Raw genomic sequence first — 576,716 nt, 5'->3', positions numbered from 1 at the left:
CCTTTTCTTTCATGCTTCCTAGATTCATAGTTATTCAGTAGAATTTTCAAAGGAAAAATCTGACTTCCCCTGGATGCTGTAAACTCATGAAGGCAGCTTTACATTAGTACTGTAACTCCTGTGTCCAACAATAGTAGGTGCTTAATAAGTGTTTATTGGCTGAATGTATGAATCAGTTCTTCCGCATGCCCTCTCTGCATGACATCCTTTTCAGTTTTCTAACGAGACGGGGACCTGAGTTTTCTTTTCCCTACTTCTTCCTCCCCTTACTTTGCTGGGCATCATCTTCAGATGCCTTTGGGGTTTTCTCTTCCAAGTGAGCCTGCTAAAACCTTTCTCCCTGTGGCAAGTCTGTGCCATAACCACATTATTGGGATACATAGTTTCCCTGGGACAGGTAAGTTGGCAGACTAACTAAACTTTCTTGTCCACAGTATATGGATTGTTTATTTTTCATAATAATAACTGGCAGGGTAAACTATTTTAATTTCCCTTTATCTATATAATTAATATGTCCACATATGAAGCCAATTACCCCTGATAATTACCGTTGGTGCTATGGCTCATCAGCCAAACACGAGTCTTGCTAATGAACTGAATGAGGCTTAATTTCTTATTTTTTGAAGAGATGATCAACTCTAATCAACAGCAAATTCAATCAAAACTTACTGCCATCAATTGAAATCATATTAGAGTTTGTAAAAATAGTGTCATCTCACTCATCTTGTGAGTTGCAGGTATTGTAACAACTCTAAAATGTGGGCTCATGTTCTGCTTGCTGGCTGAACACTAGCAGATGCAGAAACATATAATCTGCATACATAAATCAGAAGTCTCCTCCCACAATACACACATAGCTCTTTAATTCCGTGGGACACAATTCATTCACATTTTCAATTTTTTTTTTAAAGTGAGTGAGCTCAAGTTAACAGGCTAAGCATATGTTGGTGTATGGGCCACAGCCTGTGGTAACAGAGTTGTCACTGTCAGTTCTTTGTTCCCCTTTATTCTTTACAGAAAACTTAGTAGTGGAGAAGATAATAGACACTGAAGCTCGACTGGCTGCATTCCAATCCCAGTTCCACCATTCAGTACTGTGTGTCTTGGCCAAGTGCAAGGGAGTATTGGGCCCTTAATCAATGACTGAGAAGCACGGGAGTATAAAGGGCTTGTCTCTCTGATACTGTGATAGCAGGAGAAACACTTTTTTGGTCTCTGACCCTGGTTCCTGGCATTCAACACCTTCAACCTATGGGATCTCTGCAGCAATGAGCATTTTCTGTATAACAACGAGATGGCTGGTGAAGCTTCAGGATGGGAGCTGGTCCCCAGATGAGAGGCAAAGTGAGAGAGGCGGGACTTCAGCCTTATTGCATCCTCCTCCAGGGAAGGAGAGGAGCTGAAGGTTAACCAGACCACCAATGCCCAATAATTAACTCAGTTATATCTGTGTAAAGAAGCCTCCAGAAAAAACCCAAAATAACTGAGTTTGGAGAGCTTCCAGACGGCTAAACACATGGAGGTTCCTGGAAGGGGCTCCCTGGGAGGGCAGGGGAGTTCTCTACCCCTCCCCTACACCTTGCCCTGTTCGTCCATGTACTCTGTTAAGATTCTTTGTCATACCTGGGTCAACATAAGGAAACTACCTCCCTGATTCTTATCTACTCTAGCAAGTTAAGTGAGCCCCATGACTGGAGTTTGTCAGGATCACAGGTCACACCCTGGGGCTTGTGATTGGTTTCTGAAGTAGGGGCCGGTCTTAGGGACTGAACCCTTAATCTGCAGCATCTGCTATTGTCTACAGGCAGACAGCATCAGAATTGAGTTGGGTTCTATGACATGTAACTGGTAGGGAGGTGTGTGTGTGTGTGTGTGTAGGTGGAGGAGGGGTATTCCCACACACATTTTGATGGCTAGCTCCTTATATGTGAAACCAGGAATAGAAATGTGATGTGTAGGCCTGACTGGGTGGTGGTAAGAATTCAGAGAGCTGGTGTTGGTCAGAGGAGCAATGTCATGCCTGGGGCACAGCAGGTGCTTGATAAATGACATCGTCCATTACCATTCTTATACACACACCTTGCAAAGCAGCGGTGTTTACCCCATGAAAACAGAATATCTGAGGGACCAGTGTTGTGGCACAGTGGGTTAAGCCTCTGCCCATGATGCTGGCATCCCATATGGGTGCCAGTTGGAGTCGTGGCTGCTCTGATCTGGCTTCTGGTCCAGTTCCTTGCAAATGCTTCTGGGAAAACAGCAGCAAAGGTCCAAGTCTTTGGGCCTCTGCATCCACATGGGAGACCCAGATAGAGTTCCACGGTCCTGGTTTCAGCCTGGCTCAGCACCGGTCACTGTAGTCATTCGGGGGGTGAATCAGCACAGATGTGTGTACTCTCTCTCTCTCTCTTTTTCTCAATAACTATTTCAAATAATAAATAAATCACTAAAAAATAAAACAGAACATCTGAGACTAGGTGATTTACAAAGAAGGGGTTTATTTGGCTCCTGGTTCTGGAGGCCAGGAAGCCCAAGAATACAGACTTGGCTTTCAGTGAGAGCCCTGTGCTCTCAATGCACATTGGAAAATGGAGGGGCAAATTGGCTGCAGGGAAGGGACATGCCTGCTCTGTTGAGATGAACCCACTCCCGCCAGCACAGCTCTAAGCCCATTGGACAGCTGAATCACCTCTCGAAGCCCACCCTCCCAACAATGCCACATGGCAATCACATCTCAACGTGAGTTCCAGAGGGGAAGCCCACATCCACCCAGCAGGCCTGGACCACCAGTGAGTGGTAATTCAGCCTGTTTTGTGTTGCCCCATTCTTCCTGGGAGTCGGGGACTCTGCACATAGGCAACTGACTGCCCTGGCCTGCTGTGGACAGTGAGGAAGAGATGGAGGTAGTCCCTTCCATTCTTTCTTGTGTCTGTGAGGGACAGAAACAGGGTCGCAGAGCTGTGAGCCAATGGGGCTGAAGCCCCAGAGGGCAAGTGACTCACCCCAAGGCACACAGAGTCAGTTGAAGAGGTGGAGTGTCCCTGCCTTTTGGCACCACACCACACTGTCTTCTACATCTTCCAAAGGCAACAGAGCCAGATGGAAAATGGAGTGCCAATAGGGATGGGAGACCAGAGTGCCCTGGCGTTTGATGATGCATCTGAAATGCCTGCAGTGATGTTTATGGCCAGCTGTAAAAGTTCAATGCCCACCCCCACCCACCCCCCCCCACCATCCCAAACTTGAATGCTTGTCACTTACATTTTTCTTCACCCTCAATGTTCAGTTCTTATTTCTATAGAAATTAGTTCGGTGGAGTAATGTGTTCTTTTGTTTGTTTATCATTATTGTTATTGCCGGAAGCTTTTTTTGTTTCATCCTTGGTGAAACAAAGCGAGGTGGAAACAAACAAACAAGATGCAAATCATAACACTTTCTGTGCTGTCCTCTCTGGTGTTGCCTTGTGAAGGTGCCCTCCAGGGAAAGGCTGAGCAAGGGCTGCTGTCGCTCACCCAGCTCACAGCTCAGGATGGAGACAGGTCACTTAATAAAATGCAGAGCAGCCTCAGGTGGAAAGGTTGCGAGAGTCCTTGGTGAGTCTGGCGAGATGTTGAAAGACACAAGGTCAAGTTCAATTCCCTGTAAGCTCCCATGACAGCTGCCCTTTCTTCCTCGTTTCTCTTCCTTGGGGGATAGCATTAGTTTTTTTGAAGCAGAAACCAGGGAAGAGAATTGTATTTCTCAATGGACTTTGATGAAAATGTGAGTAAACTTTACCCTGGCTCTTATCAGTGAGCAACAGTAATGGCCCAGGATGTCTTGTTAGGCTGTAATAGAAATCCATTCCTCATTAGCACCATCACCCCTGAGGTGGAGAAACCTTAGGTTCCAAGCTCCTGCTTGTTGTAGTAGAGAACTCCATCATGGAATTGCACGATTGGAGAGAGCTGTTTTGGCAGAAGCAACCTTTCTTTAAGAGCACGTCTTTAAGGAGAAATTTGCAGGAGCGAAGTACTGGATGACTGCCCATCAGAAGCCAGGTGGATGATCTAACGTGGACTTGGTTTCCCCATCTCTTCAAGAACGTGACGGTCATGGTTGCCATTTTCTTGAGTGTCTGCTTTGAGCCAGGAATTGTATTAAGCACAAGGATGTGTGTGTGTGTGTGCATGTCTTTTTGTCTGACTTGCCTCACTTTGCTGCAGTTGGAGGTCAGCTAGCTCAGCTAGACTCTCCTGTGGGTGCAGTGAGTGTATGTTGTGTAGGACCACTGCCCTCCAGGGAAACAAGGAATGTGTCTTCTCTGATGGACCTGTATGTCTAAAATTTGCCTTGGCTTCATTTTGAAGTCAGAGATGGAAAGAGCAAGGTTAGTGGGGCCGGTGCCATGGCTCACTTGGTTAATCCTCCACTTGCAGCGCCGGCATCCCATATGGGTGCCGGGTTCTAGTCCCGGCTGCTCCTTTCCAGTCCAGCTCTCTGCTGTGGCCCAGGAGGGCAGTGGAGGATGGCCCAAGTGCTTGGGCCTTGCACCTGCATGGGAGATCAGGAGGAAGCACCTGGCTCCTGGCTTCGGATCGGTGTAGTTCTGGCCATAGCAGCCATTTGGGGAGTGAACCAACAGAAGGAAGACCTTTCTCTCTGTCTCTGTCTCTCTCTCACTGTCTAACTCTGTCAAATAACAACAACAATAACAAAAAAAGAACAATGTTAACATGCACCATCATGAAAAAAAAGACTCAAAGATCTAAGTGTGGGCAGGAAGGAAGTGAGAAGGGAGGGTAAAGGAGAAGTCAGTGGGCACCTCAGTGGGGGCCAGAGTAAGCTGTGAAAAGTCCATAGTGCTTAAACTGGCCAAAGGGTATTTTGAAAATAAAAACGTTCTCATGTTCAAGTGAAAATTGATTTTATTTTTCCATGATGTCATCCTTTCTCCACCTCCCTCAGCCTCCCTCCAAGTCCTCAGAGAAGTGGGTGCTCCTTGTGCTCACATGTGTCTTGCGTGAGTGCTCATTGCCATAGTTGCTGGAGCAGCAGAGGGGTTTGGACTCCAGGGCTGGATCAGTGTAGGGCAGGGCACTGTTGCAGCAGGAGCAGGGCCTCAGAGGCAGAGACAGCCACAGGAATGAGACGGTCCCCAAGTTTTAAAGACATTGACGGGGTGTTCTGGGGTTTTTAGGTCAAAAAATAAAGATTCCATTTTTATCAAGATTTCAAGGGTCTGGGAGCCTCCAGTAGACATTTCTGGTTACATATAATATTGAATAAGCCTTTCCTTCCTTCCTTCCTCCCTCCCTCCCTTCCTCCTTCCCTTCCTTCTTTACTTCCTTTCTTTTTTCTTTCTTCCCTTCTTCTCTCCCTCCCCTCCATTTTCCTCTAACTCATCTTAAGCCTGTGTACAGGGATCCACAAGGAAAGCTATAGTTAGGTTGAGAAAGATTCCAGGAAAACTCTCTGTAGGTAGTTTGCCTACCAAGAGGGCGGAGGAGGGGCAAGGGGATGAGTAGCAGGGGAGGATACTCTGTTTCTGTTCCTCTCAAATCTTCTTTTATGACTCAGTTTTGGGTACAAAGTCTCTCAGGAGAAATAGTATCACATAAATTAGTATTTATATGTAATGCACATAAATATTTGTTCTTGATTTTGTAAAAAGGTTTCTGTTTGTTCTGTAGTAGACCCCTGGCCAGGTAAGGAGCTGATGTAAAATGTCAGCCCAGGATTAGTCAGATGAATCTTCAGCATTCCATCCATCACATCTTGGCAGGAGCTATTCAGTGCCGTGTACTGCTCATATAACTTATCTTTACCAATATGTTCCTTCACTTTCAGCTCCGTTAACTCTCGGGATTCCCACAGCATTTTGCCATGTCCTAACCTTGGAATTGCACCATTATCTTTACAGACGTATTAGTGTCTAATCTGGCCATATATATTTCAGGCTTTTCTAGTTGTGCTTGAGTGATCTGGGTGAACTTCCTGATAAAATACTGCCTTCTTTGCTGTACGAGGCTTATAGTTTACTTTTAAAATAACTCACTTGAAATTTAATAGGCGGTTTTAAAGCCACATCTGATTTAATCCCTGTAAGTTCTAGCTTTTCAGAACACTCTTGGCACCCCAGCCTGGGGTTTCTGAGCAATTGGGAGCAAACAGTTTCGCCATTGTGCTGTACCTTGTTGCTTTACCCATTGGACATAGACGAAATAAAATCCATACTTGGGGTAGCTAGTTAATACACTTGTTGACACTTGACAATCAACTAGAGAATGTGTAAAATTGGAGACAAAATCTTTCAGTTTATAAAGTGTTATCTTGACACATCCAGCAGAAGAGAAAGAAAAATCAACTAAGAAGATTTTAGCTCCTTACAGTCAGTGATTTTTTTCTCACTGGATCAATAATATTTATTTTCTTTTTTAAAAAGATTATTTATTTGAAAGGCAGAGCCAATGAGAGAGAGGGACAGAAGACAGAGGGGAAAGAAAAGGTGGTGGTGGGGAGAGAGAAAGAGAGAGAGAGAGAGAGAGAGAGAAAGAGAGAGAGAGAGAGATTGATTTCCCATCTGCTGGTTAACTTCTTAAAGGCCACGATAGCCAGGTCTGGGCCAGGTTGGAGTCAGCCCAGTCTCCCATGGGAAGGGAAGGGATTCAAATACTGGGCCATCGTCTGCTGCTTTCCCAGGCATTTGAGCAGGAAGCTAGATGGGAAGCTGAGCAGCCAGAGCTTGAACCTTTCTCTGACGGGGGATGCCAGCATCCCAGTCAGTGGCTCAACCCACTGCACTACAATGCCTGCCCAGTGATACTGCCATTCTAACCTTTAATGTCATAGAACAACCAGCAGGGTGTTGACTGGTCTTTCCTGGCCAAGCTAAGCCTGCTGCTGGAAGGCATGGAAAGGGACTACACAGTCATTCAGTTTCAAGCGACATCCTGAACAAGAAGCTGTCTCTGACAGGTGTCTCTGATCTCATCACAAGTCTGACTGGAAGATAGCACTTCTCCCATTTTACAATGAGGCTCAGGAGGCACAGGTGAATATGCTGTAATATGCTGAATGCTCTTTGGTTTTCAAGCCCACTCTGTTGGTGTTTGTCCAGGTGTTCTGGGCTTGCCTGGAATTTATGGTTCAGTATGTTTTAGGATCTTCTGGACATCCCTTCAAAACCTGGTATAGGTCTCTAAGCAGTGCATCCACTTTCCTAATTAGTTTCTCCTTCTCTCCCCTTTTATCCTCACTTAGGAGCTGTCAAACTCCAGACTTAAGAAACAAAGCAGGGGTCGGCACTGTGGCACAGCCGGTAAAACTGCTGCCTGCAGTGCCGGCATCTCATATGGGCACCGGGTCCAGTCCCAGCTGCTCCACTTCTAATCCTGCTCTCTGCTAGGGCCTGGGAAAGCAGTAGAAGATGGCCCAGGTGCTTGGGCCCCTGTACCCACATGGGAGACCCAAAGAAGCTCCTGGCTTCGAATGGGTGCAGCTCTGGCCCTTGCAGCCATCTGGGGAGTGAACCAGCGGATGGAAGACCTCTCTCTGCCTCTCTGTAACTCTGCCTTTCAAATAAATAAATAAATAAATTTTTAAAAAGAAAGAAAGAAAGGAAGCAAAGCTGGCTTGCAGCTCAGTCTGCCTTGCAGAGCTGCATTTGGTTTCTGTACTATGTTGACTTCGTGGGACTTCTGGGAGGTACTCTGGCTGTTTATCCAATGTTTCCTGCCACTTCCCTCTGGGAGCCTGCTTTGATCTCTCCTGTGGAGAGAAATGTTACTTCTAAAGATACAGGAGAAGGGGGGGGGGTAGAGAAGAAGGAGGAGGAGGAGGAGGAGGAGGAAGAGGAAGAGGAAGGGGGATAGAAAGAAAGAAAAAGAAAAAAAGGAAGGAAGGAAGGAAGACAGAAAGAAATGCTATTTTAACCTGGCCTTGATTTACAGTTCAAGGAGCAATTTGCAAGGCTTATGCCAGTGAACTTGCTCTGCTGTGGGTGTGGTCCTGATAGGACCCTTGCAGAGGAATTGTGAAAAACCTTTGAACTTCACCTTCATTATACTTCCAGAAATCAGCCTTAAAGGCCAATCATCTCAAAGGTAGAAAGCACTCCACAGAAGGAGATTCACTACTGTGTTGTTTTTAATGGTGGCAAGACAAAAAAAGGTAAACAATTTTGATGTTCATGATTTACCTGGATGAGGGTTAAATAAGCAATGCTACCTACTGATGAATATCATGGAACCCCCCCCCAAAAAAAAAAAAAACAACAATAAAAAAAACACGGTGTTTATGGGAGTCTCATCCTGAATGTGACAAATCAAATACATGTATTTACATTGTTTCTTCTCCAAATCACAGGGAAGTGATAGTATAGGGATTGTTTAAAGAGCATAAAACCGCAGGGTGTGAGTGAGAAGAGGCTGTAAGGCAGATGGGGGCAGCACAGTTTGAACAGCTGGAAAGCAGATTGATTCACTGTTGGTGACTCTGCTCTGTGGCTGTGAAAGCTGAGCCTGGGGCCCTAAGTGCCCTGGAGGGTTAAGATAAGAAGGAAACACAGGCCATTCACAGAGCCCTGCAAGGCTTAGGGACTCTGGGCTGCAGGGAATCACAGAGCAGAAAGCAAGATGTGTGATTCCAAGTTTTCAGGGAAGCAATACAAGCCTAGATCTCTTCCCCAATTAGGCAGCAGCCTAGCCCCATCTCTGTAGGAGACTGGAGGTTTGCTCTCAGCAGAGGTTAAACTAAGACCCGAGCCTGGAGGGCTGAGAAAAAGATGGACAGGCTAGAGGGAAGAAGTGCCCAGGCTGCATCGTGGAATTCTCAGCCCTCTTTACCCAACCACGCTGAGAATGTTAGTGGACAAGCTTCCAAACCCCTGCAGGAGCTCCAAGCAGTTTCTGCTTAGAAACCAGCAAGCCCAGCAAAAACTAACCTGCAGATCCTGATATATGGGGGGAGAAGCCTGGCAAAATGAACAGGTCCAAGTGCTGTCACTCTGTGCTGAAGTTCATGGCATGCTAACCCTTGCCCACACACAGAGGTCTTAGGCAGCTTTTAACGCTTCATTCTCCCATAGGAAGAGACAGGCAAGGATCACCTGCCATTGGCAGAGATGTGTAATATGAAAGACCGGCACCAAACAAGTCGTGAACAAAAAGAAATACACAGGAGGGGCTGGTGTGGTGGTGTAGTGGGTTAAGCTGCTGCCTGCTGACACTGGCATTTCAACCCTGGCCACTCCACTTCCAGTCCAGCGCCCTGCTAATGTGACTGGGAAGATATTTGACTGTTGCCTCGGTGGTGCTCCTGCTGCCTATGTGGGAGGCCCAAATGGCGCTCCTAGCTCCTGGCTTCATCCTGTCCCAACCCTGACCATTGCAGCCATTTGGGGAGTGAACCAGTGGATGGAAGATCTCTGTCTCTCCTTCTCTCTGTCACTGCTTTTCAATAAATAAAATAAATATATGTTTTTTAAGAACTACAAAGGAATCAGAAACAATGCAGTAGATAGAAGAAAAGAAGAAGAAAATGATTAATAACAAATCCTTAGGGTTTGTTAAATCCATGAAAAAAGGAATATTTCTTAAAATCTCCTGAAAATAAAAAATAAGATATCATAGTAGAATTATTAAAAATCCAACAAAATAATTGGGAGGTAAAGTTGCAATAACCTCCAGAAAGTAGAACAAAGAAATAGACATGTAAAAAGCAGAGGGAAGTTCCAGAAAGAGGGAACAGAGATAAACAGAGAAGGGGAAACTGTGACATAATGTAAGAGAATTTCTGATATTTCTTAAAGGTTCACTACCAAGAATTAAACAGAAAGGTCTTTATGAAAGTATATTGGGAGAAAAACCCAGAACAATAGAAATAAAGATCTCAAGGTCTTCCCCAAACAGAATTCTACACACACAGAGAGAGCCATAGGAATCAGAGTGACACTAGACCTCCCAACACTTCTAGCCCCATGACAAAGTAGCGACTTTGAATTCCTAGGGAAAATGATTTCCACTCGACAATTTTACAGCCAGAAAATGGTGGTTTTAATTGCAGGAATAAAGAAACTTTCATTCAAGTTCTCAGAAATGTTACCTCTCCTACTCCCTATCTCAGAAGGATGGTGATTCACAACCACAATGGAGTAAGATGAGAAGCTGGGGCACCCGAGTTCCGGGGAGCTTCAGTTACAGCTCACAGGGAGAGCACACGGGCTGATGGGAAGAGCCTTCCAGGGAGCACTCCTCTGCAGTGGTGGGAGGCAATGCCCAGTCCATACTGGGACTGAAAGACAGAGGGCTGCGAGGGGTCTCCAACATCCACTTGACTGTTGCCTTGGTGGTGCTCAGAGGGTTTGCAAAGTTGTTTGTGATGGGAGCATTGAAAATTAAGCTACTTTGTATTTACAAAGCAAATACCAAGGAATTTCAGAGGCAAGTAACAATGACATGGATCAATTAGATAAATATTGAACATTGAGTCGACCAAATACTGCTATGTAACTATATCAGAGAGTTGAAGGGAGGAGAAGAGGTGTGTGTGTGTGTGTGTGTGTGTAGGGAAAATGACAGCTAAGTTCCCAGAGGAAAGGTAATGCCTGAAACTACAAAATTCACAAATAGCTGATACACATCACAGGAGGCTGCTTTTGGTACTTCAACATGAAGTCTCCTTTGAACATTTAATAAATGTCCCTCTGCAAAGACTGGGAGCCTGTGGCTAGCATAGGAGGTGCAGGGCCGTAGCTATAGAAGCCTTGTGACCTTAGGTAATGAACATGTCCCAGCCTGAGGACAGCAGATCAGAAGGACCTCTATGAATGTGTCCTACCCCTTAAGATCCCCGGGGATTGAGAAGGAAGGTGTCCCTAAGATGATAAGATTGTCCAGAACCTCAGTATTATGGTGGAAATCAGATCCACTGAAGAAGTATTTGCAATGCTCAGGTAACCACCGTGAAAGAATGAAACAGGGGACTTGTGGAAGTGCTCCAGTACCCAGCAGTGTGTACCCAGTACTGTAAGCCCAGGTCTAGGGAACAGCCATGTTCCAAGCCCTGAGAATGTCAGTGCTGCTCCGTGAAGCAACAGGGTAAGAGTAGAGATTGCCCGAAGAAGAATTCACACAAATCAATGAGTGGGGATTCTAGAGATGAGCATTGGTGATGACATTGACCATGTGTAGGGCACCCTTTGTTAGGATAGATTCACAAAAGTGAACTTTCTGTCTTCTCCGTCAGACGGCCAGAAGGAAACCTGGCCTTCCAACCTTCCAACAAATTAGTCTGTGCTGCTATTGTCAGAGTTGGGAATATGGACTATCACTCTTGTGGGCCTCAGAATTGCAGACTTTGGGTTAGAAGAGGTCTTAAGCTCCACTTCCCAGACTGACCAGGCATAAAGGGGTTGGCAGCCCCACTTATGACTAACCTTAATACTGAGGCTTATAAGGGTGTGTGTGCGTGTGTGTGTCTATGTGTGTGTGTGCATTGATGTATGTCATATGTGTATATGATATACTATTACATTATACATGTTTACTATGGTATTGTATTACAATATTATACCATAAGTTTTGATCATGTCATCTAGGTAATTAACTCTATATTGTCAAGTAGAAAGTGAAGTGTAGGAAGGATCTTTGGTAACCTTACTCTGACACCCTATTCTTTTCTCCTAGCCCAGGCTGTCAGAGCTCAGGTGTTCATGAATGCTCTGGAGAATGGCTCTGTTGAGGGGAAAGGTGTCTGCAATGGTAATAAAGGGGAAGATAAACAAACTCTACCCAGTGGGTGGAATATCTAGATCCATGTGCTGTGCCTTGACCTGTGGTGAAGTCTTCATAAAGTTTCCTGTTTAGCATCGATCATTTAGGGTCATTAAGAAATTTGAACAGATCTAATCAAATCCTTCATTTTACCAATGAAAAATGAGGCACAAGAGGATTTGCTGTTTATTTATGATCACCAAGAACAAAGTCTTTTGTCTGCCTGTTAATTCCCCCAAATCACTATTATCTTATGGTTTGAGTTAAATAGATCTTTGACCATGAAACTGGTGCCTGTGAAGCTAGAAACTTCTTTGACTCCATCTTAGTGGATGCATTGAATCAGCAGTTGCTATGGTTGGTACCAGGGGCTATTTGTGCATGATTCATATCAAATTTTAAGTTAAACCAAACCAAGACCATCTATATTGCAGTCTATGCACATACATGAACGTAAACTCAGTTTTGTGGCCATAAACATGAATAAGGAAAATTTTCCTTTTGTAGTGGCATTCTATTATCAGAGTACAACCGATTGTGCTGGGATATCTCCAAAAAGCATCTGCCTTTATAGCGGGAAGAGCAAACTGAGGTTCTTGGGCAAAATTTTGTAAATAGAGATTTATTGGAACTCAACCACTCCCATTCTCTTACCTATAGCTACTTTCATAAATAGCAGACTTGAATAGTTATAACAAGGACTATAATATTTATCATCTGGTTATTTACAGATGTTTGCTAACCACTGCATTGCAACATGCTTTCTTGTTGCAGAACCTGGGTGTCTTACTTTTGTTGGCTGATTTTAAATTCACTCTTTCTACAGTCCTTTCCCCTCCCCCAATTTTACCTCTCTGACTGTAGAAAGAAAAAGGCTGCATGAGCAGAATTTTCCAAATGTGACTGATTAGAATTACCTGGGGATCATTTACCATAGAAATTTCTGAATCTATCCCTACAGATTGTGATTCAGCAGGGCTGGAAACTTACTTTGATATAAATGATTCTGGTGCATAGCCAGGAGAGAGTAACCTGAGGAAGGGCTCTGGTAGCCGGAGATGGAACAAACAGGAAGTGGATGCTGACACAATCTCCCAGTGTGTTTGTGTTCTTGAGTGAATCTCTTCCCTGAGCCTTGGTTTTCCCCCTGCAAGGAGTCTTCAAAAAGCTCATGCATATTTTGAAAGAAAAAAAAAACTTTGCAAATTTTTTTACACTAAAATAAGCACATGTTTTAATCCCACTTTTCACAAATTTATTTTGAAGTGCCTTGGTAAAGTGGAAGCAAGAGCTCTTACTACACAGAGCTGTTCTGAGGAACAAATAAGACCATAGTTAGATAAAAATGCCCAGCACAGTGTTTGCACACAGTAGACACTTGGCTAATGTTCATTTTCTTTCCTGTACTGCATAAGTCAGTGTCTTAGAAGTATATCTGCCAGGTTTTCTTAATTTTGACTTGTATATTACCTTTCTATTTCTGCATATGTTAATTTTGCTCTTGTCAAACTATTCCCCAATCTACAAGTCCTTCTCAATATGTGTTACAGCTAGAGCTGTTTTTACAAATATATTTTACAAACTTGTTTCAGGAAGCACAAGAGAGCTCAAGGGTCCTAACTGGCTTGTTAGACACATGACTGACAATGGTTTTCATTTATTCTGCTAAAACATTGTTAAGCTCAAATTTTTCCACAGCTTTTTTGATTTTTGTAAGAAACCCTCATATGAGATGATTGACTTTAAAAATTCAGAAGACAAATGACTGGGCATGTTGGATGACATTTAATCAGAATTTCTTTCCTTTGAAATGGAAAGACTAACTTGGTCTCTGCCTTGACATTCTGGAAGACTTGGAGTGAGCAGTCTGCAAGCCTGTGATACTGCTGATGTGTTTCTGCCTACCCTCCTGCCCCACCCCAGTGAATGGAAAGTCCTAGCACACTTTCTAGGATGCCAATTACATCCCTATTCAAGGAGCAAATCTCTTACCTTGCTCTCCAGAAGTCAGACACAGCTTGGAAGTGAGGGACCCAGTGGAGGGTGAATTAGTGGATTATTGCCCCAAGTCCCTTGCCCTGCAGGGGCACAGTGTGATGGTTGTTCTCTGTGGGTCTGCAGAGGGTTACCAATGGGATTGGGCATCAGTTGCCAACATGTTTATTCACTCTGTAAAGCACTCCTTGATTGGTTTAGCTACCTTACTTGCCTCAGTTGCCTTGATTCCTCCCTTGGGCTTCTTGGGATCATCTCCCAGATTATAGTAGAGGCTGTGTCTAGAGGCAGCTTTCTATTCCCCTCTGCATTTTTTTGGCTTAACTTCTGTTTTCAAGAACAGTATAATTATAGCTCACAGTTGAGACCCAGGATAGAAAGAAAACAGTGTCTGAGCTCCAAGTTAGGTCAATGCACGCATCTCATGCACTTTATTCATAGGTGACCACCTTTAGTTCTGTCTCAGAATCTGTTTATTTTTTACCTTTGCATTGATATAACATGCTTGCCTAACTCACTTCCAAATTCATAAATAATAAAAGCAGAAAATTTCAGAAAATTCAGAGGTTGCTATAGGTGCGCTAATACACTGGTATTTATAATAATTCATCTCTTTGTTAAACAACTACTTACTGGGCTTGGCCCAATTCCATTCTAGACACTTGGAATACATTATTAAGATCATACCCTGATGTGCCTGCATTCCAGTAGGGGAAGACAAATAGCAAACAGTAAACATGAAGTATCAAATTACATTCTAGTTGCTATAAATGAAAAGTACTATAGTAAAAAGAAAGAAAAAGGAAGGAAACACAAGGAGACTTTGGATCACTAAAGAAGATTAAAATAAAAACAATATATTAAGAAAACGGATAGATAGGACACATTATTTAATGCACACATTATTATTTTTTTGAATTCTTATTTATTTAAAATGTAGAGAGTCAGAGAGAGAGAGAGAGAGAGAGATAAAGAGAGATCTCACCCACTGGTTCACTCCCCAAATATCTGCAAGAGCCCGGAATGGTAAGGCTAAAGGCAGGAGCCAAGAACTCAGGCTGGGTCTTCCACATGGGTGGCAGTGATCCAACTACTTGAGCTATCAACTACTTCCTCTCAGGGTACATATTATCAAGAATCTGGAACAAGAAACAAGGCCAAGACTCAGCCCAGGCTCCTCAAGTCAGTGTCTCAAGTGGAGTCTTAACTGCTGTGCCAAATACCCACCCCCCACACACTATTTTTTCCAATCAAGCTTTTAATTTTGAGACAGTTATATTTTCACATGCAATTGTAAGAATTCACACAGAGATATCCCATGTGCTCTCTGCCCAGTTTCCTGCAATAGTAATATCTTGCAAAATTATACTATCACCACCAGGATATTAACACCAATGCAGTCAAGATACTGAAGAGTTCCCTTAGCAATGTACCCCTCCTGCTTCCCCCAGGCTCCTTTGCTCCCTCCTAACCATTTCTATAATTGTGGCACTTTGAGAGTGTTGTATTAAAGAAACCGTATGGTTTATACTTTGTTGGGGTTGCTTTTTCACTTGACATAGATCCTTGGCAATGCATCCATACTTTGGGTTTCAGTTAATTCATTCTTTTTCACTGCTGATGAGTGTTTGGTAGAATAGATAAGCCGCAGTGTGTTTTACCATTTACTCACTGTAAGGCACCTGGTTTGTTTCCTATTTGGTGCTGTTATGAACCAATTTGTTCTAATTGTCTGTGTACAGATTTTTGTGTGAACATAATTTTTCATTATTCTATAATGAATGCCCAGGGTTTCAATTCCTGGCTTCTGTGGGAGTGGTATGAATTGTATCTATGAAATCTGTTCTCTTTATATTAATAAAAAATTTTAAAAATGTAATAGATTTATTTACGTGTTTGAAAGGCAGAGCAATAGAGAAGGAGGGAAAGAGAGAGAGAGAGAGAGAGAGAGAGAGAGAGAGAGAGAGAGAGATCTTCCATCTGCTGGTTCATTCCCTAAATGGCTGCAATAGCTGGGTCTGGGCCAGGCTGAAGCCAGGAGCCAGAAACTCCATCCAGGTCTCCTACATATGTGGCAGGGGTCCGTGCACTTGGTCCACCTTCTGGTGCTTGTCCAGGTGTTTTATCAGGAAGCTGGATCAAAAGCAGAGCAGACAGGCCTCAAGTCCTACTCTGATACGGGATGCTGGCTTTGCAGGCAGTGGCTTACTCCGCTGCACCAAATGCTGGCCCCTGCTTGTTTAATAGTGTAAGAAACTGTCCGACTCTTTTCATAGTGGCTGTACCATTTTCAATTCCCACCAGCCATAGAGTAGTTTCTCAGTATCCTCACTAGCATTTGCTATTGTGACTATTTTTTATTTCAGTCTTACTGATAAGTGTGTGATAGTATCTCACTGTGATCTTAATTTTCATTTGCCTAATGGCCAGTGATGTCCAACATCCTTCATGTGCTTTTTTGCCATCTGTCTTCTTAAGAGAAATGTTTTTTCATGTTTTTTGCCCATTTTCTAATTATGTAGTTTAGCTGCTTTAAATTTTACTGTTGAATTTGGAGGGGTAGTTGTATATGTTATATACCAGTCTTTTACTGGATATGTGGTTGAAAAACATTTCCTCTGAACCTATAGCTTGCTTTTTCATTTGTTTAGCATGATTGTTGGCAGAGCAAAAGCTTCTCCTTTGATCACATATAGTTTAAGACTTCTTCCTTTCACGGCTCACACTTGGGGTGTCAGATCTAAGAACTTTTTGCTTAGCACTGGATCCTGAAGATTTTTATTTTCTGTTTTTTTTTTTCCCTGAAAGTTTTAATAGTCTCATGTTTTACATGTAAATGTGTAATTTTGAATGAATGTTGTATCAGATGTGAAACTTAACTCGAGGTTCTTTGCTTTGCCTGTGACAACCATTCAATTGCTCTAACACCGTTGTGAAAAGTGTTCCTTTATTGATTTGCTTTTGCACCTTTGTCAAAAATCAGTTGGGGATATATTTGTAGGCCTAGTTCTGGATGTTTTATTCTGTTCTATTGATCTACATGTCTATGCCTTCACCAACACACACAATCTTAACCACTCTAGCTATATAATATGTCTTGAAACCAGGTAGATTGATCCCTCCCACTTTATTCTTTGACAAAATTTTTCTATTCTAGTTCTTTTGTCTTTCCATATAAATTTTAGGATGAGCTTGTCTATATCTAAAAAAATTGTTGCTGGAGTTTTGATAAATGTGTATATCAATTTAAGGAGAATTAACATCCTTGTGTTGATTTTCAATCCATGTGTCTCTATTTGCTTTGATCTGTAATGTTTTCATCAGCATTTTGTAGTTTTAGCATACAAGCCCTGTTCATGTTTTGTTAGCTTTAAGTCTAAGCATTTTGTTTTTAATTGTAAATGGTGTTTTTTTTTAAACTTTCAGTTCCATGTGTTTACGGCTGGTACATGGAAATATAATTAGTTTTTATATATTTTTCTTGTACTGTGCAATCTTGCTGAACAAACATTAGTTTTAGGAGTTTTTCTATAGATTCTGGGGATTTTCTGGATAGATAATTTGCAAGCTGGGACATTTTCTTCTTTTCTTCCCTTTCATCTTTCTTGCCAGAAAGCCTCTTGTTTTCTTTTTCTCCTGGTAGCATGGTTGGAACTTTGAATGCTATGTTGAGTAAGAGCGGCGACGGTGATCATCCTTGTCCTGTTGACTTGAAAGGGAAGGTGCTGCCTCGTCCCTGACAGGTGTGGATAGTAGTCCAGGTTCCCCAATTGGGGCCAATGACGGGAAGGTCCCCATTACTGATGGAGGAGGCTGAGTTACCGATCCCCACTCAGCTGCCATTGAGCCCTCCCTGGTTGCGAGGGGCAGGGAAGCCTCCTCACCTCTGCCCGGGGGGAACTCCACTGATGCCATGGTGGGGATGTGGGACCAGCCTCTTACCATTGAGTTGTGCTCAACAAACAGATTGTCCTTTACATCGCCTGACACCGCCTCACCTTGGAGGACAGGAGAACTCTGAAACTTCCAAATCGAGGCTCACTGCTGCCGTGCCATTTCCCTACTTAGCCTTCTCCAGTATCTCCCTTGCCTTACGAGGGTCTAGGAGAGTGGGACTCTAGGTCCCCTCCTTGGCCTTTGGTAATGGGAGTGGGACACAGAGTTTCCTGTGGGCTTTGTTGGAGATGAACTGTTACTGTCGTGATGGTTCCTGTCTTTGCAGGGTTCCCCTATTAAGTAAACTGCTAGTTCACTCCTCAAATAGCGGCTACGGCCAGAGCTGGTCCTTTGGCTAGAGGGAGGAGGTGTCTGCTGGCCCTTGTGTTTTGCCTGTGCCTGTTTGTACTCATGGGACTTATGAACAGTTTGGGATTTTGCAGCAAAATGGAAACCAAGGGAAGTCAGCACGGTTGCGCCTCCAGTTCTGTGGACCCCAGCTGGACACCCCTTCTCTGCTTTTCTTAGGCTCCTTTCATTTGCTTTATATTTGGGGGGAGTCGTCAAAAAGTTCATGGGAAGGGTTTATTATGGAAGAACTATTCATAGATTTACATTTTCTTTGGCAGCAAAATAAACATATCTCTTAGTTTTGTGAACTTTTAAATGTTTCCTTGTCAAAAGTCCAGGGTTTTTTGTTGTACTTAGCAAAAGTAATAGAGAAAATTGTGTCTTTCCCCTCTTCCCTCATAAGTGTTTTTTTTTTTTTTCTCCTGTTGCTTAAAAGAGTAAACTTCCAGTTATCCAGAAAACTTTTAACCAGAGTGACTCATCATGGACATCTGTAAACATTTGTTTTATTGACTATGTTATTGGATCAGAGCATTTTTTCCAAAGAGAAATATTTACTTTGCTTGGTATTCTGTTATAAATATCACATATTTAAGGTCATCTATTTTTTCTTTTTTTAAAAAAAAAATTTATTTATTTGAGAGGCAGAATTACAGATGGAGAGAGGGAGAGACAGAGAGAAAGTTCTTCTATCTGCTGGTTCAGTCCCCAAATAGCTGCAGTGACCAGAGCTGGGCCGATTTGAAGCCAGCGGCAGTGAGATTTTTCCAGGTTTCCAACATGGATACAGGGATCCAAGTGCTTGGGCCATCACCCACTGCTTTCCCAGGCTGTAAGCAGAGAGCTGGATAAGAAGAGGAACAGCTGGGACATGAACTGGCGCCCATTAGGGATGCCAGCTCCACAGGTGGAGGCTTAGCCTACTGTGCCATAGCACCTGCCCCAAGATCATCTATTTCTAATAATCACAGGGATTGCAACAAATAATGAAATACAAAATGTATTAAAGACAATCCTCTCGCTTGGAGTCTATCAAGCTACAGGTCTGTAATCTGAAACTGGAGAAAATGGGAAAAGTATTAAATCCTTATGAGGGCTGCAGAAGGGAGTTGTGATTCAATATGTAGGCTTGAATTTGACCAAGCTCAAATTTCTTATTTATTTATCATTTATAGTAAGATTTACTTATTTACTTGAGAAGTAGAGTTATAGACACAGAGAGGAGGAGACAGAGAGAAAGCTCTTCCATCCTCTGGTTCATTCCTCAAATAGCTGCAATGGCTGGAGCTGGGCCAATTTGAAGGCAGGAACCAGGAGCTTCTTCCGGGTCTCCCACTCAGCTGCAGAGGCCCAAGCACTTGGGGCATTTTCTACTGCTTTCCCAGGCAATAAACAGAGAGCTGGAATGGAAGAGGAGCAGCTGGGACATGAACTGGCCCCCAAATGGGATACCAGCACCACAGGTGGAGGATTAGCCCACTACTCCACAGTGCTGGCCCCTCAAATTTTACTGTTTGCAAGCTATGTGACTTCAGACAACTTAACCTAACACTTTTATGCCTCAGATTCTATTATTCTAAAATGAGGATTTTAATCCTATACATCTTAGGAGACTTCAGTACAGGTTATATAAGTTTGTGTGTATGAAGCACTTCAAACCATTCTTGGCACATATAACCACTCAATGAGTTATTATCCACCATTACTACTCAGGTCGTGTGATTTAGAGAGAGCAGGAAGGCCCCCTTCCTCATCCCTTCCTAGTATTTTTCATCAGTGGCTTGAATTCAGCCATTGAATAATTGCTTCAGTTAAGGAAGGGGACCTATTAAGTGCAAATGTTAAAAGATCTAATGTATTATTCTGAAGGCATTTATACCTGATCTTAGATATGGCTATTGTATCAGCTGCCCATGGCAGGCACCCAAAAGTGACAGTGACTTAAGGAAAGATTGAAGCATGGTTCTCTCTCACCTAAAAGTTCAAGGTGATCTGGCATATCTGGTCTGCACAGTTGTTAGGGCCCAAGCAGCTTCTGTCTCCTTGCCCTGCTAGCTCCAGGGTACTGTCTCTGCCTGCAGTGTTCGAGACAACTTACAGTTTCTCGCTCTGACAAGCATCAGGATGGAAAGGAGATGAAGGGGGCAGGCATGTATGCCTCTCTTTTAAGCACATATCTCAGAAAATGCTGTAATCTTCACACTCACAGTCCATTGGCCAGATCTGAGCCACATGTCCACATCTAGTTGCGTGGAGCTGAGTATGGATGTTTTACTGTAGTTGACTGTGAGACCATCCAAAAAGGCAATTGTTGTGGAAGGGGAGTTTGCCCCACTCTGCAGTGTGGATTAGTGTGGTTCCACCACCTGACACCTGGGAAGATTTTTCTGATTCAGGCCTCTACTTTTGCCTCATTCTGTCTCCTGTTGTGCTTTGGGCATAAATAGTGCCCCCTGCTGCTCTCATTAAGCGTCGCCATTACTGGGACAATGGAGAGAAGTCAGTTGCCTCTATGTTGGGTAAAAGCCTGCCTTCCCTATTACTCTTAGCCAATAATGCCCTCCTGTATTGTATACAATACAATATCCTATATTGTATTAGTCTATTGAAGCTGGACTAGTAACTAACAAGTTTCAACCAGTGGTTATCAACTGGGGGTTATTTTGCTTTCCAGAAGGAGTATCTGGCAATGTCTGGAGATATTTTTGGATATTCCCATTGAGGGAGGGATCCTTCTAGTGGGTAGATGCCAGGAATACTGCTAAACACCCTGCAATGCACAGGAGGACAGACTGCAGAATGACCTGGTCTGGCATGTTAAGAGTGTTGAGATTGATGAGCCTAGCTCTAGGCTTTGCATTCTTTCCAGAAAAGTGGGGCATCCGTGGTTTCTGCTTCATAGGGTGGGGGTGAGGAGTAATCACTGAGCTGGCTCTTACAGAAGATTTAGCAGTGTCTGGCCCATGGCAGGTTCCAGAAAATCTCTTACCATCAGGGACTCGTTTTTTTTTTTTTTAAAAAAAGATTTATTTATTTATTTGAAAGTCAGAGTTACAGAGAGGCAGAAGCAGAGGCAGAGAGAGAGAAAGGTCTTCCATCTGCTGGTTCACTACCCAGATGGCCACAACAGCTGAAACTACGCTGATCCAAAGCCAGGAGCCTAGAACCTCTTTTGGGTCTCTCATGTGGGTGCAAGGGCCCAAGGACTTGGGCCATCTTCCACCATTTCCCAGGCTACAGCAGAGAGCTGGATCGGAAGTGGAGCAGCTGGGACTCAAACCTGCACCCACGTGGAATGCCAGCACTGGAGGCAGCATCTCCACCCTTTTTGCTACAGCATGGGCCCCCATCAGGGACTCTTAATCTCCTTGCTTTACCTTACTTCACTTGGACTTGTCTTGTTGTAGTCTTAAATTCATAGTCTATAGTCTCCTGGGCAGAGGAAATGAGGGAAATTAAATTTTATTGAGGATTTAGTAAGTGCCAGGATTTTGACATAAATCATCTTGTGTAAACCTCTCCAAAGCTGTGTGAGGTTGGCATTGCTGTTCCCAATTTGCAAATGGGCCAGTGAGGCTCAGGGAGCTAGTCCCGGCGCCCCCACGAGAGCAGCGTTCATCAGTGGCTTGAGCAGGGATTGGAAATCAAATGGGTTTGACCCCAACACTTGTGCTTAGGTTTCAGACTACCAGCTCCCAGCCCTGTTATGTGGAAGTTTCAGGAGGGTAGAGAAGATTGGAGGTCCAGAATGTACCAGGGGAAGTCAGGAAAGTTTGAAGTGGGGAGCATGAGTGTAGTTATGGGAGGCCAGGGGGCTTGGCTGCAGAGTCACATTTTTTTCTGGGTTGGGGGCTTGCAGAGGCAGCATTTTTCAACATGTTAGGGGTTTTGGCTGCATTTTCTTGCTCCCACTAAGTGGTGGGCAGTATGACCCTCTTGCTTTCTTCCTTGTGGAATGCTAGGAATTGGGGTCTCTACTAGTTTCCTAGGGCTGGTGTAACAATGACCACAAACCTGGTGACTGCATTTGGCAGAAATGTATTCTCTCACAGTTCTGGGGCTGAAGTCTGAAATCAGGGTGCTGGTAGGGCCAGGCTCCAGAGAAGAACCTGCCTTTGTCCCTTCTGGGGTCTGGTGCCCTCGGCCTCCCCAGGTTTGTCACAGCCTCACTCCCCGCTCTGCCTCTGTCTGGGTGTAGCCCACCTCCCTGTGCCTGCACCTCTGCCTGTCTATATCTCAGCCTTCTCATAGGCTCACTAAAGACCAGACTGACTTCATCTTACCTTGATTATATCTGCAAAGACTCTACTTGCAAATGAGATTCTGGGGTTGAGGACTTGAACATATTTGGGAGAGGGGAACACAATTCAACCCATAACAGTAGATCTAAACGATAGGTCCTAAGTGATAAAAATCTGCACCATATATTCTTGAAATAATGAGTATTCTAACCTAGTGGCGATGCTGGTGCCTTGGGAAGAAAGGCTTCTGCTACATCATCGCAAGGAGCTTCCTTTCTGAGTCTTGTATTATTGCAATACATGCAAAAATCACGCAAACTTGGGATGAGCCTTTGTCATAGTGGTGAGACACTGCTTGAGTTGCCTGCCTCCTGCATCTGGGTTGAAGTCTGGGTTTTGCTCTGGATTCCAGCTTCCTACTAATGCACACCTTGAAAAGGTAGCAGGTTATGGCTCAAGTCATCCCTGCCACCTATGTGGGAGATGTGGATTGAATTCCTGGCTCCTGGCTCCTGGCTTCTGTCTGGCCCATCCATTTGGAGAATAAACCAGTGGACAAGACATCATTGTCTGTCTCTCTCTCTCTTATTTTTTTTCTGTCCTTCAAAACAAAGCAACAATAACCTCTAGGAAAAAAAAAGATAAAACCACACAAACTCGTTTTAGAGTTTGGGGAGAATGGGGATAATCAATGATAGCCTCTACTATTTTTTAAAAGATTTATTAATTTATTTGAAAGTCAGAGTTACACTGAGAGAGGAGAGGCAGAGAGAGAGGGAGAGGTCTTTCATCCACTGGTTCACTCCCCAGATGGCCACAACAGCTGGAGCTGCATGGATCAGAAACCAGGAGCCAGGAGCCTCCTCTGGGTCTCCCATGTGTGTGCAGGGGCCCAAAGACTTGGGCCATCTTCCACCGCTTTGCTAGGCCACAGAAGAGAGTTGGATTGGAAGTGGAGCATCCAGGACTCGAACCAGTCCCCAGATGAGATGCCGGTGCCGCAGACCAGGGCTTTAACCTGCTGTGCTCACCTCTACTATTTTTTAAAAGGATTTATTAATTTATCTATGTGAAAGGCAGAATGACAGAGGGGGAAGTAGAAACAGAAAGAGAGATCTTCCACCCATTGGTTCACTCTCTCAAATGGCTGTAACAACAGGGGCAGGGCCAGGCTGAAGCCAGGAACCAGAAACTCCATCTGGGTCTCCCATGTGGGTGGCGGGGGCCCATGCACTTGGGCCATGTTCTGCTGCTTCCCCAGTCACATTAGCAGGGAGCTGGATCAGAAGCAGAGCAGTCAGAATGCAAAACAATGCAAGCAGTGGCTTAACCCATGCTTGTCCTAGTCTGTTCTTTTGCTGGCCTTTGAGTATGCTATTTGGTAATTAAAAATTTAAAATGAAAATACCGGGTCGGGTAAAGGCGCTTCAGTTTTTGGAGGACACAGGAGAGGTCCTGTCCGCCTGCTGGCCTTCCTATGGTGCATTTGAACAGACAGTCTCCATTACGCCCATCAAGATGCTGCCCTTTTCCAATGAACTGCATGCTCTATTTCCCCTGCAAACAAAGATGAACATTTATGCAATTAAAATGAACCAATTGGGGGAAAACAATCCGTGTGAGGCACAAGCTTGGATTTATTTATTGGGGACTCAATGATGGAGGACATTAAAAAGCTGCACAACTGAGCAAAAAAAAAGATCTCTTCCAGCGCATATTTTGAGCAAGAGTGAGGAGTTTCCTTCCATGCCGCTCAGCAGCTGGGCCCCTCCTCATCAGTCCGGCACAGAGCCGGGCTGCTCCCTCTGGTCCTCATCAACTTACTCAAACACGCTGTGAAATTGATCTGACGGCCCCGTGGCAGGGAGTTTGGAGGCAGGGAGGAAGCAAGGGGAGAGCTACAACTGCCCTAGCATGGGGCTCTGTATTTTCAAGGATTTTGCCATGTTTGCCTAAAGCTGAGGACTGTGCCATTAGCAATACCCTCTGATCTGTTGTGACAATGGTGTGTATGTGTGTGTGTGTGTGTGTGTTATTGTGAGGCAGGATCTTTGAGTTCTGGGCTTGAAATCTCTCAGCTGAAATGATAAAGAAGGGAGTTCTCTGTAGTTTAAATTCCTTTAATGTGGATAGAGCAAAAATAATTTCCATTTTGTTGTTTACTAAATGTTAGGCATTTTATTTTTTTATCATCATCATAATAATTCTTTTTAAAAAAATTTTTATTTGAATTTTTAATTAGCTTGTAAAAGATTCCATGTGATTTGTAGATACAATTCTAAGATCCTAATGATATTTCCTCCCTCCCTCCCTCCTGAGGTTTGATGTTACCATCCCATTTTAGAGACTAGTACACAGAGGCTTGAAAGCAGGAAGAATATTCAAGATACTTAGCCACTGTGAAAGACAGACATACATCAATTAGCAGGACTTTGGCCGGTGCCGTGGCTCAACAGGCTAATCCTCCGCCTAGTGGCGCCGGCACACTGGGTTCTAGTCCCAGTCAGGGCGCCGGATTCCGTCCCGGTTGCCCCTCTTCCAGGCCAGCTCTCTGCTGTGGCCCAGGAAGGCAGTGGAGGATGGCACAAGTGCTTGGGCCCTGCACCCCATGGGAGACCAGGAGAAGCACCTGGCTTCTGCTTTCGGATCAGTGCAGTGTGCCTGTCACAGCGCGCTGGCCACGGCGGCCATTGGAGGGTGAACCAACAGTAAAGGAAGACCTTTCTCTCTGTCTCTCTCTCTCACTGTCCACTCTGCCTGTCAAAAATAAAAATAAAAAAAAAAATTAGCAGGACTTTGGCCATGGTCATGGAGTTCTCCACGAAAGGTTTGGAAGGGCTGGGACAATAGGAAGGTGTGCCAAGGATGCTTGAAGGAGTGGACATTGGTAGTAATGCAAAAGTATTTCAATAACCAGAGTATGTCTTATTCCCCCTACCACCCAGCGTCTGACTTGAGATTGAACTCAGTTCATTCATGCTCCAACAACAACTGTCTTTCCAGTATGCCACACCCTCATCTCATTGCATCTCCCTTCAAGGGCACAGCCTGCAAGCGTGCTTGGAAGGAGGCCCCCTGGCAAACACGTTCACCAGGGTGAATGATGCCAGGGCCTTTCCTGTGATGTCTCTGTCAAAGCGATGGAGAGAGTTTCCAGCAACCTTAGGAATGTGTGACTGCATCATGAGAGCTGCACCCAGCACGTCAAGGGGGAAGTGTTTGTAGGCCAAGCTGGGTTATTGTAAATAAATGTTGTCAATGTCTATCGTTCCCCAGAGCTGGTCTTCCCCTTGGCCACATGGAAGGCATCAACATCTATCAGGCAGATGCTCTGCTGTGGAAAAGGAGGGTGTCCCAGTGCAACCTTTTGAGAAGATGCCATTTCTGACTTACATGACCATACCAAGTGTATTTGGAAAACCTCAGTTAAGAGAGTGGTTCCCTCCAACACAGTAGAGTATGTTTGGAATTTAGCTGGTTAGTGGTGTTCCAAGGCTTTTCCTTTATGGATTGCTTTAGGCGGCATGACAAATTAGGTCACTTGTATCCAGCCTGGTCTGTGCAACAAAGGCCTTCAGTCCTTCCAAGCAACAACACAAGACTAGAAGTGAAAATGTGTTGATGGATGTCAAAGGAGAAAGCCTTCGTGACTCAGCTGAGACAGAAGAGATGTGTCCAATGCTCCTGTTTTTTTTCGTTCAAGTGAGAGAAACCATCATATTCCTCACCAACTGAAGGCAGAAATTTACTCAGTGATTCTGAGAAAAACTGGCCCAGAATGACACATCTCTCCTTCCAAGGATCAGCTTGGCTCTCGTCTCTGTTTTAAAACCTTTGAATTTGGGTCTCCGTCCATTCTCACGTAATTTTTAATTACATCTACCTGGCCATGCTGTATTTTCATCACGGAGCTGTTGCCTCCTCCTGTCCCTTCCTTCTTGCAAACTCAGATCTCTGTGATCATCATGGAGCTCCAGAGTCCAAAGGCAAGTCCTTAACTGTGAGTGCGCACATCCTCAGGGGGAGCTAGATGGTCCGAAGTGAGTAAGGGGAGGGGGGCCGTTGCCTTTTTCTATTTTCACAGTCATGTATTTATTTCAATGTCTATTGAAATATAGAATTGTAGTATCAAGATTCCATCACATAGATATTATTGCCAGGACCAGGCTAAGCTTCAGAAGTGAACCTATTTATTTATTTATTTATTTTATTTTTTTTTAAATTTTTTTTTAACTTTTATTTAATGAATATAAATTTCCAGTGTACAGCTTATGGATTACAATGGCTTCCCCCTCCCATAACTTCCCTCCCAGCCACAACCCTCCCCTTTCCCGCTCCCTCTCCCCTTCCATTCACATCAAGATTCATTTTCAATTCTCTTTATATACAGAAGATCAATTTAGTATAAAGATTTCAACAGTTTGCACCCACATAGAAACACAAAGTGAAACATACTGTTTCAGTACTAGTTATAGCATTAAATCAAAATGTACAGTACATTAAGGACAGAGATCCCACATGAGGAGCAAGTGCACAGTGGCTCTTGTTGTTGACCCACCAAATTGACACTAGTTTATGGCGCCAGTAACCACCCTAGGCTGTCGTCATGAGTTGCCAAGGCTATGGAAGCCTTCCAAGTTTGCCGACTCTGATCATATTTAGACAAGGTCATAAAAGACAGAGTGAGGATAGTAACCAATGATCCTAAGAGTGGCATTTACCAGGTTTGAACAATTATACAGCATTAAGTAGGGAAGAGGACCATCAGTACACACAGGTTGGGAGTAGAGCCATTGGTGGTAGAGTAGGGGTTATGATTACAAAGGAATGAGGCCCAAGTGTGCTAGACAGGGTCTAGAACAAAGGACAGAGTCATTATTAGATGTGCTAAGAAAGGTGCTGTCTAAGCTACAATTAAGTTTTCTGATTGAGAGGCAAATAGAACCTGATAGAAGGGGCTTGATAATAATCTGGTGGGCTTTAGGCCTTGTAAGTTAAGAGGCCCAGACCTATCTATCTCATCACATGGGGTATATCCTAAGGGAGGTGTGAACCTCCTAGGGGAAGGCACTCTGTTGACTTTCATTACTTGGCTGGCCTGGGAGGAGAGCTGGCCAGGTAAAGGCAGGTGGCAGTTCTGCCTGCAATGTTGCTGACCCTACTTGACCATCCCCTCAGCTGCAGTGGTCACTTTGGAAGTTGGGCTGAGTGAAGGGCTTTTCAGCTTAGAGCCAATAAGATCTGTGGCTCTGACCTGGGCATCCTTCGACTCCAGGGCAGGTCCATTTCCAGTGATCCAACTCTTGGCAGAGCTGCCAGGGCTCTTCACAAGCTGACTTCTGCTGAAGCCCAGGCTTACCACATTGAAAGCCACTGCAGTGGACTGGCCTGTTGGGTCTCCTTGAGGGCAGATCACTGTACAGCTCAGCCATTAATAGGCCTGCCACCCATTGCTTCTGATGCCTAGCTTTCTTTTCCTCCTGGTTTGTGTTCAAGCAGACCAGAGGATGCAAGTCAAGGGAGTGCCCAAGTCCCATCTCTAATCTTCTGTGGCCTGAACTACAAGTCTATAGTCACAGGCATGTTCTGTAGTAGTTTTTCTAAGGTAGACAATGCCCATGAGGAAAATTATATTCTCACTTTCAAACTTTCTTTCCCTTTGGTCTGAAAGGGAGGTTTTTTCTACTTACTGTTTACTTCGCTGATGGCGAAGTGAATCTAGCTATGAGATTATTATTTAAGTTCTTATTTTGGCTATGCTATTGCAGAAAAATGTTAGCTATCTCTTTTATAAGGTCTAAAGATTAAATTGTGTGTCCTACAGATTCCTTCATAATAGAATTAGTTTCCTACCTTGAAGAGAATAGAGAAATGAAAGAACAAGTTGGGCTTAGAATAGAGAAATGAGGGAGCAAGTCCTAGATCGCTTGCTGACAATAGCAATATTACATGAATACTTAGCAAATAGTTTCAACCATTAGATAACAACTTAAGAAAACATTTACCAGAAGGTCCAATGCCTTCTATAAATTTTAAGAATCATGTATTTGGAAACACTTCTTAAATATCTAACATGGTATAGTTGTTTGACCAGTAAACTTAAGCATAACCATCTAAAATGTTTTTAGTTTCTTTTTTAATTTGTGTGACCTGAATCTGTGTATCATATGTTTTAAACTTGTTGGTAGAAAGAAACCTATTTATTATAGTCAATTAAAATATGTTAAGAAAATAATGGTATAGGTAATAGATGAATTTAGAAAATTGGGAGACAATTCCATCAAGGGCTGCATTTGGCCATGTCCCCAGCAGGTGGATGACAAGCACCTGCCCATGAGGAGATAAGGGGATTACAGTCTGAGGAAGTCCGGGAAGAGATCGGTGGCACAATTGCAGAGAGGTTGCACTTTTCCTTAAGATCTGGCAACCTGGCACACGGCTCTCAACATGAACTCAAGCACTTGCTACTTTTCCTTGCCTAGGAAAGGCATGAATCTGAGACTCAAGTCTCACCACTTCACTTTGAGGAAAGCCAGGTATGTCTTGGAGAAACAGAAGAGCAAGCAAAAGCCTGGGGATAAACCATCGGGTGCCTGTGTGAGGCCTTCCTGCTCTGGGTGTGTTGCACCAAGGTGGAGAAGACCATGGGGTTAAACACAGGCAGGTCGATCTTGTATGTGGCGTCAAGAAGGCAACGGGAGAAGACAAATTGCAGAACCAGCCATCGATCGGCTCTCTTCTGGGGTTGAAAGTGTTCTATTCATGAATGTCAGTTGGAGGTGTCTCCATTCTGACTCTGCTTTTGAGGGAAGGGAGAAGTGTTGCCCAAGGAGTGGATTTGCACTGAATACTTTATGTGTTAGTTGGAATTTCCGGAGAAACAGCAGGATACGCCTGCCTCTTTCTATTGCTGTCTGTTTATCTCTCTCTGCCCCTTCCCCTATCTTTCCCTCTCTCTCTCTCTCGAGGAAGAGATAATAAGGTATTGGCTCACTTGGTTGCTTAGACGAAGACACACCATGACCACAAGTTGGAGATTTGGGAACTCCAATGGTGTAGAATGAAGGGCTGAGAGCTAGTGGGCCGATGGTCCTTAGTGTTGCGTCCTAGTGACGGAGGAGGGGACTGCAATGTCTGGTGTCTCGTCAAGCAGTATGACAGGACAGAGAATTATGGTCATTTCCACCCAAAGATGGGGGTTTGAATCCTACTCTGCTGCTGCTGAATACCTTGGGCAAGCTGTTGAATTTCTCTAAGGTGCAGTGCTTTTTTTTGGAAGCGGATTTTCAAAGCCTCAGTCTAGTGCTCCATAAAGTTAGCAGGTTTTAAAAATTATTTTAGTGCAGGATCTCATGTAATCTTTACAGCTTTATGAGTGCCCTATCCATAGCCCCATATTTTTAGATGAGGAAACCAGGTGATATAGGCTTGGAGAGAAAGCACAAGTAAATTGCTTGGGGCTGTCAGAGGCAGAGCGGGTTTTAAATGCATGTCCCCAGGCCACTCACTGATGCCCCTGACTACACGGGTGAGTATCGACTATTGGTAACTTGTATTCCACAGCCAGCAAGGATGTGCAGGATGTGTTCACTGGGGGGTTGTCAACTGCCAAAGATGGTGGGGACACTTGCAAGTTGAACATAAGATGTACAGGTCGGGCTGGTCCAAATCCAGGAACCACTTCATCAACCATCCAGGAGCAGACGAAACCCCTTTTCCTGCTGGCCTCAGTGTCCTGCCCATGGATGAGCTACACTCCAAAGGGGGATCTCCCAGCTCTCACGTGCAAGGAACAGAAGCGAGGAGCTTCTTCCAGGTCTCCCATGTGGGTGCAGGGGCCCAAGGACTTGGGCCATCTTCTACTACTTTTCCAGGCCCTAGCAGAGAGCTGGATCAGAAGAGGAGCAGCCAGGACTCAAACCAGCTTCCATATGGGACGCTGGCACTGCTGGTGGCGGCTTTACCTGCTACAGCCCCCCTCAATATTTTTTGTTTTAAACTTTTACTTCCAGGTGATGTGGGCATTTGAGTAGCAAAGAGACAGACAAGATGTCTTTGTTTCTCTTGTTGTCTCCCTGCCTTCTACATAATAAATAAATACTTTAAAGCAAAAAGTGTAACGTGAGGGAAATGAATGTTATGAAAATCTATGCATGAATTTCACTTTTTACAACAAATTAAACATATCTTTTAATCCATTTTCCACAAAATTTTTGAACTACCTTTGATTATGCAGTCATTGAATTAAATTTTAGAATGCTATGAAGTGGTGGAAGAAAGTTTATATTCTATAAACAATTTAATATTTATTAATAAATTATATATATATGTATGTAAAACAAACTTTTACTTAAGAGGCAGAGAGTGATTGAGAGAGACAGAGAGTCACAGAGAGAAAGCTCCCATCTGCTGGTTTATTCTCCAAATGCCTGCAAAAGCCTGGGGGCCGAAGCTTGGAGCCAAGAACTCAGGTGAGCAGCAGGCACACAGTTACTTGAGTTATCACCACTGCCTCCTAGGGTCTGCACTGGCAGGCAGCTGGAGTCAGGAGTCATAAGTCAGAGCTGGAAATAGAACCCTGGCACTCTGATATGGGATTTGAGAATCTTAACCACGAGGCTAAACACCCTCGCCAGCTTAAATGCTTTTTGAAGACAGGGGACTGAAATTTTTTGTCTGCAAAGTGTGGATGGGATTCTCTTAGTCTGGGTGCCTGTGTTTGTGAGAGTATGGGAGTAGACGGGTGAAGTCTACAGGCAGGAATGAGCCAGAATGTGAGTCTCTGGCATCCTTGCTACAATTCCTAAGAGGCCCGAGTCCTTTTTTGGTTTCAGGAATCAGGACTATAAATGGAATCCGTATGGAGATCCAAGGGCGGGTGTGAGGATGAGTGAGAATATAATAGATAGCTCGTGTTTCCAGGGTCTGCTGTGAGTCGTGTAAGCTGTAAAAGCAAGCTGTGCCTCTGTCTCGTTATCTGTGGTTCTTCCACCTGCCCCCAGAGGGATGAGGTGATGCCCGGGCACATCCAATCCAATAAGTAAATAAACACGTACACTTCTTTGCAAAGATTGCTTTCTGCCAATATTTAATAAACCTCACAAATTGGAAAAGTGGCTTAAATGCGTCATGATCTGCCTGCTGCATCTCTCCAGCCCCCTTTTCTGTCAAGGCTCCAGCCTCTGATAGATGTATAGGTGTATAGGTGTATAGGCTGCCGAGACACTGGGTCCCACTTCATAAAGACATGAACTTGCTGTGTACATGGTTCCTATTCCAGGGCCTGCTAAACTTGGCTTCTGTAGCTTCAGGTAGGGACATTTTTTTTTTTTTTTTTTGGTTAAACATTCATGGCCTCCCAGATACTGTAGAATCAGTGGGGTGTTGAGGAATGAGGTGGAAGGACATTCTTTGCCAATGTAAAAAAAAAAAAAGGAAGCAATGGTGAGAAGCAACCAGGTTCCTCCAGCTTCGAAATGCGGGAGGAAGGGGAGGGTGTCCTTGGTAAATGATCCAAATGTTGCAAACATTGAGCATTTGGACTAAAATAGGTTGTTGGCTTCACTTTCCCTGCAAATGGCCAGCGAAAGGGACACTGTCTCATCGGGTGTGGAGGAGGGAACATCCGGCACCCTGCCCAGAATGGAGATTTTGTTTTCGGGGAATGATTTAGGGAGGACATCCGCAAAAAGCTGTTGATCAGCAAAATGTGTGTTTGCTCCAAACATGCTTCCCAGCTGAGCCCCACCCCTCCGTTCCAGACCTTGCTGGCTGGCTGCTGCTCAGTGGGCTCCCTCGTGGCCTCGTGTAGCACCATTGCTGTTGGAAGATCTCACTGTGGAGTTTCAAAACAATTTTGCTCACCGTGGACGCTGCTCCTACGACAGAAGGCATTTGAAACCTATCTCCTATGAAGTGTGCCAGAAATATGCCAGACTCATTCTAAATACTTCTCAAGTATTAACTCATTTAATCCCCACAACAAATAGAAATTCCATTTATTATTCCCATTCTACAGATGAGGAGACTCAGGCATGACAATGTTAAGAAATTTATCCAAGGTCACATAGCTCATAAGCAATGGAGCCAGTATTTCCAACGTACTGACTCTAGGGCCTGCCCTTGTAAGCACAATAATAAATAATATAAATAAATACTACAATAAAACAATATTTATCTCCTAGGTTTGTTCTGAAAATTAAATACAATAATGTCTAAGGACATGGTTTAATAATCCAACAGAGGAGAATAGAAATATTTGAGTGGTGCTTCTGTTAGGTGTGTTTCTGGTTTGAAGTCACAATTGCCAAGGTCTTGTGTTTCTTTCTCCCTCCTTCCTCCCTCTCTTCATGTCCCATTGGCTGCCATAGGTCACTGGATGTTTCATCCCAACGAGGATTTTGGAAACTCTTTCACATAAACTACTCACACATAAACTTGCCTCACGCTCGGCTTTCAGAAGGACCCAGGCTAAGACTCTGTCTTTTCCTCCAACTCTTGTTCTCTTCCTTCCTTCCTGATCTTGGCCTTTATTCCTGAGTGATATTAGTCAATTTTCTTACAGGGATATCCTGGCCTTGGAATCATCTGGCTGGAAGTTCAATTGCAGCAGGTCTGGAGCAGGTGCCCTGAGGGGTCACTCCCCACTTGATCACATGCCCAGCACTTGACCAGTGCTCAATTTTATTTATTTATTTTGATTTTGATTTTTTGACAGGCAGAGTGGACAGTGAGAGAGAGAGAGAGACAGAGAGAAAGGTCTTCCTTTACTGTTGGTTCACCCTCCAATGGCTACTGCGGCCGGCGCGCTGCGGCTGGCGCACCACGCTGATCCGAAGCCTGGAGTCAGGTGCTTCTCCTGGTCTCCCATGCGGGTGCAGGGCCCAAGCACTTGTGCCATCCTCCACTGCACTCCCTGGCCACAGCAGAGAGCTGGCCTAGAAGAGGGGCAACCGGGACAGAATCCGATGCCCCGACTGGGACTAGAACCCGGTGTGCTGGTGCCGCAAGGCGGAGGATTAGCCTAGTGAGCCGCGGCGCCAGCCGCTCAATTTTATATTAAAAATTTCAAAAGTGTGGGCCAATCCACATTACCAAATCTACCAAAAACATAAAGTCTATCTTTACATTTGCACAGTTAGAAAATTATTTTTTTCTTGTGTTCACAGCAAAATTCATTTTTATCCAACATTCTCTACATCTCATTTCAAATGTAAAACTTCAATAGTTCAAGAATACAGGAAGGGGCAAAGAAGCACTTTATCTTGGGTGTGTATCAACTGTGGCATGCTAGAACCTTTGTTCTCCTTCTCTATGCCTCTCAAATGATAATTTTGAGATCACTTGCCCACTGATGTCTTGATCTCTTTCAATTCTTGATGCAGGCCAACTCCCTAGGATGAATCTCTTCCTGGAGATGTTACCTGGTAGACTAGCAGATGGTGAGGCCTGAGTAGGTAAAGCTGGCAGGACTCTGACTTGTGTGTGAAAAATGGAATCATTGCACTGGAAGATTGGAGGTGATACAGGTACAAGATGGAAATATAAACAGAAAAACATAGTGATTCATGGGAGAATTAAAGGCAAGACCAAAAGTCTAGAAGAAAAGGGTGACTCTGCTCCCTGTTATAACAGTATGCTGTGGTTTATTGATTGATGTGTCACTTCCAAAGTCTGCTCTGTGACCAACACTCTACCACAGGCATCCACAGACATTATCTCCATCAACCATCGTTGGGTGTTGTAGTTTGTGATTCCATAGGTGTATAGGCTGATTTCGTCTCTATTTTCGTCTCCAGGGTAACTGAGCAGTGGTTGCGGGGCATCTACATCAGCCTCTCTAGCTTCCGTTCTGTGTTTGAGGGGTGTCCTACAGGATAGGAGTCACTCCTTCCCAAGACGGAAGCCAGCAGTTCACCTCCCTACTTTCCTTGCTAGGGTGCGACTTCTGTTCTGTGTCACATAGACTGGAGTGAGATGGCAACTCAGAAGAGAGAGACCAATGAAGAGGCAGTCACTGGGCAGAATCTGTGACAGGGCAGTCAGTGTCAAAGGTACCCATGATGTCTATGCCTTGAGGTGGCAGTGGTGGTATCAGTCCTACAGCCTCACTTTGTTATAACTTGGAAATTATACCTGGATTGGTAGCCTTCATGTGTTACTCTCTGGCCTATCCCAAAATTCTTAGAGCTTTTCTGATTAAACCAGTTAGAATAATCTCATGATTGATTCGGTGTTGTGTTTTGGTTCTAATTTCAAAAAACAGCCTGAGGACAATTTGAAACATCTCCCTTCCACATCAAACAGCCACAAAAGATAGAAACAAATTAAAAATAACAAATAAATATGTTTCCAAAATAATAAGTAAAGAAGTTGCAGCACAGAAAACTCTTCATGGATCTGAAGCTATAAACAATTTGTAGAAGGGATAGGATGTGTGTTGGTCAACTATTCTTGTGTAAGAAACCACCACTAGTACATCAGTGGCATAGGGTAATAAACATTTACTTCTCACTCTTGAGTCTGAGGTCACTTGGGTGATATTGTTTCAAGTGATAGGATGCAGAGTGGCAGGGATATAGCTCATCTAAGCTGACCTCAGTTTTTCTTGGCTCCAGGCCACAAGTTTGGCTCAGATCTTTCCTCACATTTCTCATTCTTCTGAGATCAGCTGCTGTTCATGGCATGTTCTTCTTACGGCCAAAGTTCAAGAAAGCAAAGCAAGATTAACTATACAACCTAGCTGCTAGTCATATGAGGCTTGCTAACATCTCATTGGCATGTCACACAGCCAAGCCCAACATCCAAGGCTCCAGGTACATTTTTATTCCATGGGAGTTGTGTGTGTGTGTGTGTGTGTGTGTCTGTGTCTGTGAGCAATGATGCAATACCACAGGAAATCACAGCTGTAAGTGATGGTTACCACACAGACCACTTCACAGAAGGCGGAAATACCTGAAGGAGACCAACATTATGGAAGAGAACACACACTTGAAAACTGGAAAAACCTATATGGAAAGAAACTGGATGAATATTCAAAAGTAATTGAAATACAATGAATTTCATATTATTTGAGAGAGAAAGTGGAGGAATGTGATTATTTTATAAAAAGACTAAGCAGGTAGCAAGCATAATCAGAGACTTGAAGATTAAAGTGCAACTGTTAGAATGGAAAATGTAGTAGAGATACTCAGCAGAAGAGTGGGTGCAACTGAATAGTGAATTGGTGAGTTTGGCTGCAGGATTTGCACAGAGTAAGTAAATGTTGGATAAAGTCACGAATGTGGAGATCAAATGGAACTTAGAGTGTGCAGCCCTGTGTTTCCTAATGCTCCGCATGGGCAGTGTTCCAATGGGAGAAAATTCCCTTAATCATGTCAGAAAATCTCATATGTGTTGCTCAAACCCCGTCTCCCTTGTGCAAGCCCCCATTGCCTTTGACCTGAACGCCTGCCATCACTTGCCCCCTGCCCTGCTACTCCTGTCCTTCCACAATTCTACTCTGGAGCCAGAATCAACTATTTCAAACATAAGGCACTCTCTTTTCTTTTTAAAATGCTTCAGTGCCTTCCCGCTGCACTCAGGGATTAAGTCCCAAATCTGTACCAGTGTCTGCTGGGCTCTGCTTGCATTCCCAGCCTCTTCCCTGGCCACATTTGTATTACTTACTATATGCTGGTCTTCATCTTGTCCCTCAGGTCCACAGAAGCGTCCTATGCTTGGAACCCTTTAAAAAAAAGACTTGCTTATTTATTTGAAAAGTAGGGTGAGAGAGAGAGGAAGAGAGAAAGAGAGAGAGAGAGAAATCTTCCATCTGCTGGTCATTCCTTAAATGACCACAATAGCAAGGATTAGGCCAGGCCAAAGCCAGGAAACCAGAGCTTCTTCCAGGTTTCCCACATGGGTGCAGGGGCCCAAGGACTTGGACCATCCTCTGCTGCTTTCCCAGGTCATCAGCAGGGAGCTGGGTTGGAAGTGGAGCAGCTGGGTCTTGAACTGGCTCCCATATAGGACGCCAGCATCACAGGCAGCAGCTTGAACTGCTATGCCACAATGCTGGCTCCAGCTTGGAAGCTTTGAGCAAGCTGTTGCCTCTATTCAGAGTACTCTTATCACTTCCCTTCTCCAATTTGTTTAGCAAATCTCTCCCCTCTCTTGAGGAACTAGTTTAACTTCATTTTAAACGTGTCAGCTTAAATAGCATTTTCCTGTCTTCCTCGGCTAGAATGGTTATCCTCATTGCCCACCCGGCACCTGCTACTTCCCCCTTGTGTCACTTCATCATGACATAGTTCAATGCTATAAGACATTCTTGGTTACATTGTGTATTTCTTTAGCAAGAGTAGGGGGTGTTGGAGAGTCAGAACTGCTCAGTGCTCTATCTCCTAACCTAGTATGGGGCATGTGGTAGATTCTCAAGTAGCATGAATGAATGCCTTTTTAAGTAAACAAGGTTGTCAGAACACACCCAACCGAATTGTGGATATATACCATTGGATTTTGTCAACTTCACTTTTGTGACTGGCCAGACCAGAGCCAGGAGGAAGGAGCTTCTTTGGGGTCTCCCATGTTGGTGCATGGGCTCAAGCAGTTGGGCCATCTTACACTGCTTTCCCGGACACATTTGCAGGGAGCTGGATCAGAAGCAGAGCAGCCAGGACTCGAACTGGTGCTTGTATGGGATGCCAGTGTCCTGGGCGGCAGCTTTACCCACTGTGCCACAATGCCCGTCCCCCATATAGTGTTTTTTTTGTATCCAGAATTTACAAATTATTCTTCTGCTCTTACAAACTACCAGTTAAATTGCTATTAGCAGTCTATGAACATGTCTCTTTCACTCCCTTCTTGTCGATATTTGACTTTTTTTTAGCTAAATAAAAAAGACACATATAAAATGATCAGCAAAAATAGTATATCATAAGTCCATTAAGGTTGAACATTTTCTCATATTTTATTTGCTAACTGCATTTCCTGTTTTGATGAATTTTCCATCTCTTTCTTTTGCTGACTTTTCTATGGGGATTTTCATGTTTTTCTTACTTGTTTTTCATAGTTGTTGAATTATTTCTCAAAGTCTGACAGCGATCACTTTTGTTGTTTATGTTTTTACTCGGCAAAAATTTTAATTGGTATGTAATTGTCTGTAAGGATGATTTTCAAAGTGTAAACAAGTGCAGCTTATGCCCTCTCCTAAGATCTGCCTGCCCATCTTTGCCTCTGTGAATTATTTATGATTTCTGAATAGAGAGCTTTTCTCTCTCCAAAAAATGGGAATTAAACTGAGCCTTCTTTTAATTTTTATTTGTATGTATTATATTCTTTCATTAATCAGAACTGTCCTTTGTTTTGTGGAGTGAAGTAATTATTTAAATATTTTATGTTCCAAATGATCAGTTGATTGTCCAGAGTTCATTTGTTGAATAACCCTGGCTTATCTGGGAATTGACTTCTGATGAATTCTTTATCATATATTAAAATACAATACACAATAGGATCACTGTTCTGGGTTATGGTCCTCAATGCTACTTGTGCACAAGTGTCACATTATTTAAATTATTGTAGCTTTATAAGATACAGTGTGCTTTCCCGTTAACATTTTCTTAACTGTTCTTCTTGTTTTTATCCTGACTCTTGGCATTGCTTTGTCTAAGTCATGGAGGAATTTGTATTGAAACTGTAGCACGCCACACATTCATTTGAGAAGAATTTATCTTTAGAAATATTCAGCCTCACTGGGTGGCATCTCTCACTCCTTGCACGTAAAGCTTCCCGTACACCTCTCCTGAGAGCCTTGCAGCTTTCTTTGCACACGATTTTCATTAAAATTATTTCATGATATACTACTTCTGTAGGTGCTGGAAATAAGAACTTAAAACATTATTTCATGCATTATTTTTTGTAGTCTTTATTTATCTTACAGGCAAACTCTAAATTTTGTTGAATTTTGATGGTTTCCACCACATGCCTCTGGGTTTTTGAGATATATATATATATATATATATATATATATATATATCAAAATATAAATACATGATCTGTAAGGAATAATTTTATCTATTTAGTATTTGCCTATTGTTTCCTTTCTTCTTACTTTGGTCAGGATTTCTCAAAAATGTATAACATCATGACAAAGTTATACTTTTGGCCCCTTTTAAAATTTTTTTAATTTTAATTTTTATTTAGTTTTTAACAGATTCAATATGATCTATAGATATAATTCTAGCAACATCAAAATATTATTCCCTTCCTTCCTCCTTCCCTCCCACATTTTTGGTCCTTGACTTTGATATTTTACCTGAATTGGCTGCCAACTCCTGGTGTGAAATATATTTTCTTTTTATGACAAGCAGCTTTTCTTATATTTGTGCTTGAATTTTAAAAACAGAAACTAGTCATAAATTTTATAAAGTGCCTTTGCACCATTTATTCAAATGATATACTTTTTATTGCCTGTGACCTATTGCTGAGATATTTCACAATAATAGCTTTACTATTTGCAAACCATTGTTGAAGCTTTATGTTACATCACATATAGCCCTGGTCTTGGTAGACTTTAAAAATAGATGCAGTTGAGGGGCTGGCACCATGGCATAGCAGAGTAAGCTGCCATCTGCAGTGCCAGCTTCCCATGAAGGCACCGGTTCAAGTCTTGGCTGCTCCACTTCTGATCCACCTCCCTGCACCTGGAAAAGCAGCAGAAAATGGCCCAGGTACTTGGGCCACTGCCATCCGTGTTGGAGACCTGAAAGAAGCTCTTGGCTTCAGTATGGCCCAGCTCTGGCCATTGTGGCCATTTGGGGAGTGAACTGGTGGATGGACAATCTCTCTCTCTCTCTCTCTCTCTTTCTCTCTCTGTAACTCTGCCTTTCAAATAAAATTAATCTCAAAAATATGCAGTTGAATTGCACTTAATGTTTCACTTTATTAATTATTAATGATGAGTTTATCACTAATTGCTAACAGAACAGCAGTAACCATTTATTGACAAATGTGATCCAGAGACTTGGTCTGGTGTTTGAACCTGGAGCCACTCGACAAGGAAGATATTATTCATTTACTGATTCATCAACTTGGGCACTCATTTATCCTTCCTATGAAAATTCCTGAATATTCCCGAGCAACCCTGGGCAGGCCAGGAGCATTTCCGAGCCTTCTCCCTGCTGCCAGAAAGAGGAGCGTGCATGTCCTGGCTCTTACTGGCTATGTGAACTTGGGCAAGTTGCCTGCTCTGAGAGGTTTCCTCATTGCCAAAGAAGCATGAAAAGTACACCTGCTTGAAGGCATATATGAAAATAGTGTCTATAAAGCACTTAACAGTGTGTGCACATACAATTCTCAATGCGTGTACATAACAGTGTGTGCACATACAATTCTCAATGCGTGTACATAACAGTGTGTGCACATACAATTCTCAATGCACGTACTTAGGATGCTATGATGACATCCGAGGATACAGGCACGAAAGGGGCCAGGCGCCACGCTGGATGGCAGAGTGGTGCGCTAGTTGCTCATCCGGCCAAGGCCTGAGCACCTTCCCAGCTTGGGTGTTCCTCAGGATCTCTGGGAGACAAGTCCCTTTCCCTTCCTAATCCTCAAATCTGCACCTGCACACTTCATTGTTCCCTGCTCTCTCCGACCCTATGTCAAGTCTGCTGACTAGGAGCTAGGCCCATTAGATAGTTATGGGGGAGACGAGAGTCATTGCTAATTCATCTATCTATCTATCTATCTATCTATACATATACATATATACACACATACATATATGCACACACATACACATATACACACATACATACACATATACATATATACACACATATACATATATGCACATACATACATATGTATACAAGTACATATGTGTGTTTCCTCCTCCATTTCGCCAAGGTAAGGATATCTGAGGACATCTTGGTCGGGGAAGTAGAGTTGGGTCTACTTCGAGACGGCGTCCTGTTACACATGGTATCACAGCAGCACATTGAGAACTCCCTCTTCTACGGGTGGTCTGACCTTGGGTTTTTTGGTAGGAATGAGTTGCATCAGAGCACCCCAGTGTCTTCCCTCCATCGTACGCACTGCCCTGTTGGCCCCTTGAGCATGCCAGTTCTCGGAGGTCTTGGCCTTGTAACAAGTGCCCTGTGCACTGGGCATGCTTCACCAGTGGCCCAAGGATGGCTGCCTGCTGCTTTCCTGGTGACTGTGATGTTTATCTCATTTTTGCAAAAATGACTTATCTCCGCCGCCTCCCCACCTCTGAAGAAGCTTAACTGTGTTGTCTTGGCTGCTTGCCCTCTGCCCTCCACCCTTTACAGTAAGTCGCATCTTAGAAGACGGCCCCTCCTCCCCAGGGGTCATGGTTTTTCTACAAAGGAAGCTTCAGGGCTGCTGAATCATGTCGGCCTGAGACAAGAGGTTTGTTCTACTGGTGGTGTCAACTGCAGACATGATCCACTAAGAAACCCCAGACCCACGATACCACCAAGTGGTGCTTCAATTTGCAACCTCTGGGAACTCCAGCTGGCAAACGGCTTGGATGGAAGCTGGAAAGGTCTTCAAAGGCCTGGGGCCATGTTTCCCAGCCCCTTGCCTTCTGCTTCTACCCCTGTCTCTACAGGTCACACTGTGTGCCTCTAGGTTTTCAAAGGCCAGTTAGCAGGTTGGAGACTGTCAAGGCTCATCGATCCGCAAGACCACAGTCTTTACTGTCACCACGGTCCCCCATAATTCTGAGGCTTATCTCAGCCCTCTCCACAGCTTTGTTCAAAGCTGTCATGGAGAAGGCCATTAAGATACTGTAATCAGAATTCTTGAGCTGAACAATTTTTAATTACGACTTCGGTAGTGGGAGCTGGGCTGTTTGGGAAAGGAGTCCAGCTGGGACTTAGCATCTCTTTGATCACCCGGCTGAATGGTTTGCTTTGATCATGGAGACAACCATTCATAAAAGAGCCTTGAAATTTTCAGGTAAATAGAGGGATCACTTGACGGATTGTGGAATGAGTAATTCAGATGCAAGACAATGCTCTTCTTTGAACTGGATGTAGGGGCCTACTGATATATGTAGCAAAAAGGATTGATGGAGGGGAAAAGATGACCCAGTCCCTGAGCAGGTGCATCAAAGGGGTCACTGACTCACTGGTTCTCTGCTGTCCAGCTTCTGGATCCTGGATGGGTCCTTCCCTGGAGCCTTCATGGTGTCCAGGCAAGTCTGTATAAAATGCACATTGCAGGTAACCTTAGTGGAAAGAACCCATCCAAAGAGAAGGGGTTTGGAGCAGTAGGAAGTATGCAGGCTTTGGAGTCAGGGGAACTTGGGATAACATCCTAACCTCTCCAGGTGTTATTTTTAAGATTTAATGATGTATCTTTAGAGAAAGAAGCCCTGCTGGATGCCAGCATATTGGGACAGGAAAAGAAATACCAGCACATTATCAAACAATATCAGGAGATGCTCTAGCTGTATCCCCATGCCACTGAGAAGAAACCAGACTTCATTGCTCTGAGCAAATTGCTTGAAAGTGGTATTTTTGAATTGTGTTCTGATGAGATTTGCTTGAGTATTTAAATGCAAGAAGTCCTATTTGTTTTTTTAAAAGATATATTTTATTTACTTGAAAGACAGAGTTATAGAGATAAGTAGAGATGGAGAGAGAGGTCTCCCCAAATGGCTGCAACAGACAGAACCAAGCTAGTCTGAAGCCAGGAACCAGGAGCTTCTTCTAGGTCTCCCCCAAGGGTATGGGAGCCCAAGGACTTGGGCCATCTTCCACTGCTTTCCCAGGCGCATTAGCAGGGAGCTAGATCAGAAGTGGAGCAGCTGGGACTCGAACTGGGGCTCATATGGGATGCTGGTGCCGCAAGTTGGGACTTTAACTCACTGTGCTACAGCACCAGCCCTGTCTTATTTGGAATGGGGCTGGGTGCTACAGGGTACTGTTATCTGGAAGAACCATACAACCACAGATGTTCAGTCTTAGAAATATTGGAAGGCTAGGGATTGGTTAGCATTTTATTGTGAACCTAGAGTGAAGATTTGGTTGGTTCCCCTTGCATTACCCCATAACACTGGTTAGTTGACAAAGAGATAAATTGCCAAGATCAGAAGCACTTAAAAAGGATGCTGGCCCTGAATAAATAAGCTAGTCACTGAACAGAAAGGTGAAGTCCAGGTTGCACCTGCCTTCAGATATCTCGGGTTTCCTTGGGAAGAAAGTCTATCAAACTGCTCCTTACAAGTTCTTCTACAGCTACAATAGCTCTGCTACTGGTTCCTGGCATTTCTGTGCAATGGAAGCATCTATTCTATGTGGAAGTGGGCAGGGTCACACAGTGACCACAATGGTTCTGTGTGGTGGGAGCACCTAAACATTTCCACTACGTAGAAACCAGAGGATGAAGAAGAGTGAGGTAGGGGACCCCATGTCATTAAACATAACAGATCAGCAACACAATCTCACATCATTTCAATTACAGTGATCCCCTCCATGGTAGTTTGCTAGGACTGCCATAACAGAACACTAAAATGATATTTGGTGGTGACAACAGGCATGCACTGTCTCACAGTGCTGGAAGCTAGAAGTCCAAGATCAAGGTGTTGGGAGGGGTGGTTTCTTCTGAGGCTCCTCTCCTTGAGGAAGTGGCCACCTTCTTGCTTCTATTCTGTGTGTCCTGGGCCTCCCTCCCTTGTACCCAGAACATGTGCTGTTTGATTACCTCCCAGGGACAGCTGAGAATTTTTGAAGGGTGAGGAGAGACAGCATCCAGGCTATGGTACTAGAAAACAAAATAGAAGCTAGAAGCTTCTTATAGATGGCCACCTTCTTGCCATGTCTTCATCTAGTCTCTCCTCTGTGTGTACAAATATTGTGTTCAAAATTCCTCTTTTTTAATTTTTTCTATTTATTTTTTTGACAGGCAGAGTTAGACAGTGAGAGAGAGAGAGACAGAGAGAAAGGTCTTCCTTTTTCCTGCTGGTTCATCCCCCAAGTGGCCGCTATGGCTGGCGCACCTCGCTGATCTGAAGCCAGGAGCCAGGTGCTTCCTCCTGGTCTCCCATGGGGTGCAGGGCCCAAGCACTTGGGCCATCCTCCACTGCACTCCTGGGCCACAGCAGAGAGCCAGACTGGAAGAGGAGCAACCGGGACAGAATCCGGCACCCCGACCGGGACTAGAACCCACGGTGCCGGTGCCGCAGGCAGAGGATTAACCTAGTGAGCCATGGCACCGGCCCAAAATTCCTCTTTTATAACACCAACCATGCGTCAGGCACCACGTTAGCACTTGAGGTGCAGTCAAGGTCAAACCCAGTAAGTCACTGGCCTTGAGGTCTCAGTCTCAGCCAATCAGTGAGAACGCCTACTGAAGATCAAGATTTGGCATCTCCACATTGCGTAATCCACTGGAGCCTGACTTTTCCCATGGGATATGCTCACCATTCCTTGTAGTCAAATATCAGCAAGTCCTTGGCTTCTGAGACACAGAACTTCCTGGTCCAGTTTTTCTTTTACTCCTCTGTTTCATTCTGTTTTCACGGGCTGGCTCTTTTGTCCAACCTTTAAATATTGGTCCTGCTAAATTGCCAACCCGCTGTGTTCTGTCTCCTCTGTGCAGCATTCCTTGTCACCTCTAACGTCCTATTACTTGTTGCTTGAAATATGGAATGCAGACCACGTGGGGAGCTCATTAGACACGCTGAGTCTCAGGTCCCACTTGGATCCACTGAGTTGTCATTGAGATTTCCAACAAGACCTCCCAGGTCTTGTTTGGGAAGCAAGCCCTGCAGTTGTCATCTCCCGCTGTCTACTTGCTGGCTGTCCATCTCTTATCTCCTGCCACCAGCCTTCTCCCATCTTCCCACTCGAGTCAGCAGCCGCCTGTTGGATATGACCTCCAGCAATTCCTGCTGGCATGGCCAGCTCAGCGTGCCCTGATTCAGCTCATCAGGTCCCCTCCTGTCACTGCCCGGCTTGCATTCCGAATTCAACCCAGTCCCCTGCAAATATGTGTGTTCCTCTTTTCTCCACCTCTCCGTGTGCAATTAACCAAATCTGCTGATTTTTTCCCTAGCAGTCCTTATCTCTGTCCTTCCTCTCCCTCTCTGTTGCATTGTCCTCGTCTGGAGTTTCATCTGCTGCCTCCTGGACCGGTAACGGAGAATCCTAACAGATTGGTGGAGCTGCAGTTTTCCCTTCTCAGCCTTCCTCTGCCTCTGCATGGAACGCTCCGCCCCTTCGTTGCCTGGCAACCCTCACTCATTCTTCAGGACTCGGCTTTGGAGTCCTCTGGGAAGCCACTTCCAGACACTCACCCCAGCCCCCTGGAATTCTCTTCTCTGTGCTTCCTAGTAGCTCTGTGTCTCAGCGCTTCACCTATGGAACTGGATGAATAGAAATGTTTTCAGGGGTACATGATGAAGTTCCTGGAGCAGAGCCTGACAGAGTGAACACTCGATGGGTGTTCTCGGTTAGGGTAGCGACCATTTCACCTCCCTGACAGGTGCTCTTGACATGTCTTTCTCCATTTTTTGTTTAAAGCATGGCCATGCGATCACGGTGTCAGAGTCATTATGAGTGGGATGGACCTGAGAAATCACTGTGCCGAGAAACTCACAGCTGGCTCTGCCTCTTGGAAGCAGGGCCTGTGCCTGGGGCACCTGTGCGTCCTGGGCCTCCCTCCCTTGGACCCGGAGCACATTCTGTTTGATTACCTCCCAGGGACAGCTGGGAATTTTAGAGGAGAGAGGGGAGAGACAGCATTCAGGCTATGGTACTAGAAAACAAAATAGAAGCTACAAATGGTTTTTGGGGCATTTCCTAAAGGAGTAAGCCGAGGATAGTGCTGTCAGCTCTACTGATTTATAGTCTTGAGTTGGTGCCCAGAAGCTGTTTGCACAAAGGGTATTTTTGGAAACATGAAAATAAATACAATTAAATTAGAGAGATTGTCAAGTTTTTTTGTTTTTTTTTTTCCTTCTGGTCTTAGGATTGTCCTCTGACCATTACAGCTTAGGTAGTGACAACTGTTTGAATAATGGTGCAGTATTTTCTAATTAAACAATTAAGACTCTCCAATCATTACATTAATGAAGGTAGGAGTCAAAAGGCTGGAACCTAAAAGAAAAGAGATTTGGGATTTTCCATGATCAGAAATAGCAGTAGAAGTAGAAATGCTGTTCTTGATTCTTTATTTTATTAGCAAGCTGTGGCCTGAGCATGTGTTTCTCCTCACATTTGAACAGCTCCGTGCCCTTGATGTAAAGTCAGCCTATGGAGTGGAGGGCACACATGCATGCGTGTACACACACACACACGCATGCACGAATAAGGCAGACTGGCTTTGCATCTGGCTGTGTGGCCTCAGGCAGGGCTCTGAACCTGTCAGAACCTCAGTTCCCATGACTACAAAATGGGGGCTTGAATTCCATGGGCCTCGTTGGCTGTGGGAGTTCAATTAGATGCTATGTATGGTGAATGCACATTTGATCTGTCATAGTTAATGTGGAAAGAATGTTGCTTTAATTTTTTTTTCCTAAACCACATCAGTTCTGGCTCCACCTGTACATGCTAGAGTTGGCTGCAAAAAGTCCCACTTGTAGGCGACCCAACCCTTCGGGAGGCTGGGAGGGCAGTTGGAGACGGACGACACGAGATGCCCACGCTGAGGACCCCTTGCTGAGGTTTGCCAAGCGCAGGACCGCACAGGCAAAGCTCTGCTGGCTGCCTCTGCCCCTGCTATGGGCACACTTGCCTATGGGGCTATCTGCCTCAGTTCCCAAAGACCTGCAAATAAGGTCAGTCCCTGTTATCCACAGGGGATTTGCTCTAAGGCCCTTCCCTTGGAAGCCTGGAACCTCAAGCAGTATCAAACACTATACGATGCATTATGTTTTTACTGTATGATGCATTCATACCTAGGACAAAGTTTAATTTAAAATTTATGTACTTGAGAGATTAATATTAACTAATAATAAAATAGAGCAATTATAACAATGTATATTCAAAGTTATTTAAAATGAATGAATTATTTATTTATGCAATTTTTTATTTAATTTTTTGGATTGCGGTTGACTGTAATTTTCTGAAATCATGGAAAACCAAAGCGTGGATTGGGAAGATGACTATAAGGGCAGAATAATGGGCAACCATGTAAGTTAAGTCAATGTGGATTTTAACAGTTAAGGCCACGGAATTGACTGAAAACATGCTTCAGGACAAAAAGTGTGACTGTGAGTGTGTGTGTGAGTATGTGTGTATGAGATTGTGTGTGTGTGTGTGTGTGACTGTATGTGTGTATGAGACTTTGTGGTGTGGCTGTGTGTGGCTGAGTGTGTCTGTCTATGTGTGACTGTGTGTGTGTATCTGTGTGTGTATGAGACTGTGTGTGTGTCTGTGTGTGTGAGTGTGACTGTGTGTGTATCTGTGTGTGACTGTGTAAGTGTGTGTGTGTCTATGTGTCAGTGTTTTGTCTGTGTGTGTGGCTGTGTGTGTGGGTGTGTGTGTTTGTGTCTGTGTGGGACTGTGTGTGTGTTTGTGTGTGTCTCTGTGTGTGACTGTGTGTGTGTGGTTTTGTGTGTGTATGTGAATGTGTCTGTGTGTGACTGTGTGTGACTGTGTGTCTGTGTGTGACTGTGTAAGTGTGTGTGTATGTGTGTGTGAGTGTATGTTTTGTCTGTCTGTGTGTGGCTGTGTGTGTCTGTGTGTGGCTGTGTCTGTGTGTGTGTGGCTGTATGTGTGTGGGTGTGTGTGTCTGTGACTGTGTGGGACTGTGTGTGTGTGTCTCTGTGTGTGTGTGGCTGTATGTATGTGAGTGTGACTGTGTGTGTATGTGAGTGTGTCTCTGTGTGTGTGACTGTGTGTGCGCGCGTGGCTGTGTGTGTATGTGAGTGTGTCTGTGTGTGAGTGTGTCTGTGTGTGACTGTGTGTGTGTCTGTGTGTGACTGTGTAAGTGTGTGTGTATGTGTGTGTGTTCTGCCTGTGTGTGTGGCTGTGTGTGTGGGTGTGTGTGTCTGTATCTATGTGGGACTGTGTGTGTGTCTCTGTGTGTGACTGTGTATGTGTGTGTGAGTGTGTGTGTATGAGACTGTGTGTGTGTGTGTGTGACTGTGTGTGAGTGTGACTGTGTGTGTATGTGAGTGTGTCTGTGTGTGACTGTGTGTGTGTCTGTGTGTGACTGTGTATGTGTGTGTATATGTGTGTGTGTGTTCTGCCTGTGTGTGTGGCTGTGTGTGTGTCTGTATCTATGTGGGACTGTGTGTTTGTGTCTGTGTGTGTGACTGTGTATGTGTGTGTGAGTGTGTGTGTGTCTCTGTGTGTGTGTACTCAAGCTATCCCTCACAGGCTGCCCATGATCTAAACAGGGCTGCCTATTCCAGAAGTGCTCTGCAAGCTCTGAGAGGAAGCCTGACTTCTGTGAGATACACGAGTGTCAGGCAGACACGGACGTCCGCCCTCCGAATTGGATCAATAGCTCAGGCTTTGCTGAGTAACCTGGGCAGTGTCTGAAATGGTTTCCCTGCTAAACTGGACTGGTGACTAGAAGGATGCATATTAAAAGTGGACTCTCCATGGTGACATGCAAGCTATGTGTGTGGGCAGAACTTTCTGGAGGCACTCTGCACTAGACACCTACAATGCCTCTGGCCTGGGTTCCTGATGCCAGGGGCTCCTTGCTCACCCCACCCCCGCCCCTCCTTGTTTGAACCACTTTGCACTTCTCCTTAGGAGCAAGCTCAAAGCTTCGCCTGCAAGGAAGATTCGAGCTCACTCCTGTTTCACTTCCCTGATTGCTTGCATAGCTCACAGCTGTGGAACTGTCCCCACCATGACATCAAGCATACAGCTCCTACTCTCAGCTGCTGGGGTTCCTCTTGCTGGGACCACCTGCAGACCCCTGTGGACACTCTGCCTGGGTCTCCTGCCCTGTTTGGAGAGCGTGCTGTGGATGCCACCTAGTCACAGCAGGCCCACATCCTGTGCTTCGGCTTCAGCCTTCGACCTGTCCCTGTGGTCTGCGATGTCAGGGCTCCTCTCCAACTCAGGCCATACCTGGCCCATGCCTGCCCTTCATCGGGGCAGATCTTTTGTCTTTCCTCATATATTCACTCTGTCTCCTGCTGACACGGCCTGAACAAAGTCAGGAAGGGCTTTGCGGATGGGAGTTCCTGGACACGCACCCTTGGAGGCATCACTCGTTCCTCTGCTCTACCTGTCGCCCGTCCAGTTGCCTGCCATTCAGTCTGTGCATGGCTCTCCTGAGCTGCAGCTTTATGCCCTGTCTTTGCAGGGAGACAAGATTCCTGACCCGGAGGAATATGCCTTGTAATGGCTTGGGTTGGGGGGGGGGACATTTGTGCATGAGGAAATAGTTAAAATATTTTATTTTACAGTTAAAATACAAAAACTGGAGCGCACGGCCACACATAGCCAAACATGGTGAGTGTAATTGGTGGAAAGAGATACGTGAGTCATGTGGGCACTCGGGGGGAGGCTCAGACCTACCTGTGAGTACCTGTCCTTGCTGTCTTGGGTCTCATATTGGAATTCCTGGGTCCCAGTTTTCTTCTGAGTTCTGCCTTAACCTGCTGTCCCTTTGGGACACTGCACTGTCCCCTCAGGAGACCAACATTCTGGGAAGCTGGGGACAGCTGGGGGAGGTAGCAGGTTTCCAGAACCCTAGGCTTCTCTGTGATACGCAGCTCCACAGGCTCCTAGGATGAGGGCCTCTAGGGTGGATGTAGCTTTCTTCTTTCCTCCTCCCAGCTCTCTGTCTGTCACATGGGGACAAGAATGGCCTTGACCCCAGCGAGCTGTGATGAGTCAACAAAGCATTGCCAGTCAAGCAACCTTCATCAGCTTATCACCTTAGAAACTCTGTATCACGTGCGCTTTTGCTTATTGTTTATGTCATTGTGATGATCCAGCACCTACCCCCAGCTTCCTGACCCCCTCAGATCAGATTTCAGATCCTGGTATCCCACCGAGCCTCCTGCTCAACTCTGCTCCCTGTCCTGGCCCAAAGCATCCATTTACAAGTCGGGGAGGGAGATTGTTCATCCTGTGGAAATGAAGGGCTTCCTGCCAGTGCCTATGGGTAGCTCACGTTTAGTTTGGAAAGCACAACACAGTGCCTCAGAAGAGAGATGGCTGCTGTTGTCTCTTGCTTCAAGTCCACCCCAGAAGAGCTCAGTGAAGACATTTGAAAGGGACTTTCATTTCTAAGCATCTAACTCACAAGCAACTCCTTCCCCTGTTCATTCTCCCAACAACACAACAACACGCATATTGTAGGAATGCTTCTATCTAATAGGTGCTGGAAAAGTGGTTCTGACTCAGACATGCTCTTCTGGTCCGGAACAACCGAGAGTATTGGAGGGTGGACAGGTCAGTAAACCAACAGTGTCAACACATTTTGCAAGTGGCTGAGAGCATTGTAGGGTCTATGGGTGAATAAGCCAACTGTGTTGATGAATATGCTAAGTGCCCCACAGTGCGTATGAGGGGAGCCACAGCCAGGTGGGTCCTTGGAAAAATTGTTTCACTTAAAAGCTGCTTTCTAGCTATTGCCTGCAGTAGGCTGGAGTCATCTCTGGGTTCTCTGAGCTCAGATCAGGTTCTAGATCTTTAGTTTCTCTTCAGAGCAAGGCATAGTTCTGTTTGATGTATACAGTAGCTGTAAATAGCATTCACTGATCTTAAAATAGAGCCATGTAAGTCTCATTCCATGGATAAGTAAAACATGATATTATTTTTTTAAAAGATTTATTTGAAAGGCAGAGTTACTAGAAGAAACAGAGGCAGAGAGAGAGAGTTGGGTCTCCCATCTGCGGGTTCACTCCCCACATGGCCACAACAGCCAGAGCTGGGCCAATCCAAAGCCAGGAGCCAGGAGCTCCTTCCAAGTCTCTCACATGGGCACAGGGGCCCAAACACTTGGGTCATCTTCCACTGCTTTCCCAGGCTATAGCTGAGAGCTGGAAAGGAAGAGGAGCAGCCAGGACTCAATCAGCACCCATATGTGATTCCGGCACTGCAGGAGGTGGCCTCATCCACTACGCCATAGCGCCGGGCTGACATTATTTTTAATTCCAAAGTTGAAATTAAAAAAAGAGTCTTTGAATGGAAGCCTTTATTAAGACCTCTTAACCACTAAAAGTGACAACTTGGTGCCAGCACTGTGGCATAGCAGGAAAGCCTGCATCCCATATGGGCGCCAGTTTGAGCTGCCCTGCTTCCATTCCGGCTCCCTGCTAATGCACCTGGGAAAGCAGTAGAAGATGACCCAAATCCCTGGGCCTCTCCACCCACGTGAGAGACCCAGAAGAAGCTCCTGGCTTCAGATCGGCCAAGCTCTGGTTGTTGCAGCCATATGGGGAGTGAACCAGCAGATGGAAAACCTTTTCTCTCCCTCTCTCTCTGTAATTCTACCTTTCAAATAAATAAACAAATCTTTAAAAGAAAGTGACGACTCAAGCAAGCGCCTCCTTTCTTGCCCTTAGTCACAACTGCTGGATTGGACAAGAAGGAAGAAATCCAGTGTTCCAGCTGTGCCTCGCCTTGTACCTTTCTGCCATGAAGATGGATTATCTGAGTAAGGCAGACATCCACCAGTCTCTGTAGCATGAGTGCGTTCTTGAAGAGATCAGCCCCTTGCTTTCCTGGGAAGCAGTGTGTGCTACGAAGCACCTTCCCCTAGGTTGGCTGCTCAGCTCTATGAGAGGTTTATACCCATTTTCTTCCCACACAGAAGAATTTGACTTCTGCCAGTGCCTATGGGATATTGCATGTTTCATTTGGACAGCACAATGCACAGTGCTTCAGAAGGAAGGTGCTGTCTGCTGATCTCTCCTTGTTCCCTCGGCTCCAACACTGCAGCGAGGGCTCTACGACCTGACACAAAACATGTGCAGCTGGTGGGAACCCATTGTCCCAGTCACTGGGTCTCACCAACTTCACCCCACGGTCCAGGCTGAGTCTGCCGGTGAGAAGCCTGGGTACTGTGGAGGTCTGGGCATGCCGCCGCCTCTGTCTTCCGCTGCTGGGTGGTTCTGCTCGAATTCCTTACCCTCTCTGACCTTCTACGTCTTTATCTATAACATACGGCTTTCAATGGCTTACAGTACAGATTAAACGATAAGAGATGAAAGGCAAATAGAATGGAACAAGGACTAAGACTCTTTTCCTCGCCTGCCTCCCCTGTCCTGCCCCTCTCGAGGCCTCCTGCAAACACCATGTAGGCAGACCCTAGCTACACTTGCTTGTGTTTAATCAATTTCACTGATAGGAGAAACACATAGGTTGAAATTATTGATGTGGTTAAGTTTTGTGAATGAACATAACATAACCAATAGGAACTGGACAGAAGTTTTCACTTTGCAGACAGTGGTTAGTGTATTTGGTGCACATAAATCTTTTCATAAAAGGATTGGGTCAATAATCTTTCCTGCAGACAAACCACAAGTGTTGCTCCCAGCCCTGCCTTTACCCCGACAGGCAAGAAAATTTCTTATCTTTGCCAGATGTTCATACATCTCTATGCATTATTCCATACAACCCTCAAAGAGGCTTTCAAAATTACATGGCAGAGGAATTATTATCTCTATTTTGTAGTTGATGAAACTGAGACATGGAACTTTTGGGTGCAAGGAGAGTCAAAGCCCAAAGCAGGATTCAGGTCCCAGCCTGCAGCCTTTTTGCCTCTCCCATGGAAGCAGGCACTGTGGCTTGGCTGTCCGAGGTCCACCCTCTCTCCTTTGTCCTTCATAACATTATTCTTGGCCATGCATTTAGTAAGCTAGACCGCACACCCCCATAGCCAAAGTCAGGGCTGGAAAATTTTAGAGGTAAAAGGACACTGCTGTCTTGGTCTGATTTGTGCTGCTAACAAAATACCCAAGGCTGAGAATCCATAAAGAACAGAGATTCATTTCATACAGTTCTGGAGGTGGGAAGTGCAAGATCAAGGACCTTCTTGCTGCTCCATCCCAAGGCAGAAGGATTGAAGAGTAGAGAACACACGGCAGAAACACACAGAGAGAGGAAGGGGGCTGAACTCATCCTATCACCAGGAACTCCCTGCTATGATGACTGATGAGCAACCCACTCCCATGACAATGGCATCAATGACAGCAGTGCAGGACCAACTCACTTCTCAACACTTTTGCCTTGGGGATTAAGTTTCCAACCCATGCTCAAACCAGAGCACTAAGCAAAGCTGTCCAGGTGGTTGCTCTTGGAAGCACACAGGTGTAGCACTCAGGTTCCTCTATGACCTTGTCTAGCTGCAGCCCTGAGCTTAAGGGGCTGCAAGAAGGCGTGCCTCTTGGTCTAGGGCAAGGCTGCTCCAATTTGCACATGCATGAGGTTCAACCTGGAGGACTTAGTAAATTACAGACTTCTGGCCCCTCACCCAGAATTTCCGATTGCCTGGTGTTGGGATGCAGCCCGAGAGGTTCCCAGTTGATGCTGATACTGCTGTGTGGGAGCTCCCCTTTGGGAACCCCTGGTTGAAGGGAGGGGTTCTTTACATTGGGGTCACCTGGGGAGCTTCAAACATTCCAGTGTCATTGCTGTACCTCAGACCAATTTAATATGTATCTTTGTTATTATTTTTTTTTTATTTGACAGGTAGAGTTATAGACAGTGAGAGAGAAAGGTCTTCCTTCCGTTGGTTCACTCCCCAAATGGCCGCTACGGCTGGCACTGTGCCTATCTGAAGCCAGGAGCCAGGTGCTTCTTCCTGGTCTCCCATGTGGGTGGGTGCATGGGCCCAAGCACTTGGGCCATCCTCCACTGCCCTCCTGGGCCACAGCAGAGAGCTGGACTGGAAGAGGAGCAACTGGGACTAGAACCCGGTGCCCATATGGGATGCAGGTGCTGCAGGCAGAGGATTAACCAAGTGAACCACGGCACCTGCCCCTAATGTGTATCTTTGAGGTAAGACCAAGGCTCAGAAGTTGATAAAGCTCCCCAGGTGATAGCATTGAGTAGCCATGTTTGAGAACTAAGTCCTGGGAATTTAGAAGACATTGGTTCAATGCCTCACAACTGACTCAGGTGAGGGTAACCAGTGAATTAAATCAGTGGCTCTCAAATCTAAAAGGGGCAAGTGTAGAATCATAGAACTCCCTGTGAGCAGACTTTGAACTTGCTTTCTTTTTTTTTTTAATTAAGATTGATTTATTTACTTGAAAGTAACAGTTACACAGAGAGAGAAGGGGAGAGAGAGAGAGAGAGAGAGAGAGAGAGAGAGAGAGCACGAGAGAGAGATCTTCCATCCGCTGGTTCACTCCCCAGATGGCTGCAATGGCCCAAGCTGCACCAATCCAAAGCTAGGAGTGAAGAGCTTCTTCTGGGTCTCCTACATGGGTGCAGGGACCCAAGGACTGGGGCCATCTTCCACTGCTTTCCCAGGCCACAGCAGAGAGCTGGATTGGAAGTGGAGCAGCTGGGACTTGAACTGGCGCCCATATGGGATGCCGGCACTGCGCAGCAGCTTTACCCACTATGCCACAGCGCTGGGCCCTGAACTTGCTTTCAATGTAGTTTAATATCTTAGCCATTATAAAATTTAAAAATTAAATAAAAATGTGGGATTAAAAATATTTATTTACTTATTTGAAAGGCAGATGGACAGAGAAAGAGAACTTCCATCTGCTGAACAGCTGGGGCCAGGACATGCTGAAGCCAGGAGCCTGGAACACCATCCAGGTCTCCCATAGGGTTAGCAAGCACCCAAGTACTTAGGCTATCAACCACTGCCTTCCCTGGTATGTTGGAGGGAAGTTGGTTTAGAAGCAGTGTAGCCAGGACTTGAACCAGTACTCTGACATGTGATGCCAGTGTCCTAAACGGCAGCTTAACCCACTGTGCCATGCTGGCTCCCCCATGTGGAATTTTCACGTTTGTTCCATGGAGGTATGAATGACGATGGGTAAGAATGAGTTTCAGAGCAGGCTGGTGATGATCACTAGATGGGCATGCTTTAGGCCTGACCCTCGTCTGGCATCTGAGAACAGGCTTCTGGAGCATTCCCTAAGCTCCTAGCTGGTGAGGCTGCTTTGTATGCTGGCAGCACTGTAGCCTGCGGTGCAGCTTGCCTAGACCTAGAGTGGTGTAGACTTGCTATCTGCAGTGAGCTTTAATCTTCTCTGTTAGACGGGCAGCTGCCTGTTCATTCATAGCAACGTTGGGAAGACCAAGAGAACGTTTTGAAGAACAACAGAACTTACCCCTCTGAATGTCAATTTCCTCATCTATGAAACGGGGGCCATAATATAAATGTTTTAGTGTGATAAAGTGAATAAAATGAAGAACAGGTCTCTGAACCCCTGCCTTTCCCCTTGCACACATGCCAAAACGCTTCCTTAGATTTCTGCTTCTGTACAAACACAGAGTCAGGTTTGCTACCCTGTGCTGAATGCCTACTGTGTGCAGATATTTTACACAAGTTGTCTCATTTATTCCTCATAGCAGTTGAAGATGAGAACACTCCTCTGTTCACCACTTGCTTAGGGTCACAAAGTGTCAGTCTCGAGTTTTAAACCAAGAGCTGTTTCTCAGTCTTATGTGATGGTAGTAAGAAAATTGGTAGCATTTACTGAGGGCTGACTGTGTGCCAGACATCATACTAAGTTCTATAGGCATTATCTCATTTTGTCCTTGCAAAAAATGCTAACGATGAATTCTGATTTCATCCACTCCTGAGGCAGCAGGGCCCCTGTTCTATCAGCCCCGAGTGTGGCATGAGTTATTAAATCTAAATGCTGGCTCTGGGATCCTGAGCCCAAGCTAAATGCTAGCGACTGAGAGTGAAATCCAGATTTAGAGAGGCAGTGAGGCCTCTAATTGGAGAGTCAAGCCTTCACTGACTGACTTTGGCATCAGACCCAAGTTGGCTTGGCAATGGTGGTTTCTACATCCCTCCAAAATTGCCAAGGTTAAGAGTTTGGTAGTGATATGGTCTGGGTTTTGAAACCTAGAATAAATTTTCCTGGGATTCATACAAATTAATTGATCTCTCTGAGCCACTTTCCTATTTAAATGATGGGTTATATACAACAGAAACCATCTTCTTACATATTAACGACTAGTCCAGCACAGCCACCTCTCTGCTAATGTGGTCACCCATGCAAGTCCCCTGCTGCTGGATAAGCAGAGGGGTCAGTTCAGAGGGTCTCTGGGCAGGAGTCAGGGCAGTGCTCTCAGTGTAGCCTTTCTGCTCCATCTGTCACTTCCCCACAGGTGTATGTGGCAGTGACCTTGGAGTGGATTGGGAGGACATTGTTGGTTGGGACAAGAAGGAAAGGAAGTTGAGTGCTAACGAGAGAAGTCAAAGAGACCCACAAGTTGGGAATACATTTTCTTGAATAACCAAGGAGTTGTGGTTGAAAGAAAGAAACTGGAGCAGGTCAGGAAAATAAGTGTTGACCTGCACTGTGGACCAATCATGTTGTAAAGGACTGTGGTTGAACAGAGAGCAGTCTCTGGGGGTAGAAGATCTAGATGCAGGTGTGGCCTCCATTACTTCTTAGTGGAGTGAACTTTGGAGAGTTTCTGAGACCCTGTATGACTTACTTTCTCTGTATAAGGGGGATAATAATGGCAACATTATCTCTCGATGTTGTGAGAGTTAAATTAGTTAATCTGTGTTGGATGCTAAAACTAATATCTAGGGGCCGGTGCTATGGTGTAGCAGGTAAAGCCGCCACCTGCAGTGCTGGCATCCCATATGGGCGCTGGTTCAAGACCTGGCTGCTCCACTTCCAATCCAGCTTTCTGCTATGGCCTGGGAAAGCAGTAAAAGATGGCCCAAGTCCTTGGGATCCTGCACTCACATGAGAGACCCAGATGAAGCTCCTGGATCCTGGCTCATGGCTTTGGATCAGTGCAGTTCCAGCTGTTGTGGTCAATTGGGGAGTGAACCAACAAATGGAAGACCTACCTCTCTCTCTCTCTCTCTCTCTGCCTCTCCTTCTCTCTCTCTGTACCTCTAACTTTCAAAAAAATAAATCTTAAAAAAAAAACCCACAATATCTGGCAAACATTGAACATTCATGTGTGATAGTTGTGAACGCTGTTGTCACTATTGTATCTAAACATTTTATTCATTTTATCACACTAAAACATTTATATTATGGCCCCCGTTTCATAGATGAGGAAATTGACATTCAGAGGGGTAAGTTCTGATTCAGAACTAGAACTCAAATCTTGGGGCCATTGTTGCACTTTGGGTTAAGCAACTGCTTGTGATGCCAGCATTCCATATCTGAGTGCCAGTTTGATGCCTGGCTACTCCACTTCTGATCCAGCTGTTCACTAATGTACCTGGGAAGGCAGAAGATGATGGATTAAATACTTTGAACCCTGCCACACATGTGGGAGACCAGGATGGGGCTCTGGCCTGGCCCAGCCCTGGCTGTTGCAGCCATTTGGGGAGTGAACCAGTACATGGAAGATTCATGCATTCTCTCTCTCTCCCTTTCAAATAAAAAAATATAGCTTTAAAAAAAGAGACCAAATCTTTCTGACTTCCATTTAGTTGGAAAGACTCATGAAATAAAAATTGGTATTGTTCTATACAGAATTAGCTTTAATATACATATATTATATATATATGTCACAAACATATAGTTACATAATCTACATATTTGATGTATCCACATACACTGTGTGTATGTATGTGTATATATGATGTACATATATGTATATATACATCAATGTATATATATATATGTATACATCAATGCATACAAATAGATAAAACTAACACATACTGTAATATTGTTATTGACAATAAATCCTACTCAAACCCTCTCCACAAGTCCACATTGGGGAAAAAGCATTAGATCATGTTCATTACAATGAGATATGGATGGAAAAAGTTCTAATGGCATAGATGACCCCTAACTGAAGGTCATTAAGCGAATAACAGAAAGCAAAACATAAACTAAAGCTCAGAGCAGCTATAACTTTTTGTATAAACAGAATCTGGAGAGGAGGAGTAGAGGTGTGCTGGCAGCTTGTACCAGCCTGTCAAGGCTAATGATGTTAAATTTTCAGAAATTTTGCCAGCAAGTTGACATCACACAGAAGCTTGAAATTGGCCGTGTTGGGAGTATTTGCACCATGGAAATTGGCAAGCATTATATTAGGGGGGGGGGGACAAAAGCTAACACAAATGGTTAACCATGATGGAGGAGAGAAGGTAGAGCTACAAGGAATAGAAACCAGGTTTCTTTGGGCATACCGCTCTATACAGACTTGACCTTTAAAGTCACACAAATGAATTAACATTAAAACGTTTGAAAACCTCTTGAACTGAAAAGAAACAAAAGAAACTAATCGTATGTCAAGTTGTCAGCAAACCCACAAAAAGAACACATTTATTTCGTGGGGCTTTAGAATACTGTATGCTCAGTGGGAAGAATTCTAAGGGTGAAAAGAAGTACAAAGAAACCTTAAACTTCCGTGAATGTTTTTATTGTTTATAGTCATTTCAGTGTTACTATTTTGAGATCATTTCTTTTTTATGTTGGTTAAAGCAAGTTAATAATTACCTTAATTCTCTCTAAAGTCAGAATATTCATTGTAAGATAAGACACAATGATAAACTGAAAGAAATTGAGTGAAGCCATCATAATGTTAAAGTTGAATAGAAATATTGATAAAACATATACATACACACACATACACACACCCCCACACACTTTTCTTGACTAATAACCATGGAACTGCTAGCAATGACTCCCTTAACATAAAGAATTGGCCACTAATTTCTCCACTAAAAGGTTTAGGAGATTCTTGGGAAAATGGCTAATTCCAGGTCTGAGATTGAAAACATGGAGGTTCAAGATGAAATAAAGACATCAACATCTTGTGCTAAAAATCAAGGGAGCCTTCAAAGTTTGATAGTGTAATGTGAAAAACACCTAAGGGTCAGATCATCAATAAAAAACAGCAGAACTGTCAGAGATATTATATTTATTGAGATCATTAAAGCTGTTATTATGAAAGTATGTAAAACTTAGTATGCAGACAATATCAAAGAAACCAATACAAAGTTCTAGAAGTGAAAACTACAATGTTGGAGATGAAAAATATTCTTGATGAAATTACGTCAGCTTAGATGTTGGAGATTAGTGAACTTGAAGACAGAGCAGTAGAAATTACCCAAAAATGAAACATGAACAAAAACTGAATAACAATCAGTCCCCACCTTTCTGTGGTTTCATCTTCTACAGTTTCTGTTACTCTATATCAACTACAGTCTGAAAATAGTAAATGGAAAATTCCTGGAATAAATAATTCATAGATTTTAAACTATGTGCCACTCCGAGTAATATGATGAAATCCTATACCATTCTGCTTAATCTTGCATGGGAATGAATCATCCCATTGTTTGATAAATCACAGTGTGTGTGCTATCCACCCATCAGTCTCTTGGTAGTTGTCTCAGTTATGAGACCAACTGTCACAACTTGAGCTCATGTACCCGTTACCCTCATTTTACCTACTTAACGGCCCAAAGCATAAGAGTAACAATGCTGGTGATTTTGTTACAGCATATTATCATAATTGTTCTATTTTATAATTAAGTATTGTTGTCCATATCTTCCCATGCCTAATTTATAAATTGAACTTTATTATAGGTAAGTACCTAAAGGAAAAAACATAGTATATATAAAGTTCAGTACTTTCTTTTGCTTCAAGCATGCATTGGGGAGGGGGCTCTTAGAATGTATCCTCTGTGGATAATAATATACAACTATGATAAGAAAAAGATAAACAGGATAGCAATAACCTGCAGTACAACTATCACTGACTTAATATATGTATCATTAGAGTTCAAAAGCAGAGAAGAAAAGAGGAAATAATTAAAATGTTAAAGGAATAGTGGCTGAAAGATTTCCAAATTTGGTGAAAACTAAATTTTTACAACCAAGAATCCCAATGAAGCCAGTATGAAAATCATGAAGAGAATTTCACAGACATATCATGACAAATTTCTCAAAACCACAGAAAGAGAAAAAACATTTTTTAACATTTATTTATTTATTTGAAAGGCAGAGTTGCAGAGAGGCAGAGGCAGAGACAGAGAGAGAGGTCTTCCATCTGCTGGTCCATTCCCCAGTTGGCTGCAATGGCTGGAGCTGTGCCAATCCAAAGCTAGGAGCGAAGAGCTTCTTCCGTGTCTCCCACATGGGTGCAGGAACCCAAGGACTGGGGCCATCCTCCACTGCTTTCCCAGGCCATAGCAGAGATCTGAAATGGAAGTGGAGCAGCCAGTACTTGAACCAGCGCCGATATGAGATATTGGCACTGCAGGCAGTGGCTTTACCTGCTATGCCACAGCACTGGCCCCAGAGAGAGAAAATCTTAAAAGCATCCATATAAGAAAGATAAATTTTTTAAAGATATGTCACTTCCCAAACGGCCACAATGGCTAGGGCTGAGCCAGGCCTAATATAGGGGCCTGGAGCTTCACCCAGAACCCCCACGTGGATGCCACAGGCCAAAGCACACGGGACATCTTCTGTTGCCTTTCTCAGGCCATTAGCAAGCGGCTGGATCAGAAGTGGAATAGCCACAACATGAACCAACACCCATACAGGGAGTAGCATCAGAGGTGACGGCTTTATCTGCTAGGTCACAGTGCTGTCCCAGGAAAGATAATTTCTATGCAGTATTAGGAATGACAAACTTCTTATCAGAAACAATGTAAACAAGAATAGAGGGGAGCAACAATTTCTCAATCCTAAAAGTAGAAAAGAAAACAAACTACAAAAACCTAAAAACAGAATTTTACATCTGGAAAAAAAAAAAGAAAACAAAAGCAATGTTAAAGTTTTTTTAGATACACAAATGCTAGAGGAGGTCCCCAGCAGCAGACCCTCTCTGCAAGAAATGCCAGAGGATGTCCTTCAGCAGGAAGGAAAACTATTGCCACAGGAAATACAGATCTCCAGACAAGAAGGAAGGGCCCCAGCAACAGTACTTACTACAAGAGTAAATAGAAATCATTAATAATTTTTATCCTTTTTAAAAAAGCTCTGTAACAGTCACCTTGGGCTACCCAACCAAGTGACTGAAATAACAGAAATGAATTTTGTCACATTGCTGAAGCACAGACGTCTGAATCAGAGTGTCAGCATGGGTGGGCTGTGGTGATGGTTTTCTCCTTGACTGGCAGGTGACTGCCTTCTTACTGTGTGCTCACATCACAGAGACAGGGAGAACAAGCTCTCTGGTGTTGCTTCCTACAAGGGAACTAGTCCCATTGTGAGAGCCTGTCCTTATGACCACATCTAAACCTAATTACCTTCCAAGAGCCCCATCTTCAAATGCCATCACACTAGGATTAGGGCTGCAACACATGAATTTTGGGTGGGCATAATTCAATTCATAGATATCTCTTGAACCTACACACATGATAAAATTGTACAGAACTGAATACACACACACCAGCACAGGGAAAACTTTGGAAACTGAGTAAAGTTAATGATTTGAATAAATGTCTATATCCTGGCAGTGATCTTGTACTATAACTTTGTAAGATGTTATGGGGGGAAACTGGGCAAAGTATATATAGACTCTCTCTTACAACCTACAATGCCTATAGATCCTTGATGGCCTCAAAATAAAGTATTTAATTAAGAAAAGATCATTTACTTTTAAACAAAATATAGTAATGAGAAAATGTGTCATGTAGAACCCTAAATTAAACTGCATAAAAACCATGCACAAAGGTGGAAGGGAGGGCTAGAAGGATACTATCATAAGTTTCTTACACAATACATGAAACAGTGTATTATCAATGGATGTAAACTGTGGTAAAGATGTACATTATAAACCCTAAAGCAACCACTATAATAACATAGTCAAGGGGTATAAGTATTAAGCCAAAAAGAAGATAATTGGAGTTATAAAAATGTTTAATCCAAAAATGAGCAGCAAGAAACAACGGTGGGACAAAGAACAGATGAGACCAACAGAAAAGCAACAATTTAAACCTAATCATGTCAATAATTATTAAGCAAAGGCTTAAACAACTATATAAAAGCATAACTCTAATCAAAAGAAAGCTGAGCATGTATATTATCATCACACAATGTAAACTTCAAGAGCATAGACTCTTCCAGGGGTGAGCAAGACCCTTTCATAGTGGAAAAAGGCTGAATTTGTCAAGAGGGCATGGCAATTTAAAACTTGTATGCCACTAATAACAGAGAGTCAAAATACAGAAAGCAACAACTGATAGAAATGCCCAAGATACACACAACTGACATTACAGCTAGAGGTTTCAACGCCCTTCTTTCAATGGCAGGTAGATAGAGTACACTGAAATCAATATGGGTGTAGAAGATTTGAAAGGTGGCAGAAGCAGGATTCAAACCTGGGGGCGCCCAACTCCAGAGCCCCGGATCTTCATCTTTAGAACATGCTGGTCTGTGTATTGTGGCCTTCAGGATTTGTCACTTGGTGTCCATTCTGAATGGATTAACGGGTTCACTGAGTACTAAGTTATCAGCCTTTCCTAATTTCCACACATTTTTTCTTTCTTAGGGAGAAGACTTGAAGTAGACACCGTTTTTGCAGGAGCTTGAAGATCAGATCAGATTGCCCATCTTGTGAGTCTATCAGTCCATTCAGCCACAGGAAGAGGATCCTGCCGCAGGTGCAGACGTTGACGTGATGTCAGATTTGTTTTTTTTGGCTGGAGCACACATCCACAGAGTTCCTCACAGCAATTCATGAAGCTGTAGAACGGGTCTCATGAGTGTCCTAAGTAGGAACTTGCCTACACTCTGCCTTAGGACATCAAGCTTGGAGGAGTCCCTTCTGCGTCTGGCCCATCCTGTTGCTTCATCTCCGTGTGCTTCAGGCTTAAAGTGAGATGTCCTGCAGCTGTGTTGAGAACTCTGGACTCAGAGTTGCATGGTCTGATACAAAGAGCTGCACTAGAGGTGCTCATTAACCCTGGTCATCTATCTACGAGCCTGTTTCATCCTCTTTCTTTCTTTTGTTTTTCAAAATTTTATTATTTACTTATTTGAAAGTCAGAGTTACACTCAGAGAAAAGGAAAGTCAGAGAGAGAGAGAGAGGTCTTCCATCCGCTGGTTCACTCCCCAATTGGCTGCAAAGGCTGAAGCTGTGCTGATCCGAAGCCAGGAGCCAGGAGCCAGGAACTGGCACCCATATGGGATGCCGACACTGCAGTGGTGCGGCTTTACCCGCTACACCACAGCGCTGGCCCTGCTGTGTGTTTTCTTGCCCTGTCTTTGCTGAATATACTGCCCCACCAATGCAACCAACTGAAAACGTCCTCCAAGAGGTGATCTTCCAGGGACATGCAGAGGTCATCCTGGCTCCACTCGGGGTGTTTAATCCTGGATCAGAAGATCAGCATAATGGAGTTGATAATGCTACTCATCTCTAAAGGCAGAAAAAGGGTCAACTCACTAAGTGACAATTTAAAAATCATACCTGTTTGGTAGCCATTTTCCTGCAGAGGCTGTTGAAACCACTGAAACAATGTTCTTTTTTTTAAAAAAAAAGATTTATTTATTTATTTATTTATTTACTTATTTGAAAGGCAGAGCCACAGAGAGGCAGCAGCAGAGAGAGAGAGAGAAGCCTTCCATCTCCTGGTTCACTCTCCAAAGGCTGCAACTGCCAGAGCTGGGCTGATCCAAAGCCAGGGGCCAGGAGCTTCTTCCTGGTCTCCCATGTGGGTGCAGGGGCCCAAGCACTTGGACCACCTTCTACTGCTTTCCCAGGCCATAGCAGAGAGCTGGATCGAAAGAGGAGCAGCAGGGGCTCGAACCAGTGCCCATATGGGATGCTGGCACTGCAGTCAGAGGATTTACCTGCTACTCCACAGTGCCAGCCCCTGAAACCTGTTCTTAAAAGCTTTTTGAGTCCTTCAGCCCGTCAAAGATCATTCAAGGAGCAGCATACAGTATTATATGATCAAATGAGAACTCAGAGAACATGACAGGAAGAGTTTAAATGACTTCAGCAAAATGAGTGTTGGCTGAATGTCTCCTAAATGGGCTGACAGAAACAGCACTATGAGACTCCAAGCAGCCGTTCAAGGCAGGGGCATCCTGGCTGGAGCAGGCACCTGCAAAGTTTGGGGGAGCACATTTTTAATTAAAGAAATGCAAGAGAAATAATGTCTCCCACAGGAGCTATTGCACTTCATTCTATGATTTGGGAAACTCATTCATTGGTTTTAACCTTTTTTAGAGATGCACACATGAGAGAGAGAGAGAGAGAGAGAGAGAGAGAGAGAGAGAGAATGAGAATGTGCTTCCATCTGCTGGTTCACTCCTCAAATGCCCAAACTCAGGAGCCAGGAACTCAGTCCAATCTCCCACATGGGTGGTAAGAACTGCATTGAACCATCACATGCTGCCTCCATGGTCTGCATGTTATATCAGGAGCCAGAGTTGGGTATTGAATGCAGGTACTCAAGTACACCCACTCCCCAGTAGTTATCCATTCTTCAGCTCTCTGTGCTACAGAGTCTTGATCTGTACAATATGGACCTCAAAGTGTTGTTTTAAAGACTGCATGAAAAAATTAAGCATTTCGGACATTCGATGTCTGGCAAACAGTAAGTGATTAATGAATTGGCTATTGTCCTTATGAATTACTTTCTCCCAGCAAACCCATAGCACCTACTATGTGCTGCACACTGTGATAGGCATGGTGTATCAGTTAGGGTGATAGTCACAGAGAACAGGTTCTATATTAGCTAATTCAGGCAGAGAAGGAAGTTTTCTAGAGTGGACGCCATGTGTTTTCCGTCATCTTTGGGATACAATAGCTGACCTGAACTTTCTCACGAGTGCAGCCAGCCAGAGGAAAGCAGATCACATGCCCAGCTGCCGCAGCTGTGTGAAAATCTGGCAAAATCGTTTCTCAGATTTTTCACTTGGGGAAAGCTGGCTGGAAAGCCATGCCACATGCCCACCAGCCCTAGTCTTCCCTTCCCAGGGGCTCAGTCTAGTGCCAAGGAGGGGGCATAAAACAGTATCACAACGCTGGGAGTGTGGCAGTCTGTACTATTATCCAGCAAATACCCACTCCCAGCCCCCTGTCGGAGACTCCTGCCTGACTTTAGACTTGGTGATGTAAGCTGCATTTGTCAAGGAATTGTGGGAAGAAATGATGGTTTAGCGAATCCCAGCAGAGGTTTAAAGAAGAGCCTCAAATTTTCTCTTGTGATTCTACTCTCTGCCAAGAGAACTTCACATTTGTGTCGGGGGTAGGTTGGAGGTTCTCTCATAGTTAGAACTCTTGAGTTAAGAAGTCCATGGGTCAGTTGCAAACTCAATTACAGCCTAGCAAAGCCACAGCATTGAACTCATAGCTGCAACATGAGCAAGAAATAAATATTTGTGGGGCCAGCATTGTGGTGCAGTGGGTTAAGCCATTGCTTGTGACTCCCATATCAGAGTGCCAGTTTGAGTTCTGGATGCTCCACTTACGATCTGGCTGCCTGCTAATGTTCCTGGGAAAGCAGCAGAAGATGGTCCAAGTTCTTAGGCCCTTGCCACACACGTGAGACCTGGATGGAGTTCTGGGATCCAGACTTCGTGCTGGCAGAATGCCAGCCATTGCAGTCAGCTGGGAAGTGAACCAGGGGATGGAAGCTCTCTCTGTCTCTCCCTTACTCTTTGGAACTGTCCTTCAAAAAATAAATCATTAAAAACAACAAAGAAGTAGATATGCATATCTGTAAATCTTTGAGGTTTGGAGCTAGATTATTTAGTCTAGAGCATTGGTGTAGGCAAAGCTGACAGATAAGGAGGGCAGGCAGCCCAAGGGCTGGAGAAATCCAGAGATGAGCAAAACTGAGCACCCTAGGAAGGCATCACAAGGGAGGTGGCTGTTGGGAAGAGTCTGGAGGGAAGAACTGGCCTCTGTCCAGCTAATTTCAAGGGAAGCTAATTTCAAGATGGAATCTTTATATGCAAAGACACAAAGAATTGAGAGTGAAGCACTGTGTGGGCTACGCAGTGTGCTGGGAAATGTTACCCTAGCAGGCCCCAAACTGCAGAAATTTAAATATCACATGTTATCCTTAAAAGCCAGCAGTATAATTTTACTTACACTTTCACTTTAAATCAATAACTTGATACCTTTTTCAATATCCATATAAACTGAAATACTTGTTAAATCTCAAGGTTGAGATCCTAATCTTTTCCCAATATGTATTAAAATCAGTTCTTCATAGTTTAGAAAATGCTTTTCCGTGTGCCACCAATTGTGTGTGCCCTGTGTTGTCTGGGACACTGCCGGTGCCTTGGAACCAACCCTTCCCCCTTGCTTTGTTGCTAACAGAACAGCAATTTGTCTGAGGAAGCACTGGCCTAGGTAAAAACAATCTCCTTTCCGAACACCTTTGCACACACCCACCATGTGCCCATGTGACAGGATTCTGGCCAAAGAAATGCAAGTCCACTGGGTGATACTTTGGGAAAAGCTTTGCTTATTTATTTATTGAAGAGGGTGAGACACAGAGAGAAAGCTCCTTGTGCTCCAAATGCCTGCAACTGAACCATGCTGAAGCCAAGAGCAGGGAATTCAGGTCTCCCATGTGGGTGGCAGGGGACCAATTACTTGATCCATCACTTTCTGTCTCCCAGGGTATGCATTAACAGGAAGCTGGAATCAGGAGTGGAGTTGGAGCTCCAACCCAAGCACTCTGATATACGATGTGGGTGTCTCAGTCAGCATCTTAGTCACAGGCCAAATGCCTCTCCTGCCTTTTGCTTTTTATTATCCTATTTTCTTCTCCCTTCGTCTTTTCTGAGTATAGATTCAGCGCCTGGAGGTGCGGCAGCGATCTGGAGCCTGACGGGATGAGAGGTACATGCTAATGATGGCAGAGAAGACAGCTGGAAGGAGCCTGCGCCTTGCTGGAGCTCCTGAGACCTGGCTCTGTCTTTGGTGCTGCTGCGCGCAGCCAAGCACAATCTTAAATGCTCATGGAAAATGTGTATGACTACCCATGGATTGTGAAAATTTTTGAACCGAAATAAACTTATCTTTTAGCTTCATTGTCCCACAATCTTTTTGAAGTGCCTTTGTATATTTAGTCTTAGTCCTCAGGTCCTGACACAAGAGCTTCTTTGGAGACTCTGCCGCGGTGACGAACCCTTGTTGTGCGGAGGACCAGTTTGGATATTTACGACATTGTTCGCCGGCCATACGAAATTACCAACCTAAAACAATTAGCCTGCTGCGGATTGACTGAATTTTGAGTTCTGCCTGTGGTTGCCTTGCTAGGGCCAGACCAAATGCTATGGCCCACCTTGCTAGAGTGATAAGAGGCTCTTCTGTGTGCTAATGAGATGATGGTGGATGGAGTTTCCAGATGGTTTCAGATAGGAGCAGGACACCAGAAAGAACAATACCAGAGAGCTGGAACTCACAGCCCATCTGTGACCTCTGGGAAGGGGGATAAAGGCTGGGGATAAGTTCACCACCATGGACCAATGATGCCGTCAATGATGCCTACATAATGCAACCTTCATAAAAATCCTGAATAATGGGATTCAGAGGACTTTAGAGTTGGTGAAGGCTATGTGTCCTATATGGCACACCCCAAACTCTACAGGGACAGAAGTTCCACACCTCACTCCACGTACCTCTTCATCCCAGTTTTTTTGTATCCTTTATAATTTCCTTTACAGTAGGCCAGTAGTTGTAAGAGAAAGTTTCCTTCAATTCAGTGAGCATTATAACAAATTGTCAAGCCTGAGGATCAGAGCCTAGAAACCTCTGATTTGTATCAAGTCAGGCAGCACTGTGGGTTACCTAGGGACCCTCTACTTGTAGTTGGTATCTGAAGTGGGAGTAGTCTTGTGGGACTGAGTCCTGAACATGTGAGAGCTGTGCTAACTTCAGGAGGTCGGGATTAGAACTGAGTTAATTTGAAGCATACTCACTGGGGTCTGCAGAGAATTGGAGAAATTATTGATGTGGTAAACCCAAGAATTTTGTGTAGAGGAATAATTTTCTTTCAGATCTATTTCCAAGTAAGGAAATGGGACTGGAGGTTAGGACTTCAACAGCTTTTGGGAGGACACCATTCAATCCACAATGCCCACCTCTCAGAGGTCTTAATATCACACATCATGCACTTGCACAGGTTAAAAAACAAGGCCCTAAGGGAGGGTGCAGAATCGCCAGGTATATGTGTTGGTATTGTATGTGATGGAAGAGAACTCATCTGTCTGAAGGGGTTGAGTAGAGGTGGAAGGGTACTGCACGGGGACCAGGCCAACACTAGATGTCACATCCTTGCTTTCATCTCAGCGCCCACAAAGGTACAACAAACAATCTCTACTGGCCTCTGTCATCAACACTGGAAGGGGGTCACTGGTGTCAACCCCTTCCCACAGGGGAGGAGTTGTCAGGCACCCATTTCTGACAATGAGAACTATCACAGCAGACTCTGCCAGAGCCACCTCCTTGCAGGAAGGGTGCTGCAATCGTAGGTACAGAATGCTTCTATGAAGATACCTGCCCGGCACCTGCCTGTCCCATCTGGGGCTGATACCGCCCTTGTGATTGATCCTTATAGCCAAGGATAATTGTTTCAAAACAATGTATGCAACCCTCCTCTTTTCGCCTTTAAAAATTGTTGCCTCTCTTTACTTCCTGAATATGTGTATAGTGCAATCTTATTTGCATAGCAGTGTTCATTCTTGAATAAATTCAGTATCTTTGCTATTGTTGGCTGACATCCCCCTATGCCGAGTTTTTGACACTGTTGGATAGGCATTTGAATGCCCACCAAAATATTTCTATTTCCGGGGCTTGCTGATGATAAAACCCAACCTGAGCCAAATAGACTCTTGCTAAGGTCTGTGTCTCAAAAGGTTCAACGGTGGTAATGAAAGTAACAAGCTTACAATAACAATAAAGCCAATCGGACCACTCCTGGAAAGGTCCTCGACATTATTTGTCTAGCTGATAAGAGGATCAGATGAGCTGAGAGGGTTTGGTAGAGCAAGGCAGTTGATTAACTCAATGCTAGAGACTGCTCTACGGCATGGACTCTGTTTTGGGGGAAAATCTTGAGTAAACAAGGGATGAAAGTGCAGGGCAAGCAATCACATCTTTAATTTCTAGAAAAGGCATCCTATTTCTTGTGCAGTTTCTTTAATTGCATTTTGAGGAAGTTTTTTTCTAGATTGAAATGTTTTAAATATCGCCTGGATTTAAAATTGGTTAAGAGTGTCAGTACTGCCTGACCCAGCTTAGATTTCCTAAGGACCCGTCACAAGGGTATTGCACATGGAATCAACTGGCTGTAGGAAGCAGATCTGGTTTTCAAGATGACAGTTTCATTCCGTCCATTTCAGCTACACTTGGAAGGGAAGAGTTTCTGATGAAATTAACTGACACTATTTCTTATTCCATCCTTGCTTTTCTAATTAAAGATGTAGGTTGTGGCTGCCTTTCCAGCCAGCTTCACTTTGAACTGGCAGACTCAGCTGTTTGGAAATAGAACTTGAGCCTTGGAGTTCAATATTCCTTGGTTCAATTCCAAGTTCTGTTGCTTACAAGTGTTGTGACTTTGGGGGCTTCATCTTTGGGATTTAACTGTAAGATGAGGACAACACAGGAAACAACAAATTTGAATTAACCTGTGAAATAGATGCCCAGTAATTTTTATATCCCTTCCCTTCCACTTACAGAAACTTTCTTTCAGGAGTCTGAGGATCCAATGAATCTCAAACCTGAGGCCATTCATTATCTATCTATGTATCCAACTATCTATCTAAGTATCTATAGCTATCTATCTATCATCTACCATATCTACTTATCTCTGTCTCTATCATCTAGCTCCATCTTTCCTAGCCTTCCATCCATCCACATTTGCACCACTAATTTTTCCTTTTGAGTTCTCTTTTTAAAAGTTTTTTAAAATATATTTATTTGAAAGTCAGAGTTACGGAGAGAGAGAGAGAGTGAGAGAGAGCGAGAGAGGGAGAGGGAGAGACAGAGAGATCACTCACCCACTACTTTACTCCCTAAATGGCTGCAATGGCCAGAACTGGGCCAGGCCAAACCCAGGAGCCATGAGGTTCTTTCGGGTCTCCCAACTGGGTGCAGGGACCCAAGTACTTCAGCCATCTTCTGCTGCTTTCCCAAACACATTAGCAGGGAGCTGGATCAGAAGTGGAGCAGCTGGGACTTGAACCAGCGCCCTATGGGATGCCGTGCTGCAGAAGACAGCAGCCTCACAGGCCCCTTTCCCTTTTTCCGTCACACAAACTTATTCTTCCTCTGTTGTATCTCATATGAAGTCACTTAGACTTTTGAAACTTTTTTGATAAAACCAATTCATTGAAATACTTATCATTTTAGAGTATAAAATATTTTAAACCTGGAAAAATCTTTAGAAATTTAGTTGAACTCTCCCCATTTACTTATAAAAAGAGGTTGAGGAGCTTGTGCAATACTTGATGGTTCCATAGGAATACTACACTTTTGTAGGTTTCCCAGGCCTTAAAGAAAGTGAATCAAAGCAGATAAAGTATGTTTCCTTACTGTGGTTTACCATGAGGGAACATAAATGGTGGTTATGGTGATGGAGGCAATGATGTTGATGATAACAATAGACATTCTTTTTAAGCCCTATTATGCACCTAATGCTGTACTTCATGTGGTTAGTATTTCATTTTATCCTCCAGAAAAACTCCTTCAGGCATACATTGTGATTTTGTAAATAAGGAATCTGAGATCTAGGGAGGTTAAGCAATTTGCTTAGGGTGATCTAGCTGCTGGGTGGAGGGCCAGGATTTGAACTCTGCTTTGTCTGAAATCAAATTTAAACTCCTAATCTCTACTTTTCTTTGCTGGTCTGATCACTGGTGGTGACCATGGTAATGATAATGCCCATGATGATAGTGACATTGATGTCACTGTACATTTATTGAGCATTTATTGGATGACAAGTACAGTTAGAGCGTGCACTGACACATTTTTATCTTCACACCAACCTTTCGGGATCAGCACTTCGATTCTCCCCCTTTTTCAACATGGATATTAAGGCACAGAGCAGGAGTTAAAGAACTTGAGTGGGGCTGGCACTGTGGTTAATGCCCTGGCCTGAAGCGCTGGCATCCCATATGGGCACTGGTTTGAGATTCTGCTGCTCCACTTCCGATCCAGCACTCTGCTATGGCCTGGGAAAGCAGTAGAAGATGGCCCAAGTCCTTGGGCCCCTGCACCCACACAGGAGACCTGGAAGAAGCTTCTGGCTCCTGACTTCGGATGGGTGCAGCTCTGGCAGTTGCGGCCATCTAGGGAGTGAACCAGCGGATGGAAGACCTCTCTCTCTCTCTCTCTCTCTCTCTCTCTCTCCGCCTCTCCTTCTATCTCTGTGTAACTGTGACTTTCAAGTAAAATAAATAAATCTTTATAAAACAATAAAAAAAAGAACTTGTGCTCCAGCCAGAACATGGTAGATTCGAATTCCAAGCTAGGCACTCTGGTCTCAGAGTCCACACTTGGAGCCGTAACACAGCCAGGCTGTTTTGCAAAGACAGGGTTTGTTGCAGGCTGAACAGTAGAGTGGGTAGCAAGGTTGTAGGGCAGGTGCATTGGGAAGGCCATGTGCACACATCAGCCTAATGAGGTTATATATACAAGAGTGTTTTGCAAACTATAAAGCATGGCTGGCCTTGCCTGGGAAATGGCCCAAACCAGCTTTGCCCCACCGGTGAGACTTGGCAGACAGGAGGAATTGGTGGTTGTGCCTGTGGTGAGGACCTCATCCTCTGAGGGCTCATAACTAGACCATCCTAGATAGAAGCAGGACTGTAGGCTCAGGGGTCTCCTTTGGGCCAGGGAGACAATGTGGCTGACAGAAAGTTCTGGGTAAGAAACAAGGCTATTGTTTACAGGCTAAAGCTACAGGAATAGTCTCTACTTCCAGGAAAGCCATCTGGCTACCCACATTTTTCTTCACACACACAAATCAGTTCTTTCTTTTATTTCCCAACTCTTGAAAGTTAGAAGATTTGAAATATCATGTTCTTCATAATTCAATCAGAGGTTGAGCAATACATGACAGCCCATTTGCTATCTAGCCTCAGAATTGAGGAGTGGCATGACCTGGGGTAAAAAGGTGCGCTCTGGGGTCATCAGCGAGGACAGCAGCCACTCCATAATTAGCTACAAGGACTGTATTGATCAGGACCATTGGGAAAAACAGACGCATCAATCATTTCAACATGGAGAATTCTTCTAAAAATAATGAAGCCGATTGGAGGACTGGCAGGGCATGAGGACATGCTGAGACTGCTCAGACAGTTACTTTGGGGGATGCCACTGTGCTGTTTGGGCTGGCGAACAATGAGAGCTGCCACCTCCCATGTGGCAAACGCCAGCCCCAGGTGGTTCCTGGGCTTCTGAATGCAGTCACTCTGAAGGAAGAAGCGCTCTACATGTGAGAAGCACAGTCCGGGAAGGCTGCCTGGAGTACAGGAGGTCTGGAACAAGGCCTTGGATGCTTTTTCTTGTCCATAGACCCTCATCCAATGGCCGAGTCAGTCCTTTGCAGCTTTTCACCTGCTTGTCTCCATGCAGCAGCAAATGCTCCTCCGAATGTGTCAGCCTTGTGCACGTCTAAGGGTAGGATTTGCTGGGGCCACAAACTGAGCTCCTCTGCAGGAAACATGCAAGGGGGCCCACAGACAACCTCTCCCAGAATACCTCAGAGGCATCAGCATATGAGATACGGGATGCTCACCCCAAACACTGGCTGTGGGATGCCCAGCACCGCCTAGGCAGCCAGCTTGCTGTGAGCTTAGTGAACAGAGGCACTCCACACCGAGGAGTAGCAATTTCAAACATCCACTTCCTATCTTTGTAGAAATGCAAATCCAAGACACATAAAGGCAAAGAATTTCATTCACGATTTCTTTCTGAGTGGGGTCTGTGCTGTGACACAGCAGGTAAAGCTGCCGCCTGCAAGGGCAACATCCCAAGTGGGTGCTGGTTTTTGAGTCCGGGCTGCTCCACTTCTGATCCCTGCTTATGGCCTGAGAAAGCAGTGGAAGATGGCCCAACTGCTTGGGCCCCTGCCACCCCTGTGGGAGGCCTGGAAGAAAGTCCTGGCTCCCGGCTTCTGCCTGACCAACACTGGCTATCACTGCCACCTGGGGAGTGAACCAGCGGATGGAATAGCTCTCTCTCTCTCTCTCTCTCTCTCTCTCTCTTGTGTGTGTGTGTGTGTGTCTCTCCACCTCTCTCTCTCTCCTGCTCTGACTTTCAAGTAATAAACCTTAAAAAAGAGAACCTCTTTAAAAAGTTTCTTTCTGAAGCAACAGTGAGTTGCTTCTTTGAATTTCTGTTGACTCTGCTACACACTCCAGTGTCAAGGAGGTAGAACTCAGTTGTAGAGTGGGTAGCAGTAGTGGACAGTATCTAGAATCCTAGACACTGGCAAAGTATCTAGAAGGGAAAAGCATGTTTTAAAGAAGTTGGCATTTTCAAGGAGTCAGCACACACTGTCCCCCAAACTTATCTGGAGACCTGTATGACATTGGCAAAAACACTTAGGCCTTGAGAGCATTTCCTGTTACCTCTGTGTCTTACGGTAACCCTGTTGAAGGCTACTTTCCTGGATCAGTGTGGAGGGGAGAGTATCTCTTCATCCTCTTAGTTTTTTTTTTTAACTTTTATTTAATGAATATAAATTTCCAGTGTACAGCTTATGGATTACAATGGCTTCCCCCTCCCATAACTTCCCTCCCACCCACAACCCTCCCCTCTCCCGCTCCCTCTCCCCTTCCATTCACATCAAGATTCATTTTCAATTCTCTTTATATACAGAAGATCAATTTAGTATAAATACTTCAACAGTTTGCACCCACATAGAAACACAAAGTGAAACATACTGTTTGAGTACTAGTTATAGCATTAAATCAAAATGTACAGCACATTAAGGACAGAGATCCCACATGAGGAGCAAGTGCACAGTGGCTCTTGTTGTTGACCCAACAAATTGACACTCTAGTTTATGGTGCCAGTAACCACCCTAGGCTGTCGTCATGAGTTGCCAAGGCTATGGAAGCCTTCCAAGTTCACCGACTCTGATCATATTTAGACAAGGTCATCAAAGACAGAGTGAGGATAGTAACCAATGATCCTAAGAGTGGCATTAACCAGGTCTGAACAATTATACAGCATTAAGTGGGGAAGAGGACCATCAGTACACACAGGTTGGGAGTAGAGCCATTGGTGGTAGAGTAGAGGTTATGATTACAAAGGAATGAGGCCCAAGTGTGCTAGACAGGATCTAAAACAAAGGACAGAGTCATTATTAGATGTGCTAAGAAAGGTGCTGTCTAAGCTACAGTTAAGTTTTCTGATTGAGAGGCAAATAGAACCTGATAGAAGGGGCTTGATAATAATCTGTTGGGCTTTAGGCCTTGTAAGTTAAGAGACCCAGACCTATCTATCTCTTCACATGGGGTACATCCTAAGGGAGGTGTGAACCTCCTAGGGGAAGGCACTCTGTTGACTTTCATTACTTGGCTGGGCTGGGAGGAGAGCTGGCCAGGTAAAGGCAGGTGGCATCTCTAACAAGAAATTTACAGTTCTGCCTGCAATGTTGCTGACCCCACTTGACCATCCCCTCAGCTGCAGTGGTCACTTTGGAAGTTGGGCTGAGTGAAGGGCTTTTCAGCTTAGAGCCAATAAGATCTGTGGCTCTGACCTGGGCATCCTTCGATTCCAGGGCAGGTCCATTTCCAGTGATCCAACTTTTGGCAGAGCTGCCAGGGCTCTTCACAAGCTGACTTCTGCTGAAGCCCAGGCTTACCACATTGAAAGCCACTGCAGTGGACTGGCCTGTTGGGTCTCCTTGAGGGCAGATCACTGTACAGATCAGCCAGTAATAGGCCTGCCACCCATTGCTTCTGATGCCTAGCTTTCTTTTCCTCCTGGTTTGTGTTAAAGCAGACCAGAGGATGCAAGTCAAGGGAGTGCCCGTGTCCCATCTCTAATCTTCGGTGGCCTGAACTACAAGTCTATAGTCACAGGCATGTGCTGTAGTAGTTTTTCTAAGGTAGACAATGCCCATGAGGAAAATTATATTCTCACTTAAAAACTTTCTTTCCCTTTGGTCTGAAAGGGAGGTTTTTTCTACTTACTGTATACTTTGCTGATGGCGAAGTGAATCTAGCTATGAGATTATTATTTAAGCTCTTATTTTGGCCATGTTATTACAGAAAAATGTTAGCCATCTCTTTTATAAGGTCTAAAGATTAAATTGTGCATCCTACAGATTCCTTCATAATAGAATTAGTTTCCTACCTTGAGGAGAATAGAGAAATGAAAGAACAAGTTGGGCTTAGAATAGAGAAATGAGGGAGCAAGTCCTAGATCGCTTGCTGACAATAGCAATATTACATGAATACGTAGCAAATAGTTTCAACCATTAGATAACAACTTAAGAAAACATTTACCAGAAGGTCCAATGCCTTCTATAAATTTTAAGAATCATGTATTTGAAAACACCTCTTAAATACCTAACATGGTGTAGTTTGTTTAGCCAGTAAACTTAAGCACAACCATCTAAAATGTTTTTAGTTTCTTTCTACCAACACGTTTAAAACATATGATACACAGATTCAGGTCACACAAATTAAAATGTATCTTTGATTGATTTTAGCAGCTTAAATTTATGGACAATCTTATCTATAAGCCATTTAAAATAAAACTCTTAATAAAATTTCCTATGTGGACATATAATATGTACACACATATAACATAGCATAATAGACCAATATAGCAATTTTAATAATAGCTTTTAAAATCTTTAACTCTTGGCCGGCGCCGCGGCTCACTAGGCTAATCCTCTGCCTTGCGGCGCCGGCACACCGGGTTCTAGTCCCGGTCGGGGCACCGATCCTGTCCCGGTTGCCCCTCTTCCAGGCCAGCTCTCTGCTGTGGCCAGGGAGTGCAGTGGAGGATGGCCCAAGTCCTTGGGCCCTGCACCCCATGGGAAACCAGGATAAGCACCTGGCTCCTGCCATCGGATCAGCGCGGTGCGCCGGCCGCAGCGCGCTACCGCGGCGGCTATTGGAGGGTGAACCAACGGCAAAAGGAAGACCTTTCTCTCTGTCTCTCTCTCACTGTCCACTCTGCCTGTCAAAAATAAAAAATAAAAAAAAAAAATCTTTAACTCTTTTTGTAGATTGCCAATTGATTTGAATTGCTTTTTGTTTTTAGATTACTTTAACACATTGCTTTAACAGAGCATCAGAGTTTAATTCTATGTCAAAGAGAAATTGAGCTTCCTGTGATCTTTTGCTGTGAGGTTTCCTTCCTTTACCTTCTTTCATATTGATGACCATGTTTCTGTGTTTCTGTGTGTAACACATCTTTAAGCATCTTTTGCAGGGCAGGATGAGTGGCAACAAATTCTTTCAGTTTCTGTTTGCTATGAAAAGTCTTAATTTCACCTTCATTCACAAATGAGAGCTTTGCAGGATATAATATTCTGGGCTGGCAGTTTTTCTCTCTTAGTACCTGGGCTATGTCTCGCCATTCCCTTCTAGCTTGTAGGGTTTCTGATGAGAAGTCTGCTGTGAGTCTAATTGGAGATCCTCTGAGAGTAATCTGACGTTTCTCTCTTGCACCTTTTAGAATCTTTTCTTTATGTTTCTCTGTGGTGAGTTGATTACAATGTGTCGTGGTGAGGATCTCTTTTGGTCATGTTTCTTAGGGGTTCTATAAGCTTCCTGTACTAAGATGCCTCTGTCCTTCTCCAAACCTGGGAAATTTTCTGCTAGTATCTCACTGAAAATGCCTTCTAATCCTTTCTCCTTCTCCATGCCTTCAGGAACTCCTAGAACCCGAATGTTGGGTTTTTTAATAGTATCCTGTAGATTCCCGACAATATTTTTTAGATTTCTGATTTCCTCTTCTTTTCTTTGGTTTGCCTGTTTCCTTTCCTGTTCTCTGTCTTCTAAGTCTGATATTCTCTCTTCTGCTTTGCCCATTCTGTTTTTAAGGCTCTCTAATGTGTTTGTCATTTGATCTATTGAGTTCTTCATTTCATTGTGGTTTTTTGTCACTATCACAGTTTGATGTTCTACTAGTTGTTTCATTTCATTTTGATTCCTCCTTAATATTTCATTTTCACGAGAGAGATTTTCTATCTTGTCCATTAAGGATTTCTGTAGTTCAAGAATTTGTTTTTGAGAACTTCTTAATGTTCTTATCAATTTTTTGAGATCCGCTTCTTGCATTTCTTCTATCGCATCATCTTCATAATCTTGAATTGGGGTGTCTTTTTCATTTGGGTGCGTCATAGTGTCTTCCTTGTTCTTGTTACCTCGGTTTTTGCGTTTGTTGTATGGCATGTTGGAGATATTTGGTTTCTTCACTGTGGTGTTTTTTCTTGTTACACTATGGCTCTATATTAAGTGGACTGTCTGCTTTAGGTGGAGCCTTAGAGGCTTGAGATAAGTGTGGACCGAGAGCTGTGTTTGGTTCCTCAGGGTTGAGGGTGTGTCAAAGATGACACTCCCAGGTTAGGTGTGGTAAATCTCTCTCTTTTTTGATTCAAAAGGGAAGTAATTCCGCACAGCTGAACTGAATTGGAGGTAGTTAGCAGGCGAATGATATACCCACAGGAGCCAGAGATCGGAAGCTCTTTCCCAAGGACCACACAGGGAATCTCTGCTGCCCTTGGTGTGGGCTCCAATTCTCCTGCAGTCTCCCACTGGATTGCCAAGTTAGATCCTAATCTCCTGTTATTTCACCCCTCCCCCCAGAGTCAGGTGTTTCTGCTAGGCTCAGGGCCGGTTCAGACCTGAGGTCGCCCTGCTTATGACGTATGTCCAAAATGGCGCCTGCTCTGTCTTGCTCGCCTTTGAGGGGTGAGCGGAGAGAGAGAAACTCGTGTCCGTATAGGTCACTTTTTTTTTTTTTCCTCTCTCTCTTCTAGTTAGCCTGGTGAACTTTTCCCCACGGAGTTTCAAGCCTCGTTCCCTCTAGTCTCCTCTTTCTGCTTGCCCGCTGGTGTCTCGGGCTATTGAGGTTCGGCTCACCTTGTGTTCCAGCGCTGGTGTGTTGAGTCTGCCGCTGGTGTCCCGAACTTGGGCTCCCACGCTCTCCACGCAGGTCCACTGTGAATCACTAGTTCCAGAAGAGTTTCCGCTGCTGTTTCTTCCCCTACTCTTCCTTGACCCTGCAGTATCTCCACTTTTATTAACCTGTGTGACTTGCTGAACTATCAATGTGCTCCCTTCCTATTCCGCCATCTTGCCACTCTCCTCCTTTTTTGGCTGTTTCTAGGGACTGAATTAGTGAAGGAGCTGATTGATTATCAAGAGAAAAGTCCCAAGGTTTCATTAAGTTTACATGTATGTGGTTGTCTTCACAAGACAGCTAAGCCCATGACAAAAGCATGAGGCTATTATACCCTTTAGACAAAGAGCAATACATTCATGAAGGAACGACAGGATGCATGGATTTCTGGGCTAGGATACTAAATTCTAGGGATGCCTCTAATAGATTTATGGCAGGCAGGTGTAAGAGCTGCTGGAAGGTGAGGATTCCTCCAATGAGTTTGCGTTTTCAGGTTCGTTAGGGTTCCAGTTACCAGTCTCTGGTGATCAGGGCTGTTTTCTCATCTTGGTAGAGGGAGGACACCCCTCCCAGAAGAATGGCGATGGCTCACTGCAGGGAAAAGACAGCCAAAGTTATCGTTCCCCAGCTGATTCAGCTTGAAGTAGTCCATATGGCACGCAGTTAGGTCTCAGGTGACTCTTACAAGAAAAGAGCAGTTGTAACAGAGCACGGCAAAGAGTAGGCACTCAGTCCATGCTTGCTGTATCCTTATTCTTGTCCCACCAGTTGGGAGAGTTAGAATCCCATAGGTGATATCCAATGGCAGAATACAGCACGATCACCAGGCTTTCTCTGTTTCTCTTCTCTACCCCATCCCAATGTCATGGGACTCTGAAATGTCTCCATCGACACCATATCCCTTTGTCATGAACAAGTCCTGTGTGAAAAGACAAACTCCTTCCCTTGCAGGGAGTAACCAACCATTCAGATCCTAGGAATGAATCTCAAAGGTTATTTTTATTATTGTTGTTGTTGTCAGTTGTGAGGTCTCTGGTCTTCAAAGGCGTGGAAAGGGCACATTGCTTTGAGATGGGCATTCACATCATTGTAATGGGAATTCAAATCTCAGTACCAGCATGACATTTGGCTTTCCTGGGAAACTGACTGGTGTTTATTTCTGGGGCTACTGTGAAAGTGGGAGGTACCAGAATCCACTAGGTCCGTGTCCCTGAGCTCTCTCTGCCCTCTGCCTGCGAAGGGATAGTCTTCCTGGATGGGGGAGTTTGAAAGGGAAACTGGGGGCAGCCCTTTCCCATCTCCTTGCTTGGATGGGGACATCATACGTTCAGCGTGGCTTGTTGGCTCTGGGTGTGGGGCCACAGGGCGCCTCTCATGGGCTGGCGATGTCTTACCAGCTCAGTTCGGCCTGCAGACATGGCACAAGCTACATCCTCTATATCAGCATTGTCCGTGATGACGTGATGTTTTGATCTCCATATAACTCAGCCTTTTCTGACTCCAATTGGATTCAAAACTTGGTCAGGAAAGTGTTTTTTTATTGCTTAGGATCCCTCGTATTCCCACATATAAGAACCCTCATTCCCTATTCCCGCTTTGCCTTAGCCATTAGGAAATTCCAACCCCAAGGCGTGAGCATATACAGCAAAATGGAAATAAAATATGAAGGGATTTCCATTTGACTTTTTCTACTTTTAAAAAAAAGTTGCTTTATTATTTATTTCTTTGAAAGGCAGAGTGACAGAGAGGAGAGGCTGATAGAGAGAAAGAGATTTGCCATCTGCTGATTCACTCACCAAATAGTCACAACAGCCAGGGATGGGCCAGGCCAAAGGCAGGAGCCTGGAACTCCATCTGGGTCTCCCACATGGGTGGCAGAGACCCAAGTACTTGGGCCATGTTCTGCTGCTTCCTCAGACACGTGACCGGGGAGCTAGGTTGGAAGCATAGCAGCCAGGACTTGAGCATGCACTCTGATATGGGATGCAAAGAACTAGTCAACTCATTTGGCTAGGGGTGTATAAAAGAACAATCTTTGTTCTGGACTCAATTTCTCTTCATGTCCTGCTCAGAATCTGATGTTTCTCACCCATTTCTCCTCTCTGACTTTTGGCTGGGGTCAACCACCACCAGGGTATGTTTGTTTCTTTGATTGTTAGCAAAATGGGAGTTGTGGACCACAGTCTTGGTTTCTGCATCCTGGTGTTGAAAACCCAGATTTTAAGTTTAAGCATGAAATGGAAAACATTTCTGTGAGGGCACTGCCTCAGGAAGGGGTTCCCTCTGCTTGCAGGGGCTCCCGTGGCCCCTGTGTCTGTGAGGTTCTGCAGCAACCTGTCCCTCTTTGGAGCCTGCTGGGTGGGCACTGCGTTTATTCCCCAGTTGTCTCAGGAACAGAGCAGCCCTTTGGTTGGGGTCTGATCTGAAAATGGATTCTCTCTTTGAGCAGACTCAGACTGCTGCAAAAATGATGAAACGCGCTTCCCCCTTTCCCATCAGCAGCCTCTAGAGTTTCACTGTCGACCCGATTTGTGCCCACTGTCGCGGGGTTTACAGTCTCCCTTCTGCAAGCCTCAGATTTTTCACCTGTGAGGCACTCACTGCAGGTTCTCTGGCCTCTGAATCCCTTCTTTCCTCTTGCTTCTTTTCTAAGCGAATCAGGTAGCCATGGAAACAACTGAAGATTAATACTCAAAATAGACAATCGTTCATTTCTCACCAAACAATGCAGCAAAAGTAAAGGCTGGCTTAGGAGTAATTTGAATCCTTGCAAACAATTATGAGGTCTAGGTGCAGAATACGGGTGGAATGGAGATCAGCCCTGAACGTCTTCTGGGGCATCCGGATGCAAAAGCCGTGGAAGACCAGAGCTGGTCGTGTATCACACATGGAAGTACCAGCTTCACAAACACCAGATCTGGCCACTTAGGGAATACTTCTAGGATTGGGTCCTGTTGGGAACTGGGCAGGGGGCATCCACAATTTTCTGGTAGTGGCGACCCAGCTCACCAAGCCTGTCTCACTGTGATCTGGGTGCTGTACCTAGAGCAGCCCAGTTTGCTTTGTGGCCATCTCACAACCTGATACTACAGTTTTAATTTCTTGTTTTTTGTCTCCGGGCTTGATTTCCAGGGAGCCCGGAGACAAGGGTTTGAAGGGTTCATCTGGACCACAAGCCACAGCCTTGGCTGCAGGAGAGTAGAATGTCTTGATTTGTGGTTCCACCAGTATCTCACTACATGAGGAAGGAGTGAGGAAACAAGCTCTGTTACCAGGGAAAAGGAGAATGGGAGGCGATGCAGGTCTGCGTCCAGGTGAGAGACAGCATGTGCAAGTTCAGGGAGACTCACTGTGCCGGGGTGGGGAGTCTTAGGGCTCATGGCGTAGTGCCCTGCAATTCTCAGACTACAAAATTCCAACTTGGAGCCTGGTTAGATGATTGCAACAGACATTTTAAATACAGGTGGGTGACTGTTGCTAGAATCTATTTTCTATTTTTAATAACCAGTTGAACACATTTATCCATTTATTGATGATTTACAGTTTTATCAATTTTATCATGTACTTTGCCTACTTTTCTCTTAGAAGCTTATTATTTTTTCTAACATTTGATGCTTTTTAATTACAATGGTTACTATTTGCCTAGAAGATATGTAGTACCTACTTCTCCAGTTAATGATTTTTTTTAATGTTGATGTTACTAGTCAGTTTTACATTTTTACAAAGTGAAAACAAATCCTCTTTTTTCATGAAATTTTCTCAATTCCTTTTATGCTTGGGTAGTCAGTCGCCCATCTATGTTTTGTTATTTTACATTTTTGTTTTGCACATTTAGTTCCTTGTTCCATCTGGAATTTATTTTTTTCTCCTGTGAGTGCTAAGTATTTACACTATGTTGTCCCACAGTTAGCTAATTGTGTAAGCATCATTTATCAAATACTCCATCCTCTCCTATAGATTTGTGACTCCATTTATATCATAAACAACATTCTTAGACGCACTAGAGTTTTTTAAACTATCTATTCCAACTTAATAATCTGTCAACTGTCATAGTAAAATATTTTCTGAATTACTGAAACATTTTTATGCATTTAAATAGCGAAAATACATTTGTCATCAACTGCTCTTCTTTTTTCAAAAAACATCTTGGTAAATCTGCCTAATTATATTTTAAAAAGAAATGTAGTATGGCATTTGTAACAAAAATTATTTTTGGATTTTGTTTGAACGTTTATGTTCATTTGGGATGAACTTACATTTTTGTAGACACACTCATAGTAGTACTTTGGTGTTTATTAAATAACTGATGTTTCGGAAGTGCAACAAAAAGATTGTGTTTATTCTCACAATAACTTTATGGGACAAATGCAGTAGAGAATTGCTACATCTTTCCAAATGTCACCTAGCCAACTGGAGGCAGGGTCAGACATAAACTCAGGTCTTCCCCTGCTGCCTGTGTCTGAGGAATCTCTCCCATTACTGTGAAATTTCTCCATGTCTTCTCATAAATCTGGTATTATTATTATTTTAGAAAGTATTTATTTATTTATATATTTGAGAGGCAGAAAGACACAGTGAGAGAGTGAGCTTCAATGCACTGGTTCACTCCCACAAATGCCCTCCTTCCATCGTTGGGGAGGCAGGGGCAAAGCTAGGAGCCGGGAACTCCATCCAGATTTCCCCCATGGCCGGCAGGGACCCAACCCGCTGAACCATCAATGATGGATGCCAGGTTCTACATTAACAGGAGGCTGGAGTCAGGAACTGGAATTGGGAAACCTAACTCAGGTACCCTAATATGGGCCACAGCATCTTAGCTACTGTGCCAAATGCACTCTCCTCTTCATGTAGATTTTACATATTCAAAAATAAGGTTGTTCCTAAGTATTTTATATAACACATATACATGTGTATATATATATATATATATATCCTTGCTTTTGTTCATTTTATGTCTCTTCAGAAATAGAGAGAAATATCTATTTTTGACGTAATTATGCTAATTTTTATGTCTACACTGTATTTGGCCAACTTGAAGTCTGATTGGAAATTATCTCAGTTGATTGATTTGGATGTTTACCAGCAAAAAAATGACAATTGTTAATCTTGCTAAGATGGCAAGTGTCCCCATATTCATCTACACATTCAACACAATCCCCATCAAAATTCCAGCTGGCTTCTTTGTGGAAATTGGCAAGCTGATCCTAAAATTCCTAGGAAAATGTAAGGGGCCTGGAATAGCCATCACAGGTTTGTGAAGGAATATGAAGTTGGAGGAATCACATTTCCTGATTCTGAAACTTACTACAAAACTACAGTAACGGGACAGTGTGGTGTTGGCATAAAGATAAGACAAAGATCAACAGAGTAGAGTTGAGTGCCCAGAAAACCAAAACTGGAGACCTCTCACAGTGTGGTCAACGGATGCTCCACAGGGGCGCAGGGATGGTGACTTTAGATGTCCATCTGACTAGCTTAAGAAGCACCCGGTGAGGCAGTAAAACACTAGTTCTGTGTGTATCCAGAGAAGACTGGGCTGAGTCAGGGAGTGAGTGGGCAAGACCCGCCCTCAGTGTGGGCAGGAGCCATACTACATCAGCTGAGGCCAGGATGAGGGGCAGAGAAAAGACGGACTTCCGCACTGGCTCTCTCAGACCTTTGGGCTCTGGACCTGCACAGCAGCCCCTGCATTCTAGGACTACACCATGGCACACCCCCCCACCCCCCCCACCCCCCCCCCCTCCTGAGGCTTTGGCACCTGGGTTGAATCATGCTACTGGGGAGAGGGAAGGGAGGAGGAGAGGGAGGGGGAGGGGGAGGAGGAGAGGGAGAGAGAGAGGGAGGGGGTGAATCTTTCTTTGTGAGGCAGCTTTGGTCTACTCAGGAGAGTAGAGCTCTCAGGACCTTAAGCACCTCTTACAGATTGCACTTCCAATACCAGCACAATGGCAATTAACTTCTCTCACAAGTTTCGGAGGGGACATACTCAAACCACAGCAACATTCATCAGCTGATGAAAATTTGAGTTGTTTCCACTCTGGGTCTTATGACTAATGCTGCGATGAGTATTTACATACACATTTTCATGTGGACATATGTTTTCATTTCTCTTGGGTGTATGTATACCTAGCAGTAGATTGCTGGACCATATGGTAACTGTTTAATCTTCAAGAAACTTCCAGCTGTTTACCAAAGTGACTGTACCATTTCATATTCCAAACTGCAGCATGTGAAGGTTGCAGGCCTTCCACATCCTCGGCAGCCCTGTTATCTAGCATTTCATCACAGCCCTGCTGGTGCTAAAATCGGTATCTCCCTACGGTTTTGATTTGCATTTTTTGATGGTTAAAGATTTGAGCTACTCACTTGCTTGTTGATAATTTTTAGAAACCATTACTAATGCAAGTTCACAAATATTTATGCCTCTGTTTTCTTCAAAGGGTTTTAGAGTTTTAGTTTTTCCATTTAGGTCTATGACCCACTTAGAGTTAATTTCCATATAAAATGTGAGGTAGGGGTCCAACTTCAATCTTCTGCATTTGGATATCCAATTGTATAAGCTCCCTTTGATAAAAAAAAAACCTGCTTTAAAAATTATGTATTTTATTTGAAAGGGAGAAAGAGAGGGAGGGAGAGAGAGAGGGAGAATCTTCCATCTATTCCATCCATTGCCCCCCCCCCCCAAATACCAACAACAGCCAGGACTGGGCCAGATTGAAACCAGGGTTTTCACCTAGTCTCCCACATGAGTGACGGGAACCAAAGTGCTTGATCTCTGATCTGTTGCCTACTCAGGCACATTAGCAGGAAGCTGGATCAGAAGCAGAAGAGCCAAGACTCCAAATGGCACTCTTATATGGGGTTTGAGCATCCCAAGCTGCAACTTGACCCGCTGCACCCCAGTGCCTGACCCTGCGCTTTGTCTTTAACAGGGGATGTGTACAGCACTTGAGTGTATCATAGCTGTTACCCTTGGCTCTCATTTCTCTTGTTTAGTGCTCATACTATTTATGTGACTGACACTCACTTTGTCTCACTGTGAAAATATTACAGCTTGTAATTCACAACCTTAACTAATTTTTACTACATGCTGATGCTTTACAAATATTGCATTTAATTTGTAACATAACCCATTGAGCAACAACTGTTAACTTGGTAATTGTGCAGATAAGGCAAAAGGCGAGCAGAGAGGTTAAGTAACTAGCAAAGAGGTCACACAGCCAGCATGGGTCAAAGTCTCAGTATGGACTCAGGTCTGCCCTGCTCAAATGCTCAAGTGTTTAAGCACAACTCCACACTTTCTTCCAAATATGTTAATTTTTATTTTATTTGGAAGAGAGGGAGAAAGAAATAGGCAGATATGTTAGAGTAGGCAGACAGCTAGATATGAGAGGAGACCGGAAACCAAGGGCTGGCAAATATCCCAGTAAAGGCATCCATACTGTCAGCCCTCTGATTACCCTGATTAACCTTAGGTTCATTATCATATCATTAGCATTCCAGTTTCTACCATGACCCACCTCCAAAATTGCCACAACTAATCCGAAAAGACCCTATTAGGAAAGAAAATAGGTTGCACCCCAACTCCAGGGCACTCCTACCTTATTCCTAGAATGTCCACATCCCATGAATATCCCTGCCCCACCATTGCAAGATAAAGATAAAAAGGAAACCTCCCCAAGCCTCTGGACAGCTGCATTTCTCTAAGCCTACTGCTCCTCCAAAAAATTCCTTTTTGGGGATTTACATTTGCTTACAATAAACTTTCCTCATTTTATAACGTTTTAGTGCTGATGCACGCTAGGATTCTTTCTTGTCATGGTGTCAAGAACTTGGACACTCATTTTTCAGTAAGAGAGAGAGACAGAGACAGAGAGAAACATATCTTCCCTGTGTTGGCTCATCTCTCAGATGCCTACAACAGCTGGAGCTGGGCCAGGAGCCTGGGACTCAATTTGGGTCTCCAGTACAGATGACAGGGACCCAAATACTTGAGCTATCACTGCTGCCTCCAGGAAGCTAGAATCAGAAGTGGAGTGGAGAATTGAACCCAGCTGCTCCAATATGAGATGTGGACATCCCCAGTGGCATCCTAATGGCTGAGACAAATGCCCACCCCCAGGTATGTCTATTTTTAAAAGTCATTTCTAGTCCTCAATGTTTAGAGACTCATTTTTAAAATTTTTTAATCATTCTCTGTTTTTTTCTTGTGCTTTTATTTTTTAAGTCTCTAGTGTATGTGAAAATTTGAGGGCTAAGATAAGGATGTAAGATAATTTCTTTGAAATGTGTAGCCAAGTATTTAAATGTTCTCTAGTTTCATCCTTTCCTCATGGATGTCTGACACCCTGAACTGAGATATCTACACATATGTGGGTCTGAACTACATCACCCCAACCTTCATCCGTCTGCTTTTGTGCCAAGCTGTACGATTTTACACACTGTTCAGATACCTCAAGGGGTCAGGTTCTCCTTGTTCTTATTTTCAAAATTGTTCTGGAGTGTGCCACCCAGTATTTGTTCTCCTTTTTGAATTTCTTTTGGGGGAGCTATTTTAAGGATAATCACCAGAATTCATTATAAACTGGAAGTCATTTTAAAAGGGGACATCCATGATGTTTTCCAGATTGCTCCATCTTGTTGCAAATGACTGGGTTTCGTTGTTTCTTACTGCTGTATAGTATTCTATGGAGTACATGTCCCATAATCTCTTTATCCAGTCTACTGTTGATGGGCATTTGGGTTGGTTCCAGGTCTTAGCTATTGTGAATTGAGCTGCAATAAACATTAATGTGCAGATGGCTTTTTTATTTGCCAAATTAATTTCCTTTGGGTAAATTCCAAGGAGTGGAATGGCTGGGTTGTATGGTAGGGTTATGTTCAGGTTTCTGAGGAATCTCCAGACTGACTTCCATAGTGGCTTAACCAGTTTGCATTCCCACCAACAGTGGGTTAGTGTCCCTTTTTCCCCACATCCTCTCCAGCATCTGTTGTTGGTCGATTTCTGAATGTGAGCCATTCTCACCGGGGTGAGATGGAACCTCATTGTGGTTTTGATTTGCATTTCTCTGATTGCCAGTGATTTTGAACATTTTTTCATGTGTCTGTTGGCCATCTGGATTTCCTCTTTCGAAAAATGTCTATTGAGGTCCTTGGCCCATCTCTTAAGTGGGTTGTTTGTTTTGTTGTTGTGGATTTTCTTGATTTCTTTGTAGATTCTGGTTATCAATCCTTTATCTGTAGTATAGTTTGCGAATATTTTTTCCCATTCTGTTGGTTGCCTCTTCACTTTCCTGACTGTTTCTTTTGAAGTACAGAAACTTCTCAATTTGATGCAATCCCAAATGTTAATTTTGGTTTTGACTGCCTGTGCTGTTGGAGTATTTTCCAGGAAGTCTTTGCCTGTGCCTATATCTTGCAGGGTTTCTCCAATGCTCTCTAATAATTTGATGGTTTCGGGTCGTAGATTTAAGTCTTTAATCCATGTTGAGTGAATTTTTGTGTAAGGTGATAGGTATGGGTCTTGCTTCAAGCTTCTGCACGTGGAAATCCAATTTTCCCAGCACCATTTATTGAATAGACTGTCCTTATTCCAGGGTTTAGATTTGGATCTTTGGTCAAATATAAGTTGGCTGTAGATGTTTGGATTGATTTCTGGTGTTTCTATTCTGTTCCATTGGTCTATCCATCTGTTTCTGTACCAGTACCATGCTGTTTTGATAACAACTGCCCTGTAGTATGTCCTAAAATCAGGTATTGTGATGCCTCCGGCTTTGTTTTTGTTGTACAGGATTGCTTTGGCTATTCGAGGTCTTCTGTGTCTCCATATGAATTTCAGCATCATTTTTTCCAGATCTGAGAAGAAGGTCTTCGGGATCTTGATGGGTATTGCATTGAATGTATAAATTGCTTTTGGGAGAATAGACATTTTGATGATATTGATTCTTCCAATCCATGAGCATGGAAGATTTCTCCATTTTTTGGTATCCTCTTCTATTTCTTTCTGTAAGGTTTTGTAGTTTTCATCGTAGAGATCTTTAACGTCTTTGGTTAAGTTTATTCCAAGGTATTTGATTGTTTTTGTAGCTATTGTGAATGGGATTGATTTTAGAAGTTCTTCCTCAGCCGTGGCATTGCCTGTGTATACAAAGGCTGTTGATTTTTGTGCATTGATTTTATATCCTGCTACTTTGCCAAACTCTTCGATGAGTTCTAGCAGTCTCTTAGTAGAGTTCTTTGGGTCCCCTAAATAAAGAATCATATCATCTGCAAAGAGGGATAGTTTGAGTTCGTCCTTCCCAATTTGTATCCCTTTAATTTCTTTTTCTTGCCTAATAGCTCTGGCCAAAACTTCCAGAACTATATCGAATAGCAGTGGTGAGAGAGGGCATCCCTGTCTGGTACCAGATTTCAGTGGAAATGCTTCCAACTTTTCCCCATTCAATAGGATGTTATCATGCTGAGTGAATTAAGCCAGTCCCAAAGAGAAAAATATCATTTGTTTTCCCTGATCGGTGACAACTGAGCGCCAAAGGGGAAACCTGTTAAGTGAAATGGACACTATAAGCAACAATGAACTGATCAGCTCCTGTCCTGACTTTAGATGTACAATGTAATACTTTATCCTTTTTAGTATTTGTTGTTGTTGTTGTTGTTCTAGTACTATTGGTTGAACTCAGTAATTAACACACAATTATTCTTAGGTGTTTAAATTTTAACTGAAAAGTGATCCCTGTTAAATCTAAGAGTGGAAAAAGAGAGGGAGGAGATGAACAATTTGGAACATGCTCAATCGGACTGGCCGCAAATGGTGGAGTTAGAAATGTGCCAGGGGATTCCAACACAATCCCATCAAGATGGCATGTACCAATGCCATCGCACTAGTCCAAGTGATCAATTTCAGCTCACAATTGATAGTTCTGATAGGTCTGAGAGTCAAAGAGATCACACAAACAAGACAAGTATCTGCTAATACTAACTGGTAGAATCAAAAAGGGAGAGAAAGATCCAACATGGGAAGTGGGATACACAGCAGACTCATAGGATGGCAGATGTCCTAAACAACACTCTGGCCTCAGAATCAGCCCTCAAGGCATTCAGATCTGGCTGAAGAGCCCATGAGAGTATAGCAGGCATGGAAAGCCAAGATATCATGGAAAAAAAAAAAAAAGACCTAAATGAATGATCTCTGTGAGTGAGATCCCAGTGGAAAGAACGGGGCCATCAAAGAAGGAGGTACCCTTCTCCGAAGGGAGGAGAGAACTTCCACTTTGACTATGACCCTATCGGAATAAGACCAAAGTCAGCGAACTCTAAAGGCTTCCATAGCCCTGGCAACTCATGACTAGAGCCTAGGGAGATTACTGACGCCATGAACAGGAGTGTCAAATTGTTAAATCAGCAACAGGAGTCACTGTGTACTTACACCCCATGTGGGATCTGTCCCTAATGTGTCGTCTAAAGCCAAGTGATGCTATAACTAGTACTGAAACAGTATTTTTATACTTTGCGTTTCTGTGTGGGCACAAATTGATGAGGTCTTTACTAATTATATACTGAATTGATCTTCTGTATATAAAGAGAATTGGAAATGAAAAAAAAAAAACAACCTGGTGTTAAAATGGAAATGGCATAGAAAATTAATTAATTCGAAAAAAAAAATTATGTAGGATCTCTGTTTTTAATGTGCTGTACATTGCTATTTAATGCTATAATTAGTAATCCAATGGTAGTTTTTTCACTTTGTGTTGCTATATGGGCAAAATGTTGAAATCTTTACCTAATATATACTAAACTGATCTTCTGTATACAAAGAGAATTGAAAATGAATCTTTACATGAATGGAAGGGGAAAGGGAGCGGGAAGGGGGAGGATTGCGGGCGGGAGGGAAGTTATGGGAGGGGGGAAGCCATTGTAACCCATGGGCTATACTTTGGAAATTTATATTCATTAAATAAAAGTTAAAAAAAAACAAAAAAAGGGGACATCCATGAAACTCTGTCTTAGGTGTTTTAAACAGCAAGTCACCTGGCTCTTTAGAATGTGGAGTCAACCTTATGCACACTTTTGGAAGCGAGGAGACAATTAAGAAAGTCCATGTTCTCAATACCAGATCAATTAAAGTTGACAATGAAGACAATTTATGATTAAACTTGACAATGAAGACAATTTGCTCTCTTGAAATACTGTGTCTTTCCTTAAAAACATACAGCCTGAGGATTGTGTTCCCTTTTGCTCTGAGTTCTATGGTAAGAGACGAGTGATATTCAGACACTCCTGGGTGTTGGTAGAAGCATGGTGCTACTGGTTGAGTTACAGAAGCACTAGCCCGGAAGATTCCTTCCATCACCCCAAACAACAACATCAATTATTTGTAAAGAATCTCCCATCCAGTAGCTGAAATAACTAGACTGAAGTGCCAAGTAGCCACAGTTGGTTCTGACTGTTCTCTCCTTGAGCAAAGCCATAGGTAAGCCATTCAAACAGCTGGATTAGCTCCCGTTGCAAAGGGAAGGGAGATTTCACTGGGCCAAATGGAACACATTTTGGCAGCCTGCTGGATGTTCTTAATTCAATATTATGTGTGGCTTCTCTCACTATTGGTGCAATTGAGCAGCCTGCCCCTTAAAGCGTGGTGGTGTGAGAGGCAGGTGAACGCCTCACTTGCTCAGCCAGGACTCTGGCTGCCCTGGAATTGCCTTGGGTCTCATGGTTTCTGATGCTTGCTGTTCATCAGCCAACTTTACCTATTGCACTTACCTTGGTCTTACTTAGAACAAAAATTTCACCACCATGGGTACAGCAGAGAAAGCACAGGACATGCAGCCAGCCATAGCTAAGTTCAAGTCTCAGCTCTGTTACCACAGGAAGTCCTTGGACAACTTTTTGAATGTCTTGCCACCTAGCTTTCTTACCTGTGAGAGGGTGTTACTAACGCCTTCCCACAGTGGCTGTGAGAAGTCAATTCTGTATGTGCAGAGCACTTGGAATGCAAAGGACTCTCCACTCAAGTAGCTGCTGTGGTCATGCACCAGTCTGTTTGCTACAAGTGTGGGTAGGTGTGCCAGAGACTCAGGAGTTTCCAGATACTTGGGTTGCTTGTTGCTAAAACTAGGAGTATTAGGGGGATTTGGTGGTTGGTCACCTTCTTACGGGGAAACGACTGTGACAAATCCCATAAGCCTCTGACTTTGAAATGTTCATGATTTAGTGTGAAGATGGCAAAGGAAAGGGCTTCCAGCTTGTCTGATCCCATAGGGTTTCCAAAATTTCCTCCTCCTACAAAATGACACAGGGACTTTAGCTTGGCTTCAGAAGGCCATTGTATTAAAAACAATTTCACACCCATTTGTGAACTTTTGAGGGTCTTCCTGAAAGCATTAATACTTTCTTTTTTTAGAAGGTTTTTATTCAATGAATACAAATTTCATATGTACAGCTTTTAGGAATATAGTGTTTCTTCCCTCCATTCCTGCCCTCCCACCTCAACTCCCATTCCACCTCCTTCTCCCTCTCCCATTCCATTCTTCTTTAAGATTCATTTAGCTAATACTTTCATTAGAACACAACAGATGATAGTGCAAACCCAAAGAATGCACAACCTCCTCAAAGAAATTACAAAATAAAAGAGAGAGGATGACTTCTTATTACTGGATTGATCTAAATCCAGAATGGTTCTGAAAGAGATCCGAAGAACTTTGTCAGGAACACCTTTGATGAACGTGGGAACAGTTGTTTTCGGGAGATCCTTGGAAGGCTATTGGAAAATGAGACACATTTTCTTTGTCCAGGATGGAGTTCTGGAATGGCTGGGAACCGTGAGAAAACAGGGCTAGGAGGGACTTTGAGATTGTTTCACCAATTCCCTTAATTTATACTTTTAGTAATGTTTTAGTGGCTTTTGTAGCTTGATGCCTTCAAGTTTGAAAAGCATCTTTATGTAAACAGCAACAGTTACTGAGGTTTTCTTCAAAACTCAAACTCTTTTGTCATCTGAGACACTGTCTTGACTCTACTAACAGATAAAAGAGGTGAGGTAAGACAGAAATTTGAGAGACGCAACTACCCGCCAATCCACCTACCTGAATATATTTATTACCTCCACTCTCCTGTAACATTCAGTCACAGCATTTGCGCCTTCCCCAGAAAACTGCTGTGGCTGCAATGAGGAGTAAGTTTTGCAATCATGAGCCTGTGCCATGGCTCACTTGGTTAATCCTCAGCCTGCAGCACCAGCAACCCATACAGACGCCGGTTTCTAGTTCCAGTTGCTCCTCTTCCAGTCCAGCTCTCTGCTGTGGCCTAGGAAGGCAATGGAGGATGGCCGAGTGCTTGGGCTCCTGAACCTGCATGGGAGACCAGGAGGAAACACTTTGCTCCTGGCTTTGGATCGGTGCAGTGCGCCGGCTGTAGCAGCCATTTGGTGGGTGAACCAATGGAAGGAAGCCCTTTTCTCTCTGTCTCTCTTTCTTACTGTCTAACTCTATCTGTCAAATAAAAAAAAAGTTATGCAGTCATGAACTGGTCAACTGGACTTTCCTATTTCCTATCTGTGTGACCTTGGATGGGTCATTCTACCTCTCAGAATTTCATATATAATATACTTGCACCCCTAGCGCGCAATGAATTTCAAATGAGATGCAAAATACTACACAGGCAGGACACAATAAGTATGAGATCCATACTTTAAAACTTTGAGGTTTTTTCCTCTCTGTTTTGTTGACATGTGGAAGATATTCATCCGTATGTACTAATGAGTTTGCATTTTAGGCACTTTTCCTTTATCCTAAGTGAATTACAAGCACCTTGAGGTTGGGGACCAGGTACATGTATTTCTTAAAAGCTCAGTATAATGGTGACTCATATCAAGTACCCAATAAATGAATTTTGATTGAAAAAACTCTTATCAACTTCCAACCAGATGATTAATGCTTATATAATTTTAATTGAGTAGAAGGAAGGTGTGGGATATTCAGAAGTAAATGGAGTAATAGATAAGGTTATTTCTATTAGTGGACCATTATATGAAAACTAAAATCATGTTTTAAAGAATACTTAACAACGAGGCTCATGATATATTCATAGTGAAAAGGTCAGGATATGTAACTTTCTTTTCTAAAGATGGCCAGTGTTGTAATGTATGGGGTGACTTCAACAAATTTATGGAGAAATAGAATTAAAAGACAAGTTTATTTTGGTGCATTTCTTAAAAAGCATAGGTTTTTTTTTTTATCATAACATGCATTTTCCATGAATTTTCTGAAGCTCCCTCATCTGGATGAATTTCAAAATTTATTTGCACTCAGACTTATCTCTTACTTTTCCATGAATTTTTTGAAGTACCCTATATATGAATCAAGAAGAAAAGACTACAAGAATATGCATTAAAATATTGGAAATGTTTGTATCAGAGAAGTGAAATTATTTTCTTCTTGTTCCTGCTCAAATGATTTACAATAAGCATCCATTACTTTGCAATGAGCAAAAAAGTCCTAGTAATGTTTTCCTTAAGAAAAATGGAGGGGCTCTCCCGTTCTAGGATGGATTTCCTCAGGGTGCTGCACCCCTGACTTCAGGGAAATTGATCTTGATGGCCTTGTTTCAGCCACATAGCAGTCCAAGTACAACCTTGTGTGGGTTATGTCATCCTATTGCAAGGGAAATGGAGGGAGAAAGAATTTTCTGCAGGCAGTGGGCCACTGATTTATAAACCCCTTGTCAGATGCCCTTGGAATTTTAAGGTCCTAGACGGGGGCCTGCCTGCTTGCTGCATTTCTGGGTAAGTGGAGAGTCTTGCTCTCTGGCTTACTGTCCGACACACCCCCAACATACTTAGTGAATGGCATAAAGGTGGCTGTCAGGAACCCTTTCCCAAGCCAGAGAACACCTACAAACACCTTAAACCTCAGGTTCAGGGTCAAGGGGGCACGATGCTGTTTGTGACCACTGCAACTTTGGGCAAACTGTTCAACTGCTCTAAGTTCTGACTACGAAAAAGAAGATAACCACCTCACCTCAGTGTTAGGCACTGAACTTTTTGGCCCCCACAGATCTCATGAATATCCTCATAATAGGGCCCCCTGGGAGTTCTCTTTCAACTCAGTGAGAATCTAATACAAAGCCAGCAGTCTGCAACTAGGGAGAGGGACTCCAATCTTGTTGGCACTGTCATCCCAGACTTCTGGTCTGCAAAGCTATGAGAGCAAATTTTTGTGGGTGATAAGCCACCCCATCTTGGGTTCTGTTACAGAAGCCTGAACTAAGCTGCCCACTGGGATACAGCAAAGACTCCATGTCTTTGTTCCTGTTAAGCATCTACCAACTCCCAGAGGGTGAATATTATTATGACTCCTATTAGACCTGTGATGTTTCCTGAAAACAGCACAGGCTTTGGCCCTTAGGGCTCAGATTCAAATCTCCCTTCATCTCTTATTAGCTGTGTGACATAGGGTGTTGCGTAAGCTGCCTGAGCCTCAGCCATGCCGACTGAAAACGGGCCCACAGTGCCTACTTCCACAGGTAGTTGGAAGGAGTACAGAGCATGGGTGTGGTGGACACAGTAGCTGACAGCAGCCAGACAAATGCAGTGAATGAGGGAAGCAAACTGAGAGCCCAAGCTGAGGAGCAGCTAACTGGTCAGCCATGACAGCACCAGCTCTTACCATCCAGGGAGTCAGGACTGTGTCAATTGCTGTCCCATCTCATGCTTTAAGAGAAACAAGAAGTTATACTTTTTGTAGGGCATTTTATAATTGTTAGGAAACAGAACACTTTAGACAAGGATGTGTAGGCCACCAGTGGTAGGTTGGATTCCCAGGTGCTTACTTGGACTCTTTGCCAGGGGACTCTGCAGGAGGCAGAGTCCCCACCCACCTGATGTTGTTTTGGTCAATGGATGCAGCACCGTGGGCACGACCTGGCGTGACTGCTTTCTCTTTGCTGTTTGCAAGAAGAACATGCCCTGGGGAGCTTCCGTCTTAGACAGACACGAGGGGCAGACCTGAGGCAGAGGATTCCCAGGTGACCTATGTTCCATAAGTTAGAAAGAGCCAATGTAGATTACTGTAGGCTGTTCCGATTTTGAGACTGTTACAGAGCAAAACCAGCTGATAAAACTACAGGGTGCGCTGGGCAGCTGGCACCCCCTCCCCACATGAAGATAACCAAGGGGAAGCATATGACTGGCATATGGTAACACTTAATGACCCATTGTCCCCATGACTATTGTGGTTCTGCCACATCTCACCGGGTTTCTATAATAGAAGTTAGGCTCGGCCCTATGTGTTGCAAAATGTTTGTTTTTGCAGATCTGAACCCTTGAGAAACTTGCAGATAACCATCTCTGTCTACTTTTCACCTTCTTAAATACCTACAGGGAGGAATGCCATTCCTAAGTTGTGCCACAGGATGACTGGCTGACAGGGTTTCAGGATTTCTCAGAGCTTTTGACTACACCTGTTCCGTTCACAGGCACAGTAGAGGTTAGATGTTAAGGATACATCTTTACATCTTCTGAGAGCTGGAAAGGTCTAGTGGGACAGTGTAGGGTATTCTACTCCAACAACAACAGATGGAAGGTGCTAGGGTAGAAGCAAGAACCAAGCGTACTGGGACCCCAGAGGGGAGAAAGGACCCTAACCAGAGCTGGTGAGGTGTGTTGGGGAAGGTGAAAATCAAGCACAGCCTTTAAGGATGAATAGCTTTGGCTACACAAGTGGGGAAGGGCATTTTGGAAGAAAATACATGGGGGCAGGCGCTGTGGTGCAGCGGGTTAACGCCCTGGCCTGAAGTGCCGGCATCCCATATGGGTGCCGGTTTGAGATCCGGCTGCTGCACTTCCGATCTGGCTCTCTGCTATAGCCTGGGAAAGCAGTAGAAGATGGCCCAAGTCCTTGGATCTCTGCACCCGCATGGGAGACCTGGAAGAAGCTCCTGGATCCTGGCTCCGGATAAGCCTAGCTCCGGCTGTTGCAGCCACTTGGGGAGTGAACCATCAGACGGAAGCCCATTCTCTCGCTCTCTCTGCCTCCTCTCTGTGTAATTCTGATTTTCAAATAAATAAATAAATATTTTTAAAAAAGAGTTTACCAATGATAATTTGACATGGAGAGGTGGGGCGGGAGACAAACTGCAAGCTCTCTTCACAGTGCATTAGGGAGAAAGCAATAAGGTAGCCATTTCCCGATATTGCCTTTGGTTCTGTTGCTACCATCTACACATTATCCTCAAAATGCTAATGTTCTAGGGAGGCAATGTGATGTGCCGGGAAAAATAGAGTATGCAGTTAAGGGAGGTGCTGATTCACATGCCATGGTGTCTGGGAGCAGGGCTCTTATTGGAGCTGACCCTGGGCCCATCCAGATGGCCTTCACAAAGCCAGCACGTCCACTGGGCTGTGCAGCTGGTCTTCTTGCAGACCTGCTGTCAGCTGATGGGAGCCCTCTTGCTCTGAAGGTGACAACCTCCTCCCACGTCCAGGATGGTCACACATCCTGGATGGGCCTAACCAATGACTGACAGACAGAGATGTGCAAAAGGCCAGCACAAGACGGGCGACTGTGCAAGGAGGTGACGGGTGTAACTCTCCTTCCAGTGCACCAGGCCCAGGAAAGACCTACTTGGTCAACAGTTTCTCTTGGCTTTTCCCCTTCCTCATCCTGCTTTTGCCAGTTCCTTAGAGGTTTCTCTACCTCTCCCTCTCCCACCAAGTACATCCCCATGATAAATCTTGTGCTGCCGAATGCCCATCTAAAGCTCTGCTTCAGGAGTCCCAACCTAAGACACACAGCCTCCCACAGCTTCCCTTTTCAATCACCTCTTTCCAGAAATAAACACGTGATGCATGGTTCATAGTTGTCCTCCTGCATCTACTTCATTGGTGCAGAGTGGAGCGATCTGAAGACAGTTCTTTAAATATAAAAGATACTCCAGTGAACTTCCCATGCTTCATATAAGAACTCTTTTAGAAAAGATTGTCAAGAGATACATTGAGTTTTAAAACTGGGAATACTCAGGTTCACGTCTTCTCTGTGGAGCTGTTGTGATCATCAACTGAAATCATGCCTATGAGCCTTAGGCAGAGGTCTCCATGCAGCATGCTTGCACTGGGTGAAAGCACCTGCCTTCCGGTTGGATTACAGGTTCCAGGAGCACCACCCAGTCCCCATGGCTACATCCTCAGCTGGCACAGCACAGCCACAGCCCAGCACGGAGGAGGCACCCCGATTCTTCTTGGGGAGCGGCAGTGAGCAAGGAGAAGAACATACTTTATGAAAGATGGCATGGACGGCAGGACAGTTCTCTCATGGCCCTCTCCTGCCTTTGTCACCTGCAGTTCTCAAGAGTCGCTGTAGCACCTGCTGGGAGAGCAGCCTCCCGAGACACGTGGGTGATTGGGCCTCTAGGGCTCTGATCTCATGGATGGAACTAGGTCATTGTTACAGGAGTGGGTCAGTTTTCCTGGCAGAAACTTCCTGAGGGAAGGTCTCTCCCCCACTTGCCTTTCCTTATACTCTTGTCTTCTCGCATGGGCGGACGCTGGCAAGAAGACTGCTACTAGATGCCAGTGTTTTGACATTAGACTTTCCAGCTTCTAGGACGCTGACAAATACATTTCTTCTGTTAGCGAATTACCCAGTCTGGGTGATTCTGCTGTAGCAGCACAGAATGGACTAAACACCCTCCAGTGCTTTAGCCCCGTGTGTGGTGTGACCCAAGGCTAGAAAGCCCAGAGTAGGCAGCTTTCTGGGATTTCTTACTGCAGGGCAAGACACAGTCTACCTCGTGTAGCTTTCCTCAGCCATGTGGGATGGCTTCTGTGGTCCCTTGCCACCTCCTTGTAGGTCATAAATCTGCTTCATGTAGCTTGTGTGTGAGTGTGTTCTGTCCATTGGATTTGGCAGCCAGGGCCCCGTGGACCTGGTTCCCACAGCTTTTATGATCCACTCCATTTGGAGACGGACCACAAAACCTAAGCCTAACCCTCATAAATATGTGCAGACTGCTACACATGTACACACACAAACAACCAGATTCACTTGCTTTGGTTGTTAACACAGTTTATTATTGGCACACTTATCAGTAAAGCATACATAAAATACAGCTGTCTTGTAACACACAGAGCCACTGTGCCTTTACATGTGTGGAAGAACATATTAATATGCAAATGGAAAAATTAGTTATCTTAGAAAGTTTCACATAAATACACTGGAATTGCCCAAACAGAAAAGTCCCCGTAAAAGAATCAGGTGAACGCTTTACAAAATATTATACAAGAAATATACTATGAAAAGAAATAACAATCAACTCAGATATGATAAAAACAAAGTTTCAGCTTTATGAAACTGCCCGCTAATTTAATGGATTACATGTCTTGAAATATTTGGATCAACAGCAACTTCATAAACGCATAAATGCTCAAGGGTCCAATTGTCCTTCTTTACATAACAATCTGCCTTTGTGTCCTTAGTGACAAAAAGACATTTCTTGTTTCAGCACTCGGGCTAAATTGACCCCACTCAGACTCTAGAACCAATCAATGTCACCTTGACCATAAGTTACCTGGCTGGGTCCTCTTCACTGTTGCCCAATGAAAGAAAATGCAAAGGAAAAAAAATACATTTAAATTACTTCCCCAAAGCTGATTTTTTTTCTTTTCTTTTTTTACTGAAACAAGAAACTCTCAGATGCAAGTCAAAAAGCAGAAAATATTTTACAATATTAAAAAGTCATCTGCAGTTCGGTCCGGTTATGAACGAGATCCTGAGCACTGAGCACTGATGGACAGCATGGCCTTCGGTGGATGCACGGGAAGGAAGCTCAACACAAACACGAAGTCAAACCGTGCCAGGAGACACGCTAGCATTTTCTTTCCTTTCAGTACGATCAGTGCCAGCGTCTGTGTTACCTGTCAAGGCCTCCAAAGAAGGGTCATGGAAGCTTATTTGGAACGCTCCTCTCAATTAAAAAGAAAAAAAAAAAAAAAAGGAAAGAAAGTCAGATCATTGTGGTTTAGAAATAAGTATTTGCTTGGAAAAGTTTTTAATCTCTCCTCTTTCCTCTCCTGTAAGTAAAGATCTGCGATATTGGGAGCACACCCCACGGGCCTATGGTTAGTGGGTTCTGGTGCCGACCGAATGACCGATGGTCTTATTGGGAAGCCTGGGGTGGGGGGTTTTCTGATTTGGTCTCTTGAGCGGCGGGAGGTTTATTGTTCCACGGGCTGTTGTTCCCCAGGGCGGGTGAATTGTTGAAGTCCTCCTCGTCGTCCAGGCCGTTGGCTGCATCATATTGCGTGTTTTCTAATCTAGTGATTAGCCTTTCGTCCTCGTCCCCAAACTCACCTCCCATCAGAGTTGGCTCTCCTACCACCATCACATCCTGTGAACAGCAGCTGACATTATTACAGGGAAACCTTGGGAGAGAGAAGCTCAGCTTAAAACAACAGTGGGAGGAGTTGGGGGATCTAGGACAGACAACGGGGTCAAGTCTCAATGTCGGGGGGCCGAGACGCATATGTGATTTCTACGGGAAATAAACATCGCCTCCTGATGTGTAACAACCACGCGAGTTTATGTCCTTAGTGCGCAGCCTGACACCGGAGAACGAGCAATGCTAGCAATCTGCAGAAATAAAAAAATGGATTTTTCAAAATTAAAAAAATCCACGCTTTGAACTTGCTGACACTGGGGACTTTGGAGAGGGCTGTGGAACCTTCTGCTGGGTGCTTTGCAATACCTCCAAGAATCCGCCACTTTCATCACTGGCCTGAGAGCGGCTTGGGAAACTAGCGGCAAACGGGGACATGCGGAAGGTGCAACGCTGCGACATTCTCACAACTCATTCCAAATGGGATTTTCTCCGTCCCAAAGACGGTATACATTTTAATTGAAGCCAGAATCTCTCTTTTTCTCTACTCAGCCAGGCCCTTTTATGCAGCCAATATCCTTGACATTCTGCTACTTAATTATGGTAATTAATTTAGGTAAAGTTTTCGATAAAAACAATGTTCACACTGATTTGACAATTTGCATAGCTAATTAAGTCATTAGCAAAAACCTGCTGATTGCCAACAAGCCCTGAATTTACCATCTGTTATTTCATGGTGCCTGTCACCTATCCCCACACAGGCAACCCTGCCACCAATCTGGGCAGTAAAGAGAACCAGTGTGTCCAGCTGGTGCCATAAAAGGAAGATGAAGAGCACTAATTATAATTACATCGACGAAGCTGGTCGTCATCAGAAATGGAAGCAGGCGAGAAGAATCCCTCTAATCACTCCTCTAAGAACAAATTGTCCTTCCATGCAAACAAGGAAGCCACCTACTGGATCTGGGAGAACTGAGGTGGCCACAGCTGGAGAGGCCCAGGGACCAGGGGAAAGGTGCACACTCTTGGAGCATAGCTTTGGTCTCTCTGTTCAAAGGGGACCCTTGGGGTGACCTGGGTTTGAAGCAGGACACCTACTGGGCAGATTCTTCTGTGTAGACTCTGAGCAAGATTCTACTTAGAAGCCCAGAGACTCCCAGAAAATGAGTAACTGCTATTACCCTCGAAGGCCAGAAAAAGCAGGACTGAGCTGGATGCAGCTGGAGGTGTGAGGGTGGATTTCCTCATGAGGGAGGCTGACTCAAAGGCTTTGATGGACAGTTTAGCAGAACACTGCCTGCGGTCAGGAGAAGGGATGGGGGTTCTCCAGGTACTTTCTAGAATTTTGGCAGTGCCCATTGGACAAACCCCTTAATTACCAGCTAATCTACTTTGGGAAGAAAACTTCTGTTTCGTTTATTCATTTTCCTGCCTTGAATTAGGGGAGATAATTCATAGGTTTCCAACTCACGTTTTCTGACCTATTCACTCCAGGGCATGGATAAAAAATGATTTTAAAGAGAAATGTCCCAAATGGAGCAAATGCCTACTAAGTGAATTGGTAAACACAGCAATGCAAGTACCTTAGGATATTGAGCTGGGTGCTTCCAAGAACATACGTATTAGGCAATGGAGAATGAGAAATGATGCTGACATGTAAGAAGACTCATGAGGGTGCTGCAGGTGAGATGTGCAAACGGACACTGTCTTTGGCAAGAATGATGATAGAATTTTAGACAAAGGGTGGCCACCACAGTGACGTGTGAAGGTTATTCGGTTAGTTGGGCAGTTGCCATAGAACTGCCGATGGTGTTCTCGGATTACAAAATAGTGCCCCTCAGTTACACAGGCAATTAGGAGACCACGCTGATGATCGGGAACAAAGGAAGGTGGAAAGAGTTGGGCAAGATTGTCTGGAGCATGACATTTCATGCCTGTGCACAGCACCCTTCGAAGGGCTTGGAAAACACATGCATCAGGTGTCTTTGGCCAGGAGAAAGATGTTAGAACCCCCAGTGTGGTTCCATGTTAGTACTGGGACCCCAAAGTCAACAGAGAGGCTCAGAGAGTTGGAGGAGATAAGCATGGTTTGAAAAAGGAGGAGAAAAATAAGAAGCAGATAACCTCAGCATTAGAGAAAACCTCCCCAGCACTGCAGATGCATTCATCGTATTAGGAAGTAACAGTCATCTAAGAAAAGCACCATGAAAATAGTGGTTGAATCATTTCCAATGGGGCTAACACGGGCTTGTCATGTGTGCAGTGAGTCTGTCCTAGAAGCAACTGACAGATTCCCAGGCAGAGGGGCTTTTAATGATCTTAAACTTCAGGGGGATGTCATATTTGCTTTACTGATGACAAAAGATATCCTTAGTCAGAACATGATCGTGTGTGTGCGCGTGCGTGTGTGACTGTTAGATGACAAGTTATACGAAGGACTTCACGGGCACATGGAAACTTGAAGCCACTTACAAGATGATCACGTGTTTCTATTTGGTTCTTCCAAAGCTCAGGACTAGGATAAAACTTTAGTGCTCTGGCAATCTTAGTTGTTCTTTGTTTTTTCGCACACAAAACAAATGGAGACGTGGTGCACACTCTGGGCCGCCTCTAGCTTGGGTGTCTTAGTAGCATGTCCCCCCACCTCCATGTCTTTAAGAATCTCCCCACCACTGGTGTGAGAGCATTTCCTTCCCACTGCTGTCCTGTGTCCCCCAGAAGGCAACAGGGATCCCCCCGAGAGCAGCCCTCGGTTGCCCACAAAGGTGGCCTGGGCACCTCAGCTGGAAGCCTGGAGGTGCCACCAGCCTTTCCCCAGTTTATATTTTCTCACTAATCCCCCGTGCAAGGACCACCAACCTCTGAGGAGGACTGGAAGTGACTCCTTTCAGGGCCCCTCAATGCTTCTCCTTAAATTGGCCAGAAGGGGTCACTGCTGCTGAATGACACAGGTCTCCATCCCTCCCAGGGTTGAGGCTGCAGGTCGGGATCGCTCCTAGCCCCTGCTCATGGAGTGAGAAGCAGAAGCCAAGGATTAAACCCTACTCCTGTCCACACACACACTCTGCTGCCACGGCAGCTGCACGGGCTACGGCTGTGGTCATGGGAGAAGGCCGCTAATGCCCACAATGGCAGCTCTACTCCAGTAGTCAGCCCATGTGGATGGCTCATAGACAGGGCTGGAAGATGTGGCCGCAACAAGCCATCCCATGCTGATCATTCAACACCTACTCAACTCAAGAACACCTAAGAATTTGCAACATTTTCCCAACCTTGCTGTCTTCCTTGGCCCTTTGAGCCATCTGAGAGGCTTACTTGACTCAAACATGAACCCTTATGGGGAAAGTGCTGAAATTCAGCTGTCACTTTCTACAGGGTCTCAGTTGTCACAACTTACTAAAAACCCTCTGGACACAGGGATCCTTCACCAAAATGCAACTAATGGTTTGGAGGACAGATACATAATGCAGCAAAATTTTTTAACAAGTGCTCTTTAAAATAAAATTGAAATGACTCTGATGATACCACACAAGTCAAAATATACATGTGGCCTGCCACCCTCAACTTCTATTCCTGTGGCAGGCATCACCAATGGATGACCTATGAAATCTAGTGTAGGTCTTGGAATCCTTCTCCATGCTCTACTTTATGGCAGGACAGAGGAGAGGAAACCTCTTTGCTATCCCTAGGTGAAGCTGTGAGCTTTCCAGCGACAGGACCTGGGTCTTTTTGTTAAATCTTAATATTGCAAGTATCCGGAATAGTGTGTGGAGAATATAATAGGAGCTCAGAAAACATTTAATACTTGTTGAACTGCTCTGAATTCCTTTTTTTCTTTCAAAACATATTTTTAAATTTTAATTTTTTAGTATATTCTTTTAATTGACACACAATGATTGTACATATTTATCTGACCTGGGGATCTGAATTCTCGTATGTGCCCTTCAGTAGCAATTCCACAGCTCTCGAATTCTCTGGAAGACACTTTGTTCATTCGTTACAAGGAGCTAACAAATGTTAGTTTCCCAAATTCCAGAATTAAGAGAGTAGGTGGGCACTTTTTGGGCTGATGTATATACATCAGACCATTCTTTCTATACATTTTCCAATTTAAACAGGAATGGCTTAATTGTTGATATTTCAATAAAGACCCTCAGTTTTTCTCCTTAGAGTTCCCCCTTGACCTTCAGGGGGTGATAAGTGTGAAGTTCAGTTCAGAAAACACAGGGCCATTTGGAGACTATTTTCATTACACAAGGACAGTGAGTCCTCTTGGGCTTAAGATGAAGATGGTACCTTCCCTAGCAGGCTGCCAGTCTCTCCAGAGCCCCTTCCTTGTGCTGCAGGGGAGTGGGGACCACGGCCCCTTTCTATGAAGGAGAGGAGGAGTCTCATTTGTCCAGGGGATTCTCGGGGAATAGATGGGCTTGGTTTTGGCCACAGAGAACTGACCATTGGAAAGTGGGTGGGGGAAGACTGGAGAGGCACATTTAGAAGCAAATGGGAACTCCCTGTGCCAAAGTCTACTCTTGCAGGGAGAGGGATGGAGCAGGACAAGAACGAAGGGTGAGGACAATGGACCAAAGGGGAGGACAGAGAAAGATGGAGAAGGTAAAATGGTGTCGGTTGCTGGCAGTAAGTAAGAAGAAATAGGGTGCACTTCTGAAGATATTGTATCTGGAGGGTATCCGTGAAGCAGCAAGAAAGTGCCAGGATTCACATGACAGGCAAGCACCTGGAGACAGGGTGACGTGACAGGGGTGGCAAAGAAGGAGGACCCACAAGGAAGTGTGGTGGTGGGGGAGGGACAGCAGATACTTAGGGGAGCAGGAGGACTTGAATGTATGACCTACTAGTGGGTCGGGGTTAGCAGAAAGGAAGGGAAGAGGCAGGAGGGACAGAGCTGGAGAAGAAACACTGGGGGAGGAGGAAGACCCTGTGGGGGGCATGCTAGTTGGCAGTTTCAGAGTTCAAGGAAACCCCTGTCCAAGCGGCCTTTGGCAGGACCCAGAAATGAGAGGAAAAGGTGGAGGGACCACAAGAGCTGAGACGGAGCCAGGAGCTGAGCCTCCCCCTGAGATAAGGAGACAGGTAGAGGGAAATGCACATGGCTGCTCCTTTTTAGTGGCTGCGAGTTAATGACCTGAATCCTAAACCTAGAGGGGACGCCCATGCTAGCACGGCCCAGGCAAATTACAATGCTGGGCCTGCGTGCTGGGGGCCAGCTTCCTGTGGGGCACCGAGTCTCCCACGCAGCCGCCACCAGGCAGGCTTCGATATTGTAATTAAACTTTCAGGGACTTAACTCCTGCCTGTGATGCTGACGGCTCTTTCGTTCGGGCTCCACAGCAGCACCAACTCTGAATATTCCTGTCTAGCTCCCAAGTGGCAGGGGGAAGGTCTCCATGATGGGGCTCATCCCTCCCCTCCCATCCCCACCCCTGCCTCCCCCACCTCCCACAGGCCCAGAGGCTTCTGCAGCTAACAGAGACTTTAACCCAGGCCCCTGGCATAGGAAGACAGGCAAAGGCAGATTTTAGGCCTAGAAGGAAAGCGAGACTTACAGGTACCTGACTGGACAGACTCAGGTTTGCCGCTGGGGTTTTCTTCTTGCTGCCGGTACTATTGGCCGTGTTCCCGGCGCTGCTGTTGGATGTGCTGCTGGTGGAGTTTTTCCTTTTTCTCCGTTTGGTTGTTGGTTGCCGTGTGGGTTCTGCTGCAATAGGCAAGAGGGGAGAGGGATCAGCTCCAGGGTGACCACCAGAATCTGATTTTGAGCAATGGACAGAGTAGGCTGTGTAAGTTCTTCCTCGTTTTTCGTAAACTCGGAAAAAAGTAAATTGAGAACGCGGCTGACGTGAGCACAGAATGTGTGAAACTCTCTCTTTTTGTTTGTAGATGACTTTTAGTCAATTGCTCTTTCTGCCGTGATTCCACACCTGTAATTCCCTGATCTATTTTAGCAGCGCACCACAAGTGCCACTTGCATAATTGAACTTAACATATTATCACCTTTGGAAAATTTGGGAATTTTTCTCCCCGGAACTGTCTTCTCCTAATAATAAAGGAAAGATTCTTGCAACCCCCTGGGAACCTCAGAGCTGAGACAGAAGCCTAAACATGAGAGAGCCAGTGCGCAGTAGCAGCCCCTCCTGGCCCAGTGTCATAGTGCAGCCTAGCTCTAGTATTCCTGATACTCTCAAATCAAAAGAAAAAGCCAGAGTTCTATCAGCCATGGATGAGTAGCTTAGGGATTCCCAGACTCAGTAGGAATACTCGTGGTGGGAACCCGGCTGATCAATGAATGCCACTAATTCCAAAATTGCTGGGGAAAAGGGGTCAGCCTGGCATCATCTCTGTCTTAACAAAGGGAAGCTTCATTATAGTCTTCAAGAAATAGAGAAATAGAGAAAAATATTTTGGATCTGAAGGATGGGGCAACAGCTTAGTGGAAATACGGGCACCCATGGAGGCATGCAGCCAGAGAACGCTTATCATGCATAGAGCACTATGCAATCTCTGACACTGTCCTTAACATCTCCAATACATTGACTACTTTATATTCTGATTAATAAATCATGTACTATTATTATAATCTTTGTTTTTTAATCAGGCATTTTCAAAAGCCTTTCCCAGGCAGAAACTGAGTATGTTGGAAAGGGCAAGGAGGATCATGCTTTTTGCTAAGCATCTTTCAGGCCTGACTCTAATGGACAGAAGGCATGCCAAGGCCATGCTGGAACCAGCTGAGAGGGCCTTGGCATAGCTCCTTAAAATACCCCTGCAGCTTCCGAAGGAAATCGGGGACGAGTCCTCCTTAGTCCACAAGCTAGCCCTGACTGTTGATGAGGGGTCAATGATTAAATGATACTGCTCTATGATTTTATATATAATATATATCATAATGTTCCTACATATCTCCCTTTTTCCATCATAAATACTTTGTCTCTATACTCAAAATGTTCCCCCAAAGAGTCTACCATCCCTTTGGTGTGGGGGCACTTGTTCAGAGGGTGATGGAAGCAGGGAACAGAACTGTGCTGACCTGCAGTGTTGAGCGAGGAGCTGAGCAGGACCACCCAGAGCCCAGCTGGCACCAGGTCTACCTTGACAACTGTCTTTTTTCCTTGACCTTCAGAATGCAGCTCTGCTACTGTTTCTTGTACTTGTACCTTACTTGTGAAATTCATGGTGAATGGATTACTCCCCTTGGCAGCAGGTAGCTGTAGCAGTGAAACTATGAATGTTGGAGACACAAATGCCTTTTATGGGTGGCATGGTCTTCTCTGCTAGCCTTGAGACCAGCTTTGGCAAAGGACTACCTTGAGTCCTAGGTCTCACACTATTCAATGGGGATTACAGTCCATATTTTGAAAGATTACTGTGAGAATCCAATGTTTTTGTTTTGTTTCATCCAGTGTATTACCCCCAATGTCTTTTAGAGCCTCCATATAGAATTATTGGATGAATGAATGATATATTAATTTTGTAGCCATATGTTAAAAAAGGTAGGTACTCAAAGCATTTTGTAAGAGAATGGAGTATTTTTTCCCAAAAAAGCTTAATGATAGTGAAAGACAAATAAGGCCAAATGAAGAAGACTATAGAATGAGTTTGAAAAATAATGTTCTGGGGGCCCAGCGCTGTGGCGCAGTGGGTTAAAGCCTTGGCCTGAAGTGCTGGCATCCCATATGGGCACCAATTCGAGTCCTGGCTGCTCCACTTCCAGTCCAGCTCTCTGCTATGGCTTGGGATAGCAGTAGAAGATGGCCCAAGTCCTTGGGCCCCTGCACCTATGTGGGAGACCCAGAGGAGGCTCCTGGCTTCTGGCTTCGAATTGACACAGCTCCAGCCATTGCAGCCATCTGGGTAGTGAACCGGAGGATGGAAGACTTCTCTCTCTGTCTCTACCTCTCTCTGTAACTCTGTCTTTCAAGTAAATAAAATAAATCTTTAAATAATAATAATAATAATAATAATAATAATAATAATAATACTCTGAAAGTCTAAAGTTCTAGAATGGGGATTCAATCATTCCATGAACAATAGTGCTTATTTTCTCAGACCTCTAAAGATGTGCTTGGTTAAATGTGCTATCTTCATTTTATATAGTGCTCCTGGCCAACTACCAACAGAAAGTGACCACTGTGATTCAGAAAGCTATTTGCCTCACGTTAATAATTACTCTTTATAAAAATAATTTTTAGCGAATGGATACGTTTTGCTTTTATGATCAATGAGGCTCAACACACGCCTGGGAGTGAAAATGTATTAGACAGAAAGACAATTAATGATGACTTGAAGCGGCAATTTCAGAAGCCCAGCAGGAGACTGTAGTATCTAAACTGCAGTCTAGGGAAAGTGAAGGAAATGAAATCTTTTATGTATTCCCTTCATGGTCAGAGTGCCTTATGATAGAGGATACGTTAAAAATAGAGTAAGCTTTATTATTCTCCCTCCTGCCCCACCCTCTGCTGCTGTGGAGCAACTACAGGATCAGGAGACAGGAATCCCCAGTTCTGAGCTCAGCTTTGCCAATGACGGCCTTGGTGGCTTTGAACAAATCATTTCACTTTCTTGGGCTTCAGGTCCTAACTGGGCAAGCAAGGAGACTGTAGGTCATTCCTAAGGACATTTGTCCTTCACGCATTTAATGGCTCTGTGTCCCAAATCATGGTCATGAGATCCCTCATAGGTGACTTTTCCTACAAATGCATCCTCATCTCCTTTGTTTTCATTCCCAGAAGACGCTTCCAGCACGTATTTGGGAAGAGTAAAGAAGGAAGGTGTACCTGGCGGGGCCACCATCCGCTGCCACTTCTGAAACAAGCAGGTCTTGAGGCAGTCGCGGGGACTGAGGTTGTAGGTTTTGTGTCTGGACATCAGTTCCTGCATTGGCTCCAGTATTACACACAACTGCAAGGAGGGCAAAGGGATTGGTGTTTTGCTATTGGATAACATTAACGACAGTAATTAATGTTAACAGCTAGACTCAATTAGACAGCAAAAGGATCCCTTCCTTTTCTCTGCTGGTTGTGATTTTCTGTATTTAGGAGCGGGAGAAAGGAAATAATAGCGACCATTGATTCTATCAATTTAATATTGTTTTATCAATGTGAGCTACATGTTCGTATATGTGAGTCTCTCTCTCTCTCTCTCTCTCTCTCTCTCTCTCACACACACACACACACACACCCCTTCTGTGCCGAATATGCAGTGGATATGCCGAGCTCCATTCAGAAATCAAGGGACTCTCTCTGGTTAATGAAAAACAGTTCTCTTCTAAGGAGCACAGCGAGCTCTGATTTCTGCCCTGGCCTCTGGCTCCTGTTCTGTTTGTACAGCCACACACAGCGAGTGACAATGCCAGTGTATGCAGATGATCCGGCAGTGAACTCCATCTTTCAAACTTTGGAAAAACAGTCCGCTACAGGTACTTTTTGATCTTAATAAAGGCAGATGACGAATGCTATCTTAATTCATCCGCTTGTTTGTATCTTAGACATGCTGATATTGTCAATAACATATGCCCACACTCATTCCGTGGGGGAGGGTCCTCCGTGATGCTGCACACAGTCACCTCCTTGCCTCCTTTGGTTAGATTTTTCAGCTTGACTTTGGTTTATCTGAAGACAATGATTAATGAGTGAAACAAGAAGGTAAAACCATTCAGGATTGTCTTGGATTTTTCTGAATTTCTTTTCAGGGAGAAGCTTATCAGAATACCAATGCATTGAGGGGACAGGGACCATCATCTGGAGTGATACATCACTCACTGTTGCAATTAGAGTGCTACAAATATTGGCAATGCACTTGCCCTTGTGAAAAAGCCTCACTTCAACAGCTGCCTTCCTTGCTACCCCTTCCCTTAGCCATCCCACACTGCATTTTGTCCACTCAACTTCCTCATTTTTGACTTCTTTCCTCCTTTGTCCTGGCTGATGCCCACTCATTCTTGGAGATACAGCTCCTTTTCCTGCTATAGCTTCCTCCCCGATGTGTGCCTGTTTACCATGTTCGCCTAGCACCCAGCCCTCTCTGCTTTACAGGCATCCTTAATTCGTGCTTTGTAACTATTTGCTTCCAAGGCCTTCTCTTCCAGGAATGCTAAAATGATGCCTTTGGTCTGTGTTCCAAGGTCTGGCTCAAATGAGTGGTTACATTTCAGGAGTTATTCCTAGAAAGGCCAGATGATCTTTCCAGGCTGATGCTCCTCAAAGTGTGGTCTAAAGAACACCACTCTCAGGAGCAAATGGCCTGTGAAAGGTACACACTTGCAGGCTCCGCCTCTTCTGTTCTACTGGATCTGGAAATGAAGTCCTGAATCTATGCTTTTAAAAACCATACCCCACAGAATTCTGACAGACCCTCCTGGTATTGGAGGTCCACTGTCCTACAGACCGTGGGCTTTAAAATAGAACCTAGAGACAGCAAGCCGAGCACAAACTGCCAGCCCCTGCTAGCTCCCAGCCCCTTCTCACTCTTTCACATTCTCTTCCTGCCTTCTGAAGGCTGAGCACAGCCATCTTCATCTGGAACGGTTCTTCACCCCTTTTTACCTATCAGTGACCTCCATTTGCTGAAACTACTAGCCCCATTCAAGGGTCCACTATAACGTTCTTCCCCTGGCATTTTCTCTGGGCAAAGAGAGCGAGACTCCAAACCATGGACAACACAGTATAATGTGCACAGCAGAGACAAAGCCGCCCAATTCTGGGGGCCATCCCAGAGAATCCAGTAGAGTAATGCGACCTGGATTCATTACAATGGATCTTCAGTCTTCTACATCTCCTTGCTTATTTTGCAGTCCTCTTTGAAATCTGAAATACCAGTAAGGAAAAACTTGTGACACAGGCAGGATTACTGTCCAATTGACTCCACGTTCCAACATGGTGGAGCCCTACGTGTGTATCTCCTAATAAGAATTCCTCCCTGGAAATGCATGCTTGTGCATGTTACACACAACCTCACTGCCTTTCCCAAGCACTGTTGCTCCCCAGGCCGGATGACTGAAAGATGCTACAATCATTTCTGCAAGTAGAACTGGGAATGGATCATCCTGCAAAGAAGTGGCACTGGTAGCTCAGAGAGGCTCAGAAGATGCCGCCTCTATTACTATGTGACGATAGGGAGAAAAACTGTCAAAGTCTAAGGACTGGGAGATATCTTTAAATAGAAGTTAAAAATGTTTTCCAAATATTTCCCTTAAGTTCATTTCCCCTTCATTGTTGATCAGCATATTCTGGATATACACACATATAGTGAGGGTGGAATGGGGGAATAGGCAGTGGAGCGGGGGGCCCTTCAATCTGAGAGGTCTGGGTATGAACTTGGACCCTGTTGCAAGGTGTGTATTGTTGGGTGAACTGTTTAATAACCATGGTCTCAGTTTCATTTGCCAAACAACACCCATCTTGTATATTGATGTGCAAACTTGAGCTATGGCTCACGCCTATGAGTTCAATAGTCTGTATGTATTATGATTTTGTATGAACAGATAGCACAGAACAGATAGCAGAACAAGTCACATTTCTATTTCTTGAAGTCCTTTATTGGGCTTCCTCCTAAGTGTCAGGCATTCTGCTTGGGTGCAGCAGACACAAAGAGAATTCTACCCCCTCCAAAGTGAGGAAGGCATACGAAGAAGCCACCATGTGTCCCAGGTCAAGCATCCCAGGAAATCCCATCCTGCCCAAGTGCATGATTTTCATTATTTGACAAGTTAGATGGCAAAGACGCCCTGCTTGGATCAAGAAAAAATGATGAGCATCAAACAGGCTACAGAATGGGAGAGTCGCATTTATTATTAGAAGCCACCAGCTTCGGGTCTCTTTTTTACAGTGTCCTTTTTCTCTGTATTTGGGCAACATTTTTTTTTTAGGTATGAATCCTCCAAATGTATCTCTTCCCCTTTAATTTAAAAATGTCTTCCCAGCACTGTAACTCACCCCAAAGGATCATGCTTCTCTGAATGCTAATTGAGAATCCCCAAGGCCATTTTTCTTCCAGTCCTGTGTTCCTGGGCTGGAAAGGGCCCTCCCCTTATTCATGTATGCAGATGAGGCTTCCTTCCTAGCTGCCTGGGATGCAGAGGCATTGCCGGGCTGTGTGCTGTAGGTGGCAGAACTGGCTCAGACAAGAGCCAGGTCTTCTCCGGTGGCCAGCCAGTGCGTCTCAGCGACAACAGCAGCCTGGGGCATTATGAAATGAAATCAGGAAGATGGTTAGGGGAGTAGGTTTCTGCAGTTGCTGGCCAAATTCTTATGGAACTGTGATTTTTGCTCTCCCTGAGGTCTCAGACACTCTTGAGAATCTGGGGAGGACTCTGCAGCCTGTCTTTCAAATTTTACACAAAATTCCTGGATGGTAATGAATCTGTAGCCCCATTTGTTGACTTTAGGCAGAGCTTTCTGTTTGTAGTAAGTATGGACAAGGCTACAATATAAATGTTTCTTCCCTAGCTCTCCTCTCCTCTCTCTCTCTCTCTCTCTTTCTCTCTCTGACACACACACACACACACACACACAACTCAAATGCACACTGATAGAACTGAGCACAATAATGCAGGGTCCTTTGATTTCCGTGAACCATTTTTACCTGCACCGTTGGGTCTGTGACAAAGTTCCCAGTGGATCAGTCCCTCTGCCTGACAAGCAAGACACCAGCCAGCCTGTCTGAGCGTGTGTGGCTGCCTGTATGCAGGGCTGCGGCTTTGCAGGTCTCCTCCCACAGTGGTGCTGGAGAATACTGTGAGGAATCCCACATGCCCTGGAAGTGGCAGGAGACAGCAAGACCCAAGAGCTCTCTTAGAATATGAATCCCCAAAACATGTGGTCTCTGCCAAGTCCAGTTAGGATCTCAAAGAAAGCCACTGCTCAGCCTGAAGGAGCATCAAGGACCCCTTTCTGCACACTTAATGCCAGTGTTAAGGCTCCCCTATGCTTCTGAATTTATTTCCTGTGGTTACAGCCCCAACAGTGATCCTTGGTATGGATTTTTGTAATCATGGCAGGGACTTTCTGAATGAGTGGGTGGATGGATGGATGGATAGACAGATGGATGGACAGACAATATATAGCTTGGCCAGATTTATGGCAAGGGGTCATTTGTTAAAGGAGACAAATTAGGCATGGTCCTGTGGTCTTACAAGTAGTCAATCTGTTCTTGATAAATAACTGATTGACTTTTGTGCAGAAGGCCTAGCCCATGTGCGTATGTATGTCCTGGCCAGGTAGGAAGACCTTAGCTCTAAGGGAGTCCCTGCTTTCCATACCAACAGAGGAGGGCAGGGCACCTTGCCTTTTTTTTTTTTTTTTGAAAGGTAGAGTTAGTGAGAGAGAGAGAGAGACAGAGAGAAAGGTCTTCCTTCTGTTGGTTCAGCCGGCAAATAGCCTAGTGAGCTGCGGCACCAGCAAGGGCACCTTGCTTTGCTTTGTTTCTCATCTGAGGACTCTCCTGGAGAAATCCGACCTCATTGACTATAAACTCACACACATTCTTCTCACACGTCCCATCTCACGAGCTGCCGGAGTAGGTGGTGCTTCTCAGAGCTGGCTCTGGACCACACAAAGCTGGTGCCCTGGTGGCCTTTGCTTAGACTCCATCCTAGCCTCTGCCACTGCCAACACTTTAACCTCATCTGTTCAGAATGATGTCCTCTGAACTTGAACTGCCTAGTCTTTGCACTCAGGTCTGTTCAGGGGTGCCAGGTGAACCCCTTGCTTGGGCTTTGGCTCATGCTATTTTTCTAGCCTCTAAGGCAGCTCCTGCCAGGGGCCAAACCCAACCATGCTACATATTGTCTACAGCTGTATTTGCGCTGCAGCAACATCGAGTAGTTGGACTGAGTCCATATAGCCACAAGCCCCCAAATATTTACCATCTTGCCCTTCACAGAGTTTGCTGAGCCTTGATCTAAACCAGAACTACTTTGAGGAGCCGGGCTGCAAATGTCGGTTATGACTCTGCGACAGGAAAAGAAGCTCGAGGCAGAACAAATTCAAGTCACTGCGTCCTTGAGAAAAGTTTTACCTAACAAAAAGATAAAAAGTTAGGTGAACCAAATAATATGTCCAGTAGATATAGCTGAGTTACATTCTGGAAAAATCTCCTTATGTTGTGCATCAGTAGGAGTTTGAAGTGGGGGAGCTGGTCTATAAGCCACAGCTCATTCCCTGCAACCTGAATCCCTGGGGTCCCTCAGAGGCCCAGCTCAAATCTCACAGCTGGAGCTGACCATCCCAGCCTGCCAGGAGCCCCTTGGCTTCCATAGCGCTCATTACTAATCTCTGTGCATCCAAATGTTTATATTGGCACTGGGAGTTTTCTTTTCTTGTGGACTTGTTCATCTCTTCTCTGTGGCAAGCTGTGTTTTACTTTCCTCTCCTTTTTATTTAACACAACATTAGGTATACTGAAATATTTGCTGAGTCACAACTTCATAGCCGTGGAGTACCTAGTCTGTGTCTGTCCATGGAATGTGGACCTTACATAGATCCTTACCCCTCATTGCCTTCTGGTCCAGTTTTACAGTTGAGGAAATGCATACCCAAGGCCAGTAAGTCTGCCTGGATTGATATTGAAGAGTGTGATTCTTACAATGTAGCCTAGGTAATGCAGTTATCTGAAGGACAGAGAAGAGGCTCAGTCAAGTTCCTCTGACGCCAGTCCTGTGCTACTAACTCTTAACTGCTCTATCGTCTACCTGTCTGGACAGAAGTGGCTTACATTGCTCCTAAGGTGCCAAATGTGAAGCTTTTCACTGTCATTGTGTTGCTTCTTGCATGACACACCGATCTGCAATTGGGTGTTGGGTTCAAGACCCCAAGTCTGTCTTCTATTACCTGTGTGTTCTTGGACAAGAATTTCAGTCTCTCTGAATCTCAGTTTTCTCATCTGTGAGTTGGGGGTAATGATACTTATCTCTGATGGTTTGAGACAATGCCTATAATCTTTTCATTTCAAGTCTGGAATAAGATCAGTGCTCAAAAGACGGACACATTACTATGAAGAATGCTGGTTGTGTCCACTGTCCAGCAGCTCTGAGTCAGGAGATCAGTGTGGGATAGGGTTGGAATGCTACCTGGTGAAGCACATCACATGGTTTCCCTGATACATGGGGATCAGTAGACACAATGTGCTAAGGAAATCAGGTAGAGATCAGGCCAACAGTACAAGGTGTTCTAGTAGCTAAAATCTCTAATTATAACCCAAGTGTTCACATCCACAGAGTTCTTTTCTTTCCCCCAGTCATTTACTCCTCTAGCAAAATCTGAATTAGAAAGGTATTAGAGGGCAGGAGAAATTACAAAGTGATTACAAAGCAAGGGTCTTAGTAAGGATAGAGTCCTAACTCAAAAACACTTGATGAAAAAAGATCTTACATTAAGCTGATAGAAAAAGATAACATATAGTAAAATGGTGCAGTCCAGACATGATCCTAGGCTCCAGCCCATGCCGCCATTGCTGGAAGCCAGGTGGCCACATGGTCCAAGCACGGGAGTCAGCCCCACCCCCATCCTAATGGGATTCGCTGCTCCTACTTCCCTGCCTGCCCACCCCACATGATGTCACAGTGGAAAACTCTGCACCTGGCCTCCTGTGATAGGTTGAAGTCAGAACACAGGTACACTAAAAATATTGTGTACATTTATCTTCAGGGTATGTCTGGTTGTCTCCAGGTTATATAGGAAACATAAATGAATTTCACGCTCAGATTTGGGCCCCATCAGCAATATATCTTCTTATTTACATGCAAATATCCCAAAACTAAAATGAACTCTGAAGCCCAAAGCATTTCTGCCCTCAAGGATTTCAGATCAGGGACACTGACCTATGTACATTCATCTGTGCACAGAAATCGGATCTTGTGGATACAAAGTTTTAAAAGGCAAAGTTTTAAAAGGACCTGTTCCTGAACATGTGGCTTTCTCTCCTCTCCTGATTTCTCTGTCTCTCTGTCTTGATTTCTCTCTCGCTCGCTCGCTCTTATACTCTCCTTTTCCCTATTTTCCTTCTTCACCCCTTTCCTCCAGTCTGTCGGGTTTCCCCCAATAAATCCTTTCCCTTAAAAAAAAAAAGATAACATATGGACAGTAAGAGAAAAATCAAACCAAATTAAAATTAAAAAAAAAAAAATCCTCACCCAAAGGCAGAGAAGAATGAATGAGAGGCATCTACATCCCCAAACCCAGTCTGCTTGTGAGAGAAAAACCAAGAGAGAAAGATGGAAATACTTTCCCTTAGAAGCTAAGCAATCCCACAGCAGCATCAGGTTATGATTTGGGTTTATTTCCTGATAGGATTAAGGGGAGATTGGCTGTCAAATTCAAAGCATCCTCCCTTTTATTTGAAGATTCAACAAGGGGAGGCTTTTTGTTTTCTGAATTGTTTTGCAAATCAATTGCTCATGGAAGTTACCTCATTGCATCCACTCAGAGACAGGGCAGGGGTAGGGGGGTGAAGGGGGTAGGGGGTGGTGCTCTCTTTTCAGGGAGAGGGGGTGGCAGAAGCCAGGAGCTGGTTCACCATGCAGCAGCTGTCACTCTGGTCTCGAAGGCGCCGTGGTTCTTCCAGAGTGAGCAGCCTGTATCTATTCCTTGGTCTCATTGTTGGGAATGCCAGCATATGACCACTGAGACCACTGACCGCTTGTCTAACAAGCCAAGGGAGAAGTGCTCGGGCTGTTTTCCCGAGCTACATTGCCGCATCAGACTAGCCAAGTTTGGATGGCAACAGTGGTGAACTAATCGGGTAACTAGGAGAAACAAGAAAGTCTATTTAAAGTCCTTACCTGAGTCTTAGCACACGGAAACTGCTCTCTGTGGGCTTATTACAATTGTGATGTAACTAAACCACGGAGGGCTGGACTTCACAGAAGCCATTTTGAAACATGTCAGGACATAGCTGACTTGGACAGATGCTCCCTGCCCTATATGGGAGTCTATAAGTTAAGCACCCCGAACCCAAATCCACAATCCCCCAAACCTTCATGAGCACTGACATGATGTCACAAATGGAAAACTCCGCACCTGGCCTCCTGTGATAGGTTGAAGTCAGAACACAGGTACACTAAAAATATTGTGTACATTCATCTTCAGGGTACGTCTGTATGTCTCCAGGTTATATAGGAAACATAAATGAATTTCATGCTCAGATTTGGGCCCCATCAGCAATATATCTTCTTATTTATTTGCAAATATCCCCAAATTGAAATGAACTCTGAAGCCCAAAGCATTTCTGCCCTCAAGGATTTCAGATCAGGGACACTGACCTATGTACATTCATCTGTACACAGAAATCGGATCTTGGGGATACAACAGACACAAAGACTGTTCCCTAAATGACTTGCTCTGATCATCCGGCAGTTGCCTTAGGGTTTCCAGCCCTGTGTTCTGCCAGCATCTCCAAGCTCTGGGGCACAGCCTTGATGCTTGCAGAGGAAGACCGAACTCCCCGCAGTCAATAACACAGGGAGATCTGTCTGTCTCCCCAAGGGGTCGTGCACATTCCAGACAAATGTGAAACATTCTCAGTGACCAGCTGTGCCTTCAGCTGAGCCAGGCCATTGCAAACAAAAACGAAGGCTGGTGGCTCAGGGTTCTCCCAGGTCGTCTCTGGAAGACACTGTCCCTTTTACATCTGTTACCACATCCCCCAGTTTTCGCAGGAGAAGCAGAACTAACAGAACGTGTGCATGGATGGGTAGATTCATTTGTTTTCAGGAATAAGGGCTACCACATCCAAAAATCCATGGTTTCTGTGGTGGCCTGGAAACTCAAATAGGAGATAATACTGCAGCCTTGAGGTGGATTTGCCTTTTCTCTGAGAAACCTCGGATTTTCCTCCTAAAATCTTCAGCGGATTGGACAATGCACACTTTAATAAGTTGCTTAAAGTCAACTGATTACAGATGCTAACCGCGTCTGCCGAAAACCTTCACAGCAACACCTGCAGCCTTGCTTCACTCAATAACTGGTACCATAGCCTCACGAAGCTGACACATAGATGAACTGCTAGGGTGCTTCCCACAAGCCTGGAATAACTGCGAAAGTCGGGCTGCATCCTATTCTCTTACTTCCCTTTCACAGTCTCCAGTGCCAAGCAATGGGTCTAACGCTTGTGGAGCGAATGACTGCTTGAATACTTGAATGTGATGCAATGGGAAACAAAAACAGAGGACTTGACATTATAAAATAGGTCAGATCCCGCTTCATCAGTTTTGTAATTGTAGTAACTTGGGCCAATCGTTCAATCATGTGCCACATAGTCTTTCTCAAGGGACCTCTATGGCCCAGGAAAGGAAGTGGCACCAGGGGTGCTACGGTGAGCCTGGCACACCTGAGCCTCACTGTCAGAGGGAAGGACCGGTGATCCAACAAGAACTCCAAATGGGCTACAGATTTACAAGGCGAGGGAGGATGCCAGGACAAACTGATATTTAATCCGGGACATACGAAGGTAGAATAGGAACCAGCCAGCAGGGAGAGGAGAGAATTCACCTTCACTCTGACTTGTTCTCTCTGGTTCCCAGCCAATTGGATGGAGCTGGGGCAGAAGCTAGGGGAACTCCTCTGGCAGAAGTTCAACTCTTGTGAAAGCAAGAACGTGGCATTGGAGGCCGGCACTGTGGCACACTAGGTTAATCCTCCGCCTGCAGTGCCCGCATCCCATATGAGTGCTGGTTCTAGTCCCAGCTGCTCCTCTTCCAGTCCAGCTCTCTGCTGTGGCCTGGGAAAGCAGTAGAAAATGGCCCAAGTGCTTGGACCCCTGCACCCACATGGGAGACCAGGAGGAGTCTCCTGGCTCCTGGCTTCAGATCGGCACAGCTCTCTGGCTATTGTGGCCATTTGGGGAGTGAACCAATGGAAAGGAAGACCTTTCTCTCTGTCTCTTCCTCTCACTGTCTGTAAATCTACCTCTCAAATAAATAAATAAAATCTTAAAAAGAAAGAACGTGGCATTGGATACTGAGTGGTGTGAGCAGCAGGAGAGAGGGGCGGGGTCAGATTAATGAAGGATTCAGCATCTGTCCAATGGAAGAACTGAGAGGTGCGAATGATGAAGCCCAAACAGCCTGTGCATGTCCTCCACCAACTAGGTGAAGACTCCCCTCAAATACGCTAAATGTCACACAGACTGTTTCCCTAGCATAAGAAGAGCATCTGCGTTTGGTTGTGTTTGGTGAAACAAAAGCACCAAATAGTCCAAAAGGCAAACGCTGACTGCTTGGGGTCTCCGAGCGCTTGAAACTGAGCCGAGAGCTGATGCTGTCCGTCACAGCACTGGGAATGCACGCATTTGGTCTCCCTTTCCTTACTGGAAACAGGCTGCTTCTGTTGCATGTTGGTTCCCCAGGGAGCACAGAGACCATGCATTGGCAGTGAGGAATTGTTAAAAACCAACATTCATAAATGGGTCCTTCTACTCTTAATATTGTGAGCAAGAGAATCAGGATACGGTACTAGGGAGTTTCCAAGGAACTCGGCTACCTTGTGCAGCGATCCTTCCCAGATAAGAACTGAGTGTTTGTGGCTGCTGCCCGCTCTGGGGCCAGTACCCCCAAGACTGTCAAGGACAGTTTTGTTCTGGGTTCTGGGAGGATTTCTAGTCTGCGGTTGTTGTGGGGATACAATCCTCTCTCTCTTGGTCCTGGGTACCCAGAGTGAGTAATTCAGCATCTGGGATAATTGCCTGTCTTCGTGGGACCTTTTACCAGACACCAGCCATACAGCCGTGCTCGGACACAAAGGAAAGGAGCAATTTCTCAATAACACGACGCTCAGCTGCTCCATTGCTCCCTGACTGTCCCGATCCTGTGTGCCTGCGGGGCCCTGTATCCTACCCAGCCATTTCTCCTCCCAGGGAGAGAAGTGACTGCGGCGAAAAGTGAACCTATGCGGATGATGGCAGTGCTTCATGAAAATGGAGTCAGCAGGGCTGTGTTTCACTCATTCATTCCCTCACTCATTCAACACATTTATTGTGCACTACAGGTACTGTATTTGTTCTAGGATCTGGGAATACTGGAATTAAATTAAAAGAACTTCACTGTTCCTAATGCAAATGCAAATAGGTGAAGGGGACATAGAATAAATGACATAAGCAAAGCATGTGACTATGTTGGATGATGCTAAGTAACAAAGAGAAGAGAGCAAGCAGGGGCAGGAGTTATAGTATGCTGGTGTCGGGAAGGTTAAACATTTGGATGCCTTTGCTAAGGACCTGAAGTAGAGAGAAGAAGGCGTCTGCAGAGGAGCCCACTCTGTGAGCCCTCGAATCTGCAGGAGGAATCAAGTTTGCTCATCTGCTACCATTGTGATGGAGACCAGCAGTCTGAATCATCCAGGTGGGCCAGTGTAGTCACAAGCGTGTTGTGATGGTTAATTGTAGGTGTCAGTTTGCCTGGATTAAGGACTCCCTGAGAGCTGTGAAGCATTATTTCTCAGTGTGTCCATGAGCACGTCTCCAGAGGGGGTGGTTTATTTGTAGGTAGAGTGATAATCTGCGATAATCCGCCCTCAGTTTGGGCAGACACCATCCAATTGGCTGGGAACCACACAGAACAAGTCAGAGTGAAGGTGAATTCTCTCCTTCTCCCTATCCTGGAGCTGGGATCCCCTTCTACTCCTGGCATTGAACATCAGAAATCCAGATTCTCTGGCCTTTAGATGACAGGACTTGTACCGGCAGCCCCTCAGGTGCATCAGGTAGATGAATACTATCTATTCTAATAAATTCAGAGCAGCAGAATCTAAACTAGGATCCCAAGATCAACTCTTGAAATACTTCCAACTTTCCTTGAACAAAGTTGCAGGAGGGGAAGAAACGATGCCTATGAAAGTGTTTTGGAAGCTCATTAATAAGTCATTCACTACCTCTAAGCATGACTAGTACTTGCTGTCTTCTGGGTACAGAGCACTGGGCTCAGGGCCTCACATGGGTTTTCTCATTTCACTCTCCCAGCACCATTAACGATACACATAAGGACAAGTGAACAAAGAGAGATTGAGTAACTGGCCCAAGGTCACACAGCTTTCACCTACTTGCACTTGGCCTCCAGACCACATCAGTTACCTACCTCTTACTTTGTATGCCCATGCTTGTGAATGTATCTCTAGCATCTTGGGTTTTAATGAGCTAAAGATACACTGGTTTCTTTATGAGACTGGAATTCTAGTAGCAAGGAGGATGGATCAGCTTTCTATCATGGGAAATCAGCACTTCGGAAGCAAGCTGAGAAAAAAATGCTTAAGGAAGGAAGGGAAGGAGGGAAGGAGGGAAGGAGGGAGGGAGGAGGGAGGGAGGAAAGGAGGAGGAAGGAATGGTCTTCTCTGAGCCTCTCTAGCAAACATTTCAGTGTGAAGGATCCAGGGCGACAGTGTCCTCAATCCTCAGCAGAACCAAGTCAGAATCCTGTCTCTCTGCCACTCCTCCTCTGGTGTCACTTGAAAGTACACATCCATTTCATTGTGTGCATTTGCTCACAGAGGGCACTAAAAGCCCTGACAGGGATCACGGATCACAGATCTTCCGTATTTTCCCTCCTTCTACACATAGGTATTCATGCTGGGAGCCGCCCTTCCTTGTCTGCCTGCATGGGTTTTATCTCGTTGTTTTCCACTCATTTTCCATGCTTTCAGGCAATCTCTGTCCCCTGGGTCCTTTGCAGAAGATCTGTGGGCAATGCCTGAAGACGTGTTGCTGGTCTCGACGCCTCAGCCCCACTTTTCCAGTTGGTTGTGTGTGGAGAGTGTTATGGCTGACACCTGTCTGATCCTGACCATTTCTGGCATGGAATTCCTAGTTGTGAGAAAGAGTGGGTTTCTCGGGTCCTCTGGGAGCACCCAGGGGCTTGGGGTGAGCATATTTGATGGAGATGGCTGATCTAATTGGTAGAAACGATCAAGGTAATAACCACAAACTCACTCCAGGTCACCACATTTGGATGGAGATGCAGATTCCCAAATTATGTATAAAGCAGTGAACAGATATCATAAGACTACTGAAACCACAGAATGTGGAGCATTTTCTCACAGTAGTGGAGACTGGGGCTCATGGGGTTTAAGAAACCCTGCATGGCCTCCCATTGCTGAGTTGGGGTCAGCCCTGACACTGTGTTCTCTCTCCTTATTCAGGATCTTCTCTTTTGTGCCACGTGCTGGTGGGTGGTAAGTTTTTCTCCTCCTCACTTCAGACACTGGCTTTCTGCTGGGTCTGCTGTCAGTCCTTCCTGCTCATTCTTGGAAAAGTTTTAGAACTCTGCTATGCATTCAGGACTGGTTCTGCACTGCTGTCACCTGTGGGCCAATCTCAGCTTGCCCACCAGTGGAAGGTAAGCTCCTGGGCAGGCACTGCAAACAAAGTCTGTCTCAATGTCCCTTAGGGTCGCAGCCCAAACCTAGTGCCCCAAATCCTGAAGAGAAGCCAGTTTGTTTCTGATTGAAAACACACATAAGGGCTCTTCAACGACTTCAGGGCAAGTGTGTATTATGAGAAAACTGTGCATGGATTTCAAATTTTTTTGCACCAAAGTAAATGTATCTTTTAATTCCACATTTCTGTAGACTGTTTGAGGTATGTTCATATTCATTTGGTATACAAATACATGAAATCAGGATCAACATATACTTTCTTTCTTCTGAAATTTTTTTGCAGGATAAAGGTTTACTATGAAAATCCTGAGAGTCCCAAATTACAAGTTCCCATTTATCTTTACAGAAACTTTCCTGAAGTTTGTTATCACTTGAATTTTATTTAATCCTAAAATCCTAAAAATGCCATCCACTACTTTGAAGGGATGGTACACAACTAAATGTCCTGTCAACCCATCTCTACATCACAGCCGCTCCATGACTTAGCTCTCTTCATCCTCACTTTAGAGGTGAGTGACGGAGAAGAGAGAGGTTTTGGTGACTCATCATTTGTCAATGATCTCATTTTATCTTTTTCGGACATTGCAGATTACTGCTTGTGATGCCTATTTTCAGAGCCACCACCAGACATTTTTTAAAATAGAAATTAGGGGCCATATTTGAACACCCTTTTGGTCTGTATACAGTGGCACAGTTTGAATATCTACCCCCCAAACTCAGAAGTTTAGTCTCCACAGACTTACATTAAGATCACTAAGAGGGCTGGCGCCGTGGCTCAACAGGCTAATCCTCCGCCTTGCAGCGCCGGCACAGTGGGTTCTAGTCCTGGTCAGGGTGCCAGATTCTGTCCCGGTTGCCCCTCTTCCAGGCCAGCTCTGTGCTATGGCCCAGGAGTGCAGTGGAGGATGGCCCAAGTGCTTGGGCCCTGCACCCCATGGGAGACCAGGAGAAGCACCTGGCTCCTGCCTTCAGATCAGCGCGGTGCGCTGGCCGCGGCGGCCATTGGAGGGTGAACCAACGGCAAAAGGAAGACCTTTCTCTCTGTCTCTCTCTCACTGTCCACTCTGCCTGTCCAAAAAAAAAAAAAAAAAAATCACTAAGAGGGTGGCAACATAATTCAATCATAGTGCTTAGAGGCAGGACCTATGAGAAGTGATTAGATCACTGGACTGGTCTCCTATAATTGACCCTTATGACTGACTCCTGGTGGCTTTACATGAGATCACTTGTGGACTGGTGATTTGACACAGTGGTTTAAGCTGCCGCCTGCAAAGCCAGATTCCATATCAGAGTGACGGTTCTAGTCCTGGCTGCTCTTCTTCCAATCCAGCTCCCTGCTTACGCTCCTAGGAAAGCACTAGAAAATGGCTCAAGTACTTTGATCCCTGCCTCCACATGGGAGACCTGGATGGAGCTCCTGGTTCCTGGCTTTGGTCTGTCCCAGCCTTGACCATCACAATCATTTAGGGAGTGAACCAGCAGATGGAAGCTCCCTTTTTCTGTCTCTCCTTCTAACTCTGCCTTTCAAATAAAAAAGATAAACCTTTAAAAAGTAAAAGAAAGAGGACATAGAGGCAGACATGTGACTGCCCATCTCTTGCCATGTGCTGTCCTGTGCTGCCTGGCACTTTGCCAGTAAGAATGGCATCACCAGGAGTCAAACCAATGGGCAGCACCTGATCTTGGCTGGGAACCTCCAGAGCCATAAACCAAAACAAGCCTCTTTGCTTTATGAATTAGCCTGTCTCAGGTATTTGTTAATAGTGATGAAAACTTGGCTAAAATACATACATATGTAAAAGGTGCTCAGTAAATATTTGTAGAATGAATGGATTATTCCAAAGCCTACATTCTTTCCACCACCCTCTACAATAGCAGAGTTGTTATGGCTCTGTCTAGTGCATGGTTTTGAAATTCAGGCTGATTAAAAATCATATTGTCAAGTCCTCTTTTCTCCGGCCGGTTTGGGGCTGCCCAGTTTCTCTGTAACCTCCCTATAACCCTGGCTCCCAACACTATCTTTCGGAAACAGCTTAGGAAATGACAATTTCCCAGTCTACTATCTCTCTTTGCTATCATGTGTGAAGTTGCAGAAGGACATTTCCTTCCTCTTAATTCTTCAAGAAAGGCAAACAACACAGGATCCAGGAGTTCTGTGTCAGACCCTAACACGTGATGGGCTCAGACCACTCATGTTCTATTTGTGCAGCAGTGAGACTTCCTTGCTCTGCTGTTCTTCATTTCCATTGAGAAACTGCGTCCCCCACCACACTCATCCATGCCACTGGCAGCCACCTGCCACCCCCAAGTTCACATGGCTTCCCAAGTGTCATCTGTCCTGTTCAAGGTCTTCTGGGTCCCAAATAAATCATGAATTTAAAGAAATTATCACTGTGTCACCCATACATGAGTGCTGGCATGGCTACCTAGCTGGACAGACACTTTCAAACCAGGGATGTTGTCTGGGAAAATCTTACAATTCAAATATTTTTTTAACTGGGTACATTCCATTCAATAGCACCCCAAAGATGTAGTTTTGCAAACATCATATAAGGAACTTATGCCAACCAATAATTTTCCCATGGCCACTTGGCTTTTCAAACTGAGTAGAAGAAGCAGAATTGAACCTGCGATGAGGGCGACTGAGTTTCATTTAGGAATAAAGTCCTCTAATAAAAGGCTTTTCTGATGTTTCATTCTAGCTTACCACTATCATTCTGTGCACTAAAAATAAACAGATTATGCAAAGCCAAGGTTTCAGGGAACCCAGCCTCTCTCTTCATCCATCTCTCCTCCAACATGCCTTTCATTTTTTTTCTTTTAATTTTCAGTGTGCCCCAAATTAAGATTTTTCAAGAGCATAGCAAATCATGGATTTTAGACATCACTAGATCACCCCAGGTCTGCATACCCTTCCATGTTTCTGTACCATGGCTAACGCACAAATGCAGTGTTTTTCACAGAACCGGTGCTATTTTTAGACTGAATTGTAGGAAGTCTGCAGCATTAATATACGGGCAAGAAGCACAGAACCACAGAGCAGGGTTTTATGCCAACGCGAGAGCTTGCTTGGCCTTTCGCCAGCGAACTGTGGTTAGATGTTGCAGCAAAGAAAGTAAAACACGGCTGACAAAGGAATGATTAATATGCTGACAAACTTCCAGGCCTTTGTTTCCTATTGTTCGGTGCCAGTTAGATTAACACTAACATATTTCTGACTTTATTAGTACGGTCTCAGAGCCTGATATGCGTAGGTGTGTTCATGGAGAGCTTCTTAAATCAGCTCCAAATTATCTGGAGAGGTGGACATGTGAAAAACGCTGCCTCCCCATCACCCTAATAGAGCCAGGCTGCTGATCTGTCTCTGTGGCATCTTGTTAGGAGCTATCATCTGAGGTTCCCAAACCCCAGGCAGGAAATCTCTGACCATGGTGTTGTCATCAAGGGGTGACTCATCCTTACAACATTGGTGTGACTTCTTGGGTTGTGTTTGCTTCAGAGAACTGCTGTCCTCCATGGCAAACTGCTCCCCCTGCGAGTCAGCCTGCCATTGCTCTGATGGCAACAACTTCCTGGGGACGGTGCCCACATACTCATATCTTCTCTCTAGGATTAACCGATGGGGGCAGGAGAGCCCAATGCGGAATTCTGGGATGGAATTGGGGTGAGCCACTAGTTTCTGTTTGCCTGAGAGTATAACAGGTTTTAAAGTTGTCAAGTCCTGTACCCCTGAGACCCTTGAATCCGCTCAGTGGATTGGTTGGTTACCGCGGATGGAAGAGTTAATGGCTGGAGTCTGAAGGGGACCTGAGCTTTGGAGTCAGATCCAGGTTCAAATCCCAGCTGTTTCCTAGCAGCTGTGTGACTCCTGAGTGGCAGTGCTGTGCAGATGTAGTACAAATGTCTAACCTGAGGCTCAGTGAGCCCATGTGTGAGGTTACAAAACCATTTGTGTCTGCAAAAATGAAAATGATAACAGGGGCCGGCTCTGTGGCATAGTGGGTAAAGCTGCCGCCTGCAGTGCCGGCATCCCATATGGACACCGGTTCGAGTCCCGGCTGCTCCATTTCCGATCCAGCTCTCTACTATGGCCTGGGAAAGTAGTGAAAGATGGCCCAAGTGCTTGGGCCTTTGCACCCACTTGGGAGACCTGGAAGAAGCTCCTGGCTCCTGGCTTCAGATTGGTGCAGCTCCAGCCATTACGGTCAACTGGGGACTCTCTCTCTCTGCCTCTCCTTTCTCTGCGTAACTCTGACATTCAAATAAATAAATAAATCTTTAAAAAAAAAGAAAATAATAACAGCTACCTCCTGAATCTGGGGAGGCCAAATCAGGTATATGAGCGTATCTTCCTATACTCACAAGTGAGTAAACCTAAGAGCCCCGGTTGCTGGGCTCCAAAGTGGATTGAGACAAGCTCTCTGAAGTGGATCCTACAAAAGTGACCACAGCACAGCTCCATGGGAAGCATCAGTCTGAATGTGCTGGCGTCCAGCAGGGTCACTCAGCTCACAACAATTCATCAAACATTTTATAAAGGGCGAGAGGAGAGGAGTTTGAAGTTTCCCAACACCAAGAAATGGTAACTATTTCAGGACAGGGAAATGGTATTTCCTTGTATACAGGAATCAGATTATTAATTATACTCATAAATATCTACAATTATTATGTCAATGTATAACATAAAAGTTAACTACAATAAAAATGATTAAAATAAAGCTGGGGGGAGGGGATGACAACCCAGTTAAATCTCATCCTGTATGGCAGTGCTCTCCATTCAACTCTCAACACGGTCTTCTTTGTGTCCGTGGACTTGAAACCTTTCCCAGGAGAGCTGGACTCTGACAGAGAAGGCCAGCTCTTTCCCACCTTCCCAGTATCACCATACGCTGTTTGAGGGACGTCACCCTGGCTGAACAGATGTGTGCTTACATAAAAACCCTTGCCCTCCAATAAAATTTCATTTTGGGGTTACATAAAAGCAACAATTCCTGGGAAGTTGCGATTTTTAATTAAATGCATTCAAAGGGAGTGCAGATTAATGCCTGGAAGCAAGTATTTAATGCCCGCAGGCCAGCTCATGTCTGCTGCAGCAAAAATCTCACTGCCGGCAAAGCTTGTAAGTATTGATGTTTCCTGTATTAATAACACTCCAGACCACATTCAAAATAATATAATTAGCAACACAATTCATGCCATACAGCAGGCAAGGACTGCGTGTTATTAATGACGCAGGCACAGCCTTTGTATTGAGCGTCATGCTGTAGTTTTAGCATTCAAGGTAAATGACTGTAAACTTGCGGGGGGGGGGGGGGGACTGTGGGAGAAAGATGCCCAGGGTGCAGCTCAGGCGTCCCTGGTGATCACTCAGCTGCAGTGAATGCTCTGTCCCCGTTTTAAAGTCTGAGCTTGAGTGGATTTGGCTGTGTTCCCAAATTTGGGATGTGGCAAAATATGATTAATGTCTTCAAAATGTTTATTCTAGCTCAGTCTCCAGCTCACGACCCACAGGGCATCATGCTGATGAAGAGGATGCCTTACGTAGGGTCTTAGCAACCAAGTCTCACCCCAGCCGGACTTGTCCCACAATTTCTGTCCCTCTCCTGAACACTCCAGGTTGACTCTGTAGGAAGCGTCGCCTTCAGCCCTGGAACAAGGGATGTGCATATTTTATCATCCGTGGTTTGGCTGAAGGCCTGTGCACATTCTAAATGAAGAAACAAGTTTGAAAGGTATAGAGTTGCTAATTTATATTCCTCAAGTTTTCATGTATTTTCAGACACACTAACTACATGTTACCCTTAAAAAATAACTCCGCCAGTTTGATCTGTGAAAGATGATAGGGCATTGTTTTCATTTTCTAGGTGAATTCAGAAGAGCATAGTGCAGTGGGGATCCCAGCAAGGAAGACATGGGATCCAAAATGGACAGGGCAGATGCTGGCGAACCTGCTGCCTGGGCCCTCCAGCTGTCTGTCTATCCCAAGTCACACTTCCTCTCTCGGACAGACCTGCCCCATTGGACTCTGAGGCCCCTCAGCTCACTCTCATTCCAGGTGCTCCTCTGTCACAGCACAGAATTTTATTCTGACTCTTTACGTTAAATTAAAACAAAGGATAAAAGAAAAAAAATAGGGGTGCCGGTGTTGTGGTGCAGTGGCTAAGCTGCCTCTGACACTGGCATCCCACAGGAGTACTGGTTGGAATCCTGTCTGCTCCTCTTCTGATCTAGCTCCCTGCTCACACCCCTTGGAAGGCGGCAGAAGACGGTCACAATGCTTGCACCCACATGGGAGATCCAGATGGAATTCCAGGCTCCTGGATTCAGCCTGGTCCAGCTCTGGCCATTTGGAGAGTGAACCAGCAGATGGGAGATCTCTCTCTCTCTCTCTCTAACTCTGCCTTTTGAATAAATAAATAAATCTTCCAAAAAGGGGGGGTAGTTTCAAGGATCTATTGCTTTCTGGAGATACAGAAATAATCTCTGTTCTCAAACTAGAGGAGCTCAAAGTCTCATGAAAAAGATGAACAAGCAGAAGCTTAGAGTATGATTCAGTGTGAGAAGCAGAAATACAAATGAAACCTTTGTAGGAGTCATACTTTGATTACCACCATGTCAGTGCCCTACTCACTCCCCGCTCCCACCTCCACCAGCCCATGAGTATGGTAGTGGTCTTCGTTGGAACTTTAGGCTCTAAGCCAGCAGAGAAGGCTCCTGGCAGGGAGTTTCCCAACTGGGTGAAACCTTATGGGGTTTGGCCCTCAATGCCCGGCCCTGGGCACACTCAAGACTGACTTGGTATGGATCCCTTGGCTCAGAGAAGAGGTTGTTCCCTTTTCTTAGGTGAGGCTGGAAAGGAGACCCACAGAGTTGCAAGGTGGAGGGGAGACTGGGCTGAGTTTTGAGTATGGAAAGGAATTTACCTGGTGATAGGAGGGAAAACCACTTGTGGATGTACCGAAGCATCAACGGTGTAGTACATTTGCTGTGAGTTTAACAGTACTGAGGGAGGGGTCGGTAGGAAATGAAGACTGGGGCCTGTCAACTGTATTGCTCAGTATTGTCAATTGTATTGATCAGTATTTCCTACAGTGTGTTTTGCAGTGTAAACATGTGCTAGGCAAAAGAAGGCAAAATGCCCCAAGTTGATAAAGTTTGGGATAATATAGCTAATGAATTAAAGTAAGCAGATTTCCTTGTTGTAAGACTTCTTAGAGCCTTTAGCTGAATTACAAAGAAAAGGATGTAAGAGTTTCCAAACTTAGTACTATATTAGATCTTTTTTTGTTTTTTGCAAATCAAAATTGCCATTTTTGCAGATTAACAGCAGTCAAATACTGGTAATTTTAAGTAAGTCATTCAAAAAGTTTACTATGGATCTCCTAGTCATGGGACTTTTGATTTAGAGCAGAGTTTGTGAAGTGTGAATGTGTTTCTTCCAGAAATGACGCCCTTGGGAGGAAATGGGTGCCATATTCTCTTTGTAGTCCATCCCCACCACAAACCAATTGTTTAATAAAAACTTTTTTAAAAAAAGATGGCTTTTTCTACAGGGTGCAAATGCCATGAATGGTTGTTCCCCCAGATGCAGGAGACTAGTCCCCACAGTCTCTGTTAACGCTACTAAGAGTGTAGAAACTTAATCCAATTATGGTGGCTGGTGGCAGGGCCCGTGGCAGTGATGAGCTTGGAGCAAGTTGTTGGGGTGGATCTCAGGACTGACTCCTGGTGGTTTTATGAGAGACCACAGAGGGACAGGCAGACAGCAAGGGTACTCGCTGGGTCCTGCTATGTGCATGTCCTTGGGGCTCTGACAGCAAGAATGCCAAGCTCCAGAACTGCGAGTCAAAACAAACCGCTTTTGTTTATTAAGTAGTCTGTTTCAGGTATTTTGTGATAGTATTGAAATGCTGGCTAATACGAAGACCAACCTACCAGTAGCTGGAATGTTTGTATGTCAACTTTTAGGCTGATACAGAGGGTATAATGTGTAAAAATCAAATAACTGAGTTGGCTCCATTTCCCAGGATACCGGGCTAATCTCAAATACCTGCCATATCAGTTTGTCACTCATCTCAGGATCCAGACGCAAAGGAAATTCTAAGAAATGTAACACAGCAAGGAACAAAACCGCAACAAAGCTGGTGCTGGGATTCTTGCCAGTTTCAACCTCCCAAAGTGACACAGAACTCTCACTTTTGACAGCTGGAGAGAGGGCAAGCATCTCCTTGGCTATATTAGGCAAAACAGATTTTTCAGCATTTCAACAAGGGAGATCTGGTGAGCTGGATAGATGCTATGACAGAAGGAAGAGAGTACCAATGATCATTAATTCTGAGAAAAGAAAGTTATTTGGATGACCATGGAGGAGAAGAGAACCACTGACTTTCACAAGCAGGAGAGACCCTCATCAGAGCACGATGCAACATGAAAGGCATGGATGGGATTCAGGGGAGGCAGCCCTGGGTAATGGTCTTGGCCACCCCTCCCCTTGTCTGTTATGTCACTGGCTTCTCAGGCTCAGGTGCCTGACCCATCCTTGGGTATTCGAATGTAGCAGAGACTTCCTGCTCTCCTTACATTCCAACAGTGGATTCACTCAGTCCTTCATTCATTGATTCATTCATTTAAAAAAGTGGGTTTTGATTGTTCATATTCTAAGTGCCAGGTTTTATACCAGATGCAGCAAGCAAAGCCTTCAAGACTGGTGACATACACTCCTACAGGGAAGAATAAGGGCTATGGGGCACACCAACCCGGACTAGGGTGGAGGAGCTGTGTAGGCAGAGGCTCCCTGGAAGAAAACACATATCAGAGCTGGGACTGGAAGGTTTAGATATTGATTCCAGTAAATAATGGACAACAATAGTTAATAATAGTAACTCTTATTGAGATGGGCCAAGGACCTCAATAGACATTTTTTAAAAGAGGAAATCCAAATGGCCAACAGACACATGAAAAAATGTTCAGGATCACTAGCAATCAGGGAAATGGGAATCAAAACCACAATGAGGTTTCACCTTACCCTGGTTAGAATGGCTCACATTCAGAAATCTACCAACAATAGATGCTGGAGAGGATGTGAGGAAAAAGGGACACTAGCCCACTGCTGGTGGGAATGCAAACTGGTTAAGCCACTATGGAAGTCAGTCTGGAGGTTCCTCAGAAACCTGAACATAACCCTACCATACAACCCAGCTATCCCACTCCTTGGAATTTACCCAAAGGAAATTAAATTGGCAAACAAAAAAGCTGTCTGCACATTAATGTTTATTGCAGCTCAATTCACAATAGCTAAGACCTGGAATCAGCCTAAATGCCCATTAACAGTAGACTGGATAAAGAAATTATGGGACATGTACTCTATAGAATACTATACAGCAGTAAAAAATGAAATCCAGTCATTTGCAACAAAATGGAGGAATCTGGAAAACATCATGCTGAGTGAAATAAGCCAGTCCCAAAGGGACAAATATCATATGTTCTCCCTGATCGATGACAAATAACCAAGCACCAAAAAGGAAACCTGTTGAAGTGAAATGGACACTATAAGAAACAATGACCTGATGAGCTCTTGTCCTGACTGTTGATGTACAGTTTAATACTTTATCCCCTTTAGTATTTTTTTTTGTTCTACTTAATACTATTGGTTGAACTCTGTAATTAACACACAATTATTCTTAGGTGTTTAAATTTAACTGAAAAGCGATCCCTGTTAAATATAAGAGTGGAAAAAGAGAGGGAGGAGATGTATAGTTTGGGACATGCTCAATCGGACTTGCCCCAAACAGTAGAGTTAGAAATGTGCCAGGGGATTCCAATACAATCCCATCAAGGTGGCATGTACCAATGCCATCTCACCAGTCCAAGTGATCAATTTCAGTTCACAATTGATCATAATGATAGGATTAAGAGTCAAAGGGACCACATAAACAAGACTAGTGTCTGCTAATACTAACTGATAGAATTAAAAAGGAGAGAACGATCCAGCATGGGAAGTGGGATACACAGCAGACTCATAGAATGGCAGATGTCCTAAACAACACTCCAGCCTCAGAATCAGGCCTTAAGGCATTTCGGATCTGGCTGAAGAGCCCATGAGAGTATTTTAGGCATGCAAAGCCAAGACACTCAGGCAAAAAAAAAAAAAAAAAAAAAAAAGCCCTAAATGAAATATCTCTGCGAGTGAGATCCCAGTGGAAAGAATGGGCCATCAAGAAGGAGTTACTTTTCTTTGAAGGGAGGAGAGAACTTCCACTTTGACGGTGACTATGACCTTGTCTAAATAAGATTGGAGTTTGCAAACTAAAAAGGCTTCTATAGCCTTTGCAACTCATGACAAGAGCCTAGGGTGATTACTGACGCCATAAACAAGAGTGTCAAATTGTTAAGTCAACAGGAGTCACTGTGCACTTACTCCCCATGTAGGATCTCTATCTTTAATGTGTTATACAATGTGAATTAATGCTATAACTAGTACTCAAACAGTACTCTACACTTTGTGTTTCTGTGTGGGTGCAAACTGTTGAAATCTTTACATATATATATATATATATATATATATATATATAAAGAGAATTGAAAATGAATCTTGATGTGAATGGAATGGGAGAGGGAATGGGAGATGGGAGGGGTGCGGGTGGGACGGAAGTTATGGGAGGGGGAAAAGCCACTGTATTCCATAAGCTGTACTTTGGAAATTTATATTTATTAAATAAAAGTTAAAAAAAGTAACTCTTATTGAACGTGTTTGTTATGCTATGTCCTCTGAGTATGTTCTCTGTGCAGTGACACTGCCATTATTATCGTGTGTTAGAGGAAGGTGCAGTCGGCCCTCTGCATCCACAGGTTTTGTCCGCCCTGGATTCGACCAATGGAGGAAAGAAAACTGTGTCTGTACTGAACACGGCCTTTTTGTGCTTTGTCATTATTTAATAAACAATATAGTCGCAATAATCATTTACATAGCCATCACAATACAATGTGCATGCTAAGTCATCTTTAGATGCTTTGAAGTATCAGAGAGGATGGGTGTGAGTCATACATAAACGCTATGTCATTTTATACAAGGGACTGAGCGTCAATAGAGTTCGCTAAGTCTTGGAGCCAATTCATTCAGGCTGCGAGGCACAAAGGCACTGATGTCAAGCAAATGCAAGTGCTTGGACTACAGTCCCATCCAGGAAGTGGCTGGGCTGGGAATGGAACTTGGCCAAAAGAAATCATACAGGCTCCAGTCTGAGCCAGCGTCCTGGGTTGCTCATCTCAATCACTTGGGAAACATCCTCGGGAACAGGTGTTGAAGCAGCAATTGCAAACCGTGGATGGAGCAGAGCAGCATGCAAGTGCAGCCCAAGACGCCAAAGATATGAAGGAAGTCAAAAGGAGCTTCAGGCCACAAAGGACCACACGTCACCCTTTGAAGATGGCTGGGCCTTCCTCCAGCCACCCTCTTTTTCCCTATACTGGACACCAGGAGAGGAACAGCCAACATGGAGTAGGCCCTTGCATTTTGTTTTTAAGTGCAGAAGGAGCAAGCATCAACCCCTCTTCCGTGGATGTGGCTGTGGTGGGAGAGCTGCACTGGGAGACAGGTGGACAGGAAGTATGCTCACAATCACTTGTGCCTGAGGGCTATGGCTTCCCAATCTTCCTGTGGTGCACCCCAGCCAGATAGCTTCCTCTGTTGCCCTGGTGTGTGCTCAGGTGCGCTGGGCTGCTGTTCCAATGGGTACCTCCCTGAGGGTGCTTTTGCCTCCTGTGACGCAAAACAAACCTGATGCCTGCCTGGGTGAGGAGGAGGAGGAACCAGTGAGGTGATGACCCAGCACCTGTCGTAACTGGAATTAAACTAGAGAACGGGCACGTCTGTTTTCACTCAGGAAGTTGTCCTAGGACAGAGGAAGTCCTGGTTATGCCATCCTGGAGAATGGCATCACTCAGATGGGCAGCTGAGGGAGAATGGCCTGAGCAGGGGATGGCAAGGCTGATCTGAAAATGAACCAAGAGGATGTCCATCAAGTGTCTGGCCCACTGCGGAGCTGGAGTGCAGCAGGTCAGCAGGTACTCCAGCTTCAGGCACAGCAGTTGTCTCTTGCTATCTGCTAGGCGTTCTGTCAGGACCATCTTGGATACTACAATCCATAGATAGGAACATGTGTAGGAAATCTATATAGGAAATATGTAGCATTTGCAAACCATAACCTAGGGACGCTGCTTGTATACCTATCTCTAGATGACTCACAATACCTAATACAACGTAAACATAAGTGGTTACACTATTTTTTAGAGCATAAAGACAAAAAAAGAGGCTGTATGCATTTAGTACAGGTGCAACTGGTTTTTCAAATATATTTGATCCGTGGTTAGTTGCACCCACACATACACAACCCATGGACACAGAGAAGTGCTTGTGTTAGTCATCACCATTGTTTTCTGCAATTCTATTGACCCATTGTCTTTCGTGAGGAGCTTGTATTTCTGTGATTGGCACATGCATGTGTACGGAACTGCGTGTCTATGTTTGGTGTGGGCATGAGAGACTTCCAGATTCTTCCATCATCAAGTGGAAAGATTGTATCAAGAACCCAGGTTCTTAGAAACACCAAGCACGTTTCTGCTTTCTTTTGTTCTAAGCTACAAAGGAAGAAAATCATGGGAGAGTTTGAATGGGAAGAGTAAAAACAAACAAACAAACAAACAAACAGTTTAGTTTCCACTGAGTAATGATTAGTTTCCCTGACTTTCCCTTTTCGCGTAAGGAAATGTGTAGATTCCCTTCATCTTAGATACACACACACTGCTTTTGGCAAAGGATACTCAGGAAAAAAAACAAGGCATGTGTGAACCGTATTCCAAGCCAAAGCCCTTTTGGAGTGCAAGGACAGCTTGATAAGTGCTCCGTTCCTTCCTTCTTTAAGACAAGACCTCAGCGTTTGTATGAGTGCCCAGTGTGGCATTGGGACCTGCGTGCCGCGAGGCAGCTGAGGTCAGCACTTGCGTGTCTTGTACGGTTTTACTGGGCACCGACCGTAACAGTGTACAAAGACCTTTCATGGCAAACAGCATGGTGTTCCTGACAACTGGAGATCAGGCTCAATCAGGATCCCTGTCCTCATCCTCCAGGCCCGGAACCCGAGCTGCGGAAGTGACCTGCAGTGCCCTGGTCCCCCGGCAGGTCAGGACCAGAGTCGGGGTCCCCTGCAGCCACTGGTTTCTAAGGCTCCTGTCCCACTTGGTTGGCTGTGGTAAAGGACAGGACAGTGGCGAGAAGGACCACTATTACTTATTTTGTGGTCTCCCTGGCTAAGGAAGAGAGTCAAACTGTTGCGGGCTCTTTAGTTTGTATTATGTCAACTTTTCCCTATAAGCATCTGAGGCTGGGTCAAGAGACTTGGGCATGGGTGATCTGATGGAATTTTAGAAGCTGAGGAGGTGGCTCAAGGATGGGGAATCTTTGGGACTCGCAGCCACACCATGCACTGCTGGGCTGGTGTCCTGGGACTCATGCAGCCAGAGAGAAGCATGATCACTCTCCCGTGGGCCTGGACAGAAGGCCCAGGACTGGACAGTGCCCCATTCTGCTTTCTCCTGGCATCCAGGAGGCATGAAGCATAAAGATGGATGTGAGTCTGGCTGCTGAGCACTGCGTATGACCTGTGAAATGAAAAACGTCTGCTCTGTGGCCAGAGGCTTCCAATCCTGCTGCATGGGCTGTTTTCCTTTTATGTCAGCTGGAAGGGAACCAGAAAAGTACAACAAGCAAAAAATAAGCACAATAGCCCAGATTCGGCAGAAGCCGAGGAGTTCTCAGGGGCTTTCCTACAGCTTTTTTCCCCTTCCCACTGTGGTCGTCTGGGCTCATGGATTCTAACGTTAATTTCGCTCATTTGCCCATCACCTGCTAGGTGCCACCTGCAGCAGTGACAGGATGAGTTTTTGAGTCAGTCGGCTCAAGCTCGCTGCGTGACCTTGAGGGAGAAAGCTCCCAAAGCCTTAGTTTTCCTCATCGGTGGAATATCATCGCCTCATGCAACTGAGTCCCTCAACCTTCATTCACTCACCAAATACTTACTGAGCACCTACTATGTGCCAGGCCGTATCATGAAGCACTCCCTGCATGTTTTTAAAAATTCAGTCATCAGGACAACCTTGATTAGTCTCTTTTGTTATCCTCATGGCACATGGGACAGCTCCTCTGGGATTGCACAAGCAGCAGGCAGCTGGGCCGGCATCAGAACTCATGCAGCCTCTGTCCTGAGTCCACACTGGGGAACGACAAAGCCTATAGGGCAGTCCCTCATCTTCAGACACCACAGTGTAACAGGGGAGACCTCCATGTGATGTGTACACCAGGTTTCCCAACAGACAGGTGCGCAGGGAGGTGTCCCTTGAGCTGGGGCAATTTTGAGAAAAGCTGTGAGGGGCACACGGGAGTTTCCTGAGCAATGAAGGGAAGGGAAGGGGAGGGCAGTGTTCCAAGCAGAGGGAGAAGTGGGCGGACAGGCGTTGGAAGGAGGAGGCATGTTTGGAAATTGTCAGGAGTTCAGCCTGGGAGCAGGGTGCTTCGAGGAAAGAGGCAGTCCCAGCCCCTCCTCTTTAGTAACCATGGTGACAGCAGTGGCGGGGATGATGATCATGGAACGGTGACACTGAACAGTTTATGAAACACATCCACGTTCATTATACCGTGAAGCAGGCAACGCGGGGAGCAGTATTATCTCCTTGTTACATAAAAACAGCTTAGCTTCCCATTGTTTATGGTGAATTTGTGTCTTGCTTATTTTGCTACCCTACAAGTTCGTGGTCAGACAATGGTCATTTCATTCAGAGACCAGGAGTCCACTGCTATTTCTTTAATCCAGTAAGAAAAAAGAAAATCAAATTAACCAAGAGGTCACTCTTATTGTAACAGAATTAGTGTTCGCCAAGTAGCCATGCGCTCCCCTGCATTTCCCAGCCTCCCCTGCAGCCCGGCTGCTGTCACGTGACTGGGTCTGGCCAGCCAGCTGTGGTTGATGGCAAGTGTCACTTCAGACTCACGGGCTCATGGCTTTCTCCTAACTGCCTTTCCCCTGACACAGCAGCCTTGGACACTGAGTTTCCTCGTGGCGGGAATGTCAGGATGGAGTAAGATACTCGGAAAGTCTTCACTGGATTAAACCAACTACAAGTCAGGGGCCATCCTATCCCTGACAACTATAGCTTATAAAACAGAGGTATTTCTTCCGTCTGTCTTTTTCCTACAAGCTACCCCTCTTTGATTGACTTCTCAGCCTCCCTGGATCACTTAGAGTTCCCTGGCTGCATTCCCCTTTCCTATCTGACTCTGTTCCTAGAAGGCAGGGCTGTGCCACATTTGGAAAAAGAAATCCTTCACAGGAGGTCTGTTACAAACTAAATGGACACAGGATGGACTTTCACTGGAAAAGGAACCTATATAAAAGGACCGATTCACTCGGGACACTTAGACCTCAGGGCAGGTTAGCTGATTTTAGTAATGATCTAATGTAATGTCTGATGACTCTCCCGCTCATGCTTCAAGTCTGTCAACTTTTATACCTTTACTCCAGATTGAGAAAATGCAGCATGTTTACAGAGCAGTATCTTATCTCCAGCAAACAAGGATCCCACACTTTACATGAGACCCTGGGTAAGTCATGGAACAAAAGATAGCAATGTTCACCCAACTAATCGTCTAAGGATGGGTTAAAACCAAAACGGTCATGAGCTGGTTAGACATTACACAGACAATTGTGCATATTGCTGAACCTGAACATTTGCACATTTGTGCCTGTGGATGTAGGACTGGCAAAATCCAGGGGTTCATCGCGGCTGGGGTTCCTGTCTTTGGATGACAGTCAGGTGTGTGTCACCCTGGGGGATTCTTAGTAAAGGCTAGGCAGCAGGCAGGAGTGCCCACAATATTTGTGACTTAGAGTATACCAGCTATTGCTCAACCCTCAGCCCCACAGGAACGCGTATCAGAACCAATGACCGAGAAGAACAGGGCATCCTTAAATCTCACCTGATCTGCAATATAAAAGGTAGACGGCACTCAGGGTTTGGTGAACAGCACTCACAATTCATGGTGACACATGGGCGCTGAGGGCTGCTGCTTCAGGGAACATGTCAGGAGCCTCAATGTAAAAGGTTTTGTCTAAAGCAGTGAGGAATCATGAAGTCAGTTATGCTGTGGGTGTTTTCCTTCCCTGCAAGTTTATGCTTCATTCTTCTCTGATTCCTGAAGAATGTTCTGGCAACAACTGCAGCCATCTGCACTGGGCCAGAGGCTCAGCTCACTGACATGCACGTAGCAGGGAATCCATAGTCCTCATCTGTGGCTGCATCAGGGGAACGTGAAAGGTCGATGCCTCAATGCCTCGCAAGGCAGCCTTATCTGCTCGCTCACTGGGCAAATAATGGCTCCACACTGGCCAGGAGCCAGGCGATGTGCAGGAACTGGACAAGAGGCAGTGAGACCCATGAAGGCGCTGTCTGCACAAGGCTCATAATTTGAGGCAGAGAAAGGTAAATAAATAAGACGTCTTAGATGACCGTAAATGCCATGGAGATTATAAAACAAGTTATGCGATAGAGAAGGACCACAGGAGGGGTGAGTAGGGTTGGTAGAGGTCTTTCTTTTTCTTTCTTTTTTTAATGTGTATTTATTTGAAAGGCAGAAAAGAGAGACACAGAAACACAGAGAGATCTTTCATTCTCTGGTTGACCTGCCAATTGCCTGCAACAGTCAAGGCTGGGCCAGGCTGAAGCCAGGAACTCCATCCAGGTCTCCCACATGGTGGCACATATATATGGTTAGGAAAACCTTATGAGGGAAACATAAGGGTCCTAAGCAGAGAGAGTGTCAGTCAATCTGTGTAGGTGCAGATTGGGTATTTCTGATAAGGCATCTTTGATGGAGTCACTGGAGGAGAGACTGGGGACAAACACTCAGGGAGAACCATTCAAAGAATGGGGGCTGCGAGTTCAAAGGCAATGGCAGGGACCATCTTTGGTGAGTTTGAGGAGGCACAGGTGGCCAGAGAGAACAGATGGAAACAGTAGTGGGAAGGATCATGGGTAGGGACGCGGTGTTCAGACCATGTGGGTCTTCTTGGGGCAAGATGATTACTCTGAGTTTCACTCTGGGATGGAAAACTCTGGAGAGTTTTGAGCAAAGATGCAAAGCTCCAATTTAAGCTAAAACAATAAATCAGGGTCAGCCATTTGGCCTAGTAGTTAAGATACTGGTTAGATGCCCATGTCCAGTACTGGGGTGCCTGTGCTCAATTTCTGTTGTGGCTTCCAATTCCAGTCCCCTGCTACTGCAGATGCCGGGAGGCAGCAGGTGATGGCTCGAGTTATTGGGTGCCTGACACACAGGAGACCTTGACTGAGTTCCCAATTACCGGCTTCAGCCTGCCCCACTTCTGTTCCTTTGGGGCATCTGAAGAGTAAACCAGTGGATGGAACATTCCCTCTCTCTCTCTCTTTCTGCCTGCCCCACACCCCTGGGCATGTGTAAAATAGGCAAGTTTAGGAAAGGGTGGGGAAACCAACACAATTCTGGGAGATGAAACTGACATCCCGTGAGAACGTGAAGTAGGCAGTTGGATATAGGGTGCTGAACTTTCCAGAAGAGGTGGAGGCTAAACAAATAAATTAAAGAGTTGTCAGCTGAGAGATTATCCTGGAAGATAAGGGACTGAATGAAATCTCCTAGGAAACAGGTGTAAGGAGAGACCAGAAGAACTCTGTGTCCAGAGATGGAGGAAGGGCAGGGAGTGTGGCCAAGGAGCAGCAAGAATCCTGACGGCCATGAGAACAAACAGGAGCTGTAACGCAGAAAGGGATCTCTGGATTTCTCTCAGTTTCCCCCTGTCCTTTAGTCTCTTTTAGTCTGAGATGCTGTCAAACAGTTATTTCTAACGTTCTTCACAGATCCAAGGGCCTGGAGTTTCCTCCTGATACCCACAATGCCTGGAAAGACATAGCAGATAAAGAGATAATCACATCTGACTACAAAATACATCCCTTGCACTCTGTTATTATATTAATAGCACGGCTGGTACTTTCCCTCCAACTTTTACCCATGGAGAATTGAAAAGACACTCGGAGTAAAGGCTCCGAATCATCAGAATGTGGACATGATCAGCATAAATGTCTTACTCTGGATGAATCCACTTCAATTATATATTTAATTCAGCAGAGAGCTCCCCAAAGAAGGGTTATTCTGAATTCACCAGCAAAAGTATTTCCTATACCCTCATGGGGACAATGATTTGCCAAAAATTCATGCAACCCTTTTTTATATTAATGCAGAAAAACTTGAAGGTTATTAAGTCCATGCTTCTGACAGCCCCTGCAGTTACAAATAAAGCAGCTAATGAGAAGAAAAACTGCCCCTGCTGCCTATTCCCAAAGCCCCAGCCATCTTTACGCAAGAACGCTGTGACAAATGATACTTTTCACCTTTCTAACATGCCCCCTCTCCGATTATAGATTTAGATGGATAGCATGACCACAAGAGTTAGGCCCTGAAGCAGATGACTGCCTCTGGCACCCGCCGTAGGCAATTCGGGCGAAATTTCCAAGAGCCAAATGAAATAATTGCAACAGGGTAAGTCTAACTCTGCAAGTGAATTTATAAAAATTAAAAGGTCTGAGAGGTAATGCTCATGGACCCATTTGTCTCATTTTTCCTCATTAAGATTTAATTGAAATGAACTCTGGTAACTGTAAGAAAAGTTACATTCTTATTTCAGGCTAGCAGATAAAAGAAGGTAAGTTTTCTAAGCACAAAACTCTACTTGGGATTAGTTCAGCTGTTTCATAATTGATATTTGCAAACACACAGGCGAAATTCAAAATACAGAAGAAATGTCATTTAGTCCTAGCAAAATGGAACTGAGTTTTGACATTTAAGGAGTCCAGTATCTATGTTTGAAAGCACAATTAAAACAGCTTCTGGACAAATTCTAAAATGTAAATTGGCCCCCTACCACCTAAAACTAATTTAAAGGAAATGGAAAGTCAAAATATTGTCATCTAAAATAATTATCTTATATAGACATAGTCATTCATTCATCTACCACTTCAATATATTATGGGTGAGAGAATTAATGTAGAATGCACTCTTTTGTATGCATCAGTGGATCTGGCAGTGAAAGAATATGACTGTCTCATGCGGGTATTTGAAGTTGCTAATGTATAAAATGCCACTTTCCAGCTTGCCATTGGTGTGACAGGACTGGTCACCACGAATTCCGGTTCTACACTGCTGCCCTTTCCATCAATTCTGCATAGCTGAAAAACAGCATTCTTTGCCAAGGTAACCAAAGACGCCCTTTCTGCTCCTCCCTGTACATGTCCCGCACGTCTTGGTGGCACTTGACTGTTGCACACGTCATTCTTTTTCTACCGATTTTACACTCTCCTCCTCGAGTTTCTAGGGCTCTCTCCTGGCTTTCTCATCCTATCTCGGTGGCTTTTCTTTGGTTTCCTCTCAGTGTTCTTCGTTTGTTTGTTCCCCCATGTGGGTCCTCCCACACTCTTCTGTTTAAGGCCTATGTGTGTCCTCACGTCCATACTTTCCTGGGACACGCTCAACCCCTGCAGGGAGTTGAATAATATATGTCCATCGCCACCCAAAAGATAGATCCTAACCCCTGGAAACTGTAAATACACGCTACTGAAAATAGGGCCTTTACAGATGCAATTAAGGATTTTGAGAGGATATGCAGCTGGATTTAGGGTGGACCTTAAATCCAGTGACAGATATTCTGATAAAAAGAAGACACACAGGAAAGACAAGCAAGCAAGGATGGAGGCAGAGATTACAGGCAGGCTGCAGCAGGCCAAGGGATGCCCAGACCACCGAAAGCTGGATGAGGTGAGGAAAGATGACTTCTAGACCTCCAGAGGTACACGGCCCCTCCTGACACCTTGATGTGAGGATTTTGACCTCTAAGATGTTGAGAGAATAAAGGTCTGTTGCTTTAAGGCACCACAGTGTGGTGTCTTGTTTGTCATAGCTGCCACAGAAAACCAATGAGACTTGCATGCCTACCTTTAACTCCCAATTCCACAGCCCCTGCCCAGACCTCTCTTGGGTTGCAGACCCTTGGCGCCTGGCACCTCAACTGGGATGTCTCGCAGTTGCCTCCTTGTCAAGATGGCACAGCCAAACTAGAGCTCAGGACGGCTCCTGTTGCTCCCTCTGCTGCGGCTGGAGACATGGGACTTACACCACATTCGAGAATCACTGGGGCCGGCACTGCAGCACAGAGATTAAGCTTCCGCCTCCAGTGCTGGCATCCCATAGGGGACCCAGATCATGTCCTGGCTGCTCTTCTGATCCAGCTCCCTGCTGTGGCCTGGGAAATCAGTGGAAGTTGGCCCAAGTGTTCGGGCCCTTGCACCCATGTGGGAGACCCAGAGGAAGCCCCTGGCTCCTGGTTTCGGATCAGCCCAGCTCTGGCCATTGTGTCCATTTGGGGAGTGAACCAGCAGACAGAAGACCTCTCTGTTTGTCTTTCCTTCTCTCTGTCTATAACTCTACCTCTCAAATAAATAAATAAATAAATCTTTAATAAAAAAATATTACTTACATGACCAAACTGGACTCTAACGTGAGAGGCAGCAGCAAGATGCAGGGGCTAAGAACTCAGATTCTGGAACTGGAGAGCTTGATCTCACTTTGAACCTGGGCAAGTTTTCTGTCTTGTTACTTCAGGTTCCTCATCTGCAATTCGGGCTAATGATAGGACTTCCAGTGGCATTTGGAAATACTACATTAACCACTCTTTTAGAGTGCTTAGAATACTGTCTAACATGTTTATTTTTAAATAAATAAAATAAATGAATCAATTAAAAATATTTATAAAACATTCAGAGTTCTCCTGATTCTTGACCCAAACCCAGGATCAGTAAGATATCATCCTCATCCGGGGATGAAAGCACAGGATTCATTCAGGTGGCTCTGAAGTGCATCTGTGCACACCTGTGTGCAACTCAGAAGCCCCCTTCCGTAGGGGACCCTCTGACTCTGACTAGCCTGCCTTCTTCCAGCTGACCTGAGAATACGCCCCTGGCTCCTGACCCCAGATCCATGTCTTCATCTGCATTGCTTGCCTTCCTTCCTTCCTTCCAAAATTCTTTCCCATCCTCCTTTCTCCTCAAGCTGGACTCCGCCTCAATGCAACCTCTTCCACAAACTCTCCACTGACCCCGCAAGCTGAAGGATAACCATCTGTGTACAGCCTGTCTCTCCTATTAGACTGTGAGTTCTTTGAAAGCAGGGATCGGGTTTTATTACCATCTGCACCTTGAAGACTTGGAACCCAGCCTGCATATAGTAGAGACGCAGGGAATCTTTGGGAAATGAACAACCATTTGTTTAGCAGCTTCTGTATCTCTCTGGGTAATGAATGACAGGGTAGATCTGAAAAAGAATCTTGGCTACCAAATTATAGCCCTAAATTCCCTCATTTCAACAATTAGCTAAAAGCCTTTGGGGAAATGTAATAGTCACTCACTATTTAGAGTCCAACAAAGAACACCCCTCCCACACTCACAGTCTACTGACAGATTATGTGCAGAGTGCATTTCACAAAGAAAACAGCAAAACGTGCCAGGGCAGAGATGCAATGCCAGCGAGAATAAGGACAAGGAATGGATTTCTACATGATCAAAGGCATAGAACAAGACCCAAAGACCTGTGCCTGGAAGCAAATCAAACAATCAGAAACACAACATCTTATGCTACCATAGGTATTGGAGACCAAGGCTTTTGTGGGCTCTGTGATCCCCTGATCCCCCTATTCAGCTGTGACTTAGAACTGATGCAGGAATTTCGTGTATGCCACTCCTGTGTTCAGAGCTTTTTCTAGATCTCATGGAGCCAACAAACATACAGTTTCTTAGAGCATCTCGCAACCTTAGTGTCTTTTCAAGGTTTTCTTCTATTTTCACCTTAACGCCCAGTCCTCAGCTCTTGGGGAAGCTGAGCGGCTTTGTGTTGATGACAAATTGACAGAAGAGCAACAAAGCAAGTGTCTCCTCTCCAGCCCACATCAGCTCTGATCAGGAACAGCCTCCTGTCTCCCTATTTCTACCCTTAACCGCTGGCCCTCTCTTCTGCCACACAGCAGCCAGAGTCTCTGTGCTCACTGAAATCAGACCATGGCTCCTTTCTGCGGAAAGTCCTACAGTGTCATCCAGTGCATAGGTCCAAGATTTTCAGTGGTATACAATGCTCTCTTGGATCTGCCCATGGAAAGGATTAAAAAAAGTCACTGCTTCATGAAATCAGTGCCATTAAGCTCAGGTCAGAAGAATATGGTGAACTCTTGCTGGCATAGCAGTTTTTCCCTGCAACAGTCACAAAATATTTTGCTGAAAAGATAGATTATCTATATCTCCATATTCCTTCTGGTAGAAGGGCTGAAGCCAACTGAATATTCAAATGATGTGTGTGTGAGTCACCTGTTTAAGGCACACTCTAGTCAGAGCTTTCCCAGTCCATGTCCACAGGACTGTGGTACCAAAATAAAATTCCAGGTTAATCAATGTGGTGACCTTGGGTGTGTACTGGTTTTAGAGCAAAAGATCTAGTTTCAATTCCTTCTTTATTGTTCTAGGTTCATTAACTTATGGAGTAAGTTAGATAAGCTCTCACTCTCCTCACCTGTAAGATGGGATGATAATGTCTCCCTGAGAGGATTGTATTCATGCCTCTTTATTTGTATTGAATTCTGCTAGGATATCACTTTCTGTGAGAAGCCTGGTTAGGCTTCTAATGGAATGAACCTCCCTTTTCTTTTCTTTGCTCTTAGTAAATCATCAATGTGTTTAAAATCCGCACTTAATTTGTTTTACATGTCTACCTTCTCAACACTGTTTCCTGGGTGGGAAGGAATATGTCTTATTTATCTTTCTGTGCTCAGTGCCTCAATGGGTAACATCTGTTGAGTGAATTTGTGAATGAGCTCTCAGGAGCAAATGGAAGGTTTATTTCCCATATGAATGTTAGCCAGGATTTTGCGTTTTCAAGGGATTTTCCTTTATTACACCAGCATATCAGTGTACAAGTAGTCAAAGAACCCCTGTAATGTGAAGAAAGAGGGAAAACAACAATGAGGAAACTCTTGATATTGATAAGATTGGTGAAAATTCCCAAGCCAAGTATTGGCAAGGACAGTAGTGAGGGGGCTCATGTGCACTGTTGGTGGGAGTGTCAGTTGGCACTAAGAAGCCTTGTGAAAAGCGAGGCTTCAAGTGTGCATGCCATTTTATCCAACAACTCTATCCGTGTGTGGCTTTGAGAAATTTTGCTCACATAAACAAAGACACTTGTATGAGGCTGATCACAGTAGTATAGTTTGTTACAGTGATAAAATTGGAAATGACCTACAAGTCCAACAATGGGGAAATAGAAATATAAGCTGTGGCACATTCCTACAATGCAGCTCCTTATAGCATTTAAAATAAATGAATGAAAACTACATGAATTTATGTAAATTAATTTCAAAACCATAGTGTTAAGGAAAGAAAAGCAAGTTGTACAGTGACTTATAGTATACTGTACACAATTTATATTAAGTTTACAAGCAGAAAATAAAGGGGTATGTTATTTCCAGATAGATACATTTACAATCAAGCACCAAATCATGCGAGTAATGATGTACATCAAATTCTGGATGGTGGTTACTCTGGGCATGGGAAGAGTGAAACAGGGGTGGGGAGGGGTCCGCTACATCTATAATGTGGTTATCTCACAAATAAAAAGGACTCAAAGAAAACGTGCTGAGATTCAAAACAGGCACGTGGAAGATGCATGATTGTTCATTACATTCACCTAAAACATTCCATAACAGTTTTCACGAGTTAAGGAAAAATGTACCTTAGCTAGAAAGATTGCCTGTCAGCTAACTATTTTCAAGGTGCTTGTATGTGTGTGTGTGTGAGAGAGACAACCTTCATAAATTCATTTAGTACATAACTCTTTTGAACAAGTCCCTAAATGTATTGGGTGTGTGAATAAGTCCTCTGTATGTATCTGTTCTCTCATGTTTACTTTTTCCTCATATTTTTGTGTAACAGAACTATTTCAAGGGGACATGGTATGATGAGTTTCCTGAAGATATCACAAAGTATGCCATGTGCAAATATCACCCCTGCTTCTTTTTATGGGAACACTTCCTTTTCTTCTCTTTTCTTCTTTGCTTTATAAGCCTTGTTTGTATAATCCATTCATTCATCCAACAAATATTTGTTGGACCTCTGCTATTTATAGATCATTTTCAGATTCTCCAGGTAGATTGTTAAAAAAGAGATCTTCCATTTGATTTGGTCATTGTCCTTGCTAGCTTGCATTATAATTTTTGTATCTGTTCCATTTCCTTGGAGGCAAGAATGAAGAATTTTTACTTGATAGTAGATAATAAACAAAAATATTAAGTATATCAATAGATTAATGAATTTTAGATGGTTGTGACTTATATGCAAAGCATTAAACATATCAATCTTGGTGCTGGCTGCAGCCCAGTGAATTAAGTTGTAGCTTGCAATGCCAGCATCCTATATTGGAGTGCTAGTTCAAGTTCTGGCTTCTCTGCTTCTGTATAGCTCGCTGCTAATGCACCTGGGGAAGCAGCAGAGGATGGCCCAAGTGCCTGGGCCCCTTCCATCCACATGGGAAACCCAGATGGAATTCCAGGCTCCACCTGGCCCAGCTCTGGTGGTTGCAGCTGGTTGGGGAGTGAACCAAGCAGTGTGTGGAAGACATCCCACTCTTTCTCTCCCTCTCCATTACTCTGCCTTTCAAGTAAACTAAATAAATCTTAAAAAAAGAATGCTTTAACAGATGCCAATCTTTATTACTCCAATTCCTTTGAATTGCATCTTATTGAGAACTTGCCCATCTTTTAGCTCATGCTTTCAATCATGATTTTAATGTTATTAAAACACATCTATCCTTGTCTCTTTCTTAGCACTCAACCGTTCCTACTCTTCAGGATTCCGCCCTCGTTCCTATTTGTTGCTGGTTATGTCTGTCAAACAAGTGACATCCACAGGATGGTGCTCTTCTCCCCTCCCTCCTTGCAGCATCTCTACTCACCTAGATCTCACAATTTCCCCACCCCTGGGATGACAGCACAGAGTTCTCAGCAACTGACTGCTTTAATCCCAAAGCCGTGCAGAGACTTAAGCAAACCTGCAGTCCATCCTAAGCCAGTGAGCTCTGCTCAACAGCCCCACACTTATTTCTTCAAATAGTTGCTTTTGATGCTTCCTGACTTGGGTGACCAAGAACAAACAAGTTGAAGTGAAAAGAGAAACAAGGGACAGTTACAAGGACAGGGTCTCTATAGGCATGGCATGTTCACTAGGTTGATATGTCCAAGTTAACAAAGCCTGAGACAGAAGATGGGTTGGGTAGCTCAGAGCCAGGAGATGAAGGGCATTGACTCCACCCCAGGGCAAGCGCCTTCATTGGCCCACGTCTGGTCTGCCTGCATAATGTCAATCACTGTCACTTAGTTGGTATGGCCAGACATGACGCCAGCTTTCCACGCATCCTGGAGAACCATGTCAAAGCAGGAGACAGCCCTTCTTAGATACAGGCAGGCAAAGAGACACCTTTCTGTGCTAGATCTAATATTCCCAGCAGACTGAAAACAAAGTTTTTTATTATTTCCATTTTACGGGTGCGGAAACAGAGACACAGAAGGTGCCTTTGTTTTTGTACCTTGACCAAGACTGCACGGACTGTGGGCTGTAGGAAGCTGGTTCTCTGGAGCCTGAGTGGTGAGAAAGCTGTTGCCATAATTTGCCTTAGCTATAAGTTCCTTCATGGAGAATGTCCTGCTCTGCCCCTGCCTCAGCTGTTCTCAGTGAAGAACAGGCATTTATGAAGGCTCCCCCAATGCATCAGGTCTTGCTTCAAGCCTTCTATATGCATTATTAGCTCATTTATGTCTCATGACAAGGTAGATACCACTGTTATCATTATTTTATTATTTTTAGATTTTATTTATTTATTTTCATGTGATCTGAAAGGGGGAGAGAAGGAGAGAGGGAGCCAGAGGGAGGGAGAAATAGAAAGAGGGAGGGAGAGAGGGAGAGAAACGTGAGCATACATCTGCATACGTTGGTTCACTCCCTAAAGGCATATAACAGCTGGAGCCAAACCAGGTTGAACCCAGACACTCTGATACGGCATGCCATGTCCCAAGTGGCACCTTACATGCTACACCAAATGCCCACTCCTTTTATCCCTATTTTATACCTAAGCACTAAGATCTGAGACATTAAGTGTTCATTTGAAGTCACTCAAGTAGCTGGTGAGGTGGCCTAGAAGAGATTCCCACCTCTACCCTCAAACACTTAGCCACAGTCTGTGTGGATTACAATACCACCATTAGAAACTGCGAGGCAGTCCTCCTCATCTCTCTCCCCCTCCCTCTTAAATCCAGGCAGGCATCTGCTATTATTGTAATCCAGTGACTTCAACGCATCTGGAAATCCATCCCCTCCTTTCCATGCCCTCTGGGTGCTGACATCTTCACGACTCTTAGTTCACTGTAGAAGCTTCCTGACCTCCTTCCTGCTCTCTAATCACCACCACCAACCTAGGGAGTCTTTTAAAGCTCCATTCCGCAAGCTTGGCTACACATTGACAGCACCTGGGAAGCTTTCAAATGCAATGGTGTGTCCCGGACAGCACTACCAGGAAATGAGCTATCAAGTCATGAAAAGACAGGGAGGAACCATAAACATATATAACTAAGTGAAAGAAGCCAGTCTGAAAAGGCCGTATAATTCCAACTCGGTGACATCCTGGAAAAGACAAACTATGGGGACAACAAAAGGATCAGGGGCTGCCACGGGTTAAATGACGAGGGAGGGATGAATAGGAGCACAGAGGATTTTTAGGGCAGTGAACTGCTCTGTAGCATGCTGTGATAATGGACACATATCATTCACCAAGAATAAACCCAATGGAAACCATGCAATTTGGGCAATAAGGAGGTGTCAATGTAGGTTCATTGCTTATAATCAATGTAAAGCTTGGTTGTGGGATGGTGATGGTGGGGAGGCTGTGCACCTGTGGGGGCAGAGGGTTCATGGAAAATGTCTGTATCTTCTGTTCAAGTTTGCTGTGAACCTAGAACTGTCCTAAAATACAGTCTATTTTTTTTTTTTTTTTTTACAAAAGCTAACATGGTGAAGCACCATGAAAAAAATATACTGATGCCTGAGTTTACCTACGGATTCTGATCAATGAATGTGGGGCATAGTCTGAGTATGAGGAGTTTTTAAAGTCTCCCCCACATTTGGCTTACTGGTTAAGACACTGTATCCCACTCTGGGGTGACTGGGTTCAACCCTCAGCTCCACTCCTGACTGAAGCCTTCTGTTAATCTTTCTTGCTAATTCAACAGCTAATTCAATAGCTAATTCAATGGTGATGGCTTAGGCTGTTGGATCCCTGCCTCACATGGGAGACCCAGATGGAGTTCCTGGCTCCTGGCTTTGGCCTGGCTTTGCCTTAGTGGGCAAAATTTGAGGAATGTACTAGCAGATGGAAGTTTTCCTCTCTCCCTAGACCTCTCAAATACATACATTTTTAAAGAAAATTCCCAGAGGCTGGTGTGGTGGTGCAGCAAGTAAGCAGCTGCTTGCGATGTTGGCATCCAGTACCCAAGAGCTGTTTCGAGTTCCAGCTGCTCGGCTTCCCACCCAGCTTCCTGCTGATGCATCTGGGAAGGCAGCAGAATTTGGGTCAAGTACTCGAGTTCCTGTTACCCGTGGCAGACCTGGTTAGAGTTCCTGGCTCCTGGTTTCAGCCTGCTGCAGTCTCAGCTATTGCGGCCAGGTGGGAAGTGAACCAGTGTAAGGAAGAGCTCTGTCTCTCTAGGTCTTACCTTCTCTCTTTGTAGCTCTGCCTTTCATATAAATGAGTCTTTTAAAAGACTCTTAAATAAATAAATATTTATAAAGGCTCTCAAATAAATCTTTAAAAAAAGCTCTTACATGTGATTTTGATATTCAGTAAATTTAAGGGAGCAAAGATGTGAGTTTATAAGAGATCTCCCACCTATTCAATGATCTGGAATGATGGGAGATTCCTTAGCATGACTGATGGTGCTTGCTGCCTTGCGAAGGGCCCAATCTGAATTTCTAAATGCATATTTTACATATTTCCACCTTCATATCCTTGCACATGTGTGTACATAGGCACTTGAACACATGCACACACTCCATATCCCCTAACCATGCCCGAGTATTTCCTGTCTTCTGAATATACCATGTTCTTTTTATGTTTTCAGGCCTTTGCACATTCTGTTCCCTTTGCCTGGAATGCCCTTTTCTGACCTTTCTTCACCGCCAAACTCCTATTCATTTTCAGAAAGCCTCTGCCTAGGCATTTTCTCTGATCCACTAATAGGGCATTCTCCCCTCTGAGCTCAGCGAGTATCTTTTTCATGGAAGCCCTCTTGATGCACAAGCAAAGAGTCAGATGCCGGCCTGTTCTACCACCACCCAACAAATCTGAACATGGGCTCCAAGCTCTGCATCCTCTGCCACCAACCACTCCACCTTCCCCCTCTCCTGTCTTGGTCTTCCCCTTCCTGCCATGGAGTCTTTGTCAGCACTGATCCCTAAGTCTGGGGCACTCTTTTCCTGCTCTAAACTAAACCAACTCATCCTTGTGACTCAGTCCAATGGTCACCTTTTGATATCTTTTGTGGACTGGTGGTAAGTTTTCATTTTAATGTTCATTCACAAATTAATATCATTCTCCTTAATTTGAAATTATATCACATTTGTGTGAGATTATTTAATATATGCTTCTGCATTCAACCATAAGCATAATAGATAGAAATGCAATTGTTCTTTCTTATCCTTGTATTTCTAGCACCTAGAACCAAGCCTAGTATCTAGTGGGCAGCCTTTAAACATTAGTTACAAGAATGAATGAATGCCAGGTACAGAGTAAGTGTTACATTATTTTGATCACTATCACTAAGCTTTGTAAAAGCAAGAAAGACATCTTCATTTTTCAAATCCCCAAGCTTTGGGATACAGTGAGCATCCAATAGAGATTGTTTTGTGTATTGCCAAAGCTAATGACTATTCCTTGGACTTCATCTAATAGCCAGCATTTTAAGCATATCAGAAGTATTTTTCTCCATCATAAAACCATGAACAATAAGGACTGTTTATTCACATAGTCTTTGCCACAGCTAGAAATTGCCTAAGGCCACTGGGAAATTAATAAGGAAATAATGGTTTTCAGAGGGGTGAAAGACCTCTAATAATAGAAAATGTAAGTGAACATTTGTACTTAAAAATTGAATTGACTAAATGTAAATATGGTAATAGAAAACACACTTATAACTACTTATATTTAAAGAAGTCAGTCTCTTTAGTAATTTAGTCATACATATTAAAGTGAGTCTATCAAACATTTTAATAAAGAAGAGATAACATAAGAACATGACCAAGGATCAAAGTTTTGGGAAGGCAGATTCCAGAGTTTTCTGGAGAACTCTGTGGTAAGAAAATCTAAGTTTATCTACATTAAAGAGATTTTCAAATAGTAGCCCTATGTGTTAATAATATCTTTTTCAGAGATTATTCTAGAGAGTCATATTAAAACTGTGGCAAGGCAACATTTCCTTTCCATAAAGAATTTGCACAATTTTTATAAGCATACAAACTCCCACTGGATCCTGGGCACTGATTCCTGCATGTGCCTCTGGGTCTTAGGACTTTTTCTTTCCTATTAGGAACCTACATATGGGCCACATTACATACCACAGTGCTACTGAAAACATGGAAAGACCCCTACTCTGAGATTCTAAAAACAGCATAGCAGAAATATTAGAAGGCAGTCACGTCACCTAGTCTTGACCCTGAAAACTGACCATTTTCTCAAGCAGAGAGACCCATGGAGTCTCTGCAGCCTCATGTCAGGGGTGGTCTCCAGAAATGCCCCTCCAATGTTCTCTAGATTCATTGATCCTCACCCACAGAAGCTATGACATTAACAATTCTCAATCGGTGAGAAATCAAACAAGTGCTCAACTACGGGGACTGTCCAAAGGCAGTCCCTTTCTTTCTATACTTTCTCCTTCATAATGATCCACAAGGACTTAATTATCAAATATTCAAAAGACTCACAGTTTATATCTAACTGCCTGTTGGACAACTTTGGTCCTTTCAAATGCCCTCAAATCCAAAATATGAAAAAAACAACAAAAACCCAATTCAGTGTTCCCCCTAACTCAACCACTCCATGCCCGCTTCCTGTCTCTATCAGTGAGGAAAGCCTGCTCCACAAGTCAAACACCAGGGTTGGGTTCGACACGGTGGTGTAATGGGTAAAGCTGCCACCCGCAGCATCAGCATCCCGTATGGGGACAGAGTTGATACCTGCATCACTCACACTCATTATGCAACTTTACCTGACCTAGCCGGAAGGCAGAGAAGTTGTTGTTATGCAACTTAATTACCAATTTAATCCTAAAGTCTTAAAGTGGCCTTCACATCAAGTCTTCCTAATGCTTTAGGATCATCTTTTTTAATGCTATAAGTTTTGTGCATTCAGTGTGTATAACCGCCCTATATGTTATTTTGAAGGCAGTATGCTCATATATATATATATATATATACACACACACACACACATATATATACACACACACACATATATATATACATATACACACACACATATATATATACACACACACACATATATATATATAAATAAATATACATATACACACACATATATATATACATACACACACACACATATATATACATACACACACACATATATATACACATACACACACACACACACATATATATATACACACACACACACACACACATATATAGCCTGGAAGTCCCTCTCCACAAAAGGGCCCTAGATTCAGAAGGTTTCATAGGAGGATTAGACCCATAGCATAATAGAGGAATTCTACAAACCATTTGGGAATGTTTCCAAAATGTTCATGAGGCTAGGATACCAATAGGATTCAACACTAAAAGGACATGATTTAAAAAAAGAATTTATGCGCAGTTTTTTCTTTGAATACTGATGAAGAAAATTTTGCAAAGTGATAGACACAAGGAAATCAGCTTGGGTTCAAATCTCACCTCTACCACTTACTTTTTGTTGATATTGTTCAGGTTACTTAATCTCTGTGAATATGAGTTTTCCTAACATTGAAGTGAAAAAGTAATAATATCTAAGTCTAGGATAGGCAAGGATTAATCAATTGCAACAAATAAGCATCAGTTAGTCTTATTAATATACTTAATTATAATAATAGAAACAGAAAAATAATATCATGGACATCAGAAATATATTTCATAAAATTCAGCATCCTTTTTTATTTTATTTTTTCAAAGATTTATTTATTTATTTGAAAGGAAGAGTTACAGAGAGGCAGAGGCAAAGGCAGAGAGAGAGAAAAATCTTCCATCTGCTGGTTCACTCCCCAAATGGCCACTATTGTAGGAGCTGGGTTGATCTGAAGCCAGGAGCCAGGAGGTTCTTCTGGGTCTCCCATGCAGGTGCAGGAGCCCAAGGACTTGGGCCATCTTCTACTGCTTTCCCAGGCCATAGCAGAGAGCTGGATCGGAAGTGGAGCAGCCCGGTCTTGAATCAGCACCCATATGGTATGCAGGCAGTGGCTTTACTCACTATGCCACAGCACCAGCTCCCATTTTTTACTTTAAATAGTTCTTTAATAAGAATTGATAATACCTTAACATGAGAAATGTGTCTATCTGAAATCATAAGCTATCATCCTTCTTAATGAAAAAATCTGGAAGCAATCCCATTAAGTCTGACACAAGATAAGGATGATAATTATCCTCACTATTATTTAACATTTTCTGTGGTACTGGCCAATATAATTAGACAAAAGAAAGAAGTAAGATATAAAAATAAGAAGAGCTTTCGAAGGGGTGGGCATTGTGGCACAGCAGGTTAAACCGCCACCTGGGATGAGTGTATCTCACTTGGAGTGCAGGTTCAAGTTCCAGCTATTCTGCATCCTGGGAGACAACAGAGCAAAGCTTAAGCACTTGGGCTCCTACCACCTGCATGGAAGACCTAGATGAAGCTCCTGGCTTATGGCTTTAGCTGGCCCAGCCTTGGCTGTTGCAGGCATTTGGAGAATGAGCCAGTGGATGAAAGGTTGATCTATCTCTCTCTCGCTTGCTTGCTCGCTCACTCTCTCTCTCTCTCTCTGCCTCTCAATTATATGAAAATAGTAAATAAATAAACATGAATAAAAGAGTGAGCCTTGGTAAAATTGTTATTTGCAAATGATGTAATAATTCAGCTGGAATACCGAACATGGTCAGCTAAAAATATATAAATATTAAGAAGATTCTAGTTTAGTGGAAAAAATAGTAAGGAGTTAAAACTCTTAAGGAATAAGAAGACTATGCCAATTCTACTAGATGCTAGCGTATACTCAAAGCAACAAAAATTCTTACAGTGTAGTACTGGATTAGGAATAGGAATATAAAAGCCAAATAAACATAACAGGAAATGGATTCCAGAAATGAAACTCAGAAATGGACTCCAATACTTTCAGTAATTTAGAGTATGCTAACAGCAGTATTTCATATCAGTGAAGACAAATTGTATTCATCAATAAATGGTGCTTAAACAACTGAGTAAGTAGAGATGTAAGTAAAGGCTTGGCTGGGATTGTGGGGGGCGGAGGGAGAGAGATGAGAAGAAAGGTGAGAGGGAGAGAGAGAGGGAGTGAGGGAGAGAGAGAAGGAGGGAGGAAGAAAGAGAGGGAGAGAGAAAAAGAGGGAGGAAGAAAGAGAGGGAGAGGGGGAGAGAGAGAGACATGCTGTCATCTTCCAGTCTGCTGGTTCATTTTTCAAATGACTGCAACACCCTTGGCTGGGCCAAGGCTGAAGCTGGGAACTAGAAACTCAATCCAAGTCTCTTACATGGGTTTCAGGGATCCAACTAATTGAGTCATCACTGAAAATTTCTGAGATCTGCATTAGCAAGAAGCTGAATCAGGAGCTGGATGTAGGCATTGAACTCAGGCATTCTGATAGAGGATATCGACATCTCAGTCCAGCATCTTTATTACATGGTCACTTTGCTCCTCTCACATTTTACAACTCTCAACTTCCAGGTGGACCAACTACTTAAACATAAAACTATTAAGATTTTTAAAAAGAGTGTTAGAAAGCAGAATAATATATTATTAGTAGTGTTAGCTGAAAGCAGAAGACAATGAGGAAATACTACTTCACTAAACACACACACACACAAGCCAAGACAAACTCATGGACAAAACAAGCTTGAATAAAGTTTGAAAAGCTTCACAAACATGTCATTTCAGTTATAGCACAACAAACTTGCTTCTTCAAAATGTAGTCTTTCTATTAGAAAAAAAAATCAGCTCAATAGAAAAATGGGTAAAGTATATGAACAAGTAATTTGCTAGAAAGAAAACACAAAGGGCTCTTAAATATATGGGAAGAAAAATATCCCCAGTAAGAGGAGAGATGCATATTAAAGTGTAAATGAGCTATTATTTCTATTATTTCACCTATTATATTGAAATAATGAAAAAAAATATGATTCAATCTAGTGATTGAACAGTGTGGAAAACAGGCAGTTTCATATGCTGCAGGTAGAACTGTAAACTTGCACAATCTCCACATTGAACCACTTGCCAATAGCTACCAAAATTACCATGTAGCTATCTTTTCACCTGGAAATTATATTGGGAACTTTCCTACAGATTTAGTTTTTAGCTATTCTTTGAAAAATTAAATATGAAGAGATATTTGCTCATTGTGGTTAGTAGAAAATGATTAGCAATAACCTAAATGTCCACCAGTAAAGCATGAGTGAAACAAATTATTGCATAGCTCTGGAGTTGTATCCCTCATTGAGGATTTATGAAAACGCCATTGCTCAACACTTAGCACTGTAGGATGTGCATGTGTTTCCATTTGTGAGTGTGTATATAAAGCAGACCTGCTTGTATATATACAGAATATCCCTGGAGGAAAACTTAAGAAATTGGCAATGCTGGCTGCCAGTAGGGAGGGCAATTCTGTGGTTGAAGGGTAGGTATGGAAGGTGTACATTTTAAAGGATTCTGTACTTTTTTGAATTTTGCATTGAGCAGTGCAATGTGCTAGCCCTGCTCACATTTCAGTCAACCTCCCTGCCTATGCTGTGACATTCAAATCCATTCCAGTAGCAGTAGCTCCCATGCCCCCCGCTGCCATATTCCTGCTATGGTTTTTTATCCACTCAAGACAACTGGGGAAGCTATTTCTGGGTAGAACTCTGAGCTTGCATTTAACTTTGAAGTCTTACCCAGCCTGACTGCCCATTGCCCATCTTGCCTTCTCCCTCATTTCCACTGTCCTGTTACACAACCATTTCTTACTCTTTCTCTAGCATCCAAGACCGGGAAATTACTTTCTTTAATCCAGGTGTGCTTTGTACTTCTGAGGCCAAGAATTTCGGAAGCACCCGTGCTCTGATATTGTTTTCAGTTAGGATTCCTCTGCTAGAATACTGCTTTATTTGTTGGTAGCTGACTTTATTCTGTAGCTGTTCCCTTTGGCCTGACTTCAGAAATCACTGTTTTCTTGATCCTGAGATGTCCCTGTGTTATGGTTACTTCACATCTTTAAGAATTAACTGCTTTAATTCCCTTATTGTGCAGTCATATGTACTGCTTTTCTATCTCCAAATGCAATTAAAAGTGCCCTTCGGGTGTTCCAAGTTTTAATCATTTTGAGTAGGGAGCAATCCCAGGGTTCCAAAGGGCTTTCTCTGCTTCCTTTCAGTTGGATCCTTTCTCGGAAGAGGAAAGGGGGGAAGGAGGGGGAAGGATGAGTGGTGGGGAACGAGGGGGAAAAAGTCAGAAGCAAGTCTGACTCTTCCATGGACCCATATCAAGGGTCCCATTTCTGCCCCCACATAGAGGACTTAGAGAACAAACCACACTCAAGTGCAGGAGAACACTGCTACCCAGGCCAGCTATGAGACCTCAGGTGTGGGCGGGATCTGTGAAATGGGGATACTGATACCCATCTCATCACTTTATTAAGAACATATACTTGGAAGGTAGAGTGAGGGGGAGAAACAGAGAAAGAGATCTCCCATTGTTTACTTCCCAAATGGCCACAATGGCCCAGGCAGGGCCAGTCTGAAGCCAGGAGCCAAGAACTCCACCCAGGTCTCCCACACAAAGGTCAGTGCCCCAAGCACTTGGGCCATCCTCTGAAGCTTTCCCAGGCACATCAGCAAGGAGTTGGACTGGAAGTGGAGCAGCTGGGACTCAAACCTCTGCTTCAATATCGGATGCTGGCATTGCAGGCAGCAGCTTAACCAGCTGTGCTTCAACCCCAGCCCCAAAACTAAGGATATTAGGATTACTATTGTTCCAACAGTCTTGGGAGCTGATCTATGAATCTCATTCATGCTGCAATGCTCTATAGCAGCCCTTACCAAACTGTCCTGGGTACAATCTTCTCCAGCCCTGACTAGCAGCTGCCCACCATGCCAGTGTGAGCATCCACGAACTCTGTTACCTGATCAATGGGGAGTCTACTGTTCATGCACTTGGATATCCTGACAATGTCAAATTGCCATAGTAGCTTGGAAGTTCTTCTCTCATTTTCTGGACGTATGACGGATTGGTGATACTCATAGTTTGCAAGCCTGCCATGACCTATGGAGCACACTTTGAATTGCATACTTTATGTCTTTGTGGGTCTATAAAAGCTGGGCACTGCATGAGGCACAGGGAATTTGCTGGTATGGATTTGCCTCCCCAGAACTTCGGGGCTTAACAAGGGTGTTGCTGCTGTGTGTTGAATGCATGAATGGTGAATGGCCTGCCTGAGCCCAGCCCATTCTGATTGTCAATAACTGTGGTTCGTCTCAGTCTCAGAGAAGTGATGATTCCTGTTCCATTCTCAGGCATGGCTTGGCATTTAGGTGGGAAATGGGATTGGACTGTAATCCCTTCTCCTGTCACAAGACCAAGGAAAACACTCTGGCTGGGAGTCAAAGCCTTACAAAAACAAAGAACCTCGGCAGGATTCCAAATGCTGACTCCAGCTACACTGACTCCCCCGGAGGCCACTTCGTGCCCTTCTGCTGGGGGTAATTTTACAAAGCTAATTGCCCTGGTCTTCCACACTGGACTCTACTTCTACTGCTATCCTTGGAGGTGACATGCAGGGACCAATGTTCTTTGAAGCATAACAATAACAACAACAGAACTTGTCGTTCTCTTGGGAAATTAAAGATAAAATATCAAAAAAAAATTACTGTGAAACCTAAATGTCTTCACACTCAGCTGTTGATACTGCTTATTTGGAGAGTTAGACTTACTTAACAACAATGGCAAATACCTCAAACACTAGATGATAATGATTACTCATTTGAAACACTGTATGGGGGGGTGGGGGATCAGACCCATAGCTCCTGTCTCAAGCTCCCTGCTGCTCCCTGCCCTGCCAAACATCATTAATCAATCATTCTTCTCTCACTCTTTTTAAGTTTTCATATGGTTTCAGAATTTCAGGATAAGATTTAAGGCTATTACCAAGGTATGGAAGAAGACAAATGGGAGGAGACTCACCAGGAGTAGCAATTTTGAGTTTAAAAACAGATTATCATTTAACCCTCGCCTATGAAGCAGTGACCATGGGTCCACAATGGACACAATCTTTCACTCATGTGAAAACCAAGGATCAGAGAAATTAAGGCACTTGATCAATATCATTAAAAAAAAATAAAAGGCAGCAGCATAAGTTGAATCCCAATCTGCTGCCCTGGGATAGCACAGGAGAGGATTCGTAATTATTATGCTCCTTCTGTGTGCCACACCTTTATAAATTCAGTTAATATAATCTTCACGTTAATCTTGTAAATCACATGATTTTTCTCAGTGTTCAGATGAGGAAAGTAAGGTGCAGGGACCTTAAACAACTCACTCAAGGCCCTTCAGGTAATAAGGGAAGAGACGGGATTTGAGCCAACATGTCTCTGATTCCAAAGCACATTTACTTTTCTTCCCACCTGGGTGCTGAATTACAGCCTTCTACTTGCAGGAAACATTGTTCTAAGGGCAGGACATGGCAAAGATGTTTAAAGAAACAGTTCAGCAGCAACTTGAGCGGGACTTCCATGCTCAAAATTAGAAATGATTAAATAAACACTGTCACAACAGTACCCTTGAGTATTTGCAGCTATTATTGTAAATGGTTAATATGTTGACTATGCAGAAACATAAAAAGGCTTACCAAATAAAATTAAGAAATTGTATGTAACCTGATTGCATTTATGCAGAAATTATGCAGGTGTATGGATAAAGAATAAAAGAAAATACAAAGAAAACATCTTTCAACTGAGAAACAGAATAATAAGCTATTTTAAAGCTGTGTTAAACATGATGCTTAAACAAAAATATGAGTCTTAGCATCAAGAAAATCTAGCCAAAGAAAATAGGCAAAAATAATCACCCATTAAAAAATTTGTTCTCAAGACCTAAAAGAATGCACTTTCAAAATAATGAAAAGGGCATAATGACATTTAGGGTAAAAATTAAATACTGATTCAGAGCAAGTAGAAGAAATGGTATTAGGATAAAAATTTGACATGGAAATTCTGAGTATTTATGTTGGAATTTTACACACATGGGCGACCTTGGAGGCACCATGTGATATTTTATTTTCTCGATACATGCAACTACTCTAGTCCTTAAATTTCATGCTGAAGTTCTAAGGTGGTCACTTTAAAAATGAACTCCAAATTCTTTTTTTCTAGCTGCTGTAGAATAAGTGAACTCATCTGAGTTTGATCTGGGTAGGATTTATTTTGGAAAGTGGTGACATCCAAATCTCGACTTCTTCATTTACCAAATTGACCATTCACCAACCATCCATTCAAAAGACATTTACTGGGCGCTTATATGTCTTGATGTTGCTCAGAGCCTGGAGTTGGAGACAAATGAGTGGAGTGATGATTCTTACAGGAAACTTGATGAGAGCTATATATAAGACCCTGTGCATAGAACTTCAAGATCTCTGGGGATGAGAATCTAAACCAGCTGAGAATCAGAGGGAAATTCTCACAGGAAGGGATGGGTGAATGAGTTGTGAAGTACGACCAGGATCTAGCTTGGATGGGGCGAGAAAGGTAGCAACACTGCTGGGCAGTGAGTCAAAGGCACAGAAAAAAGAAAGCATGACCCATTTGGACCAACTACAGGTGCTTGTGTGGTATAGGATGGAATGCAAGACTGAGAAGGGGCATGGGATGAGGGTGGGCTGAGGTCACCACCTGAGGTTGCACAGTGTAGACTAGAAGCAGATCTGCTTTTAACAGTATCTTAGATTTGATGGGAGAAAGGAATGTGCCATAGCCAGTTTTGACTAACGCATAGTAGATGCCATCAAAATATCTCCTGGTTAGATCACTGGCATGAAACTTTAAAACAACTCCTCCCTCTCTTATTCCCACTCTTATATTTAACAGGGATTACTTTTCAGTAAAATTTAAACACCTAAGAATAATTGTGTGTTAATTACGGAGTTCAACCAATAGTACTAGAACAAAAAAAATACTAAAAGGGATAAAGTATTAAATTGTACATCAACAGTCAGGACAAGGGCTGATCAAGTCACTGTTTCTCATAGTGTCCATTTCACTTCAACAAGTTTCCCCTTTGGTGCTCAGTTTGGGACATGCTCAATCGGACTTGCCCCAAATGGTGGAGTTAGAAATGTGCCAGGGGATTCCAATACAATCCCATCAAAGTGGCATGTACCAATGCCATCTCACTAGTCCAAGTGATCAATTTCAGTTCACAATTGATCACACTGATAGATCTAAGAGTCAAAGGGATCACACAAACAAGACTAATGTCTGCTAATACTAACTGATAGAATCAAAAAAGGAGAGAACGATCCAACATGGGAAGCGGGATACACAGCAGACTCATAGAATGGCAGATGTCCCAAACAGCACTCTGGCATCAGAATCAGCCCTTAAGGCATTCGGATATGGCTGAAGAGCCCATGAGAGAATTTTAGGCATGGAAAGCCAAGACACTCAGGCAAAAACAAAACAAAACAAAACAAAAAACCAAAACCTAAATGAAAGATCTCTGCGAGTGAGATGTCAGTGGAAAGCATGGGCCATCAAAGAAGGAGGTACTTTTTCTTTGAAGGGAGGAGAGAACTTCCACTTTGACTATGACCCTATCGGAATAAGATCAAAGTCGGCAAATCCTAAAGGCTTCCATAGCCTTGGAAACTCATGACTAGAGCCTAGGGAGATTACTGACGCCATAAACAAGAGTGTCAATTGTTAAGTCAACAACAGGAGTCACTGTGTACTTACATCCCATGTGGGATCTGTCCTTAATGTGTTTTCCAATGTGAACTAATGGTATAACTTGTACTGAAACAGTATTTTGCACTTTGTGTTTCTGTGTGGGTGCAGACTGATGAAATCTTTACTTAATATATACTAAATCGATCCTCTGTATATGAAGATAATTGAAAATGAATCTTGATGTGAATGGAATGGAAGAGGGAGTGGGAGATGGGAGGAGTGTGAGTGGGAGGGAAATTATGGGGGGGGGAAGCCATTGTAATCCATAAACTATACTTTGAAAATTTATATTAGCTAAATAAAAGTTAAAAAAAAGAAACTTTAAAACAAAACAAGCATCCTCAAATCCTATGGTAGACAACTGGGTGAGCCAGTGCTGTGCCTGCAGCATTCTGTGCAAGAAGGGAGTGTCCCTTCTATTGTTATGGCAGAGACAGTTAAGGGAAATGAGAATGACACATTCTACTCAATGCCATCCAGAAGTTTGCAGGTGTTTCCTTCAAATGCCTAAGGACATGCCTTCTGCATTGCCCATATGCATTCTCTTTATGATATTGGACATAATACAGATGTGACTTGTAACATTTTTAAATTTGATATATTATTCTTTTAAACTATTTACAGAGAATGTAGTCATTGCATACAGTGGACATTCATATGTAATGGCTTCAAAGAAGTGAGAATGATTGCAATTTCAAACTCTGAGTTAGAAGGGGCTTTCACATCAATGAAAGGAAAGATAAGAACCAAGCAAGAAGGATCAGACTCACAACTTTGTTGATCCACAAGAGATTTTCTTGCATACTCTACATGCAGAGGATAAAACCAACAACTCTACCTGAGAGAAGACCAGAGACCCACATGAATTCATCTTACCAGAACCCAGTAGGGGTTGTTACAGCACATTTCAAAGATGATAAAATTGTGGCTCTGAGAGACCAAGTAACTTGTCTACAGTCACATAGCTAGTAGATGAATATTCTCTGACACAGTCTTCTCTGTCCAACCTTCAAGCTCATTCCATAGCAGGAGGCTGCTTCACCTGACCATGTTATTACTAGAAATCCTTTTCTAGAATTATATCACTCAGATAAGCTGTATAAATTGGGTTCAAACAACAACCCTGTGTTGGTACTGAAAATCATCAAAATAAAAATGGGCTTGCTTGTGTCAAGCCCTAACCAAAATAATGAGTAAACCCAGGAGATTGTGAAGAAGGCAATCTTATGCATGTATACTTGATAACAAGAACTATCACAAAAGACTGTGCCAGCAGCATAACCTTGAAAAAAGCCATCACAAATTCTCCCAGGCAATGCTTCTGCAAGGACATCTGTCCAGCCTTTACTGATGCCACCCTTCTTTTTGATCATGTAGTCAAGGTTAATTGATCCAAAACACTTTATGCAATCCTCCTCATTTTTCCCTTAGAAACTTCTTATCACAACTTCTTTGAACATTAACATAGTTTACAATGTTAGTGTATTCCTGTTGCAATGCTACTCCTGAGTACGTTGTATCTTTTCGAGAACTCTTATTTGTTATTTAGTTTGATAATGCCTAAAACAAATTTGAAAATTCCTAGAGTATCCCAAGTCCACCAACTTCCTCCGTTCTTTTCTGTCACTACCCACAGCACATTTTCTACATAGACTGCCCTCTGCTTTGTGTGCCTGGTGCCCACCTGCCCATCTTTTGCCCCCTCAAAAAAATTCAGCTCAAGAGCCATCTTCTTTATGAAGACTTGTGACTTCCGCATCCATCTTTCAATAACTTCTCCCTCCTTTACTCCTGGAGTCAGACCATGGGTTCACATCCCACTCTGTCACTTACCAACTCCATGGTCTGGGGAAATGACTTCTCTATACTTTAGCTTTCTCACCCTCAGAAGGGACAAGAATAGTCCTTACTTCACAAGGATGCTGATGTTAAAAAAAGAGAGAGACTCTCTACAAAGTGCAGGGTAGCAGTGCCTGGCAAAGAGAAAGTGCTCTGTAAGTGACAGCTTTTGTGTTCGTCTCAATACCTGGGACCAATTTCTCCCTCAGTGCATACTTGATTTTAATTGACATAATAGGTAGTGAACTTGAGAGCTGAGACTTGACACTAAAAATCTTAAAATGAAGGTGCCCAAGAGATACTTGTGAAATGAAAGATAAACAAATGGGCAAAGAGGGTCTGCCTTCCTGTGATCCCTGGACTGGATTGCTTCATGAAATGCCAGGTAGGTGGCAGGAGCTCTGCATTCCAGCCAAAATGGCAAAGGACACACCCCTGAATTCCTGGCATGCTCACCCTGTCCTAGGGCCAGGAGGCTGTGCCCATATTTGAGTGGTGCCCTTATCCCCATAATGAACACTTTTTCCCAGTAGATGGAGGACATACCTGTGAAGACGCACCAGCCAGTGTCTGGGGATGTCCAATAGTTATGAAGTAATGACTTCCTCACTGTCTAGCTCAAGTCTAAGTCCCAGCCCCTGCCTGGATAACCATCACAAGGAGACTGAATCAGCCTGCAGCCTCCCAGTGGCCACTGTGACAGCCTCCAGAGGATGTAAGACTGTACCTGAACAGGGAGTGATGCCTCCTGGCTTTGCAACCTCAACACATCTTCAACCCTATCGCACTGGGAGGCTATCTGACAATGCAAATCAAAAGCTTGTTGCTTTAAAAGCATGAGGTCACCAGTGCCTCTCCCCTGACAAGTGCTTCTGGTGTGTCTGAGTTCAGCTCCATCTCCTGCAGCCACCATCTCTGAAGAGACTATGCTTTACCTGTTCCTTCTCCCAATGACAACACATACCTTCAGTCAGCTCTGCATATTCCCTGCCTGCAGGTCTACGTGAGAATGAGTTGGAATTTCACAACAATGAATGAATTTGTTTTGAGGAAGCTAGGTGATTGTTAATTGCTTACTTTTCGTACTGCTTAATTCTGTTACATTTAAGATCCTGCATACTGAAATTGTGGATATCTCTATCCCTCCTTTCCAAAGCAAGACATACTGATTTTTTTTAAAATAAATTCTACTCCTTCTAAAGGAGTACAATTTGTCAACACATCCATCTGGCCTCATCTTCTGATACCAGGAATGCTTATTGAAGCTCTGCCTTTGCTGTATTGGAACAAAACTTCAGGTGACCTCCTGAGACTGGAGGCAGAGGTCAGCTTCCTTGAATCCCTAGGAAAGCTTCAGATTTTATAGTAATTTTATCACTGAATGCATTTGGTGACTGCTCAGCTACCTAAAAAATATTAGCTGAGGGGCTGGCATTGTGGCATAGCTGGTTAAGCTGCCATCTGTGAGGCTGGCATCCCATATGGGTGCTGGTTCAAGTCCTGACTGTTCCATTTCTGATCCAGCATCCTGCTTATGCACCTGGGAAAGCCCTGGCAGATTGCCCAAGTATTTGGGCTCCTGCACCCTTGTAGAAGAACTGGTTTTGGCTTGGCCCAGCCCTGGTCACTCTGACCATTTGGGGAATGAACCAGTGAATGGAAAATCTCCCTCTCTGTCTCCATTTCTATGTTACTCTGCCTTTCAAATAAATAATTAAAATTGAAAAAAAATTAGATGATATGAGGTACTTCAAAAAGTTCATGGAATTGAAAGATCAGGCTATTTTGATACAAAAAATGTGAAATCCATGCATACTTTTTTCTTAATGCATGTGTCATTAACATTTTGAAGAGCTCTTGAAGACTATGAGAGAAATCTTAAATCTCAGTTTGAGACTGAAGAAATAAGCTTGGTCATTTGTCGTGATCACTAGCCAGGATGGGTCTCCCCATGGACAGGTCAAAATCTGTGTGCATCTGTTTTGAATAATGAGTTTGACATTCTGCTCAGCCATGACCTGCCAAGTGGCCCATGCTGCTCTGAAGTGTTGCTGGGAAGTGTGGCTTCCATCCCAAGACCCAGGAATCATTTCCTGGGCTATCTCAGGTCTTGAATGCCACCTATTTCTTTTTTTAAAAAAAGATTTATTTTTATTTATTTGAAAGTCAGAGTTACAGAAAGAGGTAGAGACAGAGAGATAGAGAGGTCTTCCATCCGCTGGTTCACTCCCCAGATGGCCACAACAGCTGGAACTGGGCTGATCTGAAGCCAGGAACCAGCAGCCTCTTCTGGGTCTCCCACATGGGTGCAGGGGCCCAAGGATTTGGGCCATCTTCTACTGCTTTCTCAGGCCACAGCAGAGAGCTGGATTGGAAGAGGAGCAGCCAGGACCAGAACCAGCACCCATATGGGATGCTGGCACTTCAGGTCAGGGCTTTAACCTGCTGTGCCACAGTGCCAGCCCGAGAATGTCCCCTATTTCAACACAAGTCACTGGTATTGCAGCTGACCATCCTCCCTGCCTCATGCAACACCCTGTGCACACCATATTAGGAGGGAGGCCACAGCTCCTCCACAATAAAACCCAGCACCTGCACACATCCAGGTAAATGAATGGGTTCAACAGAAGTGTCTTGAACCAATCAGTTGGTGAATAATTGAATGAACACATGAAAAGAAGGAATAAAATCAAGAAAGACAAATAGCTGTGGTTGTACCAGGTTGCTCAAACATTAAATAGTGTAATGCTGGCCCAGAGTGAGAGAAGAAACTTGGCCACCACTTTGCCATAAGTGGCTCCAGCACATAGAATAATTATGGGCATATAATAGGTACTACTAATTACAAACAACAAATTACAACAAAGACTAGCAAGGCACCTTCTGTCTTTAGACCCTGTGCTAGGTCATCTACATGGATTGTGTGACTTAATCCTCGCACTAAACCCTACAAAGAGCTGGTATTAGTTCCTGCAAAGTGAAGGAAGACTAGCGATAGATGCTGATACCCTAAGTAAAGGCGAAAAAGCACAACCCAGTTCCTAACAGTAGCACCACTCTTACATCCTCAATAGAAACGCAGTCCAGTTCTACAGTGACACACATGGGTTTTCAAGCAATACTCTGCCTGGGTTCAAATCCCAGTTCTGCCTCTTGGTGTGTAAAGCTGGGGCTCTGCCTATTTAACCTCTCTGTGCCTCACCTTCTCAGGATGACAGCAGTACAGAGGGCTTTAGTGAGACTAGTTCAGTCAGGAGATACTTGGCACAGGACCTGGCTTGTAGCAAGCACTACCCTTGAGTGGCAGCCTGGAAACACAACTCTCTGTTGCCCAAACCAACTAGGGTTTCCTTGGTCCACTGTCAGGAGGAGGTGTTGCCCTCCTGCACCCAGGCCTCATCTCCTGAGTATTCCTGAGCTGAAATCAAAGGGTTGCAGGACATGGGGACCTGGTGGGCCCCCACCACAGGGTGCAAGTCAACCATCTACCAGGGACAATAAGAGAAGTGGGATAGAGAGGACAGGAAGGAAATCCGGCATTTACTAATCGCTGTTAAATGCAGCTAAAAGCTGTAATTAAAAATTGGCCCAAGATCTTGCTAGAGGGTCAGTGGCCATGTCTGGGATAGACTCTCAAGAGTCAGATTCCTAGGCAGGGTCCACCTGTAGGGTCACTGCAGGAGGCAGAGTGTGCCTGAGAAGATTTTCAACGCAGCCTCTCCTGGCTCCAGCAATACAGATTCGCCTTATGGATTCTTACGGGTAGGCCCTCACTCCTCAGGCCTTGCTACCCTATCCCGTTCTGCCAGCTGCCCCTCAGGAGAGCCACTCCGGGTAGCAGAGCCTGGAGGTTTGTGAGGACACAGCCCCGACAACGACGTACTCTGATAATGCTTGTACTCTGATAATGCGTGCTCCTGGGCTGACTTTGGTTTCCCCGTGAGCAGGGATGAGTGGGCCGTTGAGTGTGTCGGGGTTCCCCACATACAGGTCTTTTGGTGAACTGGTGGGGAGTGCAATTGATTGCAGCTCTTGCTGGGCCTGGATTTGGCTCTAGGTCTCCAGGCTTCAGATAAAGGGAATTTTCTCCTAATACCCTGAACAAAGCCTTTCAAATACATACACACATACACACATACATACATACATCTTTTAAAAAAAGTTCAACTTCCCAACTCTTTCACCTCTCGTTGCTTCTTACTTCATGTCTCGGGATCATCACTCTGGTTAGAACCCCCTTCCTTAATCTGTTCTCCTCTCTCTCATGGAAACAGCCTTCCTGCCTGCTCTCGGTAGTCACCTTTACTCATTCTATTGCTCTCAACTTATGTATCACTTTCCCCACAAGTCTTCTCTGACTGGTGCCTCTGCAGTGTCTCTGGAGATCCCATAATTCCTTCTTGAAAATTCCATCATAAAACTTATGATGCTGTTCACAGTCTCCTCTCTTTGTGGGTCTGACCTCCTAGGGGTGTTTCTCGATGCAGGTGGCATGACTTTTGTTTCTGCCTCTTCAGCACCCAGCGATGTTAGAAGAATCTGTGTGAATCATTCGGAATGGCACAGTAGGACAAGCAAAGCATCTTGGTATTTCAACAAATGCAAAATGGTTGTACACAGAGGATACTGACCACACAACAAAACTCACAAACTCGGGCTGTGCTCAGGAATAGAGAAGCGATGGCATAAACTTTAAGGGGGAAGAGGGGCTGGAGAAGCAACCTGCCATAGAACAAAGGAGCTCAGGAATGTGGTCAGGGACTTCCCACGCATTCTGGAGTTTTATGAACAAAACCACAGCCTCCACCTTGACTGGACCACCGCACGCCTACCCTAAACACAGGTGTGATACATTTACCCTTTTAGGCCAGATAGGGAAGCCATGAGAGTCTACAGAAAGGAAATTTTGCCTAAATCCTTAATTTTCAAGAATAGAAACTGAATTTATATCCAGACCAGAGAAGTCTGTTAAATGTTACACAGAGGGTCTATAAAAGTCTTAGAAATGTCAGCACTACAGCACTGGCCTGAATCTCTGCAGGACACTCTATGGCAGCGGCCTCGCTCAGGATGGCACACAGACTCTGCCAGGGTGGATGGACTCCTGCGTGGATGTGCAGAGGCAGTGAACTCAGCAAAAGCACACTAGAATCCTGAGGCAACCACAAGAGAAGTAGCAGCAACGTATATTAGACAGGGACATTGCTGGCCTGTGAGACATTAACTCTAGAGTCACACAAATCGACAGAGGAAGCTCAACCCTGACAAATCCCAGGCTTGACACTTTGCTAATTAAACCTCGGTGTCTGATGATCACACACACACACACACACACACACTGTGTTACAGAGCATGTGTGTACATAGTGTACAATATGAGTGTTGCCTCAATTTAACTCCTTGGTGCATATAAACCTCGGCGGTACTTTTCCAACTCATCAGACAATGCTGTTATTCAATTGGCCTTACCCTGAGGTAGTTGAGGGTGAAGTTTGTTAGCCCCATCCTGGTGATATTTTTGGACAGCTGATCCAGGACCTGAGGATCTTGTGCCTAAACAGAAAAGAAGGAATCACATTATTTTATTCCCGCAAGATGGCTCCAAGAGAACCATATACTGCACTACAGCTACTATGAAATGCAAGCTTGATGTTGTTGATTTTTCCTGGAGGGTCCGGTTCATGGAGATAATTTCATTAGTATGTGAAGACGCTTGTATATAATGCTCAAGGATATTTTTGGATCAATTGTGCTAAATGGTAAAACCAAACTGCCTCAGATGTGCATCCAGTCCTTGGAAGACATGGCATAGCTTCCTCTTTGAGACGTGCTGGCCCTGCATCTTCAGGCTGAGAGTGAATGAGTTCTGCTAGGGTGATTCCAGGTCCAGGGCCCTCACCAGAGCAGGCCATGCTTCTGGAATTAGCAGAGACATGTGCGAGCGATGATGGTGGGACTCTTCTTCCTGCTGGGTTAGTGGTATTGTTTTCACAGGGTGATGTTGAGGACAGCATTGAAAGAGAAAAAAATTCTCCTCCCCATGAAGCAGAAGCCAGACATCAATGTCCTCAATAAGTTTCCTCCTGCAGGACTACAAGTATCAATTTTCCAAAATGTCACCACATTTTAAAAGAGGAATATAAAATACCTGGGGCCACCTCAGATGTTCTGTTTGGCCCAGAAAATCCCACCCCAAAATTCTTCCTGGATCCATGTAAAATGAGTTTTCTGGTCTTTGTGCTTTCTTCCTCTTTTTTTCTTTCCTTCCTTCTGCATGCATTTATGCAAATTGGCAGAAAACACAGAGGGATGTCAGCAAACAGCCCTGTGTCTCCCCGATGGCATCCACGGGGCCCTCTAGCTGCCACTGATGAGACTTTCATGCTTCTGTTTTTGTGTGTGCTCTTTCTCACGGTGATACTACGAACTGGATTTGTGTCCATAAATAGCAAGTTATTATGTACATTAGTGCATTGTTAGTAGCAGTAGTGTTATGTACACGAGTGCATTAGTCTCATGTCAGTTTCTTGAAAGGGGATGTCTGTTGACATGGAGGCTGCAGGTTTGGAACCCCTCTCCTGTGCCAGGGGAGCTGGCTCTACAGAGAGGCATCCGGCAGGCCTGGCCCACTTCAGAAGATCATACCTGAGGGGAGGATGTTGTTGTTGCTGCTGCTGGGCAGTTATCAGAAGACCTACTATGTGCCCGGCCTGGTTCTAAGTGTTTACTAGTCCTCAACACAGTTTACTGTTGTACCCAGGTTATAGGTGAGGGACTCAAAGCGCTGAGAGTCACATCCTTTGGTTTTAATTTAGGGCTCAGGCTTCCAAACACTCACCTCTGCTGCCTCTCAGTCTATTTTGAGAATAAGAGAGAGGATACTCCAGCCTTCTTCAAGAAGAAGAGAGTAAAGGATGGGCAGCAGCTTTTGAAATTGAGAAGCACTTGGAGCATGGATCCGCAGAAATAGTGCAGCAGGAGAGAGGGGTGCCAGGCAGAAAGCACAGACAAATGGAAGGAGCAGAGCCTGGATTATTCAGCTGGAAGGACAGAGTGGAGGACACAGTTCCAGAGAGATAGCCTGGAATTGAATTGCTGGGAGACCACTGCCTAGGCTTTGGAGTCGGAACAAGCTGGGTCAAAATCTTGATTTTTACCACTTTGGGGCTGAAAAACACTGGGCAATTTATTGAATTTCTCTGAGCCTCAGTTTCGTCACTTCCCAGAGAGCAATAACGACTCACCTCATTGAGTGACTTGAGGATGCAATATCAGAATGCACATAAAATATGTAGCACGAGCCCTGGCATACCACAACCAATAGAGCTACTGGTATTTTATTGTCTTTTAATTGTTCAAGGTCATTAATCCTCAGGATCACGAAGTTTGGTTTTCTCCAAAGGTCTTTCACACAGAAGTCAGTGTGTGTTTTGTTAAAGGGGAGGGACTTTTTTAAGTCATTGGCTTTTGATGTAAGCACTGCACCTGACTAGTTCTTACTGAGCTTTAAAATACATCTCTAGGTTGGCATCAAAACCACTCTTGTACCTAGCTGCTGCTCAATAAACTTGATGTGATTTATAACCAAATGAAACCCAGAGAACTGCAAATACTCCACATCAAAGCCAGCACGTGGTGAGGAGGGCGCAGCTCCTGTTAGTGCAGAGCTCAAAGTCCTGGGGCCCCACCTCTCCGCAGGTGGTTCTAATCAAAACTGGAAACTGTTTTTCTTCCTTCTTGTTTTATTTCATTCCCCATCTTTACATAACAGGTTTATTAGCCCAGGCAGAGCTGTATTTGATAATGACTGAACCGAATTTAAGAAAAGTACAAACTGTTTATTGAGCCTCAGTTTGGAGTTTAAAATAACAAAGGATCAAAAACAGTCTCACCATGCACCAAGCTGGGGAACAATGGAGAAGATAAAGGATCCATGGATTAAAATGGCTGAGAGTAAAACTCAATATTCAGAGTTAATCACCTAAAGTGTGAGAGCCACTGGAGTTCTGTTACTGACAGCCAGCCAGCCAGTGAGCTGGGTTTTTCTCCTTGAGTAACATGGAACGGGAGAGTAAGAAAAGAAAGTAAAATAGAAATTGTTACTTACGTGCATGGCTAGAATGCTTCGCGGGACTAACTCTCTGTACTGTCTAATGGTGAAGTGCCATGTTTTTATTCTCATGAGGTCATCAAAGGTGAATTCCAAGATCAGTCTGCCTTCTGTACACACCTAGAAGAGAGAAACAACACACTCGTTCGTTAGGTATTTCACGTGGGCCTCGTTTCGTAGCTCACACATTAGCAACTCAGCTTGGTCTCGCTTACTGCCCTAGAGTGGCACTGGCACTTGTCAAAGATGTGACACAAGTGGTTTACCCATGGCGCACGGGCACAAGGGCCAGCCCTAGGCTCAGTGAAAACAAGACAGTACAGCTAATTCCCAGCTGAGAGGCGTTAGTAATGAGCAGCTACTACCGAAGCTCTGCAAGTCTACTTCTACAAGATGTGACAGAACGCACTGGGATAGGGAATTGGGTCCAGCACCCCTGGTACACTGCAGGTAGTCTCCTTTCCCCAAATGGTAGCTTCTCCCTTCCTACTTCTCCACATTCATCCTCTTTCTACCACGGGAGCTTGAGTTCTCACTCTAATCTTGGTTCTCCTATGTTGGAAGACAGTGTCTAGCAAAATCATGCATGTTAAGTGTGAGTTACTATAGCAAACACAACTAGAGGAAGCTTTCATTTCCATAAAGAAATTCTGGAGGGCAATGCACAGCCCGAGGCAGTGGATATGTTATGACATGTGGAGATTAGAGGCATGTTTAGAGAGGGCATTCCTGGATCTTTTCACATCACCAATGACACATTCTGCTTGCACACAAGGCTAGCCAGTCTTGAGATGGAATGTTTTATCATTCTAAGAAAAACAAATATCATTAATGAAACAGACTTTTGGAGGCTCTCTTCCTTGAAGTAGTAATCAGTGACAACATAGCCTTTTTATTTTCTCTCAATATTCTTATCATATTTCAGCATAGTTCTGGTTTTATTTACCTTTCTCTTCACTAATGACTTTGAAATGGAAGAAAGTATTAGGTAATCACACCTCCCAGAGCCCATTTCTACCATGCAAGAGGAAATGCTGGTAGTGTATGGTCCATTTTAAATACTAACAACCTGTTAATCAGCCTGCATTTGCCAAGGGAAACAGTACAAAACAGTGAATAGAAGCTTTGGCATCAGACAGTACTGGTTTTGAATCCCGGATGCTTTTTTAACTCTTCTCAAACTTTGGAAAAAATGAAATAGGTTCCCTTTATAAAATGGGGATCATACTATCCTTCAATAGGGTTGCTGAGAAGATATAGTACATGAATTATATATGCAGACTGCCCAGCGCTGTGCCTGGCACAAGTCGAATGACAGTAAATGATAGCACTACAGATAAAAGAAACACAAGGAAAATGGGGCCCTAGACCCACGCGTGTCAGAGGTCATCTCAGGGCTCTACTTTGACTTGGAAGTCCTCATTCATTTTCTGAATTATATCAGAGCAACTGATTTTACCTATGTTAATATGTTGGGCTCTGAAAAAGCTATTTTGGAGAAAGATCTCCTAGGCTAAAAACAAATGAACAAAACCTTGGAAACTTTTAAAAAGACAATTTAAAAATATGAATTGATTAGAAGGTATGAGTATTTCTAAGACTACCCCTCATAAAGTATCAACTTTTCATGAAGTATTAGTAGTCACTTTCCTTTTCAAAAATCTAATACAAAACACCATTTATTGAGCTCCAACTGTGTCCTCTGGGTTCTTCCCCTTGAGTGGTTTTCATGCATTCAACCTGAAGGGAATATTTTCTTGAAACAAGCCAAAAACCAGTGCAAGGGAATTGCTAACAAGTGCTGATGGGGCACTACTCAAAAAAGAGGCCTTTGATGTTTGCCATCTTCATTTCATCAAAGGTCTTGGAAACACTAGAAGATAATTATTGATGATCTGGGTAAGACCTCCAGCTCAGATCCAATTAGCAGGATCTGTGGGCAATTTCAGGCATTTAGGCACAGTGTCTCAAAAACCCTTAGTTGAGTCACTTCCAGAGTCTTGTTTCTGGCATCTTGGCCAGGAGAGTTGAGTGCACAGAAGTGGGGAAGACACCAGTGTCCCCAGATCAATCCCCTAGAACATTATTAGCATTGGGATCAATCTAACAAGATTTTCAAAGAGTTGCATGGAGAGTAAGCCCCACAATTCTCTCTGTGATGCAGGTTTGACAGAAATTACCTGCAATGACAGCTTTCACTAAATGCAGGGACACAGTAAAAGGTCCTCCCAATACAGGATAGGGATATTTGGATGCTATACTCTTTTTTTTTTTTTAAAGGGAGTGGATTATTGTGTATTTAAGCAAATGTTAACCCAGTTAAATGCAGTTTTTAAATGACCTAATCTATTTTGTCTTTATGCAACCCAAACCCAGGGAAGTGGAGGTTCTGGTTGACTTCTACTGGAACAAAATTTCATAATGAAACGGCAGGTATGTAGTCCTTCTTGTGGACTGCTCAACTGGTGCATCTGTAAGGTCAAGCAGAGTTGTGGTTTTGTTTCATTTTAACAGAACAAACAAGTTGGGAACCTTTCCTACAGTCAAACTATCATGCACCTACAAAATAGAGAATTACAAACAAGACTTGGGCTCCTCCTTTCTATGACAAAAAACCAAGGAATATCCAAGGCACATCATGTACCAAGATGGGTATCCTTAGAACTGAATCTGAGTTGACCATGTCAGGTGTTTTCTTTAAGAAAAATTAAATGAAAGGAGGGAGGGAAATTTTGGTTACTACTGGTCATTCTCAAGTAGTTACATCCTCAACTTCTTCCCAGGCCCTAGGCAGCTCCTCCATTGCCTACCCTTATGATGGAAGTTAAAGTAAATGGAAGACTTTGTGATTTGTTGTATATGTAATATATAGAAAATAAGAAAAAATTATATTTCTTGCTCAAGAATGATAAAAAAATGGGCATAGTATAAAGGGGAATTAATGTCTTTTCAAGAAAATTCTATGTATTCCTCTTAATCAAAACAATTAATGTAGCTTTTATCTAAAGGTGGTCTTTTTTTTAAGCTGCTTTTCACTTGAAATCCAAAATCAAAAGGGTCTCCAATTAAGAAAACATTTTCTGTTGTGCTGAATTCATGTTACCGTACTGTGAGCTCTGACATTTTGTTTCTGTGGTAACCAAAATCAGCTGATTAGTTGGCATGGCAACAGAAAAGATGTAATCCCAGCAGACACACTCTAATCAATGCCCCCAGCACAGATGGTCTCCGGAGGATCAACAAGAAAGAGGCTGGCAGGCGTTCAGCAGATCACGTGCTAGCTTGAGACTAGGCCAGGAACAAGAGAACTAAAAAAGAACATTTCTCAAACTAACCGGTAGCTTTTTTAACCCTTTTCTTTCTTTGACTAATTGTAAAGCAGTATTGATCATGTCGCTGTATCATCCAATGCTTCTCAGGTAGCTTTTGTGCAATAAGGTGTGCTTTTTAGGTGGTGGGAGTGTTCAGTTCATTTCCTTAGCCTTTGTGCTTGAATAGCATGCATGGCAGAGCGCTTTTTGATCACCAGGTGTGTAATGCTCATTGTGTTTTACTTGGAGATAGTGCATATGTAAATGCCTGTGTTTATTACACATTAGAGCAATATGATCATTGATATTGTAATTCAGTTAGAGCTAAGAGAAGAGCAGAAATTCTGGAGTATAATGTGACGTACAGCCTAAAGTAGGAATGATGAACTTGCTGTCAATGATGTGAGTTTTTCCAGGAAAACTGATTGGTACACTTCCATGGCACTTTGTAGTCAATAAATTCATAATAAACACTTGGGAATAGAAAAACCCATAAATCCATCTTTAAAACATAGGTGATAGTGTTGTCCAGTAATGACTGTTACCCTGTCTGTAAAACCTAAAAATAGCCCCAAGAATGTTGTGTAGAGAGCACTCCTCCCAGCATCCTCCAGTGTTTACAACCGCACATGGAAACAGAGCTCAGGTGTCTTTGATTCTAAAAACCCTGATGTATGCTCTTCTCGTGATAAAGCCTCATTTTCTATTAGATTCAAAAATTGAGACCATAAAAGAAAGGCTATATACCATGTGTTTTGAAATTCTAATTACATATTTATCCGTAATCTATAATGTTCCTGGTATCAGGAAATTGCAAAATGCTCACTATCCTCCCGAGGAATATTTAATATTACTGTTGATTAGAACTGCAGCTGATTTTTGTTTTACCAGTTGGCCAAATATTTTTAAAAGCAACTCGGAACCACAGGGTCAAATACTATTTAGGGAATGAGAGTTTATTGGTAATCTAAATTAGAACAATGTGATGCTGTCTATGCATCAGGTGCTAAGTGATGCCAGGTATCGATAGCAAAAATACAAGCATTGTCTTCTGGACTTTTTCTTTGTGATACTGAAAGCTCTCGAGCTCACTGTTTCATACTAAATATTTATAATATTTTATTACAGGAATATGAGGTATTTTAAATTAATGTAAGAGCAAGAGAAAAACTGGAAAGATTCTTTAGGTAGTATATTAATCACCAAGGAACAAAAAACAAAAGGAAAAAAAAAGAAAAAAAGAAAGGGTCCTTCCAAATTTCCTAAAAATAAATGTATATAATTAGCATCCAGACCAAGTCCACATAACTAAGGTATGTTTTGCAGAAAGTGACAATTTTCATTGCAGTGTGGAAATATTCATTCCAAAAGGGGCATGCACACTGGTGTTGAGTGGAGTAAGGTGGGTGGTCCAGATAACTGATGCCAGGGACCCGGGAACTGCTGGTGCTGTGCTCTACCTGCATCTGTCTGTTAACTGCCTTGGATGCCTGAATAAACTGCTCACCCCTCAGATATGGGTGAGGGGCAGCCCAGGCAAACCCAACTTCCTTGATTTGGGTGAAAAACAGCACTTCGTCAGTTCATCAGATGAATAAGGGTCTTTTTGATCAAAATACGCCCTGAATGTTCGACACTATACCTTCAAAGCAACTAACTATGTTAATTTATGAAGATGTCTGTGTCTGAGAAACAAAGAAATTGAGTAAATACATACAGGGGCTACTAGGAGATGTAGTTTTCTTTCCAATGGCTACAGGCTTTGGAAACAGCTCCTTAATTATAGCAAGCTTTATTTAATTATCATGGATTTTTGTCCTCTTAAAGCATCAGAGGTTGGTATGTTTTTCTTGAATTACCTAACTGTGACATTAAGCCTAGTTTCTTTTTTTTTTTTTTTTTCTTAAGAAAAAGCCAGTGAGGCACAGAGAAAGGCTTTCTCTGCAGTACTCGGACTTTGTGACACTGGAAATAAATGGGCTGTGTTTCCATTTGAACTCCAGGCATATGTGGAGATGCCAGAATGAAGTGGGACATGGGTGGGTTCAGCATCATTCAGGGAATCCTCCTTTCCATAGAGAAAAATCTCTCTTCCCAGCACCAACTTCTGCATTCAAGACCAGCTTCTTTGTCTGCTCTTTGTCCAACTGTTTAAACAGGAAGAGAGAAAACTCTACCCTGGGCCCACATTTAAAATGTCTACTGATAAAATCATAATAGAATAAGTGACATTTAACAATTTGCTTTTGCACTTTCAACCATTTCCTTTGCCTTTGGTTTTGTATACTAGCATGGGCACTGAAAAGATGAAATTGCACCAGTTAAATCAATTTGAATAAATAACAAACATTTTATTTGTATTCTTGCAGCCAAACTATATCAGTAGCAAACTCATCTTTAGCGTTATCATTTGGGCTTTTTGCAATTAACCTTGATAATTCAATTTCTGTTAACTATAAAGAGGATCATTATTTGTGTTTTGTTCCAAGACATAGTAATAGCATTAATATTGCAAATTACTTTCACGCTGAGTCTTAGTCAAAGCACAATTGACTAGCGTTCATTAAAATAAACTTCTATTTGCAGATTCTATGACCAAATGTTTGTTCTTCACAAATTTCTCTTCTTGGGAAGGTACATAAAAAGAACTATCAGTAGTGTTTCTGAAAGTTCTTTGGTAGGAACTTTCAATTTTCTATGTATGGCAAGCGTCATAAGGTGTAAAACATATGGAAAATGAGGTTAAATAGATATTTCCTCTACTTTTCATTTCATGTTCTCCATAAGACCTTGAATTCTGCTTCAAACACTGCTACCTGCAACCCTCCCATTTTTCTTGCTCCCATTTTTGCAACCATTTTAAGGTTCTACCATGCTTCCACGCTAAGCTGCTGCTTTTATGTATTGTTTGAACAGAGATAGGATTTATAAGAATTCAGAGTAACAAACTTTAAGCTCTGAATTCCCTAGTTTCATTCATATTTTAAACTTTTTTTAACTTTTATTTAGTAAATATAAATTTCCAAAGTACAGTTTGTGGGTTACAATGGCTCCCCCCCCCCATAACTCCCTCCCACTCGCACCCCTCCCATCTCCCGCTCCCTCTCCCATTCCATTCACATCAAGATTCATTTTCAATTATCTTTATATACAGAAGATCAATTTAGTATATATTAAGTAAAGATTTCATCAGTTTGCACCCACGCAGAACATAAAGTATAAAATACTGTTTCAGTACTAGTTATAGCATTAATTCACATTGGACAACACATTAAGGACAGAGATCCCACATGAGGAGTAAGTACACAGTGACTCCTATTGTTGACTTAACAATTTGACACTCTTGTTTATGGCATCAGTAATAAACTTTTTTTTTGAGATTTGCTTATTTGTTTGAAAGACAGAGTTTATATATAGATATTGAGAGAGAGAGAGAGGTAGAAAGAGAGAGAGAGAGAGAGAGAGGTTTTCCATTCACCAATTCACTCCCCAGATGGCTACAATGGCTGGAGTTGAGCCGATCTAAAGCCAGGAGCCAGGAGCTTTTTTTGAGTCTCCCCCGTGTGTGCAGGGACCCAAGGATTTGGGCCATTCTCCGCTGCTTTCTCAGGAGCATTAGCAGGAAGCTAGACTGGGAGTGGAGTAGTCAGGACTTGAATGAGCACCCATATGGGATGCTGGCGTTGCAGGCTGGGGCTTTAACCTGCTGTGCCACAGCACAGACCGCATTTTTATATTTTCATGTTCTTTATCAACTATAATTGGGTTATAGTTAGTGGATTTTCCCCTTGTTTATTAAAATTTGATTTTAGCTTTAAAACTTTTTTTTTTTTCATGAAAAAGCACAAATACTAGCCGCACAACCACTGGAGAATATTCTTTCAGCTGTTGAGGACCACGTCTATAAAAAAGAAAAAATTCATTTTATCAACTAAACCAAAAACTCATCTGAGTTTTGAGGCTCCACCCCATTTGATATTTGTGTGCTCAGAGTCAGAGCACACATCTGAGGACAGTGTTCCACAAGAGCCTCTAGCCATGTCACAGACAAAAGATTCCCTCGGGTTCCGGACAGTGCCTGAAGATGTGAGAAATCAGCTCAGTGTTCCAGATGAAGACTACAATTATTATCCGATAACTCAGGGAAGAAAATGCCAGGTGTATTTCAGAGCCTATGCTGTACCTTGGTAAACATGGGCTTCCCGTGCTGGGTGACCATGGCACACTGGTCGCAGTCCACTGTGATGGATGAGTTGTGGTATGACTCTTTCGAGTGCTTGAGAATGTAATACAGGTCGGTCACCCCTCCTTCAAACACAGTGCTAAAGTAACGGGGGATGAGGGTCCTGCCGATAGCTGGGAGAGAAACAGAGAAAGCAACCATTAACCAAAGTTTCCAACATTTCCCACCTCCCTCCCACACAATTACTGAAGTTACTACTAGGATTGGGTATGAAACCTCTTAAGAAACCATCGCAGCAGCAAGTTCTCCCTGTAAATAGCCATGATCCTACCAGATTGCAACCAATGTATCAGTCCCCAAATAGGCGAGGGGGCACACCCACATACACAAAGCATATGGTTCTCTCTCCTGATTGTGTGTCCATTGGAAGTTAATAAAATCATAGTGCTTTAAAATGGGGGGAGGAGGGATAGTTTAACTACTTTGCACCTTGTAGATACTTCTTAAATGAACGTATGTTTAAAAAAATAATACATTCAACACTTGAAAATATGATGCATTCAACCACTATATCATTTACAAACCAGCTACTCATTCAAGTTTTAGTTTTATTATCAGCAATTATAATTTTTAATGATATAATGCTTTGTGGTATGTGAAATATTTGGGCATTCTCTCATTGGACCTTCAGAGCAACCCTAAAAAGCATAAAATTGAGACCACAAAATCACTATGAATGTTTACAGGTCACGTTATTTGTAAGTAGCTATTTGGGGTCCCTAACTCCACATCTGCAAATATCAGGACACCTGCTTTCTCCAGCAGTGCCTCAAATTGCTTTAAGAATGGAGATCTCTAAGTTGCATCTCCATAAACAGAAAGCCCCATGGCTATGTAAGTACTGGTTATTCTATCTGCCTTTGAGCTGGATAAACTGTCTCTAGAATAAATGACCCATTTCTGGAGAACTTGATACCTTCCACTTGGTCTAAATTAGTCTCTTTCATGCTATGTGGCTGGCTGGTCCTGCTCCATTTTTGTTTGAGTGACTGTAGAAGTAGTTGGATCTTTCTGATACACGATGCTTAGAAACCAGCAACAAGCCCTTGCTTCAGCAATGATTTGAAATCCTCTTACACTGGAAATCCCAACTCATAATATCAGGAATTTTGCCTATGTGCAGATTTTCAGGCAAAGTCTTAAAGCTCTCTCAAGCTATCCAAGGTTTTGAATAAATCTCTTACATTCACTATATAATGCTCCTTGAAAGACAAGAATAATATTTAAGATAAACTACCAAAGAGAGCTTCAGCCAGGAAGATCAACCACTCATCACTTCATGTTTTTAAAATATTTAATTTCATTTTAAAAGAATCAGTGTTAATCCATTCCGTATGGATCCATATCTCTTTTGTACATGAACTTGGAAAAAATAAGTATAGAGAGAGTACTCTGCCAAACTGTTTTCTGAAGTGATCTTTATAGAATCTTGATATGGGTGATAGGTTTCTGAATAATTTATATTGTTGTTATCACTTCATATTTGCTGCTGATAAAATCAATCAACAAGTGTGTGCTAAATATTCCAAGATCTCTGGTGATTCCATCCTAAATAATCCTTATGCATACATTTCCTAAATACTGCCTAATCCCCACTACTACATGATCATTCTCTGAATATAAAATTCAAATGAGAAATTTGAGTCCACCATATTCTTAAATATATGCTTCGCTACATAAAGAAATTTAATGCTTTGTAATGCTAAAGCTGTGTTGTATTTTGCTTAACAAAATTAATTGAATGCATTTCACATATTCTAACTTGAAGCTAATTACCATATATCAGCTCAAGTAATTTGACAATTTGAGATCTGTATTTTTGAGAATAAATACAAATTATAAAAATGTAGTGGAAGGGTGAAAACATTTCACTACAATATCCAAGGAATTGTCACATTAAACAGGTTATGGCAAATAACCACCACTGAATTAGTCACATTATAGTTTATTCATCATGAATGCTACATAATTTCATTCCTTTATAGTACTGTTTGCTATCTATTATCATGATTTTCACTCATAGCATAAGTAAGACAGTAAAAGGTTGAGATTCCCTAACTTTAAATCTAAATTTTTAAGTACCCCCTCAAGTCCAGCAAGTGTGCAAGCTATCTAGTAAACATACTTAATGGGAAATACAGCCTGCCTCACTGAATAACTTCTAGCACTCTAGGGAATGGTTGTTACAGGTGCTGGAGACATGTTTTGAGCCCTGACTTCTTTGTGGGACTCTCATACCATTCTCTCTGTTTGGACTAGTCACAGATCTCCATCATCCATTGTGTACACTGCTACAGGAGGGTCCAGTGACCCATGGCAATAATATCCATGCCTTGCATACAGTTTCTTTAGATCTGGGCAGAGCCTGTGATCTGCTTTAATAGACACTAGAACAAGCCACCTTGTGTTGATTTTAAGCTACACCTTAAGAAGACCTGAAAGCTTCCACTCTGAGCTTGGGAAGAAGCCAGTTACTATGAATCAGGTGCAATTACTCATAGACTGCCATACTGTCAGAAGCCCAAGCTAGCCATGTAGAGAGGTCACATGAAGAAGAACTGAGTCTTCCAGCCAACTGCCAGCGCTGCCTTGTGTGAGTGAGGCCATCTTGAAAGTGAATCCTTGAGCCCCAGTTGAGCCGTCTCATGCTGGTATACATGCAGTAGGGATGCTCTTCCATGTCACACTCTGCCCAAAATGCAGAATCATAAGTAAATCAAGGAAATGTTTGCATTTTAAGTCCACAAATTTTGGGCTGTTTTAAATATAGAAATGAGTATCTCTGGCACCCTTTTAATATCTCAGGCTACAAATATAGCCAAATTCGAATCTTTTGCTGAAAGAGGGAATGGAAATTTAGAAGCCTGAACCCAGAGGGTAAACAAAGCCGAGGGGCAAGTCTTTGTGGATTAATCTGGGCTCTTGTCTCAGCTGGGAATGAAGCCAACTCCAAACCCTGGAGATCTCACTTATAGAAGATGTTCCCTTCTGCATGTTTTTTCCTTAAACTGGTTTTAATTAAGTTTCTGTCATTTGTGAGCAGAGGAATCCCAACACGTGTTGTTCTCTTCCATCACGGAGTAGGGTAGTGAACCCGGATATGGAAAACAGAGGAGGTGATGGCAACAATCAACAGCAAGAGATACCCTAGTCTCTCTACAATTCTGCATTAGAAGCTGTGGCAGACAAACAAGAGTGAGTGTCAGGGATTGTGTCAGTTTCCTGTAACTGCTGTAACAGGATCACAAACTCAGTGGCTGAGAACAACACACATTTTCTTAGTTTGGACAATCAGATAAGAGCCTTGCTGGGCTAACATTAAGGTGCCAACAGGGCTGAATTCTTTCCAGAGACTCTAGGGATAAGCCAGTTTTCTTGCTTTTATCAGCATCTAGAAGCCTCTCACGTCCTCTACTGCCTCCATCTTCCACTCTCAGGGTCCCTGGGATTGCACTGGATCCACCCAAGCAATCCCAGAAAACCTCCTCATCTCAGTCTTTAACTTAATCGAATATGCAAAGCACTTTTACCACGTAAGGTGCCATTCACAGGCAGTAGGAATTAGGACATGGACATCTCTGGGGAGCCATTATTCTGCCTGTCACAGACTATACTTGTACTGTACTCACACACACATGTGCACTTACAAAACGTGTCATATATAGGCAATGTGCTGTGAATGCGACAGACAACAGTCAACCCAATGTGCTTTAGGAAACTGTTGTCCATCCATTGATTTCTTCTGCAGACCTTCACCGAGTCTGGAGCAGCTACAAAGCACCATTGCAGATACTGAAAACACAAGGATAGATGACTGTTCTTGACTTTCAAACAATTCTACCAGGAGAGTTAACAAGTATGTAGCTATGATACAATGTAATAATTGATAGAGTTTTTTTTTTTTTAAAGATTTACTTCGCTTACTTGTATTTGAAAGGCAAAGTTAGAGAGAGAGAGACAGAGAGAGACAGAGAGAGAAACACTAGAACACTTCTATTCACTGGATCACTCCCCAGATGGCCACAACAGCCAGGGCTGGCCCAGCCCAAATCCAGGAACATGGGACTCCTTCCAGGTCTCCTAGGTTGGTGCAGGGGCCCAAGCCTTTGGGCCACCTTCTACTACTTTCCCAGGCACGTTAGCAGGGAGCTGGATGAGAAGTGGAGCAGCTGGGACTCAAACTGGCATCCATAAGGGATGCCAGTGTTATAGGCAACAGCTTAACCCTCTGGCATAATGCTAGCCCCAATTGATAAAGTTTTAAGAAATGGATTTATAACTTTGAACTCATTACTGGTATCTTCTGAATCCTGAATTCAAAGTATGATTTTGTTATTTTTGAAGCAAGGAAAAGATTAACATGTTCTTGTAGTGTAGTAAACCAGGAAGCCACATAGCATAATCAAAGATAAATGACTTTAACGAGGAAATATTTCAGACTTGGATTCACTGGTTTCCTAACTCATCAGTCACAACAACTTGGAATCTTATTTAGATTTTATACTGTTACATGCACATGCTAAACTTACACTTTAATTTATACTTCAATCCCTGGAATTAGAATTGAAATATTGATATGCATACATCCACAATGTGTTCCCATGAAAAGGATTATAACTTTCACATGTTCCTGGAGAAGATTAAGACTAGAATAGATTATAAAATAGATTACATTTTCTGAGCACATTTAGACCAAAGCACCAAGTGTTGATAAGTATAGAGAGCTAGATAGCAAGAGGAAGATTTTCTATGATGTTAGGTGAGTGGAATACACTATATGTTATTTATCTACTTATTCATGAAAGAAAAAAGAAAAGCACAGATTAAATTATTCAGGAGCCAAAATGTGTACAAAGAATGTTTAAATAACACCCTACCTTTCAGGTAAATATAATTAGACCAGAAATAGCTGCAAATTTATTTAGATACACAGGTTTCTTAGGAAGCTTTTCACAGTTGTTCCATTTTGTTCTTACCCACCCCCATGTCCTAGCATTCCCTGTTATGTAAGTCATCTCATGGTGTTGTAAAAGCAGGATCCAGCTCCTTTCATTTCTTGGAGATATTACGTTAGATATTAGGATTACCTAAAGGATCCTTGTAGATATTAGCTGAATTTTCTTCCCATTTAGAAATCAAATAGTACCAGTCGAGAGCTAAGAAGACAAAATTATCAAGCATCCTCCCCAACTCAGAAAGTCTCCCTTTTAGAGAATTTCATCTCTATTAGTAATTGTCAAGTGCTTTTCTTAAATTCTTATGGATGTTTATAGGTAATTCACATGAGAGACATTAAATACAAAGAAGAACCACACGTGACAATATTAAAAATAGTAATCAAAGTACACATTAAAATAATAATTAAAAGATCAAAATGCAAACCTGGTGATGTTGTGGTTAAATGAGAAAACTCACAAACTTTTTGAGAAATCAATGTAGCAATTACTCTTTATCTTGAGTTTTTTAATTCTCTGAATGTCTATGAGATGTGATTGTAAGCTCTTGATAAATACACTGGTCAAACTTTAGTTCTGAAGGTCTTTAAGTCTTCTGAGAATCCACTGTCTAATGTAAGATCTTTTGATTGGGGGGGGGGGAATCATTTAGTATTTTAAATGCTGGCAATTTCTATGTTTCAAAAATAAATAACGAACAAAATTGAAAGGGTTGAAACATTATTTGAATGTAGGGTAAGAAAAAGAGTTGTAACTAATAATGTGTTGTAACTGCTTAACACTTGGCCATTATTTAGCTTATTATTTCCAACTCCGAAAAGAGAATCATATCAGATATTTGTTTTTAATGAGGTGAATTCAATTATATTAAAATAATTGATTATTTTAGGATTTAAGAAGAAAACTTCCAAACAGTAATAAATTTGTTGAAACTGGATAAATTACAGAGTTTTGTTATAGCTGCTGTACCTTAAAATCTGAATGGAAATTCTCTTACTGAGGTATAGAATGAACACAAAGATTCCTTAAACTTTAGACTGATCTGAGATGCTCGCTGGAGTAAAACAATGCTGATCATTTCATTTATGGCAAATAGCCATTCTAAAGATCTAAAACAGTAGAAATAAAGCATGATCAACTTCTGATGGGGGTGATATTGGCTCAAAGCAAATTCCACTGTTCCTGGTGAAAGACAAGCAAGTGCAGTGAGCTTTACTTTTGTAGGCTGTTACCATTTTCATCTTAATATGCCTTTTACTTACTTTCTCAACTAAAGCAATTTGAATTTAAAAAAAAAATCTCTTCTCTCTGATTGCCTCTCCTGTGTTTTCAAAGGATAACTCATTTTAAAACTGCTTATTAAGTACCTACTATGTGCCAGGTGTTCCTGGTGCTGGAGCTAAGTAGCAGATGAATGGGGAGACAGAGGATAAATGTGGTGGAAGGCAGGTTCAAGTGCAGAGGTAAGAATGGAGCCTTCTTGACTGAAAAAGCTCATGCAATGATCCATAATTGCAGAGTTTCAAAACCCAGGGAACAGTAAGGGCAAATGCTCTAAGACAGTGTGAATTTGAGGTTGAAGGAGCTTGGTGTGTTACAGCATCAGAAAGAAGGTGGTGTGGCAGGAGCATAGGTGAGGAGGAGGAGATGACAAACGGGCTCAGAGACAGAGGCAGGGCCAGATTATGTGGAACTTTCCAAGCCATGGCAAAGCACTCATATTTTACTTAGTGCAATGACATGGAATTGGAAGGTTTTAGCCAGCGACACAATCTGATGGACCTACTCTGTCCTTCCAAAACACGTAATATACTTGCCAACAGGGTCTGAAACTCCACCAACATTTTATCGTTCCCCAAATCTAACATGGATTTTTTCTTCCATTTCTACCTATGAAATCTTTAATACCTGGCAGTCACAGCACCTGCACTAAGTGATGGGTCCTGGAGAGACAACAGTGACCCAAGATCAAGGCCTACTCCATTCCTGTGCTCTGAGAACTTCTGATAAAGCAGTTCTTTGTGTCATTAATTCATTAATTAAGGACAAACACAATTAATTCTATAGCTCCATCTTGTTCGCCACTACTTATCGATCACCCAACACAAATCGATGAATGACTTAATGCATTACATGACTGAAGTTATAGGACCCACATTGCAGGAACTCTGAAAACTTGACAGATTTCATTTCAGTGATTTTGTATATTTAGATTACTTGGGATACTATTTCTCTTAGATGTGTGCCTTTTATGATGAGCAAAAACCTGTATAGCCCCCAATCCAAGGTCCTGACAATAACATCATGCAGAAGAAACCACAGCAATAGAGACCTCTTTTTGGTTGATCTCTTACTATGAATTGTCAGCCTCTGAGTATGAAATGGAAATCCTTTATTAATTTCTGTGATAAATCTGTCCATGCTCCAGTTACTGATGGCTCCTGGAAGTGGTGCAGGATCAACGGGGAGATAGTGAGGTGTCAGAGAAATCCCTAAGCCCAAGGATAAATAGATACCAATCAGGCCTGGGGCAGAGGGAAGGGAGTTGTTCTAACACAGGGAACAACATGTGTTATGGAGGATGGAGCCTTTTCTACCATCTGGGCTGTGGCCCTGACCAGGTGTTACATATTTATGCCTTAGAGATTCTTGTCTCAGTAAGCTATTCTATTACCTAGGGTTTCTTGGTCTGTCTTTATGACAGTGCAATATTCTTTAGTTACTAAAATGCTATAACATAGTTCATATCGTAGATTTACTTTTGCCCTCTGTGTTATTATTTTATGTCAACTTTTCCACAATTACACTCTGTTTTTAATTATCCAAGATAAGTCTCAAATCTTTAAATTTAAAAATCTCTTTAAATTAAAAAAAATGGGAGGGAAATTGAATCAAATTAAATAAAATTTACTATGAAAGAATTGGCATCTTTAAAATACCTATTATTTCCATACAGGACTATGAAATGTATGTCAACTTATGTAAATCTTTATCTTTATCTCAGAAAAACTTTATCTCAGAAAAACACAGATACCTATTACTTCTGAAATGATTCTGATGTATTTTAGTTATGCTGAATGGTTAATACAATGTGTTTCATTATATTTCTATTTGCAATACAGACACTTAACTGAATACTTTTGTTAATATTTTTGGAAGATTTTTTAAAAAGTTTTTTATGCAAAGAAATATATTATTCCCAAATATTATTAATTCTGTTCCTTTTCTCCTTTTCAATATATTTATATACTTCTTTTTTCTCGTCTTACTACAATGGTTACAACAGAACTCCCTGGAGAAAGAACCAGCAATAAAGGAAGTAGTGTGCAGCCTTTTTCCCCCTGATATTTTTAGGGAATGCCTCTAGGACTAAGGGAAATACTATATGTTGAGATGAGATTAGATTGCTTACTATAGAAAGGAAAATTATTATTCTATGTTTTGTTCTCATGATTTTTTAAAGCTGATAGATGTTTAACTTAATCACATGCCTTTTTAATACTTATGATTTTTCTTTAAGCAAACTATTAACATATTTTCAATTATTGAATGGTTTTAATACTTTTAGTATTAAAATACACTTTTAGTGTATTTTCTCTCATACACACTTTTTTTTGTATAGATTTTTACCTATGTTTGACTTCTGAATTCATTTATTATTTTAGCAAACATTAATAGAAACAGTGCTCTCTCTGAGCCAGGCTGCTGGATGTTAAATTAAAATGATAGGACCAGAAAAGACTTCGAGTTTAATCCAGTGATTCCCAGTAACACTTCACAATCCCAATAGGTTTCTGAGTATCTTAAAATGCACACTCAGCTAAGCTAGTTCTGTATTAAAAAATAATTATTTAAAAAAGAACACGCTTAGTATGTTGCTTTGATTCAAGCAGGAATGAGCTCAACTCGTGGCAGCACTGATTAGCTCTTGATGAGTGATTATGATGGCACTTATCATTATGTGGAAAAAATAAAATACAAAATACTGACAATTATTTAATAAATGTAATTAGGTTATCCATGATTATATTCCATATCCTCATTTTACAGGAAAGTCTGATGGCCAGAGAGATCTTCCATTTGTATTAGTTTTAAAATCACATAAGTAAGACATTTGTAAAAAATTAACATGTTACTGTCACAGGCTCTCCCTGGCTACTCACTAGATCTGATTCTTGGGATCTTGCATCCCAAGCACCCCTGAAGCCAGGTTCTGCTTTGTGACAGAGTCATAGTCAAAATGCAAAGGATATTTCCACTACTTTTTTCTTTTTAAAACAGAGTAGACATCTGGAAGACAGAGCCAGTGAAATCATTCTATGTGTACCAGATGCACTGTCCCCACATCTGCCAGGCCGGTCATCAGACATAGCACATACCTCTTCCTTTACTTTATGCATGCAGGTGCCAGGAGATGGGAGGAGTCAGGGTCCCTGAATTAACAGCAGGAGGAGAGCTGCCACGTATCAGAAAAAACTCGTTTGTATTTTGGGGCACAAAATGGTGTCGAGCCATGGCAATATCAAGGTTTATTTGTTAAACCCCTAGATTTCACTAACACAGACACTATTGGGTCTGAAGTTCCCCTGACCACCTCAGGCCTGTTGAGCTCTGTGACTTCAGCGCTCCCCAGGTCACCTTTACTTTTGAGCTATCATACAGCCTTCTACATGTTTTGCTTTTTCTACATTCACACCCATATACATATCCCCATAGAATACACATATTTTGAGTGAAGGCCTTTATGTTCTGTTTTTATTTACAGAAGATCTGTCATCTCAAATATATCTATATGGACCTTGCTTTCTTTCACTCAGTAAAGCCAAAATTGAGCTCTAGGCCTCCAAGTGTACACAAGGCTAATTCATTCATGCTAAGCACAGGAACCAAATTCCAGAATATGAATGATTCACATAATTACCCAGAAATTTTCCTGTTGAGGAACACACAGATTGTTTTTCAATTTTTTTCCCAACAAAGTAGACACTGAGAAGGCGACAGATTGATTTTATTTAAGTACCAATAATTGCCCATCAAAGTGCTGTTATCAATAACTCTCTCAGTCGTGCTGATAGTATCCCACTGGCATGCTTAAAGGGCAAAACTGCTGCAAACAAGTAAAAAAAAAAATTCCGGCCCTGGGCTGGGCACTTGGCCTGGTAGTTAAGATACCCGTATCCCTCACTGGGGGGTCTGGGTTCAATACCCAGCTCTGGCTCCTGATTCCAGCTTCCTGCAGATCACGGAAGCAGCAGTGGTGACTCAAGTCCTTGGGTCCCTGCCACCCACATGGGAGACCTGGATTGTGTTCCTGGGTCCCCACTTTGGCCCAACCCAGTTCCAGTTACTCTAGGTACTTGGGGAGTGAATCACAGGATGAGAACTCTGTCTCTTTGCATCTCAAATAAACAATTCCTCAAACTGCTCCTTCAGGGGCTGGCGCTGTGGTGTAGCCAGTGGAGCTGCCCCACATGGTGCCTGCAGCCCATTCGAATCCTGGCTGCTCCATTTCTGATCCAGCTCTCTGCTAATTCACCTGGGAAAGCAGTAGAAAATGGCCCAAGTATTTGGGCCCTTGCAGATGCGTGGGAGACCTGGAAGAAGCTCCTGGCTCCTGGCTTTGGATCAGCATAGCTCTGGCCATTGTGGCCATTTGGAGAGTAAATCAGCAGATGAAAGACACCTCTCTCTCCCTCTTTCTCTCTCTGCTTCTGTGTAACTCTACCTTTCAAACAAATAAATACATCTTTTAAAAAATAAACTACTCCATTTTTAAAGTTACTAAACTTCAGGAATTCTTCTGAAATGACTTCAATAGGACTTATCAGGCCTCCCCACACTCAAGCCAATTGGGAGAGCAAAAGTCATTCAATTTTGTGTGTGTGTGTGTGTTTAAATTTTTTGCCAGGCAGAGTTAGATGGTGAGAGAGAGAGAGAGAGAGACAGAGAGAGAGTTATAGACAGTGAGAGAGAGCCAGAGAAAAAGGTCTTCCTTCCATTGGTTCACTCCCCTAATGGGCGCTATGGCTGGTGCTGTGCCGATCTGAAGCCAGGAGCCAGGTGCTTCCTCCTGGTCTCCCATGCGGGTGCAGGGACCCAAGCACTTGGGCCATCCTCCTCTGCCCTCCTGTGCCACAGCAGAGAGCTGGACTGGAAGAGGAGCAACCGGGACTAGTACCCGGTGTCCCAACCGGGACTAGAACCCAGGGTGCCGGTGCCGCAGGCGTAGGATTAGCCTAGTGATCCATGGTGCTGGCCTCAATTTTGTGTTTTAATAGCAGCACAATTCACCTGGGTTAGAGAAGAGTTGCCAGAGAAACACACAGATGGGTGTGATTCCAAATTCAATCTGAACCAGGAGTAAGCAATCTTTAACAGATTCTCTTTCTGAAGAGAAAAGTAGACTTGGACATAACTGGGCCCTTCCCCAGGGTGGGAAAATGAGATCTAAGATGTTCCTTCCAAGGTGTTAAGTGGTCTCTGAAATGGATGCTCATAAAACAACCCTATGAAAAGGATTTTGAAGGGGTGGCATAGTGGTTTAAGCTGATACCCTGCAACAATGGCATCCCACATACATGCTGGTTTGAGTCTCGGCTGCTCCACTTAAAATGCAGCTCCCTGTTAATAGCCTGGGAAAAGCAACAGGGGATGGAACAAATGTCTGGGCTCTGCCACCCATATGGGTGACTCACAGCAAGCTCCTGGCTTCACATGGCCGAGCCCTGGCTGTTGCAGTCATCTGGGGAGTGAACCAGCAGATGGAAACTTGCTCTCCTGTTCTCTCTCTCTCTCTCACTCATCTATCTATCTCTATATATCTGACTTTCAAATAAATAAATCTTTAAACAATAAAAAGTGTTTAAAATCAGAGAGGTTTGAAGAATTAAAATAACAAATTGGCTCTGCCCTGCACCCTTCCATCAACTCCATTTCAGTTACATCCACTCTTGTGTCACCATGCACATGTGTTCTTGGAAACCATTGCTCACCTAGTGGCCAGCATTGTGGCACAGTGGGTTAAGGCAAAGCCTGCAGTGCTGGCATCTCATATGGTCACCAGTTTGAGACCCAGCTGCTCTGCTTCTGATTCAGCTCTCTGCTAACGAAGCAGGGAAAGCAGCAGAAGATGGCCCAACCTCTTGGGCCCCTGCCACCCATGTGGGAGACCCAGATGTATTTCCATACTCCTGTCTTCTGCTCTGCCCACCTCTGGCTATTGCGGGCATCTGGGGAGTGTTAGAGGACAGAAGATCCCTCCCTTCCTGTCTCTTCCTCTCTCTGTATAACTCTGCCTTTCAAGTAAATAAACAATTCTTACCAAAAAAAGAGAAGAAGAAGAAGAAGAAGAAGAAGAAGAAGAAGAAGAAGAAGAAGAAGAAGAAGAAACCATGCTCACGTGATGCTCCCTGCTTTAGCACATCTCTTTGATTTTGTCCAAACTGTGGGCACCCTCCAGTCTGCCTCAGCTCCATGACTCCCCTCCCTGTTTTGAGTTTTCTGTTTTCTCCTTTGCTCTCCTAAAATGATTATGAATGTGGGCACTGCAGAGAAAATTCCTGCTTCATAAACAAGCTAGGCTACTTACTCATGGATGACCTTGAAGAAATGATTTATGCCCTCTAAACCCATTTCTGCATCTGCCAACGGAGTCTGGAGAACCAACTAATTCAGAGAATTACTAACATCGTGCACATAAAAGCTACGGCATGCAGCCCAACGTCCTTAACTATATGCTAGCCCTTCGAACCACTCCCAAATACCTTGCTTCTCTACAGACTGGGACTTACCCCACCGTATTGCAATCATCCATTTTATTGTCTTTCCTTGTGTGTCTGTGGTTCCCTGAAGGCAGGGGACATGGCTGGATGGGCTCAGTATCACAGCACATTTGTGATGTAAATAGCTACTTAGGAGACGCTTGGCAAGTGGCTGCACGTAGGCTTGGCACGTCTGTTTGGACAGTGTGCCAAGCTCACACCTGTTACATGCACACATGGGCTTCTGATGCAGAGCGAGGGCCACTTTCAGTGCAGGGCCAGAGGACCAAAACCAGAAGAGGAAAATAATGTTTTATGGCCCCTGTTTCTGGAATTCTCTAGTCTTCATGCCTTAGTCCAGATATTTATGATTTCAGGACTACACAGTTTAAAAGATTCAGTTTGGAGTTCAAGTTAATGTTGAGTTTTGCAAGTAAAAGAAGCCTCCCTTTGGAGAGTGTTCAGTTATGATGAGGCCTTTCTCCTTACTGTACTTTGTGCACAGTTCTCCAACCTCCACACTCCATACCAAAAGCACATGTACAAAAAAAGGCTCCATCTGCATGCCGAGTCAGCATTCCAGGGGCGTTTTACAGGGGAGGGAAAGTCCTTGGAAATGAGAAGCAGTGAAAGAGAGTCAGATTCACATCCCACAGAAGTCCAAGGGGGGCTGTGCCTGTGACCCTTGCATTGTGTTTGCAAGAAAAGGAACAGCCATCTCGACAGAGAACTAAGTGTTGCATGGGCTCACGGGCAGCAGGAGCAAAGAGCCCAAGTGCATCCACCCAAGTTTGATGAGATTGTGTGGGCGCCAGCTGGTGGGTCTGACATTCTCTATCAGGGTTTCAACAAGCACTGAGGAGTTAGGCAAGGGAAGGCAGCCTGTGGGTGTTCTTTAGGTTCCAGAGTGGCCTTCGTGGGCCTGAGCCTCGGCACCCAGCATCCAGAGCTTGCACCCACCCACCGCTCTCCCTTAAAACGCAGACACCCTTGTCCAACCTGGCTCTCCACTCTTCTCCACCTGTCGCTCCCTCTGAAGCTGCCCCCATGTCCTCTCAGTGAGTAGACTGTGACTGTTCTCCAAGATAAAACAACACTCAGGATGAATCCTCACGCATTGTCTCTGCGCCACCAGACTGTGTGAACTGGGAGCAATTCACTGGAACGGGAGGTGCACAGCGCTGCCCTCTCTCTGGCTCCTCTCTCTCTGTTGTTGTTAAGAACTGGGAAGAGCCTCCTGGTCTTCCTTTCCCCAAGCCTCACGAGGCCTGCTCTCTTCCTAGAGTGAGCCACAGGGTCAAGAGTTGGACATGGAGGCACCTGCCTGGACTGGAATCTCAGCTCTGCCATAAAGTAGCCATGTGACCTAGGGCAAGTTACTTAATCACTCTGGCCCTAGGTTTCTCATCTGACAAATGGGGATGAAAATCGTACCAACCTCACAAGGATGTTCTGCAGAGTAAATAAAGTCGCCTACACCATGCTCTCACCTCGGGTTAAACAACACGTTCTCATCCTAATTAATATTTCTTCATAACATTCATTGCTACTCAGATTATGTCACACATGCATATTATCCATTCCCCACAGCAATGCAAGCTCCAAGAAGGGGACAGCTGTGTCTTTTTGCTCCTGGCTATGGTCTCAGAACTGATAGCAATGTGGAGCACACAATAAGTATTTAATAAACATTTGTTGCAAGGCTGAACTCTGCATTGGCTCATATGAAGATACTAATGACCATTTGTTATTTTATGATTGTACAGTTTTTATGATTCACTTGCTGTAAGTTTTAAACAACAAGGAGCATACCTAGTACCTATTGTGTTCTTGTTGCCTAGTGGGCAAATGCTTGAAGGAGAGGGGTGGGGGGTTGAGGATAAGTGGAGGGCAGAGACAAGGGTGGACAGGCTGCAAATCAGAGGTGTTAGAAGAGTCTGCTTGGGTAGGCAGTGAGGGGAAGAGGCAGTTAGTGCTGGGAGAGCAAAGAGATGGGGCTAGGACACAGCAGGGCTGTCCAAGCACCATTCATGAATGGAGCTCATAGGTCAGGATGACGAGGCCACATGGAGAAATGAAGTTCACAGAGTCTCTGGTGCCTCAGCGCTGCCTTGGTGCTATGCGATGCTACATCGGGGTCTGACACAGCTCCCTCGGCACAGATGGCTCCTTTTGCTGCTTCCCAGAGCTGGGAACCCAGGGATGCAGATGCTCTGCGCCCCATACCAATACACGTGTTAGGCACCATGGGGATCTTCAAAGCTAGTTACAAGCGGGTAAATTTCTTTGTTTCTGAGTGACCCTGCTGAGGCATTGAAACTGACAAAGTATGTGATGAGTCAAGTTCCCGGGACACAGCAGTATTCAGTGGATAGTACCAGCCAGGGACATACTGTTAGGGTATTGCCTACAGCAAGCACTCAATAACTGCTTATGGAGGGAGGCACTGCAACTGGAAATTCAGTTGCCATGACAAGAATGACACAGACCTTGTCTACATTCAACCTGCTACACAGAAAAGCAATACAGCTCCGTGTTTCCAAGAATGAACTTGCAAGATGGCTGCATTAGAAGCATCTTGAGAAAGCAGCCTGGGACCCACACCACGAACCCCAGCTAGACTTTATTCACTTCTCTGCAACTCCCAACTTGTCTCAGATTCCCAAGATTAAAACCAGGCGGGCAGGGTCATCTAGGTGCCTTTCTCCTGCCTGTATTTATTATTTCCTTAAATCTCTGGAAACTACTCCTTTTTAAGTTTACATTTGAATGACAGGTAGTATGTACCTTGCTACCTTAATAACATCTCTTCAGAATTCTCCTCTCTTTCTCTCTCCCCCACCTCCCCTTTACCTTTTCCCCCAAGGCTTTTGTGATCAGAATTTTACCCTCTCCTCAGAGGGAACATTTTAGCAGCCTGGGTTTATGGCTACTGTAAAGAAGGAAGTTTGAAAGGCAAAGCTGGACGCGATCCCCACTTTATAACAAACCCCTGTCAAAACGTAACAAACCACAGCCAGACATGAGCCACAGTGACAGAATGCAAGACTATAAAGATGATGGAGATCGGACAGGACAGGCACTTTACAGAAGCAAACACCTTCTCTGCAAACAGATTGGGCCAGCGGAACACTGAAAACCCTTGCCGGGAAAAAAATGGTCAGGAGAAATAAGGACAAAAACATAAAATCCAAATGACAGCCCAGCCCAAGGAGATAAACCCAAGGCGGACAAAGAATTGCATCTTCCTAAATCAAGCTGACATCTCGTCCTGACTTTAATTGACCTAGTAAAGCCGGATCCTGAACAAACATAAAATTAAGAAGTAGTTACGCCCAGTGGCATAAGGGTCATCACTGAGCAGGTAGGTGTTTGAAGTTTCCCTTTCTCAGGACATGCTTGGGTTCCTATAGGAACCGTGAAATCACCCATCCCACTAGGGGCAATCACCATGGAACCACAGCATGGCATGTGGCCAGGGATTCATATTGCTAAGAGTCACACATGGAAGGTTCTAGATCATCTGAGGTATGGATCCTGTAGCTGGTCTGTGGTGGGGTTGTTGTTGGAAAGGAGTAGGCACAGGAAGACAGAGTGAAGCAGGGCTGCACCTCACAGGGAAGCCAAGACCCACAGGGGAAGCTTGTCTTCTGCTAAATGGGCTTCACAAAAGGAGGAAGCACGCCCTGGTCCCGTGTGTTCTGAGGGTGGTGAGCTGTGAAAAATCTCCCTGTCGTCTCCCTGGCTTTCCTCTGCTGGGTACTCTTTCCATCAGCTCTTTCTTCATTTGCTTTTCTGGACAATTCCTTCTCTTGAAGTTCCAACTTGGGAACTACTTCCTCCAGGGTGCCCTCTCTGATTTCCCCAGTCCAAACTGATCAGGCATAGCTCCCGTGAATTCCACCAACACTCTCCATTTCTGTGCTACGGCATTTGTCGCATTACACTTAGACCACCCTGGGGAGCACAGGAAGATCAAGATCCCCAGGCCTTGTTCCCAACAGCATCAGTAGGACGGGGCTGCAGCTGGACTCTGACATTCTCAATAAGTACCCTAGGCACTTTAGATGCACTGATCCCTGGCCCGTAGTGGGAGACACTGCTCTAATTGAATTATCTCTATGTTCTCATAGTAGGCAAGCTCCATGAACAGACACGCTAGCTGCTTTGTTCATGCTGGATTCCTAGGATTCTTCAGAGTACACGACACCTAAGAATAGTCACCCCCTCTTGTCTGTGAGGGATACATTCCAAGACACTCAAGGGCAGCCTAAAACTGCACAGTACCAAACCATGTATTTACTAATGCTTTTTCCAATACACTGCTATAATTAAGTTTGATTTGTAAATTAGGCACAATATATGCGCATTAATACCTGAGAATAAAATTCTACCAATATACTTTAATGGATTATTTAAAAGTTAGGAATTGTTTGCTTCTGGAATTTTTCATTTAGTATTTTCAGACTATGGTTGACTACAGGTACTGAGACCACCAGTAACTGAAACCACAGAGGCAAAACTGGGGTAACAGGAGTCTCCTGCATGTATGTCTGTGCATGTGTGTGATTACGTTTGCATGCGTATGCACAGATACACTTGTGCACGCACACACACACACAGCTGTGGAGTAAAGGTGACTGACGTGCAGGTTACAGAGTGCCAGGTGCCACAGGTGAGAATGCAGCTGCTGGTGGTGTGGAGGCCATGGCTCAGGGCCTCATAGCACCCAGCCGGGATCACAGATCTCCGTGATGGGGGTGTCCGGAGAAGCCATGGGCTCTCAGAAAGCAAAAGCAGCACAAACTTCTACTTCTTACTGTTTCCTACAGCCAGGGGAAGAAAGTTGGCTGCCTGCCTTTGGCCAGGAGCTCTGCAAGGCTTTCCTGGCTGATGACACCACCACGGTGGAGACCCTGAGCAAAGAAAGTTGACACCACTGTGTGGGTGCACACTGTTGAAATCTTTACTTAGCATAGAGTTGATCTTCTGTATATAAAGATAATTAAAAATGAATCTTAATGGGGCTGGCACTGTGGCGAAGCAGGTAAAGCTGCTGCCTGCAGTGCCGGTATCCCATATGGGTGCTGGTTTGAGTCCTGGCTGCTCCACTCCCCATCCAGCTCTCTGTTATGGCCTGGGAAAGCAGTAGAGGATGGCCCAAGTCCTTGGGCCCCTGAACCTACATGGGAGACCCAGAAGAAGCTCCTGACTCCTGGCTTCGGATCGGCTCATCTCTGGCTGTTGTGGCCAACTGAGGAGTGAACCATCAGATGGAAGACCTCTCTCTCTCTCTCTCTCTCTCTCTCTCTCTGCCTCTCCTCTCTCTGTGTAACTCTTCATTTCAAATAAATAAATAAATCTTTAAAAAAAATGAATCTTAATGAATAATGGGATGGGAGAAAGAGTGGGAGGTGGGATGGTTTGGGGGTGTTAGGGCGGGTATGGGGGAAGAACCACTATAAGCCAAAAGTTGTACTTACAAAATTTATATTTATTAAATAAAAGCTTTCTATATAAAAAAAAAAAAAAAACAAGAAAGAAAGTTGACACCACCCAGCGAGAACAGCCCCTGGGGCACTTCTGCAGAGAGGACAGACCTTCCGGTTTCAAACCACTGGGCCTGAAGTGAGGCCATGTGCTGAGATAATTTTGGAAAACAGATTGAAAGGTGAAGTCTCTTTCCTAACATTCCCAGACAGTTATGTTTCAGAGACTGCCCACACTCCACTTAACACGTTACAATACAATTGAGTGCTGAGTTTTACCCAAGGTTCATTATAGTGGAGACTTTGCATGATGAATTTGTTGGAGATGAGGGATTTGCAAGCAATCCAAGAAGGCAATTCGTGCAGCTACCCAGCCATTGTGAGCGTGTATGAATTGATAACCAGGGTGATCATTCGTGCAATTTCAGGCTGTGGAGATATGAACAATATCTCACTAGTGGATAATATCAGTTGTCAAGCATATGTTTTATAACCCCCAGAACTCCCTCTTGTTTTTGCAAGCTGCTAGTGCATATCTTCGATTTTTTTTTTCTTCTGGCTGCATGGAACTTTGGAAAGCTTTTATTCATTTTTTCCTCCTTTTTTAACAGAGAAGTTAATGGTAGAGAAAAATTAAAAAGAAAAAAAAATTCATGATAGCAGATAAAAAAACATCCTGAATAACCACTCCATCAGCACTTTAAACACCATGAAAAGGGTTCTAAATGCATATTTTAATAACTGTAGTCAACATTGGGAGAATGTTCTGTATGTCAGATGCATCGCTTTCTTTGCCTGAATAGTTATCAGGGTGGAGATGTAATTATCTGTTACATCTCTCTGGGCACTGGTTCTCCATGAGGGAAGGGAACATATCCATCTCGATCCCCTCTCATCTTCAGTGTCCAAAACAGTGTCTGGCATAGCTGCCAACTAGTTAATCCATTCATTCATCACACTGAGTCTCTAACAGCTGCAAGACGGAGCAGACCAGGTAGGCTAGGATCCAAAGGAGAAAAAACAGGAAGACAGGATCAGGGAAAAAAGGTGAGTGTAAGTGCAAGGTGTAGGCAAGAGAAATCAGGCAGGCAGGAAGTTCCGAGTTCTGAGCATCAAATGACTCTGTTGACTTGGATGGGGAAACTGCTAACAAGCTAAGGCAAACACCAAGAACACGGTCAGGGAACAGGCAAGGAGCATGGTTCCAAATCAACAGAGAAATTAGGATTGCCAGGGTTCTGCCCTGCTGGAGAGATCCCCATTGAAGTGATGTTCCCCGCCCTCTCTGCCCCCTCATTCGCTCCCTCTAGGGGAACTGGGCAGGAATGTAGAGCGATGGAGTCTTAGAGATTACAGTTTAGAAGGAGAAACTGGGCACCTCCAGCCCCTTCCTCTTCCTTTCCTTGGAGACAAGTTCTGTAGGGAATGTGTGTTCTGTTCGGCTGCTCCAGGGGCAGACCCTGTCCTACAGTGCAAGTCTACATGTTCTTGGATTTAGTATTAGGAAGACATAAACCATGTTCCAGTTCTGTTTATACCAGTTATAAAATGGTGTCCTTTATGTCTATGTCTTCATTGTATTATTTCTTACATGGATCACCACAGAAAGTTTTAAAAAGTGTTATTTATTGGATCCTCAATTCACTGCCAAGGAGTCAGCAGGGAGCAAAAAATTTCAACTTAGTTCAATCTTACAAACAGATTTCACATACCTACTGTGTGTACAGCACCAAGTTCCCTTTCAGAGTGGTTACAACTAATCAAGATGGAACTTCGGGCCAGGGGTCCTGTGTCATGGTCTAGACTCTTGACAGAGGAGCACATGTCTGGGGCATGACAGCTGATTCAAGGGGAAAGCCGCTTCCCAGGGTTCAGGTGTACAGATCAGAATTCCACAGCTGACCCAGGGTTCCTGCAGATTCGAGGGCATCTTGTCATGTGACTTCCTTGAGGGCAAGAACTCTGCCTCAGTCATCATGGTTCAGTGTCTGGACCCAGGCCCAGCTTAGAGCATTCTAATTAGAATGTTGACTGGAGGCATGAATGAATGACAGGATAGGTAAATCTTACGAGATACACAGCAGACTCATAGAATGGCAGACGTCCTAAACAACACTCTGGCCTCAGAATCAGCCCTTAAGGCATTCGGATCTGGCTGAAGAGCCCATGAGAGTATTGTAGGCATGGAAAGCCAAGATACCATGGAAAAGAAAAAAAGAAGAAGACCTAAATGAAAGATCTCTGTGAGTGAGATCCCAGTGGAAAGAACGGGGCCATCAAAGAAGGAGGTACCTTTCTCTGAAGGGAGGAGAGAACTTCCACTTTGACTATGACCCTATCGGAATAAGATCAAAGTCAGTGAACTCTAAAGGCTTCCATAGCCCTGGCAACTCATGACTAGATCCTAGGGAGATTACTGACGCCATGAACAGGAGTGTCAAATTGTTAAGTCAGCAACAGAAGTCACTGTGTACTTACATCCATGTGAGATCTGTCCTTAATGTGTTGTCTAACGTGCAGTGATGCTATAACTAGTACTGAAACAGTATTTTTATACTTTGTGTTTCTGCGTGGGTACAAACTGATGAGATCTTTACTAATTATATACTGAATCGATCTTCTGTATATAAAGATAATTGGAAATGAAAAAAAAACCTGGTGTTAAATTGGAAATGGCATAGAAAATTAATTAATTTTTTAAAAAAATATTATGTAGGATCTCTGTCTTTAATGTGCTGTACACTCTTATTTAATGCTATAACTAGTACTCCAGCAGTATTTTTTTTCACTTTGTGTTGCTATATGGGGGCAAACTGTTGAAATCGTTACCTAATATATACTAAACTGATCTTCTGTATATAAAGAGAATTGAAAATGAATCTTGATGTGATTGGAAGGGGAGAGGGAGCGGGAAAGGGGAGGGTTGTGGGTGGGAGGGAAGTTATGGGAGGGAGGGAGCCATTGTAACCCATAAGCTGTACTTTGGAAATTTATATTCATTAAATAAAAGTTTAATTAAAAAAAAAAGAAGATAGAAATCGCCTCTGCCTCAAATGATTACAGTGACAGGTTAGAGGGTTTGAACTGACTCAACAATTATGCTTCTAGTAAATTCTATAAACTGAGAAAAAAGTTTTCAAAACTAAAATAGTGGTGAGATGAGTGGTTGGTGTAGCTGTGAGGACACTACTTAGGATGCCTGCATGCCATAAAGGAATGCCTGGATTCAAGTCCTAACTCCACTCCTGATCCCAGCTTCTTGGTAACGTGTACTCAGGAAGACAGCAGTCACGGCTCAAGTATTTGGATCTCTACCACTCATGCGTGGTGTCCAGACTGAGTTCCTGGTTTGTGGTTTGGCCTAGCTCAGCTCCTGCCATTGCAGGCATTTGGGGAGTAAAAAAGCAGATAGGATGTGAGATCTTGTCTCTCTGTCTGTCATTCTCTCTCAACAAAATAAAAAAATACATAGTGGGGATTTTTCATAGATAAAGGACTCTGTCACAACACACTAAGTAAAGGTGTTTTGAAATAAATACAGATGATAGCTACAGGTAAGTGGTTAACAAATCTATACAAAAAGCCTACTGCTACTTCCTTCAGTGAGCCCTTTCTTTTTCTTATCTAGCCAGTGAATAATTAGTTTAACAGGAAGCTCTGTTTGACAAGGGAGGCTACTGGAGTTTTCCAGATGAGTGGAACAGGTAACAGTTGGAGAACCAACAAGGAGTGCTTATTTACATTCAGAGAAGCCATAGAGGCAATTATATATTTCAAGGAGGGAGGAGGGAGAACAATGACAAAAACAGAAACAATGGATTAGGTATGCCCATGGGAGACACTAACTTGGGTGAGCGACATGAATGAACCAGATACATGCTTCAAAAATGAGAGAGAGGATGGGAACAAGTCACAAATCACTAAGAGGAGGTAGATAGTAGTTGGAGTTCTGGGAAACACCTACAGCACACTTTTCCCTCTATTTGCAGAGACCCCTGAGTCTTTTTTTTTTCCTTTTTTCTTTTTTAATTTGATAGGTAGAGTTACAGACAGTGAGAGAGAGAGAGAGAAAGGTCTTCCCTCCATTGGTTCATTCCCAAATAGTCGCTATGGCCGGCGCTGCATTGACCCGAAGCCAGGAGCCAGATGCTTCCTCCTGGTCTGCCATGCGGGTGCAGGGCCCAAACACCTGGGCCATCCTCCACTGACTTCCTGGGCCACAGCAGAGAGCTGGACTGGAAGAGAAGCAACCGGGACAAGAACTGGCGCCCATATGGGATGTCAGCGCCACAGGCAGAGGACCAACCAAGTGAGCCAAGGCGCCAGCCCCAGAGACTCCTGAGTCTTAAACGCCATGAGAATTAAGACAAGCTATGAAGAAGAACAGCAAACAGCAGCACTGGTCAGATTCATGTGACGGTATCCAGGGAAAAGCTTTGGAGTTCAGCTTGTTCTCTGCTGACAGAAACCGTTAAGTGATTTGAGCAAGGCAGGAACAAAGTTAGATTTAAATATATTTTGACTTTAAATTTCTATGACTTTTAATTTTCTATGGTTAATGTTCTTGGTTACTATTCAGGCCAAATCACTGAGAAACTACGAAGGAGTTTAATGGGAGTGGTGGGAGTGAAAGCATTTGTTAGTAGGGAAAACATTCTGGGGCTGGGATTGTGGCACAGCAGGTAAAGCCGCTGCTGTGATGTCAGCACCCCATATGGGCACCAGTTTGAGTCCCAGTTGCTCCACTTCCAATCCAGCTCCCTGCTAATGGCCTGGGAAGGCAGAGAAGGATGGCCCAAGTGCTTGGGGCCCTGTACCCATCTGGGAGATCCACAAGAAACACCTGGCTTCAAGTGGTCCCAGCACTAGCTGTTGTGGACATCTGGGGAATGAATCCACAGATGGAAGATTTCTCTGTCTTTTCCTCTCTGTAACTCTGCCTTTTAAGATAAATGAATAAATCTTTTTCTTGTAAAACAAAAAAGTTGGGAAAACATCCAAATTTCCATGTGCCAAGAGTTATTCTTATAATTTTAGAGACTTAATCAAAAGCTGTAGAAAAGCAATGTCATATAAAAGTTATTGCCCTAAAGTTTGTGATCTTGTATAGCATTCTAAATTCTGATTAACTTACAACTCTACCAGTGCCTAATTTTGCTGTTTATTTTTCTATATCTACCTAGAGACACTTTTAACCAATCCATAAAGATGATCACTGTCATATTCCAAAGACAAGTCTATGACCAGGATGTGAGCCCAAGAGGGTGGGCCCTGGTCTTTTTGTGAATCTTGTATCTCCAACACCCAGCTTATCTCCCGACATGGAGCAGAAAATCAATAAATATTTGCTGAATAAATAAATAAGTGATGACTGCTATGAATTCAGCAAAATAAATCTCATTGAGAGCAACTGGAGGAAAGCTAGGGGAAAGCAGGACATGCAAAATAAATAAAGGGGCAGAATGCTCTGCAAGGGAATACCATTTGATGGGTTTAGGACTTGTTTCTTAAATTAAATGACTCTCACGGTGCTACCAATTTAAGTGATACTTGGAGATACTTGAATAAGTCAATTTGGCCACGTTTATAATCAGCATATCCATGCATGCCTTGAAAGCTACTTGAAGTGCTTGAGATAGGTATATATATATTTATACTTATTCATTTATTTGCTATTTTTTAAAGAGCTTAACGGCTCTCATCACCTCTACCACTAACAGACTTTTCATTATTCAGTTGTGAAGCACAGTTGTTTTTAGTCCCAGGAAGAAAGGAATGTCCCAGTAAAACAAGTTACAATGATTCGGAATTTGAGGTGTCCAAATACCAGAGATTTTGTTACCGCTATTAATGTGATAGCACTGACAGGCACCACCACAGCCTCTAAACTCTTTGCTGCCAGTTTCAGTTCATAAAGGCACCAATACAACCACTGCTACTAAAAATAATGTTAACAAAACTGTATTATTATCAGGGATTTTTGCTCAATGAGTTGATTTTTAGCTGTTTTTTGTCATATACTTAAAAAGTGTGTGATATGATAGGTAAGTCTGCTTCACTATACTAACCATTTTACTGTCTCTGTGTATCCCACAGTATTGTAAACTTCAAATATAAATTTTCAAAAACAAATACATGGACAAAGAAGAAAATAAAAATAATGTAACTATATTTCCTACCACGTGCTAGTCATTGGGTGAAGCTTTTTGCCTGTGCTATCCCATCTAATACTCTCAATGACCTTTCACAGTAGATACTATTAAGAGCACAAAGGGCGTGATGAGCTTTTATAGATGGAATGAGGTTCAGATAGATAAGTCATACATCTAGAATGATTCACTCCAAAGTCTGTCAGTCAATCAATACATCTGGTGCCATCAATTTCGTTGTGTGGGACAGATACATGTCCCTTGCATTTTGACCTAACTTTTTGCACCGCTGAGTTCCCCACCACACCCATCTACATCACAAATGAACAATTAAAGCTTTGCTAGACTGACGTCATTAAAAATATTAAATAATTTCTTTGGATCGCATTTCAAAGGGCACACGATGGTACTTGTATGGGATGGTTAGATACAAGAGATCTTAAGATCATCGAGTCTAACCATCTTTCAAAGGTATCTGACCAGGTTAACTCAGCTTTGAAATCTTTCAGTGGTTCCCCACGGCCCTCAGGATGAAATCCAGACTTCCACTAGACTTGCAGGGATCTTTCATGACCAGGTCTCTGCTGACCTCTTTGCTCCCATTGCTCACTTTTCCCTTTGTCTTGCTGTTTCTCTGCATCTTCTTGTGCTTCCCTCTATCCTACTGCCCACTCCACATCACTGAGAGACACACATTATTGGCGTTTACAGCACAGGACCTCTTATAGCTCCAACAGCTCTCCGTTGTTTCTGAGTTTTAGTTTATGAGGTTCAATGGCCTGGGATGCCATTATTTCCTTTAGAAAACTTTCCCAGTTTGGAAAAAGTATCACTTAGCAGAGCTTCCAATCCTGCTGAGCAGTAACAGAGAGTGTCTCACACTGGCTGCCACAGCTTACCCTTTAGCCTCTTTGTAAGACTAAGCTCTTTGACGGAAGGGAAGACAGCTTCTGGATTCATCATTGTATCTTCATAGTTCCAGGAACAGAGTAGATTGGATATAGTTTTGGTGAATGAATGAATGAGTTAGACTTAGAAGGCCAGGTTTTCCAATGTCTACTGAGATCTCTCCCATGACTACATCGCCTCATGAACTGGGATAAATCCAAAAGTGATGAAGTGTCAGTAATGGGTTTGGCACGGGACACAGCTTGAAGTCCCCTGAAAACTTTCGGAAGCTAAATGATAGTCCTGAAGTCTGTACTTCCCATGGCTTCTTTCAGCAACAGGAAGTGTTTCCTGATTCTGAGAGCTGCTTTACCTGTGATGGCACCATGCATTGTAGAGAGTGGCTCAAAGCTTCGCATGATAGTGGACACTGCTGCTCCCTGTAGCCTCCACTCGAAGCTCTTCTTGCCTGCTCTGTTGCCCAGGAGTTGCAGAACGGCGCAGTCAGAAGGACCTGTGGAGACTGCTTCATTTCCCATTTTCATTTGTAGTGAATGTTGATACAGAATTGGGAACGGAAAGTCCAACAGGCCACTGGGCAGGGGCCGCACACTATGTGCCAGAAACAGGCTCTGTGTCTTACACTATTGACAGCACATCCTTATGAGACAGGCATAAAGTTACAAATGGGGAGATGAAACTTATAAATCAGAGTAGCTTGTCTGAAGTCACACACTGGCTAGCACATACAGTGTCTGCTTCCCATTCACTACTCCAACCCACCTAATTTATACCAAAGTACACATCACGTTCTACCTGGACAAGGAGAGACTTTTCCTTTATCAACAATCCACACTGGGTTTCCATTTTCCCTCTTGTTATTCTTTCTGTCACTGTGTCTCTGTGGCATAATATCAGATACCACTAAGAGTATTGCTTAGGGAGACACTCACCATAAAGCCTAAAGTATAGAATTGGCCATGAGTGACCAGTCTGTGGCAACTAGTCTTAAAATACGTTATTCCCAAACTCCACAAGCTCCAGACTATAATCGTGCATGCCTGAAATACAGATAGGTCCTCAGTGAAAATCAGATAAATGCAACTTGCACCCAATTCTGGTGGTCAACTTTCTGGCCACGCCCCATTTTATTGCAAATCATCACAGTTGCTATGTGGCTTTGATGAAATTGTTTAATGTTACTCCTCACCTATGAAGTCAGGTTGATAACAGTTTCTGCCTCAAATGCATGTGGATTAGATATTGTGTAATATCCTCATCTAAGCGACTCTTCACGAATATCATTGAACTTGTATTGGACACAAAGGACCTCAGCAGAAAATCTCTGCTCTCCACAGTGAAGGGTTGGCTACACCTAGAGGAAAATACTATAGAAAGCAGACTCGTGTGAAGGGCCATCAGGAGTGACCTGGACTGTAGATAGAGGATGCTCCAGAAATTGTAGGCAGACAGAACACAGACAGCTACATTATAATTATATTAAAGGCTGTTGCTGATATTTAAATAAATTCTCGTAGAGAAGCCGTATGAAGGAACATCCACTTGGAACATCCCCTTCCCTGATGGCTGCATATTCATAGTCAGGGCATTTGGCACATTCCACACATTAAATTGGGAGGTTAGGACTAAAAGATTATTCCTTTCAATGCCATCCCTACCCTACCACAATTCCACTTTTAATTTGTTACTTTATGACACCTTCATTCCAACTTCATGAGAAAGCTGGACACAGGGAACCCAGTGTTGACACTTAGAATCCCAAGACACAGAAATGGTGAGATAATACATATATCTCATTTAACTTCTAGTTTTTGAGTTATGTTTTACAAAGCAATCTTTAATACATCTACTCAATTTGATTGAATATAGCCTGGGCATTGGAGTCTCTTTATTTGCTACACTGACCTTGGGATACCGGACTTGACTTACTGATGCTGCAAATCAGTGTTTTGTGAACATAACCTAAGTTTGATCTTCTGACATCATGCCATATATGTTCTATACTGAGGGCTGGGAAGGAGAAAAGAAAGGGTAGAAGAGAGTTGGTTAGGAAACTCTAAGGATGGTCCTTTGTACTCTCCACCATTGCTGGGCTGGCCTCTAAGAGGAAGAACTTTAGGAGCACACAGATCAGGAACTGAGAAATGATGAATCCAGTATTACAGAAGCCCCTTTGGGTCAGATTGTAACCAGGGCATTGTATATGGTTGTGCAGTGTGGGTACTGAACAAAAGTACCAGGCTGTAATGGTGAGAGTGAGCTGAAAAAGACTACATCCACCCACAGGGGGAACCTACTAATTCACACATGGGCTTGTAGTACCTAAGGTTGCAATATCTTAATAATTACCGGGAGATTAGGAGTAGCCCTAAAAAGCCTAGAAAAAGCCCTAGTTATGGCAGCACCAAGAACTTGTATCATGTCACTCAACAGGGTTTCTTTTCATTTCCCAATTCATGTCTTGTCAGTTAGCAAAACCCAAGGCAATCTCAAAATACTGATGATGCTAACCAGGACCGAGGCAGAGGTAACTTCTCTAAAAAATGGAGTTTTAAAATCCTTAAATGGTCTAGACCACCAGCGCCGTGGCTCACTAGGCTAATCCTCTGCCTGCGGCGCCGGCACTCCAGGTTCTACTCCCGGTCAGGGCGCTGGATTCTGTCCTGGTTGCTCCTCTTTCAGTCCAGCTTTCTGTTGTGGCCCGGGAAGGCAGTGGAGGATAGCCCAGGTGTTTGGGCCTTGCACCCGCCTGGGAGACCAGGAGGAAGCTCCTGGCTCCTGGCTTCGGATCAGTGCCGAGCCGGCCGTAGTGGCCACTTGGGGGTGAACCAACGGAAGGAAGACCTTTCTCTCTGTCTCTCTCTCACTGTCTATAAGTCTCTCTGTCTCTGTCTCTCACTGTCTAACTCTGCCTGGTTAAAAAAAAAAGAAAAAAAAGGTCTAGACCATTAAAAGGTGAACCAGGTGGTATTCCTTCAGGGGTAGCCTGATGAGTGTGGAATCAATGGAGAGACTTGATGGAGATGACACTTAGAACCACCTGAACAACACCTCCTCACCATATGAAATTCTCTCTCCAATGCAACTGTATATTTGTTTAGAAAGAAGCTGTGAGTTGTGAGCTCTTTTTTGGGGGGCAAAAAAACAACCCATATTAAAGGAAATGTGAGACCTGGTTCTGTGATCCGGGCACCAGGATTGCTATCTTCTCTCATCCTGCCTTTTAACCCCCACAATTATTATTTTTCTGATGAACTTCTAAATGTCCTTCAGATATCCAGTTCATAGATCACTTCTTCTAGAAACTCTCTATTGACATCTTGTGACCTGTCCTTACCTCAGTACCCTAAGTTGGATCAGAGGAGTCACTCTGTCCTCCCATACTGCTGAGTATTTCCTCTAATAACACATACATCACACTGTATTATAATTATCTGCACTTATGTCTTTCTTTCCTATTAACCAGAGAGTTCCAGTAAGTCAGGACCGATGGCATACATTCCCATGATCCAAGTGCATACTGAAATGAATAAATAAATGTGAGAGAAATGCAAGGGAGACAAAGGGACCCCATATAAGAAGACTGAATGCTTTGCCCCATGAGATGTGGCTAAACAAGAAAGAAGATACTTTGCCCCTTTTGGTGACTCATTACATATGCCACTGAGAAACAGATTAAACTGACTAGTGAGAACTTGCCTGAACACTCAACCACTGAAACCATGAGGGACAAGCAGCTGATGTCAAATGAGTACACTTTTATCAGTTGGATTCTTCCCCTTTCACTAAGCAGAGACTATTTAAAAAAAAAAAAAAACAAACATATCATGGGGTGAGTGGTATAGTGCTTCAGAGGATGCTTGATATGCCTAAATCCCATATAACAGTGACTGGGTTCTGATTCTAGTTTCCTGCTAACGTACTCTGTGGGATGTAGCAGATTACAGTTCAAGTACTTAGGTTCCTGCCGCCCACCTGGGGGACCTGGATTGAGTTTCAGGCTCCCAGCTGCAGCCTGGCCCAACTGTGGTTGTTGCAGGCATTTGGGGAGTGAACCAGCAGATGGGAACTATTTCTCTCTCTGCCTCTTTCTCATTATCTTTGTCTCTCAAATAAATAAGTAAATTTTTTAAAAAAGAAACCCATCCTGATCCCTGTGATAGATTAGAAAGGCTTATGAGTGAGCTAGAAAGTCTCTAAGCTCTCGACTAAACACAAGGAAAGAAAAACTAGGCTCTGTTTCAGATGATTTGGGTTTAGGGAAATTGAACAACACATCTTGTCTAGTACCTTTTCCTTTAACTTCTAAACCCTCATTAACTATTGAAATCAGAAACACACAAGTAGTAGCCTTCTGGTTCGGTTAATTAAAATGTTGACTTGTGAGGATTATGTGAATTCTAGGGAGTCCTCAAAAAATGACACTCTTTTATCTCACAACCCCAAAAATCCCCATAGGATCCCATGACACAAAGCAGTGGTGTCATTTGACTTAGAACCTCTCCAAGGACAATTCACCATCCCTTTGGCTCTTACAGAAGAGTAACTGACTTTACCTGAGGTAATCACGCCTTCTGGAAATGACTGAACGAGTAAACATAGTTCCAAGACAGGGCTGTGGTGTGGATGAAATATACAAGCTTTACTGCATAGCAGTTACCATTTCTATGTTGCAGGCTCATGTTCCAGTTTCTCAGTAATTTTCCAGGTAAGAGGAGCCTATCACTAAGTATTCCCTAGCGGTTGGAAGAAGTGTGACCATAGATATGGTTAGCCATCTAGAATCTTTGCAAGGTCTAGGATTGTGATGGGTGAAGGCATGTTCAGTATAAAATACCACCGCGAATTACTAAAGCCCCAACTGAGTTGCATTCAAATCCTGGAAGGCAGGATTATATTATTGCTGCTTGACAGATGAAGTGACTGCAGCACAGGGAGCTGAAGAGGCATGCATAGAATGACATCACCTTGTCAGTGACAGAGGTCACACACCAAACCTTCCTGAGCCCATGAGGAATGCCACACAAACCCATGGAGACCTTTGTCATTCTCTGCTGCCCCAGACAGTACTTTCTCCTCTTCTCCCAAACTCATCAGGGCAACAAGGTGGACATGAAGAGCTACAGAGCCCACACGTCACATGCAGGCAGTGGGCTTTCAATGTCTTGCCTTGATGATAGTCTACAGAGTAGATTAAATGTTAACTCTTTCTGATGGGGCTCCAGTTATAAGATAAGCTGATCCCTAGACAATAAGATTCTGTAATTCACCTGAAGATCCTTCAGGCTGCGTGACAACTTACATTTATGTGTTTTGTTTTCAACGCTGCATCTTTATTCATTGAGATTAATAACAGGAATCATTTTATTACAGTAAATCCGCTTACATTTGGACTAAGGGAATGTGGGGAGAGGACAAGAGGGGCAGTTTGTATTAATGAGAAATCTAAACCATGTAGTAATTTTAGAGAGATGACATGTTTTTAAGTTTATAATTTATCTGCAAGCTAAAGCAAGAACAAAAAGCTCTGAAGCAGCTGGGGGTCAAAGCAGTTCAAACAGGATTTGCAAAAAGGAGATCTGAGAAGCCTCTTAGAAGGAAAAGTGATATAACTGCCCTCGGGTTTTAAGAAGCACTATCTGTGTTGTATTAGAGTTTACCCTGTGATTTTTACTCCCTGATATCAAAAGTTTTTCAGGTAAGAGTCCGGTTGGATCTGTTTTAATTGAAATAGGAAACCCCTATTTGAACACAAACAATTTGGATACTGAAATTCCTCAAAACCATTTTGCTCTAGAGAAAACAAAAGCTCCTATTGTCCTGTTGTAAATAATTAACTTTAGAATTGCCTTTTTTCAGTCCAGTCCAGCACAGATAAAATACAAATTCTGCTGGGTTAGGTCTAAATGAACGAGAGTTCAGTCTCAAGACATGGGTTGTTTTTCTCTACTTAATGAATTCTAATTCTATGTGCTAAAGGCATTATGGAAGTCCTTGGCTAAGCTGATATGTATATTTATATTTTCCTTTTCTGAATCCCTTCTTCTTATAGAGAAGGTAGCTTTTTCTCCAAGGAGTCCCTGGAAGAGAACTGCATGCCTGTAAGCCGTTGTGTGGGTGCTTAAAAGATATGTGGCTACTCTAAAAAGGCAAAAGATACCTCACTAATTCTGCAAATACTTATGGAGTGTTGACTCTGAGCCAGGTGCAGGGCTGGCTCTATGGTCAACCAATGGTCCACATCTGTCCTCATAGAGTTCAAAACTTACCTGACAATAGGTGGATGTTACCAAAATACATGTGTAATCATAAATTGTGCTAAAAGCTACCAAGACAAGTCCTTGATGCTCTTAGAGAATACAGAGGAGGTTTAATTAAGGTCAGGGTGTCAGTACAGATGATAGAGAGGATGATGGGAAGTGGGTAGTGGGGACAACAGCATGAGAATGAATGATTCTTCAGTGTCTTCACTGGGTAGACTCCTTCCACTACTTCCTCTACTGAGAGTCTGCCCAGATGTAGCCCTAGCAGATGTATGGGACACAAAACTGAACAAAGGAGCTGAGCACAGGGCCCTCTGGAACCAGGTGCTGGGCTTCAAGTCCTGGCTCTGTAGCTTACAACTTAGACAACTTGGGCAAGAGACTGCCTCTCTCTGTGTCATTTCCTTGTTTCTAAAATAATGTATATTAGTATCTTAACAATATCTACTTCATGGGTCAAAGGGTTACACAAATTGAAAGATGAACATATGCAAAGTGCTTGGAAGAGACTCTGGCATTGGAGAAGGCCTGTGATCACACACACATCGTCAGGAGTTTACGATCCAAGAGCAGGGTCAGTTCCATGAGTCCCTTAATGAAGGACAGGGCTGCATGAAGAGAACTCAGAGTGTGAAGAAGAGAACTATGGATACTCCTCAAAAATGTGTCTGAAATGGGTTTTGCACTGCAGGAAAAAAATGCATTATATCACACACAGAGAGAGCTCCATTCTTTCATTTCTCTCTCGGCTTCATATTCTTCATCTGTAGAATCTTCATAGCAATCACCTCATGGGGGAACTTGTATGTTAAGCAAAACTTCAAGAACTTCTGAAGTGAAAAAGGATGGATAAACTTTGTGTCCAATGTGTCAATCCTTTCTTTATTTTCAGATGAATTATTATTGATTGTGTGTCTCGTCAGCCCTTTTCTTACTGTTGTTTTAAAACCTGTATCTTCTTTCATTTATTCATTCAGTATTCACACATTTATCCAGTGTACTACTACTACCTGCCAAGCACTGTGCCAGGAAGTAGGACATAAATGTGGGTATGTCACTTCCTGTGTGCAAGGGGTTTATCCTACAGTACTCAATAAACAAGGCAACCGAATAATAGCCATGTGCCCTGAATAGAAACAAGCACAGGGTTTAGAGGGAGAAAATGGGAGACACAATGTCCCACTTGGAATTTGTAAGTTGCCTTTAAATCCGTTATTCCCTCGTGATGCAACAGTAAACTCAGACTTGATCCTTTGGAAGAAGTTTTTGAGCAGAATTTGAGAGCTTTGGTAACATTTCAGAAAGTTTGTTATCACTGAAAAATAAACTAAATAAGAATCAGAAGCCTCACCTGGTTTCATATTTACCCCCTTGAATGTAGAATTAATTCTAGGTCAAGTGTTTCTCATCTTACCTGGCAGAAAAAAATGGCTCCCAAATTTCTGTTGCCATGTGAAGTAATTTAAAGGTTAAAAAGCTAATTATGCTAAATTGAGTCTATAAAAACTTGGCATGGACATAACTTGGCTTTAGAGAGAGCTATGAAACAAACCCAGAGGTAGGTATAATATTATAAATACAAAACTGGTAAAAACAAATATTTTCATGAGAAAGGGATAATAATGATGAAAGAAAACACAGAGGAAGAAAGAACCGAATGAATTGCTTTATTATATTAAAAATACTCAAATGTAGGCAAATTTCATATTAAATTCATTCATTCTTTCAGTAAATTCATAACAAGGGCCTTAGCACTGCCCTAAGAGCAGGAGACCTACAGGCTGTGGATCTGCCTTCATGGCTCTCACAGGTATGCAAAACACCTGCAGAGAACAAAGATGACAGAGCCCAAGTTGAATACCTGCTTCCAAATGACTTTACAGTAGTCTTATTTGGTAGCTGGTTAATCTTCAAAGTTTTATCTATCCGTTTATTCACTATTTGTTAAACACCTACTCTGTGCCGTTCCACTTTACATATTTTTTTGTAGCACCTGGACTTCTCCTTTGTAGTATATTTGTCAGGTAGTTCTGTATGGCTTAGGTAGGCATGTGTTCTACCTTACGGGCATGCAAGAAGAATACTTGCAGAATGAGCAAATGGATGAACTGATAGTGTAGTCAGGGAGAGACATGGGTAAGTATTGAAGTCTGGTGAGTGCAGTAACAGAAACTCTTCAAAGGGCTAATGGACCACGGGCAGTTAAAAGATGAAAGATGAAAGTTGAAGGACCTCCTACATGCTCTGGCTGTTACAGTTGCTTCAAAGTTGGCCCTGACTCCTTAAGGAGGAGGAGGAGGAACACATGAAGATGACATAGGGATGTGTGCTAAGCCGATTGTTTACACAGACCTGGGATGAAGAGAATAGTAATAGAAGTTAACATTTTTTGACCAGTTAACACCATCAGACACTGTTAAAACCAGCTGTGATATGTTAAGTTATAGCATCCTCATGTCAGTCTATGAGGTAGGTATGACTATTATCCTTGATCTACATACCAGGAACATACATATCAGAATTAATTTGGCCCAGGTTTTACAGGTGGTCACTGACAAATACATGATCAAACACACGAGGATTGCTCCCAATCCTCCTCTGCAAAGAGTGGATGCTATGCTAGTAAGACTCTTTTTTTTTAACTTTTTTTTTTAGCTTTTATTTAATGAATATAAATTTCCAATGTACAGCTTATGGATTACAATGACTCCCCCCCACCAACTTCCCTCCCACCTGCAACCCTCCCCTTTCCCGCTCCCTCTCCCCTTCCATTCACATCAAGATTCATTTTCAATTCTCTTTATATACAGAAGATCAGTTTAGTATATATTAATTAAAGATTTCAACAGCTTGCCCCCCCCCATAGCAACACAAAGTGAAAAATACTGTTGGAGTACTAGTTATAGCATTAAATAATAGTGTACAGCACATTAAAGACAGAGATCCTACATGATATTTTTTTAAAAATTAATTAATTTCCTATGCAATTTCCAATTTAACACCAGGTTTTTTTTTCATTTTCAATTATCTTTATATACAGAAGATCGATTCAGTATATACTAAGTAAAGATTTCATCAGTTTGCACCCACACAGAAACACAAAGTGTAAAAATACTGTTTTAGTACTAGTTATAGCATCACTTCACATTGGACAACACATTAAGGTCAGATCCCACATGAGACGTAAGTACACAGTGACTTCTGTTGTTGACTTAACAATTTGACACTCTTGTTTATGGCGTCAGTAATCTCCCTAGGCTCTAGTCATGAGTTGCCAAGGATATGGAAGCCTTTAGGATTCGCCGACTTTGATCTTATTCCGATAGGGTCATAGTCAAAGTGGAAGTTCTCTCCTCCCTTCAGAGAAAGGTACCTCCTTCTTTGATGGCCCCGTTCTTTCCACTGGGATCTCACTTGCTGAGATCTTTCATTTAGGTCTTTTTTTTTTTTTTTCTTTTCCATGGTATCTTGGCTTTCCATGCCTAAAATACTCTCATGAGCTCTTCAGCCAGATCTGAATGCCTTAAGGGCTGATTCTGAGGCCAGAGTGCTATTTAGGACATCTGCCATTCTATGAGTCTGCTGTGTATCCCGCTTCCCATGCTGGATCATTCTCTCCCTTTTTGATTCTATCAGTTAGTATTAGTTAGTATTAGCAGACACTGGTCTTGTATGTGTGATCCCATCATGCTGAGTGAATTAAGCCAGTCCCAAAGAGACAAATATCATTTGTTTTCCCTGATCGGTGACAACTAACTGAGCACCAAAGGGGAAACCTGTTGAAGTGAAATGGACACTATAAGAAACAATGACTTGATCAGCTCTGGTCCTGACTGTTGATGTACAATGTAATACTTTATCCTTTTTAGTACTTTTTTTTTGTTGTTGTTGTTGTTCTAGTACTAGTGGTTGAACTCTGTAATTAGCACACAATTATTCTTAGCTGTTTAAATTTTAACTGAAAAGTGATCCCTGTTAAATATAAGAGTGGGAAAAAGAGAGGGAGGAGATGTACAACTGGGGACATGCTCAATCGGACTTGCCCCACATGGTGGAGTTAAAAATGTGCCAGGGGATTCCAATACAATCCCATTAAGGTGGCATGTACCAATGCCATCTCACTAGTCCAAGTGATCAATTTCAGTTCACAATTGATGACTCTGATAGGTCTAAGAGTCAGAAGGATCACACAAACAAGGCTAGTAAGACTCTTAACAAACTGTTTATCTGATGCCTTGTGTCTAGTATTTATGATTCCTATTTGGAATGCCACAGAGAAAAGGCAACAGCAGCAAAGCACAGCTACTAGAGTCACCAACAAAGTGATGGGAGCATGACTTAGTGCAGTGAAATTGAAGAATTTAGAGAAATAAGTGGGTAATTCTGGAATGAAATGGAGATTTGCAACACACCTAATTCTGAAACTGTTCTCATCCCACAGAAATTAAAGAACCTCAGAAAAAAATGAGTTGCTTGGAGTGAAAGTCATAGCAGTCATGGGTTATACAGGAAAGAGGAACAAGATCATGGCCACAATATCAGACCAGTTAGAAATGTTGAGCCTCCTAAAGTGGCTAACATGACAACTACATAGTGACCAAAGGACAGAAAGTACTAAAAAAAAAAGAAAGGAAAAGAACATAGCAGGTAAAGACTAAAGCCCAGTCTTCAGAAAAATAAGCAAAAACCTAAGAAATACCCTTTATAATTTTCATGATACAGGGCCTGATTTAAAAACAAATTAATTTAGTAAACTGAGAGCTCAAGATACGAGGATGAAATACCACAAGGAGATAAACTGGGTGTGTATATGTGGGGTTGAGGTTTTTTTTTTTTTTTTTTTTGTAGAAGGAACTCAAATAACACTGAGAAATAAAATAATGCCATTACTGAACTAATAACTATCCACTTGGATGTCTTTTAAGTGAACCTAGACTAAAAAAATTCTGGTCCCTCAATGTTGAGGGCTCTCTCCAGGTGGCCAGTATCAATCACTTGGAGGATGCTTCTGTAATGAAATCCAGAGATTTCTATCACAATTACGTTGTCCTGTTTGTACCATGAGCTCATGGAAAGCAGATCTTCTTTCTGACTACTCATTAACTTGCCATGGGTGAATATAAACCCTTAGTCCATGGTCAGTGAGCAGATGTTGAATAAACACACAGATAATAGGCATCAACATCAATTCAGTAGTTCATTTAGGCTAATTTTTCTTGGGAAATAAGAATAGTCTCCTACCTGAACCATAGGCCTGGTGAGTGTCTGATGGAGCCATGTCTGAGGACATGCCTTTCACATCATGGAAATTGGAGTTTTGTATACTTATTACAACAATTTCCTGGTGGATGGCAGTAAGCTGTTTTGGTCTACACAATCGGTTTATTACAACAATATTCAGAGGATGGATGTAAAGGTATCTTGAGGGAGGAAGGCATTTTGTATTTTTTCCCTAATTCCCAGGGAGGCTCCATATGTGCTAACTATAGTATCCAAAGCATGTACCTATGTTGAAATCCTAATTCCATTAGTTACTAGCTGTATGATCTTGGAAAAGTAATGTACATGCTCCAAGAGTCATATTCCTTATCTACAACAAAGTAGATATCCTCACAGATACACAGTCATTAAGGCAATGCAAAGAAAACATTTAGCATGACTAATTGGCAGAAAATAAAACCTAAATATTATTTGCTACCATCATCATCATTATTATTATTTAATATTTTTAAATGTACTAAAACCATGACTCCTTTGTATTTTTCAAGCCAAGAAGATGAGCTATTCTCAGAATAATTATGAAGTACAGTAATTATTTCAAGCTAATAAGACACGCTCATATTTAAGCATTCCATGTCTATTCCAAATATTTGTCATATAGACATCTTAAAGCAGCTTCTACATTTTGGTCTTTGTTGGAGAGCAATTAGTAATCTTTAAAAAAAAAAGCTACATCACACAAAGTACAAGAAGTAAACTTAGAGTATTATAAATTTTTCATTTCATTTACTGTTTTCTTACAAACCGAGTCTTGAGATGCATTCTGAGAATTAATCTGTGTGTGTGCGCGCGTGTATGTGTGTGTGCGCGTGTGTGCACGTGTGTGCACGTGTGTGTGCGTGTGTGTGCGTGTAATGACAAAATGGCTGCATAATCACGCTCATTCTCTGTTTCTTCAATATCTCTAAACTAAATAACGCAGCATTCTTCAAGTGCGACCTCTTGAGCAACTGTTTTCTATGGATGTTTTGTCACCTTGTCCATGGCTCACACAGTGTGTGAACTCTCACACACAGCTGTTACAGGCTGATGGAGAGACTTCTCTTTAGGAATGCCGTGAAACGCAGTGGCCCATGTGAATAAGCTCTGCCTACACCTGGGAAGAATGACAGGGTATCTGGGAGATTGATTACCACCAATTTGGCAAATTTGGATTTTGACAGAATTTCTTTGAATATAGAATGTCAGCCAGGTTAAAGATACAAATGATGGTAGCTGTGCATCCATATTTCATTCCAAGCCCCAGGTGTCTGCCCAAGGAACGACTGATCTAATGTCAGGAGCTCCTACCTCCGGCATGCTGCTTGTTTTTTTCACTACTGACATCAAGTACTTCACATCACGTACTTCTCATGGCTCAACTTTTTGTCTTCTACTTTCCAACAAAACTTCTCTCCTTCATAATCCCTCTTTTTATCTTCAAAAATGCTGTCCTGTTAAAACAGTTTTTTTTTTCCCATTCACCTTCCATATCAGATATTCAGGCCTATTCAACTTTTAAAGACTTGACTTTTTCCCTTATTCTATCTTCACCATCGCTCTGTTGCTTTTCCAGATACCTTCAAGTGAGCTCACGTGATCACAGTGGTCCACTTAATACATAAAGACAGACACAACATTTAATTTGGAAAGAAAGAAAACAATAATTGCTTTCTTCTTTGCACTGTACATTACCAGTGTTTAATGTAGGCTCTGGCTACAGGGGGAAGCACACACAACTAAACCCAGTGATAACTACAACCTTTTTTAGGCAACAGATAGATTGAACCTCCAATGATTCACACTACTAATTCAGAGCCTAAGCTAATTCACATGGTGACTAAGGTTTCCCTTAAAACAGCCATGATAAAAAGAGGTAGACTCAAAGTATAAGCAAGACCATAAAAGGAATGCTTCACCTACTTCAACAGAAAAACTTGGGTGAATGAATAGCAGGAGGGAAATTCTGGTTAAGGTAAATAGACTTGGAAACTACACAACATGGGATTTTGCTGTCACAAATATCTACGATTATAGTTGGTGACATGGCTTTTACATCTTAGACTTGCCACTTGACAGTTGTAACTCTCCCCTTGATTTTGCCAACTTTCAATCTCCTTGTTTGTACAATGGGATGACAATAGTATCTATTTCAAGACTTGTCTTAAAAATAAGTAGGACGTAAGTGATTCATATGAGATCCACTCAGTGTCCTTCCCAGGGAACCAAGTAGCCACAGGAAGGTACGTGCATTATCCCTGTAGAACTCTTCATTGACTTTGCCAATAGGATAAGATGTTACTTAATGCTCTCTTTACTCCAGATTTTGTTATTCAATTAAGTCACCAAGGATTTGAGGACCCCTTAAGGATTAAAATGGAACGTGTAAAATCAACACATGATTTACAAGTATCTTCACATTTTCATTAAAGTATATTTGTAAAGAATGGCTTCAGAATCAGCCCTTAAGGTATTTGGATCTGGCTGAAGAGCCCATGAGAGTATTTTAGGCATGGAAAGTCAAGACACCCTGGCAAAAAAAAAAGGACCTAAATGAAAGATCTCTGTGAGTGAGATCCCAGTAGAAAGAATGGGCCATCAAATAAGGAGGTACCTTTCTATGAAGGGAGGAGAGTACTTCCACTTTGACTATGACCTTGTCTAAATAAGATCGAAGTCAGCAAACTCAAAAGGCTTCCATAGCCTTGGCAACTCATGGCTAGAGCCTAGGGAGATTACTGACGCCTTAAACAAGAGTGTCAATTTGTTAAGTCAACAACAGGAGTCACTGTGCACTTACTCCTCATGTAGGATCTCTGTCCTTCATGTGTTGTCCAGTGTGAATTAATGCTATAACTAGTACTGAAACAGTATTTTAACTTTATGCTCTGTGTGGGTGCAAACTGATGAAATCTTTACTTAATATATACTAAATCGATCTTCTGTATATAAAGATAATTGAAAATGAATCTTGATGTGAATGGAATGGGAGAAGGAGCGGGAGATGGGAGGGTTGTGGGTGGGAGGGAAGTTATGGGGGGAAAAAGCCATTGTAATCCATAAACTGTACTTTGGAAATTTATATTTACTAAATAAAAATTTAAAAAATAAAAAATAAAGAATGACTTCTAAGTTATGATGACTTTCTCATATTTTCAATTTTTTATAAATACTCTATAATCTGGGGCTAACATTGTGACGTAATGGGTAATGCTGTTTGTGATGCCAGTATCCCATAGGGGCACTGATTCATATCCTGGGTGCTTCAGTTCTGATACAGCTCCCTGCTATTTGCCTGGGAAAAGCAGTGGAGGATGGCCCAAGTGCTTGGGCCCTTGCTACCGATGTGAGAGACCTGGAATAAGCTCTGGGCTTTAGGTTAGCCCAGACTTGGCCACTGCAGCTATCTAGGGAGTGAACCAGCAGAGTGAAGATTTCTCTCTGCTCTCCCTTTCTTTCCGTAACTCTCACTTTCAAATAAAATAAAATAAATCTTAAAAAAAAGGTATGCTCTGATTTAGGAATCTCTCTTTTGATCTGTTTTCCTGCTTGCTGTCTTGATGTAGAACAACTCTACATTAGAGGATTGTGAATTCTATATTGACTGCAGAATACTGGATACTTCTTCCCAACTCTTTACTCCATCCTTGTAATAGGATTATATAAACACACTTTGTCATGTGATGATGATGAACCTTCCAGAAGAATAGGTAGAGCAAAGTTTCCCATGCCGTTGACTTTGGGCCCTGCTTTATGAGTTGGTTTGGCCAGAAGAATGTTAGAGGTTGGACCCAGTCTCTTGTACATTTGCCTTAGCAAGAATATGTCCTGGGAAGCCAGTGGTCCCTGAGTGAGTCTGATGGGTAGCTTGGGACTGAACCCCACTCATCCTAACAGAGCTTCACAGAGACAGAGCCAACTGGAAGATCTAAGAGCAAGAAATAACTATTTGTCATAAATGCCATATCACAAGAATAGCTAACCCCTGCCCAGGACCATCAAGCAGCAAAGACTGAATTGAGCTGTAACTCCTCCCTCTGATGCTTTTAAACAAAGTTTACATAGTAACAAGCAACAGTGAATATATCTGGTATTAAGAGAAAGATGGAAAACAGTCTCAAAGTTGCTGACAACGCTAAATAACTCCAATTAGTATGTGATCCAGCAACACCACTACTAAGTGTACACACAAGAGAAATGAAAGCAAAAGCCCACACACAAACTTTGGCAGGAGTAGTCATAGCAGCACCGTTCATAATAGCCAGAATGTGGGAAAATTCATATATATATTTAAGGAGGGGTGGATAAGTAAAATGTGTCACATCCATGCGAAGAGCAATTTGCTCAGAAAAAGAAATGAATTACTGGGTGGACCATGAAACTCTTAAGCAGAGAAGAAGCCAGTCACAAAAGACCAAGTACAGTGTGTTTCCACTAGAATCCAGAGAGAGTGTGCAGACCTAGAGAGCCGGAAAACAGATTTGAGGTTGCCAGAAGCTGCAGGACGAGAGTACGGAATGAACGACTACTGCCACGGAGGATGGAGTTTCTTCAGGGAAGATGAAAAGGTTCTGACACTGATTGTGGCAACAGTTGCACAGCTCAATGAATACGGAAAAAAGCATTGAACCGTGTGCTTTATAACCAGGAGAACTGCATACTAGATGTTCAAACACATTCCCGATGCGTGCTTGCTCAGATGTGCATTCTCTAGTAAACGGTGACCCTTGCACAGCCTGAATCAGTCCCAGCCTCCACTCTCTGTTGCCTATGGAGCCTGCATCAGCTCTGACCCTATTTCCTCTGTGTTCATCATCTCCAAATAGAGCCCAAGCTCCTGAGAAAAGTGAGCGAGTGTCCCCTGATGGTGCCCTGTGCTTCAGCTCTGCAACAAGTCATTCCATTCTGACTGCCCCAGGCCTTTGCTAGGGATAGTTCCCCTTTCCCATACCTGTCTAGGTGAGTTTCTATTCCAACACCAATACTGTGTTCAGGTCCTGTATGCCAGACCTTTTCTGATTCACACACAGCTTTACAGAAAGAAATGCATCTCCTCAACGTTTAGTGTATTTGCAGCCAAAGCTGGTACACTTTACAGACTTTATTCTTGGTTCACCTTCACTAACCCTCTCTTCCAGATTCATTTCTTGTACTATATTCTAATCATTTCTTTGTTTTAAGATTTATTTATTTGACAGGCAGATTTACAAAGAGAGAGAGAGAGAAACAGAGAGGCAGATACAGAGAGAGATCTTCCATCTGCTGGTTCACTCTCGAAATGGCCTCAATGGCTGGAGCTCGGCTGATGCGAAGCCAGGAGCCAGGAGCTTCTTCTGGGTCTCTCAAGTGTGTGCAGGGGCCCAAGTACCTGAGTTACCCTCTGCTGCTTTCCCAGGTGCATCTGCGGGGAGCTGGATCAGAAGCAGAGTGGCTGGGTCTCAAACTGGAGCTCATATGGGATGCTGGTGCTGCAGGCAGTGGATTTACTCTCTATGCCACAGTATGACCCTTCTAATCATTTCTTAAGTTTGCATTCCCTAGGAGAATTCCTTGAGATAATTGTCTCCTGTTTCCTTAACACTTCACATAGCATCAGGGCACAAGGCAGGTATTCAACAAAGGTGAGTAATTAAAGCAGCAGATCTCAATGGCTCTCCATCTCCGTCTTCAAAGACAGACACTCAGTTTACACACAAGTTGAGTCTCACAGAGGATTAGTCACTTACTGGGCTGCTGTGGCTAGCAAGTGTTACAATCAAGACTTCAACTTGGCTGGCGCCGTGGCTCAACAGGCTAATCCTCCGCCTTGCGGCGCCGGCACACCGGGTTCTAGTCCCGGTCGGGGTACTGGATTCTGTCCCGGTTGTCCCTCTTCCAGGCCAGCTCTCTGCTGTGGCCCGGGAGGGCAGTGGATGTTGGCCCAAGTGCTCGGGCCCTGCACCCCATGGGAGACCAGGAGAAGCACCTGGCTCCTGCCTTTGGATCAGCGCGGTGCACCGGCCACAGTGTGCCAGCTGTAGCGGCCATTGGGGGGTGAACCAACGGTAAAAGGAAGACCTTTCTCTCTGTCTCTCTCTCTCACTGTCCACTCTGCCTGTCAAAAAAAAAAAAAAAAAAAGACTTCAACTTGCCAACCTCAAATCTCAGCTCCTTTCCACTACCCCAGCAGAAATGAAGACCTTGTGGAATAGAAGTGATGAGAAACCGCACAACGGATGAGCAGGTTTTCTAGACTTTTCTGCAAGGACAACACAGTGCATAGTGTGTGCCCTTAGACAAACAGGCACAGTTCATCCGTCCTTTTCCTCACCTGTGTCACTTTTCTAGTTGTCCGGCTTGGTGTTCAGGTGTCCAGTAACCAGGCAGCAACCACCTAACTGGCCTTCTGGTCACCCTCACAGTTACTGATGCTGTGCCTTCCTTTCACAGCATCTGCAGCTCAAGTCAGAAAAATACTCTAGATCCTGGTAAACGCTATTCAGTTCTTTCCCTCTTCCTTGCGGCCAGACCTTACAGACTTGCAGAGACTTACGAACAAAGTGGATACACAGCACAAGTCCAACGTTTTGATGCCAAAAGACTCTATTCGGTTTAATCGCTTCTCTCAACTGAACTTTCTTTCTTCTTTAAAAATCTTTTTTTTAAGAGAAAACTCAAAATTGCTCTAGTTTTTTTGAACCCAGCCCTGGCTGGAGGAATTTCATTTATATTTATAGCAAAATTCCAACTGCAGATACTCTGCACATGATTAATTCACAGACGAAGGGCTCTGAAGTTTGAACATTCTATGTGAGTACAAAGCAGGGCAGAGTTTAAAAATGGTAGCTGAAGCCAATAATTTGAATTTTCTTAAAAGTCAGAAATCATAGACAGTCACGGGTTTAAAAATTTATGATCCCTTAGAAAACTACTTTTTTTTTTAACGTAGAAAAGGAAAATATTAATCCTATGTTAACTAGACAGTGGCAAGAAGCCAAGTCTCAGCTTAAAGCCTCATTTCTTTCCATCTTCTCTTGGCATAACCTTAGCAGAAATGTTACCCAGAACTCCGCTCTGTAAGAAGGTAACCATAATACGTGGCCTCCAGGATTCACTGAAGTAGGGATTGCAAGCCTGGGTAGGCTGGCAATGGACATGAGATGCTTCCATTCCTCATGCTGGGATATGCTGACCAGAGTATGATTGCTCTACTGTGTGGTTAACTGAATATATTCTCTCTCTCTCTCTCTCTCTCTCTCCCTCTCCCTCTCCCTCTCCCTCTCCCTCTCCCTCTCTCTTACACACACACACACCCCAGTAAACCAGAACGTACTTCAAAAAGGTCATGGAAAATAAATTTGTTTATTTAAATGCCAATATATTTTGAAATCCATGTATAGTTTTCTCTTAATACGTGTTTCCCAAGAGTATTCTGAAGCCCCCATGTAGATATCTATGGGCACAGTCTTCCTCATCATGTGTACATTATGATCTCCAAGGAATGAGGGGGAACCCTGGCAGATCCAGACTGCCTGGAGCCAGCTGCACCTCTCACGGCTCTTAACCTCAGCCTCCTGATTCCTCATCTGTGAAAAGGGGGTACCAATAAGGGCTTAGAATTGAGTCTGACATATAGAAAAAAAAGAGCCAGTATTAACTTATCATATTATTATTACCAGATCTTAGAGACTAGCACAGGATACTAAAAATTAAACTAAAAATTAATATACTGCTATTAAAGTGCTTTAGAGTTCAGAGCTATTTGGAACAGTATTTTAAGAAATTTATAGAGCTGGTAGTTGGAACCAACTGAAAAATATGTTTTAAGGAAGACTTATCTTTCCTGTCTACCTGTGGATGCCAGATAGGAGGGGAGTGTTACTCTTCCCCCAATCCTGTCCCAAGGGTGGCTCCTGGATATTTTTAGGATTGCTTTTCCACTGTTTAATTGAGTGAAAGAGTAGTTAGAAGCACAATCTCTAGAATCAAAATAGTTATTTCCTATCCTGGCATCAGCATTTCTAAGCTGTGTGACCTGGGCAAGTGTCTTGACCTCTCTTTGCCAGGCTTGCCCATTTGTGAAATAGAGATAATTATAGAATTTATCTGAAGGGGCTATGTGAGGGTTCTATAAGCTAACACATGCCAAGTACTGACATTGGGATAACACAGCAAATACCAACAATACATATGCTACAATTACAATATTTCTTCAAAATGTCTTGGTTTGTTTAGTGTAATTCAGCCATACAGTAAACATTTATTGAGGGTTGACCATATATGGGGTCCATGCTATGTGTTCATATTACAAAGAATATAAGACATATATGCAAAGAGAGAACAGTTATTTCAATTATTTCCTGTAGTCATTTATATAACTTAAAAACAACATTGTTCTGGAACTCTCTGATTTAGTAACTATAAACAGATTTGTAAACACAAACACAAAACGCAGAAAGCAGCAACAGTTGTTCGCTTTCCTCTAGCATGGGGTAATGAGCACACTAAAAGACACCCCCAAGGCTGTTAGGTCTACCTCTGTGGGGCTTCTCCTGATACTTCAATTCCCACATTCCTTCAACATTATCGTATGGAAGGTTCGTTCTCCTTTCTCCTAGAATAGACACTATTTCTCTGTCTACTCCCCAAACTCAAAGGTAAAGACCTTTCTAGAATCTTAATTTCTTCACCCGTATTACAGATTATCACGTTCAGGGAACAATTCAGTTTTGCCAACTTTGTTCCCACTTTCTCCCTCCAAAGTGTCATATATTCATTCTGTCAATGAAACTGAAACAAAACAAACTTCTGACTGGGCCCTTTGGGGTTTGAGAACGACGGTGCCATCTGGGTTGGGGAGGGGTACCCTCTTTCTCATTTCCCGCCAGGAATGAACCATTTCCTCACTCACATAAGCCTTTTATGTCCACTATGCACTAGGCACTTGTCTCAGGGTGGCTCCAAAGGGGAAGGCAAGGTTAGTGCTTGACACAACAGCACTCAAGGTAGCCATGGACGCCCTGAGGGTTTAACTGCAGCCCCAAAGTCCTGGAGAATCAGTGAACACCTGAAGCATTATTGATTGCTTTTACTTAAAGCACTGGTGCCCAGGAGTAGGGTAACATGTCCTAGACTTCCCAGAAATATTGTCTCATGCTCCTACAGGAAACAAATTCCAGTTAATATTCCCCATCTAGAGACAAGCTCCATCAATTTCTCCATCTATTTCATTCCTTCATTCCTTATGTTCTCTTGCTTTCTTTCTAAATGTTAGACTTGTAACAAAATTTGAAAGCTAGGGATACCTTTTCCTTAAATAATGGTGACTAGAATAAGGGTGGAGTCTTTCCTGGGCCCTTCCATGAGCAGGTCTAACCATGACCTTGTTTTTTCTCCTCTGGAAGAGAAATCTACATTATTCTTTCAAATAGCCTTGGTCACTCCGCCTCGACCAAAGAAGATCAGCAAAACACACGGGTTCCTCAGATGGAGGTGGCATATCACAGTCACAAAGGTGCATCGGGGCACTTGTTACCCTGGGGATCTCCTCAACAGCCACTGTGTCTCGAGAATGCCTAAGGGCTCTGGAGTAGTCCCCTGGACCCACGGTTTCCCTTTCTGCAGCTGCTGTTACCAGTGGTAAACTTCAGTCTGAAAATAATCAAATGGAAAATTCCAGTAATAATTTGTAAGTTTCAAACCATGCACTGTTCTGGGAGCTGTGAGGAAATCTTGTGCTGTCCTGCTCTGTCCTGCCTGGAACATGAATCATCTCTTTGTGTGGCATATCCGTGCTGTATAAGCACCCCCAACCCCGGCGCCTTCACAGGTGACTCAGCTGTTAGACCTAGTATCATTGTATATAAAGGTGTTCAAAAATAACCTTTGTTTTATTTAATAAGGTCTCTAAAGTATAAGGGTGGTGATGCTTGCAATTGAGATATGCCAAAAAGAAACCATAAAGTACTCCCTTTAAATGAACAGATTCTCGACTTAATAAAGAAACAAAGAATATCCTACACTAAGGTTGCTAAGACCCATGGTCCAAATGAATCTTCTACCAGTAAATCTGTGAAGAAGGAAAAGGAAATTCATGATAGTTTTGCTGTCACACTGCAAACTGCAAAAGCTATGACCACAGTATTTGCTAAGCAGTTCACTAAGCTGGAAAAGTCATTCCAAGAGTGTGTGTTGGAGAAATCGCAGTATACGTAGGGTTCAGTACAATCCATGGTTCCAGGTATGCACTGGGGTCCTGCGTATAGGTGGGGTGGCGATAGTGGCTATTGCACTTTTGTTTTAAAGTGAAAAGAGAGGGCTGGTGCTGTAGTGTAGCAGGTTAAGCCTCTACCTGAGGTACCAGTATCTCATATGGGCACCAATTCATGTCCTGGTTGCTCCTCTTCCAATCTAATTCTCTACTTATGGTCTCAGAAAGCAGTGGGAGACGACCCAAGTGTTTGATCCCTCGCATCCACGTGGGAGATTCAGAAGAAGCTCCTGGTTCCTGGCTTCGGATTGGCCCAGTCCCAGCTGTTGCAGCCATCTGGGGAGTGAACCAGTGGATGGAAGACCTCTCTCTGTCTCTCTTCTCTCTCTAATTCTGCCTCTCAAATAAGTAAATAAATCTTTAAAAAAAGTGAGAAGAGTAATTTATTGTGCATCTTAGTAATCTACACCCAAAGCGTCAGATACAAATGAACCTTGAGGAAACAAAATATATTCTGCAGAACTTGACAGCCACTTAAACAGGCTGCTGTATTTTGAGACCGAGATATCAACTTGAGTCCCAAGACAATGCTAATGCTTTGTTGCTGAGTGAGCGAAACCTGGACAAGCGTGGCTGGCCAGGCTAATATGCATTTAAACTGTCCTCGTCCCAGGGGTCCCTGCCATTAGGGTTAGGGGTTGGCCTGCCATGCACGGGCACAGCTCTGGCAGAAGATGCCAGGCACTGCCATCACTCCTGCCAGACCGTGGGTACCACCTCAGGAGTATCCCTAAAGTTCAGATTGGCTCTCGCTTTTCAATGAAGCCGCGTCCGAAATGCACCAGGTATACAGCAGGGAGCCTCAGTAACTGTGGCTTTTTAAGGGAGTGGGGCTACTCCAGCGGCGGTGGATTCTGTTTAGTCCCTCACGCAGGCTCCCTGAGGACATGGATTTTATTTTTAGAGAAGCCTCCATTTGCTGCCTGTCCTGAAGGGAACACTCAGGAGGAGCTATTAGCAGTCGCTTGTTTCAGTAAACATTGAATATAACATATGCCTCTCAAGTAATGTGTATCCAAACATACAATTTACAAATAATTAACATCATGTTAATTAGTCACATTAATTTATGCCACTTTGTGGAATTATTTCCTCAGAGTGTTTAGGAACGCTGCCAGGAGCTCGAGCCAAACAGTGTGAAAATGTGCTCGAAGTTAACTGTCGTGAGTGGCTGGGAAACAGCTCGAGCAAGTTGTAGCAGGGCCCTGCAGCTGAGGAGAACTGGCCTGGGCCCCAGCTGCCCTGGCTGGAGATGAGGAAGCTGCACTGGATGCTGCGCTATCCTGTCTGCCGGGCACCCTCCTGCTCATCGTCCAGTTTTTGCTGATTGTTGCTGAGTTCCCCTTCCCACCACAAACGTCACCTGAGCAGGTGTACAGGGTGAGGCAGAGCAGGTGAGCTAGGGCGAGCTGCATTCACATTAATGCCCTGCTGGCAACTGGTGTTCAGTGCCCAGGAAACCCAACAACACACACACCTGGGAAGTCCTTCCTGGAAACAGAGCGCTGAGAGCAGAAGATGGCAACATCGAGGCGTTCACGCTTCCAAATGAAGGGGAATCCTTGGGAAGTCTGCATTTAGTGTCTTCCTAAAGGAAGAACCCCACTCTCCCCAAAGCAGAACAAGCCAGCCAAGCAGCTCACAGGAATGGGAAAGATAGTGAAAGAAAAGAGACTTTGCAGACAGAAACATCAACCCAAACCAAAGAAAATCAAGTAGAAGTACAAATGCCTGCCTTGGGGAACTTGGGCTGACTCAGTGGCTGAGTCATGGTGGCAGCAAGACAGCTTTGCAGCATAGCTGGGCTGGCGACACTTAGGAATCTCTGAAATACGCTATGACTGCTGCCGCCCAAGTCCAGTCCCTGTGACCAGTGGGCTCAGAGGTGATTCAGTCTAAGGTTTATTTCACTAGTTTAGTGAGTTCAATAGAAAAAGATGAAATTCAGACCCCCGTTCTACACTTCACGGTGTAAGTTCTAGATACCCCCAGAAAAGCCATGGACTCTCTCTCTACTCTGTTTTCTTTAATGGAATTGCAAATGGGTTGATGACGATCAATTACTAGTAGATATTAAGATTAAATTCTATAAGTAGGTTATGCTCCCAGAGTTCAAATATCAGTGCAAATAACTTGTTTAACAATTTATGATGCCAAATATTTGAGGGTGCTGTGGTTTGAATATGGTTTGCCAACCAAACTGATGCAGAAATTTGGTTCCCAAAGTCATATGTGAATGATGTAAAGGGGTAAGTAAAGGCAGAGACACAATCACGGATATGCACACCTGCTCCCGGCTTCTTGCCATGTGATCTGTGCCACCCAGGGACTTGAGCATCAGCAGATGAGGTCCCTGTCGGAACCATGAGCCACAGTAACCCTTTTCTTTACAGACTAGCTTACTTCAGGGATTTCATTATGGTGATAAAAGCTGACTAATATGAAGGGTGAGAATAAAGACCCATGTGAAGAGATTACGGACAAGAGAAGGATTACCCAGGAGTCTCTCTCTGATTTTACTTGTACATACGTGAAAACGAGCCAGCAGCTGACCAGCAATAGGATACCTTCCCTCTGAATCTTTGTTCTGCATATGTGTTTATGCAATATAGGTCATGGTAAGCTGTTCTACACCATCCGATTCAGGAGCAACTTAGAGTCTGGGGGGGTGCTGGAGGGGCACTGTGAGACAGAACACCCAACATCCTCCTCCTCTTCCTGGAGTTTAATAATGTAGTGGGAGAAGCAGGTGCATGTGTGTGAGTGTGTATGTGTGTGTGTATACATATATATATATATATATATATGTCATATATATTTATATATTGACACAATGCAAATTCCAGTGAATCATGACAAAAAGGAGCCCCCAAAATATGGTGAGAGACAAAAGCAGCCATGATTCATTCAGAATGTTAGGGAAATTTAGCCACAGAAGGTACTTTAGTAGATATCGAATCTAAGAATCCTAAGAGATAAACTTAGAGCTCTATTTCCTTATGGACACATCGATATATATAAGGAATGAGTATTTTTCCACATCAGAAACCCTTGACTTATTGGTATGAGAATCACATTAAGTCTATAACTTCTCCAAAAGTCTTGGTTAATAACAATATATTTTAAGTGTTGCTTTTTAAATTTTATTTAGGGTCTATTTGATTCACTTTAACTGTGATTCAATTTGGTTCTCTTTAATATTTATCCAATAATGTTTCAGAATCTGAAAGATGAGAATACATGAAAGCTCTTCCCTAATGTCCAGGAAACCATTGAGAATATAAAAGCAGCAAAAAAATCTTCCTAGGGTTTAAGGACGTTCTGAAACTTCAAAGGGATTCGAATGAAATCTGCACCTATTTTGCCCAAACCGAAATTGCACTCTGCAGGAGAAGGACTTCTCCCCATGCAGAAATCCGAAAATGCATTTGAAAAAAATAGATCCATATTTTAATTAAAAGGGGCCATTCTGCGCCCAGCATGTGGAAGTGTGGCATTAATATTTGTGACACTAGCCATGGGGGACAGGGGGCAGAGCGGGTCTTCCATCAGCAGCAGGAAGTCGAGGTTGATCTTTCTTGAAATCCAGATTCTCACAGACATGAAGGGGTCTGCTCTTGCTTCAAAGCAAGACCCAAGGACAAGGCATGTTGATGGCAGGGTTTGAGACCCATTAGGGTAACAAGGGATCAGGGCTTCAGCAGGAGACAGCCTGGTGCGCTGAAGTGCTTACGGATGTGGATGAATGCAGGGCTGGGTGTGTGTGTCAGTCAGCAATGACTGCACTGATCATAAATATGATAATAATTAGGATCCACAGTTATGCAAATTGTTAAATACAATTTGTTCTAGGGACTCCAGAAAAAATAAAATTCAGTTTCCTGAATATCAATGGCATTTATTGGTATTGTTTGCTTGATGCAGTATGGCAGCCATCATCAAATGGCCTTATATTTGATATTAACAAAAATGAACTTATTAAGCTAACTTTCAGTGGCTACTCTTCAGTGTCATCATTTGGACACCAGCCATAATGGTCAGGTACTATTTTTAGCATTTTGAATATGGCTGGGTTTATGGACATCTATATTTAAAACATAACAGGTAAATAAAGAAAAAAAAATTATCACTGTACATGTGAGTCAGTTTTTCTATGCCAGATTATTATTTCCTCCCCTCAGATAAAATGTTGGTTGTTTTCTTAGGAAATATGTTTAAAAATGTAATCTGGTTCCTAATGGTCAGGTTTCCTTATGCCTTTACTTGTTTTACATGGAAGGCCATAAGCAAACCCTGACTACCTAGCTTTAGCTCTTAGAAGTGCTGGATGGAAGAGCAGAGAGTAAAGTGAGAACACTAACCCCAAGAGGAATTCCTGAGGCCCAGCCTCTTCTCTGGTCTGTGAGGAGTAGGCCAGGAAGCGTAAGGGCAGAGAAGCTCCACACTGAATTTCGCGGGAGCTGTGCTGACCAGGAAGGCTACCACCAACCACACATGGTGACAGAGCACTCAAAATGCAGCCAGTGAGATGGAGGAACTGCATTTTTTAATTTTAATTAATTTTAACTATGGTAAAGTTGAATTTGAAAATATTCTATAGATAACTTTTGCACAAATTAAAAAATTATGGGGTCAGTAAGGTTTCCATTAATAATTCCACTAATATTACATCAAGAAAATATTGAGGCCAGCGCTGTTGCGTAGCAGGTAAAGCTGCCACCTGCAGTGCCGGATCCCTTATTGTGCTGGTTCAAGTCCCAGCCGTTCCACTTACAATCCAGCTCCCTGATAAGGCCTGGGAAAGCAGTAGAAGATGGCCCAAGTTCTTGGGCCCCTGCACCTATGTGGGAGACCAGGAGAAGCACCTGGCTCCTGCCATCGGATCAGCATGGTGTGCCAGCCGCAGTGCGCCGGCCGCGGCGGCCATTGGAGGGTGAACCAACGGCAAAAGGAAGAGCTTTCTCTCTGTCTCTCTCTCACTGTCCACTCTGCCTGTCAAAAATTTTAAAAAAAGATATTGTTACTTGTTAGTAAGCATGTTATGTACACATTTTGCTTGTACTATTATATACCAAACAACAGATCACAGCAATATATGCTTAGTCTTTGTCAACAGATTTTTCAGCTGGAGTGTTTTTTTTTTCCCTCATGTGCTAACTTTAATTTTTTATTCAGATAGCACAAGCTACAGGGATCCAATGTAAATCAAATTGGAAATTAGATTTAAGTAACTACTTTAGTTATAAAGTATTAAGCTAGTTACTAGCTAAACTAAATAAGTATGGACAGATGTTAATATTTAAAATGATGGCTCTGATGTGAAATGGAGAGGAGAATCACATGCCTGTTCCCAATGGGAAAAGTTAGGAGAACAATTAGAAGAGGGCATGTCACACATTTTACAAGGAATATGGATTGTAACGTCTTGCAGCAGAGCAAAAAAAAATGTGTTGAAAAGAAAAAAAAGTAATTATTATTTTAAAAGTAAATAATAGAAGTGGACAATACAAAAAATAAAAAACAATGGTTACAAAATAGTATTAAAAGTGGGCAACATAAGGAGATATTCTCAATGAATATATAGTAAATTTAGTATTTCTTCTCAACATTCAACACAAAAATATTGCCACTCAAAATGTGGCTTCTAGAATGTGGTTAGTAGGAAATTTGAAGTTACAGACAGGGTTAGCACTGTATGTCTTGCTGGGCAGCATCATGGTGCCAACAGGTGCTCAGTATTGCCCGGAATCTTTCCCCAATTTTCCTGCTATCATGATCCCAAGGTCTTTATCACCGTTCACTTGTTCTGTTTCAGGAACCACCTAAGCGGCCTCTTAGATTTACTTTTGTATCTTTGTAATCCATTCTCTATGTAGCAGTCAGCATCATCTTCTTAGACTGGAATCAGTTCTCACGTCCATCACACTTTGCAAATACATAAAGCCTCCAAGGTGTGGTATAAGCTGGCCACCACTGTCACCTCGAGTCACCCTTCTCCCTCCAGTCATCCTGGCCTTCTTTCTGTTGGAATATATCAAGCTTGATGCCTCAGAGCTGTTGGACTTATTGCCTCCCCCACCCCCATGTCTGGAATACTTTTTCCCCAGTTTAATATATGAGAGTACTTGACAAAGTTCATGGAAAAATGAAATTAAGATAGGGTTTTCTTTATACAAAAATTTTGAAATCCATGCAATTTTTTCATAATTTATATGTCCATGAACTTGTATATGAGTTGATGAGATGAATGAGTGGATGTCAGGAGAAGGATGAATTGTATTAGACTTTGGAGTTTCACCTAACATGTATCATTTGTCCTTTTATTTCAGTGAACACACATTACTGAGTCCCCATTATTTAACAGGTATTAGCCCAAGAGTTGAGAAGCCCCATTTTGAAAAACTTTTTCTCCAAAGGAAATGAAAGGAAACATAGTTTCTATTGGTGCTTTCTCTTCTCCCCAATTTTAGAAAGACTACATTTATCTACAGCTAAGCCACAGCAGAAATTTTATGTTGTAAGTATATTGAAAACAAAACAAAACAAAAATAACAGGACTCAACTTGATGATGTTATAAGCAAAATATAAAAAATTAATGGTATTATGAGTCGTAACCTGAGTTGGAAATAGAAATATAGAAACTAAAATCCAATCAATAGAATGGAGAAGGGCAACAGGGCAGGCTCTGCTTGGGAAAGGGCTATATCTTATTAAGTTTTGTATCCTCAGTTCCAGGTCCACAATAAGAACTCAATAAATTCCTGCTAAATTGAAATCATCACTTACAAACCCTTAATAGTACTGTGAATCCCTTGATGGCAGGGTCCACACTGGCAGATTCCTGTGACCTTGAGACCTCCCATATAACAGAGTCTCTATGATTGGTTATGTGCATTATGGCTAAAATCTTAACTTCTAAATATATCAGATGTATAACATAAATGAGTGAATCAGGCCAATTGTAGACATCAGTGAGTAGTGGAGATTGCCTACCATTTTCTACCTACCGGTGGTCAGTGCTGCTAGATCTTTTGACTTTTTGCCCTAAAAGTCTGAAATTTAGATTTTTACTTGAATTTCCCCAATTTTAAATGTTATAATTAATCCAGAATGTTTGAAAATACTTTGCAATACAAACACTTGTGCAGTATCCATTTGACCCACTAGGTATGCAGATTGTGAAGCTGATGCAAAGAAAAGGAGTCAGAAATAAACTCTTGTTAAACATGTTTCAATCCATGCAGTGCGCACTGCACTCTTCCAGTTTCCATAGCCTCGTATTTTCCCAACCTCTCTGAGTGGTGGGTATCATTAACTCTATTCATGTAGGAGAATAGTAGGGCTCAGAAGCTTAAGTAGTTTGCCCACAACAGCCAGAAAGTCAAAGCCATTAATTTTGTCAATATATTAGGCCATCTTGCAATTACAGATACTAGAGCAATTCATATATATATATATATATATATATGTGAATTCATGTATACATATATACATATATTCATATATGTGAGAAGGAGGAATGAGGTAAGGAAGGCAGGGAGAGGGACAGATGGAAAGAAAAAGAAATATACAAAGAGAGTTCCCATCCTTCAGTTCATCCCCCCAAATGCCTACAATGGATGGGACTGAGCCAGGTAGAAGCCAAGGAGCCAGGAGCTCAGTTAAGGTCTCCTTGACACCTGAGTATCACTATTGCTTTCCAAGGTCTGCATTAGCAGGAAGCTGGATTCCGGAGTCAGAACCAGGCATGGAACCCAGGCACACCAAGACAGGATGCAGGTCTCCTGACTGATGTCCTAATCTTCAGGCAAAATGCTTGCCCCAGACCAACTCTTAAATAGGAGAAAACCAGTCAGATGAACAAACAAAATAGTTCCTTCATCAAGACACTTACCACATGTGTTTGGTTCCTAGGATGGGATTATCTTTGAAAGAGGAACAGAAACACCACCCGGGAATGGTCTCCAAAGAAAGACACATTCTTACACACGTCAAGGTCCACTGCTCTTAGGTGAAGTGCATAAAGACCAGGACTACCCCTACATATGAAAGTTGTGTGCATGGAAAGGGTCTGAGACACACTTGGCAGGCTGATCTTTGTCTTTGCTTTGCAGACTCATTTTGCAGACATGTGTTTTTGCTTAGAAATGCACAGAGGTGGATAAATCACTGAGCTGTCATTCTTGGAGTCGGCTCCATTAACTTTCCTGGCGTGATCTCACCGCTGAAGTCAACATGACTTAAGAGTTTATATAACATTTTATTAGGCTTTAATTCCATACTTTTCCTGAATTTCAATGCTCATCTGTCCAGGAAATAATACCATGTTGCTCAGGACTCAAATACCAGTGTTTTTCCAACTTTAATTTATTTTTAATTAATTTATTTGGCTAATTTTGCTCTTAAGAAGGCAGGAGGGAATTGTGAACATTCCTAGAGGGAAATAATCTAACATATATGTTACACACACACACACACACACTATAATATAATCAACCTTCTGAAAAAAATAAGTAGACAGAAGTTCAAAGTTCAATATAATAAAATGGAATCACTTTATGACAGTTAGGAGTCATGTGACTCTGATGATTACATTTTCCTGGCTTTATCTTCTGACTCCCTAACCTCCTCTTTTGTAATCTTGCTAGACTTTCCTAGCTGTGTGGCTCAGTGTTGCCATTAAGAAAAAAAAAAAAAAAAAGGAAGGGAGGGAGGGAGGAAGCAGAGATGACAATGTTATTAAGACTCAATTAATTAAAGGTTTACTGTTTGGACAAGCTCTTTAGGCCAGTGGATCTCAGCAAGCGATGGTTTTGCTTCCCAGGGCACAATTAGCAATGTCTAGTGACACTTTGATTGTCAGGACTTGGTGAGGGGGTTGCTACTTGCATCTCCTGGGTTGATGCCTACTGCAGGGCATAGGGAATTTCTGAAGGATGCCCTAAGGAGAAGGAGATTAGGCAGGCATCTTTCATCTCAAAGGAGAAAGGAGGGGCATTTTACTCATTTCTCTCTTGTGCAAATCTTGTTTTGCGGTTGGATATTGGCAATGCCCTACAGAATTGTGAAGGTGCAGAATTTGGGAAGGCTAAACACATAGGGCCAAATTTTTGCACAGCCAACAAGTAACCTTAGGCAATGTCCTTGAGCTCACTGGAACTCAACATCTTTACTTTTAAATAGGGGCAAAGATGAAGATACTTATCTGTATTGCCTTAGTGTGTTTTTTTCATTAATATAATGAAATACCCAAGGCTGGGTGATTTTATAAGGAAAAACTGTGGTTGTGGTTGTTGTTTTTTAAGCTCACAGATTTGAAACTTTCCAGACATGGCACTGGCATGAGGTTGGCTCTAATAAGGACCTCATAATGAATGTTCTCACAAAGACAGATGTGCATGTAATAAGAACAGGTTACATGGAAAGATAGGAAGCCAGAGAGTGATTGACAGAGGGTTTGGGTTCACACCTAAAACAACTCACTCTTAGCAGAGCTAACTCAAGGTTCTACAAGAACTGAGTTCCTTGTGAGGGAAGCATGCCCAGTGAGCTAATGACTTCCTTCCTACTGGGTTCTACCTCTTAAATGTCCCACACCACTTCCTAACACTGCCAAAATTCTAACACATGAACACTTAGGGGAGAAGCTCAAACCAGAGCACTGTCCATCTGACCTCAGAGGATATTGAGAAAATCAAATGGGATAAATGATTACGAAGGTGTACACAGCCAACCATGTTCATCACCATCACCATCTAGGGGGAATCAAAAACAAGCATACAGAAGTAACATGGTTTTCTTTCTCGTTCATGTATTTTCTCATTTGATTCTTCAGCAAACATTTACTGTGCATCAGTAACATGCTAGGTCTCCTGCTGTGTTATGAAGAGTTATGAAGATGAGTAAGATATCTCTCTACTTCATCAATTTCTACTCTCTATCATCGAACAGTTATCACTGGACGGCACAAGAGAAACAGGTTTGGGATAGGTGACATAGACAGTCCCTGGATTAGTTCAGAGTCCCTCTCATAACCAGTGATCTCAGAGAAGAAGGACACAGGGAAGGTAGGGAGTGTCTGGAGACACGTGTCAGGGAGGGATAGGAAAAGCACTGCACAGTTCAGCTGGAGCCTGGCTCAGCCTGAATTAATCTCAGGCTCATCTCTTCCCAGAAGCACCAGGAATCGAGCTGTCATCCTACACAGGCTGACGAGGAATGCTCTAACATTTAAGGAAGCTTTCTAGGGCTTTGGACTTAATTCCCTCGAGGGTTTGTGAATTGACTGCCGACTTTAAAGCCAAATCGCACCCCATTCTTTCCGGCCTTGCTTCCAAGAACATCCAGGAAGAATTCTCCTCCCCACCTCCCTCCAATCACACTCTACCTCAGAGCACTTTGTATGACTCTTCATGTTGTGCACTGAACCTGTGTGGGTATGTGTACACATGGTTAATGCAGTTATCGCTAGAAAGGAAAGGGGCAAATGCATCTGGATAGATAGTCAAGATACGCCAAGGATCTTACTTTGGCCAATAGTTTTCAACTTTAGAAATACATGAGAACTTTCTGGAAAAGTTTATAGTAATACAAAGGCCATATAACAGTGGTGAACAAATGGAGAAGGGCATGGCTGTGAGAATTAAATGAGATCATTTATGAAAAACAGACAGTGCCTGGCACCCACAAACTGTTTGCTCTCGTTTCTATTTACTGTTGTGACAATTTTTATCATTGCCGTAAACATTGTTATCATTATTACAGGGGCCCTTTGCTGCAGGCCAATTATGTTCCATTAGTTTCAGGGAATTGGGAATTACTGACACTAGGGGTCAGTGCTTTTTAAGATGTGCCCAAGACTGAGAACCACTGACTCAGCATGCAGTTGGCACTGCATAAGTGAGCAATAAACGAATGATCGAATGTAATGCAGAGCACACACAGTGCAAGAGCAGAAAGTGAGTCAAGGATCAGTCAGAAGGATTCAGCTAAAACCAAGGAATCCCCTGCCATTCGGGAACTTTAATTACTGGGGCAGACAACATGCATTCTTGGAGGGTTTCAAACAGTTTCTAGCTTTGAACAAAAGGAAGCCTTTAATTAACTCTTGGTCCCATTCCAGCCTTCCAGTGATCTACTTCTCCTTTCTAGAGGGCACAGGTAGAAGGGAAGAGGAGTTACTGACTGCTAGAAAATTTCTGAATTAATTCTATGCAAATTACCTTTGTAAATGTCTTTCTGTTTCTTGGTTGCTATCCCTCCCTGGCTACCTTCATCTCGTGCCTATTTGCTCAGGAAACACACACGGGACCTGGCTCCTTACCACAACCTACCTTAGCCCTGAGAATTAGCATCTTACTGATCTTTGCCCCAAGCCCAACACAGATGATGCTCAGGTTTGCTGAATGATAACAATAATCCAAACAAAGCTTAGTGTAGAAGGCAACTCAAAAATAAACATTGGGGGCTGGCACCATGGAGCAGAGGGTTAACGCCCTGGCCTGCAGTGCCAGCATCCCATATAGGGGCTGGTTACAGTCGCAGCTGCTCCACTTCCAATCCAACTCCCTGATAATGCACCGGGGAAAGTAGTGGATGGTGGCCAAAATCCCTGGGCCCCTGCACCCATGTGGGAGACCCATAAGAAGCTCTTGATTCTTAGCTTCGGATCAGCCCAGCTCTGGCCATTGTGGCTATTTGGGGAGTGAACCAATGGATGGAAGACCTCTCCCTTTCTCTCTCTCTAACTCTCTAACTCTTTAACTCTGTCTTTCAAATAAAATAAATACATCTATAAAAATAAATAAATATTGGACATAAACTTCTGAACTCCTATTCCTGCCAATCCTGCTCCTACATGGTGTCTTACATGTATTAATTTGAATATGTGGTGAAAATATATCATCCAATATCTCAAACAGTGAGGAAGATTTACAAATTTTACTTACGTGTATGAAACAGTCTCATTTTTCTTGAATAAAAGGATCATTCGGAACATTATAATAATAAATGGAAGAGAGGGCTCCATCTCTACTGCATCTTGCAGGACCCTGAAAGGGTCATGGAACCACTCCAAATGCTTGCTGCCTAGGGTCAAAGAATCAAGAACAAGCTTTTGTCCTAGGAGCTCAGAACACTTTGTGTGCTTTCCTTGGTTCTCAGAGCCTCCCCTAGAAGCATGTGGGATTCCTCTTGAAGAGGCAGAAAAATGCTAACTGGTTCCTTCCAGAGCGAGTTAGCAGTCAAGAGAAAAGGCAGAAGACGAAAACATGCTCCTGATTTTGGTGGTAGGCAGGTGAATGTGTAACAGCTGGCTCCTGGGAAACAGAGAAGCCCTGGTTTGTAGTACCACCTAATTCTGTGGTGTGGATACTACCCCTGTCACTGAGCACGTCGCAGAAGGTTGTCTCCCAATCACTTGCTCCAGCATACCACTGACTTCCCAACCCATGGCTCTCACTGTGAGAAGCTGTGAGAAGGTGGTGACCACCACTCCTCCATCTCACCTTTAGGGGGCTGTCCTGTTTCACTGAAGAGCATACCTTACCATGAAGCTCCTTGTAGACAAGAGAGCCTCTTCTTTGCACAAGGTAGCTGGCCAACAAACAGCGACTTCTCAGGAACATATACGTTATCTAAGATTCTAAAGAATGAAATCGGTCATGCTAGAAACTCCTCATGACCATTTCTTTTTAGATAGATTCTGATATAACCTATTTTGTCTTGATGAATGATAGATATGGCCCAGTCTATTCGGTTGCTAGGAATGAACTGTCAGGCAATTCCAAGGAGTAGAAATTTCTCTTTTAGGGCTGTGCAATATCCCAAAGTGATAGCTATCACCCTGGGAGAGATGGTACAAGCAATGAATAGCATGTTAATTGAGACCGATTGGGGCCAGCACTGTGGCTCACTTGGTTAATCCTCTGCCTGCAGTGCTGGCATCCCATATTAGTGCCAGTTCTAGTCTTCCAATCAAGCTCTCTGCTATGGCCTGGGAGGTCAGTGGGGGATGGCTAAAGTCCTTGGACCCCTGCACCCACGTGGGAGACCATGAAGAAGCACCTGGCTCGGATTAGCGCAGTGCCAGCCGTAGCGCCATTTGGGGAGTGAACCAACGGAAGGAAGACCTTTCTCTCTGTCTCTCTCTCAGTGTCTATAACTCTACCTGTCAAAAAAAATTGAGACCAATAGGCACTGTTCATGATTTTCCCCAGCATGCTTGGCAGAGAGCTAGGGGATGGAGGTGCAAAGTACACTGAGTTTGGTAAAAGAGAAAGCAAACAAGAATTGGGAAAGATGTTTGCTGTGGTTTTGATATTTGTGTGCCTCCAAAAGTGGGGCCTTTGGAAAGTGATGAGGTCAGGAGGGTGGAAGCCTGATGAATGGGATAAATGCCCCTGCAAAAGGAACCACACAGAGCTGTGTTGTCTTTTCCATCATGTAAGGACACAGAGAGGGTGGCATCCATGAACTGGAAGCCAGGCCTCATTACATACCGAATCTGCCAGTACCTCAATCTTTTAGACATCCCAGCTTCTAGAACTTTGAGAAATAAAGCTCTGTTGTTTATAAGTATTTTGCTATAAAAAAGGCCAAAAGAATTAAGATGATGCAGAACCTAAACTTGGGGCAGCGATAGGATGGTAGGGGTTATGGGGCATTTGAAGGAGTGAAAGAAATGAAGATCTAAGTAGGAACCAAGACCTCAGTGTTGATGTGGACTCTGATAATGTTCTCAAGTCTCTGGTTGTTAACAAATTGTTATTTTCAATCAAGAAATATCTCATCTAATATCTCATTACTTTCATGTGGACATTGAAAATCTTGCTATTCAAGCTTGCATTACTAGGGTGACAGTCCTTCTGTCATACTGGATTCTCATCTACTTTTTCCCACCCTTCAAGGACCATATCACAATGGACACAGTACAGACATACACACACTTGTACTTTCTGCTTGATTCAAGAAACGTCTGACTGGGTTCTCTGAGACACTCTCCATCTTATCTGTAGTGACTGATCTGATAGTGTGGATGTGGTCTCACTGATAATGCTCTAAGATGCTCCATGTACCTTAGAAAGGGTTCTTGCTGTTTGCATTGCAATTAAGGACCTGTTACCACCATCTAAGAGCAATATAATTGGAGACGATAAGTTGATGCCACGTGCAGACAGATAAATAAAGCAACCAGAACAGTGAGATAAAAAAGGGAATATGTGGATGGGTGTTGTGGCACAGAAAGTTAAGCCAGTACTAGGGATGTATGCATCCCATGCCAGAGTACCTAGGATAGTTTTACCTCTGCTTCCAATCCAGCTTCCTAGTAAGGTGCCTGGGATGGCACTGGATGATGGCACAAGTACTTGAGTTCCTGCCACCCGTGTGGGAGACCCAGATGCAGTTCATGACTCTTGGCTTTGACCTGCCCACTCCTGGTATTGTAGGCATCTGGAGAATGGACCAGTGGTTGGAAGATCTCTCTCTCTCCCCCTCCTCCTATCACTCTGCCTTTCAAATAAATAAATAAACTTAAAGAAACTTTTAAAAGGGGAGCAAAAGGGAGCATGAATGTACAGACAGACAGCTGGTGAAGAGATATCTTTAGAGAAGGCTTCTGTCTTCATGTGTGTACACATCTTTTTCCCAGGATGGAGGTTTTGCCACCTCTCAGCCTTAGGTACTAGAGGGAGGCTTCAGGGTAATTCACGGATTTTTGAAATACGTTTCTGGTAGTTGGAAGACTAGCGGGGCAGGAGGCTGCCCTACACCTGAGAAACCTGGAGTGGACCAGGGATTGGAGGATAAGTACTGGAGAAGGGACAGAGGAAGCTGACTGCCTGCTGGTGTTCAGGCAGGAGATGATAACTTGGCTGGGCTGAGCTTGGAGCCTAGAGTTTGTGAGGGCAGTGCCCTGTGCATGTTTTCTGTGAACCAGATGTGCAAAGAGAGAATGAGCACAGGTTCAATAGAGTCTGTAATTGTTGGCTGAAATTCAGGGCTTAGGAACCAGATGTTTTAACCTTAGTCCAAGCAAAAAGACACAGGCAACCAAAAGGTAATACATATGGTACCAGCTTGAATCTCACCTACTCTACTTCCAATCCAGTTCCTGGCTGATGTACCTGGGAAACAGCAGATGATGGCTCAACTACTTGAACCCTCTCCACTCATGTAAGCAACCCAGATTCAGTTCTTAGCTCCTAGATTCTGACTTGCCCAGCCCTGACTATTGTGGGCATCTGGCGAGGGAATCAATGGATGGGAGATCTTTGTCTATTGTTCTTCCTTTCAAAGAAATAAAAACAAACATTAAAAAATTAAATTTGGGAAAAGGGAAAGGAAAGAACCTTATTCTACCCACCTTGCTTGACTTGGGGAATTCCATTTTGAATGTGGTGGTGGGTGGTAGAAATGTGAGGGTATATAGAAGGTGCTCAATTAGTCTCCCGAACACCATGTCTATCTGTAGATTAAGATCGTCACTGGGGCCAGCACTATGGTGTAGTGGGTTAAGCCACCACCTGGAATGCCTACAACCCATCTGGGGCCTTGTTCATGTCCTGGCTGCTCCATTTCCTATCCATTTCCTTGATAATGCACCATGGAAAGCAGGAGAAGATGGCCCAAGTTCTTGGGCCCCTGCACCTATGAGGGAGACCTGGAAGAAGCTCCTGGCTTTGGATAGACCTCATCCTGGCCACTGTAGCCATTTCGGGATTAAACCAGCAGATGGAAGACCTCTCTAACTCTGCCTTTTAATTAAATAAATAAATCTTTGTTTCTTTTTTTTTTTACAGGCAAAGTTAGACAGTGAGAGAGAGAGACAGAGAGAAAGGTCTTCCTTCCATTGGTTCACCCCTCAAATGGCCGCTACAGCTGGCGTGCTGTGCCGATCTGAAACCAGGAGCCAGGTGCTTCTCCTGGTCTCCCATGCAGGTGCAGGGCCCAAGGACTTGGGCCATCCTCCACTGCCTTCCCAGGCCACAGCAGAGAGCCCGGAGCACTGGTGCCACAGGCAGAGGATTAGCCTAGTGAGCCATGGCGCCAGCCTTTTTCTTTTCTTAAAAAAAAAACAAACACAAATAAACAAACAAACAAAAAAACAGGTCATCACTGCCAAGCACTTGGGACTGTCAAGAACCGATCATCATCATTATTTATTTATTTACTTACTTACTCACTTAATTGTAAAGGAAAACTCAGAAGGTGACTGATTTGCCAAATGACATACAGACAGTGAAAGGTCACAGCTCAGAACTCTAGGTCTGGCCCTGCAGAGTACTCTCAGATGACCTTGAACCAGTGTTTGATAGAATTAGGAAAAGGCATTTTCATCATCTCACAGGGTTCCCAATGTTCATGGAGCTAAGGGCAGTGAGAAATTAGTGCCCATCAAGACTCTGCAGCATGCCAAACTCTAGGCTGTATTCTTTACCTGGAATCTTCCGTACTGTGCTCCTGGCAAGCCCACAATGCAATAAGCCATAATTATCCCCAGCTCAGGGTTGAAGAAACTCAGGATAACCTGGCTCATTTTCAGCAGACCCAGGGTCTTCACATTCTCTACTTGGTGCTCATTCTGCTGCACCTGCCACATTTGCCCACCACAGCATGAGAAGGCAGATGTAAGAGAAAAACGAGACAAAACATAGAGCTTTGGAATCAGGTTGAACTGGGTTTCAGGCTAGGACTCTGACCTTGTGAAACTCACAGAATCTCATTTTTCCTGTATTCACCCATAAAGCTGACCCATGAATGCCAAATGATTTTTCTTGATGAACAACAGCCTAGAGAGAGGAGTTCGGAAGGGCTCTGGGCACATTCAGGCCTGGAGATAAAGAATGCTAGGATCGATTAGCAATGTCTGCCTGGATATGGTTGAGGGGACAGGGAGGTGCCTACTTCATACACCTGTCCCTAGACTGGCCTTTGGCTCTGTATCCTCCAAGCACTTTGTGTTACAGAAGTACACTGTAGGTCACAGCATGCTATATGAGGCCAATCACCTCCCCTCTCACTCTGGGACCCCACTTGTCTTTTGTAACATCTGACTGTCATGGAGGATGATGGTTCAGAGAGTAAGTAGAGGAATACAAAAACTATTAATCACCAAAGGACTCAGTCATTCAGGCATTCAGGAAGTCTACAGTAGTAATAGGACAGTATCCAGAACATAACCATCCATCTAAGAGTGCCTGGCATTTCAGCACAGGGAATCTCAGCATTTCCTAATCTTATCTGTCTGTAGCCCAGTTTTACCATATTAAAAGGTTGCCTGTACAATTTAATACTTTATCCCTTTAAGTATTTTTTTTTTTGTTCTAGTTAATACTATTGGTTGAACTCTTGTAATTAACACACAATTATTCTTAGGTGTTTAAATTTAACTGAAAAGTGATCCCAGTTAAATATAAGAGTGGGAATAAGAGAGGGAGGAGATGTACAACTTGGGACATGCTCAATCGGACTTGCCCCAAATGGTGGAGTTAGAAATGTGCCAGGGGATTCCAATACAATCCCATCAAGGTGGCATGTACCAATGCCATCTCACTAGTCCAAGTGATCAATTTCAGTTCACAGTTGATCACACTGATAGGTCTAAGAGTCAAAGGGATCACATAAACAAGACTAGTGTCTGCAAATACTAACTGACAGAATAAAAAAGGGAGAGAATGATCCAACATGGGAAGCGGGATACACAGTAGACTCATAGAATGGCAGATGTCCTAAATAGCACTCTGGCCTCAGAATCAGCCCTTAAGGCATTCGGATCTGGCTGAAGAGCCATGAGAGTATTTTAGGCATGGAAAGCCAAGACACTCAGGCAAAAAAAAAAAAAAAAGAACCTAAATGAAATATCTCTGTGAGTGAGATCCCAGTGGAAAGATGGAAAGAATGGGCCATCAAAGAATGAGGTACGTTTCTCTGAAGAGAGGAGAGAACTTCCACTTTGACTATGACCTTGTCTAAATAAGATCGAAGTCAGCAAACTCAAAAGGCTTCCATAGCCTTGGCAACTCATGACTAGATACTAGGGTCATTGCTGACACCATAAACAAGAGTGTCAAATTGTTGAGTCAACAACAGGAGTTACTGTGCACTTACTCCTCATGTGGGATCTCTGTCCTTAATGTGTTGTCCAATGTGAATTAATGCTATAACTAGTACTGAAACAGTATTTTAACTTTATGTTCTGTGTGGGTGCAAACTGACGAAATCTTTACTTAATACATACTAAATTGATCTTCTGTATATAAAGATAATTGAAAATGAATCTTGATGTGAATGGAATGGGAGAGGGAGCGGGAGATGGGATGGGTTCGAGTGAAAGGGAAGTTATGCGGAGGGGGGGAAGCCATTGTAATCCATAAACTACTTTGGAAATTTGTATTTACTAAATAAAAGTTTAAAAACCAAATAAATAAATAAATCTTTAAAAAACAAAAAAGGTCACCTGTCCTTTGTGAACCTCTCCAAGGCCATCATAATACTGTTCTGCATTAGAAGTTGTGTGTTATTCTTTGCATCTGATGACTCGTCATATGCTATCATATGATATTTCCTGTGTTCCTGGCTATTTTAGGCTTCCTCCATATGGGTTTATATCAATAAGGCAGAAGGATGTTTACTCAGCATGACTTGGGAATGAATTTGGCCCCAAATATGAGCTTTGCAACCCTGGAGCATGTGTTATAACCTCTGTGAGTTTGCTTACCTCATCTATAGATGGGGTGGTAATATGTGTCATACTAGCTGGGTTTTGCAGATGATGAAGCAAAATTGTAGATGCAAAGGGCATATGCTCCAAAATAAAAATATTATTCAATGGCAAAATATGTCAGTTATAAGGTGATTTCACAACACTTTAAAAATTACAAAGACTTGGTACATTGAGTATCTATTATCTGAAGTGTTGGAACCAGGTGTAATTCTGAAACATTTGCATATGGCTACTGAGAAACTGTGGGAAGGAGACCCAAGTCTAAACATGAAATTCACTTATATTTCACATATACTGTGTATACACAACCTGAAAGTGATTTTATGCAGTATTTTTAATGCACCTGTGTTTTGACTACAACTGGTCACATGATGTTAGGTAGGTGTGGAATTTCCACTTGTGGTTTTAGGCTGATGCTCAAAACTTTCATTGTTTGGACCACACTGGATTTCAGTTTCAGATTAGGGATATTAATCTGTAATGAAGAGCGTTACAGGGCCAAATTCACATATGATATCTGCAGAACAGCAAGATACTAAGGGGCAATGAAAACCAGACATAAAGATTCACAGTGGGCTAAGGTGCCTGAGTTATCTCCTGCAAAAGGGGATTAACAACATTCACCTCAGAGAGTTTTACACTTGTTCATGGCATAGTACAGATTTAGTGTTTTGAACAGAGTAGCATTCAGGAGAGTCAAGCTATGGGTATTCTAGCTTTTATGTTCTTTGCAAATGGTGTTCATCATACTGATTTAAGCCTTCATTTTCTCATCTGTAAGTGATCACCGTAATTGTTTTCGTACAAAACTCAAAAGAAAGATTTTGGTATGCATAGTCTTAATGGAAATCAAATTATGGACAAATCTGAGAGTTGTGAAGCATGTTCTTGTCCATCTAGTTTAATACAAATACCTCTTCTCACAGCAGAACCATGACTTGACTATTGTAAAATATTGATAAAAATAATGAAAGTTGAGTGATCAACAATGTTAATAGCTACCACTTATCAAACCACTAAGAACCTAGAATTATCGTAAAATTGTATATTTATTCCTTCATACAATCTCCCAATAACCTATGTGACTCATATTTTTAATACCTTTTGCAGTTGAAGAAACAACTGTGCCAAGCACCTATTATTGTGTCGGTTCTGTGCCAACTACTTTGCACTTGTTTTTACTTTAGAGTAATTCAGGCATAGCTGCTGAAGCTGGGCAGCCTGTATTTGAACTCTGACTCTTCTCCTCTACTCTGGCCAACTCATTCACTCTCTGTGCCTTTCTTTCCGTATCTGTAAAATAGGGACCTACTTTATAAGATTCCTATGAAGATGAAAGAAGTTATTATAAGTAAAGCTCTTGGAACAATGCCTAGGACATAGTAAGAGCCTCATAAATGTCAACAATTGTGATTGTCATTATCTTTAAGTGAATAAAATAGCAATGAAAGCAAATGGAAAATAAGGGACACACACATAAGCTCATGAGCGAGGTCTAAACCTGCTTCAGGAGGAGACTGGACGTGAGCCTCAGCTCTAGCCAGGATGTATGGTTTGACTCAAGGTGGATGGGTTCTTCGGTTTTCAAGAAGGATGTACATGATGAATTGTCGGGCTTATGACAATCTAAAACAATAACAAAGGCATTTTCTGGGTCATCTGGACGACCTATGAATAACAAAGTAGGAAGATGCGGCTTTATCATCCAGGTGGGATGAGGATGTAGGGTTAGAATGCCAAAGAAGAGCCTAAATTGGCAGTGTTTAACTTTTAATGCAGTCTCCAAAACCAGATCTAGGGGCTTGCAAACTATTACGTGGCGTCTGTGGTCTTCAAATTCAAAAACAAAACACAAAATAATGCATGAGACCAAATAATTCTCCCAAGCGCCCCATAAGCATTTCTTTTAAAGATTTATTTGAAAGGCAGAGGGAGAGAGAGAGAGAGATACAGAGAAATAATAGACAAGATAGGAGAAAGACAAATACCATGTGCTAGCTCACTCCCCGAAAGGCAATAGTAGTCAGGACTGGGCCAGGCCAAAGCCAGGAGCCAGAAATCCCATCTAGGTCTCTCACATGGATGGCAGGGGCCAGCCTCCACTGCCTTCTCAGGTGCATTAGCAGGAAACTGGTTAGGAAGCAGAGTAGCCGGAACTCTAATTGGCACTTTGATATGGGGTACTGGCATCATAAACAGCAGCTTAACCTGCTGTACAACACCATTCCCCATGTCCCCTATCTGCCCCATAGGATTGTAAAAAGGCACTGAGGTGTGGAACCAAAGCAAGGCCAGTCCCTAGGCATTCCCTTGGGCAGCTTGTCCGGCCCCATCTGACCTGTCCACGGTGGTTGCAAACTCTAGTTTCAGCTACACACTGACTCAGACCACAAAAGCCCCCTAATCAAGACTGAAGAAATCTCTTCCTTTTCTCAACATCTGGGACTGAATCCTTACTGAACTCAGTCATGATTAAAGATTAAACAATGGCATTGATGGCAATCAAGGTTCCTTGAGTATTTTCTAGGAGGCAGATATTGCATTCAATGTTTTACACATATTTGCCCATTTGGGAGTTATAATAACCCTGTGGCTTAGGAAGATAGATTATCACATTCACTTTGCATATGCATTGCTTTGAAGAAAAAGAGTCAACTTGTTCCAAGTCAGATTCTGGTTTGATGTCACATGTCCCACTGCCAACTGGGGAGGAACATGAGCTCAGACATGGATTCAGGTCTTACACTTACTACATCACAGCTATGTGACTTTTGGCAAGTTGCTTTACTTTCCTGAATTTTGGTTTCCTCAAATATGGAGTGTAGATAAAGATGAAGACAGGATTCTAAATAGCACACAGAATATGGTAGGTAACAAGTAGATGGCATTATTTCATTACTCTTTTAAATAGAATGAATCAGAACTCTCATCCCTTCAAGTCCACAGTTTCCTTGTTATGTGCCATTTATGTGGAATAGAATTCATTGAGAAGAGACATTAAGAGGCTATCAGGACTAGGGTTTCTGATGTCTGGAAGTAGGTTCTGATTTTGGAACAAGCCTGTGCTTAAATCATTCCTTTCCATGAGAAAATCAAAGTGGAGGAAAAGAGCAATGAGAATTAGAATGAGAACCTGCTGGGAACAAGGAGAGCGGACCTTGCTTCTGCATGCCATTCACTAATACCCTCTGTTACAAGCCTCCGGGCTGGAAAGTGTCTTAGGTGGTGGCCTTGTCCTACCTGCTCAATTTGTAAAGGATACACTGAGACTTAAAAAGGATGACTCATTCAACTGCACTGCAATTTAGGGTGGGAGCCTGGAGTCACTGAGATCACATTCAACTCTTTCTTTACTGTTTCCTGACTTGCTTCTGACACACTCATGCAGCCCCATTCTTCTCTGGGGGCAATAAGACCACAAGTATGCATCCAGATACCTCCTCTCTTGATCATCAATGCAAAGACACGGTCACATATTGACCACGATGAGGAGAAAAAGAAAGAAGAAGGAAGCAGAAAGGAAGAAGAACCAACGCAATACAAAAGGACATAAGATTCTCCCTAATCAGTGACAACTAACCGAGCACCAAAAAGGAAACCTGTTGAAGTGAAATGGACACTACTAGAAACAGTGACTTGATCAGCCCTTGTCCTGAATGTTGATGAACAACTTCATACTTTATCCCTTTAAGTATTTTTTTTTGTTCTAGTTAATACTATTGGTTGAACTCTTGTAATTAACACACAATTATTCTTAGGTGTTTAAATTTAACTGAAAAGTGATCCCAGTTAAATATAAGAGTGGGAATAAGAGAGGGAGGAGAAGTACAATTTGATACATGCTCAATTGGACTTGCCCCAAATGGTGGAGTTAGAAATGTGCCAGGGGATTCCAATACAATCCCATCAAGGTGGCATGTACCAATGCCATCTCACTAGTCCAAATGATCAATTTCAGTTCACAGTTGATCACACTGATAGGTCTAAGAGTCAAAGGGAACACATAAACAAGACTAGTGTCTGCAAATACTAACTGACAGAATAAAAAAGGGAGAGAAAGATCCAACATGGGAAGCGGGATACACAGCAGACTCATAGAATGGCAGATGTCCTAAACAGCACTCTGGCCTCAGAATCAGCCCTTAAGGCATTCGGATCTGGCTGAAGAGCCATGAGAGTATTTTAGGCATGGAAAGCCAAGACACTCAGGCAAAAAAAAAAAAAAAAAAAAAAGAACCTAAATGAAAGATCTCTCTGAGTGAGTTCCCAGTGGAAAGATGGAAAGAATGAGCCATCAAAGAAGGAGGTACGTTTCTCTGAAGAGAGGCGAGAACTTCCACTTTGACTATGAGCTTGTCTGAATACGATCGAAGTCGGCAAATTCAAAAGGCTTCCATAGCCTTGGCAACTCATGACTAGAGCCTAGGGAGATTACTGACACCATAAACAAGAGTGTCAAATTGTTAAGTCGACAACAGGAGTTACTGTGCACTTACTCCTCATGTGGGAGTGTTGTCCAATGTGAATTAATACTATAACTAGTACTCAAACAGTACTTTACACTTTGTGTTTTGGTGTGGGTGCAAACTGACGAAATCTTTACTTAATACATACTAAATTGATCTTCTGTATATAAAGATAATTGAAAAATGAATCTTGAAGTGAATGGAATGGGAGAGGGAGTGGGAGATGGGAGGGTTGCAGGTGGGAGGGAAGTTATGGGGGGAAAAAGCCACTATAATCCATAAGCTGCTCTTTGGAAATTTATATTTATTAAATAAAAGTTTTTTAAAAAAGGACATAAGAGTTTAATTAAAGTGACTCTCCATTTTAACTATAAATGTTAAGCCAGTATGAGTTATGCTGGGTACTTCAAAAAGTTACCATAAATGTGTATTATGAAAAAGCTATGCAAAGATTTCAAAAACTTTTTTGCACCAAAATATTTTAATTCCATCTTCCATGAACTCTCAGAAATAGCCTCATATATGTATTCACATACTGGGTCACAGGTTAACTATGTTTATCCTTGTGAGTCATGGTCAAAGGGGCTTAGAAAATGCATCAGCAAAGCGCTGGTGCCAGTGGGACTAAGACCCACTTTGGATACAACTGCTTCTGTAAAACTGCCTGTTCCCTCCTAACTGTGGACTCACCCCAAAGAAACCTCTTTTCCTTATCTGCTTGAGTTCTGTCCTCTGGGGCTAGTCCAAGCTGAATTCCTCTTCCCCATGACAGCTCTTTCAGACCTTAAGATTCTGCTGTCTCCCAAGCTGTACTTGTGCCTCCTCTGTGAAAGGCAATTCTAGGCCACTTCTGCAGGGTTTTACAAAGACTTCAACAAACAGCAAACATCAATGCTTCACTACCTCTGAGCCCTTGCTATGGGCCAACCATTGCACCAATTGCTCTACATATCCTGTTAGTCCAAGCTCTTTAGATCTAATGACAGAAACACAAATCTAAATGACTTAAGTAAATAAAATGTAGTTGCCTATGTAACTGATGACTCAAGGAATTCTGATGCAGTTTGATTCAAATATTTCATGGATTCTCCTTCCTTTGTCCTCCATCTGCTGTGCTTCACTGTGTGTTGGCCTTTCAGACTGACTCTACTGTTTCTACTGCATGTTCCCAGAGCTCAAGATCTCTGTCTTAAATTCACAGCTTGAGCAGAGTCTGTTTCATAATAGCTTTAGCTTCTCCTAAATTCCTATCCTCATGAACTTCCTTGAGTTTCCTGCTCATCTCTACATGAACAAATGGAATCAAACCCTACTAAGCTTCATAGACTGACATTGAGCTTGGCTGGTACTCAGAGGAAAACCAAAGGGGGGCTTGTTAAAAGAGAAAGGAGAATGAACATTGAGCAAACTCAAGCAAGAGTCATCCACCAAGGCCCCCACCATCCTGTAAGCAAGATGTTATTCTTAGCTGAAGGTCAGAATGATTATGTAATTGGACTAGGATCACATGGTCAAGAGGGTACAGAACTGGGATTCCAGCCCAGAATTCCCAAGTCTTGCTCTTTGCCCTCCACCATGCTTCTCTGCATACACTGCCCTTCCCCCACCTAATAGGTCTGGCCTGGGAGCCCCCAGTCTCCAGCCTAGCTCCACACTCCAATCAAAGCAGTCACAGCTGCCTTTGGAGGAGCCAAGGCCACATGGCCTATTCATCCTATGCTACCATCAAGTCAAATCTGGTTCTTGAATATTTAAATAAAGTTCTTCCAGCTTGTGCCCTGTAGATTATTTTCTAAAAGATAAATGGAAAGGATGAATCCATCCTTTTGTAGTTGGAACAGCAAAGTCTAAAATACTTACTATATAGTCCTTTATAGAAAAGTTTTGCCAATGACTAATCAAAGTCACTGGTAAAGAAGTGAAGTGGATCTGGTCAAAGTCTGTTCTACTTCCCACCACTGGAGACACTTGGCAGACTGGTAGTCATCGGTGCACCTTACAGTCGGTCCCATCCTGAAAGAGCATGCATAGCCAGGTGACCAATACAAAAAAAATGGCAGCCTTGGGGTTCACAGCACCTAGACAAATCAATGCTGAGCAGGACTTCCAAATATTTACCTCCTTATTTTGTTTTCTTTCCTCATTTCTGTGAATCTGTTCTCTCAGAGGGTAAGTACCATGTTTATTCTCACAACAACTATTAAGTTCTCACCACCACCACTAGGCTCTTTGCTGGGCACGAGGTGAGCAGTTCTAAGAGTGATGTCACCTGACGGAGGCCTCCCTCAAGTGGTCTGTAAAACATTCATAGCAAACTTTCTAATTACAATCGTGCAAGCCCTTAAGTGTAGGCTTTACTTACTATTAAGTAAAAGACCAGACACAAAAGACAAATACCATGTTTTCCCTGATTTGTGGTAATTAATATACAGCTACAAAAAGGTAATGTATATGAGTGAAATTGATGTTTTGAGATTTGATTATTGTTCACAGCCCTTGTCTATACTCTTGAGGGACAGTGGTTTTTCTACTTACTACTTTATCTGAATTTTTTACTGGGTGGAAAGTTAAGCTTGTGATTATGAAACAAACTGAAAGTATGTCATTGTAAAAGTTAAAAGAAAAAACAAGGAAGGAAGGAAGGGAGGATGAGGGAGGTGGGAGTGTGGGCAGGAAGGAGGATGGGGTGGGAAGCATGATTATGCTCTTAAATCTGTACATATGAAATACATGGACTTGTTCACCTTATATAAATAAAAATTTAAAAAGATCAGACACAATTTACAATTTATAATTTACATGATGTAATGCACAGAAATAGTTAGGGATGCCTTAAAAGAGCTTGCCTTAGTTTAATCTACTTACATGACCTTGGGTAAATTACTTAACAATCCAATGCTTTAATATTCACCTCTGTGAAATGGGAATAACAGTAGTACTTAGCTGAAAAAGGTTTTGTGGTGGTTAAATTAGTTAGAATATCTGTCATCCGTAATTATGAGGAGCTTGGCAGGTAGTAAGGACTGTATATAGACTATCTGTTATTATTTATTGAGTGGTTATTACATGTTATTGTATGCTAAGAGCTTTGCATGGATTATCTTGAACTTGTAATCCTGCCACTGTCACCTGATTTATGATATGTTTCCATATGAAAAAGAAGGAATTAGTTACAGCTGGTGTGTGGGGAACTGTGCAGAACCCACAGCCTGTCTTATCTATGCCATATTCAGAAATAGATCTTTTGCTGGATGATATCATACTCAAATGCTTGGAAAAAAATTCTCTTTAAAATAGCACACACACAAAAACAAGAACTCAGAGCTTAAATTTAATTTGCTTAACTTTCTTTTAAGATTGGGAAGGGAAAGTTATTAAAATCTAGGTACAGTACACTCTTGAGAGTATGTCAATCATGTGAACATCATCTGTCAAATGTATCCTGGAAATAAAATCCTCGCAGATGTCTATTCTGGGACCCTTAGAACTTTATTTCCCTTTCAGTCCACCATTAGTTTTTTTTTTTTTTTCTTTTTTCTTTTTTGACAGGCAGAGTTAGACAGAGAGAGAGACAGACAGAGAGAAAGGTCTTCCTTTTCCATTGGTTCACCCCCCAAATGGCCGCTACGGCTGGCACGCTGTGTCGCTCCGAAGCCAGGAGCCAGATGCTTCCTCCTGGTCTCCCATGCGGGTGCAGGGTCCAAGCACTTAGGCCATCCTCCACTGCCTTCCCGGGCCACAGCAGAGAGCTGGACTGGAAGAAGAGCAACAGGGACAGAGGCGCCCCAGCTGGGACTAGAACCCGGGGTGCCGGCGCCACAGGAGGAGGATTAGCTTAGTGAGTCGCGGTGCCCACCCATTAGTTTTTCATCTGTAAAATGCTAGACTCCTGGGTTCATTGTGAGAAGGAAATGAGATACTATGCAAAATCTGATTCACGGAGAGCCTGGCTGCTCCTCTAAGGATGATGGTCAACACCAGAAACCTCAATTCATCCGCTGTTGCCCCATCAGGTCTGGACCACCCGGCGTCAGAGCCCAAGTGCATTCTAGTCCAGCAGTTTAGCCAATTCAACAGAAAGAAAAACAAAGCAACAAATAAAATCATGGGATCAAGGTGTGCAAATGGATGAGAATTCCATGTCAACAGTGCCTGGGAATCAGCAGCAGAAACCCAGACTCCTAAGATCCAGAGAAGGCCTTATAGGTGAATCGTGTCCTCCAATCTTCTCACTGCAGGCTGGGTCTGTGCCACCGAGAATGACACAAGAGCCCGGGGTCCCTGCCAAGCACAACAATGCCACCACATCTTACAAACCATCTGCTGAGAACTCCCCCATGGGCAGTGGGTGACTGGAGTCTAATCTGATTACATGGACCAGGCCTGAGAAATAATAGCTGCTTTCCACACAGGACAAAAGTGAACTGCAGCCAAACTGGCTTTGTTTGAATGATTTGTCATTTTCTTCCTCTTAGCACAAGAAATGCTGCCTGGAATCCACTGGGATGTAATTTCCAGAACTGTGTCCTGGCTCCTTGGACAAGTGCATGGAGAAGACTGAGATTCCAATGACAGAATCCACCTGTTCTAGTAACAGAGCAGCCACGACCCTTCACTGAGAATTTGCCAGGTGCCTACCAGATGTCATCTTATGTGTTACTCACAGCAATCTGCTATGAAGAGGGATCATTATCATCCCCATGTTTATAGCTGAGAAAAACAAGGCTCAGAGATGTTAACCAGCAAGCTTGAGGTCACACAGCATTTGAGTGACAGACACCTATTGGAAGACAAGTCAGTTTGGATCCTGAGTCTACAAGTCTAACTCCCCACCTTACTGATTTCAAGGGTGACAGTATCAACACTTCAACAATCTCTGTGGCTAGGTCACAGGAAGAGAACAAAGAGAAAGAAGCCAACAGGGCTGTTCAAAGTCCGACGGCATTGTCTAAGGCCTAGGCTGACTACAAGACAGGCAAGAGTTAAATGGAAACCAGGCTCTTAAGTACTTGCGTTCTAGTTTCTGTTTTAAGCTATACTACTGGGAAGGACTACAAGACTTCCCTGCTCCTTATTAAAAACAGAAAATCTGTTTAGGCAGCAGCTATAGCACAAAGGCAGATAGATATATTATGGACAGAACAGAGCCAAGCTACAGGCAGGCCAACTCCAATGGAGGCAGCGCTGAGTCCTCTTGCCAATGGGTCTGCAAATCTCTGATTAAACACAGTGCCTCTCCCAGGGTCAGGAAAACAACAAAGAATAGCAATACTCTCTACAGCAACAGAGAAGGTTTCCTTTGAGGGAAGAAAAGAACTACTGCCTGACTTCCCCCTCCTTCCCTCCCTCTTTCTTTCCCCTCCCCCTCCTCTCCCAACTCATCAGTGAAGATCCTAGTTTGTGACCCAGAGGCTTCTAAAACTGAAGGAGACAGATACTCAACAGTATTTTCCCTTGTCATGGAAAAGTTTCACAGGAGATACCTTTTCTCAACATCTAGGCATATATAGTTCTTATCTGATGTCATCTGGCGAGAACTTGTTTCCTTGTCCCTAGATCGTCGTCCACTGAACATGTACGTATTCTACTAAGAGCATGTTGAAACACTTGCGCATATTTTAAAACACTGTGTGAATGAATATTAGAAGTAGAGGAACTCCAACGTCAAGGTTATTCCTCTGCCCGTGTTTGATCTTAGAGAATTGCGGTCACTTTTAACATGGTTGGCAATGGGGAAAAAGGCTTGGGTATTCCCATAATCATTTATATATGATGCTTGTTTAAAAATTAGCTTTAGCAAGCCCTGAAAATTTTTCCATTAGCTTTGGGAAATCCTTCATAAACCCAGAGAGTTGGGGTTCCTTCTCAAGCTGTTGAGTGAGATTTTTCTCTTTGTTGTTGTTAAAATAAATAACTACTGGGGTGATTTTTGCCACCCCCAGGGGATATCTGGCAATGTCTAGAGATATTTTTTGGCTGCCACAATTGATGGGGTGTAGTGTGCAGAGGCCAGGGATGCCGCCAAACATCCTCACAAGCACAGTATGTCCCCTCACTCAGCCACATATTAGTCCAAAATGTCAACAGTGCCAAGGCTGAGAAAGCATTGGTTACCCTGATGAGAGTCTTGTTGAAAATGAGAGGAAATGTAGGTATTAAAATGAGCTCATTTCTCCCTCTTTCATATCTCTCCCTCACTTTCACAAGCCCCGTTGAATTCTGTGGAGTATCTGTGTCCAGAATGTTGAGAGCGTCCAGAGGGAAATTAGAGCAAAGATCAATAATAATAACAACGGTAGTGACTCGCATTTATACATCGTTTTACCGTTTACCAAGCGCTCTCTGTATATTTAAAGTCCACTGGAATTTTGCAAGGGAAGGAAGTTGGGAAGATTTCCCTAAGAATATTTCCCATTTTATGCATTTTCAGAATTAACGGTTTAAAACAAATTAGAAATAGATTAAACGAGGTACCTTTGGTCAAATAGAAAAGCAATTACATGATAGGAAATTGTAATAATCCATCAGAGGCATCTGGTTCTGAACCCCAGAGCTAGATGCAGCTTCTGCCGGCGTCTGCCGCCCAGCGCACGGCCCCAGCAACAGCCTACATCCACAGGAAGAGCTTGCTCCTCATCTTTGAAACCCCAAAAATAAGAGCAGTTGCCCTGGGGAGGGTGCTGCACTGGGAGGAAATGGGGAAATCCACATTTTCCCAATCATAATTCTGGAGTACTTATCATTTGTCAAGTACCCATGTTTTGGGGCTCTTCCTGGCCTAGGGCGGGTGCTGACACACTCTAAGTTCATCTTTGAGTACCATATTAGTGTAAGATAAAGAAGGCCACCCACTTGTAGTTGATGGATAAGGGAACTGAGAGGTTACACAACTGCTTCAGAGCAGGCAGATGGGGCAACAGGAATGACCCCTGGCTGGTTCCCCTCCAAATTTATGCATTTTTACAATATCACTTGGAATCTGTGAATACATGATGCATGGCACACAGAAGCTACTGATGGAACACTTGTTATCATTGTTTTCAGGGAGAAAAACGAAAGAAAGTAAAAACTTCTCATGTACAGACAACACACACATCCCTCTTTTCTTTGGTGAATACCCCATCCAAGGTAAGGAATATACATGACACCACCTGTGCTCATTCAGCCCTGTGATGCCTCACGATTTGCATTAGTACCTAGGAAGCCCAAAACAAATTCCCCACTTGCTATCATGCCTGCATATCCAGTAGTTCTGTGAGCAACAGGATATTCCCATTGCTAACTTGTGTGTTTCATTTTAATTGTTGTCATGGCACCTCCTTGGTACTGCACTTGTACTCAATGATTTTTGAAATAAGAAATAAGATGGAGAAATCCCCAACACCCTTCCCTCAGTTTTTCCCAGTGGTAGCTTTGTAGTACCACTGGCAACCAGGGAGCTGCGCGTGGCATCCATCAAGCTCCATCTACTTTATCATATTTCCCCAGCTTTATAGGCATGCCTGTATGTCTACATTTAATCATAAGCAACTTATCACATGAGCACTTATTTTATGGCATAATGTTTAACTTTAGTGTAAATGTAAAAAAAACACTAATAATACAGATTACTAATGTAGACACAGTTGTCAGTTGATTCACTGAAGGTCAACTCTGTACCAATCACTTAGATAAGGGGAAAAAATATGTGACAAGAAATAAATCAAGGCTCCTATTCTCATGGTATTGGTGGTCTCAGGGGAAAGGTAGGAATGTAGGTAATTATAGGTCCAAATGAATACAATATGAGAGAAGTTTCAAAACTTATCCAAGTGAATAAAATTATGTTTTGGTACCTATAATACCAGCCTTTTTCTCAAAGTCACTTGTATCTTTACTACAGCTCTCATTAATTGTGTTCATGATTCATATGTTTAACATTTTTAAATATTAGCTCTCTTGATCTATCAATATGGTGTCTGTGTATCTTTTCCCATTGTAACAGTTCAATTCAATATGTTAAAACATAAAAGTAAATCAACTCCAGATTTGATTTGTTCATGTAGATTCCATTCCGCTATTATAAGATTATATAGAATTCTACTAAAATACATATATCTGTCTGTGCTAGATTAAATAAAAATGCTTGTCAGAAAAAGAGGGACTTTTTTGGCACATTGGCAGGTGCTCTTTAAGCTTTTATAAATAATAAGAACAGTATATTATGCCCATGTGAAAAATTCTATTGGGGGAAGCCAGAGGGAAAGTGTTTCTTACAACTGACTACTGTCATGTCCACACACCCAACACACTTGGTTTCTCATCTGGATGCTGGATGTATGTGTGTGTGCGTGTGTGTGTAAATTCTCCTCACCTACATGGGAACCAAAATGCCTTTTTTCTTTGTTGCTATAGCTCACGGATTCTCTCTTGGAATGTGTTCCCAGTGCAGTGCTTAAAAGCCATGTAAAAATTCTAGAAGAGGTTAGTGGAAAAGGAGTAAGACGAGATGGCAGACCATGTTTTCTCCTTCTCTGCCCCATCTCCATTCCTGCCGGAGAGTGGCGAGCTAATCTGATTATGCAGTGTCTGCAAAGGCCCTGAGGTATATGGAGGGAAAGCCCATGGCCAAGATCATAGCATACACCGGTGACTTGGCCAGAATTAGAGTATCCATTATTGAGTTCCTGCTCTGTGCAACACATAATATCAGGTGGCAAATTACACCGAGGAGGACAATCTACCAACAGTAAGCACTGTTTACCACCTACTGCACTTTTAGCACAGTGTTACATTCTGGAGATACAAACAAACAGCTCTAAGAAGTCATCTGTAACTCTGAGAACTGCAGAGTCTAGGTTAACAAGTCCTGAACTAGAAGCATTATAAGGGGCATATAAGGAGGACAAAATACTTGACTTAAAAAGAAACAAAATATGGGCCGGTGCCGTGGCTCACTTGGCTAATCCTCTGCCTGTGGCGCAGGCACCCTGGGTTCTAGTCCTGGTTAGGGCACCCAGTACTAGTTCCGGTTGCTCCTCTTCCAGTCTAGTTCTCTGCTGTGGCCCGGGAGGGCAGTGGAGGATGGCCCAAGTGCTTGGGTCCCTGCACCTGCATGGGAGACCAGGAGGAAGCACCCGGCTCCTGGCTTCGGATCAGCACAGCGCCGGCTGTAGTGGCCATTTGGGGGGTGAACCAATGGAAGAAAGACCTTTTTCTCTGTCTCTCTCTCAATGTCTATAAATCTACCTGTCAAAAAAAAATAAAGAAACAAAATATATGATGTGAGTTATACATACTGTAGGAATACCAAAAAGAAAACAGGAAAATGAGAGGCAAGTCAAGGATGGATGCTTGGCTATGCTGAAGTGTACATTTTGGTGTTGAAGGTCAGTAAGATTTGTATGATGGAAGAGTAGGGCAAAGTGCAGAGAGGAGAGGAGCCAGGAGCCTGACGGTGAGGCAGAACAGAGACCTGGCCTTTTGGTTTTGAGTCAGTCAAGTTGAAATTTGTTTCTTGGCCCCTCGCTTAAATACAGTGAGTTTTTTAACTGTGTGTAGGTTGGTTTCATCTGTGAGTGGTGACAGGATAGAAGCCATAACCTTGGTTTTCAGTAATAGGCATTAATACCTACGAAGCACTTAACATAGCAAGTGCTGGAGGGAAACAGCCAAAAGGCATTGGGTAGGGAGGAACAAGATGAATAAAAAACAAAAGAATGAACAGACTTCAGGAGTAGCCTGACACCGGGCAGAGAAATTAAGTTTATCCCCACCCCCACAAGCTGCCAAGAGTCTTTTTTTTTTGTCTTTAATTTTATTTAAGGTATACAAATTTCACTCATTTCCTATATACAGATTCAGGAACACAGTGATACTTTCCTCCCTACGCTCCCTCCCACTCTTATTCTTCCTTCCTCTCCTATTCCCTTATTTTTTTTACAAAGATCTATTTTCAGTTAACTTTAAACTCATAATATTAACCCTATACTAAGTAAGGATTTCAACAAATAGTGTGAAGGAAAAAAACACTGTTTCTCAATAGTCAAGACAAATGCTGTAAACAATCATCGAATTTTAAAGTGTAATTTCACTTCTATCGATTACCTTTTAGGTATTCTATTGGTTACCTAATTAGAATCAAGGGTCTTTTGGGTGAACCCAACCTAAATCAAAACAAACATGCATATGTACACCCAAAGGAATAAAGGAAAACCTCTGAAGAACATGGGTAACATGGAAGGAGGTGGATTGGATTGGAAAGTGACCAGAGCCAGTGAAACTCACTAGGGAGAAGTGGCTCAAAACCCAAATCCCCCCATTTCAGAGCTCACAGAGTGGCCTTCCTTGTCTCATAGTAGACAAGACCTTTTCTTGGGCAAGTATCTGATGGTTTATTAACCTGATGTTCTATGTGACTCCATACAGCTCCAAAACATGTATTGCTTTTGGATCAAATATCTCATTTCATACATTTGGATTGCTTATACAGTTTATTGTCCAAATTGGGAGGCTTTTGTTCTGACAAATGCTAAACCAGATGGGCTGCCAGAAAATGGAGACAAATGGGAACCGTCCACCAATCCAGGACATGTGCTTCCATTTCATACAACTCTTACAAATAATACGACATTCTGCTTGTAGTTTTACTGTGCAGACACGGGGGAGCTGCTAGACGTATTTTTGTCGTATTTGGCACTGTCTGAATTAAGATACAAGTGGACACAAAATTTGCATTGAGTGGTCTGGAAGAGCTGTGTACACAGAGGTGTACACAATTGTTCCACACCACATCAGGAGGGAGTTGGCATAGCTTAGGAACAGATGAGGATAGAGAAAGCAAGAGTGACTTCAAACCACAGCTCACAATCAGAGGAAACAAGGGCAGACTGGCCAATCTCACCAAGAAATGGCACTGGGAAGATGGTAAGCTGCTTTCTGACTTGGTAACTCCATGAGACACAGTTGGGGATGTAAAGTTGTGTGATTTGTCTTTTTAAAAAATATTTATTTATTTATTCGAAAGACAGAGCTACAGAGAGAGAGGGAGAGACAGAGAGGGAGATCTTCCATCTGCTGGCTTACTCCCCAAATGGCCACAATGGCTGGGACTGAACCAGGTCAAAGTCAAGAGCTTCTTCCTGGTCTCCCTCATGGGTTCAGGGGTCCAAGTCCTTGAGCCATCCTCCACTGCTTCCCCAGGCATATTAGCAGGAAGCTGGATTGGAAATGGAGCAACCAGGACTTGAACCAGCATCCATATGGGATGTTGGTATTGCAGGTGGAGGCTTTACCCGTTATGCCACAATGCTGGCCACACAGGATTTATCTTCTCACAGCAACATAGTAAAGGTCAACTCAAGAGTTATCATGTGTTGGGGCTGAGGTGTTTGGTGTAGTGGTTAAGATGCCACTTGGGACATTTGCATCTCATAACTGAATGTCTGGGTCTTAGTCCTGGCTCAACTGTGGATTCCAGCTTCCTGTAAATGTAAACCCTGGGGGGAAACAAGTGATGGCTCAAGTATTTGGATTCCTGCCACCAATGTGGGTGATTTAGATGGAGTTCTGACTCCTGGCTTCTGCCTGGCCCATCCCTGGTTGTTATAAGCATTTGGAGAGTGAGCCAACAGTTGGAAGATCCCTGTGTGTGTGTGTGTGTGTGTGTCTACTTTCCCAATAAGAATATATATTTTAAAAAGAGTTAATACACGTGCAACAATTATTTTGTGCCAGGGCTGCTGGTAATTTTTTTAACACCTGTACTAAAGTACAATTGATATAATAAACTGAACGTATTGTTGGATATTTTTACTCCTATTTGACCATCAAATATGCAGTCTATCTGTGCCTCATCTTATGCTGTGCTAGTGGAGTGTTGAGCACCATCAGGATTTTAGGGATGTAGGTGGGGCCTTTCCCTGATAGTCTAGCTTCTGAATAGAAGCTAAGTTTCTTAAAGTTCTTCCTTGCTCTACCCCAGGAAATGTGGAATAAGCTATTTGATAAAGTCTGGAGGAATCGCTGCCGGCGCCGTGGCTCAACAGGCTAATCCTCTGCCTAGCGGCGCCGGCACACCAGGTTCTAGTCCCGGTCTGGGCAACGGATTCTGTCCCGGTTGCCCCTCTTCCAGGCCAGCTCTCTGCTGTGGCCAGGGAGTGCAGTGGAGGACGGCCCAAGTGCTTGGGCCTGCACCCCATGGGAGACCAGGAGAAGCACCTGGCTCCTGGCTTCGGAACAGCGCGAAGCGCCGGCCGCAGCGCGCCAGCCGCGGCGGCCATTGGAGGGTGAACCAACGGCAAAAGGAAGACCTTTCTCTCTGTCTCTCTCTCTCACTATCCACTCTGCCTGTCAAAAAAAAAAAAAAAAAAAAAAAAGTCTGGAGGAATTACTGAGAAAACCTAGCTTGATTCCCCTCCTCTCTTCTGAGGATAGAAATGACTGTACAAAGGATTCATTTCTTTGCGTTTCATTTCATTGCTAGGGCCTGGCAGAGAGATACAAGATTTCGTGAACAATACCCATGGCATGGTGAGTATTTTCACCTTGGGTCCCATGTGGGAAATACCACTTGATTCACAAATCTAAGCCCCAAGTTGCAAACTCGCCTTTCCCTTTTCGAAGGCAAGTTTTTATGTGGCCACCTGCTTGAGTTCTTTCATTTTTAAACAGGTGTAAGGCTGACACCTGCTATTTATTATACTTTCCCAATTCTCAACAAGAGAGGACATAAGATACATAAAACAAAGGCTTTTCAGAATCAGCCCTTAAGGCATTCGGATCTGGCTGAAGAGCCCATGAGAGTATTGTAGGCATGGAAAGCCAAGATACCATGGAAAAGAAAAAAAAAAAAAAAAAAAAAAAGGAAGAAGACCTAAATGAAAGATCTCTGTGAGTGAGATCCCAGTGGAAAGAACAGCCATCAAAGATGGAGGTACCTTTCTCTGAAGGGAGGAGAGAACTTCCACTTTGACTATGACCCTATCGGAATAAGATCAAAGTCGGCGAACTCTAAAGGCTTCCATACCCCTGGCAACTCATGACTAGAGCCTAGGGAGATTACTGACGCCATGAACAGGAGTGTCAAATTGTTAAGTCAACAACAGGAGTCACTGTGTACTTACATCCCATGTGGGATCTGTCCTTAATGTGTTGTCTAATGTGCAGTGATGCTATAACTAGTACTGAAACAGTATTTTTACACTTTGTGTTTCTGTGTGGGTACAAACTGATGAGATCTTTGCTAATTATATACTGAATCGATCTTCTGTATATAAAGATAATTGGAAATGAAAAAAAAAACCTGGTGCTAAATTGGAAATGGCATAGAAAATTAATTAATTTTTAAAAAAAATATTATGTAGGATCTCTGCCTTTAATGTGCTGTACACTGTTATTTAATGCTATAACTAGTACTCCAACAGTATTTTTTTCACTTTGTGTTGCTATATGGGGGCAAACTGTTGAAATCTTTACCTAATATATACTAAACTGATCTTCTGTATATAAAGAGAATTGAAAATGAATCTTGATGTGAATGGAAGGGGAGAGGGAGCGGGAAAGGGGAGGGTTGTGGGTGGGAGGGAAGTTTTGGGAGGGGGGACGCCATTGTAACCCATTAGCTGTACTTTGGAAATTTACATTCATTAAATAAAAGTTTAATAAATGAAAAAAACAAAAACAAAACAAACAAACCAACCAAAAAAAAAAAAAAACAAAAACAAAGGCTTTGCCCCTGTTGCTAGGTTGTGGTGACAAAATATACAAACATTGGCCGGCGCCGCGGCTCACTAGGCTAATCCTCCGCCTTGCGGCGCCGGCACACCGGGTTCTAGTCCCGGTCGGGGCACCGATCCTGTCCCGGTTGCCCCTCTTCCAGGCCAGCTCTCTGCTGTGGCCAGGGAGTGCAGTGGAGGATGGCCCAAGTCCTTGGGCCCTGCACCCCATGGGAGACCAGGAGAAGCACCTGTCTCCTGCCATCGGATCAGCACGGTGAGCCGGACGTAGTGCGCTACCGCGGCGGCCATTGGAGGGTGAACCAACAGCAAAAGGAAGACCTTTCTCTCTGTCTCTCTCTTACTGTCCACTCTGCCTGTCAAAAATTAAAAAATAAAAAAATAAAAACAAACAAAAAAATATACAAACACAAATTAACTCAAAAGATGTGAATGGTGAGTCTTCATCATCTTAACGTCTTCTGATAATGGAGATGGTATATATGTGATGTTCTTAGCCTCCAGCTTTCCTTCATACAATCAGGAACTAAAGGAAAATGCCTAAAATATCAACAATTTTGTGCAGTGACTATAAATGAATGGTCTTTTTAATTTTTGATGAAAGGGAATACTGTGGATGGAGGGAAGAAGGGAGGAAGAAAGGAGATGAAAAGATGGAGAGGAAAGGAAAAATAGAACTTTCCTAGGTTATCAATAGAATAATAAATGGCAATAATATTTGTCAAGCATTACTATGGGCCAGTAGCTAATCTTTTCTTTTCACTCATTTTATCCCCACAACAACCCTATAAGGTACGGGTTCTTGTTTTCATGCCTACTTCAAAAATGAGGAAAACAAGGCAAACAAAGTGGAGTGATGGGCTGGCAGTCACATGGTCTGTAAGTGGCAGAAAGCAGGGAGGGATTTACACACTGGTGGGCTGCCTTCAACTCTGAACCTGTACACCTACAGCCACTGCCCGTGGGCCATGGACAGTGGGTGGTCAGGGAAGGAAGTGGGGAGAAGATGGGCAGGGAAGGGGCATGAGGATGCCAGAGGCCAGTTTTACCACAACAGAAGGTCTGTGCAGGACAGAGGACGTGGCCCAGTCTCTCTTCCTTTCCCCTTTGTATGGGAAAGACTAACCATTTCTGCTCAGAACATCTTTCTCTTGCTTTCCCTCAGTCAAAGCTAATTTTGATTTTTTCCTGTGCTAGGGATGGAATATTTGCATAGTCCCTGCTCCCATGTGTATGCTGAAGCCCTAAACCTCAGGGTTTGATATTTGGAGGAAGGGTTTTCAGGGGTAATCAGATCATGGAGCCCTCACAAATGGGATTAGTGTCCTTAGAGGTAGGGACACTAGAGTGAAGATTTTCCTCTGTCTGGTATGTGAAGATACAGCAGGAAGGACTTCTGAGAGCCAGGAAGAGAACCAACCCTCCCCCAGGAACCAAATGGTCGGGTACCTTGATCTTGGCTTTCAGACCTCTGAAGAATTCATCTCTGTTGCCGAAGTCACCAGTAAATGGTACCGTTGGTATTGCAGCCCCAACTCATCAGATGCCTTCCTCTGGACTCAGTGAAATGGAAGTAGAGAAACACCCTCTGCTTCAGCTCTCTCCCTCTGTCACTAGCTGTGTACCTCAAGACCCCCCATTAGGAACAGATGCCTACTCATCTTCTGAAAATCTGCTAAGTGTGAGCTATTAAAATAACCACCACTTAGAGCATCCTTGCAGTGTGTGGAGAACTGCATTGAGAACGCATCTCATTTACTGCCCACAAAGATCACTAGGAATGCGTTCTTTAGTTTACAGATGAAAAAGCTTGACTCAGAAAAGCTATGTAGCATGCCCACTGTCATACAGAAAGTAAGCACACACAGGATCTTCAACAAGGTGATGGAAAAAGCATATTACGAAAAACCTGTGCATGCTTTCCATGAGCTGTTTGAAGTACTTTCTTATAAGCATACATTTGAGTCCTGTTTTATCCTACTTCAATATAATGCTCTTATTCATTGTTATATTTTTAACCTCCCTCTGCTTTTTCTCAACTGGCAGAGTCAGGGATAGGATAAACACAAATGAAAACAAAAACAAAGAAGCCTCATATAATCTAACATATATTTGTTCTTCTGTCTTACTAGTCACAATCAGTGGTCTCTAACGCTTTTACAACCAGAGAAAAGCAGTAATATCCCCCCACAAAATTCAATTTGATAGTAAATTTGGAAATTTAACATTAAGATGAGAAGCCACAGGGAAATAAGATTGCAATAGACAGAATTCTAAAAGGTACCCCAAGCCCACTAGTTTCAGGTCATTCCACACAATAGAAATCTAGGGGCTACTGTCACAGAATTTTGCAGATGTAATTGTAACCCTGAACCAGAAAGCCTTAAGATATGGATATCATACAAGTGGGTAGGTTAAAGAGCCAATCACGCGTATACTTTTCTCCAGCCAGTTGTAGAAGTCAGGGAGATTTAAAGCATGAGAAGGATTCAAAATGAAAGAGCTTCTCTGTGGCTGGAGTGCAGGGAAGGTGCAAACCCTCTGGAAACTGAGAAGTCTTCCTGGCAATGGTCAGGAAGAAAGTGGGGCCTCAGTTCTACAAAATTGAATTCTTCTAGCAACATGAATGAGCTTGGAGGTACAGTCTTCCCCTGAGTCTCCAGATAAAGCCCAACCCAGCTGACATCAGGACTTGGGTACTGCAAGACCCTTGCTGAAAACAGAGCTAAGCTCATCAAGACGTCTGACCACTAAACTGAGGGATAAGGTACAGGTGTTATATTAAACCTTAGGTTTGTTATAATTGGTTACACAGCAATAGGAACTAATTCAAAAATTTCATTGCAGACTTGAGAAAGTTGTGCAGACTTGAGAGCTGGAGAAATCTCTGCTACTTCTAGTGGCACTAAATTAAAATCATCAAGAAACATAAGAAATGGTGCCTGTTTATAAGTGAAGATTTACAGTCATATGCAGATCTGACTGACTCCCCAAGTAACTATGTATATTTTCAAAGAAAATTAATGTCCACTTCAACATCGCACATCAGCATGTTTACTTTAAGACAACTATGTAAGATAGTTGATGAGGCTTGAGATTGAAATAAGTAAAACTACATTGTAATGCTTTTAAGTCTGTCAAGAAGAAAACAAAGTCTTAAAAGCAAGAACAAAAGTAAGTAGTCAAAATTAAGAAGATGCTCTGCAAATCAATGTATTTTGTCTTTTTGAGCATGAGGGTAAGAGATGGGAAATAAGTACAATAATGTCTACAAGCTGAGACACTGCAGCTGGCTCCTGCCACATCTACTGACAGCTTCACCTCCTCACTGGCCACTGAGCTTCGCAAAATATGGCTGTGGAGACAACCAATCTTATTTCATAGAGCAACAATGTGGGAGATGATACTTCCCACTCCTGATGCTTCTTTTCCATGACAGCAGCTCAATTCACTTAAGACCCTGGCTTTGCTCACCTCAGCACCACCTTTGCTCTTCCAGGAAGACAGTTGTTCCTCCAAGGGCCACCTTAACTCCTATGGGGTACATTTGAACCATGGTGGCTTTGTTTGCATTAGGTTCTGGGTACAGATTGGGGAGCCCAGTTAACAAGCAGATCTCATGTGGAGTCCTTCAATCTAGCTTTTTTTTTAAAAAAAAAATTTAGTTATTTATTATTTGAAAGGCAGAGTGACAGAGAGGCAGAGAGAGAGAGAGAGAGAGAGAGAGAGAGAGAGAGAGAGAGAGGTCCTCCATTCACTGGTTCACTCCCCAAATGGCCTTAATGGGCAAAACTGGGCCAATCCGAACCCAGGAGCCAGGAGCTTCTTTCAGGTCTCCCACATGGGTGCGGGGGCCCAAGGACTTGGGCCATCCTCTACTGTTTTCCCAGGTCATAGCAGAGAGCTGGATCAGAAGTAGAGCAGCCAGGACTCAAACCAGTGCCCATGTGGGAGTTGTCACTGCAGGTGGCAGTTTTATCCACTACGCCACAGCACTGGCTCCCAGTAATAAAGCGCTGGCTGTCGTATAAGAAAGGTGACATTCGGCCTAATCTTTAATGCTATATTTTATTTGATCACTGCTTCAGAACCAAGATGGAAAATAGCACAACTTACTGAGGCTCCTGTTCTAAGCCCCCAATGGCACCTGCTAAGTTACCAAAACAGTTATCAAAAACAGACCCTATAGGTCCAAGGCATGCCCCTTAATGGTTTTTCCTTCTTACTTACAAATCTCTGGCAAATTACATGAGTGTAGTTTTTCAGCCTGACGAATTCACCCCTCCCAGAAGGTCTCTATCCCACAGATAAATGAGATATAAGATTAAAATAAATGCTTATGGGGTCCAGAAAATAGTATTACTTTAAATAATCCATTACAGACCAACAATTGTATTTATCTCCAAAAATATTCCTGTTTGGAAAATTCCACTTGTAGATGACTGTGCAGCTGGGAGATGTCACATTGGCCTATTTCCTGCCTTCATATGAATATTATGTTTTCCAAAGCCCCAAGAGCAATTATGATCTCAAATATAAACTGTTATGGTCTAAAATGTACTCAAATATCATGTTGAAGTGAAAAAGACAAGGAAGTTTTGGTGAGTCAATATGTCTGAGGTCCAGAGAGTGAGCATTTAGCTTAGATGATGCCCACATTCCATGTTGGAGTTCCTGGGTTCAATTCCTGGCTCCATCTCCTGACTCTATCATTCTGCGAATGCATAAACTGGGAGGTGGTAATGATGGGTCAAGTAATTGAGCTCCTGCTACTCATGTAGGAGACCTAGATTAAGCTCCCAGTTCCTGGCTTCAGTCAGGTGCAGATCCAGCCAATGTGAACATTTGGGAAATGAGCCATCATCTGTTGTCTTTTCCCTCTCCCTCTCAACTACATAAATGAATAAATAAATCACCACCTAGAGCCAGTACTGCCTTTGAGCAGCAGTAGCATCTGGATCATTGAGTTTTCTGATCTGTAAAAGGAGTAGTTTGGACGTTCATTCCCAAAGTCCCTCATAGCTCTAAAATTGTGCCATTCTAAGGGGCAGTTAAAAAGAACACAGGAATGGCAGTATGCAGAAATGCAGAGAGGCTTCCAATCAGACCATGGTGAACTCTGTATAAGCACAATTGCCACTGGAAGATGTTCACTTCAGGAAGGTACTGTGATACAGAGAAGAATCATGGACCAGCATATGGAGTACTGTTATACTCTACAACGCATAAGTCACCAAGTCTCAGTGCCTTCACACAACAGGAATTTTGCTTCTTATTCATCTCCTCTCTGGGATGGGAGTTCAACAGGCAGCCCACCTCGCAGTGATCTGAGAGCTGTGGCCCCATTGCACCCAACAGTCTCTAGTCTTTCTGATTCACCCAGATGGGGAGATACAGGGTAAAGAAGATACTCCTGCTCATTAAGCACCCAGCTAGAAAATACATTCTATTAGCAGTAACGGCTCATAAGACCTTGCCTAGAAATATGAGGGGATGAAGCAGGGTGTTAGAATGACAGATTCTAACTGGGCAGCCACTTGGCATGAATAACTTCCCCCTATGGAAAATAGGAATCCATCTTTGGGGACTAATAGCCTCATCTATCACAGCTAATGTGATATGCTCCTCACAGATAGAAACATTCCTGTTTTCTATGGCAACTTGTATATTAGCAGCTAATTTCTCCTTTATCTGGTTTTAATTATGTGATATAATGGTGCCAAATAAAACAGCACCAATCCTGCCTAAAAGCTAGCTAAACTCAGCTGAGATCTAGGGTGTGTTTTGCTCTGTGTACCCTTTTGTTTTCAATGTGTGCAAGCAGAAATACAAGCCAGATGACGCTAAGAGAAGAAAACATGACTGCAGATATTTCTGTCCGATTGTAATAAGAACTAACACATGAAGAATGTCTGGATTTAGGTGGAATTGAAATCATCAAGAATATTCTATGAAGTATGTATATATTTCTTGATTGCCCATTCATCATATTTTGGCTTATTGAGCTGCTGACAGAGTTATATTTCTTGTTTTGTCGGGAAAAACACCACTTTGAATAGGTGGTGTGTTATTATCAAGATAGCTGAACCTTGGTTTTAATTTTCTCTCTAAGGTGAAGAAAAGTCTAGATCTTGCATATTCAGGTTTTAGCCTACAAGAAACATTTGGATGTTTGGATTTTGGATTTGAAAACATTTCTACCATATATCAACGTCTATGAGGGGAAAGAAATCTCATCAAAGTGTATGAATTTGGAACTTTGGGCCAACAACAAACACCAACTAAAGCAACACTGGGAAACTTTCTCCTTAAAGGGACAAAGAGTAAATATTTTAGGTTTTATTGTCCAATTTTGCCTGTAGAGCAAGAAAGTAGAAAGCAGTCACCTATGACATGTAAATGAATGGGCCTGGCTGTGTCCCAATAAAACTTTATTTATGAAAACAGGTGGTGAGTTGGATTTGACCTACATGCCACAGTTTACTGGACAAGAGTGCAAGACCTCAGTTTTCTCTCCACTTTAGGGCTCAATCTTGCAGATTTGTTTGGAGCTTCCTGTAAAGGAACATTCCATTATAAACAGGTGATAAAAGGAGAGGCCATTTACCAGCTGCCAATGAGCAGGGTGGGAGACCCAGGAGACCAGGTTCTAATTCTGGCTCTGGCAGGATGGCTCTCACCTCATTTAACTTCAATAGGCCTTTGTTTCTATCTCCCTAAAAGCAGGGAGTTAGCGGAGATTACCTCGGATATCCTTGACATCTTTCAAGCTCTTTTTAATCTCTGCTGGGGAAAAAAAAAATTGACTTGAACTCAGAGCACGCAGCCTACAGCTTGCTGCATAGATCACTGTGGGTGCTGTTTTTAAAATCTTCGAGACTCGTTCCCCACCTGAATGCATGGGAAAACGAGTCTCAGGCGAGGGTATCAGATTTGGTGTGCCACTACGAATGGACTCCAAATGTACTTTTCTGATTAAGTTAAGGGAACCTTCACTATTATCCTAATAATGCAGTCAATACTGCCCATACCCCATGAGAATAGGACAGCATTCTCCATCTAGTGACCATCAGAAAGCAAGCGAAACTAAGTCACAATACATAAACACGGCAGATCAAAGCTAATCACAACAGCAAAAATTTAGTTCGTCCCAGGGTTAGAAAGCCCCAAGCAGGGAGTGGCCATGAATGCAGATTGCCTGACTCCTTCTCTAGATCTTCACAGGAGCTCAACGTGTCCCTTCCTTGTGGCTGTGTCCTTATCATAGACTCAGCCAACAGCCTACATCTAGACACACCAGTAGAAGGCTGGCTACGGTTTCCACTGGGCTGGTTGCCATGTTGGCTTTGGGGCACACTGCCCCTCATTGCGCTTACACAATCAGACTCCACTGCTGGAGTTACTGTTCTCATCTTGTTGAGTCTCCAATGGCTTAAACAACCCACACAGAGACAAAACAGGCTGTGTTCTCACTTTTAGGCATGACTATCAAGAAATGAGGAGAATTTGGGAGTGGATAGGAGATCAATCTCTCTGTCTCTCCCCCCTTTAGTTTATTTATTTGAAAGTCAGATCTAGAGAGAGAGAGAGAGACAGAGAGTAGGAGAGAGAGAGAGAGAGAGAGAGAGAGAGAGAGAGAGGTTTTTCATTCACTGGTTCACTCCCCAAAAGGCTGCAACAGTTGGGGCTGGGCCAGGCCAAAGCTAGGAGCTTCTTCTGGGTCTCCCACATGGGTACAGGGGCCCAAACACTTGACCTATCCTCTGTTGCTTTCCCAGGTGCAGTAGCAGGGAGCTGGATTGGAAATGGAGCAGCTGGGACTTGAACTGGTGCCTGTATGGGATGCTGGTGTCGCAGACTGCAGCTTTACCCACTACACCACAGCACCGGCCCTAATTTTTGTTTTAAAAAAGGTAGCTGGAGAGCAATGCAATTAAAGAAAAGGAAAGAAATAAAGAAATGACCACCAAGTCAGGGAATCTGAGGCCAAACTTCCCTATGAACCTAAAAACAGCAGACTACTTCTCCCAAACCCGAATCCAAGTCGCAAGTACTAATTTGTTCTTGACACTGGAACAGAGTCTAAGATATTACAGATGAACTCTACCTGATTTTGAAGGGGTGAAGGAATGAATCTATGAAGGACTGCTTACATTCAAGCTGTCAGTTTCATACTGGTAAAAATGACTGTTGTCTCTACATTGTTTTAAAAGGATTTAGACAGCTCATAGCAAGAGTCTCGGGTGATTGCTGATGTCACAAATAAGAGTGCCAATTGTTAAATCAACAACGGGAGTCACTGGGTACATGCTCCCCACGTAGGATCTCTGTCCTTAATGTGTTTTACTATGAAACTTAAAAACACTACTAGTCGAACAATATCCTATACCTTGTGCGGTTGTGTGAATGCAGCCTGTTGAAATCCTTGCTTAGTATATACTAAATTGATCTTCAGTATATGAAGGTAATTGAAAATGAAACTCGATAAAGGGTGGGATGGGAGAGGGAGAGGGGAGGGCCACGGGAGGGAGGGAGGTTGGTGGGGGAAGCCACAACAATACAAAAGTTGCACTTTGTAAATTCACATTTATGAAATAAAAAATTTTAAAAAGTGGAAAAAAAAAGGATTTATTTTATTTACTTCAAAGGCAGCATAACAGAGAGAGAGGAAGAGACAGAAAGAGAGATCTTCTGTCCACTGGTTCACTTCCCAAATGGTCACAAATGGCCAGGGCAGGGCCAAGTCAAAGCCAGGAGCTTCCTTCAGGTCTTCCACATGGATGCAGGGGCCCAGGCTCCTTGGGTCATCTTCCTCTATTTTTCCAGGCCATCAGCAGGGTGCTGGATTAGAGGTGGAAAAGCTAGGAATAGAACCAGCACCCATATGGGATGCTGGCACTGCTTAACCTGCTATGTCACAGTGTGGCCCCAACATTTATTTTTTAAATACATGTCCATGTGTTCTTTACAAATTACATTTTTGGATCCTTTTCCATTTGGCTTTCACTTTCAATGTCTCTGACTTCTTATCTTCTTTGGCCTCATATTCCTCTTCCTTGTTTCTGCCTCCCACTTCTTCATTTTCATTTCAAATGTTCTCAGAAAGGGAAATCCTGATAATTTTTTTCCCTTTTTCCTTTTTCACCAGTGGCACATGTAGTAAAAGGAAAAGTTTTCTTGATTTTACACACATTTAGATATTTCTGATTCTTCTCTATAAGCGTCTAAAAAATCACTATCAGTTCATTAATGTATTGCCATGGGATTCTTGTTAGGAATCATGGATTGACACGTGTTTATGTCCTCCATAAATTCAATGTGATGAGGTTGGGAGCCAAGGGCCTTTCGCAGGCAGTTAGATCGTGAGGGTGAAGCCCTCATGATGTGGATTAGTACCTTTTATAAAGACAGATTCTTCTCTGACCTTTGCCATGTGAGAGTACTGTGCAAAGAGACTTGTCTGTAAACCAGGGAGTGGGCTCTGAGTAAACATGCTGAGACCTTGACCTTGACCTTGACCTTGGGCTTCTCACCCTCCAGCATGGTGAGAAATGTATTGTTGTTTAAGGCACCCAGTCTGTGATAATTTGCTTCAGCAACCCAAACTAAGACAGCAATCCTATTTTCAATGATGAGAATAGCAGTAATAGGGAAGAAATTGACTTTAGTATATGTAACTAAGTTTGGATTGCTTTGGAAACCAACCAATATCAGACCCCACCAGGAAAACCCACCCATAGCAAGGTAGAACTTGGTCAGGAGACAAAAGAAATGCCAATGGAATGCACAACTTTTTAATAAAGTGGATCTTATTTTGGGAATCCTTCATCCCACCAAATTCACACAGGTGCATACATAGCCCTCCATGTCCACAGGCAGAGGAAAGAGATCCCAGACATGGATGGCAGCTGCCCGAGTCTGGCCACACTGAGAGGTCAGTTGCAGCACTCACAGGAGACTATGAACCAGTGAGGAGTCAGCCTGCTGAGTGGCCTCAAAGGTCAGCTGGCTCCTTGACGTCACTGAGAATTAGCAGCAGAGCTCAGTCCATGTGTACCTGCCTGGGCCAGTCATGGTCTATTTTGCTACGCATTTACATATGTGATTTTATTTAATCTGCATAAGCCACCAAGGAGATACTAACATTCCCATGCATTTATTGTATTGTTAATAAATGAATAAATGGATGCTTAGCAAAGTAACTTTTTCAAAGAACACAGTTTGGATGCTATTGGAGATTACATTTGAGTCTGGCTTTGCCTCATATGAAGATCTTTGCTCTCAAGCCATGATCTCCCCAATTGTGGAAGTATTACACATGCTAAAGTGGGATAAATATATGCAATTCACAGATCAGCCCACATACTCATAAATAATACGTGTGACTTCAGCAGAAGGACATGGTGTAGGATATGGGCCAGGATTGGATGCAGATAGAGGCCAAAGAGGACAGAAGAACCAGGTACCAAAGACAGGTGGAGATACTGCAGCAGCTTACTGGTAGGAAAGCATTGGTAGTTATTGCTCACGTGCACACACACACACTCACACACAGTACTGATAAACGGGGACCATCCTTCTCTATTAAACCTTTTTGGGTCCATCAATGTCTACATTGGATGTTGGTAAGGAGATATGAACAGGGACAGAGCAGTTGGCAAGGGCCCATGAGATGGTCATGATAAGAAAAGGCAAGCAGGAGCATCCAACATCCCACTGTAGGCTGATGGGGTTCATCTCCAAGTCTGTGGCATAGTGCCTTTTCCAAGCTGCACAGGCCACTCATTATTAACTCTGTGAGCTGGGGTCTGGATGATGCTGGTGTGTGGGTGTTTATTTGGATTGAAGGAGGAGAGGAAGATCTGAGAAAGGTGGTTTAAGGCTTGTATCTCTGCACCTCCTGAGGCAGTTGCAAAGAACTCCCCGCCCTCTACCCACAGAAGGGGCACAAAGAAAATCAAGTCCATAGGGTCCCTCCTGAGCAGGGGTGGAAGTGCTCGTCCGTCATGTGCGGGGGGGGGGGGGCACCCCTGCCCCGTGACACTCAGGAGACTTCACTGGACATAGGAGTGGGTAAAGCTGCTTAAACAGCAGAGAGTGGTAGAGGCCACGGGCACTGCCACCAATGCCCATGCACTGGGCAGATCCAAAATGATAGGTTCTTGTTTTCCCTTTTATTCCAGTTTCTTTAAAAAGCACAAAATGGCATTTTGCTCTATAGCTGTAATTACCGTTACAGCATTAGATTATAATATGAAGCCTGACATGATTTTTAAAAATGCAGTCTAGCTTTGCTTCTCTCTCAGAGTCTTGAATGACTTGTGCGGGAGACCTAGTTTTGTACTTTTTCAATTCAGCTGTGCTCAACATAGAGAATGGGCTGAATTTCAATGAGGTGTTCATACGATGCAACGTTCTACACTAAATCTGCAGGCTCAATGTCAAGAACAAACTGCATCTTGTAGCCTCAATCCTGAGTCTCGACTTTCTTGGCCTTCACTGTCCTCCTTCTCTCCTAATACCTATGTTCAGGTCTCAGTATGCTGTTGTTTTTAATGTGCTTTTCAAAAATATGAAGCAACATATTTGTTTTACGTTTAGGAGTCTGCATCAGACAGAGTCCTATCAAATAAATACCTCTGTTTTGGATATTTGGAACACAGGGCCTACAATACAGGGCACTGGTTACACAGATGATGGAGGAGCCAAGACTGCCAGAAGGGTACAGTGAGCACTCTAGAAACTGCCAACAGCAGGAAGCTGCTGCAAACCCACACGCTGGAGGAGAAAAGACAGGAATTCAGGATCCAGGTTACCCGGTAAGAGAAGGAACCCATTTAGAGCTATGATATGGCAGGTAGGGCTACCCCTTTAGAGTAGGATCATAGAGGATGTGGGGGTGATGTCAGAGACAACACCCAAAGCAGAAAGTGGAGGATGACCACTTGTGCCCTCCTCTACTCAGTAATTTTCTCTTGTTTTAAATATTTATTCATTTATTCAAAAGGCAGAGTGACAGAGAGGCGAGGAGAGACACAGAGAGATCTTCTGTCTGATGGTTTGCTGCTCAAATACCCACAATAGCCAGGGTTGGGCTAGAATGAAGCCAAGATCCCAGAATTCCATCCTGGTCTCCCCAGTTGAGTAGCAGGGAGCCAAGTCTTGGGCCATCATCTGCTGCCTTCCCTGGCACATTAGCAAGATTCTGGATCCGAAGCAGAGCATCCAGTACTCCAACCAGCACTCTGAAATACAGGAGGCCAGCATCAAGAGCAGTGCATATCCCATCGTATCCACCACACCTGTCCCTGCTCACCAGCTTTCTGACAGCAGCTACCCTTGCCTGCATTTGCCTGGTATCTGGAGGGCAAACATAATTGGAAATGCCAATAGACTCCTTATAATCTGGCTCACACACTACTTCCTCCGTGAACCCTCACTCTGAACAACCAGATCCCTTTGTATAAACTTTCTCATGGTGCTATGCACTACAGTTACACACGGCTACACATTGCAGCCTCATACATAGAACAACTTGCGAGTTCTGTAACATAAGCACCATAGAGGAGATGTGATGAATTAACACATGGGAGATAGAAGTCTGAGAGACTTGGTCTCAGCTCTGGGCTCTCCCACTTACAAGACCTCTAACTCATACCTCAGTTTTCTCATCTCTAATATGGGAGGAATAAGCTTACCCAATTAGTGCCAGTATGAGCCTTGAATGGGTTGGCAGTTGACCACTGAGCACAGAAAATGAGCAGTTTCTTATTATGATACAGTCTCGCCCGGATTGCAAGTGAATTATGACGTCTTTGGAGAGCTAATGGCTTTTGTTTCCTTATTTCCCTAAATCACTTATTGTATAGTCTACAACCTAATGGAATGAAATTGACTGTGTCTGGTTAGAAGTGTCTAAGAATAGTTAGGCCTTGGAGCAGTGAATGTGAAGATCTATTTGCAGCTTTCTGCCTTCCTGTAATGCCCTCTTCAATGAGAGAATCCCTAGGGCCACTCCCAATTGGGTGAGATCCAGGTGCACACTTAATCAACTTCAAATGGCCAATCAAGTAAACAAAGATGGGTGGGCTAGCTTCCACCGCTGTCTCTGGTGCTCTTAGAGAACATACAGCCCTCACTCTCTAACTCCCAGAGGTGGCAATCACAAGGCTGGGTAGCACCCAGGAGGCCACACCTGCTACTGCCCACACCTCCGTTGAAGTATGCCATCAGGTAGCTGAAAGATCTGTAGGTTTTGACCCTGCTTTGATCATCTTCAGGGATGAGGTTCATTCTCATAAGGCAAGAGCAAATCTAGACTCAGGGGATATACGGCAAACAAAAAATGCAGATCCCATGGGCTATGTTTGAGTGGAACCTTCAACTTGAGAGCTGAAAATGAGAAATGAAAGGAAGAAAGATCCAAAGTTATGCGTCAATAACTTGTCAGACTAAGTATACTTCCCAAAGCTTAAAAACAAACAATCATTGAGAAGATTCTGGAGAAATTTTAATGTAGTTAAAATCACTCTGTAATTTTCCAGAAAGAAATAAGCTCGAGTCAATGGACAGTTCCCTGTGGGTTATGCAATAGCCGTCTCCAATGTTCTATCATAACTCGAGCACCCCACCAGCATCACTGATTAACTGCAAATTATGCACCAGTGTATTTTGGTTAATAATTTGTAAGTCTTGTTGCATATCTGCAAGGTCTGCTTTATTATCCAAATTTTAGAGATGAAGAAAGGAGAATTAGAAGTATTAGGAGGTCATCCAAGGTCAAAGGCAGGGCTGTGAGTCTAACCCAGGCTGCTTGCTTCTAAGGCTCTGAAGTCTCTTCTTCTGGACCATGCTGCCCCTTAAGTGACAGAGGAGTGCTAACCCATTCATTTACTGATTCAGCAAAGAGTTACTGCAGACTTGCCCTGTGCATGGAACTACACTAGGTACAGAAGCTACGAGAACATGCACGAGGCAAAGCGGTTTTGTGAGAGTGAATATTCATAATAAATACACAATTCTCTACCCTGAAGGGAAATACGCGGTTCTGTGAATAAGGACTGTGGGCTATTAGAGGCACTAATATGATGCTCTCTATTAGGCAGGGCTCTGAGAGAGAATCATAGACTAATTGACCACAGGGCAAGAATGCAGGACAGAGAGGACAAGATGGAATCAGGGCTAGAAGAGCAAGCAAGCACCACTGTTTCTTGCATGGAAGAATAATGCAATATTTAATTTTAAGAAGGAGAACTCTGCCAGCGTGTCTGTGATCAATCTCAGCTTGGCCGATCAGCTTTGGCAGCCTTCCTCTCGGGCCTTCTTTGGGGAATAGCAGTTCAACGTTGTGTACATTCTGATCCTACCATTTTCTTGCTATAAAATGAAAAGGGAGAAGTTAACCCATTTTCTTCTCATCACAATGATTATCAAAAGGAGTTTGTGTATCCCAAAAAGATGCAGTCATCTGCCTGCTAAGGACCCCTCTCTGCATCCATTAATGATCCTTTGAGAAGATGTTTTCTGTCCTGAATTTTATTAATTACCTTTCTCCCCCTGCTAATTACCAACACTGTTTGTAATGCTGCAGAGTCGGATACCTGATCTTCCCTCGTTGATATCCCAGTGACTTCCTTATGTCAAATCTGTGCCTTGGTGATATCCTGAGAACCCTGATATTAACGTATCACAAGCATAGTGTGAAAGTAGCACCATTTGATTCATCACAAGAGGCAAAATTGTCTACCTGGAGGGAGAAAGCCTCTACAGAGAGAAGTATCATGTGAGTACACTTCAGAATAAGGAGACTCATAGACTTATGTTATACATCAGAATTTGATGAAGTGCAAGTTCAATGTCAATATACTGACTCAGGCTCAGAGCAATAAAACAGAAAATGATCTTCAATTAATTGCTGAGATGTTCAAACCATGTGTAGCCAATGACTTCTTGTCAATTCTCTTGCACAAATACTCGGAAAAGTTAGGTGTGACCTTTCCCTATGTATCGCGTCTACGACCCACCACCAGCAGCAAAGGGTTACTTCCAGCCTCTCTTAGCAATGTGGAGAAATACAGGTACGGGCGCCCTGAACATGTAATATTTATAACCGTCATACAAGTTTAATTTTTTTCTCTTTGCTGTGGAAGGAATGAATACGTTTTTCCTTCTTTTTCGGTAAATCTCAGCACTGCAGGGGGAAGAAATAAAAAGAACCTCTTCAGTTTGGAATTTTCCACTCCTGCCCATAAGTCGGGAGAGAAAGCCAGGAAGGAAACGCAGATAGGATGGTTTCTCTTGGTGAATTTCAGGGACAACTCACAGTCCACAAGGCTGATTTAGCTTCAGCTAAGTTGGTGATTACATCTCATTGACTTTTTCTGTTCATCGCAGATGCCTGTGTTGGCCCCTGTGTGGCAAAGCACAAGAATGATGCCTGCGACAGAATCCCAAAGCAAGCTTCCCTCTGTGGTGAGCGTTTGCTTCAACTCCTATCTTCCCTGGAGTAGAAATGACCCTAAATGTGTTTATTCCTAATACTTCCTCCTGTGTCGCTAGGCCCTGCTTATTCTTAGAGTGGGAATTAGGTAATTATCTGGACCAGGCCCCCTGTAATTCTCATAAAGAACAAGCAGACAAAACGAGTTTCAGGGGCCTTGGCTTGGCTTCAGGCAGGAAATTGGCAGCAAGGACACGGTGCCCCAAGACATGCAAGAAGTGAATTTTCAGCAAAAAAAGAATAAAATGTGAATCAAAGACCTCTGTTCATACAAATCACAATTTTCTTTGGACCTCAACAATGTTGGTGCCTAAGAATCATCAGGGAGAAGAGTCAGCTGTGCCAGCCCAAAGAACTTCGGCAGGGTTGTTGTGGTGCACTGTGTGCTACTTGCTCTCTGCAGTAATGATTCTATGATGTCTGTGGCCTGCATCCCCTTCAGGCTTCTGACAGAGAGCTGTAGATAACTGCCCCTGGACAAACACGCAAGCACACAAAGCCAAGGCCATGTCTGCATTTCCAGGACACTGACCACTGAAATCCCCCTGAATTTCCTTGAACTTCAAATAACAAGTCCATGCTCTGGGGATCTATGAAATAATAAAGATCACTATTAGTCACAGACAGAGGGGGAAAGGTGAGAGAGAGACAGAGACAGAGAGAAGGGAGGGAGGGAGAAAAGCATGGGAAATGGAATTCAATCCTGCATGAACATCACAGCTGCAACTGTACTCTAGTATTCATCATATGCTAATTATCCACCCGGCATTGTCCTAAGAGTGTTAACCGCATAAAGGTATTTTGAAAAGTCCATGGGAAAAAAAAATTAAAATATGAGTTTAATTTTCTGCAAATAAGTTTTGAAATCATGCAACTGTTTTTATAATACTCACTTAGCATAAACTTTTTGAAGACCCAACCCACCAACACATCAACTATGGCAGGGAGGTCCAGTCAAGTGCCACTCAGTTATAGGGATGAGCTCTGAGAAATACATGGAGTGTGCTCATGAAGCTAAGAAAGTTTTGCTATCACTAGGCGATGTAATCTTTTGCAGCCACCCCACTACACATGGTCCATGGTTGCAACTTTGCTATGCAGCAAGTGACAGTACCTGTTACACACATAGCCAATGAGTAGAAGAAGCCACGCAGAAAATAAAGCTGTGAACCTAGGGTACAGGACACTGAATGGATAGCAATGAACTGGATCTCATCTAGGGTTTTGTCTTTGCCCTGCAGCCTGCAGCCCATGCCCCATGGGAAGCTTCAGTGCAGGTATACCCTGCTAAGATCTGCGAGAGTGCCTTGCAGAAAGAGATGCAAGAGTCTACTGGCAGATGTCGCCAGATGCAGAGAATACGAACACCTGACATAGTCTGTCATGCTTTCTTCATAGAAATAGCTTCCACTGAAATAAACACGAACTACAAAGCTGCTTCCATTTCACCCGGAGAAGTTTTCCCTCTGCCACATGTTCTGGCATCAGCTGTGGTCGTTGGTTGCTGTTCTTAAAACAGAGAGAAAATGAGTATGGCGAGGAGGGGGTAGGGAATGGAGAGAAAGCCTCTCTTCCGAGTTTCTTCTCGAACTCAGAGGGAAGTGTGAACATGCAAGTAAATATGGCAACGTGTTTGTAAAATGCTATTTTCACAAGCAACTATCAGGGTCAGGAATCCATTAAATTCCTTCCAGCAGTTATCCCCAATGCACGGCCCAAATCCTGACTGCAGAAGATTTCTCAGTATGGGCATTCAGCTAAGCTCTGTCACTTTAAGGCAAAATAAAATAAGACCCGGCACACATTACACTGGCAGCCCCAGATGTGGCCCACTGGAACTGTGGTTTTCAGCTTTCGCTCTGACTCCAGGGTGTGATGTGATATGCCCAGAGAGGCAACCGTGAGAAGCATATACTATGTGTTGTACATATTGAATTAGACATAGGTTGTCACCATACATTGGCATCCAGGCTTGCTTCCTGCGGGGGTGAAGAAAGGATGGTGTGTCAGAGACCCCTGCACCTGTTGCTCAAGCTGTCTGCTACCAGCATGGGAAGGTGATCCTCAGCAGCAAGGAAGCACAGACACACTCACGGGGACTGCACTCCTGCTGTGTGGGACATGAATGCATGTGGGTGGTGGCCTCAGTATCATCATGTTCCCCACCCCAACCTGTGCTGTGACCTAGGGTTGTCACAGAACCAGACATACCATGGGAAGTAATCAGAAATGTGTAACAAAGTCTTGTAAAAGTGGAAAGCTTCATAAAATACTGTGCAAATTTTTAAAAATATTTATTTATTTAAAAAGAGAGATGGAGAGAAATCTTCCTTTCGGTAATTCACTGCCCAGGTGACTACAACCGCCAAGGATAGATGGGTCAGGCTGAAACCAGGAGACACTAACTCTACCCAGGTCTCCCACATGGGTGGCAGGGACCCAAGCACTTGGGCCATCCTCTACTGGTTTCCTACATGCATTAGCAAGGAGCTGGATCAGAAGCAGAGCAACCAGGACTGAAACTGGCACTTGATAGGCCATGCTGGTGCCACAAGCAGTGGTTTAAGCCAGTTGTGTCAGTGTCAGCTCCCAAAAAGAAATTATTTAAAAATTATAGTGATTTAACTTGTTAAAGAAACAAGTTTTTTTTTTTTTTCTTTTTTTGAGGGGGGAGGCATACATGCCATCTAATTAGAATGGATTGAACCAGGAATCACCAAATATTTTCTGTAAGGAATCAAACACTAAATATTTTAGCCTTGTAGGCCATAAAGTCTCTGAGAAGACCAATCACATCTACAACCATAATTAATACCATATACAAATGAACTGTGTTTCAATAAAACTCCACAGACACTGTAACTGGACTTTCACATCTCATGAAATACCATTTCTATTTTGGTATTTTTTTCAACTATCTGAAATGTAAAAACCAACTGTAGGTTCTGGGCTATGCACAGAGAGAAGCTGGACCTGGTTGCACCTTGCACTACAGTGAGCAACACCTGGATTGTAGAGGCAGCACAGCAGGAGTACTGCTGTCCTCAGTTCTGCATTATTCCAAACAAAGTAAAAACTGCATAACTGGGGGGCACGCACTGCACCCCCACAGCACAAGCCCTGGATGTCTGCAGGCCCCAAGGGGGTGTGAGATCCTTTTCTGCACCAGCACCCAGCCTCTAGCAGGGTGGGGTATCTCTGCTGAATGATGGAATCTACTGGAATGTACACACACTGGGCTGCTCTGACAGATGGGGCAGTGGCTGGAGAGCCCTGAGGCAGCATAATCCTTGTCCTTTTAGCCATGGTATTTTTGACTGGTATTTTTGAACTATTCATCACCCTGTTTGCCAAAATCTATAATAATAATCCAAGTTGCCACTTACATTAAAAATGTTTCCTTCAAAGGAGTTAATAGACGGGAGAGTCGGCCCCAAGCATCAGTATCAGTTGTTTCACCACAGCCTTTAGGAAGCAGAGCTGTGATTCTATGGTGAGGAAGAGCAAGAATGGGAAAGTGGACTGAAGACGTTTGAACCCACCAGCATGAGAGACCCCAAGGGCCCTTACTCTCTCTGTCGCAAATTGATCACAGATTACCAAATTGATTACCAGTTTCTGCAAAGCATAATGTCCATTGGTGCAATCTGTGGTTGTGGAAGATTTTTTCCTTTGAGAATCTATCAGATATGTTCCAGAATGGGTCTGAATGCTGCCATCAGGATGGGCATTTGGTGCAGTTCACATGCCACTGGGGACACTCGCATCCCGTAGGGGAGAGTCTCGGTTTGAGTCTCAGCTCCACTTCCAACTCTAGCTTCCTGCTGATGCACATGCTGGGAGGCAGCAATCAATGGCTCAAATGCTTGGTTTGCACTCTCCAGCGTTTCCCTCTCTGGGACCCACGCACAGGCCTCCAACCTCACCCTCTGCTGCCCTCCTGCCGCCTTCGGTGAATTCTTCATTCAGATCTTGGAAGGACTTCGGACAAATAAGAATCATATCAAATCACTTCCCAGCACAAAACCTTCCCAAGGCTCCCCAGGAAACCAGGTGTTGACCTCCAGTGCTGCATGAGATCCGTACTCTGCCCCGTCTGCCACTGCCTGCCTGTGTCTGCTTTGCCTTCTCGCATTAGCACTCATTGGTCTTGGCTCTCCTCCTGTCCTCCACGTAAAGTCTACCTTGTGAACCTTACACTTCCCTTCCTTCTGCCCACACTCTCTCCTTCTTGATGCTGACAGATGTTTCTGCTCTGTCTAGGATCCTAAGTAACTCCAGAAGGAAGCTTCCCCCATTTGCCATGCCAGTGTTGGGGAGACAGTGATGGATAAAACAAAGACCTTGCTCTGCCAAGTTGACACTTTAGTAGGCAAAGACCAACACCGAACAAGAAATTAATAAACCTAAGTGAGTTTGAGTCAGGCAATGGTAAGTGAAGAAAATCACACAATGCAGACTCGTTCACCGTTCCAATACCAGAAACTCTAAAGTGCTTGGAACACTGTAGGCATTGAATAAGTAATAGTTGAAAAACTGAATTCCTTGTGTGTGTGTTCTCTTCATATTTAAACAAAAAGGCATCATCATTTCTGCCCCATTCTTGTTCTTCTGTCTTTGGGTGGTTGTCCTATGTGGGAGAGTGTTCTACACAAGTATGTGCAGACTTACTGCATTACTGCTTTGGTACAGCTGAATTGCACAGAGTTTCTGCACAAATAGCTTGTTTTTTATTTATCCAGTTTCCTGTAGACAAATCAGTTTTGTTTCATTTTTAATTAATTTTTAATTAGTTTAATATTTTTAATTTTTATTTTTAGATTAATTTTAATTAATATTTCGCTGAACCTTCTTGAACATATATCTTGCAACACTGGACATCACATTAATTAAAACAATTCCAAAGGGTAGACACATTGAAAATGCCCTCATGAAATTTGGCCAAATTATCTCCAAAATAATGTCACCATTTGCATTCCAATCCAATAGCTCTTTCCAAACACCTCACAGGTCCCCATTATTATCAAATCTTTTTAAAGATTTATTTATTTATTTAAAAGACAGAGTTACAGAGAGGCAGAGGCAGAGAGAGAGAGAGAGAGAGAGAAAAGGTCTTGCATCCACTGGTTCACTCCCCAGATGTCCACAATGGCTGGAGCTGTGCCAATCTAAAGCCAGGAGCCAGGAGCTTCTTCTGGGTTTCCCATACAGGTGCAGCGGCCCAAGGACTTGGGGCATCCTCTACAGCTTTCCCAGGCCATAGCAGAGAGCGGGATTGGAAGTGGAGCAGCCGGGTCTTGAACCAGTGACCATAAAGGATGCCAGCACTACAGGCAGCAGCTTTACTCACTACCCCACAGCACCGGTCCCATCAAAATTTTAATATGTCAGTCTGATAGGTTTCTCCTTATTGTCTTTGATTTGCATTTCTTTAATTACCAATAGAGTTGAGTATCTTTTCATATGTTTATTGGTCATTTGCATTTCTTTCTGAATTATTTTTTTCATATCCTTTGCCATTTATTCAATTAGGTTGCTCATATTTTTCATTATTCTTTTCTGCAGTTTTTTTGTAAATTAAGGAAATTTGCTTTATGAGTCATTATTGCAAATATTTTTCCTGGTTTGTCACTTTTTTTTTCATTTATTTACTTCATATTTATTAATCAATGTATTTTATTTGCCATTCAGAGTTTTAATATGTGTAAATGCAAACATTATTTTCCTTTATGGTTCCCAAGTTATGGTTTATTTTTCCTATAATAAGAATCCAGAACAAAGTGACATACAGAATACAGAATACCTAAAGTCTCGGCAAGAAAAGGCACTTAAATAAAACCAAGGGGAAACTTTGCAGTCAGTGAGTTCAGCTTTCCCATGCTATCTCTGGTGATAGATCAGACAGTTTCTTTCCCTCAGCCCCCATGAACTGTGTTCCCCATTTTCAGAGGCAGCCCTTTGTACTGTGAAAAAGTTTCTGTTCATTTGTTCAAATGAGAAGTAGAAGAACCATGGTCCAGGCAGGAGAGCAGACCAAACAGGGGTTGGGAGAAGGAGATGATGGCACCTTCATTCTTTACCCTTTAATTGTGAAACAGTTTTTTCTCAGAGTGCACAACTCTCTCCCAGTGTTTTCTCATGACTTCAAGATAAAGTGAATGCATTTGAAATAAAACATTCACCACTCTCTTTGATCCGTGTTGCAAAACCCAAATCAGCACGACATGATAAGGATCATCACTAACTAATTGTGTAGTAAATCCTGGCGCAGACTTCATTCCCGGCCGATATTATCTAGTAATAAGTATGTCTTTCTAGTTGGTGGGGATAGGCTGTACTTCTGTGAGTTTGCCTGTAAAATAAGTTCTGTATATCAATTCCATTTCCACTGACTTTTATTATGTAATTACGTATATGATGGCCTTGTATCAACATCCATTATGCAAATAGAGACATGTTCCTGTGGAGAATATTTGAGATGGAGAGGTACATGCAGCACTGAGAAATGCAAAGGAACTGTACCAAGAATTGTAGAGAAATAAAGCAATAACTCCAACCTTCAAAAATAGGAACTACAGAGGAAAGGAACAAGGAACAAAAGGCCAAGAAAGATTTGTAGCTAAAAATGATCATTGTTCCAAAGAAAACTGCCAACCTTCACTCTTCTTTTTTTTCCTCTGTGTCAGGGTCCTGTAGAATGTGCATGGAGGGGACCGGAACTCCCATGAGGCACTCTCTTCCCAAGATGGCGAGTGCTGCATCCACTTAGACCTTATGCACGGCAGGTGTAATAGTCTGACTTTTGTTACTATAGCAAAATACCCAAAGCAGCCTAAATTTATGAAGAAAAGAGGAGAGGTCTATTTTGGCTCACAGTTCTGGGGGTTCACACTTCCAGAGCTGGTTCATCCTGGAGTGATGATATTTTTGCTGGCAGAGTCCTGAGGCAGGCGTTGCGTGGAAAGAGAGGGAGCACAGTCTGTCTGTCTGTTTTGCTCTTTACAAAGCTACCAAGATTCAGTCACGGGCTCCTCCCCATGATTTGCATTCAGTGTAATCACTTCCTAAAGGCCTTGGTGCTGAATAGCTAATTGGATGGTTTCCATGCTCTTAACATAGGAATTTGAGGACTAAACTCCCTACTTCAGAGGGCCAAATAAGCTCAAAGTACGGGTTGTAAGACTTGGCATATAAAAATACAGATTACTCTTTTAAACTTGTAATTCAGATAAACAAAAAAAAAATTTTTACATAAATCATTCTCAAATGTCACATGGGTCCTGGATTCTATCAGGCAGCCCTGGAGAATGGCCAGCTTCTCATTTTTCTTTTGGAAATCCCAAGCTTCATGAAGGTAACCCTTGAGGCAACTCAAAACACACAAGTTGTTTTATACTATGTGCTAAATGCACTCAGTTACCACATAAGAAGACATCCTTATTTGGAGAGGTCCCAGGTATCTTAGAAAATACCCTAATCACACAATTCACTTACATATAATCAAATTCTGTCCCAAGAAACAATTATCACTTGCTTGGCTACCTGGAAACATCTGGTGGGGCTAAAGAAAAGTCATATTTATTCTACTTTGCATGACATCTCACATTCAATCATGTCATACCTGCAAAGATAGGCTTGAATTGAAGCGAGGCAAGCTACCATGGGCAAAAGCCAGACTGTGCGGGAGAAATCCATAGCATAGTCTTACTGGGGTCACTTTGTAAATATTAAAAGCTGGAAGAGTTGAGGTGAGGACAAAATCCCATTGGATTGTGAGAACGATCACGTCTGACACCTTCTGGACCAGTTTGAATACAAAAATAGCTTAGGTAATGACTTCATTAAACAAAAAGTTAAAGCCCCCTACTGGGTAGATAAGAATAAATGCTCTCATCAGCTAACACAAGGCAGGGACAAATGAGTGAGCAATTCATAGCCTATACTGAATGATACTAATATAAATAGCTCTCATTTTGCATTGGTGTGGTTTACATATATTAACTCATTTGTTACTGAGAATATTCCTTTGAGGCAGGAATTTTTATTATCTCCATTTTACTGTCCAGAAGCCTCAAGCACATAAGGGTTAAATAATGACCCAAGGATGCATTACTAGGAAGTATCCAAGATGGAATTCAAAGTATGCCAGGGATATAATATTTCCTTTCCAAGATGCTTCTTGCCCTGATTATCTACAAGCAAAGAATAATATAAAATTTTTCCCTATAGCCATTCTGATTCTACCATAATCCTTAGTGGACAGCCTCAGCCTTCAATCAATATTCAGTGAGCTAACGATCAAGGTCTCAACGCATTGTGCAACTTCACCAACAATTTGGCTCCCTGGAGTGAAGCACAATGGATCATAGAGAATAGAGTGGGTTGAGAGATCTAGACATTCCTGACATTCAAGCCACTTTGGTGGGTGACAGGCCTCAACACTGCAGGGGCTTCAGAATGGTTAATGGTGAAATGATAATGGAAACCATCCTAGGTCAGCTCTCTTCTGTGAGGAGCACCAGGAAGGCATTTAGCACGCAGGGCACCAAGAACACTATGGTCCCAAACCTTGCTCCTGCCCTCTGCTTTGTAGCTGAGGAAATTGAGACACAGAGGAGTGAAGTAACATCCAGAAGTCACACAGCTGCCAAGAAGCAAAGTGAGTAGTTGTATCATGAATATTTAATTTCCTGGAGGCGACTCTAGCCTCTGGGCTAAGTGCTTAGCTTATGGTGTCCAGGATCACTGGAATAAGTCCTGTGCTTGCTGAGAGATAATGTTTACACCATTGGACCTTTCTGTACTGGTTTCCCTCTTCTGTAGGTTGGAGATACAATAATAGCAGAATTCGTGTGAGAATTAAAGAAGACAAGAAAGTGACTATAACATTGGCACAAAGTAGATACACACTGGCTATGGCTATGGCTATTGCCACTGCTGTTGCTATTGCTGTTATTACTATTGATGCCCTTCCTATTTCAGTCCATTATTTCTGTCTTAGGAAAGGAAGGACGTGCAACTCAAAAAGTCTACAATTTTTGAAATTCTAGAATCTGGAAGCGAGGGCTGGGGGGGAATAAAAACAAAGACCAAAGTTCCCTAAGATGGAAACAAAGTCCTTGTGAAGGCTGCTGGAAAAAAATTCAAAGGAGAAAAGATCTGAAATATCAAAGCCTTTGAGTTTCATATATTTTATTCCCATTTGGATTGCCGTATTCAAGTGCCAACACTGTGCATGCACTGGGACATACGCTCCCTGCTTATCAACATACTTCCTAGGAAGGGTCCATGAAATGAAAAATCCAAAACTGTGTGCCCCACTTGCTCCTGTTCCCTCAACTCTCACCTGGACAAGTACACCACCTGAACCACCTGAATATACCTTGATTAGGAGTCAGAATGGAAGGTTCTGGCCTGTTTATGCAATGTGCACCTTCCAGGTCAGTTTTGAGACGTAGATCAGGAAAAAAAAATAATGGAAAGTGAAAGAAGCTGCTAATGTGTTTTCTGTTTCATTGAACTTTATTTTCCTTGCCCTATACTTCCCCCTGTAGACTTGGTTCTGTGGATCAGCATCCTCCACCCTACCTACGTCACCCATGGGAGATGAAATTCACAGCTGCTATTGTCCATTCGTTTTCTTGCTCTGCCTGTGGACGTTTGAGGGAAGCCCAATGCCAGCAGCATTTGCACAGTCACATGTTTACATGGGAAGACTGCAACATGACTAGAGCGTCACTCCTACCTTGACTTGTGGGGCTACCCATGACCTACCCTGGAAGAACTTCCTGCCATTATCCTTACTATTCAGCTGTATTATATTTCTCAAAGTCCTTGAACAACAAACACACTCTCTTTCCCTTCACCCATGTCCTATGCAAATAACTCTCCTGCATGGAAAACTCTGTCCTCTTCCCTCTTCATACCTGCTCTTCCTGAATGGCTAAGTTTAAACACAGCAGACTTGCAAGCCATTCCTGTCAACCAAGTAGGGGTAAACTGTCATCACTGTGTATTTCTACACACAATCAACCTCATTTATTCAGCAACTTCTCTGTGCCAAGTCCTATTCTAAACAATGAAGAAAATAAGTTAACATTGAGAGAGAAAAGGCAATATAAGTAAGACAATTTCAGATAGCGATGAGGGCTCTGACAGCTGGAACAGGAAGAAGATGTGGGAATGACTAAGGGGAGACGGTCACATGAAATTGGGAGATCAGGTATTTAAACAGAGTTCTGATGGCCATGGAAACATCTGGGGCCGAATGTTCCAGTTGGAACGCTATGCAAAGATGCTGAGGCAGGAATGAGTTTGTGTGGGGGTGAGGGGTGACAGACAGAAATCTTCCTGGGGGAGAGATTAGTGGTTTATCTGCATGTCAGCAAAATCATGTTTATGGCCAGATTACACTCACTGGTCATGTGATGAGCAGAGCACGACTGGGCATACGAAAAGAACATTAGGATGAGACAGATGTCTTTCTACTTACTGGCTGTGTGCCTTGGGCAAGTTCCTTAACCACCCTGATCACAGATTCCTCAGCACATGAAAGTACTTAAAAGAAAATAATGTCATTAGCTAGATATTTGCTGTTCTGCTAATTGGATGATCACTCATTTAAGTTTTCTGAGGCTGATGTTTTTTTCTGCATGCCACGTGGCATGTGGCAGATGGTTCACAAATTGTATGCATTATCAGCGTTATTGTGACACATTTGTGTGCAAGGAATAATACCACCAATTGCACAGGTTGATTGAAAATGATATCATGCATGCGCAGTACCCACAATTTAGTAAGGATTTACAACATTCGTATAGTGGATGCTTCTTGTTTTGCATTTACTCAGAAGCAACAGCATCTTTATTGCTATTAGGGAAGGACTTCTTGCAAATGGATAAATCTGGTAGAATTCTTAACTGGGGGGCCCTGGGTTCCTCAGGCAATGGATCCACACTAAGCCAAGCAGGTTTGTCTTCCCTGGAGTCTGAATCTTGAGCACAGTCAATGTGACTACATGACTGAAAGAGAAATATGCTATTCATTCTTTCAAGCAATGATTTATTTTTTAAGCTTTTTATTTAATGAATACAAATTTTCATATGTGTAGCTTTTAGGGATATAGTGTTTCTTCCCGCCATTCCTGCTTTCCCACCCCAACTCCCATCCCACCTCCTACTCCCTCTCCCATTCCATTTTCCATTAAGATTTGTTTTTAATTGACTTTATATACAGAAGATCAACTCTATACTAAGTAGAGATTTCAACTACTTGCACTCACACAGGCACACAAAGTGTAAAGTACAGTCTGAAGACAAGTTTTACCATTAATTCTCATTGTACAACTCATTAAGGACAGAGGTCCAACGTGGGAAGCAAGTGTCAAGCAATGATTTTTAAGAAATCCCTTCTGTATATGTCACTATTGTTGTGTTTCCTGCATAAATTTAAAAAAAAACACCCTTGTCTCTTTTTTAAAGCCATTATCTCGTACCTCTCAGTTCTAGAAATTCCTAATAGCCTTCCAATGTTTTTCTTATTGTTTAAATTAACCAAGGTTATTCTTTCTCTTGAAATCAAAAACTAATCAATCCAGATAGTTATACTTTTATTATATTATTATTATTACTGTTATGAGGGCTTAGCTACCAATATCATTGTTTATTATAATCTCTTGATGGTGGTGGTATAAAATTCCCACAAATATCCTGCCCAAATTTGGAGCAGGTAATAAAACCAAAGCAAGCCACATAAATCTCTACTCACTTTCACATTCACACCCACACCTGCACTTAATACATATCTATTCAGATAGCCTTGTGTGATTTGTAGTTAAAGACTAAATCCTGGCTAAAGTTCAAAGCAAGGAAAAACTACAAATGATAGACGGGGCTGCTGCTTTAATGTCTGTTCTCAAGGTCAATGATGTAGTTACATAAAGAAAGCCTCTGATCAAATATTAGTAGAGAAAGATGCTTGCTAGGTGGACTCTTGTTGCATGAGGACAAGGACGTAGATTCAGAGCTCACAGATTAAACTTAACTTCCCTGCATGGGGAAGCTACAGACTGTTCTCTCACAATTGACTCTAATGAAATAGTAAGGAAACCAGACGAGAAATAAAGAGAAACAGGTAACATTCCAGAGGACTTGGTGGGCTCCTGCATGTTTCCTCTTGGTTTGTGATTCTGTCTATAATTTTACTGATTTTTTTTAAGTACATGAAAAGCACTGGTTAAAGAGAAATTTTTACCCACCTCTACAGTCATATTTACCTTGCTCAACTCCCTCACCTAATAGGTATAAGACAGTTTCCATTAGTAATTGTGAAATAATAATTGCATGTGCTCCTTTCCAAGTTTATTTAAATGTCATCATGTACATTAAAAAGTTAGTATAAAGAATAAAAACAGTTGTGAGACTTTGCACCTCATCAGAGTAGACTGACTCCATGCCCACACTTCTTCAAGCCCTTCTTGAATTACAGTTCGCAGCCTTGCCCACTGTCTGACTTTGCCCATTATTTATAGTGGGAATGATACATTCTATCACCTATGGAGGGTGTGTTTGTGCAATCCTCTGGCTGATGGAAAGCTGAGATAAGTGAGGAGGTTCCTGTTCTGAGCTGAGGCCTCAGAAAGCATAGCAATTTCCATTCTTTGTGCAGTTCTGGTATTTTGCTGGGAAACATGACCTGAAGCTAATGTTCCAAGAAGTGGTTCATTCAACCCACCCAATGGCCTGGACCCAAGACCAGCCAACCTGTATCCTGCCACGGAGCTACCCTAGCCTACACACAGCCCACAGGAAGAATGAAATAATGTCTGTCATTCTAAGCCACTTGGTTTTGATGTTATTCAGCAACACTATAATAGCTGGGCATTATAATAGCCCTTATCACAAATTCTATCATCATTTGACTGAGTTTAAGCTCTGTAACACCAGAGTCAAGGTCTATATGGTCTATTGATATTTCCTGATTCTAGACAAGCATCATGCATAATATCTAGTGATCTGACTTCTTTATGTCAGTCTAGTCCCCTCTCTGTAATCAGATATGACATTAAGAGCATAACACAATCCTACATTAAGAATGATACACACAAAGTGCATGAGATTACCTTTCACTTTTCCTAGAAGCTATATAACTTGTTTTTTCAAGTGAACAAAATAAACAGGCAAATCTGTGGACAAAAGCCCAGATACTCCTTTTTAACAATGCCATGAAAATATTGACTTTCTTCATATTTTTAGGAGCAACAATGTTGTTTAAAAAATGCTGAATTTGTGTGTTGTTTTATTAATTCAACAAGCCTTTTGATTACGGTTTGTGCTAAACTATAGTCTAGGTCTTTAAGACAGAATGGATTGAATGTTTATGTTCCAACAAAATTCATATACTGAAACCCTAACCTTCGAGGTAAAGAAAGAGGTGAGACCTCTGTGATCAGGTGAGCACGAGAGAGCCATTGGACATGGGATTAGTGCCATTATTAAAGAAACCTTAGAGTGCTCCCTTCCCCCTTCTGCCATGTAAGGACACACAGCAAGAAGGAAGCCACCTGCAAGCCAGGAGGGGGTCCTTCCCAGACATCTGATCTAGTAGCATCTTGGACTTTCCAGCCTGTGGAACTGTGAGGTTAAATTTCAGTTGTTTGTAAGTCACTCAATCTAAGGCATTTTTAAAATTTAATATGAACTGACACAGATGGGTGAATAGCAGTGTGGTGGTTCTTGGTCTTCTGTTATTTATGTTAGAATGGCAGACACAATTCTGTAGACACCCAAAAGTGAGGGTACTAAGTGTTTGAATAGATAAAACGGAGTTCTTCCTATGGGGACATCAGGGAAAGTATCTCTAACTCAAACCTGGGAGGAGCCAGGAGAAATATCTTTGAGTAGTTGATAGTTGACTATATTTTAAATAATGAACAAAAGACAGCTGAGTCAATGATAAAGTTAACAAAAATTAATTTTCAACTACTGTTGCTCTCATCAGAAACTTCCCTGGCAAAGAGGATGACAGAGATGCCTCGATAGGGAACAGCTCATCAATGCTGTAAGGTCTGAGCACAGAGGCCTGTCCTGCCCACAGTTCTGCCTCCTTGATACCCCTATAGGTAAATGAGTCATCACATTGGCAAACAATTCAGGGTGAGGTGCATTATGCAATACTTTTGAATAAATTATTCACAATTTTAATTTATTTGCCCTCTCTAATAAAATTAATATTAATCCTATTGCATGTAACATAGGGAAGAAGTGTATATGGGAATCTAGGAACTAATGCAATGAGATAAAATCTGATAATTCATGAATTATCTCCCAATCCAAAATTCAACATGTTGGGTCATTTTATGTCACAAAGAACTTCAGTTTGGGGCTGGGGCTGTGGTGAAGCGGTTAACGCCCTGGCCTGAAGTGCTAGCATCTCATATGGGTACCGGTTCTAGTCTCTGCTGCTCCTCTTCTGATCCAGCTCTCTGCTATGGCCTAGGAATGCAGTAGAAGATGGCTCAAGTCCTTGGGCCCCTGCACCCCTGTGGGAGACCTAGAGGAAGCTCCTGGCTCCTGGTTTCGGATTGGCACCATTGCGGCCATCTGATGAGTGAACTAGCGGATGGAAGACCTCTCTCTCCCTCTCTGCCTCTCCTCTCTCTGTGTTACTCTGACTTTCAAATAAATAAATAAATCTTTAAAAAAAAGAACTTCAGAAAAGCACGGGCAAGATGGCGGAATAGGCAGGGAGCACACTATTAGTCCGGGGGGAGAGAAAGTTTAATATAAGTGGAGATACTGCAGGGTCAAGGAAGAGTAGGGGAAGAAACAGCAGAGGAAACTTTTCCGGAACTAGTGATTCACAGTGGACCTGCGTGGAGAGCGTGGGAGCCCAAGTTTGGGACACCAGAGGCAGAATCAACACACCAGCGCTGGAACGCAAGGTGAGCCGAACCTCCATAGCCCGAGACACCAGCGGGCAAGCGGAAAGAGGAGGCTAGAGGGAACGAGGCTTGAAACTCTGTGGGGAAAAGTTCACCAGGCTAACTAGAAGAGAGAGAGGAAAAAAAAAAAGTGACTGATACGGACACAAGTTTCTCTCTCTCCGCTCACACCTCAAAGGCGAGCAAGACAAAGAGCAGGCGCCATTTTGGAGATACGTCATAAGCAGGGCGACCTCAGGTCTGCACCAGCCCTGAGCCTAGCAGAAAAACCTGACTCTGGGGGGAGGGGTGAAATAACAGGAGATTAGCATCTAACTTGGCAACCCAGTGGGAGACTGCAGGAGAATTGGAGCCCACACTGAGGGCAGCACAGATTCCCCCTGTGGTCCTTGGGAAAGAGCTTCCAATCTCTGGCTCCTGTGGGTATATCATTTGCCTGCTAACTACCTCCAATTACGTTCAGCTATGTGGAATTACTTCCCTTTTGAATCAAAAAAAAAAAAAAAAAGAAAGAGATTTACCACGCCTAACCTGGGAGTGTCATCTTTGACACACCCTCAACCCTGAGTAACCAAACACAGCTCTCAGTCCACACTCATCTCAAGCCTCTAAGGCTCCACTGAAAGCAGACAGTCCACTTAATATAGAGCCATAGTGTAACAAGAAAAAACACCACAGTGAAGAAACCAAATATCTCCAACATGCCAAACAACAAACGCAAAAACCAAGCTAACAAGAACAAGGAAGACACTATGACGCCCCCAAATGAAAAAGACACCCCAAATCAAGATTATGAAGATGATGAGATCGAAGAAATGCAAGAAGCAGATCTCAAAAAATTGATAAGAACATTAAGAAGTTCTCAAAAACAAATTCTTGAACTACAGAAATCCTTAATGGACAAGATAGAAAATCTCTCTCGTGAAAGTGAAATATTAAGGAGGAATCAAAATGAAATGAAACAACTAGTGGAACAAGAAACTCTGATAGTGACGAGAAATCATAATGAAATGAAGAATTCAATAGATCAAATGACAAACACATTAGAGAGCCTTAAAAACAGAATGGGCGAAGCAGAAGAGAGAATATCAGACTTAGAAGACAGAGAACAGGAAAGGAAACAGGCAAACCAAAGAAAAGAAGAAGAAATTAGAAATCTAAAAATTATTGTCGGGAATCTACAGGATACTATTAAAAAACCCAACATTCGGGTTCTAGGAGTTCCTGAAGGCATGGAGAGGGAGAAAGGATTAGAAGGCATTTTCAGTGAGATACTAGCAGAAAATTTCCCAGGTTTGGAGAAGGACAGAGACATCTTAGTACAGGAAGCTTATAGAACCCCTAATAAACATGACCAAAAGAGATCCTCACCACGACATGTTGTAATCAAACTCACCACAGTGAAACACAAAGAAAAGATCCTAAAATGTGCAAGAGAGAAACGTCAGATTACTCTTAGAGGATCTCCAATTAGACTCACAGCAGACTTCTCATCAGAAACCCTACAAGCTAGAAGGGAATGGCGAGACATAGCCCAGGTACTAAGAGAGAAAAACTGCCAGCCCAGAATACTATATCCTGCAAAGCTCTCATTTGTGAATGAAGGTGAAATTAAGACTTTTCATAGCAAACAGAAACTGAAAGAATTTGTTGCCACTCATCCTGCCCTGCAAAAGATGCTTAAAGATGTCTTACACACAGAAACACAGAAACATGGTCATCAATATGAAAGAAGGTAAAGGAAGGAAACCTCACAGCAAAAGATCACAGGAAGCTCAATTTCTCTTTGACATAGAATTAAACTCTGATGCTCTGTTAAAGCAATGTGTTAAAGTAATCTATTATGTTCTCTTGATGTCTGTTAAATTCTAATTGTTCAAAAACAGCTGAATTTTTATTAAGAGCTATGGGTTATTTAAATATGTGCTTATTTTCAAAAATTGGAATAATCACCTTGTAACAATGATCAAATTTGGTCTATGTTATGTCATGATTTTAAGGAATCTTATTTCAACCAGATATTTTGGATTTTAAGCCTTCTTGGCATTCTTGACAGGCATTCAAAAAATCAAAGTTTCAAACAATCTGGTCTCTAAAATTTCCAGTAAATCCTGGACTTTGGTTTTTCCAGTTTGGGCCCAACTGAAAAAATCGAAGGACCTATGTCTCTCATCTTATAGAGACACCAACTTATCAGGCTATTTGGATCTTGTGTTACTAGACATGATAGTTATCTTAATGAGAAAGCCCCAGAGGCCTAAAGGGTTAAATACTTGTAAAATCCTACAGGTGCTTTCAAAAATACTGTGAAGTAAGCAAGTGCCTCTTGTTGGTTGATGAGTTTATAATTTTAAACATGGCGACTTGAAGTCTTTTGTCATCCACAGTTATATATGATGTGCTGCTCATAAAACTAAAGCGTTGTTGGTTCTGTGTGTAGCTGTCCTCCTATAGGTTCCTATGGACTTTTTCCAGCCACTTCTATTGTATTCAGTACTTTGGGATGGCTCTGTAAACAGATGAAGCCAATAATGTATTAACAGTACCAACTGAGAGAAAGTATGGTTAACTGAGGTCACTAAAAAGAAAAAGCAATTCAAATCAATTGGCAATCTACAAAAAGAGTTAAAGATTTTAAAAGCTATTATTAAAATTGCTATATTGGTCTATTATGCTATATTATATGTGTGTACATATTGTATGTCCACATGGGGAAATTTTATTAAGAGTTTTATTTTAAATGGCTTATAGATAAGATTGTCCATAAATTTAAGCTGCTAAAATCAATCAAAGATACATTTTAATTTGTGTGACCTGAATCTGTGTATCATATGTTTTAGACTTGTTGGTAGAAAGAAACTAAAAACATTTTATATGGTTGTGCTTAAGTTTACTGGCTAAACAAACTACACCATGTTAGATATTTAAGAGGTGTTTTCAAATACATGATTCTTAAAATTTATAGAAGGCATTGGACCTTCTGGTAAATGTTTTCTTAAGTTGTTATCTAATGGTTGAAATGGTTTGCTAAGTAATCATGTGATATTGCTATTGTCAGCAAGCGATCTAGGACTTGCTCCCTCATTTCTCTATTCTAAGCCCAACTTATTCTTTCATTTCTCTATTCTCTTCAAGGTAGGAAACTAATTCTATTATGAAAGAATCTGTAGGATGCACAATTTAATCTTTAGACCTTATAAAAGAGATGGCTAACATTTTTCTATAATAGCATAGCCAAAATAAGAACTTAAATAATAATCTCATAGCTAGATTCACTTCGCCATCAGCGAAGTATACAGTAAGTAGAAAAAACCTCCCTTTCAGACCAAAGGGAAAGAAAGTTTTCAAGTGAGAATATAATTTTCCTCATGGGCATTGTCTACCTTAGAAAAACTACTACAGAACATGCCTGTGACTATAGACTTGTAGTTCAGGCCACCGAAGATTAGAGATGGGACTTGGGCGCTCCCTTGACTTGCATCCTCTGGTCTGCTTTAACACAAACCAGGAGGAAAAGAAAGCTCAGCATCAGAAGCAATGGGTGGCAGGCCTATTAATGGCTGATCTGTACAGTGATCTGCCCTCAAGGAGACCCAACAGGCCAGTCCACTGCAGTGGCTTTCAATGTGGTAAGCCTGGGCTTCAGCAGAAGTCAGCTTGTGAAGAGCCCTGGCAGCTCTGCCAAGAGTTGGATCACTGGAAATGGACCTGCCCTGGAGTCGAAGGATGCCCAGGTCAGAGCCACAGATCTTATTGGCTCTAAGCTGAAAAGCCCTTCACTCAGCCCAACTTCCAAAGTGACCACTGCAGCTGAGGGGATGGTCAAGTAGGGTCAGCAACATTGCAGGCAGAACTGTAAATTTCTTGTTAGAGATGCCACCTGCCTTTACCTGGTCAGCTCTCCTCCCAGGCCAGCCAAGTAATGAAAGTCAACAGAGTGCCTTCCCCTAGGAGGTTCACACCTCCCTTAGGATATACCCCATGTGAAGAGATAGATAGGTCTGGGCCTCTTAACTTACAAGGCCTAAAGCCCACCAGATTATTATCAAGCCCCTTCTATCAGGTTCTATTTGCCTCTAAATCAGAAAAATTGTAGCTTAGACAGCACCTTTCTTAGCTCCTCTAATAATGACTCTGTCCTTTGTTCTAGGCCCTGTCTAGTGCACTTGGGCCCCATTCCTTTGTAATCATAACCTCTACTCTACCACCAATGGCTCTACTCCCAACCTGTGTGTACTGATGGTCCTCTTCCCCACTTAATGCTGTATAATTGTTCAAACCTGGTAAATGCCACTCTTAGGATCATTGGTTACTATCCTCACTCTGTCTTTTATGACCTTGTCTAAATATGATCAGAGTCGGCAAACTTGGAAGGCTTCCATAGCCTTGGCAACTCATGACGACAGCCTAGGGTGGTTACTGGCGCCATAAACTAGAGTGTCAATTTGTTGGGTCACCAACAGGAGCCACTGTGCACTTGCTCCTCATGTGGGATCTCTGTCCTTAATGTGCTGTCCATTGTGATTTAATGCTATAACTAGTACTCAAACAGTATGCTTCACTTTGTGTGTCTATGTGGGTGCAAACTGTTGAAACCTTCATACTAAATTGATCTTCTGTATATAAAGAGAATTGAAAATGAATCTTGATGCAAATGGAAGGGGAGAGGGAGCGGGAGAGGGGAGGGTTGCAGGTGGGAGGGAAGTTATGGGAGGGGGAAGCCATTGTAATCCATAAGCTGTACACTGGAAATTTATATTCATTAAATAAAAGTTAAAAAAAAAAAGAACTTCAGTTTAACACTTGAAACATATAGCAAGACTACAACCTTTCTATTATATACATTTTGGCAAATAATTGAGCATGATATAATGAAATAAAATTCTAATATTGTGTTTTTACCTTTTAGAGGAAGAAAAACCTCTATAATTAAGATATTATACAAAATGACCAAATGGACGTGGGAGTAATATAAAATAAATCCTGCGATTTAATCAAATTTTTAATCATCACTAGTTAAGACAATTGGTTGGGCCTGTTATTTTCAGTAGCAAGCTAAAATCATTTCACGTGATAATTTTGAGGGTTAATTGTTGCATTTTATTCAATGCAATCTTCTCTACTGGCTTTATTTTTTATCTGCCAGTACACCAATACACCATGATTAGCATAAATTAAACTAAATGAATTCTGTGGTTATTAAATTATTTTATATGGATCTTTTTTAAAATTTTTTTCTCTCCAAACATTTAAAGGTTAGGGATGGGTGCATGGTTGGATGGCAAATTCCAACATGCAGCTGTTCAGCCTCAGCTCAAAAAAAAAAAAGAAGAAGAAGAAGAAAGGGCTTAAAAAATGGGTGATTGATTTTCAGAAATCTTCGGTAGAAGGATACATGGTGAGAAATGTCATCACGAAAGATGTTGTATCATTATACACTGACCTTTTACAGAGGCCCACAAGACTCACGGCTGGAAAGCAAGAAACTCTACACGCAAACTCAGGTCATTGAAATGGAGACGATTTGCGTGTGTGCCTCAAATGAGCTGCCTCCAGTGTTCACAATGACACGCAGTGACCTCAGATGGCGCAGGGAACATTTGTTCTCAGTAAAGTGAGTTTTACCTAATTTAGAAACTCCATCCTCTGAGCCCAGGCTTATCGGTGGTAACTCTTCTTCCACTGAGCGGCTTCCAAATGAATCTTTAACTTTCACTCAACTTTGTAAAGAAAGTCTTATCCAAAATGGTCAGCCCATCCCAGGACATGCCTTCTCTTCACCTCAGTAACATCTAGGGCACCAACTCCTCCATCAACTGCCCTCCTTCCCTTACACACCTGCAGCACACCCAGACACGTCCACCTCCCACTCTCCCACACCCTTCCTGTGCATTACCTCACCCTGTGGGAATGCACCTGCCACCCACCACCTACCTCCTCTGCAGATATGGAGCCAGAGAGACTCTTCTTCTGTCAACAGTGTTTAAGGTGCACCTACTGTACACCAGACTCTGAGCCCTGGAGATACTCTAGGGACAATGTAGAAACGGTCCCTGCTTCACAAAACTTTCACTCAAGAGAGACCAACAATCACAATAAGTGGTACACACTGAATTAGGGGTGGCCCAGAGACTTCTAAGACCAGGCACTTCTTTTAGCCCTCTTCAAGTTTCCTGTGTTCCCTCCACACTGGCTTTTCTCCTGTGTGAGAGGGGACTGTAGGGTAGGTGACATCTTGACTTTCATTGAAAGAGAAAATGTGACAACAACCACGTTCTTTTCACTCTTCAGGTGGGCCCGCTGCAAGCCCACTCCTCCTGCCCTGGTACCTTGAACACTTTGGAGGTGAGAGCTGCCTGATCCCTTCTTTACTCCCAAGCTGGAACCCTGAACTCCACAGTGGCCTTTCTCTGCACCACGTGCTTCATGTTCAGACCTGTGGAACACTCTCCATGACATGCACGATGTCTATTCTACCCACCCCAAATCACCCAGCTAGCATACATGCCTCATAAATATTTTGCAAGTAAAGCAAATTAAAAAGATACACATTCAGTTAATGAGGAATGAGTATTTTAAGAATCATGATATGTATAAATGGGTGTACAGTGTACAATGTACAGTGGATGAAGTTTGAGGAGAAAGGAGGACCACACAAAATTATTCAGTAGGGTGCCATATATATATAGAGAGGTTCAAGACCATCACAAGGCTGCCTCAACACTTGATGGGAAACACAATCTATTAATAACACAAATGACTGTCACTAAGCACCTGACTTAGAATATCATTTCCATAGGTCTAGGATCCATCTTAGCCTGTTTTGTGCTGCCTCAACTGAATACCTGAAACTGAAATTATCATGAACAGACATTTACTAGCTTCCAGTTCTGAATACTGTGAAGTCCAAGATCAGCATACCAACATCTGATGATGTCATCACACAGTGGAAGGCAAGAGCATGAGAGGTGACAAGAGGGGGATGAAGTTGCTCTTTTGTAACAGTAGCAATCCCATCCATGACGTGGAGCCCTCATGGCCTCATCACGTCTTAAAGATCCATCTCCTATACTTTTACTATAGAAATTGAATTCCAACATGAGTTAAAGAAGATAAACACTTAAACCATAGCAAAGCCCAACTTGTCCAACACCAAGTACTCAATTAGTATTCACTGAGTGTAGCAAATGAATGTACTGAAATAAACTTTTGACACACAAAGCATTTGTAAGGTAAAGGTCTTCTATGCGTGGATTCATCAGAGCCAGACATTGTGGTACAGCACATTCAGCAGCTGCCTACGATGCAAGCATCCCACATGAATGCCAGTTCAAGTCCTAGCTGCTCCACTTTCAATACAGCTGCCTGGAAAAGTGGTGGAAGATAGCTCAACTATTTGGGACCTTGCCACTCATATGGGAGAACCAAATGGAGTTCTAGGTTCCAGGCTTCAGTCTTTCCCAGCCCTAGACATCATAGCCATTTCGGGAGTGAACCAGTGGACAAAAGATGTCTCTCTCTCTCTCTCTACCTCTTTCTCTTTCTCTCTCTGCCTTTTAAATAAATAAAATAATATCTCTTTTAAAAATTTCAACTCATATCTTTCTTTGAAATATAAGAGGACCTGGAACTAGCGGAGTGGTGATAATGCCGAAGGGAATGCCATCTGGAGCTTTGTGGGGCTGGCTCCTTTAGATGCAGTATGAATGTTCTAGTTCACCACAGTCCATACCTGACCAATTTCATGCATCCATTTGCCCCTGGAGATGTATCCTTCTGTGACCTGATCTATGCAAGCATATTAAGGAAGAAGCAAGAGAGATCATTTGAGATTAGGAGGCCTAAGCCTCTCTTAACTTCTTAATAATTTGTAGTTTTAATCCTTTGGCTTATCTCTTTAAGTATTTAAAATGGAGAACGATGGGCAAGCATAACCTTCAAAAAATTTTTCTGCCACTTTAAATTGAACTCAATTCATTCCTGAACCTGCCATATAAGCAGAAACCAGCAGGGTGAGGTGAGATACTTGGTTCCCACAAGTTTCAAGGCTGGCATGTGAGGAAGAAAATGAGCAAAAGAAGGCTGGAAAATACCAGAAGGATGCTTTGTTTGACAGTAAAATCATCCAACAGCTTTATTAAGTGGAACTTTTCAGAGGCTGGCCTCTGAGAGTCAAATCCTTCTTCCTGGGGCTAGCCTCACTAGTAAGGTAACCAGGCAAATGGGGCTAGCCTTGTCAGTGATATATTCCTGCCCAGGGGGCTAGCCTCATCAGGGACATAATTGTGTGTAAACATCTGAGTTGTGGAGAACCAAGGCTTCGTGAGGAGTCTTGAGTTGCTTGTGGGCAGGGCCCCAGAAAGTGATATTTAAGAAAAATAGCTATTGAGTAGAAAGCAACCTAAAAAACCTAAGGAAGCAACAATCTAGCAGTCAGCAAGAACGTTATTTTTAAGTGTATCTTTAAGAATATAAAAGTGACTTGTATAGAGAAATGAGACTCAGCAATTTATCTTTAAACCATATTCACATTGAAATTTATCATTTTGCCAGGGGTTGTCCCTGTTTGGTTTTTTCATCCTCCTTACTTCCAAGCCAACCATTTATTGGCCCAGAACCATCTCCTAATAATAGGTTGAATCAACAAGGAAAGATGCACAAAAGGGCCGAAGGCAATTGGCCTTATTGCTGGTGGTTGGGAAACAATTTTATTGCAGTCAGTGATAGATCCCGACTCCTGAAATCTAATAAAGAATCCTCAGGTAACTAAGGCTCTTCCTTAACCATCCATCCGTTCAATAATGCTGTTGAGTATCAGGCATTGTGATAATCTATGCTGAAGCTCCTACAATCTAAGCGATAGATGACCATGTAAACTTACAATGATAATTTAATATGGTAAAAATATTTCTAGAACACCTAATATACATGATAACAGGGCAGGATTTGGTTAGTGAAAAATCCAAATTCACTGAAAGAAGGGCAGAATAGTGTGTAGACTACAAACCCCGTATTCATGGTTTGTTCAACCTTATATACAGATACCCACTCTGGGACTGTAGGCCAGTCTGCTGGGCTCTGGGGTTAGAAGCTGTTTAAGCACAGGCCCCATTGGGCAGCTGGAATAGCCTGGTCATGCTGGAATGAGGGAAGAAGTGTGAGTGAGACTGAGGAGAAATGAGAATAAACAGCCAGCAGAGGCAATATTGCCAAAGTCAAATTTGGACTTTTATTAATGCCAGAACCAATGAAAGGCTTTTCCCAGGGGTAATAAAGAGAGATCTGGGTTATAGAAAGATCTCTGTGGATCTTTGTAGAGAATGGACAGCAAAAAGCAGAGAGTGGAGGCAGAGGATCAGTTAGGAGGATGGGTTTGAAATCCAGAGGAACAAACAATGATCTGAACTTTAAAACTGCTACAAAATTCCAGTTAAAAAAAAAAAAAACTAACAAACATGGTACAGTTCCAATATAGACCTATGGACCAGTGGAACAGAGTTGAGAGACACAGGTAAACTTTTTTATTTGTAGCCGATTGATTTTAGACAAAGGTATTGAGACCATTTATTAAGGAAACAATTATCTTCTTAATAAATGGTGCTGGGATAACTGCATATTTACATGCAAAAGGAAGAATGTGAATCCCTATCTCAAAGCAAACATAATGAGCCAAAATCGATCACAGATGCAAATGTAGGAGCTAAAACAATAAAACTTCTACAAGGCAATAGAGACTTCAGGTAGATTTCTTAGATATGACACCACTCAGCCAACAAGAGACAGAAAGTTGATCATTTGGACCTCATCAAAATTTTTTAAAATGTGCTTCAAAAGAGACCCTTAAGAAAGTCTCCATGGACTTGGAGAAAATATTTTAAAATCATATTGAAAGGGATTGTATTCAGAATACATAAAGAACACTCAATAGAAAGAAAAGTAACTCAATTTAAAAGTGGACAAAGGATTAAGGAGGATATATCTCTCCAACGCAGTTATGTGAGTAGCCAGTAAAAACATGAAAAGATGCTGAAGATTATTTACAAGGGAAATAGAAATGAAAGGAAAAAGAACGATGAGATAACACTTCATATCCACAAGGTTGGCTATAATCAGAAAGACAACCACAAGTGTTGGAGAGTGTATGGTGAGAATGTGAAACTGCACATGTGCTCTGGAAAGCAGTTCAGCAGTTCCTCAAAATGCTAAATATAAAGCTGCCATATAACCTAGTAATTCTCTTCTTCAATAGCTAGTCAAGAAAAATGAAAAACATATTTCTACACAAAGATTTCCAGCAGCACTGTTTATGATCATCAGAAAGTGAAAATGATCCAGATGTCCCACAATTGGTGAATGGACAAAACAGTATCACAAATCCATACAATGGAACATTAGCTGACAAGATAAAGGAAAGATGCTGTGATACCTGCCACAAAAAGGATGAACTTCAAAAACATTATGCTCAGTGAAAAAAGCCAGAGGCACAGGACCAAGTGTTGCATAATTCTATTTACAGAGCATGTCCATTTAAAAAAGCGAATGTATCGAGATAGAAAGCTAGAGGTAGAAATGAAGAGTGTAAAAATATAGTTCATATTGGGGTGAGAGAGATGTTTCAAAATTGGGATGGGGTGTTAGTAACACAACTTTGTAAATACACTGAAAACATCTTTGAATTGTACACTCAGGTATAATTGGTGAATTTTTGCAGTTTGCATAAAATAATAAGTTTTATTTTAAGGAAAAGGAAAGATGAGGAATGGAAGAAATGATGTCATCCAAGGATACAGAATAATTAGCATAAGCACAACTTAGGAACCAAAAGGATCTGAGCGTGGTGGCTAAAGAATTACAGGTGCAAAAGCAAGAAGAGTGCTAATCTTAACTTAGCAACTACTACATGCCAGTTACACCTACTATGACTTGTTAGTCGGGTTTCATAAAAACCTGATTCAGTGAGCACAATTACCACCTATATTTTATGTCTGAGAAGACTCTACTGACACAGAGAGAGGTACGACATTTCCTGATGGTGGTCACACAGTAGGTAGTGACTGGCAAAAACATTAGTCAAGCTAGCAATCCAAGAGAAGGGATGGGTTTCACAGGCTGCCCTGGGAATCCATCCAGTCCTTATCAATGTTCCGTGACATTCACATATCCCACTTTGATGCAACTGGGAAACACAACATTCAGTCCTAGTCTAGCTGTAGACTCTGGCCGGAGCAGGTGGATTCGAGCTCTGCCACAACCTCCTTATGGATGGCCACTGATAGATTATTTCTGCCTGAGACCATCAGAAATGCTAATGGCAGGTCAAGGACAACAGCTGAGAGTCATGAAGAGCAGTTAGGGCTCTCACCAGTGGGAAGGTATTTAAAAGGCAATTAACAACTTCCTCTGACAAGCAGTCAAAAAATAGCCACGGAAAAGTCACAGGGCGGAAACCCGCTTCCTCCGGGCAGGAAGCAGAAAGCCCTTTAATAGCTGCTGCAGGTTAAGGAGTTTGTCCTGAGAAACTGGGTTTTCCTTGATCGTCATTCAAACCAGGATACTATTTTGCTTGGAAGAGGACATCGGAAAGTAATACTTGCTGGGCTTCCTCTGCCAGAACTTCACTTCCGTTGGAAATGAACAGGTAAGTAGCCCCTCTCTGCCAGCCTCAGAAAACCTGCTCCACTGGCCTCGGTCACCTTGACTAGGCACACCTCTCCTAGCAACAGTGGCCCGGTGCAGGCTCCGATCAGAGCTCAGCTGACTCTCGGGGAGCCACCTTTGCAATTCAGCCTCTCCTGCTGCTGCTGTGCCAACTCTGTGCAGCTTCAGGCAAGCTCCCTTCTCTCTCTGGGCAGCAAAATGAGAACATTAGAGCACATGAGTCCCAAGGTCTCTTCTGGGTTAAAACAGTTATTCGATTTCCTACTTCAATCTGTGAAACAGCCTAGTCCGTTAATTGGGAATTCTACTAGATGCTGTTGGAAAGGTAAAAAGTAATATAAAGCCTGATTTCTCACCTTGCGGATGGCATAGTGTATCTGTTTCCTTGGGGTGCTCTAACGTGGTAGCACAAGCTACATGATTTCAGACAACCAGAATTTATTCTCACAGTTGCAGAGGTCAGAAATCAAGATTCTGGCCAGGTTAGCTCCCTTTGGAAGCTGTGAGGGAGAACCTAGTCCATGCACTCCTCCTGCCTTCTGGTGGCTGCTGGTGATCCTGGGAGTGACCCGGGCTGACAGACATCACTTCATCATCTGTCTCTGTCTTCACAGGACTCTAGTAGATGACCCCTTTGTGTGGCACAGATGGCCCCTTTGTGTGGCACAGATGGCTCTCCTTTCTCTTGTAGGGATATTACTCCTTGCATTTAGGGTTCACCTTAAACCCAAGATGATGTCTTATTGAGATCTTTCATTCAACCATATTTGCAAAAACCTTACTTTCCAAATAAGGTCACCGATACTCAGGGTTGGGACTTTGGACTTATCTTCTGGGAGAACACTACCAACCTGCTAAGACTGAGTGAGGTTTAACATGTGACTAGCATGTTTCTAAGTGTTTCACACCTGTTACCACATTTAATTCACCCAACGACCATATGTGATGAAATAATTGTACTGTGTGCATGTTATAAGTGAAACCAAGAGGTTGACTAACTGCCCTTTCATTACCCAGCTATTGAACCAGGCAAGCCACCTGCCTCTGGCCTACACACTCAAGCAGGATTTCACACTGTTTAACGTATAGACTTCACACAAAGTGTCAACTTCATGTAGATTACAGGTGCTATCAGATTTCATTCATTCGTTCATTCATTCAGGAACAGCCTAGTACATGCTTAACGCTTAACAAACGCCTCAGGTTTTGTGTTCGCTAGGGTACAGATATCAACAAGACTCCAATAGGTCCTGGGCAAAATAAATGGCTTTCTCTGAGCTATGCCTAAATTGAAGTTTGATTAAAACTAGCAGTAAGCAGAAATTCAAGACACTAAGAATCAGAGATCTGAAACAGTACAGAGGCTATTTATTTTTTCCTCTATTAATAAAACACCAGAAAGATAAGCAAAAATAGTCTGTGATTTACATAGTACCATATAAGTTTCAGACATCTGCTTGTGAAGCTTCTCTCTCTCTCAATTGCTCTCTATCTTCCTCAAATTAGAAGGACTTCCTCAACTTAATTTTCAGGGGAGCCAGAGGCAATCACTAAGGTTCAGTCAATAAGGAGTCTGCCACAGGAACACACATGCATGGATGTGAGGCTGGGAGCTGTGCTGTTGTAGACCTTTGTGATTATCTCTTCTGGGAAGGCTCAGAGGCAGGTACGATGTCCAGTCACAACTCCCTTGGTTCATGTAAGGCAGAATTAACCACGAGTCCCTTTTGTTCTTTTGGAGCATCACTCAACAGTGAGCTGGCATAATTTTTGGAGATAGATTTATTGGAATATGGCAAAGTTCATCAGAAAGGTTCATACAGATCTTAGTGTTAGTTCCTCAAGTTAACAATTGCACAGAATTCTATTTACCTTTTCCTAACAGAAGAGAAATAAATCTATTTAGTGTCCAGGGAGTGTCTGGAGATGCAAGCTCAAGAGAGGAGTATGGCCCAGGGTGTTCTGTACCATGGGCCACTGAGGGTCCTCCGAGTAGGATGGGTCAGGGCATGCTGCTTCTCTGTGAACATGTGCCCTGAGTAAACCTACCTTGACTCTAGGCTGCAGAGGTGGGGAACAGCCAGGGCCGTGGGCCACATAAAAGGCCTACAAAATCTTTTGGTGTGTTCCTGCCAAGGCAACCACAGGCAGGACTCAAAATTCAATAAATCCATAGCAGGCCAAATTTCTTAAAGATTTATTTATTTACTTGAGAGAGTTACAGAGAGAGGTAGAGACAGAGAGAGAGAGAGAGAGAGAGAGAGAGAGAGAGGTCTTCCATCCTCTAGTTCACTTCCCAAATGGCCGCAACAGTCAGAGCAGAGCCGATCCAAAGCCAGGAGCCAAGAGCTTCCTCTGAATCTCCCATGTGGTTCAGGGGCCTAAGGACTTGGGCCATCCTCTGCTGTTCCTGGCTCATTAGCAGGGAGCTGGATCAGAAATGGAGCAGCTGGACCTAAATGAGTACCCATATGAGATGCTGGCACTGCAGGCCAGGGCTTTAACCCTTGCACCACAGCGCCAACCCAAACAGGCTAATTTTTAAGTTGATAATTTTGTACAGCCTGTGAATGATGTTGTATATATCCAAATGGCCCTTGGCAGAAAAAAAGATTCCCCACCTATGCTAGGGATTCTCAGAACATGGATGGAATCCTCCCCTGACCCTGTGAAACAAGGTTTTACAAAGTACAGTCCTTGTACCATTATCTTAAACATGATAATTTGACACATACTTATGCTAAATGTTAATATTCATTTATTTTAATGTTTATTATTCTAAGAAATTCAACAACAAAACAAGCAGTCCAGTTAAGAAATGGGCAAAGAACTTGAACAGGCATTTTTCAATAGAGGAAATGCAAATGGCCAATAGACACTTGAGAAAATGCTTGGGCCACCAACCAATAGGGAAATGCAAATCAAAACCATAATGAGGTTTCACCTCTCCCGGGTTAGAATGGCTGGAATGCAGAAATCAACAAAGAACAAATGCTGGAGAGGATGTGAGGGAAATGATACTCCAATCCATTGTTGATGGGAATGTAAACCAGTACAGTTTCTGTGGAAGATGGTATGAGTATGAATATAGATATATCATATGATCCAGCCATCCTGCTCCTAGGAATTTACCCAACCCCTGAGAGATCAGCATATGAATGACTGTAACTGCATGTTCATCACAGCTAAATTCATAATAGCTTAGATATGGAATCAACCCAGATGTCCATCAATTGATGACTAGATAAAGAAATTATGGTATATTCACACTACGGAGTACTACTCAGCTGCAAAAAAAAAAAAATGAAACCCTATATTATGTAACAAAATGAATACAACTGGGAACCATTACACTTAGTAAAATAAGCCATTCCCAAAAAGAGATACCATATGCTTTCCCTTGATTTAAGGTAACTAATAGAGAACCTAAAATGTTATGTATTGGAGTGAAATGAACATTTTGAGAGTCAATGATTGTTTACAGCCCTTGTCTCTTCTGTTCAGGAATAGTGCTTTCTTCATACTAGTTGTTGAACTTTTTCACTTAGTGTAGAGCTAATCTTATAATCATTAAGTAAACTGAAAGTGGATCTTTGTAAAGATTAAGAGTGGGAGTGGGAGAGGGAGGAGGAAGAAGGGTTGGAGTGTGGGTATGAGGGAGGGTAGAGTGGGAAGTATTACCATGTTCCTAAATTTTTATATATGGAATACATGAAACTTATATAACTTAAATAAAATTTTAAAAAAAGAAAAATGTTTACTATGCTATCATGAGCATAATTTAGAATGAAGCTAAACTTGAGAAATTTAGTTTAAAGTTAATCTGAAGATTAAATAATGATACAGATAAGGTTTTAAGAAGATTTCCATATACTAGATGTTTCTCAGTTACTCAAAGTAATAGATGTGAAACAGATAGAAGCTCTTCTCAACCTGACTAAACCTGCTGGTCTTCAACTACAGGTGGCCCCATCCAATCCCCAATCAATGCAGGCAAGAAGCTGCAAAATCTCCCTTTCTGCCCCATTAGAGACTTTCCAACATGCATACATATCCTCAGTAGCCCAGTGTGACCAATATATGGCCTTCCTGAAGAGGCAGTAGTGAGCAACCACTATTTTGAGTGTGTCCTGTGCAAAAGAAACAGCAGTACCTTCACCAGCTACTGAGATGGTTGCAAACTATACACAGAGAGCCTAGAAGGGCGAGATCCAGGGAAGGGCACAACACTTCCCCAACCTGATAAAAGCCCCATTTTCTTCAAAGATTAGTTGGTAGAACCTCTTCCCACTGTGTTCTCTCCCTTGTGCAACAGCAAGCCTCAGCACACCCTGTCTGGCTGGTACATTTGACCTCTTGTCAATCTGTTGCAAGTGAGTCAAAGACCCTCAGGTTGACAACACACAGAAAGGTTAGAATGGAAAAAAGGGAGCCTAGTAATAAGACCAACTCATAGTTAGAACTTTAGTTTCTTCACTTTTTGCCAAAACTGTTGGCAAATCCAAGTCCTAACTGTTGGCAACATGAAATAGATGTGGAGATAATCTAGCAGAAGAAACAATAGCTCTGGTGATTTTGCAAGCCAGAGAAAGCAAGCTTGGTTAATTGGATATTAGCTGGAGAAAACTGCATTGCTACCTTGAATACAAGGCATAACCTGCTGCCCCCACCACATCACACCCCTCCTTTCTGCACACTAGATGCAATCCAGAGAAGTCCTATGTCATGCAAATAGCTACATATTGAGTCATTATTCACTGACTTGCTTACACTGGCTGGAAAGTTTTCCCAGAGGAAGACAAATGATCCCAAACTATGATTAAAACTATACTTTAAGAATCTTAATAATCATATCAAATAGTCTTTGGTATTTCTCAGTGCATTGGCATTTTAGGTATCCCACAGTCTCACAAGCGAACAGTGCATCCATAGCATCTCTTTACATTCATTTGTTACTATGTTCCATTATACACAAATCTCTTAATTTGATAAAGCTCCACCCTTCTTGGCTGGATTGATTGTGTTATTCAGTATTTTGCCTAAATTAGCACAATGATTCCCTATGGGAAGTTGTGCCCCTAAGTATTCTTGAAAGTGGTAATGGGGACCTCCTAGGCTCAAACCTCCCAAAAACACATCATCGACCCTCTCTAAATGTGGTTCCCAAAACTAACTAAAATTTCAGGCTTCTTTTTCTTTAGGCAGAAAGATTAGAGCTTAGTGTGGTAATGGCAATGGTTGCCTTCATTGAGAAGTTCTGTCATTCAGCAGCAAACAATGGGAGAAAAGAGTTAATTGTTAACACAGGCAGCTTGTTGACAAAATCTTTCAGAATATGGAATCTAGCATATTAATAAAAGATACCCATTTAAGTTAAAAAAGCAAGAGTGAATTTTATCTGTGGAGTAGATACAACATAGGTAGTATTGTGCATTTATTTACCAAAGAATTTTTTATCCAGCATATGCTGGATGTTGGACCTAACACCAGACACTGGGGAAATATGCAAATAAGACAGAGTTCCTTGTCCTCAAGGACTTGCCAGTCTAAAAAGGAAAACTTGTAATATGTAATTATATATGTAAAATTCAATTCTCTATATATCTCCATGATATATATTCTTCAACTCATTTAATATGATGAATCTAATGCAATAAAAGAGAAAAAGGAAATACTTTCCAAGTATTTTTCGACATGAGACTGAGTCTGAAGTTATAGTGGCTTTAAACTAGATAGATTTTACTTGTTCTGCTATCTTTAAATACAAGGCACATGGGCAAAAATTGAGATATGCCCATGAAGGCAGCCAATCTATATGTTTACTTATTGATGTAATGACTGTCCTATTATTTCTCAAAGTATATCTGAAATATCATCAATCCTTGAGATATTCCTCCAGAGACTGAGTTAGAGTATAGGGTCTCAGAAAGTAATACTCCAAAAAGCATTCTTCTTAAAGAATATCACAGTGGTTAAGACATCTCCATCTCACATCTGAGTACCTGAGTTTAATTCCTCGCTTTGGCTCCTGATTCCAGCTTCCTGCCAGTATCCCCTGGGAGGCAGCAATGACAGCTTCTGTAATTGGGGTCCTGCCACCCTAGTAGGAAACTGGATTGAGATTCTAGCTTCTGGCTTAGGTCTCAGCCATTGTGGGCATTTTGGTAGTGAACCAGTGGATGGAAGCACTGTGTGTGTGCATGTGTGTGTTTGTGTGTGTGTGTCTCTCCTCATGCCTTCTCACTCACTTTGTCAGTCTTGAAAGTGAATAAATTAAAAAAAATTTAAATCACTTAAAAGTATTCTTCATTCTCCATCATTCATCCCAGTGATCTATTTTAACATTCTAAACTGTCCTGAAATCCCATCTTTTTTATTTCTGGCCCATGGAGGTTTTACCTAAATTTTTTCCACTAAAACGATCATATCTATATTTATAATTATTACTGTTACTAAAAGTAGCACTTACCAAAACTCTTAAGTGAGTTAGTACAGGTAATGCATTTATAGCAGCATCTGACCAAGAGTAGATGTTCCCTAAGTGTTAACTGTTGCTGTGGAATTATGTATTAGATATTATATGCAATGTAATATGCCAGTAACTTTAAATTCAGTATCTCCCTCCTCACAGCACAGCTGGGTAGATCTTTTTGTTCTCCGTAGTGTGCAGATGAGGAAACTGAAATTCAATGACACTAAACAACTCAAAGCAAAAACTAAGCAGATACAGATCCTGGGGACTGTTTTAAGCATAATCAAGAGCCAATTTTAATATCTGTCTTCTTGAAATTCATAAAACTCCAAATATTATGAATTCCCAAGCCACAGCTGAGGGAAAAATTAGCCCAGAGGGGTTCAATGGCTCAGTCATGGTGGGAACAGGGTGCTTAGCTGACAAAGTCTTAACCCAACATAATTCAACCATATACTAATCTAGGTGTTTCACAGGGAAGGCGTTTTTTAGATGTGATTAAAGTCCCCAAAAAGCTGACTAAGTAAGGGAGATTGGATATTCTGATAGGCTTAACTAAGTCATTGAAAGGTCTTAAGAGCACAGCTGAGACATCCCTAAAGGAAGAAGTAATCCCACTGTGTCCTCCAGCATCAGCTCAGACCTGAGCTGCCAGCCTCCCTTTCCTCATAGGCCTGCTCTGTAGTTTTCCGATCTGCCAAGTCAGCCTCCACAATCATTCGCAATAAATCTAACATATTCTGTTGCTGGCTCTGTTTCTCTGGCTGAACCTCAGTTGATACACCTGGATGCAGACCCAAGTCTCTGTGGCTAGAGACAGAGTCCCCCTTCGAATTACTAGCATCCTGACAGCCATCAATCCTCAACCCATTTGAGCCAAATGGATTTTGGCTTTATCAGATTCCCACTAAATGAATTAAGTGTATTTAACCACATACACCATGATTTGGCAATTTGGGTGCTCTTGTATTTATGTAACATTACTTCTACAATTTCTAAGACATAATTGTAATGCTAGTAGTAATAAACATTTACCAAGGAGTTACCCCTTTCCAGTAAAGAACCAAGTGATCTTTGGCATCATAATCGTATTTCATGGGTTAGATTCTTCTCAATACAAAGCATACAAGCAATCTGAGAATAGCCTCGGTTGATCTAAGAGATGACAAGCTCTCTGCCGGTCAAGGAATGCAAGCTCAAGGTCAAGCCACTTGGCAGGGAAGTTTGAGAGGAAGTCAATATTTTATATTACCTGAAGCTGACCAAGTCTAAGCTCTGCTATTTCCACACTGTGCCCCCTGACAATTTATATATTTGATCTCCATATTTTGAAACTGCTAATAAAACCATTTTCAAACAAGTGAGCATATGTTTGCTTAGAGATTTTCCAGAATTAGGAACACATCGATGAATTTTATCTTTTCCTTTGTGGCCTCCCATGAGGGTGACAACAAAGATTCTTAAACAGGTACACAGTAAATGTAAGTTGAAGAAGAGTTAATTCTTAGCTATCCACAATGACAGTTGGAGCAAATGGATACATAATCCAAGATAGCAGAAAAGGGTCAGCATAGTTTATTTTTGACCTTTAAATTCTGTGCCCCATATTTGCTGTCATTAGCGGGTAACTCTTAGCTGAAAAAAATATTCACTTCCTAAATAGAATTCTGGTCTTTCTTCCCCTTTAAAAATCTCTTCATTGAATTTATTGGAATTCTTAATTAAACTGAGTCAATAATAATTAGCATCTTCGTAAAAAAAAATTTCCCTTGGATTTTCTAAAGTTCAGATCATCCAACTGAAAATCCAAGACAGCAAAGGGCAAAATGAGTGCATGAGAATGTTGCCTTAGCGTATGGATTACCAACAAATGTAAATTGGGAAGCTAATTACTTTGTTAAGTATTGGAAAGTACTTTGCTTCATAGAGGAAGCGCACCTTATTTCTTTTTCAACTTGAAACTACCCAGTAACTTGGTCAGTAGGGTTGGGCTGTGGACTGGTCAGCTTCTAGATTACCTAAGTCAAAAGTCCAGATAGTGAAAGGACAGTGACCTTCTGGGGAGCGTCTAAGAATTTTACGGAACCATGGGGCTCTTGCTGTGGCATACCAGGGAAAGTCTACCTACTGTGCCGGCATTCCCATGTGGGTGGGGGTTCAAAACTCAACTGTTCCACTTCCAATTCAGCTCTCTGATATGGCCTGGGAAGGCAGTGGAAGATGGCCCAAGTGCTTGTGCCCCTGCACCCGCATAGGAGACCTGGAAGAAGCTCCTCTCTCCTGATTAGCGCAGCTCTGGCCATTGCGGTCATCTGGGGAGTGAACCAGTGGATGGAAGACCTCTTTTTGTCTCTCTCTCTCTTTCTGTCCCTCTGCCTCTGTAATAAATAAATACATCTTTAAAAAAAAGAATTTTAGGGAACCAGAGATAAGGTACAAATGACAGCACTCCTTTTATAAGCAATAAACCCTGGCTCAACAAAGTGAGATTAAGCTTCAGCTTCATTTTGTTTTGTTTAAACAAATTAAAGTATCAGAATGAAAGTATCAGAATGAAATGTATGTCCAGAAGAGACTGTCAGTTATTATCTATAAGAAACCACTTAATTTTTCTAGGCTTCAGCTTCCTTGTAACAGCCACAGCTACTATTTGTTGAAAACTTTTTTACCTATATCTTGGCTATTTTTTAAAAGCATCTTTGTATTTTAATTCATGGATTCCTCCTAACAACCATATGAACTAAGTACCACTGGCAACCCCATTTTACAGAGGAGAAAAGTGAGGCATAGGAAATAAATAACCCAGGACAGGGTCATATTGCAGAATGAAATAAGATTTCAACTCCATATGCTTTTCCTTATTAAAAATAAATAAGTAAAAATGTTAAAATATATTTGTTTGAATGGCAGGGCTTCAGAGAGAGAGGGAGAAGGAAAGAGAGAGATCTTCTACCTGCCAGTTTATTCCCCAAATGGCCCCAACAACCAGGGTTGGCCAGACCAAAGCCAGAAGCCAGGAACTCCATCTGGATCACCCACGTGGGTGACAGTGGCCAAACAGCTTGGACCATCATCTGCTGCATTCCCACATATATTAGCAGGAAGCTGCATCAGAAATGGAGCTGCTTGGACTTGAACTGGCACTCCAATATGGGATACCATTATCACAAGTGGTGGCTTAATCTACTGCACAATACCAGCCCCTGCTTATTGGAGAAGGGAGGGAGAGGGAGAGGGAGAGGGAGAGGGAGAGGGAGAGGGAGGAGGTGACAGAGACAGAAGGCTCCCATCTGCTGGTTCACTCTCCAAATGCCGTCAATAGCTGTGACTGGGCCAGAACAAAGCTGGGAGATAGGAACAAATCCAAGTCTCCTATGTGAATAGTAGAAACCCAGTATCTTGAGTTATCACCACTACCTCTCATGGTCTGCATTGGCAGGAAGCTGTAGTCAGGGGCCAGATGCAGTATTGAACCCAGACACTCTGATGTGTGGTGTGAGCACCTTAATTGGTATGTTAACTACTAAGCTGTATGAACAGCCCCCTCCTTCACAACCCATACTGTTAACCACCATGCTATACTGCCTCCTAGCCAGAAAACATGAGCATTGAACTGGATGTTCTCTCAGCATCCTTTGGCTCCTACATTCTATGATTCTACAATAGGGAAAAATGTCAATTAAATGGAATTTTTTAAAGGGCTAGCCCCTGAAGGAATATCCATTTGAAGATATATTCATCCTTTAAGATGCTGATCACATATTACCTCCTTATGCCTTAGGCATTAACACCAACATGGGGTGAGAAGAGCAGTGGTTTAAGCCCTGGCATTGGCACCTACCTCTCTTTAGCTCATCTTTATTACCTACATGGTTACTAAATTCCCTAGATCAAGACCACAACTTATTGATCTTTGTGTGACTTCCAAAGCTGTACCATGACAGGTACTCAATAAATACTATATTTATTTATAAGTGCTATATTACTAGCTTATAACCTACATGGAGGCAAGACATTTCCTAATATGACAAAATCTGCAGAGAAGATTATTCAGTGATAAAGTTCAGCAGTGTCCCCTCATGCATGGTTTTGCAGTATATGGTTTCAATCACTTCTAGTCAACGATGGTCTGAAAAAAATTAAGTAGAAGGATCCAGAAATAAACGATTCGTAAGTTTCATATTATGCATCATTCTGAGTGGCATGGTGAAACCTCATGTCATCCAGCTCCGTTCCACATGCGATGTGAAATATCTTTCTATCCAGAAAGTGGATCCACACTGTACACATTACTCAATTGTTAGGTACTTGGTAGCCACATTGGTTACCAGATTCCCTGTCATGGTATCATAGTTCTGGTATTTGGGGTTGGTATTACCCATGGTATCAGGTATCTATGGAGGTCTTTGAACATATTCCCTGTGACTAAGGGGATTAATACTACTGTATTATAATAACCAAGCCTCCTCCCCCTGTCACCTATGAATGCATCTCATCCTATGCCCTCAAACTGTCTTTTCTTGGCTTTCACTTTATCTCCTGTCACTGTCTCTGAAGCTGTCTGGGTCCACTGGCTATTTTTCATTATGCCAGACAGACCCTACCCTAAGGACTTTGAGTTTCCAGGCCTCTTGCCTGCAATGCTCTTCCCTCAAGTTGGCATGACTCATTTCCTCACTTTCTTTAAATCTCAGCTAAAATGCCTTCACTGACCACCTACAGAAAGAAGCAACACCCATCACCCAGCTCCTCCTCCTCTTCCTCCTGTCACCTCTTCTGGTCCAAGGCATTTTTCTACTATGTGAAATGGGACAAAGATATTTTGATATAACCCATTTTCCTTCCATTCAAATTGCAGCACCATAAAATGAGAATCTTTCATCAATTCCCCTCCTACTATGTCCTCATTTCCTAGAGTAGTACCCAGTATATTTGGAACCAAACAAAAATTGCGTAGATAAAGCAGTGAGTGAATAGCAGGCTTTCAAGGAGTTTGTTATGATAGTAATAAATTTATATGTGAAACCTTAGGTTAATAGCCAAATCACACCTCTGGTTAGCTCTTGACCTTCTGATTTTTTGTATTTGTTAAGAAGCTACAGCAGGATGGGAAGCTCATGGCCTTGCTGACATATTTGGCTATGTCAGTTCCAACACAAAGAGGAGTAGGAATACAATTGCTGCACTGGATGCAGGGGAATGTGTGCGTCCATGAGTGGAGAGGAAACCAGTCAACAGGACCCAGCAACTAAGTAATAATGCTATTAAATATTTGCCTCTCTCTGTACTTGTCAAGGTTAGGATTCCTGTCTGTTCACTTGTGCCTTCAGTGATGGGCCTGGGAGGCAAAAGGTGGACATTCCATGCTTGCTGAGTGAATGAAGCCAGCAGTAAATGCAGAAGCTTTTCCCAGCCCCATTCAAATTAACCTCAGTTGGCCAATGGCAAGGCTGTAATATCAAGATCAGCTCCCCTGTGAGACGCCACCCAAAGCCATGTTTACGATCTGTACCTTCTGAGCCATGTCACTACTTTTCTGGAGTTCCCTCAGTCCCATGAATTAGCAAATCCAAATTATGATCAGGAGTGGCTATTCTCAAATCTTAGACCATAACTATGTATAAACTTGGGCTTTTGAAAAATTATAAGATTTAATTTTTATGTATTTGAAAGGCAGAGTTACAGAGACAGGAGGAGAGACAGAGACAGAAATAAAGAGAAATCTTCCATCCTCTGGTTCATTCCCTAAATGGCTACAATGGCTGGGCCAGGCTCAAACCAGGAGTCAGAAGCTTCCTCCAAGTCTCCCACATAGGTGCAGGGACCCAAGGGCTTGGGCCATCTTCTGCTGCTTTCCCAAGCACATTAGCAAGGAGCTGGATTGGAAGTGGAGCAGCTGGGTATTGAACTGCTGCCCATATGGATGCTGGTGTCGCAGGCAGGGGCTTAATCTGCTATGCCACAACGCTGGCCCCGAACTTGGACTTTATTTAACACTTACTGAGTCTCAATTAAACAAATGACTAAAAAGTTGACAGAAAAACTTTATCAAGAAGAAAATTAACATTTAGGAGGTAGTGCCCTGTGCAGAATGTCATTCTGGTCACTTAGTAGATGGATAGGTACTGTTTACCTAGGCAGGGCAAATAACCTGATTTGAGAAAGGTGATGCCACATGTTGTCGGTAGAAACAGAAAAAGTCTGAAGTCTAATTTCTGTCTCAGAAATCAAAACTCCATTAAAAATTTTTTAACTGATATATAAAATGGTACATATTTATAAGTGAAACTCTAATTTTAATAAGGAAATATCCTATTCTCTCTTTTGCAACTGCTTGTCCACATATAGGGAAAGCAGAAGAGTTACTTTTTGGTAATTACAGTGAGGCTTCTACTATCTACTAATAGGCACTTGTTAGTTATGGGAAACTGTCATTCATAAATGCCCATGTGTCTCCCTACCTGTGTATGTATGTACACACCTTGTATGTATAGGTGAGAGAGGGATGCTGAATATACCAATGGACAATGGCTAGATCCTAGAACTCCAACCCACAACCCATGGCAAGCTGCCCAGGAAACCAGTCCTTTATCGACAATAACCAGCCCAGGAAGCCAGCTTTCTATAAGTCAGACTTGCAGGAAGCCAGATCACTATCTCTAGCGACAATGCAGGAAGCCAAACAAAAGCTTGTGTAACAATCAACCCATGATGGCCAGCCTTAATTACTAACTGCCAGCTTCCTAATCTGTGTCCCCACGTCCAACCTGGAACCAGTTAGAGATGCCAGCCATGTACCCTAACCAACCACATAGTACATGTGTTCCCGGGTGGTCCACAGCGGCTTCCCGAGGTAAGCAGCCTCCAACCAAGGCATGCCTGAAGCCCCTCTTTCTCTCCACTATGAAGCGTCTCACTCCTCTGCCTTTGATTCTCTGCCAAAAAGCAAGTGAGGGTGGCAGGCTCCCTTGCTACAGCAATCTCTGGATAAACAGCCTTTGCTTCCTCTCGTTTGGTTGCTATGCATTAGTATAGCAAATCTATCCATATACCTATATATCTACATGTATTTATGTATGTCATTTACATGTGTGTAATATTTCACAATCACAGATTACTTAATATTTTTCCTTAAATATATTCTTCATGATTTTTTTATTTTAAAAGTAATTCTAACACTCCCATCAAGCAGAAAAATGGTAATTTTGTAACATGAAATAAGTAAATAACTATCAAATTGAATCTACACATTGTTTCCTCCTAAAAACATTTCACATGCCATCAAAAGCGTGTATTGGTTAGTGATGCAAATGCTGAATTTAGAAGAAAAAAACTATATTTGAATTCAGCTCCACCTCTCACTGCTATGTGTGACCTAGGACAAATGATCTAACCTCTCTGAACTCTGAGTGCTTACCTGAAAGATGCTAATAAGAATTAAAAGTTAGGGGCTGGCGTCATGGCTCACTTGGTTAATCCTCCGCCTGTGGTGCTGGCATCCCATATGGGCGCTGGGTTCTGTCCTGGTTGCTCCCCTTCCAGTCCAGCTCTCTGCTGTGGTCTGGGAGAGCAGTGGAGGATGGCCTAAGTGCTTGGGCCCTGCACCCGCATGGGAGACCAGGAGGAAATCTGGCTCCTGGCTTCAGATCAGCGTAGCTCCGGCCGTAGTGGCCATTTGGGGGTTGAACCAATGGAAGGAAGACCTTTCTCTCTGTCTCTCCCTCTCACTGCCTAACTCGACCTGTCAAATAAATTTTAAAAATGTTTGTTTATTAAAGAAAAGGATAAGAATTAAAAGTTAGAGAGTCAAGGTGAGTGTGGAATTCAACAGTACTTATGCATGCACCAAGCTCAAACAGTTGTCCAATAAACATGATTGTGTCTTGTTATGTGCAAAGTAACAGGAGGTAAGAAGGGAGATGTTAATGTAGGACCAGAATTAGGTTCCTTGAATTTGTTCAAATGCAAACCAGTATCTGGAATCCATCACTGGTCAAGTACATAGCAGCCAGAAGATGCTCACCTACACTATGAAAAATGCTGACAATAAAAAGATATGCAAACCACCTTAGCTGCGATGCAAGATACTATCTTCAAAGGTGCCGTTTAAGGAGGAAGGGGACCAGCCTGCAACCATTTACAACCAAACAGATTCATCACTGACAACATGTGTTCAATGACTGTTAGAGAGGGTCTTTGAACATTGGTCCAAATTAAAGCCAAGGGAAAGAAATACCCTCAGCAGATGACAAAACAGTACCGAATCTATTTTCATACGTTTTGCAGAAAAGACTGGGTGTCTTTCAAAATCTTTAAATACACTCTAACAGTAAGAGATCTGGAATGCAGGAATCACACATGTACACTATAAATGTGTGTACAGAGCGATTCTGTAACAATGTCCTCACTACTGTGCAGCAGGTTGCTTTAGAAAAAATGGCATGATCAAAGTGGCTTGACAGTAAGTTATTTCATAAGCAAATACACAAGTTAATAAATCATGGAATGGATTTAAAGGATGGGTAAAGGCAATCGATTTCCTCTACAGGTTACTTGGAAGCAGAACTCATAAGTTAGGCAGACTCTACCACGGGGTGCAGATTTCTGATTCATCGACCCAAAATTATGCTAAATCCCTGGACACTAGAAGTCAGATCAAACATGTAGGTGTGAACAAGTTTCCCCACGGGAAGAGCAGGGGAGGTTCTATCTGCAGGCAGAAAGAAACAACCTTCAGGAGCCCTACACAGATCAGCTGACAAATCAAGGGGAACAAAAAGCAAGGTGAGAATTGGCTGTGTCCTTGGAGCCCACAGCAGGTACTGGTATACTCCATACCCTGCTCTGAGAAATGGGATTGAGATGAGGTTCAGAACCTCTTTCTCAGTCATTCCTCACCTCACTTTTACATTCCTGTCTCCTGACTAATCGTGAAACACAAAACAATACTTCACTCTTATAGAGATTCTTATAGCCACTATTGAAATATTTGTTTTGCTCTATCCATAACCAGCATCTATTTCCTTATATCTCCCTTAAGCTAATTTTCATCTAATACCACACTCTTCTTGTCCTAGGATTAAGCTCCTCTATTTCCACAGGTTGGTTAAGTCTTCATTTTTCGTTTTACTTTTTTTAAAGTGGAGGTATATCCTATTTGGTTACATGGATGGACATAAAAAATAGAATGTTAATGTGGGAAGGAACACTGGTCATTTTCCAGCCCAAGTTTTACAGGGAAATAAACAGAAGCCCGGAAAGGTTTACATTCTCCCCATTCTCAAGGCCATGGGGCCAGCCATGGACAGACCGAGCCAAGCTCTTCTGATTTTGGTCCAGTGCTCAGCAAAGATTTCATCCCTAGGAACTGAGTGCTCATTGGAGTCTTGAAAGTTGTATTTTTTTTCCTGGATTCTGCACACAGGCATGAGCATCTGTAATTAAGGAAAAGGATGTGGGATGGGACAACGGGAAGTAAAACCAGCATGGCCTAAGAGGAGGACAGCAACAGAAACGTGAGAGGCTGTGACAGAGAAATCCTTCATGCATCAGGATCTAGCAAACAGGGAGCCTTCCCTCCACAGGCTGGAAGACGTCAGATCAGCTACAAGTGTCGCATTTTAGTGTATCAGAGAAAATGATAAAGAGCGAGAAAGAACTCAGTCCACTTCAGTATCAACTATTAATAGTAACCTCTAAGACTAATAAAGCAAGGGAGAGCTATGCTTCTCTTGCCTCTAGGGGCATCTTCATTACAGAGACAGTCAAGGATTCTATGGGCAGTCTAAGCTTCATTATCCCGTGGCACCACAACAAATGTAATACATTTCTTTTTTATGTTGCTGCCACTTTTAGATGATTATCCCATGAAAACATTCTCTCATCAAGCTTCCTGGACTCCCTCGACTGTCCTCTTTGTGAACCAAGACCCTACTAGGTGTTATCTTTGTATCTGTCAAAGGTACAAGCAGAGCTTTGTAGGAGATAAGAGGATACCAACTATCTGATAAATGGTTAAGAAACAAATGGAGTTACAAATAAAGGAAAGGCATAAAGGAGTTCTAAAATGAGCTTCCTTAGAACCTTTTGCTCCAGAAGCTCACATATAAAAAATGAACTAAACCTAATCAAAATAACAAAATATTTAAAAACCTAGTGAGATCCCATTGTTATTGGAAGGACATTTTGGGTATGGAGAGATGGCGTGAATCATCCCCCAGTCCCTCAGCACATGGTTGACAAACTTCTGAATTCCACAGAAAAGGACAACCTTTGCCTTGCAGAAAACTCAAACAGAAAAACTTCCCTTTTTTTAAAACTGTATTTCAGATTTCAAAGCCAACTTCATCCCTCACAAGGAAAACAAAAACACAAACCCTCCAGCTCTTTCTGCTCGTGTTGTGAATTAAGCTTGTCATATTAAAAGAAGCTTTGTACATTCAGCCTTTATTTATCCTATTATTTATCATAAGGCTACACTATTTAAGAGTAACGCATATTTGCAGACAGAGGACGGACCACAGTAACAGCTGGGCACATGAAATTCAGTCGGAAACTCACATTTAATACTCACCATTTTCTCTTTGAATGGCAACTGAGAAGGGAAAAAAATACACAACACACCAGCTCAGCCAGAGAGCAGGAGGGGGAGCAAGGGAATTAACAAATCTTTGAAAAATAAAGCTGCATAATCTGCTATATTTCAGGCAGCCTTTATCCTCCAAATCCCCCATCTTTGTTTAAGCTACAAACGGACTCCATAAAAATCAGCTCACTGGCCTCCCCATATTATCCACCTCCCTGGACAAATCAAATGAAGCTTCAGCTGAAAGGCTGATATAAAAAAAAAAAAAAGCACAAAACACAAAACTACTACACCACCGATCCATGAGTGAGCTGATGTATTTAAAAAGTGGTGATCATTTCTAAGCCTCCGCTTTCTCCCCAGGGAACAGATCATCTTTCTGAGGGGTGCACGTAAGTCTGGTCTGGAGCACACTTTGGCCTTTGCCTTTGTTTTGATTAGGGATTTTCTAAAATCACCAGGGCACTGAGTGTCCCATCATTAGCATTGATTTCTGACACTTGGGAGGGAGTGGATGCAGAAGTGCTTATCTCAGGGCAAGTCCAAGACCGCCTCCTGACGTTTGCTCCCACGGCAGTTGTTCCTGGGGAAACACTTTCCTCTGACGCTGAAAACAATGCTGACTCTGCGCGATGCCAGTTGCTTGGGTCTGTGCCATTTCCTTTTGGTTTGGTCTTGTTGAATTCTGGATTCTGGCCAGCAACGTCAGGACTTTCTCGTCCTGTTGCTCTCCTGACCGCTGGAAAAACGAGGACATTCTGAGATAACCAGAGTCCATATCTCTGCTTTGGGGGCTGCTGGCCCCAACCTGAGGGCCCCTCTGCACAGCTCCATAGCACCCAGAATCTCCCTTCACTCGTCATGGTCACCATTGCAGGCAAACACTGTCTAATCTTCGACCAGCGAGTCTATGACACCGTAAATGTCCCTAGGCTGAGATCATCACTAGTCTTTGCATCCTCCACGCCAGCCCACTGAGTTAGGCAAGACAAGATACAATAACTCTACCATTTACCACATCATGAATTTTTAAAATAAGAATATTAGATACTTGCTCTGCCTCACACTCTATAAAGTTGCCACCAGTATCGCAGTCCTGTTAGAGAAGAGAAACAGAGGCTTACAGAGGGGAAGAAACTACTTGGCATTGAACAGAAGAATTTGACCTCATGGAGACTGACTTCAGAGCACAAGGGCTGAGCTGATTCCTTCACTTCTCTGACACTGGGCCATAGGGTCCTCATATAGCACCGTCAGGTCCCAGCCATTGTGTTTATGCATAATGCCATTTACTGAGGGATAACAACTCTGTTCTGTGGCATTCTGCATAATCCACACAACAATCTCATTCTGTTAAAAGTGGAATTTTATTATTTCCGCAGACCATCGGGGCATTGTTTCTTAAAGCCTTAAAGTGACTTCCCAAGGCCTTATATGGAAAGTATGAAACAGACTTATGTTTACGTTTAGGTTTGTTGGACAAAGCTTTCCCATGGTTACTCAAGGTAGCAGGGATTGGAAAAATGGAGGGAGGGAAAGTTGGGGAGAATACAAATAAAGGATCAGCTCTTGGCCACCAAAACGCATCAGACAGCACAGGAGGAGGAGGAGCCACAGAGAGAAGAGGGAGCAAAAGGACAATGTCCTAGTTCACAGGTGGGACTCTCCAAGGTATTTCTCGGAATTGGAACTGGTTTGGAATGGAGTGGAATGGAGTGGAATGGAGTGGAATGGAATGGAATGGAATGGATGGGAACAGAATGAAGCAGGATGCAAAGGAGTAGAGTGAAATGGAATTATAACACCCAGGTTAGGCATTGTGGTACAGCAGGCTAAGCCACAACTCAGGATACCCACATTCCATACCAGAGTACTTACTTCAAGTTCCAAATACTCTGCTTTCAACCCAACTTCCTGCTAATGTGCACAGGAGGCTGCATATTATGGTTCAAGCAAATGAGTTTGTGCCACCCACAGAGGAGACCAGAATAGTGTTCTTGGCTTCTGGCTGCAACCTAGCTCAGCCCTGCTTGTTGTGGACCTTTGGGAGTGAACCAGTGGATGGAAGCTGTCTCTCTGTATCTCTCTCTCTCTCTCTCTCTCTCCAAGAAATCTTTCTGAAATAAAATATGACAACTGAAAATTTAAAAAAATAAACATGTGGTCCAATTTCCACTTGGCAGAGACAGGCCTATTCCAGTTTCTGGCATATAGATTTAGCTGTTGATATGGACTATACTGTGTGCTTCATGGATGGAAGCCCTAACCCCTAGTATGGTAATATGTGAAGATGGGATCTTTGAGGGAGTAATTAGTATTAAAAGAGGGTAAGAGGGTAAGGTCTTCATTATGGGATGAAAAGAAACCCCATACATCCTCTCTCCCACTGTGTGCGTGTGTGTGCACACGTGTGCATGTGTCTCCATGCATACACCCATTTGAGTGTAGAGAGAGATAGCAGCCTCCTCCAAACCAGGAAACGACCCCTCACCAGCAACCAAATCAACGGGAAGCGTGATCTTAGATTTTCTAGCCCAGACCTCTGTGGTTGAAGCTGCTCAGTCTTTGGTATTTTGCTGGGGCAGCCTGAACTGACTGAGTCACTCTTGAGGGCCCTTCCTCTGCACGTCCCCATTTCCAAATTCCTTGTGCTGGCCTAGGCTGTCTTCAGCTGGTAACATTTAATGAGAGTTCTTTTGGTCTATTTGGGTTTACCTACTTCTGTTAGAAAGCAGTCGTTTCAGGAAAGCAAACCCATACAAATCCAAAGGTATTGAAAGCAAATCCAACAGCTTTTCCAAATCCCACCCAATTGGCCTCACAAGCTGGGGGTGAAATTCTAAGAACGTCCCAATAGGAATTCAGGAGCCTTGCCTGGAAAAGTAGATCTCTACCTTCAAAGCAGTTTGTGTAAATGATTTAGCCTGTCAATTTCAAGTTGCTTAGGTTCCAATCTGTCTTACTATAGATTTGAACCTGCTGCATGGAGAGAAAAACAGTCACGCTCCTTAATGAACTGTTGTTCCAAGTTATTCTTTATGATTTTTCACCCCCCAGCCTCCCCTTTTCAAAGAGGCTTGGGACTTGATGGGAGCTCTCTTTTATAAATGCAAATACAATTATTAGTTATGCATTTCAATATACCCTAAAATGGTAAAGGACAATGCCATGGCACTCACAATAACAATACATTCCTTTTTATCCCCTGTGGAGCTCCAAATGTTACTTCATTAGTGGGGATTTGATCACAATGCTCTTTGCCACTGCAGCTTCTATTCCAGTGCTCACGGAAGCTGTGAATACGATATAATGTATGATTATAAACCCACATCAAGCAAATCACAGTGGCTCAGTATACCGTTTTCCCACTAATTCAATCCTTTATTAATAACCTTAATTATTATGCATGGTTAGAATAGGGTTTTATAGTAAGGATAGATTTAAATTGCCACAGCAAACTCGTTACTATCCACAGCTACAGTTCCATATAGAAGTCACATTGGAAAAATGTGCGAAACTGCCTGATACAGAAAGTTTTCTTCTGATGGGAGGTAGTAGAGATGGTTTCTCATCTCTTTGGACAAACCAACACACACATCTAAAGGATCAGCTGTTAGGGACCAGAATGCCAGGGGGAAATGTGGGTTGCATCTGTCCCTGAAAATGGGTGTAGCAACAAAGCAAAGCCAACATAAGTTAAAAATGAACACTCTGCACTAAGGAAACCAAATTATGCAAATCCACCCACTTTCTACCTAGCTATGGCTTCTGTGCACTGGCTGACTTTTTAAGGTCAGGGAAAAGGGCACAGGGGAGGTTTAGATTCTGCTGGGCTGGCTGTTGAGGGACACATGCAAATCACAGTGGAGGAGCTAAGCTAGCCTTGACTGAATCAGACAAGCCTTAAAAAAATCACCAGAACAACAACAAAAAAATGAAACCATGAACTAGGACAAGCACAAGACTCAGGCCCCTTCACAGACCAAACACATGGATTAAACTGAACTATTTAAGCAAAAATATGGCCCCAATCCAATGAAGCTGCTGGTAAACTTGATGTGACTTATTCCCCTACATGTTAGAACAAGGCAAGATAGGAGTGAATAGGATCCAACCTAGCCATTCATGATTAGAAAGTGAGTTGCAGTGGCATAAAATGTGACCTTAGAACAGATGCTGCGAGCAGCATAATTGGGATGAATTTTAACAGATACCCAATTATTAGGAATCTGAAAAAAAACTGTCTAAGGCTAGTTTCCAACTGGAATTGCAGTCTTGGCATCTGATTCCCGAGCAGGTCTGGAAGTTCTTGACAGATACAATGTGCATAAATACAGTCTAGTGACTTGCCACTCAGGCAGCTGACACAGCAGGCAGGTGACTGAGTTGTAGAACCAAATCCGGGGCTTAATACATCTGCCTGAAAGGGAAGCTGGAGGGAGATAAGGGAACAACAGCACTGAGGAAAGACTATTTGGGTGGCAACAGTGCATTCAGAGTTTGCTCATTTTCCAGGAATCTGCTAAGAGAATGAACACTGCCTTGTGTGATGGCGTGCATGGGGAAGTGCTGACTTCTCACGTGATGCTGGAGGCTGCCTCAACCACTGTACACAGACCACCCTCAGCCTGCAGGCAGTAATTAACCTCCCTTTGATGCTGCCTAATTACCATGTTTACTTTTCACACTATCATCACATATTGGCTTATTTTTTTAAAATATTGTTATTAGTGGTAACAGATATAAGAAATAAAATCTAAATCCTGGGGAGAGAAGGAGTTGTAGAGAACAATGTGTGTGTGTGTGTGTCTGTGTGTATGTATGTATGTGTGTGTGTATATATATATATCTTAGCGAGGCAGCCTAGCACTGGGGAGAGAGAAAAGGAATTGGAGTCCAGAGGAAAAGAAAAATCTAAGTTTACATTTTGATATCTCTTAGCGTTCTCATCTGATAAATGAAAATAATAAATAAATAAATAGTGATAATGATATCCCCCTGTTAGAGTTCTTGGATTAAATGAGAAGCTTCAGATAATATTCTTAACCTAGTTTGTGGCACATAGTCTTCCTTAAATGACAACTCTAAAAATAATGGCGATGGCTAATAGAAATGTCTCCGGAGGTCAGATCTTTGGAGCAAGGTACTTGGAAGCTCATATGCTGAAGGCATTCGTTCAAACCATGTATTTAATCTTGTTGATTAGTAAATGAGTGAATGAGAAAATGAAAGAATGAAGGAAGGAAAGGACATGCCGACATTTCAATCACTGAATATTTCAGGGGCAGATTCTGTAATTCCTGGAATAGTGTCTGGTGCTGAGAATTTGTAATTTATGCTTAGAGTTCCTTTCAAATATAAATATGAATGCTTTTGTATACATAGTGAGTGAAGACACACATTTTAAATGTATTTTTGTAGTAATAACTAGTGCTGCTAAGAGTACAGGGAAATGGACTTTCTTATGTATCACCAAGAGGAGTTGAAACTGATATTATTTATTTTTTATTATTTATTTTTATTTGAGAGAGAGAGAGAGAGATGCCATCCGCTAGTTCACTCCCCAATACTCACAGTGCACAGGGCTGGAACCAGAAGCCAGGAACTCAGTACAGGTCTTCAGTGTGGGTTGGCAGGGACCCAATCACTTAAGCCATTACCCCTACCTCTCAGAATCTGGCATAGGAGCCAGAGCTGCGAATCAAACCAAGACACTCTGGGCATCTTAGCCACTAGGCCAAACACTCATTCCCTGAGAAGCCTTCTTTTAGTTTCAGAATGGCCCTGTTGTGATGGGCATTGGACACAGTGGTGTAGATGCTGCTTGAAATGTCCACACCCATTACTGGAATGTTTGGATCTGAGTCCTGACATCCTGCTTCCAGCTTCTGCTAATGCATACCCTGGGAGGCAGGAGTGGTCTCTCCGGTGGCTGTATTTCTGCCACCACCCCAATGAGGTCCCTGCTCAGAGCGTTAGCCTGACGCAGTCCCAATCATTGCAGCTATTTGAAGAGTGAACCAGCAAGTGAGAGAGCTCTTGCTCTCTGCCTTTCCAAGTTAAAAACAGTTTTAAAAAATTGCTCATGCCCATTGAAAGTATTTAAATGTGAAGACAAATTTACTTTCACCCAACAGTTTTGTGAAGTTCTTTTAAGGAAACAATTCTATTTGCTCATAAAAATGTAATGCCAGGATATCTTTAAGGTACAATGAGCAGTAGACAAAATAAGGCGGACAATTTCAATGAAAGGAGAATAGTTATTTATAAAGATTATTCTTTTTTTTTTTTTTTTGACAGGCAGAGTTAGACAGTGAGAGGGGAAGAAGAGACAGAGAGAAAGGTCTTCCTTTCATTGGTTAACTCCCCAAATGGCTGCTATGGCCGGTGCACTGCGCTGATCCAAAGCCAGGAGCCAGATGCTTCCTCCTGGTCTCCCATGTAGGTGCAGGGCCCAAGCACTTGGGCCATCCTCCACTGCACTCCTGGGCCACAGCAGAGAGCTGGGCTGGAAGAGGAGCAACCGGGACAGAATCTGGCGGCCCAACTGGGACTAGAACCTGAGGTGCCACAGGCGGAAGATTAGCCAAATGAGCCATGGCACCGGCCTATAAAGATTATTCTCAAAATGTATTATTGCATAGGCATTAAAAAGGATATCATAAAAGAAGATAGTATAGCTAAAACTTGCTTATTGTTACTAAACAATGACAAGGACAGATTATAGAGTACATACAGTAGGGTTCTGATTGTGTAAAGGCATATATACACACATACACATGGAAGACAAAGATGGGAAGGGTATAAACCAGAATATTAAGTGACTTGTTTCTTAGCTATGCAATTGTGGATTTCTATTTTTCTTTACTTTTTTCTCTATTTTGCTTTTCTGTGTTTTTAAGATTGTCTTTAATTAGCATATGTTATGTTCATTGTGTTTTTTCTTAATGGTTTATATTTCAACAATGGAACTTCAGAAATTGTATTATTCTAAATGATAGAAATTAACTGTCTAATATCTATGGATATTATTGAATTAATTTAACAACTGTTTATGGTGTTATTGAATTTAGTATTCATTTGAATGAATTTGCTTTAATCCCAGATTATATTCAGTTTTGTTTATAGTTAAGTTTAATAATAAAAGTGACAGGTATAGGCCGGCGCCGCGGCTCAATAGGCTAATCCTCTGCGGTGCCGGCACACCAGGTTCTAGTCCCGGTCGGGATGCCAGATTCTGTCCTGGTTGCCCCTCTTCCAGGCCAGCTCTCTGCTGTGGCCCGGGAGTGCAGTGGAGGATGGCCCAAGTCCTTGGGCCCTGCACCCAATGGGAGACCAGGAGAAGCACCTGGCTCCTGGCTTCAAATCAGTGCGATGCTCCGGCCGCAGTGCGCCAGCCGAGGCGGCCATTGGAGGGTGAACCAACGGCAAAAGGAAGACCTTTCTCTCTGTCTCTCTCTCTCTCACTGTCCACTCTGCCTGTCAAAAATAAATAAATAAAAATTTTTTTAAAAGTGACAGGTATAGAGATAAAAATGCATGATTTAGAGACTTAATTAAAATTATCCAACTAGTAACATCACTGTCTGATGTGCTCAGCTGTGTGGGAGGGAACACGTAAAACTTCAGGAAATTATAAAAGCCTGCTTCCTGAATACATTATTGATCCTCACCCTCCAACCCACAATTACAAGATATGGTAAGAACTTTTGTCAACCTGAGACCAAAACAATAAGATGATAGTTATTGTCTTAATGGAGTAAAAGAAGGAAGAGGGAGGAGGGGGAAGGAATAGAAGGAAAGATAGAAAGGGATAGAAGAAGGAAAGAGAGGGAAGAGGAGGAGGAGCAGAGGAAGAGCAGTAGGGAGAGCAAAGTAGTAAACATACAAAGAGCTTTGGACTCTGCAATTTATTTCTCTGCAGTCTCCCTGTGATGCAAACGCACTGCCCAAGACTAGAAGCAACCACCTAGACTTTAAGATTTTTGATGACTGTTCCTGTAGTACATAAAAATAATTTGTATTTTGCTATGCAAAATCTAGACTTACGCTGTCCAGAGTAAAGAGACACTATTGCTTTTACACCCTCTATGAAGAATTTTAAGGCTACTAGAATGTCCACAGAGAGAAGTGAGAATCTGGCTCATATGTATTAAGTACGAGGAGACAGAGAACATTTGGCAAATTAATGAACAAATGTTAGCAGTGTTAAGTGTAGAATGAATGAATATGCGAATGGATAACATTTGCAGTCCCATATTGAATAAATTCTTATCATGGATTGTTTACTCATACTCTATGCAAATCATCTCAATTCAGGCTGGCTGATCCTTCTAGCAATTTGGGGTCCTTCGATGAAGGAGGGCAGTTGAAACTTCTGGGCACAAGTCTAACTTGGGAAAAAGTCTCTAAACATTCTGAAATATCTGTCTCCAAATCTGTTTGATGGAAGACTATAATCAAAGAGAGAGTGAAAAAGAGGGAGAGGTGGAAAAGTGACTGACGAACTTCCAAGTGAGTTTCTCTTTAATTAAACCCATCTCAGCCATCTCCAAAACCATCTTCCTTCGGAATCGCGACCATTTCTGTCAGCTGCTGAAACTCCTTTTAATTACATAAATATTTAACATATTCTTTTGTAAAGGATTTTTGGAGGAGTAGACAGCAGATGCAAAACAGAGAGGAAAGAAGCAGGAGAAGGTGTTACGGTTTTAAAACCTATGAAAGGAACTTATTTTTTCATGAAGTACAATACATCTTATATCTCAATTTAAGTGTTCATACTTTTAAAAAATACAACCAAAGTGCATTTTAAAAGCATGGTTTATTTGTTGGATTAAATGAGGGAACTTCTTGAGCGTGTAATAAAGAAATCGTGCAATTGTTTTGTCCAATTCATATGATTAATGGAAAGAAAAAAATGAAAGATTAAACTTGGAACTGGAAATAGGAAAGAGTGACCAGAGATTTTATTGTGAGGCCTCAATAAATATTTCTTGGTTTTGTTTTATTAGCACTAAACTGTGACATCTTCCATTGGAAAGAAATCGGCTTTGTTTTCAGTTCTCTAAGAGACAGTTCCCATCATTTCGTCTTCTGGCAGATGCCCAACTGTTTAAATTCTTCTTTCATCTTATTGCATTTGGTTATATTCCCAGCATACACTGCCCTAAACATGCCACTTGCAAGCCTTGGAGATTTATAGGTGTCTATCACGATGCATTCTCTGGTAACAGTTGCTTAGCTACATTGCAGATCTTTTGTTCTCTGCCCATGGATCAATCCCACCAGGCCTCCAACAGTGTGGGCTGCTCTTTTGATTGTCCCTCTGAATCCTCTGCTGGTCCTGCTGCTAAACACAGCATGCCAGGTAGTAGCTGGTGAACTTTCTGTATAGGTTTGATTTTTGTCTCATGCTAATGTGATAGTTGCCTAACATAGCTCACAGGCTTCTGGGAGCTAACGGTTCCTTAGCTCTCTTGCACTGCAGAACTGTCTTCTGGGTGACATTTTATTCATGTATATGGATATGCATTTTTCTCCTATACTAAGAGACATCATTATTCTATCTGTGTACCTTACTCTTGCACAGGCATATTTTCATTCATAGTTTGATTTTTTCATCCCTAATTATTGAAAATATTTCCTTAATGTAATAGGTATTCTTTATTTAAATTATTTTTTAAAAAAGAACCCTTATCTTCCATATTGCAAATCTAACTTTAAGTCATGAGACAAGAATGCATAGCAAACTCAGAAATTTATGACCAGGAAAGATTCTCCAATCAGTAATGTGACTTTGGACATAAATCAAGCCTGTTAAAAAATGCACTGAACTTTCTCAAGTAATCAAGATCAAAGACATAATTTGATAATTGAGAATAGTTATAATCAAGTTTTTCACATTTTATTTTACATCTGATGCATAAGCACAGGCTGATGGGACTGTCTGTCACCTCCAGGGGACAATGAGCATTGCTTCACATTCTGAGGCAGACCATGTCTGTTTGGAAAGCTGATGTTTTTTTAAAAGAGCTTCCTTTTAAAGCACTACAGTCATCACCAAGTTACTTCTGTGACTTCCAATTAGCTCTAGTTCACTCATTCAACAAATACTATTCAGTGCCAATTGTGGTGTCGGGTGAAATATTAGATATTGGAGATTAAAAGACGAAAAGACTATAATCTTCACACAAGAGTATCTTCTAAATGCCCAAGCTGAGCAATGTCTAAGTAGATAACCAGGAACTCTGAAACACATATGTGTGCGATACAAAAGGGCAAGGGAGACAGGAGAAATCAGCCCCACACAGACAACAAGGGAGATGACAAAGAGTGAGAAGGGATATACCAGGTAGGAAAGATAAGGCCAGTGTTCAGATGGGGTCGTTCTGCCCCAAAGCTAAGATCTTGTCCCCCTCTCGGCCTAGTAGATACCTGATTACACTCATATTCATCTAGACCTGGCTCTTCTCCAAGATACATTGTGTTTCCGAGATGTTTGTCAACTTTTTAACATCTCAGAGGTTTAATGTGCTTCCTTTCCCTATCTTCCACTGCCACCAAGAGCAGAGACTGATGGAAGCCCCTGATTGATCCTCAAGACATTTCACACATTTGCTTAACAAAAATTAATAATGAATGTGATGTGTGTTTAATTAGCTATTACTCAAATAACTAATGTCTAAACTATCTATGGTTATCAAGAATTTAGGGTATAAACTATAAACCTTATATAGGCAGGGACATGGATTTCCAAAGCAAAAATAGATTGAGTGACACAGAAGGAAATATATAGTTGTTGGATGAACATGGGAATGAGCAAGTGGACCATTTCTTATAGCACACTTTTGAGTTCTTTTACCTACAGCAGCTCCTGACAGTTTAATATACAGTTTACAGAGCCGAACCCATTTTCCCAGACTAGTCTACCCCACTTCTATAAACGGGAGAAGCTTCCAGCAAAAGTCGCTGTATAAACCACAGAAGGTCCTACATTTAAAATTCTCTGCCAGAAATGGTCAAGAAGAAACAGGCTTTTCCAAGGTCCTAACAGTGACCACAGAGAGGATTCAGAGTCCCTGCACAAAGCCAGGCCACACTGGCCTGTCCCTTCCTGACAAGTTAGCCCACGAGAAAGCAAACGACTCTCATGGAGTCAGAGGCCTCCCACAGTGTCTCCATTACATTTCATACAGATTTCAAAGGCTCAAACACAACAGTCTCTTAAAAACCACAGGGCAGTTTCTTGGAGCCGAGTTCTAGGCCAGCAATACATTAACCATTTCCCCCAACACCTTCTTTGCTTCCTGGACATGTGCTGCTTCCCCTGCTTTCCTTCCTCACGGCCCCACTCACCTCTATCTCTGCTCACCTGAATTCTATTCATCTTCTCTGCCATCACTCTATCAAGGAAAGTCCTCTGTCCTATGGCTTCACAGGACACTTCATGCTTTCCTGATGGTTATACTACAATTTTGTACACATCTCATGCCTTGGTGGTACACAGGATTTCAAGGTGGATTCTAAGATTCCCACTCTCAGTATACTCACCCTATAGTATCCTCCATTTTATCATGAGTAATTCTTATACCAATGATGGGATATCATCCATGATGATATTATATTATATGAATGAGAAATTGTGTAGGTATAAGCCTAACCAGCCCCGAATCAGATGGTCCGTGAGTTCATCAAACAGGAGATTATCCTGGGTTGACCTGACATAAGTGGCTTAAAGTTGGAGAGACCTGAAAAGAGAGAAAGCCTCCTGAGGCATTGAAAGAGTAAGTTGCCAGGTTGTGGAGGGGACCACATATCAGGAACAGCGAGAGGAATCCGGAGCTGACAACAGCCATCGAGAAAGTGGGAACCTCCACCCCAGTATTGCAACGAGCTACATCCTGGCAACAATGCTCTGCATCAGCTAATATCACAGACCCAACTGATATCTCAATTTCAGCCTTGTGAGGCCCTTAGGAGAGTATCTGGTAACGCAACCGAGACTCCTGACCCTGGGACACTGTGAGATAATAAAGAGGTGTTGCTTTAAGCCACCAAATATGTGGTTATTTGATATACTGCAATAAATAACCAGAACAGCTTTCAAATACGATGCCTCCAATGTTTGTGCGTCATTGAATTGAAGGCAGTTAGTGATACTTCTCACTACACTTCACTCTGAAATATTTTGGAGAGGGTCCAAACAAAATATAATAGTAAGTAGTTCTTGTAAATCATTTTTTTCTAGAGTATTTCCAATGAAATAGGGAATATGGAATTCAGAGTTAGTCACTAATGACACTAAAGTCTTGTGTGCAGAATAAGGAGACACGAATTGGAATCCCAGCTCTATCATTCAGTTACCTTGAGTAAGTCATTGTCAAATTAATATCTTGGTATGTTAGCTGTAAACAATCATTTTAATAGCCATCACTGATACACTCCTAAGTTTCAGGGACCCCATATATATTATTTGCCAATTAACACAAGATCACTGCCAGATAGACATCATTGTCATTATGCAGATAAATAGTGAGGCTCAGAGAGAACCGACAAGGTACTCAAGCTCATGTGGTTATTTCAAGACACATCCATGATCCAAAGCCAGGTCTGTCTAACTCAGAGTCCTGGGGTATTGGACTTTCAAGTGAGGGCTTATTGTAAGGTACTTTGTAATGGGTTCATCCTAGTCATGCAGAATATGTGATTTCCCCAATACAGGGCAGGGAGAGAACCCTCCTCCCCACGTCTTTGAGGCAAGTCACTTCTAAGTACCCAACAGTCCAAATGTACCCAGGCCGAGACGATGGCAGCAACCCGGCACCCATGCAGGGAGACTGCACGGATTTAAGAACTCGTTTATGTACAACACTGAAAAGGAAGTGGAGCGTGAACTTTCTGAGCTTCAAAGATATTTTCCAGGCCCATTTGGGAAGAAGCATAAATCTTCAAATTTATCCAAAGTTTAGCAAATTCACAATGACAAATGTAACAGTTCCTCCAAATTGAAGTTCATTTCTTGGCAGTTTGGGAGGCTTGGAGAAAATGCCAGCAAGAAGGACTTGGAAGGAAATAAATCTTTAGATTCCCTGAAAACAGTGATAGTTATTGTGGAAGACATATGGAGGATCCCATTCTGTGTCGAGAGAGAAAGTTGATAAATGTCAGCTCCGTAGCAGCAGTGTGGGAGGGTTTCAGCAGCTCCACTTCACTATGAAGAGAAAAAGATGCTAGAGGTACACTCATTTGCCATCAGAACTAATTATTTGCCATCTATACTAGTTCTGAGAGGAGAGGATGGGGGTAGATGGAGGTCTGTTTCCAGGATCCAGGACATGAGTATTTTTTTTTTTTTCCTTCATTTCAACAGACAACATTAAAGATCATCTGTTGTAAGCTGTTGAGTAGTGGTGCGGTAAAGGGGCAGCAATATGGGCTCCAAAAGCAAAAGGGTTGACTTCTGTGTCACTCAGGGCCTCACTTTCCTCATCCCTTCAATATCATCAAACACCTACTCCCCACCTTGTAGTGAGGATGGAATGAGACAATGCCATCCAGCCCCACTCAGCAATTGTTAGTCATGGGCTCCTCCCTATCACTCACACAAGTGCTCATCCGCAATGACCTTACACAGATGGTGAAGATTTACTAAAGAATTTTCAAAACTACAAAGCATTATCATAATGCTTTCCATTCTGATTCGTTAACAAATCCAAGAGGTTATTGTTTTAGAAACATCAAGAAGAATCCAAAAAGTATCTGCTTCTTTTGTTTTTGTAAACTATAACATCACAGCAAGCACTGATTATTTTGGACTAAAAACTACAATTTATACCTGTGTCTCTTTTTAAATCAAACTATACCCAAGATAGGAAGGTCTTGAATTTTTTTTTTTCCAAAAGGAAAGGAGTCAGAAATGAAATGGTAATTCACAAACAGGGACAGTGGGAGGAAAAGGGTATTACATGCATTCCCTATTCCCTGGGGATGAGTCATGTTCCTTTTTCCTCCTGAGGGCTCTGAATGCAGACTGAACCAATGAAACAGTGCCCTGGTTGGCCACAAAGTCCAGAACTAAGAATGGAAGGAAGACAATGCAAATGTCAACTGCCCAGAGATGCAGTGGGATGTTGGGAAAGATGCTTCCAGCAACTAAGGAGAAATGAAAAAGCTTCTTAGAACTCCAGTAACTAGTGCCAATAAGGCAAGGCAGAGGATCAGACAGGATTTAATAAATCTTTTAATATTTCCACAGTGAGGCCTGCTTACATGGGGCTGGTGGACCATTTTCTTAAATAAGGCATGGTGCTGGTCTGACATTAGTTTAACAAGGTAATTATCAAGTGAAAAATAGCTGCCGCACTGCTATGAACCTGAATATTAACTTTCATAATTACTGATTTTGGACCCATCTTTTAAAAAAATAATAGCTCTGTAAGTATTGAAGCATTTTGTGGGAAATACATTGTGGGATGGTGGCTAAAAGTGTACAGAACTATTAAGGCTGTAATTAAGCAGTTTATTCACCTAGTCAGTCAAATATCATTCATCATTTCTCTTCTTGTCCTAATGAAGGGAAGCAAATACGTGTGAGCATGTTAAGAAACTTTGTGTGGGCAGCCTTGAAAAAGCTGATTAATATTTTTACAGCTCAAAAGTTGAACTTTCCTACATGATTCCAGTGAAAACTAAGTGTATTTGGCTTTAGCAATGCTAGCCCCACTTCACGTGCATGGCACACCATTTCCAGAAGAAATTTTACATGGACAAATACATCTCCCAGGTAGCAGACTTCCATTTTTGGAGTATTTTCAAAGGTGGCATTAATTCTGACGACTTATACACACACAGTCATACCAAATCAGAGAACCATCTCAGGTGGCTGGTATGTCTATGAAAAGGAGAGTAGCTTGGAAAAACCATGTGTGTTGGTGAGAAATCCAGCTCCCAGGTATTACTGATGGGGCTAGGAACAGATTTAGATTCTGAAATACATTTCTTTTTTATTTTTTTCATCGTTTTAAGTATAACAAATTCATCCTAACACGATGATACTTTTGCAAAGTAAAACAATCAAATTGCAAATAGTTATTCAAAGGCAAAAATAAGTAAGATTTATAGACTTTAAGATTTATAGATGTAATGCTCTTTTTATTCTAGACGCTGTGGAGAACAGATTCTGATATGCAGGGGGCAACTGTGCAATCTCTCATAGTAAGGGAGTGGCTTTACCTCCACATGCCCTGGTCAGCTTCCTTCCTTCCTCCTCCCTCAGACCTTCAACAGGATGACTGTACAAGTGCCAACTGTGCTCAAGTTCAGGTCCTCCCAATTTGTTGAAGAACCAAAACCACCTGACAGGGAGGTTCCCATCAAAGTGTATATTTAAAAGAGCAGCAAGTGGAAAAGAACCAGCTTCACAAAAATAAGCAAGTAGAGCATAATGGTTGTGTGAAGCTCCTTCTCCTAGAATGAATAATGAAAGCAAAATACGTGAAGGCACTAAGTTCCGCAAGCTCCTGAATTCAAATACTCCAACATGACTACCTTGATTAAACAATAAATAATGGAACATACTCTCTGATGGGTGATTTTCTCCTGAAGCCTCTGTGCTCTTAATGAAATCCATCTGAACATTGCTTAATAGAGTTGTAGGAGAATGCTAACTTAACTTCAACAAATGCTTTATTTTTCTCTACTATCTGCATAAATAAGGTGTGTTCGCAACTTGAAAACACAACATGAACGTGAAGATTAAGCTATACATTGGTATTGGGAGAAAATACCTTGATTCGGCTGACCCCACTAAATCAAAATATCAAAAACCAGTATCGTGACAAAGGAAAGACAGCACATATCTCAACTTACTGCTGATTTTTCCAACTGCTTTATATTGAAAAATGATACCCATGTTACACATAGAAATAGTTTAAAACCTGGTGTTAAGCATTATTAGGACAGGTTCATAAACAGAGATGGAGGGCCTCACCATGAAAAGACCCAATGGCTAAGACCAGCTATTAGTCACATCTTTGAAACATAAGCTCACTAGACCTTGAGATTTTCCAAAGCAAGAGGTTTTGTTCATTTGTCTTCTTATTCCCAGGGCACAGAAAGATAACATATGAAAAGTCCTTAAGGAAGGTTAAATAAATTAATAGGTGCTTCCACAGAAATTATGTCCCACATGATCCATTCAATAAGAAGATTCAAATCCCTAGTTAACCATTGCTAAGGACTACTTATTCTAGAAAATTTGATACCATAATTGGGCTTACCAGAAGTTTGGCCAACTCTGTAGTGAACTAATTTAGAAATCCATGTACCAAAAAAACTAAAGAAAAATACAATTCAGTTCTAGTAATATTGGTTGAGTAGACATAATTTTATTTTGGAGTTAAAAATATGAGTCTCAAGCTCTGGTTCTGTTTGCAGACAAATTTCCAAACTGCTCTGTGACATTTCTTGTACTCTGTAGTACAAAACCAGTTAAGACAGCTTGAGATTGTGATGGTGGGAACTTATTAAAACATGAGGAAAATCCTAGGTGCAATATATGCCTCTGGGCTAGGTGATCAGACATCACAGGTCACGTTGGACTATTTACCAACATTCTGTCATTTATTCAACTCACAAGTAGTTATGGAAAGTCTCATACTTGCAAGATATTGTGGAGAGGTATTTTATGTCTTAGGGCTTTAAAATGTTAGAAAGAAGACTTTGCCAATCTCATTGTTTTTACACTGGAAGCAGAGTTGATTGCTCTATTCTCCATACTCCATCACCCTTTTATATTTTTTTTATAAAAACTGTATCTATTTAAGGTACACAACATACTGTTTATATATATATATATATATATATATACACACACATAGTGAAATCATTGCCTCAAAGCAAATTAACATAGCCATCTCCTTATATAGTTACCTTTGATTGTAATTTGTTATTGTAGGAGTACCTAAAATCTACAGTCTTAGTAAATTTCTAATATACAATACAGTATGACTACCTAGAGTCAACACACCACACATCACATCTCAAATGCACCATAATACTTGCTTGCCTCATTCTTACAGTCTTCAGCCTATTGCACCAGAGTTAGAAGCTTATGTGTCTGTCTCCTTTGTGGAACTGTTAGGTCTTTGAAGGTAGTCCATATTGCCTTGGGATTAAAAGACCAGGTAAATCTCTTAGCATCTTTTCTCATGTAAAGTGTCATAAACTCTGTAGTAGTTGCTCAAGATTTTATATTTGCTCATGAACTGGGCCCTTCAAGTAGGGCTGCAATATTGAACAAAAGAAAAAAAAATACACAGGATGCCCAGTCAAATTTCAGTTTCAGTTAAAAAGCAAATAATTTATAATCCAGACAGTAACCTGATTTAAAATGCTTTGACGTACAATGATGCAAATGTGCTATGCATTCATTAGAAATCATCTTCTCTATCATGCATTTTGATAGTTTCCTGGCAATATGAGATACAATATATTTTCTCATGAATTTCAGCAGTAGGAATAAGCCATAGCTTCCAGGTAGGCACATTACCAGGAGGGTGAACTACCAAGACTCCACAGTGTACTGTGTTGCTGTGTTCAATAGGTTAGGTATAGGAGAAGTATTTTATATTTTTTTCAACTGGCAATGGATTTATGGTGACATAACCCTTCTTTATGAAGGAACATCTGTATATTTATGTCCCAAATATTGTAATGTGTTTATTTACATTTTATCTGGAAACCTACCTTCAAGATGATAAGCTTGTAAGAAGTAAGAAGTAAGAAGAGGGAGATGAGGTGACATTAAATGCCAAGAGTACCACATGTTATTGTGGCAATGAAAAAGTTCATCATACTTTTCCTGTTACCACTAAGGGATAGCATTATGTTGGTTCGGGAACCATGTGGAGGAAACAGAAGTAGGCATACATGACATGACACTAAAACTCATGGAATGCATGTGCCAGGATCCCATAGATATGCTCACAGAGTCTCAAAAACAACATTTGAAGGTAGCTGTTGTGGTGCAGTGGGAAAAGCCATCACTTGGGAGGCCTGCATGCCATATCAGAGTGCTGGTGTGGGTCTTGGCCACTCAGCTTCCAATCCAGCTCCCTGCTAATGTACTTCGAAACAGTGGATGATGGCTCAGGTGTTTCAATTTCTCTCAGCCACAGGGAAGACCCATATGGAATTTCTGGCTCTTAGCTTTGGCCTGGGCCAGCCCCAGCTGTTGGGACCATTTAGGGAACCCAGTAGATTGAAGATCTGTCACTCTCTCTTATTTTCTCTCTCTTTGTCATTCTACTTTCAAATAAACAAAATAATATCAATGTTAAAAAGCAACACACAATGTCTCTTTTCTGATTAGTATCTTGTACGGACTTCACAACTTAATTCTTGAGGGTAATCATAGATTGAACTTTCCCAAGCCTGCACCTTGGAGAATTTTAACACCACGAGAAAAGACCTACCACCACAGATTTCATAACAGCTTGGTTGATCACATATAAGGAAAAAATAAAAGCTCACCAAATCTGAAAGATCAATTATAAATATGATGATGATTATACCTCCAACTTGTACAGAACTTTAAATTTATTCAAAGCACTTTTCTGTCCATTATCTCATATGATCATTAGTGTGGTATTTATTAGAGATGAGAGAATAGAATGTCCGCTCAATCTGTTGTTATGACCAATTTGCAACTTCTGATACCATCAATTTGAAACCACAAATGGGAAGAGATTCCTTTTTCTCCTTCAGAAAGCTGTCAGTTCATTTATCAATCGGAGGCTCTCTCTCAAGTCTTTTTATGATTAGTCCTAGATTTTCCATTAATGTCACAAGAATATTCTCTTTCTGAGTAACTTGGTTGGTTGTGCTACTTGAAGGCAAGAGTTTTAAAAGAAATAAAAGTTAACTAAAAATAATTGTGATGAATTGTTTTTCCTCCCAAGAACTCTCTGCCCCCCACCCCCAAACAACATAGGGCAAATAGTAAGAATTCAGAGGATTCTGTATGAATGAAATCAGTGAATGAGTGGATGAGTAGAGAAATAAGTGAATCTGTATGAAAGTTTGTTTTAGTCCTAACTTAATTTGCTCCAAGTCTCACCAGCCTAATGAAAACTATTGTTGTAAACAATCATTCATTTCAGTCACAAAGTGCAGAGGATAGAAGCATCTAGAAACTATTTAACATAACTCTATGCAATAGAAAGGACTGTCCAGAGTTCTGAGACAATGACATCCATGTCGTGATGCAACACAGACACCACGGTCACAAACCCATTCCTGTAATGAACCATCAGGGACTACTCTGAGACAATGCATTCTTTTCTCTAGGATAAATTTTTGGATACAAAGTCAATTTTCTTTCATTTGGTCTTCAGAAAACGTTATATAGAACCCAAAGAAGGTGCTCAGATAAGTTATTGATACTTGATTAGTTTTCAATAACACTTTGCACCCTGATAAAAGTGGGGTGAGGGAGGCTGGGGAAAGCTCACCCTCTGATGAACAGGCATCATAATTATAATAAGTTGGGATTTGGTTGTTTAAATCACTACCTTCTACTAATAGCAGTTTTTCTTCCAAGTAGTCATAAACTTCTTAGACTTCCCATAGAGGTCTTATCTGGCTTTGCCCAAGCCTCCTGCTGTGTGCCATATGACTTAACCATATAAAGGCAACTGCCTCTATTTTAATTTCAAGTGGCTGTCATTTGATAGGTTTAACTCTTTCACTTAGTCATTCTTCAATTCATTCATTTATGCAGGAAGTATTTATAGTGTGCTTTCCACAGGCAGCACTAAGCTAGGGCTATGTATGCATCTCATTTCATCTTCCCAAGTAGCCTATGATGATGGCATTATTATTGCCTTGAAGTTACAGATGAAGAAACTGGAGTTAAGGTAGTTTAAGCAACATGTCCAACATCACATCACATGCCTACCATTGACTTGAACAAAGCCTCAAGATGACTCTGAGCATCCACAGTCCAAAATTATGCTCTCTCCACCCTCACGAATGAAAGAAGAAATGAAAGAGAAACATTGAGGGGGGACAAGGTTACTCTGTGGAGCCTTAAACCCCCAGGGCCAGCTGGCACCCGCCTCTTGAGGCAGCTCAGGAGCTTCAAGCTCTGATCACATGGAGCTGTGCCTTTCTAGACTTCAGGTAGACTCTGTGGAGATTATTCACAGGAAATACATATGCACAGATTCTGGTCTTACAATTCCCTTTCCCCCTTGTGCTGCAGAGCCTGTTCATTGCATGCAACTTTTTAAAAAGGCCATGTTAATGCCACAGTAGTTAGTAAGTGTGGTGTCAAAACATCTTATGCAGATTATCAAAAGGTGATTTTTCCCAGAAATATATTTTTAATCATGCATTATGATATTGAGAGAGAGAAAGAGAAAATTAGAGTAAAAGTTTTCAAAATTCCTATATAGGAAGCACAATAAATACACAACTGGGCGAGATGAACCAATTAAAAAGCAGGAGAAAAATAGTAACTGGGGATAGTAAAGCTACTTGAGTGTTGTAGAATTTCTCTACCTTAGGGGAACATGTCCAAATATACAATACATAAACACACATATTACAAGACAAAATTGAAGAACTTAGTCAACATTGCAAAGCTATCAGAGCTTTGAGAAAAAAAAAGGTTGGAGGGGGTAGTGAGGGAAAAAAATAGAAAAGAGAAACAAGCTCCAGAGGTGCACTCAGTAGGTCCCTGGCAAAAGGCAAGCTTCTCCACGCACAGAGGCTACAGTGAGGCCAAGGCCAAGGCCAACACCATGCATTATCGTAGAGAAAGACTGACAACTGCGTGTTTCCAATGGTTCTAGGCTTTTTGATTGTGCCATTTAATTTATACCGCATGCCAATGAGAGCATCGTTATATCCATTTTGTAGACGAGGAGACTGAGGTTCTGTTTATGCAGAATATGGATGAAAACTCAAGGTGTGTACCATGACCCCTTGTACCATTTCTCCTACACCATGCAGCCTCTCCAATGCTCGCCTGTAGGGACCTCAGGACATCTTTCTCCACACATCTCCTCAGCAGGAAGATGTTTCTTGAATAAACTGTGAACCAGACTTCCTGAGAATGCAACCAGCAAGGGCCTGCATCCAGGCTAGGTCTGCCAAGGGGGCCACCAGATAGAGGGCACCCAGATAGTTGTGACTGCTATGGGGGAGAGATAACGTATGGGGTATCACCCTATCTGCTCAAAGGAGCAGAGGAGCAGTAATATTTTCTTGAAACAAGTAGCAAGTGATTCACCTATGAACGTGTACATCAGCACAGGGTAGGGGAGGCCATAACACACCAAGCTGGACTTAGAATTGCAAAGCAGCTGGGCAGAGGGCTTTCAGGACCCCTGCCCCAAGGGCCCCCTTTGCCTTCTGTTTTGAATGGATGCACAATCATTACTTGTGAGTCTTACTTCTGTTGCCAGAAATGTGTAAGTTAATTAAATCATTTCTTTTCCTTAGCTGTGGGATGATGTAGGGGTCGATGTGGTTGTGGTGCTGGAAGAGTGGGCTGACTTTGGAGCCAGCAGATCCAAGGCCCAGGGACACTGTCCCCTCGCCCCCTAGAGGCTGGGCATCCACCTGCCTCTCTGAAATGGGTTTCCATTTTTTAGAAAAGATTCTTTTAGGCTCTCCTGGTCTTTATTGCACTGACCTGCTGACAAAGAAGGAACTGACCACCCTGCTCTGCCTCCCTCCTGAGCCCTACACCATGCAAGGGAAGTCTCTCCCTGGAACTCCCCAGCTCCAGCCAGAGAACCTTCTTGACATGCCCCCTGGCACCGGTGGGCAGTGGCCTCTGAACACAGCCTAGTAACCTTGTCCAGTTCCACAGCTCCCAGGACGACAGCAGCATCTTCCATCCAAGGCAGCAGTCGCCTCATCTACCCACAGTCCTGGGGACCCCACCCCCAATCAGGGGTGGGTGGAACACTCACATTAATGCTGAAATGCTCTCAGAGGGGAAGTGGGAGTGAGTTGCCCACAGCATAAGTATTTCCTGAATTATTGTACTGCTGGGAATATTTTGCCCATTAAAGTAGGTCAGAATCAGATCCTAAAGTTTATTTGTAAATGCCACCGAAGCACTATGCATCAAGTTCTTTTAGCACTAAGAAGTACAAGGATACCAGAAAAGGACTGTTTTGCCAATATTCTATTTTGATGAGATAAGCTTTTCCCTGATCATTTATTCACTCCACTCATTCATTCAACAAATACTTACTGAGCACCTGTTGTGCGTGAATTCCTTTACTAACCTGCAAATCCCATGATTAACCAAAGCTGCTACCCATACAGCAATAACATCCTAACAAGCACTGCCATACAAGCAAAGAGGCACATATTAGGGGATTTACGGTAGCTTAAAAACCCTGCTATTTCTGAGCCAGAAGGACCATCCTCCCCCTCCCCCTTGAAAACAGAGATTGGGGTGGAGGAAAAGTTTTTTCCAAGAAGGGCTACAACAGCCTCCTCTAGAATATTTTTCCTTGCCTAGCTACGTGATTGAGATAATTAGTTTACGAGTACAAATGTATTAGCCAAGTCTCATTTTCCTCCTTGGAAAGACAAAGCCTTCAGAACCTGAGAAGCATCAAGAAAAGGCTGTGGCTTCCAGCTCCACCGGGGACAGTGGGGCTTCTTCCCAGCATGTCTGGCCCGGGAATGGGTTAATGTGGCAGTGCCTGTGCTCAGAGCACTGCATAAACAGTGCGCGTCAGGCGTCAGGCGTTCTAAGCAAGCTTCATCTTCCCTGTCTCCCAGTCCTGGGCTGTCAATCAACTGTCACTTGCCTGCACATCAGCAGTGTGTGCACATCACCAGGCTGTCAGCAAGGCGGCTGATGAGACTCGGCTCAGGACTGTCAATCATCTTTGTTTCTGTTCTCCACTCGGGAAATATTTTGGCTCCGAGAAACAAAGAAACCTGGGCCACAACGGCTCACAGTCAGGCATTCATTCCTGGGCATGGATATAAGATCTTACACAGGCATTGATCATGGCTCATCCCCCAGGGATGGCGGGGTAGGGGGTGGACAGAGGGAAGAACGAGAATCAGTTTCACAAGTATAGGTTTTAAAACTGTGATTCTATTTCCCTGAGCAGACACTGATGGATTCCCAAACCCACAAAGCATGGGAACATAAAACAATGATAACTTGAAGTTATCTGAGCTTCTGCCTCAGAAAAACACAGAGAAGCTGAGAGAGGGATGACTGCTTCGTTAAAAGTCATTCAGCATTCTCCACTGATCAGACAGCCTCTGGGCGAGAGTAATTGTTGGACTGCTGATTTCACTTATCTGCCAGGGACTGCGAAAACACAGGGCTTGAGGCTGCTTGAGAGCACCCATACCTGGGTCCCAGCAGGACCCCCAGAAGGGGGCTTTTCACGGCTTGTGACAGGAGTCATTTTTGTTGACACTAAACAGACTGCTGTCATATATATATATATATATATACACACACACATATATAGGCACTTCAAAAAGTTCAAGGAAAATGTACATTGTGAAAAAACCATGCATGCATTTCTTTGTTTACATTCATTTGGAAGGCTGAGGGACAGAGACAGACAGAGCCATCACCTGCTGGCTCACTCCTCACCTGCCTACCACAGCTGGGGCTGGGCCAGGTTGAAACGAGGAGCCAGGAAATCCATCCTGGTCTTCCATGTGGACGGCAGGGGCCCAAGTACTTGAGCCATCATCTGCTGCCTTCCTAGGTGCATCAGCAGAAGCTGGATCAGAAGAAGCACGGGGGCGCCGAGATTGGAACCAGGCTCTCTAACAGGGCAATGCCGGCAACCCTAGCCGAGACCACCCCATGCACCAGAGGCCTGACCCTCGATTTCATTGTTTATTTTTGGCAACAAACACGAACTTTTTTTTTAATTCTATTCTCCACAAACTTTTTGAATCATCCTCATATTACCCTCCTCTCTCGCCTACAATCTTCATCAGAGATGCTCCATACCCTAAAAGCCCACAATCCACAAATCTAATGAGATGCATCTGGCAATGCGCTTCAGTTAGGCAGCAAGTCCACCTTGGCCTACCCTATCCGACCCCCCACCTTGCCATTGCCATTTCTGCAAAATGACGATAAGCAGAAATAAGTCTCAGTGTAGCCAGTTAACAAATCTCGCAAAATATCCAAATAGTACTAACTCAGTGGAAAGTACCCCCAATTCAAAGAAAAAAAAATCCTGCCAGTCCCCAGTGGCTTTGAAATAGGATCAGCAACAATCAGAGCTTTTAATTGCGCTTCTCGAGAGCCAATTACCTATCCATTGCAAAGGCTTGGAGTGACTCGCTCATGCTGTGGCTGATTCCGTCATCAACTTCTCGTCTGTGACAGCGGAGAGGTTTTCTCCTCGGACGGATCCTTTCATATGTGCAACGCTGATTTCTGAAAACGCATCTCTCTCTGATCTAACCGGACATTAATTGCTTTTGTGCTGATGTATGTATGCTAGCACCGACTAGCAAATCTGATTTCTGACAAGTTGGCTGAACCTAATCAGGACAGATCAGCTGTTGCCCAAGGTGCCACAGGCTGTAATTTGAGGATCTTTACAGAGTTATCACTGGCTGCAAAGACAGGGAACTATAATTCTGTCAACACTAATCCCAAACTGTATGTTCAAAGCAGCTGTGGCTTCCTCCTTCGCCAAGAAAAGATAGCACTTGTCAAATAAATACCTGAGATAATTGATAAGAGGGAACTAAAAGGATGTGGCTGATACAGTGAAGGGGAGGGATTTTGTTTGTTTGTTTAAAGAAAACCTCAGAAGCAGAACACTGGGTGCTGGTGAGAGCCAGCAAGAATAAAAGAGGGTGGCCGAGAAGAGACACTTGGAGACGTCCCATCACTGGGCTCCACTTCAGACTGGGTGTGTTTGCTTCACTCTAAACAGGCAGGTGCCCAAACACCCTAAGCCTCGGATGAAATCGCTGAGCACGACGCAGGGAACCACTGATGAGCAGGCCTTGACGGGAGGTAAGAGCATTGTCAGGAGTGGAGGAATATTGTCAGGCTGCCAGCACCCAAGACCCCTGCGGTTTTATAACAGGCGCGGAAAGAGGGAGTATTAGGAAAAAGAAACTTCGTTCTTACTGTATCGCTTTGGTCCATCTTCCAAACAAAATGAAAGGGTTAATGTGGCGTCATCTTCAAAAAATTCCGTGGCAAACGCATCCCACCAGAGGTTGTCACTGTCCTGCAAAGAGACAGATCATTTATTTAACAGGCGAGAGTGGAGCAAGTGTCTCACAGAGGAAAGGAGAAGGGAAGAGAAAGAAAAACCCAGTGGCTGCTGCTTGAGTGTTCAGAAGGCTGGGCAGGCCTGTGGTCACTCTTGGAATTAATTGTCTCAAAGTGGGTCTGAATTCCAGTTCCACCAGCGACCTAACACAAACTAAATGAGAACTCACTTTTCCAGGACACACTTGGAGAGATTCAATAAATGGACTATGGAACACTGTGATAATTTTTTAACCAAAGCATTTACATTGTACATAAAATATATTCAACACCCCCCACACTTTTTCTCTCTCTCCTTTTTTAAAGAGTTCATTTTTACAAACAGAGACCACAGTATTATAGCCAGGTTAACAGGGTCATTTGCCTGCAATTGTTTCAATCAAGAAGGGATGTCCCTAGCTCTGCTCTGAGCAACTGCCCCACTATGAGATGCCACATGCAATAGAGATATGGCTCCACGGAGAGAGAAAGGTGGGTGAGTTGATGACCCAGCAACCATCATACGCATGCAAATTGTTCTTTAGGGTTTTTTTAAGACAATAAGCAACCATGATCTTGTTATTCAAATGATTATTAAAAATAGAGCAGTTCAACAGAATGCAGGCCACCCGCAAGAACTCTGTTTGTCTTGGGCTGAATTTTGCTCTTGCTCATCCAGAAAACACTTTGGAAGTGGCCCAGTTTAAGGCAGCTAGAATCACTGCTAATCTCCAAGGGGAGAAGGCCGCCTCCTAAAACAGTGAATTAGCAAAGTTATACAGAGTGTCATAGTTAAAGGACAAATCATACCCTGGCCTCACTCTGTATATGGCCCGATTTACCCTCCAGTTCTCCAGCACGATCTTTTTCCAGAGAATTGCTGGTTAGTGCCAGATTTTAGGACCAGATGCTTCCCAGCTGCCTGTCGGCTGGGAGGAGGGGACAGAAGGGAATGGCAGCTCCCTACTCCTGGTGCCCACCACTGGGGCTGTCGGGGAGATGTGGCAAGCCTCTCTTCTTCCCAGTAAGCTGCTCTACTCGGGACGATACTAAGATGTCGTCCCTGGCAGCTCTCTAGAGTGAGCCTCCAGTCCGGGCAAGAATAACTCGGGGATCACAAAAGACTCACGCTGTTGGTCCTGTCCTCAAGGGGCCGGCATTCGGCACAGCATTTAACCTGCTGCCTGGGTCTCCGACATCTCATATCAGGGTCTGGGTTCAAGTGCTGGCTCTGCTCTGCATTCAGGCTTTCTGCTAATGTGTATCTGAGGGCAGCAGGTGATGGCTCACGTGGTTGGATCCCTGCCACCCACATGGGAGACCTGGCTTGAGTTCCTGCTCTCAGCTTCTGCCAGGCCCAGCCCCAGTCTCAACTGTTGCAGGCATCTGGGGCGTGAACTAACAATGAGGTCTTTCTCCTTCACTATCTTTCAAGTAAATAAATAAATTGAACTTTAAAAATCAAGAAATTATATTAATTTGTGTGTATTTTTGTCTCTTTCTCTGGCTTCTCCCAATTGCCACAGCAAAATCCAATACTTTTAGTATAACATGGTTAAATATAAAACCACCCAGGAGTAATGCATGGCTTGAGATATGAACTACCTCCATTTTTCCTCTCTCATGACCAAATATTTATTGAGCACTTACTACATGCAGGCTCTCAGAGGATGCAACTGGATCAGAGTTTGGTCCCTCCCTTCAAAGAGCTCAAAACCCACTGGCAGAAAACAAACAACATGAGCAACCATCAGGCAGCCTCACTCCACACCTGAGAGCACAGCACATGTCTCAATGCTATGGGCACTGTCTGGGATTGTAGAAAAACCAGTGGGCTCAAAAGTGGAAGAGTCCAGTTGGGAAGAGCAGCTCTGTTTGGGAGATTGCATTCGTTGGTTTATTTGACTTCAAATTGCTACCCAGATGGAAAAAGTGTCATAGTTAACATTATTGAGTTTCTACCATGTGCCAAGCATTATTCTAACTGTGTGTGTTTTCCCATTTAATTCACATTACTAACCTGTTTCTAATTTTTTTTCTTTCTTTTTTCTCTCCAGTACAAATATAGGATTCTTGCAAACAGGGGCCTTTGTTCATTGCCCTATCTTCCACACCCTGGACTGGTGTCTAACACAAAGTACTACCAAATAAAAGTTGATCAATGAGTGAAGCTGTTCATATTATAATTCCTACTATGCAGCTGCAGAAGCCCAACCTTAGGTGGTCAATGTCTCTTACCCAACTGCACTCAGACAATAAAAGGTGGAGATGGGATTCAGATTCATCCCAGCCCTGCCCCACTCTCTGCTCTGTACAATCACCTGCTACCTTTCTCTGGAAGTCTTGGGGGGGGGGGCGGCTAGGATTCACAAGAAGGGGGGGAGAGCCAAGATGCAGTGCTTGTTCCCACTTGGTCTCTTCCTGGAGATCCTTGCTTTGTTGGATATGTTCATCACTAGAACTCCTGACACCACATCACTAAGGGAGTCTCTTCCTGTAGGTCACAGTGCCACTTCCTGGCTATGGGCACTCAGGCAACTTATTTTTTATCTTCCTGGGCCTGTGTCCTGACTCAGACATTGAAGGTGACAGCAGCAATCTAACTATTCAGCAGTGGAGATGTGAACGTTAAACATGTTCGTGGATGTAAGCTGCTTAGCTAGCCTCCCAGAACACAGTGAAGATCAACAGAATGCCTTTTCCTGCCTCCATCCACCATCTTCAATATCATTTATAGCGCTGGAGACAGTCTATGTTGCAAAGAATTGCAACAACAATGAACTTTGTCAAACAGTCTGTTTATAAATCAAGTGCTTTTCTCTGTCACTGCCACAATTTACATCTCATTTACCTGGCAACAGCATCTGTCTACAACACAGTTAAAAACCTGAATGGAAATTGGTAAACTCTCTTCCGTCTGGCTCGGTATGCACAGGCCCGACAGCTGGATCAGATGCACCATCTCCATCTTCCACCTCTGTTAGAAATGGACCAGTGAAGGCAAAAACCAAGAGGCACCCAGGATGACCTGAGGTGGTGGGAAGAAGAGAACGGTCCCAGACTACAGGGAGGTGCAAGGGTACAGTGAGGTCCCAGGCTACAGGGAGGTACCCCAGGTCCCAGCTAAGTAGGCTCCAGCAGCAGCCGAGAGCAGTGCAATGAGCCCTGAAAGGGAGATGGCATCTGAGTCACATGAGCTGCAGTAGCCTGGTAAGAGTTAACAACTCGGGAAATTTCAGAACAGCTTTGCTAGGAGAAGGGCACCTCGGCTAGCCACACACACAGACCCTCAGGAATGGACTTTGATCACAAATCTTAGAAGAGCACCCCTAAATGAAAATGCAATATTCAAGTTCATAGTGCCAGGCATATAATAGGCAAATAAAATGACATGTTTTGGTTGATTGAATGAAATTCCTTATCAGGCCATCACAAAGTCAACTCAAGAAAAGCACTCCAGAAAACAGTATCCAGAGATCTTGATCACTGCCTCTACTTTGTCTTGTGGCCTCTATTTTTAAACTGACATCAATATTTTTTCTTTAATTTATTTGAGACAGAGACCGAGAGAATGTGAGGTCCTAATTGCTGGCTTATTCCCCCATTACCCTCACTAACCCAGAGTTGGATCAGAGTGAAGCCAGGAGGGGTATCAATCCAGCCCTTCTATGTGGAAGGCAGGAATCTAATTGCTTGAGCCAATACTGCTTCTTTGATAGATCTGTAGTAGTGAGATGCTAGAGTCAGGAAGTGGAGCCAGAACTTGAGCTTAGGTAGTCCACCATGGATGTGGGTATCATATGCTAAACACCTGCCCCTGCTACAGTGTTATACTGTAGTTGTCAACAACCTCCACCCCACCCTGAATACCTGCATACTTGTAAAGTTTCTGAGCCTTAGTTAGGAAACAAGTTTAACAACAAGTAAAAAATTGTCATTAAATAAAAGACATAGAGGTGTAAGGAAAAACCATTAAGTGTTGATCATGGGCCAGTTTTGTACCGGCCATATATGAAGGCAGCTGTGTATGGAAAGAAGATAATACCCATAAGTCAAGTACTTGCTAAGTGCTTCTATAATGATGAATTTCGTTTCTTATAGTCCCAACTGCCCCATTTGCTCCCAGTGGGCAGAATAAGAAGCATTAGAGAGAATTTATGTCCCTAACTTCTATGTTACCCTTGAACAATTACTTCTGCCCCTGAGTAACTGAATGACCTTAGTCAACTTACCTAAAGTTCCTGCATCTGTGTGTTCACTTGGTGAGTGGGAATGACAATTTCAGTGAACTGTGGGGACCAAGATGAAGTGTACCGGTGCATACTAGTTGTTCAATAAATGTTGGCTATTATTAATTATTATTGCCTTTGACATTAAAAACAGTAATAAGTAGAGAATCTGAATCCCACAAATGTTAAGCTACTCACTAAATATCAAATAGCAAGATAGTGGTGACACTGAAGTTAATATAAAATCTAACTCCAATTCATAGTTTGGTTTTTCTCCCCCCAAATAATTCTCAGCTTGAGGATGAAATGGCATGCAAGAGCTAAAGCAAGAGCTCAGTTGGTGTTGCTTTGAAGAAATTTCCTCCTCCAACATCTTTGAGGGTTTGCATGCTTTTCCACACCTTCATGTGGATTTTCTGATAATAAACATCTCCGAACACCTCTTGCTGCCATTTTTCTGTCTGGTACCGTTCTTTGGATCAATGAAGCAATTTTGTAGACAAAATTTGCATATTAACAAGGCTAGGAGTTCAGGATGTGACTGAAATATGGCTATAGAAACCTCTGCTGAACAAAACAAGAAGTTTCTGCAGAAATAGAAGAACCAGGAAACTCCTAGGTCCACCTTTGGCTCAGGTGATATGGCCAAGTTCAACAAGATGATGAGAAAGAGGCTGCATGAGCCAAGTTATCAAGGCTATTTTGAAAAAAGGACTCCAAACAGAAGGTCACCAAACGTAAAGATTGGAAGGGGTAGTAGTGCAGCTGACCACTTTCACTCTACATACTTGACAATCTCAAGCCAAGCTAATTTGGAGATTACCTAGGCAGTGCATTGAGATCAATCAGCTGACCAAGATTAACCTTTTGAGAATCCCAAGTATGATACATTAACTAAAATCTAACCAAAAGCCTGCGGTCTTGTTTCCAGCTATATGGAGTGGACAAGGACATCTGTTACTGGCAGTTACAATGAATACAACACTTTTGGTACACACCCTAAAGGAGATTCCATGCAGGGAAAACAAGCTTTTTTCCATGCCAGAAAGGAGTCAGAACAGTCAGGATTTAGAGTTTGCTTTCCATCTCTGCATGATTATAGCTAAGGGACCGTCTCAACTCAGGCCAAGAGCTCCCTGTTTGCTGCCTCCTTGTCTTTTTATATGGAATATTCAGCAAATGCCAAGCTCTAGTTAGTAGAGCCCTCTCTCACTGTCACCTGTGCTAGGAAAGTTTCATAATGGTACCCCTGCAGAGTGTGCATGAAACTGTAATGGAATCTGCATGTTAGACTACATAATTTATACAAAGTCTGGCTGTTGCAAAATTATCCACATGAAACATCACTGAAGAAAGGGAATGGACAGAGAGACCACACCCACACAGGAGTAAGTAGCTCTAACACTGTAGGTATCATAAAAGACTGAGCTCAATGGTTAGGGTACCAGGACTGTATCCAAGTGAAGCTTTCTCTCTGCCACATCACAGATGTTAAGCTGCTTTCTGTAGTGCCGGCATCCCATGTGTGTGCCAGTTCAAGTACTGGCTGCTCCACTTCCAATCCAGCTTCTTGATAATGTGCCTGGGAAAGTAGCAGAAGATGGCCCAAGTTCTTGGGTCCCTGCACCCACATCAGAGACCCAGAAGAAGCACCAGGCTCCTGGTTTGGGTTCAGCTCAGCTCTGGCCATTGAGGCTACTTCGGGAACAGGGCCATTGGATGGCAAAACCTCTCTCTGACTATCCCCTTCCCTCTAACTCTGCCTTTCAAATGAATAAATAAAACTTTAAACAAAAAGCATTAAAAGAAATACAATGATGAAGTACAAAGTGTAACTTTGTTTGGATTCTGCTTCATAAATAAAAAAAATAACAAATATTTTTTAAAATCCTGCAAGCACATAAATACACTTTTTAAAATTTTGAGTTATTTATTTATTTGAAAGACAGAATTACAGAGGTAGAGACAGAGAGAGGGGTCTTCCATCCGCTGGTTTACCCCCCAAATGGCTGTAACTGCCAGAGCTGAGCTGATCTAAAGCCAGGATCCAGGAGCTTCTTTCAGGTCTCCCATGTGGGTACAGGGCCCCAAGCACTTGGGCTATCCTCTGCTGCTTTCCCAGGTGCATTAGCAGGGAGCTGGATTGGAAGTGGAGCAGCCAGGACTCAAACTGGCACCCATATGGGATGCCAGCGCCGTGGGCCTGGGCTTTAACCCACTGCACCCCAGCACTGGCCCCACAGGAATACACTCTGCTGGCTGTCAGTTAAGTGAGTTTTATTTTTATTTGTTCTTAAAAATATAGAACCGAGGATAATATGATGAAGACTCAAGAGCCTGTTACTCAGAACTAATAATTAAGTGATATTTTATTGTCTTTTTAAAAAGGGAATTGCAACTTATAAACAAGAACTAATGTCCAGGGCCCTCATATACTGTGCCGCTCTTCTCACTGCTTCTCATGGTCCCTTTAAAGCAAAGGTCTCATGAAAATCATATGAGTCTTTCTAACCTATCCTTTTTTTTAAGATTTAAAAAATTGTACCAGAGAGAGACAGAGATCCTCCATCTGCTGGATCACTCCCCCCAAAATGCCCACAGTGGTTGGGACCGAGTCAGGCTGACGCCAGGAGACAGGAACTCAATATGGGTGTTCTACAGTTGGGGGGGGGGTAGCCGTCATCCTGCTGTCTTCCATGGGAAGCATTAGTGGGAAGCTGGAATCAGGAATGGAGGCAGGGCATGAACCAGGCACTCGGAGATGCAGGTGTCTCAAGTGATGTGCTAACCACAGCATCAAATGCCCACCCTTGCCAATCTGTTCTATTTATAAGCATATGTGGTTCCATTCATATCTAATCTCATTTTAATATTTTGTTTCAATGACATACATTGCATTCTTTTTAAAAATAAGTGTGTATTTTCATTGAAAATTATTTCCATTATCTTGAAAGGTAGAGAAACAGGCAGAAAGAGAACTCTTCCCTTTACTGGTTCATTCCCCAAATGCCCTCAGCAGCCAGAGCTGGGCCAGGCTGAAGTACGGAGCCCAGAACTCCATCCAAGTCTCTCATGTGGGCAGAACGGACCCAGGTACTCGAACCATCACCTGATTCCTCCCAAGGTGTGCATTAGCAACAAGCTGGGTTGGAAGTGGAGTTGCCAGGGCTTGAACTAGACACTCAGATATGGGATGCTGGCATCCCAAATGGCAACTCAACTACTGCAAACACCTGCCCCGTTACTTTCTCCAGAGGTGAATTTTTCATTTAGGGCTATGTGAAGACCTGCCTCCTTTATATTTAGACGCCTCTTCTTTCATTACAGAAGCTGCACAGTAATGCACTGAATGGACATGATGCCTTGAAACATTGTACGACCACTGATCTCTGGATAGTTTCTCATGTTTTCTATTATGATATTGCAATAAGAACCCTTGCAATGTCCCCTTGTATATACATACACTCCAAGAATTTGGAAAAAAAAACAGAATTAAAATGCTTGTTTTGGTGCAAAAATTTTTTAAATCCATGTGTAGCTTTTTTCTAACACACATGTTCCATGAACTCTTCGAAGCCCTTCATATCTGTGTAGGTTATTTCTCTGTGGCATCTGTCTAAAGGGGCTACAAAAGCACAGTGCGCAGATCTGTCTTTACTTTAGCTCTTTCACTAGGAGGACCCTGTACTTCCATATCAAGGAATCCTGGTCCGATTGATGCACTTGAAACAAAGAACACTCCTAAGCTGTACATTTCTAAATGGAACTAGGAGTGACATCATTCCAAACAGTCCATCCTGGCCCCGAGAAGGAAGAGCATCTATAAGGCCAAAGAAGGTGCAATCATGGCATAATTCTCCATGCATCTTTACCTATCATTCTCTTAAGGGAACAGAGTCTGTCAGGAGCTTCATGAAGAAAAAGGACGTTTATTTCTTGACACTGAATCAAGGAGGGTAGCAGGGGATCTCCTCGGCCCCTCACGGTGACTCCCTGAACAGGGTGGCTGAGTACCAAATACCCCAACTCCTGTGTAGAGCCTGCCCTATTAGCCTGCACACAGCTTCTGACCCCACGCACACCTTTGCCCAACTCACAGGGCCTTGCGATCCTCACTATTGTTTAGTCTCTGAACAGCACATGGTTAGTATTTACTGAATGGTAATAAGGAAAAAGGAGATTCTTTCTCCCAAAGCTGGAAAGCAACAATAGCATAGAGCAACCTCCAGGCACATAAAGATGGAATTAACTCAGCCTGAACACAGGCAGGGGAAGCATTGCCGACAGTTCTACTGTACTTTAATTAGGCAAGAATACCATTGCATCTTCTCCATTCTAAATAACCTCCTTATGCATTTCTGTGATTAAAATCCCTTTGTCTCTTACAGGTGAGCCCAACATCCACCAGAAGCAGCATCGCACATCAGGATGAGGGACACCCTCATGTCAAACAGCAGAAGAGAGTCTTAATTATATTTTAAAATCCACACAAGCATTTTGCTTCCGTCCTAGATTCTCTCCTGTTCCCTTCCCTGTCCCTCTATACCAAAAAACAGTATCCCAGTGCCAGGGCTGCCCCCCGGCATCTTTAACTTGAGCACTGACAGGTTACGTGGGATTTTTGCCAGAGTAATTATTTTTCAATTCAACAATAATGAGAAATTACCATGGCAACCACTAGTCACGTGGATCCATATACCCCCTCCAAAGAGTGAACCATACTTAAAGCACCTATTCCTTGAAAATGTGGGTTTTTCTTTTTTTATTAAACTAAACTAAAACAAGTCCAAGAAAAGAGCTGGGATGCAGGCAGGGAATTGCCTTGCCTAGGTATCTTGTGGTTATAGAAGATCATCTTGTCTCATCCTGTGGCCCCCTGGCACCTGCAAACCCAGGTAACACTCATGGGGTGGCACTGTTCCATCTTGGTCACTCCCACTTAGACACATCAGCTAGGTTTCCAGAAGATAATGACGAAAAGATGATTTGCCTCAAACGATGGCACACCTGGCCACACGTGCTGACTCTCCTATCTTTGCTGCCACATCTGTATATTGAGACAGGAGACAGAACAGATCTCAGCTCTCTTGTCTTTTGTCCTTTCTGGAGAGCCCTTCTCACACTGACGAAGTGCAGGTCATTTATCTTCCTGGAACCCTGAAGTCTTCTGTGTTTCTTTAGTTGTTAGCCACACTTTTTTCCAACCCGGGGCTCCTAGATCGAACCATGTTGATTGTGAATCTGCTACCTTTCATACTGACAGTCAGTAGCTACACTCTACCTCCCAAGGGCTACACACCATTCACAACCCAGGAGGTAAGTTCTATTATTAACTGCATTTTTGGAGGGTTTATTTACTTATTTGAAAGGCAGAGTGACACAAAGAGAGGGGAAGAAAGATCTTCCATCTACTCATTCACTTCCCAAATGGCCAGCTGGGGTTGCCAGGCCAAAGCCGGGAGTCAGGAACGCCATTCGATTCTCACATGTGGGTGGCAGGGACCCAGGCACTTATGATATCATCCAATGCTTTCCAATGCATTAGCTGGGAGTTGGATTGGAAACAGAGTATCCAGAACTCAAATTCACATTCTGATATGGGTTGTACTAGTCCCAAGTGGCAGCATAACACACAGAACCGAAACACCTGCCCCGACCTTATTTTATAGATGAGAAAACTAAGGGTTGCAAAGATAAGTGTTTGCAGATTACCGAGCTACCAAATCCCAGAGAAAGAGTCCAAATACAGGGACACTTCTTCTAGAGTCTGTACTCCTACAACAATTCCACTATGATGTTCCAGTGTCCAGAACAAGACTCTTCGAAATACCTGTCATGTTAGTTGTTTCCACATCCAATCAACGTTAAATTTGCTGAATGCGTGGGGCTCCCTCCTGAACAGATGGCCCAAAGCACAGCTGTGGGAATCCACAACTATGGGATTCTACATGGAGACACAGAAGTTGAAGTTGTAGAACAGGACCACTTGGCCTTACCAGCAATAACTACAAAGACATGGATCAGACACAGGGAGAGAATTTTAAAGCCCTCTTTTGGTTTATCTTTATGAGATTAAAAAAAAAAATTCATGTCTCAGGGACTGAATTTTTCTTCTCTCTCAACTTTGATTTTGTTTATTCTCAAGTAAATTGCATTGCATTTCACAGTAAACATACGTTTTCATTGTAGAGAAATGCTAACGTGGTGTATTACAAACACAGTAAGTCCTGACGGACAGTTGCATGGTTTTACAGTTCAAGCCTTCCCATTCAGAAAGTGTTCACAATATTTGCCTCTCTAGTGCAAAAGGATGCTGCCTTAGGAAGCACATAGCACAGGTGGCAGAAAGGCTAGGCTGGCACTGGGTGGGGAGATTTCTTCAGCATAGATACCTCAGTGGGGTGGTGCTGTGGTGTAGCAGGTAAAGCCGAAGCCTACAGTGCCGGCATCCCATATGAGCACCAGTTCAAGTCCCAGGTGCTGTACTTCCAATTCAGCTCCAAGCTAATACACCTGGGAAAGCAGCAGAGGCTGGCTCCACGTCCTTGGGCCCCTGCACTCATGTAGGAGACCGGGAAGAAGCTCCTGGATCCTGGCTTCAGCCTGGCCCAGCCCTGGCCATTGCAGCCATTTGGGGAGTGTTCCATCAAATGGAAGATCTCTTTCTCTCTCTCTCACTCTCATTGCCTGTGCCTCTGCCTCTCTGTAACTCTGCCTTTCAAATAAATAAATCAATCTTTAAAAAAAGATACCTCAGTGTCTTCACCCAAAAAACTTAGGAGATGCAATTCCATCTCCATCTTCAATTGCTCTAAGCCCTCCATTGTGATGATTCCAAACAGAATGGTTATTTTGGACAATATAAAAATAAGCATTATATGCATACATGTGTATCTACAAAACATGGAGCTTTTTGTCACTAACTTAGCACAACTTCAATGAAATAACATTTGATTTTTGACGTTTGAATTCCTGTCAGCTTTAGGAGGACAAGACCTGTATCTGCATCTTGTACATTTTGTATACACAGCACCTGACACATGGTAGGCATGCACAAAATAATTACTCAATCATTTAAATTGTTTAATTTGACACATATTCGTTTAATTAAAACATAGCATACTCTCAAAATTCAGAAGAAACCAGTAGTTGCATTTTCATAATGGCTGAGCACTTCTGCCTTCTTCTCTGTTTATGTGTCTGTGAACCAGGGTTTGGATTATTTAATGAGTGAAGCCACGAAGATGCTGGCAGTTTTGCAATGTACTATAGTCTAATCCTCATAGTATCTCTATCAGGTCAGTACTTCTATTGTCCCAGTGTAAATGGTGATACTGAGGCCCCTGTGGAGGTTGAAAAAACGGACCCAAGTTCCTAAGTCAAGTAACTGGCAGCACTGTGTTCACCCCCACTCCGATTCCTAAATTTTTTTCCCTTCTTCAAAGCTTCACTCACTGCCTGTTGTAATCTATAGAATTCTGGCATGATGGAGGAATGGTGTTTTCTTTATAATAAAGTGTCCTATTTTATACTCAAACATAGAGACTATCACTTTAGCATATTAAAAACAATATGCTAGGACTCTCTGCAGAGCCATGATGAAAATGACCTAGCAAGGCACTGCTCTCAAAACACAGGTCTTCTTGGTGACAGTTCTGTGGCAATGAGCACTGTACCTCATATGACATCACACCATCTAGGTGTGAGAGGTCCAGAGATGCCAGAGAATGATGAGCCAGCGACTCATACATCTTGAGTAAAGCTCACCATAAAACCAGACACATAGTTTTGGTTCCAACATAAACACAGCAGACAAGAGAACATTGCTGGAAAAGCTTGCAAGATGCAAAAGCTTGTTTTTGTGGCCCGCCCAATTGCATCTGAATACTTGATCAGATGACAGAAATAATTCTTCAACTCACCACTAAAAACTGGAGGATTATGCCAGGACTGAGGCCTTAAGAAGCCACTAGAAAAGAAAACTCAAGTTTTTCCTCTTCCTACTTGGGAAATAGGAGAGAGCAAAAGGGATTTTTTTCCCACAAAGATAAATATAAGAAACCCAGAAAAATTCTCTAAACCTAGAAAGAAAACAGTAGATTCATCTTGGTGGTGGTGGACTGTTTGCATTCTCTTCTCTGTCCGGAGATCTGTTCAGCAGAAGATGTAACCCATATCTAACAGGCTAATTCCATGTCTGTATCTCAGAGCTCACATGTCCCTGAAACTCCAGGTTGGGGGCTCCCACCCGCCTCACTGATCTCTGCACCTCTTAAACAAAAGGGGTTCGTGCTTAACATGGAAAAGGAAGACCCACCCCCATCTCCATCCTACCCCAAGCCTATTCTCCTGGCTATTTTCTTTCTCAATAATGTATTTCCGGTATCTCAGTCACTCAGCCAGCATTCTCTAACTCCACACCTTCAACCATCAGCAAATCCTGTGTCACGCCCCCACGCCTGATTAGGAATCCACTCTTGCTTCTTCGCCTGCACCTAGAGAAGCTCCTGGTTTTGGCCTGGCCCAGCCTAGGCTCTTGTAGCCATTTGGGGAGCGAACCAGCAAATGGTAGATCTTTCTCTCTTTGATTCTGTCACTTTGCCTCTCTCTTTCTTTTTTTTTTTTTTTTTTTAATTTTTTAAATTTTTTTGACAGGCAGAGTGGACAGTGAGAGAGAGAGAGACAGAGAGAAAGGTCTTCCTTTTGCTGTTGGTTCACCCTCCAATGGCCGCCGCGGCTGGTGCACCGCGCTGATCCGATGGCAGGAGCCAGGTTCTTATCCTGGTCTCCTATGGGGTGCAGGGCCCAAGCACTTGGGCCATCCTCCACTGCACTCCCTGGCCACAGCAGAGAGCTGGACTGGAAGAGGGGCAACCGGGACAGAATCCGGCGCCCCAACTGGAACTAGAACCCGGTGTGCCAGCGCCACAAGGCGGAGGATTAGCCTATTGAGCCGTGGTGCCGGCCCACTTTGCCTCTCAATAAGTGAAGAAATAAATGTTTTTTTTGAAAAAAGATTTCATTGATCTCCCTCTTGAATTCCACAAGGCAGCCATTCCCAACCCAGATGCGGCACAGCTCAGCTAACCCCAACTGAATAACAGAGGACCAGGAACTTACCAGATTTTTATCCACTTTAATTTTTAAAATAAATATATGCCATGAATTAAAAACATTAAAAATATTCATGCCCTTTGACTCACTAATTCTATTTCTGGGAATCCATCCAAAGGACATAATCCAAAAATATGTAAATTCTTTATATGAAAAATTATTCACCATAGGAGTATTCATAATATGGGAAAGAAAACTCACATAAACTAGGAACAGTGTGCATGCCCCCTAATAGGAGTGACTCACTACACTGCAATAGGACCATTAGAAAGAACCCAGGAGCCTTAAAAAACAAGGCTAACTCATGGTTCACAACAACACAAAACATCCTTATGCTGAAGTGTACAATAGTGACAGGAGGAGGAACCAAGAGAGCAGAGGTCAGAATGGAGGAGAGACAGGCTCACATGGAGAGAAGCATAGGGTAGGGAGGGCTCTGGAAGGTGGTGGGTCAGGATTCGTCTTCTGGTAAGTAGTGCTAGGACCATTAGCTTTTCAAATGGAAAACACAAATAGACTGTATCTCACATAACCAAAGATAAATTCCAGATGAATTAAACATATAAATGAAGAAAACCAAAATTTTTGAACTACTAGAAAATAGAGACGATATTCATTTTTATATCTTCAGGATTTTATAAGTTCACCCAGAGTACAAGGCAAATGAGAAACAAGCGACCCACTTGATAATACATCAAGATATAAGCATTCCTGTGATGAAAGACATTATACACAAGGCTGCAGCGAATGTGTGACAAGCTGGGAGGGGAAAAGGAACCCTAGCACAGATGACAAACTGTTACAAATCAAAAATCAATATAGTGTAAGAGAGCAAAGGATGTGAAAGTACCATTCCCAGCAAATAAATCAAAATGCTTACAGCTATCAAAAGATGCTGTATTTCACTTGCAATCAAGAAAGGAGAAATTAAAACTAAGTCACTGCACACCCAGGTAAGAATAAAAAAGTTAGAAATACTGAACAAAACCCATGTTGCTGGAGTTGTAAGAGACAAGGATTCTTACACATCAGTGTCTGAAGCCCCAGGGCCCAGTGTGGCCAACCCCCAGCGTTCACACCCACTCTTCCCAGCACCCCCTGGCAGCCCACACAACTCCCTCTCTCACCTCTGGTCCTCCTGTCACTCTGCACTCTCCTTCCTCTTCCCAGCGTCCCTTGCTTATCCTCCAAGGCCTCCGCCCTAGCCTCACCTCCATCCTGAAGCCACCCAGGCCTTCTGACCTATGGAAAAGTCTCCCTTGTCTAAAATTGAGATATTTAAATATTTTTAACTAATATGAACCTTGGGTAGTTTCTCCTTAGGACTTATTTTACATTATTCCCACATCTCAACAACTTGGCTGTGAACTTCATGGGTGGAGACCGCGTCAGCTTGGGTTGCTTCCTTTCTTCCCATTGCTTATCCAGCATGCACTAATTGTATGCTTAACTGAACAAACACCACATGTGATCCATTTCTAGCTCCTGAACATTCTCAGGCACGTGTTATTCTCATTTTACAGGTGAAAGAAATCAAACCTAAGAACTTCTCCCTTTTGATGACTGTGTATACATGAGTGTGAGTGTGAATGAATGAGAGACGGGGGTGAGGGGGGGAAGAGAAGAGAGATGAGAAACAAAATACCACCACATAATAAAATACTACCACATGGTTCCTGGCAGTGTGGTACAGTGGGCTAAACAGTTGCCTGTGGTGCAGGCATCCCAAATATCCCAAATGAGTGTGGATTCCAGTCCTGGCTGCTCCACTTCTGATCCAGCTCTCTGCTAATGTGCCTGGAAAAGTGGCAGGAGATGACCCAAGTGTTCAGGCCACTACCACCCACATGGGAGACCTCAGGATTTTATGGAATGGAATTCCAGGCTCCAGCCCTGGCTGTTGCAGCCATTTAGGGAGGGAGCCAGCAGATGGAGGATATCTCTTTCCTTCTCTTTCTCTATGTAACTCTGCCTTTCCAATCAATCAATGCCTTTCAAATCAATCAATCGTAGGTCATGTGTACAACAAGAAGTTCATGAGGGCTCACAACTTCCTTATTGTGTACCATGGCCAAGGAACGGAAGCAATCCAAATGTGACTCATGACACACAAAGAGCAAATACCCAGCGAAGGGCACTCTTACCAAGTGGTGGAGAATGTTCCCAGCCTGGAGCTGCTGTGGTTATTAATAATACTTATCAACAATGCATCTGACTGTCCCATCTGCACACTTCGCAATCAGAAGAAGTCCGGGTGTACCAGAACCATCAATTCTTTCTGTAAGTTTGGGCAAATCAATCTCATTTGCCTTCCCTATTAAAATGGGGATAACAGGGGTAGCTCCTGCATGGTGCTGGTAAGGATGAAATGAAGTGATCCACGTAAGTGCTCAGAGCAGGGCCTGGCACATAGTAGGCCCTCAGAAGTTTGTAATCCATTGTTGCTGTTTGGCTGTCTGCTCAGTGGCATAATGACACCCAAAACAAGATTCTCTGTCCTCAGAAAAGGAGTACTGCCCTTAGCACAGCCCTGACACATGGCTGACACAGCCGACACTGAGAAAACACTGTCCTCCGTTGGACTGGGAACAGGGCATCCTCCTGTTTGTGGTCCTCCTGACACAGGAACTGAGGAGTCCTCAGAGAAAGGGCTTGGACTTTCACTGCGGCCCTGGTGCCTTGCACAGGGGCTACCTGGGGAGAATCTGCATGGGGTATCACTCCAAGTAAGTTTTCAAAGCACCCTGACTAGAGCCAAGCCTCTATTTTGCACCCCAACCTCAAATCCACAGTTGCACGTGGTTTGAGCTAATTTGCATCTCTGAAAGCTCTGCTTTTAGCTCTTCAATTTGCTTCCTTGTCAACTAGAAATCACAACTTGCAAGGCAAAAAGAGAGCTTTAGGAAACAGCGGCTCGCCTGCCAGCGTCCATATTTAGAGCTGCAGGATTTTTCACTTTCCTTCTTTCATCGCCACAGGAATCAGGAAACTGGGTTCTAATTCTGATGCTTCTCTGCTGGGTGCCAACATGCAAGATCCCAACCAAAATGTCCTCGGAGGGTTTGCTCAGTTTCCCCATGTGTTAAACAGAAGGAGGATTCTAAGGGCCCTTCCAGAAGCATCCTTCTCAAGTATTTCTTCTTCACTGAGAGAATCCACCAACCCTTCTGACTCTTGCTTTCACTGCAACTCTTTTTGGAGGATGCTACTCAGGTCTAAAATGGAGACAATGTAAAGGAAAAGACTGCTCATTCCATCACCTTCCGGAATCCAAGACAGTCTCCCCGGGAATGGCAAATGGATGTCTGCCCAAGTGGCCTCTCTGATGGACTGGCAGTGGTGACCTAGGACCCTCAATTCATTCATGCCCTAAAAAAAATACTGAGCACCTACTGTGTGCTACACTGTCCAATGCACTAATGATAAAGCAGTAGACAAAAGCGACCCAAATCCCTACCCTGCTAGAGCTTACTAGCAGATAACAAACGATAAATAAGAGAAGTGAAATGTGTCATTTATTAGATAATGATGGGTGGCACAGAAGGAAAGCTATAAGGCAGGAAATGGGGGCATGAAGTATGGGGGAAGGGAAGAAGAGTGGAATTGTAGACAGGGTGACTGTGGGCCGTCTTGCCAGGAATGCATCTTCAAGCAGGTTCTCAACCCCAGCACAGCTGACACACTGAGCAGAACTATGTGGCGAGGGACTGTCCTGTGCACTGTGGCAGTTTCAACTGCATCGCTATACCCCACCCACTGAATCCTATCAGTTCACCTTCCCCCAGCTGTGACAACCAAAAAATGTCTGCAGATGTTCTCTGTGGGTGGAGGGGGGGGGGTGGCAACAAAATTGTCCCAGGCTGAGGACCACCAGTCTCATTCCTGAAGAAAGGGAAGGAGCAGGGGAGCCACACTGAGACCTAGAAGGAATCTGTGCAGGCAGTGAAGGTAGAGGAGGGAACAAGAATAGCCTAGACATTTTCCAGGGGCAACGTACATACAACAAACAAAAATCTCCTCATTAAATCACAGATGCGATGGACAGTGAGACAACTTCATGGAGGAAATGAAAGGGTACCCACATCGTGTGGGGGGTGAGAAGTGGCTTCCTGTAAGAGCCACATTTAAGCTGAGAGCGAGGCAGGAGAGGGTTTGAGCAGAGGAGGTGAGTGAGCTGGTCCCGGAGGCAGCACTGTGAGGTGTTCAACGAACTGAACGGAAGACATCTACTGTGCAGATGGGAACCAAGGTGGAAGCTGCAGATGAGACTGGAGGAGCAGTCAGGGCCTGGCAGAGCTGGCCCAGATGTGGAATCTCTTCCGACAAGCAATGGGCCCTCACAGAAATGTAAGCAGGAAGTATCGTGATCAACTGTGTTCTAGGTTACAGAGTTCTTCTGTGACATCAAGCAACCCGCACTACGTAATAGCCATGTGACCTTTGAATGAACTCCTTTGCTATTCTGGGCCTTGGTGCTCGGGACAACAATCATGCCTACTCCATGGTTTGTTGTGAGGATCAAGTGAGACAACGTGCAGAACACCTGGGCCTGGGCTTGGAACACAGAGCACAATCAGATACCAGGTCTGCACTAACAGCAGTCTTCTTCAACAAATGGAAGCTTTCTTTGCTTCCTTTGTCTTGGAAGCTTACCGATGCCAGAAGGAGGTTCACTGTAGGTTTTGCCTTTATACCCAATCTTGTCCTCTGCCTCCCACTCCCCCCAGGACAGCTCATGATCTGTTCCAGGGCCCTGCACTTCAGATTCTATTGCAACACCTGGCTGTCCACTTCTCAGCATGTCAGAAGTTAATATTCCCCATAAATAGTCCTTAATTGCAGCAAATATTTGACTTAAAAAATCAATGTCAAGGAGGTCTGTGTACTTAAATGCTTCAGGGTCCCACATTTGTATGTAAATTCTTAGGCCTATCTTGGGATTGTCTCCTAGAACAATTAACTGTCACCTTTGAAGACTATCAAACCAACCTTCGCTCATACCAATCACACACGTGCGCACACATACACACACACACAGTATACTGCTTCCTCATATACTGTACAATGTCTACAAATTTTCTTTATGAGGGTGGGTGTAGTGGCACCGTGGGTTAGACCAACACATGCAACACCAGAATCCCATATGGGTGCTGGTTCAAGTCCTGGCTACTCCAGTTCCAATCCAGTTCCCTGCTAATGTATCTGGAAAAACAGCAAAAGATAGCCCAAGTAGTTGGGCCACTGTCACCCATATGGGAGACCGGGATGGAGTTTCAGGCTTCTAGATTCAGCCTGGCCCAGCCCTGGCCACTGCAGGGCTCTCTTCCTTTCTCTGTAACTCTGATTTTAAATAAACAAATATTTAAAAAGGGAAGTTCTTTTGCATATACGACTTTTTCCCACAATTCATAGTCTAGATAATTTCTACTAGTCAACACATGCAGGGGCTTCCTGCTGACCCCTCTTTGTCCTCACCCCAAATTCCCCTCTGCCGCCACCACTACCTCCCCACACATGGGTGACAGACTTGCTTCAAGAGGGAAAACTGCACCTGACTCAGCTCAGAAAGCCAGCCCCCACATAGCTCCTGGCATCAGGGTCTGTTGGAGGGGTCAATACAGCAAAGCAATGTTCATGTACAGCCTCTTATCTGTCTTACTTGATCCTCACACAGAGCTGGTAAGATCAACAGGGTAGGCACTAGATATGTAAGGAACCCAAGGCTGGGGGTGGGGGCCATTAAACAAGTAGCTCTACACCATCCAGAAAGCAAATATCAAAGCCATAATCTACGTAAAAGCCTTATAATTTGCAGTGGTTGGACTTTTCCTTTTCTTTCTTTTTTAAAAATATTTATTTATTTTTATTTGAAAGAGTTATACAGAGAGAAGAGAGGCAGAGAGAGAGAGAGAGGGAGAAAGAAATCTTCCATCCGATGGTTCACTCCCCAATTGCAACGGCCAGAGGTGTGTCGATCCAAAGTCAGGAGCCATGAGCTCCCTCTGGGTCTCCCACGTTGGGGCAGAGGCCCAAAGACTTGGGCCACCCTCTACTGCTTTCCCAGGCCACAACAGAGAGCTGGATTAGAAGTGGAGCAGCTGGGTCCCGAACCGGCACCCACATGGGATGCTACCGGCACTTCAGGCCAGGGCATCAACCCACTGCACCAGAGCACTGGCCCCAGACTTTTATTTTCAATAAAGTTTAATGCACTAAATTAAAAAAAAACAGGCTTAAAAGCTGCAATAAATATACTTAACAAATATGCACCAAGCATCATCTACCTTCTCCTGTACTTATGGTCGTCAAAACAGCATGAGAATAGTAACAATAACAAATAACAAACAACAATTACTGAGTCTTTTCTCTGGGTCAGGCAATGTGCTACATTGCTTTACAAAACTGTCTTGCTTAATTCTTGTAAGATTCCTACTAGGTAGATTCTACTAGTTACAGTTTATAGCTGATGAGAAAATAAGACGCAGAATGTTTGAATAACTTTATCAAAGTCACTTAACTAGTAAATAATAAAGGGAACATTCAAATTTAGACTTCTGTAATGGTTAATTCTCTGTGTCAACTTGATCAGGCTATAGGGTGCCCAGACTTTTGGCTAAATGTTACTCTGGATGTGTGATGTTTCTGGATCAGCAGACTAAACAAAGCCAATCTGCCTCCCCCATGTGAGTGGACATCAACTCAATCAATCAGAGGCCTGGACAGCACAAAACCAATGAATAAGAAGCTACTGCAACTGCCTGACTACTTAAGTCTTCTGTCTACGACTAGATCTTACTACATTGGATGTCCCAGTTCTCAGGCCTTTGGCTCTCCCAGGTCTCCAGCTTGCTGGCTCTGCCAATCTTTCTGCTTGTTATAGTCCATAGTCACATGAGTCAATATCTTCTATTGCTTCTGTTTCTCCAGAGACACCTCTCCCACTGAATAATAAGGTGCTATATGCCTAAACCCTAGTATGCAACCATTCTCTGTGTTAAAAACAGGATTTCTTTTACTCTAGAGAGAGAAGAGACGTTCTTTAGTAACAGTATATAGAAGGAACTCATCAAAACATTTCACTAGATGTCATTCATTTCATTTCAACATACCAGAAGCAGCATTTTTTTCTCCATTTTCTTATAATTTCAGAAATATAAGCAGAGACAGCTTGCATTTCCAGGGCACAGCTGACCCTGGATGGGTGACCTTGGACAAGTCTCTTTACCTCTTGGAGAAGGATCCTACATTTCTTTCAGTGTACAATGTGATTTTCTTACACCTTTGAGCCCCAGGATGCTGTGATACTTGCATGAGATTGAGTATTGATAATTCTTTGCAAAAACATAAAAAAGTTACCAAGCAAAGGGTACTACTGGTTTTAGGACCAATGCACCATGCAAACCAGATACTAATTCTGTTTCATCTGGTTCTTGTCTATTCATCTTAACTGAAGACTAACTATTCTGTAGCAATAAAGAGGATTATAATACATGATTGGAGAAGCTTGGAGGGCAAGTCCAGCACAGAAGTGAGTGATTATACACTGCAACAAATTAAATCTCACACACAGAAAAACAGAAGTGAGAAGAAAGGAAGCCAAAGGCTATTGAAATCCCTTTAGCAATGCTATTTAATAAAGCAAACTCTACCTTCCATAGCATTCCAATCAAATGGGATTTGGCTCACATAGAAGCAATTAGAGACATCTAGGATTTATAGAAAATGCAAAAGCCAAGGAGAAACAAGAAGACTCCATAATACAAGGCCACTTCTTGCATCTTTGCCACCAAACTGTAGGACACAGAACTGTAGAAATTCTTGTACCAGTGTCACAGGGCTGATGCTAGTTGGAGAAGTGAGCTCCTGAAGTCAGCTCCGCCTTACCTTTTCACTAAAACACAAAGAAAAGAAGCTTTAGACAAAGCTCCAAGGGAGGACGGCCTCCATGGGTGGCCATTCAGGCTTTCTGTGACTTAATGAGGAGAAAATGCCCCATCTAGCCTTCCTCTCTTTGGCCTTGCTGAGAACACTGCCCCATTCTTTAAGCAGGAGTTGATCATCCGTGGGGCTCTCCTGTCCTGCCCACTCACACCACATAATTTTAAGCCATGTTCCAATAGCAGAAACCTGTGTGCCACTCTCTGATGACCTGGAACTCTTGTGACTCCAGCTCAGGAAGAACACTAGCCTCATCCATACCCTTCAGTCCCTGGTGCCTTGCCCATAAGCTTCCTTTCTGTTTTCCAAACACCCCACATTAACTTCTGCTTCTGAGTCTTGGCTCCTTGCTGGTTCCCTGTCTGTAGGCCTTGTCCTTCATGTGTCTGAGGGCATCAATCCTCCTTATGATCTAAGCTTCAGTTCAAACGTCCTCCCCAAGGGATTGGACTTCCCTAGCATAATGTAACTGAGATAGCTCCAGGTACTCTGCCCATCATTCTATTCATCTTCATGCAGACCCATACCTCTGTCCCAAGTCATCCATGCCATCATACACCCATATATTTGTTTGTTGCTTTAATTTTTTTTCCCTTCTCCAACTTCTCTCTCCAGATCTGCTTCAAAAAAAGCAGAAATTTTGCCCTTTTAGTTGTTTATTCCTGTGTTCCTAACTGCTCGCACAATTCCTGGCATAGAATAGGCAATTTAATATCAACAGAAGGAATAAATAAAGTGGTGAGTTGTTTGGGGTTTCTCAGTCTTTGGAACGACCACTTTATCCAAGAAGGATTTATTTCATTCGTTCATTTTTTCAACAATTGTGGAGTGCCAAGTATATTCCAGGAGTAGAGGACACAGTGATGAATTACATCTGATCTCTGTCCACAAGGAGCTCATAGTGGAGATGGAGAGAGAGAAAGAAAGCAGCAGCCTGCAGTATGATGGGACATGAGAAATGTGTCAGGGCACAAACAAAGGAGAAGCTACTTGACAGCTGGTGATACTGGGTCAGAGGTCTGGGTCACAGAATGGAATTCAGAGGTCCTCACTATTAAGTACGTGAGAGTATTGCTGCCCAAGTCTTCTGTAACAAATTACCACCTGCTGGTGGCTAAAAATAACTAACTTATTCTCTCATAGCTCTGGGATCTAGAACCCTGGAATAAAAACTGTCAGCAGGGTGAGTTTCTTCTGAGAGCTGAGAAAGAGCTTGTTCCTGGCCCTCCTCTCAGCTTCTGGTGCCTGCTGGCAACCCTTGATGTCCATTGGCTTGTAGAGGCATCCCTCCAACCTCTGCCTCCATCTTCATACAGTGTGTCTATGACTGTCCACCTCTGTGTCTGTTTTTTTCTTTATAAAAGGACACTGGCCATTAGACATTAATGAATTACAGCTGTGAAGACCTATTAGCCCTGAATTTTTGGGAAACACTATTCAACCCAGTAGAGTTGGGTATGAGTTGTTTGATTCCAGAAAAGATATTTACTCTTAGGAGCATCAGCTATCTGATAGACTTAGTATGTCAGAATTTTACTCTCCACTGAGCACATGTGGTGGCCAAAGTATGAGGAGCGACCCATGTACCCTTCTCCTCCTAACTAATTCAATCTACTGGGGGGAAGAGCGGCCAGGTAGGTCAGTGGCTGGCTACCAACTCGAGCCATTGTCCTTGCCCTCTCTTCTCCAGTCTCCCTCAGCCCAGAACTTACTCTTACACACCCTCGCTTTGTGTTCCAACTCAACAGCCCAGTTTGTGTTCAACCAAAGCACAAGCCAAGTGAGGAACTGCCCCCCTTGGGGTTACTTGGCACCGTGTTACCCTCTCTATTGGGCTTGTCTGAAAACCCATTCGGATATGCTCAGGGTAACTAAAGAAACTGCCATCTGTTACAGGTACTTTCCTGGCTGCCCACTCTTGTTCTTAGCCTGGCTCCTGACCTTTACTTCCCAATTCCAGTTCCTTTCTCTGAGAACTTTCTTCCAAATCGGAGGTGAGCCACAGCCTTTGCTCCTTCCAGTGACTGGCACCAAAGTTCAGAGCCCAGAGGATCAGAACCAACTGTTCTCCTTAACTGATAGGGTCCCAGCTATGTCCGCACAAGCTTAACCTGCAGCAATGTCCAGGAGGAGTCACCAAGTGGGATGCAGTGGACTGAGGACAAACACAGGAATCTGAAGCCTTAAGTCTAAATCCAAACTTAGTAGACAGCTTACTGCAGATGCACTGCTTACATACCCAAGTGGCCACAGCCTCATTGATATTGATTCCTAACATATATGATATATATATACATACCCTAAAAATAACCATAATATATAAAATATACTGTAAAACATAATATATTTAGCACAAAGACACATGGAATGTGTCCAAGAACATTCTATGAATTATACCAGAAAAATCAAAATACCTAACACAGAGCTAATGACATTGTGAGAAGGAAAGAAAACACATTGGGTTATTGGGGATTTGGAGAGAAATATATACATTTTCATCGCTGTGCTTTACCCCATTACGGCCTTGTTGAGCCAACTTCCTCTAGAAAAATTCTTCTCTCCTCCGTTTGGTTCCAGCCTATTTTCCTCACGCTACTTATTGCCAGGAGTAATTATTTTTGTCTGCCTTTGTGCTGATCATTTATCTTCTGTTCTTGGAGTTGCATGAGGGCAATGACTAAGCTCTAATCCCAGCACCTAGGCAGGCCAATACACTCAATAACATTTGTTAAATGAAAAAGTAAACAAATCCCATTAAAACAAATGGAAATACTGTCATATTCTCATTTTAACCTGTAAAAAAATGGAAGAGGATTGTGCATTTTGGAGAAGAAAATGAAAGTGAAAATTATTTCAAATTTAGTTTCTATTAATGGGACACAAGAGTTCTTTGAGAATGTCGTTGAAATTGTGGATGATGAGGGGCCAGCGCCATGGCTCACTTGGTTAATCCTCTGCCTGTGGTGCTGGCATCCCATATGGGCACCGGGTTCTAGTCTTGATTGCTTCTCTTCCAGTCCAGCTCTCTGCTGTGGCCTGGGAAGGCAGAGGAGGATGGCCCAGGTGCTTGAGTGCCTGCACCCGCGTGGGAGACCAGGAAGAAGCACCTGGCTCCGAGCTTCGGATTGGTGTAGCTCTGGCCATAGCGGCCATTTGGGAGGTGAACTAACAGAAGGAAGACCTTTCTCTTTGTCTCTCTCTCTCACTGTCTAGCTCTATCTGTCAAATAAAAAAATTATAAAAAATATATATGTAAGAAAAAAATGTGGATGATGGAAAAACTATGCACGGATTTCAGTTTTTTAACTGAAAAAAAAAATGTCTTTCAATTCTATTTTCCACAAACTTCTTACAAGTCAAAAATGGCATGCACTTTGTGCATCACCTGGAAGAGGCACCCAAGTAATGCCTGACATCCCTGGAAAACACTCTTCAACATTGTATTTGGTCAATTGAACTGACAGGAGAGCAGCAAAAACAACAGAGGGAAACTAATTTGTCTCCATCAACCTTGTTCCTTGATTACCCAGTATTAGAGCTGGTTAACTACCTGAGAGCCCTAAAGATTAGCCTCTTAAAAAAGGACCAGTAAATATACAAGGACCAGCCATAGCTTCTATGGCCCTTCTTCTACAGGTTAATGGTCTCTAAGTCTTTCCACTTCCTCTACAAGGACAGCTTCCCGTCTTATCACCCAAGGCGGAAGGTGGGGCTAAAGTCAGAGCTGCTTAAATTGCCACCTAGTATTGCTCCTAGATGGATAACAGAGTGCCCGTGAAAAAGACCGGGCAGAAAAACCCAGACAACCGGTGCTTAGAAAGCGCATTTCATTTCCCATAAAGCCATGAAAGATTTCAGATGACACATTTGTTTCAAAAAGGACAGATTCTTAAATGAGAGTGATTTCAAGAAGATCGGGCATCCTGCAGTGCACTTAGGGGAGAATGGAAAATTGCATAACCATTGCTCATCTGAGCAGCCTGAGGGGTCCTGCCAGCAGGCAGAGCAAGTTCAAATCCCAGGCCTGGAGCCGAATTGTGCAAAGAGGCTCCCCTCCAGCTCACCACCTCCCACAGCAAGGCAGGCACGCAAACTCATTTGTTCCACCATGCTGCTCTGTGGAAAGTACATTGGTCCTAAAATTATCCTCCTCTGAGGTAAAGGGAGAAAATGAGATAGGGCTCAAATGGCATTGGTTCTCTGGGTCTAACTGAAGAACTAGAAGGAATCCTAGACAAACATGTTTAGTTCAGCTCTCCACTTTGACATCTAAAGACACCAAAACGTAGGCTAGCTTTTTTATATACTCATATTTACCTGTGTGCTCTTGAGTAATTGCTAAGCTTTACTAGCCTTACTAGTTTCCTAACTTGTTGAAAGGGGGTGATGAAAACACAGTACATCCTTAAATAGTTGGGATGATCAAATGATATGGGATAGTGCAAGGAATGTGCCTGGCAGGGAGCAAACACTCCATCGTGACCACTATCATAATTTTTCATTCAACAAATAGCAACTGGGCTCCCATTATACAGCTAACTGTGTCCAAATTGATTGGGATACAGCAAGAAAGGAAATAAACACTGACCTAATGCTCTCGAAGGCCAAGGGAAAGGTAGGCACAGAAACACAAATTCACAACATCTTGATTGTAGCTGTGGCAAACATTGGTGCTTAAGATCACACAGGGAGTTGTGCACAGCCCAGGACCTGGCATTCAGCTGATTTTTGCCTTTCATGATCTCTTTTTTATTTTTTTTTTCTGGCTTCCCCCACCAACCTCCCTCCCTCCCGTGGCCCTCCCCTCTCCCTCTCCCATCCTGCCCTTTATCAAGTTTCATTTTCAATTGCCTTCATATACTGAAGATCAACTTAGTATATACTAAGCAAGGATTTCAACAGGCTGCACTCACACAACCGCACAAGGTATAGGGTATTGTTCGACTAGTAGTGTTTTTAAGTTTCATAGTAAAACACATTAAGGACAGAGATCCTACGTGGGTTTCATGATCTCTTTTGACATCTACCTCACCTTCTTCATCTGTGTGACAGAGTTGGTCGAGGTGGAAGAGCAGGCTGCATTGGCAGATGTCCCCTCTTCCTGGATTCTATGAGCCTGCCCAGGGAGTGGTGGACGGTCCTGGGAGTCCTCTGATTCAGTGAGATATGGGACACTTAGACAAATTCTGTTGACCAGGATGGCAAGACTACAGCACAAAGAAAACCTCTGGAGATGTGAGCAGAAAAGAGCACGCATTCCAGACTAAAACAGTTTTTACAAAACACAGCTTATGCATCGTCTCTGTTCAGAACCTCCCAATAGCATCCGAACCAGTGTAGAGCAAAAGGCAAAGTCTTTGCAACAGTCTGAAGGGCTCTCCAGGAGCCATCAGCTCCCTGTCACATTTCCCATCTCCTCATGAAGTAGTGTAACTGGAGAGCAAGACAGGTCCGCATGAGCTGGGAGCCTCTGAAAGCCCCCAACAAAATACCACCCAGCATGCACACGCCTCATCCAGGACCTAACGAGGGACACTGGGAAAATATGCATATTAAACTCCATACGGAATTTAGGGGAGGGAACTTTCCAGGTGGCTTCACACACGTAGAAACAATACCCTGTACTCATAAAGAGGCCAGCAGGGGGGGAGTTTTCTCATGCTCTCACAGTGGACCACAACCAGAGGTGAAATACAAGCTCACTTTCTCTCCCCGACCCCCTCTCTCTCTTCCCATCCCCTCCCCTCACCTCCACTTCTTGTCCCTTCAGGCAATCCTCTGGTCCACTCATGATGGGTATTTCTCCACTCACTCATGTGTGAATATGTTTTCTCTTTCACTGTTAAATAAATGCTGTTCTTATTAATGTACCAATGTACTATTCTACTTGAAACATAGCCACACACACAAGATTCTGTTTCCCTACCTGGAAATGAGAGAAATCAACAGGCTAAATGCACTATAAGATTAAAAGGCCAGTGTAGGAACACAATATTTCTGTATCATAACCAATCACTGAGTACCTCATTTACAATAGATACAAAATGAAAGATTTTTAAAAGTCTCCTTCTTGGGGCTGGTGTTAATGGCACAGCAGGATTAAAATGTGACCTGCAACATCAGCATATCATATGGGGACAAGTTCTAGTCCTAGCTTCACTTCTGAGCCAGCTCCTTGTACCTGGGAAAGCAGTAGAAGATGGCCCAAGTCCTGGGGCCCCTGCACCCATGTAGGAGACACAGATGGAGCTCCTGGCTTTGGTCTGGCTCAGCCGTGGTGGATGGGAAGTGAATCAGATGATGGAAGATATTTCTCTCTCTCTCTGTCTCTTCATCTAACTCTGCCTTTCTATAAAATAATTATATCTTTTTTAAAGTGTCCCTCTTTAACAGTTTTGTGACCTAAAGTATTAAATTAGGCAAATTGCCAGGGGCAGTTAACTTTAGTCCCTTGTTACAGAACCAACACTCAGGGCAGACATGACATGAATTCCATCTCGTACTAGCCACTGGACATCAGTGCTACACTGCAGTACAAACGAGAGTATTAGTGATGATGATGACAACAGAGACACTATGGTGTGGATGTGGTGTGGTTGGTTCCCCAAGTGTTTATGTGCTAGAAGCTTGACCCCTGTAGTCAAGCTTTAGGTGGGGAAGCCTCATGCCAGCCATTTAGGTCGGAGGGCTCCACTCTCATGAATGAATTAATTCTGGTCTAGCAGACTGGATTAAGTCCCTAGGAGTGGACTAGTTCTCTGGAGAGGAGGTTGTTCTAGAAGGAGCAGGCCCCTCTCCCACACTCTGGGTTCTGTCTCTCCCTGCAACCTCTTCATCTCACGCTCCAGCCATTGCGATGTCATCTAGCGTTGAATAAACCTCTCTTCTTTATAAAATACTCAGCCTTGAATGTGTTGTCATAGCAACACAAAACAGACTAAGACAAGGGACAACTGGTACTGTGACCCGAGCACTCTTAACATGTGCCACGCACCAACACTAAATATGCTTTGACTTGCTCAGCTCTGTTAACCTTATGAGGCAACTTGTTCATCGTCCCACATTACAGATGAAGACACTGACATGCAGAGACTCGGGGAATTCATCCACAACTAGAAAGCAGCAGCCTAAGAACCCAATGCTGGGGCTGGCACCGCGGCAGAGCAGGCTAAGCCTCTGCCTGAGGCGCTGGCATCCATGTGGGCGCCAGTTTGTGTCCCAGCTGCTCCTCTTCCAATCCAGCTCTCTGCTATGGCCTGGGAAACCAGTGGAAGATGGCCCAAGCGCTTGGGCCCCTGCACCCATGTGGGAGACCTGGAAGAAGCTCCCGGCTTCAAATTGGCCAAGCTCTGGCTGTTGTGGTTATTTGGGGAGTGAACCAGAGGATGGGAGACCTTTCTCTCTGTCTCTCCCTCTCTCTGCAGCTCTACCTCTCAAATAAATAATTAAAATGTTTTTAAAAAGTACCCAGTGTCACTTGGGATTTACATTCAGTGCACACTCTTATAGCCATACTTTTGTCTAATTTGCTCTACTCCCTGGATCTCAGTTTTCAACCCTCCAAAATTATGAGGTTTATGCAGCACAAGAAGTGATTTTCAAAGGAACACCTGGAAGTCTGGGATTCTAACACAGGACACTAGACAACTCCTCAGTCTGTCTCAGGACCTGGAAATGGCTCCGGAGGCAGAGATAGTCCAAGGTGTGTGAACCAAGAAAGCTGTGCATTTCTGTAAGCCTGGTTCTGCTCATTCACTCCATTGCCAGAGAATTCCAGAGAATAAACTTCAAAATCTTCAGCACAACACTCAGGGATTTCTGGGTTCTCATCCCAACCAGCCATGGTATTCCACCAATCTCATTCCTTCCTGCTTCTCCCAACAACTGTGTCCCCACTCTGTCATATGGTCTATACCAATTTTTCTAACATATGCACAATGACACGAGTAATCCATTCAGAAGCATGTTGAAGTTCTGGCTGCCCAGTGTAGGCCACCTCCACCCCTTGTTGTACCCCCAGTTAAGTATTCTGCAGTCCAGGGTTGACATTTAGCCTACAGGCTAACATGCGCATCCCACCTTGGAGTACTTGGGTTTCACTCCTGATCTCAGCTTCCTGCTATTGCAAATCCTGGGAGACAGCAGTGATGGCTCAACAAGTGGATTCCTGCACCCAGGGAGGCCTGGAGTGAATGCCCAATTCCCATCTTTGGTCCAGCCCAGCCCTGGCCACTGAAGGCATTTGGGAAGTAAGTCAGCAGACAGGGCCTCTTTCACTCTCTCTCTCCCTGCCCCTCAAATAAATAAATAAATATTTTAAAATACCCTTTGTTTCCATATAGCTCCCAGTTTGTTAAACTGTATGGGTATTGCTTTTGCAATTGAGGAAAAGAATTACTTTTGAACTGTTAATACCGGCACGGAAAGATGTTTATAACAGTGAATGAAAGAAGTATAGTATCAAACAAGATATATATATGTGTGTGTGTGTGTGTGTGTTTATACATATATTTAATAATTCTAATTTTGTGAAAGGGTTTTTGTTAAGCTTGGATGCAATGCTGTTGGTGGTAAACTAAAGGTGACCAAAGAAAATGTCTGATTCTACTTCCTTTTATAGCCCTCCTGGTCCATACCAACCATTTGGCTCTGAGAACAGACTCCTGTGTGTTTCTCTGTTCGAGTGTGTATTGACCTGTGCAGGTCCACCCCTCTAGGAAGGCTAAAAATGCATCCAGGGCAGGACCATGTTTTATTCCCTGGCTCCAGTTTCGCAATGCACAAGAACTTCCTGGTCAGCTCCTAGGCACTGCGGCTCCCTCAGCACCAGGCAGCATTGCAGGTACTGGCCCGCAGCAGTCAGCGTGGCAGGTAAAATCTCCTGTCACAGACATCTGGACACCTCAGCCCTCAAGGACTTCAGGGCCCAGGGACTGCAGAGACAGAAGGAAGCACAGACCACTGCCTGCCTGTTCTTAGTCACTCCCTGGGACCGCGTAGTCCTGCAGGCCAAGTCAGAATGGAAGAAGGCAGGGTCCCCTCCCCGGGAGAATCAGCCTTCGTGCTTTGCCCTAATGAGCAAGTGCGCATTCTGGTACTGCAGACATGTCTGAATGCCACAGGGGAGCATCGTCTACTATGGCTGCACTGGCAGGGCAGCTGTAGTACGGGGCAAAAGCAGAGAAAACGATGTTCTGTAATGTTCCTGTGCCAAGAAGCTCTCCGCAGGCCTGGGGAGTGGCTGCTGAGAAATGCAGGATGGATGAGCAGGGTGGCTGCACGTGTTTGCTGGCTGCTTGTAGGCTCACACTGCATCTCCCAGCCTGCTCCCTCCCCTCACTGCACACCCACACCAGATGAGAGAATTACCCATGCATCCCACTGAGAAGACTTAACTCCTCCACCATCGCTCAAGAAATCCACATTGCAGGGTTTGTTCCTGGAATCGCATTAGATATTTTTGCTTACCCAGAAAGGTTAAAAATGCTCACGACCCTTAAACCGGCTTCATTTCTCTCCTCAAGTTTGGAAAGCAAAACTCAAGGGACTTCCTCCAAAATGAATTATGCAGAAGATGTGATAAGAAGAGATTCCACCTGCTGCTAAGGGACTCGCCTTAGAAAAATGTAATCAGATATTCATTTCCTGATATTAACAACCACTAAAAGGGAGCTCTGATTTCCGGAACAAATATGTGCAGAAGAAAGTTTAAACGTATATATTTTCCTTGAATGTCTTCTCAGCCCAAATGGAATGGACAGTGTCCTCTACCCAGCTGGACCCGTGAGTTCTGTGACTCCCGAGTCCGCCAATGGGCGAAGATCTCAATCCTCTTCCCAACCACTCAAGTTTCCAGGGAGATTTATTGGCAGAACTGGCAAATGCTGCCGTAGACCTCATTATGAACCACAAAGACTGTGAGCATCTGCTCTTCTGAATGTTTACTTGTTTATGGTCTATGTCACCCTAACTTGCATGTGAACTCAACGAGGCAAGCAATTACATCTGCTGGGCTCACCGCTGGGTGCCAGAGCCTAGAACTCTGCCCGGCGCTTTGGGATTCCTGTGTATACAAAACAGCCCTACCCTGGATGAATTTTTCATCTTCCTGGTGGGGTGGACATGCAGAGGTAAACATACACTCAAGCAGAGAAACACACGAGAGCTTGTTCTCAGAGCCAAGTGGTTGGCCACAGGCATTGAGGGATACTGGAGTGAGGATGCAGGCTGGCTAAGTACCCTGTGCGCCCTCTGCCCTCCTGCACCAATCTCTCAGTCTTGACAGAAGCCTTAGAACAACTGGGGACTCCTCAAATGCCAGAATCTTCCAGTTTGGCGGAAATACACGTGCCTTTCAACAACCAGAGGCACCTCCTCTGCCCTATACAATGAACTGACGCCAGGTCCTACACACTAGAGCCCAGAATCTCCTGGGAATGCTCACAAGCCACCAGCAGAGGTGGCCATGCCCTGCTTTCGTCTCTCAGCTGTTTGGCCTCAGCAGAGGAGTCAGTGTCCTTCCCCCTGAAAAGGAGGGGCCCTCCTGTTGACTTATAAATGAGTTGGGGTGGGCTTTGGGGCACAGTAGGCTAAGGAAGCTGTTTGGGAATCCCACATTCCACATTCTGGGTACCTGGGATCCAGTCTGCTGCAGCTTCCTATCCAGCTTCCTGTTAATGCACACTCTGGTCATGGCTCAAGTACCTGGGTCTCCGTCACCCACATGGGAGACCCAGATGGAGTCCCTGGCTCCTGGCTTCTGCCTGGCCTGGCCTTGGCTGTTGCAGGCATTTGAGGAGTGAACCAATGGATGGAATATCTCTGTCTGTGTCTTTCTCTCTCTGCCACTCTGCCTTTCAAATAAACAAACTTTAAATAAGAAAACATTAGCACGTCAGATGATGGAAATGAAAAGCCACACTGTGAAATAGGTTAAGTTTTGGTTGAACTTGGGTTTCTTTTCACATGTATATGTGTGTCTGCGTGTGTACACACATGTGCACACATGCATGTTAGCTTCTAAGGAGAAAAGAAATACTGGGTGCTGAAGAGGCATTTATTCATTTTTTGCCTCTTTTATTCAAGAAAATGGCACTGAAGAGCTATGCAATGTCCAGGATTGTGCTAGGAGTTGGGAACACATGAGAAACTGTAAAGGCACAATCCTATGTCAAACAGTACACAGACTTGGAGAGAGAGCACCCGATCATAAACAGGTAATTAAATCTGTGCGTGGCAAGATTTATTAAAAGCAAAACATTGAGAAGCACAGTAGCAAAAGAGGAGCCAAGTCTTCATTCAAACCAGAGCTTTGCCACTTAAAAGGCATACGTGCTGTCCATAAAGTGCTTGGCACAGGGCAAGACCTCTGCCGCTGCCCAGAACACTCCGTGCTGTCATCAGAAAAGGGCAGCGAAGGGGCCCAAATGCAGAGTTCCCAGGACTTGGAGACTCAGCTGGCCATGGGTACGGGTGTCTGCCGCTGCCTGTCTCCCAGCCCGAGGACCTGCATCCCTGTCTCTGTGTCTGATACACCTTCTTGATAGTGCTGAAGTCTGGGCATTGGGATGAACTTTAGGTATCAAAACATTAACTGACGCAACTGGTTTTAAGGACGTCCCAAACTTGCTCAACAGCCTGTTACCTACAGCAAAGTGCAACCTGTTGCCAAGAGGCTCCATCCCATTCTGCCTACAGGATCCTAGAGTTCCCAGCAGACCTGGGGTGCTCTGCTGCCTGACAGTGCAGGGTGCCAGGGTGGTGCTGAGAAGGGCTGCTCTGTGCCGTCTGCAGTAGGCTTCCCCATCCCAGCTACCCAAGCAAAGGGAACAGTGATGTCAAAAGAGAATGCTTGCTAGGTGAGTTTTTCCAGTGCCAAGCCACCCTGTTCCCAGGAGATCCATGATCTGTCTAGGTGTCTCACCAGAAGCCAAGAGGAACTGAAAGCCACCTGGGATCCTGGAGGGATCTCCCAAAAACTCAGCCCCCAAGCGGCCCCACCTGGAGCTGTTTGCACTCTCTGCTAAGATTTTAATACTTAGCACCAAGCCTGGCACAACAGCATTGCTAGATGTATGAATGAATGAATGAACAGTGGAAAGAAAAAGCTAGGGATATGAGACTGCTATCTTAGGTTAGTGGACATGAACAGCGAAACCCTGGCAACAGGCAAGTTTATATATTGGGTATTGTCCCTAACTCTGGGCACCACTGGCAGCAAAGGGATGCAACTATGCAATTAACTCTTTCCTGTCCAGGCTGGTGGGGGAGGGGACGGCCCCAAGCAGCAGTGATTACACTAACAGTAGGGGGTCCCCAAAGCCGCCAGACCGGTTTTCATTTTGGAATGAGCTGTATGATTTTTTTTTCTGCTGCTCCAGCAGCAGCAGTAGCAGCAGATTTACTCTCCTAATTATGTTTGGCTTTGGTTAAATTAGTTTGCATTCCTCGAGCACACACTGGCTGGGGGAGGGGGAGGAGGCAGAGGAAGGAGGTGGCCAGAGAAGAAGCCACAGAGGGGAGGGAATCTTCTGTGAGGATGACTAGGGCAGTACCAGGTGTAGGAGAGCTGCAAGGGGTGTTCTGTTTAGGGTTTCTACTCAGGCATTCATTCCTTCACACTGTGACCATTTACTGAGTGCCTACAGTGAGCCAGACACCAGATTACAGGAAACCGTATTGAACCAAACGACGCTCCGTGGTCTCCAGAACCTACCTTCTAAGAGGAGAACGAGATGAATTAGTCTTAATTCGCAGTAAAAGCCTTAAACAGAACAACAATAACACAATGGCCAGTTGTGCATTTAGCGCTTAACTACATTCCAAAACACTCAGCAAATGTTGCATTTAATGTTCACAAAGAAACCTATGAGAGTGACATAGTTACCCCCATTTTACAGATGAGAAAAACTGAGGCTCAGACAGTTTCAGTTACCTGCTCAAGAACATGCAGCAGATGACCTTCCCAGCAATCTAGCCCTTTCATTCCCTTTCCAAAGGTCTACAGTATAACAGAAACCAGAAAGCAAACCTCCCAGGAAATACCAAACATAGAATTCTTAGGAGAAATAAGTCTTTCTCATCAGCATTCATTGGTCCTGTTATACAAACCGAGACTCAGAGAAGCTGATTGGCTTAGCCAGCCTGGAAAATCTATTAAGGGGTAAAGGCAGGATTCAAACTCAGACCTGCATGACTGTGGGATCTTGTCGCTGTCCCAGAACATAATACACCAGGAGCTGATGGAGCTAATCTTTTCTTTCCTTGACCACCAGGATGGAAAGTATTCAATGTTTGAAAGTCCTGGCCTCACAACCTAGAAACTGTGAGTAAGTCCTCTGAGACTTCCAGTTGATCTTACAGGTAAACCAGTGTTAAGCTTAAGGCTTAACCAAGGTACATGTGGGGATGAACCAGGAACAGAAAAAGGCCTAGAACACAAAGCAACGTGCTAACTATGACAACGCTAAGAAGTGTGGTATGCTGAGTGGGCGATCCAGCGTTTGGAACTGCGCTAAGAGGCGAGTTACACACACACACACACAGACACACACATACACAAAGCCCTTCCTCAGCATCCTGCTCCTAGAGGCAAGCTACACACACACAGACACACACACAGACACACACACAGAGACACACACACAAAGCCCTTTCTCAGCATCCTGCTCCTAGAGGCAAGCTACACACACAGACACACACACACACGCAGACACACACACACGCAGACACGGCCCTCTCTCAGCATCCTGCTCCTAGAGGCAAGCTACACACACACAGACACAGACACACACAGACACACACACAGACACACACACAAAGCCCTTTCTCAGCATCCTGCTCCTAGAGGCAAGCTACACACACACACAGACACACACACAAACACACACAGACACACACACAGACACACAGACACACACACACAAAGCCCTTTCTCAGCATCCTGCTCCTAGAGGCAAGCTACACACACACACAGACACACACAAACACACACACAGACACACACAGAGACACACACAGACACACACAGACACACACATACACAAAGCCCTTCCTCAGCATCCTGCTCCTAGAGGCAAGCTACACACACACAGAGACACACACACAGACACACACACAGACACACACACGCAGACACGGCCCTCTCTCAGCATCCTGCTCCTAGAGCAAGCTACACACACACACATGCAGACACACAGACACACACACACAGACACACACACGCAGACACGGCCCTCTCTCAGCATCCTGCTCCTAGAGGCAAGCTACACACACACACAGACACAGACACACACACAGACACACACACATACACAGGGCCCTTTTTCAGCATCCTGAAGACTCCTGTTTTCGAGGAATCCCAACAGCCTGGCTCCAGAAATCTATTTACATAACTACCTGTCATTATCAACTGCTGGGGTAGCTTTCTCTGCTCAGATGCAAGCCAACATCTCAGGCCACCCCCACAGAGAAGGGCAGTTTAGAATTTCCATGATAAAACCTGTTCTTTGTGCTGTAATACCTTGCCTGTTTGGTAGTGAACTCAGACCTAAAAATGGGATTGTCAAATCAGGATTTTCTTTGTTAACTAAAGCCATTACACACAGAAGCAGCTGCTTTTGATTTACAAACACTGTAATCTTCCCCAGGCCTTAGGTATTTTTTGACAACATCCAGATCGGAACCAATTTAATTCTGAAAGATAGCTAATCAAGTAATTTACTGTAGCACCTCTCTCATTCTCCCAGCTGCAGAGGGGGCTGGGAGCCTCATCTGGAGAAACCAGTACTTTATTGAAGACTACAGGTTGACCCTTCAGGGATCATAAAGTGTTTACCTATAATCTCTAGAAACAACATAATTTCCATACATTGATTTTACGAACCAACTTGAGCACTTTCTGAGCGCCAGGTGGAATGGCATGCTTACAGCTCTGAACACTTTGTTACATGCAATGCTTCTTCCTTGAACTCACTATTCTGAGGTTTATATAAATTTCTAATTCTGAAGAGTTGAATAACCTCAATCATGATTTTGCAATTTTACATATTCCAAACACCCTAAAATATACAAAGGTATACTTCCAAATAGGTTCGTGCATAATAAACATAGGGGTCTCTACCTAGAGGATCCTATCAGGAGGTGCCCAATAATTTTCAAGGTAGTTCATTCCATCCCTATCTTCAAATTACTAGGCCTTTATATGCACCAAAATAAACTTATCATTTGATTCCCTTTCCCCATGCACTTTTTGAAGGACCCTTACATGCTGAGAAACAAAATGAGTGGATTTGGGAATTTTACAGATTGCACAATCATTATAGTTACCCTAACTTTGTAAAGTTATTTATTTATTTATCTATTATTTTTATTTGAAAGAGAGATCTTCCATTAGCTGGTTCACTCTGGAACCTGAACCAGGAACGCCTTTACAGGTTGTGGACATAACAAGCAATGCTTTAACTGCGGCACCAACCACCCTCCCCTACCCTGAGGTTTTTCTCCACTCAAGTTTTATTGACCATGTACTCTGTCAGGAATGTGAGCTACTTTGGGAACTCATATTCCAGGGAAGCTAGCAGGGCAACCCACGGAATCTGACAGCAAATCCTTACATTCCTACTGTGTGCCACACTCGGTTTAAGGTGCTTTACAGATACTTAATTCTCAAAACACCCTGTGGGATAGGTCCTGGTTGTTGCCCTTAAACTTTCATTCTTTAAATTTGATCTGATTTGAGTCTTAGCCACAAAATTCTATTTCTGTCTACCTATGAGAGAGAAGAAATCTTCATCATACCTCTCCCACACATGCACTCAGGCTAACTTTTTAAGACCTACTTCACATTCTAACGCACATGAAAGTGAGCTCAAACCCCCATATTGGAAACGTAGGACCCAGCTTCATGTCTGTCCAGTCCAAGGGATCCTCACCTGTCCTTTAGCAAAAAGAATTCACTAAACTGAGTGATACAGCTGGCCCCACAAGTTTCTAATTACCAAACTCAAGAAGTCATTTGCCGGGGTCAGCGCTGTGACTTAGCAGGTAAAGTCGCCGCCTTCAGTGCCAGCAACCCATATGGGCAGTCCCAGCTGCTCCATTTCCAATCCAGCCCTCTGCTATGACCTGGGAAAGCAGTAAAAAATGGCCCAAGTCCTTGGGCCCCTGTACCTGCATGGAAGACCTGGAGGAAGCTCCTGGCTCCTGGCTTCAGATTAACACAGCTCCGGCCGTTGCAGCCATCTGGAGAGTAAACCAGTGGATGAAAGACCTCTCTCTCTCTCTCTCTGCCTCTCCTTCTCTAACTCTTTCAAATAAATAAATAAATCTTTAAAAAAGAGAGAGAAGTCATTTACTTCTCCAATAGAAAAAACACTGTTGACCAGTTTGCCCAGAGGAATTCATGTAGGGTAATTCCAGGTCTAGTGCAGAAGGTACATGTAAACACACACACACATACACACACACACACCAGACCAACAGAAGCCCATAGGGCCACCATAAATTCCCTAAAGAGCACGGCATCATCAACCAATCAAAGGAAGGTCATAAACACCACTGACCTAGAGACCTGGACACGAGCTGGTCAGGCACCTCTCAGCCCCAATTTCAATCTATGAGAACCTTCACCCTTAACTCCTCAGGGAGCCCAGGAATTAAGCAATAGCTTCCTGGCTCCTTGTTCCCCACTTTACAATAAATACCTCCTTGCAACACCCCAATGTCAGTGATGAGCTTTCTGCACACTGGTGAGCAGATCGCAATTAGTTCTGGGTGCTGTTCGGCAACAAAAGTGTCATGGAGTTGACAACGGCCCCTAGTCTAGTGCGGCCCCTTCTCCAGAACCAATTATCTAATTGCTTTTCCTGTGCAACCTCTCTTTTCGAAGGATGCATCATGATTATGGGCAAAGCGCAGACTCGGGGGACATTGCCCTGCCAACCTGGGCAGACGAATGGGAAAGCCTGGCACTCCTCCCAGTTGCCCAGAGCCTGCTCCCCCTCCCTTCACCCCACTCATCTCTTCAGTTAAACAGCTCTTTCTGCTTAGTGACTTGCAGGCAGGAATCATGAAGACTCCTACAGGAAGCTTTAACTAGAGAAGACAGACAGAAGCTATGATACTTCCTATAAAGGCACTTTTCAAAATGTCTCAGCAGACTCTGGTAGAAATAAATGAGGATTTAGGGGTCCAAATCCCAGCTCTGCCCCATATTTGCTGAGTTATGTTGAGTAAGTTACTTCCAAGCTCTCACCTTCTCTGCAGGAAACCACTTGCCTCCATTCCCAAATCTTCCTGTTTCCATGTATGTTATCCCAATTTGAATTTCCAGGGCTACCTGCTAGCGTAAATGTCTAAGAAGAAAAAGACCCCTCCCTGCGCAAAAATCTGTGAGAGGTACATCTTTCTCTTTTAGAGACTTACTGCACTGGACTGAGTTCCACCCAGGACACCTATATTCTGTTCCACTCTGCTGCCTCTGAAGGGAGCTCAGAGAGCCATAAACCTTAGCAAGGTAGGAAAACAGTGCCCTGGAGGCAGGAGGGGAAAGGTCCAGCAGAAGCTCTTTACCACCTGCAGGACAAGTTCAACAACCTCAACCCTTCCTGAGACCCCACCCACCCAAAAAAAGGAGTCAGGCCCTACCCCCACCCAACCCTTGATGGAGGTATATCATAAGAGGTTGTAGGTGGCTATTTTCTTTATGCAGTTCAAGCATTTGATTTTCCAAATCAGGAAATTCTATGGCTAAATGTGCAAAATAGAATCTATAGGCTTCCTTCAGCTGACAAAAGGAAAACAAGGGAAAATCAGCATTTTTGTTGCGTGTAAGTCCAGCTTATGTGCCCTTTTCCTGGTCCCCTACGGTTTGCAGATCCCAGGCAGCAGCCTCCAAGGAGGGCAGGTTGAGCCTGGTGACCCCAGCGCCTCAATTCCGTATTTGTGACTTCTGCAGGTTTACATCGAAGCCTCAGTATTCCTTCAGATGGTGTTTTGTGCTTAATTATACTTAAAGGGTTCAGTCAGTGGAATTCTATCTGAAGCCCAGGCTGTCAGCTCCTGAGTTACTGTTTCAAGCCTCTTATTTCTATTCACTTGTGTCTTTATCCAAGATACGCTTCTTTCCAGGTTAAAGGGATCCTTGTCTTGTAAGCAGCCATTCATACAAAAAGTAAGAAGTGTTTCTATGCCTGGAAACAAAAACACCTGACTCTGCATCTAAATCTTTTGTGCAAATAAGTCAAATTTTTACTAGGGACTTGGCAATGACTCCTGTTTGTAGCCTCTCCTTTACAGTCCTTGAGGTAGGAAATCCACAAGCCAAAATCGTTTTGGAGCAAGGTTGTAAGAAACCCCAATCTGAACTTGGATGCAGTAAGCATCACCCTGTATGTGGCTTTGGAATTCAGAGGGGCCGGAATTAAACGGGGCAGCCAGGGCACAGCCTCATATTGCAGACACAAACTGGGTGCTCTGAATGCTATACCAGGTCATTAGAGCAATTAAAGCACACGTCTGGCACCTGAGGCTCGTCTCCCAGCTCCCTCAGTAATACCTTAGATCTGCCAGCTCAAGGCACTGAAGCAGACTGCCTCTTTCAGGAAGCGAGACCACATCCAAGGTGTATTTGCATGCTTCCAGAAGCTACCCCGTCAGCGCTGTCAAAGGAGAAGGCCGACCTTTCTGTTTTCAAGCAATGCTTTTTTGAATCGAGGAATGACTTTACAACTCAAGCAAACAGCACAGATGCATGAGTCCCCCAGTGTTGGGCTGACAGCCTCGGGCAGAGTGGGAGTGGTTTGGTTTCAAACCCCTTGAAATGCCAGGCTGTGGTCCAGTCATCCTGAAGGTGCCTTTGTTAACTGAAGTGGATGCCAGGAATGCCCAGGCGAAGGGCACAGGTGGTTAAAAGCAACCATGTCATAATATTGGGATGACCATCTCAAGATGGCCACAGCCCCTCCTTAGCTGTCACATAATCTTCAGGCTGCCCGACCGATCTCTATGAAAAATGCACATCGTGAACTTCTACACTCTCTTTGATGCCCCTCACTACCCACCTCCCTTTTCTCTCTTTGTTGTCAAGGTACAGGACAAGGTTTCAGAGTTCTGAAGCAGACAGCCCGATCGGCAGCCTTGCCTTTGCTACTGGGTTACATGACTGGGTGTTTCACTTAACTTCCCCGGGCCTCCATTGCTTCATTGGTCAAATGTAAACACTAGGAGTATCAACCTCATAGGACTGGTATCATCCATAACGATTCAACACATCTTAAGAACTTAAAGCAGTAAGTGTTCAACAATGTTACCCTATTATCAGGTTGAACCTTGTAAGTTCAACCATTTTTAGCTTACGAAAATGACAATATTGCATGATTCAATGTAACGACTATCGAAGTTCTTAGCCTTACTGAAGCCTCATCTTTTCTTGGTTTCACTTAGGTACCACCTGCCTCTGATAGTCTTTCAGGCGCTCAGAATGAGTTCATTGCCTTATACAATCATGTGTTCACTTACTTGGGAGTACTGAGCACCCACAGGCAGAGCTGTAGAAATTAAACAGTGAGGAAAATGGATACAGTCCTTCCCTCAAAGAGCTTAAAATTTGTATAAAGAAGACACAATCAAGTAATGAAAAACAATCTAAATGCCTCTCTGGCCAGTAGAGGGTGCTATGGGAGACATACTTGATGGGAACCAGGACAAAGGGCAGAAAAATTTTTCCAGAGCAAGTAACCGTTGCCCTGGCCAAGACCTGAAGAACGAGTAGGAAGTAGTCAGATGAAGAGGAGAAGAAAGATTGTTCCAGAAACCTCTGAGTTTTTCTGTGAAGATCCAGAAGTCAGGGACTGTGGAAGAGAAGGATGTTGGATATGGGTACAGAGAGAAAGTCCGGTGGAGAGGACAGTTAAAGAGATCAAAAGTGGCAGAGATTCAATCATTAAAGGCCTCAAAGTCCCCTAAAGAAGTTTGGGCACAATGCAAGGAGACACCCTTAGGGCATGCAAGGGCAAGGTTGTAGCTGAGAGCAGGTGCTTTCTTGTCATGTGTCCCCAGGTGTTTCACTGGTCTCAGTCTAGTCCTAGCCCCAATCAGTATCCTGAGGTCAACAGCAAGCCTTTGGTGGGGTTCCAGAATGGAGTGACACTTTGGTGTTGCACTTGAGGTCGCTCACTGGCTCAGTGTGGATGGTGGAGTGGAGAAAGGCAGGGGAGGTCAGAAAGCTGGTGCCCTTTATTGAAGCGGTGATGGCTGGGGCTCTCACATGGGTTCCCAGAGCCCTAAGACTTCATCTCTAGCAAACCACTTATGATAACGATTTTCAACTGTTCCTTTACTTGTTTAGCTTCCACTAGTTTCTGAATCTCTTCAGAACAGGAATCTAGGAGTTCCTCCTGCTACCCTAACCTTGGGACCAGCACTAAGCCTTTTGTACAGAATAGTGCTAATTATTATAACCATTGCTACCACTATTTTTATAGCTGAAATCTAGATACATAAAGTTTATTGCCAAAGTATCACATGGCACATTGGAATACTAATGTTCTGCCAATGTTTGCGATATCTGGAGGCAAGGAGGGGCCCAGTGGTTGAAGAATATGTGGAAAAATTTACTTAAAAACATTAAATAGGATCAGTATACACACATACATTTCCAAACTCTCCCTGCCAAGAGAGCCTAGAAGCAACAATGCCTCAGTAGCAACAAGCGTAGCTAGCACTCTGATTCACAAAGCCTCTGAAGAAATGGCTAATTCCAAAGCTGGAGAAGTGAATACATAGGATGAGCCTGGAGTTTCCTGTAGTGTCAGCAAATAAGGAAATACCCTTGCCCCCTCATACTCCACTGATGGACACTGGTCAACAGGACACAAAGGCCATCTGAAGCAGCTCCCAATGACCAGAAGTGGAATAGTGGATTATAACCTAGAACACAACTCACATAACCATGAATCTCTGATGATATAAATAAACATTGGAGAAATATTGGGGGGTGAGGCAAATCTCACATGCAGAAGGATGACAAATAATTGCTGTGGATACTCACCTTGCAGGCAAGTGGAGCCTACCTCCTCATCCCCTAGGCAAGCATGAGCTGTGCTTTATGACTTTCCTCCAAAGGGCATGACATAGAAGGGGAAATAAGAGTAATCTTACAGGGGAGAAAGCTGACCAATGCGGTCTCTGCCGGATGGACCAGTAAGCCATGCTGATATGCTACCTTCGATCCGATGTGATGAGAATGATGCTGTACCTATGTGTTTTCTGCCCCAATGCCCACAACCTCTGTCTAACCACAGAAGAATGGCAGACATATCCAAAGGGAGGCACATTCTGCCAAACAGCCAACCGGTAATTCTCAAAATGATCATGGCCATCAACATCAAGGCTTGTCGAAGAAACTCTTCCAGCCCGGAGGAACCTAACAGGCATGATGACTAATGTGGATCCCTCATAGAAGCCTGGGGAATATTATGTAAAACTGCAGAAATCTGAATAAAGCCTGGGCTTTAATTAATAACAACGTGTTCATCTATGTTCACCAGTTGTGGCAAATTTATACTAATGTAAAATCTTAACTACTGGGGAAATTGGGAATTTCCTGAAGTGTCTTTGCAACTTTAATGTAAATCTAGAAATCTTCAAAATAAAAGCCTACTTAAAGTGTTGCTTTTACCTTCTAACCTCTCTGATACTTGAATTTGCTGGGATAGGGTCTGGCCTAGCAGTTAAGATGCTGAGCTGGGTAGCTGGCATCCCATATCAGTGTCTGCGTTCAAGCCCTAGCTCGTGTCCCGATTCCAGGATCCTGCTAATGAGCTGTCCATATCCTGGGAGATAGTGGTGATAGCACGAGTACATGGATTCCTGCCACCCACCTGAAAGACCTGGATTGCATTCCTGATTCAGCCCCAGGCCAATGCAGGCATTTGGGAAGTAAACCAATGGATAGAAGGTCTCTCTCCTCTCTCTCTCTCTCTCTCTCTCTCTCTCTTTCTCTCTCTTTCTTTCTCTCTGTCTTCCTGCCACTCTGAAAGAAAAATGTTTTAATATGCTGAAATACATTATGAATATTCTCAAATTAATATGACTAACAAACTGAATAGCTGTTACTTTCTCTTGTTACTTTCTCTGTTCTCCAAAATATTCAAAATAATATTAATAGCTAACATTTATTAGACAGGGTCCAAGCATTGTGGTTAAAATAATAGTCCTGTGAAGGAGATTGCCTTTTCACAAATGAGGATCAACACTTAAAGGCTGTAGAATCTTAAGAAAAAGATTTTATTTAAATTCAACTTGGTTTCCTTAGCTGTAAAATGGGCACAATTCTATCTAGCTTATGGAGTTACAGTGAGAAATCATTGTTTTTGAATAGATGAATGTGTGATACATAGCCAACTGACGAATGTCTAAGACTCTCATAATGATTTTCTTCACTACTTTTCAAATGTCCCTCCCCTGTATTGAAAATGCAAGTATGATCATATGTGGTAACTCCCAGCTAAAGAAAGAAAACAGTCCATGTAACTTGTTCCAGGTCACACATCTAGAGGACAGCAGGGTCAGGTTCATCTTACAGGATGCCCAAAGCCAAGACCAAGACTTTGGATCTTGGAAAGAAGCAATACCCTGAGGACTGAGAAACCAGGAGAATAAAGTTCCAAGGGAGGGGATGGCAGACTGAAAGCATGGGAATATTGCACCAAGACTACCTTATCTACTTGCACTTGGCAAGCACATTCCAGGTTATTGACCGCTTGCTTTCAGGATGCCTTGGTAGACGGGCTACCTCTGCCAATGCCATAAGTACCCTAAATCTCCCTCCCCCCATATTTCCTAAAGTCTGGTTCACTAGTGGACCTCTCTGTGTCTAGCATTGTCTGCCAGGAGAGAACTTGCCCTAGAAATATCCAGTTCTCCCTAAAACACTGAAAACCCCCTGTGCAATGTTCTGCCTTTGCCTCTGGCCTGGGAAGCTGGACTCTGTAATTTGCAGTCACTTCAAATCAAGCGACAGAGGTTCTGCAGTGCTTGCTCAGCATAACACTGGGGTTTTTCATCTGTCAGCCAACTGCACAATTAGGAAAAACAAAATGCAAAGCTATCCAATATGAATGATTACATCCTAGAGAAATCTGGGAGAAGCAGAAATGCTCCCCACACCCCACCCTGCTGCCCTGTCCCCAGTGGGCTGTGAATCCCCAGACACTGAACACAACGTCTGGTGCACCTGCTTCAATGAATGAGACACACGATTAGAGCCGATTTGGGACCCAACTGTTCTTCAGGGACAGAGAAGTGTTCTTCAGGGACCCATGGAGCTTAACCTCCATGCCAGATTCCCACTCCCACTCAGAGCCCATCACCTGTAAACACTGACTGGGAGTAGAAGAAAAAGATCCTCTCCACAGGCTGCTCCCCCTCTGCTCCTTCAGGAACTTAGGTTCCTGCCAGTCTGTAGCATATGCCCCAGTTTTAAATTGAACTTGATTTCTCCCCTCACACTTATGGACCATTTGTTATTAATCCAACAAAGCCAAAGGGGAAAAAACCTGAGAAACAGCACGTCAGGCTTGACTCAACCTCCTCCTCTTCTTGATTCTCACAAGGCTATTCTCTACATCAATTGGGTAACCCTTGACAAAGAGTAGAGTTGCCAAATAGAATACCGAATGCGCACTTAAGTCTGACTTACCGACAAAGTAGGAGAACTTCTGCAGTTTAGACATACCTTCTGCAAGATTTGGGACACACACCAGAATTATTTTATATGTAAATCTATAAAATTAAAGTGGGCCATGTTCTTATGTGCGTTATTTATCATTGTGATAAATCATGCACATTGTATAAATTATTTTTCAGGAGATTGCCCTGTTCAACAGCATTATACGTAGACATGTGAACAAATTAAAATGAAAAGACTGAGTCTCTGGAAGGGAAAAGTCCAAGCCAGAGTGACAGAGCTGGGAAACCAATGCAGTCTTGCAGAGCCCAGGCATGTTTCTTTGCCTTGCTCTCAAAACAAACTGTGAAAGACTTTGAAATGGGCAAGAAAGATTCAGGGGTGTCCTATCTATCCTGGATACTCCCACTTTCTCTTGTCTTTACAACTCTATAAATTACAGAAAACTGAATATGTGACTGATCCTTGCCCACAGACATGTATGAACTGTGTCAGGTTGGGCATTGCCCTATGGACAGATCTGTTTCTGCATTTAATTATAAACTTATTTCAGGATTCCTTGAGTGCATTCAGACATGTGGTTCTTTGAATTCTCCCTTGAACTGCTTGTAACATCTTACCAGTTCCCTCATTAATTCCTGAGTTCAATAAATCTTTGACACGTGTCTCTTTTATACTTACAAGTCTCATTATCGGAACTTTCATAAACAGTTATCCATGGATAGTTTGTCATTCTCTGCACAGCAGTCAAACATGGGGACTGTGGCTAAGCAGTTGTGGCATGCTAGGAAGAGCCATGCAATGAAAGGAGCTGGACAGAAAAGAAAAGAATGTGATTTCTAGAGCAGAAATCTGATTCTGCCTCTCTCCATGGGACAGTCTCTAGACTTTGCGTGCTTGGCCCTGGGGATGAAGTCCAGCATTCCCATCTTGCCTTACAAGGCTGGCTCCCTAGAGCTGTTTCCCTACCCAGACACTGCACACTCCAGGAAGTCTCTATCCCCCTCTTCACAGGGCTCCCTCCAACTCTCTCTTAAGCTCTGCATCTGGTTTAGGTGAATGCCCACACTGTGGGCTCCCATGAGCCCCTTGGGCTTCATGCACAACAGCACTTTTCTCATTGTGCTGCAATTATTGTCTAATTGTCTGGAGCCTGCATTAGCCTGCACTACGTGAGGGCAGGGGCCCATGCCTGCATTGTTTCGTTTGCTTGTGCATTCTCAACTCCAAGCAGAGGGTGCGGAGCACAATGAGGCTTGACACTATTTGCTGAATGAATAAATGGAACTGGGAGCACAATAGTGGGGGCAGGGTGGGGAAGGAAGCTGAAGGGATAAGAAATGCAGAAAGAAAAGCAGACAGATTCATACTAGCTATGTTTTCTTATGAGAACTCTGTGGGGGAAAAGTCACGAAGCCACTTGCCTCCCCCAGTGATTTTCTTCCATCGAACTACACAGACCCAATTATCACATCATTCAAGAGCACAGCATAATTTTCATCCCCCTTTCTATGAAACTGAATTATAACAGTGGACAGGTCCACCTAAAAATCTCACAATCTCACAATTTCTCAAATAAAGAAAGCTTCCTATTTAAAAGCAAGCAAGCAAAACAATGTATTTGAACTCCACCTATCCACAAACTGGAGAAAAGCCAATTGGTTTTGAAAAGATGCTTCCAGGAAACAAGCAACCTCTTGAATACTGTTCTAATGTGTTGTCCCATCTCTACTTTCAATTGCCTTTTAAAAGCCCCCATAGAATTCCAGGATCCTCTAAGTCCTCAAGATTCCCGGAGGACAACCTGATTTTCAGCTTTCTCTTTCCAAAGTGCACTCGCTCTGGAGGCTGTGGTTTCCATTTGTGAAAGTCCTCAGCGTTACAGCCACACACAGGTGAATTAGCTAGATGGTGTGCACTGAAGAACTCCAAGGCTTCACCAGCATGAAGAAAGGTCTATAAACCACTCATGCCCCACCACCAACCACGCCATCGCCACTGTACTCCGAGCTGATGCCTCGCTGTGGGTGAGCTGGGACTAAGTGCTGCTGTCTCCAGCCCTCTTGGGCAAGGCCAGCCTCCTTGCTAGGAACAGCAGCCCGGACTGTGTGCCTGTTTTTCCTTTGTTGTTCAAAAGCTATTCTGGCCTGTGTTTCATGTAAATGAACAAAACATGGTAGCAGAAGAATCTCAGAAAAGGAGGCAAAGGCCAGAATGGAGTCAGGATGTTGGCTGGATCCTTCCTGAAGGAGAGCTTGGGATGGCAAAGGAGACCTGAGGCTGGTGGGTACCACGAGTACAGTTAGGACACACGTCCCACCCAGGCATCTCGATGAGGATCTGCATCCCACTGCTGGCTCTATTGTTCTTGCATCAAACAATGGGGGTTTTTCTTTGAAGAGATATTCAGGTACTGAAAGAATACTAAAAATAGAGAAGAACTAAAACATACTTAGGGCTCAGCAGATGCTAAGTACTATGCTAAATGCTACCTATATGCACTCTCTTATTTACCCCTCACTGGGCCTACGTGGTAGAGTCCGCCCACACTTGAGAAAGCAAGAAAATGACTTTGGAAGATGCTAAACAACCTCCCCAAAGTCTCATAACCAGATGGTGGCAGCATTGGAATTAAAACCCAAATCAAAGGCCAAGGCCCAAACTCACAAAAACTAGGATGTGTGCGTTTGGATATGAAGTGTGGTGGTTTTTATTCCTGCCATCTCCCTACAATACCTTGCAGTATTGAATTCCTTCTCTATGTACAAGGAACTTTCCCCAAGTCATGCAGCCAGGAAGTGATGGGGCGGTTTGGAACAGAGGGCTCCGTGTGGCAGGCTGCCAACGGAGCTGAAGCGGGCATGGGACATCAACTCTGGAATTTATGCAAGGAGCGCTAAGTGCTGGTAGTAACTGTGGTCCACCAGGAGCATCAATCTCTTCCCGAAGATTCCAGCTGAACCTTAGGACAATCAAGGTGGCAGGCATAGGGCCCCAGGGTTCCCTTTACCACTGGCTCTGAGAACAAACATGCTTTGTGCTTCATTGCTTAGAGGAGAGACTCTAAAAGGCCAGGGACCAGGGAGGATGTTTGAAGCAGTCAGACCCCATAACAAGGACCTTCCCTGCTGAACCCCATCAGGGGCAGCATCGGTTACTTCCATATCGGGCAAAAATCACCAAGTTTTGACGCAGATCATTGACCCTAATTTTCTGGTGCCTCCACCATTTACTCATCTCCTGATCTCCTTTCCGTTCTCAAATATCCAAGCCTTTATCAAGTCATTGGCTCAAATTATGGAACACATCACTTTCAGAGAGGATCAGAGAGGAATCAGATAAGAAAATATGACTGTTTTCATAACTTAGGATACTGACTACCAAACAGAGCTGCAGCTTTATGAAAGCTTTGGAGTATTTCCTTGGAAGTGGTAGGACTATGCAATTTATAACACTCAAGAGAAAATCATTCAAAGTTCAACTTATAAGAGAAGGTCTGATCATAGGGCAATATTCTTTGTGTTTTTTTTTTTTTAAATCAAAGCAGCACACAGTTCATTAGGCATGTGAACCCAGCAACTGATGACAAAGATAGAATCATCTGTCTAAGCTTCACGTATAAAACAAGTTTCAACTACGGATCATGAGAAACAGGACAAAAATGGAGTAAGAAAGAACTGGGCTGGAGAAAAACACCTGGGTTTCAATTCTGTGCTTCTTCCTGATTGTTGCTTCTCTCACTATGTCTTGGTTTCCTCATCTGTAACATGGGAACAATCAGAGTCATCTGGGTTCATGTACTGAATGGGATGGAGAGAACAATTAACTGAGCACAGGGGAGTTGCTTAGGAAACACTTCCTGCTATGGTTTGGGAGTGGTCCAGTGTGCCCCCCACGGTCCATGGGTCAGGAGCATATTCCTAAGTGTGGCAGTATTAAGAGGTTATGGGACCTTCAACAGGGGAATCCTTGGAGCACTGGAGGCTCTTGCCTCAGAAGGGATGAATGTAGATCTCCCTCTTCCCATGAGACCTCTCTCTTGCATGCATGCTGGTGTCATGGCCTCTACCACAGGGCCGTGTAGATAGCAGGACCCTTGCCAGAGCTGGTGCCATCTGTTTGGACTTTCAACCTCCAGAACTATGAGCTCAATAAGCTTCTTTGCTTTCAAAGCCACCTAGTATCAGGTATTTCATTATAGTAACAGAAAAAAAATGGACCAATACACCAACGGCTGTTATCTTGATGTTTTCTACAACATATTAAGTAGTATGGGTATGAATTACCTCTTTATCACTGAAGCTTTTGAGAATAAAGGGTCTACAGACTTTTACCCATATGAATTGTTATGGTTAGTACAGAAATCAAATAGATTTCAGCACTCAGTGGAGTACTCTTAGAATATTATTATTCAAGGGGCCTGCATTTTTGCTCAGTGGGCTAAGTTGCCACTTGCAAAAGGGAATTCCATACTGGAGTGTCAGTTCCAATCCTAGTTGCTCCGCTTCCAATCCTGCCCCTCACTAATACACCTGGGAAGGCAGCAGGTGGCGGTTCAAGTGCTTGGGCCCTGCTATCCATGTAGGAGACCTGGACTGAGTTGCTGGCTCCTGGCTTTGGCATGGCTCAGTCCTGGCTGTTGTGGGTATTTGGGGAGTGAACCAGCAGATGGAAAAATCTCTCTCTCCCTCTCTCTCTCTCTCTCTGTCATTCTAGCTCTCAAATAAATAAATCTTTTAAAAGCAGGATATCAATATTCTTTGCACTTTAGAGGAAGTATAAAGGAAACTTTTTAAATTAATACAGGTTAATGTATGAATTGAGGTGATAGATACATAGATACATATTTTATGTAATTAAATTTTATGTGTACAATGTATAAACACATAGATAGGGTACCTCAAGAAGCTTGTGAGCTGCAGGCATTTGGTCTAGTGATTAAGATGCAGTTGGTGGCCGGCGCCGTGGCTCAACAGGCTAATCCTCTGCCTGCGGCGCCGGCACACCGGGTTCTAGTCCCAGTCGGGGCGCTGGATTCTGTCCCGGTTGCTCCTCTTCCAGGCCAGCTCTCTGCTGTGGCCCAGGAGTGCAGTGGAGGATGTCCCAAGTGCTTGGGCCCTGCACCCCATGGGAGACCAGGAGAAGCACCTGGCTTCTGCCTTTGGATCAGCGCGGTGCGCCGGCCGCAGCGTGCCAGCCGTGGCAGCCATTGGAGGGTGAACTAACGACAAAAGGAAGACCTTTCTCTCTGTCTCTCTCTCTGTCACTGTCCACTCTGCCTGTCAAAAAAAAAAAAAAAAAAAAAGATGCAGTTGGGACAGCCACAGCCCACATCAGAGTGCCTGGGTTCGAGTCCTTGCTCTCCTCTAGATTTCAGTTTCCTACCAACAACACCCTGGGAGGCAATAGGTAATGGCTCAAGGAGCTGGCTTTCTGACATCCAGAAAGGAGGCCTGACATAGGCTCCCAGTTCCTGGCTATGGCCTGGTCCAGTCCTGGTTTCTGTGGGCCGTTAGGAAGTGACCAGCAAGCAGGAGCACTCTCTCCGTCTCCTCATCAGAGGTTCCAGTGGAAAGAGGGCAGTCTCTACTCAGCTCTAGGCATTTTGTTCTGTGGGAGGTGAGCTGAGTATTTGGTTTTATTTCTGGTATGTTTCTGTTTTGTTGTTATTTGTTTGTTGTACTGTTTATGTGTTGTTTTCTTTCTTTGGTTAGAAGGTATAAAGACTGGATTATGTCAGTTCACAAAGACTCCACATTAGAGGTTAAGACTCCAGTACATGTATTCTGGGGGACACAAAGGTTCAACCTATAATACTTACAAATGCTGGGCAGGCCAACAAAGCTTCTCTACAGGCAAACGTTCAGCCTGAAGTCTTGACTTGGGGTCAGATTAATTCTAGCCACCATGCTTCACCATATGTTATCACTTTGAAATCATCACAGGAGTAGAACTTGCCTAGTGGTTAAGATGACTGTGTCCTACATTGGAGTGACTGGGCTCGATTCCTAGCTCTGACTCCTGACTCCAGCTTTTTTCTGTGGACTCTGAGAGGTGATGGTGAAGGCTGAAGTAACTGGGCTGCTGCCTACCCATATGGGAGACCCAGATTAAGTTCTCAAGCTCCCAGCTCTGACCTGGCCATTGCTGGCATTTGAGGAATAAACTAGTGAATGGGATCCCTCTCTCTGCACGCCTCCAGCTTATAAAATAAAATTTCTAAATTGAAAATCATAATATACAGTTATTTGGTCACAATGCAAACTGGTAAAGCCACTATGGAAGAAATTATGGAGATACTTCAGAAATCTGAATATAGACCTACCATATGACCCAGCCATCCCACATCTAGGAATTTTTCCAAAAGAAATGAAATCAGCATATGAAAGAGTGATCTGTACCCACATGTTTATTGTAGGTCAATTCTCAATAGCTAAGATATGGAATCAACCCAAATGTCCCTCAACTAAAGACTGGATAAAGAAATGATGGGATAGGTACACCATAAAATGCTACACAGTGGTAAAAAAAAAATGAAATCCAGTCATTTGCAACAAAATGGATGATGCTGGAAAACATCATATTTAGTGAAATAAGCCAGTCCCAAAAGGACAAATACCACATGGTCTCCCTGACCTGTGATAACTAATAGAGCACCTAAAAGATAATCTATGGAAGTGAAATTGACACTTTGAGAAGCATTGACTTTGAACAGCCCTTGTCTCGACTGTTGAGGAACATTTTTTTCCCCATACTATTTGCTGAACTCTTAACATAGAGTTAATCATATGTGTATAAAGTTAATTGAAAATATATCTTAGTAAAAAATAAGAATAGGACTAGGAGAGGTAGGAGAAAGAGGGGTGGGAGGGCAGGTATGGTGGGAATAATCACCATGTTCCTAAAGTTGTAATTACAAAGTATATGAAGTTTGTGTCCCTTAAATGAAAGGTTTCTGGTGGAAAAAAGTTTAAAAAAATTATATCAAATATTTATGTAAAGCCAGGGAGTGGGAGGGACAGGGTGTTCAGACTCTCCTGGGGGAGAGAGAAGGATAAAAAAAAAAAAAAAGGTAGCAGCTTTCTTGATTGGAGTGGAGAGAAAATCCAGGGTATGGGGAGAGACATGATATGAGATGAGGCTGTTAGGGGAGGAGGGAGGGCTGGAAGGCTGTGATCAATTTGATTCCAGCTGATTTAAGAGGCAATTGGGAAACACTGCCTAGCTCTCAGGAGGGGGAATGCCAGGATAATGATGACGGCAACGAAAGACGACTGCACGTGGAATCAACCAGGGCAGGAAGCGCCTGCAGAGAGGGGAGGCAGGTGAGCCCGCTGAGGGGTAGCATCAGGGCTGCGCCGGGGGAGCACGCACTCTGTGGCTTTGCATTTGCCGATTTGTGGCCTGGGGATTTTCTTCCCTTCCCTCACAGCCACCTTCTCTTCTCTGCCTGACAACTCCATGTTGTCACGAAGCGTCAGGCTCTCCACAGATCTGACAGGACAGTCATTATTATTTTCATGACACTCAGCAAACAGTGACTATGTGACTGGTTTCACAGGGAGAGATCTCCAGTACCCTGCACCATAACCCTACTGGAGACACGGTATTATCCCAAGCCAGAATAAGAAATTGACTCATGGTATAGAAAGCGATTTTCCTAACATAGCATAGGTACCAAATGACCTAGTCAGGGCTCCAACTGCAATGTTCTACTATCCTAACCCCTGTTTCATCAGTCCCTCCCAGCTCTGGGCTCCCAGAGAACACTGCTCATACCTTGGAGTTATCTGATCACACTCTTCCCTTAAGACCATGTTCTCCTTGAGGACAAAGACCAAGGTTTCCTCATCTTCCTGTTCTCCAGAGCCTGGCCCAGGGTGGACACGGGCTCCATGGCACATGAATATAGAAACTGTGTCTAGGGGCCCGCACTGTGGCATAGTGGGCAGAGCCTCCACCTGTGGCGCTGGAATCCCATATGGGCGCCAGTTCTAGTCCCAGCTGCTCCTCTTCTGATCCAGCTCTCTGCTATGGCCTGGGAAAGCAGTAGAAGATGGCCCAAGTCCTTGGGCACCTGCACCCGCATGGGAGACCCAGAAGAAGTTCCTGGCTCCTGGCTTCAGATCAGTGTAGCTCCAGCAGTCCCGGCCATTTGGGGAGTGAACCAGCCGGTGGAAGACCTCTCTCTCACTCTCACTCTCACTCTCACTCTCTCTCTCTCTCTCTCCCTCTCTCTCTCTCTGCCTCTCCTTCTCTCTCTCTGTAACTCTGACTTTCAAATAAATAAATAAAATCTTTAGAAAAAAGAAAGAAACTGTGTCTGTGAGGTGGTTCTGTGCATCCAGAGGAACAGGCGGGCACGAGCCATCTGTGAAGCCGGCCCTAGAGGGAGCCCTGCTGACAGCGAGAGGACAGGTGCACAGGAGCTGCTGGGCCCAGGGGTGACTTGGCGTCCACGTATCTCTTTCTGCAGCAATTCCCTAGATTCAGAAGACAAGACTCTAAGTCTTGAATTTGAACTCAGGAGCTTCAAGGCCATGGGACACCTCCAAGAGTCCTGCCCTAATTTCAGAATTTCTGGCTATTTGAGAGGAAGTGTTGCCTGGAACTTAAGAGCATGGGCTCTGAGGACAAACCGGTTTGTTTTCTGAGCCCCTCTCCTTCCCAACTGTGTTACCAACAATGAGATGCTGCATCCTTCCTGTTTCCCTTTTCTCACCCATAAATAGCACAAAAGGGGCCAACATTTGCCGCCTGCGATGCTGGCATCCCACATGGGAGTCAGTTTGAATCCTGGCTGTCCCACTTCTGATCCAGCTCCCAGCCAATGCACCTAGGAAAAGCAGCATAAGATGGCCCAGGTCTTTGGGACCCTACACCCACATGGGAGTCCTGGCTGAAGCTTTGGTCTGGCCCAGCCCTGCCATTGCAGCCATTTGGGGAGTGACCAGCAGGTGGAAAATATTTCTCTGTCTCTGTTTCTCTCTCTCTCTCTGTAACTCCACCTAAATCTTTTTTTAAAAAAAATAGTGCTAATAACAGAATCTATCTGGTAGCATTGAGTGAGCAGAGGAAAAGTACTTAATGAAATGTCCTGTTAGCTATTATTTGTATTTTTAATTTTTTTATTTTTATTAGGTGAACAAATTTCATGTATTTCATATACACAGATTTAGGGGCATAGTGATATGTCCTATCCTACCCTCCCTCCCATGGTGCTCGCTCCTACCCTTCCTGCTCTTTCCTTTCTTATTCTTTCTTTAATTTTTACAGTGACATACTTTTAGTTTATTTTATGGTCATAAGCTTAACCCTCCACTAAGTAAAGAATTCAACAAATCGAGAGATGAAAGAAACACTGTTCCTCAAGAGTATGGACTCGGCCTGTAAACAATAATCCAATCTCAGGATGTCAATTTTGCTCATATGCATTACGTGTTTGGACTCTATTAGTTATTTTAAAAATGTATTTCTTATTCTTCTGACAGAGTTTGATCTTCCATTTGCTGGTTCACTCCCCAAAGGCCTACAAGCACTAGGCTGAAGCCAAGATCTGGGGACTCAACCCAGGTCTCTCACATGGGTGGCAAGGACCCAACTACTTAAGCCATCAACAGTACCTCCTGGGGTGTGCATTGGCAGGAAGTTGGAATCAGCAGCAGAGCTGGGACGCAACCCCTGACACTCCAATATGGGATGCAGGCATCCCAAACAGTGTCTTAACTGCTGTGCCAAACGCCTGTCCCTTGTTATCAGAATTTTTATATTTCAATTCTTCTCAGTAAGAAGAGTCGTGGGTTGAGAATCAAGAAAATGGTTTTGGGCCTGAATCAGTCCCCTTCTAAGACTACATTGACAAGTCTCTCTGACCTCTGGGTGTAGACATGTTTTAAATTACGACTCTTGGAATAGAAACCTAAAATGTGAATATAATTTCATCATCCCTTCTGGAGGATGGGCTGGAAATGCCTGCCTTGTTTACTCCATGAAGTTAAACCTGAATGTGATCATGCCCTGAAAAATGTAAACAGTTACGATCTTATTATAATTATTATTATTATAGTCACAAGTAGAATTTTTAAGAGCCATATGGCTTTAACTAATCGAGGATAACAACCAAAGTCATCTTTCTAAGCAGGAATCATCCTGGACACTAAAAATAGCCTTTCTTCAAGGCCTGAACACAATGTAAGTCTCGGAGTGACAGATGCACAAGGAGTCTCCTGTGAGCCGAGGAAGCAGGATCTCACTCTTCTTTCCTTATGCTATGCAACCCCCTTTCCTCTTACTTTCTTAGTATTCCAGCCTTGCCTAGCATAGATTTCCCTGAGGGACAGTAGCTACTGGTGGATTGCAGAAGATTATTGGCTGCTTACAGCTAATGAGCTACTTCATTCGTGACCTGCAGAAAGCCTGCCAGATCAGTCCCACGGATTCTCGTGGTCAAGCGCGCTGTCGTTCTCTGTGCTCCTCGAGCTGCTATGATCTAAATATCATATTTGGAGAAACTGTGATGACTGCAGAAGGAGCCGCAGGGCTCAATTTCTTCTTTACCCACATCTACGGGGCGCGGTTAACACCGCATCGCTGAGTGCCTTGGTTTGCATTGTGGCTCCCCTTCTGATTCGAGCCTCCTGCTAATGTGAACCCTGGGAGGGAACAGGTGATGGCTCAAGTGCTTGAGTCCCTGCCACCAAAATGGGAGATCCAGTTGCAATTTGGGTTTCTTGCTTAGACCGAGCCAGCTCCAACTGTTGGGCATCTGGGGAGTGAAGCAGCAGCTAGATATCTCTCTTTGTCTCTCTCTCCCCCATTCATATAAATAAAACATAATAAAGGTTTTTTTTTAAAAAAATCATCCCTCTATCAGCCCTAGCACATGAAAAATTGCCAAAGATATCTAAGCACGGCAAAGAACTAAGGACTAGTTAAGAACTAAGGACTAGTTAAGAACTAAGGACTAGTTAAGAAATGAGTCTCGTAACAATGGAGAATTTTCTGTCAGAATTTAGACAAAAGGTGAAGGCAGTCTTTCTCCAGAACATTTTTCTTCTCCCAGTTTCATATTTCAAGAGCTTGATTGCTACATAAAAAAGAGATGAGGGAATATATGCTTTTAAACAGTCAATGCAGTGTGTAGAATAATTAACAATAATAGAATAATTAAAATAGTAAAAAAAAAAAACGAGATGAAGGAAGGAAGGAACTAAGAGGGAAGGGAAATATAAAGAAACACAGAAAACTCAACAATCAAAGATCTGGACATCTCTTTCTTCAGATAGACCTCTTTGGAAAACTCCAGAACTTTCATCACAGCACTAGTCAAGTAGAAACTCTTTGTTTTTGTATCTCACGTGCAAATCTTGACAGAGCTCCCCAAGAGGGTCATAGAGAGAACTTTATTAGTTTCAGCAAGACATAGACATGGCCATTCGGCAAAGACTTTTGTAAGAGTCCGAGAGAAGGAAGACAGCAAAAACTCCATGAGACAAGTAGAGCTCTGGGCAGATTCTATTAAAGACCTGGATCCCAGGAGCCTGGAAGTTTAGTGTGGTTGCCTCTTTTGAGGTTACATTGGAGAGGGAGAGGGAAAGGGGGAAGAGGAGGAGGAGGGAGGGGGAAGGGGGAAGGGAGAGAGAGGGGAAAAGAGAAGGGGAGAGGTAGGGGGAGGGGGAGAAATAATTATGAATTCTTTATCTCTTTGTGTTCCTTGAAACTGCTTAACTGCTGCAGATAACAGAACTTTCGAGGGAAAGACTGAAGAGGTAGTTTTGATTTAGCAACTTTTATAGCAACAGCAGAGGTCCATGGACGTTCAGAGAAATCTAGGTTATCAGCATCTAGGGGGCTTACCAGGGAGATGAATGACAAAATGAAAACCTGCACAAGTTCTGCTTTGGGGGCAGAGGGACTGATTTTCCCATTCGTTAGCAAACTTTGTGGAGTCTCACAACAGTGACTTTGCACTACAGCACAGAGCAGGCCCCAGTCTCCATTTTTACAGCTCACTCTCCACTGAAAATGCATGGTCCCCTTTGCCTGGAGTGGGACTGTCTCCAGGAAGTGGCTGCCCACCTAAGGGGCTGCGCTGACAAGGCCCTTTGCATGTTGTGGCCCTGTTTTAAGTTCTTACCAACAGAACAGAAGCCCAGGAGACGTGTCATTTCCAGGCCAGGATTTTAAAAATGGGCTTTCTTCTTTCTCTCCTCCCTTTTCCTATTCCCTCAGGTTGAAAGTCAAATACTGAGATCCTAGGAGACAGCAGAGCTACAGATGGAAGGGGTTGGGTGCCTGAAACAGGACATAGAGGAAACTCGCTCACCTATCAGAAATAGCTACATTGGCCACATTGTGAGGTTCAACTTGTTACAGCAGCTCTCTTTACCTTAATACAATTATGGTATATGAACTTAAATTGTGAGTATTTTTTTTTTAGCATGAATGAGTATTTTGTTTAGCACAGAGGAAAAGAAAAGGAAAGAATGTTTGTTTATCCAACAGATATTGAAGGCCAAGGTGCTCCGAGGGTATCCAGGAGTCAGGTGTGTACCTCTGGTAAGGCCTCCAGCTTTCTGTGAGAGAGAGGAGTTGAGGGCTGGCTAGCACAGGTAAGTCATGCTCTGAGTGCTTTCCCTCCCCGTGTGGCTTGGGAAGTTGGCTGCAGCCGTCAGTGTACATCATGAGGGGGCCTGCAGGGTTTACAGAGATTCTTTGAGCAAAGGACTTTAATCAAGATCAGTGGCCCTGGGCACAGCAGCTCCAAGTCTCACACCTAAACCATGTCGATTCCCCTGCTTTGGGAAATGATCTGAAACCCCTGCTGGCCTTTCAAAACAGAAGGACTACATGGGAGTCACTGATAAACTGGTATTGATTTTCACAGATCACTCTTGTCAAAAGGATTTATTGATGTGTCAATGTGTGTAGTCGGGGGGATCATAGCAGGATGGCTTTGCGGGAGTTATTAGAAATCTACCCGCTTTAATGCACTCGGGGGTAAGTAACTAACAAGTACCGCACATATTGATTCTGGTCATGTGGTCAATGCAATCTTTAGCCCACTAATTGTCAGTATTGACAAACAGTTCATGATCTAAATGAGCAGCTGGACATCCGTTCTGAGCGGAATGCTTCCAAAGGACGTTTGCCTCGCCATTTGCAGCTGTGGGTTATCAGGGAGAGGCGGAGGGACACGTACAGGAAGGATTCCTCCTTGCTGTCAAATGTCACCATAAACGGCGAGGGGGGAGGGGGCACAAGTCTGACACCAGTTCCATGACACATGCTCAGCCATGTCTTTCCACAGGCCTGGCTCCACTGCCTCTTTCTAGGAAAAAACCTCCCCAAACCACACCATCGCCAGCAGTGTCCACTACTGCAAACACTACCTTAAATCACACACCCTCTAGGCTGAGCTGCTGTGGGTCATCTGTGTATGCTTTTCTATGTGCTATGGCCTAATCTTGACTTTTCGATTGGATATGAACTTCTTAAACTTAGTGGGGGAGTTCATATCCCATATGTGAGTGCCTGGTTCAAGTCCCGGGCTCCCCTACTTCTGATCCAGCTTCCTGCTAATGCACACCTTGGGAGACAGCAGATGATCCATTCAACTTCTTGGTTCTCTGTCAGCCTCTTGGAAGACCCAGATTGAGTTCCAAGCTCCTGGCTTTGGCCAGGAAAGAATGAACAGATTGGACATCTCTGTCTGTCCATCTGTCTCTCTCTGTCTCCCTATCCAGCTCTGTCTAAGAAGGCTTAGGGTACCCATGAACTCCCCAAACAGAAATTCAACATAGGTTCAAGCCCCTGTTCTATAACCTTCTCTCTGTGTGTTCTCTCTGTGTCAAACTATCAGTCCTTCCAATCTCAGTTCAGAAACGATCAAATACAGCACATATTTGCTGAAAGAGTTAACTGAACTGTCTTATGGGACCTGCTCTACATGCAGTCCATATCAACCCTAAAACTCATCATTATCATTTGAGATTTCTAAGCTTATTTCCCCCCTCATTGTGAAAATATTGAACACTAATCAGGAATCAGGGATAGCCCATTGCTAAGTCTAAACCTCCAAGCTGAGCACCTTGCTTACCACAGTTGTGCTTTTTCATAATTGATCAGGAGCACTACCACTTGCTAAAATAAACCATAAATCATTCTGCTACATTGGTTTTTTTAAAGATTTATTTATTTATTTGAAATCAGAGTTACAGAGAGAGAGAGAGAGAGAGAGAGAGATCTTTCATCTGCTGGTTCACTCCCTATAGATGGCTGCAGCATCTGGGACTAGACCAGGCTGAAGCTAGGAGACAGGAGCTTTTTCAGGTCTCCCCTGTGGGTAGCAGGGGTCATTAGTAGGGAGCTGGATCTGAAGTAGAGCAGCCGGGCCAAGAACCGGCACCCATATTGGATGTTGGCACTGCAGGCAGCTTTACCTGCTATGCCACAATGCCAGAGCTATAGTCTAAGCCTTCTTATACCATAAGTCTCTATGGTTTACACTTTAAACTCGAGATAAGTCCTCTGGGAAGGGCTTTAGCAGACTAGATTTACTACAATAATCACTGCTAGTCTTTGAATATGGCTCCTCCTTTCAAAGTTGTGCAGGGATCTAATCCCCCAAATCATATGTTATTAAGAAGGTGGGAATGCAGTCTCATTTTGGTGTTTAGGGGTTGGGCCTTTGGAAAATGATTACTTTTATATAAGATCCTTAGGGCAGAGAATGCATGGTGGTGTATAAAGAGAGCCCAGACACGTACAGACACACAGGATCCCTACCTCTTACCAGGTGATGTCACATGCCACCTTGAGACTGTTGGCAGAGGCTGTCACCAGAACTGAACCAGTGCCAGTGGCCTTGAACCTCCATGGCTATGAGGTAAATACATCTCTCTTCTTTATGAAGTTAGCCTGCCTCAGATATTTTGCTATAGTAGTGAAAAATGGACTAATACAATCAATGGACCAATAATGGGCCCATGTCCTATCTGTGGAAGTGTATCACATGGTGAATACAGTTCATCTGCCCCTAAATCTATGTTGCACCCCCCACTGAACCACAGTAATTGACTTTCATAGAATAACCATTTTATTCCTCTTCCATACAGACTCATATACATATCAACTTACATCTAGTTCCATTGTAAAGGTGAAGGGAAGATATGTATGTACATATTTGATCATGGAAAGCACTTTTATAAACTTGGAAGACTAAATAAATACAAAGACTATTGTATTATTCCAGTTAGCAAATTTATTGGAGCTCATTCGTAGGATTATGACAATCTTTGCAATTATTTTTATCAATTTTTCTTCTAAGCCTCCAATCCTGCCCCCGTCACACTTTTATCTTCAGTTTGCTAATGGTAAAGTTTTGGACTTACTACAAATAATCTTAAACTTTATCACCTGGATAAAATCTTTCTGTTCCATCTTTTATAATTTCTCACCATATTTTCTGGTAATTCAGGGTTAGCACACTGACAATATCGAGGCACAGAGCCTTGGTATCTGGAGACAATGACTGACAGCCCGTTGTCAGCGATGTAGCTTCTTAAGGAAGTGACATCCTGTCTGATCTTACAAATGTCTCCAATGTTCAATTATCACCAGCCATTTGGATGAGTGACAAGATATCAAGGGAAAATTCTTTCCAGATCACTTTCTCTCCCTTCTCTCCTTTCCTTTTTCACCTAAGACAGGAAGGGCCCCTTATTATATTCTAAGAAGCATGGAGGTTAACTCTATAGTAGGAGCTGAAGTTTTAACATAAGATGGCTCGGTTTGTTCTCCCAAATCCAAATCTGATCAGATCATGTGCCAACCAGCTGAGCTATTGCTCTCATTTGAATGGAAGCTTAATCTCATGCAGCCCTACAGGTCTGACCCTCAAGGGAAAACAGGAGCAATAAGAGCAAGAGTGGAATCAATGAATTATGTGAGAGTGTGTGTGTGTGTGTGTGTTTAAAGTAGTGGAAAACATTAGAAAGGATTACTATTCTGCAGTACTTAGCTTTGGAAAATAAGTTGATCATGAGCTAGTCCTGAAAACATTCACTAAAAAGAATAGGAGCATAAAAATAGTATGATATTTCATTATCCTGAAAATGCACAACGAGAATAATATTCACCAGAAGCTTTCTTCCAAGGAATAACAAATATTATGCAGCATTCCTTATTAATCTTCATAATCTTGCCTGATACAAAGAAGCAAAAATTAACATTCAAATATTATCAAGGGGTTACAGAGCATAAAGTAAGATGTTGATGACTGACACATCTACTCCTGTGTGGGCCTCAGTTTACTTATTTGCATGATAAGAGTATGCAGAGCATTTAAGACATAGGATCACTGTGAGGATAAGGTAGGACACAGAGAAAGGCTTAGGTGGGAGCCCAGCACATTCTGAATCCAAAGTAAATATGAGGAGATATTATTATTCTTACTATTATTATTATTCAAAGACTTATTTTATTTACTTGAAAGAGTGAGTGAGAGAGAGAGAGAGAGACGGAGGGAGAGATCTCCCATCCATTGGTTCACTCCAAACTGCCCACAACAGCTGGGCCAGGCTGAAGTCAAGAGCCTTGAACTCCATCAAGGTTTCCCATGTGGGTGGAGGGCCCTAGTACTTGGACTATATTTTGCTGCTTTCCCAGGCACATTAGCAGGGAGTTAGGTTGGAAGTGGAGCAACCAAGACTTACACTGGTATGCTGACATGGGATGCCAGTGCCACAGGCCATGACTTAACCTGCTGTACCCCAACTCCAACCCCTACTACTGCTATTATTACCTCTACCGCCATATGAGGCAGGTGAAAGGAATTGTACTTCATAGTTCCTCTAGAGCCCCAGTGCGCCTGAGAGGAGTAAGGTTTTCAAACATGTTCATCAAATACTGTGCAACAGTACTGAGAAAACACACATAAAAAACCCTAAAAAAGAGCACTCTACACTTACATAGCACTTTCCATTTACAAAGTGCTTTCAGATATGCTATCTTCTAAAGTTAGCACATTTAATAAGCTATAATTGATTGAGTGAGCAAAGGACTAGAGAGGATAGATGACACACCCAAGGACACCAGCAAGTTACAGGCCAAGATTACCTCAAAAGCAATTTGGTTAGCATGGAATGCTTTCCACCTGCAACAGCTATCTCCGTGGTTCTGCTTGGGCTTATTTATTGATCTACTGGCTACCCATGTTGATCCAGTCTTCCTAACAGCACTTAGATTTGCCTTCTGGAAAAGTACCTTCTGCTCAGCATGGGAGAGCCGAGTGGGAGAGTAAACGGAGCCACCCACGGAAGCTGGGGGCGTCCTGTGGCTGTTCTTTCAGACTCAGACTTCTCTCTCTTCCTGTCCCCATGCAGCCAACTGTTAACAGGACAACCTAGAGTTGGAACAGTGGGATTCTCTCTCCACAACTCTGAATATTGAGTAGCAGGATACAAGGTTGGGAGGGAAGAATGGTTTCAATTCAGTGATTACAATCAGATAAGACCATGAATTCATTTCTGCTGCTAATATCCTGGTCCCCACTCCCCCAGGTCTGATTCCTCAGCCTCCAGTCCATCCTCCAAGCAATCCCAGTAATCCTCCAATAGCTTATCTTTTTGCGTAAGTTAACAAGTCACATTCTGTTCCCCACAACTTTCATGGCTTGAGCTGATGCCACACTCCTATCCCTTTCTGTATCTTCTTCATTCCATCAACAGACTTATTGAGACCTTATCATGTGCCAGCTGCCATGCTAGGAATTAGTTTGGAATATAATCAGGGGGAAAAAATTGCAAGTACCTAGGAGAGTTTAAAAAGAAGAGATGATAAAATGCAGTGATGGGAACCAGAGAACAGGCACATCAGAGCTCTCTAGAGAGATAACAAAAACTTCTTCACGAGGAGGAACTTCAACTGGGTCCTGAAAAATGAGCAGGATTTGAAACTCATCTTTTTGAAACTTACAAAGTCTAAAACTAGGATAAAAAAAAATTAGTGCTTCATGCAAAAGCCTAAGTATCTTCCTTCTGAAAAACAATGCCTGATTGATGGAGAAGAAAAACATTTGGGGAAACACAATTCTATATATCCAGATCATTCAAATGTATTAAGTAGCCTTTGTTCACATCAACCCTGAAAACTGTCACAGATCCATGAACTTTAATAAACATTTGTAATTGCAAGTCCAAGGCAAAGTAGTATGCTCTTCATTAACATTCATCAGATTTATCGCTGAGGTGACAGTGGAAAATCCTGCTGGGCTTAGAAGCAGGTCTACCTGCTGCAAGCTATAACAATACTATGTATGGTCAGTACACTACCCAGACCAAATACTTCAGACCAAAGTTCTGCCTCTACACTACCTGTGCTATTAGTGATACAGGCAGGCTTACAGAGGTGTGTGGAGGAATACAGAAGAGCCTCTTTTAGTTGTTTTTCCTAAATTCAAAAAAGAGTTTACAAAACTCAAATGGTATCACAAGAATCTTAAGAACTGTTGAGTTGTTGAAGGTAAATAGAATAAATTCAAAATATTTTAATGAAAGGTTGTATGATATTTATTGAAATTCAGTACCCTTTCCTGCAAATACTATTTCCCCCAAAGACTGTTTTGTGAGAGCCTTCTGCCACAGGTCCTTTGCACAGGCTGTATGTATTCCCAGTCAAACCACCCTTCTGCACCCCATTCTCTTCCTGCCTTTAAGCCAAAGCCATCACTTAAGAGAATAACCGCTTCAAGAAACACTTGGTATTAGATCCAGTTACCCCTCTTATTTATAGCTCACTTTTGCTCAGAGTCCAGGTTGCTTTTCCCTCATAAGGCAGCAAAAGTGCTATCAAATGCTGGCAAAATGATTTCCCTTTTGTCTCTCAAATGGACTATAAGCTCTGGAAGAACAGTGACCATGCAGTACTTCTACTGAATCATTTTTATGGAATGGAAATAAATGAACAAGTATTTTGCCCTATTTGACTTAAAATCCTGTTATTTCTCATGACTACACAAATGCCCCATAGGCAAAGACTGATGTTATCAATACAAATTATACATCACCATGGATGCGTGTTATCAATATACATCCACATAGATATACATACACATCCCTCGATATATTTTTCCCAAATTTAAAAATGTACCTGTCATGGACCGCTCTTTTTCATTTATCTCCGGGGTTTCAGCTCTCCGTCTCTGAGGACGTCTTGTAACTCTTCCTGTTCTCTTTTTTGTCCTTCAAGGTGAGAAGAGCACAGCCAAATCTGATTCCCAAAAGCGCGCACTCTTGCAGGCTTCTACTTCATTTCTCTTTACGCATTTTCTAGTTCTAGCTGTATTTTTCTAGCCTATTGCTTACATGTCCACTGCTGTGCGTATCATCCTAAGTGGCAGCGCTCAGTCCCTCCCCTGCACGACGTGTACCCATCGCCCTGTTGCATCGCTGCAGAACTCTGAGTTCCTTGTAATGACAGTCATCTCCTAGCAGTTCCCACTTTTCAGCACACTCCCTGACAGGTAACACACTCTCACTAAATATTTGTCCAACTGAAATGATTCAAATCATTCCTTAGTTTTTGGGAAAGAGTAGGAATTGATGGATCCAATTCAAAGTTTTGACCTTGACTGCCTCTGGTATTCCTATTTCATTTCTTTGCCAGTTCTCCTTCCTATTCTTTCCTGATAGTGAGATGTAATCCCTGATGTCCTCTGTCTTCTACCTGATCTTATGTCACAACTGTGATTAATGTGATACTCAATCTTTTGCCACATCACTAATAACAATGTTAAAGAACAGTGGCCCTGCTACTAAATGCCACTCCAGAAAATGTCATTTCTCTCTGCCTTTGTTTACAATTCTTCCTCTCTCTTGGGTCCTGTGGGGAGATTCACTTCTAAGACCAATTTGAATTCATTTTGCATGTCAGGTTCAAGAGACCTGAAGACATTGAATAAAGCCCCTGTTCACAATTCTGATCATCAGGGCTGAAACTTAATTCCATGCACAAAGACATATTTCTTTACTCCAGAATTATAACGTCCATTTCCACACCACTTTATATGTGCAAGGTCTTGTTCTTGGAACCTTCTGCATACCTGCCCTGGAACTGATATTTTTAAACATCAAAGTAACCCTACAAGATGAGAGTGACAATGGCCATTGTACAGATGAGGAAACTGAGGCACAAAGAGAGTAAGTGGCCCAGACATGCAGTGGAGGCGGTCTTGCTCCAGAATTTGTATCCTGCTGTACTGCTTGCAGAATCTGCTTACTTACTGCAATGGATTCAAACTTGGGTTTGAATAGTTGTTCAGCTGGGGACTGGGCTGATCTGGAGAGGGCTCGAGATGTCGCCATATCCCTAACTCTCAGTGGGGACGACTGGAAACCTGGGCTCTGCTGAGCCCCTCTCCCCTGTGTAGCTGCAGGGCATCTCCCCCCATGGCTCCTGGGCATAGTGGCTGAACTTCTTAGAAGTCGACTCAGCCTGAGGGACACAGGTGCAAGCTGTCAGTCTACAAAAAAACCTGGCCTGTACCTGGCACTGTCACTTCTGCTATGTTCTTGGTCAGTGTAGTCAGAGCCAGCCAGAATGCACAGAGAAGGGCAGGAGCCCACCCTCTGAGTGGGAGAACTGTCAATGAATTTGTGGCCATCTTAATCTACCAGCTGACTAAAGGAAAGATGACCTTCAGGTACACGAGCCAAAATTTAACATTGTAGATGTTGGTCCTTAGGTTTTCAATCTTATTTTTTTTCCAGTGATTTATTGATTTGAAAAGCACAGTTACAGAGAGAAAGAGAGAGACAGAGATCTTCCATCTGCTGGTTCTCTCCTCAAATGGCCACAACAGCCAGGGCTTTGCCAAGCTGAAGCCAGCAACAAGGAACTCCATCTGGGTCTTCCACATGGGCAGTAGGGACCAGAGTCCTTGGGCCATCAATTGCTGCTTTCCAAGGTCATTACTAGGGAGCATGATTGAAAGCAAAGCAGCCAGGTCTTGAACCAGCACTCATATGGGATGGCAACAACACAGACAGCACCTTAACCAGTTGTGCCACAATAGCAGGTGTGTGTGGGGGGGGGGCTTTCTTAAGTTAACATTAAAAAAATAAAATAGAAGAAAAGGAATGATGCGTCCCATCAGGCATTTTCATCTGTGCTGATGAATATCACAGGGCTCTGAGGAAGCTCATCACGGGAAGAGTTCAAGTCTCTCTCTCAAACATGAGTTCACTGAGGCTCTGTGGGCCCTGGTTGCAACCCAAGAATGTTGTATATGTTTTTCTCTCTAACTATATTGTAGTTTCTTATGATTTGAAAGGGCCAGTGATTGGGATATTAACTGAGATGGTGAATTTTGACATAAGATGACCCGAATTTGGTGTGACCTGGAGGATGGACCTTGGCCTTTCCATTTGTAAAATGAATGATTTGGGCCAAACAAGGGTTTTCTAAACTGTCCAGAAATAACACACACACACAAACACACACACACAACCAACATTTTTTAACCTAAGTAGTACATATAAAATACAGCACAACCCACACAGTGATAATAAGGACTTCTGATGACTCTTGTTTCTATTGTGGTTACTTGTGTGCATGTGTGTTCCTGTGTGAGCATGCATGGTACTGGATCATGATACAACATGCAGTTCTCACTGTAGATCATACACAGAAAAGGGAAAAGTTTGGAAGCCACCATGCTAGGCCACCGTTTATGATTTCTTCCAGGTCAAAAAAAGTATAATTCCAGGAACAGTCAAGATTTCAACTGTCCTTTTATATAAAACAGAGACTACATCTATCTAACTTGCTTTGGATAAGACTCTGACAAAAAGTACTATTTATTATATTATACGTGATGCATTTAATCAGTTTGTATGTTATTGTTCAAGCCCCCAAAATATTCAGTACTTGAATTCAAATTTTGGTTAAACAAAAACCTTCCTTGAACCTCACCTTCATGTCCTCAGGGAAAAAAAAAATCTATACAGCAAGTACTCCCAAGACTCAATTCATACTTTTTCTATTCATTTCAGTTGTATTTTTAAATGAAATTTTACTACCTTAAAAGCATTAGGACTGTCTTTCCAATTTGGAATATAACCTGCACAATTCAATTTTTATTAAACGTGATGATGTCTAGAAATTAACCCCCAAGAGAATATTTTAAAACACAAGTGTGAATAATATTATATCCATGCTAAATTAATTCAGAGGATACAATCTTCAAAATTAAAGAAGTGATTTAAGGATATAAGTGGCGGCTTTAGGGACTGGGTGAGGCGAATGAACCATAAGTTTCCTTTGCACTGAAACTTCATGATTCAGCAGTTCTGCGAATGTTGTCAGACACATACTCTGAAGTATTAAGAGTCGACATGAATTGTGGGTGACCTTGTTTCCCTGATCCTTTTGATTCTGTTGGTCAGAATGCAGGACCAAGTAATTTTTCTCCTTTCAAGTAAAAAATAATGCACTTTTCCCTTCATATTCAGCCAATAGTCAAGACATACTTTTCTTTGCTTTAGATGCAGAGCCATTTTATGTTGGAAACTACTGATCTCCTAAACTTTCAGAAACTGGTACTCGATTAAATCAAAATTCAAATGAGTCTCTGAGAAAAATGTACACTATTTGCTCCAAAAATTTAGAAATGATGCGACAACATACCATCTTGCTATTTGTTAATCTTCTGATTGCAATGTTCATATAATAATATGTTTATGGGAGCACTTTGTTTTTGAAAAAGCAATATTTGTCACTCCTTTATTCAAAACCATTTATTAGATGCCTACTCTGTGCTGGACATTGCTGTAAATAGTGGTGAACAAGACAGGGTCTGGAGTTTACAGTTTAGCCAGAGGGGAAGATGAGAAACAAGAAAACAAACAAAGGAGTCAGAGCCTTGCAGATTGTGATAAATGCAGTTTTATGAAGGGGAAAAGCCGTCACTGATGATTCTAAGTGACATTTGAGCGAAACTCTGAGTAGCAGGAGGGAGCCAGGCTCCTGCAAACCTGCAGGCAGAGCTTTCCTCCCAGTGAACTTGGGGGCAAACAGGCTGCAGAGGAAATGGGCGTGGCGTGGCCTCCAGGTCAGTGCAAGGGCAGGGAACAAAGGTTCACGCACCCAGCACCTTGTCTCCCTGTGAAATATTGTGCTTAAACAGTGTGTGCTTCACCCTTCTAACCACATCCCTTTGTATTGCAAATATTAAGGGAGCAAAAACAAAATCAGGGGAAATAGGGTACAATTTTTCTGCATAGTGTATATTCGAAATAGTCTGGTCATTTTTTAATTTTATTTTTAGTTACCATGGAGCCAACATCAGAATAATAATGTTTGACTGTAGAAAGCATTTTTTTTTCCTTCTTGAGACTGATTTTTCTCACTACAGTGGTCTTATCACTTTCTAAATATCTACAGTTGTGTTTTATGTCTCAATCATAATTTATAAATGAGTTGATTAATCACCAATTGCTTATGACTGCAAAAGAAAAAAATAATTTTATAAATACAGAATGGGCAAAGTTGGAGCTAATTTTCTCCAAATATTTCCTCCACTCGGCACCTTCTTCTACATCATGTTAGACTCTTCCCCCTTCTTACCCCATCATCACCATATTCTGCCATTCACACTGAGGATAGGGAAAGTTTAGAAGCAGTCAGAAGAAAAGAGGCATTGATTCAGTTATCCAGAAAGGTTCATGCAACATTTTGATACCAGGCACGCTGTTTCTCTTCTGTTTTTCAAAAAAAAAAAAAAAAAAAAAAATTGAAAAGAGCATTTATGTCACTAGTCTTTTGCATGGAATATTTGCATTTTATATTTGGTACTTGTGACCAGAAGTCATTCTAATTTTTTTTTAAGGAGAAATTTATAAGGTAAAGCCACTGGGCAAATCGCCCAAGTTCCCTGAGTTTCATTTTCTACTGTGAAGCTCACGGCTTCTGTGATTCAATGATGGAACTCGAGAGCTCAGCCCAGTTCGGAGGGTTCCAGCACATCACTGGCTTTCCTGGCAGCGTTCTGCCTTGCTGTTTCCACCTGACACCCTTCTAAAGAGCTTTCGGGTGGGGTGGGTTTGGGCCTTGTGAGACTCAGACTCAAACAGTCGTTGGTCACATTGGGGGCCTCATGTGTAAAGTGGGCAACACAGGAGGATTTATCAGAATTGTACAAAGGGGTTACTAGGATCACCCGAGTATACATGACCATGCACAGCTGAGCTACTCTACGCCGGGGTCTGCCCCATGAATATAACAGCACGCATCCTTTCCTCTGATAGAGGAGGGCCTGGCAGCCAGGAGGCTAACAGAACATTGGTTAGAGGAAAGGTAGCAGGTCTACTGGCCATGACCTTTGAGTCACCAGTATGTTTTACAGAGGGAAAGCATGTGAGCCAACCTCGAGTTTTTACTAAGCGGTGACATCTTCAAGACCTTTTGCTAAATTTTTTTTCCACGTCTCCAATTTAAATATTTCCTTTCAGAAGTTTGGTCTACTCAAACCTTCTTAATTCTGTCTTCTCTGGGCTCCCATATTAACAACCAGCATTCACTGAGCTCATGCCATGTGTCAGGTGACAGCTTACACACTTCACATCTATTAGTTCACTTACCACTGGAGCAGCCCAGTTCTCCAGGTCACACAGCTGGCAGCATCCATGATGGCTGTGGCCCTGGCCAGTCCAGTCCAGAGTCTGTGTAGGTAAGTACTGCACAGTCCTGCCCCTACCACACATCTCGGTGCACTTGACCCAAACCCAGTGTGTCCGTCTTCCTGAACAGCTGAGCTGCACAAGTGAGGCTCACATCACGTTGTCAGCACTGAGTCACTACAGAGCCCGATATGGAACATTTGGGAGCTGGTTTTAATCTCTCATTTTACCGAGCAGAGAAGGGGAGCGAGCCAGCCCCTGGGCAAGGCTGAGAGCAGAACGGGCGCCCCTCCTTCTGAGACGGCTTGCTTTCCTTTTCTCCTTCAGCAAGCTTCTTGGTTCATTTTCCTGCTCAACCTCTTGCTACCCAGGTAACAACATCTTCCTCCTGAAGCACAGCCCTGATCCATCCCCAACCAGGTCTGAAATTCAGTTACCCAGAGCCTGATTTCAGTTTTCGATAGGAGAGTTTTAAGCACATAATTAAGAAGGAGGGGGAGCATTAAATACTTAAATACGCAGACAGAACGTTAAGACAAAAGCTTCGGTCTGTGGCCCCTCAGTGTGCTGGTGACGAAGCTGGCGTCCACGGTCCCCAGATTCACAATTACCTCTGTGGCTGAGGTGCCACAAAGCCATACTTTGAACTAGAAAAGAAAACAAATAAATAAATAACTAGCTCCGCTGATTAGCAAGATACGGCAGCTGCTGGGAAAACCTCCCACATGGAACCTGCCGCCGCATCATCAGCCCTGATGTTTGTTTCTTCTTCCAGCCGAGATGAAGAGAAAACTGAATTGTGCTTCTAGTGTACAATCTTACCTAATTATGCCAGCTGATCACTTAAAAGTAATGTTTGCACACAGACCGGGAAGATGCTTACAAGAACCAGCTGGTTGATAAAGGCTATAAGTGAGGATTTGATTCCTTTTCAAAGAAGTGTTAACAATTTACATCTATTTTTAAACACTGCATCACAACATGAGTTACTGTGCAGCTCTGAAAAGTGCCGCTGTGCTCTAGTTCCACGGGGACAGGCAAACCCAGCAGCAAACAGAGATCCACCTGCGAGGAGTGTGACACGGCCCTGCACCGCGCCAGGGCATCCCTCAGGGGGAGGACAGACTACTGTCCTGTGGATTTTTGGCACAAATCAAAGACTAGAAAATATGAAATATTGTCTTACCCACATAACCACCTCATGTGGTAGCCATTAGCATCATTTTTTACTACTTGAGGAGTATGAAATGCCTCTTTCCTTGGCTCAAAGTGGAATTTGAATTTGAACTGTGATCTCAACTTGGACTCCTAAAGTCCATGTTTTCTTTTCTTTTTTTTTTCTTTTTTCTTTTTTTTTTTTTTTTTGACAGGCAGAGTGGACAGTGAGAGAGAGACAGAGAGAAAGGTCATCCTTTTGCCGTTGGTTCACCCTCCAATGGCCGCCGCGACCGGCGCGCTGCGGCCGGCGCACCACGCTGATCCGATGGCAGGAGCCAGGTGCTTCTCCTGGTCTCCCATGGGGTGCAGGGCCCAAGCACTTGGGCCATCCTCCATCTGCACTCCCTGGCCACAGCAGAGAGCTGGCCTGGAAGAGGGGCAACCGGGACAGAATCCGGTGCCCCAACCGGGACTAGAACCCGGTGTGCCGGCGCCACAAGGCGGAGGATTAGCCTGTTGAGCCCCGGCCTGGGCCATAAAGTCCATGTTTTCAACCATGAATCCTCCATCCACTCCCCTCACTAGCAAAGTTTATGTAGCTTTTTTTTTTTTTAAATCTTGCTTGGTTATCTTCTTTTAAAGATTTATTAATTTTTAAGATTTATATATTTGAAATTCAGTTACAGAGAGAGAGAAGGGAAGAGAGAGAGAGAAAGGTCTTCCTCTGCTGGTTTGCTCCCCAGATGGTCACAATGTCTAGGGCTGGGTCAGGCTGAAGCCAAGATTCAGAAACTTCATCTGCAGGGGCCCAAGTGCTTGCGCCACATTCTGCTGTTTTCACAGGCACATTAGCAGGAGCTGGATCAGAAGTGGAGCAGATGGGACTGGAACCAGCACTCATATTGGGATGCTGACGTCAAAGGCTTAACCTGCTACACAACAAGGGCCCCTAGTTTAGGCATGTTTAACTCCCTGAATTTGTGATTTTCAGCCATGCTTTAAAGAGCAAAAGGGAAATTCCTTAACACACGAATGCAGGGTGCCAACCGTGTCACAACATAAGCCTAAGAAATGGGGATATGAAACTGAATGTCATCAGCTGTAAATATATATATATATATAAAACCCTGTCTTTTGCAACAAAATGGACAGAACTGGAAACCATTATACTTAGCAAATCAAGCCATTCCTGAGAAGACAGATATCATGTTTTCTCTGATCCAAGATAACTAACAGAGAACCTAAAATATAATGCATTGGAAATGGAAGGGGAGAGGGAGCGGGAGAGGGGAGGGTTGCGGGTGGGAGGGAAGTTATGGGAGGGGGAAGCCATTGTAATCCATAAGCTGTACACTGGAAATTTATATTCATTAAATAAAAGTTTAAAAAAAAAGAAAAAATATAAAAAAAAATAATGTATTGGAGTGAAATGGACATTTTGAGATTCGATGGTTGTTTACAGCCCTTATCTCTTCTGTTAACGAACAGTGTTTCTTTTCTTCATACTATTTGTTGAACTCTTTTACTTAGTGTAGGGTTAACTCTGTGATCATTAAGTAAACTGAAAATAGATCTCTGTAAAAATTAAGAGCTGGAATGTGCATGGAAGGAGGAAGCAGGATTGGAGAGTGGGTAGGAGGGAGGGGTTGGGGGAAGCATCACTATGTTCCTAAATCTGTACATATAAATACCTGAAACTTATATAATTTAAATAAAATTTTTAAAAATTGAAAAAAAGAAAGTGAATGTCAGTGTTAGAGCCACCTGAAGGAGAGCGGGAACAAGGAAAGCATTCCACCACCGATCGTACATTCTAGTGGCACCTAAAGGGCACCTACCACGTAGTAGGTGCTGAGTGAACACACTGTATGTGGGACAACAGAGAATATTTGCAATGCAGTAGAAGCTGAGCACTGACTACCGCATTTGCCCAAGTCAGAGAAAGGAGCTGTAGCGTCCTTGAAGGATGTGCAGCTCACCCAGATCAGCAGTGAGTGCTGGAAGGACATTGTAGGCAAAGGGAAGATGTCTGTTTTCTGGTATAATGGGACTTGTTAAGGAACTGGAGTCAGCAGCTCCAATTATTTTTTATGTTCCTCAATGTGCTTCCAGGATTCGAAGATCTATAGGCTACTTATCAAGTCATGACATAAACAAAAAAGAACAAGGGACAGCAAAAGTGGTAATTTTAAGATAGAAGCTAGAGTTTTCCAGACTAGTGACCTGAAATGTGAGGAGCACTGTGACCTTTCTCAGGACTTGGACTCCCCCAAGGCAAGGTGGTACCTTGAGACTCTAACCAGTCTGTGGCCCATGTGGGTCTGCAGGTGACCCCAGGACATCCAAAACCACATGGGATGCTTGGCGGGGGAGGGAGAGTAAGGAACAGAAATACTTCTTCCTAAATGAGATGAAGATGAGATGTGATTTAACTCTGAGGCTATCCATAGGTGAGATGGAGGGACCATTGTTCATGGGGTTTCCCTTCCAGACCTGTGGCAGAGGTTTCTGATGGGCCTCCTGCTCACCCCTGGGACATAGGTTCTCTGGGGAAGGGCGCATTTTGTTGTTTATCCTCTGATATTGTCCCAGTGCTTACAATATTGGTGCACTGTACATACTCAGTCAATATTCATAGCATGAATGAACTCACCACAACTCCTCTCTCTCACTTGTTCTCTCCATTTCTTTTTACTGAGCCCAGGGTCTCCAAGCTTCCATTACAAAGCCCACCAGTAGGAGAGGCCACGTGAGAAGGAACTGATTCCCTTCTCTATTGAAATAGGAAAAAGCCCCAAGCCCAGCCCAGCAATCCTGGGCAATGGTCTTCATTCTCTCATTTGGTTTCCTCTTATCTGCTTCAGGGATGCTATCTCTGGGCACATTCTTCCCCATGGTAGTTAATAAATAACACTTTTCATTTTCTCTAGTTTTAATATAATTAAAACATCCCAAATATATATGGTTTATTATTTATCCAGTGAATACATTATATACATGTGTATATCTTGTGACATAACACACATGTATATATTCATTACATGTTATCATCATGTTGTGTGTACATAAGTCATTATCACTACTATTGATTTAGCCCTACTGTTATAGATATCAATGTAATGTACTTATGAATTACAGACCAATGTAGAAAGAAAATAGAATTGAGAGAGAGAGACAGCTCTAACATTAAGAGTGAAACAATATTAGGATCACAATTGGACAGAATAATATTAAATAACACGTTTATCACAAAATGCAAATCATCAGAGCATATCTGGTCCCCATAGTTCAATATCTATAACCTCCCAGGTTTCCTTTATTTCAGGGTAAACAATAACAAAGGGACAGAAGTTAAATGCAGTACTGCAGATCCTGGCCATTTAGAAAAAATACAGCAAATATTACATTCCCCGAGTCTGATTCATAGTTTCTATTTCCAGAAATTTGTACATAGGGAAACTTCTACCGCTGGAATATGAATATTCACCGGGGAATTGCTGGGTTCCATTGTTATGCAAAAGGCACTGTCTTTCTGGTGCATTGAAATTCTCTGCCTCAGGAGGGTGAGCCAAGCTCCTCCCACAGACTGGTTTTCTAAGGTAGAGCTCTTCACCAAGCATTCCCAACAACCACTTAGCCTTCATTCTAACACACTGTGAAAAGGGCAAATGCTCCCCCTAAACCCATTTATGATTTCTTAGGCTAGTCAGTTGACTGCAAATATTTGAGGAAATCTGCTCTTTTTAACAGGTTCAAACATTTTTAGGAAGGGCCAGTACCAAAAATTTAAAAAATAAAAAAGGAGGTGAGGTGAAGCATCTAAAATTTAGGTTTAAATGTCAGGAGAAAGAATTTAGCAAGGTATCAAGAATGACATTTGAACTGTGAGTAATTCAAGAGTAATTAAATCCTTAACAAAGCTTGATTGGCTGAGAGATTCAATTATAATCATGAGGTGGAGACAGGATCATGAAGGGGGACTCCCCTTGAGAACCTGAAGTCTAAAGAACGCTCAAACCAGTTGCACAGAAAGGCATGTAGAGAATTCTGGCTGCATTCATGGCTACACCCGCCACCCTCCTGGGAGTATACCCCACCACCAGGAAATAAGATTCCAGATCTGAAATTATGCTTCACAGAGGTTTCAGTCCATGCTCCAGAGAAAGCTGGAGGATGGTGCGAGAAAGACAGGCAATTCCAATGGGCTGGGTGCAGGTCAAGATGTCCAAAGCGGCTTTGGAATTTTGTAAGATAAAAGATGCATTAAGTCACATCTAAAAAGGTTCCATGCAATTTTTGCTCTTAAATATATTCAGAATTTTCCTAGCATACTTGGAAAAGGACACACACGTGCCAGGAAGAAGAGCCTACAACTTCGACATGCTTGGCAATGGGTTTCACAAGGGTTTCAATTTAGTTCCTAAAATTTGCTAAGCAGATTAGTGTTGAAGGGGCCATACATCTTAAAACAGAAATACAATGTCTGGAATGTGAATGGATCATGAAAATTCTGCATATACTTCAATATGAACTACAAAACCAATATTACTGCCTTTTTTCATTTTAAAAATTTTGCATGTCAGAAGGTATTTCAAAAGGTTCATGGAGGGGCAGGCCTTGTAGGACAGTGGGTTAAGCCATGCTTTGGAGTACCCACTTTCCATATCAAAATACTTGTGGTCCATTCCCACCTCTAATTTCAATCTAGCTTCCTGCTGCCATGCCTGGGAAGCAGCAGATAATGGATCAAGTAGTTAGGTCCCTGCCATCCATGTGGGAGACCCAGATGGAATTCCTGGCTCCTGGATTCAGCCTTGCCCAACCACAGCTGTTGCATTCATTTGGAGAGTGAGCCAGAAGATGGAAAATCTTTCTCTTGCTCTCTTTTTCTTCCTCCCTCCATCCCTGTCTCTCTGTAGCTGCCTTGCAACTAAATAAATAAATATTTTTAAAAAAGTTCATGGAAATGTACACTACGAAAAAATTGTGGATTTCCTAATGTTTTCCACAAAAGTAAACATCTTTCTTTTGAAGATTTATTTATTTTATTTGAAAGACAGAATTACAGAGAGGCATGGGGGGGGGGAGGGTCTTCCAACCTCTGGTTTACTCCCAAGATGGCTGCAATGGCTGGAGCTGGGCTGATTCAAAGCCAGGAGCCAGGAGCTCCCATGCAGGTACAGGGGCCCAAGGTCTTGGGCCATCTTCCACTGCCTTCCCAGGCCAGAGCAGAGAGCTGGATCAGAAGTGGAGCAGCTGGGAATCCAGTGCCCATATGGGATGCTGGCACCGCAGGGCAGTGGCTTTACGGGTTATGCCACAGCGCTGGTTCCAATAAACATCTTTTAATTTCCTTTGACCCCAATCTTTTTGAAACATTGCAGAATATAAACACTTTGACAACTATGGGGGTTAGGGGAGCCAAGCAGGTCAGCAGCAGCTAGGTCCCTGGCCAGGTGACACTCCCTGGTTGGGCCAGACCTCAGAGTACTAGTGACTTCCCAGCTTCTTATCTACTAAGTGCCTCCCCATCCTGCACCTGCGAGGGCCACAGCTGGCTTTCTGCTCTTTGACTCTGGCCTGTTGCCACTTTGTACATCCTGTCTCTTCCTGGAAACTTTCTCTCGCTCCACCCCCACCCCACCCCCACCAAACCATTTCCTGTCCTTCTTGTCTCAAACTTTCACTTTCTCCCCTTTCCCAGGATGCTTCCATCTGCTCCCCCAGTCCACGCACCTCCTGTTGCAGGAGCTCCACCTCAGTTCCCATAGCCCCTCTTTCCACCACCTGTGTAGCAAGCAAGCAAGCAGCCAGACTTCTAATCAACATCCAAGCCTCACCTCCCCCTGGCGCCTACCATGGTTTGTGCATTGATTCTTCCTTTGCTGAACCCAACCTGATGAATTGTGTTTTCTCTGTCCCTATCACCTCTGCCTTCGGGATTCTGCTCACACTGCTGCTTCCCTAGTCTTAAATGTGCTTCCCTTTAGCTCCTTCCATGTGTCTTTCTGGATATCTTGGGGTAAGAAGAGTCTCTCCTTCCAGCCCACCATCTGCAACCTCCCCCTTGGATGCATGATTCTGTGCTTGTAGTGGATACACAGAGTCCACGAGATGACTGCGTCAGTGCTAGATCATAAAGTCCTTGAGAGGACAATCCCTTATGGGCTGTTCTTGTTTCTCTCCCAGCGTTTGGGCAGTGTCTTGTACTTGATGGATGTTGGGAGGTTATATAATGATGGTGGGAAGAGGAGCCTAAAACCTTCCATGTTAGCATTATGGCAAGACCACATGCACTTTTACTAATCCCATCAGAAATGACAACAAAGCCACGGAAGAGTTATGACCTAAAGAGTCAAAGAGAATGGAAGAGGTGAAATGGGTAAATATTTCAATAAGTACTGCAAGATGCTATTCAAATGGAGGAGTAAATCCTTTATTAAAAGTGGAGAGATGTGGAACATAGCAGCCTAAAGAAAAAGAAACCCAAGGGCCACGAAGGAGTGTATTCTACAGAACCAGAAAGACTCAGAGCTTGAACATGGGTGAAGCCGAGAGTTGGAAACAGAGGCTCTGTTGACAGCGCCTGTCCACTCTTAGATTCTCTGGCCAGATTTCCACCTTCTTAACTAACTCCTAACTCCCTCTTGAGCTCAGCACACCCCACATAAGGAATGAATAAATTTTCATTGGAAAAACTAGAAGGACTCAGGAAAAAAAAAAAAAAAAACTCCAGAGACTGTCACATGGGTCACTCCAGTACTCCAGTGAGAGGACACAAGAACTGGCTACCCATCAACCAAGGGGGACACTCATCAGATGAACATATTCATTGGACTCTAAGCCTATAATTAGTGCTAAGGACCAGAGGTTTAATATAAGAGGACAATGAAGGTACCAAGATTTAAGCAAACTTCCCACCATGAAATGCAGTAATTGACACAAGTAAAGGGGGGAGGGAGAAACCCCCAACAAATAAAAGAAAGGGAGAATGTAGGCAACAGAAGAAAACTTCTTTTCACAAAAAAAAAAAAAAGATTTTTAAAATCATTTGTCTATATGCTACTTTTATAAAATATATGTTAATATAAAAAAGTACCTTCTTGGGAGCATCTGAAATTCGAGTTCCATGATTAAAATCTATGTACAATATTGAAAAGTAATTAAATCTCTCTGATCTCCTTTTTGCATCTGTGAAATTACCATGTTAATATACTAATTCGTGGGGTTGTTTTGAGAACTAAAAAGAGGCAATATGATGTGGTGTGTATATTCTATGCAAAGTAAATGGCTTGGGAAAATCACTATTATCAGTAGTTCTCACCATTTTTGGAGTGACAGGCACCTTGGAGAACTTGACATAAACTATGTATCCTCTTACTAGAAAAACAAATACACACATGGAGAGAGACAAGATTTCACACATAAATTGAAAGGAATCTTAGACTCTGAAACCCAGATGAAATCCCCCAAGGTTCAATAACTGATCTACATGAAGATGCCCTCAAGGGCGAAGATGTTGCTTTTCATTTCTTTTAAATCAACTGCAACTCTTAGCCAAAAAACAAACAAACAGAAAAAGCAACTCTGTGAATTAAGCACTATATCTAACTCTGCCTGTGCCAAACAGAAATGGCTCTACACATATAGTGGACGAGTCACCGGATCTGAGGAGGCCCAACATTAACTCCCAGATGGTCATTCCATTGGGTCCATGAAAGATGGCTGATCCAATTATCCAATTAGCCTGTGTTGACCTCAGATCTTAGGATACTATTCATTTCTTATGGCTACACATGGAATCAAGCACAGCATCCTGAGGGCTTACAGCAGTGATGGAGCCCAGAAGATTGGATTTCTTCTGCAAAGGATTGACCTCATGGAGATGCTGAGCAACCTTTCGTAAGAAGCGCTGATGACTGCTATGGTGTATCTATTACTTAGCAGTCAAGCATTTGTTAATTTAGGCCATGTGGATGAATAAGATGATGCAGAACCTGTAGTCACACTGATCTGGATGTGAATCCTGCCTCCATTACTTCCAAGTTCCATGACTTTGTCAGCTCATTCAGCTTCTCAGAACTTGTTTCACTTTTTTGAGTTCAAAGATAAGGAAAGATGGTGCTTCCTTGAGGAGAACAGGACAAGCAGCAAGGCACTTGGTATGGCTGCAGAATAGTAAGGAAGAGCACCATACAGACAATCACAGACAGACTGAAGGCATACCATATAGCTCTCATACAGCATGGGAATGATCTAGGTTTTTTTTTTTTTTTTTTTTTTTTGAGTTATATTAGAAACCATTGGAGGGTTGTGAAAAGAGAGACCTTATCTGACCTATATATTCCAAAGCTTGCTCCGGCTATTATGTGTGAAAAATCATGGAAGTAGAATCAATAAGTCCTTAGGGGAGTGTCTGCAATAATCCTGGGACAGAGCATGGTGGCTTGGACAGGGCAGTGATAGCGATGGTGCTGGTGATCAGAGAAATTAGATTCAGGATAATTGACATGCATTCCTAAATATTCTAAGGGAAAGCAACAACTGAGGAATCCAAGGAGCCTTGGACAACTTAATAAAAAGAACATGACTATATGCTGTAAAAAATGTAACAAAGCAAAAGTGCTGGTTGTCTCCTTATTTCTCAGTCACTGGACCCCTGGATTTTAGCTGAACAAATGACTGTCCAGGTAAAAAATTAGTCTATAGGTTCCAGTATCCCTGGCAACTAGATGTGACCAAGCAACCAAGTGTAGCCAGAGGGATGTCAAGTAGCAGTAGCTTATGCATCTCCGGGGAGCACACCTTCCTTTTTTCTTCCTTTCTGTGGGCTCATATGGACATGATCAGGGCTGATACAGACACCTTATAGCCTTTGGGTGTGGAACCCCTGTATTGAAAATTGGGAAAATCACTATTATCAGTAGTTTTACTTTGCACAGAATATACACAACCCCATGAATTAGTATAGTATAGCCTTTGGAATATACCACCCTTTGGAATATACCACCTTATAGCCTTTGGATTGGAACCCCTGTATTGAGACTGACAGCAATCAAGTAAGAACCGTTTGCTCCCACTGAGCCTGGTATATCCACCTGACAGCTGTGTTGTCCACATTCCTAAGGAAACTTTTTCATGAAACTTGTTTAAAATGATATTATTTTGTGTATTCTGTTATTCACAGCTGAACCTAATTGTACCTGAATCAAAGGTTAATTAAAATAATAACTATTAATATATTCATTACATGTAAGCTATGTTCTGGGTAATGTGAAAAACACTTGACACACATCATGTTCTTTAATCTTCATGACCCCAACGTGGATGAACTGTTATTGTCATCATTTTACAGATAACGACGCTGGTACAGTGAGAGATTAAGTGACTTTTCCTAGATCACTTTTCTAGCTTATAATTAGTGGAGCTTGGCTAACTAGAATTTGACTAATAGAAGGTACTAACAGGACCTAGTGGGAGGACATACTGATGAAATTATAAAGAGAATATCTTTGATAGTCTTATCTGGAGGCATTATATTTTAATTTCTTTGTTGACTTTGAAATATAAAGGGATTGAAGTTGTAGTCCTTAAACGGGATTAAGTTTTGAAGATATAACATTCTTTAGAGAAAATGTTCATGAATTTGAAATATACCACACATAGTGACAGTCATTCCACTTTCGTAGTGCAAATTCAAATTTCATAATGAAATAAAATTACACAATCTAAGTCTTGAAATTGATTAGAATAGATAACAGTGACTGACAGTAAATTTCTGATCTACATTTTAAGTCTATACACAATGCTTGGAGAAAGGCTACTGCAATGGATTGAACATGGCTCCTCAAATTCATGCAGATGTCTATGAACTCAGAATTCTTGTGTTAGGGGTTGGTAGATTAAGCCTGGAGATTTGATCTAGCAGGGTTTGGAATATCCAGTGTGTGGACCACAGAAGACTTGGGAAATCAGTTGGCCTGGCCCTGCCCAGGCAACCACAGGTGGGACTTAAAATTCAATAAATCTATATCATGCTAATTTTTAAATTAATACTTTTATATGGATGGCCCACAAATTATGTTTTAAAAACACAAATGACCCTTGGCAGAAAAAAAAGTTTCCCTACGTCTGGAAGGTGGGCCAGGTGGCATGTCTTTAGGTCACTGGGGGAGTGACTTCAAGAAGGAAGTTCTTGCAAGAGAGCTGGTTATGTGTAGCCTCACCTCTGCTTCCTTGCTCACCACATGACTGTTTCTCTGTCCATGCTTCGCCATCATCAGCCTCAACCAGACAAAGAACCAATGGGGCAACTGTATCCTGGACTGCAATCTCCATGCTGTAAGCTGAAATAAACCTTTTCCTTCGCGAGAATCTCCTCTCAGGTGTTTTACTCAAAATAATGACAAGTCAACTAATAGAGCTACTCCTCTCATGGAGGTACTCAGGTTCAAGACCTCTATAAATAACACCAATGCAGCTGATATATAGGGTAATAAATGGCATAGGAGTTGCCCGTCTCACATTCCCTGAAAGAAAGCTTTCAAGGCCAGCTGAACAAGTTGGGAGAACTCTATAAATTGTGAGGTTTGAAAAACTTACTGTTCACTGAGCACCTAACATATGATCCCACAAGTTGATCTGAATATTATGTTTTACTCATAGGGAAACTGAAATAGTGATAAAAAGGTCTGTTCTGAACTCCCACTCCTATCAATGCTCAGCCATTACACAAGAATACATATTTACTCATTTAAAGAGCATGATTTTATCTCAATAGCAGTATATAATAACATCTGGAGGTGTACGTTTGGCACAACAGTCAAGACTCCCACAATTCTCTATTGGAATACCTGGGTTCAAGTCCCAGCTTAGCTCCCAACTCCAGCTCCCAGCAAATGTGCATCCTGAGAAGCAGCCGGTAATGGCTCAAGTATTTGAGACTCTACAACCCAGGTGGGAGACCAAAATGGAGTTCATGGCTCCTGGCTTCTGTCTGGCCCAAACCCACTCATTGCAGGAATCTGCAGAGTGAACCAGCTCTGTCTGTCTCTGTAGCTCTGCTTTTCAAATAAATTTTTTAAATTAAGTAATTAATTAAAGTCTAATTAAGAGGAATCATATACACCTAATAAATCATAATTAGAAAAGTGAGATCTGTATAATGTTCAAGCCAATGAAATACTCCCTAAGGTTCACTGGACTTCCTGAGAAGGAATATTTCCAATTATTTTATAAATGACTTTAAGTTTCTTGTCACTTATTTTCAGAAGACATTGCTCAATTATGTCATTGAAAAATAAACACATATGTGATATTATGGCATGCAACAGAATGAAGAAATCATGTTCCTTGGACTAACTTTTCTTCATTCATTTTAATATGTACCTCTTGAATATCTATTAAGAGTCTGATGTCCTTACTATAATATCTAACTTAATATTTACAATATGTTTTGTCCTGCCACAAGCACGTTGTAATATTTTTTTCCTCGTTTTCTGTTGCTCTATCTGTTCCAGCCCCTTGTTGTTCCCCCAAATACACTCCCATCCCAGGACCTTTATACTTTGCTCTTCTCACACTCTGTAGGCTTATTATCCACATACCCACATATGGCTCATTCCATGACTTCATTCATGTCTCTCCTTAGCTGTCACCTTTCCTGAGAGTTCTTTCCTGGACATTTTCTCTAAAATAGTGGTCCTTTAACTTGGTACACTTATCATCATGGTACTTATTTCTTCCTGACATTCTATTACATATTTGTTTATTTACTAAAATTCTAGATCCTCTACAAGGATTGGGCTTACTGTGTGTTTTGTTCCCTGATTTCCAGATTGTGTTGATGATTGGAACCAATACAACCGGGTCATCACTCTGACTTGACATGGTTGAGTTAGACTGGAGTAGAGTTGTGCCCCGTACACAAGGTGCATATTCTGCAGTTGTGACAGAATCCTAGCAGCTCACATGCTATCTTTACCCCTAGGGGCTGGTGATCCTAAAGGTCCTGGCTTTGCAAGGAAAGACTTATGGGAGCAGGGAAGGGTCTGTCTTATTCACTACTATATTCCCAGCACCTGTGAACACAATAACAGGAACATGGGAATATTGTTGAAACAATAAATTAATATGTTACAGCTATATTTCATATGGGGAAACTATAAAATTCAGAGAGATAGTAGCTTATCCCAAAATCACAGAGCTATTTATTATATAAGTGTAGTGCAAAGGCATATAAATTTCAGACTGCTTAACCCTAATTGTTTGGTTCCTATACCACAAAGACAATGAAGTAAGATAACTTTGGGCATCTCCTACCTGAATAAACCAACAACCAAGATGGCAACTGAATCTGTAATAAAGACTTTCTCAACAAAGAAAAGCCCAGGACCAGAAGGTTTCACTCCTGAATTCTATCACACCTTTAAAAAAGAGCTAATTCCAATTCTTCTCAAGCTATTCAAAACAATTGAAAGGGAGGGAATCCTCTCAAACTCCTTCTATGAGGCCAAGATAACCTTAATTCCAAAACCAGAAGAAGATACAACAAAGAAAGACAACTACAGAACAATATCCCTGATGAACATAGATGCAAAAAACCTCAACAAAATATGAGCTAATCAAATCCAATAACACGTCAGGAAGATCATTCACCTGGATCAAGTTGGATTTATCCCTGCTATCCAGGGATGGTTCAACAAATGCAAATCATCACATTAACAAATTGAAGAATAAAAAGCATATGATAATCTCAGAGATAATGCAGAGAAAGCATTAGAAAAATATACAACATTCCTTTATGATAAAACCTTGAACAAATTAGGTATAGAAAGAACATTCCTCAACACAATCAAGGAAATATATGACAAACCCACAACATGCATCATACTGAATGGAGAAAAGCTGAAAGCATTTCCACTAAGATCCAGAACCAGACTAGGATCATCACTGCTATTCAATGTAGTTCTAGAAATTTTAGCCAGAGCCATTAGGCAAGAAAAAGAAATCAAAGGGATACAAATTGGAAAGGAGGAAGTCAAATTATCCCTGATTGCAGATGACATGATCTATATTTGGGGAACCCAAAGACTCCACTAGACTATGGGAATTCATTAGAGAGTTTCGTAAGGTGGTGAGTTATAAAATTAGCACACAAATTCAATAGCCTTGGTATACACAGACAATGCCATGGCTGAGAAAGAACTTGTAGAATCAGTACATGTTCACAATAGCTACAAAAATTTTAAATAACTTGGTATAAATTTATTGAAGGATCTAAATGATCCCTACAATGAAAATGACAAAAAAAACTAAAGAAATAAATAGAGGAAGACACAAAAAATGAAAAAAAACCTTCCATGTTCATAGATTGGAAGAATAAACAGTGTCAAAATGTTCAGCGGCCATTGAGGGGGTGAAGCAACAGAAAAAAGGAAGACCTTTCTGTCTCTCTCTCTCTCACTATCTACTCTGCCTGTCAAAACGAAAAAAAAAAAAAAAAAAAAACCTAAAATGTTCATACTACTGAAGGCAATTTATAGATTTAATGCAATCCCAATCAAAATACCAACAACATTCTTACCAGATCTAGAAAAAATGATACTAAAATTTATAAGAAAACTCGGGACCTCAAATAGCTAAAGCAATCTTAAATAACAAAAACAAAGCTGGAGGCATCATAATACCAGATTTCAAGACATATTACAAGATATTTATAATCAACACAGCCTGGTACTGGCACAAAAATAGACATGCAGACCAATGGAACAGAGTAGAAAACCCAGAAATTAATCCATGCATTTACAACCAACTAATCTTTGACAAAGAAGCTAAAATCTATCCCCGGAGAAAGGACAGTCTCCAACAAAGTGCTTGGAAAATTAGATCTCCACATGTAGAAGTATGAAACAAGAACCCTATCTCATACCTTATACAAAAAGCAACTCAAAGTGGACCAAGTATCTACATCTATGATCTAATACTATCAACTTACTAGAGGAAAATATTGGGGAAAGTCTGCAAGACATTGGCATTGGTAAAGACTTCTTGGAAAAGACCTCAGAAGTACAGGCAAGCAAAGGAAAAATAGATAAGGGATTACATCAAGCTAAAAAGCTTCTTTACTGCAAAGGAAACACTCAACAAAGTGAAGAGGTAACTGACAGAAGGGGAGAAAATATTTGCAAACTATGTAACTGATAAAAGATTAATATGCAAAAGCTATAAAAAGTTCAAGAAACTCAACAATAAAACAAATAATCCAGTAAATAAATAAATGGGCAAAGGTCATGAATGAGCACTTTGCAAAGGATGAGATTCAAATGGCCAACAGATGCATGAAAAAATGCTCAGGATCACTAGGCATTAGCTAAATGCAAATCAAAACCACACTGAGATTTTACCTTACCCCAATGAGAATGGCTATCATCCAGAAATAATAATAAAAAAATAAATGTTGGTGAGGATATGGGGACAAAAGTATCCTAATATACTCTTGGTGGGAATGTAAACTATTACAACCATTATGGAATCCAGTATGGTGATTCCTCAGAGATCTGAAAATAGATCTACCATATAACCCAGCCATCCCACTCCTAGGAATTTACTCAAAGGAAACGAAATCAACATATGAAAGTGGTATCTGTACCACCATGCTTACTGAAACTCATTTCACAATATTTAAGATATAGAGTAAACCCAAATGTCCACCTACTGATGACTGGATAAAGATGGAAGAAATGCCCTCTGTCTCTCTTTCTCTGTGTCCATAACTCTACCTCTCAAATTAAAAAATACATAAAGAAGTACAATAAACATACCCATGTAATAGCCATTCTTATCAAAAAATGTGAGCATTCCTTTGAAGATTCTCCTGGAGTCTTTACTAGTCAATCCCATTCTCATACCCCAGAGGTAATCTGGTCAACTGCCACATATAGATGAACTTGTCTGTCCTTGAAGTTCATATAAATAGGACCATCATAATATATTCTTTTCGTTGGCATCTTTTGTGTAATATGATTTTTTTTATTTTTCCATATTGTTGCATGGATCAATAATTCATTCTTTTTTAAACTCCCATCACCAACCTATGAGAACCCTGGTTACTCTATATCCATATCATATTTATTGTTGTCAATTACTGTAGTTCTAACCATTTTGAAAGTGTGACATTTGGTTCTAATGTAACTGGAAAAATATATCCATTTTTAAGAAGTAGGCATTCTCTTCCCAGCTCCTCTAAATATTTGTCCTCCTCAGCTTTCCCCCCTGAAATTATCTGTGTCATAGTGTTCAGAGAGACCTAGCTTGTATTATCTGCCAATTTCTGTGGTGTAAATACTCCCATATAAAGATGATGTTAAGCTCCCAACCATAAAATCATTGTTAGAAAAAATGCACATATCAGGCTCTTGTTAGCCTGCTCCAGCACACTGCTGTCATTCTGATCCTCTCACTGTGAGATTCAATCAATAGACAAGAACTTGCATCTTCCAAAGATAATGACTGCATTATCTTATTATTACAGTGATCCAGTGCAAGCTAAAGATTATTGGTCATCAATGAGGAAAGAGAGGTTATCCATTTCAATATGGGCTTCCCAATTAATATTTGAAGAACTGCAATTTATGGAGCTTACAAGACTCAAATCTAGATTTTAACTTGCACTGATTTAAAACAAACCTGACTGGGAGGATGAACTTGGGAAATGAGGGAACCCACTGGACTCTGAGGATGACTGGGTTTGAAATCATTGTACTCCTAGGTCTTGAAGAAGTCCAGATTCCCATTTCCTATTTGGAAGTTTACTTCCTCTAACTAGGAGGAAATTTAATTCATTGTTAAAATCCTGGCCATTTACTATCTGTTTGACCTTAGACAACTTAACTAACTTTAGAAAAATGTGGAATAATATCTACCATGGAGAACTATATCATACAGAGTAATAAATTAGCATGTGTGAAATATTAAGCTCCATACCAGACATATAGTGCTAAGAAAATAAAATGATTAAGAGGAGTGGTACAGTGGTTAAGATTCCACATGGGATGCATGCGTCCAATTATGCAAATGCCTGCATTCAAGCCCCACATCCTTTCCTAATTCCCACTTCATGTCATTGTACATCCTTGGAGGCAGTAGTTGTGGCTCAACAGCTGTAACTCAAGCACACTTAGAGGGAGTTCTAGGCTCCTGTCTCTGGCCTGGCTCAGCCTCGTTATTGCAGGCATTTGAAGTGTGAACCAGCAGTTGAGAATTGTCTCTCTGTGTCTCTCTTTCTGTTCTTCAAACAAATAAAATAAGCTTTAAAACATTTAATGAGATAATTGTTATTATTCAGTTCAAGACCAAACATTGGTTCTTATAGTAATGGTCCCCAGTAAAAACATGTCTCCTATATACACGTATTGGCTTAGTCTCTTCAAATGCAGACTCTGGTTGACTATGTATCTTTCTTTGTTCTTTGAATGTTAGAAAACAGGATGAAAGTAGAAAATTGAAAATCAGTTGCTCTCTGAGCTGCTATGTTAGAATGATGACTTTACATGGAAGGTCCCAGGCTTGCCTGCTGGTGTCACATGGCCCAGTCAATGCCCAATATTGACTGCCAGTCATGTGTCTGAAGCCACCTTCAACCAACCAGGTCCAGACAAGCTAACAGATGACAACAGTCATAGGAGCGATTCCCTGCAAGACCAGCAAGAGTACTACCCAGTTCAGTTCAGCCAAATTTGTTAATGCAAAATATTATAAACAAATAAAATGGTTGTTACGTCAAGCCATCAAACTTTGGGGTGGTATATTAGTAGGCATGTGCCATTCACGCTGAACTTCCCAGCACTTAGCATGCTACTTATACAGGTAAAACACTTGGTGCAAAGCCACTGACTTCTGTAGAGAACTTATGCCTGACCCTGAGATCGCAAGAGGCACGACTACTCTTTATATTTCCATGGCATCTCCTAGAGTTCCAACACAGAGAAGGTGCAAAGTAAGTCTTTCTGCAACCATGGAAACTTGACTTAATCTGCGTTAGAAGAAAATCAAAGCTCTGTTTATATGAACAGCTAAGAGATTTAGGCGTCTTCTTGTGCAATGAGCTCTCTCACAACACAGACTTTTTCTGACACGGAAATATAAGTAGGTGAGTAAAACTTTTCATTGAAAGGCACATTCGTGCCCCCCATGTGAGGAGAGACTGACCTTCTCCCTAATTAGGAGAAATTAGAAATGGAGATCAGCAAGCAACAGATGTGGACACTCAAATTAATCTGTCTGTCGTCATGGCCTCCCTACCTCAAATCCCTGGGCATGTGACCAGGAGGGCACCTTTCACCATGGCTGTGTTGACATTTCTGCAGCTGCAAATCTGAAAAACCAACTTTCTTACTTTATTTCACAAGCACATGCGTGGCTCCCTTTTGGCCTCTATAGACACAGATACACGTCTGTGAAACCTCCAGCTAAGAGCTTGATGTCAGGGTTTTGGAAATACTATTGGGATGTTCGCATACTTTTCCTTGTCATGGATTTATAGAAGGATCCCAGAGTGCACTGTTGCCCTCCAGAAAACACACTGTGGGGGAACACCTCATTACTGAGTTCCTAATGCACACTGAGACCACCAACTTAGATCAACCACTTCTCTGCCTGGCAAAGTAGGCAGCTCCATTGTGAGAAAAAGGACAGTACTCTGTTTTCCATTATGCTGGTACGTGATTCAGCCTTCCCTGCACTGAGTGAAGAATGAAAAAGCAAAAGCACAGATCCATGCATTTGGGAAGAACTTACTCTGAACGCCAACAGGCACAGTCATATCAGTGTCTCAACCTAGAAGGCTCCATGCACCTTGGTTGGTTTTTTAAGCTTCCTTCTCAGGGATCATGAGAACAAAGCATTTTGCACTGTGTTAGTGAGAAAGTCTTACAAAAGAGAGCAGGATCTGCTTCTCCAAGTGTGTCTTGCAAAGATAGGACTGCATAGATGCTGTGTCAGAAACAGAAGAGGAAGGAAGGAGAAGAGAACTGCTTTCTCAGCTTCTTACGTTGCAGGCACTGGCTATACCTACATATGTTTTAGCATAACCATGACCCCATTTGGTGAGAATCATTTTCATTACACATGAGGTGGCTAAATAAGTTTCCCAAGCTAATCAGTGTGTCAAGATTTAAGTTAAGGGAGATGGTCATTTGATCTGTTATGATGCCACTTGGGATGCCCTGGGTTCAAGTCTCAGCTCTGCTTCTGATGCCAACTTCCTGCTAATGCATACACTGAGAGGCAGCAGGTGATGATTCCAGAAGTTGTGTCCCTGCCACCCATGTGGCTGACACAGATGGAGTTGCTGGCATCTGCCTCCTGTCTGGGTCAGTTACAGCTTTTGTGGACATTTGGGGAGCAAACCAGAAGGAAGATCTCTCTCTTTTTCTCTATTTCTCTCTCTCTCTCTTTGTACCTCTCCATTTCAAATAAATAAGATAAAATAATTAGAAATTTTAAATTAAAAATTTGCTCAAGGTAAAGAATTTGTCATGATTAATTATGGGAACCTGGTAAATGCCACTCTTAGGATCATTGGTTACTATCCTCACTCTGTCTTTTATGACCTTGTCTAAATATGATCAGAGTCGGCAAACTTGGAAGGCTTCCATAGCCTTGGTAACTCATGACGACAGCCTAGGATGGTTACTGGCGCCATAAACTAGAGTGTCAATTTGTTGGGTCAACGACAGGAGCCACTGTGCACTTGCTCCTCATGTGGGATCTCTGTCCTTAATGTGCTGTACATTGTGATTTAATGCTATAACTAGTACTCAAACAGTATGTTTCACTTTGTGTTTCTATGTGGGTACAAACTGTTGAAATCTTTATACTAAATTGATCTTCTGTATATAAAGAGAATTGAAAATGAATCTTGATGCAAATGGAAGGGGAGAGGGAGCGGGAGAGAGGAGGGTTGTGGGTGGGAGGGAAGTTATGGGAGGGGGAAGCCATTGTAATCCATAAGCTGTACACTGGAAATTTATATTCATTAAATAAAAGTTTAAAAAAATATGGGTGGGGGTAATTAACAATAAAACAGAGATCTGAAACTGATCAAACCTATACTCTTTGAAGACATTAAACTGAAAAACATGCTGTTATTTACAGTCATCGATGTGCTGGGTACTGTGCTACAAGCTTTATATCCATTTTGTTTAAATAAATTATGAGTGAATTATTAACCTTGATTTGCAGATAAGAAAACTGCTCTGTCTGAATCTGATCCCAGCTTTTTCTGAAGTGGTCTATGAATAATATAACTGGGCCTCTTATGGTGGCCAACATTTTCATGGGGTATGCTTTGGCCTGAAAGCAACCCGAAGGCCTTCTAAATTTTTTGCATGCTAATAACACACACCTTCTCTATCATTCTCTGCAGTTTATAAATCACTTACAGAATCATCATCTTCTTTTATCCCCCCAACAATTGTAACAGAAGGAAAATAATATAACTACTTCCAAATGAAGAGTAAGGATTTTGGAAGCTGAGTAACTTGTTTCAAGTCCATCATCCAAGAATAGCAAAGGCAGGTACTGGGTCTAGTGCTTAGCACCAGTGATAAATTTGACACCTATGTAGAGAGAAGTGTCGATGAAAATGACTTTTTAAGTGACAAAGTGTGACATGAATTCATGCATACATATATATGATCCCAACTATGTAAATATATATATATATATATATATATATGTTTCACAATCTTTTATGAATGAGTTTGATTAAAAATAGATGCCAAAATGCCTGCCAACACAGTCATCCCTCAGTATCCTCAGGGGACTTGTTCTAGGGCCCCTGCAGAAAACAAAATCTGAAGATGCTCAATCCCTTATATAAAATAGCGTTGTGTTTACAAATAACCTGTACACATCTTCCCAAATAGGGTAACTCACCTCTGGATTATTTATAATACATAATACAATAGAAATGCCATGAAAATGATGGTTATACTGTTTTGTTCAGGGGAAAATAAGAAGACTCTGTGCAAGTTTAGTGAAGAACCACTGCCATTCTGACTACGTCTTTCATCCACAGTTGGTTGAATCCACAGAGGCAAGACCCACAGATACCAAGGGTCAAGTTAACTTCCATATTATCTTTCCCAGTCACTGAACATTTATTTGGGAAGCTATAACAGAGGAAACTTTTGGAAGGTCAAAATTGGGGATAGGCCGGTGCCGCGGCTCAATAGGCTAATCCTCCGCCTGCAGCGCCTGCACACTGGGTTCTAGTGCCGGTCGGGGTGCCGGATTCTGCCCCGGTTGCTCCTCTTCCAGGCCAGCTCTCTGCTGTGGCCAGGGAGTGCAGTGGAGGATGGCCCAAGTCCTTGGTCCCTGCATCCGTATGGGAGACCAGGATAAGCACCTGGCTCCTGGCTTCGGATCAGTGCAGTGTGCCGGCTGCAACACACAGGCTGCAGTGGCCATTGTGGGGGTGAACCAATGGAAAAGGAAGACCTTTCTCTGTCTCTCTCTCCCTGTCCACTTTGCCTGTCAAAAAAAAAAAAAAAAAAAAACAACAACAACAACTGGGGGAGAAGGAAAAGGGCAGAACCTGTCTATCATGTGGCTGTAGCACATCTATTGCACAGAGGTTCCTTGGAACTAAGTGAGAAATAGGAAAGTGTAATTGTTACAGCATGGAGTCTCAGGATCTACAGACTAAGGCTCAAAGTCTGGCTCAATTCTTTGTCAACAAACTACAAATTTGGACAATCTTCTCAGCATCCCTCAGTTTCCAACAAAGCTGCTTAACTATCAAACTGATTATAGCAACTGGTCCAGTATGAGTAACATGCACACCAAAAGTCCACAGAGTAATGGCTCATGAGGGTGATTTGCTCATTTTCTGCAGAGAGGTCTCTACCTGCAGATCCTGGGGCAACGCTCCATTCTTAGCTCACAGCTCCCTACAGGAAGACCCAGAAGGAAGGAACTGTCACCAGTAAAACAGTCTCCATTAGGAGCATCAAGGGGTAGGTGCTGGGTTGTGATGGTATTTCCCTCATTTCTGCATGCACACCCAAACCCAGGCTCCATGAGATAGACGGCATCTCATGCAAACTTACAACCTGTGAAATTGTGTTTTGATTGGCTACACTACACATGCCCAGCCTTATCTACCGAAGTCCCCAAGGAAAATTATAGAATACCATTTTTTTCTTAGCCCCTGAAGAAAAAGATTCAGTTATTACATTTTTTAAAATTCAGGGCAGGCATAACCATAGCTAGCCCTGACATTTCTGAACAGACCTGAATTTCCAGGGAAAGCACAGTGAACACAACCAGTATACAAAAGTCTGTTTTAGCACATAGAAAATGTGAGTGAATTCATGGTGTTCGGGAATAATCAATATTTTCTCTTTCATATCTAAAGCAGATAAATCAAATATTTAAATTAGATGATGACATGGTTTATTCAAATTCTTCCACCTGGTGAAACCAATTTTTGAATGGCTTTATACATCATGTGTGCCCCTAGTTAACAGGTGTTTGATAATCCTTTAGGAGACAGTGCATGTGAATGAGATTCTAATTCTCACATAGTCACCTTTGAATGAGAACATTACTTTCCGTCTTGGAAGCAACCAACAGAGAGAGAAATACCAGATGGTTGGGGAGTATGTATTCCAAGCTAAATTGAACACTTTTCCTCCCTTTGCCCTTCCTTAGGGCAGAATAGAGCCTCTGAAAAATGTTTTGTAAACTCTGAGTCTATCCACAAATACCAGCTGTTGTGCTGGAAAATCAACTTTACATTCACCTTAAAAAATCAAACAACTACAAAAACTTCAGCGTTGGGAGGAATCCGGGAGGTCACTGAGTCCAACCTCCCATTTTCAAGTGGGCCCCTACAAATGAAAACCAGATGGCATTTGAAACAGACCACTTCCAAATGAAATGTCAATGGCATATGATGCAACGTAAAACACCATAAACTCTTAGAACACAAAGCTCTTCCCCAGTTTCTCCAAGAGGCCTTCAAGTCCATGTGGAATTCATATTTTCATTCTAGAAGTCTATAAAGGTGTATTGCTGGGTACCTCTTGGGGAACTCATCTATTTTCATGGCCTTGGTGAGCACATTTTAAGGTTATAATCTTTCCCCATGCTTTTAAGAGTCACCTTTGTAATTCTACTCCACATATTATTTTTTACTCATAGTCAACAGATATAAAACGTAATAAAGCAACCTAAGCCCCAAATCCCAATTGCTGTTTGGGAATGTAAAACTTTGCCTGCCAAATACCTCCAAAGTGCAAATTATAGTTGTTTCCTGACCTTGAAGGAGCTTGTTCAATGAAAGGAAAAAGTGAAGAAAACTCACACAATTGGTGGGACTGAAAATGCCAGGGAAAGAGCAAAGACAAGCCAACACAATGGAAGAAACTAACATAACATAAATCTATTCAGTTAAATTTCCATTGATAAAAGAAAAAAAAAACTCATGTTCTAAATAGTCATTTATGATGGACAAACTAGATAATTTAATTTGTATACTTCCACAAAAATGTGCTTAAAATTATTTAATATGCATATTTATTAAGACACTCAAAAAGTTTTGAGTATATACCATAACTGACTTTTGAGTAGAAATTTAAAATTTATAGAGAGGTCACAAATGTCATCACATGTGATTCTTTCCATCACAGCCTCTGTTTCAGATGCTATTAAGATCTCATCTTGGTACCAGTGCTGTGGCTTAGTGGATTAAAGCCCTGGTCTGCAGTGCCGGCATCCCATATGGGCACTGGTTCAGGTCCTGGCTGCTCCACTTCCAATCCAGTTCTCTGATATGGCCTGGGAAAGCAGTAGAAGATAGCCCAAGTGCTTGGGCCCCAGTACCCATATGGGAGACCCGGAAGAAGCTCCAGGCTCCTGGCTTCTGATTGGCCCAGCTCCAACCATTGCAGCCATTTGGGGAGTGAACCAGCAGATGGAAGACCTCTCTCTCTCTCTCTCTCACTCTCAATCTCTCTCTCTCTCTTTCTCTCTCTGCCTCTGTAACTCTTCCTTTCAAATAAATAAATAAATATTTTTTAAAAAATCTCAACTTATCAATAAGGCATAAGAGCCTGAGTTCTGGAGGCCCAGTTTTAGATTTGCATTTTTGAAGTCCACCAACTTATCTCTCAAAAGCTGAAACTCACAGAGGAGCTAAGAGGTCAGATGCTGGAACTGGAGTTCCCATATTTGTATCTTCACTCTACAGCCATCACTGCCCTGTATCCTTAACTGAGGTACTGGGAGGACAAAATGAGTAAAAACCTAACACAGAGTAACTTCACTGACAAAGCAAACTGTTATGAGTATATTTAAACAAAAGAAAAAAACTACAAAGTGTACCGTAATATCATCACATAACTGTTTTACTTTCCTCATTGTTAGCAGAATTGCAATCATTCAGTATATACAAACCTGTGTTTCCTTGTGTTTACTTAATGCAGCCTAAACACTTTTCTCAACAAACACCTTGTTCGATGTCTACATCTAGCAAATTTGTTATAAGTAATTATTTCCTTAGTTTTTAAAAACTAAAGCTGTCTCCAATTTTAGTTTTTACAACAATGCTGTAATAAATGTCTTTGGAAATTCAGCATTTTCCACACATGAGGTTATTTCCTAAGGAGGCACTTCTCTATGTGTAATTCTTAAGGGCAGAAACCATGTCTGTCTTCTTCATGGTTCAATTCCCTGAGACTAACAGATTTTGGTTCAAGAAATGAGTGAATGAAAGAAGGAAGTATGAATCACTTCACTAGTTCACTGCAAATGGGTAAATCAATGAATCAGTTCACTAAATTCTTATATATTAAGCATTGGGGATAAGCTTATGCACAGTTCATTAAAATATAGGTCCTATGTCAAAAAAAAAAAAATGGGATAACCTCTTTCTATTCATCATGGAAGGTGTTATGGAACGGTATAAGAATGGTGCCATGTTCAGGAGACAATCTGGCCTGGTGGGCAATATGCCACTTAGAATATCCACATCCCACGTCAGCAAGAGTGCCTGGGTGTAGTCCGTTCTTCCCCTGAATTCAGCTCCTTGTTAATGTGCACCCTGGTACCTACCACCCAGGAAGAACATCTGAACAGTGTTTCAGGCTTCAGGCTCTGGCCTAACCCAGCCCAGGTTGTTGTAAGCATTTTGAGAATGAACCAATGGATAGAAGATCTCTCTTTCTGTTGCTCTACTTCTGCCTTTCAAATAAATAAAATGAGTAATTTTTTTAAAAAAAACAGGTGATGTGTTACTTTGTAAATTGTTGTTTCTTTAAAAAGCAAGAGACTTGCTTTCCCTACTAGGAATAATTACTGATGGGTCAGAAAATAACAGGTGTAGACACAAGAATTAAATTCCTTACTTTTCCCCATTCCCCTGTGTGCCTCATTTGAAATTCTTTGGCCAATGCCACCCTTTCAATAAAGAACATCTTTTCATTAAAATTTCCTTTATGGTTTTGCGGTTCCACATCTGGAAAAGAAACTTCATGTCACAGGAACTCTTGTGGCTCCCCCATGGCCCTTTACATAGTAAAGATATTAAGGATTCGTCATTCTGCTTCTGCTAAGCTTTTTCTTTCTAATTCTGTTCTCTGATGGTGTCATTGGGATATATGCTTGAGACACAGATTTTGATTTTTATGAAATCAAATTGATCGACACTGCATCGAAGAAAATGTTTCCCATACGTTTTCTCTTTGTCTTCTTGTTGTTGTTGTTATTTGTCAATGACTTCTTAAGACAGTTCAAAATGCTACTTCCCTGTTCTTATTGCTGAATTTCTTCACAACATAAGTACATTTTTCAGAACCCCTGGAAGGATCACTTTTGCCTGACCTATACAGCTAATGTTTTCTTCCAACTGCATTTGTTTGATTTCAGCTTTGATACAGGATTAAACATTCAGAGTAAATGGAATGTGGTCTGCGGCTCAAAGGTACAAGAGGGAACACTGCACTGGGTCAGGTTTCTGCTGATGGTAGATCAAGAGTACACATCCATAAGCAGGTGCAGCAGAGTCTACTGCCCACTGGGGGAAAGTTCACTGGGGCTCCTTTAGAGGCCACAGCTTAGGCACACTGAGCCAATGTTTTAGCATGGCCCCAGGTTACAGATGTATGGGTCTCACCAAGTTGTCGGCGGGGTTGTTCAAGGACGGTGGTCTTTGTTCTATGGTCCCTGAAGATTTAGAGGGTCTTGCAAAAGGGAAGGAGGCAACACTGTGAACAGATCCCTCACGCCCACACTCACACTTTGAGCCTTCTTACTGGACAGCAGCATTGGTACACCACCACGAGGGTCCTGGATGTCACTGGGACCCCTCTCAGCTCTGTCACTGTTGTACTTGTGGGATGATTTTTGTGGCCTTTCCTGTTTCCTCTGAGCTAAATCAGTGGATGGAGGTGGTGGTGCTCAGCACTCTGAGTAACAGCTCTCTGTCAGAGGTACCCAGGCAGAAGCTGGAAAGGTTCACTTTCCTCTCTTGCCTTGCTTTGGCAGGCACAAGGACCTGGCACATCTTCGGTGCTCCATAAATTTTTTTTTTTAAGAAGTATCAAGCCAAAGACTGAAAAACCAGCATAGAAACCTTTCTCTTTTTTTTGGACAGGCAGAGGGAGACAGAGAAAAAGGTCTTCCTTCCGTTGGTTCACCCGCTAAATGGCCGCCATAGCCGGTGTGCAGCACCAATCCAAAGCCAGGAGCCAGGTGCTTCCTCCTGGTCCCCAATGTGGGTGCAGGGATCCAAGCACTTGGGCCATCCTCCACTGTGCTCCCGGACCACAGCAGAGAGCCTGACTGGAAGAGGAGCCACCGGGACAGAATCCGGTGCCCCAACTGGGACTAGAACCAGGGGTGCCGGTGCCGCGGTGGAGGATTAGCCTAGTGAGCCATGGCGCCTGCCAAATGTTTGTTACAGTCAACAATATTAGTTGTATTATAGCCTGCTTACAAAATACAAGGCTACCTTTATCAAGGATAAAATTATACTTCAGCATAAAGATCTTAATTGGCTTTATTTTTGATTCTAGCATCTGTCAACTCTTCGTTCCAAAAGTAGAATGAATGTTCCAATGGACTGAGCATAAGAGATTGGTTTTCTAGACAAAGAAATGCTGAAGAAAGCAGGAAAAAAGAACAAAAGGTAGACTGGTCATTTTCTAGTTGATAGGATGACTAAATTGTGGTGTTCTAGAGCACACTAGTGACTGTACTCACAGTTCTCAATATCCTATTATCCTTCCCGTAAACAAACAGAAGAGAAGAGCTCAAAGGCTCCGAACACAAGGTAATGATGAAACGTAAACACTGATTACTCTGATTTGATCCGTCCATGTTGCATACTTACTGACCTACCACACAGTGCTCCCAAAACATTTACAATTATTAAATGTTAATCAAAAAAATGTTCAAAAGTGCTTAAGTAGAAATGCTAACCAACCTGATTGGATCATTACATATTGTATAAATGTGTCAAATTATCACACTGTACCCCATACATACGTACAATTAAAATAACAATGACAATAAAAGTTATTTTCCTTGTAAGGTGAGGAAAGGACAACAGAAAAATAAGTGGTTAACATCAAATTACTTCACATTACTTCTTTTTTAAAGATTTATTTACTTATTAGAGAAGCAGAGGCAGAGAGACAGAGAGAGGTCTTCTATCCAATGGTTCACTCCCCAAATGCCCACAATGGCTGGAGCTGGGCTGATCCGAAGCCAGGAGCCAGGAGCTTCTTATGGGTCTCCCACATGCATGCAGGGGCCCAAGGACTTGGGCCATCTGCTACTGCTTTCTCAGGCCATAGTAGAGAGCTGGAGCAGAAGTGGAGCAGCTGGGACTTGAACTGGAACCCATATGGGACGCCGGCACTGCAGGCAGCGGCTTTACCCACAAGACCACAGCGATGCCCACACATTACTTTTAGAAGAGGTTAAGGAATGAAAGGAATACTGGTGGAGGAAAGTTCATTTTCATGCCCACTGAAACAAGACTGTTGGGGAAATTTGACTGATATCTTTCATTTCTCCTGGTTTCTCAGAAGGTCTAATAAAACCATGGCCTCCTATAATTTTTATCTAACTCCTATTATCCCACATCCACTATTTCTCTCTCCAGCAGCATTCTGTAACAGTAACAGTTACAGAAAAAATATTAGTACCAATGATAATGGCACAGGATTTATAAAATACCCACTAGGGGCAAGCTATTCTGCTAGATGGATCATATCTACTAGCTCATACACTCCTCACTTGTGAGGATTAATCTGTTAGTTAACAGACGAGAAGCCTCACCTAACATGCAAATGCATCAAGATGGCTAACCAAGCCTAACAACTTCAAATAACGAAGACCCAGCGGTTGTACATTGTCTAAAGTATGTTCTCTCTTCCCTTCCTCTAGTGTTGTGGATGAGTGAAGGCTTGAACTCTGTCAGAGAACTAGTTGTATTTTAACTTATTGGAAGTGAGTCTAAAAATTCTATTCCTATATTTTTTATGACCTAAATGCATGAATATCAGAGTTTTGAAGGATGTTTTGTTACCTTCTGTGGTAGTTTGAGAGAGTGTTTCTAGAGCTATAAAAACACTGAATATGTAAATTTTGGAAACATTTATATGTTAAAAATACTGAAAAGCAGCCATGTGTAAGCACTGCTAAAAGCAGGTAGAGGATGTCACATTTGCAGTCTGTGGACTCCACAAAGCTCTTTATTAATTCCATGATGTCATTTACATGAAAATGGGGCCTTCCTTTTTATTAAGATGCTAAAGCCAAATCACATGGACAATGCAAATGAGTCAGCAGAGAGTGCTTTGTCATAAAAATATATAATTTATTTCAACAGATTCTGTGGATTTTTGATATCAAAGTCTCTTTATGACACTGACAGTCATCAAGCGGATGTTTGTCAAAGTACATTTCCCAGATGTCTAAATAAAACAGTTTTGCTTTGATGAATTTTATACTGGGAGCTGGGGAAAGACAGCACTCCATTTGAATTCTCGACTTTTAGAGCATGTGTCACTTCTTCCATTTTTCAATTTGCCTTTCACCCAAATTTTCAATAGTTAAGGTTCTAGTTGGTTGGGTCGCAATTCATGAAAAATATCCTATAAATGTTTTCATAACTAGATAAGAGAGGGAAAATGCTGTTGAGGGTAGGGACATATCTTAAAAATAACAGACTAAGATATAGGAGAGCAGCAAGATGGCGGAATAGGAAGGGAGCACACTGATAGTCCGAGAAGAAACAGTTTAATAAAAATGGAGATACTGCAGGTTCAAGGAAGAGTAGGGGAAGAAACAGCAGAGGAAACTCTTCCAGAACTGGTGATTTACAGTGGACCTGCATGGAGAGCGTGGGAGACCACGGTTCAGGACACCAGCGGAAGAATCAACACACCAGCGCTAGAACGTGTGGTGAGCCAAACCTCAATAGCCCGGGTGGGCTATTGACACCGGCGTGCAAATGGAAGGAGACTAGAGGGAACGAGGCTTGAAACCCCATGAGGAAAAGTACACCAGGCTAACTATAAGAGAGAGGAAAAAAAAAGTGACCCTGATATGGACACGAGTTTCTCTCTCCGCTCACCTCTCAAAGGCAAGCAAGACAAAGAGCAGCCACCATTTTGGTCATATGTCATAAGCGGGGCAACCTCAAGGTTGGCACTCACCCTCAGCCAAGCAGAAAAACCTGACTCTGGGCGTGGGGGTGAAATAACAGGAGATTAGGACCTAGTGAATGTGTGCTGCTAATGAACTGAGACTGTGAAAAAAGAGACAGTGGGGGAGAGAACTCACGCAAGTCACGTGAGTACTCTCCAGAGACACTACAATTCGGTAACCTTGGCAACCCAGTGGGAGACTGCAGGAAAATTTGAGCCCACGCTGAGGGCAGCACAGATTCCCTGTGTGGTCCTTGGGAAAGAGCTTCCGATCACTGGCTCCTGTGGGTATATCATTTGCCTGCTAACTATATCCAATTCCTCTCAGCTGTGCGGAAATTTACCACGCCTAAGCTCGGAGTGTCACCTTTGGCACACCCTTAACACTGAGGAACCAAACAGAGCTCCCAGGCCACACCCATCTCAAGTCTCTAAGGCTCCATAAAAAGCAGACAGTTCACTTAATACAGACATAGTATAACAAGAAAAAACACCACAGCGAGGGAAGAAGAATCCAAAGAATATCTCTACAATGCCAAGCAACAAACGCAGAAACCGAGGAAACAAGAACAAGGAAGACATTATGACACCCCCAAATGCACAAGACACCCCAAGCCAAGATTATGAAGATGATGAGATGGAAGAAACACAAGATACGGATTTCAAAAAATTTATGACAAGGACAATTAGAAGTTTTCAAAAACGAATGCTTGAGCTACAGAATTCCTTACTGGACAGGATAGAAAATCTCCTTCGAGAAAATGAAATCTTAAGGAGGAATCAAAATGAAATGCAGAAACTAGTAGAACAGGAAAGTGTGATAGTGAAGAGAAATCAAAATGAAATGGAGAACTCAATAGATCAAATGACAAACACATTAGAAAGCCTTAAAATCAGAGTGGGTGAAGCAGAAGAGAGAATATTGGACTTAGAAGACAGAGCACAGCAAAGTATACAGTCAAACCAAAGAAAAGAAGAGGAAATTAGAAATCTAAAAAATATGGTTGGGAATCTACAGGATACTATTAAAAAACCCAACATTCGGGTTCTAGGAGTTCCTGAAGGCATGGAGAGAGAGAAAGGATTAGAAGGCCTTTTTAGTGAGATACTTGCAGAGAACTTCCCGGGTCTACAGAAGGACAGAGACATCCTAGTACAGGAAGCTCATAGAACCCCTAATAAACATGACCAAAATAGATCCTCACCATGACATGTTGTAATCAAACTCAGCAGAGTGAAACATAAAGAAAATATTCTAAAAAGTGCAAGAGAGAAACGTCAGATTACTCTCAGAGGATCTCTAATTAGAGTCACAGCAGACTTCTCATTAGAAACCCTACAAGCTAGAAGACAATGGTGAGACATAGCCCAGGTACTAAGAGAGAAAAACTGCCAGCCCAGAATATTATATCCTGCAAAGCTCTCATTTGTGAATGAAGGTGAAATAAAGACCTTTCATAGCAAACAGAAATTGAAAGAATTTGTTGCCACTCATCCATCAAATACCATGGAATAAACTTAACCAAAGACGTTAAGATCTCTACGATGAAAACTACAAAACCTTACAGAAAGAAATAGAAGAGGATACCAAAAAATGGAGAAATCTTCCATGCTCATGGATTGGAAGAATCAATATCATCAAAATGTCCATTTTCCCAAAAGCAATTTATAGATACAATGCAATACCAGTCAAAATACCAAAGACATTCTTCTCAGATCTGGAAAAAATGATACCGAAGTTCGTATGGAGACACAGGAGGCCTCGAATAGCCAAAGCAATCCTGTACAACAAAAACAAAGCCGGAGGCAACACAATACCAGATTTCAGGACATATTACAGGGCAGTTGGTATTAAAACAGCATGGTACTGGTACAGAAACAGATGGATAGACCAATGGAACAGAATAGAAACACCAGAAATCAATCAAAACAACTACAACCAACTTATATTTGATCAAAGATCCAAAACTAATCCCTGGAATAAGGACAGTCTATTCAATAAATGGTGCTGGGAAAATTGGATTTCCATGTGCAGAAGCTTGAAGCAAGGCCCTTACCTTTCACCTTACACAAAAATTCACTCAACATGGATTAAAGACTTAAATCTACGACACGACACCATCAAATTATTAGAGAGCATTGGAGAAACCCTGCAAGATATAGGTACATGCAAAGACTTCTTGGAAAAGACCCCAGGAGCACAGGCAGTCAAAACCAAAATTAACATTTGGGATTGCATCAAATTGAGAAGTTTCTGTACTTCAAAAGAAACAGTCAGGAAAGTGAAGAGGCAACTGACAGAATGGGAACAAATATTTGCAATCTATGCAACAGATAAAGGTTTAATAACCAGAATCTACAAAGAGATCAAGAAACTCCACAATAAAATAAACAACCCACTTAAGAGGTGAGCCAAGGACCTCAATAGACATTTTTCAAAAGAGGAAATCCAAGTGGCCAACAGACACATGAGAGAATGTTCTGGATCACTAGCAATCAGGGAAATGCAAATCAAAACCACAATGAGGTTTCACCTCACCCCAGTGAGAATGGCTCACATTCAGAAATCTACCAACAATAGATGCTGGAGAGGATGTGGGGAAAAAGGGACACTAACCCACTGTTGGTGGGAATGCAAACTGGTTAAGCCACTATGGAATTCAGTCTGGAGATTCCTCAGAAACCTGAATATAACCCTACCATACAACCCAGCCATACCACTCCTTGGAATTTACCCAAAGGAAATTAAATTGGAAAACAAAAAAGCTGTCTGCACATTAATGTTTATTGCAACTAAATTCACAATAGCTAAGACCTGGAACCAACCCAAATGCCCATCAACAGTAGACTGGATAAAGAAATTATGGGATATGTACTCTATAGAATGCTATACAGCAGTCAAAAACAATGAAATCCAGTCATTTGCAACAAGATGGAGGAATCTGGAAAACATGATGCTGAGTGAATTAAGCCAATCCCAGAGGGACAAATATCATATGTTCTCCCTGATCGGTGACAACTAACTGAGCACCAAAGGGGAAACCTGTTGAAGTGAAATGGACACTATGAGAAACAGTGACTTGATCAGCTCTTGTCCTGACTGTTGATGTACAATGTAATACTTTATGCATTTTAGTATTTTTTTTTGTTCTAGTACTATTGGTTGAACTCTGTAATTAACACACAATTATTCTTAGGTGTTTAAATTTTAATTTAAAAGTGATCCTTGTTAAATATAAGAGTGGGAATAAGTGAGGGAGGAGATGTACAACTTGGGACATGCTCAATCAGACTTGCCCCAAATGGTGGAGTTAGAAATGTGCCAGGGGATTCCAATACAATCCCATCAAGGTGGCAGGTACCAATGCCATCTCACTAGTCCACATAATCAGCTTCATTTCACAATTGATCACACTGATAGGTCTAAGAGTCAAAGGGATCACACAAACAAGACTAGTGTCTGCAAATACTAACTGATAGAATCAAAAAGGGAGAGAACGATCCATCATGGGAAGTGGGAGACACAGCAGACTCATAGAATGGCAGATGTTCTAAATAGCACTCTGGCCTCAGAATCAGCCCTTAAGGCATTTGGATCTGGCTGAAGAGCCCATGAGAGTATTTTAGGCATGGAAAGCCAAGACACCCTGGAAAAAAAAAAGAAGACCTAAATGAAAGATCTCTGCAAGTGAGATCTCAGTGGAAAGAACGGGCCATCAAAGAAGGAGGTACCTTTCTCTGAAGGGAGGAGAGAACTCCCACTTTGACTATGACCCTTTCGGAATAAGATGGAAGTTGGCGAACTCAAAAGGCTTCCATAGCCTTGGCAACTCATGACTAGAGCCTAGGGAGATTACTGATGCCATAAACAAGAGTGTCAAGTTGTTAAGTCAACAACAGGTGTTACTGTGTACTTACTTCTCATATGGGATCTGTCCTTAATGTGTTGTCAAATGTGAAGTAATGCTATAACTAGTACTGTAACAGTATTTTACACTTTGTGTTTCTGTGTGGGTGCAAACTGATGAAATCTTTACTTAATATATACTAAATTGATCTTCTGTATATAAAGAGAATTGAAAATGAATCTTGATGTGAATGGAATGAGAGAGGGAGCAGGAGATGGGAGGGGTGCAAGTGGGAGGGAAATTATTGGGGGGGGCAGCCATTGTAATCCATAAACTGTACTTTGGGAATTTATATTTACTAAAAATAAATTAATTAATTAATTAATTAAAAAAATAACAGACTAAATGGATAGACAAAGGGCAAAACAGACATTTCCAAAACAAGAAAGTTTAATAGCTAACAAACATCCAGAAAAGCATTTATTCTTTGGAGCCAGCATTGTGGCAAAGCAGGTAAAGCCATTGCCTGCAAAGCCACCATCTCTTATGTTTGTGTCCTGGCTGCTCCACTTCCAATCCAATGGCTTGTGAATGGTCTGGGAAAAGCAGTAGAAGATGGCCCAAGTGTTCATGCCCCTGCCTCTCATCTGGGAGACCTGGAAGAAGCTCCTGGCTCCTGGTTCCTGGCTTCAGCCTGGCCCAGCCCTCGCCATTGCAGCCATCTAGGGAGTGAAATAGCAGATGGAAGATCTCTCTTTCTGTCTCTCTCTCTTTGTAACTTTCAAATAAATAAATAAATAAATAAATCTTTTGTAAAGCATTTATCCTCAGAAGTAAGCCACATAATAGAAAGAACACTACCAAACAGATTTTGATTCTTGAGTAGCAAGTGTTTCTCTAGTGGCACCATTTCAGTGAGAACACAGTGTGATCAAATGGCCATTCATGCTCATGCTAATGGAAGGTTCCATTGCCCTGTGTTGTTGAAAACAGCGCTGACACCTCGATTGAAGACCCTTGAAAAAATCCATAGTCTCTTATTTTGTGACCCCCTTTAGGATGTTAGCCAAATTACAGAGAAATCCTTATAATCAAAGATGTTGAGCATAATGGTAGTACAATAACAACGATCATTTTAAACAACCGAATCTCTAGTAAAAATTGACTGAAAGAAACAATCATTAAGAATTGGTAAGTGTGAAAATGTTCTTTAAGACATCTTTTTAAATAGCATTTCCCCTTTTTTAATAGTACTTAGTTTCTTAAGTTTATTTATTTTTATTTATTTGAAAGGCAGAGAGAGAGAAATAGAGATATCTAGCATCTGCTGATTCACTCCCCCAAATGACTGCAACAGCCAAGGTGGGGCCAAGCAGAAGCCAGGAGTCAGGGACCCCATCTGGGTCTCTCCAATAAGTGGCAGGGACCCAAGTACTTGAGTCATCATTTGTTGCCTTCCCGGGTGTGCTTCAGCGGGAAACTGGCTGAAGGTGGAGGCAGAGGCAGAGGCAGGGCTGGATCAGAAGTGGAGGCAGAGCAGGACTGAATCCCAGGCACTGGAATATGGATACTGGCAGCCCAAGCAGCAGCTTAACCAGCCGTGCCACAACATCTATTCCTAGAGTAATTTTTTTAACTTGCTATGATGCAAATGAAAATGAAAATTATAAATGTATACTGCAAACATCCAGTGAAAAGAATGAAAAAAATGCTGAACAAAAATAAGCCAATTCTTCAAATATCAAGCTCTTTGGGTAGTGAAATGATGGAAGGTAGTTCATTTGTAAGTCTATCTACCCATGTGTATTTTTCTTATATTCTACAAAAAATATACATTACATTGAAACTGTGGACAAAAGGAATTAGAAAAGGCAATAAAAAAAGAACTATGTTAAGGGTCTCAGTGACAAGTCATTATGAATTTTAGTATTCATTCTAAACCAGAGTTATATGATAAAACATGGTTTTAATAGAAATCACAGGCTCAATCTGGGGAGACCCGCCCATATATATACACTATGATCTCATTAATGGCATTTTTACCCAAACTAATTTGAAATTGTAATGTTGTAAAACAATGTCAAACATCTTGAGTATTCACATACTTGGCACAACTTCCTGAGAAGACAGCAGATGTATTCCATGTGTTGCCAGAGAAACAGGAATGCATGTACACATGGATGGAAGGCAGAGGAAGGCAGATTCTAGCTTGCATGTGGAAGCAGTTTTCACCTTCAGAGACATCCAGCAATGGAGTGGGTAGCCTAAGGACATGTTATCCCTCCTCAACTTGGACAGAATCTTAGCAGAGGCTATAGGGCCATGTGCTAGAGAACTGCAGAAATTGTTTTCTTCCTGTACTTTCTCCCACTTCCATCTGAGTAACCCCCTTCTCTGCCAATGATCCCCATAACCACCTACTTGCTGAAAATAAATAGTTAAACCTAGGGGCCAAGAATTTGGTGCAGTGGGTTAAGCAGCCACCTGCCAAACTGGCATCCCATATGGGTACAGGTTCAAGTCCCAGCTGCTCCACTTCTGATCCAACTCCCTGCTAATGAGCCTAGGCAAGCAGCACAAAATGGCCCAAATGCTTGGGACCCTGGGCCCATGTTGGAGACCTGGATCAATCTCCCGACTTCTAGCTGATGCCTGGCCCAGTACTGGCCATTGTGGCCATTTGGGGCATGAGCCAGCAGATGGAAGATTTCTGTGTCTGTCTCTCCTTCTCTCTCTATAACTGTGCTTTTCAAATAAATAAATCTTTAAAAGTTTGTTAACCCTGTTCCTTTCACAACCCTCATCCAGTAATTATTTAGTAAACTACATCTCCAATCCATCCACATCTCCCTCTCCCCTCCTCCTTGATTAGGTCCAAGTCAGGATTTGTCTCCTGTGGACCAGGGGAGGAACCTTGTAAACTGTCTACACATCTGGCTGTAATTCCACAGCCACCCGAGATGTCTACAGCAAAAAATAGTACCACTCCCCAACTTTCAGACACTCAGAGGCTTCTCAGAGCAACAAAATTAAATCCCAAACTGAAAATCAAAATCCCTTTTCCTAGTCTGCAAGGAATAAAATTTGGTCACCAACTATCTCTTCACTCTAATCTCAGACCATGTTCCAGCTATGTTGTCTGTATCTCTCTCTCTCTCTCTCTCTCTCTCTCTTTCCCTCTCTCCTCTTTTTCCCCATCCCCCTTTCTCTGAACTTACCACTGGCTTTTGCCTGTTAGTTCTCTCTCAAGATGTTCATAGCATTGGCTTCTTGGTTTTTTCTCACATTAAGTCTCTTTAAATATCAGTGCCTCTTGGGGCCGGCACTGTGGCACAGCAGGTTAAACCCCTGTCCTGAAGCGCCAGCATCCCATAAAGGGTGCCAGTGCTAGTATTGGCTGCTCCTCTTCTGAGCCAGCATTCTGCTATGGCCTGGGAAAGCAGTGGAGGATGGTCCAAGCCCTTGGGCCCCTGAACCCACATGGGAGACCTGCAAGAAACTCCTGGCTCCTGGCTTCAGATCGGCGCAGCTCTGGCCATTGCAGCCATCTGGGGAGTGGTCCAGCAGATGGAAGACCTCTCTCTCTGTTTCTACCTCTCTCTGTAACTCTGTCTTTCAAATAAATAAAATAAATCTTTAAAAATAAATAAATAAATAAATAAAATTTCCCCTTGTTATCCCATCTAAGAAGCCCTGAATGTGATCTCTCATCCTCCTCTTTTAGTTCTTCCTATCACTGAGATAACCACCTGATGTTCTCTTATTTGTCTTGCTTTTTTTTTAAATTTATTTGACAGGTAGAGTTAGACAGTGAGAGAGAGAGACAGAGAGAAAGGTCTTCCTTCTGTTGGTTCACCCTCCCAAATGGCCACTACGGCTGGAGCTATGCCGATCTGAAGCCAGAAGCCAGGTGCTTCCTCCTGGTCTCCTACATGGGTGCAGGCGCCCAAGCACTTGGGCCATCCTCCACTGCTTTCCCAGGCCATAGTAGAGAGCTGGACTGGAAGAGGAGCGGCCGGAACTAGAACCCGGAGCCCATATGGAATGCCAGCACCGCAGGCAGAGGATTAACCAAGTGAGCCACGGTGCCAGCCCTATTTGTTTTGCTTTTACATTGATTTCATCCAATGCAAGCTCAGTGAGAGAGGGATCTTGTTAATCTTGTCAACTATTTCATTCAAAATGCCTGTCACAGAGTAGTTGTTTAACACATACAGAATGAATGCTAGGCACACTTTATCATGATCACAATTACACACATGTAGAACAAGACACTATCTAAGGAGCCAGTGGCTTACTGGGGAGCCTCCCTATACAGCTGTGCTAGTTCCTTCATATCCTAATGGCCCAACTGATAGATTAATTCTTTGGGAGCCATTTAATAATATGGTGACTATTGAGTCGACAGTGATATCTTATAATATCACTATTTCCTGATTATTTAAAAGTAGTGTATTCTTTAAAGTGTAGCTACAAAAAAGTAGCTACTGAATACCCAACACTTGCTCCTACTTCCCTCCCCTCACTCTGACCATCCCATGGGTGGTGGTGTGGAGGCCTGCCCCTTCTGAACAGTCAACATCTTGAAGGAAGTGCTGGCACCCAGCCTTGCAGCTGGTCCCTTCTAGTACAAAGTCCTGTAGCAGGCATTCACACAAGGTGAATGAACTTTATAGAAATTGTGAAGATCATGTGAGCTTTAACAACAGTCTCCAAGAGGGCGAAACCTTTTCAGCCTAAATACTCTAAGAAATATTCATCAACTATGTATTTACCCATGTAGATATTTCAACAAGTGATATGCTAGTTGACCCTTTGGTTGTTGAGCAAGGTGTTGCATATGGGCAAATATTAACTGACACTGAAAAGATCGGCAGCTTCTAGAGCTTATGGGGTGGATAAAGATAGGAGACACATTCTGTGAGTCTCTTATACAAGAGTCACCAGCGACCCTCCATGTGGACACTTCTAGCCATAGCCAGTATGATGTAATGGGATGGTCACAGACTGGGGAGTCCCATGGGCTTAGCCAAATTGTGGCCCTACCACCTACTAGCTGAGCTTCCTTGGACAACCTATTTAATTTAGCTGAGGTTCAAAAAATGCATTGGTTATATCTACATTGTAGAAATATTCAGAAAATTAAGTAAATTTATGTATGGAAAAATTCCTAAAAGTCTTGGCACCTAGCAGATACATAATTTACATGAGCTTATTTCCTCCCTTTCCTGAGCACAGAGAACTTGAGAACATCAAGTTTCCCACATTGCAGAAATGTGAACATTCTAAGAATCAAAAAGAAAACCATACTGTCACTCCAAATCAGCATTAAATTACCTCGCTACCCCAAGAATCAGACCCTAGAATGATAATCCATTTTATCAATACCCACTTGGCCCCTGCACGGTTTGAGTAGAGAGAGATCACATCAAATTCCAGATTGGGTTGGAAAGTGGATTGTGGAGCCATTCATTGAAACTGCAGACATAAGTAAAGAGCAAGATGGTGAGGGACTGGGTGAATTGATGGTGCCTATTTAATATCCAAATGACAATTGTTAGGAATGCTCATTTAGATATATAAGTCTGAAACTCTGAAGTGAATTGTGTGTGTGTGTTGGGGATAGGTAGGTATCAAGCAAGGAGAAGGTGTTAGATGCAAGAAAAAATTGTTGAGAAGGGTTACACTAGGGAATATCTATATTAAGTCATATTCCTTTCAAATATTTTAATTTATTTTATTTGAAAGGCATACCCAAGGAGAGGCAAAGATGGAGACAGAGAAAGAGACAGACACAAAGAAATCTCCCATCCACGTAAGTCTACATGAAGTCACTTCCCAGATGTCTATGGTTGGGGCACAACAAAACCAAGAGCATAAAACTAAACCTCGGTCTCCCACATAGTGGCAGGGACCCATCTACATGAACCGTCATTTTCTGCATTATGAGAGTGTGTATTAACAGGAAGCTAGAATGTTCAGCAGAGCCAGGACTTGAATCCAGGCACTACAATATGGGATGCGGGTATCAAAGTGGTAGTTTATGTTGAAATCTTTACTTAGTATATACTAAGTTGATCTTCTGTATATGAAGATAATTGAAAATGAATCTTGATGAAGAATGGGATGGGAGAGGGAAAGGGAGATGGGATGGTTGCGGGTGGGAGGGAAGATTATATGGGGAAAAGCTGCTATAATCCAAAAGTTGTACTTTGGAAATTTATATTTATTAAACAAAAGTTGAAAAAAAACAAAGTGGTAGTTTAACCACTGTACCAAATACTGGTACCTATTATGCTATATGTAACATGCAATATTAATTGGTCCCTAATATGTTTGGGTAGAAGCTTGGAGAACTAATGATTAGGTAACAATCTACTCTTGGAGATAAGGGCACTGATTGTTAACATTTTCCTATTGCCATGGTGTAAATACTCCATTCTAATCAACTTCCAGCTACCAACATGATGTCATCAGGCTCACAAAAGTCATGAGAAATTCATGAATTTTTCATGCAAACAGATGTGAGCCAGGTCCAGCAAAACAAAGGGTGGTAGGAAGGAGAGGATGCAAAGGAAAAACAAATGAACAAAAAGTAACCAAAATAAAAGAGCAACTAGGACAGTATTATGAAACCCATGGGATTAGAGTCATTGTGAGGACTGCAAAAGTCACAACTTAAGGGTCCAGGAGTTAAGCACAAAAGACATCATTAGGATTTGCCGATGTGCAGGTGAGTGAGGCCTCAGGAGTAAGTTCAGAGAAAGGGTGGGAGGGAAGTCCTGCTGCCTTAAGAGCCCACAAATGGAGAAGTGGAGACCATCCTTACAAAAACTGGCTTAGCAAGACAGGAAAGAAAGCAATGCCTACAGTGGGATTTATGGTCAAGGTAGAGTTTGAGCATAATTTTAGAGGTGTGAGTCTGCATTTGGTGGAGAAGAGCATTAAAGCCAAAGCAGCCCCTCAGATTAGCAACAGAAGCAGCAGACTAGGTGGTGAGCTCCAGAGCACATCAGAGACTCTCCAGGAGATCTGTTTCTGCCCATGCTGTTACTACTGCCTCTAGAATGAAAGAAACCATGAAACTCAGTCTGAGTTCTGGGATCACAGGCTGGTAGGGGCAATCCTGATCCTGTCATGCCCTACCTTTGCAATCTCAGGCAAGACTCATTTCCTCAGCCATCAAGGTTATTACCTCACCTTCCTGGGCTTTTATGAAGCCTCCATTATTGAAAACATGCAAAGGAGCTAGAGTACTTGGCTTCTAGTAGACCCTTGACACACTTTAGTGTTTGTATTCCATCCCTTACCAACAATACAAAGGCATTTAAACTAAAATTACAAAGGTATCCTGTGCTCAACGCATGACTGGGGAGGAAGGAAATGTTGGTACGTCATGCAGCTTTAGGTACACGAGGGGAATACACAGGACGGAACTTTCTTCCCCTCACATACGTCTACAGCACAAAGAAGTGGTGAACTCTACATACAGCTAGGCACTGACACTTATAGGGAAATCCATTCAAAAATGTACATGGAGAACCATCTGGACAAAAGATGCTACATGAATATTTATGATCACTACCAGTTACATATTGCATTGGTATGAACCATGGGAAGATAAAGTATGTATAACTTAAGAAACTTATACCTAGGAAACTAACTTGATCCTGGTTTTTCTAATTTGACATAGACTATTTTTAGGATTCTATCAGCTCATTATTTAATGAACCCCATATAGGAGTAACATTTGTTTTAAACCCGTAAATAGCTCCTTTGAGGATAAAAATTTTATTTATTTTCCTATGGTAAATACCAGAAAGTCAGGCAATTACAAAAAATGGAAAAGTTGCTCACTAATATCTACATCAAACTGATCCAAATATTTTAAGTAACAGTGGTTACTGTACCACATTTCATATAAATATTGAAGTAGGTTTATTTTATTAGTTGGTCAGTTGAAAAACAGAAAAAGGAAAGATCACTTTAAGCTTAGGCATACCTTGGCTTATATTCATAACAAAATAGGTTGGCATCATCTCTCAGGAGGAAGCAACCCAAAAAAAGCCAAAAGTATTATTTTCAAAATATTACTTTCCAAAATATGCATATATTATAATTCTTCCTATTGCATAAGGAATAGAAATATTTTCACATGTGTTATTATGCAACCAGGATTAAGAAGTTATGTTACTATAATTTTTTTTTTGACAGGCAGAGTGGACAGTGAGAGAGAGAGACAGAGAGAGAGAGAAAGGTCTTCCTTTTCTATTGGTTCAACCTCCAATGGCGCTGTGGCCGGCGCACTGCACTGATCCAAAGCCAGGAGCCAGGTGCTTCCTCCTGGTCTCCCATGTGGGTGCAGGGCCCAAGGACTTGTGCCAACCTCCACTGCCTTCCTGGGCCATAGCAGAGAGCTGGACAGGAAGAGGAGCAACCGGGACAGAACCGGCGCCCCGACCTAGACTAGAACCCGGTGTGCTGGCGCCGCAGGAGGAGGATTAGCCTATTGAGCCGTGGCACCGGCCAATGTTACTATAATTTTTAAGTAATTTATTTTAATCACTGAGTCAATAAAATGAAACAGCAGCTCATGGATTGGGAAGAAGTATTTGCAAACTATGTATTTGTTAAGTATTAACTTCCAAATTTTAAACTTTAAAATATTTATTTTTATTTATTTGAAAAGCAGAATTACAGAAAGAGAGAGAGAGAAAGAGAATGATATATATATATATATATATATATATATATATATATATATATATATTTTCTATCTGCTGGTTCACTTCCCAAATGGTCAGGAGCCTAGATTTTCTTCTGGGTCTCCTATGTGGGTGCAGGGACCCAAGCACTTGGGCCATCTGCTGCTGCTTTCCCAGGCCATAGCAGAGAGCTGGATTGGAAGTAGATCAGCCTGGTCTCACACCAGTGTTTATACGACACACTATACCACAATACTGTCCCCAATATCCAATTTTTATAAAGAATTCACACAATATAATAACATTAAAATAAACACCTTGATTTTTAAAAGGGCCAAAGACGTGAATAGTCACTTCTTTAAAGAGGACACAAAAATAACCAATGGGAATATGAAAAGGAGTTCATTGTCCTTAGTTATCCGGGAAATGCAATCAAAACCACTATGAGGCACCACCTCACACTCTTGAGAAGGCTAATTATCAAAAAGTCAAAAGACAACAAATATTGGCAAGGGATGCAGAAAAGGGAACTCTGACACATTAATAGTGGGGATGTAGGTGAATATAATCATTATGAAAAATGGTAGGAAGGTCTCTAAAGACATTTAAAAACAGAACCGTCATGTGATCCAGCAGCCGCTTTCAGAGCGTATACCCAAGGGAAATGAATCACTACCTTGTAAAGGTATCTGCATTCCCGATGTTTATCGCAGTATTTTTCACAATAATGAAGATCTGGAGATAACCTAAATGACCTTCAATAGATGGATTAGAGACTGCGGTGCAGATACACAATGGGATATTATTTAGCCCTAAAAAAGAATAAGATCTTTCTGTTTGCCACAACATGAATGATCCTGGAGGATGCTATGCCAAGTGAAATAAGATAGAAAGTGAATGGAAAATGATCTCACTTATGTGGAAACCTCCACTCCCTAAATTCAAATATACCAAGAGCTAGAAAACAGACAGGGGTTACCGGGGTAGTGGGTTCATAGTATAGTGAGAAAGTAAATGGGGATATGTAGGTCACACTCTACAAAGTAGCAGCAGCAAGTCTGGAGGGTTTAATGAACTATGAGCAATAAAACTGTATTGTATATGGGACTTACACTAAATGAGTAGATTTTAGCATTCTTGCCACAAAAACAAAACAGATGGCATGTGAGATGAAGGATGTGTTAATTCCCTTTACTATAATAAATGTTTACTATCTATATGAATCCTGTAACAAAAAATAAAATAGTCATAAAGATGTTCTTCCTGCAAAAAATAAAAGTACCAAATAAATCAAAAGTCATAATTGATATAACTCCCTATATCTCCCTATGGTGAGTCTTCTCCCTCTATTTAAAATAATGATTTTTTTATTGTTTTGGTATATATTATTTCAAATCCATATACATGTATAAAATAATTATGCATATATTTTATGTTTTACATATCATACTTTTGTGTACAGTATATATATATATATATGATTATATAACTTTTTCTAGGGGAAAAGAACTTAATAGTAGTATATTCTACCATTTTTTACAGTAATATTTCTAAGGCCTTTTCATGTTAGTATATTTCATGCACTATGATATTTTAATATGAATGCAAGCATATTTGGGCTTTTTTGGGAGAAATAGTTGCCACAATTACATGAAATATCCCTATTCTCAACATATAGATCACTTCTAAAAATCAACAAGAAAAAACAATTAAAAATGGACAGAAGAGTTAGACAGTTTGTAGAAGGAAAAAAATACAAAATACCTCCCAATCTCAGCATGTCCTAGGGTGACAGTTTTCAATGAGATTGACACTATTTTCATCACAGTTCTATGCTAGCTGCCTCTTGTTCTGAGCTGGCATTTGCACTGCTCGTGCAAGACAAGGTTTGGAAAAACTGGGAGGCATACAACAAATGAAGGTATTTGGTAAACACATAGCAATAACTATATTCTTCATGCCCATGCATTTGGGGAAACAATTATCCCTTGAGGAAGCAGTAAAAATTATCAATTATCGTATGTGTCTATCACTGAGTGTAGGACTTTTTAATATTCTCTGAGGCAAAATGCGAAGTCTGAAGACTGTCTCCAGAAAGGGCACTTGTGTCCCCAGAGCGAGCCGGACTTGTGGCTTATTTCCCGCAGTGCCGTTGTAGCTGCAGACACAACCGACACACTGCAGTTGTGCAGAGGCACCTTTGGCAGATGTTTCTCACCCACCTGAACAGAGTAAGCCAATCAGTGAGAAAACAACTGACAGTATTTGTTGCCAATGATAAACTTGGAGCTGAAAAAATTAAATTATAGCAAAGTTAGATCTGCCTCATGAGCTCGACAGCTTCTCAGTACTCAAAAGCTTTTCTGATGAGATTGATGGTAATATTAATGAATGTGATATTTTGCTATTGCATAATGAAATGTGTTAAATTTGGAAGATGTGCAAAACTCAGTGAACCAGTATTTTCCAAATAACCAATGCATGACAGTACAAATTCATGAGTAGATAAAATATCCACTCAAAATGCAAGACAGATTGATGGATTTTACTATTACAATGCATGAAAAAGTTCATTGATATAATTTCAGATTCCACACTGAAACTAATGTTTAAGAAACTACCACTTGAAGAGTTTTGGTATACCAACAAAGAAGAATATTTATAATTATCTCAATAAACTATTACAATATTCCCTTTTCTCCAACCACAAATCTATGTGAGGCTGCCAACTGCCTTCAATCAAAACAGCATATCAGGGGCATGCATTTGGCACAGCGGTTAAGACACCACTTGCGATACCCATACTTTGAACGCCCATTCTTGGAGCACTTCCTGTTAATGCACACCCTGGAAAGCCGCAGATGATGGCTCAAGTATGTGGGTCCCCGCCAGCTACATGGGAAGCTCAGAGTGAGTTCCTGGCTCTGGGCTTCAGCCTGGCCCAGCCTTGGCTATTATGGGCATTTTGGGAACGAATTAGTGGATGGAAGATCTCTGTCTGTCTATCTCTCTGCCTTTTAAAGACATAAAGATACATAAACCCAAGTTTTAAAAACTGCAACAAATCAGCAGGTTGAATTTAAAGGCTAACATGCAAATCAATCCATTGTCTATTAAAATTTTTTTAAAAGATTTTCAAACAGGCAGCAACAATGCCCAAACAAGTTCTCTGGGATCCGCAAAAATTTCTAGGAGTATGAAAGTCTCCTGAGACCAAAATAGTTTGAATCTTTGGTCAAGGGAACACAAGTTACATTTTTATAACACTTTTGTCCACCAGCTTGACTATCGAGTGTTGGTGAAAGCATACAGAAGTATATATTCTGAATACTGAATGGAAGTGCGAATTGGTAAATTCACTTTGAACAATTTGGCTGTGTCTACTTCAGGGATTAGCTAACTTTTTCAATGAAGAGCAGATAGTTTAACTTAATAAATCAGTCTCATTTTATTGGAGATTCTTCTTTTCATAGTTTCGGTTACTTGCAATCAACGCAGTCTAAGATATACAATGGAATGGAAAATTCCAGAAATCACAATTAATCAGTTTTAAATTGTGTGCAGTGATGAGTAGCAGGGTGAAATCTCACTTAAGTGAATCACTCTTTTCTCCAGTGTATCCACACTGTATACGTTACCTGCCTGATCGTCACTTAGTTGCCATCATGCCTATCAAGCTGACTGCTGGGGAATCACAAGAGTCTTGTGGTCAAGCAACTCTTCATTTCCTTAATAATGTCTCCAAAGTGAGTTGTGAGTGTTTATGACACTAAATTGTTGTCATTGTTCTACTTTATTATTAGTTTTTATTCGTCTCTTACGGTGTCTTCTTAGTGCAGCTATGCACGTATAGAAAACAGTCTATAGAGTGGTCAGTAGCACCCAGGGGTTCAGGCATCTACTCCCTCTGAGCTAACACATCTTGGATGCTGCAGGCAGCAGGGTCTCTACTGCAGCTACTTAGCTCTGTTCTTCTGGCACAGAACCAGCTACAGGGGATGCATAAATGGATGAGCATGGCCATGATCCAATAAAACCTTATTTACATTTAAAATATGCATATTCCATGAAAGTAGTCAGAATCAAAATGGAGTCACTTGTGTCAAACAAACTCCAACAAAAAAATAATAAATCAATAAAGCCTTGCAAGTGACTCTGCCAGGGCCACAACCTTGCACAAGAAATGCTTCTCTGAGGACATCTGTCCAGCATCTGCCTGTCCAACCTCAGGCCAGCACCCTGGTTTTGATCCTTGTACTAAAGGCATTTCAAAACAACTTATGTAATCCTCCTCATTTTACCTTTAGAAACCCTTTGTTTCTGTGGATATGCCTTTAATTTGTACGTATCACACACATATTTCACACTGGAATGCTACTTTCCAGTTGAACACAAGATCTTTGGAGAATGTCTCCAAAGGACTCAAACAACTTCCACAATTTCACTGAGGAATTCCGCTCTTCGGCAGCTGTTCAGTGTTTAATACGCTCTCAGCACTATTCCAATCACTATATCCATTAACCCATTCCAACCTCACAACAGTTCTATGGGAGTGATATGATTAGTCTCTCCATTTTGTGGATGGAGAAAGTGAGGCCAGAATGCTAAGTAGCTCATCTAAAATCATATAGCTAATACACAATGTTCAATGCACCACTAGTTGTACTTTGTGCAGCAAAATTCTAAAGATAACTTGAATGTTTACAGACATTAAACATTAGATTTGATCTGGTTGGTGTCTTCATAAAGATTATTCAAAACTAACGGGTTTCCTATTTTTGTTTCTTTGCCTATTCAAATTTTTCAAAGTACATTTGAAGTCCATTTTCTCCTTAAAGCTTCAGTGGACCATACAGGGCCACGGTGACCCCCATTCCTCTTCATTCCCATTGAACTCTTTCCTTAAAGTTGGAGTACCTAATGAGTTTATTTCCTTTGTGTTTCTCAACTTGGTAGTCATTCGTGGAAGCATAGAAAATGAGCCAAGAATTGCCTCCAGAGCTACATGGACCAGGACAGGCCAAGCCACACTGAAAGCATAGAGCTCTTTATAAATGCAAGGAATTACTATTGATGCCACCACTCCACCCACTGCCAGCTCCACATGTGATGTGACATGTACACCTGTGTGTGTCTGGAATCCTCTCAACAGTCATTGGGAATGCCTAAGTGAGAAGAGGACTCTTTCTTCTCCAGGGGTCATTTTCTTAAACGCGGCTTGGAAGGATATTTGCCTGGTCCACTTTCTAATCAGATAACAGTGTGACACTAAGTCGTCTATTTTCAGCTGGCACCAAACCCACCCTCCATGTTATCATCCATCGGTTATCTGTGCTGCCTGGAAGGAACTCAGGGTAAGGTACAGGAAAAAGGTGCGGGTATTGTTGGAGCTTCCTGTTGGCCTGCACGCTAGCCTATTGTTGATGTATTTTTTTTTTTTCTATCACATCACCATTATTTCGGCAACATCCTTTTTCCATCCTGGACCTGATATAATATTTATTGAACTCTACAAACTGCGTCAAAACACAATTCTTTCAGAATTGTTGCCCAAGTTCTTTAGGGTATCTTTTGTTAATTTAATCTGTTAAAAGGGTTAGTGATTGACGTGTGATTAGTCAACTTCCCAAACTTGAAATCCTATTTTATTTAAAGAAAAAAAGGCTTCTGATAGAACCTGGCTCAATCACTGTACTACACACCATCTCACTATTCCCCTACCCTGTCAATATTCCCACTTTACAGATAAGTGAACTTAACTGAGAAATAGTATAATTATACTCCCAGTAAGTCACAGATGGGAACTCTGATCTCTGGGCATCTCACTCCAGACCCTAACTACATAACAGAAAAGAGACAGACTTGGTCTCAAAACACTTTACCTTGTGTTCAGCCACATTCTGTGAGTACTGGACACCCAGAGCCAAGACGCCACCCCTATGAAGGCTGGTGATGTGTGCAGGTCAGTCTTCCATGTGTCCCTTAGCAAGAGATTTTTAATGTGGTATGAAATTGCATTTTGAAGGACATAAGCAACACGGCAATACTGAGGCTGCCACATGCCTCATTTCTATTTCCTCCCCTCTAATTATTTCTATTTCATTACAGGAGCAAGCCCTCGCCCCTGAATCAGCTTCATGAGAAATGCACTTTGCATCCTCAATAGGTTTCCCTTTCCTTTTGCCTACCACAGTGGCTTGAGGTCTTTAGCTGTGGTGTGACCAGAATCATAGACTCATTACAGAGAATGTGTCGAGCTGAAAGAGGACATCTCCATTTTATTCGAGACAGAAGGCCCAACGAGGAGGCCTTGTCCTGGGTCACAGGATCACCGAGCAACAGAGGAATTACTCAAAAGGAGAAGAGAAGCAACACGGGTCAACAGCCTGCCACATCCCAGCCACATTCAGCAGTAGTGGCAATAATCATAACCAACACCTAGTACACGTCTAAAATTTGTTAGGCACTAGGCAAAATGCTGAATGCCAAATTTTTAAAATGTTTAATCCTCTCCAACTTTGAGACAAGTACTACTGTCATTCCCATTGGAAAAATGGGAAGCCCTATCAGTCGTGGAGATAGAATTTGCAGTCAGGCCTCTCTAGAAATATGGCCCTTGCTTTGCTCACACCAGTGCCCCAACTAGCCCAAAAAGCCCCTTCCTAATGATAGATTTCTACTGAGACAAGCACTGGAAAAAACAGGTGGATTTGGGTAGCCTGGGCAGTGATATTACTTTCCAGACCCACAGGCAGCTTCCTTTATCTGCAATTCCTCTGCACTTCCCTGTACGTTTAAATACTAACGAGACTTCAAGACATGCATTATAAATGTGTTTTCCGCCTAATTTAGAACCTTGATTCTTTGGGTAAACTGACCATACCTGTGATAAAGAAAATAGAGTGGTTCCTAAGTCCGAGCAGCCATTCTCTCAGATCATCTCTGTGTTAACCCCAGGGGACTCCAGCAAACTGGGCCACCTCAAACTGGAAGAAAAGAACACTTAGGTGTCTAAGAGTATAGGACGCCAGCGTGGTGTGGTGGTTTGTCTTCCTACACTCTAAACAAATAGAACAGGACCATCGGCTGTTACTCATTAGCTGTGTGACCTCAGGCATGTCACTTAACAGCTCTGCTCCCTGTTTGTTCATCCATCAAAGCAGAAGCGAACTGAACAAAACAAGTGGTGTCTTCCAAACCAAATACTCCATGATTCCTTGACAAAGTGTTCTAAGGTGATCTCATTCAAGGAGCACTTGTCTCATGACGAAACTATTCAATGAGGCTCTGTCATACGGAGGCAATATTGGCAGTCATCCACATGTGAGGATTGAGTCATGGCTGGCGAATTTAGTTCATGTTTAGCAATACAGAGACCTTGGCAACACCATGGGTCTTTATCGCATGGATCCGTATCTACCCAGTGGTAAAAAAAAAAAAAAAAAAAAAAGTCCCAGTAGCATTTTTACAGCCATTACAAAATCAATCTAAAATAATTTACCAAAAAAGTAGGCATTCATCTTGACACTAGGATTACATAGCTTAAAAATCATAGACATGCAAACTAGAAGGATTCCACTCACCCCACCTGCACCCCTGAAGCAGTAGGTTCCACTAGGGAGTGGCAGGCTTCTCCCTGCTTTGACTGTGAGTCTATAAGGAATATACAAACACTGGAATGTTCAGAGATGTTTCTGTCCCCACACTGGAATGTTTCTGCGATGTCCTGGTGTCTACTTTACTGGTGAGGAAATGCAAGCGCAGGATAAAGTGTTCAGAAGAGGTGACGGGGAATGTGGGCACGGTGATTTTCAGCCAGACCTCAACCAGACATACGCTGAACCACGGGAGCTCAGCACTTCTCAACCTTGGCACTGTGGACACTGCAACTGGATAATTCATTGTTGTAGGACTGTCCTGAAGTTCACTAGCATCCCTGGCTGCTATCCATTAGATGCCAGCATTTCCTCCCCAGTAGCTACAACCAAAAATGTCTCCAGAAAGTGACATTTTCTCCCCAAGGTGAGAGCCAGAGCTACAGAAATTCAAACCCTATTGGAGGGACACTAATATGGCAGCTGCCATATGGCCTAGGCCTAAGTCAGGTGCCTCCTTCTACCCCAGAGGGCTCTATTCACTCCCAGCCGCCCAACTTCCAACCAGAGACCACCAGGCTGCACCCCTGCTTTAAAACCCTCAAGCCTTGTTCTCCTGGCTGACTGATTCATATTGCAGCTCTGTGTGACCTCCAGCCATGCTCCGGCCCCTGTGGCTTCAGCCCTGCGGTGGCAGCAACACAACTCCTCACCTGCACACACTGCCGCCTCTGTCTGCAATGCTATTCCTGTCCCTCGTCCTGCCAGTGTGGATACTCCAAAGGTACTCAAGAACTGACTCCTTCCTCAAGCGCCCAGCCCTTGACCTCCAGCAAATTACCTATCCTTATGAGGACTCAGTTTCCTCAACTGTGGGATGGGCACAGCAACGTCTCCCTTACAAGGTCATTATGATAAACAAAGGACATTAACAGTGCCTGCCCCATGGCATGCTCTTTGTATAATCTCTTATCTTCCCATAGTTACAAATCTGTAAAGACTGTGCTATAAGAATGGGCTTGCTCCCTGGGCTATAATAGCTTCACATGTACAGTATTAAGAAACCCAGTGAAAAGCCTTACAGTCTCTTTCAAATCCTGAGTAAGTTTCCATTTTTTCCATTTTTGGTTTTTCGATTTCTCCCCTCAATATTTGGAGAGAGGAAGCCAAGTTCGACACCCATGTAGCTATAGAAACTGCCTAGCTTTCCTGAATCTAAGAGCTCCCCGACTCTGCCCCTGGGTAAGTTCTCGCCAAACACTGCTATCTGTAACCCATACTCTGCACCCGTCAGTAGTTTTTAAACGACATCCAGTTTCCCACAGGAATATAAGGAAATTGGAATTATTGCAGCCAACGATAAGAGAAATGGGAACAAACCCACGGTCTCCACCCCTGAAGTCCGGTAAATATGACGTTCTTTGCGTAACATTTATAAAGATGCCAAAGCCCTCAGAGATTGGTCCCCAGGAAGAGGAAGAGGATAAGGAAAGGGAAGAGGCTTCCTAAGCCACAGCCAGCTGAGCGGAGGGGCCATCCATCACCAGTGCTTCCTGGGCAGTCACTCGGCTCCAGTCCCAGAGGGCACTGGCTCTGGCCAGCCAAGGACACAGGGCAAAAACAACCTTGGCTTTGCTTTATGAGTTAAGTGAACAGGTTCCTTAAGAGTATTGATGTATTGCCCAGTGATTCCAACATCCAGCCTGCTGCGTGCTTACATGTTTAAAGGGCAGGAGTTACAAATCAACAAGTGATTCATTTAATTCCTCTTTGAAGAGGCGCCAAAGGTAGGGAAAGTGGAGCAAGAGGAGTATCTATCATGTTTACTTCAATCTTCCTTCACCCTCTGCTTTCTCTGCTAGGGTGAAGGCTGGGCCGGGGCGGGGGTGGTGGCGCTCACATTCAGCTATTCAGTTTTGTTAGGTTTTGGCTTGAACTGGGAAATCTGAATTTTCTCTAATCACCTCCCACACCTAGTGTCTTGGATATACAGGTAGGGGCAAACCACTGTGTCAGTCTCCCCTCCAGGGGATCTAGTTCTGTCTGCTGTGGGTGGAAGCCAGGCTCTAAGGCCTCTTGCAGCTATTGGCTGGTTGGATGTGGAGGCTCCCAGGGAAGCTCTGGGGAGGGGAGCAGCACTGTTATGGCATGAGAAAGCCCCCGAATGACTAAGTGGCACAGAGCCCCATGCCACAGTGTGGACAGCCACATGGGTGAGAAAGGTGAGGTGGGGTAGAGAGAGGAAACTTGTGTTTCATTACACTTCCTTCTAGTATCTAATCTGAGAAATATCCATTGCTCTTTTCTATTCTACAATTTTATTTTATTTTATTTTTTTGTTTGAGAGGTAGAGTTACAGACAGTGAGAGAGAGAGAGAGACAGAGAGAAAGATCTTCCTTCCGTTGGTTCACTCCCCAAATGGCTGCCACAGCGGGCACTGCACTGATCCGAAGCCAGGAGCTAGGTGCTTCCTCCTGGTCTCCCATGAGGGTGCAGGGCCCAAGCACTTGGGCCATCCACCACCGCCTTCCCAGGCCACAGCAGAGAGCTGGACTGGAAGAGGAGCAACCGGGACGAGAACCCAGAGCCCATATGGGATGCTGGTGCCACAGGCAGAGGATTAACCAAGTGAGCCACGGTGTGGCCCCTATTCTACAATTTTATTAGATCTTCATTTTAAAGATCCAAGGCAAATGCGTTAAGGGCAAAATTAGGAAACAATCATGGGGGAGAATCAAAGAGCGATTCATTACATCAAAATCCAACCCGAGCAGGCATTCTGGCACAGCAGGTTAAGATGCTGCTCGTGATGTCAGCACTAAATATCAAAGTGACAGTTCGTGCCCTGACTGTTGAGCTTCCTATCCAGCTTCATGCCAATATGCTTGGGAAGGCAGTGGATGATGGCCCAAGTACTTGCATCCCTGCCCCTCATATGGGAGACCAGAATGGAGTTCCAGGCTCCTGGCTTCTGCCTGGCCCAGCCCTGAACATTGCAGCCATTTGAAGAATAAACCAGCAGATAGAAGATATTTTCTCTCTCTCTCTCTCTTTACCCTCTTTGTCATACTGCCTTTCAAAAAAATCCAATCTTACTCTCTCAAACATGGTAATGAAAACTCTCTAAAATACAATAGATCTTCGGGCTTTCCTTGTATATCCAAGATTACACACTTCAGATCTTTAACCAGTTTAGGTATGTTACATTCAGGTAGCATTTAAAGCAAACTCTATGATTAGAGTGGGAGTCTGAAAGGTTCTTCTCAGCACACCAGAAACACCTAAGCTTCTGCCCCTTCGACTTGGCTACCTTCACCTAAGCTTCTGTCCCATAGACTTGGCCACCTTCACACCACCTTGGGCTCCACTGAGCAGAACTCAGGGAGTCCCACCCTCAGCCTATTGTGGGAGCCTCTGCACTTGTGCTGGGAAAGGCAAGTGAGTTCGAACCATGACCAGACTGATGTGCAAGGGCTCACAGGCTCTGGGGAGTTGCCACTTCCCAGAGAAGCACCATTCTCCATCTGATAGACACATCTTCACCTATGAAGCCAACCACTGTCATGGAGCAGGAAGCTTCTCCAACTCCTCTCTTTCCCTTTGAGCCAAATCAGCTCCACACTAGAAGAGCAGCTGACAACAGAGGTTGGACTCCCACAGGCTTCACGCAACTATCTATGGTCACTCTGGGAAGGAGCCATTTTGTGAGAGAGCAGAGCGCTGCTCTCAGGGAGCTCAGGGCAGAATTTTCCATGCGCACTTTCACCACCTTCTCGCTGCCCCACAAACACATCCATCCCATTTCCACCTTTTCACTTGCTGCCCCCTCTGCCTGGAATATTCTTTCCCAGACCTTCGCACGATTTGTGCCTCTGCTTCCTGCAGGCCCCTGTGCCAATGTTCCCTCAGAGGACTTCCTTTCCAAATCAGCGACCCCCATTCCGGTCACTCTCCAAGCCCTTGCCCCATTGCATTTTTCTTCAAAGGTCTTATCTCCACCTGGAAGTGGAATAATTGTTGTTCTGGTCTAACAGGATATCTACAGAGGACTGTCTGATAAGAACTGGGAACCTGGAGAAAAGGAAGGTGATTGTGTGGATTTTTTTCCAGAGCTCCATTTAAAAACAGTCCATATGCAAAAGGACACCAACATGGCAAACACACATGTTATAAGGTTAAGAACAATGGGGATTGCAGAGTCGCACACTTCACTTACACCTACCCGCAAGAAACACTGGCAGGAAATACACAAATATTAGATTCAGGCAATGGAAGAATAAGTAATAATCTTTAATTTTCATAATTGTTACTTTATAGTAGTCATTTTAAGAATACATTCAGAAAAGGAAATAAATACTTGATATATGAACCATCAAAATCAAAGAAATAAGTAAAAAAAAATTTTAATAACCTGGAAAACCACAGAGGATACCTTATCTAACATTTTCATTTGCCAGATGAAGCAAGTGAGTTTCAAAAAAAAAATAAATTGCCCAAGTTCATACTCAAGGTTAGACGATGGGAGGGAGAACAAAAAGTAGGACTTGAACTCCAGACCCAATGCTTCCCCCACTGCATAGTTCTATAGTCAAAGGAAAGGGACCTACAGGGTCTGGAGATGGATGAAGCAATATTTCCTCCACTGAGATGTCAAACAATAGAATATACAGAAATCTTCTTGATGTTAGTTGTACCAGCAGGACTATCATTTTGTTCTCTATATCATTCAGATCTAAAAACCTTGAAAGAAAAATCAATCTGTGAGGCTTGCACAGGATGACGGATTGCAGTTCTTGAAGACGGTCAAATTGATAGGCAGCCTACCCTCACACCCCTTATCGGGGTTGTTTGAACTTCGGCAAAGCTAAGGAGCTTCCCCGGGGTCTCCGACCATTACGGTGTGGGCAAACAAGGGACTAGATGTATTAACTCCAGAGAGTACTAAGATATTATTATTTTAAATCTCTAATTGCATCAACACCATTTTCTCAAGTTCCCAGAGCACCATTTACAGATGTCAGAATGCAAATTAAGGGCTGCCAAAGTGGGTGTATTTTACTGATTAAGATGTACAGCAAATACTACTATTCATATGGATTTTTAACATCAGAGAGGCCAGAGTTGTCACCCCTACTCAATCTCTGTGGCTCCCCAAGCAATCATCAAGCTCTGGAATAAAAGCAAGCTGGCAGAATCTTATGGCAAAGCCAAACCAATATTCATCCATGCAGATGGAAAATGTTGCTGCTCATGCCAATAGATTTGTCCTCCTCCTCTTTTACCCACACGACTTCTTTTAGGAAATGAAGACCAAAATAGTCACAGCCATGCAGAGTGAAACAGAGAAGCATTTATTGTTCACTTGGGGAACCACCCAACACCTTCACCTCCACCCTTTCTTCAGCTCAGACATTTAACCTTTTAGAGGCTCTGATACGACGATGATGATGATGATGATGATGAAGAAGAAGAAGATGATGATTATGATCATGGTGGTGGTGGTGGCAGCTATGTTGCTGGTGATAGAACTGGCAAAGGTGATGATGCAAATGTTACTGGAGATGATATTGGTGATGATGATGGTGATAATGATATTGATGATGATGGTTGGTATTGCCACCAACAGCACTATAAGGTGATTTTATTACTGTAGTTATTATTATTATTACCCTATTTTATCAGATAAGGAAAATGAGGCCTGGGGAAGTTAACTTTCACAAAGACATACAAGTCAGAAAATGTCTCAATTAGACATCAGGCTCAGACTGGGTATGCCAGAGGTGCGTCCCAGTACACAGGGGAAAAGTTCTAAACAGCAGCTCACAGGGGCTGAAGTGTTAGGGAAGTTCATTACGTGGTGACCTCTCTGAAACAGAGATGGAAACATCAGCTAACCTTCATGGGGAAGGCTGTTGTTCTCAAGAGAGCTTTATATCCCAGGTATGATGGTTTTTCTAGAACTACCAAGTTACATGAGCACTAAGCAATAGTGTTTATTCATGTAATTCCAATAACACCTGGCTTAGATAGTTACTGCTACCATCCCCTTGCATAAAGTGAGGAAACTGACTGATAATTAGTCAGACGACGTGGCTGAGGAATGGTTGCCTGGAACTCAACACAGTCTGGTCTTGGAATCTTAACCACTACCCCATGCTATTTCTAATAATTGTGATGATGCTTCAGTTGAGAAGCTCCTGTGTCACAATGACACTGTTAACCCACTTCCTTCTTGGATTTTGGAGCTACTCCCAATAGACGTGTGGACGTTCACTTTTCCCACTGATCCTTAGACCATCCTTCACCTTGGTGTCTGAGCAACACCACCTTGTTTTAGGTTCTGAATCTGAAACTGATCTAGAAGGTCAATGTGTAAGTTAAGAACAGCACTCAGGATGTTGGTTCAGTCTGTTTTCCTACCACAGCCCTTTCTAGTCCTGCCTCTCAGTCTTTTGGGTTGTGCCATTCAGACTAACATTATCACAGGCCAATGTGACGTGTCTCACATGGGGTCAATCCAGTAGCAACCTTGGAAACAAATGAGGCTACTCCTCACCTCTCCCAAATGCTTTACTGGAGAGAGCAAGCCTCTGGGTTTTGTACAAGGCAGTTGCAGAGGCTACCATGGTCACCTAGAAGCATTTTCCTGGAGGAAATAGAGCTCTGTGGGTCACCCCACTCCCCTAAACATGACCACTCTGCAGGCACAAAGACCCTTTCTGATCTGTCCTGACCAGCCCTGTAGAGCCTCGCTCCCTCTGCATGTCCACCCCATATCCACAACACTGACTTGTTCTTTGCTTTTCTTTAATGTATGGAGCCCATCATCTGTTTCCTCTACCTGCAGTGTTCTGCATGTCACCCTCAGAAGCAATCTTCAGCCAGCTTATGTCAGTTTTCCTGCTACTAACTCACAATTAAACAGTTTACATTTAACACAAAGGTAGTCAATACTCATAAATTCCTAATAATTTTGCTATATTTTACTATGATTGGTGCTCTTGAGATTATATAAGTCTATTGCATATACGTGGGAGAAATATCATATAAAGTTATGTAAAATTTATGTAAAAGAAATGTTATGTAAAGTTATGTACCTCTTCCCAACTCCACACTCAATGAGTTCAGGTTGAAATTGACCATGGCGGCAGTTTTTATACCACAAGAACTGACAAATGCTACAACTCAAAGCTTGATTGTTTTGTTTTGTTGATTTTCTGGATTTAAGAAAGTCATAGAAAAATGATAATAATTCAGATTAAATATAGAAGTGTGTCATGTCAGTAGCCATTACATTGTGAAAAGCAGTAAATTCAGGGAAATATTCTCTTTTACTATTTGAAAATAATTATCTGATTCAAAAGAGCAGTAAGTTGTGTTGTTGAATGAATGAAGCTCACATATTCATCTCTGTTTTTCATTTTCTTCTAACTCGTTAATGTAAAAAAAAAATCAGTCCACTCTCATATCAGAACTACACTCCTTAGGCAATTAAAATTACAGTTTGGCTATGACTACAAGAGTTCAGCAAAAATCAATGAAAGTATTTTGAGAGAATTAATTGGTGATATTGAATTTATAATAAAGAGAACTATATATTTTACTATGATTAATAAACTATAAACTATGTATCTTCTATCTGTAAAATGTATAATAAACTTCTGCAGTGTGTATATACGAGGGTTTTTGAGAACCAGTTGTTAATCATTTATTTGCCTACCAGTGGTCTCATTTCTGCACTTTATAGGAGTCCCTGCTCAAATACTATCTCCTCAGAGATAGCCTGTGATCATGCTGTCTTTTTTTTAAAGATTTTATTTATTTATTTGAGAGGTAGAATTACAGATAGAGAGAGGGAGAGACAGAGAGAAAGGTCTTCCATCTACTAGTTCACTCCCCAAATGCTCGCATTGGCCGATGCTGCACCAATCCGAAGCCAGGTGCCAGGAGCTTCTTCCACGTCTCCCAGGTAGGTAATGGGGCCCAAGCACTTGGGCCACCTTCTACTGCTTTCCCAGGCCATAGCAGAGAGGTGGATTGGAAGTGGAGCAGCCAGGACTAGAACTGGTACCCATATAGGATTCCCGGGCTGCAGGCAGAAGCTCAGTCCACCATGCCACAGCACCAGCCCCATGTAATCATACTGTCTCAATTCTTGTCCATCATAGCTCTCTAACTCCAACTGCATTTTACTTTCTTTAGAATATGTTCATTTTATCTCTTTTATTTTTAATCTTTATTTTTTTCCAACAGAGATGAATATATGAACACCAATCATTCATCGATAATATGCATTACTGCTCTTCTGAACTGGATAAACTTTGAATACAATGTAATGCTGTACCACATATGTGTTCATTCACTTGTTCATTATATGTTTCCTCCATTGAACTACAAGTTCTTAACTGATTAAAAAAAAAAAACAGCTTGGCTTTCCTCATTACTTCTTTTTCTCCTGTACAGGGAATGGATACCAGCACAGAGCAGACAGTAAACAAATTTTTTTCAAGACTGTATGCATGCAAAAGACCTTCTCTAACTCCCAAGTAAATTCATAGTTTTGTTGTAAGTTTATGTAGGCAGGACTCCAGATCCCTGTCATAGTGCCCTAGTGTCATAAAATAATAATAATAGTAATAATAATGAATAATAATGAAACCTCCAAATATAAGATGAGGAAGAGAGAAAGAATTTCCCAGCTTCTGAAGAGTGCTGTGACTCTTACTTTCAATATATTTCAGCAAAACATGACAAGATCTACAATCATGTTTAGTATGGTTTCTGCACACAGATCATGGAAGGCAGAAGACCCACCATATTTAAGGCAAGACTGGCCGGGATCACTTCTGAAGTGGCTCCCTGACTTCCAAAGCCACATTCCAGGAGTACCCTTGACACCTCAGTGCCCAGCGAAGCATTCAGCAAGGAAGGTGCTTCCCATCTAACAAGGTGGGACAGGTCAAGAGGCAGGTAGGTAAGGAGGCTATGGAGGGGGTGGTGGTGGCAAACAGACAACATCTCCCTTGCTCCTGAAGAACACAGAATCCCTGGGATTACTCAGGCCAACAATGAGAGGACTGAGACCCTGGGAACAATTAGCTCTCAGTGTCTGGGGAGTGGAGGGCTGTCTTACTGAAGAGACAATAAACTGATTTTGACCAGTCATTGGTAGTCATGAAAAGACAGACTTGTGTTCAATTTTTTTTTTAAAGTTGATTTTTAGTAACTGAAACCATAAGCCAACAGGTTGGGTTGCTTCACACACACACACACACACACATACACATACACACACACAAATAGAAAAGTGGGCTGCCCATCACCAAAACTGCTGGGACCGAGGACAGGGATGGGCTAGGAATGGTGGAAAGGAGAATCTGGCATTGAGTCCGCAGTAACCTTGATGGTAATCTAAGGATGAAAAATGTTCTTGATCCTATGCTTCCTACACGTCCACCTTAGAGCTTCTAAAAATAAATGAACAAGAAGTAAAAAACCCCAATTCTTAAAAGCTCTTTCAAAACAAACAATTTGGGGAGTATTTTCATTTTCTTAATATTTTATATTACTTAGCATATTTTTAGTCTTAAAACAATATGTGGGACGACAGCAGTGGTGGCAAAAGGTGTTGTTAGCAATCATACTGGGGTATAATTCACAAATTATGAAATTCATTGTTTTATTTTTTAGTAAATTTACCAAGCTGTTCCATCACCACTACAACCAATTTCAGATTTCCAATACCCCAATATAATCCTCACATGTATTACATGGGCTCCTGTGCACCAGTAACACACAGTCATATACCATAACTGTTCTTTTGTGATGGGCTTCTTCTCTTTACCATGTTTTTGAGGTTCATCCTTACTGTAGAATGTATCAGAATTTCACTCCTTCTCATGACTTCCATTGTTTGGCTAGACCACATTCTATTTATCCATATACATCAGACATTTATCTTACTTCTGCTCTTGACAATTGCAAATGACAGCATCATTTAAAAATATTTCCAAGTTCCTACATAAGCCAGAGTTGGGCAGAACCAAAATCCCATGGAAAATATTTACAACAAAATTAGATGACAAGAAAAAAAGGTAATGATTATGAATATCATGGTAATGCATAGACTAGAAAGATGCAGATCTTAAAGTCCAGTCTTATATGATATTTAATGAAAAAACTGATTAAAATATATTTTAAGAAGATTATGAAGAAGTGCAGTAAAATCCTAAATGTCTACATCTATATGAGTATACATATAATTTCATTAATTCTAAGATACACGTACATTTTCCAATATCAATCTGACATTTCAATGCATGCTTTATAATCAGAGTATAATTTATCATCTCTGTCAAGCCATCATTGACATTGAGCAGGTGCCAATATTAAAAGCAGAAGCATCGTGATTTGCAGAATGCCTTTGGATGTTGTGGGATCACTCTAACCTCTCAGAATCAAATGTTTGAGGGTAAGTGTCAAGGAGGATATGCTTCCAACAAAATTAGTTACATTCCAGGAGACTGAATTTAATCAAGCTGTACATAATTCAAAGCATCACCATGACTTTTTTTTTAAAAAAAAAGCTATTTAGAAGAATGCCATCTCACCAATGTTTTGGATGCACAGAGGTTATACTGCATGGAAAATCATGGACAACTATAAATAGTTCAACAAGAATTTCATGGAAAATGTGCATTATGAAAAATCATGTATGGGCTTCAAAAATTTTTTGCACCAAAATAAACTTATCTGTTAACTATTTTCCATGAGCAAATTTTCTGAAGTGTCTGCATACATGTCTAAAAATAAATTCTGGATAGTTAGATCCTAAATATGAGAAGTGTAAAGAATACCAAACCAATTTATTTCACTTATATTCCTCTTTAGGTATATAAAGAGTGATATCAGGTGGAAATTGTCTAATTAAGCAAATAAAGGCTCTTTTGATAAATATGAAACAAAACTTCTATGTGATAAGAAAAGGTGACATGAACCCTAAACTGTAAGCTGGTAGGACAGAGCAAACAGCCACAGGTAGACGTAGGAGGCTTTGGAACATCTGATGGACCAGAAAATAAGTGAACTAAAACTAGCCAACAGTGTTCAAATGGAAAGTGAGACACATCAATTGGAGAAACAAACAAAGTGCAATTGATTATATTTTAAATTATTGTTAAAAATTAACTGAACTTTAGAATGAATCATATATTTAGTCACTGCCTATTTTTTTCTTCCATTTCTATAAAACAGAAGAAAGTTGTGTGCAATAGAAATAATCTCTATCTAGACTCATCTAATGTAGACTGATCTGGAGGAGGCAGAATTAGGTTCTTGGTGATGACTCAGAATCCTCTATCAGAGAAGCTGGGTGGGCCTGCAGAGCAAGGAGACATCCATTATGTAAGCAGTCAAGGATAGACCCTTTCCGGGGATAATGAATCAAAACCAGAGTCTAATTTTTATGAGTGATGCTTGCTTATGTATATGGCACACACAATAGTAGTACATTTGTCCATATGGAGAACTTGAGAGTCTACAAAGAACCCCATATCCTCCTCCTTCACTTCAGAAGTAGACAAGAGATGCATGATGGTGAAAAACCAAAGCTAGCCAGGAGAGACCAGATGTACAGAATGGTGAGCTGGGGCTTTAGCCCACATCTTTGGCTCCAACTTTGCCACTCTCCTATTGGGTCTTTCCACAACAAACCCAAAGAACAAAATCACCTTGCATGGCCATGTTTTAGAGTCACTGGAGGTCTGGATAAACTATGTCAGAATTCTTAAGCACTTTACATGCAACAATTTCATAAACATTTAGTATTCTGGGTCTGTTTCTTTCTCTGAAACACTAACCAAGTTGATTTATAATTTATTCAATGGTGCTTTTCTGCTGCATTTAGGGGTGCGCACCTCTGCCCTACTGTTGCTTCTAATTCTTCCTACCTCATTTTCCTTAAAGGAATCAAATGTGATAGACACAAAAGACTTATGGCAGCTTAAAGCTTGAAAAGTTCCAAAGATAGACATCTGCCAGGGGCACCCTAATGTAGCCATATTGCCCCTGTTCTATATAGGACTTTTCTCTACTAATAGACGATTAAATGTAAATCCTAATGTACACTCCATTTTATGGGCAATATGGGTTAGTTACTGTTGCTATGGAAACCTTCACTTTTGCATTTACTGATTTTAATTCTGTGACATTTGCTGACTTTAGTACAATGTAAAGTTTATAAATATAACATACAGGTTTGTGGAGGCTTTTTTTAAGGATTCAATTTGCATAGCTAATTCCAGACTAGATCTCTAGGTACATTAGAGGAAAAGACATTAAACTGATCCCAACTAATAGTTATCAGCAAACAACAGGCTATTTCCAGAAAAAAAAAGAAACCGTTTCTATCGGGCCTTGAAAATCTCCAAATACTAACCAAATGTCTTTTAAGCATTGATTCAGCGATAATTTCCTAATGTGGAACTTGTGCAATACTTCTATTTACCCACAACGTTTTGAAGCCTGTTAGCTCCTTTTATCTTTAACTGGTGAGAGAGACAGGTAAGACGTGGTTTGAGAAAGAGGAGGACCTTATTTTGGAGACAGCTCCCAATCCAAGACAATCTTCTGGCTTTCAATTGGAGCTTTAAGAGGCTTATTGAAACAAATCATCATTTCCCCCTTCTTACTCCCTGGTCTTAGTCATCTTTGCATTTTTCTAATCTAGCACAATTCCCAAATTTGGAATAAGTGCATGCTCTCTAAATATCTGATTGTTTTTATCCTCTGCTTATTGCCACTTAGCAGATATAGAAATTGAGACCCACTATGTATACCCATCTAAAGTCATCTAACAACACACTGGGAAAGGAAACACATGAGGAAGAGTGTGAACTGATAGGCATTTATGATGAACAACCAGTATTTCTGAGGATATTCTCATAGACAAAGCTGAAAATTCATGTCACCATTCTAGATTCACAGAAAAATAAATCAATTATTTTGTGAGTCTCCCCTAGAGAAGTCTGGATTCAGGTAGCCATGCATATATATATACACAGAGATGTAAAAGAGAGTAAGCATTTGAAGTGATGCCATCGAAATCAGTGCATTCAATACTAGGAACACATTCAACCAATATTTGTAAACCTCTATATTATGTCAGACACTGCTTAACAATCTTGGAGAAGAAAAGTGTCTACAGTTATACCTGAGAAGAGGAAAGGGATGAAAGCAAACTATAATGCCATACTTAAGGCTCACAGGGTAAGGGAAGACCAGCCTGCAAAATGGCAAACAGGCTTAAGAGAATCACAAGAGCTTTTCAAAGACAAGAGGCACTTGAAGGGAAGCAGGACCACTAATAACCAAGGAGAAACAGAAATAATGAGACAAAAATGGGGAAGAGAGTAAACCCTTCATCAATCTTTGCTTTATAAAAAACAACAAGGATGTTCAACTGGCTGGTACGTAATGAAGACGTTGCAGAAGGTGAAGCAAATAAGAGGCGGGAAAGGGAAGTGGGTTAGGGAATCCACAGCTCAGGAGAGGGGGAGAGGACTGTGGCAGAGCGTGAGGCGGTGACTGGACCTGGAGGAGTTGCTGTCCCAGCAGTTTCAAGGGGAGTCTAGGAAGCAGGTGAGTGAACACCATTATGCCGGATGCCGCTGTGGGGCTTGAGGACACGAGGACGTGCTGCCGACAAGAACGGATGACAGGACGCCTGAGAAGAGCTCCTACTCTCTGATTCCAGGAACTCCAGGGTTGACTGGAAACTGCACCTGCCCAGCACCCTCCATGACCAATCCACTGCCCAGCAGTTCACTGTCTCTGTTTACTTGGAAAACTGTAACGCTCTTCCCTAACTTGTCTTCCTGCATCTGCTTTTAAATCCTTCCAAACCATTCCACCCTCAGGAGTCAGAGAGATGCTTCAGAAATGCCATTTCTTGTATGTACATCTCTCAATCCCCCACTAAAATGAGCACAATTTTCATTGCTCTGACAATTTTGAAAAAGTCAAAATCCTTAATACAGTCTAACCATGGTCAAAAATGCTCTGACTCCAATCTGTATCTTCAGTGACAGATTACATCTTATATTTCCTCTTTGCTCTCTGAACTATAAAAAAACAACCCTCTCCCACCACAGGACCTTTGCACAGTTGGTCCTATTTTAGTGTCATTTTGGCATACCATATCCCATTTTTTTTTTTAGCTGAATCTCATTTGCTCTTTAAATCTCTACTAAAACCTTATTTTGTAAAAAAAGAAAAAAAAGCCTTCCCAGCACTTCTATCTCATTAATCAGATTTCTTCATGTTTTCATAGAAATATATTTAATCCCTTTTGTGAACTCATTCCACTGTATTTTACAGTGCACATTTTTTGCACTCTATGCATTAATTAGTATGATTATTTAATCGCTGTGCATCTCTGTTACATGGATGTAAGATTCCTAAAACAAAGGACTGTATCTGCGTTTACACACCATTGTCTACTAAAAACCTGACCTTCTCAATGTAAATGCATCATAAGACTGAATGAACAAGATTTCAATGGATCTATTCAAGGAGTATATAGTGGTTCTCTACTATTATTTTTTTAAAGATTTATTTATTTGTTATTTGAGAAGCAGAATTACAAACAGAGAAAGGGAAGACACAGAGAGAAAGGTCTTCATTTTGCTGGTTCACTACCCAAATGGCTGCAGAGGCTGGGGCTGGTCTGACCCAAAGCCAGAGCCAGGAGCTTCTTCCAGGTCTCCCATGTGGGTGCAGGGGCCTAAGCACTTGGGCCATTTTCCACTGATTTCCCAGGGCATTAGCAGGGAGCTGGATTGGAAGCGGAGCAGCCAGGTCTTGAACTGGTGCCCATAAGGGATGCTGGCACTGTAAGCGGAGGCTTGACCTACTATGCCACAGCTCCAGCCCCTGTTCTCTACTATTATAAAGTCAAATTCAAACTCCTCAGCAAAAAATTCAAGGACCTTCAACAGCAGGCTCTGTTATACCTGAGAAAGCAGAATTTTGACAGGGAAGGCTGATGTGATTAATTTTACAAGTCAACTTAACTGGGCCAGAGGATACCCAGATTTCTGGTTAAACATTATATCTGAGTCTGTCTATGAGGCGCTTTCTCTGAAATTAACATTTGACTCAGTGGACTGAGTGAAGAAGATGATCCTCCCCAATGTGAGTGGACATTCAGTCCTCGAGAGGCCTGCACAGAAGCAGGAGGCCCAGGAAGGGTGAAATAACCCTGCCTGATTGCTCGGGCTGGGCCAACCATCTTCTCCCACTCTGTGTTCCTGCTTCTCAAACCTTCTGACCCAGACTGGAGTCCACACCATCAGACCTGAGATTCTCAGGCCTCTCAGCTTTCCTCGGTCTGCAGGTGGTAGATGGCAAACCTTGGGCCTTCCCAGCTGCATAATCATGTCGGTCCATACCTCATAACATACCATTTCCTGGATATGCGTCCTATTGATTTTGTTTCTTTGGAGAATTTTGACAATACAGAAGGAATAGAGAAGGAAGGGCATTTGACAGCAACATGAAGTTCCAGTCACAGCACAGTCTATGGACATGGTACCCAAGCATGGAACACAATGATAATGGCACCTCCTTCAGGTGTGCAGCTCTCTTCACACCTGCAGAGGCTCCCCTGTGCAAAGGTCAGCTAACCACACCTATTCCAGCCCCAGAGCTTGTATGCTTGTTGGTATATTAGGCTTCTGTTCCCCTCAGCTGGGATGTCCTTTTCCTTCCCCTAACAAATCCAAATCCTACAATCCTTGCCAAATCAATTCCAACCTTCTCCATGACATGTGACCCAGACACCCTTTTGTACTAGGAGGAGGGAGCTGAAATTCAGAGCCCTTTGCCAAGCCTGAGCAGCTGTTGCCTGCCAGGAAGACCCGGAAGCTTTGCCTTAGCACAAAAAGGCCACGAACTCATCCAGGACTAGAAGGTCAGACTCTGCTTATCTGTGAGTTTATGTTTAGTTGTTTTCTCCACTGTGTTTAAACTTCAGGGCCTCCTACTCATCTGATATTTTTCATTCAGGCAAGAAAATTCTCAATCATCTTTCCTACCCCTGGCCCTCTGCTTTGTGACTGCAACAAAGGTGAGCCAGGCATGGTCCCTGCCCTTAAGAAGTTCATGGTGGAATAACGTCACTGTGGTGTCACCCTCTTAGTGGACTGGCAGTGCACACATGATGGGGGGGGGGGGGTCAGTGAGGAACCGAAGACAAAGCTGTCAATCAATGGTAAGGCTGTGACCCAAGACCTACTATAACCTCCCTGGTCCTCAATTGTTTCACCTGTAAAGTGGGACACCACCTGGAGAGTCAGAGCTGAGAAGACAAGTTCAACTCTGAACCGCAGAACTCCCAGCTCCAAGTCACAGTGGGCCTCTTGCTGGTCACTGAACCTTGGGTGAATGACTAAGTCTCTCTCAGGCCCAGTTTTCTCATCTGAAAAATGGGAAGAATACTGCTGATTACCACAGCAGTGCAGGGCTTCCCTGAGACAATGATGTGAAGCTCACATGTAGCAACTCCCCCGTAACTTCTGGGTCACTGTCTTTAGCAGCATTTCTGCTCTTCAACTAACAGCAACTGTGCTTTTTGCTCACCCTATCTTCTGCATGATTTGTAGTCATTCAAGAGTTTGCATGATTGGTTCCTTCCTAAGATCATTCACTATTGTCCAGCTATCAGCACGGCTGAGGCATTTGGAAGCATTTTTATTGTTTTGCTTTGTTTTAAAGATCCATTAAATAACAACCTGGAAGTTTCACAAAAATGACTATGATCAACTCCTTAGTAAGAATTAAATTTTCTAGTAAAATTAAAATGTCAAGGGTCCTCTGTCCTCAGACGATCATAGAGACAAGAGGAATTCTGTTGAATCTGAGCTTTAAGTGGGCTTAGAGAAGTTGCCTGTTTTCTTTTTGTCTCCATTTGAGGATTAGATTTTGTTGGGTTAAGGGGCAAGCTTGCAGTCATTGGTAGGGCATTTATGCTGTGTGGCTTTCTGCTCTTTTTTTTTTTTTTTTTAATGTTTAGGAGCTTGATTCCTCTAAAGATCACCAGACATTCTACACCTCTCCATCCTCAAGAAGTTAACAGTGCTCTAGATTATATATACGAGTATCTGGCTCACAACTTACTACACCACACAAGCAACCTAGAGGGTCTGTGTGTGTGCAGGCATGTGCGGGTGCCTGTCAATACCACAATCCCACTGGCATAGCTTGTGTCCTCACTCCTCTCAACAGGCCCCTCTCATACACCGTAACACCTGTCTCCCCGTCAGAACTAGGCTGCATCCTGCGGGCAAGCCTTTCTTGTGGTCCTTCTTCACCGAGCACATAACCAAAAAGAAAAAAAAGAAAAAAAAAAAAAACTTCAATTATTGAGGAATGAATGAGTCAATGCAATTTCATCCTACACACCACAGGGTGCCACCATGAATGTGATTTCTTAAATGGTTTTAAAATCAAGGCTATCATAAAAGTAACAGCAGAGTTCTTTCTTCTCTGCTTTTCCCCTGCCTTCATGAAACAGTCACAGGAAATATAGAATTAAGACTGCAAGCCGTTCCCCATCCATTCTCTCTCCACCTCCCTCATTCTCTCATTATACCCAGGGTATCTGGTATCCCTTCAAGGCAGTCTCCAGAGACCGGGTAATATTATATAGGGTTGAGCTGGTTGGAAACACAATGCAGTGAATTAAGACTGAGATTTCAGTTGCTAACTATAAATGTCTTGACATATTTTCCTTTCAGATGAATGCCTGGAAATATAATAAACTATATTTTAATGTTTATTTGTTTCAAACACAGTATTTTTTTCAACAGACAAATGCAAAGTTTTGAGTCTCGAAAAAAACAGGTTTAAATTACCACCCCAGCAAGGAGTTTTTAAAATAGTGCACACAAGTGATCATTTGCAAGCAGTTTAATGCACTTAGCCAACAAGCCTTAACAGTCTTTTCACAATAACCTAACACCTTAAGCTTATTTTCTAGTCTTGGTTCAGATAAATTTTAACCTTTCTGAAAACACTGGTGGTCCAGGGCGCCCCCTGAACTCTGTAATTTTAGTACATCCTGCATTTGAATTTTGAGCTTCTTTTATGACGACAGGAAGAAACAGTCACCGGGCTTTCCTGTAGGTGTGGGTTTTAAGACAATGGTGCCCAGATCACTTCCAGGGGAAACATGGCCTTCCAGCTACAGACAGTTTGCGTGGAAAAGTGAGGCCTTGTGACTCAGCAAGATCGTCACCAAATAAAGCAGGAAGAGAAAGAGCCAAAGGAGATCCAGAAACACTCCTGGACCGTGGCTATGTGCTGAGTGAGGTAGACGAACACTGGACACAGTCCACCTCACTGCGGTCACGGGCTCGGAGGCAGAGGAGAGAGGCTTGGAGCGTCTGTCTGGTCTAATCCAGAGAAGGCAGGATAGGAAAGAGGCTCACAAAAGGGAAAGGCTTCTCGAAGACCACACTGGGGTATGAGGGCAGAAGATCTGAGGAGGACTGGAGAAAAATACCCGTAAAAAGAACTAAAGTCTATTGAGTTTGCAATGAGCCATGCGGTGCCGTGCAGGGAAGGGAACCACCTCTACCGAACACACCTCTCAGAGGCTGGCAATTTTCTCATGCCCCCGTTAGCCGTATGATGTTCCTGGGATGCTGCTACATATTGGTCCCATTCTACCAATGTGAAAACCGAGATCAGCCAGACGCTGGGTAGGTTTTAACCTGTGCTGTCCCCATTCTCTCCTCTCACTTCCTTCACTGCCACAGCCCTGTAGGGTCCTCGGGCCATGCTGGCTGAGACTAGGGAATTTTCCAGAACACACAGCACATCCCATTGGTCTCCCACACAGGGTCTGATTCTGTTCAGGCAGGAAGAAAACATGGAACTGGAGACCCAGGGGACCCACACTCCGAAACAGCAGCTCCAAGTTTCAAAGCCTACGTGGTGGCCACTGGGCAAGTGACAGAACCTTAGCTTATGGTAATTCTGCATTTTTAAAAAATATTTACTTTATTTATTTGAAAGACAGATTTACAGAGAGAGGTAGAGACAGAGAGAGAGGTCTTCCATCCAATGGTTCCCTCCCCAAATGGCCACAACAGCCAGAACTGAGCTGATCTGAAACCAGGAGCCAGGAGCTTCTTCTGGGTCTCCCACATGCATGCAGGGGCCCAAGGACTTGGGCCATCTCCTACTGCTTTCCCAGGCTATAGCAGAGAGCTGGATGTGAAGTGGAGTGACCGGGACTTGAACCGGCACCCATATGAGATGCTGGCACTACACGTTGGGGCCTTAACCCGCTGCGCCACAGCTCCGGCCCCCACTGGATGTGAAGTGGAGTGACCAGGACTTGAATCGGCACCCATATGAGATGCTGGCACTACACGTTGGGGCCTTAACCCGCTGCGCCACAGCTCCGGCCCCCACTGGATGGGAAGTGGAGTGACCAGGACTTGAATCGGCACCCATGAGATGCTGGCACTACACGTTGGGGCCTTAACCTGCTGCGCCACAGCTCCGGCCCCCACATATTTTTTTTTTTAAATCCGTCCTTTGCTTTAGACACATGAGGCTAAAAATAGCTCAGTCAGCCAGCAAGTGTGTGTAATGTTTCCTTTGTGCATCTCCCATCCACTGATTTCTCCTCTCTGCATACAAATATGCTCCAAGACAGACGCCAGCCTGCTCCCCTGAAAGGGACCAGAGCACTTGTGTACCAAGGCAGATCAAACCCTTTCACTCTCCAGGCAAAAAAGAAACTACCTTGCTTAGTTCTCTGTCTGGAAGTTAAAATTGACTGAAGCTTCCATGTTGGCCAAAAGGCTTGGGGGCCTTACCTCACTAAATCCCCTATGAAATGGTCCTACTGTAGTCCATTTTCCAGACAAGGAAGTCAAGTCAAGTCACTGAGCAGTTACACAATCACACCAGGGAAGCTCACACTGACCGTGCCACAGTCCAGTGCCTTGTCTCAAGAGTTAACATCCTCAATTTAGTGTAACCAAGCCTGAGACCGGCCCCCACTTCCTATCCTGATTTGTCTCCTACCACCTTAACCGGCCCCACCCTATGTGTACATATACACAGAAACACATACTCGCCCACAGCACGACCTCGGCTCCAGCCACACCCAAAACTTGCCCTTCCTCTTAGGTAACCTCAATTTTCAAGACCAAATTTCCTTGTGTTTGCAGGACCTTTGATCTCAGACACCCTTCCCACCATCCTTCCTCAGTTGGCAAATTCCCACTCATCCCTCAAGACCTTCCTTCTTGGAGGTGCTGTGGAGTTAGCAGGTTAAGCCGCCAGCTGCAGTGCCAGCATCCCATATGGGTACGGGTTTGAGTCCTGGCTGCTCCACTTTGTATCCAGCTCTCTGCTAATGCACCTGAGAAAGCAGTAGAGGATGGCCCAAGTGCTTGGGCCCCTGTAGGAATGTGGGAGACCTGGATGAAGCTTCTGGCTCCTGGCTCCTGGCTTCAGCCCAGCCCAGCCCAGCCTTGGTTGCTGCAACCATCTGGGGAGTGAACCAGCAGATGGAAGATCTCTCTTTGTGTCTCTCCAACTTGTCTGTAACTCTTTCAAGTAAATAAATAAATATTAAAAAAATTTTTTTTGCCTTCTCTTTAAGTCTTATTGAGTCTTCACTAAGCTCTTCTAAGACAGAGATGTTGGCCTTTGTCTCTAGACCAGCAACATCATATAGACTAGATGTTCAGGGTCCATTCAATAAATAAGCCACAATAATAAATGCTAATACTTGCTGGATGCAGGCACTATGCTAGCACTTAATAAGAATTCTCTCACAGTCTCCCTAAAAATCCAGAGTCAAAGAGTCCACCATCACCCCCTTCACCCCATGAAAGCAGGCCAGGCACGGAGGGAAAAATTAAGTCACCCAGGATCCCACAAACACAAGAAAGAGACTTGCATGACCCCAGAAGTTAAGCACTTAGCACTAATGCCCTGGCAGAGGACATATTCTTATTGCACATCATTTTGTTGTAATAGACGCGTCTATGTATGAAATTTACTTATAGAATGCATATTACCAAAAGATACACAGGAGTAACTTAGAAATGAATTAAAAAATGGTGGCCAGTGAAATGGATCTTAAAAAAAAAAAACAAAAAACAGATGTTGGACACAAGAATATCCATTGTCATCAAGGATAGGAGTCTGAGCCATATAGTATCTGACCCAAATCCAGTGAGGAAAACAAGATAACACTGAAGACAACAAATGACACAGCACACTTTCTTTTAAATCAAAAAACACAGGCAAACAGGGAAAGTGCCCATGTGCTGGTTCACACATCAAGTGCATGCAATGACCATGCTGGGCAGGGCCAGAGCCAAGAGCGGGGGACCTAGTCAGGTCTTCCATATGGGTGGCAGGGACCCCAACTACTTGAGCAAACATCTGCTGCCTCCTGGGGTCTACACCAGCAAGAAAATGTAGCCAGGAGCCAGAGCCGGAGCTGGGGGGTCAAACCCAAGCCCTTGAACGCAGGGTGTGGACATCCTGACTGCTGTCTTCATCACCTGACCAAACGCTGTCCCACAGTAGTTTTTGAAATATTCCTTTTCTCCTTGAATCAGAGAGATGTCCTTCAAGTAGTACCATCAATTAACTGGCTACATCCTGACCCACTGGTTCTAGAGCAACACTAACTCTCAACGTTCATTCAAGCTCCCCCTTCCCGGTATGCACTGTGCAAAGATCTTTTGATTTATGGACCCTGTACAAGGTTGCATGCTAGCTGTCTATTGACTCAGAAATAATGCAAAAGAAAAAATGCAGGAAAAAAAAATCTATCCTCAAATAGGGGGGAGAGTGTCTTTCATAAAAGATGACACAGCTCCAGATCCAAGATTTCTGACTAGTACTAAATGCTAATGGTAATCAGAACAGGTCTGGTAGTTAACCCCTTCACACCACCACTCCTCCAGCTTAGTGGGGTTTAAGATAGATGATTAAGAACAATGAACTCTTAGGGTTCAAATCATGATAAAAGAGGCCAAAGAATTTGTCTCTCTGTGTGTATATATAATGCATATACATGGTGTTAATTTTCCAAATATAAACAGATGTATGAATAATTCAGCAACTCAAATTACACTTTAAGCAGAGTTAACTAAATGGTGAAATACTCATAATTTTAGTTAAGAGAGCTGGATTCAAAAGAATGTTCAATATGCTCCTAAGCAAAAGAATGTTTACAGAGATGCACATGCACGTTTAATTTATATACTGAAATGTTAACAGTAATCCCTTCCACAATAAAATTGAATAATTTTTATGTACTGCTTTGCCATTGTGGTATTTTACAAATATTTCACAATGAGCAGCCATACACTTGATGCTCAATATCCATTTAACAAATATGCCATAATAATCATCATTAACATTTAACATTAATCATTAATGTTAGCATTAATAATAGTCATTAGCATTACTACACTAGCACTTTTAAGAATCCTCTCACAGTCTTCAGAACAACCCAGAGACACAGATTGTACCATCACCCCTGCTACCCACCATGGCAGCTCTGGCACAGAGAGAAAAAGAACTTACCCAGGGCCACAACCACATGATTTACGTGACTCTCAGACTATGTTCTGAAATTTTAAAAAGTAGGTCTTTAAACGCATGTGCAACTTTATTTTACATAAACTGTCAAAGAATATCACAAAAGCAAAGACAGTAAGCAGCAGTGATGGGTCTTCTCAATGTTAATGGTGTGGTGCTGGGGTAGGTGCTGCCCACATCCTATCAGACTATTGATCTGAGTGCTGGTAACTCCGCTTCCAATCCAGCTTCCTGCCACTACATCTGGGAGGCAGCGGATGACGGCTCAAATATTCGGGTCCCTGCCACCTATATGGGAGACTCAGATGGAGTTTCAAGATCCTGGCTTTGGTCTGACCCAGCTCTAACTGTTGAGGGGATCTGGGGAGTAAACAAAAATCTGTCACCCTGCCTTTTAAATAAATAAATCTTTCAAAAAAAAAAAAAAACTACCTACAGCAATTTAAAAAGGAGCACAGAAATGTTAAATATAGGAACTGTTAACAATAAGAGATGGGTTTAAAAAATCATAATGCTGAATATCAATAACATTTCTTCAAAACGATCGGAAAACTGAAAAGGGAGAAAGGGACTTCAGAATATAAACACTTGTAGGGTTGAAGTATAAAATTAGTGGTTGGTTCAGGGTGTTTCGATTCGATCAGTTTGTGTATTACATTATGACAGGTGAGTGCCTTGACTTAGAAAACCTGAAATCATTTCTGAACTGGCAGCCTCAAGGGTCCAGGTAAGCCCCACCTGGGTCTCGTTTCTGCACTTCCAAAACCAGGAGCTCAGGTTAGATGGCTTCTCACATATGTTCTGGTCTTGAAATTCTGGAAATCATCCAATTTAAGCATGATGGTTGCCATCAAATCAGTTTTTCAAAGTTGGGTAACACATACTCAATTTCGACTTCAAGGAAGAAATTTCATCAAAATTCTGGGTAATCATAGCTAAAATTATAAGGCAATAAAAAGGGTTTCATTTTGTGTGTCCTGACAAATGGTTGGCCTTGTTTATTGGTTCAGCTTTTGCTTGTGTACAGATTTTCAGTATCAAGGTGAAATCCTCAAGAGTCCTAAGAAATGACCTACACTGGGAAGCAAAACTTAACAAGCACTCCTCCCTCAAGTAAATAAATAAATAAATAAATAACCTAGAAACAATTTTGTTTGAGCTACACAATAAATTTCTTCAGAAACGATGATACAAATTTTTATTCATGTCGAACTCTTAAGTAAAAATCACGTGTCCTGGTGGATGAGATGAAGTGTAGGAAGGTGTACCTCATGTAAAGTATTCAGTGTGAAAAATCAAGGAGGCGCCACACTGAACTGGGTGGGATGAAGCTGCAGCATTGCGTCCGTGAACAAAGCAGGGACAGGTAGCATGACTACCTATCACCCTGCTCCCTCTGGCCAGAAAGATACCTACAGTCCCGCTCAGCCCATCAGCTGCTCCACCTGCACGTGCATTTTCACTGTGTTAAGGACTAAGCCACAAGGTGTCACAGTGGATCAATCGCAAGGGCTGTTATCAGTCCAGACACGCAGGTAGTGCTTCAGGCTCCCAACTAGTGCTGACCCAGCTCCCTTGGAGAAACCTGTGATGAGCTGCATATTGAGAAGTGTGTCTCTTTACCAGAAATGGCCATTCAAGGCTGTGGGGCGGGGGCGGCGGTTGTGCTCTCCAGCCTTCTCCTGGGGACCCCATTTAGACTGCCCTACACAAGCACTGGTGAAGAGTAAGTTTTCAAGGTATTTTTGTCTCCACTGAGTTCTTATATGGAGCAATCCCTGAGTCCAGCTTTTAACCAACAGAATGGAGTGCACATGGTCCTGGACACTGACCGACTCTCGATACTAAAGGTGTGCCTGAGGGATGATCATAAACTGGACTTTAGAGGGGACTGTGGCCACTCTGCCACACTATTACACTTCCACAAGATGGTGCGATCGTTACGTCATCACTACTATGCAGTAGCTGAAAGTTCAGAAAGTATTGTCACATATTAGGAGAACACCAGTCCTAGAAGTCCTAGAACCTGTTACTGCAAGTTTTGTTCATGAGATGGAAGTGTGCTGGTGCAGGCCGTGTAAAAAGTAATTTTGGAGCTGCTTTTAGGAAATGCAGTATGGGTTTGCATTATTACACTACTTAATTAGCCGACTGAGGAGAGAATAAGACATCATCATCACCCTACAACTCCCATTATTTATCACCTAGAATATGTCAGGTATTTTACACGCATTAGTCCTTCCCTTCACAATGCAAATTTCAGGCTAAAAACTTAAGGCTCAGAAAAGTTAAGAAACTTTCCTAGAGTGACACAGCATGTACAAGAATAGAGTTTAAATCCAAATTTGCTTTATTGTAACTCATATTGAGTTTCATATTTTTATATTCAAGTCACGCTTTTCACTCCAGAGAGGGGAAAACACTAGTGGAAATACTGTACAAGGTGTACACTTATACAAACTATATAATTAGGGCCGCCCTTCCCTCTCTCTGTTTCTGTCTCTCTTACACACACACACACACACACACCATGCAGTCAGCAAATGCAAAGTTATTACAGAACACACATCATACACTTGTGCTGATATAACTTGCCATATTTTCTGTTGTGCAAACCACTTCAGATAAGCTAATTAATGGCCTTGAAAGGCACTTTCCTAAAATGCAAAGTGCTCCAGGAAATGTAAGGTATTATCATGATTCCTATCATAATTCATGGCTACAGGCCCTGGCAGGTAGATTCAGAGAGAGACAGAGAGAGAGAGAGAGAGAGAGAAGTAGTGGAAATATCAAACGAAGGGGAAACCACCAGGATAAGGCTAAATATTTTTAATCATAAGTCAGGAGAGTCCCAGCAGATTCACGAGACCCAGAGGGCAAAACTCTCAGGTCAACATTTCCTTCACAAAAGAAATTCTCCTTTCTCAGAGCATCTTTTCCCTGCGGGTCTGGCTATGCACTCTCCCAGTGAACATTCACCGGCTGTTAGGCTCAGAGAATCTTCTTCAATTAGAACTGTAGGCAATTGTTGGTACGGCTCATGGTGAACATGGCAGTCTGGATGGTCCTGGAACAACTTAATTTCCTGTCTTCAAGAGAAACACTGTGTGTATCGGCTGTGTGCAGTGGCCACAGGGACACAACCGTGAACCAAACAACCAGGTATCTTCCCTCACGCCACTTCCATGCCATCGAGGACAGGTAAGTACTGAGGAAATACACAGGAAGCAAGAAAGAACCTATTCCCATGCTGCCTGTGAAGAAAAGGAATAAAAGATGGGGGTGAATTCTGACCTCTCTGTGAAGGAGGCATACTGCCTAGGGACAGGCACTCCTTTCCTTCATTGTCTTTAATTTAAGATGTACTTATTTATTTATTTGAAAAGTAGAGTGGCAGAGAAAGAGAGAGGAAAAAGAAATTCTCTCTCTCTCTCTCTCTCTCACACACACACACACACACACATACATAGAGGTGGGATGGGGTGGTGGAGAGACATCTTCTATTCACTGGTTCACTCCTCAAATGGCCACAAAAGCCAGCACTGGGTCAAGCCAAAGCCAAAAGCCAGGGACGCCATCAGGATCTCCCTCTTGGGAGGCAGAGACCCAAGCACTTGAGCCATCATCTGCTGTTTCCCAGTTCCAGGGAGCTGAACGGAGAGCAGAGTAGCCAGAATTCGAACCCACATACGGGATGCAGGAGTCCCAAACAGTATATTAACCCACTGTGCCACAGCACTTGCTCTCCATTGTCCTAACTTTCTTTGAGATTCTTACAAATAAAGGCAAACTATACCAAATTCTAACTCAAATTGGATCTCCGAAGAGTTGTTTGAGTTGTTCTAGAGGAAGCCCTACACCCCTTCTACCACTGAGAACAAAGGCCAGGATGTGAACCACTTAGCAAGTTAATGGATTAGCAAGTTTAGTGGATGCATCACAGAAGATGAGCCTGAACCATCAGTAAGGCACATATCAATAGCGTTAAAGATCTGGGTGCAGATTTGTGGGCTTGTCCAGGTGGGAGAGGACGCTTGAAAAACGTCACCTGGGCCACTTGCGGGAAATGATTATAGCACAGTTCAGAGGCCACCCTAATCCAAAAAAGAGAGCATGAGGGCTTGTAGTGTCGCTAGAACAGAATAAGTTTCTCTTCTTCATAAGGATCCACCACATTTTAATCTTTAATTTTGTCACTGGAAATCTAAAGCATCAAAGTAGGTCGGTGAGTGTTGTCCTGATGAGAGGGCAGGGTGCAGCTCCCAGAACCACCAAGAGGGAGCGAGCAGGTAGAAAGTCATGTTGCTCCAGGAAAGAACCAGGAGTTGGAAGCACTGGCCACTGGGAGTCGCAGTCCCGAGACGTCCACGTCTGGACTCAGTCTTCACTTCTCCGAGCCTCAGGTTCCCTCTCTCTATGAGAACCAGAATGTGGTGCCCTTCTGGCTCTGGGGTGGGTCCTATATGAGAGCCACCCTATCTCAATATCTCATCATCACTGTAACTGGCAGCCCTTCACCATGAAAACAGTGGCATCACAGGTAGCCAAGCGGCTAGGAAGAGAGTAGCATCTCCCAAAAAGAACTTCCACAGGTAGACGGGAAGTGGGATACCTCTTAGGAGTCAAAGTCGGATAGTGAGACGCCAAAATATGGTGAGAGATAATTTCCCTTGTCTATTTCTTGTTCTCGAAGACTCTTTATTGATTACCTGCAATGCAAGTCAATACTATGCCAAATTCTAATTCTAATTTAATGTCCTAGTATTCATATTGGTTACTGTTGTAGAGGGGGCGACACTATCCCCCGTGTGGTAACTTTATACTCATCCCATTACTGATTGAAAACAGTCAAAACCTCATCAGGCACAGAGTGGAAATCTAAAAATGTTTTAAGTAAAAAAATAAATAAAATTTTCTGATGACGATGCATAATATTCTCCAACTCCCATGCCTCGTGCACTAAAGTGAGCAAGTATTAAGCATTCTTCAACAGGGAATGCGATTTGCATTATTTTCTTTTCAATAACCAGGGTATGTTTTTCATTTCTGGCTCCATCCCTTGAAATTTCACTTGATTCCTTTTGAAATTAGGTCAGGCATTTGAGACGCAACTACCAGAAGCATGTTAGGTGGATGGGGTAAGCTGCCAAGCCAGCTGCAAAACCAACCTACCTTAGGACAAAATAAACACATCCACACTTAAAGTACCTGGAGGTGAAAACAGAGTCCTAGCTAATAATTCTTATTTCAAAAGAGCTGTTATAGCAGAGTAGTTTGCACAATCTCTGGAAGTATTTATCTTCTTTGTTTCTAGTTATCTCATGAAAAGGAGTTGTTGGTAGTACCTATCTATCACACAAGGTGATCATGAGGGTTAGTGAGCTGACAGAGAGAAAGCACCTAGTCCTGTGCAGGACAAACAGTAAACACTCACAGATGATAGCTGTTATTATCACAGCTACCTTTCAGAAAGGTGAGTTCCTTCACTCCACACTTGCCCCCCTAATCACCTGTGTGCTGACCCACGGGGCACCTCATTGTCAGCGCTGGTTTGAATGCTTCCTTTCATGACAAAATCAGAACCACTGCAGGACAGAGAAAACACCATCATCATCTCTGTATCCCCAGACTCTGGACTGCCATTGCCTGAAGTATGGAAATTCTAGAACAATGACTAAATTTTTTTTTGTCTTAAGGATTAACAGTTGCCCGTATTCAGAAGCATGCTGCCAGAATTTAAATTGAAAGAAAAGAAAAATCCAAGCTCAATTAGATAAAAAAGGAAACAAAAGAAAGACAAAGTCATGGTCAGCAAGAGACAAAGCTATATGTGGCATTATATTGACATCAGTGCAGCGTTTTTTCAAGGCTATGTTTTCTGATACTTCCGAAAGAGCAATTATATTGTGAGATCCACCACTCACATCTAAATAAGTTTATGAAGCTTGTTCTTGACCACTTATAAAGTTGGGTATTTGTGGTTGTTTGTTTTGTGTTTTGTTTGCTTTTTCAGAAAGAGGGTCCTCTGTGTTCCCCATGAAAAATGAGTTAATGTGGACAATTGTAAGAAAAGGAGATTTATGGTCCTGTTCTCCATATCATTTAAATTAATTTCTTTCTGAGACCCAAACAAAAAGCTAAATGCTTAAAAAATGCATAGTGTTTAAGTCCTATATCGTAATTTGCACACTAAAAAGAGAGAAATTTAAATGTGCATTGATTTTAGGTGCTGATAAGAATCTGTGTTGCATGTGAGTTGAAAGATTTTTTTTTTCTTCTTGGCCTCCTACAAATAGTTAGTTTGCAACAATTTTTAATTAAAAACAGTTCCCATAGTAAGAAAATGGGAAAAACAAAAAAAGACTTCAGGAAAATAAAATCACTACAAGAGTCCTGCAATTTGTTTTCTGAGGCCATGAAGGGAGCCTGAAAAATAAGAGTTTGGAAGTTCTCATTTTTAAAACTGCACTTTTGGTTTCATTTAACATTTTCAAAATAGCTTCCCTTACCACCGCCCAAGCCCCTCCCCCAACCCCTTACCAACCCCCTTCAAAAAACTTGGAAAGTTCTGTTTTTAACACTGAAAATCATTCCTATACCTCTCAGAGGAACATAACATTTTTCTTTCTACATTTTAGAGTGGGAGGGCAACTCCAAGTTATCACAAAGCAGTTTTTCTTTTTTTTTTCCATTTATCCAAAATAACCTAATCTCATTTTAACTAGATTCCATCTGAACATCAATGATACTAAGCTATTCCATGAATAAACATGATGTTACAACGGGAAACCCTGTGACTGAAGTATATAAAAATGTAGCTGAAAGAAAAGAGAATCCCCCTCCCCCGTCCCCAGTCCCCAGGGAGTTGCAGTTATACTGAGGAGGGGTGAAAAACAGCTGATTTAAATTTCAAGGTCTTCAAACATTTTTAACATTCATATTAAACCCTGTGAAACTAAACACTGTAATTCTCATAAAATCCTGTGCGAACAGTTTCCCATTGTAATCAGTTTTCTCTTTCTGGAATGGGATGTTTAATATTGATAAAAGGAAAAAAAATTCTCTAAAAAGAAGAAATACCTAAGGAAGCTCATTCTTTCATGGTGTTTATGGTAGGGTACTAAAATTATCACATGATGCAACGTGAAAAAAAGGGTTTCAAAATCTGCATCTGAATGGAGACATTTTTGGTCATTTGAATGAGGAAATAAGATCTGGAAAAGTTACCTAGGCTAACAAAGAGTTTCATAACTGTTCTTGACAAACTTTCTGAAATTCTATAATAATCCAATACAGCTAATCCCCTTCACTTAGTGTTCACTATGATGTCACTCATACGTTTTACCCATTTTCACTGAATAGTACAGACTTTAGGAAACTATACTGTTTTTGTTTTGATTGAAGCTTTTCACAAAACAAATTCGAGGTCTAGGATGGATTTTTATATCCCGTCTGCCTGTACCTTGTGTGCAGTGCTGAACTGAAGGATTGTCCAGTGGTACGTGGATTCTTCCAAAATAAACTTGCCACAAGAAACCATTCAAATACAGGAGTTTTGGAAAGACATGGGGTCAACTAATGGTGGCACACACACAACAGAAAATTAACCCTTTCCCCACCTGCTTGGGAACTACAAAGGCAACAACAGTGAGACCCAGCTCAAAAAGTTCCTCTTAATTTCATTTTAAAAGGAGGTGGGGGACACCTACACTTTTCTTTATGAAATTCCACTATGATTTTGATGTTGCCAAAAAAATTGTATTTCCTAGAACAGCCAGCAGCATCTTAAACACATTTTTGTTGTTTTATTTACTTTTTACTGTGTCCATTTTCTTTTCAAAAGAGGCCAGGAGTCATAGGGTGTTTTACACACTTGCTTCCCTGTGGCCCAGAGAGGAGGAATCTGGTAGTCTCAGGATAACATAAAGGCAGGAGATGAGCAATGAGCACTGTAAGGAGAGTCCTGTAGGAAGCAGATGCCAAACCAACTTCAGCTCAAAAATGATACCAGACCCCAAATACATCCAAATTGTGTTTCTCGGGGAAGGTACTGATTTCACCTGTCATGGGTCTCAAATTCTCTCCCCTCTTTTACCTACAGATTCATTGATTGGCTATTCAACAAATGCTGACTGAGTATCTGCTTTGTGCAGTGCCTTCTGCAGGACTGACAGGGTCCACACCTTCAACTTTGCTTCACGACTCCCCAGTTATTTCAGTTCCACCTGTGAAGTTGGACCACAAATAATGCCTGCACTCTCTATTTCATACTTTCTCATACCAAAGAAAATGAATCAAAATGTTCAAATTAAAGGGAATTGCAGTTAATGGGCAGACGAGGAACCAAGATCCACCATAAACTAGTTAGGAAGTGACAGAAAATAGCTAGAAACAGGATTAAGTCCAGTTCAATGCTCTTTAAACCAAAACTGGCTTGTGAGGACTGCCATTTGATTTCATTGGAAGAAATGTGTCCTTATCCACGAGGGAATGCCCTGGGGATCAGCCAGAGAAAGGAAGAGGAAACATTAGGGTTCTTCACTGATTTCTTTCCATAAAAAGGAGGTTTCTAGGAAATTTCGACAAACTTGATTACAGTTTCTTCACTACAAACTGATCTGCTAATGCTTCTTTCTAGCTAAGTCTATGCTCCAAAAGAATAGAGAATTGAGAATGCTATCTTAATGGGGTGACAAGTTATGGTATCAGGAGTTCCTACAATAATATCATGTACTATAGGAGTAGTAGAACACAGGAGTAGGAGCAGTAGAATATGGGGTAGGGGTGTTGAGAGAGGGAGAGAGAGAGAGAGAGAAACTGTCTCTTGTCCCAATGGTTGGATGCATTGGTTAGATTCTAAAGTAAACACTCAACAATCTATTTCATTTTGTGGGTGAATAAACTGGTAACTCTTGCTGGGAATCATTGTTTTAGTCCAACCAATCTCTCCCAAGGTTCAGAGGAACTTTATTATAAATAACCACTATTGGTAAAGGCATAGTGTAACTTCTTCATGAAGTTATGTTTCCTAAATACACACCATGATCAAAATTTAATATTTAATGTTAATATTGAAATATCTTGGCGCAATTACTTGATCCTCACATTTCTTCCAATAAAATTCAAACACATTTATGGCATTGGGTTCATGACATCCTTTATTGCTTAGCAAAGAAGAAGGAGATGGCAAGGCAATGATTTGGATAATCATAAGAAAGAACTACTAAGATAGGAAAATATGCTGGGGCTGACTCTAGAACCCACGAGAAAATAATTCACAGTGCTCTACTGATAAGGGCAGAGATTTGTTAGGAACCATTAATATTTGCTAGAGCGACTCTCTCTGTTTTTCAGTCTTGAAACAGTTTATTTTTTACTCAGTGTAAAATCTTTCAAAGTAATACCCTATAATCCAAAAGTTAGGACTCCCCGAGTTCAGCTCTCACAAAAACAGTGTCATTTTTTAAAAACATGATCCTACTGGGGCGTTTTTCACGTCTCTTATCTCAAATATGAAACAAATGTGGGGCTTATTGCATTCTGCAGGTTTTTGTGAGGGCCGGTCTCCCAGCTCAGAGTTGCCCCGTGACAGGAAAAGAACACAAGGCATACAGATTTCAGGGGACAGCAGCGTGCCCCATCAGCTATTGGGTGCGTGGAGGGGGGAGAAATCCCTCTGGCAACTTCGTACAAACTTTCTGAAATGTGAAGTGATACAGGTTATTTTCAAATTCTGTGGCTGTTAAAGAATCGAGACACATCGGCCTCTGGTCTCTTTTTAAAAACTAATCCTACTTTAAAAGGATTTTTCTTCAAAAGTATAGTGCAATTAATGTGTGCCCAAACTAGAAGTATTGTTTTATCCTAAGTCTGAAAGCAGTCTACCAAGAGTTTAGAACATAAGAGCTCAGCACAGTTGCAAAGATCTGAATGGAGTAGAGGAACTATAACACACACACACACACACACACACGAGGTAACATGCACACACCACTGGCTGCTAGCAGCTCAGCTCCCTAAGCAAGCAGAGTTTACCTCCTAGGCAAGTGGCTTCTAGAGAGAACCATAGTGCCTGCCATGACATTGACCATCCAGGGAGAATCAACGTATAGAGAAACTAGCAGTGATGAAGACAGCCCAGCTTTTAGGAAAACACCAGCCCTGGTCCAGCAGTTGGCCAATGAGAAAGCAGGTCGCATCTTGTTAGCTGTATTAAACCCAACACACGTCATGAATTCTCCATGGCTCCGTTGACAATTCAAGCAAGAGTGTTTCATTTTATAATACAAACTTAATAGAGTCCCTTCCCCGAGTTGGGAGTTCACCTGCAATCTGAAAGTTCACCACAGCTCTCTCTGAAAGCCCTTCGGCAGGACCCCGCTGGGTGCTTGTGCTCTGCAGAGCAGTCAATTCCCAGCGACTTCTACTTCCCCAAGAGACTTGGGTGCACCTACAACAAACTCCTTCTGAAAACACTTCAACACAAAGCCCAGCATATAGGCAAAGGGACAAACCGGCAGCACAAACCTGCCCATCAAGTAGCACAGAGAGTAAGTCAAGTGACATTAAATATTTAAATTGCAGGAGGCCAGCCTGGAGTTTTGCATGGAGAAAGTTCTGAAAGTTCTGTGCTCTCCCAGAGTTGCTGGCTGCCTCAGAGGCTGAGCCTCCCCCTCTCTCAGGCAGGCGATTACAAATATGCAAAAAACTGGAGCTGACTTGAATGCGCAGGCAGCTCCTGTCCTAAGGTAGAGTCTTCAGGAGGTACTGCCATCTCCACAGGAAAGTCTAGCAAGCCCTCGCCCCAAGCACCTGGTTTCTGCCTCTACCACGGAAATATACAAACATGCGTCCCTCCAGGGCTAGTTCTGAAAAGTATGCAGGGTCACTGTTTCGCCTCCCCCCACCCCCCATGCCTCAGTGTTGAAGTTGGAAAAGCAAATGCATGTCAAAGCAGACTTCCTCTGGGATTTGTAAAGAGAGAGAGAGAGAGAGAGAGAGAGAGAGAGAGAGAGAGAGATATTATCTCATGTACATATGTATATTTCGCCAAAGCAAATGATCACAAAATCCCTTGGAACTGTATCTCAAGAAACCCGACCGGGACCGGCTGAGAGGCTGCAAAGAGCCGGTTCCGGGTGAGTAGCATTTCTGGAGACCCGGCATGGGAATCAAGTGCTGGGTTGTGTCTCTCAAGATTCCGGCAGAAACTGTCCCCTGCTCCAAGAGTTGCTGTGCCTGGAAACCCGGCGTTCAAACTAGTGGGTTCACTGCCGCACTCATTTCGGCGTACGAGGTAGTGTCTGGTGGGACACTTCCCATAGCTTCCCGGCCCCCCCAGAACCCCTCGAAAAAGCCCGTGCACAGTTTAACAAAAACACACAAACACATCCCCGAGGCTGAAGTACTTACCTCTGTTCGAGACTGCAGTCTCTTGTTCATCTCATAGATTCGGTACTCTGGCTGCACCATGTAGGGTGTATGTCGCCTATAAAATGGGCCGAAAGGAGAAGAATAGAAGGGGTCATGTGGCGTGCTGGACATCTTGCCTGTGTGTCGGAAATCAAGCTCAACAGAGTGTCAGAAACGTCCATGCAGGGCACATGGGCTCTGTGTTCCTCACGGTACAAAGTAGGCGCACGCACACACGCTCCCACACACACACGCACACACACACAGAGCAGGCAGGCAGGCAGGCAGAACACACTGGCTGGGAACTGCTGGGGGAGCCTCTCTAGCTGGAGAGGAGCGGGAGAGCGGGCGGAGGGAGGGCGGCAGGGAGGGAGGGGAGAGCGCAGGAGCTCCAGAGAGGGAGGGAGGGAGGGAGGCTGGTAAGGAGGAAGGGAGGGAAGGGGAGAGAGAGAGAGAGAGGGAGAGAGGCTGGATAGCTTTAGGCACCACTGCCTGTTTTTAAAGAAGCAGTTTGTGGGGAGGTCACTTCCTGTCCACACTGTGGACTAGTTCAAAAATATAATTCTCCTCCCAGGCTGACAAGAGGTCTAAGGTTTGGTTTGAATTTTTTTTCCTCCAGCCAGGACCCTTTACAACCTGGTTGCTGAGCTTGTTAGCATAGAGGTGGTTCCCCCACACCCCCCACCCCTGCGGTCTGAGGCGCTCACCCCTGACAGCCGCCCCGGTGTCGTGTGTCAGAAATGTGATTACTAGGAAACCCAGAAACGTGGGCCGTGGCTCCCCCGAAGTGCAGCGAGCGGGTCATTCCCTCCCATGCGAAGATTTCTCTGGGCACGAAGCTCCCGGTAGAGTTCTGGCTTTAGTTGCTGCAGTTCCTAGAGCTTGTTGCATTCTTTGCATTTCCAGCCCTCCCCAACCTCCCCTCTTCCCAGCCCCCTCGCTCTCCTCCCAAGACTTCATTCAAACCCTTTAAAGGCCTTTAAGGAGGCTTGGATTCAGGTTACCTGAGTATTTTCAGGTAAAAAACAGTCCTTCGAAGATAAATCCATGGGGCAGTGGTTTGTGTGTTGTTGTTGTTTTTTTTTTTCTAAGAGGGAAAAAAAATACTAAAAGCAGACCTCCCAACAAGATGGGAAAAGCAAAGAAGAAAACTGCCACCAAAATGACCATGGAAAATTCAGTGGAGTAGGAAATTGCAGATAATTGAATGGATCATCCCCAAATAACATGCCCAACTCTGATGGAGACAAGGTCTTTCTTTTCCAACATTGGTCAAATATATAAATCTTTTCCCAACTGAGGTGTATGGTGACTGGAAGAAAATCCAAACAGCCTATGGGAGGGGATAGAATCTCTATGGAGAATTAAGGGATCGGAAAGATAATCGAGTTCGGCTGGAATCAGTGATAACCAGCCAGATGACACTTGAACTTGAAAAGCCCAGGCACAATTGAAATGTGTTGCGCCAACACTGAGTTGGGTCACTGGTATTACAGGACCACCAAAAAGCATGAGGAACGCAAGACCTGCATGCAAATGCATGCAAATGAGACATTTCTTCCTTTTTAATAAGCAGATTAATTAACTTTCTGCCCCAATCATGGCTTGGGGTATCTCCAAGTCACTGGCCACCAGGGGATAAGTTACTGCTAATTCTGCAATTTACACTTCGCACAGAAATGACTCCCAATTGCCCTCTTGGTCAGTCCTTTTCCACTGTAGGAAGAGTTCGCCCCCAAACTTAGAGCAGCACAGCCCAGCGCAGCGATGTCGCTTGCCAGGATGAGATTAGGGGAGGAATTAGGCTAAGGCTGCTTGGAACTTGTGCTAGGAGACCCCAAGGCAGGCCAGCATGCTTGGTTTCAGGTTTCATTACAAATCCAAAAGCTGGACCAAATTTGCTGCAAGGTTTGTCAAAACACACAACCTTCTAAAGACAACATTTCAAACAAATTTGGCATGATTTATGTTTTCATATGGGGGCCACTGTGAGACCTAACAGTTCCTTGTATTTAAATTCCTAAACTAAAGATGGTCCAAAAGTTTTATACCTGCCTGAGTTTGTGTTTGTGTGGCTGTTTCAGTGTGCAACTCAATGTGACACCGAGTCAGGCATGTGCAGCCCACAACTAATCAGAAATGGAGCTGCTGAAAAACCCATCCCGGGAGGGAACCGCTTTCTGAGTAAGGGTAACTTTTGCTCCCATGTGTTCTTATGAACCTTTCCGAGTTATAATTGGAAATATTTCCTGCTTTTAATTCCCAAAGACTCTGGATTCAGAGCTACCAGAAATTTTATAATACTTGGCCCACATGCCTGATTTCCCATCCTTGTTATTTTAAAAGTCTCCAAATTGGTCTCACTATTCATAGATTCAAAAGTCGTCTTCTCTCTGGCCATCAGATCACATCCAATCAAGTCCAAACCTCTCTGATCAGGGTGCTGACTGCACAAAAGTGAAACCAATCCTGTCCTGCCAGCAGTGGAACGGACGTCCAAGTTCCTTATGAACATGGTAAACAGAGCCCAGAGAGACCTGTGCATGCACTTTCTGTCTCCCCCCCCCCCACACACACACACGCACACGCACACAAGCACACACACACTCATTCCTTCCTTCCCTCATTCACTGATTTGCTTGATTTGATTTTCCTGAAGTTGCAGTCTCCTTTTGTGCATTACCACATTTTACTCTTGTCCCCTGTTTACCTGCAAACTCCTACTTATGCTTCTGTCCCATTAAATTATCTCCTCCTTGGGGCAGGCATTGTGGCCCAGTGGATTAGGTCACTGTCTGTGATGCTGGCATCACACATGAGTGCTGGTTCGAATCCCCACCTGCTACACTTCTCATCCAGCTGTCTACTAATGGGAAAGCAATGAAAGATGGCCCAAATGCTTGGGACCCTGCCACCCACATGGGAGACCTAAATAGAGTTACGGGTTCCTGGTTTTGGCCTGACCCAGTCCTAGCAGTTGCAGCCATTTGAAGAGCAAACCAGCAGATATAAGGTCAGTCTCTCTCTCTCTCTCTCTCTCTCTCTCGCTCTCGCTCTCGCTCTCTCTCTCGCTGTAGTTCTGCATTTCAAATAAATGAAATAAAAATCTTTTAAAAATTATCTGCTCTTCCGGAACCTTTTAAAATTACCAATTCATCAATTTCTTATTCATCAGACGTCCCATGCGCAGAGGGTGGGGCCTCAGGCTATAGCACCAACCAGAGCCCATTTCAACTCTGGCTCTTCCTGAAAGCACCACTGTTCTCTGTTCTCAGGGGTCCACATGGATACTCAGGACACGTGGACCTAATTATGAGGGTGAAGCGGCGGGAGGATGAAGTGGCTGCCATCGCCTGCATTTTGCTCTCCATCCTGCTTCATTTCAGAGGTTCACTGTCTCCTGCTCTGTTCTGAGCGCCCGGCCCTCTTCCCCCCAGCCCGTTCTCCCAAAGCCTTCCCAAACCACTCTCACCTTGCTTTTTGCCCCAAACCAAACAGCACAGGCTGCCAGGTATCAGGTTCCTCAGCTGGGTTTGTCACTTGTCTATGTTGTCTCCATTTCTTAAGGGATCGTCCATGATTTGTCTGTTTCTGGTCCAGGGATGAGCCTGACGAATGAAGGAAACAAAATTCTCATTTTAAGACTACTACTGTTAGCATCCCATATTGTAGCAATAGTTCAGGTCACAGCTGCACAGCTTCCGAGCTTCTGATCCAGCTCCCTGATAATGCATCTAGGGAGGCAGGGGAGAATGGCCCAGATATTTGGGCCCCTGCCACCCACACAGGAGATCTGGAACTGCTGCATTCATTCAGGGAGCAAACCAGAAATGGAAGATCTCTGTCTCTCCTCCTTTCTCACTGTCACTCTACTTTTAAAATAAATAAATGAATATTTTGAAGAAGGAAAAAACTGTATGCTCACTCCTTCTGAAAACCACAGCGCAACTCAAGCAAGCACTATTTGTAGGCCATCAAAGAATGCACAAGCCTAATACCCAGTGTGACAGTTCTATTACCCCCAAAGATGGAGACATGATCATTTACATATTAGTTCGCAAGCTGAGTATCACTTAAGTTCCCAACATCCTCCTACAGATATGAGAGGCACCCTAGAGACTGGCCTGTGCTTTTAACTTAGGATCTCACCCAGCTACATTCACCAAGTTTAACCCACAGAGTGTTTATTTTCCCTTTAATTTGAAATGCCTGCCCACAGTTTAAAATACAAAAGATCTCACAAATGACCCAAATTTTCATCTTCTCTTGAGACGTCGTATGCTCTGGCAAGCTTTGGCCGCGTCCTTACCTGCATGGCCACCTGTGTCTGTACCTAACTATCACTACCCACCATTCACCATTGCACTTGGCTTGCACCACTGAATGTACTGATTTCCATTTACCTGACTGGTCACTGTCCTTTCCCTCAACATGTCCAGTTGCATCCCTTCCCATTCCTTCATTCAAGCTGCTTGCTTTGGAAAGCAAATATTTTTGCCACTCTTCAGTTTTTCTTCTGGGCCCAGTCTTCTCTATCTCTGTGCCCTTTATTTTCTTTCTGACTCTTCATGCAACAACATTGAACTAATAGTATATGAAGGGTAACGCTGACATGTGGTGGTCGTGGCAGGGACCAGGCTGGGGAGGGCGGTGGATATAAGGCATGGTCCCTCTTTCCAGTGACTTACAGAAATGTAAACATATGGTTCCTGCGGTCAGCATTGTGGTGTAGTGGGTAAAGCTTCCACCTGTGACGCCAGCATCTTATTTGAGCACCAGCTTGTGTCCCAGCTGCTCCACTTCTGATCCAGTCCCTTGCTAATGGCCTGGGAAATGCTGCAGAGGATGGCCCAAGTGCTTGGACCCCTGCACCCACATATGAGATCTGAAAGAAGCTCCTGGCTTTGGTCGGGTCATCTGGCCATCTTCTTTCGGCAGACAGATGATCTGTGTTTTTGTGTAACTCTTGACTATCAATTAAATAAATAAAACATTTTAAAAAATGTTTCCTACATTTAGCAAGTATATATGGAGTCCCTACGATCTAAAAAGCCCCATGTCAGGTACTGGGAGTACAGCCCAAGGAACAAGATCAAAGGTTATATAGGTCTAATTCCCAATTTCAAGGTCTTCACCATAAAAAGACAGCCTAGAATAACTGTTTCAAAGGATGACTCACTGGCTTTGCTTCATTATACCTGCATTTAGTTGTATGAGTATGACTTCAGATACTTGATCTCTCTGTGCCTTGGTTTTCGCATCTGCAAAATGGAGATAGTAACAATCCTATGGATCCTTATGAGAACTGAATTGGTTATTACATGTAAATTGATTGTAACAGTAACTGGCAGTTAGTAAGTGTCCATAATTAATATTATTATAAAAGGTGACAGTAACTAATCTCATCACTAAGTGTTAAGTGACACCATGAAGAGTAGAGGACATACTGACATGGGGACAGGACATTAGAATTGGGTAAACACCAGAAAACCCAAAGGCATAATATGGTGGACACCTTCAAATTTGTTTTTTTAAACATTTATCTATTTAAAAGGCAGAGTGTCAGATAGAAGGAGAGAAAAAAAGAGAGAGTGAAAGAGCTCTCCATCTGTTGGTTCAGTTCCCAAATGCCTGCAATAGTCAGGTCTGGGCCAGGCCAACGCCCGGAGCCAGGAACCTAGAACTCCATCCAGCTCTCCCATGAGGGTGGCAGGGATCCAGGCATTTGGGCCATCACACAGTCCATTCCAGGTACAATAGCAGGAAGCTGGACTGGAAGTGTGGTTGCCAGAACTCGGACCAGCACTCTGATATGGCCGTCCCAGGTGGTGGCTTACCCTACTGAGCCACATCACCAGCTTCTGCCTTCAAAATTTGTAAGTGAAATGCTTGCTTAGATCCTTGAATGAAGGAGGATTCATTCAAACTAATTATGCCAAGGAAGACTTCACAGACAGGGAGACATTGGTGTTTATCCTCAAAGGATCAGCCTGAGAGACAAAGAGGAAAGTTTGAGAAAGGTCACACCAAGCAGAGGAGACACCATGGAAATGAACAGGTTGGACATCAAGCAAAGTCAATAAATTTTATGAAAGTAGAGATAGTAAGAAGATGTTGCAGCCCAGATTTGGAAGACTTCACACGCCACGTTAAGGAATCTGCTGTTGATTGCATGGGTATAGGAGAGCAGGAAAATGACAAGAGAAGAACTGCGCCCCAGCAGGTGACTGGCAGATCCAAGCAGGATAAAGTGGTTTCAGATAGACCCAAGAACTGAACTGTGCTTTGAACGTTACTTCATGAGTCAACAGAATCCCTAGCTCCCATCTTCTTCCAGACTTCTATCAGAGCCCATAAAATAGAGACTGGAAAAACTCTTACATTGCTTTCGTCAATCACTTAGAACCACAATGTCTGATCAGTTTATGTAATTCTTAAAGGCTGTTCTCTCCACAGAAGCAGTAGTCGTTGTTCAGGCATTTAGTATGTACAAATTGACTTCACAGTTGAGAAGAGCATTGCTGAGTATATCCAAGAGCTTGCAAATCGGTCTCCACCCTACAGGTTTGAAACTGTCTTGGATTTCCTTACTTAAGGTGCAATTCATTGTAATGACTAGCCAATGAGAATATCTCATTTCTGGACAAAATCAACCCCATGGTATGGATCATTCAAAGCCATTTAGTCATTCAACAAGTGTTCGTGGAGTTTCTGCAATGTGATTTGACCTTCTCCTAGCTCTCCAGAAACCTCTGTGACTCTCCCTCCATGCCCTTTCCACCCCCACTGCCCATGATACTCCTTCCATTCCTTCCTAGGTAACATCAAACTCTTCCCTTTGGGTTCTAGGACCTTCTTCTCTCAGGCCCTGCCATGGCTCCTTTATAGCTTTCAGCTGCTTATCTCAACTGGAGATGTTACCCCTTTGGAAAGGCCATCCACAACAAAGTTATCTAAATTATCTGTCCGTGCTCCATCTGTTTCTATCACAGATTTCTGTTTGTTAGGTCACCAACACTGACTGCTGTTTATAACCACATCTGTACTTGCCTTTTACTTACATTTTGCCTCTGTCCACCATGAGATTGTAAATTTCACAAATGCTGATGATGTGCTATATTTCTCTTTTAGTGTTTATCTACTTGCATTTATTTAAATGGCAAAGTCACACACACACACACACACACACACACACGTCTCCCACATGGGTTATAAGGGACCCAAGTACTTGACTCATCATCTCTTGCCTCCCAGAGTGGACATTAGCAGAAATGGACATTAGCATCAAAAGCACAGGCAGGACTCAAACCCAAAACCCAGACACTGAGATACAGGATGCAAGCATCTTTGGTGGCAGCTTAACCCACTGAGCCAAACTGTCTGCCCTGATGTACCTGGGTTTTAAAAAACATGTAGTTGTTTCTTTGTTTTCATCTACTTGAAAGGCAGAGTGACATGGAGGGATTGGGGGAGGGTAGGGGAGAGAGAGAGAAAGACAGAGAGGGAGAAAGAGAGAGAGAGAGAAACATCTTCCATCTGCTGGTTCACTCCCCCAGATGCTTTCAATGGCTGGGGGCAGGCCAGGCCAAAGCAAGGAACCTGGAACTCCATCCTGGTTTCCATAGGGGTGGCAGGGGTCCAAGCACTTGGGAAATACTCTGCTTCTTCCTAGGCACATCATCAGAAAGCTGGTTCTAAAGTGGAGCTGCCAGGACTAGGACCAGCTCTCTGATGTGGGATACAGATATCCCACAGCCTAACCCTCTGCACTACAATGCCTGCCCAGGTGTGCTGGCTTTACGCACCCGTGTGCACTCAGAATTCAACAGGAGGCCTGGCACATGTGAATTCGCAGTACATTTCTGTAAAACAAATGAACCCCAGGAGAAATTACATCCCCCAATTCTGGGTCAGGCAATCCATATACCAGTAAAGTCTTAAGCTATCATTCATTCATTCATGCAGGGGGCACTTATTGGTACTTCCTACATGTCAGGTTCGATGATACTGAGCAAACAAAATTGGGCAAATCTCAGTAGTGCTGTTGAGACATCAGTTACCTACTTCTGACCTACAGGAGGCTATGTCACCAAATTTTTCCCTTCCTCACTACGTGAACTGAACTGGGTAAGTCACATCACTGCACTGAGCTTTAGTTACTCTGTATAAAATGCAGCTAATAGGCACCAGCACTGTGGCTTAAAGGGTAAAGCCACAGCCTGCAGTGCTGGCATTCCATATGAGTGCCTGTGCACACCCCGGCTGCTCCACTTCTGATCCAGCTCTCTGCTGTGGCCTGGGAAAGCAGTGGGAGATGGCCCAAGTCCTTGGGCCCCTGCACCTGCGTGGGGGATACAGGAGGAAGCTCCTGGCTCCTGGCTTCAAATGGGTGCAGCTCCAGCCATTGGAGCCATCTGGGGAATGAACCAGTGGATGGAATTCCTCTCTCTCTTTGCCTCTGCCCCTCTGTGACTCTCCCTTTCAAATAAATAAATAGGCCGGCGCCGTGGCTTAACAGGCTAATCCTCCGTCTTGAGGTGCCGGCACACCGGGTTCTAGTCCCAGTTGGGGCGCCGGATTCTATCCTGGTTGCCCCTCTTCCAGGCCAGCTATCTGCTATGGCCCAGGAAGACAGTGGAGGATGGCCCAAGTCCTTGGGCCCTGCACCCGCATGGGAGACCAGGATAAGCACCTGGCTCCTGGCTTCGGATCAGCGAGATGCGCTAGCCGCAGCGGCCATTGGAGGGTGAACCAACGGCAAAAGGAAGACCTTTTTCTCTGTCTCTCTCTCTCACTATCCACTCTGCCTGTCAAAAATAAAAAAATAAATAAATAAAATAAAATAAAAAAGCCAATCATTAAAAACAAACAAACAAATAAATAAATATTTAAAAAGTAAATAAATAAAATGTAGCTAATAGTACTGATTTCATAGGGCTCTGTGGGGATTAAGGAAAAATATTTTCTGTTCAATAATAATAAGTAACTGTGTCAGGCATTGTTCAAAGCACTTTATAAATAGAAACTAATTTAATGCTTACAATTCCAAAGGAAAAATATTATTTCTGTTCCCTTTTTCTCAATGAGTAAACATAAGCACAGAGAGGTTGAGTAGCTGGCCAAAGGCGACCCAGGTAGTGATTGGTGCAATAGGTAGTGAACTGGGAAAGTATGGCTCCTTCCTGCTGATGCTGTCAATCAAGAATGTCCACAGCCTGTACCCACCTCCACACTTGAGAGCAGGCCTTGTTCTAAGACATAGTGGACATAGTGGAATGGACGTCAACACACTTCTTTTATGAAGGAAGGAAAACTGAAATGAGAGAATGAAGACAGAGTATCATCTGAGACTCTCATTTGCAATAAAAGAAAATGCACTCCAGGGCCGGCGCCATGGCTCACTAGGCTAATCCTCCGCCTGTGGTTCCAGCACTCCGGGTTCTAGTCCTGGTCAGGGTGCCGGATTCTGTCCCGGTTGCTCCTCTTCCAGTCCAGCTCTCTGCTGTGGCCCGGGAGTGCAGTGGAGGATGGCCCAAGTGCTTGGGCCCTGCACCCGCATGGGAGACCAGGAGGAGGTACCTGGCTCCTGACCTCGGATTGGCGTAGCGCCGGCCATGGCAGCCATTAGGGTAGTGAACCAATGGAAGGAAGACCTTTCTCTCTGTCTCTCTCACTGTCTAACTCTGCCTGGCAAAAAGAAAAAAAAAAGATAAAAAAAGAAAATGTACTCCAAATACCTTAAGCATAAGAGAAAAGAAGTGAATTTCTTGGCTTATGTAAGTCAGAAGCCACTGAATTCAGGTTCAGCAGCATCCAGAGGCCCAAGTGATGTCCCCGGGACACAGGCCCTGTGGCTTCCCTTACTCCCTGGAGAACTGTTCATGTGGTGACTGGGGGCAGTGCTCAGCTACGTCCCCAGACTCAGTCCAGCAGGAGAAGTGTTCTCTGTGGATTTCCAAGCAAAATCTCAGCTTTGTGCCTCGTTTCCTGGTGTGGACAGAAATGCCCACACCTGGACATAGCTGCAGCCAAGGGAATGGCTGGTCCTGGGTCACATGCCCATCCTTCCAGCCTGGGTGACAGCTGATGTCCTAAATCCTGGGACCTGATGAAATGGCAGGATCCCATTGCCAGAAACGGGGTGCAGTGGCCTGAATTGTGTCTCCTGAGATACTCATTCACATCGGAACCCCCAGCAGCTGTGCTTGTGAGTTTATGTGTAAGCAGGGTCACTGTTGCACAGACTAAAGTTAGGATGTAAACGTCAAATGTCATGACTGTTGGCCTACATAAGGAGAGACATGGGCACACTCGGAGGAAAGATGGCCACATGGGGAGGGAAGCAGAGACGAGAGGGATGCTACCCCAAGCCAAGGTCTGCCAGGGACTGCCAGAAACCACCAGTAGCCAGGAAAAGGCAATGACAGATTCTTCACTGGAGCCATAAGAAGCAGCTCAGGCCTACCCAGCCCCTAAAATAGTGGGAGAAGAAATCTCTGCTGATACAAGCCACTACTGTTGTTATATGGTCCCAGCAGCCTTAGCAATCTAATAGAGAAGGGAAATGTACCATCTGCAAAGCTTATAATACCCAACCACAAAGAGGTTACCTAGGCTCAAACCACCCAAGGTGGAAAGAAGTACAAGGAGACACTGCCTGTTGTATTCTCCTGTCCTGATAAGGGTAATAACAATTGTATTGTGTACTGGTTGCCATGCAAATACAGCCTGGTGCCATACTTGACATAAAATTTCGTCTTTGGAATTTTGCATGAGGCATGTTTTCCTCTATGCATGAAGACCCATGACACACAGAATATGCTCCTTCTTCTCACATTCCAGGTAAGATCCGTGAGCACAGCAGGTGCTCTGTCTCACTAATCTTTCTAAACACACACACACACACACACAGACCTTGCCATAGCACGGACCTGTGCTTGTACCAAATTAAGGGGGTGGCAAGTGTTTCACACATCAGGTAACAGCAGCTTGTGTGTTCATTCAATGGCTGTTACCGATTGTGTCCTAACACGGTGAAGATCACCAGCCACGAGAGCATGTTCTTCTTCTGGCTTGTTTTATCAGTCCTTACTTTCATCCTCCCAGTATGCCACAGCCAGCCTTCCCCATCTGTGCCTCCCACCTCCCTCTCCCCTCCTCCAGCTCCTTGGTCCTGCTGACCCCAGGACCCCTGCAGACACTCTGCTGGCTGGGAAAGACAGTGCGTGGCACAAAGTCTCCCAAAGGACTCTGCCAAGGACAAACTTTCACGGCCTGGTGCAGCTTGGCCATGGACAATCATTCTCGAACAAAGGCGCTCCCGTGCCGGCGCCTGCTCGGAATTGACTTCAAGTCCCTTTATTACTGGGACTGACATCTGAAGCGCCTGTATGTTTTTCTTTCATAAAAGCCCTACTCTAATCCAAGATCAAACAATTTATTTTGGAAAATAACTGTACATAATGGTACATTTTCCAGAACGGGCCAGGTTTCCACCTGTCATTTGCCATCGCCTTTGAAGTACTTAATAGCTGAGGCAACTCGGAGACACTCCTGTGTTCCTGAAACTGCACTTACTGTCGCTACTGTTTGCTGGGGACTTATCATTTACCCCTTGCTTTTATCAGGCCACTTGCTGCTTTTATCTGCTTTGTTTCCCAAGTGGATTGTCATTACAGAGTTTCCTCCATATCATCCTTAAGAGATGGGGAGGATTTCCCTCTGTGAATGGGCCCTCGCTGATCTAACTGTCCCCTGCGGTTGATATTTGCCTTACTTCCAATTCTTCTCCGATAATGAAATCCGTGAATTCATATTCTCATATCTTTTGAATATCTGCATGTATATACAACAAAACTCTAAAAATAGAATTGTTTTAAGAGGGAAAGGTATGCACCTTGTAAAATTTTGGTTACATATTGCCAAACCGCCCTGTATATGAGTTAAGTGGGTATAGTCCCACCGGGGTTGAATTTTGATTCATTTTAATGTAGGCAAGCATGATACAAAGTCAAGAAGAAAATTGACACCGTACTTCAAAGCATGATAAAAGCTGTGAATGCACCTGATTTTCTCCGCTACAGACACTGTGCTGAAGGACCCAGCGGTACATCTCTGTGAGCAAGTGGGGCACCCTCCAGCCACCACACCCCACTGACAGCTGACAAAAGAGAATCCACTGCGTGGATGTACAGCACGGGAGCTGGCAAAACCCTGACTGTTGTCTAATTTTTCACAATCATCAACCACAGGGCAATGCATGTCTGGCATTCATCCTTCAGCACTGGCCATCAATGCCACTTCCCGAGGAAGCGTTCCTCAACTCCTTAATCCGTATGTCAACTTGCCCTTGGATTCATTAGCTGGACTAAGAGGCCCCGAGCCCTGTGCATAGAAGCAAGCACTCATGTAGGATCTGAGCACATGTAACCAAACAAGTCTCCATGCATTTATTGATAGGCAGCAAGCATTTTTTAAAATGTGCAATACGCTGTGAGATATGTATGTTATAGTGGCAACCCAAGTTTGAAATGAATCAACATTTTACATGCACAATGTCCTGCACACTCAGTGCAATTGAACAAATATTTGTTGTCACTACGATGCATGGAATACCGGCAAGTGTTGGGAATTGTGATGGCGGACTGGGCCACAGGGTGCCCAGATTGTTAACCATTATTCTGCATGTCTTAGAGGGAGTTTCTAGATGACATTAACGTTTGAGCCTGGAGACTGAATGAGGAAGATTGAGCGAGTGGGCCCAGCATTGCCTGAGGAAACTGTCATGGACCTGCCCTGAGGTGGCTGCTGTACAAGACAGAGCTGAGCCTCCTCAGGGTCCAGCCCCCAGCACCCCTCTTGCATCCAGACTTATCGCTGGACTCAAACCATCCCCCTGGAAAGAAGAGGTACAAGGGGTGGCCCAGGAAGAGGCACATTATACTGCTAAAGAACTACTTGGCATTTTCTAATGTATAAAGACAGAAACCTGGAACACTTGTGTGGGAATGAATAGTAAGGGTAAGGGTTAACAGTGGGAGGAATATAAGTTAGAACAAACCAAGTTTATTAATAGGGGCTATGGATGAATTGGATTAAGTTCAATTGTTAATCCATTAACAGAAGACTCTGGGGATCAAGTCCTTAACACATGTGCCTTTGGGGTCACCCAACCTGCTTTCCAAATGGTAACAGAGTTTATGTAAATCAGGTGATTAATGAAATTTTAGCTCAGGTTGGTCTCACAGTGGGGCTTGTGGGTTCCCAAACCCATTCTGTTGCAAGATACAAAACTGGAAGAGGCAACTCAGAAGCTCGCAGAATCCTCCATAACATAAGTAAAATACCCAAGGCAGGCTATTTTATAAATAGAAAGATTTACTTTGGCTCATGGTTCAGAGGCTCAAAGTCTAAACAGCATGCCCCAGTCCCTGGTGAGGGCCCCCTTGGCTGCATCATATCATTGTGGGAGCATGCATGTATCTCAGTCTGTAATGATGTCATCTCTTTATCTCTCTCTCTTTTTAAGGTTTATTTGAAAGTTAGAGTTACAGAGAAAGACAGGCAGAGGTATAGAAACAGGGAGATCTTTCATCTGCTGGTTCACTCCCCAAATGGCTGCCATGGCCACAGCTGGGCCAGGCTGAAGCCAGGAGTCAGGGTCTCCCATATAGATGCAGGGGCCCAAGGACTTGGGCCATCTTCTGCTTTCCCAGGTACATTAGCAGGGAGCTGGATGGGAAGTGGAGCAGCTGGGACTTGAACCAGCACCCATAAAGGATGTTGGGGCTGCAGGCAGCAGCTTTACCTGCCATGCCACAGAGCCAGCCCTTTCTCAGATTAAGCTCTCACTCTATTAAGATGATTAAAATGAGACTTTGGGGGTGGGTGCTTGGCCGAGCAATTAAGATGCCACATGAAACACCTGCACCCTATATTAGTGTGTCTGGGTACAAGTTCCAGCTCTGCTCCAGATTCCAACTTCCTACTCACGTGTGCCCTGAGATGCTGCAGGTGACGCCCAAGTAGTTGGGTCCCTGCTACCTTTGTGTGAGACCTGTATTAAGTTTCATGCTCCTGGCTTTGGTCTGGCCCAGCCCTGTCCATTGCAGATATTTGGGGAGTGAGCCAGCAGAAGGGAGATCTCTGGTTGTCTCTCTACATCTCATGTAAAATAAAATTTTAAATGAGATTCTAGGGACTAAACTTCAGTATAAATTGAAGGGAACAAATATTTGAAGAATGGCATGGTAAAAATGGCCAAAACAGGGTACTATAATAGCCTTTATGCAGAAAAAAAATAGTAAACGAAAAACAAAACTATAATTCTGGAAGGATTACATCTCCATTGGATTCATTTGGCCTATGTAAAAGACGTCAGAGGAAGATGGTGAATAATCATAATAGGTTACTGCTCTTGTAACCACTGTGGCTGATGTGAAGGATCTGCTTTAGCAAATGAAATCTGCTGTTACCTAGTATGCAGCTACCGGTCTGGCAAATGCTTTTTCTCCATTCCTATAAATAAAGACCACCAGAAGCAGTTTGCTTTGGGCTGGAGAGTCTAGTAGCATACCATCACTGTCCTACCTTAAGGGGATGCCAGCTTCTATACCCTACATTATAGTTTAGTGTGTAAGTACTGTGATTGTCTTTCACCTCCAAAAGGTATCACACTGGTCCAGCTGACTGGACCTCATGAGCAAGAAGTAGCAACTCTCTACAGTGATTAGTAGGACACGAGTGTATCACAAGGTGTGAAATAGATCCAACAAAACTCAGGCAACTTTCACTTCCACCTTAACAAGATTTCCAGAAGTCCAATGGTGTGGAGCATGTCAAAATATCTCTTCTGAGGTAAAGGATAAATTGTTCCATGTAGTGCCCTCCTCCAACTGACAAAGACACAATGACTAGCAGGCCCCTCTGGATTTTTGAGGAAACATACTGCTCATTTCAGTGTGTTAATCTAGCTCATTTAGAGAGGCTCCAGAAAATGCTAATTTTGAGTGTGGCCCAGAATGGGAGAAGGCTCTGCAACAGGTGCAGACTGCGTTGCCTCAAGGACTGTATGATTCCACAAAGGCACTGATGCTTGAAGTGTCCTTGGCACATAGCAACAGAATGCTGTTTGGAGCCTTTGGCACACCCGTATGGATGAACTGCAGCAAAGACTCTTGGGATTTTTGAGCAAGCTTTCTAATTTTCTATGGATAACTACTCCCCTTTTGAGAAACAGCCCTCAGCTTGCTACTGGACTTTCATAAAGATTGAACCTTTAACCATGAACCACCAAGTTACCAAGGGACCTGAGTTTCCTACCTTAAGTTGTGTGACAACTAACCCATCCATCCATAAAGCTGGGTATGCATGGTGCAATCCATCATCCACAGACATGGTCTGTACATGATGAGGCATGAACAGGCCCTGAAGGCACTATTAAGCCACAGGAAGAAGTGGTCCAACGACCCACTATCCCCACTCCTGCTATGCTCTCTCTTTTCTTGCAGTCTTCACCTGTCACCTCATGAGGAGAGCCCTGCAATCAGCTGACAGAGAAGAAAGACTTGGGCCTGGTTTACGTATGGTTCTGCGTGATATGTAGGCGTCACTGAATGTGGACAGCTGCGGCACTACAGCCCCTTTCTGGGACATCTTTGAAATACAGTGGTGAAGGGAAACCCTTCCAGGGGGCAGAATTTCAAGTTCACCTGGCCATTCACTTCGCCTGGAAGGAGAAAGGACCAGATGTGCAATTATACTCAAGTTCATAGGCTGTATCCAAAAATGTTGGCTGGTTGGACAGAGACTTGGACTGAATATGATAGGAAAACTGGTGAGAAGGTAATCTGGGGAAGAGCTATGTGGATAGACCTCTCTGAGAGTCCCATGGGAATGCTCACCAAAGGGTGATCTCAGCAGAGGAGGATTCCAGCAATCAAGCTAAAGTATGTAGAATGACTCTCTCTGCAGACACAAGTTAGCCTCTTTCCTCAAGCAACCCTGTAATCCGCAGTGCACTCATGAACAGAGCAGTCAAGGCATCCAGGCATACGTTACACATGGGCTCAGCAATGAGGACTTCTACTCACTAAGGCCAGTCTGGCTGCAGCTCCTGGGAGAGCCCAGCCTGCCGGCAGCAGAGACCAACGCTGAGTCCCGACACAGCACAGTTTCCCAGGGTGATCAGCCATGTTGATGACGGTGGACTACTTCCATCACTGAAGGGGCCACGTTTAATTCTTACTGGAACAGACACTTCCTCTGGATATCAATTTTCCTTCCCTGCACAAAATGCTGCTATTGAAATACCATCCACGGACTTACGGAAGGCATTATTAATCGTCACAGCATCCCACACAACACTTCTTCAGATCAAGGAACTCATGTTGATGGGCAGATGCCCACGGAATTCACTGGTCTTACCACGATCCCCGCCAACCCGCAGCAGTTTGGAATGGCTTTCTGAAGACTCCATTACGGGACCCGTGAGAGACAACACCCATGCAGGGCTGGGGCAAGGTTCTGGAGAAGGCTGTATGTGCTCTGAGTCACATACATGATTCTGTTTCAAAAGCCAGGATTCATACACAGGTCCAAGAATCAACATGTGGAAGCGAAAGTATCACCAGTCATTATTATCGCTAGTAAGCCTCTAGCAAAATATCTGCTTCCTGCTCCTACAACTTTATGTTCTTGCAGCCTAGAGATCTCCATTCCCAGGGGAGACATGCTTCCACCAGGAGACACAAAAGTTATTTCACTGAACTGGGAGTTAAGACTACATTTTGTGCAGCCCATGCCAGTGAATCATCGGCAAAGAAGGGAGTTGCTATCCTGACTGGGTGACTGATCTTGACTACCGAAGGGGAAATTGGACTGCTACTCCATAAGGGAGCTAAGGGAATGAGTCTGGAATACAAGGGCTCCTCTTATCTTGGTATTACCATACTCTGTGATTGAGGCCAACAAAAAATTACAATAATCCACTATAGGTGGGATTGCTAATAACTCAGGCCTGTTAGGACTGAAGGTTTGAGTTAACCCACCAGGAAAAATAATGCTTAGTTACTTGCTGAAGGCAAAAGGAATATAGAATGGGTAGTAGAATAAGGTATATAAATACCAGCAACAATAACATGGCCCATTACAGTAATTAGGACTGTAACTGTCATCAGTATTTACACCTTATTTTGTCTTAATTATGCTTGTGTGTGTATATATGTGTATCAAGAAATATCTTTCTTTTCTTCCCTCTCCTTTGCCTTTACCATTTACTATAAGTCATATTCACTTTGCATCATAGGGTTTAAGTATTAACTTTACATCACACTGTGTAAGTCACACATTATCAAAGAGAAGACTGAACACTCACAGATTTTATTTCCTTTACTGAGGAAAGGGCTGGTACATTTCAGATGGTACACAAGACAGCTGTACAATGTTTGATAGAATTTTGACTTTGCTATATCTCTGATATAGTTTAAGATAGTTTAAGGAGATACGTATGATGCTGAGTTGACAGAGTAGCTTTGTGAGTTTAAAGTGTATACTTGCCAGCGCAGTGGCTCAACAGGCTAATCCTCCGCCTTGCGGCGCCAGCACATCGGGTTCTAGTCCCAGTTGGGGCACCGGATTCTATCCTGGTTGCCCCTCTTCCAGGCCAGCTCTCTGCTATGGCCCGGGAAGACAGTGGAGGATGGCCCAAGTCCTTGGGCCCTGCACCCGCATGGGAGACCAGGAGAAGCAACCTGGCTCCTGGCTTCGGATCAGCATGATGTGCCGGCCGCAGCAGCCATTGGAGGGTGAACCAACGGCAAAAAGGAAGACCTTTCTCTCTGTCTCTCTCTCTCATTATCCACTCTGCCTGTTAAAAAATAAATAAATAAATAAAGTGTATACTTAACTGGGACATAAGGTGCTCAGATTTTTAGTCAAATATTATTCTGGGTGTTTCTGTCATCTTTTTTATGAATGGAATTAACATTTAACTTCATAGACCGAATAAAGCAGATCACCCTCCCTGATGTGGCTGGGCCTCATCCAGCAGTTGAAGACCTGGAAATTGGTAAAAAGGCTGACCCCTCTTTGAGTAAAGAAGAATGTTTTCCACTATTTGGGCTCAAATTGACTATCAGGTCTCCTGATATTCAGGTTTTGGTCTCAGACTGGAACTACAACACTGGCTTTCTTTGGCCTCTAACTTGCTGACTGTATTTGTCAGCATTCTCCAGAGAAAGAAGAATTAATGGGGAAAAGATAGAGATAGAAGAGATTAGAGATAAAGAGATAGAGACATGATAGCTGATAATAGACGATACACAGAAAGATGACAGATAGAGACAGATAATTGAAATTAGCTCATGGGATTATAGAGACAAGGAAGTTCCACTGTCTCTGTCTGCAAACTGGAAAAACCTAGAAATACAGCAGCTTGATGCAGGAATTCAGTCTGAGAAGCATGGGAGCTAATGATGTAATTCCCAGTTTGACTGGGTCCAAACACATGAGAACTGGGAGTTGAGGGGTGGAGAGTGGTGCTGGCAAAAGTCCTTGAGTCCAAAGGTTCAAGAACCAGCAGTTCTGCTGCTCAAGGTCAGGAGAAGACAGGCATCCCAACTCAAAAGGAGAAAGCAAATTCACTCCCTCTGTCTTTTTCATTCAGCCCCTCACAGGATTGGATGTACCCACTCATTGTCAAAGGAGATCTTTACTCAGTCTACTGATTCAAGTACCAATCTCTCCCAGAAACCACCTTCACAGAATCACCAGGAAACAGTTTTCCATCAGCTATCTGGATGTTGCTTAGCCAGCCAAGTCAACACATAAAGTGAGCCATCACACAGACTCAGTGTGCACAGCCCATGGGAAGACTGTTCTCAGCACTAGAGTGATGGTGGATTTTAAGGGCAGTAGTTGAGACTATCCGTCAATCATACTTTTAGCAGCTAGACAAGAGGCACGGTTTCATGGCCATCATGGAAGTGATGCTATCAAGAGGATTCTAACTTCTAAAGGCTAGAACCAACTTCAAGGCTTTTAAACATTATAAATTATTATTCTATTTGATAATCATTCTAACAGTTGTGAGTAAACTTTTTAAAAACTGAAATAAAAATGTAATCCCATACCCTGTCAAGTGGATTAAAGCAGTAATCTATTAGAAGGGTTATAGAGTTACTATCTCTGTGATTTATGCCAGCATTAACAAGAACAATGATGTGCAAACAAACAGAAAGGCACAATGAGCTCATCTTTACTCAAAACCAACTTTCCTCTTCCTTTATCATTTTCATCTGTAGTCACAATTTTTTCAATAACACAAGTTTAAAAAGGAGTCATTGTTAATGTAAGAGATGCTCCCATAAATGACTGATAAGTTCATAGTTAATTAAACAATTTTGGAGCATGGTCCAATCCTATAGAATCTCCTACTTCACAGTGTCCATAATCTTGGGATTGTCTTTCCCTCCTTAGGGACCTCTATCATGATGGTGTTCTTGTCTTGTGGTAAATTAGATAGATCTTTTCAGTCATCTCTGAGCCATTCTCCTTACAGATACCTCATTTTATATACTATTCTTTACTGCTGGAATAATTTTAGTAAACCTAACTCTGACCTGCCTCATCTCTGCTCAGAAGCCCTCCATGGATCAAAGAAATAAAAATCATAAACATGGAATTTCCACTGTATAATTTTAACATAGATTCCCAAACATCCTTCAATATTGGATGTACTGATTTTCTAAAGTTACCATAACAATGCATCCCAGTTTGGTGGCTAAATCAATAGAAATTCATTGGCTCACAGTTCTGGAGCCTGGAAGTCCAAAGGCAGGGTGTTGACAGGGTGGATTCCTTCCAAGTGATGTGAAGGAGAACCTCTTCCCCTATCCTTAGTTTCTGATACCTTCAGGGGTTCCTTATAATCTTCTGTCAATACGTGGCATTCTTCCTATGTTTCTCTCTCATCATACAGCCATCATGTCATAAGCACACCAGTCATTTAGGACCAGGAACTCACTCTAATCCAGTACAACCTCATCTTATTTTGATTACACGTGTAAGGATGCTGTTTCCAACTAAAGTCACATTCTGGGGCCCTGGGGTTTTGGAATTCAACATATTCTTTCAGAAGGTGAGACAATTCCAGTGAGGCAGGTGTTGTACATAGTAGCTTAAGCTGCCACTGAGACACTAGCATCCCATATTGGAGTAGCTGGGATGGAGTTCTACCTTAACTTTCAATCCAGTTCCCTGACAATGTGCTTGGAAGGCAGCAGGTGATGGCTCAGATATTTGGGTTCCTGCCACCCACGTAGGACACTGTGGCCCAGCTCTGGCTGTTGGAAACATTTGGGTAGTGAATCAGCAGATGGAAGATCTCTCTCACCACTCTTACCCTCTCTCTCTGGGGGTGTGTGTGTGTGTGTGTGCGTGTCTTTCCCTCTCTTTATCTGTCATGCTGACATTCAAATAAATTAAGGAAAATAACAATTCAAAGTATAACACTGGAACACTGTAGAAAATTCCCTTGGGGCTGGCATTGTGGCCTAGCAAATAAAGCCACTGCCTGCAATGCCAGCATCCTATATGGGCACCAGTTCAAGCCCCAGCTGCTCCCCTTCTGATGCAGCTCCCTGCGAATGAGCCTGGGAAACCAGCAGAACATAGCCTCTGTCTTTGGTCTGCTGCCACCCACCTGCGAGAACTGGAAGAGGCTTCCAGTTCCTGGCTTTGGCCTGGCCAAGTCCCAGCCATTGTGCCCATTTGGGGAGTGAACCAGAGGGCGGAAGTTCAATCTCTCTCTTTCTCTCTCTCTGTCTCTCCCTCTCCCTGTAACTCTGACTTTCAAATAAATACATACATCTTTTTAAAAAAGAAAATTCCTCCAATTCACAGTAAAAAAGAGGGGCAATAATACAGGCTTTGGGTAAAGTCAAATGTATTCAATTTATTTGATTCAAAGATTGTCATCCCTCCTTCTTTTTTTTTTAAATGTGTAATCCCTCCTTTTAAAGTTGAATTTTTTTGTGTTAGTAACAAAGATATAGTAACAAAACAATGGCAGTAAATGATTATTTTTTCCAAAGAAAAAAATGAAAAGTTGGCATCTTTTAAAAATATTTTTGAAATTTTATTATTCAAGAAAAATGACTCCAAAAATCTTTGATTACATGCCCTAATTAGGAAAAAAATTGAGTATATGCCCACAAAATGTGTTTTGTTTATTTGTAATAAATATCTGAACATTAAATATTTCCAAATAGGAGCTTTAAAGGATTAGACATTTATCGATTAATGATATAATTATAAAGCAATCTTATTAAAATTATTATTGGATATATGTTAAGTGGTAACAATGGGTCTGCTCATGCTTTTTTTATTTTGCTGTAACTATTTAACTTGTAGTTTAACTGAGATACAGCAATAAATCGAGTTCTAAGTTAAAATTATTTCAATGCTTGATTATCATAGTTGTCAGGACTGAGAAATTCACCATTTTGCTCAAACTGCATTGCTTGTCTGGGCATTAAATCCGAGAGAAGAGTGTATGGAGTTTGCAGAGAACTCTGGGCTGAGACGTTCTCCTCCCAGGATGATCTCCAGAAAGAAGTCAGTTGTTACAACACCTAAACTCATGAACTAGCTTCACTGGGCTGCAGAGTCCCCAGATAGCTGATCTGACATCATTCTGAGGGTTTCTATGAGATGAGATTAACGCGTCAATCACAGGACTCAGTAGAGCAGATAGCCCTCCCTAATGTGTGTGGGCCTCATCCAACCAGCTGAGCACCTGAATAGAACAAAATCCCTGAACTCCCCGACCCACATGTTCTCTCCAGCAGACTGCCTTTGAACTTCTGCAAGATCTGAATGCCTTCGATATCCAGATTAGAACACAAGGTCTGGCTGGTTCTCCAGGCAGCCACCCCACCCTGCAGCCTGGACCTTCCAGCTTCTATAATTGCATTAGCCAATGCCTTGCTACATGCACACACAGACACACACACAGAGTTTTCTGTGGAAAATCCTGATGCAGTTGTCCTATTTGTTCCTAATGGGTGTCCCCTGTCATTTGCTTCTTGCTCCCCACAGCCATTTGCAGGAGAAGAGAAAGGGCAGCGTATCAGGGCATTTTCAGTCTGACCGCTGTTCCCTCACAGTAACAGTATACACTGTCAATTAACTTTGAAGCTTCCACTTTAAAATGCAAAATATCTCTCAATTAAAAAAAATGGTTGTGATATTGAGTAGCATGCATATGAACGGCTCTTGGCATATCAGAAATATATAGGCTATGGACACTCTTTCTATATATCAGGAATACATAGTCTGAGACACGCTTATCTTTATGTTGGGAATAAATATTGCTAGCAATGTTTAACCTGAAATACTCATTTCTAAATGGCTTTATTTAAAAAGAAAGTATGTGGTTGTCATTATGTACTTTCCCAATTCATGTTGTGGGTGGGTGAACATGCTCTTCTTGTCATTGAGTGACATTAATTTTGCTTTTGGAGTATTTATTATAGCAGTGTATTTCCTAATCCAAGCTCAAAATTTCAGTGTCCCTTTTATTCGCCACATAAATGGCAACAGTGTTGTCTTAGAATTCCACAACATGTCAAGCTTCGGTAGTCACTGTGGTCAGTGACCCAGATCTTAGATCATATTCCCTCAGAGGAAGATTGGCTTTTGAGCCTAAAATGTTGAAGACATTTCTGTTTGTCACTGAGGTCTTCATAACAGCTCTTTTGTTTCAACTCCTACTCCATTAAAATCTAAGGCATAATGTCAATTATTTTGCTATATGTGAATATGAATGCACCAATTTCTCTGGTTTTGAAAATATGTGCATCACCTACTGGAACCTGGCTTGGCTGCACATTTTTCTTTCTAACACTTACACTGTCGGGGGATTGGAGTCATACTTTTTTGCTATTTATAGGACTCTGCTTCAGGTAATGTTGAAATTGAGCAAATACTGAAGATCTAGGTTGTGGGGTTTGGGGAGGTGGTGATGGTCAGGGCCAGGAGGTTACTGCAATAAAAGTTAGCTAAAGGCTCAAGAAGAGGGAATAGTGGTCCAACAGTGAGTATGGTCAGTAGGTGGTCAACAGGAAGTGGTTAAAAAAAGGAACACACTCACTCCAGTATATGGAATATGATTGTTGATTTTGAATTAAACAAATAAAACAAACAGAAGCACACAGATTACTTGAGCATATATGATGAGAGACTTCAATCAAAAAGGGAGTGCTGAACACAGGATGGACAGTTCCTATCTGACCATGTCCACCATGTGCAGGTTCTGCAGCAAACTTTCCCTGTGTGAACTCACTCAGTCCATTAATAACCTCAGCAAGTGGGCTCTGTCCTTCCTATTGGCCCTTTCAGAGAGGAGAAATGCACAACTCAGACAGGTGATGTCATTTGCCCGGGTCAAGAATGAGTGTGAGGCTGAGCCATGGTTAGAACTCACTTGTGCGGTTCCAACACCTTTGCCCTTAGGCAGCACACTGCAGGTCAGCTGAAGCCATGGAAGTCACCCAGGAAAACACTAGCTGGGCCCGCCAAGCCTTGCCAGCAGAGAACGCACTCTGAATTTCATGTTCACTTTGTAGCTATCTCTACTATGAAAGTCAGAGGCGGACACTATTAATTTATTTTTGTTTGATTTCTTCACTCACCTTCTTGTACTTATTCTCTGTTCACCAAGCATGTGCCTGGCAAAAATTTTGATTCTAGCTCTGTTTAGTACAGAAAAGCTGTCCCAGAACATCCAACCACTGGTTAGATGGAGTTCTTGTAATGTGGTCCACGGTCACCTTGGCTTAGTCTCCCTAAGGGGGTTAGAGCAGGTCAGCCTCTCATTTCACTGCCCTGATAGTGCCGACAAAACACCAAAACCCTCAACTTTCTGGGCTATGGTCCAAACCTGCTGGAGAATTTTCCATGTTCCCTACCACCGTAAGAGTTCTGTATGGCCACCAGGACCCACCAACTGGTTAGTCCTGAGGGTATCTCAAAATTCTTCAATTGCTACTGGACACAATCTAAGAAACTTTCCTATGACATTCCCTTGAAATCCACTTTAATTGGACAAAATTCCTGCCCGCTTTCCTTTATCACCAGCCTTCTGGTCACTTCACCCTCTTTAAATTAGTAAAGGTCTGAATGGGGGGTGATTTCCACTGGGTAAGAATGCTCACCAGGGGAATCTGAGATATGACTGCCCCGCCACCTCCTACCTCCCTCTAGTGGCAGCTTCATGGATGGCAGGCAAACAAACATAAATTGTAAGTTACACCACAAGGTGCCTTGTTTAAAATCCTCCAATACTCCCCCATCACTTCCAATAAAACCCAAGTATTCCCCAGGTTTTATGAAGCCATGTACTATCTAGACCTTGTTTTCCTCTCTTTCCTCCTCTTAATACTTCCACCTTCATTTTGACCTCAAACAGGACAACGAGTGCTTCTCTTAGACTCCTTGTACTTGCTTATTACTCCCTGGAGTAAAAGTCCCCAGACCCAGTAAGCGCAACCTCTGCTATTCATTTGGGCCTTGGTGTAAATTTCACCTCTTCAGAGAAGTCACTGTTTCTTTTTTTAAGATTTATTTATTTATTTGAAAGTCAGAGCTACAGGGATAGAGGGAGAGAGAAAGAGGGAGAGAGAGAGAGAATTAATTTGTCAGCTAGTTCACTCCTCAGATGGCCACAAGGGCCAGTACTGAACCAAGGAGGAAGCCAGGAGCCAGGAAATTCATCCCGGGCAGGGGCCCAAACATGTGGGCCATCTTCTGTTGCTTTTCCCAGGCCATTAGCAGGGAGCTGAATTGGAAATGGAGCAGCCGGGACATGAACAGGTGTCCATGTAGGATGCCCAAGTGGCAGGCAGCAGCTTTACCAGCTAGATCGCAACACCTGTCCCAGACAAGTCACTCTTAACCCGCCAGTCTACAGAGTTCTTCACAGCACTCACTGCTGCTCCAGTGTTTCTTTGTCTTTATGTTTACTTCTTTGGCAGGTGAACAGATGCTCCCTGATAGAACCTTGCTTGTTTTGTTCAGCTCTGTATTCCAGGGCTGAAACTAGTGTCTGGAACATGATAGGAAGGGGCTGCTTGTGTGTTTGGTAATGAAGGGATTCTGCCCCACTCCCACCCAACACCCATGTAATCAACTCCCCTCCTCTTCCCACCACATCAACAGCACGGACAGCACCATAGACTGGAGATCCTGAACTCACCTGTATCCAAAACTGAATTCCAGACAGAGTCCAGAGTTACATGTAAAGAAATATGGAGATGATACTTTAAAAAGAATATTATAATATTATAATATTGCAATGGGAAAAAAAACCTCAATGCAAAATATTGCAAAGTTAAGCATATGACCAATAAACAAAGGACTGATAAAACTGGCAACAAGGATGCTGAATGTAGGGGGGCAAGTGTTTGGCCTAGGGTGAAGATGCTTGCACCCCATATCAGAGTGCCTGGGTTCAACTCCCAGCTCCAGCTCCTGACTTCAGCTTCCTGCCAGTGTGGTCCCTGGGAGGCAGTAGGTAGTAATTCAATCAGTTGGGCCTCTGCCATCCCTGTGGGACACTTGGATTGAGCTGGCTTTGGCCTGGCCTAGCTGCAGCTGTTGAGGTCAACTGTGGAAGAAAAAGAGTGACTAGGAGCTGTCTCGCTGCCTGCCTGCCTGTGTCTGTTTCTTGGTTTTTCTTGCTCTTGCAAAGAAAATGAATCATAATAAAATAAGTAGACCAAATTAAAAGATCGGTGAAAATATTTTCAATATCAATAACCAAGAATTAGTAACCTTAATTTTAAAAATTTCATAGATTGATAGGACCAATAAAAAACCCTATAGAAAATGAACATTAGACAGAAATAAACAATGCAGATTAGACAGAAATAAACAGTACAGATTGTCAATGAGAATTTGGAAAGCGTTCAGCCTCACAATCAAAACATGAAAATCAACATAGAATTCTCTTTTCTGATTAGAATAACAACAAATAAGATCAAAGGCTGTCAGGGAAGTGGGAAATGTTTGCTGTTATCACTGGGGAATACTGGGGTGGGGGGTGGACTGGGGGGGTGCTGCCCTTTCTCAAGGCGATTTGTCAGTATCAACCAAAATTTATAGCGCACATGTACAATCATTTCTCAGTTAGGTACTTACAATAATTGACATTTCTTTGAATACAAATGAGATTAAGTCCTTTCTGGGTAATTGCTCACATGCCCAGGTCCTGTTCTGAACTTGGCCTCTCCGGCCTTTGCCAACTCCTCCAGCAGCAACAAGGAGGAAGTGGAGGAGCAAAGAAGCACAGAATCCACTCAAGTCAACTCATCCCCCCTCTGTCATTTCACTTTTAAGAGCAGAGCCAGTGAAGGCAACACTGAACATCATCACCTGCCCTTCTTCCTGGTGGCCTCTGTCCTGGGACTTGTGACACCTCCTAACTTGCTAAACGGGTGAAATAGCTGTATTTATCATCATCATCATCATCATTATTTTAAGATTTTATTTATTTGAAAGGTAGAGTTACAGACAGAGAGAGAGATACAGAGAGAAAGGTCTCCACTAATTCACTCTTGGGAATGGCTGAGCCAATCCCAAGCCAGAAGCCAGGAGCTTCTTCCAGGTCTCCCACACAGATCCAGGGGCCCAAGCACTTAGGCCATCTTCCACTGCTTTCCCAGGCCATAGCAGGGAGCTGGATCAGAAAAGGAGCAGCTAGGACACAAACCAGCACCCACATGGGCTGCTGGCACAGCAGGCGGAGGCTTAGCCACAGCTAAGCCTAAATTGGCCCTAACTATTATTATTTTTACAAAATGCAATTCATCAAGCATCCTTAATTCAATTAGCAAACATGCATTGACTACTTCTCCTTGCCAGGTATACTGTCTGAGCCACCTTTGATCAACCCTCTCGCCTACTCTCACCTATAAAATATGCAAAGGAATCAAGACCAAGTCCACAGAAAAGACCCAAGTTTGCAAGAAGGAAAATCTGTTGTGAACATTTAAAAAGTAGAATCTCAGGGTTAGCGCTGTGGCGTAGCAGGTAAAGCCACCGCCTGCAGTGCCAGCATCCCATATGAATACCAGTTGGGGTCCCTGCTGCTCTACTTCTGACCCAGCTTTCTGCTATGGCCTGGAAAAGCAATAGAAGATGGCCCAAGCCCTCGGGTCCCTGCACTCACATGGGAGACCCAGAAGAAGCTCCTAGCTCCTGGCTTCAGATTGGCACAGCTCCAGCCATATGGTCAACTGGGGAGTGAACCAGCGGATGGAAGACCTCTCTCTCTCTCTCTCTCTCTCTCTCTGTTTCTCCTTCTCTCTATGTGTAACTCTTTCAAGTAAAATAAATCTTTTTAAAAAAAATAAAGTAGAATCTCAAAAAACTTTAGAATTTTCCATGTATGAAGTTTAAAAAGCCAAAGTTAACAAAAAACTATGTGTGTTTTGGCGTTTCAAAAACACACTGATGCTAAAATAGTATATGTTTATCTTCATAAATAAATGCCCATTCATATGGGCAAATCTGGACTGGAAAAGTTCTGAAAGGATAGATTTGAAACTTACTTTCTCAAAGGGTAGACTTTCAGATTAGTTTCATTATTCTGTCTTCTCTAAATTTTTTTCTTAGTAATGTATATGACACACACACACACACAAAAAAAAAAACTCAAAAAAGAAAAAAAAATTCCTTGCATAATAGTTTAAAGTTGGTTCAATAATCTACTGTTCTAGTTTCTTTTGGTCTCTTTTCTGTCACTTCTTAATTTTATCAGTTAGACAGTTACTTTTCACAAGTTACTTAACTATTGTAAACTTTGTTTTTTCATTTGACAATAGTAATAATGATTCATAACTACCATCATAGGTTTTTGGTTGGGTTCAAATGAGTTCTTGTATGCAGAACCCTTAGCACAAAACTCCTAACTTAGTAAATACACTCAATGTTCTGTTTCTTTTTTTCTTCCATTCTTTTTTTTTAAATATTTTATTTATTTATTTGAAAGATAGTGTTACAGACAGTGAGAGGGAGAGACAGAGAGAAAGGTTTTTCTTCCATTGGTTCACACCCCAACTGGTCACAAAGGCTGGAGCTGGACCTATCTGGAGCCAGGAGCCAGGAGCTCCTTCTGAGTCCACACAGGTCCAGGGGCCCAATCACTGGGGCCATCTTCCACTGTTTCCCCAGTTACATTAGCAGGGAGCTGGATCCGAAGTGGAGCAGCCGGCACTAGAACTGGTACCCATATGGGATGCTGGTGCCACAGGAAGAGGGGATTAACTTGCTGCGCCACAGCCCCGGCCCCTCTTCCATTCTTTTTAAAATCTATTTGAGAGACAGAAAGAGGGAGAGCTCTTATCTACCGGCTCATTCCCCAAATGCCCGTAACGGTACCGAGTGGCCCAGGAGTGAGGAACACAGTCCCGGTTTCTCATGTGCATGCTGGGAACCCAACCACTCGAGCTGTCATCACTGTTTTCAGAGTTGGCATCAGCAGGAGTCAGGAACTGGAGCTAGCAGCTGAGCCCAGGCACTCCAAAATCAGAGGCAGACATCTTTTATTTTTTTTTTAATTTCCATACTACATTTTTAAAAAAAAGATTTATTTATTTGAAAGGCAGAGTTACAGAGAGGCAGAGGCAGAGGCAGAGAGAGAGAGAGAGAGAGAGAAAGTCTTCCATCCACCCAATGGTTCACTCCCCAAATGGCCACAACAGCCAGAGCTGGGCCGATCTGAAGCCAGAATCCAGGAGCTTCTTCCGGGTCTCCCATCTTCCCAGGCCACAGCAGAGAACTGGGTCAGAAGTGGAGCTGCCGGGTCTCGAACCGGTACCCATATGGGATGCCGGCACTGCAGACAGCATCTTCATCCACTATGCCACAGTGCTGGCCCCTGGGAGGCAGATATCTTGATAGGTGGTGTAATCACTATGCCATACACTTGTCCCTTCTCTTCTCTTCTTATTTGAAGCATGGTTACAATCAATTAAACATTAAGGAGTCAATAAAATCCATAACCATACCAGCAGTCACCGGGAGAGTCCTAGTTAAAATACTTCATCCTGTGGCAAGACCACATGCATTGATTTTGATAGATGACTCATCATTTTCCCAGGCTCATGTTCCTTTTGTCATCTGCCCATAACACCCAGCATTTTGGAGCAGCTACTATGTGCCGGCTTTGGTGCTGAGAAGAAACAGCCCCGAGTGTCTGACACACAGTTTTCTGCAGCCCCAAGCCTCCCTCAGGGACGAAGGCCCTGTTGTAAGTCAACCTGGATAATTCCTCCTCCTTCAGCACATTGGCAGCCTCAGCTGGTAGAAGTGGTATAAGTGCTTCTCACTGAATGTATGTTTTTCAATCCCAGTTTTAAAAAGGATTAGTTGTAAAAATCTATATAAGAAAACATCCTCATTAGGTTTGCTGTAGTCAGTGTGGGTGTTTTGTGCTTTGAAAACTCATGGTGAAACTTCATCTGCAAAGTGACCTGTGATGGCATTTGGAGGTGGGGCCTTTAGGAGGCCAGGAGAGGTAGGTGAGCTCATGACTGGTGGCACCAGCTGCTTTGTAGGAAGAACAGGGACCCAAGCTCGTAAGCTGGCTCTCTCCCCGTGTGACACCCTGTGCCACCCTGGCTCTCTCCCCACGTGATACCCTGTGCCACCCTGGAATTCTGCCATTCTCAAGAAGGCCCTCACCAGATGTGGCACAGATGCTTGTGCCTTGCAGTTGGACTTCTCAGCCGCCAGAGACATGGGCCAAATAAACCCCTATTCTCTATAAATCACTCACTCTGGGTAACCAGTTACAGCAACAGAAAGCTGACTGAGACAATATGGTATAATGTGACTATAACATTGCTATTAAAATCTGACAACATTGCACCAAAAAAGTGAGCTACATATAAATCGACACTAATAAATATTTCTGCAAAAAAATCTTCAGCAAAATTTTAGCAAACAGAATCCAAAGCCCATTAAAATATACATTATAGTTATGTGTGCTTTTTCCTTCTAGAATGTAAACATGACTCACTATTGGGAGTTGTATTTGTTTAATTCATCATACTAATAGACCTAAAAAGAAAAATCATATTATTATTTCCACAGATGCAGAAAAGGCATTTGCCAAGATCTGATACACTTTTATGTAAAAAGAAACAAATAAAATAAAAACTGATAGAGATTTCCTCAACATATGTAAAAGTGACATATGTGACATTAACAACAACAACAACAAACCCAGATACTTCTACACCAAAGTCAGGGCTAAGAAAAGTGATGTCCACCTTTTCCACACAAAGGCAATTATTAAATTAATGCTACTAATTAGTATTTTGTTGGAAACATGAGTCAGTGCAATTAGGTATGCAAAAGCTGCCAGAGGCACAAGAATTGGAAAAAAAACAGGGTAATATGCTGAAGATACATGTGTAAAACCCCAGAGAAATAGTAAAAAATCATTACAAAACAATAAAACATTTAGAAAAGATCAGGTTGTAAAATGAACATACAAAACACAGTAGTTCACGTACATTAAAACAAAAGTGAAGTAGGTAAATTGGAAAACAACACTCATAACATAGGAAATACCTAGTTATAAAGCAAACAATTGGTTTTCTATTACAGAAAACTGCAAGACACAAAAACAGACTTAAAAAACAAAGTTGAATCATGTTCTGCATGGGAAGACTCAGCACCACAGAGATGTTGCTTTTTTTTTTTTTTTTAATTTTTTTGACAGGCAGAGTGGACAGTGAGAGAGAGAGACAGAGAGAAAGGTCTTCCTTTGCCGTTGGTTCACTCTCCAATGGCCGCCGCGGCCGGCGCACCGCGCTGATCCGATGGCAGGAGCCAGGTGCTTCTCCTGGTCTCCCATGGGGTGCAGGGTCCAAGGACTTGGGCCATCCTCCACTGCACTCCCGGGCCACAGCAGAGAGCTGGCCTGGAAGAGGGGCAACTGGAACAGAATCCGGCGCCCCGACCGGGACTAGAACCCATTGTACCAGCGCCGCTAGGCGGAGGATTAGCCTGTTGAGCCCCGGCGCCGGCCCAAGAGATGTTGCTTTCCCCACACTAACTTACAAATGCAATGGTAACCCAACAAAAATACCAGCAGGTTTTCTTTTCCCTAGACAAGTTGATTCCAGAATTCCTTTAGAATTATTAGCAAGCAAGGATAGCTAGAAAATCCCTGGGAGACAAGAGCGAGGAGGATGTTTCTCGCATAGACACTAAAGCAGGCTGCCAAGCTGTTGTAACTGTAAAGTGCGGTGAGTGGTGCATGAACAGCCAAATAAACCAACGACATTGTAAAACAAACCGAAGCACAGACATGCTGGGGCAAGCATTTGGTACAGTGACCTAAGTCACCACTTGGGACACCTCATTCCATTTCTGAGTGGCTAGTGTGAGTAGGTTACTCTGCTTCTGATCCAGTTTCCTGCTAATACATACCCTAGGGGCAGCAAGGGAGGGCTCAGGACTTGGGAGCATATGGGAGATCTAGATTGAGTTCCCAGCTCCTGACTTTGGCCCAGCACTGGCTATTGTAGACATTTGGAGAGTGAACCAGGGGAAGGAAGATCTCTTTCTGTCTCTTTCCCTCTCTGCCTTTTGAACCCAAAAAAAGTAAATAAGTTAAAAAAATTTTAAAAGAAATAGACTTACTTACAACTATGAATTTAGTATATTGTGACAGTGCCTTTTGAACTCAGAGGATAAAATACAAACTTTCATAGGCCACATCAGCGTAGTCGCATGAATAAAAAACAATCTCTCACACCATACACCTGGGTAAATTCCAGATGAGTAAGAGATACAAGCTTGAAAAATGAAAATATACAAAGACTAGATAAAAACATGGGTGAATTCCATTCAAATGGTTAGAGGGAAGATGTTTTCTGAACTGTTAGTCGTAATCCAGAAGAATGACAGAAATGCATAAGTGATAAAAAGGGGAAAAACCCTTTACATGAAAAAGTATATCATAATCGAAGGAAAAACTGTCACATTGTGAAGATCATGTCTCTTATATAATGAAACATTGTGCCAGTAAATCTTAACATTTAAAAAACGTCAAACACTATTTCTAAGACCCTACAGATTCACAGAAAATGGACTGGAGAGTAAACAGAATGTTCACAGAAAAATAAATTCATAGGACTCCCAGTCATATGAATATTTGCTCGACTTCTTTCACTATTTAATAAACCTATTTCATGTTGAGATGCCATTTCTTATCCATTAGACTGCAAAGACCAAGTATTTTTTTTATGATTAATTTGGCCAAAATCCAGTAGGCAAGACGTTAGGTAAGTAGGCATGTAGGTAATTTCACACATTGTTGATGGAAATGCAAAATGGCACAAGAGAAAAGGGAATTTTATAATATGGATAAAAATATATGTGCATTTAAACTTTGACTTAACAACCCTACTTCTAGGACTATATCCCACACATACAACAGAAAAAAGGAAGAAAGACAGAAAGAAGAAAGGAAAAGGAAGGAAGGCAAGAAGGAAGGAAGGGAAAGAAATGACTCCCAGGCTGTTTACTGGAGGATTAATTATAATAGGAAGAACATGGAAATGACCCAAATGTTCATCAGTAGGGGACTGGTCAATTAAAATCTGGTATATAAGTATACAACATGCAAATTTATAAAGAAGAAAGGAAAAGCTTTCTGTATGTACTATGATGGGTTGATACATAAGATAAACTGTCATCCACTTGCAAATAGAAGATAAAATGGGGCCAGCATTGTGGAGCAGTGGGTTAAGTCACTGCTTGTGGACCTAGCATCCCATATCAGGATGCAGGTTCAAGTCCCAGATGTTTATTTTTGATCCAGCTGTCTACTAATGCCATTGGAAAAGCAGTGTCAGATGCCTCACATGCTTGGGTCAGTGCCACCCATGTGGGAAACCTGGGTGGAGTTCCTGGCTGCTGGCCCAGATCCAGCTGTTATGGCCATTTGGGGAGTGAACCAGCAATTAAAGAATCTCTCTCTCTCTCTCTCTCTCTCTCTCTCTCTCTCTCTCTGTTGCTGTTCCTTTAAAATAAATATCTTTAAAAAAAAGAATAAGGAAAGTATGACTGATGTGCTATTTTTAAGCGGAGTGAGTTTGCATATATGTATATACACACTTCTACCAACGAAACATAAATGATGAAAGGATAAGTCGTGAAAGCAAGAGAAAATGGTTACCCATATGGGAACTGGTTTTTTAACTTTGACTTTGGATTCATGCAAATAATTTATATAATCTGAAAATGAAATTAAATTTTAAAAATATATTATGAATAATAAAAAGCAGATGAACTTTACTGAGTATGTAGTTTGTGTCAAATCCACAAAGAAAAAAAATAATTACAAGTGATTATAAACCAAAATAATTGTAGGGCTTACCACTAGTAGGAAATGACCTAAGGACAAAAGACTGCACCTCCTCCCACCATAGACACAAACATTTGAAAGTAATCTTATTGTTTATGCTAATGTTAGTGTTGTTATTCTGCGTATTGAGAAATAACACAATTGAAAAAATATGCAAAATGTAAATTCTATTATCCCTGTGAAGAAAGGACAGTGAAACAACTCATTTTCTTCAATATCAAATAGTAGGAGAAAGTGAGAGAAGGGTACACAGAGAGCCAACCTATATTATAAAATAAACTCAAATATATATCACAATATATGGATCTTATTTGATTTCTGGTTCAAACAAAAACACGTTTCTTTTTTAAACCATTCATTCATTTATTTTTTATTTGAAAGGCAAAGGGACAGAGAGACAGACAGAAAGAGATCCTGCTTCCCCTGCCTCAATCTCCAAATGACCTTAACAGCCAGGCTGAGCCAAGCTGAAGCCAGGGGCCTGAAACTCAATCCAGTTCTCCCACATGGGTGGTGGGAGCCAAGTACTTGAGCCATCATCTGCTGTCTCCCAGAATGTATATTAGCAGGAAGCTAGATTAGAAACAGAGAAGCTGGGATTTTTTTTTTTTTTTTTTAAGATTTATGGGTTTATTTGAAGGCAGAGTTGCGGCGGCGGGGGTGGGGAGAGAGATCTTCCATCTGCAGGTTCACTCCCTAAATGGCCACATTGGCCGGGACTGGGCCAGGCTGAAGCCAGGAGCCAGGACCTTCATCTGGGTCTGCCACATGGGTACAAGGGGCCAAGAAGCTGGGCCATCCTCTACTGCTTTCCCAGGCACATCAGCAGGGCGCTGGATCAGAAGTGGAGTAGCCAAGACTCAAAATAGCACCCATATGGGATACTAGCACCACAAGCAGTGGCTTAAATCATTGTGCCACAGTACCAGCCCCAGAAGTTGGGACTTGAACCAGGCATTCCAATATGAGTTGCAGGAGACTCAAGTGGCAATTCAACCATGGAGCCAAACATCCACGCCAAATCAAACATTTTCAGAAGGGTTGATATTTATGAGACAATCAGCAATTGAAGACCGGATATTTAGTGAATAGAATTTATTGCTATTTTGTGTAAAGTAATGAAATTGAGGTTATGTTTTTAAGAGCATTCTATCTGTTTTATGAACATATGGAAGTATTTATGTATGGGATTGTATGATAATGAAAATTAGCTTCATAATAATGAGAGGAGGAAGTATGTTGAAGGAGAGATGCAACAAGACAGTCCATTAGTTGATTGGCAATCATTGAAATTGAATGTGGGGTACATGTGGGTTCATTCTGTTATTCATTCTATTTTCTGTATGTTTGAAATTTTCCAAAAGAAAATAAAAGTGGTAATGCTCTCCTGCAACAATAAGCAAAAGGACTGCTAATCTAGATTTATAAATAGAGCATAAATTTCAAAATGAAACTTAAGCCCAAAGAAGCAATTAGGTTTTGTGAATCTGTAACTTTAATACACTGAACACTAGTGGTTTAAGCCCAAATACAACTTGTATGCACAAAAGTCAATATCAGGGACACTAAACAAAAGTTTAATAATAAAGAGGCTAGACTTCAGAGCGAGATGGACTGGCCTCAAATTCCTTGTCACCATAAACTTTAATTAATGTGCTAATAATATTTTAAGAGTCTGAAAGACTGCCTGGCCTGCGGATACTGCTCAGAACCCCCAGAAATGATGATGACCCTCAGTTTGGACATGGAAAGGAACCTGATTCAAATCTTGAGCTTCCACTTGAGAACTGGATCAAGTTACTTGATGGCATTTAACAAATATCTATGAAAGTGCCTCCTGTGTGCTAGACATGAAAAGATGGTTCATGGGAGCAAATGTTTAGCCTAGCAGTTAAGATGCCAAGGAGATAGCGGTGAGAAAGATATTTCCTCTCCCCTACAGTATCTGGCACCTCAGGTGGGAAGCTGAGACACCCCACTCACTATGGAACCTGCAGATGAGACCCTGGGTGGACAATGGCCAAAAATCCAGTGAAAGGCATGATTTTTCCTAGGGCCAGCTCTCTCGGATCTCAGTGCTGTCCAGTCAAGAGTGGAAAATCAAAACTTCTCTTTATCCCTTTCTTTCCAAATTACAGAAGAGCAGGTGAATATTGTTTGGATTGTGAAATAAATCGGTATGTTTTTCTCTTGTTACTCTGTCTTTTGTCATAGGTGTCTCAGTCATGAACTTAGTGACAGATGAGGAAAGAAATCCTTCCTCACCTATAATCCACAGTTCAACCCCAGTCTCTGTATTTCCGACTCTAAAGTTGTTATCCTAAGAATCACAGAGCATTACACCTTCACTGAGTTGGTTTGCTAGTGAAGTAACACAGATTCCAAAGATCTAAATAGAGAAAATCCCCAAAGTGGGAAAAAATGTTTGCTGCACCAGAACTAGATAAAAATACACTCCAAGAACATTGAGCTATTTTCTTCTTCACTCACTCTGCTGACTGCTGAGGTTGATTTGCTCTGTGAAAGGACTTACCCACTGCTCTATGTTCAACTAACTTCTGTTGTTTCCTATTGATCCAGAAGAGGTTAAATTAGTTCACAAATTACAATTCAGGTTTACAAATTTTGTTTATGTGAACTAATTCCCAGGAGATTCCATTTGCCTTTTATTCAAGACTTCATCCACTAAGGAGTCCTGAGTGCCTACTATGCAAAAGACCCTTAGCTAGGACGAGACAATCTTGAACATACAAAGGAGTTCATTCTCTAGCAAGAGAAGAAAGACAATAAACAATGTGCTTAATAAATGAGTAAACTGCAGTATGTTAGATGATGAAATGAGCCATGGGGGAAAAAGTAGAAAAGTGTAAACTAGGTGTTTAATAATATTTGCTGATTGATTTTTTTATGTTTGAATTTTACTGGCCTCTGTAAACCGTTATTTACAACACTTGATATTTCACAAGCGATTGTTTTTGCAGACTCCTAGTTAGTTTCTCAATAAACCTGGAAGTTTAGATTCAAGGGTATAGCAGGAGTCCCAAGAGAAGAGAGTGGATTGCGGTGGGGTGGTTTGGAGCCGAAGTAAACAAATTACATTTAAGTCTTAATTTTCCAAGTCAAGTCTTTGATGCTTCCAGTGCTATGTGAGAAAGAGTTGATGAGCATTTACAAGGGGAAAAATAAAACCATCACAGTTGGAGTGCATATTGCTGATAGGGGGCAGTATCAGTCTTCTAGCACAGCAACACATTTATTGCTTCAGTAGAGTCCAGCACAACTCCAAGTTCCCATGTGATACTTGGTAAATGTCTCTTTACTGAGTGCTCTAAAAACATAGTAGGTAGTAGCTCCAGTTGGTTATTGTTATTTAATACTTAGATTCATAGTACATGCTCTTTGTTGTCTGCTAAAATCCCCAAAAACCTCTTAATGTTTGATGGGAGTTTTCCAGTAAGGACTCCTAGGAGAGGTCATGCCAGGGGGCTCAGAGGTGTGGATTCTGTGCCTCCTGCTCTCGTTAGGTGCTCCTGGATGCTCACTTTGGCAGCCTGTCTGTTCTACTGGCCAGTGCTGGGTAACACTGAATCAAGCCTGACTCCTCAATGCCTTTGCCATGTAGGAACTCTACTGTCATTGCACCTCTGTAACCACATGTAGGCCATCTAAGGGACTCTTCAAAAGTGGGGAGGTCTTGGAGCAGATGTTGGTGCATTAATTAAGACAACTCTCAAGACTGTCCACATCTCATATTGGAATGCCTGGGTTCAAGTCCTCACTCCACTTCCTGTCCAGCTTCCTGCTAATGCACACTTTTGGAGGCTACAAGTGATGGCTCAAGTACTTGAGTCCCTGCTACCTCTGTGGGAGATTCAAATGGAGTTCCAGGCTCCTGACCTAGGCCCAGCTGTTGTGGGCATCTGGGGAATGAACCAGCAGATGGAAAATAAATCTCTCTCTCTTTCTCTCCTTTCCAGCACATAAAAGTAAATAATAAAACTGTGTTTTAAAAGTAGGGAAACATAGGCCAGCGCCGCAGCTCACTTGGATAATCCTCCGCTTGTGGTGCCAGAACCCCGGGTCCTAGTACCAGTTGGGGCACCGGATTCTGTCCTTGTTGTTCTCTTCCAGTCCAGCTCTCTGCCAGGAAGGCAGTGGAGGATGGCCCAAGTGCTTGGGCCCTGCACCCACATGGGAGACCAGGAGGAAGCACCTGGCTCTTGGCTTCGGATCAGCACAGCACACTGGCCATAGCAGCCATTTGGGAGGTGAACCAATGGAAGGAAGACCTTTCTCTCTGTCTCTCTCTCACTGTCTAACGCTACCTGTCAAATAAAAAAAAGTAGGGAAACATACTCTGAATAAGTCTTAGACACTGAAAGGACACTTAGTGTCTGGTCTTAGCATCAGCCCATCCTCTCCTCCATGCCTGACCATCTGGGTGCACTTTTCCTTCATTGAGGCTATCTCAGCTGTTTGCAAATGCAGTTGCCTTAGAATCATCTGGGAATGTGGGGAAAATGTGTCAACCTGAAGGAAGTGGGCATGGATAGAGGCTGGGAGTTGGCACTTTGGAAAGGTGGGTGGAATAGAGGTTCTTTGTGTAAGAAAGAATTCAAGTGTGAGACAGAGAGTAGTGGTAAGTAAGGTATGAAGGTTTAATGGGGTAGGACATCTGTCAGAACGGATGGACACTTCTCCAGATAGAATGGGAGAATGCCAGCCTTTAGGATGAGGGAAAGCAAGGTTACATAGTTTGATGAAGAGAATATACCTGACAGGCCAGGTGGGCATCTCCACAGAGAACTGGAAGCCGAGAGCCAAAAAACACCTGATCAACGGGACAGGCATCTCAAGAGAGACTGAGCACCTAGGCTTTATTCAGACTGGGGCTTATAAGGAAATGGTGTCTAGTTCTTCCCCGTGTTTCTACTGCCTCTACCATCTTCTGCTGGACAAAGGGTCCACTGGGTGAGAAATAGGTAAAATTCCTCCCAAGGTTTTACTGCCCCGTGTTATCAGGCTGGGTAGCACACTTGGCATCAGGCAGAGGGGATTCCCCTAGGCTTCCTTCCCTGAGAAAGACTAGAAACACAAAGTTATTGGGTTCTGGGCAGGACTTTGTATTATAAAAACACTGAGCTACTTCTGAGGCTGCTAAAGGCTTCTATATTCCTTATTTGTCCCATCTGCTTTGTTTTCCTTAGGCTCCTCTCACACACATAAGCCAAATTTTAACTTCCTACCTAGTAGTTATGGATAGAGGCTAAAAGTGAGCACTTTGTAGTGGTGTCACATCTGGCTTCTAAGCTCAGTGCAGCCCAGAGAGGGAATCCAGGACCATGACATTGTGGGGAGGAGACTAATGCTTGTCCCGTCTCTGTCCTAGCACTTCTAACCAGTTTATTAATTTGAGTCACTTTTACATTTTTCCCAAAATAGAACCTATTATTGACTCATTGATTCTTCTGGGCATGTGCTCCATCACTCATCCAATCAACAAGCAAAACTCAAGGACTGGCTGGACATTGGACATTGGGACTATCTGATTTGCCACTGCCTCTACCTTGATCACTATCACTAAACAGTCTAGGAAAAGAAGGTAAATATTACCTGCATACCCATACAACCATATGTTTCTAGTATCTATCTTCTACATTGAAATTATAACTGTTTCCATGGTTACAAAAACCATTTAATGGGACAAAGGGCAGAGTAAACATAGTATATGGCATTTAAAATGCCAAATATCAGCTTTTGTCAGGACCATACGCTAGGGAATTAAGTCAGGACTGTGGAGTCCGTCTTGGGCTGGAAGGGTTATTTCTGGTAAATCTATCACACTTAGGTGCTAAGAAGTATATTCTGGGCTGACAATCCCAAGCTGCTACCTTTCCTGCTCTCCTATCCCCATCTATAGATAACATTATTCCCAGGCTTGCCAGTGCTCAAAACATAAAATTTGATTTGTCACAGGAGACCCTGTACAAATGGGTTCCAGTATATTCGTGTGTTTCTTCATATAGACACACAGATGCTCTCCTAGTGTATTCCTCATTGCCTCTCCCCCTAGACTTGCAAACCCTAATTTTTCCTTCAGCATCAGCTCATTTATCACTTCCTTGTGCACTTTTGATGCCCCTATCAGAATTTATACCTCCACCCAAATCCTCTGTGGCATTTATACTATTATATTGATTGGTTTGCATGCTTTTCTCCCCAACGAGGCTGTAAGATCTTTAAGGGCAAGACTATGACATATGGTATTTACCTTTCTAACTCCCAAGACCCAAAACACAGTAGACACTAAAAAAATGTTTTTCAAAATAAATGAAACCACCTCTGAAGTATTCTTGCTTTAAAATCATGGAACATGAACTTGAGATTTTTATATCTACATTCTTAAATAAAAGACAGAGATGGGAATGAGAGAAATGAGAGTATTGGGAAAGAATCATAATGTGGATTCTATGGCGGTTGATGTGGCTTCTTTAATAATTCAACAGCATGGGAAAAGAGGGAGAGGACAGCATGGGAACTCCTCTAGAATAAAACAGACAAACATATTACCACCAAGCGTAAGTGGAAACGATGTATGAAGACATTTTTGAGATAATTAGGGAAATCTGAATATGGAGAACATATTACATGATACTATTATCCCTTAGGTATAAAAATATTATTTTCACTACATGTAAAATACCCTTACTTAAGAGTAAAATAGTATGTTATAGCTAATTTTCTTTAAAATATCATAGCAAGGTAAAAAATTTTAAAAAATAACAAATATGCAAATAAGGCATAGTTTGGATATGTAGTATACCAAAAAGCATGTATTTGGTTTTTGTTCTCTGTGTCCGACATAGAGCTTCTAAAGCCTTTGGAATTTCCTAAGGGAAATGGTCTTTTGTTATTCATGATAAGCTGCTTTCAACCACATTTGAGTTCACATTAAGGAAGTGACTCCTGGGGAGCCCCAGGGAGCTTTAGGATAGAGATTGGACATCAGCATAGCCAATCACATCATCAGAGGATTAGAACTCTCAGCCCCAGCTCTAGAACTCCAGGAACGGTGACAGGAAGGAGACTGAGTCCCGTCACCAGCATCCAGTGATTTAGCCAATCATGTCTATAGAATGAGACCCCCCTAGTACAACCCAAGCAACAAGGTTCAGGGATGTCCTGGGCAACACATGGATGTGCAGGAGGTTGGCCCTCCTGGCAAGGACATGGAAGCCACTCATTATCTCCACCTCCTCCAGATCTTATCCTGTGTGCTGCTTCCATTGGGCTGTTTCTGACCTGTGTCCATTGTTTTTAAAACCATAATTATAAGGCTCTTTCATCAGTTTTGTGAGTTGCTTTAGTGAATTATTGATCCTGAAATGGGTAACCTGGGGAACTACTGGATTTGTAATCAATCAGCAAGAAGTACAGGTAGCCTGTGGGCCACTTTGTACCTTGCAGCTGAACTAGGTGCTGTCTTGTGTGACCAAGACCCTAATTTGTGGGGTTCTTATGAAGTCCAGGTAATTAATATCTGAATTAAATTGAGTTACAGGACACCCAGTGGACATCAGAGAATTTAACAATTGATTTTTATTGAAAAATGATATAGGTAACTATGGTAAAATGTTGATAATTTTTGAATCTGTATGATGTGTATGTGTGGGTTCATTAGGCTATTCATTATGCAAGGATCTTCAAAACTTCATGGAAAGTGGGTATTATGTTTTAGATCTACTTTTATACAAATTTTTGAAGTACTCTAGAGTTTGTATGTCATAAAGTTTTCATAATAAAAGCTAAATAAAAACTTAAAAGAACACTCTTCCCAGATTCATTTGCCTGTTCAAAGAGAATACTTGCAAACTTTACTCATTCTAGTGGGGTTCAGGGGTATCTCATGTGATTTGAATTTACATCTCTTTTATGACTAATGATGTTGAACATCTCTACATGTGTTTATAGATATTTGCATATCTTTTTTGTAGAATGTCACCCTTTGGTATTTTACCAAAGGAAGTAAAAACATTTGTCCATGAAATGACTTGTGCAAGAAGGTCCATATCAGCTTTACTCTTAAGAGCGAAGAATAAAAAAAAGCCAAATTATGATCAACAAGAAAATAAACACAGAAATTACATTCTATTATGCAATGGAATATTACTAAGCACTAAAAAAGTATGTTATATACAATACTGTAAATGAATCTCAAAAATACTGTTGGATGAAAGAGACACACAAACAAATACATATCTTAGCATATTAGTTTTAAGAATTTCCAGATCAGGCAAAATTCATCCATGGAGAAAGAAATGAAAATAATGATGGGGAAGATGAAAGGGAAAAAGTATGAGGGAACACTCTGGAGTGATTAAAATGTTCTACGCTCTTGACTAGGCTATTAGTTTTCCAGTTGGATAAGTTTGTCAAAACATAGAATTCTGTATGTTTCATCATCGATAATTATGCTCCAATAGAAAGGAGAAAGGGTAAGAAATGCTTAACGTGGGCAAAAAATGAATGTTGCTGGCTGTGGGATTTGGAACATTAGTGAGGGATATATTTTAGGGTGAAAGGGGACACACTTTCCTGCTGTTTCTGCCAGATGTGAGCCCGTGATTCAGGACACTGTGATCACGTGGAGAAAACTGAATTCCCTTACGCTAGAACCTCCAAGCCAAGCTGCTGACCACCCCTGAGATCTGCAATCCTCTTGTTACAGTCACTAGGCAGAATTCTTAGGAAAACACCATGGAAACAGTGCTAGCTTTCTCCACAGGCCACACCAGTGACCCTGCCACTGATATCCTCCTTGGAGGAAGAAGCAGAATTATTATTAGAAATAAGTGGGCTGCATTGGACTGCTAAACAACACACTGGAGAGGCATATGTTGCTTCTCAATTCCAGGAGCTTCTCATGTGGAGTGAAAGGTTCTCAGTTCAGTCTTACCTGTTGGACTTCTTGGGGGTAGCAGTGAAGGCTCAGTTTACAGAAGGGGGAGGTAAAAAGTGCAGTTTTTTTTTATAAATCTGATTTTACTGCTTATTCTGGTGTTGATTCCCCAAGAATATATTGCATTCATGTTATTTCTTCATACCACAATCTAGTGGGCTAATCCACACACAGGTGAAGATTCTGCAGTCCCCACTTTGTTAGTGAGTAAACTGAGCCTCGTGATTTAAGGAACCAGGTTAAAGCCCTGAGCTGGTAAGTAGTTGAAGTAGGTGTGGTAGATCATTTCCCTCCCTATTCACCATACACTCTGGTGGACTTCCTTTTTTCTTTTTTTGATGACAACTGCTTAATATACCTATTAAATGGAAAGACTGGTAGGTTATGTGGGTAATGACCTATAATTACATAATATAACTTTGTACTTAGGAATGAACTGGGACTTGATACAACCTAAACAGAAATTCAAATATTACATTTAAGTTTTCCATGTACCAAAAGGGCCAAGAGTCCCCAAAAATGTAGGAGACTACACCGCATGACATTGTGAGCCTTGAGTGCTATTACTGCAGGAATTCTGTGATTGCACAACAGGGCACAGGGTGTAGCTGGATCTCTGGACAATCAATGTGTCTGGTATCAGAGGCCCAGAGCTCCCCAATGGCCTGTGGTGGGACAGTGCAGAGGGTTCCTTGCTCACACTAAAAAGCACATAGATACTTGTATGGTTCTTGCCCAGCATGGCTGGGAGTTGTATCCACTGTGAGCTAACCCTGGCAATTTATCACCTTGGAAGACAAGAGGTGAGGTTGTGATTATTTCAAAAGGTGTGATCATAACCTCTCCCCTGCTGACAATAGAGGAGATTTACCATGCCCAACATGAGTGTCACCTTGGATACTCACCCCAAACTGGAACACTGACCACAGCTCCCTGGTCATACCCAGAACACATCTCTGGGTATTCACTGAAAGAACAGACACTCAACTGAGCCACAGAGGTATAGTTCAAGATAAAATCCATCCAAGAGAAAACCAACAAGTGTTTTCACAAATGCCTAAACATAAACGCAGAAATACAAGAAAGAAGAACAAGGAAGACAACGTGACTGACTCCTCCAAAGAAACACAGTATTTCAATTTTAGAAACTTAAGATGAAGAGATTGATGAAATGCCAGAAAAGGAATTCAAAAGAATGATCATAGGATTACTCAGAAACAATGTAAAGCAAATTCAAGAATTAAATAAATCCATACATGATATGAATAAAAAAAAATCTCCTATGAAATTGAGATTTTGAGGCCGGTGCCATGGCTCACTAGGCTAATCCTTCGCCTGTGGCACCGGCACCCTTGGTTCTAGCCCCAGTTGGGGCGCCAGATTCTGTCTTGGTTGCTCCTCTTCCAGTCCAGCTCTCTGCTGTGGCCCAGGAAGGCAGATGAGGATGGCCCAAGTGCTTGGGCCCTGCACCCACATGGGAGACCAGGAGGAAGCACCTGGCTCCTGGCTTCAGATCCGCACAGCGCCGGCTGTAGTGGCCATTTGGGGGCTGAACTAACGGAAGGAAGACCTTTCTCTCTGTCTCTCACTGTCTATAACTCTCTCTCTCTCTCTCTCACTGTCTAACTCTGCCTGGCAAAAAAAAATGAGATTTTGAAGAGAATTCAAAATGAAATATTAGAAATGAACAATTCAATATGTCAAATAAAAATACAGTGGAAAGCCTCAACAACATACTTGATGAATATCTGAACTAGAACACAAATCTTAGGAAATATCTCAGATCCCCCAAAAATAAAAAAATTAGAAAAATTAAAAACAGTCTTCAAGATTTATGGGACACTTCAATCAACCCTATATACAGGTCTTAGGAGTTCCTGAAGGTGTGGAAAGAGAGAATGGATTAGAAGACCAATTTAGTGAAATAATAGCAGAAAACTTCCCTAATTTGGAGAAAGGAAGGGACGTCCAAGTACAGGAAACACATGGAACTCCTAATAGACATGATGAAGAAAGATCTTCACCATGACACATTGTAGTCAAACTTGGTAAATATATAAAATAAAGATTCTAAATGTGCATGAGAGAAATGCCAGATTACTTTCAGAGGATCTCCAATTAGATTCACAGCTGACTTCTCATCAGAAACTTCCTAGGCTAGGAGAGAATAGGGAGACACTGTCCACATCTTAAAAGAAAAAAACATTGTCCATCCAGAATACTGTATCCTGCAAAGCTTTCATATATGAGTGAAGGTGAAATAAAGACCTTGCATAACAAACAGAAGTTGAAAGAATTTGTCACCACTTATCCATCTTTACTTAAAGTAGGTGTTGCACACAGACACAGGGAAAGACAGTCATCATTATGAAAGAATGTGAAGGGAGAAAATCTCCTAGTAAAAGTACAAAGGAAATTCAAAACAAATAATAAGAATATTTATAGGAAAAATGGCAGGGTCAGTTAACTATTTATCCATAGTAACTTTGACTGTAAATGACCGAAATTCTCAAATTAAAATATACAGACTGGATGAATGGATTAAAAAGCAAGATCTGGGGCCAATGCTGTGGAGTAGTGGGTAAAGCCATTGCCTGAAGTGTTGGCATCCCATATGGGCACTGGTTCGAGTTCTGGCTGCTTCACTTCCAATCTAGGTCTCTGCTATGGCATGGGAAAGCAGTGGAGGATGGCCCAAGTCCTTGGGCCCCTGCACCCACATGGGAGACCTGGAGGAAGCTCCAGGCTCCTGACATTGGATCAGCCCAGCTCCAGGCATTGTGGCCATTTGAGGAGTAAACCATTAGATGAAAGATTTCTCTCTCTCTTTCTCTCTCTCTCTCCCTCACTGTAATTTTTCCTTTCAAATAAATAAATAAATTTTTTAAAAAGCAAGACCCTCTATTTGCTGCCTCCAAGAAACACACTATACCAACCAAGATACACACAGACTTAAAGTGAAAGGATGACAAAAAGTATTCCATGCTAATGGAAACCAAAGAAAGCAGGTTTAACCATCCCAACATAAGAAAAATTAGACTTTAACACAATAACTATTAGAAGAGACAAAGAGCATTAGGTAATGATTAAGGGATCAACTCAATAGGAAGGGGTGACTATGGTAAATGTGTATGCAATCATGACAGGGAGCCTAGCTATATAAAACAAATGTTTATGGATCTAAAGAGAGAAACAGACTCCAATAGAAAAGGGGGACTTCAACACCCTATGTTCATCAATGAACATTTCACTCAACAGAAAATCAACCACGAATCAACAGAGTCAATATACACTATGGACCAAATGGACTTTACTGATCATTACAGAACATTTCATCTCACAGCTGAAGCACACATATTCTTTTCAACAGTGCATGGAACTTTCTCTAGGATAGACCATATGCTAGCCTATAATGAAGATCTCAGCAAATTAAAAAAAATTGAATTATACAATGAATTTTTTCTGACCACAATGGAATTAAGCTGGAAATTAACAATTTAAGAATCTCTAGAAAATATGCCAACACATGGAGACTGAACAACAAGCTCATGAAATAACAGTGTGTCATAGAAGAAATAAAAGAGCAGTCAAAAAATTCCCTCAAACAAAAGAAGAAAACAACATATCAAAATTTATGGATACAGCAAAAGCAGTGTTAAGAGGGAAGTCAAGAAATTCAAAAGGCATCAAAAAATGAGCTTCAGTGTATCTCAAGGACCTAGAAAAATAACAACAAACCAAATTCAAAATTAGTAGAAGGAAATAATTAAAATTAGAGAAGAAATTAACCAAATTGAAAGAAAAAAATAACACAAAAGATCAGTGAAATGAAGAGTTGGGTTTTCAAAAAAAAAAAAAAAAACCAAATTGATACATCATTGGCCCAACTAACCAAAAAAATAGGGAGAAGACTCAAATTAATAAAATCAGAGATGAAAATAGAGATATAAAAATGGATACCACAGAAATAAGAATCATCAGAAATTATAACAAAGAGCTATATGCCAATAAATTAGAAAATCTTCAATAAATGGATAGATTCCCAGACACCTACAAACTACCAAAAGTGAATCATGAAGACATAAAAAACCTAGACAGACCAAAAATGAAGATGGAGATTGAATCAGTAATAAAGACACTCCCAGGGCCAGTGTTGTGGCATAGCGGGTAAAGCCACCACCTGCAGTGCAGGCATCCCATATGGGTGCTGGTTCGAGCCCCAGCAGCTCCACTTTCTATCTAGCTCTCTGTTAAGGCCTGGGAAAGCGGTATAAGATGGCCCAAATCTTTGGGCCTCTGCACCCATGTGGGAGATCTTGATGAGGCTCTTGGCTGCTGGCTTTGGATTTTTTAAAAAAGATTTATTTATTTAGTTGAAAGACAGGGTTACAGAGAGAGGTAGAGACACAGAGAGAGGTCTTCCATCTTCTTGTTCACTCCCCAGCTGACCACAATGGCTGGAGCTGCCAAGATCCGAAGCCAGGAGCCAGGAGCTTCTTCCGGGTCTCCCACATAGGTTCAGGGGCCCAAGGACTTGGGCCATGTTCTACTGCTTTCCCAGGCCACAGCAGAAAGCTGGATGGGAAAAAGAGCAGCCGGGACTAGAACCAGCACCCATATGGGATGCCGGCGCTTCAGGCCAAGGCTTTAACCCACTGCACCACAGCACCAGCCCCAATAAATCTTTTTAAAAATAGACCTTCTGAACAGAAAAAGCCCAGCAGCTTCACTGATGAATTTTACCAGATGTTTCAAGACTAATTATAATTCTGCTCAAGCTATTCAAAACAACTGAAAGGGAGGGAATCCTTCCAAACTCTTTAAATAAGGCCAGCATCACCTTAATTCCAAAACCAGAAAAAGACACAACAAAGAACAACAACTATAGTACCATATTTCTGATGAACATAGATGCCAAAATCCTCAACAAAATACTAGCTAATCAAATGCAATTACACAAGAAAGATCATTCACCCAGACCAAATGGGATTTATCTACAGAGGTATGGATGGTTTGACATATGAAAATCAATAAATGTGATACATCACATTAACAAACTGAAAACTGAAAATCACACAATTATCTCAATAGATGCAGTGAAAGCATTTGATAAAATACAACATCCTTTCATGATGAAAACCTTAATGATGCTGGGTATAGACGGAACATTCCTCAACATAATCAAGACAATATGACACACCATAGCCAGTATCATAATAAATGGGGAAAAGTTGGAAGCATTTCCACTAAAATCCAGAAGAAGACCAGGATGCCCACTCTTACCATTGGTATTCAATGTAGTACTGGATGTAACACTAAAATCAAACAAATTGGAGAAGAGGAAGTCAAATTATCCTGTTGCAGACAATTCTCTATCTTTGGAATCCAAAAGACTCCACTAAGAATCTATTGGAACTCGTAAGGGAGTTTTGTAAAGTGGCAGGATATAAAATTAACACACAAAAATCAATAGCCTTTGTATATACAGGCAATATCATGGCTGAGAAAGAACTTGCAATATCAGTCCCATTTACAATAGCTACACAAAATTTAAATACTTTGGTATAACCAACAAGGTAAAGATTTCTACAATGAAAATTACAAAACATTTAATAAAGAAATAGAACATGCACACATACAAAGGAAAACTCTTCAATGACTGTGCTTTGGAAGAATAATATCAACAAAACATCCATACTGCCAAAAGCAATTTACAGATTCACTGCAATCCCAATCAAAATAGCAATGACATTCTTCTCAGATCTAGAAAAAAATGATGTTAAATCCATATGGAAACACAAAAGAACCCAAGTAGCTAAAGTGATCTTAAACAACAAAAACAGTGCTGAAAGCATGACAATACCAGACTTCAAGACATACAACAGGGAAATTATCATCAAAGCAGCCTGGTAGTGCCATAAAAACAGACTTGTAGACCAATGGAACAGAATACAAACTCTAGAAATCCATCCACACATCTACAACCAACACATCTTTGACAAAGGAGCTGAAATCAATCCCTGGAGCAAGGACAGTATCTTCAGCAAATGGTGCTTGGAAAACTGCATCTCCACATTCAGAAGTATAAAATAAGATCCCTACCTTACACTTTTTCCAAAAGGAATTCAAAATGGATCAAGGTTCTAAATCTATGATCTGATTTCATCAAATTACTAATGGAGAAAAAACTGGGGAAACTCTGTGATACATTAGCATAGGCCAATAATTCTTAGAAAAGACCACAGAAGCACAGAAATTTAAAACAAGAATAGATACATGGGATTACATCAAGCTAAGAAGCTTCTGCACTGTAAAGGAAACACTCAGCAAAGTGAATAGACAACCCACAGAATGGGAGAATATATCTGCAGAGTATGAAACTGATCAAGGATTAATATCCAGAGTCTATAAAGAGCTCAAGAAACTCAACAACAACAACAACAAAAATCTAGGTATGAAATGGGCAAAGGACTTGAACAGCATTTTTCAAAAGATAAACTTCAAATGGCCAACAGACACATGAAAAAATGCTCAGGATCACTAGCCATAACCTCACCCCTGTTGTAATGGCTCTAATACATAAGTCAACAAACAATACATACTGGTGAGGATATGGGGGAAAAGGCATGTAGTCCATTGTTGGTGGGATGTAAGCTGGTACAGCCATGGTGGAAGACAGTATGGAGACACCTCAGAAATCTGAAAATAGATCTATCATATATCCCAGAAATCCCATTCCCTGAAATATACCCAAGCAAAATGAAATCAGCATATGAAAGAGTGTACTCACATGTTTATTGCAGGTCAATTCACAATAGCTATAATATGGAGTCAATCAAGATGTCCATCTACGGATGACTGGATAAAGTAATTGTGGTGTGTATGTATGTATATATATATATATATATATATATGTGTGTGTGTGTGTGTGTGTGTATGTGTGTGTATGTATATATATATATATATATGGATAGATAGATAGATAGATGATAGATAAAATGGAATACTACTCAACCATGAAAAGAATGAAATCTTGTCTTTTACAATAAAATAGATGCAATTGGACTCCATTATAGTTAGTGAAATAAGTTATTCCCTAAAAGGCAAATACCGTATGTATTCCCTGATCTGTGAAAACTAACAAAGTACAAGAAATGGAATATATACAATCAAAATTGACATTTTGAAATTTGATGAATATTTATAGCTCTGTTTCTATTGTTGAGAAACAATGTTGTTTTCTTCTTCCTATCTGTTGAATCTTTTACTTATATAGGGTTATTCTTAAGAGTATAAAATAAACAAAGTGGATCATTCTAACAGTTAAAGAAAGAATAAGAAAGGAAGATGAGGGAGGGTTGTATCATGGTGGGAGTGTGGGTAGAGTGGGAGTATTACTATGCTCCTAATCTATTTATATGAAATACATGGAATTTGTTCACCTTAAAAAATAAAAATAAAAATGTAAAATGTAGAGAGAGTTCAAGTCTACAACACATACCTGGAACTGTGGAGCATTTATTTTATTCTAAGAGAATATGGACACTGGTCAGAAAATGAGCAAGGTTTCCCAGTTATCTTGCTTATTAAAATGATTCAGATCAATCATGCTTTCAGCTAGATTCTGGTTGACTTCTAACTGGAGTATGTGAATCTCATTAATGGGAGGAGTTCTCTCTGAAGCTTAGCAGGCCACTTTGTCCAATTTTAACAGCAGCTCCCAAGCAGTTACTGATGGAAATCAGTGTGTAAATATACTAGAACCCTCACCGTGCCCTTGGCAAGAAATCTACAGTGACTTCCACATCTAATCAGCAGAATTAGGCTTCTGCTGCCCTCTGTTGTAGCTGGCTTGATAGCATGTCTTTGTCAGCCACCTCTTCTCCTCCATACCCAAGTTACCCTTCACCTGCTACATAAACTCCTTAATTCATTTTTTTAAAGCTTGTTTGTTTGGAAGGTAGAATGAAAGAGAAAGAGAAGAAGAAACTCACAGAGATACCTTCCATCCTCTGTTTTACGCTTCAAATGCCTGTAAAAGCCAGGCTGGACTAGCCTGAAAGCCAAGAGCCGAGTATTCCATCCAGGCTTCCTACATAGGTGGCAGGGCCTCAAGGTCTTGAGCCATGATCTGTAACCTCCCAGATACATCAGCAGGAAGCTGGGTCAGCACCAAAGGAATCAGGACTTGAATTGGCCACTCCCACATGGAGAGGCAACTTAATCCTCTGCATCATGATACCCAGCACTGCTTAATTTTGAGTTTTTGTGTCAATCTGATTCGGAAGAGCTCAAACTGACAGTGAGATCAGACTCAAACCTTAGAAAATTGTGATATTTAGCCATTTTTTACCTAGAAAAATGACAGTATCACACAGTTGAAATGAACAGTAGTAGAAATAAAGGGAGAGAACGATCCAACATGGGAAGCGGGATACACAGCAGACTCATAGAATGGCGGATGTCCTAAACAGCACTCTGGCCTCAGAACCAGACCTTAAGGCATTCGGATCCAGCTGAAAAGCCCATGAGAGTATTTTAGGCATGGAAAGCCAACACACTCTGGCAAAAAATAATGACCTAAATGAAAGATCTCCACAAATGAGATCCCAGTGGAAAGAACAGGTCATCAAAGAAGGAGGTACCTTTCTCTGAAGGGAGGAGAAAACTTCCACTTTGACTATGACCTTGTCTAAATATGATCAGAGTCGGTGAACTCAAGTCCTCCATAGCATTGGCAACTCATGACAAGAGCCTAGGGTGATAATTGATTCCATAAACAAGAGTGTCAATTTGTTAAGTCAACAATAGGAGTCACTGTGCACTTACTCCTCATGTAGGATCTCTGTCCTTAATGTGCTGTGTATTGTCATTTAATGCTATAACTAGTACTCAAACAGTATTTTTCACTTGGTGTTTCTATGTGGGTGCAAACTGTTGAAATCTTTACTTAATATATACTAAACTGATCTTCTGTATATAAAGAGAATTGAAAATAAATCTTGATGTGAAAGGAAGGGGAGAGGGAGCGGGAAAGGGGAGGGTTGCGGGTGGGAGGGAAGTTATGGGGGGGAGAAGCCATTGTAATCCATATGCTGTACTTTGGAAATTTGTATGCATTAAATAAAAGTAAAAAAAAGATGAAATGCATCCAACAGTTCTAACCTAAAAAAAAAAAAAAAAGAAAGAAAGAAAGAAATAATGTGCATGTGCGTCTACCTGGATAAACACATGTTAAATCATCCACATACAAAATGCACATATGCACATGTGAGATGAATGTAACACGCTTTCATGAGTTAAGGAGACCTACTTTATCTTTGTGAAGCAAGTGTTTGCAGTTCTTCCTTCATCAAATCCTCAGCCCCTTGGGAGATTCAGGCTCTCTGGAATGATAGGGACTGTCTATTAGCTTCTGGCTCTGGCCCTTTGCTTCGGTTTGTCCTCTGCTGTCTTTTTTTCTTTTATGATATTACTCAACTGCTTAGAATTTAATTAAAAAAAGAAAAAAGTATTATGCTATTTCACATTAACAAGTCCTTGTTTCCTGCCCCCACCACTTCCATCTTACCCACACACTGGCAAATGTTGTTTAATCTTGTCTACTCAACAGCCAGACATTTTTCCTGTGGCTCCTTTTCCCAAAGTGAGTAAGTCCAGGACTACTCCTTTACCTTGGATATGAATTCATGATCACAATATCACCCTGAACTACAATATTTTCATTTGCTTGATTGGTTCAGCTATCACAACATAAGCTCCTGTGGTCAAGACTTAGTTTGATCACCTCTGTGTGGCTAATGTCTCTATTAGAACCTGGATAGCAGGTGCATAGCGGGTGCTCACTAAATGATGTTGAGTGAAGATAAAGTCAGAATTTGAACATTGTCGGGCCGGCACTGTGGCTCACTTGGCTAATCCTCCGCCTGCAGCGCAGGCATCCCATGTGGGTACCAAGTTCTGGTCCCGGTTGCCCCTCTTCCAGTCCAGCTCTCTGCTGTGGCCTGGGAGGGCAATGGAGGATGGCCCAAGTGCTTGGGCTCCTGCACCCACATGGGAGACCAGGAAAAGCACCTGGCTCCTGGCTTCAGATCGGTGCAGCGCCAGCCGTAGCGGCCATTTGAGGAGTGAACCAACAGAGGGAAGACCTTTCTCTCTGTCTCTCTCTCTCACTGTCCATAACTCTACCTGTCAAACAAATAAAAAAAAAGAATTTGAACACTGTCACCTAGATGTCCAGAGAGCTTTGTGCATATGAACAATGTTTATTTCTTTACACTGTATTGTAGGTATCCACCTAAAAATAAAGACAGATGACCTTCTGATACATGGTCCCAAAACACATGTGAATATTTGACCCAAAGTATCCTGGAAAAATGGAGCTATGCTAAAACTATAAAGTCTGAAGTTAGACTGCCTGGGTTCGAACCAATGAGCTCACAACCAGCCAAAGGTATAACCTGTTAATCAATCCAAACTTAGAAACCGAAAGATTGAAATGGACTTCATATTTGGGAGTTATAGGAATTGTAATTGGGGAGGCACAGTTTCAGATAGCTTTGAATAATTAATCTGAGAAAGGCAGAAAAGCAGGAGCTTATACGGGCTATTGAATGTTGAGAAAGAACAAGGGATATGTAACAAACAAAGGAGAAATAAAAGAATGTAGAAAAAGAATGGAAATGTCCATAAAACCAGAATCTGATAACTCCCTGCTATGCACGTACCTGGTTGCAGTCATCCCAGATGCTGCAGGGCAGAGGCCAGCCAAGTTCATGTTCTCGGCAGCTGCTGCAGATGTGCATTGGTTCTGCTCCCTAAGGGAACCCTGGCTCCATTTTGGAAAAACTCCTTCCGTGTTGCCTTCCTCATAATTTTCATTTTATTTTCATAAACCATAGATAAGTATCTTTACTTTCTTGTGTTTTTCTCCACCTGCAAAGGAAGACAAACTGTCCTACTCTATAGAGCTTTTGCAAACATAATTAAGTCCTGGCAACAGAGAGGGGTTATGGATAACTATAATGCAAGCAAGTCCATAGCACTCAATTTGGATATCATGTAAATACTGATGGCTCTTGGTCTCCACATTTACTCTCAGGATATTTTTATTATTAATCAATATAGTAATTGGTTATATGAGTATGTTAGCCATGCCCAGCACAATCCTGCATCTAAGAAAATCACAGTGATCCATGAAGATAGACCCAAGGCTTCTCATGGTATCTTGCGCAGTGGAGGAAAACGGAAGTGGAAGCCTCGTATAAGCTGAGAGAATTGAGGCTGAGCCAAGTTAGGAGAAGGGATAGAGAGGACCAGCAGTGAAGAAAGATGGAGACTTTATTGTAAGAGCAATGAATTGTAAGTAGGAGAGTAACTTGATCTAAGTAAATCCTCCAGAGATCACTCGAGCTACATCAGACACAATGGAATTTGTTGGGGAACAAGAGAGGGAAGGCAACAGAAGAAGATCTCAGGGGCAGCACTTGGAGACTGTTACGTAGACAGGAGTCAACAGGAGCCCAAACTAGAAAAATGTCGTGAAATGTCATGGGCACGTATAATGGTTTCCTAGGAGATTAATGAAGCATCCCAAACTTGGTAGCTTAAAACAATAGATCTATGAATCCTCTTACAGCTCTGCAGGCTAGGACATTGAATCAAGGTTTCACTGGGTCATGTTCTGTCTCCTGGGGGGTAAGACTTCCTTATCTCCTCTTAGCCACACCTTTTTTTTTATAGTGCTCATATAGGGCCGGTCTTGTGGCAGAGAGAGCTAAGCTGCAGCTTGTGATACTTGCACATCATTTTGGAGCACCAGTTGGAGATCTGGATACTCCATTTCCCATCACGTTTCCTGCTAATGCACTTGGAAAGGCATCTGAAGATGACCCAAGTACTTGGGCCCCTGCCACCAATGTGAGAGATTTATATGGAGTTCCTGGATCCTGGTTTCAGCCTGACTTAGCCCTGGCTGTTGCAACCATTTGGGGAGTGAATCAAAAGATGCAATATTTCTCTTTCACTCTGTCTTTCCCTCTCTTTCTTCACTCCGCTTTTCAATCAACTAAAATGAATCTTAAAGAAATAAAGTGTTCATATATCCAATGTAGAGAAACTCATTTTCTTAAGCTCAAAAAAAACACCCTCTTTAGAAAGTAGATGTTCACAAAAATATATAGATTTAAGCCTTTTGTCTTTGTACTAGCCACTTTTTTACCACTCTAACTAAATATCAAAGGTAAGCTACTTAAGAAGGAAGGAGGTTTCTTTCAGCTCACTATTTAGAGGCTTACAGTCTAAGAATGGGCAGCCATATTGGCTTGATCGACTGATGAGGCCAGTGTGTGCAGAACCATCACACAGGAAGCAGGAAGCAGCAAGAGGCTAGGCCCAACTCTGCCTTTATAACCAACACTCTTGTGAGAAATGCCTTCTGAGGGCATGAGCCAAGGACCTCCTGCTCTACTCGCCTCCGAACACCACAAAGAGGCCCAGGCTCCACCCTCTCCACACCACCAGCCTATGGCCCTGAGGACTGAAGGCCTGCGTGAACTCAGAGCCCAGTCATGTTCAAGCCACCAAGGTCTCCACCATTGTGCAGTATTCTTTTTCCAGAGAAAGACAGCAGTGCGTTTTGAAAGCAACTTAATATCCCTAGCTTATAAGATGCAACACGAAAACAAGAAAATCACAGCCAAGAGCATTCAACAAAAATTTGAATCTAAAAATAGAATAAAGAGGCCACTTGGGGTGCCTGCATTCCATGTCAGAGTGCCCGGATTCCAGCTTCCTACTGATGTGGCCCTGCCTGTTCACCCCTTGTGTTCTGCTGTGGTCTTGGATGAATTACAGCTTCCCCTGCCTGTGCTTACCCAACTGTTTCCATTCTCTACTGCACAGTGTTGTTTTCCTCCCTGAATGGAACCACCAGCATTAAATCAAGACTTGCGACAATCCAGTCAAGCAACACTTCGGGAAAAAGTCATCTCCAACCACTTAGCAGATCCCAGCTGAATAAAGCACGCTAGGCATTTGATAAGAGAAAAAAAGCCAAACTGTGACCGTATCTCAAGTCAGAGTGAACAGTGCGGCTTTGAGATATGAAAGGTGAGGGAGGTAGGGCACGGGCTAGAAACCAGAGGTGACTGGGAGCACAGGACTGACACACTGGAAGTGCCTACCAGCCAGGAAGCACCCACCCTCAGGTCCTACCAACAGGTGACAATGGAGGTTCCAACCCCCGCCATCTTGGCGGGAGTTTCGTCTCTGATACTCATGTGCTGGTTTCTCCATTTGACAAGCTTATGACAAAGTTTCTAAAACAACCACAGAAACCTGAGCTTTGCAGATGCACGTCTCTCCTTTGCTGTCATCTTGTAAGAAGTGGGGATTAGGTGTGGTCACCATTGGCAGAACTGAAGCGCAGCAGCCCATTAGAGAAGTGATGAGGACAGATAACATCTATGGAGACAGGCTTGCAGGGTCACATAGAACAAATGCCTTCTTCACAGAAGCTTGCCCCTGGCTCCATCTTGCTGGGGTCATTGGGTGGTGAGTAACACATCATTATACTTTCTCTTTCTCTCCCCACCCCCTCTCTTTCTTTCTCTTTCTCCCTTTCTTCCTTCCTTCCTCCCTTCCATCTTCCCTATCATTCCTTCCTTCCCTCCCTCCTTCCTTCCGTGATTCCTTGCTCACTCTCTCTCCTTTTTTCCCTTATTTTTTAAAAAAAGATTTATTATTTATTTGAAATGCAGAGTTATAGAGAGAAAAAGGCAGAGAGAGGCACAGAGAGAGAGAGAGAGAGAGGTCTTCCATCCACACTGGTTCACTCCCCCAAATAGTCACAACTACTGGGCTGAACCAGGCTGAAACCAACAGTCTGGACCTCCATCCAGGCCCCCTCATGTTCCAAGCTCATTAGCAGAGAGTTGAATGGGAAGCAGAACTGCTGGTACTTGAAACGATGCTCCCATGGCTTGCCAGTATCTCAGTGGTGGCTTAACCCGCTGTGCCACAACACTGGTCCCCACTGCACATTACTTTCACATTGCATATTTCTTTTGCACAATTTTCTGGCTGTTCTGTGTCTATGGTTAAGGCCCTGTAAGTCCAACTCTTCCATCGAGACTTTCCCCAGAGCTGCCTTGGAGGTGTGGCATATTAGATTTTGCAGTCAAGAGAATCTGAAAGCAAAGTGCAGGTCCAGCACTAACCACATGATCCCAGACAACACTAAGCCCTTTTGTATCTATGGGGGACAATAATCATGTCCAGACAAAATAATTTGTGATATAATGGAATGATTGGAAACAAGCCAGATGTCTCATAAGGGCTGGTTGTATAAATTATGGCATATCCATGCCTTCAGAGGAACCGCTTCCCTATTCTTGCTGTTTCTCTGAGGTGGAGGCAGCACCACCAGGGCGATCTCTGCTCCTCTCTACCTGCCCTTGCCTTCTACAGACCAGGAGGCATGACTTTTCTCACTGCAGAACCTGAGAGCAATAACAGGATGTGCTTAGCCAGACCCTGCCTCCTATGCCTTGGGATCCCAGTTCTCTGAGGGGGCAGGGGCAGGACCTGCCTGTCCAGTAATGCTGACAGAGACTAGAGGATACATTCTAATTGTGGGGTTCAGTATTAGGAAACCTACCAGTCTTCAGCTGATAGCTGCTGTATCCAAAATCAGACTGATATGCACTAAAGGTGATGTTTTATTTTTCACCTAGTTCTGACCTTAGGCAAGAAAGATGGTTGCTATCTTGAAGATTCTTCCAAAACACCAACAGAATATCATGAAATAATTGAATTCAAATTTAAAAATAATTTAATACATAGATGTTTATTGGTGTAGAATGAAAAATGATATTTATGTCCTTTGTAGAAAGGAAAATGATCATGAAAATAAAAGTATTTTGTGGTTCTGTTTTTGTTTGAAATACACATCTTTATGTCTACGTAATGTGTAACAGTAGAAAGAAGTCTGAAATGGCAGCTGGAACATTTAACAGCAGTCATTGTGTGGTGGTAAGATGATCAGTGTTTTTTTAATATTCTGTTTTGATTATGTGCATTCTGAGTCTATGATTGAAGTATATTCCTACCGTATTGCTAAAAATACCAAAGTTATTTAGTTGCTAAAAAATAAAAGTCATTTTCAAAATTATCAGAAACATAACTGTCTCACAATTACCTTTTCATGAGTTCATTGCTTTGGATTGTTAGCTCAAGTCAGAAATAAACATATATTCGGTTAGAGAATGTCACTGGTTTTTAAATGGGCAGGTTTCCATGGGGTGTAAATCTATTTGGGTTTCAGAGTACTAAGGAGGAAAAAACAAAAACATAAAGAAACTACTGAAAATTTGAATAATGCTGTATGCTCAGTATACGTCAAATAAATGGAAAGGGACAGGGTGATTGACAAGCAGATTATGTGAAAACGTAGAGCTGTCTGGCCAGGAAGAACCGGAGAGTTCCCCCAGCCTACCAGCAGTGCTGGCCTATTTTTCTCTATGTTATTCGCTTGCATACTCCACTCGAAGAAGCCAGTGAACTTTCATCAGCTTTGCAGAATGTATCACCTTTTGCCCATATCTCCTCTATCTGAACCATTTATTTCACAGATAAGGAAACTGAGATACACAGGAACTCAATAATTTTTGGAGGCATACATCTAAGCACAAGACCTGACAATCTCAGATGAACCCCAAATACACCTGCTGAGTCTTTTCCACAGCCAATCGTCGTAATAGACTTTGTGGAATCACTTAGGGTAGGAGAGGAGAGGATTTCACCTGCGTTCACGAAGGTCACTCAGAGTTACTCTGATGCATGAATAAAACAAGAAAGTAGTCACATACCACAGGAAAAAAAATTGAAGTACAAGGAGAGAACAAAGAAAAAGATACCAACTGTGATCAGTAAGACTGGTAAACCTAATGCTCAATCCAATAGACTGGAGTAATATATATTATAATTATAAGCCTAGCACATAGTATGGGCTCAATACATGCTAACTGAATTGGTAACAGAATAGTTAAAAGAATATATCGAGTCTACAAATAATTCATGTGTAAAGCATGAACCAACAGAAGGAAGACCTTTCTCTCTGTCTCTCTCGCACTGTCTACCTGTCTAATTAAAAAAAAAAAGAAAATGCATTTAATCTACCTATCATACTGAACATCTAGCTGACCAGGAGAGGCAACTGGAGAACACAGGTTGACCATTCGACTGCTACGAGGTGTGCTTACAGCTTCCCAACACCACAAAAGAAGGTCATAAGGTGTATCCCTACTTAGCCTGTGAAAAGATCAATATTCAAAATTCAAAGTACAGTTTCTACTGGATGTATTGATTTCACACCATTTTAGACAGAAAAATTATAATTCAAATCATCATAAATTGGGGAGTGGCTGTATAAAACGTTTTATATATGTTTGTATGTGTAGATGCATATGTATGTATATTAGAAATGATATACATACAACCTTCAAACCATTTTATGTACTGATTACAGTTAGCATTTTTAAGTTTATATTTATTAGACTTTATATTGTTTTCCATAGGTGATTTTACTTGATTTTCTCAAAACTTATAGGGTAGTTAATACTATCTACATTTTATGGATAACAAGAACAAATTAAAAAACAGTAACAGCTAAAATTCTATTTTATGGGCCAGCAATCATCTGAGTGGTTTATACACATAATCTGATTTAATTCTCAAAACATTCCCATAAAGTTGATCTTATTATCTTTTACAAATGAGAGGATTGAGGCAGAATGGGGCCAATTACCGCACTCAGAGTCACCCAGCCCCCTGGTGGAGCAGCTTGAGTTGAGATGGAGGGAAGCCCAGGCTACCTGACTCCAGAGATCATTGATACATGGTACTACACAGTCTGGAGATGCATGAAAAACACCTCACACCTCTGGGACTGGCAGGAGCACCAAGATCCAGGACAAATGGCCACCCCGTGCTTCTCAGAGATAGGTCCAAGCAAACCTTCCCCAGCAGTCAGGAAACAGGAGGTCATCTGTGCCTGGGGCACTGTGGGTCTTCTTTTTGGCTGCTTCCAATAACAGAGGAGAAGGAGTAATCGATTGCTGTTAGAAGCTATATAGGGCTGGTGCCGTGGCTCAGTAGGCTAATCCTCCACCTGCGGCGCTGGCACACCGGGTTCTAGTCCCGGTTGGGGTGCTGGATTCTGTCCTCTTCCAGGCCAGCTCTCTGCTGTGGCCCGGGAAGGCAGTGGAGGATGGCCCAAGTCCTTGGGCCCTGTACCCGCATGGGAGACCAGGAGAAGCACCTGGCTCCTGCCTTCGGATCAGCGTGGTGTGCTGGCAGCAGCGCACCGGCCATAGCGGCCACTGGGGAATGAACCAACGGAAAAAGGAAGACCTTTCTCTCTGTCTCTCTCACTGTCCACTCTGTCTGTCAAAAAAAAAAAAAAAAAAAAAAAAAAAAAAAAAAAAAAAAAAGAAGCTATATAGGTAAAATAGCCTTGTGATTCAGTGAACTTACGACATGTCCCTTACAGTCCCCATGACAGGCAGAAGAAACAAATGCCTCACTGCTCTCCAGCTAGCCAGTGGGCCAGCTGCGGCTAAGATAGGCTGATTTCCTTAAGCAGGGCAGCCGAGCTCCAATGGGCTCCCAGTGAACCGTGGAGAGGAGTGATTTGGGAGTTGTCCCTAGTGCTCGGCGCCGTCCTCGTCCAGCAAGAGACAGAGACCGAACACTTTGCACGGGGTTCCTTTATTGCTCGGCAAGCAGGAGATCCAGCTTCGATCTCTTCTGGGCAGGAACTTCCCTTACACCCGCGTAGCAAGGGTTTATATGCACAATACACGTCACAAATCAGGTGATAGGCTAGAAGCGCGGGGATAGGACAATCTCGTGGCAAGGCGGGAAGGAGCGAGCTAGAGCGGGAAATCTAAGGCGGGAAGGAGCGAGCAAGAGCGGGAACTCCCTGAGATGAGGAAGAACCCGGAAGCAGGGAGTCGGCGCCATCTTAGGGGCACGGTTCCTCCGGTCTGGTTCCCTACATCTCCCTCCTTTTGTTTTTGCACAAATCACATCCCCGACGGCCCTGGCTCATGAGGGCCGGGAGAATATTTACTAGGCAGAGAGTAGAGGTGCATACCCAGCGTGCTTGTGATCCGTTAGTTACGGAACTTCAAGGGCCTGGCCACAACCCCTGATGTCTCCGTTAGGGATCAGTTTTTATTCCCTTTTGCTGGGGCAGGCTGGGAATTGAACCTGCATGCATATGCATATGCTCTCCCAGGACCCCCGGAACCCCCGGGTGGACTCCTGCTGCAGTACCTTTGGTCTCGCATACCCAGTTTTCGCTCCCCGTCAGGGATGGGTGATACAGCCCAATGAATGAGAGGGGGAACAAGACAACTCGAGGAAGGTGTGTGCCTGATGGAGGCATTGTCCATATGTGAGGCGTGAGTAGGGATGGGGGGACGAGGGTTTTAATCGCTTTGTTAGCTGTTGGTGGCGGAGCTGGTCCTGTGGGCCTCCGCCATCAGAGATATGCACGGGTGCCGTAGTGCGCCAGCACGCCCACTGTCCAGGCGTACCAACACAGGGGGCTGAGAGGTAGGGGGATGAATGGACTACCTGTGGCAAATGGTCAGGACTAGAGGACCTGCGAGTACTTTGTAACTGGGTGGCATAGTACGACTGACCGCCAGAAGTGCATTGGAAGTATGAGGAATCGCAAGAGCTGTGCATGGATTCTTGAAAGGTCAAGCAAGGACAGGAGTGGTTTTTGCTATGGGGATCAGAAACGCGGGGTTTGGGCACACATATGTAGCCGCGTGGTAGGCCGGGGATCCCCTGGAGGGGCAGATATGCAGTTTTGTCCCCACAATCAGCTGTGGCGATGTGAGTACGCTGCAGTACGGTGTTGCTGGTCCCCCCCTTGCAGTCGCAAGGGTTGCCTACGTTCTGCAGTAAAGCAGTGGGGTTGGAGTTAAAGCCCGCATAAGAGCCAGGGAGCAAAGCCGCTGCCAGTATGAAGAAGCGGAAGGGGTGCATCTCACGTCTCGTTGTTTTGTTGCAATTTGTCATCCTGTGAGAGCGTGGTAATCTCGGTTATCTCGGGGGAGATGTCGTCCGTAGGTGATAGAGGTGTATCTTGTGGCGGCGGGGCTGTTTTTCTGACCAATCTTTCCGGTATCCAGAGAGGTTCTCTTCCAGATTCCTGTGGGAAGACACAGACCGCGCCTCGGTTCCAGCATAATACCGGATCCGGGCCGTACCACTTTCCCGTGAGGACATCTTTCCAACGGACATAGCCTCGTGAAGATGGCTCCTTTAACATGTGTCTCTCAGCGGGGGACATAGAATGATCTGTCAAATTCAAAAAGTTTATAGTAAACAGTGCAAGGGAGAGGCGCATTCGAGGGGTTTTGCCCGTGGCAATTCCCTCCTTTTGTTTTAAGAGAAAAGCCTTGAGGGTTCGATGAGCCCTTTCAATTATGGCCTGTCCCTGAGGGTTATAAGGGATTCCAGTTTTATGTTGTACCTGCATACGGGTGCAGAAATCTTGGAATGATTTACTTGTGTATGCAGGACCATTATCTGTTTTTAAAGTTTTTGGTTTGCCCCAGGCTGCCCATGCAGCAAGGCAGTGATTAATGACATGGGTGGTACGCTCACCCGTCTCCAGAGAAGCAAAAATTACTTGGGAACAGGTGTCAACTGACACATGAACATACTTTAAGGTCCCAAACTCGGATATGTGGGTGACATCCATCTGCCAGATATGTCCTGGTAGTAATCCTCGGGGATTAACCCCCACCGAAGGCACAGGGGTTAAAGTAGGGCATGCGGCACAATGGCGAACAATATCGCGAGCGGCAGCACGAGAAAGACCGAATTTGGCGGCAAGGGTTTTTGCGTTTACATGGAACTCTGAATGAAACTGGATAGCCTGCTCTTCTGGGGAAGAAAATTGGAGTATCCAAATGGGGCGTGTGGCTTGATCAGCTATAGCATTGCCTGTGGTCATGGGTCCAGGTAAGGAAGAATGAGCTCTAATATGAGTAATAAAGAAAGGAGCAGACCGATTCCAAATAGATTTTTGCAGGGTGAGGAAAACTGTCGCTACGGAGGATGAAGAATTGACTAGTCCTGCGGCCTCAAGGATAGACACAGAATTAACCACATAGCGTGAATCAGACACAATATTGACAGGTCCGGGGAAATCAGAGAAGACTTGGTTAACTATAAGAAGTTCAGTTACCTGGGGGGAGTTAGTAGCGAATTGGAATGTTTTTGGCACAGATCCTGAAACAACATATGCACCGACTCCTGTTTTAGAACCGTCGGTATACACTACTGGGGCTCCCTGTAAGGGCTTTTGGGATGTGGACTTTGGAAAAATAACTGGGTGAGACTGAACAAAGGTTAGCAAAGGATCAGAGGGTGTTCTGTTTGTAATAGTTGCGGAAGTGGAGCAGACTAAAACCGCCCAAGCATCAGTACAAGCGATTAGCACACGTACCTGTTCCATGGAATAGGGGACAACAATGGTGGATGGTTCGCGTCCAAAATGTTGGATAGCCCTCTGAATGGCTAGGAGAGTTATCTCCGCCACTGCCACGGGATAGTAACTAATAGATCTAGTAGATGACATTGAGGGATGGATCCAGAGGAGAGGCCCATCCTGCCATAGGACCGCGGTGGGCTGTTTAAGGGTGTCGAGGACCCAAAGAGTAAGGTCTCCCGCAGGGTCCCAACGTTTTAGGGCAGCTTTACTAAGGGCATCGTTGACAATTGACAGTGCTTGTTTGGCCTCAGAGGTGAAGGTTCGGGGGGAAGCAAGATCCGGGTCTCCTTTAAGTATATTAAAGAGGGGCTGCAATGCAGCATTAGGAATGTTAAGGTAGTGCCTAATCCAATTGATATCCCCTAAAAGTTTTTGTAAGTCATTTAGAGTGGAGATAGCATTGATTTTTATTTGAATTTTTTGAGGTCTAATTTGAGTAGGGGCGACTATAGCCCCAAGATAAGAAACTACAGACGACAATTGCACCTTATTAGGTGCAATATGCAGCCCTGCCCCTTCCAGCACTTGTTGGAGTGTACTGTATAAGGCCAGGAGCCTCTCTGCTGTGGGGGCTGCACACAGTAGGTCGTCCATATAATGTAGGCACCTGCAGTCGGAATATCGGTCTCTAAGAGGTTTTAGTACTTGGGCTACATAGACTTGACACATGGTGGGGCTATTAGTCATACCCTGAGGCAAGACTGTCCACTCCCAACGCTTGTCCGGTTGTTCCTGGTTCTGGGTGGGGACAGTAAAAGCAAAACGTGGGGTATCCTTTTTGTCCAATGGAATGGAAAAGAAACAATCCTTAAGATCTATTACAATAACAGGCCATTGGTTGGGAAGTGCCGAAAGCAGAGGAAGACCACGTTGCACAGGGCCCATAGGCTGCATCTGTGCGTTGACTGCCCTAAGATCATGTAAGAGTCTCCATTGACCTAATTTTTTGCGGATGGCAAAAATAGGCGTATTCCATGGAGAGGTGGATGGGATCAAATGACCAGCGTTGACCTGCTCCAAGACCAGAGTGTTGACTGCCTCCAGTTTCTCCTGAGATAGGGGCCACTGTGGAACCCAGACGGGTACGTCCGTTAGCCACGAGATGGGTAAAGGCTCCACTGGTTTAGGAGGCGAAACAGTGACCCCTAGGAAAAACCCAGGCCAACTTTACTTGGTCTTTGTTTTGGTTCAATGGGGGAAGGGTGGCCCTGGAGCTGGACACCGAGTCCCTTGCCTGGGACGTAACCCATATTTTGTAGCATAGATCGTACTGCAGGGGAAGTGGTGACCAAAGCAACATCCATTTCGGCCAGGACGTCTCTCCCCCAAAGGGAAATGGGTAGAGGTAAAATGAATGGAGAAAACTGTCCTCTATGACCCTCGCTATCCTGCCATGACAACAAGGCTGCACTGATTTTTGGGAAATGAGCAAAACCAAGTCCTTGCAAGGTTTGTTCCGCCACATTTGTAGGCCATGTACTAGGCCAGTCCTTTGTTGCTATAATGGATTTGTCGGCTCCTGTGTCTAAAAGTCCCTTAATGTCCTTGCCATTAATCTGCAACACTAAAGTGGGACGTTCATTTAAAAGCATATGTAAGCCGGTAAAATTAATGCCAGAGGACCCAAAGTTACCAGCGCCGCGAACGTGGTTTTTAGCTGGGATTAAAGAGTGAAGACTGGGCAGTAATAACATTTGTGCGATACGGTCTCCAGGATTGATTACTAAAGGTCCCTGAGGGGCCTGAACCATGATCTTTACTTTACCAGTGAAATCAGAGTCAACTACCCCGGGGATCACAGCTAGCCCTCGGAGGGCGGCGGAGGACCGACCCAACACTAATCCAACCGAATCCGGGGGCAGAGGACCGGAGCAGTCGCTCTCCACTAATTGTACCCCCATCTCCGGAGTTAAGAGGAGAGGGGAGGTGGCGCGGAGGTCCAGGCCTGCGGACCCGTGAGTGGCACGGGCTGAGGGTGCACTGGGTGTAGCGCAGACACGGGAGGTGGAACCTGAGAGTAGATTTGATTTTGGGGGCTCCTCGCTGGGTTGGGGAGCCCCCTCTGGCCGTTTTTTGGCCCCTGGGCGCTACCTGTAAGTGGGTTGCCATCGATATCGAAAGCAGAACGGCATACCTCTGCCCTATGAGGGCCCTTGCGGCAACGGCGACAAGGCTCTATGCCTGAAGGCTGTGCCGTGGAATACCCATGGCTGAGATTGGGGCAATCGCGTTTTCTGTGACCCGGTTGATGACATTGGAAGCAAAGTCCTGAAGATATGGGGGGTCGGGTCGATTTAGATTTTGGACTGTTTTCTTTGACTTTTGCCAGCATCGCAGCTAGGCCCGCATTAGTAAGTGGCCCACCGGTATCTCTGCAGTATTTTAACCAGGAGTCCAGAGATTTATGTCTATATTGTCGAAGAATGTTTTTGCACTCTTTATTAGCCTGCTCAAAAATAATTTGTTTGACCAGTGGCTGAACGTCAACCTCGGAAGGGAAAATACGCGACGCAGCCTCAAGTATGCGAGCGACAAAATCAGCGAAGGGTTCGGCCGTGCCCTGAACGATCTTGGTGAGGTGGCTAGCTGAGTCACTTGGATTGGACGCCTGCCTCCACGCACGTTGGGCACAGTTGGAAATTTGCCTGTATACTTGTCTAGGGAATTGGGTCTGGTCAGCCTGATAAGGTCCACGCCCTAAAAGCATATCAGCATTCCACGTAGGGTGGCCGTCCTCAGCATTTTCATCTGCCTGGTCATGACAGCACTCTGTATTCATAGATTGCCACAAAAGAAAGCCGCCTGGACTTAAACAGGCCCGAGCCAATTGGGTCCAGTCGCTAGGTGTTAAAATGGACTGGCCGACTGATTCAAGGAGTGACAATGTGAATGGGGCTGTGGGTCCATAGTCATGGACCGCAGCCTTAAGTTGTTTTAATACTGTCATGTCCAATGGTTCGTGCCGGGCCTCTCGCGTGCCCAAAGCCAAAACAGGGTAAGCCTGAGCGGGGGCAGCGGGAGCGCCAGTTCGCAACTGTTTCCAGGCTTGTTGATGAAACTGTCTGCCTGAAAAAGGTGGCACATTTGGGACGTTTAATGGCCATGGCGGCACGGGTGTTAGATGGGGCTGAGGCACGCCTACATGACCGCCAGTAGGAGGCGCTGCGTCTTTAATCTGATGGGCGGGCACGACATCGATAGGAGGAGCCGTAGGCACTAGAGGGCGTAAACAGGCATCTTTTAACTTTTGCCGCAGCTGCGCATACGTAGGAGGCGGGGATTTAGGATCGCCGTCCCCTTCCCCCTCAGACTCAGAGGAGGCGGAGCCACATTCGGAGCCTGAGGCCAGTGAGGAAGTCTGGCATCCCGTGTCCTTAAATTGTATGAGGTCCCGGGCGCCGTCCGAGCTCTGAGAACGAACTTCCTCGAGAGCCTCGCGAACCGCCGTAAGAGTCGGGCGGTCCGCTCCCACCGACCTCTCCTCTTGGAGGCACGCCCGCAGTAGTTCCCATAAGGGGAGAACAACGGGGTCGATATCGGGTTCCTGGGGATCGTTAACTGTGCGCCGGAGATCCTTTCCTAATTTCTCCCAAGACTCAAGAGTTATTTGGCCCTCGTGGGTGAGCCACGGCGCAAAGAAATCAACACTTCCAAGGAACCTGACAAGTGTGGTCTTAGAAACCTTAATCCCTTTGCTACGCAATAATGCTTTTAACGGATTAAGCAACATTGAATGGCTAGATGAATTTCCCATTTTCAGTTTAAAGCGGGAAGACACGTCCGCTATCTTATTTTCAGTTTAAAGCGGGGGAACAAGTCTGCTATTCTTTCAGTTTAAAGCGGGGGAACAAGTCTGCTATTCTTTCAGTTTAAAGCGGGGAAACAAGTCTGCTATTCTTTCAGTTTAAAGCGGGGAAACACGTCCGCTATCTTAGGGTGCGTCCACCCTCCAACCACGAGATATACCTCACTCGCGGGGCCCAGACGGTAAGACTGACCTCGCTTACCTTCTACTTACCGGGCAACGTAGAGGAAGCTCCCCGTACGGGCCACCAGCTGCTCGGCGCCGTCCTCGTCCAGCAAGAGACAGAGACCGAACACTTTGCACGGGGTTCCTTTATTGCTCGGCAAGCAGGAGATCCAGCTTCGATCTCTTCTGGGCAGGAACTTCCCTTACACCCGCGTAGCAAGGGTTTATATGCACAATACACGTCACAAATCAGGTGATAGGCTAGAAGCGCGGGGATAGGACAATCTCGTGGCAAGGCGGGAAGGAGCGAGCTAGAGCGGGAAATCTAAGGCGGGAAGGAGCGAGCAAGAGCGGGAACTCCCTGAGATGAGGAAGAACCCGGAAGCAGGGAGTCGGCGCCATCTTAGGGGCACGGTTCCTCCGGTCTGGTTCCCTACACCCTAGCACCTCAGATCTTCTACCATAGCCAACCCGGTGAACTCCAAAATGCTTTTCCAGGGTTTTCCAGTCAATCACCACATTGTCTTTAAAAGCAAGACCACCAGGCACCTCTGCTGTTCTAGTTGCCTTAAGAACATGAAGCTAGCCATGACCGGCCAGAAAGGCAGACCATGGTGGACGGACAACAGTTCCATAAACAGGAAACTGAAGAAGAGAAGGTGTTCTGAGAGGGCAAAGGAGAAGTGGAACTTAGTAAACAAGAAATTACAAGTTGTGGTGAGGGGTTTCGGAGGAACTCGGCATGTTAGGTTTTAGGGCTGCCATCATGAAGTACCACAAACTGGGTGGCTTAGAAATGACGGACTCATGGCATTCCAAGTTCAAGGTGTGGGCAAGGTTGGCTCCTTTGGAGGACTGTGAGGAAGACTACCCTCCTGGTTTCTGGTGACTTTCTGACCACCTGTGGCATTGCTTCACTTGAAGGTGCATCAGGCCAACCTTCGCCTTTGTGGCATTCTATGTGTGTCCAGGGACACCAGTCCTGTTGGATTATGTGCCCAGCATGCTCCAGCATGACCTCATCTCAACCTATTACATTTGCAAATTCCAAATTTCCTTCTACATTTCCAAATAAGGCCACATTCGGACTACTGGGGGTTAGGTCTTCAACATATGAACTTGGAAGAGCACAGTTCAACCCATAACATCTGGTGGCTGTAGAATCAGAAATCAGACTAGAGATTGGTTAGAGTGGCCAACTTGAGAAGCAGGCTAAGAAACGCGTGTGTTTGTCCCTCAGCATGCTGGCTACTTACTCAGGGAGGCTGAGAGGCTCTCAAGCTTGTTTAGGAAACAGAACTCTTAAGTGTCATTTTGGTCTTGTGGGACATCATGAAAGAATGACACATTTACTTCCACTGAGCCACTTTGGGACTATCATCCTTACCACGAGAAAAAAAAGTCACAACAGTCTTATTTTTGCTAGTGTTGGCTAGTTTTTATTTGTCCTGCTGTTTTCTAGGTCTCACTAGTCAAAAAGTTAGTGAATTAAAGGAGAATATCTAAACATGAAGAAAAATCTATCCACTAATCTATTATTCTTTAAGAAGGAGAGAAGACTGTATTCGTTCACTTTTGGAAGTATAGTAAATCAGCATTTACTTGCGTTACTTGTTGGTAGTTAAAATGTGACTCAGCGTGTTAAGCCACTGATTGGGACACCCATACCCCTGATCAGCGTGGCTGGGATTGAGTCCTGGCTCCTCTACTTCCAATCCAGCTTCCTGCTAATGTGCTTGGTAGGCAGTGGCTAATTATTTGGGCTCCTAACTTCAGGTGGGAGAAACAGATAGCATTCCACACTCTTAGCTTTTTAAAAAGATTTATTTATTTATTTGAAAGGCAGGTGAGAGAGAGAGAGAGAGAGAGAGAGAGAGAGAGAGAGAGAGAAAGAGAGAGAGATCAATCTTCCATCCACTGGTTCACTTCCCAAATGATCGCAACATTCAGGTCTAGACCAGGCCAAAGCCAGGAGCCAGAAACTCCAAACTGGACTCCCAGATGGGTGGCAAGGACCCAAATACTTAGACCATATTCTTCTGCCTTCCTCTGTTCACCAGCAGGAAGCGGGATGATGAAGTGTAGTAACTGGGGTGACATGGGATGTTAGGGTCGCAAGCAGCAGCTTTAATTTATTTGCTGCAATGCTGGCCCTTAGGCTCCTGGCTTTGGCATTGGGGAGTGAATGAGAGGATGTTAGATGTTTCTCTCTGTCTCTCTCTCCCTCCCCCTCTCTCTCTTTCTCTCTCTTTTTCTTCTCTCCATCACTCAGTTTTTCAAATAAATAAATAAAGCTTTAAAAATAAGCTTAAGAATACTCTTATTGCTGTAGAATTTCTATAATATGCCATTATAAAGTTTTGAACCCTTAACACTATTGGAAATGTAATACAAATAGAGTTTCATAACTAAAGAAAAAGTGTGGGATGGTATTTGTGAGAGGGTTTAGCTTCAAAGGATCAGAAAATTTTACCCAATAAAGAGCTTCTACCGATCAATTAGAAAAGCAGACTCATTTTAAAATTATGTACATCACGAAAGATGAAGTAAAATAGGCCACAGCAACAAAAGCAGTGTCATTGCCATATCCTTCAGCTAAGCGAAAATTGAAAGAATGAGTTTCATTTTTTCACATAACCATATTTTAGAGGATTTAAAATTACAGGTTGTTGGTGAAGGAGGGTAGGAACACAAACTCACAAACTGGAGGGAGATTCGGTCTTTTGTTTCAAGATTCCAACTGTGCACACTCATTCATCTAGTGACTCTATCTCTAAGAAGTTATCCGCAAGAATCTGGGGCCAGCACTGTGGCTCAGCAGGTTAAGCCAATGCCTAAAGTGCTGGCTTCCCATATGGGTGCCAGTTTGAGTCCTGGCCTGCTCCACTTCCAACCCAGCTCCTCACTAATGTGCCTATGAAGGCATCAGAGGATGGCCCAAGTGCTTGGGCCCCAGCACCCACGTGGGAGACCTGAATGAAGCTCCTGGCTCCTAGCTCTGGCCCATTCCCAGCCATTGCAACCATTTGGGGAGTGAATCAGCTGATGGAAGATCTCTCCCTCTCTAACTCTGCCTTTCAATTAAAAAAAATAAATCTTTAAAAAAAGAGGTTATCCACAGTAATCTATAAGGATTATGTGAAAAGACACTAAATAGTAATGGTGAAAATAATAATGAAATAATAGCTAACAGTTATTGAATTATCTAGTAACCACTCTGGTGAGCAATCACATTTATTGATTGCTTTAGTTTCTAAAATGATCAATTAAGATAGACACTTCATTATTTATTATTATGTGAGATTTTTATCATTGATAAAACTCTCAGAAAAGTGATGCCATGTGCAAATTTCCTTCATGATTATAAAAGAATGCCCTTTTCATCTTAATCCACTTTCTGCAGCTGTAACAATGTTACAAATGGGATAAATTTTAATAAAAATAAATTTATTTTCTTCAGTTCTAGAATTTGAAAAGTCCAAGATCAAGGTGCTGCATCTGGTGGGGACCTCATTACTGTGTGATAATAATGGTGGAAGATATCATCTGATGAGGCAGCACAAGAGAAGAGAGAGAAAGAAAGAGAGAGAGAGAGATGGAAGCCAAATCCCATGATAACTAACCCACACTCTTGCTAAAGTTGTTAATCTGTTTATGAGGGCAGAACCATTGTGACCTAATAATATCTTAAAGGTCCCACATTTAATACCATCACACGGCATTATATCTCAACATGAGTTTCGGTAGTGATATCCAACTACGGCATCATTGTACTCATACTTACAACAAGAAAAACTCGGCCGCATTTAACAGATTAGGTGGTTTGTTAAATAATTAATGGGATGCTTCCACTGAAAAGAATAAAATTTAGAGGCTGTTGTTGTGGTAAATCCGGATAAGCTGTGATGCCAGCATCACAGTGATGCCAGAGCCCTGGATCCAGTCTCTGCTGCTCTTTTTCCAATCCGGTTCCCTGCTAATGGACCTGGGAAACGGTGAAGACAGTCCAAGTGCTTGCCACCCAAATGGGAGACCCAATTGGAGTTCCTGGCTTCTGGCTTCTGCCTGGCCCATCCCTGGCTGTTGCAACCATGTAGGGGAATAAACCAGTGTTCTTTGGCGGAGTGAGTGCAAGATCTCATTCTCTCTGCTTCTTTCTTTTATTCTGCTTTTCAAGTAAATCAATCAATAAATCTTTAAAGAATAAAAAAGAAAGAAAGCCATACATAGTGGCATAAAGAGATAACCACAATACATTATTGACTGAAAAAGGCAACTAAAGATACTGTGAATATAATTAATTAAATATGCATTAACATTTGATTAGAGTACTTCAAAGTATTCACAGCAGTTTTCCTAAGGGGAAAGATTTTAAGGGTCACTTTAGGAAATGCATATTATTTTAATTTAATAGTAAGCAGCTTTCCTGGAAAAGCAACCTTCTTCTCTCCCTGAGTCCTACACTGATTGTGCAGTGTGACAAAGAGTGATGTCATCAAGCACTAAATGACATCATTACTAATGAAGTTCCTATCAGAGAACAGTCACAAGCAAGTGGGTTCCAGCTTCCTCCATGTCCCAGCCTCAGAGTTAAGGCTCAGATTCTGCATGGGAGGGCCTGAGACTTGATGATGCCTTTTTCTTCTTTCATGGTCACCAGTCAGATTAAGTCATTTATCTCCTGTAGCCAGAACAGAAGCAAGGCAGTGGGCACAGGACGGTCAGGATGAGAAGGAGAACGATCAGTTGGGGAAGAAGTGTTCCCCCTACTGACAACTCTGACCTATGATATCAAGTCCTAATCTTTGAAATCTGTGGATGCCACCTTACACAACGACAGATTTCTACTTGCAGACATGATTAAGCTAAAGAGCTTTCGATAAAGAGTTGATCCAGGATTATCAGCTGAGCCCTACATGTTTTCTTAAGTGTCCTCATAAACAGGAGATGGAGGAAGACTCGGCTCATACAGGAAAAGGCAAAGTGATGGTGGCAGCAGTGGACAGCTGGAGAGACCTGAAGATGATGGCGGAAGAGGCCATGAGCTGAGGAATGAGAACACAAGAGCATCTGTCACCCTCGGAGCCTGCAGAGGGATGCAACCCTGCAAACATGTCGACTTTGCCCCGTCACTCTAAACTTCAGGTTTCTAGAACCGTAAGGCAGTTAGACAAATCTGTGTTGTTTTTAAGCCACTAATTTCGTGGCAGCTTGTTACAATAGTGGTAGGAAACTAATAAATGATATTTAAAAATTCAATAACTGTATTTGCATCTTTACCCAAGGAATTCAGAGGATTCTGTTAATGGGTAGAAAATAACCTACATCCTTTCTCTTCCTTAAAATTCTGCAGTACACTACAGCCTGCTTCAAGCAATGGTCTACTTCTGAATTAAACACAGTGAAACCTTACACTGCCCAGCCTTTAAAGTACATCACCCAGAACAGATATAAACATTGTTTTCATTAATGTCAGTTTTTGCAATTGAGGTTCGGAAATGTGACTGTAGAAGATAGGGCCTGTGTACCCAAATGCCCTTAGCATATTGAGAGGTAATCTATTTATCATCAATATCTAGTATATTCTTCAATTAATTTAATTATTTATTAATCTAATATTTAATATCAATATCTAGTATATTATTTAATTTATTTATTGATTGATCTAATATTTAATACCAATATCTAATATATTATTAGGGGTGCTAATTGGTATTTCAAATCCCCCAAAAACTTCTCTGGGGTCTGGATTTTTTGGTAGAATGATTCTCCTAGTTTGGTCTCCTTCCCTTCTTTCTACACGCCTGGAACACCCCAGCACCCCTGCTTCTATGTCTGCTTTTAGCAAGCTAGAGTCTGTCTTAACGGCTGCTTCTAAGGTACAGCAAATAGGAAATCAGAATAGCGACAAAAGTTTCTAAAACAACCAAGAGCTTGGGTGTTCTAAGAGCTTTACTTGTGACTAAAGTGCATCACTGCTTCTATATGAATGGGGACATGGATCTGGGCCACGCAAGGGTCCCGTCAGCTCATTACCAGTCTCTGAAATGATCAGTTCGTCTGTCAGGCTGTGAGCTCTCCGGAAGCGGGAATTGTGTCTCATGAACAAAAATTTTAAAATTGCAATAAGCCGTTGTCCACCTACTGTGTGCCAGGTGTCACCCTTCCTCCCCTCCTGGAGAGTCACGGCACACAGAGTGCAAGCAAGAGAGCCCATGGCACAGCCTCTCCAGCTCAGATGTTTGTGAAATGAGAAACCTGAATCCTGCTTGTCACTGCACGCGTCTCCTTCAAAGGCTGCAATCAGAGGGCAGGGCATTCATGGCTGATTCCTGGGAACAGACACTGCTAACAAATGTATCTTGTTAGTCTGCTGTCAGGAGCAAGATTTTTATCAGGAATGTTGTATTTGTGAAGACACCAGAATAATTTCCTCCTAATAAATTTCCATCTTATTCAGAGAAGCTGAGATTCTGCCAGGAGCGAGAGGCTCCTGGGGGCAGGCTCAGCCAGCTTTGTACTGCGGGATGAGATGAACACACACGCCCACCGAGGCCTGGCTGAGCCCAGCCCGTTCAGGCACGCTGGGGCATTAAACCAGGGCACAGCGGCACCTGCAGCACAGGTGGATGTTCCAAGCATCCTTCAAAAGGAGCTGAAATGTGATATTAATGTGGTTTCTTCCCCTCCCCATAGAGGAGGAAGTGGGTTTGCCTGCCTGTTTTTTTTTTTTAATTTTTAATTAATTTATTTATTTTTTGCAAAGAAGAAGGGAAGTATTTTCCTATATCCATTTCAGATTTGATTCATGGAAGTCTGAAACACTGTTAATGCTGCATTGGTTTGGTGCTTTTGTTTTTCAATTTGGGGTTTTCTCATAAATTCTCCACTTACACCAGCACCTACACTTACAACAGCCAAATTATCAAGAAAACACACCTCAGAAGGGAATTTCCAAAGGCCCTAGTGGATTAATTCCTGCAAAGAGTACAGGATGGATGCAATTTTTGAAATACAGCTGGCATTTCTTTAAACAGAGTCTCTGCTCTTCCCTCGGCATACAGCTCCTCCCCAGTTCTTTAATAAACAGAAGAGTCTTGGGATCCTTTTCCTCTTTTAACTGAACAGTGCTCTAGTTTTTCCTGATCCCAAACTGTATTCAAACTCCAGACTCTTTTCTCTTCCCTCCAGGGATCCCCACAATCGCTAATGAAATGAACAGGAGCAGCGTGCATTCGTCCCCTTTCTGTCCCACAAAAAATACCATTTCAGCCTGCAATCTAATTCCATTTGTTATTTAGAGAAGCCTGGCCACTTCTCCTAGAACTTCCCTGGGGAAAGGATGAATGGCCATCTAGATTGTGCATAAAAATTAGTATCAGGCAACATACTTAGGAGGGGTGTCTTTTAAGTAAATTAAGGTTGCAGATCACAATCTTCCAAGAGGCTTGAGTGTTTTGAATCCTCCAAATTAAGAGATCATTTAAGTGTACCTTAAATCAAATAGTAAATATGATTAGAAGTGGGTCCTGGTTGTTACCAACTCAGCTACTCTTTTGTGGAAGCTTCACTTTAAAAAAGAATCAAAATGATGAATCTTGTAATTGAAGGATTTTTGGCTAAGAAAATCATACATTAGCAAATCATACATTGAGACCACCACCAATTCTCTAATTTATCAGATCATCAGGAAATTCAGGAGAAGATCCATTGTGTGCATATGCCCATGTGTTTGCACTTGTATTTGTGTGTGTGCATGCTTGCATGTGTGTTGGTGTGTGTGCACTTGTGTTTGTGTGTTCATACTTGCAGGTGTGTGCACACAAATTTGTGTGTCTGCATGTATGCACTTGTATTTTGTGTGTGCATACATACGTGAGTGTGCCCTGGTATTTGTGTGCACACTTGCAAGTGCATGCATTTGTATTTGTGTGTCTACAGGATTGCACGTGTGTTTAAGTGTGCACTTGTGTTTGTATGTGCATACTTGGATGTGTGTACACTTGTATTTTTGTGTGCATACAAGTATGTGTATGCCCTTGTATTTGTGCACATTTGCAAGGGTGTGTCCTTGTATTTGTCTGTATGTTTGTATGTGTTTTTGTGTGTGTACTTGTTTGTGTGTGCATACTTGCACTTGTGCACTTATATTTGTGCCTGCATGTGTGCACTTGTATTTTATGTGTGCATAATACATGTGTGTGCCCTTGCATTTGTGTGCACACACTTGCAAATGTGTGCACTTGCATTTGTGTGTCAGCAGGCTTGCATGTGTGTTTAGGTGTGCACTTGTGTTTGTGCGTGCATACTTGCATGTGTGTGCACTTGTATTTCTGTGTGCACACTTGCACATGTGTGCTCCTATATTCGTGTGTCTATATACTTGCATGTGTATTTGTGTGTGTGCATACTTGGATTTGTGTGTGTTTGCACATACGCTCTCTGTATTTCAAGCCACATGGTTCACTTTTCCTCCAGCCAGACATCATTGCATGTATGTTCCATGTGTCTTGATTTCCTCAGTCACCAGGTTTAAGTGGAATTTTATTGTTTCCTACATCTTTCAAGGAGCAGGTTGATGTGACGCTCCAGTGTTGATGCAGTGTGGAGGGAACCTATCCATTACGCCCAGCACGGCAATTACACATTTGACATTTCATCTTAGCTTCATAAACACGTTAGCCACGTCTGGGTTGAAAAGCTGTTTCCTCTGACTGTTCTCACACCCTCTGCAGTGTCTTCCTTCCAGAACTGTCGTTACTGCTTTCCCTTGCATCCCAGGGACTACTCTTCCTTGTTCTTCTGTGGAGACCTTAACCAAGGTAGGTGAACCTCGCCGAGGGTTCAACTTCCAGATGATAAAAGAAAGGTGGTTCCCACAGCTCCTCATCTCCTGCAATGCGTCTTCAAGTAAGTGAGGATCAGCGTAACCAAGCCGCTCTAGCCTTGTCTTTCGCCATTTCCTATGCCCTGACCATCTCAAGAGTCCCTTCCTCATGAGCAGCTGCCTCACTCTCCCTGCAGGGTATAAGGAAGAGTCCTGCATTGGGAGCAAAGAGACCCGAATCCCATTTTGAGGTCTGCCACCGACAGGCGAAGTTTACCTCACTGGACTCTGACCATCCACAAGGCACAGCGCTTAGCTCTCTCCCAGGGCCACCTCACCACACCCTCACCATGCCCTGAAGCAGGTATGGTGGATCCTTGGTTCAGATGGGAGATTGGTTCTTGAACTCTTTTGGATGCCAACATGGATATTAAAGTCCCTAATATAAAATATAGTCATATTTGCATATAACCTTTGCACAACCTCCCTTATACTTTAAATCATCTCTAGATTACTTGTAATATCTAATACAGTGTAAGTTCTTATAAATAGTTGTTAGGTTGTATTGTTCAGGGAATAATGGCATGGAATAAGTCTGTACACGTTCAATGTAGATGCAGTTTTTTCCCAAGTATTTTTTGGGAAAGATTTATTTACTTATTGGAAAGGCAGGGTGAGAGCGAGAGCAAGAGAGATCTTCCATCTGTTGGTTCACTCCCCAGATG

General features: G+C 42.9%; 1 protein-coding gene across 8 annotated transcripts; it reads right to left on the bottom strand.

Moving 5' to 3' along the window:
• Nucleotides 1-98,308: 98,308 nt before the first annotated feature.
• On the bottom strand, nucleotides 98,309-500,601 carry LDB2 (LIM domain binding 2). Of its 8 annotated transcripts, none has more exons than XM_062213481.1 (9): nucleotides 500,213-500,601; nucleotides 346,353-346,455; nucleotides 178,034-178,206; nucleotides 170,537-170,659; nucleotides 167,899-167,982; nucleotides 107,566-107,689; nucleotides 104,338-104,489; nucleotides 101,633-101,775; nucleotides 98,704-98,785 (listed from the first exon to the last, which is right to left on the bottom strand). In XM_062213481.1, exons 1-8 carry the CDS (start codon nucleotides 500,342-500,344, stop codon nucleotides 101,671-101,673), a joined length of 996 nt encoding a protein of 331 aa, XP_062069465.1. In that variant the 5' UTR covers nucleotides 500,345-500,601; the 3' UTR covers nucleotides 98,704-98,785; nucleotides 101,633-101,670. The 8 variants fall into 8 exon arrangements, with proteins under 8 accessions (XP_062069460.1, XP_062069463.1, XP_062069461.1 ...); XM_062213483.1 differs by having other exon boundaries at nucleotides 104,344-104,489; XM_062213482.1 differs by having other exon boundaries at nucleotides 104,338-104,486.
• Nucleotides 500,602-576,716: the final 76,115 nt, after the last annotated feature.

This window comes from Lepus europaeus, chromosome 16 (genome assembly GCF_033115175.1).
Source record: "Lepus europaeus isolate LE1 chromosome 16, mLepTim1.pri, whole genome shotgun sequence".
Taxonomy (NCBI): Eukaryota; Metazoa; Chordata; class Mammalia; order Lagomorpha; family Leporidae; genus Lepus; species Lepus europaeus.
This window is presented reverse-complemented; position numbering and strand designations above follow the sequence as displayed.

What these genes read in the sequence shown, in the direction of transcription:
- LDB2 (XM_062213476.1), bottom strand. Translation starts at nt 500,344, where the DNA reads ATGTCCAGCACGCCACATGACCCCTTCTATTCTTCTCCTTTCGGCCCA. An exon ending in GAAGCATTCTAGCCATGCAC is followed by an intron (nt 167,983 to 170,536) that starts GTAAGTAACAAT and finishes TTTTCTGTTTAG; the next exon opens with GCACAAGATCCTCAGGTCCT. An exon ending in GCGGATGGTGGCCCCGCCAG is followed by an intron (nt 104,490 to 107,565) that starts GTACACCTTCCT and finishes TGCCTATTGCAG; the next exon opens with CAGAACCCACACGGCAACCA.